This window comes from Eublepharis macularius, chromosome 6 (assembly GCF_028583425.1).
Source record: "Eublepharis macularius isolate TG4126 chromosome 6, MPM_Emac_v1.0, whole genome shotgun sequence".
NCBI lineage: Eukaryota > Metazoa > Chordata > Lepidosauria > Squamata > Eublepharidae > Eublepharis > Eublepharis macularius.
The window spans coordinates 49,902,343-50,479,058 of NC_072795.1; the positions used below are offsets into that span (position 1 = coordinate 49,902,343).

Here is a 576,716-nt window from a genome sequence, read left to right on the forward strand (position 1 = left end):
TATTGGCAGCTGTTCTGCAGCCACAATGCTACACAACTTTTTAGAGCTTGTACATTCAATACCTCATGTGTTACTCTACTCTATAACTATTCAACAAGATAAATGATTGTGTCAATGTATTCTGATAAGATTTAAATTAAACATTAATTGAAGATCTCAAGTAAGAGGGAAAGAGATAGAATGGAAAATAAATGTTGCAGTGGACACAATCACTTAGATCCAATATCCAAGGAGAAAACTCCCAAGTACAAATTCTTACAACACAGAAAAAAAATCTGTAAGAAGTTGTAAATAATTGGCTGTATTCTTAGACATGTTATACCATTCTATAAAGTGTTTAGCATGAAGAAAATATGTTTAGACTCTGTAGGTGTTTAGATGGATGCAATTAAGTTTTTACAACAGTCAGCTTTCAGCAGTTTTTGAGGTCAGTTTTGTTAAATTGTGCTTTAAAAAAATTATACTGTGATATGCTTTCTGAAATGGTTTGTTTGTATTGTATGGTGGCACATGTTATCTGCATGAGCGGAAAGTTTATAAAATACTTAAACAATAAATAATAAGCTGTTCTGTCGATGCAGTATTGCTAAATAGGACATAATGTTGGCTGCACAAGACATTATCCCACTGATCCACAAAAGATGTTTCCGAACAATTAAAATCAAGCTGTAAGACCATTGGTAACATGCATAGTAGGGCATTCTGATCCTTTCTTTGGGTTTATATCTCATGTCTTTTACAGGACTGCCAGGATCCCCCAAGTCAGCAGTACCTGCTCTGTATAATAAGTAAAAATCCAACCATCATCTTCCAGTGTGGTTGATTAACACAGGAATGTCAGATATGCTGCTTATTGTCCATGCTGCTCTGTGAATCATGCACAAACTTAAAGGGATCAGAGAAGAGTCTGCACCACTCCTGCTTGTGCCTCTACAGGTATCAGAAAGTTGGGAGGAAGCAAGCTCAAGTTGTGAAAGCCAGTTTGGTGTAGTGGTCAAGAGTGGCAGGAATCTGACTTCCGGTTGGGGATTCATGAAGGTCTAACGCAGCTCTAAGTGCTGAGCTGACCGGACTGCCGTTTCAACGGCCAGCGGGGCAAAAAGACCCCTGCGGCCAACTGTTCTCAGGCGGAGAACAGGCATAGAATGCTCAAGTACCTCAGGGCGCGTTGATCTCAGGCGAGGGGGGGTCCTACGCAACGGACTCTCTCCCGACCCTTGAGGTCCCACCTGAAGACAGGGCGGCTAAAATCTCTGCGGCAGTTCTGGAGCCAATGCGGTTGGCATAGGACCTACATGCCCAAGCTTCAACAGGGACAAGAAGAATTGATGGGAATCTGAGATTGAAACAGTGATTACAACCCGCGAAAAGTGCTGGAGAAGGTAAAGATCACTATCTCTTGAAACGGGACAGATCACTTAAAGCAATGAAACATTAAAGCAGACTTTTAAACTGCAACAGATTGATTAGAAGGAGGGGAGGATCCGGCAAGAACTATATTAGAAAAAGGACTAAGTTAAACGGAGTTATTAAAGAAATTGGACAATTGTTTTACATACCTGTGGTCACAAGGAGATATCAGGCTGTGAGAAAGCTTTACCATCACGAGAACTGCTGTGGGAAGTCGGGAAACAGGAAGTACGTAATAGTGATAGAGTTGCTGGAGAGGAGCGGCCCTTGCCGGATGACAGGAAGAAGGGAATTGCCATTTTTGAAAGGGGAAGAGCTGCGGCTTCAGCGGAAGAGGAAGTAGCCATATTGGATTACAAAAACCATAGAGGAACCATAGAGAAAAGACGCCCGACATTTTGGACTCTTTAAACGACTTTTTTGCAAAAAGACCGGGACATTTAAAACAAAAGAACACTAAGCCACGGAGTTAAGGAAGCGAGCGGACACGTGGGAGCGAGGTAAAGCAAGCCCCACGATGTCGAAAAAAGAGTGGCAAACGGCTATAGAGAACTTGGATAAAAAACTTTCAGAAGCGATTAAAGAACTCAAGGATATGAAACCTGAGCTGGTGAAAGAGGTTAAAGAGACAGTAAAGAATGAACTGGCAGAAGTGAAGAAGGGAATGGAAACAATACAAAATGACCTGCAGGCGACACAGCAAAGAGTCAATGTAGTGGAAAATGCGGTGGAGAACCTTGCAGACACGCAGCGAACAGAGATGAGGGTGATGAGGGGAAGAATGGCGGTTGCGGAGAGCAAGCACATGGAGAAGCAGCTGAGGTTTCGCGGCTTGCCGGAGGTAGAAGGAAAGACGGCCCAAGAACAGATTACTGAGGTGTTAGCTGAATACCTGGGAAACGAGGAGGAGGAAACTGTGGCTATTCTAGATGTGGTGTATCGAATAAATTCAAGAATTGCGACCCAAAGGAAATTACCAAGAGACACGATTGTGCAATTTACAACTAGAAATATAAGAGAAATGATTGTGAGTAAACAATTTCAAGAACCATTGGAGGTTGATGGCAAGATGGTTATTATTATGAAGGAGTTACCCAGATCGGTGTTGCTAGACCGGAAAAAATACAAAGCCTTAGTCCAGACTCTGAAGGACATGAAAATAAGGTACAGATGGGAATTACCAGAAGGAGTGTCCTTTGAATTTGGAGGAGTGAAAAAGCGCATCAGATCTGAACTAGAAATGGAAAAGTTTATGAGGGACAATGAAAAGGACTTACCAACAACAAGGTTATGAATATGGAGTGTAAAGTGTTATCTTGGAATGTAAATGGACTTAACTCACCGAATAAGAGAAAAAGTATTTTCCACTGGCTATTAAAACAAAAATGTGATATTGTGTGTTTGCAAGAGACTCATATCAGAAAGCAGGATGTAAAATATCTTAAATTGAACAAATTGGGCAATGACTTTGTAGCAGCCTCAAAAAAGAAAAAAAGGGGAGTGGCATTGTATATAAAAGAGGAGCTACAGCCAAAATTAGTGATGAGAGATGTGGAAGCCAGATTTTTAGCAGTGGAATGTACATGGAATTTAAAGAGAGTGTTGGTGATTGGAATTTATGCACCTAATGGAGCAAAAGAAAGCTTCTTTGAGGATTTAAGGAAGCAATTAGATGAACTTTCTTACGACCAGATAATTCTTGCAGGAGACTTCAATGGAGTTACAAACTTGGAACAGGACAAAAAATCATCAACTGTACAAAAGAAAAGAGGATTACTACCAAAGAGTTTTTTTGTATTAATGCAACAGGAAATTTTGGAAGATGTATGGAGAAGACAGAATCCTAAAGGCAGACAATATACGTTTTATTCTGCGAGACACTCTACGTTATCACGAATTGATATGATCTGGGCCTCAAAAGACTTAGCGCTTTGGACTAAGGATGTAGAAATAATGCCCATGGTAGGCTCAGATCATAATCCAATTATGTGGAAGTTTGGAAAAAGAACCAAAAGGAAAGGATGGAGAATAAATGAGGACTTGTTACAAGAGGGAGAAAATATGCAGATGTTGAGAAGGGAAACTAAGTTCTTCATACAACATAACATTAATAGAGAAGTACCAACTAATAAGGTATGGGATACCTATAAGGCAGTAATTAGAGGTATACTAATGGACTTAAATGGAAGAGCTAGGGGAAAAAAAGAGGAGAAGAGACAGGAGATTATGGAGAAAATAAAAGCCAAAGAAATACAATTAAAGAAAAGGCCAGGGAAAAAGAAAATATACCAGGATATTAAAATCCTTCAAGAGCAGTTGACGGCAATGAATAATAAAGAACTGGAATGGAATCTTAAGAGAATGAACCAAAAGTCGTTTGAAGGTGCAAATAAACCTGGGAAATATTTGGCGTGGCAATTGAAGAAGAGAAAGGAGAAGAAGACAATAAATAAAATATGTGAGGACAATAAAGTATATCTGGAACAGACGGCTATTAGCAGAGCCTTTTACAAATTTTATGCTAAACTGTAAAACAAAAAAGAAGTGAATAAAGACTCAATAGCGATGTACTTGGGGAAAATGAAGCTCCCAGTAATTTCGGAAAGATGGAGAGACAAACTGAACAGTGAAGTAATGGAGGAAGAGATAAGGAAGGTAATACAGTCAACAAATCTGGGAAAGGCGCCAGGACCTGATGGACTTACAGCCAAATTTTACAAGGTAATGGTCAATGAACTGGTGCCATTCCTAAAAGAAGTCATCAATGGTGTCTTGAGGGATCAAAGGATTCCTGACACTTGGAGTGAAGCTAATATATCATTGATCCCCAAAGAAGGACAAGATTTGACTAATGTTAAAAATTACAGACCTATTTCACTACTTAATAATGACTATAAAATCTTTGCGAAGATATTGGCGGAAAGAGTAAAGGGATGGCTTTCCGAAGTTATTGAGGAGGAACAAGCTGGTTTTTTACCAAACAGACAAATTAAAGACAATTTAAGGACAGTTATAAATGCTATTGAATACTATGACAAGCGTTGTGATAAGGAGGTCGGTTTCTTCTTTGTGGACGCTGAAAAAGCATTTGACAATTTGAACTGGGATTTTATGTTTGCCACTATGGAACAGCTACAAATGGGGGAAAGATTCATAAGAGCAGTGAAAGAAATCTACAGAGACCAGAGTGCAGCAATTGTGGTGAATGATGAGGTGACTAAGAAACTGACTATAGGTAAAGGTACAAGACAAGGTTGCCCGTTGTCTCCACTGTTGTTTATTTTGGTTTTGGAAATATTGATGATACAGATTCGAGAAGATAATGCAATCCGTGGAATAAAAATAAAAGACTTTTCCTACAAGGTCAGAGCATTTGCGGACGACATAATGTTAATTGTGGAAGATCCAATTGAGAATATGCCAAAGGTAATAGAGAAAATCAAGGAATTTGGAGATTTGACAGAATTCTATGTAAATAAAAAGAAGTCCAAGATATTATGCAAAAATATGACCAAACAAAAACAACAGTTATTAACGGAAATAACAGACTGTGAAGTAACAAGTAAGGTGAAATATTTGGGAATTGAACTGACTGCAAAGAATATAGATCTATTCAAGAATAATTATGAAAAACTGTGGACTCAGATAGAGCAAGATTTGATTAAATGGAATAGATTGAATTTGTCATGGTTGGGAAGAATTGCAGTAGTTAAGATGAATGTGCTGCCAAGAGTGATGTTTCTGTTACAAACAATACCAATTATTCGGGACTCTAAGCAGTTTGAAAAATGGCAGAGGAAAATATCGGACTTTGTTTGGGCAGGCAAGAAGCCTCGAGTGAAAATGAAAGTATTACAAGACGCAAAAGAGAGAGGGGGAATGCAACTGCCCAATCTAAGACTTTACTACGATGCAATCTGTTTGGTGTGGCTGAAAGACTGGATGACGCTCAAAAACCGCAAACTACTGGCCTTAGAAGGATATAAAAAAATATTTGGATGGCACGCATATCTGTGGTATGACAAAGTAAAAGCAGACTCTATGTTTCTACACCATTACATTCGGAGAAGCCTCTTCACAATTTGGAAGAAGTATAGAGATTACCTACAGGAAGGAATTCCCTCCTGGGTGGTTCCTTATGAAGTAATAGATCCGAGAACTGTCGATAATGAACAACAGTGTTTAACATATAAGGAGATAACACGAATAGAATTTTCCAAACTAAGAATAAAGACGCAAGACGAGTTGTCTCCAAGCTATGATTGGTTTCAATATAGACAGATTAGAGATCTCTATAACTCGGACTGTGTGAAAGGACGGGTAAGAATGGAGAATTCGGAATTAGAGGAGGTAATTTTACAAGAGGATAAAAAGGAAATCTCTAAGACTTATAAAGTGTTGCTAAAATGGTACACAGAAGATGAGACAGTTAAAGTGCAAATGGTGAAGTGGGCTATAAATTTTAATAAAGAAATAACAATGGAGGCGTGGGAATACTTGTGGAAGAATACATTGAAGATCACGACATGCACTAACATTAAAGAGAACGCTTATAAAATGATTTACCGTTGGTATTTGACACCAAAGAAAATTGCGTTAGGGAATTTGAACATGTCTAATAAATGCTGGAAATGTAAAAAGCATGAAGGATCGTTGTACCACATGTGGTGGACTTGTGAGGTAGCTAGGCAGTACTGGGGGGAAATAATAAGAGTGATAAGTGAGATTTTACAATTTCAAGTCAATAAGAACCCAGAACTCCTGCTACTGAACTTGGGAATGGAGGATATTCCGGCACAATACAGGACATTGTTATTTTACATGACAGCAGCTGCTAGACTGTTGTATGCGCAAAAGTGGAAAGTACAAGAAGTGCCAACTATCAAGGACTGGATTTACAAATTGCTGTACATGGCGGAAATGGACAAAATGACAAGGAAACTGAGAGACCTTGATCCAGGACAGTTCAACATGGATTGGGAAAAGTTGAAGCAATACTTGGTGAAAAAATGGGAGGTGGGAGAACTGTGGCAGTTTGAAAATTACTGAAATACAACAAAAGAAGAGGGAAGTGACTTTACCGAGGGGAGGAGAGTTAAATGAGAAATTCTAAGCAAATATTTTATTTGACTACTATACATAGTACTAAGTAATAGAGGTGTTACTATAAGAATTATAAAGATAGAAATTAACTATTTTTATTTCTGGCAGATAATTGTATAATGGAGAAATTATATAACTAAGATAGAATGAATATAAGATAGAAGGAAGTAAAGAGCAACATATAGAGTATGAGTTAAATTGATTGACTTACAGTGAATGTATATAATGCTTATAGAAGTACTTAAAGTTATGCAGAATAAGGGACAAATTGTTTGCCCCATATTGATGAGACAAGAATGAAATAAGATAGAATATGGAGTACAAAAGTAGACAAATGACTGCTATTATTAAAGAATATATGCCATGAATGTAACATTTAGTCAATAAGTTAAGTGGGAAAGGGAATAGAGATAGCACTGCGTTATAATAGAAGCTTAGAAGAGAGTGAAAGTATATGTTTAATAGAATAAAATAAGTTTGAAATGAGTAGGGGGAAAAACGGATAAGGGGTTGGAAAACTGTTGGAAGTCAACAAAAGGGGGGGGAAAGGGAGGGGGTTAGAACTGGAATATTTAAAGGAAATTGATTGTAATAGATATTATAGAGATTTCTAATCCAATAAAAATTCTTAAAAAAAAAAAAAGAGTGGCAGGAATCTAATCTGGGGAACCTAGTTTGATTCCCCACTTCTCTGCTTGAAGCCAGCTGGGTAACCTTGGGTCAGTCACAGCTTCTCGAAGCACTCTCAGCCCCACCCACCTCACAGGGTGATTGTTATGAGGATAATAATAACACACTTTGTTAACCACTCTGAGTGTGGCATTAAGTTGTCCTGAAGGGTGGTATATAAATTGAACATCATCCTCATCCTCATCCTCAAAAGGCCCTCTAGAACAGCTTCTTGATTAAAGAATAGGAACAACCACTAATTTCCCTCCCTGCAGTATCAAATTTTTATGAGCCTTAGCTTCTGAGGTTCAAAGCAAATGGGCGAGAGACACAAACATTTTTTAAAAGCATAATATTCTCCTTTTGTGCATTTTTATACCTGTTTGTAGCCATTGTTTACCTGACCAGTTTCTGCTTCAATGCCATCATTTCACTTGGAAGCCTTCTTAATTATATGATCCAGCCAATCAATAATGATATATGGTTGTTGTGGGTTTTCCGGGCTGTATTGCCGTGGTCTTGGCATTGTAGTTCCTGACGTTTCGCCAGCAGCTGTGGCTGGCATCTTCAGAGTTGTAGCACCAAAAGACAGAGATCTCTCAGTGTCACAGTGGCACTGTGACACTGAGAGATCTCTGTCTTTTGGTGCTACACCTCTGAAGATGCCTGCCACAGCTGCTGGCGAAACGTCAGGAACTACAATGCCAAGACCACGGCAATACAGCCCGGAAAACCCACAACAACCATCGTTCTCCGGCCGTGAAAGCCTTCGACAATAAATCAATAATGATACAGTGAGCATGATGGCATCATCAAGTACACGATCACTAAAGTTTTTAAATAACATTACTGATAATGCATAAATCTTTACCAATGCCCTCCTTCTGAATATGGTAGTGAAGAGTGAATGCATCTCTGTTGCCCAGTAACTGTGCTGATACTCCCTGCCCTGCCATGATGTATGGGCATTTTCATTGCTCACAAGTACTGCATAGAATCAAAACAGTAATTCTCTGCTTATGTGAAGTTACTTGTGATGAGAGACGGGCACGATCCACATTACGATAGAAAAAAACCCATGATAATGGTGATCACGCGATCGTGAACCGGCGGATCATGATCATCCACAGCCAATGATCCAGCGATCGGGAGGGGCCTGGATCGGGGCAATCAGGCTCAGATCGGGGATCCAGACACTCAGGCGCCAGCAATCTATTCCCCTGGCAATGGAGCCAGGGGAATGCCTGAGCTGTGTTTGCCCTCCTTCTGTCGCCCTGGAAACCTGAATGGAAGCCCAGCTTTCCTTGATCAGCAGGGCTTCCTTCCAACCACGGAGCAGCAAAGCAGTCACAAGTTGGAGGAGACACCCAGGGGAGGGATGGGGAAGGGGATGTTCTGTAGCCATGGGCACTCCAATCTTATCCCTGCAAACCCTGATAGGCAGCTCTGACAGCCAAACACAGACCTCCTGTGTTGCTGAATGGGACCCATGCCATGGGCTCCCAGGCTGGGTTTCACTTTCTACGAGCAGTGGAGTGGGACAGAGCTCTTGCTTGCTACTTGCTAGCCTTTGTAGAGAGAGAGAGAGACTGAGAGAGTCGGCCGCTGTCACAACCCACCTTCCCACATAGCTGGGAATAACAGCGTGCCCCACTTTGGCATCCACAATCCACGATCCACAGTTCAGGAACAGGAGATGATCGATGTGGATCGTTAATTCGGGATCGTCGCCGGCGCCAATCCACAATCAGGTGGATCGTTAATTTTATTTGGATTGTGCCCATCTCTACTCGTGACTAATCAGGACACAATGGGGATGATGATAAACGTTTGAATATACATCCTATTGAAAGCAATGTGGTGTCAAAGAACAACATCTGAGTTTTGATGCGCAGGCCTATGCACATTGATCCATATGTTGTCCTGCCTTACACTGCATTACTGTCAGTGGAATACTCATTCAGATGCATTTTCTTATTCTGCTTCAACTAGTCAGTTATGCATGATAGGATCAGGGCAAGAGACAATTGTTTTCAGTTCCTTAGCAATAGAAGCACTTCCTTTTCCTCAATACCAACTCATCTGTGAACAATTTTACATGCTTTTGGGCAGAGAGATGAAAAAATTGGGGCAGGGAGATGAAAGGAGGAACACATGATGAAGGGCCAGAAAATCTTTAGGAACGGTGTACTGCCCCATTTACACCCAACATTGATGCAACTCAGTCTAGATTGTTATGGGCATATAGTAGGAACATTCCAGAAACCTGCTTGCAAACAAAAGAGCTTCAGATTAATCAAACTAGTAAGCCAAACCATAAGCTACAAGGGTAGAGAGGCAAAAACAAACAAACAGATAATAAAACAATGCAATCAGTTTCATTGGGATGGTCCCAAAGGTGGAGATGATAAAACAACATCACTTTGAAATTCTGAAGATAGATATTATTTAACAGTAATTGTCTTGTATTATTCATGGGAGAACTGTTTATTTACAGTTGTAGACCCCACAGCAGTCTGCTTAATGACATCAACATGACTCATGATAAGAAGCATTCACTTGAAGCAGTCATAATTTTAAAATTTGCTCACAAGCAGAGCCATTTGAGTCAGCCAATTACTTCATGTCTTTCTGATAACCGTGTCAGTTCTGAATTACCCAGATGTTAGGTCACGAAGAAGATCTGCGCAAGGCTTGAAAAAGAATTCTCATACGCACGTATTTATCTGCTTCAGAAATAACTTCAGGAATTGAATATTCGTGTGAAAGTGGAAGGAACCTCTGAATTATTTTTTAATTCTTTTATATGTATGTTGAGAGAGGAAGTCAAAGGAGTCAGAAATGCCAAGGGGATGCAGGGAACAGTATTAAACAAAACATACATTTGTAATAAAAAAAAGTTGTAACAATGGGCTCTTTAAGGAAGATATACTTCTAAGTAAAACAAAGACATGCAGTTTGGAGCTATAATTAGTCTTGACAACCTCCAGCTGGGAGTTCTCCTGGAATTGCAACATCTTCAGACTGCAGAGATCAGCTCCCCTGGAGAAAATAGCAGCTTTGGAGCATGGACTCTATAGCATTACATCACTGCTAAGCTCCTTCACTAAACTCCACCTTCCCTAGGCGCTGCCTCTAAATCTCCCATTCTAGAGTTGGCCACCCTAGCTGTAATGCTGCCCACTGTGGCACAAATATCACTTACTTGGCCAACCAAATCTGCCTTATTCTGAAAGGCAGGAAGTTCAGGAAGATACAAGGTATCAAGGGGTCCTCTTGAGGCAGATCTTTCCAAAACTGAAAAGAGGCAGGGCGGGGGGTGTCAGGGGGAGCGGCGCAGCCGCGACCCTCGGGGGCCTGGCTGTTGTTGTCTTCGTCTTCGTCTTCGGGTGGGGGTGGGGGTGAGGGTGGGAGTGGGGGATTTTATTTTTGGCAACCTCTTCAACATGCAAAACTTTTTTGGTACAAAGTTCTAATGTTATAAAATGGTAAAAATTTCATAAAATTGTAATTTTACTAACAATCCAACTCAAATTAGTTTATAGATAATTCAAACAGTATTGCTTCTATAATCATATTAGGCATAAATATTAGACATAACTTTTAAACATTAAGTAAAAAGTATTAAATACTCGGTAGAGATGGGTTGAAGGTTTTATCTTAAATCCTGAGCAGCTTGAAAACTTCAAGTGAGAACTGAAAACACGTTTCTCTGTTTTAGAGAAACTGCTTTTCAGTACAAAATAAACGGGATGTATGTTTTTGTTGCACTCTCCCAACCAGGAGACAGACTCCTCCTAAGAGTTTAATGGCTTCTTTCATTACCAAATGCTAGTCGTTTTCATTATGTGAGGTATCAAAATATAAATGTTTATTTAAATAAAACAGAAAAATAGAACAGATGAACACAACAAGAATTAAGTTTCCTAACATTTCTTAATGAAATCTAACTCAGTCAGATTAACGATGAAATGCATTCAAGTTACCGTAGCACATATTACAAGGGTAAGTTTCCTGCCTAGATCTTCATGAGATTTATTTTGGCCAAAACCCTGATCTGCTATTTGGATTACCATTTTTATATATTATCTTATGCAGAAATCTAAGATCCTTTCATATGATAACAAAGATAAATATCAAACCAATCATAATTTAATTCTTTTTTACTATTTCCAATCATGTGACATTCTACCTAGCCAAAAGTACCACTATGCCCAGCTGCAAGATAAGAGATATGGATAGTAAAAATGACAAGAAAAGTTACATGACCAGATCATCCTTGGTCTCTGCTAACAATTACAGAACATGTATCTGATACAGTTCACTATTTTTAATTGGCTGTCAAAGATAAAGCACCAGTTATACACCATACTAGAAAAAGAACTACAGTGATGTTCATACAGCGTTATTTAGAATGCATATGTTTCACGAAGTATGTGTTCTAAACCATAATCAGCAGTCTACTGGTTTGAATCCCACTAGTGACATGAGCTCAGTAGGTGGCCTTGGGTCGGCCACTCCTCTCAGCCCCAGCTCCATTGTGGGGATAAGAATAACACTAACTTGTTCACTGCTCTGGGTGAGGCACTAATATGTGTAGAAGAGCGGTATATAAGCACAGTTATTATTATTATTTATATTTCCATGACACCATCCCTTGACCTGTGAAATTAAGTATTTTGATAAATATGAAAGTGATACCAAATATAAATGCATTGCATAATGTGTGAGTGTACATATACAAACTTTAAAAATTGTATTGGATAATACCACAAAGCATGATTACTGAGAAAGCTGCTTTCACTGCGGAGAGCTGCTTGTAGATCAAAACAACCTGACGAGCTGTCTTCATGCAGAGTACACTTGATTCTCTTGGCTTTCAATTCTGCTTTCGTTCAGCATGGGTAAATCAATGTGTCAGCAGTAAACATTTGTATCACTCCTCTCTGAATGACCTTTTAAATTTTACTGCCTATCGTGTCAAAGCAATTAAAATTAACAATACAGTTACTAAGCTGCTAAGATCAATTAATGGCTCTTAGGCTTTATCTATTGATCTAGTGACATCTTCAAAACCCACTGGTAACAAACTATACATACTTCTCTTCTATCCACAATATATACACAAGGATTGATTACATATTCTTATCTTCTAAATTAATTAGTCAAACTCTTACATCAAGGATTGGTGACAAGTTGTGGACAGACTATGCTTGGACAGAATGTACACTGAGAATAAATGACATCAAACAAATTGGAAACTAAATAAATCAATTTTATTTAACGAATAAATTTCTTCTGAAGTCTCTTTAGAAAGTAAACAATAGAAACAAACTATGTGGCATTCCTCAAATCCACGTGTAGGATGCTATGGAAGTGGTAATTAGAGGGAAATTAATCTCCATTGCCTCCTGTCATGAAGAGCAAAAAGAAAACATTAGAAATGAAATGACATCTAGAATAAGAAAACTAGAAGATGAACACAAAATAGGCCTCCCAATCTATAAACTTGCCTGCATGAAAATTAGAGGAAAAAACCTCCTCACATTCTATACAAGCTATTAAAGGCACCCAGGAAAAACTCAAACTAATTCTGTAAAATTAGCGGATGTATTTGCTGAATATTACCAAACCATTTGTACATCAGACAATCCTGACACTAATCATATTTTAAATTATTTATCATCACAGGAAATTTGGAAAAAAACTCACAAGAACATAAACAATATCTGGACCAACCAGTCACAACAGAAGATGTTACAGTCACTATCAAATCCTTGAAAAAAATAACAAAGCTTCAGACAGGGATGGATTCCCTGCCAAATTTTTACAAAAAAATACATTCACCTACTTTCAGCTCTACTAACTGCCACATGCAACTCTGTTATGTTAGGAGGTAGCATCCCTCTATCTTGGTCAGAGGCTGAAATAGTAGTTATTCCAAAAAAGGACAACCATATTACAAATACTAAATCTTCTCAACCAATACCCTTACTGAATCAAGACCAAAAGATCTTTACAAGCATATTTGCCAAAACATTGTCTAAATTTCAATAACCAACTACATTCACCTTGACCAGACAATACACGTAACACTTTAACTATAATTAATTTCTGTGAAGCATAGAAAACCCCTGCATTACTTCTGGCCTTTGATATAGAGAAGGCATTTGATTAAGTGGAAATACCATATCTAAAACTTTTACTTCAAAAAATGGGTTTTGGCGACCGATTCTAAAATGCCATTAATGCTCTTTATCTTTCTCCAAAAGCTACAGTTAGGACTAACAATGTACATTCAATAGATATACATATAGCAAGGGGAACTAGACAAGGCTGTCCCCTTTCCCCATTTCTGTTTGCCATAACTATAGACAGGGCCAATGCTACCATTAGACCAACTAGGCAGCCGCCTTGGGCACAGAACTCAAGAGGGGCATAGTTTTATACAGATTACTTTCTTGAAAAAAATGAAAGTTTTGTGCGCCCCTAAAACAGCAGGGGGCTTTAACTACCCAAATATAGGGCTCTATTCTGATGCAGCCAGATTGACAGACATCCTCCAGATATTACTCCCCTCTGGACACTCTGATTGGATAAACATAGTGGGCACCTTTTCCCAGCCAAAAACGTTACGAGAGACTTTCTGGTCTACCCCAAGTTTGCGTCCTCCCTCCATATATCAAAATATGTTCCTTGCTGCACTGCTGAAGCTTTGGGACAGACATAAGCGTTCCCTTCTCCCGGCCATATCCCGCTTTTCAGTGCTCACATCACATAAGGGCATGCCTCGCCAGCATAATATAACCGCACTGCGCTCCTGGGATGACCTGCGGGACTTGAGGTTGTTGGACATAGCCACCAAGGATGGTATTATAAGCAGAGTAGACTTGAACAACAACATGGGCAGGGAAGTCCCCTGGTTTTTCTACCTGCAACTGCGATATCTTCTGCACGAATTGAATATAAAAAGCGTAATGACTAAACCACCAACTAAATTTAAAACACTTCTGGACTCCCACTCATTTAACCGTAAAGGTCTCCTGTCAAGACTATATCTCACCCTGCTTGATACCAAACCGCTAAACACTGAAGCGCTGCTCAATAAATGGCAACAGGACTGTGGGATAGAACTCACACGAGAGGATAGAGAGCATGTTTGGCACTCTGCATTGCTTAACTCCCCTGTCACCAATGTGCGCCTCCAAACCTATAAGATTATCCACAGGTGGTACCTTACTCCCCAAAAGCTGGCGAAAATATATCCCAGCAGATCTCCACTCTGCTGGAAAAAATGCGGGGAGCAGGGTACGTTCCTGCACTGCTGGTGGGAGTGTAAAAGTGTTGCTGCTTTCTGGAAGGCGGTTCTCCAGGAAATTTCCCGTATCACGACTTATGTGATACCCCCAAGCCCGGGACTTGTCTTCTTGGATCTTTGGGGAGATCTAGATATTCCCCATCTGCGGAAGGCATTGGTCAGAACTCTCCTAGCAGCTGCAAAGGCTGCAATTGCACTCAGGTGGAAGTCGCGATTCCCTCCCACTCTTGACATATGGTATAGAGTGGTGTGGGACCACCTTATGATGGAAAAGATCACAGACAGAATTCGAGCATTGCATAACCCCTCCAAACCTACACAATTTTACGCACAATGGTACCCTTTCCTGGAATTTTTATCTCAGAATGAATGGCTGATCTCTAAGCTACCTCACTACGCGATTATAAACCCTGAAATTTGAAATATGGATTTACTCTGCGACATAATGGATGTGCCTGTACATGATTCTCCAGATGCTGTTATAATTAGCTTGCTTAACACTGTATTAGACTCCTGTTGATTATGTATAATATTTGCACACTTGAATATTGCCAACTGTTAGTGTTTTGATGTTTATGTATTGTTGTATCCGAACATTGTTACGTATGATGTCATCTTTTTTCTACGCATTTACTGTTGATCTTGTTACTTGTTACACTTTCAATAAAAAATTTTTGAAACTAAAAAAAAAAAAAGAAAGAAACCATCACTGGATCCTGCTGATCCAGCCAATTATCGCCCAGTTTCGAATATTCTGTTCCTGGGTAAGGTAATTGAGAGGGCAGTAGCGGAACAGCTGCAGGTATACCTGGGTGATGCCTCTATCCTGGATCCATTCCAGTCCAGCTTCAGGCCTGGCCATGGTACAGAGACGGCTCTGGTTGCCCTCACAGATGATTTGCGGCGACACCTGGACCGGAGTGGGTCGGCACTGCTGATACTTTTAGATCTTACAGCAGCATTTGACATGGTCAGTCATAATCTTCTGACTCATTGCCTTGCCAATGTGGGGATTCGTGGAACAGCCCTGCAGTGGCTGAACTCCTTCCTTCACAATCTAGGACAGAGAGTGGCACTCAGGGAACAGATGTCTGCTTACCATTCTTTGGTATGTGGCATCCCTCAGGGGGCGATTCTTTCCCCGATGCTATTTAACATCTATATGTGCCCCCTTGCCCTGTTAGCCCGCAGCTTTGGGCTAGGTTGTCACTGGTATGCGGATGACACTCAGCTCTATCTGCTGATGGATGGTGTTATGACCTTTACTTTCTTTAGGGTAGATTTTTCTTTTAATCTATCCCTTAACCCTCTGGGTAGTCTGCTGCCACCCGGAATATTTTATTCCAAGATATTTTATTTAAATTTTCCCTTTGGTAACGTTCCTAAGCGTCAGGCTCCTTCGTGGTTCTATGTGGCCCTGAAGATAAGAATGGGATATAGCAATGACAGCTATACTGGGATATAGCAAAACAAAAATAAACTTTTATTTAGTCGAGAAGCGTATCGGTTTCATAAACGTAGTTCTCGGTTCTTAAAGTTACTTCATTTACTCTCATTCACAGAGCTGGCCTCTCTTTCCCTGACTGAGTGTCCTTTCACAAACATGCTCAGTTTAGGTTCCACACAGGTTATATTTCTCTCATAAACACTTCAACATATTCAGGTAGCACACAGCTAGCCTGCTTTCTTCTGACTAAAAATTTTCTCTCTACTCTCCGTCTCAAACTGCATTCACTCCACCCACCCTCTCAGTCCTCAACCAATCATATTGTCAGAAACTGTTTTAACCTAAGTAACGCCATATTTAATCGTGTAGTGTTTAGACTTCTTTCCCTCCAGGCAAAACCTGCAAGGAGCTGATTCCATGGGAGAGGATCCTGTCTTATCTGCTGTTTCGACCTTGGCCAGCTCAGCGCACCTCTGAGAGTGTTTTGCTGTATGAACTTGGGGGGGGGGGGGAGGCTGGGCTCCGGGAGTGTGAAATGTAACAACCTTTGCTCTATGATTCATTCCTAGCAACGATTTGCTCGGCCAGGAGCTCTAATCCTGGAATATGCACGTCTGGGCTTGAATGCTGTCTTTCACAATAAACCTTTTGAAATCAAAAGACCTTGTCTTCTTGCAGAAGGGAGTGAAACAGACTATCAAGTATGGAATGCCATAGCCTGACACATATCACTCACTCATGCATCTCCTTCACCCCCCACTCTTCACCTATCTCATCAAGCATTTAAAGATACATGCACACATTTACTTGGAATCATTACAGATGGCCAGTCTGATCTTGCTTTGGATTCCTTGGTCAAGGGTCTTGAGGCTGTGACGGTATGGTTACATCAGAGTCACCTGAAATTGAATCCCCTGAAGATAGAGGTTCTGTGTCTGGATCATGGGGCAATCGAGCTGGGAACCGGCTCCCAGCTGTTGATGGGGTACAATTGAAACCTTCCCTGATGGTGAGGAGTCTGGGTGTGACCTTGGATGCTACACTTTCAATGGAGGCCCAGGTCATGACTGTTGCCAGGTCTGCCTTTTTTCATCTTCGACGGGGCAGGCAACTGGCGCCCTATCTTTCACCACAGGACCTGGCCACAGTAATCCATGCAACGGTCACCTCCCGGCTAGACTATTGCAACTCACTCTATCCTGGACTGCCCTTGGGTCTGACCCGGAAGTTACAGCTGATCCAGAATGCAGCGGCATGCGTCCTTACCGGAACGCCCATCCCAGCGCACATTCATCATGTGCTGTGCCAGCTGCACTGGCTTCCAGTGGAGTTCCAGATCCGGTTCAAGGTGTTAACCTTGGTATTTAAAGCCCTTCATGGACTGGGACCTCCGTACCTGCGGGACCGCCTCTTCCATTACGTCCCCTGCAGGGTGTTGCGCTCTGCAGACAAGCAACTCCTGGTGGTCCCTGGCCCAAAGGACATCCATCTGGCCTCAATCAGGGCGAGGGCTTTTTCTGCCCTGGCCCTGGCCTGGTGGAATGCTCTCCCGCTGGAGATCTGGGCCCTGTGGGACCTGTTACAGTTTTGCAGGGCTTGTAAAACAGAGATGTACTGCTGGGCCTTTGGCTGAGTGCCAGCGAGTGTCCTTCTTCTTCCATCTAAGACCACCATTTCTTCCGGAGCTGTCCTCAGCCATCTGCCATGCCTGTATACGGACTCCCAATATTTGTTTAAATAGCCTGCTCCTGGACCATTTTAATCATTTTTAAATAAATATTTATTTTATGTTTCTGTGATTTTAATGTATTTTTTAATGTTGTTAGCCACCCTTAGCCCATCTGTGGGGAGGGCAGGGTATACATCAAATAAATAAATAAATAAAAAAGTTACGGTGAGCTTTTGAGCTGCTTGATGTCTGTGGACAGGACCATTTAGGGGGTGCTCAATAGGTTTTCTTAGTTGCATTTTTTCAAGAAAGTAATCTGTATAAAATTATGCCCCTCTTGAGGTCTGTGCCCAAGGCGGCTGCCTAGTTGGTCTAATGGTAGCACCGGCCCTGTCTATAGTTATGGCAAACAGAAATGGGGAAAGGGGACAGCCTTGTCTAGTTCCCCTTGCTATATGTATATCTATTGAATGTACATTGTTAGTCCTAACTGTAGCTTTTGGAGAAAGATAAAGAGCATTAATGGCATTTTAGAATCGGTCGCCAAAACCCATTTTTTGAAGTAAAAGTTTTAGATATGGTATTTCCACTTAATCAAATGCCTTCTCTATATCAAAGGCCAGAAGTAATGCAGGGGCTTTGTATGCTTCACAGAAATTAATTATAGTTAAAGTGTTACGTGTATTGTCTGGTCAAGGTGAATGTAGTTGGTTATTTAAATTTAGACAATGTTTTGGCAAATATGCTTGTAAAGATCTTTTGGTCTTGATTCAGTAAGGGTATTGGTTGAGAAGATTTAGTATTTGTAATATGGTTGTCCTTTTTTGGAATAACTACTATTTCAGCCTCTGACCAAGATAGAGGGATGCTACCTCCTAACATAACAGAGTTGCACGTGGCAGTTAGTGGAGTTGAAAGTAGGTGAATGTATTTTTTTGTAAAAATTTGACAGGGAATCCATCCCTGTCTGAAGCTTTGTTATTTTTTTCAAGGATTTGATAGTGACTGTAACATCTTCTGTTGTGACTGGTTGGTCTAGATATTGTTTATGTCCTTGTGAGTGTTTTTTTCCAAATTTCCTGTGATGATAAATAATTTAAAATATGATTAGTGTCAGGATTGTCTGATGTACAAATGGTTTGGTAGTATTCAGCAAATACATCAGCTAATTTTACAGAATTAGTTTGAGTTTTTCCTGGGTGTCTTTAATAGCTTGTATAGAATGTGAGGAGGTTTTTTCCTCTAATTTTCATGCAGGCAAGTTTATAGATTGGGTGGCCTTTTTTGTGTTCATCTACTAGTTTTCTTATTCTAGATATCATTTCATTTCTAATGTTTTCTTTTTGCTCTTCATGACAGGAGGCAACGTAGATTAATTTCCCTCTAAGTACCACTTCCATAGCATCCTACACGTGGATTTGAGGAATGCCACATAGTTTGTTTCTATTGTTTACTTTCTAAAGAGACTTCAGAAGAAATTTATTTGTTAAATAAAAGTGATTTATTTAGTTTCCAATTTGTTTGATGTCATTTATTCTCAGTGTACATTCTGTCCAAGCGTAGTCTGTCTACAACTTGTCACCAATCCTTGATGTAAGAGTTTGACTAATTAATTTAGGAGATAAGAATGTCATTTAAATATGTAATTTAGAAGATAAGAATATGTAATCAATCCTTGTGTATATATTGTGGATAGAAGAGAAGTATGTATAGTCTGTTACCAGTGGGTTTTGAAGATGTCACTAGATCAATAGATAAAACCTAAGAGCCATTAATTGATCTTAGCAGCTTAGTAACTGTATTGTTAATTTTAATTGCTTTGACACGATAGGCAGTAAAATTTAAAAGGTCATTCAGAGAGGAGTGATACAAATGTTTACTGCTGACACATCGATTTACCCATGTTGAACGAAAGCAGAATTGAAAGCCAAGAGAATCAAGCGCACTCTGCATGAAGACAGCTCGTCAGGTTGTTTTGATCTACAAGCAGCTCTCCACACTGAAAGCAGTGAAAGCAGCTTTCTCAGTAATCATGCTTTGCGGTATTAACCAATACAATTTTTAAAGTTTGTATATGTACACTCACACATTATGCAATGCATTTATATTTGGTATCACTTTCATATTTATCAAAATACTTAATTTCACAGGTCAAGGGATGGTGTCATGGAAATATAAATAATAATAATAACCGTGCTTATATACCGCTCTTCTACACATATTAGTGCCTCACCCAGAGCAGTGAACAAGTCAGTGTTATTCTTATCCCCACAATGGAGCTGGGGCTGAGAGGAGTGGCTGACCCAAGGCCACCTACTGAACTCATGTCAGTAGTGGGATTCAAACCAGTAGACTGCTGATTATAGTTTAGAACACATACTTAGTGAAACATATGCATTCTAAATAACACTGTATGAACATCACTGTAGTTCTTTTTCTAGTATGGTGTATAACTGGTGCTTCTTTATCTTTGACAGCCAATTAAAAATAGTGAACAGTATCAGATACATGTTCTGTAATTGTTAGCAGAGACCAAGGATGATCTGGTCATGTAACTTTTCTTGTCACTTTTACTATCCATATCTCTTAACCTACAGCTGGGCATAGTGGTACTTTTGGCTAGGTAAAATGTCACATGATTGGAAATAGTAAAAAAGAATTAAATTATGATTGGTTTGATATTTATCTTTGTTATCATATGAAAAGATCTTAGATTTCTGCATAAGATAATATATAAAAATGGTAATCCAAATAGCAGATCAGGGTTTTGGCCAAAAGAAATCTCATGAAGATCTAGGCAGGAAACTTACCCTTGTAATATGTGCTATGGTAACTTGAATGCATTTCAGCGTTAATCTGACTGAGTTAGATTTCATTAAGAAATGTTAGGAAACTTAATTCTTGTTGCGTTCATCTGTTTTATTTTTCTATGTTTTATTTAAATAAACATTTATATTTTGATACCTCACGTAATGAAAACGACTAGCGTTTGTTAATGAAAGAAGCCATTAAACTCTTAGGAGGAGTCTGTCTCCTGGTTGTGAGAGTGCAACAAAAACATACATCCTGTTTATTTTGTACTGAAAAGCAGTTTCTTTTAAACAGAGAAACATGTTTTCAGTTCTCACTTGAAGGTTTCAAGCTGCTCAGGATTTAAGATAAAACCTTCAACCCATCTCTACCGAGTGTTTTAATACTTTTTACTAAATTTTTACAAGTTATGTTTAATATTTATGCCTAATATGATTATAAAAGCAATACTGTTTGAATTGTCTATAAACGTACTTGAGTTGGATTGTTAGTAATATTACAATTTTATGATTTTTTTACCATTTTATAACATTACAACTTTGTACCAAAAAAAGTTTTGCATGTAGAAGAGGTTGCCAAAAATAAAATTCCCCGTGCCCGTGCCCGTGCCCGTGCCCGTGCCCGTGCTCGTGCTCGTGCTCGTGCCCGTGCCCGAAGACAAAGACGAAGACGAAGACGAAGACGAAGACGAAGACGAAGACGAAGACAGCCGGGCCCCCAGGGGTCGCGGCTGCGCCGCTCCCCCCGACAAGTAGGGATCCATTTCCCCTGGTGGGGGATCCCCCACTCCCACCTTTCGCCCCCTGTCACTGCTTACCTGGCTGGAAGGGGGAAACTCAGGGAATGAGCCTTCGGGGTATGCTCCTGGGGCTGCTGCAGTAATGTCACTGATGTCATCTGGCTGCCCTGAGAGTATTCCTGTGCTTTGCAGCGGGCTGATTTGGGCCCTAAACAGGCCGAAGCAGGATCATTTGTGGCCCAAATCAGCCTGCTGTGAAGTATGTGTGCTCCCCAGCCTTGTGTGATGATGACATCACTTCCTAGAAGAGACATCATCATGCCAGTGCAGTGCCATGAAATGATCATGCATGTGTGAACAGACCCTAAGTATCCTCTAGGCTTCAGAGATGGTGTAGTAATGTTAACAATGTTTTCACACACATTATAGAGAGAGAGAGACAGAGAAGGAGGGAGGCACTGAACCTAGATTATTTCATCTATTTTGCTGTACCCTTCCAAAGCCAGAGTAGCACTGGAACAATGCCCCCCCCGGCCTGAGCCTTAGAACCAGTTTGCAGTGACTGGCCCATGCATCATACTCATTTTTGAGCCACAGCCAAGTTGTGTGCCTTTTGGAGAAGAATGGTTAAGTTGGTGGTGGGGTATAACCAATTTTAAGATATCCAGTGTAGTGCAATGGCTAGAGTGTTGGACTAGAATCTGTGAGACTCTGATCCTGTGCCTTGGAGACTTGATGGATGTTCTTGGCTCAGCCAATGTAACGTATAGAGTTGTTTTTTTCAGAGGCAGTCTTATTGATCCTGGGGCCCTGGACAAATGTGCAGGACGGGGCCCCAGAATCAGTGCTGCCCCACCACTGGCTCCTTGCCAAGGCCAAGCAATGGGTGGCCCTTGCCCTATGTGGAGTGGGCAGGAGCTCCTGCTGCCGCCATTTTCCCTTTTGTTACCTAGGCCCCAGATAGAGTAGGTTGGAGTGTGTTGTCTCCTTCCCCTCCCCTCCACCCCCTTCAACTACTAAGAAGGCCATTGGCAGCTGAAGTCACTCCCAATGTGGGGCATGGAGCAGCTGTCTATTGTTATCCTGTTTGTTATGATGATGTTAAAACAAAGCAAGGGAGAACAATAGTGTGTAAACCACTATAGGTTTCCAGGGGGGAGAAAACCAGGGCATAAGATAAACTAATAAATGGGTGGGGGGGTAATATATGCACTAAGATATATATTTTATGTGTATGTGTGTATGTTTTATGCATTCAAATCACTTATGGTGAACTTAAGAATTAATGAGCTCCAAAATATCCCAACAACCTTGTTCATGTATTGCAAACTGAAGTCAATCCACCACCTTTAGGGTCTTCTTCTTTTCCCTACTGCCTTCAATTTTTCCTAGCATTATTGTCTTTTCTAGTGAGTCTTGTCTTCTCATGATGTGTCCAAAGCACAATCATTTTATCTTCAAGGGAGATTTCAGGCTTGATTTGGTCTAGAAGACACTTACATGTCTTTTTGGGAGTCCATGTTATATGTAAACTAAAACTTTCTTCCTACACCACAGTTTGAATGCATTTTCTTTCTGTCAGCTTTGTCCAACTTTTACTTTAATGAAACTGCTCATTTGGCCAAAAGGCCTTGAGCAATGCCACATTAATTACTACAAAATAAAAATATATTTTAAAAACCATTTAAAAATGTCTTTAGTGCCACACTTAAAATTCTTTGATTTTAAAAACATAAGCAAAATGTTTGGGTACAACTAGACAAGTGACCGAGTAAAATACAGCCCAATGCCTCTGCTGTTTAAAACCCATTTTTGAGGATGGTCTGGATTGTCTTACATAGGCGTCATTGAACTTGGAATCAGGAACCTGAAAATGTTCCATGGGGGCTACACCTACCGTACCAAGGCTATGAGTGTGGAAATGGGATCTCTGTAGGGTTCCAAACTCTGGCCTTGGAAGTTCCTGGCAATTTGGGGGTGGGACTTGTTGAAAGGGAAATCTGAGTAGGGATTTCCCCTAGAATCCATGGGCAACTTTTGCCCTCTAAAGAGTTTGCCCTTGGAAGCTGCCATTTTCTCCAGGGAACTACTCTCTGTAACCTGAACTCCAGGCCCTATCTTGAGTTTGGCAGCCCTAGGCCAATTTCTGATAAAGATGGCAAAGGAGGGCCAGCAACTGACAGAGGCATGGAAGCCCTCACCAAGACATTAGCCAGGGCCTAATTGGGAACAAAGGGCTACCAGAGAATAAAGTCCCCAAGTAGGTGCTCTCATCCCCCAAAGTCCACCCCTACTGCCCCATACAAACCCAATTCCACCCCCCAGCTGCCACACACAGACCCAAATCCCCCCATTATCCCTCACAGACCCAAATCCACCCCCAGCTGCCCCACACCCATAACCCCAGGAACAGGCTGGCCAGCCCTCCCCCTTTGGGAAGTTCCCTAACTCTCGTTCCCAGGGCAAATCCGCATAGCCCAGGGGTGCCACAATGGGAACACTCCTGTCCTGAGTGCCAACTCGTCCCTGGGAAAGAGTACTTGACTTGGCACACAGACAACCACCCCCTGACCCCCCACCACCACCTACAGAGAAGGCTGGCCAGCCTGCCCCATTGTTCCCAATGATGGGAACCAACCTCACATCAAAGAAGGGAACAAACACACAATGATTCAAGTTTGAAAAAACTTTATTTTATCACTTTCAAATTACAATAGGTCAACAAATAACAACATATCACGCTAATTGTTCCCCACTCAAAAGCACTACACAATTAACTACACATCAGAGAATCTTAAAAAAAAATTGAAAAGGACAAACTCTAAATTTTAGAACATATTCAGGTTACATAGTAGGAGGGCACAACTGGGCATGGAAAAAGAAGCCCACACTAGACAAGATTATCATAACTACCAGCTTCATACAACTCTCCCTCCATAACCCAACTTGATGGGGGAAAACCACTGCAACAGGGTCCAGCAGAACCTATGTCATTTCCTGCGGCTATGCTTTCAGTTCAGGCACAAAAAGTTGGACTGGGCACTGCCAAGGCACTGGACACTGGTATTTCTGGAGCAGTGTTGCAGAGGTTTCCCCCCACCCCCACACCAGCCTCAGCATTTACCTGGAAACATCTGCGAGAGATCATCATTGGCCCATCCACAACTCTTCCCGCATCCCCCACCCCAGCAAACCAAACATTAACATTACAACAATTTTTTTTTAAAAAAAACATGAACAGTCCATCAACTTTGAAAAAACATAATCACAACATTTTTTTGGTTTTTTTAAAAAACATGAACATTTCATCAACTTTGAAAAAACATAACCACAACATTTTTTTTGGTTTTTTTTTTTTTTACAAAGATTTCAACAGTGAAAAACATTTTAAACATTCACAGCAGGATCTGATATTTTCCCATTCCCTAATCCCCACCTAAGCAATCCCTATCTAACCTATTTCTCCCTCCAGTGGCAATCCATGTTTCTGGGGCATTATTTTTCTGAATAAATTTGGTCCCACAGGGTCTGTCTCAGTGCTGGGAGAGGTTTTTAATTCCCTTGGGGGGGTTTCAAATTGCTGGGGGGATTCCCTTTGCCACTGGTTCCTAACCACCCTCCCTCTACTGGCCGGTTTTAACTGCGCCTACAGGGTTTTATGCAGGGGAGAGCGCGATTCCAAAGGATTGGACTCGCAGAGGATGCAGGCCACAAGTTGGGCTCACCTCAGTCACTCTGAAAGTCCAGTCCTGAGAAATCGAAGAGGCGAGAGTTGACCTTCAGGAAGGTCAACTGCTCGACTCTCCATGGGAGAAGGCGAGTGCGATGTGGGCCGACAATGTCGCCCGCATGTGAAAAGACGTGCTCGCTCTCCATGCTCGTTGGAGGGCATGAGAGCAGCCTCTGCACCTCGAGGGAGAGGTCCGGCCATACCGACTCCTTCCTGGCCCAGTAGCTGAGCGGATCGGTGGAGAGCAACTCGCAGGGCTCCGCGAGGTAGTCCCTGACCATTGCCTCTGCCAGATCCTCTCTCACGGTCCTCACGACCCCACAGGGGACGAGGGCCCACCGGAGCAGCTCCATCTCCATCGGTACTCCGGTGGTGGCTGCGGGGGGGGGGGCCTGCGCAGAGGGGGCGTCAGAGGGACCCGCATGGCAGGGCCCCTCTTGCGTCCCCCCTGTCGACAGGTGCCCCCTCTCGGCCTGCCTGCGCCTCACCCAAGAGCAGAGGGTGTCTCTGGCTTGGGTGAGGTTCCCGTCCCGCTCGGCGAAAGTGCCCTTTATGCGCGGGTCACACATGGTCGCCAACATGTATGACTCTTCCTTAGTGAGAGGAGTTAGCCTGGCAGCTATGCCCTGCTGCAGCCTTCTCACTAGTGCGCGCACCGCTGGAACAAGGTCAGCATGGGGTACGACCCGGTCTGCAAGGGTGGTCAGATTCCTCTGGAGCATGTGCACCAGGGGAATGACCAGACCGAGGGTCGCCGTGTCTGACGAGACCGCCACAGTGAAGTCCTTGAAGGGCTTCAGGACCTCCACTGTCTGGGTGACGGTGAGCCAATCCTCCCGGCTGAACTCACCCACCTGACTCGCACTGCGTCTCTCGGAGAGCCACGCGTGGAGTGCGGCCTGCCGCTCCACCAAGCGCTCAAGCATGGCGCAGGTGGAGTTCCAGTGAGTGCTAATGTCAGTGATCAGACCGTGCTCTGGCACACGTGTACTGACCTGTATCTGGCGCAGTTCATGCGTGGCCTTCACGCTGCGCGAGAAGTGACCCGTGAGCCTTCAACATTTCTGGATCAGTAACTGGAGTTCACGGGTCCGGGTATCAAAGGGTTCCTTCGAGGAGCCCAACCCCAGCGCGTTGCTCACCACTAGGTGAAGCTTGTGAGCCGCACAGTAGACGCACTCTCGGCTCACTAGACGCGCTGCTGCCCTCATGTTCTTGCCACCGTACGTCACCATGCATCCCACGGTGGCGGGTCCCTGGCCTACCCACTCTTCCAACTGTCTCCTTAAGGTGGCAGCGATGTTCTCTGCCGTGTGGGACACGTCGAGCACCTCGGCGTGAAGCAAGACCTTGCAGTAGCCGGCCCAGCGGTCTCCCATCCTTCCCTGGCTAGCTGTGCTAGGCACCTCCCCCCGGCCCCCACCCACAACCGCCTCAGGTTCCCACCAGTGAGCAGTAAGCGAGAGGTACGCTTGCTGCACACTTGGGCAGGTCCAGATGTCGGATGTGAAGTGCACAGTTCTCCTGGCAATCCGGGACAGCTGTGCCTTCACATGGTCCCTAAATATAGAGCAACACGGTAATACTGCTATCAGACAAGAAGAAAATTCCCGTGTACTATAATGCCTCCACAATCAACAATAAAGCGTGTAATATTGTTTCCAGAATTATTTATTCACCAATATATAAGGGGTATATTAAACAACTTGTATTTCAAATTATCTCTCTTAGCACATTCAAGAACTGTACCACATATTGCACTCCCCCTCAACCTCAATCATATAGGCATTTCAGACGTCCTGTAATTATTCTATTAAAGTGTCACGTGCTCCAAGTGCTATAATTGTTACAATTAAAGTGCATTTACTGGTCAGGCATCCTATGACACTACTTTTCCTATACAGGGTTTAAATTGCCTTGTTCACAATTATAATATACAGTCACAATATAGGTGCAGTCCAAGAATGATTCCAGACACTGTGGGTGTCACAGCTCATGGGTAGACCTATGTCCTTCCAATATACGTTGTAAACTCTGTGACTGAGTTCTCTAACGGACGGTCCAGATCCTTGTAAGGTCCGTTTCCAAAGTTCTTTTTCAAAGAGCACAGTAGCTGGAAAAACATACATAGTCATAAAGAATCCCTGAGTATCTAATATTTACACTAATACATTCATGGTACAATATACTCACTCAGAGATTCTTGCAATTAATCTTCCATATCCCCTTCTAGTATTCCAATTACTTCCATCTGCATCTTGTTAGCTAGTAACCAACGGTTACTAGCTAACAAGATGCAGATGGAAGTAATTGGAATACTAGAAGGGGATATGGAAGATTAATTGCAAGAATCTCTGAGTGAGTATATTGTACCATGAATGTATTAGTGTAAATATTAGATACTCAGGGATTCTTTATGACTATGTATGTTTTTCCAGCTACTGTGCTCTTTGAAAAAGAACTTTGGAAACGGACCTTACAAGGATCTGGACCGTCCGTTAGAGAACTCAGTCACAGAGTTTACAACGTATATTGGAAGGACATAGGTCTACCCATGAGCTGTGACACCCACAGTGTCTGGAATCATTCTTGGACTGCACCTATATTGTGACTGTATATTATAATTGTGAACAAGGCAATTTAAACCCTGTATAGGAAAAGTAGTGTCATAGGATGCCTGACCAGTAAATGCACTTTAATTGTAACAATTATAGCACTTGGAGCACGTGACACTTTAATAGAATAATTACAGGACGTCTGAAATGCCTATATGATTGAGGTTGAGGGGGAGTGCAATATGTGGTACAGTTCTTGAATGTGCTAAGAGAGATAATTTGAAATACAAGTTGTTTAATATACCCCTTATATATTGGTGAATAAATAATTCTGGAAACAATATTACACGCTTTATTGTTGATTGTGGAGGCATTATAGTACACGGGAATTTTCTTCTTGTCTGATTCACATGGTCCCTGGCAGCCCTGTAAAATGAGGGCACCACCGATCTGCTCAACGTCATGCGAGCAGGGATGGCGTACCAGGGAAAGAAATCATGGAGCAGCCCTGAGAAGCCGAAGTCTTCTACTATGGAAAACGGTCTCCCATCCACCGCTACCATGTTGACGATGTGGCACGTGATGTGCCGGCTCGCCCTCCGGATCCCCTCTCTGGGCACACTAGCGCCCTGCATACCAAGCATCTCCGGGAGAGAGGCTTGGCATCCCTTCCCTGCAGGTACCCTTGGGGGGAGAGCACCAGAGGAGCCTGCCTCCTTCTGGCTAGCTGGCGGCCGTGCGGCGCCACTTGAACCCTCCTCCCGAAGAAGCACCACCTGGTGGTGCCTCTTCATATGGTACCTCATCCCAGACGTGGAGAGATGCCGCATATCTCTGCCACGGCTGATGCGCTGCCTACAATGCAGGCACTGGGCTGCTCGGGGATCCTCCATTCTCTGGAACTGCTTCCAGATTTCGGAGGAAAAGGGCATCCCACGCTTCCCAGGAGAAGCGCTTTTGGGACCACCCTGAGGCATCTCCTGTGAGGTGCTCTGGCCGGACACACCGTGTCCCACTCTCGGCCGGGCAGGTGGGGAAGGACGAGGCTGAAGGGGCAGAGATGTGGGCTCTTCCACCACAGTCTCTGCCTCTTCCTCCTGCATCCTCCCCTCCTGCACAGCCGCAAGAGGCCTGCTGCTGGCCTCAGAGGAAACTGGGGTGGACCGCCCCAGGGGGAGTCTCACGGGCAGTTCCTCCAACGTCCTCCGGGTTACTGGGGTGATCGTGAGGGATGGAAAAGTCACATGCCCCACGTCCATCCCAGGAGACACCACATGCTGCCCCTTCTCCAGCAGCTGGCTCACAACCACTGGAGGAGAAGGAGCCTCAGCAGCAGGCCCCTGCCCAGTGCCAGCCCCTGCCTGAGACACCTGGGTTGGGGGTGGCCCTCCAGCAGCTGCCTCAGGAAAGAGAGCCTTGCGCACCCTCTTCCTGTCACCAGAAGCCAGGCTGGTGAATGGCAGCAGCGCAGGGGAGGGCCTCCTCCGCTCAGATGGGGGGGGCTACCACAGCAGTCCCCCTCTCCCTCCCCTCCTCCCATCTAGATTTCTCCCTAGCCTTTCCCCCAGGGCCCCTCTCTTCTTTCCTCTCTGACATGCTTTCCCCTCCCGAAATCTAACCTAACTAATCAGAAAACCTTGGGAAAACAAAGGTCAACTTAGTTTTCGAGACCTAACTTACCTGCTCTAAATCTGTGCTTCTAGTGGCTCTGTGACTTGGAGATGAACAATCAAGTGCCCTTTTAAGCAACCCTATTTATGTTGGGGAACCTGAACCTGCCAAACAGCTGAATTCCTCCGAAACTGAGCTGGCCCTAAACCCCAGTAGGTGACAGACAGCCTTAGACACTCACACACTAGTATGCCCGGGCCGGCCTGGCACCACCACAGGTGCCAGAGATTGGCAGTGGAACCCTAGTTATGGGGGCACTAATGGGAAGCCTATTGACAGCTATTCCAAATTTATATATATATATAGAATTCAAACCAAACGCTCACTCACTAATGCTTTTCCTGCTGAGTCCCTATTTAGTTTTTTTAAAAAAACTAGGCTTGGTTTCCCTAACGATTAAGTTGAGGGCAATTAGCCACTGAATACCTACCAACTGGCCTACCTACCTTAGACACTATTTAGCGGGAACAATGTTTCTGTGGTGTGTGTCGGTGTGGGGTGTGGATGTGGTGGTCTGAAGATGAGCCTCCCCCCTCCCAAGTTAGCAAGAACCCACCCCTAAGCCCACCCTAATATAAACCTGGATTCACACACCACCACCAGTCCTGCAGTCCAGCGATGTTCAGGCGGTCTTGCAGCTGGTCCTCCTCTCCTCCGCGATGCTGTCAAGAAAGTTGGAATGTTAACAGAGTCAATAACACACGCCGCACACGCAACCCCCAAAAGTCAAGGCCCCGATCTACAAGTCAAGTCAAGCCCCCCCCCCCCGAAAGGCTAGGGCCAACCAGTGGTAAAACACAACACATCCACCCTACAGAGCGGGCCTGTGTGCAGGCCCGAAGCTGGCACACTCATTTTTTAGGCCTGGGGAACAGTAGATCAAGCCCACCCCACACTCAAGCATAACAAAGGAAACATCAAAGAAAGCAAGCACAGCAATCAATACTGAACCCCCCCAACCCCCAAACAATGTCCTCTTGCCCAACTATAAAATGTCCCCCCTAGCCCAAGCCATAAAGACCAAATTAAAGCATATGCTAGCAGATTGCCACAGCAGCAGCAATGTTCAAAAAACAATTTTTTTAACAACCCTACCAGTCCTCCTCTCCAGATGCCCAGCAACAAAGTTGATCCTCCACACGCAGAGGTCTCCAGGCAGATGTCCTCCAAGTGCAGTCCAGTCCAGAAGAGGTCCACGAACGGTCAGCAACCTGTTTGTGGAGGTGTGGGGTTGGTGTGGGGTTGCTTAGCTGTGTCTGGTCCCCTTCTTCCAAGGCTTCCCACCAGGCTCTCAAACAAGTGTGCCAGCCTCTGGCCTACACACAGGCTTTTGCCACTCTGGCTTTGGGGCCTCTCTCTGCTAGCTGGCCTGGCTCTCACAGTTATGCTCCACAAATTGGGTTGGTGTGGGGTTGCTTAGCTGTGTCTGGTCCCCTTCTTCCAAGGCTTCCCACCAGGCTCTCAAACAAGTGTGCCAGCCTCTGGCCTACACACAGGCCTGCTGCTCTGGCTTGGGGGCCTCTCTCTGCTAGCTGGCCTGTTATGCTCCACAATCTTGGGATTGGTTGGGAGAATTCTTTGCTACTCCTTTGCAAGGGTCTGATTGGAAGAGAGAAATGCCATTTCCAGTAAATCTATACAGTAAAAGAAAAACTTGTATTCATGCTGCATGGCCAGTATGCATTAGAATTTAGGAAAATAATGGGTTTTTTTTTCAGAGTGGGGTTTTAATTATTCCCAAGCATCTTAGATTTGTAACCATTCTGGAGAATCCAGGGGATGATCTGAAACAGTGATTTCCTTGTATGTCTTCTTCGGCTTGGGAGTTTTGTTTTACACTCTCCTGTATATATTCTAGTTTGGACCAATTAGTTTTATTATGCCACAAATCCATAAATATCACCTAATAGTAAGAATAGCATAATGGTAATAGTGGCGATTTCCTTTTTTATATATAAAGGAACCTGCAGGAACAGTTCAGAGGTTGAAAACTGGAACCAGAACTACATTTTCTAACTTGTTACAAGCCTCAATTCAAATGGATTTTTTTCTTTTAATCAATATGATTTTTATTTTTATTTATTTATTCAACATATAAATAAATAAATAAATAAATAAATAAATAAATAAATAAATAAATAAATAAATAAATAAATAAATAAATAAATAGATTTAAATTGGAGGTGGCAGGGATGGGTGGCTGTTGCAGCAAACAAAATAATCACTGTATGCATTAAAGAAAGCAGAATCAGCATACAAAACAGAAACATCCAAATTTGTTTGAACCTATCCAAACAGTTGACAATGAGTTTCCTGCTTTTTACTCGTGGGCAAGACATATAGTATTGTACAGGTATATTAAAATAGTATTATTGCAATAATACTTTTACTTTGATTGTTCAAATGCATCCTATATATTATTCACATATATTACAATGACACTGTATGGTAGGTCATAATCTCTCTATAGCAAATAACTGCTTGCCTGAGGCTATTTAGTAAGTTTATGGCTAATTTGATATTTGAACTGGGCAAAGTTAATGCTCAAGTCTTAGCCAATATGCTGCACCAGCACTCAGATTCATGGTTGCTGGCATTAAGAAGAGGTAAAAGTCTGAAAAAAATCTAAACGCTTGAATTTTCTCTCTCTTTCTGTTAAAGAACTGCCATTTGATTCTGGTTTGTCCACATTTTTCCACCCATCAGAGATATCTGTCCCAGTTTCCTTACACTGTAAAAATTAAGACATCGTGTCAACATTTCATGGTGCTTGGTACACCATTCCTAGACAAAAACACTATTGACTGAGGGAAATAAGAATGAATAAAGGAGAATGGAGAATTAGGTGGTGGTTTTAGGAGGCATCTGTTGAAGTAGATATTTGTTGTTCTTCTGCCGATGCAGCATCAGTATTTTGTATAATTGTTACTGCTGTGAATTGATGTTCTGATTCCCTTCTGATTCTCTTTTCTTGAAATGTCTGCTGCTGCTTTGTGCCATTTTGTCCTTGGGGCTTCTGTGAAGCACTGAAGCCCCAGTATCAGTCTTCACAGGTTTCCAGGAGCTATTGAGGGAAGGAGGTAGGCAAAATCTGTTGCTGGGTTCAGCTTGTAGGATCCAAACCAATGTCACCATATGCAGATTCTTTGTGAGTAAGGCATCATTTCCTCATATTATGTATACTGGATGGGATTAGCTGATTTCATTTATTTATTAATTAATTTATTTACTACATTTATATCCCACCTTTCTCCCCAATGGGGACTCAAGGTGGCTAACACTACAGCACTTTTTCAGATAATTAAAGCATTTCAAGAACTTATCTCCAGCAGTGGCATAGCATGGGTTGGGATTGCCTGGGGCAACTTCCAGGCACCACACGTGCATGCTCCCAGGATTGTGCAATGGCTGCCCCCACCCCCCGGAGCACTCCTGCAATTTGGGCCATTTGCCTTTCAGCCCCTTACCAGGCAACCCTCCACAGCAACCGCCAATACTTCCACGACCAGCTTGGCACACTCCTCAGCTGCAGGACGGCCAGCTCAGTGCCCAGCGAGCCAACTGCCCCATTGGCATAGCAGGCAGCCAGGGTGCCATGGGTGGCCAACAACCAGACGTGCTCTGTGTGCATGCATGCACACACACGCATATATTAGCATCCTTGCCAGCACCATTTCTTTGACAGCGTCTGGGGCAAGCAACCCCTTGCCCCTCCCCTAAATATGGCCCTGATCTCCAGCAATTTCTAGTTACTCATGGGTGCATATGTGCCATCAAGTCGCAACCGATTTATGATGACCCCAGCAAGGTGCTTTCAAAGCAAGTGAGAAGCAAAGTTGGTGTGTCATTGCCTTCCTCAGCAGAGTCTTCCTTGGTGGTTGTCCATCCAAGTACTGGCCCTGCTTAGCTTCTGTGATCTGAAAAGACTGGGCTACACCATGTCACTAAGTCCTAAGGAATGACTATGAGCACATTAGTCAACTAAGAGTATAATCCAATGTCGTTATTAGGGAGTTAATCTCCATAATGCATAGGGTTATTTCACATGTTCCTAAGCAGAAACAGTAAATTAAATTACCTTTACACCTTTACTTACTTACTTAATTACTTACACCGTTCTAAGGAAGCAAAAATCAGGAATACATTGATTAGGTATGTAGTCATAAATTCTGAATCCTAAAACAGGACTTACATGCGCCAGTTACAGTACAATGCATAAACATCAGTGGATGAATGCTCATTATCAAAAGATGGCATGAATCTAACTGGGAATACTGGTACATGATGCTTCGGGCAGGAACCCCTGCTGTGGTTGTTGTGGGTTTTCCAGGCTGTATTGCCATGGTCTTGGCATTGTAGTGTGCCACTGTGACACTGAGAGATCTCGGTCTTTTGGTGCTACACCTCTGAAGATGCCAGCCACAGCTGCTGGCAAAACGTCAGGAACTACAATGCCAAGACCACGGCAATACAGCCCGGAAAACCCACAACAACCATTGTTCTCCGGCCATGAAAGCCTTCGACAATACAATCCCTGCTGTGTTAGTGCATTTCTCCAGGCAACAGAATTTGACCAAGAGAAAGAAAATGAGCTCTATGGCAGGACAAATGACTTATAGGAATGAAAGAATTTACACTATATTGAAAAAAATAATAATAAATGAGAGACAGGATGGGACTGAAGAGCAAGAAGCAACAAGATAGTTGCATTATAATTTGAGATAATATCTAACTCTAGGATAAGAGGCAACATTTTAATGGAAAGGTAGAGGGCATTAACACAGTGAAATAGAAAGATGTGTTCGCTGAAGAAATGCATATCAGAAGATATTGGTATTTGGGCCATTAACAATCAGCAGTTCTTTTACACTTGCAATAAAATATGAGTGATTTGAGTTAAGTATTCCACTAAAACAGATCATAAATCTTTCTCTCTTTGCTGACATGTGAAGGTGTTTGATGTGGATGAGAGAAATGATAAAAGCTCCCCAGGTAAGTAGGCTTTGTTGAATATGATATGCTGTTGGCATTTAAACAGTGAAGCAGTGCAGCAGCAAACAGGAAACAGTATTATTTTCTTCAGTAATAAAAGCAGTCTATGGAACATAGTTTCAGTACTATGAACCTACTGGAAAACATCTAATTGTTTTCAAACATTCAATATGTGATATACCCATCCTTGTAACAAGAACATGTAAAACAGAACCGGAACCTCATCTGGAAAGGAAGTTACTTTGTATGTGTATGCATATACATTTATCTATCTGAAAATAAATTCAAAGCCTCATAATGAGGGATGAAAGAAAACTGGTTTGTGTTTCCAGTTCTTCTATATACAAAACTGAGTTGACTTGAAAACTAAGTTCAGATTGATTTCATCCTCTTGAACATGCTATGTGCATGAGTCCTCCTAAATGTATTTGGGAGTCTTGTAGAGAGAATGCTGTATAAAGACAGAAACAAGAGGCCTTAGAAATCCAGTGTGGTTTAGTGCTCAGAATGTCAGATTAGGCTCTGGTAGGTAAAGGTAAAGGTAATCCCCCTGTACAAGCACCGAGTCATTACTGACCCATGGGGGGACGTCATATCACATTTTCTTGGCAAACTTTTTTATGGGGTGGTTTGCCATTGCCTTCCCCAGTCATCTACACTTTACCCCTAGGAAACTGGGTGCTCATTTTATCAACCTTGGAAGAATGGAAGGCTGAGTCAACCTTGAGCCAGCTATTTGAACCCGGCTTCCACCAGGATTGAATTCAGGTCATGAGCAGAGCTTGGACTGCAGTACTGCAGCTTACCACTCTGTGCCACGGGGCTCAGGGTAGGGGATTTGAACTCAGGGTAGACCTGAATTCAAATCCCCACTTGGCCTTGATGCTCAATGGGTGACTTTGGGCCAATCACATTCTCTCTCAGAGCTGAACTAAATGAGACGAATTACACGAAGCTATATGAGTGTCTAGAATCATGTCTGTTCCTACCTGCCTGTGTCCATTTTACGCTGAGTAAACATGTGCTGTAACCCTCATCCATGCACATGTTAGGTAACTGGAAGTGTCCATAGTCATAATCCCACTAGATAACCCCCATAGTTTTCCCCATAGGGAATAATGGAGATAGGAGGGGGCTGGAGACAAACAGGTAGGAAAGAGGTGATTCCAGCTGACAGTAAGATACACTGTTGTAGCTCCCAAAGTGGATATTGCCCACCCCTCTTTGCATAGATGCCCTCCCTTCCTGGCGGGCTGAGCTGCAAGATCTCAGCAGAGGTGTGGAACCCCCTTTTTTTCAGTCCCCCCCAGGAAACCCAGTGTTTTTTTCCCCCTGATATGTCCAATTTAGTAAACAAGTCTTCCTCTCAGAAAAGCTACAGAGGAAAGTTTGAGCATGTGTGAAGAGAAGGTACGTCATGGGATACTTTCTCTCATCTGGGAGGTATGAGGAAGAAATATGTGCCAGTCTGAGCATGGGATTGAATGCAGATTGAGTGAACAGAAAAGCAATGGGGAAACGTGTAAGTGCGTTCATGTGTCATACGTGTGTAATTTGTCTCATTCTAACCTTCACAGGATTGTGGTGAGGGAAAACCATTTATGCAGTCCTGAGCTCTTTGGAGGAATGGCAAGATAAAAATTTAATAGATAATAGTGGAATGTCATGGCCTGAAATACTTTTCTTTACCTTCCCTTTCATCCTCTCGTTGTTTTATCATCCAGTCTGATTATGTGTTCTGGAGAACCTGAAAGTTTGCACATGATTTTGTGATATTTTGCATGGCCCTAATAAAAGATAGCTCATGTCTTTTGTTTTGGGGTTATTAGACCTACCTGCAATCTCTGTATCAAAAAAAAAATAAAAGTGATGAATATCTATTACAGTAATTTGGGTTAATATCTGTAGTAAAGAAAATGTGCATTTTGATCAAACAGTATCTTCCAGAAACCCAGTTCAATTCCGGGTGCATTACATACAGAGTCCCATGTGCCCCAAAACAATTTGCCACCTTGATGTATGGGCTTCTCTCTGGCAAAATTGATTAAAGTACCTTTGACAAGTATATCCTTTGGGCTCAAAGTAGGGTTTTCAATCTTACTTCCGTGTTTTGATTTGATTTCAGAATATGTGTGCTCTAACCTAATCATCAAGATTTGTTTTTAAGAACCACAATAAATCATTCCTACCACCAATCCATCAATGCAATGAATGTGAAGTAAGAACATGGATTATTCTCCAATCCTTTTTAAACCCTTGGGGTTTCCTCTAAACCCTTTAGGGAATTGTTTTGTAATTTGGATTGAATGCTAGAAAATGTAAAAGGAAAGCACTTGCAACACTTTCACCTTGTAGATTGCATTCAAGTACTGTAAAACATACATGTTTTTATACAACACCGCTTCATTATTACCAATATCCCATGGATAATCAGATGTTAGAAAAACTGAATGTCATATACATGAAGCTATATAAGGACCAAAATGGATTGAGATAATGTGACATTCAGAATAATCTAAATTAGGAAATACTTCAAATGTTCTTTGGGCTTGCTGTACGTTTCTGAAGAGTTTAGCTGCTGTGTGTTTCTTTTCCAAATATACCTTGAAAATTTACCATGCTGAAAGACATGCTTGATTTAAGACATAGTAGGCATTTTCTAGACAGTTCTGACAAAAATTATAGGAGGTGGCCATTCTAACTTTGACTTTTTTGTACTACTTAGCTATAGCTAATGTGAGACTAGAATGATGGATTAACAGCTGAAGCAAAAATTTTGACAGGGCTTCAAATAATAATAAGGAAAAGTATGAGAATGCATGTAGGTGTTCTTTCCAATACACCAAAAGGCATTGTGTACATATGTATCTATTTATAATTACTATGTTTTCAAAAAGACCTTCTAAAGCTGTTATAAATTATAATTCATCCCATCCCATTCTACTAACATCTCTTGTAATAAAAATAGTTATTCAGTTTGTCCTTCACCATTTTATTGAATCAGCTCTTCAGAACATGGTTCGCTTTGAATTCATGCTTAATGAAGCATAAACTGTATTAATAGCAGCTGTTAAATCTAGAGGACTTAATAGGAATTAGGATTCAACATACCAAGTAAAACAGTGGCTCAATGAACTATGAGTGACAAATGCCCAGTTTGTGACACACTCCAGAGGTTTCGATACCAAGATGCATTTGCTCCTGAATCACAACTTGAATGGAAGAGGGTTTTGTACAAGGAACTCCTTTCAGAACAGAGAGAGACTTCTTAATATGGGCAAAAATAGTATTAGTGCCTTAAGAAGGTCAAAAGATTCTACATGAAATAGTGCAGACTGTGCAACATAACAACACAACTAATAAATGAAACATATTAACTTTCACCTTCTTGGGGACACAGTACTTCAGATAATCAAAGGAATACAAATCTATCTCTCTTCCTAGGGGAGGCTCAGGTGAAACCTGGACCTGAGCACAGCAGGTGGAAGCTTATTATCTGGCTACTTTGTAACATTATATGTGCAGATCAAATTAGTCAGAGGATTCCATTCCACAGACACCAAGCTACCTTACTCACATGCTCTGTAGCATGGACCGTCCTCTAAAATTACCTCTCAAGGTGTCAGTCAGTATTTCGTACTATTTTCCAATTCTGAGGTTGCACAGATGGATTATTTAGCAGCAAACTGTAAATAGCCCACAATACAACATTGTTCATTTAATTATCCCAAATGATAGCCGAAATATCAGAATACTGATCAGAATGGTGATGAGATGAAAGGAGAATGAGTTTTTTGCATGTGTATACACACAAACAGAGTCACTGAGTGAAGTGAAGGGGGGGGGGGGACCAGGACATGCATATCCTGAAGTTGTATACTGAATTGCCACCCACAAAATTGTTTCTTCTTAGTGGCTTAGCCAAGAACCACAGGAGACCTTTGTGGGTAACCAGATTTAGAATGGATCAATCCATATCAACAAAGATTCAACAAAGTAACACTTTGAATTTAGGAATAAAACTTCTACTTAAGTTATCTGGAAGGGGTGTTGGATGTTGTGAGTATAAAGGATAATTAAAGCATTATGATTCGATCCCCTGCTAATTCAGCTCATGTTCTGTTTGTTGACCATGAGCAGGGAGCTCATTTTTTGTTCAGCCGTTCAGCTGTTCACAAGTATGTTCATTGCATGTCCAGTGCACTGCATGCATTTATATGACAGTTGTAGTGCCTTCCCTGTCCCCATGCCATTTAATTACATGACGTGACTATCTGTGACCCTTGGAAGAATTGATCTCACTGGCTGCACAGTTTCAGGTGGGTAGCAGCATTGGCCTGCTGTAGAACAGCAAGACCACCTTGAAAACCAACACGAGTTTCCAGGGCATCCATTTTCAAGAGTAAAAGCTCCCTTTGTCAGATATGAGTAGGAATGGAGATCCCTGAGTCTTTATATCACCAAGTCTGGGATATAGAGATAGAAAGGTTCAGGGATCTCCATTCTTACTTGTATTGAAGGGAGTTTTGACTCTTGAAAGCTTATACCCTGGAAACTCTTGTTGGTCTTTAAGGTTCCACTGGACTTGAATCTTTCTGTATCACTATATTGGTATGCATCTGTTCAGCAGCTGTTCAAAGAAGGTGAGTGGTAAGGCCAACAGATCTGCAGCTCAGCAGTCAAATGTGTTATATTTGCCTGCTGAATCTGTTCACTGAGAAGTTGAATCACCTTTGGTTTAACTATATTGTCTGGAAGTTAATCAATGATTTTACCTTGGTCCAGAGAACAATTGAGCCCATACATGAAATTACTTACTGTATATTGATGTTTCAGTGACAAAAGAAAATTTGAATTACTAGGAATGTTGTCAAATTATCTGAAGAATGACAAAAAATGGAAAGTGCAGGAGATGGCACTTTCTAATGTGCAGGAAAATGTATGTTGGCAGTGAATGATATAAATGACTTGCAGCTGGTATCATGATATTTCACAGAGAAGTGCTGTTGCCTTCTTAAATTTTGCTAAATTTAATACTATGTAAATGCTACTTCTTGTTGTACAAAGATGATGCTTCCATCTTAACAAGCCACAGCCTTAATTGTGCATTTGTCTTATTTACCTCCAGAATGCACTATGACAAAACCATTCCGAATGATTTTTTCATACAACTCCAAATACAGACTGTGGGATTATCTGTAGGCCACAGATGTTCTTGGTCAAAGTTCAAGCTGCAGCTGCTAAGAACTGACATTTTGCAACATGGTCTTTTATTTGCTTCTTCCACTATGACCATGTTATCCTTATTGGGCTCAATCCAAAGGCAAGCGCAGTGCAGAAAAGTTGTTTTAGAAGATAAGGATAGTTCCATAAGAGTAGCTCCCCACAGCATATTCCCCAGAATTCTCATATTCTATTCAATTTGAAAAGCAGTGTGTTTGGCACAAGAACTGTGATAAAGCAGCTCTCTAAAAATAATTCCAGATGGGTAGCTGTCTTAGTCTGTTGCCCCTGAAACATAGGTGACAGGTTGGATCCAAGCCTTCTGAGAATGGAGGAAGCTTACAGAAAGGAATTTTACCACTTTCCCAGTACAGTCTCTTGTTGCATCAACCCAAAAAAGCTGTCTTTTGGAAGTCAGGGAACTCTCAAGAATATCATGGAGTATCAGCAGTTTCTCACACTTCCCTTTTCCTTTGTTGCATGTACAATCTAACAGTGTACACACCTACTATCATACACAAAATAGGCTGTTTTCTGTGATCCTATCTCCTTTTTTTTAAATGGAAAAATTACATTACTAGATCTTTATTGCTAATAAAGAAAACATCAACAAAATACCAGCTTCATTAAGTCCAGCCAGTGTTCATGAGAGAATATCTTTAAAAAAGAGCATGGAGAACTAAATCCTTTTCAACTTACCTCATTGTGCTTGAGTGACTCAGCATTTCTCGTCCTCCCCTGGTTCCAATATCAAGTCAATTCTGCATAAAGAAAACAACTTGTATCTCCATTCCCTTGAATGCACGAGCTAATTCAAATAAGCTTAACTGGCACCTCACTCCAGACCAGACATGGGCACGAACAGCAATACGAACAAAAAAAAGCCATGAACAAGCTGTTCAGGAAGCCCCATTTGAAACGAACAGGTGGTCATTGCAAGCCTTGTTCATTGCTGTTTGTTGCTGTTCGTCAAGCCAGACATTCTGGCACCTGCAATCAATTCCCTTGGCAATTTAGGTAGGGATTGTTTGAACTCTGTCTGAACTCCTGCTGTTGCCCTGGAAACCTCAATCTAAGCTCAATTTATCTTGATAGGCAGGTCTTCCTTTCAAGTGTGGAGCTCCAAATTTATTACAACAAGGGAGCAAAGATCAGGGGAGAGGGAGGCTCCCAGCTCTGACTTTGCAGACAGTGGAGATGAAGAGAGACAGTTTCTGTTGGCATTTTGATAGAGTGCATTGGAGCTTGAATTTTCTTTGTGTGTGGTGGGATAGGGATCTACCCCTTCAAGTTCCAGGGCTGCTGCCAGGCTCTGGGCCAAGCTATTATTTATTATTGGTACCTTTCCTGATGCCTGCTCAGGTAGGGTTTCTGGGAGTGGTGCAGTAGGGATCTTGACTTGGATGATGGCTGGAGGAGAGCCTGCTGGCCCCCACAAACAGCCAACCATGAACATGTTCGTGAACAGGGCCATGTTCGTGGTTGTTCGTGAGTCCCTGTTCATGGATGGCAATGAACAACGAACATCATGTTCATTTTTTTCCTGTTTGTGCCCATCTCTACTCCAGACCCCTTTGCGGACAACCTCTGGGCACTTATGAATGGACCATAACACTGGGAGTACTACATTCTCTATCTCCCTCAATACTGAAATCCTAGATATCGGCATTTGAGTCACTCTGCCTATTCGTGTCATCCCAAATCTTGGCAGGCTTCTGGCTCGTCCTCAAAAAATTTATGAACTAATACAAAACCTTGTGTTTCTTATGGATCTCACCTATGCCCCTAAGACTATGAGGCATATCTCCTCCTTTAGGAAGGCCAATGGCTTTAAATATCGGTGCACCTCCTACAAGACTATATAAGCCCTTGAAGGCTAGCACCTCCATATGACCTGATCAAAGCTAGTAGGACTGATCAAAGGTGTCTTCTAATCTATGAGCTCTTGAGTCACTTCTGCTGCACTCTTGTCACTGATATGAAGCAAAGCTTTTCAAATTGGCCTGTTGCTTAGCCTTCTTCAGGGGCCTTAATGTAGAGAAGTGGGTGAGCGCCTCCAACTTCTGGTCAGGCATTATCTTGCAATGATATCTATTTCACAGGTTGCAGGCTGGTTCTATCAATTCATAAATCAAAAACAGACCAAATGGAACAAGGAAGCAAGGTGCATTTCTCTGCTGTACCATCATCTGGTCCATTCCCAGTAAGAGCAACCAAGGCATTTCTTTCCATCAACCCAGAAGGGCATGGGACTGGCAGCCTCTAGCAGATTTCAGTTTTGTGCAGCGTTCAGGCCTGTTTTGGCCTTGTTGGGTCTTCAGCCATGTGCTTTTGGAATGGATTCCTTCAAGACAGGCTGCCAATTCATTGGCACACAGACACTGGGCAGAAGGCAGTCCCCTGCATTCAGGCCACACATGGAGACCTGACTCTAATTCTTTTCTTTTTTTTAAGTTACAGCTGCTAGAAGGAAGCTAGCATAGATTTATGGGCATAGCATTGTGTATTAGGGGAACCATCATTCAGTCTGGACAGTAATCCCAGCTTGTTCTGAAAGAAGCACTGGGTAGGGCTGAAGGGACATTCATGAGGAACATCTGATAATCGACCCTTACTGAAGCTGTCAGACACCACAGCCATCCAGATGCTATAGTCATTCAGTTGGGTGAAAATGACTTGGGAAGAAGGATAGGTGACATCCTCCAGTGGTCAGCCCAAGCCCAAGCCTGCATTGGTTCATGTGGTGCAAGTTGCTGCAGAGGAAGGAGTGGCAGGGTACACAGGATCCCAAGGTGGCACACAAAGGAAATGCAGTAAGGCATTCCAGGCCTTTGTTTTCGCCCGTAGTCGTGGGGCTGGTAATAGAGCACCTGGGGATTTTCCACATAGTACAGTCCTAAGCATAGTTGCACCACCACCTAATATGGTTGCCAGCTCCAGGTTGGGAAATTCCAAGGGATTTGGGGGGTAGAGCCCAGAGGGGGTGGGATTTAGGGAGGGCAGGGACCTCAGTGGAGTATAATGCCATAGAGTCCACCCTCCAAAGCAGTCATTTTCTCCAGGGGAACTGATCTCTGTGGACTGGAAATCAGTTGTAATTCCAGGAGATTTCCAGCCACCACATGGAGATTGACCACCCTGCCACATAAGCATAGTTGTACTCTTCAGTAGGCTTAGGAGGATGTATTTATGTTAAGATTACACTGTAAGTATTGTACAAATGCCTCACAAACTCTGTTCAGTGCAGAACTGAGAAAAAATATTACTGTCTCAGAGAAAATTGATGCAGATTGGATAATCATTGAAGGATTATTATAAATAGCATTTTTACATGTATACATATATACACCCTTTTATACCATCTCTCTTTTTCCCAAACATTGTCATGTTGTTAAAATAATAATTCCTTTGTCCTAGATATTTGTCAAGATATTTATGAAGGGTAATTTTTGTTCAGTTGATGAGACTGCTCATTTGGAGAAACAAAGATGACTGAACATTTCCTTTTATGTGAAATCCTAAAATCATATTTATTGGCCAAGTCACAGAAAGTGCAATAGTGATCACAAAAAAAGTTGTTTGTTTTTATACACGTACAGGCCACTTTTTTCTTTTTCAAAATACAGGTCTATTTTCCATAAGAATTTGACAAATTGTATGAGAAAAACCAGAACCTTTCACAGTCGGAAATTCAGTATTTATTGTTTGAGGCGACAGAAGATTACATCACAAAACTGAGGATAGGGTGGGCAAAGAAATGACCAACTTATTCTCTTCACATATCAAATTTAACTCTCAATGCATTTTTATTATGTGATAATTTACCTGTACATTTTGCTAAAACTTTTTTTAAAATATAACAATAAGCAGATCTATTCTATATTCATATTGGGGGGGAAATCCATTCTTCTTTCAGATCCCCCTTCTGAATTGCATATACTCATTGAATTCCTCATTCTGCATATATTATATAGATCCACTCTTTTTATAATTTCATTTAGCACTTGCAACAAGTTGCTTCCAGATGTAGTTTGATTGCCTCTCATGTACAGCAGTATATTTAAATGTAATGAATGGTAGACAAAGCAGAATAAAATGATTTCAGAAGTACAAAAGGACTCTGAACAGCCATATAATAGATCTAAGATTTCTTTCTGTCACCGTTTGTTTTATCTCTTAACAGTGACCAGGACTATTCAGTGATTAAACTACCATGGAGCATGAAACCTTTAGAAACAAAAAAGGTATGCCAAAGGCTAGAATTATTGCTAATCAGCATGAAGAAATGGGCTGCTATGGAAGCAAATCTTACAAATTAAAGCTTTAATAGGAAAAGATGACTGCACACAGCATTTTCCATCCTGGCAAACTAGCACTTTTACTGTCTAATTAGTATGAAATATAGTGAAATGAAACTTCACGTGGAACTCTGTATTTCAAGGTCCAGGCTTGCGCAAAATCCTTGTTGTTGAATGGTCAACAGTAATGCCTGCTACATTTTATAATTCCTTCCAATCAGAACAATTAACACCTACTACTCACCTGATTCTCCTACCACTCACCTGACATTTCCACACCTTCAGGATGTTTCTAGAGCTATTCATTTCTTCCCTACCCAATACCCCTTTACTATTGCTTCTTTGTATATTTCCTTCCTTGCATTCACTATGTCTGCTAACAATATGGAGCCTTAGAAGGAGAACTGTAATGATAGCAGCCAACATTCTTTGGTTTAACCAGGCTGTGCATTATTTAACTGTCATCTTGTAATCTATAACTTATTTAAATCAGAAAACATACCTTTTCTCCCCATTTTTTAAAACATTTCCCCTTCCTTTTTCATTATGTTATGTTCTCAGCATTAGATTTAAGGTATGAAAACTTTTATTATTTTTAAATTATATTAAATCCCTAAGAAAAATGCTACTATTACCTTAAGAAGACTAACAGTGCAATCTGACACAGTAACTATGGGCTTAGACTGGAGTAACTGCACAGGATTGCACTGTTAGCCTCCATAATTTCACATTAAAGTCCTATGAAACCATTTGTGGATCCCAAATATATGACTACTTCTAAGTGGCATGAACTAGTTCTTTGAACAGAGCATGGATGGCTGAGGGCAAAGGTCTTGAGCATGCATCATGAACCCCAAGTCTTGGGCATGCAATGCTGCCAGCATCCTATCCGAGCAACAAAGTAACCTGTCTATGAAGTCTCCTTCCCACAATGTCATGGCCATGCTAGGTACTTCCTAGCATGCTAGCTCTCTTCTGCAGGCCACTTCTGCAGGCATTCTGAAGACAGGCTGTGCCTCTGGTGGCATGCATGGAGCCCTTACAAAGAACCTAGGGAGGTATTGCAGCCCTTACTGGAGGTGATACACACCAAGAGGCATCCAGAGGTATAGAATGAAATGGCTGCATCAGGACACCTAGGAGATTTTTCAGTCATGCAGGCATGGTTGTTCAGTCTATGGCAGGCCAGCCTATTCATTATGTACATATTAGAGATACAGAGTCAGTACTGTGTATGAAAATCATATTAAATCTTTTGTGACTTTTGTATATAAGTCTTTATTTATCAAGAACAGGAACCACTTAAGTTGAAAATATGATGCCATTGCCTTAAAATATGAAGAAACTCTGTCTATAGTAAGTATTGTCACACCAGCCTTCTATTGCATGTATTTTGTTGCATTTCCATTTTGCCACTATTTTAAATTTATCTGTGGGGGAATGTACAACTTCTGATAAGGGCTGCAAGTCCTCCTTAGGCTGTGACTGGAGAAAGTCTTGGGCTCAGCCTTTGGGAAATGGTTGGATCATCTCTACTACTTGTACATTTTAAACTTTCTGGCATGCTGTGAAACATCACAGGGAATTTAAGGGGATGGACTGACCATATCTAATAAGCTGTACACACTATTTAAGCTACTCTATGAAATGTAATGTGATTGATGATGGAAAGTAATAATTATGGGATTGAATTGAAGAGCACAGAAAATTTAAAATGAACCAACTACACAAAAATTGGCTAAGCAGTAACAAAAAGCAGAAGACTATAATATATATCCAGCTGTGTAAAAAGTTAAATCAGAATGAAATATCATTAATCTTTGACACCACTAGGGGATATAGTTATTAGGCCAATGAGAATGAAAGTATTTTAGATGAATACAAAAACACCTTCTTCATGATAAATTCTAATCAGTGAGTCATCTTTCATTTGGGGCAGTGCAAGCTGAATCCCGAGAAAGACTGAAACAAAACCTACAAATTTTATTAATATATTACAATGAAAAAATGTCATTATAGAAACAATAGACTAACAGAAGAGGTGTGCAATGATGATAATGACAATGATAATGATAATGATCTGGATTCATTTTTCAGGGATCTCAAAAAAATCCAGCATGTCTGAAATCTAGGAAAGATGCTCTGATTCATTTAAGACAGATCAGATAATCAAGGGGATTCAAACCAGAGAATCATGTCAAAACAGAGAATTCTACCCAAACCAAACAAAAACAAGGGACACTGTTGTGACTTAGCCCAACTGAACCAGTGTCACTCACAGAAACCAAGCAGGAAAGGAGAGCTCCTGCACAAATTGACCACTCAGAGCCAAGCTACAAGTGACGCCTTACACAGGTTGTACACTTGTCAGCTTACCTAAAGTTTTGATGGGAAATGTAGGTGTCCTGGTTTTACAGCTTGGCTCTCCATTACAGCTGCAAGATCAGGATGCCTACATTTCCCATCAAAACTTGAGGCAAGCTGACAAGTGTCCAACCTGTGTCAGGCATCACTTGTAGCTTGGCTCTCACTCATTCCTCCCCACTTCACTCGCCCCTCCTTCCTCCCTCCCCTCTTGGAAAAAAAGCAGGAGAAGCTCAGGAAGTAGCCAGTCAGAGGCTGAAGCCATGTTTCCTGGATTTACCTGGATTTATCCAGGGGTCTGAATCCAGGGTCCTCCTGGATCATACCCTGGATTTTCTTAATTTGATTTGGGAAAGCTGGATTTAGCCAGATTGGTAAAAAAATTGACTTTCCTTTCAAATACCAGATTCAGATTGCACACCTCTAACTAATAGTGCAATCCTAATTATGTATACTCAGAAGTAAGTCCCACTGAATTCAGCAGGGCTTATTTCCTGGTAAGTGTCCTTAAGGCTTGCATCCTAAATAGATTGATTCGGACACATGTGAAAGATCTGACCACTAGTTGATCTTCCTGATGAACAAACCTACCTCTCACCACTAATTAACCATGTTGATTTATAGTACAAAGAATGACACACAGTGAGTAATCCATGTTAAATGATCTTGAGTACATAATTTAAGCTCTGACACAATTTGTTTTCATTTTCATATTCATAGCTGAAAGAACAAATATGGCCTACAATCCTGTGTCTGAAGTACTCCCAAAAATATCTATCAAAATGAAGATAATATTTGTGGATTAAATGAATTGTGTATTGGTGTCAGAGTTGGAAAATATTTATCTGAATGGCTGTTACTGCATAAAACAGAATATTCCTGCTTTCATACTTTAACTATTAGTTACTGAGACAGCATGTTCTTAAATACAGTGGCCATGGTATCAAGATATCAAGCAACAGTAACATTGAGAAAAACAGAAGATTCATCATTCTTAATCAGGTATATTCATGTTGTTTCAAAACCCAAACAAACCTCTCTTTCCAGATGGCTCTAATTAGATATCAAAATACCTTGAATTAAAGAAAACTTGAATACCTTGTTCCCATTGTACCCATTCAAGTTTCACATAGTCCTGTGCTATAAGACAGTTTGCTATTTTCTACAGTCCTCTAAAATGTCATATCTCAGTGTCTGCTCTCATAATAAACTATTCAGTAACTTTGTTTTCTATATTATTAGCATTCATGAAACATTACTCCATTAGTGTATTCATAACCTATGTGAATGCACTCTTTCACTTCTTGTTTTTGCATGTTATCACTGTGAACCTGTTTGTTCAGCCCATTTTTGTGGTTGGGGTTCCTAGTTTGTTCTTTTTATGCCATTTATCCATTACACATATTTGTACACCTTTATACATTGGATGCAAAAAGTAATGTTGAAAATGTATTAAAAATACTTCATAACATTCATGACAACAAACAGAAAATGGCTCAAAACCGAGGATTCACTTATTCAACTTTCACATGGGAGAAATGAAATCAAATGGGGAGGAAAGGTGGAACTAAACCAAGGGTATAAGAAATTTAATAGCATCCCTAATGGCTTTATCTTGTTGCTTCACATTGCTTCACAAAGCATACAAGTACCAACAGACAACTTTCTCTGTCTTTTCTGGAGTATTGTCAGTAACACTCTAAGCACATTGCCATCATTAACATGCGATGCAATCCTGTGCAGTTACTCCAATCTAAGCCCATTGACTTCAAAGAATGACACACAGTGAGCAATTGAAGTCAATGAGTTTCAACTGGAGTAACTCTGCACAGGATTGCACCATTAGTGACTTTCCATTTTAGTTCATTATCAAGACAATAACTTTTCTGCAGTGAATGACCACCAGAGCAGTCCTAACTATTACACCCTTCTAAACCTGTTTACTTCAAGAGTGTAATTCTGCTTAGGATTGTACTATAAATGCCAAGCAGAATGGTCATATTGCCATCTCAGAACACCCTTCATATTTCTATTTGACATCTCCCCTAAAGTAGTTGACTACAGATACAAATGTTGCAAAAATGCACTACCACACAGTGTTAATAGCTAATACAGCACTGAGATTTCAACAAAAACTGCCATCTCTTTGAAAGCAATCTGATTATTGATTTATATATCATTAATTTGATAAATTCATTGGTGTTCAATTTGATATTTCTGTATTTCAAACTAATCAATTGCTAAAAATTAAGAAAAGACTTAGTACATTTCAGACTCCAGTGAACTACTATGACATCCCATGTAATGCTGCTCTATATTGTTTTTGCTAAGCATTGTCTGATTGTGATGCATTCACAACAGTGCATATGCAGTGAAAAAGATTATGGCTCTCACACTGCAATACTCCTTTATTTCATCCATTCAGATAGCTGGGCCTGATTATTGGAAATACAATTGAAGCTCACATTCATTGAGTTCTTAGGATATAAGCTTGAAAAAGTTTGTGCTGTCTTCCAGTACAAAGGTGAATAATACAACCCTGAGTTCTTTTCTGATCCAAGCTAGAAAGATTTCCTGCCCATACTTCCTTCCCCTCCCCCAAACTCATTTATTTCGTGGCATCTACAGCAGCCACTTGACAAGTGGCTGCATCCATCCAGTGGCCAAAGAGAAAGCCAATGAAAAGATAAAGCACTTTTGTTGCCTGCCTCTTCCTTTCTTTTATCCTCTGTGCCTGATACCTCAGCTAGTTTTGGCAGTATTCAAAGTGCTGAGATGCACCCTGACAAATGCAGGATTTGAGTCCAGTGGCACCTTAGAAACCAACAAGATTTTCAGGGCATAAGGGTATAATCTTGTTGGTCTATAAGATGCCATTGGACTCAAATCCTGCTGTTCTACTGCAAACCAACATAGCTACCTACCTGAAACTACTCTGAGAAAAGCAGTCCTCAAAGAACATCTTGACAGCATGCCTCATGACATGCTGAAACATCAGTTGAGGCTCTAATGCAGGAAAGAAAGAGAAGACAGGAAGACCCAGGAGATCCAGGAAGTCTCTACCTACCCTTTGGTTGTTTGGCATTGCAGGTAGAGATGGGCACGAACCAGAAAAACCCAAACCATGTGGTTCATTTCACGAATGACAAACTTTCACGAACCTTCCCTGGTTTGCGAAACGGTTAATTTGGTTCATAAAAACATCACATCCAGGTCAGCAAATCGCCACTTCCGGGTCAGCAGAAGGCTACTTCTGGGTCAGCAGAAGGTCTGCAGGAAGTCCATCCTCTGTTGCCTAGGAAACTGAATGATCAGCGCCAGGCTGTCTGTAGTGACGAACCAAAAAACAAACCAAACGAACCAGCCTAAGGTTCATGGCGGTTCATCAGAAATGGGCTCAGACGAACCGCTGGTTTGTGAACTATGAACCAACCTGGTTCGTCATGAACTTTGGTTTGTATTTCGGTTCATGCCCATCTCTAATTGCAGGTCATCTGGCTGACCACTGACTTAGCAAAGCAAAGCAGTAGTATGAGAGTTTGAGATGAGAGCAGGCTGTGTAGGACTAGGATTTATGAATTGAGGACTATCAGAAAAAGATTTTATTTCCCTTAGAATTCACTAATGTCACTAATAAATTGCTGGGCCCTTTCTGAGTCAAGCCTGGAAGTTTTCACCCATGTCTACTGATTACAAAGAATGACATATTCTCCCAGTTCCACTGTGACTGTGCTCCATTATTTGGTTGCTCCTTGAGTTCTGTTCTTACCATCTTCCATTGTAATTTGGTATACCTTCACAAGGGCTGCTGAGAGAGGAGGCACTACAGGTCCAAGGAGCAGTCACTGTGGAGGCCCACAGAACTGGGCAAGAGGCTTTCAGGAATAGTAGCTGAATCCTACTGAAATCAAGCATCTTGTGTGTGGTATTCTAAAAGTGAGGAGAACCCAGAGGAATCCTTTGTTCTATGGATAGAAGTAACTGCTGTAGATAATGACTACTAAAAGTCAAGCCTACTTTTAGAGGGAAACATTCCTAGCTTAGTGTAGTATACAAGCTCATCATGTAAAAGTTCTCACATTCAGTCCCACAAGTGAGGGAATCTCATTCAATGGATCCCTGCCTATATTACAAAACTGCCATGCCAGACAGTACTGGGCCACAGCAACAAAATTATATTTTAGATATAAGGTTTTAATGTTTGTATTCTACTATGGGTTTTAAAGTCTGTATTTTACTATATCTTTGATTTTCAATGACTATTTAATTTTAATATTGTATTATTGATTTTAACGTATTTTATATGTAGTAAACTGCTTTGAGCACCAGACATAATGGAGAAGAGGTATACAAGTTGAATAATTAAAATAAAGTTGAATAATTAAAATAAAGAAGCAGAATGGTTACAAACAGGGATTCAAGCAGCATGGTATTGCATGGTCTAGGAATATTTCTTTAAAAAACAACGTTTGAGGTTTTCTTTGTGAACAGGATCAATAAGAACTTTTAGCATTTCCTTCTTTCTTTTCTATTAATTCTGAAGTACATCTCATCTTTTTAAATATCTTTTGTGGGAAATCCAATTAAAGTTGAGAAAAGAACATGGAGGTTTGAGTCAATAATCTATATATTTATATTTTATTGCCTTTAGCAGGATTTGAATGTCATTAGCATAGTAAAAGCCTACCAAATCACTCTCATTCATAGGGAGATATAATTTCTAGTGCATTCATCTGCTTTCCTTTATCCATTTCCTTAAAAACAATTCTTTATCAACACAAAAAAGACCCTCTTTGCTGTGAATTTTTTGAAAAAGCTGGTATATGAATATGACCTTCTTTGGTTTTCCCTGGCAACCTTTTCAGAAAATTATGAGTTCCACATTTTCTCAGACACATTCATACCAACACACTTAATTTTCCTGGAGGTCCTTAAGAAAGGAACTGCTTTCATTAGGTGTATATCAAGAGCCTAGTTCAAGGTAAATGTCTTTCTGACTGCAGTACTTCAGGCTAATCCACAATATAAATAATGTTGTACAAGCCAAAAATCACATTAATCACAGGTTTTGATGCAGCAGACATTGTTATGAAAGGTTTCCAAGTGCCACTAAATCTAGGGAAAGGGTAGGAGAAATCTCTGCATCTTGACTTTGAGAGAATTAGCATTTCACCGTAATTTGGACTTTATCTCCTTTGACTGATTTTTCTATGGTAATGCCAATAAAGGTTGCTGAATTAGATTTTTCTATGGTATCCTCCCCCTTTTAATTAAAATCTTTTCTGAATTTACACACTTCTTTAGAAAGAATGGACTTGGTATGAATTTTGGTTTAAAGAGCCTATATCTTATCCAGAATAATAAAAACAAAGCAGGGAGTTGGATCCTGCAGATACATTTCACCAGTGGAGTCACTTTCCACGAGCAGAAGGCTCTTTCCCTTGATGCAAGATGCTCCAAGAATATCTTACATCAGAAAGGCTCTACCCACTACAGAAAAGTGCCTCTGCTACTGGATTAGATGTGTAGGCAGGAATGCTCCCTCTCCTTGGGGTGCCATTTGGAGCTTCTTTGAGTTCTCTCTTTGCAGTTACCTCCCCGCAACTGATGTACTCCGCAGGGAGTATGTTAAAACCAGTGCATGCCTGTACAGAAACATATCATGTAACAAGGCCCTCAGTTTCTCTTGCTATTAGGTTGATGGTACATTTTTCATTACACTGTACAAACTGCTGCCCTTCTCCCTTCCATGTCCAATTACAATATATTCATATGTTCAGAAAGATGCAGTTGCTGCTTCCACAACAAATCACAGAAAGAACTACATGGTGTCATTGGTTCCCTGTGGTGAAGGGAGAGTAAAGGTGTAGGGGTGCAGGAACTTCCCACAGGTCTGTTTATTCTCTGTGGGAGCCAACATACTGTAGAGGACATACAGGGAAGTTGGACTGATTAAACCTGGGTTCGAATCCCTGCTCAGCCATGAAGGTTACTAGGTAATCTTGGACCAGTCACTGTCTCTTAGCCAAGCCTACTTCACAAGGTTATTGTGAAGATAAGAAGTTAGGTCCAGTGAACGATTTCCACTTGTGTTAGAGTCCTTGCACAAGCACAAGTGTACTAAAGACCACACTGGCAGCTTATGCTAAGTTAAGCTTATTGGTTTAGATCCTCAAGTGTACCTCCTTGGGCAGATGGAGGAAGCCAATAGAGGGAGCATCACAAAGATTTCTATCAAATGCATGTCTACCATTGGTGAAATTCTGATCACTGAAAAGTTCGGTTTACCAAATGCCCATAGCTCATAAAACAAGTTTTCTTCTACTGTGTCTCTATCAGAAGGGGAAAATACCTGGTTACATTTCTCACAAAACATTTCAAATGACTGCAACACCTTTATTTCTGTCCAAGGAATATTTGCCATCTATTGCCAGTAGAGAAGAATCTGAGCAGAGAAGCAGAAAAAAAACAGCACTCAGAACACTGGAGGGGAAGGAAAAGCAACTCACAATGGTGGAGCAAGCATTAATCACAAAAATGGGGATGTTAATCATGTGGCAGACATCAAGATTTCCTATACACTCTTCCTTCCCCTCCAGCGAGACTGCTGAAAATTGGCTACATGAAAATTAAATTGTGCTATGAGAATCATGTTGTCATTTTCAATAAACAGACAACAAGTCATGCACATATATAATTAATCTAATGAGGAAATACATATTGTGGAATGAGGAAATTTTCCAGTAGCCTGCAGATTACAAAGGTTGTATTTCTTTGTCGAATAAAGAAGCAAATGTCGCACAATACAGTAGTTGCTTTACAGACACCATCACCTGTTTACTCAGATGAAACAAAAGCATTTCATTTTAGTTAAAGATCACAGTTTGATGAATTTCTACAGGGATAATGTTTGTAATTGCTTCATACTGTACTTTCTGATAGCAAACTTAGACAGCAAACCATTTGTGGCAGAGTGGTGTAAAAGGGGGAATGAAATCCACTTGGCATTTGAATACATATAAGTTGGAATGGATGATATCATTTGATAAAAGAACACATTGTGTATCGATGCCATAGAAACAATGCTGATACTTGCAGGTTAGCACAGATTTTCAGAGCCAAGTTGACAAAAATGACAGCAGAATAACTTTAAGTATTAGACACATTTCTTAACCTAACAATACAACATTCCCATGCTTTCCATCTAGAATTTGGATCAACTAGAAACAATTGGTTCTGCAGGTCTTGAAAATATGTCTCAGTTCACAGTTAAGAACCTTAAATATCCATAAATCCACATTAGCTAACACAATCTGGAACCTAAATGTTGGCATAGAGGCTCACCTAAGAAAGACTGTAATGTTCATGGCCAGTTCTAGTGAGCCCTGCGATATGCCCTCCAGTGACTACATGCCATCACATCATGCACTCATACATGTACATACACTCCCTGAATAGAAAGCAGAACATGTATGTGACTCATGACTCATGACAATTTCTGATCCATCTAATGGTTTCTTCCCTGTGTGACCTCATGTTCCACGCAACTCTATTCCAAGCACTCAAACGCCTTACCTACTATTGCCATCAGCACTCTTGCTGCAAACCACACTGCTTTCCACTCAAGCTTCCTGATCTTTCTTTTGCTTTTAAATCTTTGACTAGCAGAATTTGAGTCCAGATACTGAAGAAAGCAGCTTTGTCTGTTGAAAGCTTACACCCTAAAAATTTTGTTGGCCTCCAAGGTGCCACCAGATTCAAATCCTGCTTATCCATCTTGTTTATCCAAGATGGAAACAAAGATTTACAGTTTGGGTATATAACAAGAAAAGTAGTTAAGGATGTACTGCTTAATATAATGGAGAATGTATATCTGTTTTAGATAGAGGAATTTAATAGAAGTAAGGGAAAAGGGACAAAGGGTGGGAAAGCTGTTGGAAGTCAACAAAAGGGGGGGAAAGGGAGGGGGTTAGAAATGAAAAATTTGGGGAAAATTGAATGTAATGTAAAAATAACGGATTCTAACCCAATAAAAATTTTTCCAAAAAAAAAAAAAAAGATTCAAATCCTGCTGTTCTACCACAGACCAATATGGCTGCCTACCTGAAAAAAAAATCTGTCACTATTACATTTAAGTGATTATTCCAGCCTGTTACTCTTCATCAACATGATTGCATCATCTAAACAAATTTCTTACTTTTACTTCTATATATCTGTCAGTTGGCCTGTTAGCCTGAACGTGCGCATTGGGTGAGGTGACACACTCACAGAAAGGAAAAGCCAAAAGGATCTTTTGTGTAGGAAAAAATCAAACCATAGACATGTTAACCATGTGTTAACTATGTGTTTGAAGCTACCCTAAGAACAGATACTTTGCAGTCATTTCCAGACGTGCAAAAGCAGAGAGACTTCACTTTAAAGAAACCTCAACTACTGGAAACTTTCCTGGTAACATCCGCTAGTTCATCCCTAAAGTCCTCCCTCTTCATTTTGATGCTTGGTCACTACATACCAAACCGGTGCAAGTTAAAACCACAGGTCTTTTAATTATAAATATAAATGTCAAGGGAAATGTACAGAAGGAAACCTAAACTAGTCAGAGATCCACTGCCTTAACCAACCATAAAAGAGCAGTATATTCAGGACAGAAAAAATGAAATGCTTCTTTACTCAATGATTAATTACGTTGTTGAATTCACTGCCAGTGGATGCAGAGATGGCCACAAGCTTGGATGGCTTTAAGAGGGGGGTAAGATGGATTTCTGGAGGTTAGGACTGGAGGACTACTAGCCATGTTGACCTGAGGAGAACATATTCAGAAGCAGCAAACCTCTGAATACCGGTGCTAGGAGACAGCATCAGGAGAAGGCTTTGACTTCAATGCCCTGCTTGTTGCCAGTGCACTGGTTTCTCACTATGTTCTCAGGATGCTGGAGTGGATGGACCACTGCTCTGATCCAACAGGGCTCTTCTTATGTTCTTTTCCTGGAAATTTAGTATATTTAGTATCTTAGATGATGAAGAAAAAAGTTATGAAAACATTTTAGAGAGCATCCAGGAAAGGGTTCCAGAAACCCCCATAGAAGGAGCAGCAGCTGAATACCCTAGCTTGGCCTGAGTTTATCAGAGCTGGGAAGTTAAGCAGTTAGTACATGGATGGGAGACTGTTACAATTAGGAAGGGGAAGGGGAGTGACTTTTCTTGCTGGGTACTCCTTAGACCATGGTTGCCCTGGAAATTACCTGGGTAATCAGTTGCCACGACTCCAGAATCTCTTGAGAACATCTAGGCTGATGCTTGGAGAAGGTCCTAGCAAAAAATAAAGTAACAGGGTGGAAACCCTGAAAAATACCCTATAGCAAACTATGTAGCTCCCAAGTGGTCTGGCACCCAGGGAAGAGATTCAGAGAAATGTTTCTGAGAAATTTATTTTACTAAGGAAGCAAAAAATATCTTTATAGAAAGGTTTGTTATAGGAAAAGGGAAAATGGTGGGTGGAATCAAAAGTGGTAGGAGAGGACAAAAATACACAACACACAAGAGAGCACACTATCACACAACAGTCAGAATCTCAAATAAAAGCAATAATGTTGAGCGAACTCAGCTAAGTATACTTTACCTAGGTTTCTCAGAGTATATACAGAGTTCCTTGCAGTACCAGATAGCAGAGGAGTCCTTAACCCCTGGCCTACTGGTCTTGGGTCTCCAGATGTTAGATTGTTCCACAGTGGGGATTAATAATCCAGAGCTCTCAGACATTTATGGCCAATGGACTGTGATCTAAGCCAGTCTCCTCAGTGAGATTAATTAGTGGATCTAAGCAATACCAAGCAAAGCTCCATCACTAATGTCAGAGACTATTGATACTAATCTGATAATTATTTCAGGATGGTCCCAATATTTTCATGTCTCTGCACTTCCATGACAAAAATGGAATCTGGCCCAAACTGATTGTCCTTTGTAAAAAAAGGATTAACTTGGCCAGGTAGCCTCAATGGGAATGGAAGATAAAGCATTATTTTCATATAATCCCCAGGGGTTCAAGAACCCAGACGCTCTAGGTGGCACTCTTGAGTCATATTGAATCTTGGGGTTCTGTCACAGAGACCATGAAGGCAGACTGGGTTGCTATGCAAAAGAACGCAACGGCAAACCATCTCTGTTCATCTGTTTCCTTGAACACCCTGTGGAAGGGGTCAGTTGTGACAATGGCACATTATTCATTGTTCGGAGAGAGCAGAGGTTTTGACATCATTCATGCAGAAACTGAACATATTAACAGTTTAGAATACTACTCACCTTAGCTTTGTGCTTTTTGTAATGAATCAGCCTGACCTGCCTCCATTTGGTTCTATTAACTAAATATGAATTATTAATATTCACTCCAATCCAAAATGCAAGCAAGCTTAGAATGGATTCTTGTAGCCTTCGGATAAGCCTGGCCTGTTAAAACTGCATCAGTTCCCTTAGCATTTTCATTCACCCTCTTCATTAGAATATCCTCCTGTATGGTCCCCTGGAGGCATTCACTATTTCATTATAAGCTCAACATGAGCATCCAGAATGCTAATTGCCTTAACTATTTAATCCAATGCCTTTCTATCCTATCAGACTCTAATTGATTACCACGTCTGAATGTAAACAAATCAAGAGCCTGTCCATGAAGCTATTAATTGCCTTTCTGATCTTTCTGCTGTACTATAAGGTTGCATCCATGCAGCTCAAATTTTGGAGTTCAGGTTTCCTTTTCCAGAATTTTTTTCTCAGAGTTCAGTTGTGCAGGGTGTTATTTCTCACACAATACACATGATTGATACAGGAAGACACATGAACAGCACACACAGATCATATTGCTTGCTTCATGAAGCAGAGGCCTCTTCAAACATAACTTTTTCCAGGTGTATAATTTTTGTGTGTGTCTATTTAAAAGTGTAAACTGTGAATGTGCAAAACAAGTGTTTGAAGACAAATGTACCATTCATAAAAGATTCAAGATTGGCTGTCACTTTTTATTATACAGGAGAGTAAGAGAGAGGATTGCCAACTTTAAGTTGCCAATTTCTGGATATTTAGGGGTGGAGCCTAGGAAGGGTGGGGTATCGGAGGGGAGGGATCTCAGCATAATGCCATATAGTCCACCCTCTCAAACAGCCATTTTCTCCAGGGGAATTGATCTCTGTAGTGTGGAAATTAGTTATCTTTTTCTAAAATCTCCACGCCTCTATACTTCCAGTTGTGCATTACAGCACAAAACTGGAAAAGAAAGAAATTAGTACAGAGAGATCAACCCTGGACTGAGTGAAAGATGATCAGTAAGTGCAAACTTAATAGCAAACTAATTAAAGACATTCAATAACATTTTATGAAATCATCAAACAGGTAATTCTAGAGTCATCCTATTTCTGGTTTGATATCATAATGGAGCCTGTATTTGACATACAGAACCTCTCAAATATGATAGAAGAAGGTGGTGAACTGTCTAAATTGATAGTCCTGGGATTTGATGGTGTTATTTTATATCTTAATTGAACATATGCTTAGGATGGTAAAATAAATAAACCTCCAGTTTAAAATACAGCTTTTTCTTGAAGTTTAGTTTGAATTAAAAGTGTGGATATATTTAATATATACATTATTTAAAGTAGTCCATGTTCATGGCTTACCAGGAAGGGGGAGGAGAAAAGTTCTTTTACCTAGTCCTTCTGCTATAATTGAATTTGTGAATGTCACACAATGGTAGGAAAATAGGGTAGTGAACGCCAGTACAGCATCTGCACAGTGTTCTCAGAGCCAAGGCAGAGGCAGAGGCTATAATAGATGCTGTTTAATCTCTCTTAGTTTCAAAATGGCACACCTATATGGAAACCTAAGAATATCCATGAGTTTGATCAGGTAAGAGGAATGGCATTGTCACTTGCCTTCCTATGACTGAACATTTATACCCTTTACCCAGAACTAAAATCTCCAAGGAAGGAAGGTAGGAAGGAAGGAATTCCAGTAGAGGTGTGGAGATATATATGTTTGGTTCCTCCTTTCCTTTTTAAAGAAAACATTGCTAAGATGATACGATAGTGGTAATTTATCCCCCCCCCCATCAATAAAATGTATAAATCCTCCAGTGGCCAAGATGGCACTGTAATTGTACAAATGCAGACTTTATTCACATGTGGTGGCTGTGTCCTTGTGCAACCCCCCCCCCAAAAAAACCCTGGGAAATAACAACAAACTGAAACAAGATGATGATCTAGATATACCTCTAAGTCTCAAGCTGTTCACATTGTATTTACAAGAGTTTGGAAACAAAACACTTTTCCAAGAAATCTTTAAAGGTACTGTTGGATGATGTTCAAAGACAAGATTTTTTTTGTATAATGCTTTCTTTTTCTGTAAAAAATATTGCAAATATGGACTTCCTAGATGCCCTGCATATATGGAAATAATAACAGACAAACTGAAACAAGCCACTCCCCCTTAGCAGTTGCCATCTGCAATAAGAGACTAGTAATATGTATCAACCTCAAAAGAAGAAAAGAAAATAGCAGAAGCTTTCTTATTCCAAATCACAAACTGCTCTAATCTCTGTTCATTATTATTAAACAGAGAACACAGGCTTCCTTGACCTGGGGTGACAAAGTGGCACTCCTCTAAATCTCAAATAATGAGATAAAACACATATAAATCTTCAGGGGAGAAATATTATTAAAGTATAAACAAGAAGCTATAAAGCAGCATCCTTTACTACTACATCAACCATCTTGGCTGTTATATATTTAAAATATGCACAGCATCAAATACTGTGCTATTTGGCATTCAGGTAACTATATAGCCACAAAGAATATGAAAGAGAAAAGAAATAATGCAATAAACCACACAGACTTGTCAACTTCTTCTGCACATTTAGAACAAAATGGTTAGAAAAACAAAACACTACTCTATGTTATCAAATACAATATTAGTTTTCAAACACTACCTACTTTTGTTTTAAACTTTTATGTTATTATATCTTGTTCTTGTATTTTCCAAACTTGTTGTTGTTGAAGGAAAAGGTTAAGAAGAACGGCAGACTATTTGGAGGTTCAAATGATAGCTAGTTAAATTATTTTGTCCCATTTGCTTCCACCATTGCCTTTTGGTATTGACTAGAACAAACCAGGTACCAATTCCAACTGGAATAATTAATTCAGTTCTTTTTAACTTTCAAAAGGAAATGTTTTCCCCAAGTCTATATGTTTTGTTTTGATCCTTTTAAACAGTCCTGATCTAAATCTCAACCAAACCAAAGTATAGTATTAGTGTTTCATATCATACTCCAGCAAAGTAATGATTTACAATGCAGGTTACACAGATGAAATTGTTTGTGCACATCGGAAGCACAGCTCTTAGCCAAAGCCACATTCCAGTTGAAATTGTATTTCACATCAGCTAATATCCTTAATCTGTGTGGTAAAGGATACAGAAAACCATTACAAGCAAAGGCTTTATTTTATGGGATCTTGCATGGCATTACTCAACTTTCAATAGGCGAACTGGATAAGGATTTTTGACACAAAGTTTTAACAGCATGAGCAGTGAAATGGATTATCCATACCAGTACACATGTGCACACGCGTGCACACACCATTTTAGTATGAAGAATCTTTCTCTACAAGGCAATTAATCACAAAGAAGAAAAGTTTGAAAGACAGCAAATGAATGAGCTCTGCCTGCTGTAAAGAGCAGCACCTACACCTTTCTCCACCTCTGAAGACAAGGTTCTTCTTACCCAGACATAGAATAAAATAAAACCTACCCACCCCTTTTGTATTGTTTGGACATTTAAAAACGACTCTTACTGTCAGCTGTACTGTCCCCTCTATAGGCCGAACGACAGGACTTTTGCATATTTGTATTTAGAAGGTCACAGGGGCTTCCATGGAAGGGTGAAGTAGTAAGGAACAGATGGCTTCAGACTGGTGCTGTTATTACTGGTGACATACTACTGGTTGTACCCTGTGCTTTACCAGATGCTATTACCCATACACTAGGAAGGAACAACTATCTGGAGCTGTTTGATATAACTACATCAAATTCAGGCAATGCAATTCTATCAACTGTAGTCAATCAGAGTTATATCCTGTCAATTAATTCATAGATCCAAGGTGGGGTTCACTCAGTAGGATTGACTCAGAAATACACAGTATTGGTGTTTACAAAAGGAACAATCAATAGGACTAAAGGCTTCTAGTACGGTAGTGCTGTGTCATCCCATTCCAGCTGATCTTGCCTGGTGGTATTCTGTTTGTTATGCTTGTTTCCAATGGCTTCCACTTCCTCCTCCTCCTCCTCCTCTTCCTCTTCACTTTCATCTGACTCAGCACTGGTTGTATCATCTTCATCTTCTACTTCTTCCTCCTCATCGCTTTCTTCTTCTGCATGATGAGGCTCTTCATATTTCTATATTGTGTAGAAACACACAATCTTCTTAGAAAAACAGTGTTCTTCTTACCTGTTCTGAAGATTATCAATATTTTGCCAGATCTTTTGCAATTGTTTGTTCTGACAGAAACTGCTGAAGCTAATTGCACTTCTGAAGGCTAAAATTCATTCTGGGCTCTGCTCAAACCATGAATGTCATTGTGCCACCATCGCTAATTCAAATGTAGCATGAAGTGGGTCTGGTGACCAGACTATGGGCGGAGAGGCCTTCAAAGAGATGCTTATGAACATCTTTCCCATACAGCCTCCCATATGGAACAACATGGGATTAGCTAAAACCGGTTAAGAACCAAGCAGGAGGCTTTGGCATCTCTTTCTATGGAGACCTCTTTTTCTTGATTCATGTTATTCTGGAATGTAGTATTATAAAGAGGCCTGGTCTAGGGTTGCCAGGGGTCTCGGGCCAAAATGGGTGTGTACGGGCAGGGGGCACTTCTCTCCCACGTGTGTGCTCTGCACATGTGCTCCCTAGCACCCCCATTCCATTGAACTGGCTTCACTGCACCCGTCATTTTCTCCCATCATTTTCCAGCATGAAGGAAGAGCCACAGCCACACCGAAGGCAAAAATCACCCATTTGGAGGCTTCAGCACAGAAGCCTCTGAATAGTCGAGCCTCCAAGTGGGTGGGTTTTTTTGGCTTCGATGAGCCCCACAGCACTTCCCTTCATGTTAGAAAACAACCTCATTTTCCAGCACAGGAGAGGAAATGCTGAGTGCACTGAAGCCAGTTCAATGTGATGGGGGAGCATGCACACGCACTTCCCATCTGCCGGATGAGAGGGGCTGGGGGCAGCAGGTGGGTTGGGCATTCTTCAGATGACTAGGCTATAAATAGGGTGACAGGATTTGAGAGAAATCCAGCATTAGAGTAAGAGGTTGGGTTGATAATTTTACAAGTCTTCCTTCCAGTCATACACAATTATATGTTCTTAACCTTTTCAAAGAACTCACTGTAAAATTAACTATTGAAAATGTCAAGTCTAAAAAGATTATTAGATATCATGTTTGGCTGCTTACCTCCATAGGATTGACAGTGATGGTCAAAGCTGAATCATCCCAATCCATTTCATTCTCTTTACTGCCTTCATTTTCCTTCGAACTTTGTTGGTAAGTTGACCGAATTCTGTATACCCCCAAAGCAACAATGAAGACTAGGACGCTGACACAAATTACTATGACAATAGTAGCCACACTGGGAAGTACTAAAATGAGATAAAAATGGGGTAAATATTTCTTCTTTATATTCCACCTGTACAGACATACATCCTATTTTCGTTTATGTAAATACATACACAGAGAGAAAATGTTCGCTTATTTAAAACATTTGTGTGCTGCTTTTTGACCCAACCGGGTCCCTTAGGAGTAGTCTAATCTAGATGTTATAAAGACATGCACCACAGTGGCATAATCTTTTCTTCCCAGGAAGGCCAGAACTGGCTCACCTGCTAAAGCTGGTGAGATGTGCCCCTGGCCACTGCTGCCACCTGTTTATTGAACAGGAGGCCCAGGTCCAGCAGCACCCCAAGCTGCAAACCTGCTCCTTTAAAGGGAGGGCAACCTCACCCAGAACAGGAGCATTCCAATTGCTAGATCAGATCTTTCCCCATCAAGTAGCACCTCCTTTTTATTGGGATTAAGTTTCTGCTTGGTAGCCCTTATTCATCCCTACATTGCCTTCAGGTACTGGTTTATAGTTTCTACAGCATCTGCTGGAAGTGTGAGATAGAGTTGAGTGTCATCTGCATATTGGTTGCAATTCTGCCCAAATCTCCATATAAACCGTCCCAGTGGCTTTCATGTAGATGTTAAAAAGCATGGGGGACAAGATGAAAACTTACAGGACCTCATACGCCCAAGGCCAAGGGGCTGAGCAGCAGTCTTCTAACCCCACACTTTGAGAACTACTTTTAAGTTAAGAATGGTGTCCCAGCCCTAAAAGGCAGTCCAGAAGTATATCAAAACTTGCCAAAAGGTCCAGGAGAATCAACAGTTGTAGTCCAGCATGGAGTTTCGTCTATAGAGAACACTCCATATCAAAATATTATTTTGGACAAAAATAATATTAGCTTGGATTCAGCCAGCTAGTTTTCTCTGCATTCCACTCTCCCCATGACCTCCTGAGTCATCATGAGATCTGCATGAACAAGCTGCAGAGGTGAGGGGGCTGCAATGAGGAGGGGAAAGGTACAAAAAACACCCTTCCCCCCCTCTTCTGCAAGATCAGTTCCACTAACAGATCACTAACTGATATTAGAGGATAAGTTGGTCCTCAGAAGTCCAGAGAGGCCCAGCTACATTCAGCTTTGAGACATGAAGCCATAATTTTAAAATATCAACAATTACAACATGATGAACATAAAAATAAGTTGTGAAATTTATCAAATTCCAAACAAGTGTCTACATATGAGGCCCCCTTTGAGCTGGAGGATCAGAACAAATGGCCCACCTGCCCTGGCTTAACAATATGTAAATATGAGCTGATTCACAAATTTTATGTATTTTCACAGGAATATTTTAGTTTGCAGACAAAATTTCTGTTGCACCTTGCCACCTCTCAACTCTGATATGGTACCTAAGAGCAATAGTTACAGATATATTTATATCTAAATTAAATGTGCAGGTTTTTCTCTAAAAACTACATATTAGGTTTTGGCCACCTCAGAAAAGTTTCAAGGTATCTCTACCCCTTGAATGGACCCAGTTGACATCCTTTAACCACTGCCCATTGTTCAGTCACCATAGTAGCTGACATACCATATTTGTTTCATTAGCTAGGTTTCAATTACGGTGACTTGCCAAAACAGAAAGATGGAGGCGGTTTATCATATTTATCTAGGACTAGCTGACCCGGAGAAGCTGAAAGAAGCAGACAAGTATGTAGACATTCACAGGTGTGCTAAAGGCATCCCAATCCCATGGTGACAGTTCTTATGTTGTCAGGGAGAATGGAATTCTTGGAATAGGGGGCTGTCAGTAGGAGGAGGAGGAAATGATCTCTTAGAAGGGACCCATTCTTCACATGAGTTTATATTCTCTCATGCTGAAGATAGTCCTTTGGTGACAAAATGAGGGAGGGAGCTTTTGATATTGGGAGTAGAGATGAGCACGAACAGGGAAAAAACCCCGAACATGATCTTCATTGTTCATTGCCATTCACAAACAGGGAGTCACAAACAACCACAAACATGGTCCTGTTCACAAACATGTTCATGGTTGGCTGTTCATGGGAGCCAGCAGGATCTCCTCCAGCCATCATCCAAGTCAAGATCCCTACCGTACCAGTCCCAGAAACCTTACCTGAGCAGGCAACAGGAAAGGTACCAATAATAAATAATAGCTTGGCCCAGAGCCTGGCAGCAGCCATGGAACTTGAAGGGGTAGATCCCTATCCCACCACACAAAAAGAAAATTCAAGCTCCAATCCACTCTATCAAAATGCCAACAGCAACTGTCTCTCCCTTTCCACTGTCTGCAAACTAAGCCAGAGCTGGGAGCCCGCCTCCCCCCTGCTCTTTGCTCCCTTGTTGTAACAAATTTGGAGCTCCACACTTGAAAGGAAGACCTGCCTATCAAGCTAAATTGGGCTTAGATTGGGGTTTCCAGGGCAACAGCAGGAGTTCAGACAGAGTTCAGACAATCCCTGCCTAAATTGCCAAGAGGATTGCAGGTGCCAGACTGTCTGGCTTGATGAACAGCAGCGAACAGCAACCAACGAGGCTTGCAACGACCACCTGTTCATTTAGAGTGGGGCCTCACAAACAGTGTGTTTGCAAACAGCAGATTGGGCTGTTCCCGGCTTTTTTCGTTCGTATTGCTGTTCATGCCCATCTCTAATTGGGAGCGCCAATCCTCAGCAAAGTATAAAGATAGGTCTGTGACCTGTGACTTCATATTGACCTGCATATCTGGTACAAAAGTTGATATTACAAATGTCTAAATAGGCTGGTAGTTAGTGACAGGAAGGAGTCAATGGTCATAGTGGGGAGGTGAGTGTCAGGGAGTATAGCTGTGCAGTCCTAGAAAAAGAACAGTTAGGTTGCTGGGCAAGAAATTAAAAATCTTTGATACAGCATTCTTAGAAATACAGACTGTTCCACATACAGAGCTAGATAGACCGAGAGAGACTGGGAAGATTAATACAAGGTTGAGATGGAGGTGCAGGAAGGGAGTGTTTAAATTTCATCAGCAGTGCAGAAGGCTTTGGGACAAGCCCGCTCTGTACAAAACAGCAAGGCTTGAGTTGAAAGGAAATGGAATCAGATTGCTAGAGCTTAACATTAAAATGGTTGAAAAGTTTTTAGTTTTTAAAATTAAATTTTGCAGGATGGCAAGCAAAGTGCTGGGCTAGATGAGCCATAATACCATCCTTCTTCTCTTGCAGACAACTTGTCAGAACACAAGTTGGTACATTCCCTGTCCCTTCTTAGAGGATGAGACAAATTGGTCGAAGATGATCCCATCTTTGGGTCTTTCCCATGACAATAACATAGAAGTGCCATTCATATGTCACTGAACTTCCTGCCGTGATTATGAAGGCTCACAGCCATATGCGTAGCTGCTGACAGAAACAGAATGTTGAATTAGATGATTTTGAAGTATTGTCTGGCAATTCAATCTTTCTTAATTAATACCTGAGCCATGAATACTGTTTATGCTTTCTTCTGGGTGATGTATTGACTGGAGAAACTGTGGCTGTACTACCATATGATTTACATATTCCATAATATTTGAGTTGGAATTGTGTAGAATATTAACCTAGAAAAGGGAGAGAAAGGATTAATATTGCTAATTGCTAGAAATTCCAGTGTCATCAAACAGAAGTTTTATCAGTTTGCTTTTTTAATTCTTTGCATCTCTCATATGATTTCAGTCTGCCCACAAACAAGTAATAGTTGATAATAAATTAAAATAAATAAACTGCATGGACAATAAATTCAGTGTCCACAGTAGAGTTCTAGTACTTCATAACAGAACTGAATATTATTATGCATGGCATTAATTAACTGGCCACACTGTAAAAGGAGATTCTCCGAGCCCTTCCAAATGATAAAAATGCCATCCAAGCATCTTTTATACAAGTTAATACAGTCCCTACAGATATTTTTGTTGCTCTAGAAAAGATATGGGGGGCTTTGTATGAAATTATACCACTGAGAAAGGCCAAAAACACGTCTGGTTGTAGTTCTAAACATATGGAAAAATGTACAATAATACCTGTATATTTTAAAACTGTCTATTTGAATATATAATAGTGTTATGACCTGGGCCTACATAGTGAGGCCTAATGGCTTCAGGGAAACCTGTACTAGAATGACTACATTTCCCAGGTTGCCTTTGGAACCTGTGGTTGTTTAACAGGGGATTTGGAGTTAAAAATTGTACCAATAGAGAAGTAGGGGGATGGTGCCTGAGAAGAAGGGATAAAAGGCCTCAAACACAGTGGGAGGGTGTTCGCTCCTAGGGAGCAGAGCTGAAGAGAGGTTGTTTTAGACAGAGGGATCCTTCATCCAGACGGGGTGAGACAGTTTGAAGCCAGGAGACAGCTAGGAACAGTCAAACACATTAGGGTATTTTATTTGTTTGTTCACCAACCTTTACTTTCTCTTTAATCTAAAAAGTTTTGAACACCAGTTCTTACTAAACCCTTTAAATAAAGTTTATTATTCTGCCTGGGTCCTCATGCCTCATTTGGTCACACATAAAGTAAAACCTACTGGGAAAGAGTAAACAAAAGGGGTCAGTTGGGTGCTCTGGGCTCTTCTGAGGAAACCTGTACCTGAATGGTAGCAGCCTAAAGAGAGATTCCCTGGGCCCTGGCTTGCTGTGACAAATGGTATGGTACTAACATGTTGAACCACTGTTACTGTTTTTAGCTTTTTTCACTTATGTGATTAAATTATATTCTAGTCTTATATTCATTTATATTACTTTCACAGTTATATTTTAATTTGTTATTTTGGTGCAACCTCTTTGGTGACTCCACAACTCTTTCAAGCCATTTTATCCAGTATCCTATCAATCAGGCATGAGCATTAGTACTGAAGAGCTTAGGAAAATCCTGCAGCAGCCTATGTCATGGCATAGGTTTTAGAGAAGGCTCTACTATCCTCTGTCAGACAATGCTGAACTACAGCCTCACATAGTAATATTAGACAACAGTGTGTTTTGTGGTTTTGCCATTTCATTTTCTTCTCATGACCTCTAAAATAAACTATATGCTGTTGGTATTCTCTGATCGACATTTAGATCTTTGTGTGGCTTCTGAAAAAACAGAAACTTGTTCCACATTGCTGGTCTAAATGTCAGCTCTTTTTACTTTGGTCTATTGCTATTTGATGGTAGACTTTGACCAGGGCTGCGTATGTATTATGCAGGTTATTGTCATCAATGGAGCACTGTATCAGCCACATTCCAGTATCTGATCAGAGCAAGCATTAGCTCTGTATTTCAGCATGCAGCAATTTATGTGGATGGTTACCATGCTTGATATTTTTTCTACTTCTTTTTTTTGCATCCCATATTTACCTTGTTGCAAACTAAAATATGGCTGAAAACAGCCATTATTAATTTGCCAAGAGAAATACCCTCAGGTGTGAAATGGGAACCACAGGATGGAAGTGGGATAACGCATCATTCTGCAAAGAAAGTAGCAACATCAGAGAATTCATAGTCCCATCAAGAGAGAATTCTGAAGGCTCCATCACCAGCTAGAGAAGATGGCAAAGAGGCACACAGTAGAGGAGAAGCCACGATCTGTTCTTTATTTCTGCTTACCTCAGTACCTTCTTTTATATAGATGCTGGAAAGAACAATTAGCTGCTAAGAAGGGATAAGAGGAGATAAATAATGGATAGAGAAAGACAAAAGGTTCCTCTTTCATTTTATGATTACTAGGGGAGTGCATCCTGAAATTCCTGAACCAAAAATACGCACAAAATCACTGTTTCAGGTTGTTACTGTGATTTCCTGAATGGTAAATACCAATCCGGGATTCTTAAGCATTCTGAAAAAAGCCCCATGAAAAAATAAATCTGAGGTCTGTGTGTGTTTGGGCACTAACCAGCAACAATAGCAGTTGTGTTGATTCTCTTTGATTCTCCTGATTCCCTGGGAAATGGCATTTCTCCCTTTCAACTGTATCCTTGCAAGGGATCAGGATTACTCCTAGCCAATCACCATTGAAGACAAACTCCAGAGAAGGAATTTTTAAGGCTTCAGCTGCTGCTCTGATCAGGCCAACACTTTCAGAAGAATGAGAGACTCCTACCCACCAGCATCTCCATAAACAGTAGTAGTAATTGGAGTACCCCTACAATGGATGCCCAGTATGAAGACATGTGTCTCATAGCATTCATCATGTACAAACACATACATGTGCTCTTTTGGTTTGAAAAATTCAAACTATTTTCAAAGATTGTACTGATGTGGTGAGGGAGTAGTTTGCTTAAAAAGAACCCATTCTTATTTTGTGAAAGGAGACTACAGACCACAAGGATGGATAGCAAATGCAGAGTATATAAGTGGAAAGCTAAGACAGCACACCTGGCCACGTGTGAAACATGCTTGGGCCGGGGGCTGCTTTTGCCTCACCACATGGAGGGAGAGGCAACCCTGCATTCTCGGGCATTCAGTTCTTTGGGAGGTGGGGCCTGGCCTTATAAAGGGCAGCTCTGCCTCCATAGGGCTCAGTCAGCTTTGAGTATGAGGTGAACCTATGATCAAGTGGCAAGCAGTTGCTAGGCTGAGGATTCGCTAGGCTGGAGCACAGGTCAGTCTGTGCGAGTTATAGCTGAGCTGCTGGATCTCTGCCACAGTTATGGGAGAGTGGAAAATTAAGGGGCTTGCCTCATATCCAGTGACAGCCATCAGGCAGCTTAGGTGCCTTTAGGTTTGCCAGTAAACCTCCCGGTTGTCATGCAGGCCTGTGACCTGCCTGCCATACTCAGTGATATCTTTTACTTTGGGGGATGGGGGGATAGTTTGTAATTCTGCTGTTCTCTTGCTGTTTTCTATGCTTTTGCTATCCTGCACTTGAAGCACCTGGGAACCAGCCGAATGACCTTGGAGCCTTGGAGCTTGCATCTCTTCTCCCTGCCAGTTTTCTCATGAGAAAATGTGCGCCAAGACTAATGGACTTCAACTTGGAAAAGGGGGAGGAAAGAGGAGGGTATAACTGGGCCACTGGCCCTTACTCGGGTATTTCTGGTAATTGCTTTGTACTGTACTCTAATGGGGGTAATCTCTTAATAAAGACCTTTAACTCATCCAGCCTGGTCTGATGCAGTGGAGTCGTCTAGGAGAATCCCCTAAAAGAGCCTGACACTGGTTTGATGTAAGCCCGGGCAACTTCCAGGATCACACGACGTTAATGGTTGGCACAAGAGTTAGATCCTGAGGGTTAGCGCAATGATGGCCCAAGCCCTTTAGGAAGGGTCTGGTGAGCCCTAAGGCTCAAGACTCTGTACTTAGCCATGGGGCCAGTGATGGCTGGACTGCTACTACTGTTCGATGTGAGGTAGTCATTTACCTGGGGGTAATGAACTGGCTTCCCAAGGGCTCGGCCCTTTCTTTACAGACTCACACAGGCTTGCAGCACCCAGGCAAGTAGTGGCCTGATGTCTCACATCCTGGTCATTCACCTGGGTGGTAATGACCTTGGCTCACAGGGCATGGCCCTTTCCTTACAGGCTCACACAGGCTTGCAGAGCCCAGGCAAGTAGTGGCCTGATGGCTTGAGAGGAGATGCGGTCCTCCACCTCACATTCCGGTTATTTGTTTGGGTGGTACTGACCTTGGTCTGCAATGCTTCCCCATCATGGTGGTGGGATTGGTTATTTACCTAGGTGGTGATGACCTTGGTTTGCAATGCTTCATCGTCATGGTGGTGGGAAGGTTGGGACCCACTAGGTGAGGGGCTAGACATACGGCCAATAGCCTTGGGAGGGCTAGGCATACAGTCAACAGAGGCCTAGAGAAAGCTGTGGGGAGGGGCTGAACATTTACTTGCTGCACTCCTGCATAAAGGCCGCCTTTGCCGACCTCGACAGAGGTGATGAGAGGGCATAGCATAAGGCCAATAAGGCCCTTTAAGAGGCTTTAGGAGCAAGAGGGGTATTTATTTGCACTTTCCTGGCATAAGGGCTGAGGTTGCCAACCTCTACGGAGGTGGTGGTGTTCACTTATTGGTGAAGGGCAATGCAATATTCTGTGGTAACCTATGGCAAGGGCGGTTGGCACTAGGCTAACTGTAGGGAGCAAGGGCCTAAGAAAAGGCTTGGCCCTGGCTGTGACAGGTTAGATTTGGGTAGACAGAGCGGGCCAGTGAGCACCCGGTGGCACCTCCCCATTGGTGGGGAATTGGGGTCTGTCAGGGATTGGCTGGCAGGCTTTCTGGTGGCCAGCTGAGAGGGCAGACTGCTTGTGGGATCCCCTGTACAAGTCCTTCCCCCAGGCTCCATGGCATGGAGTGCTTGGAGCTTTAAGGGGGGAACCATTCCTCTGGCCAGCCGGGTTACAGCCATGCACATGGATGGCTTGCACCTGGGGCAGCGGGTGACTTGCCCAGACAGGTCGGGGAGGAGGTCCGGGGTGAACCCTTGGTCCTGACCTGTACTGCTGGTGATGCTCTTGCCATTATTAAGTTTAATGTTGGCCAATAAATGGCCCAGATTTATACCCAAGCCTTGTGTCTGTCTCTTCATTCTGAATGGGAGGGGGGATTTATTGTCAATCAGTCGCTGTAAGATTATGCAAAGCAACAGGATGTAGCTGGGATTTTAAAAGAAATGCTGGTGCCTAGTGATCTTCTACTGGGTCACATGCACATACCCTGCATAGGAAACAGTGGAGAGAAGTGAACTGAGGGGCAATCATTTTGGAGATTCATACAATTGAACATCCTTATCCATTTTGCTTGAAACTTAGGGGGTTCTTTAGACTAGACGGAGGAGAGTTTTCTGTACAACCCAGAGCTCATTGTCTTTAAAAACAGCTGCACTAGACCCTCAGATTGATTCCCCCATTAAAAATAACGGTCCTGAAATTTGGAACCTGGAAACAACAACAACATGAATTTGTACTCCAAACCAGTACTAATCTACTCAAACATTAGGAATAAATGGTAAAGTGTCCTCCTTGAAACCCCGATCTGAAATTATAACCATTTTTCCCTTTGGGGGCACACCTCTAATGATGCCTGTCTAATGACCTCTGCTTGAGGGGAGCCTTCAGAAGAATCAGGAAGCAGAGCTGTCTGTGGTGGGGCTGCTCTCACCCAAGTTCATTCATGGACAAGTTCTCAGTAAGTGACTCCCCCTCGCCGTAAATGAAGAGGGAGCAGTAACATTTTCCTCAAATACAAAGTGTATGGCACTGTATGAGCAGGACTGAGGGAATTATACGTTATCACATACTCCAGTCAACAAGCTAGATAGCAGAAGGGGAAAAAGCTGGAGAAGCAATCAAGTTTCACTCTGAAATGCAAGTCCCGTTAAAGCAAAACAGGATAGTTCTCATCACAAGTATCAGAGATAAATGAGATGTGAATGACACATGTACTACTACTCTGAAGGCCATAAATAGCATCTCCAGAGATAGTGACAGAAAATCCCACAGCATCTTTTTGAATCAAGGAGAGGATGTTGTGAGCACATGGAAAGACTGAATAAAATTACCTAGAGATAAGAGAAAACAAAGATTGGCAAAATGGACCAATTATAAGAGGGCACTTGCAATTTTAGTTCTGTCTTCTAGTTGCTTTCCATTCTCTCCATCTGCCTGCTTTCATCCCTGCCCAATTTCACTCACAAACTGGATAATGTCTCTGACAAGGACTGCCACAATCAGCAGCTGTCTAGAAAGTAGGGAGTTAAAGTGATATGTGAGCAATCCTAAGCAAGTCTGCTTGGAAGTAAGTCTCATTTTATTCAGTGGGGCTTACTCCTAGGAATAGAATAGAAGAGAATCAATAGAGAGCCAGTTTGGTGTAGTGGTTAAGAGCGCGGGACTCTAATATGGAGAGCCGGGTTTGATTCCCCGCTCCTCCACTTGAAGCCAGCTGTGTGACCTTGGGCTAGTCAGAATTCTCTGGGGCTCTCTCAGCCCTACCCACCTCACAGGGTGTTTTGTTGTGGGGACAATAGTGACATACTTTGTTAACCAGTCTGAGTGGCCATTAAGTTGTCCTTAAGGGTGGTATATAAATTGAATGTTATTATTATTATTATGTTATTAATGAGGTATAGTAGTTAGAGGTCTGGACTAAGACTAGGGAGAACCAAATTCAGGTCCCTGGTGGCCATGACATTTTTGAGTGACCTTGGGCAGGGCTTTCTCCCTTAGCCTGTACTTCTTTCACAGGGTTCTTGTGAGGCTAAAATGGAGGAGAACCATATATGCTGTCCTGAGCTCTTTGGAGGAAGGGCAGAATAAAGACACAACAAACAAATACATTGTAAGCTAAGCACTGGAGAAGCTTTGGATTTCAAATACAGCTTACATAAAAGAAAAGAACCCAACTGTCGAAACCATGGCAGAACAATCCTAAGAAAAATATCATGGCAGTAAGCCCCACTGAATAAAATGGGACTTGCTTCTGAGTAGATCTGATTAGAGATGGGCACGAACTGAAATATGAACCAAAGTTCATGATGAATCAGGCCGGTTTGTGGTTTGCAAACCGGCGGCTCGTCAGAGCCCATTTCTGACGAACCGCCATGAACTTTAGGCTGGTTCGTTTGGTTTGGTTTTTTTGGTTCATCACTGCAGACAGCCTGGTGCCAATCAATCAGTTTCCTAGGCAACGGAGGATCAACTTCCTGCAGACCTTCTGCTGACCTGGAAGTGGTTTTCTGCCGGACCGGAAGTGACCTTCTGCTGACCTGGAAGTGATGATTCTCTGACCTGGATGTGACATTTTCACGAACCAAACAAACTGGTTTGTGAACTGGGGCAGGTTCGTGAAAGTTCATGGTTCGTGAAATGTGATGAACTGCAAACGGTTCGTTTTTTTTCTGGTTTGTGCCTATCTCTAGATCTGATTAGGCCTGATATTGTCTATATTTTAGCCAACAGAGATTCAGTAAAATTGCAATTGCCCTAATCCCTGTATGCTGAGATGTATGTTTCCTGGGCAGCAGTATTCAAGCTCCCCCATGCATCCTTCACCTCTTGGAGTGTAGATGGGAGCCTTATTGTCATTCCTTCCCACTACATATTTCTGGTAAATAATGTGAACAGAGGAAGATCCTATTCATGTAGGGAGTAGCACATGGTATAGAGAGGCTGCAAGGACGAGACATATCGGGTGGTGGTGGGGAGATCTTTGCTCCTCTACAACAACTTTATTCATATCATGAGGCTGGTACTACCTGACAATAAACCTAATTAAACAGAATGGTTTTCATATCATGTATGCCATTTATATGTATAATCTATAATACTGATTAACTGCATTAATAATATTTGTTTGTACAGAAAACAAGTGGCATGAAGACAAAGATTCATAGTTCCATTTGGCATGAAGGAGAAGCAAAATTAAATTGCAGATTTTCAGATCAAGATAGCAAGGATGAGAATTTTAAATCATCCCTGGCTCTTGTATCATTGACTGGAACACTAAAGGAAAATAGTGCAGAAGCGCTATATGCAGAATGGGCTTCTGAGGTTTGTCTTTTGGCACATTAGGAATCTACCATTTCTCTGGATTTAAATATAATCAAGATTAAATTGGTGTGACAAGTGATCAGAAATGGTCAATTACATGCCTTATAGCCAAAACGCCAATGGGAAACTTAAACTTGTTGCATTCGTTTGTTGGCATAACAGAAAACTTCAGACTATCACATTGACTGTGGTTTACTTTTGTCAGCATGAAAGTAACTTCAGAGGAGGAAAAACTTTTAGCTGTTGCTGGCATTGAGTTAGGTGTTTGGAACAACATTGTATGCAAGAATAAATGGACAGAAAACGTTTTGCTTGGCAAAGTTTGATGGCTCATGGCTTTAGAATTACCTGCAACATTCCATATAGTCATGCGGAGCAAACAACCAAGCTTTGCCTTATTACCTTGTGACACAATCCACTAATATGTCTAGTGCTTATTTCTTCTTCACTTGACATGTATGAGGAGCAAGCACTGGAGAGTGCTGCACCTCACATGAAAGAAAAACCCTTTATTGGAATTCCTATGGCACTCTAGCAATGAGCCTTGTGCTTGTGTGCTCCACCCTTCCTTGCATGCTCTGATTCAATTTTAGTTACTTCCTTTATAGGCCAAACCATAGTTTGCCATTACATAACAATCAATCTATAGTTTGTGATTATCTTCCTATGGTTTGAAATGCTGATTTGGAGGATAAGCACAAAGCACAGATTACTGTTTCAGATGAAATGGCAAACAAGTGTAGGCATAAAACAGAAAAGGAGGGGGAACACAAAAGAGAAAGGCTCATCATGGATGGTGTTTGGTGAGACTGGACTACACACATAGCTATACATGTGACTCTGACTATCTGATGTATTGATGAATACACATAACATTCTCTAGGAAAGGAGTAGACAAGAAGAGGAATGCACAAACCCATGAGACCATGAGATGTCTGAATTGGGCCAATATGTCTGACTTTAAAAAAAGATTACAGAGATTGCCCAGAAGTGTGGAAAGATTGGGAGACATGTTTTTTACACTTACCTCTAAATTAAATTCATTGCTGGTGTAACGTCCATTCAGCTCTGAGCACTTGATTCTAAACTTCCTATCAAAGATGGAAGATGCATGCCAGTTACGATAGCGAACCTGTTGCAAAACCTGCTCATAGTTTTTCATTGTGTCCACACCTGCAGTAGTAATATAGCATCACAAATGAAGGAAGAGTTACAGTGAAAAGGCCATATAGTTATGAAAGAGAAAATATCACGGGCCTGAGTCAAATAAAGAGGTTTAATATCATCAACTCCAAAATATGATATTTAGGTCTTGCACTTCACCTCACATTAAAGTGATGACAACTGTCTCCTTTTGGAAACTTCATAATAATATGAGTTATTACTACAGGCATTGATTCAATAACAAAGTTTCAACAAGTAGTACTTAAACCAATTTTTATGTTTTCCATGTCTGTACAATGACAAAACAAGCCATAATCTAACTTTTTGACCTCCTATGACATGATGCCAACAATTTTCTAGTGTGGGAAAGGATGTATAATCAATAGGGATATATAGGTGTAGGGGGGGTTACTATTGGAGATTTAAAATATGCATTTTTGGGACTGTGTCCATTTATACAAACAGAACAATGATCATTCACAAGATGATGTTAAATGAAAGTCACATATTTAGGGGCTGTTGCTTACATTTAAAATGTAATTTCTCATTTTATCTTACTGCACTAACCACGTTCTGAATAGCTAGATGTTTATTAGTTAACCTAAGTTTTACAAGCAGAGCCTAGTTTCATGGAGAAGAGTCCAGTAGCACCTTTAAGACTAACCAACTTTACTGTAGCATAAGCTTTCGAGAACCACAGTTCTCTTGGTCAGATGCATGGAGGGCATGATGCACGTAGAAAAATGTACAGAAGTCCACTTGTCTGCTTTGTATCAGTCAAAGGCAGAATGTTTACATTTTGAAGTATAAATTCTTTCTACCGTCATAATAAATCTCACATTTTTGAGAGAATAGATGAGCCATTATACATATCCAATGGATTTGGATCTCTGTTGTATTTAACTTCTTTCTTGGCTCCTCTTTCCTTACTGCAAGACAATAGCTTCAAAAAACAAAGTGTAGTCCTTTAAGCTTATGAACATACAGAAGAAGAAAAAAGACCAAGAGCTGAGAAGATCATACCGTATATTGAATACCCTGCTGTAGAGTTTGTAGCATCTAAATGTTTCCCTTCAAGTTCTTTCCGATCCAATTCCAAACACTCTTGCTTGGGGTCCAGTTCTGCCCCAGTTACCAAAATGTCACAAAAATCCAAATTGTGGTGCATTTCTTCTAACATAATTGGCTTGTGAACTGAGGGGAAAATAGAAAAGACACCCTAATTATATACGATATGATACACATTAAAACTACTCATTTTCTAAGGAACAGTTCTTGAAAAAAACTTTCACGTTGCCTAAAACACAATTTTAAAAGGTTCATGCAAAACTGATGAGAGTATAAAATATTGAGACAACTGTAAGATGCATTATATTACAATAAAAACCCTTAAAATTATTTTTGGACGTACAGCACAGACACTTAACCTTGGAAGCCAATTCACAGGTGGATAATTTTTTTTGTTCCATTGTCTATGCGCATTGACACCAACTGAGCTGTACAGAGTGCAGTACATTAATCCTTCTTCCATGATAGTACAAATAATTCAGTTATGTTATGGCCCATAAAGAATCAGAAGAGATCCTATGGAACTGTACAACCATAAATAGCAACACTAAAGTACTTTGACTTTTCCTGGGTTGTAAAACTTGAGTTGTAAATTCACTTCTTCGTCATGGAAGATAACAACTACCTCACTACAGAGGAAAGAGTATGCAAATTTCCTGTTTAATTCCATGGTCCACTTCCCATTAAGTGGCTAAAAAACTGACTTTAACTGGCTTTCTCAGGGGATACATTTTGTAAAAAGGGAATCTGTGTTGCAGAAGCTTCATTCTATAGTTAGTGAAGACTGATGAAAAAGTCTTTTACCTTGGTGGTTTTCCATTGAGTGTACATACTGTTTAAAAGCTCCTCGACAAGTATGTTGCTTCAACTGCTCACCATTTGGCAATATAGTTGAGATTCATATGATAAGGGTATGGCATGTGGTGAAGAGTTTTTAATGCTACATTAAGCCGTATACAGTATTATAGCAGAGAAGGCTGTCTTATCGATCAATACATATCATTCTCAACCTGGCCCCATATGCGGATACTTAAATCTTCAGACTGGAGCCAGGTGGAGAAGGAAAATTTTCCCGCAAGCTTGGGGGATCCCTAGGTGGGCAGAAAAATCTAAGAACTTACCCAAAATAGAAGGAAGATAATCTCCCCCTCTCAAACACTTCTCTGCACTTGCACAGATGCACCACTTCAGTCAGCATTGCCTCTCCTCAGCAGCCTCTAAAGGGGTGAGGTAGCAACCAGCCTTTAAAGTGGTGAGGGTGTAGGAGGTGGTGGCGGCAGCAGTACTGTGGGCAGTGGAGACCCATCATTGCTGCCTCTCCTCACCCGCCTCTGAGGTGGTGAGGCAGCAATGCTGCAGATAAGACAACTCATGGTGGGTCATTGCTGGTTCTCCTCACCAGAATCTGAGGCAGTGATGGCATATGCAGGGAAGTGGAGACAGAAGCTGTACAGTGGGGAGAAGGAATGACCTCCCACCATGTCTCCAGAAGAAAGCCACCCTCTCTGTGGGACCTGCCCCCACCTCTCATCATGGTATTTCCTGTATCCCCTCTGCTGCAGCCGCTTGATGGGAAGGAGCAGTGGTGGTGCTAACTGGTGGATTCCAAGTAAATGACAGGAGTGGGACAGGGAGAAAGAGAGAGGGATGGTGTGGGGAAGGGAGAAAAGAGACAGAAAAAAGAAAAGGAGCAATGGTAAGCATGGGGAAGGGAAGAAGAGAGAGAGAGAATGAATGAATGAATGAATGAATGAATGACAGTAGGCATGAGGGCATGAGGGAAAGAGAGTGACAGTAGGCATGTTGGAAGGATGAATGAGAGAGAAAGAAAGAAAGAGAGGGGTGACAGTAGACTTGGGGAAAGGGAGGAGAAAGAAAAGGTGTGACAGAAGGCATGGGGAAAGGAAGAATGAGTAAGAAAGAGAGAGGAGTGACAGTAGGCATAGTAGAAAAAGGAGTGACAGTAGGCATAGGAGAGGGGGAAAGAGAGAAAGTGAGTGAAAATGAAAGCATTGCAGTAGGCATGGAGGAATGGAGAAAGAGACCTAAAGACAAGAAAGAGACAGATAGTAAGAGTTGGGTGGAGGAGGGATAAAGGGGGAGAGAAAGTGAGAAAAGAGGTGGGAAGAGAAAAAGGAGGAAGCAAAGAAAACTTAATACCACACCTGTCCTTAATTACTGTTGTATTTTATTGTTTTTTCAAATGGTGCTGCTGTTTTATTATATTGTTCTTTTTGCTATTATTTATATACACGAGAGATCCACAAGGACTTGTAGGGGGCATCTCACGTTCCTCTCTCACACCATGTCCTCTTTTTCTGCACTGCCCCCTTAGCCTCTCCCCTTTTCCCGCTTCCTTTTCTCCTTCCCACTCCCCTTTATCTGTCCCTCTGTTTTCACCTTTCCCCTTTCCATCCCAGGCAGCCTCTCCCCTATGACCCAGTTTCATGGTGCCAGCTCAGCCAGGTCCACTTGCATAGTGGGAACCTGAAAGTCCTTGTGTGGGGTACTTCACTTTTCCCTGTATCCTCTTCCTCATGCTATTTCCTCTTTCCCTCCTCCTGGTGGCCCCCATATGCTCACTTTTCCTTTGTCTTTCTCGCCTTCACACCCACTGAACAAATTACCTTTTATCTGTCCCCCATCTTCATTAATTTACTTCATTTATATACTTCCTTTCTCCACAGTGGGGACCCAAAGCTTCTTGCCTCTATATTATCCTCTCAACAATCCTGAGAGGTAGGTTACTCTAGGAGTATATGATTGGATCAATGTCACCCAGTGAGCTTCCACAGCTGAATGGTGATTTAAATCTGGGTCTCCCACACCACTGCTGCCCTAACCCCCAAAAGACCAAAGGGAACCAATGTCAAACCAATGTCAAACCAAAGAATAATAACATCAGCTGCTGGCAAGTGTTTTAATCTCTTTAAAAGGTGGGGAAATATTGGCTAACAGTTGTTTGGTAGGGCAAGCTTCCTCTCTCTCCATCCCTCCTTCTCTGCTCCTGTTATTTTGGAGGATTTGAAAAATGGTCCCAAATTTTCAGGGTCCCCATAAATTACTAAAAAAAATGGTTAAGAGGTCCCCAAAACTAGGAGGGCTGTTTTGGTCTGTGAGGGAGGACTCATTGGGACCAGACTTAGAAACAACCACCACATGACTTGATACAACATGATTTGTATGACTCACCCAGGCCTGGCTGCTTGCTACTGCTAAACAGCAGCCTCCCTAAAGCCAGTGTAATGTAGTGGTTAGAGTTTCAGAGAAGGAATCCCTTGCTTGGGATTCTCTGGTTCGATATGAGGATTCTCAGGTTTGACACTGCTGCAGTTTCATTCTGTTGGGCTTTTTTGTTTCATCTTGCAAAGGAGCTTTAATGTTGAACCAGAGAATTCCAAACAAAGGGCAGTGGACAAGCCGCAGGTTTAAAAGCCTTGAAAATGTAGGAATCAATGGAGAAGACCACAGAATTGGACCCTGAGGTCAAATCCTCCTGGAATTGGGGGGGGGGTCTTTAGTGGGCAGTAAGAGTAGGTTCCCAGCAAATCTGGTATTTTCTTTAAAAATGCCCCTCCAGTTGGCTGGACATTTCCCCCCATAGCGAATAATGGCTGATTAAATCTGGGTTCTCTAACCTGGATCAGAGAATCTGATCTGGATTTCAGGGATATGGGATTTTTTTGGTATTCCTGAAACACATATCCAGATCACCTGGATTTTGTTTTGGTGCGTACCCCTAAACAAAACCCAGGAACTCCCTCCTCCTGATTATCTGCTGTTAGTTAGTATCAGCTGTTAGGCAGCAGTACTAGTCCCTTTACATTTTAACAGGTTGAAAGATGGTAAGTTGGTAACTAAAAGCTGATTGGCAGGACAACTTCATCTCTCTACATCTTCAAAACCCCAAACACTCCTAAAATTCCAGTCAATAGTTTTGTTGTTACTCCCAGAATTTCAGGAGTTTCAGTCATTTTGGATATCCTTGAGCTGACCTGAAACAGCAAATTTGAGGTTTAATTTCAACTCAGGTATATTTGAATGCACACCTTTACCATGTGCTGCAGTTAGAACTGGACCCTAGCATGCCTGGAAACATTTTTTCCCCATGTCTGTCTGTAAAAAGGATTTCCCAGTCTGTGTTACAAATAAGGTGTAATTTTTGCCCATCAGAATGGCTGACAAATATTTCTCAAAGATGTTGATTGTTAGCAATGGCTTCCTGATAACCAGACCATTTACAACCGCCCCCCCCACCACTAGCATTGCTCACTATGATAATAATTGGGGAGGGGGCCTCCCGTATTTAATTCCTTTTACTGTGAAAGGTACTAATTAATTCTTCTCCTCATCTTTCTGATTTTTTAAGTCTCTGTCTATATGAGGTCTTAGCCCACAATTGCTAAGTTCTCTCATTTCTGGCCTTACTATCCTTTAAGAATTCTTTGAACAGTCAGCAAACATGTAGATTTTGATACCTATTGTTCAGGGCTTGGGGCTCAAGAAACCAAAAAGCATCTTTGTTTTTAATGAAATGTTCTACTCCATTGCTATGTTGATGATTCATATTGAACAATATGGGTTAAGGACAATAAGAAAATTGTCTGGCCTGCTGCAGCCACTTCTTCCCTCCTAAGACCAAAGTAGTATACCCACATGCATTTTCCCATAGGAATAAATCATTAACTATGTAATGATTGATATAATTTACATTAAACAGTAAAATAATGGTAAAAATGTAAAGAAAAGAAATCACAACAGCTGTAGCAGTCGAGACAAAACAGCCAAATTTGAATTTCTGAACAAAGAATTTATGCAGGAAGAAATTGGATTTTAGGAACACGTGAGCCGCAAAAGAACCAAAAATACACTTGTTCATTAGTTATGGATAGAAGGCATCCAAATAATTTCTTCTCTTCATTCATGTGCTGCAAAGCTCCCCCAGCCTTTGGCAAATTAGGAATTTGCTGCAAATTCCTTTGCTGTGCTATTACTTCGTGTGTTCTATAATTAACTTTTTGAACCTTCCTTGGAATCATTTTTGGTTGAAGGGTGGGATAAAGGATGGTTGAAAGGTGGTCCATCAGTAAATATGTGTTGAGTCTAGCAAAGGTAAAGAACATTTGCATTTCAGTATACTTATCTCTAATCTTTTTCATAGAAGCATATTCTATTGGATTATAGAAGACTACATAGTTCGAATCGTCCGGAGCAATCTTAGCTGGGTCTGCTGCTCAACATTAAACATACAATAGAGAAGCCTCTCAGTAGGGTATCATTCTTTACTTTGCTCTCTGGCAGGGCTTAGTCATCATGGCTGCCACAGAAGCTATAACTAAACTTAAAACAAAACCAACAAACCTCTGTCCGTAGTTTCTTTAAAGTCAGGAGGATGATCTATTTTGGTGACTGTGCTGACAATTCTGATATCTGGTAAGAGATTCACACCTCTGTCAATTTCAAATTCTGCAGCTGGTCTTGCAAAATGATCCATTCCACTTATTGTAATCTTGGGCTCCTTGGCCTGAAACACCATTACATAGGCATCTATATCTGGGATACTAATGCAGATATCTTCACCAAAACATCTGAAAAATATATTATTTATTAACTTCATGGAGGAGGCTTTAGCATAGATTCTTCCTTTTTCTGGAAATACAAAGTCTGAAGAAAAATAGTTCATCCAGTGGATGCATTTCCCCCCATAGGATATTTCCCTTTTTGTTCCTGCCTATTGATCAGATATAGAGCTGTTCTCGTGTCTGTGTGAACATGAGGAGCACAATTATTATGAGTAGCTAAGCATATCATTGGAAGGCATGGATTTTGGTAAAGTCCGTGTTCAGATAACATTTAAGCCCCTAAACAATGTACAACAAACAGTTAATAGTTAAAGGCAATTAGATGGCTTCTAATTGTTATACATTTAACATTAGGTACTCAAACTGATACTTAATGGACTTGATATGGCTATCTTGTTAAAAGTGCATCAAGAACCTAATCATCCATTTACACTGAATGCATCAGGATCCCATTTCATGCTCATCCAGAAAGCTATCAATGGGCATGCAGGAATTAGGAAATTACTCCTTAACTGAAATTATTTCTTTGTGAAACTAAGTGCAATTCCTAAAATATTGGCCAACTAATTAAATGCCAACTTTATTGATAATATTAATTAGCTTGTCATTATTACATATTAAAAGTAACATAAGATTTACCAAAGTATTGCTGGCTTAATCAAGCTTAATGAATTTGACTTACTGGACTTTGGATGAAACTTTCAGACGGCGAATGCCTGAGGTAGGAAACTGTCTTGAGTTGATATAGGAGACCTTTTGGAGAGCTTGATTTATATTCTCAATGTCATCTCCTTCCATAACAAGTACTGACTGAGAAGGATTGAAGTGATACTGTAAAGAGGGGATATATTATTAGTACTTGGGGAAAATATGTAGAACAGTTCTTTAGAACACTCAAGACTGGTTAAATTCCTAATAAAGAAAAACTATAATTTTATTAGCTAATATTTGTTTTGTACATAAAAACCTTTTAAGAACAAGCACCAACCAGGCACTCATCTACCACACATTTAAGTAGTTATTGTAGTCATAATTAACAGAAAAGTAAATTAAAAGTCAATGGAACTGCTGTGAATCAAGACCATTTTCCCTACAGTTCATATTTAACTATTGTGCTTTTGCCGTAACTGCAGCTCATTATGATGATATATGCGGGTCAGTGTATCTCTGCATGATTCACAACAATATCCTGCTTAGCTCAGATTATTAATCTGTTTTCTGTATATTTCCTTGTTTTAATTGGAAGTATGCTTTCATACACTCCTGTGCAAAAACAGCTTCCGGTCAACTGGGTACCGAATCTTGTAGCATATGCACCAGAATGAAGTGATAGAAATTGTGATATGGTAAGAGTGGATTGTACCGCATGAAATTGCAATTGTAGAGATCCTATTTTTGAATCAATGCCAATATAAACAAAAAACTCCTTCAAGACAGAAATAGTAAATAAGCTAGGCTACAACTTTTCTGGTTCCTTTATTTTTTAATATGCACGTTTTTTAAAATTAACATATGGGACCATAAAAATAGTATCTCCCAGCTGTAGTCTGTACTGGTGTAGTCCACACTGTACTGCATCAGGATTCCACCACTTCATTTTACTGCATGTGTAATCCAGGCCATATTTTCAGAAGTGAGAAGAACGGGCTCTAATTGGGAAGAAGCCTGGCAGTTGAACTAGGCTGAAACTTGTTGAACTAAGCAAGGCATGGCCAGCCTCTTTTCATACAATCAAGCTGGGTGAAATATGACATATCTGTGATGAGGATTTTCCATAGTTTTTAAAATATGAATTTGCATCAAGTAGCTGCATTAAAAACTAGGATGATCAACTGGGGAGAAGATGATTAACTCTGGACAGAATGTACCTAAAAGACCATCTACTTCCTTATGAACCTACCGTACGACTATCAGGGCCAGCGTGCCCATAGAGGCCAGGTAGGCGGTGGCCTCAGGTGCGAGGGCCCTGCAGAGGCACCAGAGGGGGTGTCGGGGGCTGAGGCGCGCGCTGCGGAGCTGGCGAGGCTGGCCCGCAGCTGCTGCAGCCAGCCCCGTGCCGCTGCCGCCGCTGCCACACAACCCAGCCGGGCGCAGCAGCCACAAGCCGCTGCTGGGGCAGCATGCAGAGCGCAGAGCAGCCTCTGCCTGCCACCCCAGCCATCCGCCGGCGAATGACCCTGGCGGGGGCCCCAGAGGCTAAAGCAGTGGCACAGGAGGCTGGGGGACAGCAGGGTATCCATTTCCTGTGTGATGTCATTTTCCGGTACAATGGGAGAATTGCAGTGAGTGCTGAGGATAACTGTGAAAACCACCCATATGGAGGCAGTTTTCACTGAGCTCTGCATACAGAATCTCCTCCATCCTGTCAGAAAATGAATGTGACAAAGGTATTGCTGGGTGCGCTGAAGTGGAGCCTAGTAAAATCTGCCTCCAGAAGGGTGGTTTTTACAGTGTTTGGCCTCTGCGTACACCACAATTGGTGGAGTGCAGGAGTGCATGCATGTACTTTTTCCCACCCCAGTGCCTCCCCCCCTCACTGGTCAGGTGGATGGGGCCGGGGGCAACAGGTGGGGTCATGGCAAGCCTAAACTGAACAATAAACATTTATTTACAGAAAATAAGGCATAACACAGTAAAGGTTTAGTGTAGAATAAATATAGAATATACTTCTGCCTCTTAACTGCACTCCCCAGAGGTTATACATTTTCCCCATGGTGAGTTAACATGTTGAACTGAGCCGTAGCTAAACAAACACAAACACTGAGGAGAGAATTTATTCTTTTTTCTACAGACAGGGCACTTCAGCAGTTAAGGTTCACTGTGACCTTTTTACAACAGCTGACAGGCTTACACTCAGGTTCCAGGCCACTCTTTTACCTCACAGAGATCCTGGTCATAGAACTTGTACATAAAAAACTAGATGTGATGGGCCCTTCACAGGGTGTTTGTTTTCTTCCTTGAAACAAGAGTCCTTCCCTAACCTGACCCCAAATCCTAACTATAAGACAGAATAACAAGTCCTGACTCCTGACTAAGCTTATGCTGTTATCCAAAGTCACCACAATCTCTGTCTGCTGGAAAAAGTCACTCTTTTCCCTAATTAAGGTGAGGCTGGCTCTCCTCCTTCCTTCCATTGGAGTTCCAGGGGCTCCGAATGGCTAGCAATCCCTGGGATTTGCATGAGGCCTAAATCACAAGATTGTTTCAGAGCCATGAAGGGTAGATGGGACTTGGGGTAAATTGTCACAAGGTACATTTCAATAATGTTTTAGAGTTTTCTACTGGGTACAGTATACTACTAAATACTATTACAGAATCTCCACTTCTATTCTAAGCCTTTATTGAAACATAATTAGCATTGTTAACATTGGCTAAATCAATAGAAAATTAGACCATTCATTATTGCTGAATACGCATGAGCTCTGAAAGTTATGTAGATGACTTCCTATAGTTAGCACAGGGCCGACCTGAAGGCAGCAAAGAAGGCAACTACCAGTGCCATCCCAAACAGATCCCTTCTAAGTCCACCGATGGCTCAGAAGAATGGGACTTTGCTTAGGATTCCAATGCATGTTAGTACAAGGTTCTTTATGCTACAGCATCCATCTGGACATGTCTATCTGAATTTTAATTTGTCATCTGTTTTTATATGTGTCTCTCTCAGAAACAATTGCAAAGCAGCAGTTGTAAACATGCATTCTTTATGCTGGCTATGAACTTTTTGGACATTATAAGAAAACCATATTGTTGCGATACAAATCAGATGAATTTTTAATATAAGATAGATGGATTGACTATTTGTTGACTATTTAAATGGGCTAGAATCAGTACATTCTTAATGTCTTTTATGTTGGAAAAACTATTGTGAATTCATGTGCAGTGTACAGTTTTAGGGACTGATAACATTTATAAACAAATATTTTTTTGAAAACCGGGCACAATCTGTCTATATTAATGTTCTGTTCCACTCTAATAGCAACTGTGGTTCTTTCATCAAGACCTGTCACTGCCAGGCCACCTAGGCAGCACTGCAAGAGACCTGACTCTGACGGCTTCTTTCATTTTGGCCTCCTGCTGTCACTCTGACTCTCAAAACAGCTGAAAAGGTAAAAATGAAAGAAGAAACTTGCACCCTACCAGCTTGTAGATATGAGACTGAAAATGTTTTGAAGCTGAAAAACTTAAACTCTTGCATTCATTTTTCCCATCCCATGGCTGGATCACACAGACAGCTTCTTGTCCGTACAGGATCAACTGTTGGAGGCAAAACTGAAGACAAGCAACCCTGACATTCATCAAGCTGGCTTCAAACACGACAAGAGTAACATAGACACTGCGCTTCTATTGATCGTGGAAGAAGTAAGAGCTGGCAGAAAGTGTGAGAAATTTTAATAAACAACATCCATATTTTCATGCAGCCAGGCATTCCTGTAAAGCCATTTTAATTTATGTTGAATAAATATGATCATAGCTGTTAGGTTCTTCTGTATTTATGGATAAAATTAAGTGCTTCCACCATTTTAATGTAAATGTGACTACTAAAATACTTTTAAAACCTTGTTTAATTTTGGATATTATTCTATTTATAGAAAACTAATATTAAGTCTTTGAAATTTTAAACCTAACATGACAAGTTATCTGCTCCATTGTAGTTGTATATGTGTTTTACAATTGTTTGCAAAATGTTTTTAATAATACTATGCATATAAGAATCTCATAAATGATTGCAGAGGTATTCCATTTAAATGATCAAGTGCATTCTCTATGTTCTATCACAGGCTGAGCATTCAGAGGAAACAAAGAATGCATGCCACTTTGAAAAAAACTTAAATCAGAGTTTAGGATAAGGATCACAATTTTTAGTTTTTTCTAACTATATGCTCTGAAGTGACCACCTTCCTTTCTTGGAGTTTTCTCTAACACTTACTGTAGGTAAGAGTTATGGAATCTTTTGCATGTTTTACCCACAATCTATAGTTGATTCAGATCAAAGCAAGTGTGACATTACTGCTTTGCAACCCCACCCCTCCCTCACCCTTGCAGGCTAGGAAACCATTCAGAATGGCATATGGCATAGGGTGGTACAGCTAGGGCATGATGCTTTCTGAACCAAGCCATTGCTTTTATTTTAAAAAATCAGCTTTCTTTTCAGAGTCATTTCCCAGCTGCTAACTGTGATATACACACATTTCGGCACTCCCAGCTGGCGGCGAACAGCCGATGTGGCTGGGGGCTGTGTTTTGCCCCTCCGGAAGGATGAGGAGGCAGCAAGAGCACTCGCCCAGGGCTGCGTGCAGAGGGCGGAGCTTGGTTGGGCTTTTGGCTGCTTTACCCTCCGGAGTCTCAGCCAATTTGTTGCCTGGGTTTCTTATCTTTGCTGGGGTCATAGCATGCGCCCAGCCTTGGAGGGCGGTGCCCCTGTTTCAGTATATTGACATAATATGTAGGGGTATACTGACTTCATCAGAGCAGCTTGGTTACAATATGATGAAGAGTTCAGAATAAGGGCTGCTCTCAATCCTTCCCTCACTTGGGACCAAGTTCATCAGCAGCTTTGGCTGCAACTGATGTCCCCAGCCAAGCCTAATGCAGGTGATCGATCTGATAGTGGGCACTTGGTCCAGCATTCTTCTACGCTGGCTAGTGTGCGCCCTTCTGGGGATCAGACCACGCCAGCACGCATGCTCTGTTGAGTTTGCGTCTCAAGAGGTTTGTTCTAGGGAACCTTGCAAGTTCCACCACGCTTGCCCTGTGTGTGCGGGTCCTCATGCCTTTACAGCATGCAAGCGGACTGGGCAAAGCAAGCAGCATGGGCAGGATGGTGCTGGGTTTTCCCAGCCACCAGTGGGTAATGGGCCTTCAGCATAATTAGCATCCTCGGTTCAGTTGCCTGGTTTTGATGTTAATACTTGTGTTTTTTCCCTAGGGGCAGCTGGAGTGCCAGACTTCCTATTGAGGCTTGGATGGCGGACTGTTTTGTTTTGTTGCAGGTCGATGCCCGTGGCTTTTGCTGTGGTTGCAGGTCAAGGGTGCATTTGCTCCAAGGCTTCCCTACTGGGTGTGCGCAAGAAACTTGGAGATGGTTTTGTTTTGGGGCCATGGCCTAAGCAGTGGGTGCTCTGATATCCAAGGCCTCCCCGCGGGGTGTGTGCAAGAGGCTTGGAGTTGTTTTGTTTTGGGCCCATGGCCTGTATGCCTGTGTGCGCATGTTCCTGCCTGTTGGGTGGGACATCTGTAGTTGTTGGGGCTCAAGGCTTCCCCAATGGGTGTGTGCATGAAGCTTGGGCTCCAGTTTGCGTTTTTCCGAGGCTCCCACACATGTTGTGAGAGAAGATTGGAATTGGTTGATGGGCCAAACAGAGGCCCTAGACTCCGCTTATAGTTTGGGGTAATGGGGATTGCCTTCCCCCACTGTCTGCAAAGCTGGGCTGCGTTTGCTGACCTCTACTAAGGGGACAGAAGTAACAACATTTGGAGGAGATGAGGCAAGGACGTGGGTGACTTTATGCCACCGGTGGGCGCTATGGCCTAAGCAGAGGCTTGGCCTTAGCATTGGCAGGTAAGGAGTTGGGAAAATTGAGCGGGCCAGTGACCACCATTGGCATATCCCCATTGGTGAAGATTGGGGTCTGTCAGGAGTGGCTGGCTGCTGTACAGCCCAGTCATGAGGTCAGACACCCTAGTGGGGAACCCCTGGACAAGTTTGTCCCCCCCTGCAGCAGTATAGCTGGATGGGGGAGCTTTAAGGGGGTGAACCACTTAGCCAGGCCAGCTGGGCCCCAGCCATACCATGGATGGCTCGCACCCGGGGCTGTCGGGGGTCGCCCATACAGGTCAGGGCGGAGGTCCAGGAGTGACCCTAGGGCCTGACCTGTACCACTAGGTAGGCCCTTTGCCATGTTGACAAATACGTTGTTATAAATTAATAAAACGGCCGTTTAATCCCAACACTTGTGTTGCCTCTTCATTCCGCCGGGGGGTGGCAATGTGACACTAATAACCCTCCCCCCAGCTAACTGTGCTGCATTTGATGGAAAGAGAAACTGTTTCTACATACAGTTCCCATTACATTAAGAAACTGATCTGGAAAGATCTGTGAAACACCCACAGTACATATTTTCTATAGGTTTATACTGGAAATAATGGAAATATTATTCTTTGCAGAATTACCCCTTATCTTTGGTTCCACGTTTTCCTTGCATGACTTTATGGCAAATGAGATTGCTTCTGGGAGTACATTTGTACACTGCCTTGTGCTCTCCACTTCATAAATCAGCTTTAAATGTTATCAAAGATGATGTCGGTTCATCCCTCACCTTTATTCCTTGGCCAAGACTTTCCAAGGAGTTAATATCCAGGCCTTCCTTGCAGGCTTGCAAACAGGAAATCACTTTCTGACTCTCAATTTTGCCTGGTCGGATAGTGAGACTGGCAAGGCTGCCACGGAAATACTGAGCAAATCTGGGTTTAGTGACTTCGCCACCTTAAAAAAAAAAAAGCACAACTCATCACTGATAAGAATGCCTACATAGGGATTTATTTATGACTATCAGTATCAGGTGTTCCAATATGGTCTTTCAATCCAGACACATTTAGCATTCCATCTGCCATTTTTATCATGAATAGAACTCCAACAAAATATGGTTTAAACATGGTTTCTCGGGCATTTGGCATTATGTTTAAGGTTCTATCACTGTTTCCATTATTTCAAGCTCCTATTTTTACAGGCATATAAATCATCCGCAAAATGTGTATTCACCTGAAACTTGGAATACAGTCTCGCCCTCCCCCACTCCCGCATGTAATGGAAAGCTCCTTATATGACTTTAATTTACATGCAGGATGAATTAGAAATCAAACTTTATTATATTTCAGTTTAAATTTTTATTGTAATGCTATAGATAAAAGGACTGGGAAGTGATGCGCTTCATTTAAAAAAACAACAGATAATCAACCAAATAAAAACATCATCTAACATTTGTTTCTGGGTATTGCAAATCTCATATAAAGCAATGGATTATTAGTTGATGTCAAATCATCAAATAATATTCTACCAATTTGCTTAGCATTTACATGCATTACAATATGCCTGAGTGCCTGAGATACAAGCTGAACAAAAATTATTAGCTGCAAGAAGAAAAAGAAAACAAAACCATTTCATACCAAAGAAATGAACAATTAGAGATTAAAACCTGATTTCAATAGAATCAGTGGATGCATGCCAGGTGAATTAAAACTTCTGGGATTTTCAGCATTGATTTAATACATACTAACTTTACTAGGATATAAAATAAAACTGTTTTAATCTATCAGGATCAGAATTGGGTTCCGGAGTATAACAAGAGATGAAATTCTTCAGTTGTTCTATTTTTCAGTTGCTGCATTGTGGAAAGAAAGGGGGGAAGTTGCACCAAAGAGAGGACAGACATGTGAGCCTGCAGCATGCTTCCCTTCTACTAATCATGTTTAGGAGATCAGGAATGCTACATCTCTACAAGGACCTACTGATGAACAAAAATAATAGTATTCTGGATGCATATTTTTGCTATTAGTTCATTATGCATATTCACCTATTGCAATGTTTACCAAATTAATAATCATTGCTGAAAATGGTCAACGTGCATATTCATTTAGCCTTCATACTAACACAATTTGTTATAATTGTATTGTTACTCAAGTCTAGAGATGGGCATGAACAGAAAAAAAATGAACATGATGTTCGTTGTTCATTGCCATTCACAAACAGGGAGTCACGAACAACCACAAACATGGCCCTGTTCACAAACATCTTCGTGGTTGGCTGTTCGTGGGGGCCTGCAGGCTCTCCTCCAGCCATCATCCAAGTCAAGATCCCTACTGCACCACTCCCAGAAGCCTGACCTGAGCAGGCACCAGGAAAAGTACCAATAATTAATAATAGCTTGGCCCCAGAGCCTGGCAACAACCCTGGAACTTGAAGGGGTAGATCCCTACCACACCACTCCCAGAAACCTGACCTGAGCAGGCAGCAGGAAAAGTACCAATAATAAATAATAGCTTGGCCCAGAGCCTGGCAGCAGCCCTAGAACCTAAAGGGCTAGATCCCTAGCCCACCACACACACAGAAAATTCAAGCTCCAATGCACTCTATCAAAATGCCAACAGCAACTGTCTCTCCACTGTCTGCAAAGTCAGAGCTGGGAGCCCCCCTCTCCCCTGGTCTTTGCTCCCTTGTTGTAACAAATTTGGAGCTCCACACTTGAAAGGAAGACCTGCCTATCAAGATAAATTGGGTTTAGATTGGGGTTTCCAGGGCAACAGCAGGAGTTCAGACAGAGTTCAGACAATCCCTGCCTAAGTTGCCAAGGGAATTGATTGCAAGTGCCAGACTGATGAACAGCAATAAACAAGGCTTGCAACAACCACCTGTTCGTTTAGAATGGGGCCTCATGAACAGCATGAACAGTAGATTGGGCTGTTCGTGGCTGTTTTTGTTTGTATTGCTGTTCGTTCCCATCTTTACCAAGACTACCAATGACCACAGCTTCTAAACATTTATTTACAGTAAATATTTTTAAAATCCAAATTACAATGCATAATACCACGTGGAATGACAATTAAAAGGAAGTACCATTTTGATCAAATATGAGATTAAGCAATCAAAAATGAAACAGACAAGTGAACATTATTCATATTGATTTGAATATTGGTTGTTGTGGATTTTCCGGGCTATATAGCCGTGGTCTTGGCATTGTAGTTCCTGACGTTTCACCAGCAGCGGTAGCTGGCATCTTCAGAAGTGTAGCACCAAAAGACAGAGATCTCTCAGTGTCACAGTGTGGAAAAGATGTTGGGAGGTCATTTATATCTACTCCGGATGGGTGGGGTTGGGCTGAGTAATCCTGTAAGAGTTTCCCAGGGTGTGGAATGCTAATGGAGGGAGGCTTCACTGTATCCTGAGGAGGTTCTTTTGCATATGGATTGGTGCTTGATGTGTTAATCTTCTCTGCAGGGCTATTGTCGGGTATAGAGTGTTTTGTTAGTCTGGTGTTTTTCGTATTTGAATACTGTTACTTTATTATTGTTGTTACTTTATTATTATTTATATACAAGTAGGGACTTTCAGGAGCATCTCATTTTCCCTGCTGTTACTATGTCCTCTTTTCTTTCCTTGCCTCCCATAGCCACTTGCCCTTTTTCTGCTTCCTTCTCTCCCTTCCCTCCTTCTCATCCTCCTTTGTCTCCCCCATCTTCACTCCCCTCCCAGCATCCTCTCCACTATGGCCCAGTTGCATGGTGCTTGCTGAGCTGAGCCCAGTTGCATGGTGAGGAGGTACTTCACTTTTCGCTGTATCCCCTTTCCCACACTATTTCCTGTTTTTCCCTCCTGGCAGCCTCCATATGCTTACCTTTGCCTACATCCTTCTCTACTTCAAATCCACTAAATAACTTACCTTATATCTACACTTCATCTTCATCTATATTTGTACATTTACTTCATTTATATAATACCTTTCTCCACAATGGGGACCCAAAGCAGTTTACCTCATTCTCTTTGCCTCCATTTTATCCTCACAACAATCCTGAGAGGGAGGTTAGGGTAAGAGTGTATGACTGGATCAAAGTCACCCAGTGAGCTTACACAGCAGAGTGATTATTTGAACCGGGGCCTCTCAGATCCTACTCTGAAACTCTAATCACCACACTACACTGGCTTTTGAAGGGGAGGGGTGCTTTTGAACAGTAGCAAGCAGTCAGTCCTGGGTGAGCCATGCAGGTCATGTGGTATCAAGTTGTTTGATAGTTGCTTCTGGGCCTCTTACCAAATAAGCCACATATCATGGGGAACACTATATAGCTGCAATGTTCATTCAAACACATAACAAAGGGCAGTAAAATATGTAATTCCCTGCAGAACAGCCAGCAGAAAAGCTAGATATAAATTTTGTTAAGTAAAAAAAAAACTTATTCAAATATATGACAAAACACAGGAAGAGTAGAAAGCCAAATTAGAATGTTTCTGTGCAGATAATCAAGACAATGATGATGGAATACACTTTGCTCATATCTAAGAATATCATCCTTGAACACCACAAAGGAAAAAGTGGCTCAGAGAGAGACAGAGAGGCAGAAAGTTACTAAAGGAGATTCTGGACCTGGAGCTTCTGAGGGAAAAGTTTGAACATATGCTTTGAGAAGGCTGAGATGCTTGTAAAGAGGCATTTTAGTTGTTTAGTAGTTATCTTGAGGATGAGTCAGCATAGTACTATTATTCCACATGCAGCAGATTCTGACGGACAGTGGAAGTGGTCTCAATTGGGCACTCACTTAAACAAAAATACAGGATAAGACTATCTGAGATGTTTCTTATCCATGGGCAAGGTTTATGTCAAAGCACTCATGTTAAAAAAAATCATAAAATACTATGTTGAAACTCACGACACATCATTACAATTAAGTACGTACTACCATACCACTCTGTAAAACAGAAGCACAGTATTTGTCAAAGTAACCTTTGGATCTATTCTACTACTATTAACATTTTAATAAAATACACTTGCATTGTCTTTTGTATTCCCTTCATCTTCTCAGTGCTATTACATCAATCTACCTATTTATGAATATCAAAAAGTTAACACTGAAATATTAGTGTCTTTCAGGAAAAGGTCAAGTTCCCAGGAGGCGGAGGGGTCTAAATGCCATGATGACAATAATTATTACTGACAATCAATAATACTCATCTTTAGGACCACATCTGCTTAAACAAATAGAGGGGAAAATGAACATCACTGACTATTTCTATAGACTGCTGTTAGGGAAAAAATAATAATTTAGCATAACTGTTGCCATGTTACATGCTTCACTAAACATATTCACAAGTTTGAAAAATTGTTATAGACAATCAAGTGGATGTAGCATTACTTGTGGAAATAGCCCCGCCCCCACACTGCCCGAGACACAGTCAAGGAACACACAGCACTGGGAAATGCTTGAAGTATCATGATTTAAGATAGCACTGAGATGAAATATGATACTTTTCAAGACTAGTCAAGTCTGTCAACAACAAGGATCTTCTGGGTTCACTTGGGCAACTTCATCTAGACACCATGTATAAATAAAAGAGACAGTCCAACTGAGACTTATTTATAGGTCCAGCAGAGGAGTCCAAAGCACCTGCATCATAAAAATTAATGATGAACCACAGGGCTGATGCGCCACCTGAGCCCAGCCAAATGCAGCCAAACTTCACAACCACTTAGAGTTTGTTAAAATTGGGCGGGGGGGGGGGGGGAGAGAAGGAAGTAACATTTCATCAGCTTTGAAATGACAAATAGATGTCCTTTTCTTATCTGCCATAAAAATTTAACAGTTTGCATAACTGAGATAATAATCTACTCTTCCCAGTAGTACAAGAGAAATGCTGCAGTTCTTAAACTCTGTCATATGTATGCATGTATAGCTAGATCTCAAACTTTTTTTTTACTGTCTTTCAATTACCAGTAATCATAAACCTATAAAAACTTTAGGATCATGTATCATGTCAGCTTGGGAAAGAACATCAGAATGGAAACTTTATGTGAAAAATAAAAATACATAGTGGATCACCACTATATTAGTATTACTTCACCCAATGAAATTTTAGGCTCTGAACATTTATCAAAGGAGAAGTTAAACAAAATGGCAAATTTACATCAATGCAAGCAAGAATTTATGTAAAAACCTCTTGAATCTTAAACAAAATACTTCTCTTACATGAGCTGCATATCTTCAAATTCTATCTTTGCTGATCTATACCAAATAGTACAGCAAAGTTCTGACAATGTGTATTAGCTGCAAGAACTTTTGGCATACTAAACAACAGAATAACTCCAGCAACATAAGCAGAATATGTAAGTACAAATACAAATTTAAACAGGATCTGGTTTTTAAAGGCTTGGTGTTGGCCTCTTTTGGAGACAGACCTCTAGCTAGCTAGATGATTAATTTGCCATATCAGGTCGGCACGCCTTACAGAACACCCAATGTCTCTTGTATTACTGAGTGAACATAGGGGCTAGCAGAACCTCATGATGTTTCACGTTATCATCTTAATGGAGATATATATATTGTAGCAAATAATACTCCTTGCCATGACTAAAGCCCAAAGAAAAATATTCATATTATATATAGTGGTGAGAGGGGGAAAGGAGGAGGGGTATGCATTTTACCTTTTACAATTTTATCATTAGGACTTTCATATATATTTATTATAACTCTACTGTAAAAAATGATCCCAAGGGAACGTTAAGAAGGACAGAGAGCCACTAAGAAGCTAGTTAAAGCTCCTTGGAAGCATCTACACTAGAGGTGGGCACGAACCAGGAAAAAAACGAACTGTGTGGTTCGTGGTTCATCCCATTTCACAAACCAGGAACCAGGAACTTTCATGAACTTGCCCCAGTTTGCAAACCAGTTTGTGGTTCATGGGGATTAAATACCCCTTTCCATGCTGCTGTGAACTGGCACAGAAAGGGGCATTTCACACACACACACCGGTTTGGATCAGATGCTTGTCGGGGAGATCCCTGACAAGCAGCTGATCGGGGGGGGGGGGGGTAAATGCCCCTTTCTGTGCTGCTTCACAGCAGCAGGGAAAGGGGCGTTTAAACCCCTGCCAGCTTAGATCAGCTGCTTGGCAGAGAGATCCCTGACAAACAGCTGATCCACTCTCGCAGTGGATGAAGGGAATGGCAGGGCTGCCAGCTTAAGCCCGAAGGCCCGCCGCCAATGGGAGCTCCATTCATCTGCCGTGAGAGCAGCCAGGGTTATCCCCTGGCCACTCTCACAGTGGGCAAAGGGAATGGCAGGGCTGCCAGCTTAAGCCCACAGCCCCACCACTGCTGGGCACTCCATTAGCCCACTGCAGAAGCAGCCAGGGGATCCTCTGGCCTCTCTCACAGCAGGCAAAGGGAACGGTGGGGCTGCCAGCTTAAGCCCACAGCACCATTGCCGCCAGGTGCTCCATTCACCCGCTGCAGGAGCGGCAAGGGGATCCCATGGTTACTTCTGCAGTGGGTGAAGGAACGGTGGGGTTGCCAGGGCAGCCCGGCCACCACCAGGCCCTCCATTTGCCTGCTGCAAGAGTGTTCCCTGGCTGCTCTCGTAGAGGCCAAAAGAAATGGTGTGGCTGCTGGCTTAAGCCCACAGCCCTGCTGCCACTGGGTGCTCCATTTCCTGCTGCAGGAGTGGCCAGGGGATCCCTGGCCGCTTTCACAGCAGACGAAGGGAACAGCAGTTGCTCCATTTGCCCACTGACAGAGTGGCCAGGGGATCCCCTGGACACTCTTGCAGCAGAACAAACGGAACAGTGGGGCTGCTGGCTTAAGCCCACTGCCCCGCCACTGTGAAGTGGCAGGGAAAGGGGCATTTCACCCCTGCTGGCTTGGTTTAACATGAACCAAACAAACCAGCAGAACAGTTTGTGAAAGTTCGTGAAAACGGTGCTTCCACAAACTGCAGGTTCGCGAACTACGAACTGGCCCAGTTTCTGACAAACTTTAGGTCACTTTGCAGTTTGTGCCCATCTCTAATCTACATATATTATAGAATTAGATTGGTAGGATCAACATGGTTAATTGTTCTGTTAACATTATTGTAAGATTCTGAATTTTTTTCTTCTAAAAAAACAAAGGCAGGCACGATGTGTGATTATCTATAAATAGCAAGGGACTTAGGTGAGAATATGGAGACTGCGATGAGGAGGAAAACAGTTAAAATGATTTATCCTATTTATATGATAATGTATCTTAATTTGTTAACCTGCATTGCCTAAAAAGAACTACTCACTTCTGAATGCATTGTGGAACTGACACAAGTTAATTACCTCATCCTTCACCAATACTGTAAGGTATCAAAATAGCTTTCCTGTATTGGAAGTAATGACTTTTCAGCTATGGTAAATTGAAGTGTAACCTTTTGACAGTAATTAACTTATGTCATTGCCATGATGACATGAGGTAAAGATTTATACATATAGAAATGATTGGTTCCTGAGGGGGAAATTATGAAATGGAGATATTATCTTTTCAAAGATACTTGGGTGAAGTCAGTGGGCAATGGGTGGAGTGGATTTCCAAGCAACATAACTTGCTTACTTTTTTGACTGTCTTGGCCATAAAATGATTGTTTGTAACTAGAGTATCAAAGAAAGAACTTACTTAAAAAAACACCAAAGGTTACTACAGTTAAACTTGTATTCTTTCTACCTGATACGGTTCTCTCACTGATACTGTATTCATTAATGAGGCTTTTCTCTCATAAATAAAAGATTAGTCATGTAATTGCTTATTTTCTATAGTGTTCTGATAAAGGCCAGCATTACATAATTGCTGTAAAGGTTTCTCTCAGTAGCACATTGTAAATAATACTCAAAGAGAACCTGAAATATGGATTTCAAGTTCATTTACAAAATGGAGAAAATTGGCGTTTGTTCACTGAAAGTATACACAGATGACACTGTGATCTAAAAATAAGTTCGGTAACTGAGTATATGTGAACACAACCCACTAGCACCTGATATTCACTATTGAATCATTTTTATTTTATCTGTGGGATCATCCCTGACATTTATGTTACATTTATCACATCAAGTGAAAAAGACTATTACTTCTATAAATTTGTAATGGATGTGGATGTTTAATTCAAATTGGCACCTCCTTTATTTCCAGCGCAATCCTAAGTGAGCGTGCCAAAAGTGCTCAGGGAACCGACTAGCCCCAATGCCAATGTATCGTTCACTTACACGTCATAAACACCTCTGCCATTTGAGAGTACTTCTAGAAGTTGGAGGACCCCCACTATGCACAGCATAAGCATTGTAGGGCCCGGATCTGTTGAGGGAAAGATCTGAATCATCTCTCAACTACTAGCCTCAGGAATCACTTGAAGAACTGCCAGGCAGTTCTGCTTCAGGAGGAGAAGGAGGCTGGCACTGCATAGCCTCCAGCAATCCAGCAGGGGGGCTGTCCCACTACTATCTTTGGCTCTCTCTGCCACAGGTGTCCTGTAGCAAAAGGACACCAAGCATCTCTGATGGAAATGTTTGATGGGGATGGTGCTAGTGTGCCAAGAAGGGAAAATCAGGGGACAACAAAGAGGGACATTCGAAAAATCACTGAAATGATTGCCACAGGTGGATGCCCCTTTTTCACAGGCTGCTCCAAGAAGTCTTTTCTTCGTACACTCTCCCCGCTCACACCATACTGAACAGGACCATACTGCCCTCACTTTACAGAGCTGCCAAGGACTATGTGAAGGCACAGTTGTCCCAAGGAGCTGGGAGAAGTGTACACTTCACATCAGACATCTGGACTTACTCTCAGTCACAGCAAGCTTGCTTCTCACTGACTGCACATTGGTGACAAATTGACAACCTTCTGTGGGGGTGGGATGACAAGTGTCAGGCAAGGTCAGATGGAGGGACACCAGGCTGACTACTACAAGGCTTTACTCCATATCAAAGATCTCAACAACGTGCACATGGCAGTCAATATTGCTGCTGCCATTGAAAGGCAATGCTGGAATGGGTAGGCAGCGATGTTACCATGGGATACATCATGGGCAATGGGCAATATTCACAGTGGAGGGTGGTAAGCAGTGGGGTACCACAGGAATCAGTACTGGGTCTGGTGCTTTTTAACTTGTTCAATAATGATTTGGAGTTGGGAGTAAGCTGTGAAGTGGCTAAGTTTGATGATGACACTAAATTGTTCAGGGTGGTGAGAACCAGGGAGGATTGTGAGGCACTCCAAAGGGATCTGTCGAAGCTGGGTGAGTGGGCATCAACGTTGCAAATGAGGTTCAATGTGGCCAAGTGCAAAGTAACATACATTGGGGCCAAAAATCCCAAATATAAATACACAATGATGGGGTCCAAACTGGCGGAGACCAAGAGAGATCTTGGAGTCGTGGTAGATAACTCACTGAAAATGTCGATACAGTGTGCAATGGCAATAAAAAAAGGCCAAGGCTATGCTGGGGATTATTAGGAAGGGAACTGAAAACAAATCAGCTAGTATCATAATGCCCCTCTATAAATCAATGGTACTGCCTCATTTGGAATACTGTGTACAATTCTGGTCACCACACCTCAAAAAAGATATTATAGCACTGGAAAAAGTGCAGAAAAGGGCAACTAGAATGATTAAAGGGATGGAACACTTCCTCTGTGAAGAAAGGGTGATTAACACATGGAATTCACTGCCTCAGGAGGTGGTGGCAGCTTCAAGCATAGACAGCTTCAAGAGGGGATTGGATAAACATATGGAGCAGAGGTCCCTCAATGGCTATTAGCCACAAGGTATAGATGGAACTCTCTGTCTAGGGCAGTGATGCTCTGTATTCTTGGTGGTGTTTGGGGGGGGCAATCAGGGGGAGGCTTCTAATGTCCCTTCCCCACTGGCAGACCTCCTGAGGACACCTGGTTTTTGGCCACTGTGTGACACAGAGCATTAGACTGGATGGGCCATTGGCCTGATCCAACATGGCTTCTCTTGTTATGTTCTTATGACTAATGGTGGCTCAAACATCCAGGTAGCAGCAAAGCAAGTAGGCCTTGTGCATTTACTGTGTGGCCCACCATCTTCACTTCATGGTGAGAATGCTCTGGGTCTCAGTTCTTCTGAGGAACCTGGACTGGAAGTTGAGATTCATGAGTTCCAGTGTCTGATCGTGAGATACCTGCACATCACAAATAATTTTTGTGCAGTGTGGAAGCAACTCACCAACTGTGGAAGAAGCAGGCCCTGGAGGCATGCCAGAGCATCACCTGATCAGCGATGTTAGCATGTGCTGGAAATCTATTCATGCCATTCTCAAGCATTTGGCAGAGCAGCAGGCTACCCTCACAATCTAGCTGCAGAGAGTGATACTGGGAGGGGGGAGAGTCAGCTCAGCCAAGAGGAGTGGCTGACCTGCTCCCTGACATTGGAGATCCGTGGGCCCTTTAAGGACTTCACTGTCAAAGTCTTGTCTGACATGACAACTCTTGATGGTCTCCTTTCTGGTCCAAGGCAAACAATGTGCAGATCTTGTTCCAGCAGTACACATGCTCATGAGAAGGCTGCAAGAGGACATCCAGTCCCACCTGCAATCTCTCATTGAGGAGTCATACATGTTGGCGACCATGTGCGACTTACTCATCAAGGGCAGCATCGCCAAGCCTGCTGGGAGGCTCAACTGCTTGACAGATGAGCTCTCTTAACCAAAGGTAACAAAAGAGCTGTCCCAAGGGCACCAAACAAGCAGAAAATACAAAGAGCCCTTAGGAAAATGCAATCAACAATTATCCCAAATTCATATATTTAAGGTGCTAAAAGTGCTCAGTGCGAGTAAGTCCATCACATGAATTGTTCCATCATACAATTTGTCATATAACAAGTATCAGCAATGGTATGAAATCACAAATTTCCTTTAGACACCAACGGTGGTATACAAGTCACAAAATTTCTACAAGCAGTACATGTAAACAGTACATAAGGTGCTTGGAAGCACTAATAGTCCCATATAAAGCCAGAATTTTCCACAAGAATGTAGCTTCCAGGTCATAGAAGTCTTCTCTTGAGTAATGTATGCTGCCTATGGGGTTCGCCGGCATGCAAAAAGTCCAGTCCCATTTCGCCCCAAAGGCTTCTTCATAGGCAAGATATCAAGTAACAGTCAATCTCATTCCACCATTGCAATTCCTTCCAGTCAATCTATGTACTGCAATCTATGTAGAGGTCTGTGAGCTGCTTTTTACTTGTACTCTGAGCTACTGAGTCAAGAAAGAGGCAGTCGGGCCAGAACCCTGTCTCACAGCTCAGAGGTTCACCTCATGCTCTCTGACGAGCATGCAGAGCAAGCTTGTCTTTTTCCATGTAGGTGCCATTGTCAGCCCTCATCACACTCACTTGGACAGTTGAGCAGTCGGTTTTCCTAAAGGTCAACTTGCCATTTTTCAGGTCCAGCTCTGGACTTTCAGGATTAGAGAATCTTACCTGGATTTCAAGGATACCTTTTTTTTTTTTTTTGGTATTCCTAAAATTTGGATCCAAATTAACTTTTTTTTGGTTGTTGGGGGTTTTCCGGGCTGTATTGCCGTGGTCTTGGCATTGTAGTTCCTGACGTTTCGCCAGCAGCTGTGGCTGGCATCTTCAGAGGTGTAGCACCAAAAGACAGAGATCTCTCAGTGTCTGAGACACTGAGAGATCTCTGTCTTTTGGTGCTACACCTCTGAAGATGCCAGCCACAGCTGCTGGCGAAACGTCAGGAACTACAATGCCAAGACCACGGCAATACAGCCCGGAAAACCCCCAACAACCATCGTTCTCCGGCCGTGAAAGCCTTCGACAATATAACTTTTTTTTTTTTGGCTGCACACTTCTAATTATTAGAAACTTTTGGTCACTGGTGTTTCACAATATCCAGCATCATTTTTTCCTCCTATATTCCCTCCTATTGTTATTAAGGTTACATTTTGGCATGCATTGATATATTTTAGTGATTATTATCAACAAATTTCTATCAATTTGTGTCAGCTGCATATGAGCAGGCATGAAACTCTCTGTATGCTCTCTCGTTCTGACTACAATGAGTTAATCTGAAAAACAGAAATGATTGCTTGCACATGAAACTTAGAGTAAAGGATGAACAGAATGAACAGGTGACCTATTTTTAAACCATGAGATTAAGCTTTGAGTTTGGACACTGCGAGGACATGAGAACAAAGAAGGGGAAAAAAAACCTCTTTAATTTTGTCTGTAGAGATCATTGATTAATGCACTGTAAAATGTGGGCATGCTGTTTTCAGGCCAGTATTCCAGGTTCGGAATTCAAGAATTTAACATCCATGTTAATATATTGCTTTGACAGAATTACTTTATACAAACAAGACTGCTGACTTAATTTGATTTTCATTTCAGGAAGAATTCCTTTTGTATTACTTGAATATGGAATGCAATGTATAAATTTTAAAAATAGGTTTTTAAAAAGTGGGGAAAAGTGACAAAACCGAAGTAAGTTGAAATAGGTAATTGCTGAGCAAAAAGTTGAACATTGTAAGAAGAAAGAAAGTGTCTAGCTGCTCTGTCTAGCTACTCAATTAAAATGAGAGACAGGTAAAACTATTGTAAGCCAGCTCCAACCCAGTGATTTATCTGGTATTCATGTTTGACATATCAGAGATCAGAAAAGAATGTCCTCTAAGTCAAAATGACAAGTAATCCTCAAGATTGTTTTATTCGTTTGCACTGCAGTGTCTTTGCATTGCTTATTCTTTTGAGTAAATTTCCTTATAGACACCTTGTTGTGGTACATCTGTTAAGTCCTTAAAGTGTGTTATGATGGCAAAATTTGAGAACTGCAAAATGTCACTCTAATTATACATATATCTCTGCAACAGAAGAAGCTAGAAAATTACCTTTTAAAAAAAAAGAAAGCTGAGAATCCAGAGAACCTGTTACATATATTGCTATACTGTTATATTGATATAATGCTATTCAGTTGCTGATTTTTTAAAAAAGTAACAAGCCCACAGTGATAGAGGAGGAAACAGCTTCTGTGGGATCCAGGCTTCATGATAGTTCAAGAGCCCACTAGCCCACTCACAATTTTCTGGCTCTGGGATGGATTCTGCTGCATCCAATGTCAGCAGCAAAGAGGAGTCCAGCAGGGACAATGTAAAGAGGATTCCAGGGCTAGATTCCTCTTTTACTGTTCCCCCTCCTGCTGCCTTGGGGTAAGAAGGGGATGACAAAAATAACAGTCCCAAATTTTTTGAAGCCCCCCCCCCAAATACCTAGAAAAAAATCTCAAATTGGTAATAACTCTTGTGAAAAATCAGGATAACAAAAACAGTGCCCTACCCAAAATCCAGATTGAAAATTATTACAATTTTTTTGAAGCATGTATCCTTAGCACTCATTCCAGAAATCTAATCCACATGGGCCAGGGCACACACCACAGTGCTAAGATAATTTTACCTATGAAAAGCTGCAACTAGCTCTCCAGCCAAAACTGGTGAAAAGTGCTCCTTGCCATTCCCCAAGCTGCTAACCTGCTCCTTTAGTTGGAGTGCAACCCATTCAGTAAAGGAAACATCTTCATATACAGCTCAGTTTTTTTGCCCACTAGTAGCTCCTCTGTCTTGTCAAGTTTAAGCTTCAGTTTATTAGCCTGCATTCACCTCAAAATGGCCTCTAAGAAATTTCATGACCTCCTTAGATTTAACTGAAAGCATGAGGCAGAGCTGACAGTCACCTGCATATCAGTGACAACCTAGCCCAAATCTCTAGCAGTTTCATGCAGATCTTAAAAAGCATATGATGGAAACTTTCAGGAGCTCAGAGATCAAAGGGCATTAGTTCCCCAGCCCTACTTCCCAAAAAGCACCACAAAATGGTCCTCCCAGTCCCAATCCCAAAAGGTGATCCAAAAGGATACCGTTGTCAATGGTATCAAGAACCTCTCAAAGGTCCAGGAGAATTAACATGATTGCATTCCCTCTGTCCATATACTGGTGCAGATTACCCCAGCACAGGTCATCAAGGCTGTTTCAGTCCAATAACCAGGCCTGAAAAGAGACTGGGAAGGATGCAAAAAATCTCTTTCATCCAGAAATCTCACCATGAGTTCAATCAACTTGTTCAAGAATGGTATATTTGAGACTGGGTGATAGTTATTGGCCCAGAGTAGATTTCTTTAGAAATGAATGCACCACTGCCTATTTTAAAGGTGGAGTGACCATTCTCTGTCCCAAGCAAGTATTTACTGTCTCCCAGACCCAGTTGACCAGTCCCACCACCAGCAGATTTAAGCCATCAAGAGGAACAGATTTCCAGGAATCCTGTCCACATCCTTGTACCTAATAAGCTGAAGAGTATCCCACACAAATGGGCATGGCAATACCCTGGCACTACCAATCCTAATGAAGAGTCCAAATTGGCATACATGCTAGAGATTTCATCTGTTTAGTGTCAGGCAAACTAGCCACAGCAGCCCAATGAGCTGTCCACCTTCCCCTGGAGGGTAGACCCCAATTGGTCCCTGACCACTGGGAAGAGCTCTGCTGGTATACATTGTGTGGATGCAATGGTGGCAGAGAAGTATTTTCTATAGCCCATCACCACCACAGAACAGGTATTAAAATGAGCTTGAATTGGAGTCTTCTGGAATTTGTTATATGAGTTGTCCACTAACACCCTAGACATCTCCCTTGTCTTTTCCTAGTTCACAGCTTCTCAGTGTATCAAGTGGCTACCCAAGCTCGACCTAAGAGAAGGTGCCAAGGAAAAATTGTGTCAGTTGTGTCGGTCATTTCCTTTTTCCAGTGGCCAACCATATTGCAGGAAAATCCCCTAGAACCATCAAAACATTATTTGGATACATCTGGATCTCCAGAGAGATCATCTTAATCCCCCACCCTTACCAAGACTTGGTATCCTTTGAATCTAAACCCAGCAGATAGTGATCTATTCACGAAAAGGGTCTGTCCTCAGTTCCTCCACCTTCAGATCACCTTCTTCCTGGCCAAAACACAATACCAGATCAAAAGTTTGATCTAGACAGTGTGTGGCCATTTATTTCCTGAACTGCTCCCAACAAGGTAGCCTCAGAAGGAATGTTAAAGTCACCTAGGATAACAAGCCTAAGGGTTCTCAAAATCTGTGGATCTGTTACCCTGGACAAATGCCTATGTGCCTCCACCTGTGCTCAGTCTATACATTTGTTAAAAACAAAAAACAAACTACAAAATGTTCTAAGTCTCCAGTGCTCTGAACCTCTGCTCAGGGAAATTGAGAGAATATGTATAACCCAGCTCTTCCTGCCCCCCAAAAACTATGAACAGAACAACTTGCAATTATTTGATCATAATACGAATCAGAATATTAAACAACTTTGAATGGATAGCTTGAAAGTAAGAACTACACTTATTTAGTTTTTGTATACCCCTTTTCTGCTTCACTGCGATAGCCAAAACAGTCAACAATCCAACAAAAACATAAAATCAAAACAATTTTCCAAATTTTAGCTGATCAATAATTATCATAGAACTAAATTAAATGGAGAAAACTTGGCTGCAAATAATTGTTCAGAGATAGCTGGATTGACAGAAGCAAGAACCAAACACACAGAGAGAAATAAAATATGATTAATGTTCTGAAGTTTGAGAAAAAAGGGAAAAGAAAGGACAGATTCTTGCCAAGTCTGAAGGACAACTGATCCCTAAAATTACAGCAGGATCAGGCAGAATATCCTCCCCACCTCCCATCCCCACACTTTGTGCTAGTGAAATAGGCTTAGAAGGGCAATCTCCTTGCCAGTGCAAGAGGAAAGGGAGAATTTCACCCAATTTTTCCTCTGGAAGTTCCCCAATATTGCCTTTATGGAAGATGACAAGGGGCTGTTGGGAGAAGGACGGGAAGATCCATCTCTATAAAATCTTCTACTGGCTGTTCATAGAATAGCTTCAGGTGTTGATAGCAAAATGTCAAAACATAATCTATGAAAGCAGGCAATAGGTCAGAGTTTGGTAAGCTTCATGAAGGACAAATGTAGATGGAACAGAGGGCAGCTATCAGGCAGATGGGCAAAAGTCAAATCAACTAGCTTTGTTCTCATAAACATGACAGGCTATTCATACCAAAAGGCTTATAGTATAAGATGCCACTTCACTGGTTCTCTGGGTCATCTAACAGTCTGAGGAGTCTCCGGGCTGAGGCTTCTGTTTTTCTGTGGTTCCCCCTTTCAGATCACATTCAAGAGGCATTCAAGAGCAAAGGATAACTGGCTTAATATATCTTTATACATTCTGGACAGCTGTCAGGAAGCAGATGACTGATACCCAAGGCTTCCAATCTGGGACCCACAGTTCCTCACAATTCTGTTTTGTCCTGTATATAGATCTCTAAGTACTTCAAACAGTTCCCCCCCCCCAGTGTTATGCAGACATATCAAATTTACCCTGAATAGTTATAACAAAACATAATTCACAAATATAATATATGACCTTTCTTGTTATTTTAATGTGATTTTAACATACAGTAGAAGTTTTCATATCTCAACTTACTCATTACAAGCATTACCTTGCCAACAAGCACCAACGGTTAGTTGCATTGCTATGTGTGATGGATGAATTGGCCAGTCATTAGTTACAAGGTAAGGTTCATATGTTGTGCCATCCATATACAAGGTAACTACTGGAAACTCAACGTTGACGACATAGTAGTGCCATTCTTTATCACATATCTAAATAATAAAAGAAAAAGAGAGAAAAAATATACTTAGTAATTGTTTTTATCCATGGAAATGATGTTGAGTGTTGGATTTCCATCAAAAGAATTCTAATGTTCTTTTTTGTACTTTGATGAAAAATATTACTGATATTTTTAAAGTGTTTATGGGCACATTTTAACTCAGGTTAGTGATTTACTTCAAAGGGTCCCTTCTGCATATTTTCCAAGCAATTGAAAAAGTATTTTGTGATTGATCATTTCATGAGCTTAAAGGGACATGACTAAGGGTCCTTCCATTGAACTTTACCCTTGTAGCAATTATTGGTTCCAGTCAGTGCCTACTCTTTGTTTAAAGTGCTAACTCCTGGTTTCTGGTTTCTCTCCTTTCCCCTTGGAACCTCCCCTGAGAATGGATGGCCACTAGTACTGATGGCTTTAGAAAGGGATTGGGTAGATTCATGGAGGATAGGTCTATGCATGGCTACTAGTCATGGAGACTGCAGGAAACTTCCACATTCAAGGGGCACTAAACTTTTGAATACTATTGCTAGTGGGCAACATCAGGGAAAATCTTGGCTTTTGCCCTGTATGTTGGCACTTCAAGGCAACTAGCTTTCTACCATATGAAACAGGAAGCAGGATTATATGGGCCACTAGGCTGATTCAGAAAGACTCTTCTTATGTTCTGATGGTTTGTGACTTGAGAAGGGAGAAAAAGTAGAGATGGGGAACGAGTAAGAAGTGGGACAGGTACAGTTGAGGGTTTCTGACAAATTTTGCAAGCATATCATCAAACACAGACAAATGCCTAGTGAACATTTTTGAGTGTTCAGTTGTCACATATGGGATTATCCATCTGTTTAAAAGGTAATAGGATGCAATTCAGGCCAAAAGGGAAATAAGGAAGAAAGTGTGGAGGCTGGAAACCTTCAGATGGTTGATACAGGTACAACTGAAAGAGCAAAGGTAATAGACAGGGATGCATGAGGATATGAGATTTGATGCCCTTTATAAACGGTTTGTTACAGAAGGCTGCTATATTTATTATTTACAAAAAGCAGAAGCTAAATATTCCTGGAGTTTGGCTTTTCAAAAATGTTCACAGGAGATATGGTTTTCTGATTTTTTTAATGCCAATACCACTTCATTAAAAATATATATATATACTTTTTTTGCTCACAGAAAGCAATACACAAGTCTTTAAATGGACAATTACATTCTGAAATTTCAAAGAAGCTGGTGTCAAGAAATATAAATGAAACAAATTCATTGATATCATCCAATTTCAGATAATGTCATATTATGGATCAGTTTTTTAGCATCCTACCAGGGCCTAAGCCATCAGAAACCTTCTGATCATTTGTACTGCCTAGTTTGATTTGCTGAGAAATGCTTCTAGAAGGGAAGCCCATTGTAGAACGTAGCAGCCTCAAACACCCAGACACTGGGGATAAGAGCAGTGGACTAACTCTGAAGAAAGATACTTCCCCTACTTCACAGCCAAATCTAAGAGATGTTGCATTATTCTTCTTTCATCACATAGAAAAGAGGGCTTTGCATCTCTCAGTAATAATCAGAATACTCATTGTATATTTTATATAGATTCAGCAGTGCTCAAAAAGGATGAACCAGACTGGCAGTTTGTGGCATGTGCAACATGAAGAAGGGGAAGCCTGAAGCTAGAGCTTTTTTATCTGTTTGACAAGGAAAGTAGATATTCAATATAGGCTTAGTATAAAATATGGTATCTGTAAGATTTTTTGTTTTAAAATTAAGGACCTTGCCTAATTTTGAGATCTGTCACCTGTCAACATAATAATGTTGTACTTTTTTTTTTAGTAATACTATTTTCTATTTTAAAAGTTTCAGTTTTTAGTTTCTATCTTAAATACCACATAAATTTTTGTTTCTGTACATACTAAACTCTTAACAAACATTATTATTCAGCACCTTCATTTTCATTACCATACTGTGCCTCCTTACGTCTGTACTCTATGTTATTTCCTCAATAATACTGGAAGGCTTTTGGCTTCTATTCTAGGAATATTATTAAAAGGTGTCATACAATGCCATCTTATTCAGTTACACCCTTTAATTCAATTTAAATTAATGGGCTTAGATGGGTATAACTCTGCTTAGCATGGCACTGCTAGTTGCTTAAAAAATAGATAAAGGTTTTCTGGATACCCAAAATCTCTAAGGGTGGCAATTTATAGGTTTTTTTGTAATGGACTCTTGTAGTGCAATTCTAAGAATATTCCCCTAGGAGCAAGCCCCATAACAGAATTGAGTAGAATTCTGTGTAAACCTCCATAGGATCAAACTTTTAGTTGGATCAAAGGGGTTGGAGGCCCAAGAGTTAGGTTGGAATTCTACTCAGCTCTAGGGATCAAATTAATCCCAATTTACCCACTTCTGCCCTTTTTGTAAGGAGCCGGTTATTATGATGTCTAGGTTTGAAGAAAAGAAAATCAGATCCTCATTGCAGCCTCATAATTGTTCCTACACATTACTGTTGTTGTTACTTTTTTCTAATTAGCTTTGAGACCAGCAAAGCCAATAATTGAAACAGCCTTGTAATGAATAATGTCCCCAGGATATCTTCTCTTTACAAGTTCTGAGTCCATGTTTGAAGCCTATGAAATGTCATAACATCTCTAGAACAAATTCCAAGATGCAGATTAGCCATTTCTTTATGAAACACAAATCTCCCTTACTTACGTTCATACTACTAAATAAAGTACTAGAAAAAATGGGGGAAAAGGAGAAAAAAATTTATCAGAACCATTCTACTCTTAGAGAAGTATTGGTATTTCCTGTAAATACACACATGCATTTAATATTAATATTTGTAAGTTATTTATGTTGTTATGTATATCATCTTTAAAAAGGAGTATCCCATTTAAAGACAACATGAAACAAGGACAGCAGTCTGGATTGTTCTTACAGGGCAGAATTATCATAAGTACTGATTTGCCTGCAGTATTTAATCAGCTGGCAGAAATGGGACAATGTACGGATTCATTTTGCCCAGCTGTAGTTCAGACATCAGTTTATGTATGCTGTCGAATTTCAAGTCACAATTCCTATACAACAGGATACATTGGCTACTGCTTTTTGTGTGTGTGTACATATGGAAGAGATTTGGGCCATCTTCCCAGAATGCTGCACATAAGTTCCATCATTTGAATAGCAGCAAGCAATGAACCCTCTTTGCTTGCCCATATCTCCAGGAGCAACAAAATGAATACTATTGTTGCTTCTAATTTATTACGCTGTCATTTCAGGCATCCTTGTGAACCTGCTGACAGTGGGGAACAAATATTCTTCTCTATGCATTCTGCTGCAACAATAAACTATTCTGCAATAAAAAAGTGCAATGATAAAATATACTGATTTGTGAGAGGTCAGGAATGTTTATTAAGGTCTTGGAAGAGCTTGTATTTGTATTAAAAATATAAATCTATAATATTGCTGCCATGAAATAAAAATGAGCAAAAATGTGTTTTACCCACCGGTAAGTGTACAAATCAGTGGATATGTATGTAAGGTTGCCTCTAATTACTTCTATTTGGGAACTAGATACAACAGTGGGAGATCATTGATCCATGAATTCATGGATTATTTATTATTATTCTATTATTTTATTCAATTTATATTCCACTCTTTCTGCAAATGGGCTCAGAGCAGATCACAGATAGTAACAAATACAATAAAAACAAATTACATAAATTAGGTTAAAACTGACTGTACTAATCTCACATTGTGTAATCTGCCTTGAATCTCAGTGAGAAAGGCAGACTATAAATGACATAAATAAATAAACAAACAAACAGTGAAGGACCTCTTGCCTCCCTACCTTTGTTTGCCCACTGCTACCTGCTACCTGATGTAGCAGCAGAAGAAAAAAGGAAGGTATAAGAAATACTCACAATCCACCCCCCCCCCCCCCATTTAGCTACAGTTCCAAGTGCTACCACGGCCCTCAAGCTCTGGCAGCTCCTGGAGAAGGCTGAACACCCTTATTTGCTTGGGTTCTCAGTGTGGAGGATTTTGCACACGAATGGTCAAGCACTCAGACACAAGACTTATACAAACAGATGTTTTATTAACTCAGGGGTGTATTCAAATGGCGGGAACCACTCCCTTTAATGCACAAACAAGAGGCATTAAAACAATAAACAGCTAGACTACTCTTTACTACAGCTGACTGACTAAAAACATAAACTTGCTAACTTGCATTTCTGAAGAGGCTTGAGGCTCATACTCACAATCCATAACCGATGCCAGGCAGGTAGTCATCTCAGGCCTGACCTGGAGCAAAGTCTCTCACATGCTAACACAGCATGGAATAATTCACAAACATCTCAGTGAGTGAGTGTGTGTGGCGTAGTTGCATGTCTCTTAAACAGTGAGGAGCCATCCTTTTCTAAGATTGCCAGCCAATCAGAGGCACCTTGTAATCAGCATTGCTAGGCTGAGAAGGCATAAGTGCAGAGCCCAAACTCCCTTGTCTCTCAAGGACACCAGCTCCAGATGCAATTAATTACTGAGCTGCACATTCCACTCCTAGGGTGTCAGGCCAAACTGGGCCTGTAAGAACTTAGAAACTTAAACCAATATAGGCAAATAGGCTCACTATGGCTCTGCTAGACAATAGTGCAATTCCACAACATCACTTCTGGTCACTTTTGACTGTGTAACTACATAACCATGATGCTCTACCAGTCCTCCAAATCTTTTGGTTACATGGCCAGAACTGAGATCATGCTCAGAGCACACAAAAGCTCCCAGGGTAGCAAGTCTTCCCTGCGTCCAACCCTAGCTTTTCTAGATTGGTTTTATTTTGGGAAATAGTTTCTAGTTAAGCAGAGAAGTGCTTTATTTGTGTTGTGCTAGCTAAAGAGTCAGAAAAAATATTACTTCCAAGGAAGGGACAACGTCCAAACAGACCCAAAGTTCACAAGTGTTCCTGTAATCCTGGCAGTATGAAGCCAATTTAATGTACATTTAGAAAATCCACTTCTTCAGTTTTGAATCCAATATTTTACTCTTCTTATTATAGGTCAACAAGTCACAACTTTTGCCGTGTCCCCCCGAAGGAAGCTCCCAGCGGGAGATTGGCAACGGGTTTGCCAGCCTCAGTTTTTCCCGTTTTGCAACAACCACTTCTTCACGGCCACATTCAATTCCTTGTTCAGGCTTTTTATGACTCATATTCTTTTGCCTTGTTCTGAACAGGCATCTAAAACTATAGACATCTAGAAAAAATATTACTACACAAAAAGCCAATGTAAAACACTTAAGTTTCCAACCTTATTGTTTTTTTTTTAATTTTTTTTATTGGATTAGAAATCTCTATAATATCTATTACAATCAATTTCCTTTAAATATTCCAGTTCTAACCCCCTCCCTTCCCCCCCCTTTTGTTGACTTCCAACAGTTTTCCAACCCCTTATCCGTTTTTCCCCCTACTCATTTCAAACTTATTTTATTCTATTAAACATATACTTTCACTCTCTTCTAAGCTTCTATTATAACACAGTGCTATCTCTATTCCCTTTCCCACTTAACTTATCGACTAAATATTACATTCCTGGTATATATTCTTTAATAATAACAGTCATTTGTCTACTTTTGTACTCCATATTCTATCTTATTTCATTCTTGTCTCGTCAATATGGGGCAGACAATTTGTCCCTTATTCTGCATAACTTTAAGTACTTCTATAAGCATTGTATACATTCACTGTAAGTCAATCAATTTAACTCATACTCTATATGTTGCTCTTTACTTCCTTCTATCTTATATTCATTCTATCTTAGTTATATAATTTCTCCATTATACAATTATCTGCCAGAAATAAAATTAGTTAATTTCTATCCTTATAATTCTTATAGTAACACTTCTATTACTTAGTACTATGTATAGTAGTCAAATAAAATATTTGCTTAGAATTTCTCATTTAACTCTCCTCCCCTCGGTAAAGTCACTTCCCTCTTCTTTTGTTGTATTTCAGTAATTTTCAAACTGCCACAGTTCTCTCACCTCCCATTTTTTCACCAAATATTGCTTCAACTTTTCCCAATCCATGTTGAACTGTCCTGGATCAAGGTCTCTCAGTTTCCTTGTCATTTTGTCCATTTCCGCCATGTACAGCAATTTATAAATCCAGTCCTTGATAGTTGGCACTTCTTGTACTTTCCACTTTTGCGCATACAACAGTCTAGCCGCTGCTGTCATGTAAAATAACAATGTCCTGTATTGTGCCGGAATATCCTCCATTCCCAAGTTCAGTAGCAGGAGTTCTGGGTTCTTATTAACTTGAAATTGTAAAATCTCACTTATCACTCTTATTATTTCCCCCCAGTACTGCCTAGCTACCTCACAAGTCCACCACATGTGGTACAACGATCCTTCATGCTTTTTACATTTCCAGCATTTATTAGACATGTTCAAATTCCCTAACGCAATTTTCTTTGGTGTCAAATACCAACGATAAATCATTTTATAAACGTTCTCTTTAATGTTAGTGCATGTCGTGATCTTCAATGTATTCTTCCACAAGTATTCCCACGCCTCCATTGTTATTTCTTTATTAAAGTTTATAGCCCACTTCACCATTTGCACTTTAACTGTCTCATCTTCTGTGTACCATTTTAGCAACACTTTATAAGTCTTAGAGATTTCCTTTTTATCCTCTTCTAAAATTACCTCCTCTAATTCCGAATTCTCCATTCTTACCCCTCCTTTCACACAGTCCGAGTTATAGAGATCTCTAATCTGTCTATATTGAAACCAATCATAGCTTGGAGACAACTCGTCTTGCGTCTTTATTCTTAGTTTGGAAAATTTTATTCGTGTTATCTCCTTATATGTTAAACACTGTTGTTCATTATCGACAGTTCTCGGATCTATTACTTCATAAGGAACCACCCAGGAGGGGATTCCTTCCTGTAGATAATCTCTATACTTCTTCCAAATTGTGAAGAGGCTTCTCCGAATGTAATGGTGTAGAAACATAGAGTCTGCTTTTACTTTGTCATACCACAGATATGCATGCCATCCAAATATTTTTTTATATCCTTCTAAGGCCAGTAGTTTGCGGTTTTTGAGCGTCATCCAGTCTTTCAGCCACACCAGATTGCATCATAGTAGAGTCTTAGATTGGGCAGTTGCATTCCCCCTCTCTCTTTTGCGTCTTGTAATACTTTCATTTTCACTCGAGGCTTCTTGCCTGCCCAAACAAAGTCCGATATTTTCCTCTGCCATTTTTCAAACTGCTTAGAGTCCCGAATAATTGGTATTGTTTGTAACAGAAACATCACTCTTGGCAGCACATTCATCTTAACTACTGCAATTCTTCCCAACCATGACAAATTCAATCTATTCCATTTAATAAAATCTTGCTCTATCTGAGTCCACAGTTTCTCATAATTATTCTTGAATAGATCTATATTCTTTGCAGTCAGTTCAATTCCCAAATATTTCACCTTACTTGTTACTTCACAATCTGTTATTTCCGTTAATAACTGTTGTTTTTGTTTGGTCATATTTTTGCATAATATCTTGGACTTCTTTTTATTTACATAGAATCCTGCCAAATCTCCAAATTCCTTGATTTTCTCTATTACCTTTGGCATATTCTCAATTGGATCTTCCACAATTAACATTATGTCATCCGCAAATGCTCTGACCTTGTAGGAAAAATCTTTTATTTTTATTCCACGTATTGCATTATCTTCTCGAATCTGTATCATCAATATTTCCAAAACCAAAATAAACAACAGTGGAGACAACGGGCAACCTTGTCTTGTACCTTTACCTATAGTCAGTTTCTTAGTCACCTCATCATTCACCACAATTGCTGCACTCTGGTCTCTGTAGATTTCTTTCACTGCTCTTATGAATCTTTCCCCCATTTGTAGCTGTTCCATAGTGGCAAACATAAAATCCCAGTTCAAATTGTCAAATGCTTTTTCAGCGTCCACAAAGAAGAAACCAACCTCTTTATCACAACACTTGTCATAGTATTCAATAGCATTTATAACTGTCCTTAAATTGTCTTTAATTTGTCTGTTTGGTAAAAAACCAGCTTGTTCCTCCTCAATAACTTCGGAAAGCCATCCCTTTACTCTTTCCGCCAATATCTTCGCAAAGATTTTATAGTCGTTATTAAGTAGTGAAATAGGTCTGTAATTTTTAACATTAGTCAAATCTTGTCCTTCTTTGGGGATCAATGATATATTAGCTTCACTCCAAGTGTCAGGAATCCTTTGATCCCTCAAGACACCATTGATGACTTCTTTTAGGAATGGCACCAGTTCATTGACCATTACCTTGTAAAATTTGGCTGTAAGTCCATCAGGTCCTGGCGCCTTTCCCAGATTTGTTGACTGTATTGCCTTCCTTATCTCTTCCTCCGTTACTTCACTGTTCAGTTTGTCTCTCCATCTTTCCGAAATTACTGGGAGCTTCATTTTCCCCAAGTACGACGCTATTGAGTCTTTATTCACTTCTTTTTTGTTGTACAGTTTAGTGTAAAATTTGTAAAAGGCTCTGCTAATAGCCGTCAGTTCCAGATATACTTTATTGTCCTCACATATTTTATTTATTGTCTTCTTCTCCTTTCTCTTCTTCAATTGCCACGCCATATATTTCCCAGGTTTATTTGCACCTTCAAACGACTTTTGGTTCATTCTCTTAAGATTCCATTCCAGTTCTTTATTATTCATTGCCGTCAACTGCTCTTGAAGGATTTTAATATCCTGGTATATTTTCTTTTTCCCTGGCCTTTTCTTTAATTGTATTTCTTTGGCTTTTATTTTCTCCATAATCTCCTGCCTCTTCTCCTCTTTTTTTTCCCTAGCTCTTCCATTTAAGTCCATTAGTATACCTCTAATTACTGCCTTGTAGGTATCCCATACCTTATTAGTTGGTACTTCTCTATTAATGTTATGTTGTATGAAGAACTTAGTTTCCCTTTTCAACATCTCCATATTTTCTCCCTCTTGTAACAAGTCCTCATTTATTCTCCATCCTTTCCTTTTGGTTCTTTTTCCAAACTTCCACATAATTGGATTATGATCTGAGCCTACCATGGGCATTATTTCTACGTCCTTAGTCCAAAGCACTAAGTCTTTTGAGGCCCAGATCATATCAATTCGTGATAACGTAGAGTGTCTCGCGGAATAAAACGTATATTGTCTGCCTTTAGGATTCTGTCTTCTCCATACATCTTCCAAAATTTCCTGTTGCATTAATACAAAAAAAGTCTTTGGTAGTAATCCTCTTTTCTTTTGTACAGTTGATGATTTTTTGTCCTGTTCCAAGTTTGTAACTCCATTGAAGTCTCCTGCAAGAATTATCTGGTCGTAAGAAAGTTCATCTAATTGCGTCCTTAAATCCTCAAAGAAGCTTTCTTTTGCTCCATTAGGTGCATAAATTCCAATCACCAACACTCTCTTTAAATTCCATGTACATTCCACTGCTAAAAATCTGGCTTCCACATCTCTCATCACTAATTTTGGTTGTAGCTCCTCTTTTATATACAATGCCACTCCCCTTTTTTTCTTTTTTGAGGCCGCTACAAAGTCATTGCCCAATTTGTTCAATTTAAGATATTTTACATCCTGCTTTCTGATATGAGTCTCTTGCAAACACACAATATCACATTTTTGTTTTAATAGCCAGTGGAAAATACTTTTTCTCTTATTCGGTGAGTTAAGTCCATTTACATTCCAAGATAACACTTTACACTCCATATTCATAACCTTGTTGTTGGTAAGTCCTTTTCATTGTCCCTCATAAACTTTTCCATTTCTAGTTCAGATCTGATGCGCTTTTTCACTCCTCCAAATTCAAAGGACACTCCTTCTGGTAATTCCCATCTGTACCTTATTTTCATGTCCTTCAGAGTCTGGACTAAGGCTTTGTATTTTTTCCGGTCTAGCAACACCGATCTGGGTAACTCCTTCATAATAATAACCGTCTTGCCATCAACCTCCAATGGTTCTTGAAATTGTTTACTCACAATCATTTCTCTTATATTTCTAGTCGTAAATTGCACAATCACGTCTCTTGGTAATTTCCTTTGGGTCGCAATTCTTGAATTTATTCGATACACCACATCTAGAATAGCCACAGTTTCCTCCTCCTCCTTTCCCAGGTATTCAGCTAACACCTCAGTAATCTGTTCTTGGGCCATCTTTCCTTCTACCTCCGGCAAGCCGCGAAACCTCAGCTGCTTCTCCATGTGCTTTCTCTCCGCAACCGCCATTCTTCCCCTCATCACCCTCATCTCTGTTCGTTGCGTGTCTGCAAGGTTCTCCACCGCATTTTCCACTACATTGACTCTTTGCTGTGTCGCCTGCAGGTCATTTTGTATTGTTTCCATTCCCTTCTTCACTTCTGCCAGTTCATTCTTTACTGTCTCTTTAACCTCTTTCACCAGCTCAGGTTTCATATCCTTGAGTTCTTTAATCACTTCTGAAAGTTTTTTATCCAAGTTCTCTATAGCCGTTTGCCACTCTTTTTTCGACATCGTGGGGCTTGCTTTACCTCCCTCCCACGTGTCCGCTCGCTTCCTTAACTCCGTGGCTTAGTGTTCTTTTGTTTTAAATGTCCCGGTCTTTTTGCAAAAAAGTCGTTTAAAGAGTCCAAAATGTCGGGCGTCTTTTCTCTATGGTTCCTCTATGGTTTTTGTAATCCAATATGGCTTACTTCCTCTTCCGCTGAAGCCGCAGCTCTTCCCCTTTCAAAAATGGCAATTCCCTTCTTCCTGTCATCCGGCAAGGGCCGCTCCTCTCCAGCAACTCTATCACTATTACGTACTTCCTGTTTCCCGACTTCCCACAGCAGTTCTCGTGATGGTAAAGCTTTCTCACAGCCTGATATCTCCTTGTGACCACAGGTATGTAAAACAATTGTCCAATTTCTTTAATAACTCCGTTTAACTTAGTCCTTTTTCTAATATAGTTCTTGCCGGATCCTCCCCTCCTTCTAATCAATCTGTTGCAGTTTAAAAGTCTGCTTTAATGTTTCATTGCTTTAAGTAATCTGTCCCTTTTCAAGAGATAGTGATCTTTACCTTCTCCAGCGCTTTTCGCGGGTTGTAATCGCTGTTTCAATCTCAGATTCCCATCAATTCTTCTTGTCCCTGTTGAAGCTTGGGCATGTAGGTCCTATGCCAACCGCATTGGCTCCAGAACTGCCGCAGAGATTTTAACCGCCCTGTCTTCGGGTGGGACCTCAAGGGTCGGGAGAGAGTCCGTTGCGTAGGACCCCCCCTCGCCCGAGATCAACGCGCCCTGAGGTACTTGAGCGTTCTATGCCTGTTCTCCACCTGAGAACAGTTGGCCATGGGGGTCTTTTTGCCCCGCCGGCCGTTGAAACGGCAGTCCGGTCAGCTCAGCACTTAGAGCTGCGTTAGACCTTCATGGATCCCAAACCGGAAGTCAGTTTCCAACCTTATTGTGATAGCACATTATTCACTTGAATATAGCCAATAGTTTTCTGTTACCCTATATACTTAGCATCAAACTATATGGGGCTTTGGAGATCTGAAACTGGAATCTCCAACATAAAGATCTGAAGAGATCTGAAACTGGAATCTCCCCAAAGCAGATGGAAAGGCACCATAGATCAGGGCTTCAGTCCTGGAGTAATGGATTGAACTTATTCCCAGGTCGCTTCTCAATCAAAGCTCTTCAGAGCCAAAAGGAAAATGAACTGTAAAAGTTGCGATTCCTTCCTGTAATTTCTTATCAGCTACTATACTTTGATCTTGAAACCCTGGAGTTTAAAGAGTCCAGGTAGTCAAGCCAGACAAATCCTTTGGGTTTCTTGGTCTATTTTCTAGAATTTGCCACTATAAGTTGTTGTGCCAGTCTGAAAGGTGTGCCAGAGATGTATTTTAAAATTAGACTATAATAACATCAGGAGCTAAAAGGGAAAAACAACTGGACAGTAGAAGTACCACTTTGAAAGTATCCTTTGAGACTGTAGCTTTTCTAAAAGAATTCTGGAAACCAAGGATGTTGATAGAATATTGCTCCCACTTTACCTGCTATTTACCAATTTCATTCCTTGAGTATCTAGTTTCAGCCTCTAAGTTCCTTCTCTCTTCCTTATTCAGCTGTTGAAATGAAAAACAGCCTCTATTCAGCTCCTATGGAGCAAAGCAGCATACTTTCTCTCTCTGCTTTGTTGACTTCCCATCTGTTTTTCAACTCATACCTGGCAACATATCTTTTCACAATTACCTCTGCCTTTGCGTCACTCTTCTTCTTTTTCTTTTTGCTTTTGTTTTAACTTTGCACCTGCAGTATTTAATTCTGAGAAACACTATGGTGCTGTGGTGTATAATTAGTGTTAAAAATGCAAAGAGAAAATAAACTGCAGTATATTTTAATAAAACAGCTTCTATGCAATGTTGGCTACTTTTATAAAGGGGCTGGCATGGGAGGATAATTCATCTCCTTTGAACCCTTGTACATAAATTATGATGCAATACAATGAGTGTTATTGAATAACACAGGTGCAAAACTAGTCTCTACATGAAGATGCAAAACAAGCAAGTTAGAATTCTATACAAACAAATCCTACATTCTCTGACCTGAAAATCCAGAGCTGAACTTTGAAAAGTTATATCCTATTGTACTTTTTATTCTTGTACAAGAAAACAAAAATTACTGGAACTGTATATGCAATGAATGGTGCAATCAAAGGAAAGGGAGGAGAATCTATGATTTTAAAAAATTATCCTGGTCATTTTGTAGTCCAAAATAGCTACAATTGCCAATTTAGTAAATTGGCAGTTGCAGCTAGTTTCTCTATTATTACTTGATATTTTTGAGATCTAGAACTCCTTTAAAAATCAAACTGAAAAAAAATTCAACGTCCCTTGAAAGTTTAGTTTCAGTTACGACCTACACCAAAGCCAATACATCCATGTCTTAGCTGCACTGGAGATCCATATATATGCTACACTGGAGATATATGCAAGATTCATATTTTATAGTATTTTCACTAAACCAAATATTTCTTGTACCTGCTAACATAAGATCCTCAAAGTGTGAGCATTCTGCATAGCTCTCTGTGATATTGTATGCACTTATGATTATGAGAATCAAGCCCTCTCTAATGAGTTTTAAGCAGCAGTAGCAAGCCGCCCGGCTGGGCAAGACATTGCCAGGTCCCACCGGGAGACTGGAATGCAAACAGAATGCCAATGGAATGCAGAATGATTAGGTATGATTGGTTCCTGCCCTCCCTGCCTTGGAATGTGCAGCATATCTTACAAGAAAGGTGCTTGAGGGTTTTTCCTTAACAAACTCTTGGACATTCCTGCCTCCCCTCTCCATTTGAGATTGATCGAAACAAACTCCTACCCAGCAATGAAGAGCCATCAATAATCCCTGATAAGTTTAAACTCTTCCTGGGAAAACTTAATCTAAACTTTAAATTCATTGTTCCACCCTGGAGATACTTAATTAAAACTGTAGCTTCATGAATGGCACCAGGAACAAGTAATCAAAACCTCTTCAGCTCTTATTGTCACATCCCTGAACACCAATCAAGATTCCTCAAACCCTTTGTCTATCTCAGGAGACAGCCATTAATGTTATTGTTTTTCGGACTGAAGTCACCTTTTTGCCCCAGGGGCCATTTTGCCCTATAATTGATGAGGCTTTGCCCCAGCCAAATTGTGCACACTTACTTGGATCCAAGTGCTGTATCCTCAGAGCCTCCCCACAAAGGATGCTGGTCATTTGAGCCCTCTTCCTCCACAGACCTCTCTACTCCTCTGGTGATAACTATCACCCAGATCCCATAACCAGCCTCCTCACTGTTTTTCCTAGGACTCTTGTATGCTTGTGATTTGCATTGCCTTTTGCTGTGTGTTTAAAATTCCTCTTTTAATAAAAACTACTTGCTTTGGAAAATGCCCATCTCATCAATTTCCTTGGGGAAGGGGACAGGTAAAAATTGGTGGAGGATCTCACTTATTACTGCCTCTCACAGCTTCTCCTTGTTTGCTAATTCCCCCAACTTGCAAGGGGGGCCCAACTGGGTAACAACAGGGTTTCACTTATGCTACCTTACCACAACAAAGAATTTCATACACAAAAACTGGAGGAATAAATATGTATCAGATGCTATCAGAAGTCTGTGTTCATTTCTGATGTGAAACTGGTTAACTAAAGTAGCTACAGTTGGTGTTAACATCCAACCACAGAACACTCAATCAACTATAGTTTCAGGTGGGTACCTGTGTTGGTCTGCAGAAGATATGCAAGATTTGAGTCCCATAGTACCTTAAAGACCAACTAGATTTCCAAGATATAAGCTTTCAAGAGCCAAAGCTCTTAATACCTGGAAATCTAGTTGGTCTTTAAGGTGCAATTGGACCCGGATCTTGCTCAATCAACTATATTACTTAGACTACATAAAACAAGGACTGGAAGCAGGTTTAGTCACACAAAAAATTAATTATAGTTTGCATGACATAAATGGCAATGTTGTGACTTAATTTTTTCAGTGCTGGCCTTATAACAGTGTAGGCTGGTATAAGATCTGGTATCTGTGTTATTTATTTATTTGGAACATTTCTATACTACCTTTACAGAGAACCCGTTCAAGGCAACTTTCAAAATGAAACACCATAAAAACAAAATAGCATAAAATGCTCAAAAACTAACTAAGTATTCAAAACCAGCTAGAGGGTAAAAATAGTATTAAAAATTGAACAGCTTGAAATGAGACATAAAACAGGCTAGAAGCAGACTATAAAAACAATTTTAAAACATCCTCCCCTAATTAAAAGGAATTATTTTGTCCTGGCCCCTGAAAGAGAACAGGGCAGGCAGATGAGCCTCAAAGAGAAGCCCTTCTACAGGCAAGGTGCCATCACTGAAAAAGCCCTGTCTGTGATCACTACTGACCTCACCTATGTAGGCAAGGGCATGGAGAGCAGGGCTTGTGAGAAGGACCTAACTGGCTGGCTTCTTTAGAAAAGATCGAAGAAAAGAGCAACAATGATGAAACCCGCAAACCAAAATTTGAATGATCATCTGTGAGAAAAATCCTGGATTAACAAACTAGCCATGGTTAAAATAAAAGCTGGTTTTGTGCTATGTCTGAACTAAGCCCATGAGTGACAAGGCACATCACAGAGCTAATAACCAGCTTTTTTTGACCTACTGTAAGGATCTGCCAAGCAACCTTCAAAGACTCCACCATTTGTTAGTAAGAGCTTTATTGAAAAGTTGCTAGTTCAACATGATCTTACTGGGTTTATTGTCAGGAATGAGGCACATCCAAATATCAAGAACATCAAGGAAAAAAAACATCAAGAACATATATCATTTGCAAGCTAACATTCCCCCACCCCCCTTACTAATCCTGCTGGGAACTATCTGCACAGGAGAGGACACATGATCAAGGTTATGTGGCTCTTTTCCCAGCACCTAGGAGCAAGAAGAATTCACATCCTGGAAGAGTAAAGTAACACAGCTGCAACAGACAGTCATAACATCATAACCTCCAGCCCCAACCCCCCAGGTACGGGTAAGGCAGATGCAGCCAGCATCTTGACACCTATCTGTGGCTGCCATGCTCCCATAAGCAATGCCTTGATTTTTCCTCTTTCCAGACTGCTCAGTGACATTTTGATCAGTAATATTTTTTGGTACTTTAAGCCACTATTTATGATTGAGATGACAATGGAGGGACTATAACAGCCCATCCGCAACAGAGTGATATCAGCAGAAAGCCAAGACCTCTCAGTTGTCTGAATAGTAATATCTGCTTTAAAGGTATCTCCACATATCTGATCACAAATGAGGCCATTTCAGAAACTACAGCTTTTTGCCTTGTGGTTCTGATATATACATATTTTTTTAAAAAAACAGATACATTCTATTTCATCCTTCTTTCTCTTTTAATATATTTGGCACGCATCTGCATGATCATGTAAAGAGTGTGGCAGGCATGGAAGCCTAAAGTAGCTTTGTTCTAAATGGGAAATTATGATAGCAAGCTTTTCCGCTTGCTAAAATAAATATTGTACCTGATGACAAACTCATAGTCTGTGCATTTATAGTATTTATCATGCAGTGGGCCATATTTGGAACAACCCATTTGCTTTAATCCCCGTAGGTTTTGCAGTACTGCACATTCACAGCACTCATAAATAAATCTTCACCATGACATAGAATTCAAATTGGTCAGCACATCCCTGCAGAATTTCTAGATGTCACCATTGTGAAAAGTTAGTAAACATGTGGAGATAGCTCAGGCTTGGCATTTTTATTTAACTGCTAGAGAGAATAACAAAAGCAGCTAGAAGAATTTCTCTTTGATTCTTTGCTGGAGGGCTTTAGCATTATCCTCTCAGCCATAGCACCCAGATCAAACACTCTGCTCTACTACACAAGAGGCCACAAGCTTCTAAATCTGCTTCAGAATCTGTCACCTTTTACCCTTCCAGAGAAGTATCTTTCATTTTAATGCCTTCTACCCCATAAACAGCATATGTGTCACAGAGGGAGAGAATGACAGATAAAGTACCACTGAAAAGTAGTCAGGGAGGGAAACTTGGAGGGGATTTTTTGTGAAAGGAAAGTATGGACTTGCTGAATTCAGCCCTCCTATTGATGGAGAGGGGGACAGAGAACTTGCCTCTTAATGGGTCAGAGATGGGGAGGCACTGATAAATTGCTTCTAGGATTTATCCCTTCTTACACAAACAGGCTAAGGCATTATTTTCTCTAAAGTTTGGATTGGGGTTTTTTGGGGGTTCATGACACATTTCTGTGTACATAGGTAACAGGTTACTTGAGAAGCAGTAACTTAAAGAGAGCAACGTGGCTTGAAGAAAAGAGGAAAACAGGCAACAAAATGGTAGTACTAGTCAGTGAGAGCCTTGAGACATGAGGAGTCCTGTTCTGTAGCATTGACATCAATGATACAGAGCAGATTTTTTGCAGTATTTAATCTTCTAACAAACTTGGATAGGGTTGCCAACCTCCAGATGAGGTCTAGTGATCTGGAATTATAATTGATATCCAGACTCCAAAGAACAGTTTCTTGAGATAAAGGCTGCTTTGGAGGGTAGCGTCTATGGCACTATATCCTGCTAAAATCCCGCTCTTCCCTAAATCCTTCCCTCCCCAACCTCCACTTCCAATTCTCCAGGAATTTCCCAACCCAGGGTGGGCAACCCAGCTTGGGTTGCCAGCCTCCAGGTGGTAGCTGAAAATCTCCCTGGAGAAAATAACTGCTTTGGAAAAGGGTGGGGGAAGAGCCCCCTCACTCACGACACAGACACCTTCCCAACTGTTGCCTAGGGAATTAATTCTTGCTCCTTGCTCACATAGAACAGAATGGGAGCTCTCTGGTTGGCAGGCAGAGCTGCCTATCAAGGTTTTGAGGGCTAAGATTAGTGTTCCCATGGCTGCAGAACATCTACCATTCCATTGCCTAGGGAATTAATTCTTGCTCCTTGCTCGCATAGGGCAGAATGGGAGCTCTCTGACAGAGCTATGTGTCAAGTTTTTAAGGGCTGCAGAAGATCTGCAGACGTCCCCTTCGTTGCCTAGGGAATTGATAGATCGGAGCCAGGATGTCTGGACTCATGGACCATGAACCGGACCAAAAGGACCAACGTTCGTGAAAAAGGTGAGTCCCATGAACCGTGTGTTCACAAACCACAAACCAGGCCAGACTGTGTCAAATTCAGGTCCATTTTCCTGACTGTGCCCACCTTTACTCACAACAGAAGGTTGAGGTACAAAAGGAATCACTAATATGAGATGGTTTTTGTTTAAAATTTAGGACATTTTGTGTCAGTTTTCTAATGTCTTAGATTCAAAACCTGTATTTTGTTTTTTTCAAAATGGAAATAAAAATTACAGCTTTATAAAAGTGCAGAGCTAGTAAATTATTCAATATGCAAAAGGGAACGGGTGTGTACACTCAAAGGAAATGTTCTGCTGCATGTAAAAGTATGTTTTCAGACTCAGAATGATTTGTATTGTTACCAAACACAATGATTTCTGCCACCACAAACATTTGGTTTCCGTGGGATCTCTTCTACCACAGAATACAATGGAATTTGGTCTTGCAGTGGAAATATACCCCAACGCTTTTTTTAGGGTTAAGAGGCTTTAGCTGCCAAATCAAAACTAAAATGCATACCGTGTGTTTAGGATATTGCTAGGCTTTTTGATCCACTAAACAATTCTTTAGAAAGGGCATTGTGAACAAGATTTGCCATTATAGTTTTAATACAGATGAGAAGACAAGTAGTTAAATGAATCTAATACTTCAACAAGACTGAGCTTTTCCCCATCAGAATTCCTGCACAACCTGCATGTCATAGCTGTGCTACAGACAACATACCGCTCTGAAGGATTCTAAAAGACAGCTCCATCAGAATCTTCTCTAGACAGTTTTACATTCAAAGCATAGAAATATCCTCTGAAAAGAAATCCAACAGAGGCAATATAGACTTATCATTTCCAAAATTCCTTGGGCTCCAGATTTAAATTGAATTTTTAAGCCTGAAAATATGTATCTTGTTTGCTTGCCCCTGAAGTCAGGTGAGAACTTTAACTATTCTATTTGTGAAACGATTCATTGTGTGAGAGATTGATGAGCTTTGCATGGAGGTGACGAAGGTGAGAACACAAAGGCACTCTGTCATTCCTACAGTGGATTAAATGCCTCATTCCTCATGAATAAAGGAATGTTTTAGGGAAAAATCATGAGGTTTTAGATTTCACTTAATGAATACAATTTCTTTGTAATTCTTGGGGATGGGGGGTGGGAATCCTTGTCTATCAGAAAACGATTACCAAAACCAGCCTATAAACATAATGTCAGAACATTGAATGTCTCTAGCTAATGAGTGCCAGGGACTGGGGATGTGTGCACAGGTATATCCAGTTGGGATATATACCTGAAAAATAACTTATAGGTGTTTTCAGGTACATTTGGGCATCAGAATTGCTGCTTGTCTTTATATGCAATACAGGTATTCAAATCCAGAATATTTCTGGAAATATTCAAGAAAATTTGAGAATATCCAGGACAGACATTTTAAAGATCACAGCTTTGGGGGGGGGGGGGTTCCCTGCATTTTGTAGGTTTACCATTCATCAGGATGAAGAGAGGAGGGAAGCAGCTCTCACAGGCAAATGGGACGAGGTTGTTTTCTAGAACAAGGGAGGAAATGCTGGACATGCTAAAGCCAGTCCAGCAGATGGGGATGTGCAGGAGATAAGTACCCCGCTGCCCCAGGGTCCCTGGCAACCCTAGCTCTGTTTGCCCATTCACAATGATATTCTCACAGCCAATAGCTTTTTGACCATGGACAAAGAGGATAATAATAAGCAGGCCTGGCTGTAGCTTGACTCCATTTCATAGTGATAATTTGAGAGCTAGTGTGCCTCTGGCTGCTCTGGTCTGTGTGTGCCTTGGATTTCTTCCATTGACTGGCTTCCTGCCTGGCTTCCTTCCTGCCTTCTTGTTTTGTGCCAGGATTGGAGTGTTTTTCACTTTGTTTTAAAATGTTATTCAAAAATATTTCAACTTTTCCTCTTTTGGGGGAGGGGGGCTGGTTGGTAATGGGGGGGGGCTTTGTTTTCTTTCTGGTTCTTTTTAAAGTAGTTTACTTTGGTTTGGTTTTGTGCTGTTTTGAGATTAAAGGCTTGTGCTGCTTTGTTGTTGGTCTTTCTCTTTTGCACTTTAAATTTTAAAGGGTTTATGCCTTGAGGGGAATTGCCACGTAGCTGCTGCAGCTTTTAGAAGTTTCTTTTGGCATTTCTGGTTTGTTCTATACTTGTTTTAAAGATCTGTTTGTGTTGTGTTTTGGGGGGGGGGCGTGGTGTAACAGTGTTTTGGTGTGTTCCTTACAAATAGAATTTTTTGAATCCTTGGTTGTACTTTGTTTTAAAATAGTATTTAGATAATTATTTCAAGTTTTCCTATTTTTGAGGGGAGTGAGTGGGATGAGGGTGAGTTGTAGTAGGGGGGGAGCCTTTGTTTACTTTTCTGGTTCTTTTAAAAATTTTCATTGGTTTTGGTTTGTGCTGTTTAAAAGTTTTAAAAAGACTTGTGCTATTCTGTTTCGGTCTTTCAGTTTCTTTTAGATCTTTAAATCCTTATAACTGCTTTGCACTTTAATTTATAAAATACTCAGGAGGGAGGAATTTTCAGGTTGTTGCTGTTTTAGTGTCGTTTATATTTTGGCATTGGCATTAGTTTTACAGGACAAAAGGAAAAGAATGCAAAGGTAAGAAGAAATGATTTAGGTCCCACCACCTTGACATCTCATTTACCCGTTTTTGTCTGGTTGTCTTAAAGTCTGCATATTTCTAATCTCTGATATGTGTTTGGTAGCATGCCAGTTTCTAACAAGATTACACAATTTTGAGGGGAGGACATGAATGTTATGCTGAAAACATACGCTCTTGTCTTTAAGGGCATGATTTGGATGTGTAACATTTTTGAGGTTCAAATCTATTGTCGTATTTTGAGAACCATTGCATCAATATTTCAAGCTGATTATTTTTTCTATGTTAATTTCAGTTATATTTACACAATTTTCTATTTTTAAGCTATTTTAAATACATACCTTCGATGTAACAATGTATATTTATAATAACTAATAAGTTCTGTTCCTTGAAATTATAAAAGAAAGAGATGTATTGAAATGGGTAGCCCTGGAACAATGTTGGGAGACCCCTTTTATATTCTTAAGGAATGAGAAACAGCAATGATGATTAGGGGGCTGAACTTAAGGAAAGCCAGTTTTGTTTTGTCTTTTATTTAATTTATTTCCCAGCTTTATTCCCAGTGGAGACACAAAGAGGCTTACATAGTTTTTCTTCACTAGTCAGTCCTCACAACAATCCATTTAGGTAGGTGAAGCTGAGAGTTTGTGGCACTCTCAGGCAAGCTTCCATGGAAGAGTGAAGATTTGAACCAGGTCTCCTAGGTCCTAGGCAAACAATCTAGCACTACATCATTGTAGCTGAAAAATGTCAGCCAGGGATATATCAGTTAGAGATTGTACTGGCTATGGCTGAAGTCTAAGGAGTTAGAGAAAGGAAAATACGTTGCATGATCAGTGGTTTTGATGACTGCCATTGGAGGGCATTTAGTTCTCCTATATTCTTTTTGTATATTTGTATATCAAATTGTCAGGCTTCATGATAAGGGTGTCAGAGCCTGGGGGAGGCATGCCCTGTTGCTGCAGGAGGGTTCTCAGATTGGGGAGGAGGGGGGTTTACAGTACCCTCTCTCCACAGTTATAGCACTGGTTGCTTGGCTCACTCCTTTTCTCTCAGCTCTTCTACAAACTTCATCACACATCCTCACCAGCCCCTCCTGTCAGCTGGTCTTTATAGGGGCCATCCTGGCTGGTCTCTGCCCATCTCCCCAGGCTTCGGCCCTCACACCCTCTTCCCTGACCCATTGGGGCCATCCTGCCCAACCAGAGGCCGCTGAGCCTTCTTTCCTCCCTGCCCCTGTCCTCTCTGACCCAGTCAGGCCATTGCTGCTGGAGGGGGCTGGTTGGCCCCCTCCAGGCTCCCCACCCTTGGATCTGTGCAGTGAGTGGCACAGATCCCACCCATGCCTGCTCCACCCAGGGCAGTGGCAGGGCAACACCCTGGGAGCTGGGGCTGGGCCAACCCACTGGCATCTCCTGGGCTGCAGCTGGTTGAGCAGCTGCCACGGCAGGGGCTTCGAGCCCCTCTAGGTTCAGGGGGGCCATGGCCACCCCTCGAGAGGCTCCCTGCCCCCCGCTGCCCCAGCCTGGCGAGTCAGCCTGTATCACGTGCGCTGCACCGATCAGCTGGCTCTCCAGCGGCACAGTGTGGCCAGGCAAGTCGGGCTGTCCTGCAGGCACTGCACCAGCCACCTGATGCTTCAGCGGTGCAGTAAGGATGGCTCGGCCTGGTTCACCGGCTCTCTGGGTGCTCACCGCCCCTACCGGCTGCTCCTGGGATCAGGGCATGTTGTGTGGCATGGCTGCCACTCCGTCCTCGCTGTCCTCATCAACCAGCTGGGGTAATTCCAGTGGGAGGGGGAGTGGGCTCTGCACCCTCAGACACAAATAAATATCTGAAGGTCTTCCAGACTCTTCCAGCTAAGGGAGACTAAACCTTGTAGCATGTATATGGACTTCATACTACTCATGCCACTTACTTTGCAGGCATAAAAAAGAAGGCAATGTAATCTACCTGATGTCAATCATTTAAAGGATACACCTGACTGCAGAGGTGCAAAGAAGGAATGAACTGCAAGTGACTCTATGAATCATGATGCCAGAAAATAATGAGATTATTTAATTATCTATCTGGCCCTGTAAGCAAAAACAGCCTACTGCTCAGGCCCACCACAGTGCTTCCCACCACAGAGCTATGCGCAAGACGGACTTCACCAGGGAACATCAAAGTGATCCAATCAGGACCTCACCTTGTGAGTAATCAAGAGAGTTCATGCAAGGTAAATTTGCCTTGTAACTCTGTTTTATATAAAAGTTCTCAGCATGCCTTCTGACTTCTTATAGAATGTCTTCAAGGCTATAGCTAAAGACTAACAACAGTACCTGTTGTGTGAACAAATACAATGGGTTCTAGAAAACAGATTCAGCAGGCCCACTCTTGGTGGCAAGTGGCATCCTAGGCTGTGCCTCTTGGCCACGCCCTTCCAACGCCCCTGTGGGGCCTCACCCTCCCAAGGCCCCGCAGCAGCAGCAGAGGCAGCAAGAGGCCGCTTCTGCCAAGTTTGGCATGGCAAGTTGACTTGAGTAGCTCCTCTGCTAGGGGAAGAGGCACTCGGAAGCACTCTCCTTTCCCTCTCCCTTCTCTTCACCCCAGCCTGTACGGCATTGAGCAGCTGCTCCTGGCAAAGTCAGTGGCCTGAGGATGGGCCTAATGATCTCATCTAGTTTTTCTTCCCCAGTGCTATTAGTGTTCAAGATAGGCAGAATGAAGTGCAACTACATGCAAATCATGTTAGGAGCCCTTTATCCCAAAGTAGACCCCAGGGTAGCCCAGATTCTTCTCATTCTTCTTTTTAACTTCCTTTCCCTGTCTCTGATCCATTAGTTAGTTTAAAACGGATTATTAAAGACTGTGGTTGCATTTCACCTCCCATTGTACATCCTGCCCCCCCCCAAATAAATGCGCAGCATCTTGCACATTTTCTGACCGTGTGTTCAGAGGGGGGAAAGGTGAGGATTGTTGCTGGGAGAGAGAAAAGTGGAAGTGCCAAGATGAGGAGTTGTAAAGATGAACATAGAGAGAGATCCGCAACTGTGCCCACCTGCACTCACCGAGGCTCCCCTCTGCTCCCCTCCCTCTCCAGCTGGCTCCCTCCCTCCTTCCCATTTCTCCTCCCTCTACCTTTGGGCGCAGTGGTAAGAGTCCTTCTTCTTACATAGTCTCCGATGATAGACAGGGCTGGCAGTGATGGGCAAGGTGCTGCCATGGAGACGCAACGCCCTGGCAGGCCAAGAGTTAAGTGAAACAAAATTCTTCGGCATTGCACTCACTGTGGATTTAGGGGAAATACTATGAGGCTGTGGTCATTAGGGCAATGGCGGCCAAGTCCCTGAATCTGCTCAGCACAGCAGTGGCGGCACTACTCTGCACCTTTGCATGCATGCCCGTGTCTGTGTGAGTGAGTGCAAAGTGCCAGTGAGTGGGTAATTGGGTGTGAGTGCGTGCACAGGCATGCATTTGGATGAGAGGCTCTATGTGGATGTGCATAGGGTGCATGAGCCCCTGGTCCCTCCCCTCCTCCTCTGCTCTCTCTTCTGTGGCTTGCCCTCCTTCTCAGTCTCCTTCTCCCTCATCTTCTGCTGGCCTGCGTCCTGCTTGTTTCTTGTTGGCCCTCGCCCCCAGCAACCTGCACCACCACCATTGCTCGCTGCTCCTGGTCAGCAGCAACAGCAACTCCAGAGCTGGAGGATGCAGCAGCAGTGGGAGCCTGGGGAGGGCTACTGCACCATGCCATGCCACACCTCCATGCCACATCTGCAGCCCCTCAGAGGCCTGGTGCAGACTGCACGCAGCCCTCCCAAGACTGCAGAGGTGGCAGGTAGCCCTCCCGCTGCAGCCTTCTCGCTGACCACACCAAGCCTCCCTATTGCCCCCATGGCAGTGCAGACGTCCCAAGGCCACGTGCCGGGCTGCAGAGTCACACAGGGCCTTCTCGCCACCTCCGTGGTGTGGTACACTTCCCCACCTCCATTGTGGCACAGTCCTTCCAAGGTCACACACCGGACTGCAATGTCACACAGGGCCTTCTTCTTATCTCTGCAGCATGGTGTGATGGGCCTCCCCACTGCTGCCATGGTGGCAAGGCAACTTACAAGACTATGACACTGCACCACCTCTGCCTGGGGCAAGTGGCAGGGAGGCCTGGTGCTGCCCTACTTGGGCCCCACAGCAGCCAAACCGCCGACAACTGACTTCTTACTCTGGCACAGGCACACCCTCAGACCCCTCAGTATGCCTGCACCAGGATAAGAAGTGAGTCATCGGCAACATGGTTAGCCTTTTATATCTTAGGATGAGTAGTTTCATTTAGAGGTAGTTTACAGCCATCTTCCTTCCTCCATACATTTAAAAGTTAGTTTTGCTGCATGTTCTTTTTTCCTCTAATTCCAGCTATTACCCTCTGAACAAGTATTTGAAACAGAACCTTTGAAAAGTATTCATTCCCTAGCAGATTTGATTTTTTTTAAAAAAATAGTCCTGATCACTTCTCTTTAAAAACAGAGTAAAACTGCTAAAATTACTGTGAGGGAATAGTTTGATTACTTCCCATCTTGTTTTGGTCCTGTACAACTTTGCATAATTTTTTTGAGTTCTTGCTTTTGGGTCTATGACAACTATTCATTGCTAGCAAATAAAGAATATGAGCTTTCGTTAAAGAAAGCATATTCTCATATATGAGAATAAAAAGATACAGTAAAGCCAAGTCAGTTAATTTAAAGGCCTGTAGACTGAAGAACGCATATTCTTTTTGAAATTGAATGTTTTCCTCACTATAAAGGACATGGTTGCTTGCTCTTCCTCTACTTCAAACCATCCATTTGAATCTTAGACTCTATAACAAGGTTTTGTATTTGATCACATCGTCTCTTTGAGCAAATTTGTGTATAGTGACAGCTGCTGGTGGGGAGAGAAAAAATGAGCAGATTGCTTTGCTTTGGGCCAGTGATCCTGTGCTTATGAGCCTGTAATACCAAAACTGCCTAAATGTTGACTACAGAGAGGCTAAATTCTCAAGTGATGCAGCTTAGTCCCTTTTAGACTTAACTGCTTAACATGTGCCATTTTTGTTATACCCAAACGTAGAAATCTGAATCCGCAGGAAAATCTAAGACACTGTCTAAATCATAAATGTCATAATTTGCAAAAAAAATTTGTATGTCAGATTATATGAGGGAAAACAGAAAATGACTGTGCATTCTAAGATGCCAAGATTTTTTATTTAAAAAATTGCTAGAAGCAAATTTTACACTTCCCTTTGCCTTTGAATGGGGGCAGGGGGAGGAATGATATAATGCAAACATGATTCCTTATTTCATTCAGATATTAGAAGGAAAACAGAAAACGTACAGTGTAGGTTACATGTGAGAGAAGACACTGTCATCTGCCAAACATAGTGTCATCTGTTTTCATCCACCCCTGCCTCACAGCTTCACCTCTTTTTTTTTTTTTTTACAGCTTCACCTCTGATTTACATTTGGTGTAGTTGTTAAGAGCAGCAGGACTGTAATCTGGAGAACCGGGTTTGATTCCCCACTCCTCCACTTGAAGCCAGCTGAGTGACCTTGGGTCAGTAACATCTCTTTCAGAGCTCGCTCAGCCCCACGTACCTCACAGGGTGATCATTGTGAGGATAATAATAATACACTTTGTAAACCACTCTAAGTGGGTATTAAGTTGTCCTGAAGGGCGGTATATAAATCAAATGTTGTTGTTGTAGTTATTGTTTTTATTAACAATCCCAAACTGCTAAGATCATTTCAGATTCTGGCCACAAACAATGGCCAGGGTTTCTGATAACAGAGGATAAATATTACCAAAGGATTGAAGAGATTCTTAAGAAAATGTCTGTCTCCTCAAACTCTCTCCTTCATGAGTTAATTTTAAAGGCAAAAGCTCATCTACTGAATCCCAACACATCTGTAAGTAAATATTCATTCTTTATGTTTTAGTTAATCACAATATCAAGACCATCTCCTATCAACAGTTATCTTTTAATCCCTAAATGTAAAGCAAAGGAAATAAATTCTTGAATCCTGAAACTAGCAAATAAGGGCGAAGCTACAAGTGACGAATGACACTTGAAGGGCAAGTGTATTTCTCCATGTTCACTCGCCCTCCACTCAATCCACTTGCTGTTCAAGTGTCATTCGCCACTTGTAGCTTGGCCCTAAGATAACTTACTTTGACTCCACTATCACAGAACACACCCACCCACAGAAAATTAAATATACAAGGTCTGGGATTTAGCCATATATTTCAGCTCAGGTTTTTCCATCTTATCCTGTCTCATCCACTAAGAAGAAAATAAATTCTCAACAAGACTGATAGCTATGATCTGACTTCTCCCTTTTTTCTTAATTTCTCTCTGCCTTTTTCATTATGGCCCATGTTCACAGCTCCTGGTGCTATGGAACCTCCCAAAGCCTTCTCCTGTGCCCATCCAGGTTTCCAATATAACTCTCCCTTTCAGATTAACAAGACTTCTCTTTGCATTACCTTTCATTTGTTTTCTCTCTCTCATCTAGCCTTCCTGCCATCATGTTCTTCAGACACATGCATATACCCATGCCACTCTCTTATGGAGTTCTTAATTAACAAAGATTTTAGTAATTGTTTGATTAGGATTTGCCAAAATATATTTATAGTATTATATTTTGATTAACAACTACCTTTTAAATATATTTTCTGTCTTGCTTTCAATTTATGTTTTCATAGTTAATAAAAGTTAACTTTTTTACATAGTCTCATTCTTTCCAGAGGGAAAGCCACATCAGCTCAAGACCTGAGAGACCCATTGCTGAGGGTGTACATGTGAATGACTATATATATATGTACTTCTCTGATCCCATCCAAGATTCACACATACCCAGAAACTGAGTTCTCAGTAGGACACTTGCAATTCATATTTCATCGCAAATCCATATTGGCAGACCTCAACATAACCTGAGAGCTTTATAATGTCTTGTTAAGCCCCACATTTGACTGGAAAGAGAGGATGCCTTGAGAACGAAAACTGAGTCTAACAAGAGCCATGATATGGAGTCTGACTGGAAGCATTTGTAATTTGTTTGTATCCCAGATGTAAGGGGGAGAGCTTGTTTGGGGCATGGAATTTTTTAATGTTGATTAACATGGCTGCACACCATTCATGCATTTGATATACTTTGATCAGGAATGACTTCAACATTATCCATATATAGTCTGATCTCTGTGTTTGTTACCATTTCTATCCATACAATAAGTGAGGTTCCAGTGTAGTGAGGGGGTTTTGCACTCTTTTAATGCAAGTTCTGGAGAGTTAAGGACCATTCCTATATTAATCCTTGTCTTTTAATCTGGATTCACTTGGAAATACAAAGAAAGGAAAAATAGATTTTTCTTTGTATGACTGCAACTGCAATACGGGTTAATGCCCATGTCAGGTGGCTCAAGATGAAAAATTAAATGGGAAGATTTACTAATGGCTAAGAATTCTTTTCTTAGCATTATAAGGCTAACAGTGTTCTCCTAAGCAGAGTTACACCCTTCTAAGTCAATTGAACAACTGTGCTGTCAGTCAATAAAGGACTAACTTAAAAGTTTATTGAAGTGAATCAAAGAGATCCAATTGAATTGGATAAGTATTGGTTTTATTTCCTCGAAGTTGTTTAGAGAAAGAAAGATACAAATAAAAGATAGCATTCTTCAATCAAACAACTCCAGAGACCACACCAGCTGTTGCGGACAACTTCAAAAGATGCACAACATTGTGTTTCTAAAGCAACTTCTTTCTACAGTTTCAGCAATAAAAAGGTTAGAGACAAAACTTATGATTCAAGTATGTGAGTGAAAGCCAATTGCTAGGAGTACCACAGAAAGAGGTACAAAGATTCTGTGAAATACTTGGGGAGGTTCAGAACAGCGGTCAGAAAAAAACAGAAATGGCTGTTTCTCCCTTCAGCTCACAGCGCTTACATCACATCACATCAAACCATTTATCCATTTGACCATCACATTTATATTTTTTAACAGCAGGATTTAGCACGTTAGAGACCAACAAGATTTTCAGGGTATAAGCACTTTAGAGTCAAAGCTCCCTTCTACAGATACAGGGAGCTTTGACTCCCAAAAGCTTATACTCTGAAAAATTTGTTGGTCTCTAACGTACTACTACTGGATTCAAATCCTTTTGTTCTACTGCAGAACAACATGGCAATCTACCTGAATCAATTTTTTTTTAACAGAGGTACATGGGCCTCTGGAGAAAGTGGAGGGATGTTTCTCTCTCTCATAATATTAAAATGTAAGGTGCATACCTGAATCTACCTGAATCAATTTTTTTAACAGAGGTACGTGGGCCTCTGATGGAGAAAGTGGAAGGATGTTTCTCTCGTAATATTAAAATGTAAGGTTTCTCTCTCTTATAATATTAAAATGTAAGGTGCATACCTTACATTTTAATATTATGAGAGAGAGAAACATCCTTCCACTTTCTCCATCAGAGGCCCATGTACCTCTGTTAAAAAAATTGATTCAGGTAGAAGCTAATGTGCAGCTAATGTGCAGTACATTCGGAACAGGCAAAAGAAAGTACTTCCTAATTCAGCTTTACTTTGTGGTATTCACTGCCCTATAATGTAGTGGTGTCTTTAAAAGACTAGAAATGTTCATGGAGGACAAGTCCATTGATTTCTATGAACTAAATGGTCTAAATGGAACTAAATGGTCTAAATGGAGATTCAGACAGATAAAACTTCTGAAGGCCAACAGTGCCCTGTTTGTTGCTCTTCAAAGGCTGTTGGTTGGTAACTATGAAAAACGGGGGGAAAAAACAGATGATGTGTTTATTTAAAATACTTATTTCCCAATTTTTCTACCAGACATCCTGGGTAGACACGGGCACGATCTGAATTACGATTTAAAAAAAAAAACCCGATTTTGGCGTCTGCGCCGTCGTGACTCAGCTAATCGGTTCTGTCCATGGCAACCAATCCAGCAGTCGGGGGTTTGCTTGTTCGGGACTTGATCGGATATATCGGTTTCTGTTCGGAATTGCAGACACTTTGACGCCAGTAATTTATTCCCGGGGCAACAGAGCTAGGGGAATGAGCTGTGTTTGCCCTCCTTCTGTCGCCCTCGAAACACAAATGGAAGCCCAGCTTTCCTTGATTAGCAGGCTTCCTTTCAACCACGGAACAGCAACCCAGGGGAGGGAGGGGGAAGGGGGTGTTATGAAGCCATGGGCACAAAGGAAAGGCAAAAGGCAGCGCGGGAGGCTGGGAGGCCACCTGCGCCATTTGTCTTTCCCCAGGACAAGGGGCGTGTGGGCAAGCCAGCCGCCCCTTGTCCTGGGGATAGGCAAAAGGCAGTGCAGGTGGCTGGGAGGCTGCCTGCGCTGTTCGTCTTTCCCCAGGACAAGGGGCACACGGGCAAGCCGGCTGCCCCTTGTCCTGGGGAAAGGCAAAAGGCAGCATGGGTGGCTGGGAGGCTGCCTGAGCCGTTCGCCTTTCCCCAGGACAAGGGGCGTGTGGGCAAGCCAGCCGCCCCTTGTCTTGCGGGGCAGGTGAACGGTGCGGGCAGCCGCCAAGCCACTTGCACTGCCGCCAGCTCGACAGCACACCGGGACAGCTGGCTTGCTGCATGGGCGGGGGGGGGCAACCCAGGAGCACGCGCGCGCCTAAGAGACTGACTATGGTTGCCCTGGGTGCTGGCAACCGTAGATCCGGCGCTGGGATGTCCTGGGGAAAGGCAAAAGGCAGTGCGGGTGGCTGGGAGGCTGCCTGCGCCATTCGTCTTTCCCCAGGACAAGGGGTGCGTGGGCAAGCCGGCTGCCCCTTGTCCTGAGGAAAGGCAGCGCGGGAGGCTGGGAGGCCACCTGCGCCGTTCGCCTTTCCCCAGGACAAGGAGCGCACGGGCAAGCCAGCCACCCCTTGTCTTGCGGGGCAGGTGAATGGCGCAGGCAGCCGCCGAGCCACTCGCGCTGCCACCAGCTCTGCAGCACACCGGGACAGCCGGCTTGCTGCATGGGCAGGGGGGGGTGACCCAGGAGCGCGCACGCATGCGCAAGAGCCTGACTACGGTTGCCCTGGGTGCTGGCAACCATAGATCTGGCCCTGGGAATGTCCCCTCCCTGAGGAGAGATGGCTCGTTGCCGGGTTAAAAACTCCCCCCCCCCTCTACTCTAAGTGTGTGTGTGTGTGTGTGTGAATGTCCCCTCCCTCCCTGAAGAGAGGCGGCTCATCGTCACCTCCCCCTGCCCGCCGGGCCTGGTGGCCACTGCCACCAACCACCATTCCTATATCGCTGGAAACAGTGGGGCGCCCTCCCGCTTTGGCCTTCCCGATTCCGGACCGGAAACAGGACTTGATCGGTTAGAATCGGTGGCCTGGGTTCGGCAGCAGCCCGGATCCATGAACAGCTTAATCGGTATTTTGGGGGGGATCGTGCCCATCTCTAATCCTGGGACCCAAGTCAGTATTATTATTATCGCCAGAATACAGCTGGGGAGCTGGAGCTGAGAAGAGTGGCTTACCCAAAGCCACCTACTGAGTTCATGACACTAGTCATATTTATATCCAAAGCATCCTGGGACCCAAGGTGGGTCCACTGGTCTGATCCAGGAGGGTTGTTTTTATGTTCTTATGGACTTACATTCTTTTAAACATCCTTCCCCTTTCCTGCATACATCTGAAGAAATGCTGGGGGGTGGAGCGGTTAGCAATCATGTAGGCTATCTGGATATGAGTCTAGTGGCACTCTTAGAAACCAACAGAATTTTCAGGATATAAGCTTTTGAGACTCAAAGCTCCCTTCTTCAGTATGAGGGGAGTGTAGGTCCCTGAGCCTTTATATCCTAGTAAGGGGGTAGGTGGGGTGAAGCAAATCAGGGAATCAGGATATAAAGGTACAATACATCAGGAAGTCAAGACTGTAAAGCTACATTAGGGCAGAAATTAGCATCTGTAGTGAGTAAAGTTGCCAGGTCCCTTACCCTCCGGGTAGGAGACTGAAGGCCTGGCATTCACCTTTGTGGAGGTCTGCACACGTTCTTCCAGGGCTGCATGATGATGTCACTTCCGGGAGTGACATCATCATGCAGGGCCTCATGCTGCTCATAGAAACAATCCCATGCACCGCAGCAGGCAAATTTCAGCGGGTTTAGGACTGAATTGGGCCCATTTGGGGCTGAAAGCAGCCTGTTGCAAAGCACAGGAGAGCTGCTGGGGTGGCATGACAGGCCCTGGAGTGCTCCTCTGCTTTGCAGTGGGATGATTTCAGCCCCAAATAGACCTGATTTGGCCCACTGCAGAGGTCAGGAGCACTGCAAAGGAGGGCTTAGAGCATTTCTGCACTTCACAGAGGGACAATTTAGGCCCAATATGGGCCCAATTTGGACCATTTGGGGCCTAAATCAGCCCACATGGAACACGAGTGCGTGCCTTTCTGCCCTGTGTAGCAGGAGAATGGGGACTGTCAATTTGACAGACCCCGCGCTGCCTCAGCCCATGGGCTGAACCCGGCACGGAGTCTGTCAAACTGACAGTCCCCATTCTTCTTCTGCCCAGGGCAGCAGGAGAACAGGAGCTGTCAACTTCACTCACTCCGCACTGCACTCCGCGCCAGCCTCAGTCCATGGGCTGAAGCTGGCACAGGGTGTGTCAAACTGACAGCCCCTGTTCTCTTATCTCTTGAGCCGCTGGAGAAGGAGGCTGTCAGTGTGGGGTCTTTGAAGCTGACAGCCCCTTTCTCCTGCTGCCCAAGCGCTAAGAAAAGGGGGCTGTCAGCTTCACTCACCCCACACCGGCTTCAGCCGATCGGCTGAACCCAGTGCAGGATCTGTGAAACTGACAGCCCCATTCTCCTGCTGCCAGAAAGGCAGGAGAATGGGGCTGTCAGTTTCACACATGATCAGCGGTGCCAGCCTGTTTGGCTTTTCGAACTGCTGAAAACTTGCATGAACCGGGTTTTTAAAAAGTCAGTGAGTTTGTAGAAAACGCAGTCCCAGAAACGACATTTTCATGAACCATGAATTAGCCTGGTTTGTGCATTTTTTGCTTCATATTGTGATTCATGCCCACCTCTACTTAAAATATAATAATCATATACCACCTGGGCTTATTTTAGTCACTCCCTCAAAAGCAATTTGATGGCTTTTAAAAGTTATTTTGATCTGAATTAAAAGTTCACCTACTGCTCTCAATTAATGTTTCAAATATCACCTGCTTTTTGTTGAAGACAATCCATATTGAGAAGGTATTCTGAAAACATCAAAGCAGTTCTTTAACATAATACAAAGCATCTAAATGCAATTCTCAAGCAATAGAAGTATAGAATTACTGGAACATCCCTATGGGAGTTCGAGGGCCCCAACAGTGTCCTCCCCTCCCACCAGACTTCTATTCTTAAGTGACCAGCAGTGTCCCCAATCAGTTGCCCTGATTCACCAAGGGACTAAAAGCCAAGCTACAAGTGACAAATGACACTTGAATAGCAAGTGTATTTCTCCCTATTCACTTGCCCTCCACTTGCGCTCCACTCAATCCACTTGCTGTTCAAGTGTCATTTGTTACTTGTAGCTTGACCCTCAGTTGCTTATAGAGAAAATTCACCTGTATAAGTATGTAAGCCTTTTTACAATATGGGCAGATCCTTTTACAGACATCCAGACGGATGTGAAAACTACACAACATACACATTAAGTTTTGACAGCATCCCAAATTTTAAAAAATCTTGTATGCCTATTTAAAATACTATTTAGTACAATTCTGAGTGCTTTATGTAAGGCATTTTTAAAATTCAAGAGTATTGATCAAATTGTGATTTGAATAGAAGGGCAATTGCACATCAGGTATATTTGCATCTACAGGTATATTTGCATCTGCAGCAGTGATAATATTTACCTTTACACAGGTAGCTGACTGGTGCTTATTATTGGCACATCTTCAGCACTTATTGGATAGCTGGTTTGAGGGGAATTGTAGTTTTCTTCCAGTTCAGTTTATGAGGCTGTAAAAACTACAATAACCATCAAGACAGATAGTCATGATCTGTCTGTGCCAGGAAGGCCTAGCAAGGCCTCAGAAGTCTGTTAGCAGTGGGAGTGGGCATGCCTACAATTCCCAGGAGCTTTAAGGGGAAACCATCCACCAGGCCGGCCGGATCCCAGCCATGCATCTGGATGGCTCGCACCAAGGGCAGCGGGTCTCACCCAGACAGGTCAAGGCAGGGTCCAGAGCTTGACCTGTACCACTAGTTAGGCTCTTGCCAGGTTTAGTTCATTTTACAGTTAATGTTGCCAAAACAAAAGTGGCCCTTAGTACCCAAGCCTTGTGCCTGCCTCTTTATTCCAACCGGGGAGGCAATTCTTGAGCAGTTTTCTGGAGAGGTAATACATACATTTTCTAAATGAATAAAGAGCAATGAACAATGCCAAAAAAGTGATGAAAACTCAGGCCACATGCCCCTGTTCTGTAAGGTTAATGTATACAGCACCCTTTCATTCCCCTAAACAGATATTGTTAAAGAAGATAATGCCACAGTAGCTGCTATAGACATTATGACACACACAAAACTCACACCAGTTTCACTTTTATTAAATGCAGATGCACAATTTAATGCCTGAATGTTAACAGTCAAAATAGAAAGGTATGACTACATTTCATTATCCTCTCAGAGCAGTTCTCTGTATTGTTGGTGCCACAATGTCTGTCTAGGCTGCCTGGTCATTTTCTGCTGAGAGAAAGCTAATGCCATGATTAGAATCTTTTATTTTGAGTTTCTCTGAAGATTATTTGGTTCCCGGATAAATGATTTCCTCAGCTATAAAGTTAAATATTCAGTAGGTGTGATCCAAGAAAATTAATTTTCTCTTTAGACTCCCACGTTACGGACCTGGTAATATATAAATAGATTTTTAGAAAACATAATATGTGAATTGCTTCAGTCTGCCTGAAGAAAACAAAGTGTTCCCAGTGGAAAGCTTCTGACTAATATAATTAGAAATTAGTTGGCATATCACATATCTTTGTGGCTATATATAACCCTCCCCTGAATAATTCAAATAATAAATTCTGCCTCAGTGGAGATTGGAGCTCATTTCTCTGAATTTGTTAAATGTTTTCATTTCCAGAGACATGTGCTTAGGGATATTACTAATAAATTTTAAACCTTGCTATAATCTCTACAGGTATTACTTATGTAAATCCTTGCACTGCAGGGTGAACTAATATTTCTATTATTCATTTGCCCTTCATATTTTCTCTCTTTTTAAGGATATAGCCACATTTTCTTCCGCACCCACTCCCATTTTCATCTTGAGATTAAGCACCCCTTCTGAAATAGAAAACACATTTAAAGCTTTGAGAATAAAATCTATAAAGCTGGATATACTATTGTAACAGCTTGGAGTTGTAATCTCATACTCTGCAAAACCATTGCAGCAAGGGAAAATATAAACTCTTTTTCTAAAATCCTATGCTCAAAATACCTATCAAAACATAGCAAGGCTGTGTTAACTTCAGTCTTGACAGGTCTACTTTTTTTTGTTTTAGAATATCCCTAGTCCACTGATATAATTAAAATTTACAAAGTGAATATGCTACTTCAAGATCTTTTAACAGTAAATTAAGGCATAACTTATCTGCCCTAACTGTACATGTAAGGTTATGCTGTAGCACAGTAATTAAGTGGTTGGGCTTTGAATCAGCACTCTGCTGGTTCGAATCCAACCACTTGCCATGAGCTCAGCAGGTGGCATTGGGTAAGCCACTCCTCTCAGCCCCAGCTCTCCAGCTGTATTGTGGGGATAATAATAATAACTAGGGGTGTGCACCCAAAAAAGATTTGGGTTTCCTGCTTCTTGTAAACTGCTTCAGGATTCGGGTATTTAAACCGCTTCAGTATGCTTCTTAAAGATTTGGGAATCTTTATGGAGCGCACTGAAGCTCAAAGCAACACTTTTCTTGCCTCTTGAAAGCAGCAAGAAAAGTGTAAGTTTCAAATGCCCTGTCACTTTCTTCACCCAATGGGAGGGGGAGCCTCCTCCTCTTCCCATTGGATGAAGAAAGCAGTGGGGTGTTTGAAAGCAACACTTTTCTTGCCACTTGCAAGTGACAAGAAAATTGTTGCTTTGAGCTTCGGTGTGAAGAAAGCGGCAGGGCGTGTGAAAGCAATTCTTTTCTTGCCACTTGCAAGCAGCAAGAAAAGTGTTGCTTCCAAACTTCCTGCCCTGCTGCTTTTTCCCCCAATGGGAGAGGGAGGAGTAAATAAGTGATTGGGCTTTGCATCAGCACTCTTCCCCCTCCCATCAGGGGAAAAAAGCGGCAGGGCAGGAAGTTTAAAAGCAAGCAGCACTTTTCTTGCTGTTTGTAATGTAAAGTGGCTGCTGCCACTTTGCCCGAAGGTTCCCGAACTGATATGAATAGCTTCGGAAAGCTTTGTTTCAGGATTCCTGAATCGTCTCAGCAGTGCTGGGGCCAATTCGGGAATTCTGAATCTTTCCAAATCACACCCGGTTAGAAACCTGAAGCACACATACCTAATAATAACACCAACTTAGTTTACCATTCTTAGTGGGGCACTAATCTGTCTCGAAGAGCCGTATATAAACACAGTTGTTGTTGTTACCAACTTTATTTACAAAAATTATGACACCTGAGTTTCAGAATTCTTTTTTCTCTGAAAGGAAACACATTTTGCAAAGCAGAACATAATGGGTAAAGTTGTAGCATGCCATCTTTTTGTCAATTCAATCTATTCAGCAGCTCACTGGTGCCCATGTCTCAACTGGAGTAGTGATTGCACAAAGGATACTGTATTGCCATAGACCCTTCCTCCTTAATGTGCATCTTTTGAGGTGCTTTGCCACTGTCTCCATAGTAATGCACACAGCAGTATAGACATTATCTATCTAGACTGATCTAAAGATAAATAGTACTTCCTGCTGTTGGGCAAAATCAACTGCTGCCAATAAATGCACTTTCTCTGTGGTCGCCCCCATCTTATTGAATGGTCTGCCTGAGAAGGTCAGGTAACCTCCTACTCTCCTGACTTTCTGCAAAGTATGCAAAAATGAATTATTCAGGAGGGCTTTCTACTCATGTTATAGGGCTATGCCATAATAAATGGCCCAGAGAGATTCCTTGGTAAGGGGGGGGGGAACTATATTCTATGCTATTAGGTACTGTCCCCTGATGTAGATATGCTTGTAATGGGTAGTTTTCCCATTGTTAATTAGTTGTGCTTTGTTTCAGAAACCTTTCTGAAACCTGTCCTAGCTGTTGATCATATTGTATTTTTCTCAGTAAATGTCCTAGTGTTGATTATATTGTATTGACTTGCACTGTATAATCTGCCTTAGGTCAGTGAGAAAGGTGGACTACAGATAGATTAAAAAATAAATAAAATAATAGCACATTTAGCATACAAGACACACATGAGGTGTTGATGCAGATATTACTGATTGGAAATTAGCTGTTGTGGATTGTGTCAGGAATATGCAAAATGACACCCCTCCCCGCCAACCTCTCATTTTGAGAGTAAGGTTAATTTTTAATTTTGAGTGTTTTTATTGGAATTGATTATCTTAATATAAGAGCTGCTTATAGATTAATGTCACAGTGGTGCAGTCAGGCTCATTAAACTACTTTAGATACCTCTGTTCCCACACCAGTATATTTAAAAGTGTGAATCTTCTTTTTATCTGTTTATAATAAGGCATCAATTTGTAGGTTACACATCTCAAACACTATGCATGGGCACTTTATTTAAATGGTACCTCCTGGCTATTTAATTATATATCTTAACATTACAAAGAGACAGTGTGATTATACACCAGGTGCCAGAGACAGAAACAGTAATTAGGTACCTGTTAAGACCCAGTGTGGTAGTTAAAGGGGACTCTTTGCCAACATATGGTGTTTTCTAAGAAATGACCACATTTACAAAGATGCTAGTTTACAGGAAGGTCTGCTAGAACAATCTGGGGTTCTTTTTAATTGCCATGAAAACTACCATTGTTTTCCAAATGGTCTACTTGACTGGTCCCAGACAAATTTAAAGAAGTGAGCAAATTTATCCAAAAATAGAATAATGTTTATTCTCATGCTTTGAGTTCAGAAGACATCTAGTAAGGTGTTGAGCAACTCCAGCTGGTCAGAGAGTTTCAAATCCTATTTGGTGTTTTCCATAGATATTGGTAGAACTAATCATAAGCTAAGCATTAGAAACTCAGTTTTTGCTCTGATACTTTTTCTAACTACAAAAGCTGCCCAGACAGCTGGCTCAAAGTCAGGGCACATTCAATTCCCAAGTGACCAATAACACCACTAATTTGCAATTTGTATGGGAGAAACTACACTCTCTGATCACACTTTATCACCATAACAACAACAACAACAACAACATTCAATTTATATACCACCCTTCAGGACAACTTAATGCCCACTCAGAGTGGTTTATAAAGTATGCTATTATCCCCACAACAAAACACCCTGTGAGGTGGGTGGGGTTGAGAGAGCTCCAGAGAGCCGTGACTACCCCAAGTTCACCCAGCTGGCTTCAAGCGGAGGAGTGGGGAATCAAACCCGGTTCTCCAGATTAGAGTCCCACACTCTTAACCACTACACCAAACTGGCTCAGTTTGATGAGCTGCAGACCATCTCTGTAGCCATCTGGAGCCCATGTGGGCTTGGTGGCATACATGCCCCCTATTTCTGCTGCCACCATGCTACCCTGCTCCAAACCTTGGAGCCAGTTTGGTGTAGTTGTTAAGAGCGTGGGTAATGTGGAGAACCAGGTTTGATTCCCTATCCCTCCACTTTAAGCCAGCTGAGTGACCTTGTGTCAGTCATAGCTTCTAGGAGCTCTCTCAGCCCCACCCACCACACAGCGTGAGTGGGTGTTAAGTTGTCCTGAAGGGTGGTATATAAATTGAATGTTATTATAATGAGGGGAGCACAAGAAACTTCAAAATACAGTCAAAGCGTAGCACAAATGTATCCAAGCTGCACTGCAACAATGTGTGAATTAAACAGTTAATCCAACCCTGCACTATGATTAGAGTGTCAGACAAGGATGAGGAAAATCTGGGTTCAACTCCCTGTTCAGCCAGGAATTTCACGTATGATTGTGGGCTTTTTATCTCAGAAAGAGTTCATTCTGGTCTCCAATGGCAACCTTTTTGAGTGTGATCCATAAAGAATGATTTAAACAAGTCCAAGGCACATGCTGTGATACATATTTCTGTTTCCAAATGTATCAACAGGATGGCATGATCTACTGTACCAAAGGCATCGGAAAAATCCAGTAGGAATCACAAAGAAGCATTGTGTTTGTTTACCTTCAGACAGATGTCATCAACTAAGGCTCCAGAGTAGATGAACTGGCCAAGAAGACCTGGAGATGGTCTGCTACTGCTCTCAATCAGTTTGCCTAGAAAGGGCAAATTAGAGACTGGATGATAATTGACCACATAATTTATTTGTAGGGATGGTTAGCTGCTTCTTTGAATGGCCAAGGAAAGGTGCCATGAGTTAGTGATTTATTTATGATGGACCTATAGGACTAATTAACTTGATCCTTACATGATTTTAGCAGCCAAGACAGGCATGGATGCAGTGCATAAGTAATGGCCTTTACAGATCCCAGGCTCCTGTCAACATCCATCATGGTAACTGTGTCAATATGGTCCATAAGCGACCAGACGCTGTATTAGGCATTTCTTCCACCTGGCATATACTGCAACCAGCATCCAGATCAGACTGATTTAATTATATTTTTTCACCAAAAAATTGCAAAAGTATCACACCTACTTGTCTGTTCCTGAGACTATAAAGGCTCAAATTTAAGAGTCAGCAGATGTTGAGATATGTTAAACAACTGGGATGGTTGTGAACTAATTGATACAATGATTATAAAGAAATAAAGTTTCTTTGCTGCTATCTCCACTAATTCAAGGGTCTTCCAAAGGGTTCCACAGCATGCTCTATCCAATTCAATATGAGTTTTCTTCGAGTATTTTTCAAGATGTCTTCTGGCCCTCATCAGGTCACCCAGCGCTGTGTTAAATCACGGGGCTGGCTTTCACCCCAAGAGATGGAGAGGTTAATGAGGAGCAATCTTGTCAATAGCTTCAAGGAGCTTCACATTCCAAGCTCCTGCTGGAGCCTCTACAAGCATGTGTTTGGAATCATAGAATCCCCCAGAACATCCTGGACTTGAGTAGGTTCCATACCTATCCTGGATCACTTTAGCTGCCCTCCCATTTACAGGGTGCCATACCCATATACACCTTGGCCTTGAGTAAACAATGGTCAAGCCATGGTTTAAGACGAATCACCAACTCCCAAACAGGACATCATCTCAAAGGCTTACTGCAATAATAGTGCCATCCTTACACTGTTCCAAATCCATTGAAGTCAATGGGCTTAGAAAGATGTAACTCTGCTTAAGATGGCACTGTAAGTCCAAGGAGTGACCTCTTTTATATGTTGGGCCTGTCACAATTTGAGAGAGGCCCAGGACAGCCAAAGAAGTTAAAAATCCTGGGCCAGCCCTGGTGAAGAGCACTTGACATAAATAATCCGTCTAGGTATCTCCAGTACTATGTTTGAGAGCACCTCTGCCAACTTACAGATGGTGCCTACTGGAGAATTAGGCAGCTAGAAAACAAGTAGAATGCCTAATCAATCCTTAGTCTGCAACATAAGGAACATACAATCAATGCACCTACAGTGAGCACCAGGAGGCTGCAAAAACTGAGGGACTCCATTTGCAGATGACATCATGTTGTTTAGGAAAGTAAAAACACAAGGGGATTATGAGAAGCTCCGAAAAGATTTTTCCAAATTGGGTGAAAGGGTAATGAAATGGATGATGAAATTCAATGTAATTAAGGGCAAAGGGATCCAACTTGGACAAAAAAAAATGTATATGCCGATGGGGTCTTAGCTAGCAATGGTAGAATAAGAAAAAGACCATGGCACTGTGGTGGATAGCCCAATGAAAATGTTGACTCACTATACAGTCATGATAAAAAGGAAAATTCCATGCTAATGATCATTAAGAAAGGGACTAAAAATAAACTGCAAGTACAGCACATGTCTCTGATGATTCCTCATTCAGAATACTGGGTAAATTTAAAAGGGTATCAAAGTACTGGAAAAGGTGCAGAAAAGGAAAACCAAAGGAATCACACGAATGCATCGCCTGCCATATAATGCAAGATTAAATCATCTGGTGCTTCTCTGTTTTAAAAAAAGGTGACTGAAGAGTGACATGATAAAGATCCCTACACTTATGGATGGCATACAGAAAAACTTTCTCCTTCTCCCATATTATTACCAATCAGGATCAACCTACGAAACTGACTGGGAGTAAATTCTAGACAGAAAAGGTACTCTCTCATACAACAGGTTGATGACTTATATAACACACTGCCATATAACACTGGTGATGATCATTGACTTAGATGGACCAGTTTATGCAGGATTAGTGACTATTTGCTAATAGTACCTCTGAATTCAGATGCCAATTGCCTCTGATTATCAGAAGCTGGGGAGGCCAGTAGGTGAAGGATGTTAATTTGGGAACCCTGCCTGTGGGCTTCCCTGTGCCATCTGACTAACTGCTGTAGGAACACGTTGCTGAACTAGTTTGTCTACTGGTCTAATCTAGCACATTAGATCACTGATCTAATCTTATGTCCTTACGTACATTGTAGTAGGTTGTAAGGACAAAATGAAAGAGAAGAACCATGTATACCAGCCTGAACCTCTTGGGGGTGGGAAAATAGTTTTTTTTTAAAAAAATGTATTCCTGTACCAGCATAACCAAGCACTCTGTGTTAATGTTTGACATAAGTTTATAGACACTATTCTTCAAAGATGTGCACTGTCTAAAGCTTTTCCTGACTACATTACAATAAATGGCTTACAACAAATGGCTTGTGTTTCAAGAGTGATTGCACTCCAGAACCCCAGTATGATAATCTTTGGTGATGAATGTTAACTCACAATAATTTTTTAAATTTTCATTGGAAACAATTTATTCCCATGTCAGACACATCCTCCTAAAATGATAGAGAGGGTGCTGATCCAAAAAGGCTTTATACATGTTTCCCAAGAATGACTAAAAGTATTTGAAGGGTGTGAAAATGGGATCCACACAGGGTGGGGAATTACATTTACGCTACATCTGTCATGCCAAAAATCAAAGCTGAGAATTTAGTTAATTTATTATCAGTAGAAAAGGCAATTCTCTAGGGCAGTCAGCTATCAAAATGATTCTACAATGGTATCAAATAGAATTGGATTCCATTTTCCCCTCAAGTATCAAGCGCAGAGCTAGTTACTACACACAGAGGTGTTCCTTTCATGAGATACATTTTAGGGGTGCTAGCTCTGGGTTGGTAAATGCTTGGAGATTTGTGGGAGGGAGGCTGGGAAGGGTGGGGTTTGGTGAGGAGAGGGACCTGAGCTGGACAAAACGCCATAGTGCCCACCTTCCAAGGTAGACCTTTTGTCCAAGGGAATTGATCACTGTCATCTGAAGATCAGTTGTAATTCTGGGAGATCTCCAGCCACTATCTGGAGGCTGGCAACCCTATATTCATGCTAAATTGAAATAATGGTAAAAATCTTAGAGTGATTTCATTGTGTTGTAAAAATTAGCCCAAGTACTTATTCTAAATTCCACTCTAAAGAAAATCATTTTCATTTTATTTTCTTAATAAATAGCTGGATTGCATTAAGAACATAAAATTACTAAATTAAAGTTAAGATTAGCTGTTAGTCCATTCCAAAGATCATCATTACTTCTGTGTGTATATATATACACTAAATGCATTTAGGTCTTTAAAAAGCAGCTTAGTAATGAAATGCAACAAAGCCTTTATTAGGTTTAAAAATTGAGAATTAAACTGATCAGAAATACTATATTGGGAACAGAAGCAATGAAAAAAGGCATCTTTGAACAAACCTAATCTACTATTCTATAACAAAACTAGGTTCAACATGGAACATAAGTACATATCCTTCTCAGTCCCATTGCTGGTTGATGTCAGAGGTGTCTCATCTCCTAGTCTAAAATTCTGTTCTTGGGGGAAGAGTGGGAAATGAGTAATGATATAATTCAACCTGCCATGATTGGATTAGCCAGAGAAAGACAACAAAATAAGGAAACAAAAGAGTACATTGTTAATTTTTAGTGCCATTTCTAGTCTGCTTTTTAGTTTGAAAACTGTGTCAGATTGCTGAACTCTGCAACTATTAATGGCCACTTAAGAAAACGTTCTTAATTCCATGCACATTTACTCAGGTGTGTCATCATGGGCAGACTGGCCATTTCGCTCACAGGGAAATTTCTCAGGGGCTGCACTGGGAGGCCACTAGTTGCAAGGAGGAAGCAGAGCCAAGCCCTAGTTATTCTGCGAAGGCCTTGGGGCCTACTTTGTTGGATCCTTCAGGAGCAATAATAACCACCATCAACTCACCAAATATCCCACCTTGCAGGGCCACCAGTTTGCAGTTTGCAGGAGGAGGCAATGGATAAGCCAATATTTATTTATTTATTTATTTACAAAATTTATACCCTAGCTTTCTGCCCTCATCAGGGCCACTAAGGCAGCAGATTAAAAACATACGTAATAAAATCACATATTCAAAATTAAAATACAACAAAACACATATACACATCATTAAATCAATTAAAACTAATACAAAAACACACAATCAAAACATTTAAAAAATAGGCACAAAGGAGGGATCCCTGAGGGAACACCAAACTAAACCAAAGAATCTTCATCCACTGGCAAAAGATGGCAGCAGACTGGGACAAGTGAATCTCCCTGACTGGGACAAGTGCATCTCCCTGGGGAAAGAGTTCCACTGTTTTGGTATTACAATAACCAAGAAGGCCTCTCCTGGGTTGCCACCCACCTAATCTCAGATGGCAGGGGCACCCAAAGCAGGCCTCAGAAGATGGTTGCAGTGGTCAGGTAGGTTCATAAGGGATTAGTTGGCCCTTCAGGTATGGTAGTCACAAGCCATATAGGGCTTTAAAGGCCAACATCAGCACTTTGAATTCTGCCTGGAAACAGTTTGGAAGCCAGCATAAATGAGCCAAGACCAGAGTGATAAGTTCCTTTTGACCCATTCCAGTCAACATCCTGCTGGCAGCATTCTGTATCAATTGATGTTTGTGAATACTTTTCAAGGGTAGAGCCTAGGGTTGCCAGCCTCCAGGTAGTGGCTGGAGATCTCCCAGAATTATAACTGGTCACCAGTCCCTAGAGATCAGTTCACCTGGAGAAAATGGCTGCTTTGGGGGGTGGACTCTATTATGCCATGCCAAGGTCCTTTCCCTCCCCAAACCCCACTTTCTCCAGGTTTCTCCAGATTTCACCCCCCAGATCTCCAGGAATTTCCCAACTTGGAGCTGGCAACCCTAGTAGCGCCACACACAGCACATAGCAATAATGTAATCTAGTTGTTACCACAGCATGCACCACAGTGGCTAGACCTTTTCTGTTCAGGAAAGGAAATATCTGGTCAAACATTTGACGCTGGTAAAAGTAACTCCTGGCCCCAGCTAATGCCTGCTTATCCAGCAGCAGGCCTGGTTTCAAGAGCACTCAAACTATGATCTTGTTCCTTTAAGGCAAGTACCATTTCATTCATAATGGATGACACCTTAATTCCTGGGTCAGACATACTGCTCATTATCTGGGTGAGACATACCAATCATGCAGGAATGCAGCCTTATTCACAGATGAATAAACTTTAATTAATTTAAAACTACATATCAATGTAACATATGGACATTCACATAAACAACTAATGCCCATATTAAAAACAGCTCTCTACTTGCTGCTCTGCATCCAGTCTGGCCAAATGTTATTCATCTCAGTTATCCTCAGGAATTTGATGAAAGGAGGTTTGACTCACAGAAGGTTATACGCTGGATCTGGAAAATTTAATTGGTCTTTAAGGTGTTAGTGGACTCAAATTTTGTTCTACTATTATTACTGTTCTACTATTATTAACTACTACTAACTTCTACTAAAGGTAGAAGACAATCCATGCATACGATCAGACAATCCATACATACAAGAAAATATATTCAGAGTTCAGACAATATCAGTCAATGATATTTTGAGAAACAGACCGCTGAGTTAATTGTTACCTAACTCACTCATTGTTAGAGGCCTGTGCTTTAGGGAAATGGCTTACAGAGATGGTTTGGGAAAGAGATGGGACTGTAGAATCTACTACTGAGAATTTTCTCTTACTGAAATTATGCTCCTACTGGGTAGTTTCCATGTTGTTTAATATGTCATGTCAAATAGCTTATGTCCCAGCTGTTGATCTTACTGATTTACACTGTGTAATCCAGTTTGAGCCTCAGTGAGAAAAGCGGCCTATAAATATAAATAAAATTAAAATAAATAAAATAGAAAAGCCTTAATGATAATTAAAATACAACGAATATCTGATAACAAATGATATTCTGATATCTAAAAATAACCAAAATAGAGGGCTAGAATGGACTGCTAACTACTTCAGTTTTCTGAGAATATAATGCACTGAAAGAATTGCAATAGGCAGATGCCACTGTGCTTACTGTTGCATTCCAGAAAATATGGATGGTTTAATTAGACCTTTAAATAATGAAACCTTTTTATCACACTGACAGTGAAAATACCTGAAATCAGTGATTATCATGAACTATAACTGTAGCATGTCTGTCTTCTGCCATGCTATAATTTCAATTTGCCTAAATGAATTAGCTTCATAGAGCAACATAAAGATAATCTTGTTTTAATCCAGATTTGTTGTTTCTATACTGCAAAATAAACCCATTTAGATTAGTATGAATCTTTATTAATTCTTCAATGCAATCTATGATTATTTTAAAGATACAACTTTAAAACCTAAAAATTGTCAGCATCATAATTATAGTCCTTATATTTCTAAAGGATTCTTTGAAGAAAGGTGACAAAAGTGGATGAAAAGGCTTTTAGTAGTAAGTTAAAATGGTAAACAGTCTAAATTAGAAGAGACAATATAGAGTTAGAATATAATGGCTGAAGGGTCCATGGGTACTAAAGGAGCTATTTGGTGTCTGAAATGATTTTTAATTCTTGGTTGCAGGAATACCATGATTCATCTACCAATTTATCTCTTAGTGGCTCTTGCTGTGCAGGATAGAAGCGAAGTGTTTTCTGGTTTTTGTGTATGTGTGAAGTCTTATTAATGTGAGGTGCATGGCTGGTTTCATGCCGGCTTGGGAAGAAAGAGATAACAAGTTAAATTGTCTGATCTTCAAAAGCACTAAACAATTAAAATTTCTACTATCTTAGAACTGAATAAAATTTAATTTAAAGATGAAAGGTTTTCTATATCTGATAAAACCAGTTCTTCATCCTTGCTTTGTGCGAATACATACATATAGCTACGTGAATTTTCCAGTGATCCATTGCTGAGAGAGGGAGAGGGAGCTATATAACATGAAAAGACTTTCTTCAGAAGTCAAAGTAAAATAAAGTTTCTAGTATTGTTTTTAGATTATAAACCTCTGTCATTATAGTGAAGGTGTCTTTTGACTGCTACAATTTTTCTTTTCAGCTGCTGCTATTTTTAGACATACATTTTGTCAAAGAAATGGGTAACATTTATATGTGGGCTGGTTCCCTATATTTTAAACATGTATGTAAGTTTCCCTATGATACATGGTTTAATGGCAAACACATGAGTAATGGTTTGATGTTTTTAGTAGTTTTTATAACCTTTTTAAACCTTTATCTTTGGACCTTTAAACCAGCTACGCCTTACTTTACCTTAAATTTATACCTCAGGTGGCTCTGGTCACAAACAACACTCTGCAATACAGTTTCTGGCAATTCCTAGATCTGCTCATTACCCCTTCTGGGTTGTACCCTGACATGATGTACTGGCGCAGAGGCCTATAACATGCTTATTTTTTCCTGCTACTGCTCAGAATGGTGGTGGGCAACAGAGACAATTGGCAGGAGACCCAGTAGTCTAATCACAAACATTTTAGTGAACTTTTGTGATGACACCCAAGTCCCTAGAAACTAGGGACTTAAATGTCACACCCTGCAAACGTTATTTTTTTAAACTTTTATTTTTATAATTGAGGCTTTGGGGATTGCTTATTCTTCTAGTTCTCAATGAGGGCAATGCCTGGACTGAATATGCTACCCAACATTCATTTGGCCTATTATGAGGGGGTTATAGTCTTGAAGGAACTACATAATAGGCTTGATGGAAACAAAACACATTCATTTCAGTGGTATGCTTGGCTTGGTTGTTTCTTTTTTTACTTTTCTCTAGCCTTCTCAGTATTATAGTGAATTACTAGATCCAGAGGAGTTAGCTGTGTTAGTCTGTAGTCGCAAAATGGTAAAGAGATCAGTAGCACCTTTAAGACTAACCAACTTTATTGTAGCATAAGCTTTAGAGAACCACAGTTCTCTTCATCAGATGCATGGAGGGTATGAAGAAACTGGCCAGAGATATATAGGTGGTGAGGAGAGGGGGGTTTATTGGGTTTTAGTTAAGACATGTTAACAAAATAAACTGTACGCAGAAAGCTCTCATCCAAGTTAGAGAACCAATAACTGTTTATTTATCTAAAGAAATATATTTACATAGTTTACTGGAGAGAAAGAACTAGTAACTGATCTAACTAGCTAGGATGGCTTTAGATTGAAAATAGGCAATCTCTCTCAGGAGGAGACACCATGCTGCCTCTCCTGGTGCATGCAGGGAAGAAGAGAGAGAAAGTAGGGGGAGAGAAGGGAAGGAAGGAAATTCCCCGGGCAGGAAGGAGATTGATAGCAGCCTATCTATCTAACTGACTCTACAGTTGTTGCCTTCCGTCTTCTCTGCTGGCAGTCCTAAAGGCTTGAGCAAGAGACATCACCAGTCTCTTCTTCTAACAGGAGTAGATGCAAATCAGTTGCAAAAGTCATGAAAGAGGTGGAGTGCACAACACAGGTTGCGTGTGACCCCTCCCCTCCATGGCTGAATCTGAATGGAATCTCTGAAAGGTAGTTACTTCTGATAATAAGATAACCATCCAGAGTCTCTATTCAATCCAGATCTGATTGAGTCAAATTTACATATGAATTCCAATTCAGCAGCTCCCCTTGGTTTCTACTTTTGAAATGTTTCTGTTGAAGTATGGTGACCTTTAAATCCTTGATGGAGTGCAGGGCAGAACTCTCTGGAAACATGGTTGCACTCAACCTCTTTCATGACTTTTGCAACTGATTTGCATCTACTCCCCCCTCCCCTCACCACCTATCTCTGATAAGTTTTTTCATACCCTCCATGCATCTGATGAAAAGAACTGTGGTTCTCGAAAGCTTATGCTACAATAAAGTTGGTTAGTCTTAAAGGTGCTACTGGACTCTTACTATTTAGTGAATTACTACAGAGTTGGGGAATGAGAAGATGTAACAGTTATAACAAAGGTTTCTTGTTTGACAGATTCAGACCTATAACATGGAACAAAAAGGCTTTTAATTTTTAACTATTTTGACAGGAACACCACCCAAAACTTTATTTTATTTTAATTAATTAATTAATATCATTTATAGTCTGCCTTTCTCACTGAGACTCAGTGTGGATTACACAGTGTGAGTCAGTACAGTCAATTTCAGAGGTATTTCAATAAGCTTAGCTTCTGAGATTGGATGTGATCAAGTTTACCTGGACCATCCAAGTCAGGGTAACCAAACCCCATCTGTATTCAAAACACCTAAATTCCCAAATAGACTCCCTGCCTCCTAACCCTTTCCCCACCAAAATCCACCTGCCATTAGCTCCATCAGGTGATCAGCAATTAAACTGCCAATCTTTCCCTCCCCTCCCCTTTCATCATTCTTATCCACAGTTTGAAAGTGATTGGCTGAGGTTTCTGCAGGGCAGAACTTGAAAGCATGTGTCATAACTTCCACTCAGAACCTCCAGTCTACACTGATATCTATCCACCCCAGTTATTAAAAGCGGAAAAGGTGATATTGATAGCAAGTGATAATGATAAAAGGTGATAATGATAGCAAGTCCATAATTTTGTAAAAGGCTTGGAAAGGCAGACAGGAGAAAGATGTCCAGGATTTTTTAGCAAAGGAGTGATGTATCCAAATCTTATCACTGCTCCAGAAATCTAGTGCTTTGGTAGAATTTATATCCTATCCCCCAAATATGTTTACTCAGTAACAAGTTCCATATGACTCATAATTCCATACAATTCAAAGGACTAAGTTAACTAAGGATGTTCCAAACTGCCCTTTGCTTAGAACTGGATGCCAAATTTTGCTAAAAGTGGCTGTACCCATGACTAGAGGTGGGCATGAACAGCAATACGAACAAAAAAAAGCCACGAACAGCCTAATCAGCTGTTCATAAGCAAGCTGTTCATGAGGCCCCGTCCCCATCAAACGTGTTCGTTCCATGCCCTCTTCATGGCGTTCGTCAGCCCTTCATACAGCCAGATGTCTGGCGCCTTTCAATCAATTCCCCTGGCTACATAAGCATGATGTCATGGCCCAACCTGGCCCAGCAGAGCAGAGAGACTCAGAGGACTCTTCTGAGGAGGAGGCAGCTGGCGAACCTGATACAGATCCACAGCCAGTGGCAGAGGCACTGCAGGAGGATGCAGTCTCTGAAGGCTCAGACATAGATCCACAGCCAGGTCCCAGCACATCGGTCCCTCAGCTTCCCAGCCCTGGGCCAGCAGCAGAGAGCCAGGCACCAGCCAGCTCTCCCCCTCAGCTTTCCAGCCCTGGGCTGGCAACAGAGAGCCAGGTGCAGGCCAGCTCACCCCCTTCATCACCAGAGCCTCGAGAGCATCATCAGAGGAGGGCTAGGAGAGCCCTCCAAGCCAGAAGGCACAGTGCCAGACTAGCAGCACAGCACCAGCCCAGCATCATTAGTGATGATGAGTGCTTGCAGGAGCAGGACTGAGACAGCTGGCAGGTGCATGCTATAGCACAAGCAGCTGAGCTCTGTGAGGGTTAAAAGCAGCCGAAAAGGGACTGGCTGTGTGGAAGCAACACGTCCACTTACTACTGACCTTGCTGGTGTGTTTGAAACTGATTCCCTTGTCTATGACCCTGGCCTGTTACTGTGGATTTGACTCTAGAATACCCCTTTGGACTAGTAGCTGTGATTGTCATCTAATCTGTGTCTGAAGCTTGGAACTGTGATTCGTCTTGCTTTCCCTACTAGGGAGTTTCCCCTGCCTGCAGTCTGAGTCAGTAACCGGGACACATGGACTGTCTGAACTCTGTCTGAACTCCTTCTGGCTTTCCTTCTGACTTGTAACCCCTCAAAGTAGCTTCCAGCAGACAGCCCAGTTTTTGCCACTGTGAAGAGACAATGACAGAAAAGGGAAGGACCCATGGATCATGGCTTCCCCAGGGTCCAATCTCTCTGAAACTTGGAGAGTCTTCAGAAGACAGTGAGTACTATGTCCCCTGCAAATTTGGTAGGTATTGGACATTGAGAAGGTCAGTTTGTAACCCCTCGAAGTAGCTTCCAGCAGACAGTCCAGTTTTTGCCACTGTGAAGAGAAAATGACATTAAAGGGGGAGACCCATGGATCATGCATTTCCCAGCTTAAGTTCAGCTAAGTCCCAAGGGGGCCATTCTGGCTCCCATGAACCTCCAACTATGAACATGTTCGTGAACATGTTATGTCCGTTGATGTTCATGAATCCTGTTCGTGGATGGCAATGAACAACGAACATCGTGTTCGGTTTTTTTCCTGTTCGTGCCCACCTCTGCCCATGACCCTTGCCCCTTCTGGCATTTCCTCTCCATTTTACTTTGAAGTCAAACACAGAGACAAGGAGAAAGGGTCTTGCAATGGCTAATTGGGTTAAGCTGTGCTGAGACAGTCTTTTTATGAAATATGAACAGCCACCTTAAGCAAGCATCTGCCACGGCAACCCAATTGTTTGTCCACCATTGGGTTTAGGGGAGTGCTTAGCACCTTTCTCCAAGGGTTAAGAACAGTCCTGGGTTCACAGACCCAATGCATTGGTATTGCAAGGCCACAGAGGTATTCAGCTCTCTGGAAACATGGTTGCAAAAAAAAAAAAAAGAAAAGAAAAAAGAAAGGAAAAGTGCCCAGAATTGAGGACAAAAGGGTGCTGCCAATGTCTCTTCCTCTCAGCCACATTTTTTGGGCAGAAGAACTATACCTGCTGTTTCACTTTTAAATCACATCAAATAGGATGAGTTCCCATGCAAAAATCTCAATAGGCCAGTAAGTCTCTAGATCTGATAAAGATCACAGTTCTTGGCAACTTTCATGCTACTTGGATCCATTTTGTGTATCAAAGCTAGAAAGGTATTACTTCCTTCCTTAGAACTAGCTCCAAACCACATATAAAACACAGTGCTTAAATGTTCTTTTGTTTCACCATCAAAGGTTTACATTAAGGGGATCTGTTGACCCTGATGTGCAGGTACCCAGACTTTTGTCTCCTTGCAACACCTATGATAGTCAACCATGTAGCCCTTGTTTTCCCGCCATATAATCAAGTACCACAACTTCCAACCCGGTCCCTAACTCAAATCAGTCTAAATTACCCAACTGGAATTTAGGCAAGTACCAAGTGTCCATATTAATTAGCCTCATTTACATCGGTTTCAGGTAACCTGGAGAATAAAGATAGCTTTCTAACAGGTGTTTTTCACCTTATTCTTGGTCCATCCCTTTGCCTTCTTCTTGGCCCCTACAGTTGCCTACATTTTAGCCTTGCTTTTCACCTGCATCTGTCCCTTATTATTGCCTTCTTTTTGGCCTCTAATTTTGCCTACAAGTTTGCCTGTCTTGTGGCTCTTCTACTAGCCATCTTTGCATTAAAAGTGCCCATGCACTGGATACCTTTCCTCCCTGGTGAGTGCAGATAGATGCAATCACAATCCTTCACATCTACCCTTTTTGGAATTTTGAGATTTTTCCATTTTGGACTCTTCACTCTACAGGACAGGTCATGAGGTTTATTTATGCACATACACTAGGAGATCTAGGAACATCTAAATCATAGTTCCAATAAAAGATCTGTTCTGTTTGCTGGCTATAGCTGTGTATGATCTATAACCAGTGTCAATATGGAATGTGTACAAGTGAATATTCCTTTGTTTTGCTATGTGGTTTTGTTATATTTTGTAAGTCTCTGCCTTCATAGCTATTCCATTGTTTGCCTACTTAGTTGTAGTAAAACCTCATTTCCATAACTGAGCTTTGAGTCTTTAATCCCCCACAATCATATTAAGAGTAAGAGGGAAGTTCCCCATTGTTAGTCCTTTCCCCGTCCCTTTCTTCCTCTCAATCTCACCCAGGTCTCAGTGGCTCTAGGCCACAGTGAGAACAAACACTGCTCAGGGGATCCCTGTTTATATGTTAATCCTTTTGGTGCTGGTTTGCTCTCTGGATGTGCTCAGAGGGATGTCTCCTGAGGATAGAGAGCAGAGATTACTGGCCATTCAGGTACCAGCCAGCAATGACGTAACAATGAAAGAGATGTGTTCTTTATATATGCAGCACTTTGTATTTGAGCTTTCCCTGCCAATTATACTTTTAGAACAATAAGCCAAACTATACTGAAATAACTTTGCACTTGGAACAAGCACCTTTACATGTGATGAATTCACAACTTCTGAGATATTATATTTGGCACAATATGTCAATAAGTGAAGCATCACTCTACAAGAAAACTACTTTTTAAGTCATCTTGAGGCTAGAGCAAGGTTACAGCTGAAAACTGTAGAATCCTCAGAGAAATCAAGGAATGGTTTTAGCTAACAGAATTAGATAATATTTTTGGCACTTGGGAAACATATTATCACAGTTTAAACTTTCATGCAACCCATTGCAATGACTGAAATAAACTTTATGGAATGAGATGAAAGGCTAGTAAACAAGTACCTGATCAAGCTTCCAATGGAATTCTGCAGGACGGAAGGTATCTGCTTGGTCAAAATCTTTACGCAGCAGAAACACAAGTCGACAGTTGTGTACATAAAGAGCGTAGTGGTGCCGATTCATTTCTAAAATATAGATATAAAGAGAGAGAAATGATGAAAAAGTATCATAGCATAGCTGTATAAATCAGAAATCAGAGTATGCATTCCATTTATTTATCTCAATTCTAAAGTGATTTTTCTCCAAATCCATGGCGATGATTTAAACTCAGAAGTACCTTTAGGGTAGCTCTTATAACTGAATATATAACATTTTCAATACCAAGTTTTATTCATTCCTTCACACTGGGAGGAAGGAAATGAAGGTATTAAATAAAGTGGATTTACCTGTCTTATCTGAATTACACAGAATAGTTTCTTTCTCTGCTCTTAATCCAGGACTTGGGCCATGTTTCATCCACATAGTGATGGTGAATTGATCAGTTAAATTCTTTGGTACAATTCCATCTGGGATTTTGGCTCCTTGCTTTCCATCAAATTTAAAAATCATGTCATTGCTGTCTATCAAAAGACCAGCTGTCCAGTTAGTTGTTGCACTGGGGGTGGGTAACAAGTCAATGGCACCTGATGATGCTCCTGCAGATGATACATAATGAACACCTAATGAGACACTAATGAGAAAGCTGTTCTTCTGAATTCACTGCAAAATGACTTTGACATACTTAATCCCTTTCATTTATAATGCAACCTTTGTTCTCGGTTTTTGGCTGTTAAAGAAAACATAATACCATTCCAAATATAGATACATGCATGATCTAAAAACAACAAAGAATAGTTATTAGTGTGTATTTGTGACTATGTCCTTAGCTGGATAGCCCAGGCAAGCCTGATCTCATCAGATCTCAGAAGCTAAACGTGGTCAGCCTTGGTTAATAAGTGGATGGCAGACTTGCAAAGAAGAGAAGGATCGCTATGCAGAGGCAGGCAGTGGCAACCCCCTCTGAATGTCTCCTGCCTTGAAAACCCCAGCAGGGGTCACCCTAAGTAGGCTATGACTTGATGGCACTTTCCACCATCACCATTCATGACCAAAGAAGATGAGTTCCATATTACTTCTTAGGTGTGAGGAGCCAACACACAGTATAGTAGGACATTGTTTGCATTCAGAAGATCCCTGGTGTCTTCAGTAAAAGGATCTCAGGAAGCAATACTGTGAAAGATGTTGGGGAGCAGCTGCCAATTGCAATAGACAATATTGGTTGGACAGATCAGTGTTCCAACTTAGTATAAGGTATTTTCTATGTTCATATATGTTTCAAGAGCGAATTTTGAGAGAAATTACTGGGAAGGGAATTCCACAGATTTGGTGCCACAACCACAAACGGTTGCCACTCATTTAGCTGCAGATGATAATGGCACCAGAAAGGAGGATACTAGAAGATGACCATAATGGTTTGGTAGGTTCATATGGGAATAGGCAGTACTTAAGGTATAACTGGTCCCAAGCCATATAGGGCTTTAAAACCAGCGTAGATGGAATAAGACTGAAGTGACATGGTCTATATGAGTAACTCCAGCCAGCATTCTTGCTAGAGCATTCAGTACCAGTTGTAGTTTCCAAATACTTGCCAAGGGCAGCTCCACATGCAGCTCCATATGCCATAATCTAATCTAGATTTTGCCAGAGCACCCCAATAAGATCATTTTTCCTAGAAATGTCTGCAGCTGGCTCACTTGACAAAACTGGTTAAAGATGCTCCTAGCCACTGCTCCACCTGCTTATCCAGCAGGAGGCTTGGGTCTAGCAGCATTCCAGCTGCAAACCTGCTCCTTTCGGTGGTATACAACTCTGTCCAGAACAGGAGACACACATCTCAATATTTGGGTCAGTCTTTCTGTCCACCAGTAAAGCCTGTCTTGTAAGAATTAAGCTTAAGTTATTCACTCAGATCCAGTTCAAGACTTCTACAACCTCCTAGGGATCTACTACAAGCATGAAGCAAGCTCAGAATCATCTGAATATTGATGAGAGGACCCATCCTATATCTCTAGATACAAATTTCACATATATTTTAAAAAGCATGGGTGGATAGTGGAAAACATGGTTGCGTTTTACTTGTAATTCTTGTTCTTTGAGTGGACATGTGTAGTCAAATATGGGTTCTGCATATGTAATGGCCAGTCATGGAGAGTTTAGAAGCTCTTTAGAATACAAGCCATGAGGTGCTCCCCCTTCTTCTGCACACACCAATTTCCTGCCCCTTTGCAGTATGTGTGTAGAGGGGAGTGCCTGCCCCTTAGTTCCTCAAGGCTGCCACTGAAGAGACCATTAGGATCCCAGGAAATGCAATGGAACTCACAGCAGGACTGGAGGGAGAGATGGGTGACTGCACAGATGTAGAATAAGCTGTGAATAGTACAAGACAGCTGCATTTTGAGTTTAAGGAATGCTAATGGTTTGTCTCTTAAGCTGGTGACTATAAACCAGTCATTGAGATATGGATTGATTTCACATCCTAGCCTCTGAAGTTGAGCTGCATCCACAGCCACAACTTTGAATCCAAAGGGGAGTACTGCAGAAACAATGCGCTGAACTGGAAGTAAACTGGAACTTGTTTATTTTCAGGAACTTGTTCAAGTTTCTACAGTCTTGAATAGGCCTCTCCCAGCCCTCTACCCCATTTCTTGTTGACCAAATAATACCTTGAATAGAAGCTGAGGTGCTGTTTCCTCATTGGTTCTGACCTTTTTCTCTACGAGGACATTGAGTTCTGTCAACAGCTGCGCTGAGGGTGTTGGAGGTTTGGGCACTGGGGCCAAATTACATGGGGGGAGGGGTGGGGTTGAAACTGTATATTGTAGCCTTTGGAAGCAATGTGAAGGAACCAGTGGTCCTGAGTTATTTCTTCCCAAGTGAGGGGGGGGGCTTAAGCCCCTGTTTAATGGAAGATACAATTGACAACAGATGTAATAGGAAGGTCAATAATCAGAATGTGATTGAAAATGCTGGTAATCTATGCACCTATAAGAGGCTTAGTATGGTCTAAAGTAGGGTCTGGATCTTTGTATAGGTTGGGAAGTTGGACTTACACCTAAGGTTTTTCCTGTAATTTATTCTAAGGCTCCATTGGTCTTAGTACTAAATAGGTCAGTACCATTAAAAGGTTGGTCCTCTATTTAGACTTGGATTTCATTGGGCAAAGTGCAACCTTGAGGAACCCATTGGCCAGGGACCAAGGAAAAGAGCAGCAGTCCTCCAGCACCACTTTCTGAAACGCATCTTCCAGTTAAAAATTACCAAAATCATTACAAAACAGTGCCTCTGAATACCTATCCTAAAGGGTGGCTATGACTGATGATACTGAAAGCTGCAGAGAAGTCAAAGAGTATTAATGGAGTTACATCCCCTCCACCCATTTCCTAGAGTAGGTCATCCACCAGGGCAATTAATGCCATTTCTGTCCCTTAAGGAGGCCCGAAACCAGAATGGACAGGATCCAAACAATCTGCTTCACTCCTGAAGTTGTCCTGCTACCATTTGTTCAATCACTTTGCGTAAGAATGGTACATTTCATACTGGATGATAGTTTCGAATCTCCTGGGTCCAGGAGATTTCTTTAGGAGTGGATACACCATCTCTGTTTCAAAGCTGGGATGACCACTCCTTCTCTTAAGGAGACATTTATTGCCTTCTAGACCCAGCCAACTAGTCCCTGCTTTGGCAGATCTGAGCAACCAGGAGGCAATAGTCATACAAGCAAGTGGTGGATCTCAAACTCTCAACACAATTCTCCAGCTTTGTTTTGCCCCTTCATCATTTGTTCATTTTTTACTTCAAGAAACAAAACAGTAATTTCTCTTAGGGGAAATTAATAGAGATAGCTTGAAGCCTGTGCTGTCATATTTACCTTACATTATTGTTTGAATTTCTATGATTTTAAACTCTGGACTTACTAGTAAACATGCACTTTATGAACTGTGTTCTTAATTATACAATACCCTGAGTACCTTTTGTTCCACGAGTGATTATTTCTCACTAATAAGTCAACATCCCATTCTTTCCATAATCATACAGATGGCAGTTTGAAATAAATAATAGATGTTTTCCTGTACAAAAAATGTATCTATCAAATCATTATGCATAATATGCATTTCTGGGAAAAAGACCAGTAGCACCTTTAAGACTAACCAACTTTATTGTAGCTTTCGAGAATCACAGTTCTCTTTGTCAGATGCATGGAGGGCAAGAAGAAACTAGTCAGATATGTAGGTGGAAAGGGGAGGGAGGAGTAGATGCAAACAGTAGCTTCTGATATGGAGATCAGTTTGCATCTGTTAAGGAAGTCAGTTACTTCTGATCGGAGGTAACTGATCAGAAAATCAGAAGTAACTGACTTCCTTAACAGAAGCAAACTGATCTCCATATCAGAAGCTACTGTTTGCATCTACTCCTCCCTCCCCTCTCCACCTACATATCTGACCAGTTTCTTCTTGCCCTCCATGCATCTGACGAAGAGAACTGTGATTCTCGAAAGCTTATGCTACAATAAAGTTGTTAGTCTTAAAGGTGCTACTGGACTCTTTTTGATTTTGCTACTACAGACTAACACGGTTAACTCCTCTACATCTGGGGAAAAGAGTTAGTGGTAGCAATGAATACATGTGGCAAAGCAGATGTCAACAACTGTTCTTCCACTGTTCAGATAAAGCCCAGAATTTAAAAACTAACTTCTCTTTCTTCCAACTATTCAGTTTCAAACAGACAGACAGGAAAGAGCTAGTTTTAATACTTGGAAGAGTTGAAGAGTTTTAGGAATGCCATACATGTGGTTTATTATGGTAAATTTCAGAAAATGTTGTTTCCTGGCAAGTGTCAATATTTGGGAAGCCTGCTAGGAATGTCAGACCCTGACTTTTGCATTTTTAAATGTCCAGAATCACCCAGCACATTTGGCTAATGACCAGATTCCATCCTTATTTCCATAATGAAATGGTTAACATTGTTATTCACCAAGGCATGTCTGTATATGCTGTAAATAAGCTTAATGATGCAATTATTTCTGTTATTTATGGGGTATCCTTCAGGAATGTCCAGTTGAATTCAACAAATAATCAATTCCAATCATTTATTGGTAAATATCACCATTCAAAGACAAGCTGAAAATTTTCCAGAATAAAAAATAAATTAACTTTAAAAATACAAATGTATACCACATAATTTTTGTAGAGATTTTTCAGAGTATGTCTCACGATCACAGCCCTTTCCAATGTAGTTGGTTTGCAATTCAATAGTGGTCTGAATGGAAGAAACTGGTCCATCACAAGTCTCCAGATGAATGCTTGGAAATAAAGGTATACTTCCAGAGCCAGGCTTATATTCAATGCGCTTATTCCAATCTGAAAGGGAAAAGAAAACAAATAATTGTTATATTACAACTGAAGATGTAAAGTACTTTTCATGAGAGAAGAATTCTTCACAACATCAATATATCTAATTCTCATCATAGCCAAATCTGTGGATACATAAATCTAGAGACTGGAGCCATGAACAGATAACATATTTTTTTCTCAAACCTAAAAAAAGCCCTAGAGTTGCAGGGGGAAAAAAATCTGAATTTTTAAAAAATACATTGGGAGGTTAAAAAGGACAGCTGAACCTGTGGCTTTAAGAAATGAATGCCCTCAGCTACTCTTATGAGGCAGCCACAACAGCATTGCCAGCCTGCAAGCCTTGGTTTCGGTCAGGGAAAGGAAGAGGGCAGGATACATTCAAGAGCTGGTTTGGCCTTTAAGGGAAGTCTCATCAGGGCCAGGCCAGCCAGCAACCACTGGTCAACTTGCTACTATGCAACCTGCGTGACTTACTCAGAACTGGCTGCTTGCTACTGTTCAACAGCAGCCACCCCACAAAAAGTGGTTTCAGAGTACATTCAAATCTCCACTGTGCTGTGGAAAGTCACAGGGTGATATACTCTCAGTCTAACGTACCGCAGATAGTTACTGTGAGAATAAAATGGGGGAGATATAAGCTGCTTTGACTCCCCATTGTGGAAAAAGGCAGGGTATAATGTAAATAAAATAATAAATACATTTGAGGATGGGACCAGATAAAATGTGGGTTGGTAGGTGTGAAATAAGGAGAGAAAAAAGCTGGGGGGAAAGTGCAACTGAATGGCCATACAGAAATCAAGAAAAAACTGTCAAAAATAGACAACGAATATCTGTCATTCCAGGAGAACACATTTATTTACCAAATAAATATATTTATCAGTATGGATATAGATCCAGAGGAGTTAGCCGTATTAGTCTGTAGCTGCAAAATAATAAAGAGTCCACCAGCATCTTTAAGACTAACTAACTTTATTGTAGCATAAGCTTTCGAGAACCACAGCTCTCTTCATCAGATGCATCTGATGAAGAGAGCTGTGGCTCTCAAAAGCTTATACTACAATAAAGTTGGTTAGTCTTAAAGGTGCTACTTGAACTCTTTACTAATATGGATATAGAAACTGTGCTGATATTGGGTTTGGTTGCATAATGAAGATGTGTGCTTGATTCCCATTGTACCCACTAAATTTGCATTAGACACAGGTAGTGGCTAAATACAACTTCTCATACCTCTTTCCTTTCTTCTCCTTTGCCTCCTCTCAAAATACACCTTTTCCATGAAGCTCTTGGATTAATCTGTGAATGTGCAACTTCTCTGAAGCCTGAAGGCTCACATAAATCTCTTCTCTCTCCAATTTTCCCATAGTATCTTCTACAGTTAACATTTAGATTGTAAGATCCTTATAAAACTTTGTCCACATACATTGATAGTACTATTCATAACTCCAAAATAATAATTTTGAGGGGTTCTGGCTCAGTGGTAGAGCATCTGCTTGGCATGCACAAGGTCACAGGTTCAATCCCAGGCATCTCCAGTTAAAGGGATCAGGTAGCAGGTGATGTAAAAGACTTCTACCTGAGACCCTGAGAGCCATTGCTAGTCTAAATAGACAATACTGACCTTGATGGACCCTTGGTCTGATTTGGTAATAAGACAGCTTCGTATGTACATATATATGTACAATGGTAACCTGGATTCAAAGCATCACATGCTGTTTTTAACATGGTAGCTCCCTATACCCCCACCTCCCACAGTGAAAAGATTCTTTGGAACAAGAATTCCACAAGGTATGAAAAGCTGTCCCTAGAAGACAGATCAGCAAATTTACCCTAATCCCATGCACAACAATCTCTTTGAAAGCATATCTAGTTTATTATTGGTATTATTAACTCTGCATATACACTTCCTTTATTGACATTAACAACAATATTACAGCCCGGAAAACCCCCAACAACCAACAATATTAGTAATAATAGCCAGTCACCAGAAATCTTGTTCTGGAATGGAAGCCAAAAATCCTAGTCTATATATTATGGATAAATTATTAGTTCTATCAAATATTTTTTTTAAATTTTTTGCTTATCACGTGGAACAAAAAGCAGATTTTCACAACTTTCTACAGCTGCTGCTCATTTCTAGCTTCCAGTAATTAGTGCCACAAATGGAAAACACTGAGTGTATCACCCTGAGCCTGTTTGCAGGGAGGGTGGGCTATAAATCTGATAAAATAAAATAAAGAATAAAATCACAGGCCTACTCCACGCAGGTACCTTCCCCCCTCCCCTCATCATCTCCATGTTCTGAATGAATGGACTTTAGAATGATGACTAGCATGCATTGTGGAAAGAGTTCTTTATATGCTACTAGCCTGCTCAAAGCTGCATCCATCGGTGGTCGTTATGGCTGACAATTATCAAAGGATAGTTTTTGGTGGGTGGCCCTGTTGGTCTACAACAGAACAGCAGGATTTGAAGCCAGTGGCACCTTAGACACCAACACAATTTTCAGAGTGCGAGCTTTCAAAAGTTGGAGCTCTGTCGGAAGAAGGGAGCTCTGACTCTCAAAAGATTTTCCTCTGAAAAATCTTGTTAGTCTCTTAAGTCACCACTGGACTCAAATCCTCCAGTCGTCAAAGGAATGCCAGCCCAATTAAAATTAAAACCTAAAAATTTTCAGTGAAATCTAAGGTTATTAAGTCCTCCTTTTTATAGTTTGTTTTGGCTGACCTATGATGGAAAGGATCATATCATGAAAGGAAAACTATTTCAGATTCATGCAAGCCTGTAGTGGCACAGCTATTCACAGTTTTCCTGGGGGTGAATTAAAGAAACAAATCATGATGTCACAGAGATTGGATCAAAATCCAGAATTGGCAAAAAAATTCATAAACATGACTACTACATGCAACTTGACAACCAGTCTGCATTTCAGCTCCATTCAGAACTGTAGAGTTTTCCTACACAAAAATTGTCAATAGATATTGTTCTTATTTTTATGAAGCAGGAGCAACAGCCTTCTAAAGGTTACTCTGCAACCCACACAAAATGAATTTGTAATTAAAGTATTTCAAAGCTAGATCAAGTTACAAAAAGCTATTGCTTTTAACTACAGTCAACTTCTACCAAAATTTTATATATAGCTGCATAAATTAATAACAACACAAAATACAGATAAAGGTTTCCATTTTAACTGGCTAATCCAGTATCTATTCATTCAGATATCTGATGATCCAGAAGATTTATGTCTTTAATGCTGGCACATGCTCTAGGAACTACTGGGGCTTTCAACTTGCAGAGTAGTATTTTCAGATATGCTCATCAACATATAATTTGCAAACAGTTTCAGATTAGAAGCAACAATCTTTTCAAAGTAATTTTATATTAAATGTAAAGAATACACACACACAGAGACGGTTTGCACAGGGAGTGTTGTCCCTACATATTGCACAGAGATGTTCAGATGTTACAACTGGTTGTTTAAAGTAACAATCCTGTTTAAATTGCTTTACAAATCTGCACATCTGGATAGCTGAACCACAAACCAGTTTATGGGGCAAGCTGGGGCAAGTTCGTGAAAGTTCGTGGTTCGAGAAATGGGATGAACTACGAACCACATGGTTCGTTTTTTTCCTGGTTCATGCCCACCTGCACAGGAACTGGTTCATCCATCAGATGGCTTCACCTTGATTGGACTGCTCCTTCTTGTTGTAACATCATGCACACCCAGCACCAGGACTGTTCATTGACTTTTATGTAGGAGTATATGTTTGAATGAATAGTTACCTTGCTTAAGCACATTGTACTTTGAGTGTATACCTTTGCACATGTTTATGTATTGTATCAGCTACCGCTGAATCTTGACTTGTATAGATATAGGCTTAAGCACATGGCACTTTAAATGAAGCTTTATAGCCCATGCTAATGAATTGTATAACTTATTAGATCGCTGAGGTTTGCTGTGCGTGTCCGTTTGTATAGTGAAATATAAGTAACAACTCTTGATAAATTGCACTTTATAAAATTGTCCCATAATTGTGGTATAACACTGCGTTAACTTGTTGTGGTATTAGTCAGTCTTCACGATTTACCTTTGCTATTGAACATACACTACATACACAACGCACACTTAAGTAGTTGAGGATCAATGTCTGCAACACATCTTGTGGAAGAAAAAAATTCCTTTGGCCTTCATACAAGTTGTCCTACTGAAAGCCATTTTACAACATTGAACTTCAGTAGATCAGAAGATTACATAGCTGACATTTCTAAGATAAGTATTCTCTTATTTTCTTTGTTAAAAGTTCATTCCCATACCAATTCCAAAGCTTGTAAAGACTGGAAAACAAATTATTCAAATTTGCCTTGCAGGAAATTGTTAGTTTTATACTTGATCTGAATTCATAAAAAATAAAATCATTTCTGCAAACGAAAAGATAATTGAATTCAACATGTATAAACTATCAAAGTCTGGCTTAGTTCACCTAAAATTGTGTTCATACTGTAGCAAAGGGGTTTTGGACAACTGTGCAAAGCTGAATTTTGCTGCATATATACATAGAGACATATTTTCATCAAAGATTACTATCTACATAGTGTTGCTTGCTAATTCCTGTGAGGGATCATGCAAAGGAAACATCATGCCAGATTTATCTGTCTGCCCTTTAAGGTCAATGAAGATGTTCTGCACTCTGTAAACAAAATCTTTTTAAACACCTGAAGAAAACAACATATAGCATGACCTAGATTTGAAATATCACATATTCTTATCCTACATGTATATTTATCCCAGTGGATTTTTATTAGACCACAATCTGCCACTTAATCAGTCACAACAAGAAAGACTAATAGTAATAATACGACTTTGGAACCATGTACAGTATCACCAAAAATATAAAACAACCCAACTATGTTTTGCACTAACAAGAGAAGAGATGGTTTAAGACCATGAGACAGAACTGTTCATTTTCTAGCTTTCAAGAAATGCATACATTCACGTCTCTGACAACAGAAAACAATTCAAAGATAGGGTAAAAGAACCAGGAAGTCCACAGGTTGAATCAAACCACGGTAAGTACATAAACAAGTACACATTCACAGGCAAGCATAACGTACAGTTGGTTCATGCAAACAGAATTCAAATAATTCAATGGTGGGGATGAGTGGTGGGAAAGAAATCAGTGGATAGAGGCAACCACTTATATGCTATTTAATTTTTCCTGTTGGAAGTGGACAGAAGTAGGGGATGCTTTAGTTGTTTCTAAGCAATGAGTCACATAGTTTTATTAATACTTTCCCTCACTTATGTGTCTCTGAGGTCCTGGTTAAGAAGCAACAAGACCTAGGGATGAGTTTTGAGCTTATTCACTTAAAGACACTGTACTCCTCAAGTTTTTTTTACTGTTATTATTATATTAATGATCTCTTTAAATTGCATTCTTAGCTTGCAGCTAGGGTTGACAGGTCCCCCAGGCAATTGATGAGTGTTGGGGGGAGTGCGCTGGTGACTTACCTTTCCCACATTCTGCAGCACCCAGCAATGAAGTCACCTCCAGAACGACTTGGAAGCAATGGTCTTGCACCAGGGCTGATTCTTTAGGAATTCACAGAAAACATAGTGTTTTCTAAACATTTTTGGGATGATTCCTAAAGAATAAGCCCTGGTACAACACCATAGCTTCCAGATCTCAGAGTCAGCAGACATTATGTCATCACGGGCACCACAGAGCATGCATGCCCCCCCATTTCCCAGGCCTGCTCCTGCTGATCACTTGCTGATCGCTGCACAGAGGAAGGGATTGTTAGGAGATTATCTGCCATCGGTGGGCAACTACTTGAGAAAACTGGACCATGTTAATATAGAAAGTGGCAGAAAGAAATTTAATACAGAAAGGTCAACAATTATTGCAGAACTGGCAACATTTTATTTTACCACTCAACCGTCAACATTGCACTATACCAACCTTGCCATCCAGGTTTACACACAGGCTTGACTTCAACTCGTACCAAAACATCTTCAGTTGCACGTTTTTGCCCGCAATCAAAAGCAGTTACCATTATTTCATACTGGTGCTGTTTGTCATAACTCAGCTTTTCAGTATTTCTGATGTTCCCTACAGACACAAAACAGAATAACAAATAAGTGGTTTATTGTTAAAATGCTATGCTGGCAGACTTGCTATAGTAAAGTTCTGTAGAAAGTACCTGTAGCATACAAAAAGGCTACTGTATAAAAGAAAGATGTGGCAGAAAGCTAGAAAAGGAGAACAAGATAAACAGGAGGGAAAGAAATGACTTTTTCAATCACCCTTTATTTAATTTCTTTCTTTTCCTCTCTTAAACTTGATTAGGATTCTTGATTCTAAAGTTTATTCTTTTGTTCATGGAATTGGTGTTAGAAATAGGTCAAAATTTTGCATATTGAGTGTGGTTTTGCCTGGCTTTGGAAAGACAGTAATATAAGCATCCTGAAGTGATACTGGCAATACACCATATTCAAAAATCTCATTGTACAATTGATATAATTTTGGAATTAAAAAATCTGAAAAAGTTTTATACCATTCAATAGGGAAACCACCAGATCCTGGAGATTTATCAGTGCTCATATTTATACATGGGCACAAACCCCCCAAAAATTAACGAATCTGCATGGTTCAGCGCCGATGACGATCCCGAAGTTGCAAACCGCAATGGATATTTCCCATTGCCGAACCGGTTTGCAGTTCGCGGTTCGTGGTGCTCAGAATGGCCCCCATTGCACTTAGAGAGCCCATATTCACAGGGAGTGTGTAGCAGGCTCTCCTCCAGCCAGTACCCAAGTTTGGTCAAGATTGCAATAGGGATCTTGGAGTTGTACCCTCTCCAATCTGAGGCCCCCAGGAAACTCCCACAAAAATCCAAGCTCAATTATACTCTCTTTGTCTCTCCCCAAAGGCTAGCAAGTAGCAAGCAACAGCTCTCACACTCCACTGCTTGCTGAAAGTGAAAGCCAGCCTAGGAGCGCAGTGCTTTTTATAAGCTGAAGTCCCATAGAGCAACACAGGCCATCAGAGCTGCCTATCAGGGTTTGCAGGGATGAGATTGGAGTGCCCATGGCTACAGAACACCCCACCCCTCCCTCCCCTAGGTGTCTTCTCCCAACTTGTAACCACTTTGCAGCTCCATGGTTGGAAGGAAGACCTGCCGATTAAGGTAAGCTGGGCTTCGATTCGGGTTTCCAGGGTGACAGAAGGAGCACAGACAGAGTTCAGGCATTCCACTGGCTCCATTTCCAGGGGAATTGATTGATGGCACCTGACTGTCTGGCTTCCCGAACCACGGCCAAACGCACCGAACCAGGCTTCTTCCGAACACTGGTTCGTTTGCCATGGACAATCACGAACTGCCGGATCACTATCACACGATTGCCAATTTCATGGGTTTTTGAAGTTCGTAATGCGGTTCGTGCCCATGTCTACTCATACTCATTATCACAGCCTTAATTTCATCCATATGCAAAGGTTCAGCAAGTAGCTGTTGCTGAGCCATATCAAAATATGAAAGATCAAGTTGGGAGAAAAATGTTTCTGATGGTTCACTACCCTTACTATACAATTTGGAGTAAAACTTTTGAAACTGCAAATTTATTTCATTTATTTCATTCATTACATTCTCCTCATCCTCAATCATAGGAATATAATTCTTGTTCTTTCGCTGTCTTAAATGATGGATCAATAATCTGCCAGCTCGCTCTCCTCTTTCTCAGTATGACTGGCACAAGCATGTCAAAGCATGTTCTGCTTTCATTTCACATTTAAACTTTTGCAACTCTCAGTAAAGATCTTGATTGGAGATGTAGCAAACTGAGTTAAATATTTCAACTTATTTTTCATGTTCACTTCTTCCTCTTCTCTATGCTTCTTCTTCTGAGAAACATATGCAATAATCCTTCCGCTGAAAAAAGTGTTACAAGTTTCCCAATCAATAGCATGAGTATTTGCATCTCCTTGGTTAATATTAAAATACTCTGCATACTCAGCTATCATCTGTGTCTTAAAAGTTTCATCACTGAGTAGAGAGACATTAAGATGCTGGTCTAACCCAAACAGGAAAATGGAGAATAATGAAATGATCAGAAATAATTACATCTATATCACATGCTTTAATCTGAGACATCAGCACAGCTGCTACAAGAAAATAATCTAATTGAAAACAGTTATGATGTGAAGAAGAAATAAAAGTATAGTCTCTGTCCTTTGGATGTATCAATCAAACTTAGTTCAACCATATAGGCTTTAATGTAGATCTCACCAATGAAGCTGAACCAAAGTTTAGTAATAAGGTCCCTTCATTGCATAGAATTGCACCATTAAGTAATGACCAGAGGTGGACTTGAAATGCAAAAAAACCCCCAAACTGCGCAATTCATGGTTTGTCATGTTTCATGAACCATGAACTTTCATGAACTTGCCCCAGTTCGCGAACCAGTTCATTTGGTTTGTGGTTCGTCAATTCTCCAGGCCCTAGAAAGGTCCTCTTCACACTCAGAGATGCCAAATTCACATGGAGTCTTCAGCTGGCTCTCCTCCAGCAAGCCACCAAGATTGGCAAAGATTGCCTTTTGGATGTCTGAGTTATAGACCCCCAAAGCAGGTGCCCCCAGGGGAGTTTCATCAGATGGGACCCACGAATGACAATTGACTTGCATTAGCTGAGCTCTCTTGGAATACATTGCAAGCAGCACCAAAAAGTTTGTGAGATGGAGTTACAGAAGCTTCCTTTGAGAATAGAATAATGGCCCCCAAGATGCATGACAGTGGCCACCCCCTCTTTGTGAACCCAGGAGGCAGTCAGGGGTCTGCTGCCCTTCCTTCTCACAAGGGTGACAGGCTCCTGTCGTGGGAGGTGGGAGTGGCCATTTGGGTGAGGTGTCTTTTGTTGGTGGCTGCCCCATCCTCAAGGGCCCAGGACGCAGCCAGGGATCTGTTTCCATTCATTCTTTGGGCATGACAGGCTCCTGTCGTGGGGGGTGTCCCTGCAAACTCTCTGCTGTGTCTGGGGGGTGACCACCAAGGTGGGCAGGTGGGATTTGTCAATGGCTGCCCCTCCTCATGAGCCTGGGAGGCAGCCAGGGGCACACCACCCTTTCTTTCCCTGAGGTGACAAGCTCCTGTCGTGGAAGGTGACCCCCCCCAATTTGTTTCTGGGGGTGAGCACCAAGATGGACAGATGAGATTTGTTGGTGGCTGCTCCCTCCTTGTGGGACTGGGAGGCAGCCAGAGGTCTGCTGCCCTTCTTTCCCTGGGGGCGACGGCACCTGTCACAGGGGGTGGCCCTTCCATGTTGTGCCTGCAGCAGCCACCAAGATGGACAGGTGGGATTTGTCAGTGGCTGCTCCCTTCTTGTGGGCCCGGAAGGTGGCTAGGGACCCACCGCCCTTCTTTCCCCTGGGGGTGACAGCTTCCATCCCGAGGTGGCCATGTTGTGACTGGGGGCAGCCACCATGATGGACAGGTAGGATTTGTTGGTGGTTGCCACTTCCTCACAGGCCTGGGAGGTGGTCAGGTGCCTGCCACCCTTCCTTCCCCCAGGGATGATGGGCTCCTGTTGTGGGGGTGCCCCCCCAAACTCCTGTTATGCCTGGGGGTGGCCACCATTTAGCTAAGGTGTCTTTTGTTGCTGGTGTCAGGCTCTGCCAAATAGCTCTCCATAACTTCATGGCATGAGTCCAGGAACTGTGTGAGTTAAAGAAATTTTATTGATTAGCTAATAGTTCATTCCCTATTACAATCCTTGCTAGGACTGGCATCTGCCTAGAAGCATACAATAGATATAGGAGGCTAAGTTCAGCCATCACAGAGACCCACCCTTAAGAAGACAGCTAACCAAGTGTAATAAAGGAACAGCAAAATGAAACAGAGATGCTATGTGCAGCTTCAAGGCCAAGCGAGCTTGAGAAGGGGATAACAGCAGGCTGCTAGATTCCAAACTGGAACAGCAGTAAACAGCAATTACACAGAGGTTGCAGTTACATGGTTACACAGGGCTTGGCAGTGTTAACACAGAGGTTGCATTTACAAGGTTACACAAAGTCTTGTGGGGTATGACAGGAGACATCCTGACAGGTGGCTGCCCCCTCCTCATGGGTCTGTGAGGTGGCCAGGGGTCTGCTGCCCTTCCTTTTCTCAGGGGTGACAGGTTCCTGTCATGGGGGGTGGCCATGTTGTGACTGGAGAGTGGCCACCATGATGGGCAGGTGAGATTTGTCAGTGGATGCCCCTTCCTCATGGGCCTGGGAGGTGGCCAGGGGCCTGCCACCCTTCCTTTCCCCAGTGGTGATGGGCTCCAGTCATGGGGGTGGACCCCCAAAGCCCTGTTGTGCCTGGGGGTGGCCACCGCGTAGGTGAGGTGTCTTTTGTTGGAGGCTGCCCCCTCTTCATGGGTCTGGGAAGCAGCTAGGGGCTCACTGCCCTTTCTGCTCCAGGGGGCCATCTCTTTGACATATTGAGGACTGGAAAGCAATGCACAGGTGCCCTCCCCATGGTTGAGGAGGGAAAGACTGAGTCCCCAGGTTGAGGCGTATTGACTCCTTCGAACAGGGAAGCAATGCCCAGATGCTCTCGTCTTGGTCAGACTGAGTCCCCAGGATGGGAAGCACTTAGCCCCTCAGACAGGAAAGTAATGCATGGATGCCCACCCCAGGTCAGGGGAGAGTGAGACTGAATCCCTAGGATGGGAACCATTGAGCCCCCCCCGGACAGAAAAACAATACACGGATGCCTTCCCTGGGTTGGGGAGGGCAAGACTGAGTTCCCAGGATGGGGAGCATTGAGCCCCATGGACAGGGGAAGCAACACATGCATGCCCATCCCTCACTGTGCAGAACAGGGGCCGCCGACAAATCCCACCTGCCCAATGTGGCAGCAGTGATGGATGCCCTCACCCTTGGTGGAGGATGAGTCTAAGTCTCCTGGATAGGAAGCGGTGAGCCTTCTGGGACACAGAAGCAATGAACCAATGCTCTCCCCACTCTCAGGGAGGGCAAGACTAAGTCCCCTCAATGGGGAGCAGTGAGTACCCAGGGACAGGGAAGCAAATCACGAATGCCCATCCCTCATGCTGAGGAGCGAGGGCCACCAACAAATCCCACCTTGCAAACAAGGCGGCAGTGACAATGGCCCCCACCATCAGGGAGGGCCACACTAAGTCCCCTTGATGGGAGTGATGAGCCCCCCAGGACAGGGAAGCAACATATGGATGACTGTCCCTCATGCTGAGAAGCGGGGGCTGCCAACAAATCCCACCTCACCAACAAGGCAGCAATGATGGATGCCCTTCCCCACCATCAGGAAGAGCGAGACTAAGTCCTCTTGGATAGGGGGGCCCTCTCCCATCCTGGACAATGTCAAGAAGAAAGTCGTCCTATACACTGAAGAACAATGGTGGCTGTCGACAAATCCCGGATGCCCTCCCCCAGGTTGGTAGAGACTAAGTCCCCTGGATGGGGAGCAGTGAGCCCCCTGGGACAGGGAAACAATACACGGATGCCCTCCCCACTGTTGGGGAGGGCAAGACTAAGTCCCCTGAATTGGGGGGGGGCTCAACTCATCCTGGAAAGTGTCACTAAGAAAGCCATTCCTTGCATGGATGGTGGCCACTGGCAAATCCCACCTCGCTGACAAGGCAGGAGTGATGGATGCCCTTCCCCACCATTCCCTTGATAGGGAGTGGTGTGCCCCTCTGTGTTGGGAAACAACACAGAGATGCCCTTTCCCACTGCCATGGAGGTCCAGACTAAGTCCCCTTGATGGGGGCCCATGGATGGATGCTCTCCCAACCTTTGTAGAAGGCTATTCTAGGTGCCATGGGGGGGGGCAATTCCCACCCTGGGAACGTGATGTATATGTGGATGACATCCACCAACAAAAGACACCTCACCAACATGGTAGCCACAAGGGAAGAGAACGGATGCCTTCCCCTACCAGCCAGGGCAGGTGCTCAAAATAAGAAGCTTCCCTGCCTCCTGTCAATCAAAACAAACCACACCACCATGACAGGAGGTCATTGGTATCCTGAAACATCATCAGGACACAGACCATTTGGGAGACAGCTGTTGGCAAGCCCGTGGAGCTAATCCAGCTGCAACATTGGGGACATGAGGGGATCCTTCCCCAACCCTAGGGAAGCAGAATGAAATGTTCCTGGGGTGTGTGTGTGTGTGCATTCACACCGCGTGAGGAAGTCTGCGAAAGCCAAATTAATAATTTAAACATTATAGGGAAAACCCAGTAAGCCATAAGAAACACTGAAGAAAACCAGACTGAAATGACAGGTATGTATATAACAAAAAAATCTTCATGTGGCTGTACTTGGAAGTAATTCCCACTGAATTCCATAGTCCATGTGACTAAAGCCTGATCTGATCCTACACATATTTACTCAGAACACAAAATAAGAATTAATAACAAAAAAAAGAAACAAGAAGAGTGTGAGGCCCTCAACAGAGGAATCCACTAAGCTGGGCCCCAGCGCCTAGCAGTTGCTCTGAGGCTTGGAGTGGGGAAGGGGGGAAGCACCCAAACACAGCACCCAGACACCTTCCCAGCCAGGAGAGGTGCTCAGAATAATAATAATGACAGTTAAGGAAAAAAAGAAAATTCTGAGTCCTCAGCAGAGGGCTGAGGACCCAAAGCCTAGCAGTAGCCCTGAGGCTGGGGTGGTAGGTAAAAAGCACCCTAAGTCAGCACCCAAACACCTTCCCAGCTGGGACAGGTGCTCTAAAGAAGAAAGAGGCTGTTTGTCGGTCTCTTTTTCAGTTGCATCTCCACCCAAATGCTCCCAAATCCTCCCTCTCTCCAAATTCCCACAGCAATGACTGCCCCTCTCTCTGCTTGCTAGAAAATGAAAGCACACAGCTGAGAGCTGTCTCTTATATACTGTCCTGCTTCCAGAGGTTGCCGAGTCTGCAGAGTGCTGCTGACAGGTAACAAGGTCCAGCTGGCAAGGCGAGGAATGTGCAAAGTCCGTAAATCAAGGGAGTAGTCGAGGACAGGCCGGGTCGGAGGTCAGAGAGACAGTTCCAAGGAGCAAACACAGGCAGTACAGGAGCAGCTTAGAGAACTCGTTGAAGCCACGCCGAAGGGAGCCCTCCCTCTGGCTTTTATACTCTAAGGGCATTCGGTAAGCTCGCACAGCTGCTTCAAGTCTCCTTCTCTGGAGCCCCTCCTTCCTCTGAGAAGGCTGGCCTGTTCAGAGCCCGGAGGCGTGCAGATTGACGTCGGGTCTGTAAGTCTCTTCTGTCCCTGCTACGCCAACGTTGCTCTCGGTAGTCTGGAGATGTTGGAGGGGATAAGGAAGCTGGCTGCATCTGGGCCGGTGGCTCTGGGTGGGGAAGGGGAGCTTCTGGTTGGGATACAGCCTCTGACTGTTCAGCTGTGGTCGGCTGCTGGGAGACAGGCTGCTCCTCCCCAGGAGGAGCAAGGCTGTCAGCAAGCGTCTGCTGTTCCAGTTCCTCCTCCTCAGAGGACTCATCAAGCTCAGGGTGTACTATGACACCATCCCCTCCCCCAGGGCCCCCCACACTGGATGGGGCTGGTTTCCGTGGATAGGCCCGGTGGAAGCGGCACACCAAGTCGGGGGCATGAAGATTCTCCGCAGGTTCCCAAGAGCGGTCCTCGGGTCCGTACCCCTTCCAGTCCACCAGATACTGGAGTTGGCCACGTCATCGTCTGGAATCCAATATTTGCGCTACTTCATATTCCTCCTGGCCCTCTATCATGACAGGTGGTGGTGGCACCTCTGGGTCTCGGAGAGGATGTGGGGGGACAACGGGAACAAGGAGGGACCGATGGAACACAGGATGGATACGGAGTGTAGAGGGCAGCTGTAACCAGTAGGCCACGGGGTTGATTTGGGCAGTAACTAGGAATGGGCCAATAAAGCGGGCATCCAACTTTCGGGAGGGCCTCTGACTGCGGAGGTGTCGAGTTGAGAGCCACACCTTGTCCCCCACCTTGAGAGCCTCTCCTGGCTGGCGCCTACGATCAGCAGTCTCCTTGTATGCCTCTTTGGCCTGGTGTAGTTGGTCCTGCAGGACCTTATGCAGTGCCTGCAATTCCTCCACAAAGTCATTGACAGCTGGTACTGGTGCAGTGGGCATGACCGGCGGGAAAAACCGGGGATGGAACCCATAATTGGCCATGAACGGGGTCTGACGGATTGAGGTATGCACTGAGTTGTTGTATGCAAACTCCGCCAGGGGGAGCAGTGGGGCCCAGTCATCCTGCTGGTGGTTTACATAGCACCTGAGATACTGTTCCAGTGTGGCATTGGTGCGTTCCGTCTGGCCATCAGACTGGGGGTGATAGGCGGAAGATAAGTGTACTTGGGTGCCCAGTAGGGTATGTAGGGTGCGCCAGAAGCGGGAGGTGAACTGGGTCCCCCGATCAGAGATCAGGTGTTCTGGCAATCCGTGGAGGCGGAAAACATGATGTAAGTACAGCCGGGCAGTTTCGCGGGCAGTTGGGAATCCGGAACAAGGAACAAAGTGAGCCATTTTAGTCAGGAGATCCACCACCACTAGGATGCTTGTGTTCCCTGCAGACGTAGGGAGGTCCGTGACGAAGTCCATGGATACAGCTTTCCAGGGGCCATTAGGAGTAGACAGGGGAAGCAAGAGTCCTGTAGGCCTGCCAGGGGGATCTTTGGCTCGCCTGCAGGTGCTGCAGGAGGCTACGTACTGGGCTACAACGGTCTGTACATGGGGCCACCAAAACTCCCGGGTCAGCAGATGTGCTGTCTTATACCGACCAAAGTGTCCAGCGGGTTTGGTGTCATGCGCCAGTTGCAGGACTTCGGCCCGTAGTGTCCCCGGTGGCACATAGACCCGGTCTTGGTGGGTGAGCATCCCCGCCTGCTCTCGGTAACCCCTGGGAGGATTCTGCGTAGGATCACGAAGACACTGGAGCATCTTCTTGGCGAAGGGGTCACGTAGCTGTTGTTCCTGGATCCGTTCCTGGAGCGAGGCAGTAGGGGGCACGGCAGCGAACACTTCCGGTGGTAGAACTGTGGATAGAAGCGGCTCCTTGAGGGATGGGGAGGCGAACTCAGGTTTTCGAGAGAGGGCATCTGCCCGCTTGTTCTGGGAGCTGGGAATGTAGGTAATGGTAAAGTTAAAACGGGAGAAAAACAGGGACCATCGAATCTGCCTCTGATTCAATCTACGAGCAGTCTGTAGGTACTCGAGATTCCGATGGTCTGTGCGAACTTGCACGGGGTGCCTGGCACCCTCTAGGTGGTGCCGCCAGACCTCAAACGCTGATTTAATTGCCAGGAGCTCCCTCTCCCAGATGGTGTAGTTTTTTTCGGCTGCGTTGAGTTGCCGGGAGTAGTAGGCGCAGGGTCGTAGAGGGCCCGCGGCAGTGTCTTGCTGGGATAACACAGCGCCAAGTGCGACACTGGAGGCATCAGTCTCGACCACAAAGGGTATGCTTGGGTCTGGGTACCGTAGGAGCGGCTCCGTTGCAAACCGGGTTTTTAGCTGCTGGAAGGCCTGTTGCGCTTCTACTGTCCAGCGGAAGGGTTCTCGGGGCCGTAGCAACTTGGTGAGGGGCACCGTTAGGAGGGCAAAGTTTGGGATGAATTGCCGATAGTAGTTGGCGAAGCCAAGGAACCTCTGAATGTCTTTCCGATTTCGAGGTGCCTGCCAAGACAGCACTGCCTCCACCTTTTGGGGGTCCATCTTTATGCCCTGTGGGGTGATGAGATGCCCTAGAAATTCGACAATATCTAAGTCAAAGGCACACTTCTCCAACTTAGCATACAGGCCATGTTGCCTCAGGCGTTGGAGGACAGCCCGAACATGTTTGGTGTGTTCAGCGGGGTCCTGGGAGAAGATCAGGATATCATCGAGGTAAATTATCACAAAGTGATCCAGCAAGTCCCGGAAGACATCATTCATGAAGCGCTGGAACACAGCTGGGGCATTACAGAGGCCAAAGGGCATGACTAAGTACTCATACTGGCCATACCGGGTACCAAACGCAGTCTTCCACTCATCTCCAGGGCGTATACGCACCAAATTGTAGGCGCCTCGCAGATCGAGCTTGGTGTACCTTTGGGCCCCCCGTAATCGGTCCAGTAGTTCTGGGATCAGTGGCAGTGGGTAGCGGTCCCTTATGGTGATGCGATTGAGGGCCCGGTAATCATTACATAGGCGCAATTCCCCGGATTTCTTTTTTACAAACAAGACAGGGGCTGAGGTAGGGGAAGTGGATGGACGGATGAATCCTCTTTGCAAATTCTTGGCCAAAAACTCTTGTAGGGCTCCTCGCTCAGGTTCTGATAGGGAATACAACCGCCCAGTGGGCAAGGGGGCATCAGGAATAAGGTGGATGGCGCAATCATATGGCCGGTGTGGGGGCAACCGGTCGGCGCCTTTCTCTTGGAAGACATCCTGGAACTCTGCATATTTGGCTGGGAGTGCATACAGATCTGAACTGGTGCTCCCTCCCAGGAGCACAGAGGGTGCCTCATGGGGACATGGGGTCTGGAAGCGCAGGTTCTGCTTGCTCCACTCAATCAAGGGGTCATGCTTCTTCAACCAGGACATCCCCAGCACTACTGGGAAGTGAGACATAGCAGCGATGTCAAAGCTGAGCTGTTCCTGATGGTTCCCTATGTGCAGACCTAGAAGGTGGGTTTCCTGAGTAACTGGACCCGAGCGTAGAGGCCGACCATCGATGGCTTCCACCAAAACTGGCGTCTTTTTGGTGTGTGTCGGCACTTGGTGTTGCCTGACAAATTGGGCATCCATATAGGACTGGGCGGCTCCAGAATCGACCATGGCGTACACCAACAGCCAACGCCCCCCTGGTAGCTGTAGCTTCACGGGGATCAGAAGATGCTGGGGCCCAATGTCAGGGGGCTTTTGGTGTTCTATGGGGGGTCCAGAATGGTAGGGGTGGCCTCCCCTTAAACCCTGGGGTGTAATGCTGACAGCCGAGGCTTTCACTTCCCTGGGCTCTGGGGTCAGGCTTCGGGACAAGTAGGAGCAGGGGTTGGATCCCACAGCAGGTGGTTGGCTTTCGGAGTGGCAACGTACTTCCTTGCGGCCCTGCCGTCGACTCTCCAGGCGACCATCGATACACAGGCAGAGTAAGATCAGGGCTGGGAGATTTGGAGGGCGCTCAACTCGGGCCACTTCATCTAGCACCTCCTCAGACAAGCCCTCCAGGTACTGGTCCATGAGTGCGGCCTCATTCCAGCCCAGGTCCTGTGCCAATAGCTGGAAGTCCGTGGTATAGTCCCTCAGAGTACCTGGCCCCTGCCGCAGCCGCCGAATGTGGCGGTTGGCCCGCTCTGCCTTCAGAGGGTCTGCAAAGATAGCCTTCAAGTGTGCCACAAAATCAGCAAGACTACTCAGCAGTGGTGAATTCATGAGCAGTAAAGGTGTCACCCATTTGGCAGCGTTCCCCTTTAAGAGGCTTAATACAAAACCGACCTTGGTCTTGTCATCAGGAAAATCTTGAGCCCACAGCTCCATGTAGAGCTGACACTGTGCCAGGAATACAGGGAACTCTTCAACATTCCCTGCAAACTTCTCTGGAGGCTGCACTGGGCATTTCCGGGGAGGTGCAGGACCTGGCCTCAGGGTTACCTGCTGCTGCAACAAGGCTATGGTCTGGGTTAATTGCTGCACCTGTGTCTGCAGCCACTGGGTCTGGGCAGCAAGGTCAGTAGCAACAGCAGTGCCTTCCTCCATTGTGCTGGAGAATTTTGAGGGTGGCTTCAAACTGTCCTGCTTCCAGAGGTTGCCGAGTCTGCAGAGTGCTGCTGACAGGTAACAAGGTCCAGCTGGCAAGGCGAGGAATGTGCAAAGTCCGTAAATCAAGGGAGTAGTCGAGGACAGGCCGGGTCGGAGGTCAGAGAGACAGTTCCAAGGAGCAAACACAGGCAGTACAGGAGCAGCTTAGAGAACTCGTTGAAGCCACGCCGAAGGGAGCCCTCCCTCTGGCTTTTATACTCTAAGGGCATTCGGTAAGCTCGCACAGCTGCTTCAAGTCTCCTTCTCTGGAGCCCCTCCTTCCTCTGAGAAGGCTGGCCTGTTCAGAGCCCGGAGGCGTGCAGATTGACGTCGGGTCTGTAAGTCTCTTCTGTCCCTGCTACGCCGACGTTGCTCTCGGTAGTCTGGAGATGTTGGAGGGGATAAGGAAGCTGGCTGCATCTGGGCCGGTGGCTCTGGGTGGGGAAGGGGAGCTTCTGGTTGGGATACAGCCTCTGACTGTTCAGCTGTGGTCGGCTGCTGGGAGACAGGCTGCTCCTCCCCAGGAGGAGCAAGGCTGTCAGCAAGCGTCTGCTGTTCCAGTTCCTCCTCCTCAGAGGACTCATCAAGCTCAGGGTGTACTATGACATATACTAAATACTCTCATAGAGCAGAATGGGGGCTCTCCTGTTGGCAGCCAGATATGCCTATCAAGGTTTTGAGGGCTAAGATTGGTGTTCCCAGGGCTACAGAAGGTCTCCATCCCCTCCATTGCCTAGGGGATTGATCCTTGCTCCTTGCTCTATAGAGTAGAATGGGAGCTCTCTGGTTGGCAGGGAGAGCTGCCTATCAAGGCTTTGAGGGCTAAGATTGGTGTTTTCACAGCTGCACAAGGTCTGCAGATGTCCATTGCCTCCATTGCCTAGAGAATTGATAGGTGCCAGACTGTCTGGCTTTATGAACCAATTACGACCCTAACAAATCAGCCTAAAAAGTCGTGGCATTCGTGAAAAATGTGGCCCCATAAGCTGTGTGTTCATGAACATTGAACTGGCCTGGTTCATGCTGAACTTTGGGTTGTAATTAGTTTCATGCTCCCTCTAGTAATGACCTACTTTTAAAGCTTCCTTTTATTTATTTATTTATTTGTTTGTTTGTTTGTTTGTTTATTTATTTATTTAATTCATTAAAAAACCTCTATGAGCTGCCTTGCTGAACTCAAGGTGGCTTACAATATAAACAGAGCAAACAAAAATATATCAAAAACACAATTTAAAATTTCATTTAAAACTACCAATTCATTTAAAAAACTAACGAAACAAATGGAATCCTGAATAAAACATCTTCAACTGCCTCCTGAAGATTGAGAGTGAGAGGGCCAGGCGCACTTCCCTGGGGAGATTGTGGGGCTACCACAAAAAGGCCCTCTCTCATGTCCAAGCTCTTTGGTTAGATGGGACAGTCTAAAGGGCCTTTCTCTCCCAGGAAGGAACATATAGGAGAAGACAATCCTTCAGAAACCTGAGCCCCAAGCCACGTAGGGTTTTAAAGCATCGAACAAACACTTTGAATTGGGCTTAGGAGCAGATGAGTAGCTAGTATAGCTGGCCCCAACCAGCAGTCTAGCCACAGCATTTTGTACTTTCCACGGCTTCTAAACACTCTTCTAAACACGCTTGGAGTCCCAAGTAGAGCACATTGCAACAGTCCAGTTGAGATGTAACTAAGGCATGGATCTCTGTGGCTAGGCCTGACTGAACCAGGAACAGGCACAGCTGATGCACCAGTCAAAGCTGGGAAAATACACTCTGAACCACAGGAGCCTCCTTGCCTTCTAAGGAGACTGCTGTGTCAAGCAGTACACCAAGCTAAGAACCTGACTTTTTGAAGGGAGTGTAACTTCATCCAAGATAGGGGAGATCTCACATTGCTGGTCATTGTTTCTACAAATGAACTAAAGAATTTCAAAAGTCCTTTCTTTGCCTTTGTGTGGAGAGCGAAAGGGAAAGAGAAAGGGAACTGATTTTTTTTTTAAACCCTCTTCATCTCCACTTTGGTGAAACTGACTTGGTTTTTAAAATGACACTATTGTGGAACCAGTGAAAAATAAAATTCTGCAGCAACAAAATCAACCTGACAGAAGCATAAATGTGACAAATCACCTGTCCCGGTAAGAGAGAAATAGCAGCATTCACAAGGAAATGGGAAAAAATGCAGGTTGCTTCCACTATCTGGAAAGATAGGGAGCTTTCTCATTCTAAAGCATTCTGTGTAATTAATGAGTTCAGCATTTTAATTCAGGCCATTTTTGCTGAATGACAGTTTCTTCTCAACCTGAACCTTGGAAAGTATAATATCTATTTCACATTATTTGCACCAATAGATTAAAGCTTTCTGTAACCAAGAAAAGCTTAATCTTTCTCATATCCTGGAGCTGTGCTCATTTTAAATAAGTATTCGTGTTCTTTTCTGTATATTCTATAGCCTGACTAAAGTGGATCACACAACTAAAATACTTCTCTCAGAATATTTAACCTTTTGCCAGCAGAACATCTATTATAATTTGCTTTGATTCTTCAAACCAAAAAAAAACAAGGAAGGGTTACTGGGTCCCATCTGTCAGCCCAGGGGTAGGTTTTCAAGAACACATTTTGTGGGCCAAGAGACCCATTCAACCCAGAGAAAGCTCTTCCACCAGCTTTCTCACCTGTCCGGGTGCCTGGCAGTGCTGGCAAGGTGAGTGGGGAGGCAGCCCGCTTCCCTGCTCACCATCCCACCGCCTTCTGCACCGCCGGTGCGCCTGGCAGCACCAGTAAAGGGGCAGGAAGGTAAGCAATGAGGTGGCCTGCCTTCCCGCTCACCTCACCACCACCTTCCATGCCGCCAGGCTGCCCAGTAGTGCTGGCGAAGGGGCAGGAAGGAGAGCAGCGAGGTGGCCCAGATCCCCACTTGGCTCCCCGCTTCACCGCCTGCTGGGGTGCCTGGCAATGCTGGCAAGGTGAGTGGCGAGGCAGCCCGCTTCCCTGCTCACCTCCCCACCGCCTTACATTCCACCGGGGCGCCTGGTAGTGCTGGAGCAGAGGCAGGAAGGTGAGCAGCGAGGCAGCCCACTTTCCCGCTTGCTTCCCCACTTTCCCACCTGTCGGGGTGCCTGGCAGCACCGGTGAAGGGGTGGGAAGGTGAACGGCAAGGCGGCCTACCTCCCCGCTTGCCTCCATGCTTCCTTGCCTGTCGGGAGACTCAGAAGCACGAGCAAAAGGGTAAGAATGTGAGTGGCAAGGCGGACCGCTTCCCCGCTTGCCTCCCCACTGCCTACCATGCCGCTGGGGCACCTGGCAAAGGGGCAGGAAGGTGAGCAGCAAGGCAGCCTGCCTGGCAAAGGGGCAGGAAGGTGAGCAGCAAGGCAGCCTGCCTCCGTGCTTGCCCTCCTTCCTTGCCTGTCGGGACACCCAGCAGCACCAGCGAAGGGGCGGGAAGGTGATCGGCCATGCAGCCTGCTTCCCCGCTTGCCTCTCCACTGCATTCCACACTGCTGGGCTGCTTGGCAGTGCTGGCAAAGGGGCAGGAAGGCGAGCGGCAAGGCGGCCTGCCTCCCCACTTCTGTGCCTGTCGGGGCACCTGACAGCCCTGGCAAAGTGAGCGGCGAGGTAGCCCGCTTCCCTGCTCGCCTCCCCACCACCTTCCATGCTGTAAGAATGTGAGTGGCAAGGCGGACCGCTTCCCCGCTTGCCTCCCCACTGCCTACCATGCCGCTGGGGTGCCCGGCAGCACCAGCAAAGGGGTAGGAAGGCGAGCGACAAGGCAGCCCACTTTCCCGCTTGCTTCCTCACTTCCCTGCCTGTTGGGGCATCTGGCAGCACCGGTGAAGGGGTGGGAAGGTGAGTGGCGAGGCAAACCACTTCCCCACTCACCTCCCCACCACTCGGGTGCCCGGCAAAGCTGGAGAAGGGGTAGGAAGGTGAGCAGCAAAGTGCCCCCCTCCTGGCTTGCCTCCCTGCTTCCTCACCTGCTGGAACACCCAGCAGTGCCAGTGAAGGGGCGGAAAGGTGAGCAGCAAAGCAGCCAGCTTCCCTGCTTGCTTCCCCACTGACTTCCTCGCCTGTCGGGACACCCGGCAGTGCCAGTGAAGGGTCAGGGATGCAGCAGTGGCAAAGGGGTGCTCCTTGGGGGGCTGTGGACCAGGCACCCCATCAAAATTTTGTGCCTGGGGCGGCCGCCCCCCCTAGCTCCCCGCATGCTACACCTATGAACAGAAGCATAGTGTCCGGATCATGCGAAGTGATGGTATCACTCTACTCTGCTCTGGTTAGACCTCACCTACAGTATTGTGTTCAGTTTGGGGCATCACAATTAAAGAAGGATATAGACAAGGTGGAATGTGTCCAGAGGAGAGCAATGAAGATAGTGAAGGGTCTGGAGACCAAGTCCTATTAGGAAAGGTTGATGGAATTCGGTATGTTTAGCCTGGAGAGGAGATGACTGAGAGGTGATATGATAACCATCTTCAAATACTTGAAGGGCTGTCACATAGAGGATGGCGCAGAGTTCTTTTCCACTGCCCCAGAAGGTCGGACTAGAACCAATTGGTCAAAATTAAATCAAGAGTTTTAGGCTAAACATTAGGAAGAACTTCTTGACAGAGTGGTCCTTCAGTGAAACAGGCTTCCTTGGGAGGTGGTGGGCTCTCCTTCTTTGGAGGTTTTTAAGCAGAGGCTAGATGGCCATTTGACAACAATGCTGATTCTATGAACCTAGGCATATCATGATATGGAAGGCAGGAAGGGTTAAATCAATGCTTAGTTCTTGTGGCCCCTTCTTACATACTCAGGATAAGGCTAATCGTCACCTTGGGAGTCAGGTAGCAATTTTACTCAGGCCAGTTTTGCTAGGGATCCTGATGGTGTTTTGTCATCTTCTGGGCATGGAGTAGGGGTCACTGGGAATGTGAAGAGAGGAGATATTTATGAATTTCCTGAGTTGTGCAGGGGGTGGACTAGATGACCCTAGATATCCCTTCAAACCATATGATTCTATGATTCGATAAAATTAAATTTTCATCCATTCCAAGTGTTAATTAAGAAGTCAGCCCCACAAGATAGGCCATCTGCAGACTTGAGTTCCACACAAACAGTTAACTAGTAGCTCAGCCAAATAGGCCAAGGTTAGAGATGGGCACGAACAGAAAAAAACCCAAACATTATGTTCATTGTTCATTTCCATCCACGAAGAGGGGCTCACGAACAACCACAAACATGGCCCTGTTCACGAACATGTTCGTGGTTGGCTGTTCGTGGGGGCCAGCAGGCTCTCGTCCAGCCATCATCCAAGTCAAGATCCCTACTGCACCACTCCCAGAAACCTGACCTGAGCAGGCACCAGGAAAGGTACCAATAATAAACAATAGCTTGGTCCAGAGCCTGCCAGCAGCCCTGGAACTTGAAGGGGTAGATCCCTATCCTACCACACACAAAGAAAATTCAAGCTCCAATGCACTCTCTCTATTAAAATGCCAACAGCAACTGTCTCTCCCCCTCTCCACTGTCTGTAAAGTCAGAGCTGGGAGCCCCCCTCCCCATTGCTCTTTGTTCCCTTGTAACAAATTTGGAGGTCCACACTTGAAAGGAAGACCTACCTATCAAGCTAAATTGGGCTTAGATTGGGGTTTCCAGGGAAACAGCAGGAGTTCAGACAGAGTTCAGACAATCCCTGCCTAAGTTGCCAAGGGAATTGATTGCAGGTGCCAGACTGTCTGGCTTGACGAACAGCAACAAACAGCAAGGAACTAGGCTTGCAATGACCACCTGCTCCTTTAGAATGGGGCCTTACGAACAGCTTGTTCACGAACAGCAGATTGGGCTATTCGTGGCCTTTTTTTTGTTCATATTGCTGTTTGTGCCCATCTCTAGCCAAGGTGCTGGATTTAGACTGAATCCTCAAACCCATTAACACCACACAGTAATAAAGATTAATATATTTATTAAGAATTGCGCAAAAGATACATATATAGAAATGTGCAAATTAGGATAGTAAAACAATAAAGACTACTTAACTAAAACCTAAATTACTTAACAGGCTTTTTTGCCTGGTTTTACACCTTCTCCCTAGGTTTTTGTGGTTGAGACAGGTAGTCAGATATTGACCAGTTGTCAGATATTGACCAAATTTGTTCTTAACCTACAACTCCCGAAAGAGTTTCGTAGACCCTGGGCTCTTGTAGCCAAATGATGGTTTTAAAAAAATACATATTAAAAACAATTATGTGTTCATGGCCATAATATCATCTCCTGTTATTTGGAAATTGTGTTATTTAAGAGGCAAGAAAGACGACTAATTAACTGTGCAATTCTAAGCAGAGTTCCTCTAAGCCCATTGATTTCAATGGATTTAGACTGGAGTAACTCTGCTTAGGATTGCACTGTAAGCATATGATCTCACTCTTTCTGAAGACACTGAATAGTTCTTCCAAATTGCAAAGAAATCTCAAAAACAAATAAAGGTTACATACATAGTGCATATATAATGTTTCTATTAACCCTTTTTGATTACTGTAAATTTGGTAGAACATTACTATTCTATGGTTGTTGTGGATTTTCCGGGCTGTATAGCCGTGGTCTTGGCATTGTGACACTGAGGGCCAAGCTACAAGTGATGAATGACACTTGAACGGCAAGTGGATTGAGTGGAGGGCGAGTGAACAGGGAGAAATACACTTGCCGTTCAAGTGTCATTCATCACTTGTAGCTTGGCCCTCAGAGATCTCTGTCTTTTGGTGCTACACCTCTGAAGATGCCAGTCACAGCTGCTGGCGAAACGTCAGGAACAACAATGCCAAGACCACGGCTATACAGCCAGGAAAATCCACAACAACCATCGTTCTCCAGCCATGAAAGCCTTCAACAATATATTACTATTCTACTTCATGCATTTATTATCTGCTTATTTATTTGGTATCTTACAGTGCAGTCCTAAGAAGAATTACTTAGGGCATAGACTGGAGGAACTCCACTGTACTGTTTGTTTTCTTAATGTTTCCTCTTATGTATATTACTTTGTGTCCTATTTTTGTTCTCTTTATTGTTGTTTTATTCTGTGATATGTGGGGACAATTCCTCAGACTGTGAAGTTAGCAGGTTTTAGGAACTTGCATAGCATACTAACTGTCCCCTAAGGTGTGAAAATCATTAAACTGTATTATTGTGGCTATTTAAAATTTAAATTTCATTAAGTCCTTTTATATAGGCATTACAAAAATTCTAAATATTTAAGGGTGTTTATTCAGTTTCTGGAGGTATTCTAAATGATTATTGATTATAACTAATGTAGAATTATTTTGCATATAGTTAATTCTTAAGTGTTAATTCTTGTACTACATACAGACCCAGCTACCACCACCATGTAAAACATTTAAAACATTTGGACTTAAAACATACCCTTGCCCTACTCAAAAAACCTAGACAACCTTAACACCAAGAAATTAACCTCAAAGAATGAGAAATCAAAACCATTTCAAATAGAGATTCTCAAAATTGTAACTTAAACATATTTGAGACAGGAAAATTAATGACTGAATACAACTCAATCTGCCATCCTGGATCAGGCTTGGAGTTAAAATGATATTTTAAAAGGTTACTCCTTCGGGAAAGCAGAAATATCAAAACAAGCGTTGGCACTTAGTATAACTTTAACATAGTAGGAGGCCACTATAACTACAGCTCCTAGAACAGGGAAACCCATAAACACTCATGGGAACCATTCTTACCTCAGTCCCGCATACTTGTTTCCCAGCTTTGGTTAACTTCCCCACCACCACCCCTGCCTACTTAGGCTCTCCTTCTCTTACTACTTCTACTTCAGCTGACTAATGGCCACCTCATAGGGCTTTCAAGGCAAGAGACGCTCAGGGGTGGTTTGCCGTTGCCTGCATCTGTGTAGCAACTCTAGCCTTCCTTGGTGGTCTCCCATCCAAGTACTAACCAGGACTGACTAGGGTTGCCAGCCTCCAGGTGGTAATCTAAAAAGCCCTCAAGAACCTACTTATCACACTACAGGTTGTGTTGCATTAACAATATACAATCCAACTAATACACAAAATAGCAATATATTTGTAGTATGCAATTATACACCAGTGAATCACCATTCATATACAATATACACTCATAATCATTTATACATAGTCCTCAATCTGTTTTACAAGAAAACCAAATCACAGGTGTTAGAGCTCAGTCCATGTATGATAAATATTCGTTGGAATGCAATTCTTCACTCTCAATATTAACGAGCCCACAAAACCCGAGGATGTTTCCAAGCTTTATGGTTACATGCACAAGTCGAATGCCTGGGATACTCCCACTATTCCGGGGTTCTCCCACTGTTGGCAACCAAATGGCTGCAGGTGGCTGGAGTCACTCCCCAATTGTCGGAGCGCTCCCTCCGACAGGTGGTGGCTGGAGATCTCCCAGAATGACAACTGATCTCCAGGTGACAGAGATCAGTTCACCTGGAGAAAATGGCTGCTTTGGAGGATGGACTGTACAGCATTATACCATTCTGAGGACTTCCCCTCTCCGAACTCCACCCTCTCCAGGCTCCCCCCCCCCAAAAAAAATCTCCAGGAATTTCCCAGGCTGGACCTGGCAATCTTAGGGCTGACCTTCCTTAGCTTTCAAGATCTGACAATTCAGGCAAGCCTGGAATATCTAGGTCAGGGCTCTCCTAATAGCCACCTACATTTACACCTTATCATCATCATCCTGATCCTTGCATTTTCACGCTCTATTAAACTTTAAAAAGTTTTTATCCTCAAATTAGGTGACTCTCTTTTTAATTAAGATTTTCCTGCAATTTTGGATCTTCCTCTGGCACAGAGAGCCCTTAATATGGTAGCTTTGGCTATCCCCATTTTGCTGAACTACTAACTGCACAGGAGGTAGCCTCTAGCTATTGTTATCACCATCATTATAATTATCGTTTTTACAAGAAAGCACTCTAGAGGTGGAAGTAGATTTGTTTCCACCATGATGGTTGCTTAAAGTAGACTCAAGATGCATATGAATAACCAGATTTACTGTAATCAAATGCAGGAGAGGAGAATAATGTGAGCAACTTTGGGTCCCTAATATATATAAATTTGTCTAGGTTGTATCCATGGTTCCTCAGTTTCAGTAGAGGGGGGAACTGGGATTGGCCTTAAATGTGTCTTTAATTTCAGCTGGCGATTCAAATTTAGGAGAGCAGCAGAAGGCCTTTGCAGCTTCTCTCCCTTTGTTCCTCCACTTAGAGCTAGGATTGCATCCAGAATAAAGACACTTTTAATTCCTTTTTATAGTTAATGACATATATCATTGTTAATGCAATCAGTGTATTTACAAGAATACATTGATGTTCCCATTTTCATCATTGTATTTTAATCATGTGTAAGGAAAACATGCTTTTAACAGGAAACTATATTAAGGCATTTCCAGAATTTATATGAAAACTTTTTTCTTTTAAAAAGCAGATTTCTCTGCTATAAGAATAGATGTGAATTTTGTCAAAAAAACCCTGGTTTTATGGGAAAAGAATGTTCTCATACTTTATCAAGGTTGGAGGCAGTCCATAACTATGACATCCTCCTTGAAACCCTGCGCACAGTCCCTAGTTATGAGCTGAATTTTAAATTCAGTCCATGAGGCCTCTTTCCAAAGCTCTTTTAGGTCAATGGTAATAATTCCATCAACTTTCCATTGACTTCAGCCAGCTTGAAAACAGCCTCCAGGAGAACAATATCTGAAACTAGTTCATTCTTGTGACAACTAAATAGCTAACAACTTACCTCTCTCTCAAGGTCTGGCAGTCACTCTAGCCATTAAGAAAAATTTCTGCACAGTTGGCCTACATTATAAGTGCAGTTTGAGTCTGCACAGTGCTGTTAATGAACACAGTCCCAATGATCACATAAATCTTAATATCCCCTACAGCTAAATAAAAAGTTGCAAGCTGATACATCTATGCAATACAAGATGGTTCTCTAGAAACATTTTTAATCATGTGCGGGAGACTGCTAGAGCCACAAACTGATTGGGGAAAAGGAAAGAAACACTATCCTCCTATCACTGAGATCCACAGACCCACAGGGTTCAGATGTGTATGTGGGATTACAGGGAAGCCAAGGTTGCAAATTCTCCTAAATGGTAGGTAATGATCAGGAATCAATAGCACATAAGACAGCAAGCAACCTTCAAGTACAACAGAGCTCCTGTGTGCTTATCAGACTTGAGTGTTTCTTTTGTTATCAATTGTAATGATTACAAAATGGAGTGTATAGTAATGATGATAATTAATATTAAAATGAAACAAATTCCCCATTAAACAGCGTATAACACAGAAAACCCATTATTTTCTTTCCATTTTTTCCTGGGTTCTTTTCTTTATGCAGTCTGCTTCACTTTTACAAGGCAGCTAACATTTTCCTGATAAAGATACAGAGAGAGCACAGTGCCCTTTACAGGGTTGGGGAAGAGAAGCTCTGGGCTTTCTTGATGAACTGTAGCCACTAGGATTACATACATGTGTTAGGTATTCCAATCCTGAAAGATATGGGGAGGGACTTCCTCATCCTCTCAATGCCTGCCCTGCTGTGTCAAAATTTCCCACTGCAGTCTGCAATCTCCTGCTTATCTCGTATTCTACAAATATTATCCTCCATCCAAGCAAATCTACCTCAAGGTCCTCCTCCTGCTGCCTGCCTGCCCAGATGCCATACCCTCCTTCTGCCACCAAATGCCCTTGTCTGCCTCTTCCTCTTCTACTATTCTTCAGGCTAAGTGGCTGCAGTGCTGGCTGTGTCACTGTTTGGAATCTTCCCTATCAATTCTCCCATAGACTTTAATGTTAATCATGGCTGCCTTTCATTCCCTCAAAAAGGTGGGCCCTTTATTCTGTCTGTTATTTGACAGCATAAATGTCCTGGGGGAATATTACAATCGCCATGAGTTTTGCCCAGTTTAGATAGAAAAGCATGAAGGTATAGATCTGAGGAAAATTATTGGGTGGGTGGGGATACTCCATTGAAACCAATGGAAAATAACAATGGGAATAACAAACTTGAATTATGAAAACAAAGCAACATTAATGGGGGGGGGGAATGAAACAAAACAATATAAAACAATCCAATAACAAAAAAAGTCCCTTTTGGAATTAATAACAAAAATGAAATAATAATAATAATAGCAGCTCTTATATACTGCTCTTCGAAACAGATTAGTGTCCCACTCAGAGCAGTAAACAAAGTCAGTGCTATTACCCCCAACAAAGCTGGGGCTGAGAGGAGTGGCTTTCCTAAGGCCTCCTGCTGAGCTCATGGCAATAGATTGAAACCAACAGAGTGCTGATTTGCAGCCCAACCACTTGACCACTATGCTATAACTCCCATGAACAAGTCTAATGCATATCTTGCTGCTGAATTTAAGTATACATCCAGGGCTTTTTTTTCAGCAGGAACGCGGTGGAACGGAGTTCCAGAACCTCTTGAAAATGGTCACATGGCTGGTGGCCCCGCCTCCTGATCTCCAGTCAGAGGGGAGTTTAGATTGCCCTCCGCGCCATGCGGCACGGAGGGCAATCTAAACTCCCCTCTGTCTGGAGATCAGGGGGCGGGGCCACCAGCCATGTGACCATTTTCTCCGAGGGCAACCCACTGAGATCCACCACTTCTTTTCCCAGAAAAAAAGCCCTGTATACATCTATACTTATCTGTCTACCCACGACCTAACCACAGTGATCCATGCAACAGTCACCTCCAGATTAGATTACTGTAACTTGCTCTATGCAGGGCTTCCTTTGGCCCTGACCCAGAAATTGCAGCAGGTCCAGAACACTGCTGCATGTGTCCAGATGAGGACACCATATAGGGCACATATCACTCTGCTTCTGCAGCAGCTGCACAGGCTCCGCATGGAATTCTGGATCAGGTTCAAGGTTTTGGTCTTAACCTTCAAAGCCCTAAACAGACCAACATACCTGAGGGACCACCTCTCCCCTTATATACCCCAGAGAGCACTTAGATCAGCGGTAAAACATCTACTGGTGGTCCCTGGCCCCAGGGAGGTTCAACTGCCCTCAACCAGGGCCAGAGCCTTTTCAGTCCAGGCCCCAAACTGGTGGAACTCTGTCTGAGGATACTTTTGGCAGGCCTTCAAGACAGAGATGTTCCACCAGGCATACGGTTGAGGCCAGTCTAAGGCTTCTTAGAAAAGCCTCCCTACCAGTCTCTCATCAAGAGGGGGCTACATACAACCATCTGCACCCTCAAGGGGGGGGGGGCTATATGCAACCATCTGCACAGTTATTGTGGTGATATTAGCTTGTACCCCCTTTCCCCCCACTGTTTACATTCTGACTGGGAAAGGAGCTGCCATCTTGATAATAATGTTGATTATACATACATACAGACGACCATGTTAAAATGTTATCTAATTGTTTATTATTGTAATATTATGCTGCTGTAACCCACCTTGAGTCTGCTCGTAGGGAGGGCAAGGTATCAATCAATCAATCAATCAATCAATCAATCAATCAATCAATCAATCAATCAATCAATCAAACAAACAAACAAACAAACAAACAAACAAACAAACAAACAAACAAACAAACAAACAAACAAACAAACACCCGTCCCTTACTGGATTTATACTCTGGTCTCACTAAATAATGAGACAATGCACTGATTCTCCCTCTCTCTGTGTATGGGTCAGAAGGAACAAATTGGTTTCATAACCTTTTGGTTATTATAACCTTTAGTTGAAGATTACACGATTGTGATGGTATCTATGACCCTTGGTACCTGCCAAGCGGAAGACTATTTCAGAATCTTGAAATAGGCTTGAAATCTTGTCAGGTTGGGTACGTTGCTTAGAAAGTCAAAGTTTACTAACAAGCAAAGGAGCTAATTGCAGGTATGTGGAAGTCATATACCCTTCTCCATTGTGACATTTCTAATACAATCCAGAGCCCCTAAACTGGGGGTTTTTAAATCTACAGTTTATGGCTTATGGTCATGGTCTCCTACATCTTTTCTAACTTCATCCTAAGGTAAAATAGGCCAACTTGGTGGTCCTGATTGGGCAGAAAGGCAAGATATAAATGTTGTAAATTATATATATATATCTAATTTACTATATGAAAGAACTATATGAAAGAACTATATGAAACTACATGAAAGAACTAGTCACAAATAATCTCCTTTAATGTTTTAAACTGAAAACTCCCATTATTCTCTCCCATAGCAAATTTGTAGTAAAAAGAAAGTAGTTAGAAATATGAGTGGAATAGTGCATGTGTGAGACATAACTCGACTTGTCATTATAAAATTCCATGTCCAAGTACTCCTGCCAATAAAGGATTTCTACACTAACTACCACTCATTCACTTAAACTCAGTTTCAATCATGTTGATTGCCCCCCTATATACTCTGTTCAAAACATTTGCCTTCCAGCCATGGCATTGTAATGAGGAGAGGGATTCTCTTTACCACCATTTTCATTTCACTGATGCTTACAGGTCATTATCCTCTGACATTCAGCTGTGCATTATGAGAAATCAGCTCAAATAAAGACAGATCCTGTCAAACGGGGGAAATGCTTCCTTTAAGCAGTGCAGCATGAAATGGCTGCTGAGAAAAACAAAAGCTCTGTGCACTTTCAGTTTATAATTTTGGCTACAGTTGGAAGTTCAAGAAAAATGCTCATGTGAGAGATGAGACAAATATGAAATTATTCGGGTGGAAGAGAGATGTTATTGCCTACTCTGTCACAGAGAGAATAAATGGCACTTATCCTGCAGAGTTTCACAGAAACAAACAAATTGACTTTTAACTTGAATGAAATAATACTGTTTGTCAAAGGCAGTATTTAGAATTTCTTTAATATCTAAAAGTGTTTCCATGTTACCAAAGAAAGCAAATTCTCTACAATTCTGTAAAAACTGTAATTTTACAGTTGTGCTCTTGTGAGTTTCTCATGAGATAGTAGCCCTACATCCTGTCCCCACACCGTGGAGGAAAAACAGTTTCACAGATATATTGGGCTGGATCCAAAATAATGTCTCCCTGCCTCCACTCCAAAATACTACCCTTGAGGTAAAGGAGGAGCTTGAGATCTGGAGATCTACAATGGGAAAGGAGAATAGATAGAAACTGCCAATTTGATTAGGCTCCAACCATTTGTGACCACAGCTTTCTTTTCTTTTAATTAGAGGAGAGGGGGAGGGCTAATGTAGCCCTGATAGAGAGGGGGAGGGCTAATGTAGCCAGGCTCCAGGTGGGGCCTTGAGAGCTCTCAGAATTACAACTCCTCTCCAGGCTACAGAGATCAGTTCCCTTGAAGAAAAGGGCTGCGTTGGGATAAGAGATTATATCCTGCTGAAGTCTCTCTCCTCCCCATACCCTGTCCTCTCCAAGCTGCATCTCCAAATCTCCATGGATTTCTCAATTCAGAGCTGGCAAGTGGCAACCCTAGGCAGTGCTGTGCATGTACCAGAAAAAAAAATGTAAGAAAAGTTATTGAGTTGGCCAGGGAAAAGGTACAAGGAAAACCTTAGGGGTGTTCACCCTTTAAAAAGGAATATACAATCAGTCAAATGCTTCAGTGAAACATATTCAGCCTGTGAAGATTTTTTTTAAAATGCACACATTAAAATGATTAAAAACAAATAGTCACATGGGTAGGCAAGGCAGATTTCACATCATCTCTAGTGATGTCTCAGGAAGTATCTGGTAACAACTGTACCTTTTATTTAGTATCCCCACCACCACCATGAAAAGGCCCCAAGGCCATTCTTGTGTCTATACAGTATCACAACAGTTCAGGTCAGAGGCTGCTGAATGTGTGCTAGTTTTAGGCAAGAGGTCCTCTAATATATTTTACAAAGAGGAACTGTTTTTGAACTGAATACTAAGCCCCTTCAAAGGCTTTTCAGCATGCCATCCTGAACGTTTTACTGATGTCCATCAGGGTTAAACTAGCTTTAGGTTGCATGTAACTGGCAACTAAGGTAGCAAAAACCCAGCAGCTGTTCCAAAGGGTCAGCAGAAGGCATATTCTTTTTCAGGATAAAAGAAACCCATTTTGGAGTACAGATTCTTCATTGCTCTATAGGAATAAAAGTATCTTACGCTTTCTAGAAGTCATTGGATTTGCACTGATCTACAACAGGTGTCGTTTTATAACAGTGTAATAGCAAGCACTCACCATTCCTGTCAATGGCAAATGGAACATTTGTTGTGACAATTTCGTAATTACAGATCTGGCTGTACTGAGGAGAACAATCCTCATCCATAGCTTCCACCTGTAAAATGCTGTCATAGATCTTGCCCTCTGTCACAGTAGCCTTGTAGGAAGCTTCTTTAAATGCGGGTGCAAATTCGTTGACATCCTTTACCTGGATATGAACCACAGCCCTAAAACATGAAGAAAGATTATTTTATATTCAGTGCAAACAGCCATTTAGTTTCAAAATCCACTGCGAAGTATTACGGTTTATAACAGATTCATGTATTAAATGCTTAATTTAAATAAAGTGTAGATAAAATGAAAATGATCCCTGATGAATGCTTACAAGTCTCACACACACAAAAATGGGATGTAAAAAAACAACAGCCATGTGAACAAATGTGAAGAGATATTGAGAGCAATAAAGTGCATGCTTTGAATGGAGGGGCTTCTTTTAAAGAAGTCATTGCATTATGTGACTTTCTGTTTCACTGTTCTATTTTATTTGTATTACGCAGTATACACATATGAAAATGTTCACATCAAACAACCTATTTAACCAATAGTAAGGCAGTGGACATTGCCTTTGAAAACACAGTTAACTGGCTAGGGGTCAGGTGCTTGCACCTTTTCTCCTGTGAATACAAAAGCAGCTGAGGCAGGTGATTTTGAACAGAAAGATAGGCAGAGACGAATGGGTTGAACAGACACCTATTCCTCTGATCAAATGCTCATTTTCCTCCAGGAGCTTTTTTATTATGCAAAATAAGCATAGCTATTTCATACACATAGCTTGCGTATGAAGCAATCGTACATAAAAAAAATAGAAAAGTGGTAGAAATTGCCATTAAGTCATAGCTGACTTATGGTGACCCTTGCTGTGGTTTTCACAGGTGGTTTGCCATTGCAACCCTGGTTTTCTTGGAGGTTTCCCATCCAATTATTAACAAAGGTAACCCTGCTTATCTTCTGAGATTGGGCTTCCCTAGGCTACGCAGGTCAGGGTGGAAAAATCCCGTACACTGAGTCCCAAATCCCTCCCCCACCACACACACACTTGGATGGGGGAACACTAAGGAAGATTGCAGAAGAAGGCAGTAGCAAATCATCTTTGCTTTTCACTTGCCTTAAAAGCCCCTTGCTGCTGATGCCCTGTTGGTTGCGACTTGACAACACTTATGTACATGAGTAATGCCGGTCCTGTTGCTACAGCCAAGAAAATTTGAGTAGTAAAGTGAGTAGGACTACTCCTCTCATATTATCCAGCCTGCATGTTAAGATTTGCCTCACAAACCTTGCTCTCCATGCCCCCCCCTTCAGAGATGAGATGGGTAGCAACCAGAGACAGGGCTTTTTCAGTAGTGGCAACTCACCTATTGAATGCCCTTCCCCTTGTGGCTTGTCTGGTGGTTATACTACTCTCTTTTAGGCAACAGGCCAGTCTTTTATTTCCATTTTATAGTGTGTCTTTAGCCAAACACTGTTAAATTCATTTTAAGCTGCTGAAAGCTGCTGTAGCATAGTACTTAAGTAGATGGACTGCAAATTAGCACTCTGTTCGTTCAAATCCCACTACTGCCATGAACGCAGTAGGCAGCCTTGAGTAAGCCATTCCTCTCCACCCCAGCTCCATAACTGAAATGTAGTGATAATAATAACACTGACTCACTGCTCTGAGTAGGACACTAGTTTAGAAGAATGTGTGGGTTTTTTATGCTGGGTTTTAATTTACAACTCTTAATGTTTTATGCACCCCAGTGGGGTGCCGCAGGGCTCGGTTTTGGGCCCAGTACTTTTCAATATTTTTATCAATGATCTGGATGAAGGAATGGAAGGACTGCTCATTAAATATGCAGATGATATCAAATTGGGAGGAGTAGCAAACACCCAAGAAGATAGAATTAAAATTCAACAAGACCAGAATACACTGGAGAAGTGGGCAACTGTGAATAGGATGCAATTCAACAAAGACAAGTGCACAGTATTACATCTGGGCCACAAAAATGGGAAGCACAAATACTGGATGGGGGATACACTTCTGGGCAGTAGTATATGTTGTCCAGGGCGGGCCTCTCCTGGCTCGGACTGGGCCTTACCCCCCACTTCGACGGACCCCCCCAGAGACCCGTCACCGGCCTCCTTGCCCCCGCCAGCCCCCCACTTACCAGGAGGCCCGTGGGGACGGGCCCGAGGCCAACTGCGGCCCTAGGCGTCCCTGGCGCGCCGCCGCCGGGCCAGGCGAGTTCGCCGCCACCGCCGGAGCAGCGGAGCCTGCCGCCGCCACCACCGCTAACACTGCCGTCGGAGCAGCGGGGCCTGCTGCTGCTGACGCCGCCGCAGCTTGCGGCGGTGGGGCGGCCAGGGCCGCCCCGGCCGGCCGGCGCACCGGTGACAGCAGGGCGGCGAGCTGGGAGCGGCGCGAGGGAAAGCACAGCATTGCCGCCACTGCAGTCGCCCCGGGGCGGCGTGCCTGGGATGGGCGCGGCCGAATGCCGGCAGGGGGAGGGCCCAGGTGGGGCAGGTGAGGGGAGGGATGCCCAGCAAGCCGTCCCAGCTCTGGGTTGCCTGGATGGCTCCTGGGAGGGCTCCCCAGTCTGAAGGGGCACCGGGGATTGGCTGGGGACGGGGGAGGGAAGAAGCAGGCTCTGGGGAGAAGGCACGGGCTGAAAGGGAGATAGAGGGGCATTTGACCCAACCGGGTGGGAGCAGCCAGGTGCCAATCAAGAGGCAGCTGATCCAGGGGAGGGGATTGGTGGAGGGCCAGGGGCAGAGCCAGGAGGGATTATAAAAGGGAAGCTCCCGATGACGCCGGGGAGGAGAAGGCTGTCTGGAAGGCAGGTCAGAGAGAGAGCGAGAGACTTCCAAGGCAGCAGATAGGAGGCAGACCCTGGTGTCTGAACCACTGCCCCTATCCAGTCTGAGGCAGAGGGAGCACCTTCAACCTCCCCCTGGTGGCAGCCCGGAGAACGGCAGGACGAGGGGAGGGCACGGCCGGCGGGGAGGGGCCTCACAAACTGGTGGAGAATGCAGGCACTAGCAGCCCCGTGAGGCACCCGCGCCCGCACCTTCCCACCCCTGCAGGCTGGAGTAGCATCCGGCCTCTCATACGCCTGGAGGTTCTGAAAGCGACGAGTGTGGAGATCCCCGCCGAGGCCACCAGCTCCACGATGTACCTCACACAGTTTGGCCAGTGGCTGACCGAGCACCAGGGGCAACTACTGAAAGAAGTGGCTCAGCAGCAGCTAGACGCACAAGCTGCTCTGGCACGCCAACAGCAAGATGCCCAGGCGACCCTCATCAGAGACCTCCAACAAGCGCTGGCCGGCGCCGGGGCCAGGGCCGGCGGCGGCGCCGGGTCCAACCCCCGACCGCCGTTCCACCTCGCCAAGCTGGGCCCCGAGGATGACGTGGACGCGTTCCTGGAGGCCTTCCAGCGCACGGCAGAGGCAGCGGGGTGGGCGCCGGCTCAGTGGGCCTTCATCGTTGGGCCTTACCTCACGGGGGAGGCGCAGGCCGCCCTGAAGGCCCTCCCCAAAGCAGAGAGCGCAGACTACGCGAGGCTCAAAGAGGCGATATTGGATTGCTATGAAATCACACCGGAGACTTACAGGCAGAAGTTCTGGACCATAGCCTTCCAAAAAACAGACCGGCCCTGCACCCTGGTGGCTAATCTTCAAGACGCTGCCTACCGCTGGCTGAAGCCCACCTCGGACGAGGGCCGGAGGATTGCAGACCAGGTGGTGCACGAACAATTGCTACAGGTGATCCCCACTCAGGCCCGAAACTGGGTGGCCTACAACAAACCCGCCACCCTGAAAGAGGCCACCACGCTGTGGGAGAACGTGATGGCCGTGGAGACCTGGGAGCCCGCCAAGCCAGAGCCCCGCCCCGGCGGCGACGGGAGCCACAGCACGGGCAAGAAGGGGGGATGGGCCCGGCCAGGCCCCTGGCCCCCCGCCCCCGCCCACCTGGGCCGGGCGGCCGGAGGGCCCCTGCCCGGGCCCCGGCTAGCCCTACCGCCGCCCGTGACCCCCGCCCCACCTAAACCCGCCAGCTCGGTCCAAGAGACGGGAGACAAGGGACCATGCTTCACATGCGGGCAACGGGGGGACTGGAAGAGGGAGTGCCCCCTTATAGAGTGCGACCTGGGCTGGGATACAGCCCTGCCCGCGACAAGCCGGGCCCCTCGGCCTCCCCCCATGCTCGTCCTGGTGTTGGTGATGGGCAGGAAGCTGACGGCGCTCCTCGACAGTGGGAGCTCCATGTCAATGATCCACTCCCACCTGTTGCCCCCCGATCTGCCGGTGATCCGCCAAGCCGTCATCGCCTGTGTCCACAACCATGTGGAAGAGTGCCCGGTCGTCCTGGTCCCCGTGACATACCGCGACCAGACGTGCAAGACGCCCTTGGCCCATGTACAGGCCCTAACCTACCCGGTCCTACTGGGGAGAGACTCCCCCCACTTCCACCCCGCCATGAAGACAGCCCTTCCCCCTGATCTGGAGAAGGCTGGAGAGGCCCTGTTCGGGGATGACGAGGAGGCCGCCGGGGGACGCCTGGGAGGGAGCGGGGTCGGAGACGCCCCAGCCCAACTCCGACAAGGTTGGGGAGCGGAGCCCCGGTTCGCCACCGCCCAGGCCGAGGATCCCTCGCTGGAGGGCCTACGCTGGATGACTGCAGTAAGTGAGGGTCGGGTCCTCGATCCCCGCCGGGAGGGGCGGCTACCGCGGGTCATCCGTGAAGGGGGGCGCTGGTACCGCCTGGTGAAGGGAGGACAGGGGGAAGTGGCCCAACTGCTGGTCCCGGCCGCCTACCGCCCAGAAGTCCTCAAGGCCGCCCATGATCATCCCTGGGGAGGCCATCAGGGCGCCCAAGGCACTACGGCCCGGATTGAAGCCCACTTCTTCTGGCCCGGGCTAACCAAAGAGGTCAAGCGATACTGTCAGGCCTGCCAGCTTTGCCAGCAACAGGCCACCCGCCTCCCGGCCCAGGCCCTGCTGGCCCCGCTGCCCATCATCGAAGAGCCCTTCTCCCGGATTGCCATGGACTTTGTCGGACCTCTGCCTCGGACCCCATGAGGGGCCCGTTATATCCTGGTCTTGATGGACTATGCAACCTGGTACCCCGAAGCCATCCCCCTCCGGGACACGAAGGCCCCGGGGGTCGCCCGGGTGCTGCTACGCTTCTTTGCCCAGGTGGGGTTGCCCCGGGAGTTGCTGTCGGACTGCGGGAAGCCCTTCATGGCCCAACTCACCAGACACCTGTGCCGGACGCTGCACCAGCGTCTATCACCCCCAGACCGATGGACTGGTAGAGAGGTTCAACCAGACCCTGAAGGCGATGATCCGCAAGCTGGCCCATGACCGCCCCCAGCAGTGGGACTTGTACATAGATCCCCTACTCTTCGCCATCCGCGAGACACCCCAGGCCTCCACCGGATACGCCCCCTTTGAGCTCTTGTACAGGCGTCGGCCCCGCGGGATACTGGGGCTGGTGGAGGAGCAGTGGGCCCCAGCGGCCACCCCCGAGGGATGACCTGCCCCTGAGTACGTCCGGGACCTCCAAGCCCGTCTCGAGGCCTGTCGTGCCGCTGCTTGCGAACACCTACGGGCGACACAGCAGTCCCAGAAGGCCTACTACGATCGGGGGGCCAAGGCTCGAGCATTCCAGGTGGGGGAGAAGGTCCTGGTCCACCACCGGGTCATGGGGCCGGGCCCAGGGGACCTGTGGCGAGGACCCTATCCCATCACCAAGGTGCGGGGACCCCTGTCGTACGAGGTCCAGTGTGGGCCGAGCCCCCGGCACCGGAAGAGGCTGAACATCAATGATCTGAAGGCCTGGCATGAGGTGGAGATGCTCCAATGCAACCTGTCTCCCGACCCCCTCAAGCTCCCCGCGGGGGAGTTGCCTTGGACCCCGGGTGGCCCCACTGAAGAGGACCCTGTTCTAGACCCGGGCCTCCAGGGCGACCAACTGGCGCAGGCGAGGGCGGTGGTCCACCAGAACCCTGGCCTTTTCTCCTGCCGACCAGGCCGGACCACCGTGCTGGCTCACCACATACCCACCCCCGGACACGTAGCGAGGGCCCCCTGGAGGCCACTGCCCTTAAAGCGGTGGGAGGTTGTGGCCAGGGAGGTAGAGGACATGCTCTGCCTCGACATGATAGAACCCTCCCGCAGCGCGTGGCGGAGCCCTATCGTGGTAGTAGGGAAGCCGGATGGCTCCGTCCGCTTCTGTGTAGACTACTGGCAAGTCAACACCATCGCCACCTTCGATGCCTACCCCATGCCCTGGGCCGACGTACTGATCGATCAACTGGGAACCACCCGGTATCTGTCGGCCCTGGACCTCATGAAGGTGTATTGGCAGAGACCCATGGCGCCGGAGGACCAGGAGAAGACGGCCTTTGCGACCCCCCAGGGCCTGTTCCAGTTCAAGGTCATGCCCTTCGGGCTACATGGGGCCGCAGCCACCTTCCAACGACTCGTGGATCATGTGCTGGTCCACTGCCAAGGGTTTTCCCGGGCCTATATAGATGATATCATCATCTTTAGCCCGGACTGGCCGTCACACCTGCAGCACCGGACCACGGTCCTGGCAGCATTGGCCGGGGCAGGCCTGCAAGTCAAACCACGCAAAAGCCGGATTGGGTTCCAAGAGCTCACATACCTCGGATTCCAGGTGGGTCGCGGGGTCCTGCGCCCCATGCCCGACAAGGTCACCACGCTAGAGCAGAGCCCCCGCCCTCGAACTAAGCGCCAGATGCGGCGCTTCTTCGGGCTGGTGGGCTATTACAGTAAATTCATACCCCACTTCGCCAGTCAAGCCAGCCCCCTCTCCAACTGCTTACGGAAGGACCAGCCCGCTACTATTAGCTGGAACCCCGACCGGCTCCGCGCCTTCGAAACCCTGAGCGGAGCCCTGTCGGGAGCCCCCGTGCTGCGGAACCCGGACTTTGGGCGACCCTTCCTCGTCCAGATGGACGCCTCCAACGTCGGGCTGGGGGTGGTCCTCTCCCAGGAGGTCGAAGGCCAGGAGCACCCCGTGTTATTCATCAGTCGGAAGCTGCAACCCACTGAGGTCAAGTACGCTACATTAGAAAAAGAGGCCCTGGCGGTAAAGTGGGCGGTAGGCGTGCTCCAGTTCTAACTTGCCAACAACCCCTTTACCTTGGTCACCGACCACGCCCCCTGCTGTGGATGGCCCGCATGAAGGACCACAACCCACGGGTTCTCAGGTGGTACCTCTCTCTGCTCCCTTTCAGCTTCCAGCTGCGACATCGGCCGGGCCGGATCCATGTGAATGCAGACTACATGTTGCGGATCCCGGAACACCACCTGGACCAGGAGGCGCCGGGCCCCAGGGGGTGTGTGTGTCTGGGGCGGGCCTCTCCCGCCCCGGACTGGGCCTTACCCCCCACTTCGACGGACCCCCCGGAGACCCGTCACCGGCCTCCTTGCCCCCGCCAGCCCCCCACTTACCGGGAGGCCCGTGGCGACGGGCCCGAGGCCAACTGCGGCCCGAGGCGTCCCCGGCGCGCCGCCACCGGGCCAGGCAAGTTCGCCACCGCCTCCGCCGCCGGAGCAGCGGGGCCCGCCACCACCGCCGCTAACACCGCCGTCAGAGCAGCGGGGCCTGCCGCCGCCACCGCGACTCACGGCGGCAGGGCGGTCGGGGCCAGCCCGGCCGCCCGGCGCACCAGCGACAGCAGGGCGGTGAGCTGGGAGCGGCGCGAGGGAATGCGCAGCATTGCCGCCACCACGGTCGCCCCGGGCGGCATCCCCGGGACGGGCGTGGCCGAACGCCGGCAGGGGGAGGGCCCAGGTGGGGCAGGTGAGGGGAGGGATGCCCAGCAAGCCGTCCCAGCTCTGGGTTGCCTGGATGGCTCCTGGGAGGGCTCCCCAGTCTGAAGGGGCACCGGGGATTGGCTGGGGACGGGGGAGGGAAGAAGCAGGCTCTGGGGAGAAGGCACGGGCTGAAGGGGAGATGGAGGGGCATTTGGCCCAACCGGGTGGGAGCAGCCAGGTGCCAGATCAAGAGGCAGCTGATCCAGGGGAGGGGATTGGTGGAGGGCCAGGGGCAGAGCCAGGAGGGATTATAAAAGGGAAGCTCCCGATGACGCCGGGGAGGAGAAGGCTGTCTGGAAGGCAGGTCAGAGAGAGAGCGAGAGACTTCCAAGGCAGCAGATAGGAGGCAGACCCTGGTGTCTGAACCACTGCCCCTATCCAGTCTGAGGCAGAGGGAGCACCTTCAACCTCCCCCTGGTGGCAGCCCGGAGAACAGCAGGACGAGGGGAGGGCGCGGCCGGCGGGGCAGGGCCTCACAAATGTTAAAGGGATCTTGGGGTAAGAGTGGACTGTAAACTAAATATGAGCAGTCAGTGTTGTAAAGAAAAAATGTTTAAGAGTGTAGGGGGCCCTTTTGAGAGCTAGGTTGGAGGCTTCCTTGGCTGGAGAAATTCCCTCCCCCCTTTTGGAGAGGCTTTTCACTTTTGCTAGCAGTAAGTTATGTATGCTCTGTCCTTGAGTCAAGATAAGCTGTTCTTACTAGCTAATTGGTAATTAACTTCACACCTGTAGTTTGGGGTCGTGTGCCAAGAGCTGCAGATCTTCCACACGTCCCTTTGCGCACTTGTCAGGTGATGTGGTCAGGCTGGGAGTGGGTGTGGTTAGGCCTGCCTCACTTTGGTTCCAGCTTGAACCAATATAAACCGGCTGTTAACCAACATGGAGAAGCTTATGTTGAGTGTCTACCTTAGACCTCTGCGTATGCTCTTTTGCTTTGTTTCTGGCTCTATTTGTTGAGAAGGACTGAAGCTCCATCTTTTGCCTTGCTGTTTTGTGGGACTTTTGCTTGCTACAACTGAGAAACCAACTTGCTTTGCCTCCTAAGAATTTACTGTGGTATGTAGAGCTTACTGCTGTAGGTTTTTGTTTGTTTGTACTCACCTTTTGTCTCGTGTGTGATAACCCTGCACCTGGAATTAATAAACCTTTATATTTTTATCTTGTGTGGGTTATTAAGACTCGGAAGCCTCACTGCTATAAAACCTTTGTTGAACTCACCCTATGTGTGCTTGAGATCCACCTACCAAACAACTATTCTTTTGCTGTGAACTCTGCCTGTAAGTTTATCCTTGCAAGGTAGACTTTGCTTTGGCTAAATTCCCTAATAGGCTCTGGAGCTTTGCTCCCTAACTCCTTAGCCTAGGGATAGACTGGGGAGCTGGTGGCAGCTTACTTGGTTTGCTATTTGCAACAGGACCTTCCAGGCAGCCTGTGTCCCTTCCCCTGAGCTGGGCTGGGCCCCAGGGGTCTGGAAGTCCTTGACAAGTGTGATGTGGTGGCAAAAAAGGCTAATTCAATCTTGGGTTGTATCAAAGGGGCCATAGTGTCAAAATCGCAGGAGGTCATAGCCCCTCTTTATACTGCCTTGGTCAGGCCGTATAAAGGAGTATTGTGTGCAGTTCTGGAGGCCTTACTTCAAAAAGGATGTGGATAAAATCGAGAGGGTGCAGAGGAGAGCGACGAGGATGATCAGGGGTCTGGAGACTGAGCCCTACGAGGAAAGGCTGAGGGCCTTGGGAATGTTTAGTTTGGAGAAGAGGAGGTTGGGGGGGGACATGATTGCTCTCTTTAAATATTTGAAAGGCTGTCATTTGGAGGAGGGCAAAGAGCTGTTCCAGTTGGCAGCAGAGGGTAGGACCTGAATGAATGGGCTTAAATTACATGCACAAAGGTACCGGCTGGATATTAGGAAAAACTTTTTCATGGTCAGAGTAGTTCAAAAGTGGAATCAGCTGCCGAGGGAGGTGGTGAGCTCCCCCTCACTGGCAGTTTTCAAGAAGAGGCTGGATGAATACTTGTCAGAGATGCTTTAGGCTGATCTTGCACTGGGCAGGGGGTTGGACTAGATGGTTTGTATGGACCCTTCCAACTCTATGATTCTATGATTCTATAAGCTACCTTAGGCAGGTTCCCTGGAGAGCAGTATAAACTTTTTCTAAATAAATGTTCAAGATACTGTGGTTTTGATGGTGGGGGACTGGCAGTGGGTACAGGCCCAAAATCAATTAGGAAGAAAGGTTAGGATCAGTATGTAACAGATTTAAGAATTCCAAACTTCCCAATTCTGACATTTGATACCATAAATAAAATGTTTATATTCTAGTTAACAGAATAAACAAGATAATACAAAATGATACATATTTTATTAGGCCAGCTTTATTGCAGGAAAATAACTTTCAATAATGTTAATCAATGTCAGTTTAGTTGTTTGACAATTAGCCAAAGAAATTCATAAATCACCAAAGACTTAGTTAATTTTCATTTTTTTCAGATAACAGGAGTATATTATAGATAAATAAATTTAACTAGATAGCAATCTGGCATATTCACTGGCATTTCTTGTCTATCACCATACCTCCCATCAAGGATTGCTGAATGCTTTTGCTTTATTCAAAGCAAAGTATGTGCTTTCCATAGTGGTAAACTCTTGATTTCATAAAAATACTTCACACTAATAAGTCAGTCAATCTTTATTACGGTCATAGACCACACAATAATAGCATACAACCCAGTCATGGTAAGTCATATTATTTACAAATCTATTCACTAAAATTTCAGGGTACAGAGTCTTAAATATTTAAAACCTTAAAACCTGAGTGCCTAAGACCAAATTATTAAATATTAAAATCCTTAACATTATAAAATATTTAAATATTTCCCCCTGTAAAATACTTCCTAATCCGTATGGCTTGCACAGCAAAATTTGCCACCTTTAATGTAATTTCATGGTCCTTATCGGCTAAAAGCTTATCTAGATAGAATCTGTCATTTCTACCTGGGAACCGATTACAAATTGGAGTTATGAAGATTGCCCTAATATTTTGATAAAGCTCACACTCGAAGAGTACGTGTCCCCTAGTTTCTATCTTTCCAGCCCCACATATACATACTCTTTTCTCGAGTGGTTGTTTTGCATATCTGCCCTCCATGACCGCTGATGGTAACGTGTCCATTCTGAGGAGGGTAACTGCTCTTCTATAATCTGCTTTATCCAAGTTTTGTAAGTAAGGCATCATTATCACTTGGTTTAGACTATCTATTCCCGGGAAGTACCCTTTGACTTGACTCAAGTCGTTCTGCCTTTCAATATCCAAGATTCTTTGTTTCACAAAGGGTTTGACCATGTCATGTTCCATATTCATCAGAAACTGTTTGGAAAGGCCATAATAACCCAATTTGCGCTGTTTCTTTGATCCAAAGTGGTGCTTTAGAATCCCATGCTATTAAACCAGTTAAACCGGAGGGATTAGTTATTAGCTTAAACCAATAGACAATGGTAGCAATCCACAGGCGTGCTTTTACAGTGACCATACCGGATTCCAAACGAATATGTGCATTAGAGACACAAAAGGGAACCTGCAAAATGTGCCTTAAAAACTTGGATTGCACTTTTTCCAGTGACTGCCAATAAGACTGATGTGTTGTTATGCTCAAGGGCGCCACATAAAGTAATTGGGCAAGAGACTTAGCCTTGAAAATCTTGACTGCTGCTGCAACATTCCGGCCCCCAGAAGACCAATAAAATTTCTCAATTGCTCGCGCACTTTTAGCTGCGCTTGTTGTAACATGGTCCACATGAGCTTTTCTAGAGCCAGAAGCCTGAAAGGCAGTTCCTAAATATTTAAAACAACGGACTTGCTCAATATCCACCGAGTCTACTTCACACTAATAATGGAAGTTTGTGATCAACTTTGAAGCTCATCTGTTCATAAAGTATTTGTTGAATGAATTTCATTTTGAAATCAGTTTTAGTAGCTAGGTTCTTGGCATTTTGAAAATGATTCATAAACCTCCATACTTTTGAAAAGTATTGGTTTTGACAGCTAAAAAAAGAATTTAATAACTACTGCATTCATTCAAACATAGCTTTGTGTGTTGATCTCAGAGAATACTAAGTCCAGAATATAATTAATATAATAAAAAGTGGTACTAATTTGTACACACTGGGTCAGATCTAGGCTAAATTTTCTGTGAGCTTAAGGAACTTCAAGCAGCAGAACAGAATCTTCCTACTTCTCCCTACAGTCCACTGATCTCCCCAAAATTCTGCACTTGGGGAACTGGGGGAACCTCACCAATGGTACTGGAGGTCTGTAGCAGAAAGGGGAAGTTGGCACCAATTACATCTCCTTTTCTGTTAGCAGAAATTTTAGCATGAATCCATCCCACTGAAAAAAAAATCCTTCAGCTGCATCAAATTGATGTATTTATTTCATTCTCCTCAACAGTTTAATATTGGGGAATATTCTTCCATTATGTGATGGCAGTATATACTAAGCTTATAACAAACCAAAAGGCAATGCCTCTAAGTAGCATGTGCAATGTAATCCTATATAGAATTACTCCCATCTAAGCCTATTGAAATCAGTGGAGAAACTGCATTGGATTGCAGTTATACAGGATTGCTTTTGTGTTCTTGTTGGCAATTAACATAACTATTTGGAATATATAAAAATGGCTCAATGATTTATGGGTTATCTTGAAACAAGACTGGTCAGCTAAATTTCCTTGGATATGCAAGTTATACTTGGCATTCTATTAAGTCTCATTTATTATATTCCCCAAAAAGAACACTCCTTATCTAGGCTGCAGAATTATTTACCAGTTGAAAATATGATCCCGCTGGATTTAATAAAGTAGTTAAGAGTTAATAATAGGTAAGATCGTAACATTTAAAACAAATATATTGGTAACATTAAACAACTGACAGAAAATCTTAGCTAATTTTATCCAGTAAGGTAAACATCATTACATTTTTGTAACTAGTTGTTTGAAATAGAGATGCTTGAACACCTGAGTCTGTTCAGCTCACATTCTGTTCTCAAGTGGTGGTTAGACTGCCAATTAACTGATGGGCTGTTCTCAATTTGTTCAAATCGATATATTTAATTCTCAACATAGCCAGATCTGATGATACTTACATCTGGAGAATGGAGTCATAAGCAGACAAGATCTTTTTACAAACCTGAAAAAGGTCCAGGTTTGCAGAAAATTCTGATTTTTTTTAAAAAAAAAACATTATGGGGATTAATGATAGAAGTGGAGCCTATAGTTTTAAGAAATTAATGCCATGGATATTTTGACCTTTGAGTCATCCACTTGACTTGGATGACTCTCCCAGACCCCACTGCTTGCTAATATTCAACAACAGCCTCTCCATAAAAGCCAGTGCAGTATACTGGTTAGAATCTCAGACTAGGATCTGGGAAACTCCGATTCAAATTCCCAATCTACCACGTAAAGCTTGATAGATGTCCTTGGGCTAGTCGCACACACGCAGCCTAAGATACCTTGTGTTGTTGTGAGGTTAAAATGGATAGCAGAATTATGTAAATGGATTTGGGTCTCCATAGTGGAGAAAGGCAAGATATAAATGAAGTAAATAAACGTAGCTGAAAATGGGGGCCAGATAAAAACTTTGCTGTGTCCCAGATTTGCTGAGATGCAGAAAAATAGGGAAGGATTGATCACAATCTCAGATTATTCCCCTCCTCTCTACCCCAACCTGTCAGCTTCATCTGTAGAAAAAATAGGAAAATCATTCCTGTTCTCCACAGCCCAAAGTAAATGGGGGGGGGGGATCAGATCAACCATATAAATAGAATAAATAGAAAAGAATTTTATTCAAAGTCTTATTAAACTCTTTAAAGCTCCAGCTGAATATATTACTTCAAGAGGTCAATTTCAGGTGATAAAAACAGCAAGGGAAAAGAACAGCTGGAGAAATCAACTCCTGTGATAAAGCATTTTGTTTTCAATTGATTCCTACTAGCAGTGGCAAGTGAAATATTAAAGGAAGCAGTTTAGCCTGAATTGTAAATACATGGTCCATGCCGTCACTCACTTGTGAGATTTCTTCCAGTTTGTTCCACCAGGCCCTGCGCCACAGTCATATGCCTGGATGATGAATGTGTACTCCTTTTGTAGTTCACAGTCAATTGGACTTCGTGCTCGAAGACGACCTTCTCCAGACGTCTTATTTAGCACTATGGCTTCAAAGGGCATTTCCTGTCCATGGATTTTAAAAGCACAGATTTCACCTGTAAGAAATAAACAGTACACAAATTACACAGTGATCAGGCCAACTGATTTATAAACTGCAGCTCATATGATACTGATCAGGATGGCATTCATAAGTCTGAAAAAGACAGGCAATGCAAGCAATTTTATGTAAACAACAGCGGATATTCAACTCCAATGAGTTTGTAACTAATGAGGCAGAGGAGTAGAAAAGGAGAAATTGCAAAAAAAGAAGTTTTTTAACTCATTCTCTTTGAAATCCCTAGACAGCAGAAGTTCAGATACCAGTTAGGGGAACATGAGCAAATGGTAGTCAAGAGGCTGTGCTGTATGGAAATAGTTCAGAGAGATGCTTTCATAAAGGGATAGGGGACTGTGTATTATCACTTGCAATAAGTATGTTCCTACTTAATAGTTTCCCCATCAATTAATGTCATGTTAAATTGCTTATGTTTTGTATCAGCTCTGTATCAATTTTCTGCTCATTTTCAAATTTCTGCAATCTGTACCCTATTGTGCGGAGGGAAGCCAGCATGGTATAGCCTGATATCAGATCTCGGAACGGAAGCTAAGCAGGGTCAGTTCTTGGATGGGAGACCACCAAGGAAGACTCTGCAGAGGAAGGAAATGGCAAACCACCTCTGCTTCTCATTTCCCTTGTAAGCCCCTTGCTGGGGTCACCACCATAAGTCAGTTCTCACGCGCACACACACACACACTCTGTTGTATTATCTATTTGAATGCCGACCTAACCATTGTTGACTTACACTGTGTAAATCTGCCTTGAGTTGTAGTGAGTAAGGTGGGCTATAAATAATGTTGTTAATTACAACAATAACAGTTATAATACACAGCCCTCTGTGACTTCAAAATCATTCACTAAAGATGCCCAAATAACATACGGGAAATAGCACAAGAGGGAGGGAGGTCCCGCCCCCTGTTTTTCTGCTCCATGTGGAGTATTCTGTGCACTTGGAGTGATAAAACAGTAGGGGGAACAGGCAAGGGGGAGGGAGCCACACAGCAGCTTTGGGGAATGGCTATTGGGGGAAAAAAAAGGAGACCCCGAATGGCCTCAGAATGCCTCTGTGGAAGATATTCTGTTGTGCATCAAGGGTTGATGGGAAAAGTTTAAATGAACTACTTACTCTTACTTGTGCACCTTTATAGGCCTTTATTGAGCAAACTGACAACAGCAATTAGTTAAATAGTATCTTTTGATTCAAAATGGGGCTTGTTATAATCTATTTTATGCTCTTCATTATTTCACTAAAGCTATTTCCTTGTTATAATTGGGGGATAGGGGGGAAGTATTTGAGCCCCATCATGATCCCGCTTGATTACCCGGCAAGCTGAAAACTCCTGATAAGAGGTGGGCACGATCCAAAAAAAATACCGATCAAGCCGTTCGTGGATCCGGGCCGCCGCCGAACCCAGGTCACCGATTCTAACTGATCAAGTCCCATTTCAGATCCGGAATCGGGAATTGGGGAGGCCAAAGCAGGAGGCGCCCCACTGTTTCCAGCGATATAGGAATGGTGGTTGGTGGCAGCGGCTGCCAGGCCTGGCGGGCATGGGGAGGTGGCGATGAGCCGCCTCCCCTCAGGGAGGGAGGGGACGTTCACACACACACACACACCTAGAGCGGAGGGGGGATTTTTTAACCCCGCAATGAGCCACCTCCCCTCAGGGAGGGGACATTCACACCAGGGCCGGATCTATGGTTGCCAGTGCCCAGGGCAACCGTAGTCAGGCTCATGCACGCATGTGCTCCTGAGTCCCCCCCCCCACGCAGCAAGCCAGCTGTCCCGGTGCGCTGCGGAGCTGGTGGCAGCGCGAGTGGCTCGGAGGCTGCCTGCACCATTCACCTGCCCCGCAAGACAAGGGGTGGCTGGCTTGCCCACATGCCCCTTGTCCTGGGGAAAGGCGAATGGCGCAGGCAGCCTCCCAGCCACCCGCGCTGCCTTTTGCCTTTCCCCAGGACAAGGGGCGGCTGGCTTTCCCGTGTGCCCCTTGTCCTGGGGAAAGACGAACGGCGCAGGCGGCCTCCTAGCCACCTGGGCTGCCTTTTGCCTTTCCCCAGGACAAGGGGCGGCTGGCTTGCCCGCGCGCCCCTTGTCCTGGGGAAAGGCAAACGGTGCGGGCAGCCTCCCAGCCACCTGCGCTGCCTCTTGCCTTTCCCCAGGACAAGGGGCAGCTGACTTGCCCGTGTGCCCCTTGTCCTGGGGAAAGACAAACGGCACAGGTGGCCTCCTAGCCACCCGGGCTGTCCTTTGCCTTTCCCCAGGACAAGGGGCGGCTTGCTTGCCCGCGCACCCCTTGTCCTGGGGAAAGACGAACGGCGCAGGAAGCCTCCCAGCCACCCGTGCTGCCTTTTGCTTTTCCCGCAAGCCAGCTGCCCCTTGTCCTGCGGGAAAGGCAAAAGGCAGTGCGGGTGGCTGGGAGGCCGCCCGCGCCATTCAACTTTCCCCAGGCACGCTCCTGGGGCTGGCAACTGCGCCTGGCACCCCCTCTTTGGCGGTGCTGGTGGCAGACTACTCCCCTGCCCTCCCCGTCGATCTGGTCCTGATTCACACACACATACACACTTAGAGCAGAGGGGGGGATCTATCCCTGCCTCTCCAAATAGAGAGAGACACCCCGTCAACATGTTTCTGCCAGCTTTTAAAAAAAACCAGGGATAGAATCCTCCGTTCCTCCCCACCCGATTTTAAAAGCTAGCAGCCAGTCTTCAAAAAGCTCATTTTAAACACACACACAGAACAATGAATGAGGTTTCCCCACAAAATACAGTGTTTTAAAAGCAGGTTAAAAACAGAGTGACAGACAGAAAAACACCCATTTCTCCTACAAAGCCCCGTTTTTTAAAAAAGCAAAAAACCTTTGTGCCCATGGCTTCAGAACACCCCCTTCCCCCTCCCTCCCCTGGGTTGCTGCTCCGTGGTTGGATGGAAGCCTGCTAATCAAGGAAATCTGGGCTTCCATTTGGTTTTCCAGGGTGACAGAACAGAAGAAGGGCAAACACAGCTCAGGCATTCCCCTGGCTCCGTTGCTAAGGGAATAGATTATTGGCGCCTGAGTGTCTGACTCTCCGATTAGATCACAATGGCCCCCCTGATCAAGCTCCCCCCCCCCGAAGACTGGATCGGTCACCGTGGACGTAACCGATTAGCTGAGTCATGATGGTGCAAACGCCATTATCGGGTTTTTTTTCACATCATGATTCCGATCGTGCCCACCTCTACTCCTCATCATCTCATGTTGTGCTGTGAGAGAAACATCCCAGAGTTCCCTGGACAATGTGGGGTTTTTGCTTCCATTCTTTTTCTCTGGTGCTGGGTGAAGTTTGTATATCTTTATAGTGTCCCTCACAGAATCAATGAAGAGGGAAGGTGGGTGTCTGAAAGTACCTGAATGGGCTTGGATACTATATGAGTATTTTTTCAAATTTATAAAAGAAAATAACTATATTTGTACACTAATAATATAATGAACTCCTGGCTGATGTTAGATGTATCATAGTGAGGGTAGTGGATAGCACTGACCCATGCAGAATTCACTGCACCTCATAAAGTTTATAACAAAGTCATAGAAATGTACACATTTAATATATTCTCAGGTACTGATGCAGGAATCTCATAACTGAACAGATACTGTTTGTTCTCCTCAGAAATTAACATTCTGACTCATTTTGCATGAAGCCAGCACATTCCGATGAGCTTTTATTTTATTTTATTAAGGCATTTTCTAATGTCAGAAGTTTGCATTCATGAAACATTTTGTCAGTTTCTTGATTTTTTTTACAATAGATGACTGCCTTGCCTTGTCAACCATAGTTACTGCTAACACAATTATGACAGGGTTTAAACTGCTACTAAAAATATCCTGCTGAAATGAAAACACACTAAGCTATTTTAAAGCCTAAATAAAATATTTATTGTGAATAGAAAGTAATACTCTAGCACATATAATGCATTTGGCTTCCAAGTTCATTGGAAAAGTCAGCATTTTTAAAACTTAGTAGATTACTTACAACCTAGAGTCTCTCTACACAAGATGAATTGTCGCATATTCATCAAGTGTAGGTAGATGCAATGTTAGCTGGGAAGCATAGTTTTAAAAGACAGAGAGGGCAGAGATCACTCCTCAGAGGGTTTGTTAATTTCATCTTCTCCTCCAGGAAGGCTCTGTCAGTTTCACCTCTCTAGTGTAAAGCTGTGTGGGATCACAACAAGAGGGCAGCAAGGAATGGAAATGGGCTGGAGCTGCCTTCCAGAGCCAGGTTTGGATCTGGAGAATTATAATGGGCTTAAGTTTCCCTTCTGGCATTTCACAGCCCCTTCACACATGTTGCACAGAATTCTGTACCTTATCTTGTTTTAGCTCATTAGTATAGGAGAACACGCTGGAGTCTGAGGAGAGAGATAAACAAAGGCCTTTAGTGCTTATAAGCAAGGAAGAATGATACAGCTACCAGGATAAAAAGGCTCCTTGAACTGATCAGTTCTTCAGAGCTATGATGCTACAGCGTAAGAATTTATACCTTTAGGTCAATTAGCATAAGTTACATTGATTACAACCTTGAGACCACATTGGTCAAGCAAATGACCACCCCAATGGTCTGACGATCTCACATTGGCAGAATAATTCTGAACCTCATCATAATATGGATACTTTCTTAATTAACATTGCTCAACACTTCAAGGATGTTCAGGGAACATCTTCCTTCTTTCTCACACTTTCCCTTTCATAAAGGTCATATTATTTCCTGTCCTTTTGGCGTCTAAATGTCGCTTCAGCAACCTTGTACTTTACAGGCAGATATTGTTCCTTTGGGTACTGTGGGAGGGGAGCAATCTCCCCTCCTTTGGAATGTGGTTAAAGCTACGTTCTCTGGTTCTCCCACTCGCAGCTGGCTTCTTTCTCTCTGCTCTGTTCTACAGCTACTTCTAGCATGGTTAATTCAAAAGGAGATTTTTCTTATTAGTCTATGAATCTGGCATAGTGCATAGAACTACAGGTGCGTCTGATTATCTATAAGCCACCCCAATATACAACCCCAATGGTGGGTTGCTATTCTTCAAACTACGGTAGCAAGCATTTCACAATCACTGGCATACATACATATGTCTTTTGCCTTAGTGTTTTGCTCCAGTGTTCATTCTCTGCTTTGCACAGTAAAAATACTATGAAAGGCGCCTGAAAATACATACATACACTTAGAAATAGAAAAGACACATACAATATTCTAGTCCATTAAATTCACCTCCATCACACAGATCTAGTGTATAGATAGCAAAGCCTTTGCACTGCTGATGGCTCTGTCTTTTTAAACTACCCTTTCTGGCTACCATGGCATCTCCTGACATGCGTATTTCATGTGTCAGGTGTCTTGTGTAGAGAGACTCCTAGTAGGCAACACCGAAATTCCAGACAGAGACTCTGGTATATTTAATAGTAAAGATACAACTATTTTAATCCCGATGGTTGTTGTGGGTTTTCCGGGCTGTATTGCCGTGGTCTTGGCATTCTCCGGCCATGAAAGCCTTCGACAATATTTTAATCCCATCTTCTTTATTGTTTAACATCTCAAACAAAGTTGCTGAGTACTATTAACACTCTCAACACTATTTGGATGTCAAAATTAACTGGGTAGATGGGTGGGGTCTTCCAAGCTATAAAAAGGCACCCTCTTTACTATATTTTATAATTTATATTATAAATACTAATAGCCAAGTGCCTTCCTCTCCTGTGGATACTTAAATCCATGGATGAGGGCCACTAGGCTAGATACCAGATGCTTCTGTAACCTTGGGGAATCTTCCAGAGTTGATTTATTTTAGCCTTTAACACAGTTGATTTTAATTAGATATGCTCAGTCACCTGATAGTTTTGAAACAGCGATCTGCACTGTTGAATGTTCAAACAAACAGTTTATTTTTATTAAAAGTTTACATACATTGTGGAGTATGCCAAAAAAGTGTGTATAACATCTCATATTCTTATTTCCTAGGATATCCCCTATTCCAGTCCACTTCTGTAATCTCCACTCCTGGAGTCTTGTTTTTTGCATACAAGAAACATTTGCATCTCACAGATAAGAGGTGTATCTCTGTGTTCTGTATAGGTACTTTAACAGGGAAGGCAGGCACACTTTCTATATCAGGATTCTAATTTAAGCAAACTCATTCTACAATGCTTCATCAAACTGTTCACTCCCCAAAACCATTTTGTTCCAAATTGTGGGATGGGAAATCTACTCACAAGCAGTTCGCTTCTCGGTTCAGAATGAATTATCCACAGCCAAGAACATTTCCTTTTTGGAGTAGGGGTATTGTATTTCTTGAAAGTGAGTGCTTCTGTGGCTAACAGAGCCTTACTCAATTTAATTTCAGGTTCCCAGGCTTCTAGCTGTGCTCCTTCGAAACTAATACATTAAGTACACTCACACAGCATGTTGAAGCTGAAATTGACCAAGGCTTCCAGTGGCTAAAAAAGCCTTGGTCAATTTAATTTCAAGTTACTAGACTCTGAGCTACAGAGTTGCTTCTCTCCAGACTAGAGGCTTTTCCACATGCTCGCTTACAGCGGGTTTTCTGGGTATTCGGCCTGTGAGGATCAGATCTGCTTTGGGCTTCTGCAATTCCGCACTTGAGGGAGTCAAACCAAAGTGAGGTCTGGTCTTTATTTCTGCACTTAGAAAAATGCAGCATTTCTGCTGTGGGCTTTCTGAAGGAAGAAGACAACAGCAGATTTGTCAGTGTGTGGGGCTTTTTTGCATGCTTTACAACATTGTAGCTTTGGACAATAGAGCGGGTTGTAATTAACCTCTACCTCATCCTGTATTTGTTTGTCAATTGACTGGGCAGTGTTATTTGAATTACAGATTTAACAAAATGTATCTATGTTGATTGGCTGAGGCATTCAGGAGGGAAACTTTAAAATATTAAGTGGGATTCAGGGCTCTCTGGAGAGGTTTTCTGTTAGTCATTGCAACATTTTTTCCTCAACGTTGCAACTTTAAAAAATGAGCCTGATCTCATCAGATCCTGGAAGCTAAGCAAGATCGGCCTTGGTTAGTAATTGAGTGGGAGACCTCCAACAATTACTAACCAAGTTGCAGAGGCAGGCAATGGCAAACCACCTCTGATAGTCTCTTGCCAAGGAAACCCCACCAGGGGTTGCCACAAGTCAGCTATGACTTGGGCGCACTCTCCTCTTCCAGCTTCATTAATAGTAAATGTTTCTTTCTCAAAGTGCCGAATTAGAACAGAACTATTCCATTTGGAATCGAATTATATTCTGATGCATTTTTAGTGACTTGCCGTTCCTGGTTGATACTGTATTTGTGCCCATATATACCTGGCTGTACTGAATCACTCACATTATATTAAATATATTTGTAGCCAATGCCTGGCTGTACTGAATTACATTCATTAATCCTAATCACATATGCTAGTCCCTACATTTAAAACTATCTGCTGTAAATTTTCTGTTTGGACATTAGACATTTGCAGTTGCTGGTGAAACACCAACTTCCTCCAGTTATTGATCTGTAAATATCACAGCCCAGGTTATGCTACATCCTTCTGGGATGACTGTAGAGCTGCAGTTTGCAAAGACTTTAGGCATTGCTCAGATGTTAAAAGTCAAATGTCAGTAAAAGTAGCAGTGTATAATAAGTAACAAGTAGTGTATATTAAGAGTCTAACATTTTATAGCATGGAAGAAATAGTCAATGATACAAAGATCTAGGAAAGAGCTTGCTGCAAAGCATTTACTGCTTACAAATTGCTGGTCCCATGTAGTCACTTAAAATTAACAAAAGTATAATGAAAGGGTAAGTGTTACAACAACAAAATTTATTTTGCTCAGTGGAGCTGTGAAATCAATCTCCTGAAGGGTGCAGCAGAAAAACAAAAACGTAAAGCAAGAAATTTTCTTTTGTTTGTTAAGGAGGTTTACAGGTTTGGCACTTGGAGAGAAAAAATGAAGCGAGATTTTATGTAGACCTGCAACAAGATCCACTGTTTCATGATGCAGGAACTTGTAACACTATACATTTATGAATCGTCTGAATGCCTTTAAAATTCTTAATTTTTTATTTTGTTTGAGATGCACAAACCTGTAAAACTTTGATTTCTTTTGTGGTTCTTTCCTTCCTGTGCTGCCCCTTTCCAATTTAGGTGACTCATTTACACTATTATTGTGTTGGTTTTACGCTTATTTTTAACATGTGTTTTTTATTATTTGGTTGAAGAAATATTTTCAAATCAATTAAAAGTGTATTCATTTATGGATGGAAAAAACCCTTTCTACATCTCAGATAGGTATAGGCTGGCATTATGCTCTAGGACAAAATACAAGAGGAATGCTAATCTCTCCTCTAGAAGGCAATGTGGCTTAAAACAATCCTCTTTCACTCTGATTTTGCTGCCCATGGAAAGTATTGCAGACCTACAGTGCCATGCAGAATTTCGCCCTTCTAAGTCCATTGATGTTTCCCACCCAGAATGAATGCATCCATGCTATTCTTCTCTTTCTCTTTAGAGAAATAACTGGGAACAATTGTCATATACAATACAGAAATGCACAATCACAAGGTTATGTTGAGGGATTCTATGCATTAGGTTGCCACTGCAACCAACAGCCAATGTTATGAAGTGGGCCAGAGCAATCCATGTCCAGGCAAGCCTGATTTCTTCAGAACCCAGAAGCTAAGCAGGGACAGCCTTGGTTAGTAATTGGATGGGAGACCTCCAATGAAGACCAGGGTTACAGAGGCAGGCAATGCCAAATCACCTCTGTTAGTCTCTTGCCTAGAAAACTCCAACAGGGGTCATTATACATCAGCTATGACTTAATTGCACTTTCCACCATCACTAGAGCAATACACAAAGTGAGGGAAACACATAATACATATTTATCTAAATATTACAAGCAAGAGGTGAAAAAGCATAAAGGGTGACCATTTGGTGTTTCTTGTAACATCTATTAATGTTCTTGCTTCTAGTATCCAGAGGAGTTAGCTGTGTTAGTCTGTAGTAGCAAAATCAAAAAGAGTCCAGTAGCACCTTTAAGACTAACCAATTTTATTGTAGCATAAGCTTTCAAGAATCACAGTTCTCTTCGTCAGATGCATGGAGGGCAAAAAGAAACTGGTCAGATATAGAGGAGGAGAGGGGAGGGCAGAGTAGATGCAAACAGCTCCTTCTGATATGGAGATCAGTTTGCTTCTGTTCAGGAAATCAGTTACCTCTGATAATGAGATAACCATTCATAGTCCCTATTCAGTTCCAGCTTGACAGAGTCAAATTTACATATGAATTCCAATTCAGCAGCTTCCCGTTGGATTTTGTTTTTGAAAGGTTTCTGTTGAACTACAGTGACCTTTAAGTCTTTGATGGAATGTCCTGGTAGATTGAAGTGTTCTCCCACTGGTTTCTGGATGTTGCCATTTCTAATGTCAGATTTGTGTCCATTTATTCTTTTGTGTAGAAGTTGGCTGGTTTGTCCAATGTACAGAGCAGATGGACATTGTTGGCACATGAGGGCATATATCACATTGGAGGATGAGCAGCTGTAAGAGCCAGAGACAGTGTAGTTGATGCCATTGGGTCCTGTAATTGTATTCCCTGGGTAGATATAAGGGCAGAGCTGGCATCTGGGTCTGTTGCAGGGCCTGGTACCTGTGCTGGTGACTCTGCTAGCCGATTCTATGAATGGTTATCTCATTATCAGAGGTAACTGATTTCCTTAACAGAAGCAAACTGATCTCCATATCAGAAGGAGCTGTTTGCATCTCCATATCAGAAGGAGCTGTTTGCAACTACTCCACCCTCCCCTCTCCTCCTCTATATCTGACCAGTTTCTTTTTGCCCTCCATGCATCTGACGAAGAGAACTGTGATTCTCGAAAGCTTATGCTACAATAAAATTGGTTAGTCTTAAAGGTGCTACTGGACTCTTTTTGATTTTGGTTCTAGTAGCATGACACTGAGATCTGGCCAGCACTACATGAGTGCTGTAGACTACACTCAAGACTGCACAGGAGTGCCATGGAAGACATGCAGATGTTACTTAGCATGTAAGTTAATATGGAACAAATTCCCTGGATACAGGCAGCTGAAAGCCCTTTGCAAAAGTCACCTGTACTACATACAGAGAAAACCAAAAAATATTGAGGATCCCCAAAGGAGAAAATGACATTTTCTCCACTTGTATTACACTGTAGCCTTTTAAACCTTCTTTTTATATGTTAGGTGATATGATTACATATTAAATTGCAATGAAGATTCAATTAATGAATATTGAAATTAATGGAATGTGGAATACAATGATTTAAACTCAACACATGCAACACACAGCAATAAAAAGTAACAGTATTAAAGACATCATAATAAGTTGTTCCAGCAATTTAGAAAGAGACAAGAAATCTCTCTGCAGTTTTTAATTAACCTTAATAATGTAAAGCAACAAATTACATTTGTAGTTTCAGAAATCAATTACCAGCAATGGGGATGTTTGTGGTAGGGAAATGCAAACAAAGCATTTCATCACAGCATACAATTAATTCAAGCACAATTATATGGTTAGGTTTAGCACAATGAGCAATATTCGGTGACTGTTTACTGGATGAACAGCACTTATTGAAATTATGTGTGTCTGACTAATATATTTCAGAAAAAATCACAAATATAAACACTTCAGAGATGTTTCAAAACTGAAATTGGCAAAACACATGTGAAACTGAAGCTATGCTGCCTTTATACTACTTTCCTCTGTTAACGGGTACATAAATTAGTAACGATAAAATTAATAAAATATATGTCCCCCTCCCCTCACTATTTATAAAGCAACCACAGCTATAAATATAGCTAAATTTCTACATGGTCCCATCTGTGCTTATTTAAATCCATGGAAAGACAAAATATATTTTTCTACAAACTGGAGAAAAGCCCCAAGTATGCAGAAAAATCTAATGAAAAAAATACAAGTTGTGGTAGGGGGGTTAAAACCACCCAAAATGATAGAAGATGAGCCTGGAGCTTTAAGAAATGACCACTGCAACGCAAGCACAAAGGTTTTGCCTGTTAGGGTTGCCAACCTTCAGGTGGAGGGGGTCTCCCAAAATTACAAGTGATCTCCAGATAACAGAGATCAGTTCCCCTGGAAAAAGTGGCTGGAGAGTGGAATCCATGACATTAAACTCCACTATGGTCCCTCCCTTCCCCAAACCCTCCCATCCCCATGCTCCACCCCCAAATCTCCAGGAATTTCCCAACCTCGAGTTGGTAACCTTAATTGTCAGTCTTCAAACCTGGTTTCTCTCAGTAAAAGGCAGGGGCAGGGGGCCCTTTCCAAGGCTGTTTTGGCCTTTGAGGATGGACTCATCAGGGCCTGGCTCATCAGCAACCACAGGGCCACTTGCTGCTATGGGACTTGCATGGCTCACCCAGGCCTGGCTCCTTGCTATTGTTCAACAGCAGCGACCCCACAAAGTCCATTATGGTAGAGTGGTTAGAATTTCAGAATCACATCTAGAAGACCCAGATTCATATCCCCTCTCTGCTGTGGAAGCTTACAGGATAACCTTGTCCAGTTACGTATTCTTGGCATAACTCTCCTCACAGGGTTGTTGTGAGGATAAAATGGAAGAGAGGAGAATGAAGTAAGCTGCTTTGAGACCCCCATTATGGACAAAGAAAGGTATAAATAAAGTAAATAACAATTATAGTTGATGATGGGGAGCAGATAAAAGGTAGGTTGTCTGACAAGTGAAAAGCAGAAAAGGAAGCAGGAAAAAGTGAGGGTATGGGAGTTGCCAGAAGGAGCAGAGATAGTGTGGGGAGGAACACAGGGGAAAAGTAAAGGGCTCCCTGCAAGTCTTTGCAAGTTCCCCATCATGCAACTGGGTCCAGCCTGGTTGCTGGTGCTATACAACCGGGCCATAGTTTTCCCAGGTAGGCACTGAGTGGCCTAAGCAGACAAAAAGGAATGAGTCCAGCCTTCACCTGTGGATAGGATTGCCAGGTCCCTTGACTCCCTCAGCAGGAGATTAGGAGCCTACCCCCAGGTCTTGGTTTCTCATGGGCACTCCCGGATTGCACGATGACATCACTTCTGAGAAATGACATCATCATGTGGGCTCAAAAGGCAGCTGGGAGCACTCCTACAGGCTGCTACGGGCCACAATTCAGCTTGAAACAGGCCCGCTGTGGGGTACATTTTGCCCGAATCAGGCCGTTGTAGGTGTGGGGGTGTCTTGCCTGAGGGTGCACTGCACCACCCAAGAAGCACGCCCCCCACTTCAGGCCTCAGATGTGGAGAGGAGGGGCTTGTGCTCATCTAGGTCCTCCTCTTCTCATTGGGGTAGTCCCTGATTGTCCCTTCTGGCCCTCTCTCTGTGTCAGCCCTGAGACAGGAGCAGCCCCAATACTTTCCTTGACCTGAGAGGGTTTAAAGAGGCCCTTACAGTCTTTATATGCTCCACTCCTTTTTGCTTGGGCCAATTGGCCCCTGTAGGCTTCCTCTACCTACCTGCATCTGGGACCATGCTCCCTCATCCTCTCCTGGCCAATCAGCTCTCTGGCTGGGTCTCCTCCTCTTGGCTGGGTTGGGCCTTGTTGTGTCCTACCTGTATATTCCTACCAGCCGGCTAGGCTGTAGGGGCATGATTGGTACAGCTTTGCCTTCCAGTCAAACCCCACAGGTCATCTGAGCCATAGGAAGGCAGCCAGCATTCCACTGTCATCTACCTCTGTTCCTGCCACTCTGGGACAAATAGGGTGGTCTACCATGGGGGACTCGCCATGGTAAGTGGTTGTCATTGACTGAGACAAGGTAGGGAGCATTTCCCTCTCCTAGACACCACCACACCCTCCTATTTTGCCTACCGGAGCGGGGTGGGTGGGTTTCTGTTTATTTATTTATGGGTGGATGGCTAAACTGCAATCTCATACACCCATCTACATCCTTAAGAAGAGATCTTGTTTTGTGAAAAAGAAAAGAAAGCCCTTGAAACACAGAAACTGTGGGGTGTTAATAACCCATGGTTTATTGTTTGTTTTATTGATGTGATGGGTTGACATTGAGTTCTAAGTATTCCATTAGAAAAATTATCTTTGTTGTAATGGGAATCTACAATAATATTACCAAGTGGGCCTGTCATTTTGGAGGTAAGGTGTCATTTGCTCTATGCAACAGATGTAATAATTTATTACTTACATGTTACATTTCAACTATCCACTTTCCTACAGAGTCTGGTGATCAAACATTTCAAGATGATTTTGCCTGACAGTCCCATTAGCTTTGTTTAACAAAATACATTAACGATAACTGCAATTAATCCTAGTGCTGTGCATTGTCAGTTCTCAGGTTACTGTATTACCAAAGACATCCAAGTCAGTACAACTCCCTGAAAAGTAGTGATAAGCATTCATTAAGATTACTAATGCAAGGTGAGCATAATAAAATGCCCCGAGAATGTCAAAATATTTTCTTACCAAGTCATTACATTATGCTAAACATTCTTCAATTTAATAAGGGATCAGTTTTTCAATCTGAATAATGTGTTCATATAAATACTATATTAACAAACTCTCAAATAGGTTTTAATTAAACATGTTGTTCTTATTATCTGGTAACTCACTGGGACTACAGGACATGTTTTCTTAACATTTCCTCTCCCACTTTCCACTTTCCAATCCACCAATGTACTTCATGTCAGAAATAATAACAGCTTGACTTAAACAGCGTGAATTTAAAATATGGGTGATTTGCAAACTTCAGAATTATAGTAATATATTTAATAGATATGTTGATTTTGCACTTGACTGAGCAAAAGTACAGAATATTCTCAAAATATGTAATATTAACTTAAATCATGTTAGCCTTAATTGTAATATGTAATTACATGATCTGCTTTAACAGCCCATGGTTCTACTTTGGCAGCTTGAAGAAGTATGACAGAAAGCACTAACCCCAGCTCAGCAGAGCTGTAGGAGTATCTTTTGTTGTTGTTGTTAAGTCCTGCAACACCTTATAGACTAATGTATATATTATATTATAAGTTTTTGTAGACCAGAGATTATTAGTGTTATCATAGCAGAGATATAGTATGATGATGACACAGAAATGTCGTGCATCTTCTTCCTCAGGTTCATGTTCATATGGTAGCAAGATGAGCCAAGACCACTTCTTTGACTTTTACAGTGAAATCCTAAGCAGAGTTACTTCAGTCTAAGCCCACTAATACTATGCTTAATATCCATTACTATAATGTTGCATACTTAGGCTGTATCACTTTGTATAACACCATAGCATTTAAAAGCAAAGTATAGGAGCTCTAGATTAGAAAATCTTTTTCTATTACATTATCAATGATAGAATTTTACACCAGTCAGTAACTTTTCTCCAAATGGTCCTTTGGAGTCTTGACATGGAGCACAACAAAACTGTCTTTTCCCTTTGCCAGATTTTAATCAAGATCTAGAAGCCAGTTATGTATAATATACCTCATAATTTACTGGCATTACGAACTGGTTAAGAAGAGTCAGGACAATTAAAGTAATGGATAGATCAGTGCCAAAGAGAATTTTTGAAATTATAGCCCAAACAAAAGTGCAACATTAAAAAAGTGCCTTAATGCAATACTGATCTGATATAAATCTTTTTTTAAAAAACTAAATAACACAAAGAACAGCATTTGGCACAAATAAACGCATTTATTCAAATTTGACATCTGAGCATTCTGCAAAACTAGAAACATGCCCACAAATGTAACTGTTCCAGAAAAGAGAATTACAGCATGCAAATAAGAAAATTACAGCATGAAAATAAGAAAATTAATGTACCTGGGTTTTTGCTGTAGAAAAATGTTGTAGGGTAATTTCATTTCTACCTAGATGAACACAAGTCCAGATAAAAATCACAACAGTATAGTACTAACATTAAAAAAGACAGAATGCGTGTGCTAAGAAGCTTTTTAAAAGTTACATCAAAAGGAGTATGAATGTTAAATACTATATATAAGCCAAATGCAACAACATGCTCAAAAGCCAGGAGAATAAGAATACAGGAAAACACCAGTCAACCACCTAACTGATTAACCACTCAAGTTTGGTTCAGGCAGCAAATCAAAGTGTTCATGTATGATCACTTTATCTTCTTTTTTCATACAGAGATTCTGATGTGACATAGTATATACCTTTTAATGCCCAGTGTATTTTATTTGGATATTTAAGAAAAATTATTTCACCAAATGGTGTTGAACTGGTTATATCTTTGGACTCCACCAACCTGTCCAGTTACTGCCCAGTTCTGAACTTCTCATTTCTGGGTAAGGTGACTGAGCGAGCAGTGGTGGAGCAATTGCAGGCATTTCTAAAGGACTCCTCCTCTGTCCTGGATCCATTCTAGTCCAGGTTCCACCCTGGCCATGGGACAGAGACGACATTCGTTGCCCTCACAGACAATCTCCGCAAACACTGGTTGGTGTTGTTGATACTGTTAGATCTCAAAGCAGCATTCAACGCAGTCAACTATGACCTGTTGACCTCCCTTCTACCTCACCAACATGGGGATTCATGGGATCACCTTGCAGTGGCTTATCTCCTTTCTCCATGGTTGGGGACAGAGGGTGGTGCTTGGGGATCAGTTGTCACCTCATTACTTCTTAGTGTGTGGTAATCCTTAAGAGCAATACTCTCCCTAATATTATTTAACATCTACATCAACCTCCTTACCCAGCTAATGCAGAGTTTCAGATTGGTTTGCCATAAGTATACTGATGACCCCTAACTTTATATAACAGCAGCAGCAGCAGCAAACAACAACATTCAATGTATATACTCCCCTTTAGAACAACTTAACACCCACTCACAGTGGATTAGAAAGTATGTTATTATTGATGTATTGTCGAAGGCTTTCACGGCCGGAGAGCAATGGTTGTTGTGGGTTTTCCGGGCTGTATTGCCGTGGTCTTGGCATTGTAGTTCCTGACGTTTCGCCAGCAGCTGTGGCTGGCATCTTCAGAGGTGAGAGATCTCTGTCTTTTGGTGCTACACCTCTGAAGATGCCAGCCACAGCTGCTGGCGAAACGTCAGGAACTACAATGCCAAGACCACGGCAATACAGCCCGGAAAATCCACAACAACCATATGTTATTATTATCCCCACAAAAATTACCCTGTGAGTTCGGTGGAGCTGAGAGAGCTCTGGAAGAGCTATGACTGACCCAAGGTCACCCAGACGGCTTCAAGCAGTGAAGGGGGTAATCAAACCTGGCTCTGCAGATTAGAATCCTGTTGTTCTTAGCCACTACACCAAACTGGCTCTAGATGGTCAGCTGGACTCCACCCCGGATAATCTGCCTAGGACTTTGGAGGCCATGACTGGGTGGGTGAAACAGAGCTGACTGAAGTTGAATTCTATGAAAATGGAGGTCCTGCACCTAGGCCGTGGACTCTCAGGCTCTGGGGTCTGGCTCTCAGCCCTTGACGAGGCACTTTTTGCACTGGTGCAGGTGGTGAGGAGTCTGGGCATAGTCCTGGATGCCTCCTTATTAATGGAGGCCCAGGACACTTTCCAGGTCTATGTTTTTCCACCTTCACCAGATCAGGTAGCTTGTCCCTTACCTTTCAGCTTATGCCCTAGCTGCAGTAATCCATGCAATGGTCACCTCCATGTTGGACTACTGCAAGTTGCTCTATGCTGGGATGCCCTTGGTCCTGCTCTATAAGCTGCAACTGGTCCAGAATGCAGTGGTGTGTGTTTTGACTAGGACTCTGTTCCCATCACATATAACATTGGTCTTTCACCAGCTGCACTGGATCCCAGTGGAATTCTGGATCAGGTTCAAGGTTTGGGTTTTATCCTTTAAAGCCCTTAGCAGACTGGGACCGGCATACCTGCTGAACCACCTCTCACCATATGTTTCATGGAGGGCACTTTGCTCGGCAGAAAAAAAAATCTAGTGGTGTTTCCTGGCCCCAAGGAGGTTCACATCATCTCAACCACGGCCAGGTCCTTTTTGGCTCTGGCACCAACTGGGTGGAACTCTCTGTGGAAACCCAGGCCTGGCAAGACCTATTATCTTTTTGACTGGCCTGTAAGACAGAGATGTTCCACCAGGCATATGGTGGTTGAGGAAGGCGGGCTACTCAATTGGCCTCCTGCCAGGGGGGCCACTCCCCCCCCCAGTCTGCAATGTATCTGAAGCTGGTCACTCTGCTCCACAGGATTTTCTGATGTTGGGAGATCTGTGCAGTATATGCACTGCTGTGTTTTACTGAATTGTACTGTAGTTTTTAATGTTATGCTATCTTGTTTTTATCTTTATATTGTGTTTATTGATATGATCTGCTCTGGTCCTGTTTATGGGGAGAGCAAAATATAAGTATAACTAACTAATTAATTAATTAACTAAATACATCATACATTGTAGTGTGCTGAAATTTTCAATCTACCCCACCTCTGATGGATTGGTTTTAGGGTTGCCAGTTCCAGATTGGAAAATGCATATATTTGGGGGTGAAGCCTAGAGAACACAGGGTTTGGGGAGGGGCCTCTCCAAGGTATAATGCCATAGAGTCCACATTCCAAAGCATCCAATTTCTACAAAAGAACTGAACTGTATGGTCTGGAGACCAGTTGTAATTCCGGGAGACCTCCAGCCACCACCTGGAGACTGTTGACCCTAATTGGTTTAAGAAAATCTGGTCTGTGGAATTATTGAAAAATTGATTGATTACTGCTTTAGTTATTTATTAAGACATTTTAAACCTGACTTTCTCCAACAAAGTGCTCAAGGTGGCTTACAATATCTTAAATCATGACATTTCAAAACAATTAAAACAAGACAATAGCCAAAGACCACAGGACACATGAAATTGTAAACTATTAGCCACTAGAGGTGGGCATGAATCGAATTACAACCTCAAAAAATGCACAAACCAGGCCAGTTCGTGGTTCATTAACACATGGTTCATGGAGCCACATGTTACCAAACCCTCACAACTTTTTCAGACCCACTTCATGCGGGTCATGAACATTTGTAACCCCAGACAGGCTGGCACCACTGAAGGGTGTGTGAAATTGACAGCCCCATTCTCCTGCCACCAGCGAGCGGCAGAAGAAGGGGGCTGTCAGTTTCACACACCCTGTGCCGGGCCGGGTTCAGCCCATGCGCTGAAGCCAGTACATGGTCTGTGAAGTTGATGGCCCCCTTCTCCTGCCTCCGGGGAGTGGCAGGAGACCAGGGCAGCAGGAAAACAGGGGCTGTCAGTCTGACAGACCCTGTGCTGGCCTCAGCCCATGGGCTGAACCCAGAGTGGTATGAGTTAAACTAACAGTCCTGTTCTCCTGCTGCCCAGGCAGGAGGAGAGAGCTGTCAGTTTGACAGACCCCGCACCAGCCTCAGCCCATGGGCTGAACCGGCGTGCAGTCTGTGAAACTGACAGCCCCCATTCTCTTTCTCCCAGGGGCTGAGGCCAGCATGGGGTCTGTCAAACTGACAGCCGCCATTTTCCTGCAGCCCTAGGCAGAAAGAGAACGGAGGCTGTCAGTTTGACATACCCCGCGCTGGCCTCAGCCCATGGGCTGAACCCAGCACCGGGTCTGTCAAACTGACAGCTCTTGTTTTCCTGCCACCCTGGGTGGGAGGAGAATGAGACCTGTCAGTTTAACTCACCTCGTGCTGGCCTCAGCCCATGGGCTGAACCCAGCACTGTATCTGTAAAAGTGACAGCTCTTGTTCTCCTCCCGCCCTGGGTTGGAGGAGAATGAGACCTGTCAGCCCCCATTCACTTTCTGCCCAGGACAGCAGGAAAATGGGGGCTGTCAGTTTGACAGACCCAGTGCTGGCCTCAGCCCATGGGTCTTCATAAGCTTCATAAGCTTCATAAGCTGGTGCCAGGTGTCTGAATTCCACAAACTACAAACCACGAACTGATTTGTGAACTGGTACAAGTTCATGGATTTTGTGGTTTGTAGTTCATGGACAGCCCTCTTCTCCTGTCCCCCGAGTGGCAGGAAAACAGGGGCTGTCAGTTTGACAGACCACGTGCTGGTTCAGCCCATGGGCTGAGGCTGGTGCGGGTTCTGTCAAACTGACAGCCCCCATTTTCCTGCCACCCTGGGCGGAAAGAGAAGCGGGGCTATCAGTTCCACAGACCCCATGCCGGCATCAGCCAATGGGCTGAACCCGGCACCGGGTCTGTCAAACTAATAGCTCCCATTCTCCTGCCACTCGGGGGACAGGAGAAGAGGGCTGTCATTTTCACATGCCCTGTGCCACCTTCAGCCCATCAGATGAAGCCTGCGGGGGTGTTTTGAAACTGACAGACTTCTTCTGCTGCTTTGGAGTGACAGGAGAAGGGGGGGTGTCAGTTTCAAACACCCCACACCGGCTTCATAAGCTGGTGCCGGGTGTTTGAATTCCACGAACTACAAACCACAAACTGATTCGTGAACTGGTACAAGTTCATGGATTTCATGGTTTGTAGTTCGTGGAACAGCTACGAACCATGAATCAGAAGGTTCAGGGTTTTTTTGGTTCGTGCCTATGTCTATTAGCCACAGAGTGAAAAGGCCTTCCTGAACCTGTTCTGTGTTACATAGTTTCTGGAAAAAAAATGGATACCTTCCTGACATTTTCAAGAAGGCCATTCCGCAATATGAAAATCAACACAGACAATATTCCAGACTGAACAGTGACTACAGTATAATACAAGTCTATAGTCGGAGAGAGAAACAATACATTGGATGGAGAAATAGAGTTGCTACATAGCTATAGCTTAATATCAGAAAAGACAGTCCAGTAAGTATATTTGTTCTACAACATAAAGGGCTTTAAAGTTAAAAACCAGTATCTTGCATTGAACATGGCAAAAACCAGTGTAGCCATCTTAGAATCAGCAAATGATGTTATGATGTAAGCCCCACTCACTCCCCCACCCTGAGGCAGATTTTTCTTCCAAAATGGTCAAGATTGCTTGCTGTAACTGGGCAGTCTCTGGTAACATGTCTCTGGATGTTGCTTAAAGGTCTTTTTGTCCCACACTTAAAGCTTATGTATTTCACGGCTTATATCCCAGCCCAAATATTTGGTAGGGGAAAAGCAAGGGCCCCATCTTCTTCAAATAAAATGGCACTAGAAGCTGAATAAAATTTAAAAGGCAAAGATTTATTAAGCAGGCAGGGTTGGTATATAAGTAAACAGGGGAAGAAAAGCTGACGGAAATTTTGTTTAAAATACTTTAATTGCTTAAAATAAAATACTTTAAAATACTTCACAAGCATTAGGCACAATAAATTTCTTAAATCTTAGTTTCAGTAGTTACAGATCTTAAAAGAGAGAGGTTGGTAGTTTCAGAGTTAGGTTGCATTAACAAGGTTCCTTCATAGATTTCACTTTATAGTTTAGGTGTTCTGACTTCAGCACAGCACTCTTTTCCCTTTACGCTAGTGCTGTGCTTAGTAAACCTTTAATTTAAAAGACGATTCCATCACAGATGTACATAGCAACTTGCTTCAAATGATAAAGGAGCTACTGCATTATGCACCTGTTATAATTTCCAGATTGTCTTTAAGGACAGCCCCATTTAGAGCATATTACAATAGTGCAGCCTTGAAGTAACTGCAGTATAAATCAGAATGGTAAGCAAAGTCAGCGGAGGAAGCTAATTTGCACACTAAATGAAATTTTTAAAAAATTGCCATCACACAAAACTCTCATTCTAAAAAAGACCCCTGCAGAATTGTATAGAATAGATTGCAAGATAATGAACACAGTAAGATATAAAAGACATAAGCCATTCAACCTCCCTTTCTCTAATCCCTTCCTTACTCTGATTTTCAAGTGCTTCAACAAAATTCTCTGGATGATCATGTCAAAGTCTGCCAACAGATGGAGTGAAATTAATAGAGAGGCATGCCTCTTGCCATGCAAGTGGATATTATCCACCAGAGCAACCAAAGCTGCCTCCATTCTTAGCCACAGCCGAAACCAGTTTGAAAAGAGTTAAATGCAGATAAGTCATTCAATAAATCCTGGAAATGCTGCTCAATTATGTTTCCTAAGTAAGGTAAGTTCAAAACTACCTACGACTAGTCACAACTTTTTTTTCAGGAGAAGGTTTCTTTTTGAGGACAAATGATTCCCTGATGCACATAAGTCCCACTACAAGCAGATCCAGTAGACTCTAAGGGATGAACATTCTAATCCCACCACATTTCCTGTACATCTCATTCCTTCACTAGACTAGCAGATGCATGCTCAGAGTAAAGGACTAAATGAATATCATAGTGGCCTCAAGATAGCCTTTCCCTCATCCACAGAACTCAGGCTTTGCTGCTAATTGTATGTAGACCTTTATAAAGCACCTTCCTGAACTATTCTGTTATAGTATTACTTTTATAGAAAAGCTCTCCTGTAAAATTCCATTTTACATAATTTGTAGAATGACAAAGGCTCCCTGAGCACAGGAGCCTTCCTGACTTCCTTAGCCAGGCCATTCTGTAAGGTAGAGGCCAGTACACAAAAAGCATAGTACAAGTGGCTATTGATCTTGCCTGTTTACAAGGTGACACTTGCAGAAAGCCCTGAACATATAAGCAGAGCTGTCATGACGGAACAAAGGAGGAGAAGCATACCTGCAGATATGAGGTTCCAAAGCCATGTAGGGTTTTATATGTCCATGTAATGTACATGCTCTTTCTAGCTCCTAATATTAACAGAGCTGTGGCATTCTGTACTAACTGGCATTTCCAGGTTGACTTCAAGGGTAGACCCATGTAGAGTGCACCACAATACTCTAATCTCGATGTTACCATGGCATGGATCGAGGAGGCTAGATCAGCTGAGATGGCTGAAGATGGGAGGAAGATCAGCTGGCTGAAGATGAGTGAAAGATCAGCCATCTCAGCTGATCTAGCTTCCTGGACATAAAGAAGTTAAAAGAAACCTTTTTTTTTTGCAGCTTCATTAACTTGTTTCTCCAGTATAAATGTTCTCCCTTTGCTCGTAATATGCCACAGTGCTAATGGTGACCAGCAGTACTTTTACGGCATAGCATAGAGGAAGGCAGAAAGTTGAGAATTTTCACCAAAAATATTCCTCAATCCCCAATAAATTGGAAAGCCCTTCTGTTAGTTCTTAATAAATTTTGTTGCAGTTAGTTTACTAGATGAGAAATGAAAAGGCTGGGGGCAGAGAAAAGGGAGGAATTATTGGTATACCCTATCTCATATCATATCAAACATGGCAAGTATAGCAGACCATGTCACTCTCTAGTTTAGTTACCTGTTTTGACAGATCATTTTCCCTACTCAAAGCAGACTTTCCCCCCCCATCTGGATAGAAATCTGTACAAATTCAAGTACTTTCAGCACAGTTGGCTTTAAAAAAAGTACAGTGATTTTGTATATTCCAGTCTAAACACGGTAGCCTGTATTATAATTCTGTTCTCAGACTCAGTAGCAGGGCATCAAGTCGTTCCAACACAAAATCATCAAGGCCTCTGAATATGCAAAGGATTCCCTACTGTTACAGAAACAGGGGCATTGTCAGAAGGAAATCAACAGCTCCTGATTTTTGGCTCTTTGTTTTTACATGCTTCAAGTGGCTATAATGCATCCACCTCATATTCTCAGCATTATTATAAAACCTCTTTGAGCAGCAAGGAAGAGTTATGAGAAGAGATGGGCACGGACAGGAAAATGTTCGTTGTTCGTTGCCATCCACGAACAGTGATTCATGAACATCAATTAACATGGCCTGTTCACAAACATGTTCGTGGTTGGATGTTCATTGGGGCCAGAACGGCCCCCTTGGGACATAGAGAGCCCATATTCACAGGGAACGTTCAGAAGGCTCTCCTCCAGCCACCATCTAAGTTTGGTCAAGAAACCTGACCTCAGCAGGCAGCAGGAAAGGTAATAATAATAAAGAATAGCTTGGCCCCAGAGCCTGGCAGCAGCTCTGGAACCTGAGGGAGTAGAGCCCCACCTCACCACACAGAAAAAACTCAAGCTCCAATGCACTCTCCCCCTCTCTCTCAAATGCCAGCAACAGCTCTCTCCAACTCCACTATCTGCGAAAACTGAAAGCTAGAGCTGGGAGCACAGTGCCTTTTATAACCAGAGGTCCCCATAGAGAAATACAGGAGGTCTGCGGTTGATGGTCAGAACTGTCTAACAGGGTTTGGAGGGATGAGATTGGTGTTCCCATGGCTGCATAAGACCCCTCTCCCCCCAGCTCTTTGCTCCCATGTAACAAAATGCGAGCTCCACGCTTGGGAGGGAGACCTGCCTATCAAGGTAAGTTGGGCTTAGATTGGGGTTTCCAGGGCAACAGAAGGAGTTCAGACAGAGTTCAGACAGTCCCTGCCTACGTTGCCAAGGGAATTGATTGAAGGTGCCAGAACGTCTGGTTTTACAAACGGCTGATGAACGCCATGAACAGGGCTTGGGATGAACACATGTTCATGGGGAATGGGGCCTCATGAAAAGCTTGCTCACGTACTGCAGACTGGGTTGTTTGTGGCTTTTTTTTGTTCGTATTGCTATTCGTGCCCATCTCTAGTTATGAGTAGAGGAAGCATTGACCTTGTACTGTATCAGAAACAACTTGATTAAACAAAGGTATGAATCTTGGCACCTTAGAAGGCAGACAAAATATTTACATATTAATTCAAATTCAGGAAATCAAATGAAAAAAAATGTATAAAAACAACAGTCATTTAATCAATAGCATAGTTGTATATAGACTCATCTATGGTAATATTGGTTGATTTAACACAGAAAAAAATCATTTCATGGATTCACTTTACAAACATCATGCACAGCTTTAGCTAATCTTTTTTGTTTGTTCTAATTGAACACAACAGGAACTCTGAGATGTTTCTCCACAAAACAGTATGAAAATTCCAGTTCAGCAGCTCTTCAGATTTAATTCGCATTGCCAACTTTTATCTAAATTGTTGTGCAAGAAATAAATTGCAGAAATGAAGTGCAGTCAGAAGGCAAAGGCAGCAAATATCTGTTCCATGAGCTCTCCAGGTCAAAGCCAATGTCTTCTCTAGCATGATTAATGAGTCACTGTCATGGATACAGAAGGAAAAGCAACTAGACTGTTAATTTCAACCAGGATTCAGCAGCATTCATCCCCAGTTTGAAGTGTTAATATTAAGGCTTGAAACCACATTATCTGGGACTCTCTTTCTGCATATGAAAAGGGTGTCTAGAAAGAACTGTGTCATTTCCCCCAGACATACTAAAGTCTTTTTCTCACACCAATGAAAACCACAACCAGTCCTCATCAATTACAGCATACATTTATGTGTTACAGAACACAACTTCAATGTGCAGGGATGAATCCTGGAATTTTTTTAGAAGGTAAATATTGGGAAGAAGATTTGGATATATTTTAACTACTCATTTTCAGAAACCCCACAGAATGGTCTAAGGATAGGTTTGCTATTTGTCCTTCTGCAGGGGGTAAAGCCCCACCATCAGCTCTAATTCCCTACCCTCAAGAAATTGAGATGTGGGAGAAAAAAATGACATAAAATTGCCTCCCTATGACACACTAGGAATTCTCTATGTCTCTGTGTTCTTTACCATAGAGTCTAGACATTAGGCGAAATTCCTAAAGCATCACCCAGAAGTGATGTCACATCCTTTCCAAACTCCACCCTCCCCAAGCACTATCTTCAAAAATCTCCCTGCATTTGCCAAGGCAGTACTGGCAGTCCTATCTAAGGGCCAATGGCTATGATGTGCTGCTAAAGTTTCATTACTGGAAATCCATTCGTGTAATTTGGTCTTTAAAAGTAGCTGCAGCAGAGCTGGCAACTCTATTAAGGGCCAATCAACATGCACTGCTAAAATTCCATTTTATTATTAGAAATCCATAAATGTAATTTGGCCTTAAAAAGCAGCTGTGGGGAAAGTGCCATTAGGAGATGTCTTATCTCATATATTATGAGTTGTTTTTAAAGCTCTATGCTTTTAATGTTTTTAAATAGTACTGTACTTAATTTTATGAAAAATGTTAACATATCAAATTAAAATATCACCACTTGGATCAAGTGTTTGCCACAGGGAAGCTGATACTCCAACAACAACCTCATCTAGAGTTCAGAGGTTACACAGTGCCATCTTCCCTCAAGGGCTAGGCACAGCCCAGGTCCATGGATCCAATACATTGGTCTGGGGTTTCTCTTTCCCCTATGCAAGAAAAAGTGCCAAATCTTAGGAAAAAAGAGATTCTACTGGTCTCACTTTCCTCCCTTCTCCATTTTATAGGCACAGAAACTATACCTGTTGTTCCAACAGTTAGTCGAGTCACTTTTAAGTTCCCGTTCAAAACCTCAAATAGTCAGGTAAATCTCCAAGTCTGATAAAGATCGCAGCTCCCTGAAACTTCCATGCATACTCTATTGTAGTGCTAGTTCCTTCCACAAAAACTTCTAAGAACCACATATCAAACACAGTGATTTTATGGAACATTATTATTTACAGTCAAAGGTTCACATTAAGGGAATCTGCCAACCTTGATCCCCAAGTATCCAGATTTCTGTCTCCTTTCAACCCCTATGATCAATCAATCACTTACTAGGGGTGTGCAAAGGCACACTGTTTTGGGATTCTCGTTTCGGGTATACCCGAAACGAGAATCTGTTTCGGCAACAGCTAAATCCGAAACGGCAAGCCGTTTCGGGTTTAGCAGTTTGGTATTGTTTCAAGTTGTTTTGGGTTTTTCAATGGGAAAATGCCTCCATCTTCCCGGACGCCTGGGGGAGGCATTTCCCCACCGAATCAAGCCAAAATTGGTGGGGACCTTTCTCTAACTCCTCTCTAACAACCCCCCAAGTTTCAGACCGATTGGACTTTGGGGGGCATGTTATGGCCCCCCAAACCAAGTCCCCCTATCCTCGCCTAAAAAAGGGAAACGTGAACGTATTTTTAGCTTGCTGCTGCTAATCTTCTTCATTATTTCCTATGGGGAAAAAATGAAGAGGCAGGCTTGTCTTGCCAGGGGTGGCATTTTGCATGCAAAATGCCCCCCAACCCTCAGGGGCCCTTCTCCCACCTCTACTCCCACCCCCCACCAAGGATAAGCCAGCTCCCACTTGGGGGGCATTTCATGGCCTCCCCAAGTAGGTGCTCTCAGCCCCCAAAGTCCACCCCCTACAGCCCCACACAAACCCAATTCCCCCCCAGCTGTCACACACAGACCCAAATCCCGACATTAGCCCCTCACAGACCCAAATCCACCCCCAGCAGCCCTACACCCATAACCCCAGGAACAGGCTGGCCAGCCCTCCCCTTTTGTTCCCTATGCTGGGAACTTCTAAACTCTTTCCCAGGACAATTCCACACAGCCCAGGGGTGCCACAATGGTGGGCAAGCTTCTGAGTGCCAGCTTGTCTCTGGGAAAGAGCACCTGACCTGACACACAGACAACCACCCCCTGACACCCCTACCACCTACAGAGGAGGCTGGCCAGCCTCTCCATTGTTCCCTATGATGGGAACCAACTGCACAACAAAAAATAAAACACAAACAACACAAAATAAAGTTTTTTAAAAAATATTTTCTCCCTTTCAAAGTACAAGTGGGCAAAGCATTATGACACATTACACCAGCAGTCCCCCACACAGAAAAACAACACAACTCTCACTTAACATCAGAGAATCACAAAAGCACAATTCCTGTCAAAACACTTTATTTCTGTAACTGCTTTAGGTTACACAGTAGGAGGGCACAACAGGGCATGATAGCAGTGTACTACACAAAATAATACAACCCACTTCACCGTTTTTGACAGCAATTGTGTTTGGGTGATTCTCTGATGTTAAGTGAGAGTTGTGTTATTTTTCTGTGTGGGGGACTGCTGGTGTAATGTGTCATAATGCTTTGCCTACTTGTACTTTGAAAGGGAGAAAATATTTTTTTAGAAACTTTATTTTGTGTTGTTCGTGTTTTGTTCTTTGTTGTGCAGTTGGTTCCCATCATAGGGAACAATGGGGCTGGCTGGCCAGCCATCTCTGTAGGTGGTGGGGTAATTTGAGGGAGGGTGTCTGTGGTTCAGGTGCTCTTTACCAGGGACAAGCTGGCACTCAGAAGTGTGCCCACCATTGTGGCACCCCTGGGCTGTGCAGAATTGCCCAGGGAAAGAGAGTTTAGAAGTTCCCAGCATAGGGAACAAAGAGAGAGGGCTGGCCTTTGCCAGCCTGTTCCAGGGGTTATGGGTGTGGGACTGCTGGGGGTGGATTTGGGTCTCTGAGGGGCTAATGTGCGGATTTGGGTCTGTGTGTGGCAGCTGGGGGGAATTGAGTTTGTGTGGGGCTGTAGGGGGTGGACTTTGGGGGCTGAGAGCACCTACTTGGGGAGGCCATAAAATGCCCCCCCAGTGGGAGCTGGCTGAGCCTTGGTGGGGGGTGGGAGTAGAGGTGGGAGAAGGGCCCCTGAGGGTTGGGGGGCATTTTGCATGCAAAATGCCACCCCTGGCAAGACAAGCCTCCCCCAGCTGTAAGTAGTAGAGAAAAGAGCACCTACTTGGGGAGGCCATGAAATGCCCCCCCCAAGTGGGAGCAGGCTGTGCCTTGGTGGGGGGTGGGGGGAAAGGTGGGAGAAGGGCCCCTGATGGTTGGGGGGCATTTTGCATGCAAAATGCCACCCCTGGCAAGACAAGCCTGCCTCTTCATTTTTTCCCCTAGGAAATAATGAAGACGATTAGCAGCAGCAAGCTAAAAATACGTTCACGTTTCCCTTTTTTAGGCGAGGATAGGGGGACCTGGTTTGGGGGGCCATAACATGCCCCCCCAAAGTCCAATCGGTCTGAAACTTGGGGGGTTGTTAGAGAGGAGTTAGAGGAAGGTCAGCACCAATTTTGGCTTGATTCGGTGGGAAAATGCCTCCCCCAGGCGTCCGGGAAGACGGAGGCATTTTCCCATTGAAAAACCCGAAACAACCCGAAACGTTTCGGAAATCGCTGTTTTGGATTACCCGAAACGTTTCGGGTTTTCTGAAACATTTCGGGAGAACCCGAAACAACCCGAAACGTTGTTTCCGGTTTTTTTCGGGTATCATATACCCGAATTGCACACCCCTATCACTTACCCTTTGTTTTCTAACTGCGTACCCAAGTACTCAACTTTAAAAAAAAAATTTTTTTTATTAATGCATCACATATTATTACATTTCAATACAGTCACAGTTCTCCTATGATACATCTTTTACCCCTTTTGTAACCCTCCCCCCCCTGCAAGGTGGCCATCCTATAACTACAAATTAAATTTTTAGCCACGAGCACATTTTTTCCAATTTTCCAAATATAGTTGTATTGGCTTCTCCATTATATACCCATTGAAAATATACAGACGATTTCTCTTTTATCTCCTCCATTTCTCCATCCCATGCCTTATCTTCTTTTAAACATTCCAACATATTCGATTGAATATATTCATACAAGTAATCATTCCATCTTTCTAAGGTCCATTTTAACTTCTCCTTCCAACCGTATGCAATCACTGCATGTGCAGCTAGTAACATTGCTTTGAAAATATCCTGGTTTTGTTTCTCAATTCTAGTGTTTCCCAATACACCCATGAATAATAGATCTACATCTATATTAAGGTTGACCTTACATACCAATGCTATTTTTCCCTGTACCTTTTCCCAAAAATCTATGACCTTTGGACACTCCCACCATAAGTGGGAGTACCACCCTTCTTTTGCATTGCAATGCCAGCAGTTAGGTTTCATCCCTTTAAGCATGTATGCCAATTGGGCAGGAGTTCTATACCACTTCATGATTATCTTTCTTTCAAGTTCTCTATACTTTTCTAGCTTAACTGCCTTCAGATTCACCATTAACTTATTAACCTCCTCAGAAGTTATTTGTTTTTCTTTATTCCATTTATTTTTTAGAGTTCTAAACATAAAGTCCTTATCCCTCACCAATTCAAGGTAGATTTTCCCTGCCAGCCCTTTCTTTATTTCATCCACATATAATGCGTGTTCTATATTATTGTCTTCCCTTTTAATAGCTTCTTTATATTTATCTTGTTTAATTAAATGGTGTAACCCCATTAAATTTAACCAATATCTTTCCCCCAATTTTTGATTCAATTCCTGAAGTGGTAACAAATCCCCTTGACTCAAGTACTCAACTACCTCAAATTAGTCCAAATCACCTGACTGAAACTTAGACAAGTATCAAGTGTCCATATTAATTGACCTAATTTACATCATTTATAGGTGATATTCCAAAAAAGAATTTTAGCCTACCTTTTGGCCTATCTTTGCCTGTCTCTTGATCTGTCTTTTTACCCATGTTTTTGGTTCTTCCCTCTGGCTCTTTTCAAGCATCTTAACAGGTGTTTTTCACTTTCTTTCTGCCTGTCTTTTAGCCTCCAATAGTTTTTGGAGCCCCCTTTCATTTTCCTGTTAATATGCTCCTAAAACACTCCATGCACCTTATGTGACTGTACACCAGGCATCTTTTTGGCTTCTGAGCACAGCTAGATGCGATCTAACCTTTTGGAGTTTCTGACCTATCACTCTTCAGTACAGGTTGTGTGTTTTATTTCTACATCCAAACTTACATATACACCAGCACATTTAGGAACATCTATAAAACATTGCTTCAGTGAGATCTATATTATTTTGTTGGCTATGGTTGTGTATGATTTATAACTGTTAATGATATGAAGTGTGTACAAGTGAACATCCCGTTGTTTTGTCATATGTTCTTCATTGTATTCTTCCTAATTTGTACCTTCATGGCTATTCCATTTTTTGTGTATTTAGTAGTAGTAAAACCCCATTAATTCCCCACAAATATGTTAGGGGGATAGAATAAGGGGCAGACAGTTCATTGCTTACCCTCCCCTCCCCCTCTCACTAAGCTCTCCTTGCAATTTAGAGCTAAACTAGATGAGACAAATTACACAAGGCTATGCGAGTGTCCAGAATCATGTCTGTTCCTACCTGTTTGTATCCATTTTACTCCGAGTGAACACGTGTCCTGTAGCCCTAGTCCAGACACCCCCATGTACGGGGGTCTTTAGAGGACAGTTAGCAGTATGTCCCCTGAAAATATTGTAGATTTATTTTGCAAAATGCCACCCTCATCCCCCTAGATAGCCCCCACAGTTTTACCCATAGGGAATAATGGAGATCGGAGGTGGCTGGAGACAAACAGGCAGGAAAGAATTGATTCTAACTGACAGCAAGAAATGCTGCTGCGGCTCACAAAGTGGGGATTGCACACACCCCTTTGTATAGATGCCCCCACTTCCTGGTGGGCCGAGCTGCAAGATTTCAGCAGAGGTGTGGAACCCCCTTTTTTAGTCTCCACCCCAGGAAACCCAGTGGGTTCCCCCCCCCGATATGTCCAGTTGAGTAAACAAGTCTCCCTCTCAGAAAACCTACAGAGGAAGGTGTGAGCATGCACAAAGAGAAGGTGCATCATGAGATACCATCTCTTATCTGAGAGGTATGGGTGGAAAATGTGCCAGTCTCAGCATGGGATCAAATGCAGATCAAGTGCAGTGTGACCACAGTGTGTAAGTGAATAGAAAAGCAATGGGGGAACATGTTTAAGTGCGTTCATGTGTTGTATGCATGTAATTCATCTTGTGTAGTTTGTTCTGAGTTACAGTGAGGGTCAGTGCGACTCACAGGCCCCTGGTATATATAAGAAAGACCCCGGTTTATATGTTAACCCTTTTGGTGCCAACTTTCACTCTGGACATTCTCAGAAGGCCACCTCCTAGAAACAGATGGAGGGCATGAACAGCTATTTGAACAATGATCTTGCAGACTAAATATGTTCAAAAAGTGGATAAAAAGAAAGTTATAGTGTTCAAATTGCATCGGTGGAAAAAACCCAATGTAGATGATATTATTGTACATCACAGACACTCACAAGCTATCTAGTTCAATCTTTTGTTCTAAGCCAGTTATTTTATGCATCAATCCATGTTCCATCCTCCTCTTAATCTCCCTGCAAATTAATTTATATCAATTAGACAGAATATAGCAGCACAAAAGAATCAACAAGGCGCTCCCCTCAATTAAGCCAAGTTGAACAAGTAAGGGCCAACCATCCTTGTTGACAAGGATGAAGAAGATGGGATTTTTCTCTCCCAAAAGGCATTTCAGTATCATTCTCACAGTGGAAAACAATGAGAAGATTACTATTCAGCAATTCATACACTACTAAAACCCTGTCAACTGTGCACAGAAAACAGGTGCATATTTTAATACATTATTGTACAATCTGCAAGTGATTCATTTCTTAGAACTATCTTGTGTTCTGTTATAGGTATTGGGAGAATATTTGATGACACGCTCTGTTGATACAAAACAAGCAAGCAATTGGCATTTTCAATTCATTTTTCATGTCCAATTTCAGACAGCAAACTAAAAGCAATGAAAACATACATGGTTTGTTTTCTTCAAAGCTTACAATAAGTAACTACAAAGAGGTGCAAATTATCATGGTAGCATTTCCTATTGGTTTCTAATGAATTTTAAATGTGAAATGACTACTTTGGCATTTCTTTTGAACAGTCATGTGCATTTGATAATCAGGGTACTGAATAATCCTTTATTTATTTATTACTTAGAAAGCAGCCAGGAAGCATTAATATGAAACTTTTATTTCCCACAAATCATTTGTATTTGATAAATTCTTTCCTTTATAAAGTTCTTTAGGCTTTGTCCATAGATCTTATTTCAGTGACATATCTATGAAGCAGAACTACAAGAGGATTTCATTCTTCCATTTAGGGTCCCCAGTTCCCAGGTGGGAGCAGGGAATCCCCCCAGTGGGAGGGGGGAAAGGGGAAAAGGGGAATGAGCCTGGGAGTTCTGGAGCTTTTGTTGTAACGCTGGGAATAACATCATTCTTGGTGTGACAATGAAGGCTCTGGAAAACAGGCTTTACTCATGGGCACAGTAAGTACTCCCCAAGCATGCCCCCCCGACAACCCCTGTCCCTCAGTTTGGACTCTGGGGGGCCTGGCAACCCTACTTCTATTGGGTAAGGCCTACTGGGAGAAATGGAACCAATTCACCATGTTCCTACCAGTGGAAAGCTAAAACAAGAATGACACAGGAGTTGGGTTGCCTTCAGACCTGAAGAAAAATGTCCTGTTCCTCTAACAGAGGAATGTATAGAAAAGCCAGCCAAAGCTTTTCATAGCATGGAGGTAAATAACATCACCTGCTAAATAACAGTCCATTAAGCCTTTATTAAAGGATCATTTGACAACCCTAGACACTGGGGTGGGGTTAGACTTCAATATAGTGTGAATTTCAAACAAATCATTTCCTTTGTGCATTCTGAGTTGCACATGTAGGGACAGGGAAGAAGGTGGGGAAAAAGTTCTTATCATTCTGTCCCTTTTATTCACCAACATGCAGGTATTTGAGCACTCAATGCTGTAATCCTATAAGTTTAAATAAAATTTCTCCAGGTCTTGATTACAAATTGACTAGGTCAAATTTTAAGGTTTTTTCTGGTTTCACGGTAACATTTGGCTCTATGCTCTGCGTTCAGTTTTCATTTCCCTGTACATATTTATGTTTCTATTTTCCTGGGGTGGCAAGGGGGGAGGGGAAGGGTAGTGAGTAGAGACAGCAGTAACCCAGACTAGACATGGGCACAAACCCAAAAAATTTAATGAACTAGCAATTTGTGGTTCGGTGCCGACAACGATCCCAAATTTGCAAACGAATATTTTCCGTTGCTGAACTGGTTCACAGTTCGTGGGGCATGGAACGGCCCCCGTGGCACTTAGAGAGCCCATATTCCCAGGGAGTGTTTTGCAGGCTCTCCTACAGCCATCATCCAAGTTTGGACAAGATTGCAAAAGGGATCTTGGAGTTATACCCTCTCCAATCCAAGGCCCCCAGGAAACTCCCACAAAAATCCAAGCTCAATTATACTCTCAGTCTCTCTCCCCAAAGGCTAGAAAGCGGCAAGCAAGAGCTCTGTCCCACTCCACTGCTCACTGAAAGTGAAACCCAGCCTGGGAGCCCACGGCTATTTATAAGCACAGGTCCCATTGAGCAATGCTGCAAGTCTGTGTTTGGCCATCAGAGCTGCCTATCAGGGTTTGCAGGGATGAGATTGGAGTGCCCATGGCTACAGAACACCCCCTCCCCCCTCCCTCCCCTGGGTGTCTTCTCCCAACTTGTAACCGCTTTGCAGCTCCGTGGTTGGAAGGAAGACCTGCCGATCAAGGTAAGTGGGGCTTCCATTCGGGTTTCCAGGGCCACAGAAGGAGCGTAGACAGAGTTCAGGCATTCCCCCGGCTCCGTCGCCAGGGGAATTGATTGCTGGCGCCTGACTGTCTGGCTTCACGAACTGTGGCCAAGCGCACCGAACCAGGCCTCTCCCGAATGGTGGTTTGTTGGCCATGGACAATCACGAACCCCCAGATCGCGATTGCCAATTTCGTGGGTTTTTGAAGTTCATAATGCGGTTTGTGCCCATCTCTAACCCAGACTCCTTAGTCACTGTTCGTGCTATCCCCAACACATGGTCCTGCTGTGCACTGAATGAACTAGCAGCAACAGGAAAATACGGAGAAGAAATCACCACCAGTCATCTGGTAATTTACAAAAATATATATTCAATCTAATGTGTCTCATGAAATATGTCTAGATTAACATACAAAAATTCAAATGTATTAAGCAGCAAAATTCATAACACTTCCATCCATATATATATACATACAAAGTATCCAACAGTGAAGGTGCATGCAGGCATCCACAAATTAAGCAATATAAAGGTGCAACGATACGAAGGTGCACATAGGCACTCAAAGGAAGTCAAAGAACGTAGGCATCCACAAATTAAGCAATGTAAAGGTGTGCACAGGCACTCAAAATACTCAACTCAAGTGGACGCAGGCACTGTAACACCAGTATGAGGGTGCATGCAGGCACTCCAAATGGAATCTAGGTGCTCAGGAGCAAATGCTAGAGCAACTCCAACCCAAGGCGGTGAAAACGTCCACAAAAATCAGATATAAGGCTGTGTGGTAGCTGTAGGAGAAATTATCCAAAGCCACGTCTGCCACACCTACGGGATTTGCCAGCATAAGTTAAATATACCCGTTTTGTGGGGAAACCACTTCTTCATAGGCATTCAATTCTCATATCTGTTTAAAGATGACACAAAATATACCAATAATATTTATACAGTATAAGAGACAATCATATGAACCATAAACAGAACAAACTAACTCACAATATCCTCATGTGTATTCTTCCCTCCGCCAAATGATGTTGATGCAATGGTCTGAATGCCGTGAACTCTCATTCCCTAACAGCCATTTAATCAAAACTTTTAAAGGAACAGTGGCTCTCCAAGTGCAAAAAGAAAGGGGTGGGGAAGGAGGGAAAAAAGACGCTTCAAGAGAAAAACCAGCCTCAACATTTATAAATATCACGAAAGGTCCAAAGCATTGTTTAGACCAGCAGGTGCTAAAGTGTTAAGTCTATGGATCCATCTGGATTCCAGCTGTAATAATTTACGTTGGTAATTAGGGCAATTTTCCGTGTTCAAGACCTCCAAAACTGAAACCTTAAGATCTCTGAGGCCATTGTGTTGGTTGGAGAAATGTTCAACCAAAAGTGCCTCTTGGATATTATGTTTATATTATTGTGAGTTAGTTTGTTCTGTTTATGGTTCATATGATTGTCTCTTATACTGTATAAATATTATTGGTATATTTTGTGTCATCTTTAAACAGATATGAGAATTGAATGCCTATGAAGAAGTGGTTTCCCCACAAAACGGGTATATTTAACTTATGCTGGCAAATCCCGTAGGCGTGGCAGATGTGGCTTTGGATAATTTCTCCTACAGCTACCACACAGCCTCATATCTGATTTTTGTGGACGTTTTCACCGCCTTGGGTTGGAGTTGCTCTAGCATTTGCTCCTGAGCATCTAGATTCCATTTGGAGTGCCTGCGTGCATCCTCATACTGGTGTTACAGTGCCTGTGTGCACTTGAGTTGAGTATTTTGAGTGCCTCTGTGCACCCTTACATTGCTTAATTTGTGGATGCCTACGTTCTTTGACTTCCTTTGAGTGCCTATGTGCACCTTCGTATCGTTGCACCTTTATATTGCTTAATTTGTGGATGCCTGCGTGCACCTTCACTGTTGGATACTTTGTATATTTATATATATTTTTGGATGGAAGTGTTATGTATTTTGCTGCTTAATACATTTGAATTTTTGTATGTTAATCTGGACATATTTCATGAGACACATTAGAGTGAATATATATTTTTGTACATTACCATTAGATGACTAGTGGTGATTTCTTCTCCGTATTTTCCTGTTGCTGCTAGTTCACTCTACCGAAAGCCCTCCCCCTTTCCCTTCGTGCATTGAATGAATGCAAAGGGATTATGGGGAAGGAACATGCACACAGGCACTTCTTCAGTGTGTATGCGGTATGCTCATAAGGCAGTGATCACACAAGTACAGGTGGGGATGGGGCAGCATGCATGTGTCCACTCTCCCTTTCCTCACATTCATCCAATTTGCAGAGAGATCATGTTAACAAGGCTAGAGTAATCCATGTTTCTGTGTACAGCATTTTCTATAATCACATTGCTGGATCACTGGCTTGGGAAGTACTTGTGCTTTATCCTATCTATTCATTGAGGTCCTCCAGTGAGGCCTGGCCTTGTTACTGGATGGCAACAAACAACAGGGTGTTGGGTGTTGAAGTACCATATCTTGCCTGGGGAGTTTTTCTATGCCATTCTTGTTAGTTTTTAGTAAGGCATTCAAGGCATATCTCTTTTGCCTGGTTTTTTTTTTATTAGAATTGAGTGTTTATGACACCCATCATTTTTATCAGCTCCTGCTCTTAGGCTCTGTATATTCAATTTTACATTTTTTAAGCAATGAAGGGAAAGAGAGAAGGAGAAAGGGATAAAGGGTTATTTTTATGCTCTTACATTTAAAGTGATTATATATTCTTAAAATTTAGGCATCATTACATCATTTTTATTGCTGCTGCTTATACATTTTATCCTATGGGGTTGCATCATCTGCCGACTCAAGCAAGATCCTGTGAGTTATCTTGCTGATGGACTGTTACATGTTTTCATGCATTTGCAAATTGTTACCTTTACTCGAAAGAGATAAGGCGTGATATAAATATTTTACATAAATATATAAAATATTCCTCACAAGCTCAAAGTGGCATTTCATCACTTCATCATTTCTGTGGGTCACTGTCCAGATTGGGGAGGGGCATTTATTTAAGCTTGATGTACAACCTAAGCCAGCAGCTCCATTAGCATAGAAGTGAGTGGCAGAAAGGGGAGATTCTGTGTTATGCTTAGAGTTTTAGATGAATTTCGGCTGAGTTGGCAAGTGGATCAAATTTATATTAACACAAGCCTATGGTGCATTAACCAATAAATTGGAAGGTACCGCCAAAAAGCCACAAGGTGGTGCTTATATACTCCACTGTCCCTCATTCACAACAGGCAGTCTGCCTGTTTTACAGAGCGGAGGCTAAGACTGTCACCCTCCCTAAATTTAAACACATACACATTTAGCAGCAGTGAGAGATGAGAAGAGGAACATATCTTTTTATGTGAGTCTCTATTTTCATCTAAAAAAGCTTTATTAAGGAAGCTGTTTAAATCTGGGGTTTTGTCTGATTTGTCTGTTCTGGAACTTTTTAATTTGCTTCCTCGTTCACACACACTGTGATAGGAAATGTGAAATATAATGTGCTAGGACTACACCCTGAAATGTGGGATCTTTTGCTTTTTCATCAGATAACAAGCATCTCAAAAGAAGCGTTCAAAAAATAAATCCAAATCCTGTCAATCCCAGAGCCTGGGTGTACTGTCAACATGAAAACAAAACAGTAGAATATGCACTAGAGGCAAATGGGTGAAAAAAGAAAGGCCAGCATTAGACTGGGGAGTCTTATAAGTAGCAGGAATAGATAGGAGTTTAAATGTTAAAGAGATTTTAAATAATCTCTTAAAAAAGAAAGGGGTGATCTACATAAAAGAAAGCCAACCCCAAACCTGGCTTTGAAAGCGTGGATTCTTCTGCTATCAATTTATGTCCTGTAATTCATCTCCATGAATCAGGATGGAGTCACCTTCCATCTAGCCTAGGTGAGAAAATTTTCCCACTGGAAACAGCTCACTAGCACAATTCCTAGAGGAGCTCTTTTCTTCATTTTTACTCCCACCATAAGTGAAACTGGTACAGCATTTGCAAAACTAGGCAGCTGGCAAGAGGCTTTAATATCTCCTAGCCACCCTCCCAAAAAGAGATGAGCCAGAAATCATGTTCCAGATGAAGCAGTTTTTAAATATAGTTTACTCTATCGCAAACTGTTGTGGAGATTGAAAGATGGAGGTATAATTCTTTAAAGCAACAAATACTGTCCAATGAAAGTGTCTTTGCCTCTTCAACCAGATCTATATGTAGCTTTAACAAAAAGGTACAGCAGAGCCTGGGACACAGCATATGCTAAATGCCTCAGGAATGCCTTTCATCTATCAACATGAGAGAAGGTGCCTCCTTATCTTCTGCCAATAACAAAGAGATATTGTTTGTCTGCTAGATGAAGCTCATGTCAGCATCATTATTCTGGGGACTCTCTGCTTGGCTATGATAACCACCAACAAGGAGATAGAGAGGTCACATAACATAACAAAAATCTCTATTTGACAAATATTGACAAACTTCCTGGCATGCAATTTAGTTTGAAATAACCTTCTAGATCTTTAACTTAACTTTGTTCACTTTATGGAGAAACACTTATTAAAATTGTTCTCCACAGACTGAAGAACAGTCTATCACATAAACGAAGAAATTAATGACAGTTCAGGCAGCATCTGTCAATTACTGTGAAAATTAATTATTCCATTAATAACTAAATTGATTAAATCTTACTTTAAAAGCATGTCAGACAATGTGACTCATTAATTTCATTTGAGATCCCAGTCATGTGTACTAATTGATTTTTCTCATATGGAAATGCTTTCTGCTATATTCAGTTAACTTCTTTTCTCTATTTCATCATAGAGTGATACTTTGAAAACTTGGGATACTTTTCACTATAGATGTTGCATATTAGCATACTTACTACTTTATAAATAGTGAGATCAAAATATCCTACCCACATGTTCATAATACCATGCTTCTTTAATCAATGCTAAGCTTTATTTTATTATTTATTCTGATACAATTTGATTTTTAATTAAGTGTTAAAAATATCTTTAATGGTTTCCTTTTAATACAGCTACATTCCAAGATATCACCTGGATCTGATCCCAGTATTTCGATTACAGTCCCATAATGGACACCTCCAGTTGCAATTGTTGGTGTGCACATAAACTTGCCTTTACATCCCCCAAATTTTGAAATGGGAAATTCCATTTCATGGGAATCTATATATCTAGAAGTTTCCCATTTCTCTTCTGTTAAGTATTTCTGAGTTGGTTCTGGAAATCTGGTATATGTACATTGCTGTCCTAAGCAATGGACATAGAAGGGTGTAATTCTGCTTAGGATGGCACTATACCAAATCAATTAACTGCTTCAGATCAGTTGGCTTTGTCCTTAACTGAGCTCCTGGTAACACTGAGTATCAATAACATTACTCAGAGAGTTTTTAGACAACAACAGATCTTGATCTGCCCCTGAAGAATGAAACTTACTTTTCTGTACTATTAATCTATCAATAATGGCTTTTTGTTGTGTTTGTAGAGGATAGAACATCCTCTTCAAATTCTGTAGTGTAATCAGTTGAAGCCTGCTGCTTTTTTCTCTGCTTAAAATGGGTTTGATTCATACAAAGAAAGAGAAAAATCAAAATGAAGATTTTCAGACTGAAGCAACATATATGAGAAATTTAAAATTATTCCTAATGTTATTAAAAAGCAAGATGTCACAGAAATCCCTGTGTGAGGACCAGCATTAGGAGATGCTATTTGGAAAGTTCTGTTAGGCCTTCCCCACCCAAATTAAGGGTCATAATTCAGCTTTAGATCAAAATTTGCTCAGGCAGTCCATGTGCCAGTCATTGTACCAATTTCAGTTAATATGCCTCCTAAGATGTCTCCTAGAAAAATGTGGTCTTGCCATTGTATGCTACCTTATTAGTAGACTTGGGCATGGGAGTTTATTTCTTTTGTTTTTATTATTCATTCCCAAAGGGGCTATCTTTTTATCAGGTTGTTTTGCATGGTTTTGTTTCTTTATAATTTCATTTCCATAATTCTACTTTGTTATTACATCACATTGGTTTCAATGGACTCCCTCCCATTTTTGTGTCTGTCTGTACTTTCCTATTTTTCTATCTGAACTGGAAAAAACTCAGAAGGGTTGCAGTACTTCACTAGGACATCTGCACTGCCAAATATCAGACAGATAGTCTAACAGGACCAGCACTCTAAACATTAAACCACACTATGGTGAATTGCTTTGAGTCAGAATATATACATATTTAGTGTGTTCCATATTCACTCCCATGCTGCCAGGTTCAAAAGACAACCCTGGTGTGCATGCAAGACAAACAACTGAAAAAGATATTGTAAGTTAAGAATTTGCCAGCCAGCAGATGGTCCCACCAATTCCTGGGTTCAAAATGCCTTCATTTTTCCCAGTACAAAAATATTGCATATTTAGTGATTTTTAGGCTCAACTTAGGAGGCCCAGGGTAGCCCAAATTCGTCAGATCTTGGAAGCTAAGCAGGATTGGCTCTGGATAGTACGTGAATGGGAGGCCATCAAATAAGGCCAAAGTTGCTATGCAGAGACAGGCAATGGGAAAGCACCTCTGTTAGTCTCTTCCCTTGAAAGCCGCAGCAGCTGTGACTTGATGGCACTTTGTACCCATACAATGATTTTTAGAGCGAGAAATACAAAGGGGAGAAAAATGTTTGTCCTGATAATCAGCAGTTATAATTGGCTTTCCGCAAATGTTTAGTGCTACTTCTTTTGTTGTTAATGCCAACTTGAAGCAAAAAGCACATACCCAAATCTCATTGGCTGTTTGCACTTACTCTTGCATCTTTTGCTTATAAGGGTGTATGGCATCCAGCAACAGCAGAGAGCTCAGTTTCTAGCACCAAGAAGGACTGTGAAAGAACAGCAAAACAGGTAAAATAGAGAAGTGGAGAACTGGTTTTTTTTTTAAGGTGGAATTTTTTGTCCCTCTTGAAAGTTCTTATCTTAGGCCAAAAATGTTTAACTGATAACTGACTTAGCCTCTATTTGTATTAAAGGTGGGCATGGTGTCAGAGTGTCAGTTTGCTAGTTAGTTCTCAAGCAAAAGCTACGCCATGTTCTTATGTTATAATCTGTAGTTGTTTAGTTCTCTCCCTCCAGGCCCAGGTGCTGCCCAAGCCGCATATATCCATGGGAGCGAAGAATTCTTATCAAACCGTTCCGGCCGACCTTGACGTCCTCGCCTTCCCAGGCCTTCTAGACAGGACTAAGGGGGGAGGCTGGGAATGGGTGTTTGAAGTGTTGCTACTTTCGTTTTGTGTGTCATTCTCAACAAAGCTTTCGTTCAGCCAAGGCTTTCCTAGTCCTTGGAATATGGATAACTGTATCCTGAGCATTGTCTTTCAATAAACCTTTTGGACTCAAGAAACTTTGTGCTTCTTGCAGAAGGGGGGAGACGAACTCTAGGTAACTGGGATTCCATAGTCTGACACATGGTCCAGAAAATGGACCTAAATTTGATACGGTTCAGCCCAGTACATGGTTCATGAACACATGGATCGTGGGACTCACATTTTCATGAATTTTGGTCCATTTGGGCCAGTCCGTTGATCCATGGTCTGTGAGTCCAGACATCCTGGTGCCGATCAATTAATTCCCTAGGCAATGGAGATGTATGCAGACCTTTTGCAGCCCTTAAAAACTTGATAGACAGATCTGCCTGTCAAGCAGAGAGCTCCCATTCTGCTCCATAGAGCAAGAAGCAAGAATTAATTCTCTAGGCAACAGAGGGCTGGATGTTCTGCAGCCAATTTTAGCCCTCAAAACATTGACAGGCAGCTCTGCCTGCTAAGCAGAAAACTCCAATTATGCTCTATGGAGCAAGAAGCAAGAATTAATTCCTTAGGCAATGGAGGGGTGAATATTCTGCAGCCAATCTTAGCCCTCAAAATCTTGATAGGCAGCTCTGCTTGCCAATCAGAGAGCTCCCATTCTTCTCTATGCGAGCAAGGAGCAAGAATTAATTCCCTAGGCAACAGCTGGGAAAGTGTCTGTTTGGTGAGTGAGGGGGCTCTTTGCCCACCCTTTTCTGTTTGATGTTGCCTCATTGCAACTTTTTGGTGCTGTTGCCAATCCAAGTCAATTGGCATTTGCTACTCCTAGTATCTACTGGAAGTTTCCTGAGGGGGCTGCTTTGGGGATCTGTAACTCGGGACATCCGAAATGCAATCTTGACCAAACTTGGAGGGTGGCTAGAGGAATGGTTGCTGAAGATTCTCTGTGATCTTGGGCTCTCTGGGTGTGAAGGGGCGGAGCCAGGGCTGCTGGAAGTGATGGACTACAGATCAACGAACCAGTCGTGAATGGGACTGGTCTGTGAAAAGTCCGTGGTCCATGAAAATTGACGGGCCACGGACTGGTGGTCCATGGCGTTTTCCCGGTCCATGCCCACCTCTAATTTGTATAATGTTACATGCATTGACAATGTACATTCATAATCTAGTAACAAGCAGATTGACTCAACAGTAAGTTTCCAAATACTTATACTACTTGCAAATTCATGCAGTGGAATCCCTACAGCTTCAGAAGGAGATTCTGAGTGGGTTCTATTTCAACTTAAGCAACTTTGTAAATATTCATTGGGTGTGTGTGTTTTTTCTAAGATAGCACAAATTATTCTTTAAAAAATGTCATCTCAACAATCATTCTTAAATCTCTCTTGTGGCATGCCCAGTTGGTCTGAATTCAGATGCCTATAAATTCAATATGTTTCTGAATATTATATAAATAGGTTTGTGAACAAAGCCCCATATGCTTATTTAAACTATCTAATATAAACATTTAGTTTTTAAATATGAACAACACAGCAAGAAATGGCTTCTTTCTGTCTCTCCTTCTTTGGATTCTATCAATGGTATTATTGGCAAGAATAGTGGCTCAAAATGAAGGAAAAAAGGGGCTCCCCCAAAATCCCCCCAAATCAATTTATCTAAATGATGAATGAGCAGTGTATCCTTCTCCTGCGTGGAAAGTGCATCAAGATAGAAAAAAGCCTATGTCATTTCACCAATATTATCTATCATGATTCTTAAAATGTGCCTAAGTGCTGAACTGTTAGGGTTGTCATTCCCCGGGTGGGGGTGGGAGATCCCTCACTTCCACCTTTTACCTCCTGCCACCAGTGGGGAGAAGGTGGGGGAACAGGCCTCCAGGGCACATTCCCGGGGCAACACAACATCACTTCCGGGAGTGATCATCACTGCACCAGGAGCACTCCTGCACTTCACACAGGGCTGATTTAGGCCCCAAACAGGCTGAATTGGGCCCATTTGCTGCCCAAATCAGCCCAGGAGCATGTTTGTGCTCCACACATGCACAAAAATGAACAATAAGATGAGTGCCAGGTCCCCCACTCCAACTGGGGGGGTGGGGTTTAAAGGGGAGATAGCAATCCTATAAACTGTATTTTTTACTTTTACATTATGAGAAGTCCAATGCAGATGTATTAGGGGGACAAAAAAACACAGCAAGACATTTTTATACTACCTGTCAGAGACATCATTTTCTTAGTCATATAAACACACTTTATAAGCTAGACACATGTTTTAATTCTCCCTGCTGCTGTATTTTCCAGCATTTCTTATAAATAACTTGCTCTTAAAAATTGCTGAGCTCTAATGCACACAAATTCTTTTTCTGATAAATGCTTGCTGGAGGAGAAAATGGGCAATTCGTGTGGCTGCTTTTTTTCTCTCTGTTGTTTTCTCTCCCACATACCCTCAGTTATGTTTCTTTATTAGCGCCTCTCACTCCTGCCATCAGGACAGATTGAAAAGTAATGGTGAGATCCAACTACTGCATTAATGCCAAAAGGAATAAAATCACTTTAGAGCAGTAAAGTAAATTTTCCATAAACAGATTCCACACTCTTTGTAAAATTTACATTGCTCCTATTCAGCCCAGTCACAAATCTTAGATTATGAAGTATGGCAAACACAGTAGGCTATCTGAAATACATAATTATGTGTGCATGTGTGGTATATTACCAATCAAACTGCTATGGAACAGAAAATAACTGAATAAGATCAATCTACAGCTGTTTTAAGTAACTTGCATGAACTAATTGGCAGAAATGTATGTTTGAGATCAACTGATTTTATTAGACATCCTTTCTTCAAACCATTCATTCAATACTTTCTAGGGTATTACACAAATACAGACACCCCCCACCCCCCACAACAAAACCTATGTATTTGAAGATGGTAGCAAAGAGACGCTCTAGCAAGTAATTTAAGCAAGATGAAGATGTAACTGAGTGGTATGCAAGCCTTCCTCTGTCATACACTTTTGTTTCAAAATGACTTCACTGAAACATTTTGTTTTCTGTTGGAAATCTCATATCAGTGTTAAATTTCTAAAATTTGAAACTGAGAACTCCATTGACAGCCTCTGTCAATGATGCTAAGTATACTCAAAATCATTTTTTCCACATATTTGGATGCTGAGGAAGATAATAGTTGAGGGGAATAACTATTGCATTCCAAATCAAATGAAAATCTGGCCTGTTCATTATTGGAGCAGTTAATCTCCTTTGGCAATTGCACAGTTTTACCATTGTTTTGTTTTGAAGAGACAATATTGCCCTAACACCAGATGAAGTGGAAACAGAGTGGGTTAAGTTTAGCTTCCTCTAACAATTACAAGAAGATTATAAAAATCTGCTGCTGCTCCGTAGGGAATGAGGTCAGTTCTTCTTACATTCCTAGATACAGATGAAGCCATTCTCTATTTTCTATACCAGAAAAACGCCATGACAGCATAGGTTTTTCTGAAAGAGAAACAAACTAGTTCTAGTAGAGAGGGATTTAAAGATTAGTTCTGGTCTTTTAATCTCAGATCCTAGGGAATGTTTTGACTTCTACTATCACACAGTGGCAAAACACTTTGTACCTTTAAAAAACAAAAAAGAAAGCGGTACTGAGATGATGAACAGTACTATAATATCCAACATCCAACACTTGATGGAAGTACTCCTGATCCCTCTGTGTGCATTCAATGTAGCTGGTGCTTTTTAAATATTAAAATGAAGTTTAGTTTTCCCAGAACAGAATGTTCTCTAAAATAGATGCAGCTGTTGACACAAAGGGTGTTTTTTGTCTACACCATGTTAAAATAGTTATTGTTTTACATAAGTATGAGCTAGAATTCAAGCTTGACTTTGTCTTTAGTGATATGGTATTCTCCAGTTGCTGCAATCCACAAGACCAGTTGCCTGGGTTGCCAGGGACCTGGAGTCCCTCGATGGGAGATCCCCAGGTCCCTGGACTCTCCCAGCAGGGGAATGGGAGCCAGCACTTACTCTGTGCTTCTCTCTTTGCACGTGCACACTCCTGGCTCACGTGATGACATCACTTCTGGGAGTGATGTTATCACGTGGGAGTCAAAGTGTGCCCCCAGGTCAAAGGGGCCTTTGTACTCACCAGCACGGGCTGCTCTTGCCGCCGCTGCGGCCCACTCTCACCACCACCACCATAGCCCACACTTATTTGGCACAAAGGGGCCATGGCAGTGGCAGCAGTGAAAGTGGGTGGAGGTGGCAGTGCTGTGGTGGCCCACTCTTGCCGCCACCACCTGCTCTTGTGGCATGGGGGCGTGCCCACCACCTGGGGGCACACACCACCACCTGGGGAGGGGGTGCCCCAGGGAGCGCACTCCCCTGCCAGCCAAGTAAGTGGGCCCAAGGGGGAAAAGGTGGGATCAGGGGATCCCGCACCACAGGCAGGAGAATGGGCACCCTACCAGTACCAATGCACTCAATTCACCCTGGAACTGGAAAACAAATAAATGTGCATATTTGAAATCTAGACTAATGGAAGACTGTTTTTAAAATAATAGCTATCATCCACCTGCACTTCTGATGTTACTATATGTGTAGACACATGTTGCAATTCTCACAATGTGAGCTTGGCACAAGCACCTCCAGTTAATTTTGTTACGTCTAAACCAGAGAAATCCCTTCTGCATAAACAAGAGATTTTCAGAAGTACGGTTATTACAATACAGTATGTACTAAGTGTCAACAAGGGGAAAAATCACACTGGTTATATAGCTTCATCCCATTCCAGCATTCTCCATCCAAATGTGCCACATGCCAGAGCAATGCTCACAATGGCATTGATGCCTTGTCACCATTGAGTAGACTGTGCTTGCAGTTTGGCATCCCTATCACTGATCAGGCCATTTCCATGATGTAGGCTCTAGCAATAGCTGAAGAGGTGGTCATGCCAACAAACAATGTATTCCTTTTTTATTATTTTTATTTTGGATATATTCTTATGGATATATGGGCCATGTCTGAAATGAAGTAACTCTTCCATTGCCATCTGAGAAGCAGTTTTTATTGTATGTAGTGTTTTAAATTTTATTGTAATGTTTTATCTGCTTTTATGTGTTTTTATGTAAATTAAAATGTGCTCCGCCCTGAGCCCGCTTGGCAGGGATGGCAGACTAAAAATATAATATAATAAAAAAACAAACAAATAAATAAATAAATTCTTTTATTTCACATTAAAAAGTACACAAATATAAACACAATTAGACTCCTGGATAATGTAAAAGAGCATACTAGTTTTAGACATAAAGACAGTCAAAGAGAAAACCAAAGTCTATAGCCTTTTCTCTGTGCTAGGATTCCTCTGAGTTCCAAATAATCAAAGACAGGATTCCAAATGTCTTCGTAACTACTCCGTTGTGCACTATGCTGCGAGCTACAGAAAAAAAAATAGTGCACAATTTTCTCCAAAACACAAATCTCCCAGAGTTTCTCATGCCATTTGTCCAAGGAAGGTCCAGCTGGATCTGACCAAAAGGCCGCAATTGTCAAATGACTCGCTGCTAATAATTTGGAAATAAGGTTTTTTTGTCTTTTGGGGAATTTGGATATCATTCCAGATATCAAATATAAACAGCTTTGGAGAAAAGGGTAGATTAATCTTAGTAATTTGGAAAATTGCCTTAGAAACAGACAGCCAGAAAAGATAAATTTGGGGGTATTTCCACCATAAGTGGAGAGCGTTTTTGCCCGCAAAGCTTCCAGCATTTAAGGCTAAGATTTATTCTATATAGTCTATTGGGACAGAGATAACAATTTGCAAATGATTTATAATAATGTGTCTAATCAATTGGATAGTAGATTTCTTTGAGGGAGAACTCCAAATAGCACCTTCAAGGTAAATTTGGGTATAGGACCTTGAGAAGAAGTTGATAAATTTTAGCCAAAAGACCTTTCATTGGCCTCGAAGATTCAGTTAGAAAGGTCTCAAACTTAGTTAACGGTCTGAGAAAACCATTTTTGGTAGCATAGGAGAGCATAATTGCTCTCATTTGGGAATATTGGAACCACGATACCTGACCTTGTAGCTTCAAATCTACTTCTTGTTTCGTAAAGATTTTCCCTTGTATATACCAATTCCTGATATGGTCAAGACCAAATTTGGACCATGACCAAAGTTTACTTACGTCAAAACCTGCAGGGAACCATGCCAAGTTAAGAACACAGGCCATTGGGGAGGGCTCTAGTGCTAGTTTCCTTTTTAATTTGTCCCAAACTAATAGGGTGTTTTCTAAAACTGAGCTTGCAACTACCGTTTGAGAATGTAGCTTAAAAGGTGACCAAATTGTGCCTCAAAGAGGTATTGGGTCAGAATAAGCTTCCTCTATATTAACCCATGGTTCAAGTGCTTTTCAACATTTGGTTTAGTTGTAACAAAACCAAAGTCCAATAATACCAATAAACAAGTTATTCCTGTTGCACATCTTTTCTGCCCTTTGGTGCACAATGGGATGAACGGCTGTCCTATGGAAGAGTATGCTCATTGTGAATCTCTTAACTGTTACTGCGTACCGTGGCATGAAATAGGCTTGGAAAAGAGCAGTACCACTCTGGTTAGGGAACAGTGGCAATCAGTTGTATGTATATTAGCTTTAAGTATTTCCAGACGCTAAGTGTTGGTTCTCACTTTTAAGGCCATAAATGATTTGGGAGCATGATGCTTGTAGGACCATCTCCTCCCCTATGGTCTATCCTCCCAGTTAAGATCCTGCTCTGTGTGTTCCCATATGTAAAGGGAGAGCAAGTGGCAACTAGAGATAGAACTTCTCAATTGTCGCATCTCACATTTGGAATGCTTCCCCACAAGGTTCACCTGGTATTACCTTACTCTCCTTTAGGCACTGGGACAAACGTGTCTTTTTACCCAGACTTTTAAACTGAGAGTAGTGTGGTTGCTATTTCGTTTTGTGGCATAATGCCTGCTGGTTCTCACAACTGCTGCATTGTGAACTGGGCTCTCCTACTGCACATGCAGCCGATTCAATGTCTGTATCACTCTATCCATCAGGTGGTGGTAGTAGTGGTGGTAGTAGTAGTTAGTGGTATTCAGGGCTCCCTGTATGTCTGGTCACTGTTACAGAGTTCACCACCTTGCCTCATCAAGGAAAAAGTATACCTTTTTATACTGGAATAAATGTTGTTAGTCTATAAGGTACATTATTTTTCTGTAACAGACTAATGTGGCTACCCCCTGGAATCATCTTTATGCTTCTGCCATGATTATCAAGCTATGTGCAGCTGAAAAAATAGAAATCATCCATTCTCCTGATAATGCATGAGGTAGTGCTCCCTGGCTTGTAGGAATGGATATGTTGGCTGCCCTCATGCTATATACTTTTTTACTTATATGTGCCAAAATAAAACTGTTCAGACATTCAAGAGATGAATACCTGTACAATTTCTTTGGAATGCAAAGCATTTAGCCAGATGGTATAACACACACCTCTATAGTTCACTTTTAGTTTTGTTAGTCATCATAACTGATCACATTTAATCAACCAAACACAGGTAACACTTTCATTTCCCCCACCCAACAATTTATAAACAAGTGGATAAACCCTTTGCCAGATGGTTAAACATTAATGTTTTCGGTTTCTTATACAATACCATCTAACATATACAAACATGTAGCACTGCCTTTGATACAGCAAGATGGTGTAATATAACAAACAACTTAGGCAACGAGTAGCAGGGGCTGTTTTAATTGTATATTAAAATCCTTATTCTTTAAAAAAAGGGGATTATTCAGGAGGACCCTTGAATCTTATATGACTTATAGGAGGTAATGATGAGGCCTTGCTTTCAAAGGTGCTGGGCTCATCTGATTTAGTTCTTCCATCTCCCTGGTTTTCCAGATGTTCTAGAGATCGCAAAATTAACTCAGCCGGCAAGCATCTGGCCTCACTGGCGGTCACGTTAAATCTGGTGCTTTTGAATGGCACTGTCAACCCTAAGCGATCAGGTTGTTTCACCTGCATTACCTCTAATGGTCTAAGTGTAGTTGACCATTTATTGGCATCCCCAAGCTTACATTCCTTAACCACCAATGTGGAAGTAGGTGAATATCTTGGGGGAGATCACCTCCCTTTGATTCTTGAATTCACACCTCAGCAGATGGATATGCCCACCTATATCACTATGGCCCCCCAAGATCGGGCCCTTTTCAAGAAATCTATCAAATGGTCCCATGAGATCGAGTCCCAGATAGCTGAATTGCTTACTCAAGGAAAGCCTGATATATGCTGGGCACAACACTGCCATTCAGATGAAACGCAAGGAGGCTTGGAATATTATAGAACGTTGATGAGGAGTTTGTCATCTTTCTTCTCTGTAGATAAGAGGGTTATTAAGCAAGAAAATGTTGCACCTAATTTAAGGGGTAATAATTGGTATGATGAGGAATGTAGAAAGCTGAAGAGATTAATCAGAACACAGTTTAGAGTCGCTAAAATCACAGGTCTTCAGAAGGAAGTTGTAAAGATCAGACTTCTTAAACAAGAATACAGGAAGACCATTAAAAGGAAGAAAGAGTTGGCAGCCTTGAAAGACTGGGAATCCCTTCATCTAGCGACAGTAAAAAATGATCATAAGCTTTTCTGGAAGCTAGTCAAAAATTCATCTACTTACTCACATGAAAACTCAGATATTACCACACACCAGTGGATTTCTCATTTTAGTGCCCTTTTTCAGAGTACCAAAGAACCTATACAAACCACTATCACAGTACCTTGCTTTTCAAATGAGAACACTGGAACTTGGCCAATGGTCTCTCCAAGCCAAATAACTAATATAATAAAACGTCTGAAACGGGGCAAAGCACCCGGACCAGATTTTATCCCTCCTGAATTGTTCCTAATGAACCCTGACTGGTGGGGGGCTTGTTTAGCTCCCATATTTTCATCAATAAATAGTTCAGGTTCCATGCCATCTGACTGGAAGCGTTCAATTATAATCCCAATTTATAAGAAAGGTAATAGGTCCGACCCTCATAACTATCGTCCTATAAGCCTACTTTCTATTCCAGGGAAAATCTTTGCGGCACAACTTCTTGATAGGTTAACGGATTGGATGGATCAAGAAGCAGTACTCTACCCTGAACAAACAGGCTTCCGTACAGGGGCCTCGACTATGGATCATTGTTTGGTTTTACACCATCTAGCAAGCAAATATTTGGCACCCCCCGGCGGTAAACTCTATGCGGCCTTCATGGATTTGAAGACCGCATTTGACTCTATTAATCGTTGTAGATTGTGGCGTAAATTGTCAGAATCTACAATAGATAAAAGACTTTTATATTTAATAACGAACTTATATACTGACACTTCCGCCCAAATTAGGTACAACCGGCAGGGTCAATTAACTCCAAGTTTTCAAACCGATAAAGGTGTGAAACAAGGTTGTTTGCTGGCTCCATCCTTATTTAATCTATTCATTAATGACATGATTCCATTTGTGAAATCACATACCAGACACCCCCCTTATCTTGCAAATACTCCAATTTCGATTCTTTTATACGCAGACGATGCTCTCCTTATCTCCAAAACAGAACTAGGTTTAAAATCACTAATTAACGCATTTATTACATATTGTAATAATGAGGAACTTAAAGTTAATTATGCTAAATCAAAAGTCCTGAGATTTTCCAGGTCCTTCCATAACGGCCCCAAATCGATAAGAGTACTGGGAGGGGCTTTGGAGAGAGTCCCCTCCTTTAGTTATCTTGGTATCACTTTTAACTACAATCTATCATGGAAACCACATATTCAGGCTGCTCTGAAGGCTGCAAACATCTCATCAATGGCAATTAAAAAATTCTTTTACTCCAAAGGAGCAAAACATATACCAGCAGCCATTAGGATTTTTAATGCTAAGGTTATCCCACAGATACTTTATGGGTGTGGAGTGTGGATTGAAGGTGTATCCGACAACCTTGACACCCCTCTACACACATTTTTGAGGGAGATAGCGGCAGTCCCGAGATGCGTAGCAGGTACTGCACTTAGAGTCGAATTCGCCCAACCCTCAATTGAGAAGAGAGCATGGATTACAGCCTTTAAGTTGTTCTTGAACAAGGAAATTTACAAGGACAATTCAGGGAAAGTAGGTTTTGCACACTTGATCCCGCAGGATACCTATAAGAGTAGCCGAACTAATTTAATTAACCAGAAACTAAAAATTCTGGATATTGATATAACATCTTTACAGTCAAATGAGGCCCTAAGAGTTATAAAATTAAAACTAAAGGATCTCGATTACAGCAGTACTCTCCAGAGAGCCAGGTGTACATGTTCGGGCTTATCCCTGGGACTTTCACCCCCAGAGGCTATTCCATCTTATTGCTATTCTTTAAAGATTCCAGCTCAACGCAGAGCCTTCACATTGGCTAGACTTAACTCCTTCCCCTCTAAAGTGCTTTCTGGTCGTTTCTCTGGACTCCCTTATTCTGAACGAGTTTGTGACTGTGGACAAGGAAAGTTAGAGACCTTGGATCATATAATAGTTTTTTGCCCTAAGTGGAGTAAGGAAAGAGAGAGATTTATTATTCCTATTATGTTAAAAGAAAAGCTTCCCTTCCTTCCTTGGGCAATCTCAGTGCTACTGTCTGATAACTTTCCTGACAATCAAACCTCTGCTATAGTGGCTTCCTTTTTAGCCACGGTGATAAAGAAACAAAATCTTCATGAGCTTAGATAGTTTAAAGTGATAATGACGAGTTATGTCTGTGTGAATTGGGTCTGTTCAAGTGTACAGTTCATATTTTGTTGGTGTTTGTATGGCTTATGGCTTCGGACAGAAAAGCAATAAACAACAATAAAAAACTTATATGACTTCAAATATGTTGTTTGAATTCAAATGCTATCAAATACTCTCATATCTGCTGTGCAAAAACGTATACTGCTTTTGGAAGATTGTTAGTTTCTGGTTTTGATGAGACTTTAAGGAAACAAGATCATATTTTTAGTTTTGTTGCATTAGAGATTCCAATCCTCACCAAGATGCTAAGCACATTGTTGGTGATTTGTTCCAGGAAACAGCTCACGCTTTCTTATGTTATGGTTTTATTTGAAATGGCTTTGTCTCGGTTCTTCTCATTCCTCCATGGATGCTTTTTTTATGGTTCCCATTGGGGAGGAGAAGTCAGCCAGGTGAAACTCTCTTGTGGCATTCCTCAATGTCTCTTGTGGCATTCTTTCCTCAATGTTTTTCAAGATTTAGATGTGTCCTTTAGTAGAGATCGTCAAGGGTTTTGGAGCTGGGTGCCATCAGTATGCTGATGACACCCAGCTCTATATCCTGCTAGATAAGCAACCAGAGGCAGAGATCTCAGTTGAGTAGGATTCAGTGATGGTGCTGTTCTCTGAGATGTATGGGATTTAATGTTTGTATTCTATTATGTTATTGGTTTTTAACATTTGTATTTATATTTTAGTATTATCTGATTGGTTTTAATGTTTGTATTTATATTATTTTAATATTATATTGTACATGTATGCTATAAACCACCTCAAGTGCTAAACATGGTGAAGAGGTGGTATATAAGTGGAAAGAAAGAAAGAAAGAAAGAAAGAAAGAAAGAAAGAAAGAAAGAAAGAAAGAAAGAAAGAAAGAAAGAAAGAAAGAAAGAAAGAAAGAAAGAAAGAAAAAGAAAAATTAGGTAAAAATTTTTTTAAGGGAGGGAGGATAACACTGCCATAATTAAAATTTTTGATATGACAGAGAGAGCATTCACCAAAAACCGTTCCTCTTGTCTAGAGAGAGAGCTCAAGTAGCAAATAAGGGAGGTACGTGCTCTGAAGGCCCCTATGATGTCACTTCAAGCTGAAAAACAGAAGTGACGGGGAGTCAGCAGGGACTAAATTGGCCCTAAACATAGTATTTTTGCTGTTTGGGGCTGATCTGCCCCTGCTGAGACTGTGTAACTTCTGATATTCAACCTGAATTGCATCAATAGTGTGTGCACCATTTTGCCTCATGCTCCAGTGGCTCTCAGTCTGCCTCCCCCCGCCCCCACTGCCGGTAAAGTGAGTAGAGCTGGAGGGCAAAAAGCTAGGGGCTGACATCCCGAAGAAAAGATGAAATCAACAATAATCAATGCACAGAACATGATATTTGCCAATCTAAAGCAAACTACTGTGACACAAGCAAAATAAACATTACAGAACCTAGGTCACTTCAAAACCAGATCACTAAGAAAGAGCAAATAGCAATTAAAATTAACATTTTCCCATTTCAGTATTGCACTGTAGACTGAAACTTGAAGCAATTTTCTATTACTGTTTGTGCATGGCTCATTTGACATTATTCCTACTTAAATTGTTAACATTAAAACAAAGCTTTTTATCAGTGTCTTAAAGAGTCTGCAAGTTTTCGCTGGCTTATTCTGCATACTTCAGCTAAATGCAAAAGCTTTAAGAACTTCTCTGCATGATACTTACTTACCTCATTTATACCATATTTTTCTCCCCATTGGGCACCCAAAGTGGCTTACATTGTTATCCTAGTCTTCATTTTATCCTCACAACAACTCTTTGATGTATGTTAAGATCACCCAGCAAGTCTCCATGGAAGAGTGGGGATTTGAATGTGGATCTCCTACATCTTAGTCCAATACTCTAAACACTAGGGGTGTGCAACAAGGAAAAGTTTGGCTTCTCACTTCGGGTTTACCTGAAGCGGGAAACTGATCTGGAATAACCCAAACCCTGAAGCGCCAAGCCACATCAGTTTGGATCTTTAAATAGCTTCGGTATGCTCTGTAAAGATTCAGGGCATACTGAAGTGAGGGGGGCAGCTGAGCCCACTCCTAGGTGGCCAATCAGTCCCCCACTCACCCTACATAACCTTGAGCCAGGGTGCTCATGATCATGAACCCAGGTAAGTAGGGATGCAGCCAGAGGCTCTGCCTAAGGGCTCTCTACCATGGGGACTTAGAACACAAGGTGGAAGGGAGTGCACACAGTGGCAGGGCAAGAGTGCACTGGGGGTACCTTGCAAAAACTGGGGTGTGCTTTGCACTCAAACCTGGGGGGGAGAGCTAAATCCAGAATGTCTAACAACCATCACCCAAGTTGCCTTACAGTTCACCTGTCTCCTGAGTTCTGCCTTGGGGAGGGGTGAGGGTGTACACACAGGTAAGAAGGAGCCAAGGAGCTGGCTTCCCTGGCTTGCTTATTTACACCAGCCTACCTTCTACCCCCTCCAGTGCCCCCCCAATGCTGGCCTCTGTGGTTGAGGCTCACTAGCAAGATGGCATGACCCATGCCTGCCAAAGAGAGAGATGTCCAGGGAGCCGTGCTCAACACAGCTGTTTTGGGAGGAGGGCTCCTAGCAGCCTATACCAGGGCTCCATTCAGATTCCCTCAGCCAGACTCCCCCCTTAGGCAGAGGAAAGAGTTCAGCCATAGGTCAGAGTGACTGGGCACTCGCTCTTGTAACCCCCCTGCAATGGTGGGCACACAACTGTCTCCCTCACAGGACCAGAGCTCCAAGCAGCCATAGAAATGGAACATCTAGTTGCAGACAAAGTGCACTTTCTCACCAGAGGGGCATCCATCTTCTGGTTGCTGCCAGCACCCATGACGATGGATCCACCATTGCTACCCCTGGCCATGGATACCCTCCCAAGATGTGGCAGACCTGGTCATGGCTTGCATGAGGCCAGGCCCCTTGCCACACACATCTCCATTTCCCCTTCTTGCAGGGAGGCCAAGAAGCATGGCTATTCCAATCACCAGTGATCCTTTTCAGTTCCCATCTGAGTTCTGCCCAACAAGCTGTTCTGGCGGTCCATGATTCAAGCCCGCTCCTAAGAAGGCAGCATGAGGAATGACTCTTATGGCTCCAACTGCTGTGAAAACAGGCACAGCTCCCATCCTAGGCAAGAGAAGTTGGCAATATGTGGCCAGATATCCTCTTCACTTGTGACAGTTCAATAAAGTCTATTGAATGACTATTCCCTTCCTGCCTGTTTGCTCACCTGCGGCTAACAGCAGCTCCTCCCCACCTCCCAACTCCCCCTGCAGCAGCCCCACAGCACATCCCCAGAGATGGTCCTCAGACTCAGGCTGCCAGGGAACCAGTGGCCCCGAGGATCCACTGGGTGCCTCTGCTCCATTGGGTGGCTCAGCTCCCAAATGAAGCAGGGGTCCATCAATCCTGTGGAGCCTGCTGCAGCAAGCTGCCTTCATCCTGCCCACCCCCTTACACAGTGGCCCAGAAAATGGGGTGGGATGTGGGCTCTTGCCTGTCTGTGGCTGTTGCATCCATGAGGCAGGGATGATCTGGAGGGCAGCGGGTCCCCATGCTGCATGCACATGGACACTGGCAAGAGATCCCCTCATCCCCAAGGAACCCTCAGATAGGGGTGGCCACTGTGGAGTTCTTCTCTTCACCAGTGAAAGTGGGGGACAGGAGGCTGCCTCCCATTCCCCCATTCCAACTTGGACCATTAACCCAGAGACTACCAAAGAAAAAGAAACAGTAAAAGGAGGGCCTGGATTGGTGCTGCTACATGGAATAGCGGTCCAGAGAGATCGGAGCATGTATGTGGTGGTGCAAGCATGCACCGGCCTTCTTGCCATACTCACTGGGTTAACAGTCCGAATTGGACTGGCCCAGGTAGCCCGAAGGCTGCCCAAGCTGGATGAGCCTCCCACTCAGTCTCCCTTCCACTGTCTCTGGAGGGTCCTTTTAGATGCGGCATGAAACCTTTTTACCTTGTCATGAGCAGGCTGGCCAGCAGCTGCAGGAGGACTTGGGGCAGCCATGGCAACAGTCAAAGCAAGATCCCTATGAACACCTTGGACATAGCATGCCCGAGAGCGGTTTCTGCCAGGACCCCTCTCATCTGCATAGAGAGATCCCTTGCAGCAACAGGGGGTGGGGTCAGGGAGCAGGCCACCCCCTCACACCCACATGTATGCAGCTGAGTGGAGGAGGCCAGCCCTATCCAGCAAGACATGAGATGTCAGCACAGGAAGGTGTTGCAAGGCCATGGGCGATGTGGCTGGAAAAACAGCCCCCACCTGTGCAGGGAGAGTTCGGCAATTTGAGCCCTGTCAAGAGACTTGGCACCCTCAGCAGTGCCAGAGGGGCATGGGCTCTCCTTCAAATGGCTTCCCCACAGGCAGGTGCCTCAATGCAGGTGCCATGACCACAAGGGCATGTAATCTCCAGCTGCTTGCTTTCTGGTGAGTGTGGGTGGGGGTGTCAACAGGTAGTGGAGATCACAGTCCACACATTGACTTCACCTTTGCTTGCCACTCATGAGCCTGTCATGGGGCTGTCACAACCATTGGTGGATGCTTGCAAGGTTGTCAGGGGAATGAAGGGGGCTTCCTGCTGCAACCTTGCTGTGCCTTGCTGGGTTCTGCTGCTGGCATAGCTCTCCTGGGAAGGTCCTTTGAACAATGCAGATACTCGGGCACCGCGGCACAGTGGGCCTCAAGATTGTTCGGTTTGTTCTCCAAATTTGCTAATGATGTTTATATTGTGGCTCCCAGCCTTTTCTGCTTCTCTGGGGCGGGTGTGTGTGTGTGTGTGTGTCTAAAACCTGCTCAAATTCTCTTAATTCTGATTAAGGTCTTTGCCTACCTTTTTAATTATTGGATTCAAATTCTGTTGCATCATTATCTCAAAAAAGCCCCTCCAAATATCTAAATTTGTCCCTTTCCCTCAGAGAACCTAAACTATCTGTAAATAACTTTAACCTCTTCTTAACTTCTTTCATTTTACTCCCATAAAAATTGACTTACTATTAATCACTTTGTACCCTGATATGGCCCCATATGTTTCCAGTACATTGCTAAGATCTCGCAGTTGTTTCTAGTTCCTATAAGGACTATATTATCTGCATATAACAGCAATTTGGTAAAATTCTGTTGATATTTAACTCTCACAATGTTATGCTTTTGGCAAACTGCTATTGCTAAGATTTCAGTTGATAAGTTACATAATAGGGGAGAAAGAGGGTACCCTTGTCTCACTTCTTTATCCAGCTGAAATACTACATGTATTCTTAGATCTCAGTGTATTCCCGCTGCCAAAAGCTGCCAACACTTCTTTTAAGAGGCCCAGTCAATCCTGTCAAATGCTTTTTCAGCATCAACAAAAGGAGACATTGTGGGTTGATGTTCTAATATTCCAAGAAACAAGTCTGTTCTTTAGGAACCCTGTCTGTTCTATCTAAGAATTCAAACATTTAGCCATACTTGCTGTTACTATCTTATTGTCAGTATTTAACAGTGAGATAGGGCTATAACCTGTTACTTGGTATGAATCCTTTCTTTCCTTGTTAGCACCTGACCAGGTTTCTTTTAAAAAAAATTCCTATATAATGTGAACCAATCAGTACACTTACTAGCAAATGCTCAATCATACACAACTCAAGTCTATACCAAAATATCCAACTAAAACCAATAAGATTAAAGAACTTGACCAAAAAATAGATAGCTGAGGCTTACAGTATACAGCTTAAAAATATCAAAAATCAGAGCAGAACAAGAAAGGAGAGTCAGAAGCAGAGCCAAGTGACCCAACACATACAAATCAGCATGGATGGTTACACCAAGAGTGTAGTGGATAGCTGGGAAAGCTCCATACAAATTTGTGTGCATTCTTCTTGAAGCAAAGGTTTCTGGATTTCACCATGTGCCAAACCCCAGACCAGGAAAAAGGAGAAGCTGGGCCTCTTGTCATTCCAATTTTTATAAGCTCCACCTCAAAGATTAGAGTGGTGTTGGGGTGGGGGTGGGGTGATGCCTGGGTAGCCAGTGGAGCTGTAGGCATAGTCTGGTGAGATTGTCATTTTGGTGCACTGCCCCACACTCACCTGGGCAACTCCTCCTTCCCAGCCACGGATGACCTCCTGCTTGCCCATCACAAACTTGAATGACTTGTTCCTGTCGCAGGAGGAATCAAACTTCTTCCCATCTTCCAGCATGCCTGTGTAGTGCACCATGCAGGTCTGCCCACACTTGGGGAAGGTCCCCGTTCCCCGGGGGTGATGGTCTCCATGTGCACACCCATTGCACCCAGCCCGGTGCAATGACGGTGATCCCGGCCTGCCCTGGAGAAGCAGCAGCTGCAGCGGCTGAGGTGGAGGCAGGTTGGAGCCATGAGCGTGGCTGAGGCAGCGGCCACCTGCCCAGGTTTCTGAAAAGATTCCATTCTTTTGTGCACTCACTTATAATTTTTCTAAATACAGAGCCTGGACCTCTCAGCAAACCTTATAAAATTCATTGCTGAATCCATCTGGTCCTGGAGATTTACCACCTTTCAGTTTTTTAATAATCTCCTTTATTTACGTTCTAGAGATAGGATGTTCCAAAATGTCTTTGTGTTTCTGCAAAAGACCTGGTATTGAAACGTTAGCTCTTTTTAAAATAGATATATTTGTTAAAATAGATATATTTTAAAAATATAAATATCTTCTATATAGTTCTTTATAAAAGCACTGATTATTTTATTGTCTGAGCTGCAGTCTGAATTATCTCTCTCAGGGTGGTTTTAACTTTTAAAAGCTTACTTCTCACCTCCTTTTCTGCCACTAGCTTGCTAGCACCTTCCCTGGTTAATTGCCATACTCAAATATGGCTTGTTTGGCTCTAAGTAGAGATTTAGCTGTTGATAATGAATCCTGTATTTTCAGCTTCTTTCCAGCTGAATCCCTTGTTCTATTTAGTTTGTGTCTATTTTCCTTACTTGTAAGATATGCATGAAGCTCCTGTCTAACTCTCTCTCTGTTCTTTTTTATTTGTAACTTGATTGCAGAATTTTAAAAACCATTATGTAAGCCCTAAAAGTGTTCAAAACTGTTACAAACTCTACTCCAAGGTTGTAATTTATGTTAAAGAAGAAATTTATTTTCCCTTTAATTTAATAACCAAGCCTTCCATTTGTGAAATTGATTTACAGTGCAATTGTGCAGGGAGCAAAAGTGCTCAGGGAGCTGACTAAGCCATACACTGGTCGATCTCTGAGATATGGTGACAAAGGATAGCCCAGCACTGCCATGCCATTCCCAGGAACTCCCACCAATGGGCCAGCAGTGTAGGCCCCCATGCCAGCGTAGAAAGTGGTGGGTCTAGTATGTGACTAAAGTTAGTTTCCTAAGCTGCTGTGGTCCAGGAATGCTCCCTAACATTGGCAGTGAAGAAAACGTGGGATAGCCCGTAGATACCTATGCAATGAAAAAGGCCAAACGTTCCCTCACACACACACACACACCACTCACGCAGGTGCAGACTCACCCAAAGCTCCAGTAGAGCACAGGATGCTGACTTCAGCCACAACCAATCACACCCTCCCTCAGCAAAGGACAATCCCCCTCTCCAACACACAATCACTGCCCCACAACTACATAATCTCCAGCCAGGACATTCTATAACTCAACAGGTAGGGTGTGTGGCCCAGACTGTCTGAGAGCTCTCTACCAAGCAGAATTGGCGCTGTTCAAAGTGAGGAAGCATGCTCATGGCCAGCGTGATGATGTCACTTCCAGGAAGTAACGTCATCGTGCCTCACTGGGATCATGCAAGTGCATAGCTCGTGCATGAGAAGACTAATCCAGGTAAGTCCCAGGTCCTCCCCTTCCACCAGGGTAAGGGATATGACACAATCCTCAGGTAAGGGGGGTGCTTGGCAGCTGCTCTGTGAATCAGCTGACTAGGCAACTATGGGACCCATTGTCATTCAGGGCCAGAATCCTATGTAGCAGTAGTGGTGGATCCATCAATTGCAGAGTACCTTCTGCAAGACAGAGATGGTGCTGGGGCAAGTCAGAGCACTGAGCCAAGCTCCTCACACAGGGCTTGGACAGCCACACTATCCAGATGGAATTGGTCCAGGCAGGTGGCTTCAGAAAGCTGCAATATGCTGATGTGCTCTTGGTACTGCCTAGCATTAGGAAAAATGAGCAGACCAAAATTAGGACACTTTATATATTCAACTCTGAATCTTATGCAAATTACACAATATACAAAATGTACATGAATAGTTCTCATACACAAATAAACTTTCTAATGATTATCAAGTGTTTTCATTTAAAGTCCCAACTGAGGCCAAGCCTCGACCGTAATAGCCACAAGTCTTTTACTGTCTTTGTTGCGGTAATTTCGTTGTCTCTTCAGCCTCAAGGTAAGTGGCAACGGATGAGGAATCCCTCACATCCAGAGAAGTAGTCTCTTAAGGAGGAGCGGTGAGCAACAAACGTGGGAGGAAAGCAAACAAAATGCTATTTATGCCCAACAAGCTTCCGGGTAATTTTGCTTGTTTCATATGTCACTTCATCAGAGGGCATTTGTCTTCCCACCACGCCAAGCTTTTCCTCTATGACAAAACATAAATTAACATAATACTAGCAATAATAACCGCATCCATATCTGTAAACATTACATGCATGGAATTTCTTACAAACTCACCCAGTTCTCCAAAAGAATTTTTTATGTGCTAGATTCAGCGCACAGGAAGGAGGGGGGTGACTAGTATGCCCAATTAATTTTTATGCATTTGCCAAAGCAATCTATTAAGTAATTAAGTTGTGTGCTCATAAGGAGGCAGGGGTCTGCAACAACTTATACATACCACTATTACTCAATTGTGGATGGGACTAATAACCACTTGATCAACCCAGGAAACAGCTCAAATCTAATTCTAAATTTAAGCCCTTTGGTTGTAGAGTATCTAATCGGAATATCCATTCTGCTTTCTTTAATAATTCATTTTGTGTATTACCCAATTCATTCCCATTAGATACATGCAAGATGGTATACAGAAAAGTACATTCCCCACTATGTGCAGAGGCAAAGTGTTCTACTAATGGTGCCTCCATCACCCCATTACGTATTCTAGAGATGTGCTCTGAAATGGTGTTTTAACTGGGCGCATAGTGCTGCCAATGTATAGTTTGGCACTGCCTGGCACAGCACCTCTTCCAGCATCACCGTACCTCCCAAATGTACAGCACCAGCTGGAGGCGAGTGAGCCAGACCTCCAGTGACTGCAATGAAGGCCATCATCCATGGGAAGCTTGGCTGGAGCCCATGGGGACAGGGTGCCGGTTAGTCCCATTCTAGGGAATCTTCGTGGGCCCTGGGCATCACCCCCATCTCTTCCCACCTTGTCCTAGTTCCATATACCCTTTCTGTGCTCAATTGGCCTGTGTTGTTGTCTGCTGCCCTGCATCCATCCTGTGTTGGGGGAAGGGGGTGTTTATATTCTCTAATCTGGAAGTTCCCGGTGCCTTGCCTTGTCTCTATATCTCCAGTATGCAAGTGGCATGGCCCTGGCAGCCTCTGGTGATGCTGATTCCTACTGCCAGCCCAACTGAACTGAGGCGGAGAATATGTTCCTATAGAGGCTGGTAATGGACCATGCCAATGTAGCCCTCGTCACCACCTGTGGAAGCTCTGCTACTGCTCTTTGCTGTGCGTAACAGTCGAGAGGGTCTCTGCCCTGGGTGACACCACCCAGATGGAGATGTCCATCCTGAAGCAGTAGAACAACTCCTTCTACTCAGCTTGGAAGTGTGTGCGTGCCCTCATGGCCCAGGGCATCCTATATGAGCAGGTGGTGGTAGTGGATTTGCCTGCTGCTGAGGCCATCATACATGCAGTGATCCACCTGCGGTGATGGGCAGCCACAGAATTGAGGTCTTGGTGGGTGGATATCTGACCTTGGGGCCTTGGGCATTGACCACAGTCAATGCCACCTAAATACAATAACAATCCTAAGAATACAACAATATAATATTTAAAAAATGAACAAGCAAGTCAAACCCGAAGTTGAAGCCAAATACAATTTCTGTGTACATCCTTATTAAAAACAATTATCATCTATTTATTGTGCCTTAGATTACGAGAATTATGAACCTGCATGTGTATATATATTGTGATAAACAGCCCCTAATTAGAGGCAATTCTTGCATTCTATTAATTTCACTCTTAAATGAAGTGCTTGCTTTTCTAAAGCAGAGGTTGAAGACAGCTGCTATTTAAGGATTACTGTTTTTGTAACATTGCAGGCAAGTGCTGAGTGGGGGAGGAGAGTGGAGAGGAGGCACGGCGACAAAACACACAGACACAGTGCTGGAGGTAAAGAGGCCACAACTTTACTGAGATTACAGCTCAGGGAGCAAAGGCACGCATAGGGCACAGATCCGAGCATCGGCTGACCCATCTGCCAAGCCGATGACCCACACGCCCCCTCAGACCCGTGCTGAGGTGGGGAACCATGGGATGACAGTCAGTGGGATGCCACGTGGGTGTACACCCCTCTGTGAACCATCCCCTGCCACCTGGGAGTGAGGTGGACTGACAGCCCCCGACTGGGCATGCACCGGCCATTCCTCACTCCCCAGACCCCTTATGGGAATCCCCATAATAGGGAAACTGAGCCTGAGGGCCCCGTTTCCCCCCAAACGGATCGGTTCCCAATGCCAATACGCAGCCTACTCACTTCAAAGTTGTGACGAAAGGGAGGGCTGGGCGGGATGCCGCCATGTGCCAAGTGCTGAAGGGCGGGGGCCAGCTTCCCAGGCCTGGGGCTGCACTGGATGAACCTGGGCGTGACCCCTGGCCCCTGGTCTTTCCCCGCCCCTCCACAACATGGCGGCCACCATGCCATCTCTGCACTCGCCTCCCCCGCAACGCCTGCAATCCAGTCACCCAGGTGAGTCTGGGAGCCGTTGCATTTTTTCAGTTCTGAAAAAGACCACATTACTGGTTGGAGGATATTTTTCATTTTTTTCTGAATGAGATGCCTTAAGAAACATCCCACATTAAAGAATCTTCTGAAAAAAGTTCCAAGGTGGTTAAACATGAAACACCAATCTGGGTTAAATCCAATACACAATGAGATTCCTTGCAGATCTGCTTCCTCTTCTGTCTACATTTAATAAATTATTTATTCTTATCTGGAAGTTTGAAAATTTTACCTCCTTGCATCTAAAAGTGACTATGGCAAATAGATGAACTACAAGTCCTCTCTGTACCTACTGTCTTTTTGATTGTCAGATATTAAAATACTTTTGCTCTGAACTGCGAAATGTTGTTACAGTGTAAAAGCCAATCAGTACAGCTCATGAAAACAGTTTTGATCTGCTATAGGTCTCAGGACTAATGATTGTTGTGTCAGAACCAGGCTTTTATTTTGTAACATTAATATGTTAATTCTTTAATAATATCTTCAGGGAAGAGAGAAGTGGGAAGTTGATGATGAAGAAATGAATGCAAAGACTAACTGACATTCAAAGTGGACAGGAATCCTTTTCTGTCAAATGGAAGAACTGCTGAATGTCATAATGGGCCGTTTTCACACTACTAACCTGCTTCTGTGATGTTGCAAAACATTGCGCAAAAAATGTGGAAGATAGCGTCTTCTCGCAAGAGTTTTGTGCGACGTCGCGCAAAACTCTCGTGAGAAGACGCTATCTTCCACGTTTTTGGTGTGATGTTTTGCAACATCACGGAAGCAGGTTAGTAGTGTGAAAATGGCCATGGTTGAAAGCTACCACAACAGTAATGCACAGTTCATTAACATTCTTGGAGAAAGAAAGGACAATTTCTGGACAAAATAAAAGACAGGAAGTCCATCTCTCAAGCTAAATTGAAAGATATTGTGAGATGTCAAGGCAATGGTCAGCTAGGAATGTAGGAAATCATCTCAACTCCTCGGACACCCTGGGCAAGCTGTTCTTTCTGTAATTTGGAAATAGGAGCAATCATTGTGGAATCTTATGGTTAGGAAATTCTGTACATCTAACAACACAGTAACAACAAACCAGTGCATCTCTAATAGCTATATCTCATAAAGTTCAGCTGCAGCACAGCATGATGTGAACAGCAAACCCAAGCAATTCTTATTTCCTGTTCTCTGCACTTCTTTGTAATGCCTAGTAATTGCATCTCCTGCTGTGGTCAGCTATGTAAGTTCCAAACACAGGAGTAGCCTGTGGATCTGATTATAGGAGATGCTAAAGTTCAACAGAAGTTACAAAAATGTACCGAGAACTGGATGACTGATTCACCTGCACTTGTGAAATCTCCTACATTATGCAATTTTTGGACACTGTAATGATGTAAAATTTATCTTAAAAAATATTTGAAAGGTGCTTGAAAAATATATGGATTCACAAAAATCATAATGACTCTCTTGACTCCTGCTCAGCAAAAGAGGGAACCTGATTGCAAGCCATTTCATATATTATAAGGCAGCAGACTAGAGTCTGCCATCTTTCCTTACATTCTTCAACAATCTGTGTTGAATCCCAGTTATGTAAGACTTCCATGAGTAATTCATTCTACCATCATTTTATCTTCTTCTCCCCAGAACTTGCTTCATCTGTCTGGGTTCTTTCTGGAATATATCTCACTTTGCTCCTCCAGTACATAAAATCGTCTGTACCCTTGGGCAGAAGCTTCATCACTTTAGGGATGCCAGCTCCAAGTGGGGAAATTCCTTGAGATTTGGAGGGAGGAGCATGGAGAGGGTAGCATTTGAGGAAAGGAAGGGATCTCAGCAGATTATAATTAGAGATGGGCACAAACCAAAATTAAGCATGAACCAGGGCGATTCATGTTTCGCGAACCAACAATTTGTCAGATCCCATTTCTGATGAACCCCCACGAACTTTAGGCTGGTTTGTTCATTTTCACAAACCAAATGAACTGGTTTACAAACCAGGGGCAGGTTTGTGAAAGTTCGTGGTTTGTGAAATTTGACAAACCACAAACCACATGGTTCAGGTTTTTTTCCCCGATTGTGCCCACCTCTAATTATAATGCCATAGAATCCACCTCCAAACCAGTAATTTCTTCCATGGGAACGATCTCTGTGGCCTGGAGATTCTGGGAGATCTCCAACCACTATCTGGTGGTTGGCAACCCCATTCATCAGGCCTTTTCCTGCAAATATCCAGCTCTTTCTCTCCCACATGGAGAATTTCAGTGAATACATACTCAGAAGTGAATCTCATTGAGTTCAGTGGGGTTTACTTCCTAGTAAGTGTGATTATAATTGCAGAGCTTGACTTTGCAGGAAGATGCAGCACTTCTCTATTGTGTGATAACATATTTGAGACTATGTTTGCCTAAGCAGAATATGCAAATTATGTTTATTCTGAAGTTGTGCAATTGGTTACTGATTTGTTTCCAGATGCAGTTCAATGTGCTGGTTATGTGCTTACATGTTTTAGAACCCAGAAGGACTGACTGCCCTGACATGTTCTACTGTGACTGTTTCACTCATCTGAGAAAAGCCTTCTGAAGATACCAACCTGCAAAATATGGTATTCTGTGAAAGAGTAAGAACAACAGCTACCCATACCTGAGCATTCTCTGTTGTGGCTTCCACCTGGTGAAATGGCCTGCTGATGAGGTCAAGAAGGCTCCCACATATTTATTATTCCAGAGAATATGTAAAATGAAATTGTTCTGGGGGAAGAAGGGCATTTTTTAATTAAAAATTAGGTTTACAGTTTTAATGCCTGTGGGGGAAAATAGGCTATTTTATTGCATTGCTTTTTTATGTATTATACTTTTCGTTGTATTCTTGTTTTTAAAAAATAGTAATCCAGTTTTATTGCACTGTTTATTGAATATATTATAACATTTTGTTACATTTTTAAATGTAATCCACCTTAGGTCTCAGTGAGAAAGGTGGACTATAAATGCAGCAAACAAACATAATTTATAAAAATTATCTCATGCATTCACTATAAGGCTATCACAAAAGATTTCTATAGAAGAGAGAATTTCCATGGAGCTCAGCTTCATGGAGCTCAATTTCCTATTTTCCCACTTCTCATTGTGCACTCCCAAATCTTACCCATTCCCAATGCTGCCTGGAGGACAGAGGCCCTCTAGTAATAGCATGAGGGGGTGCTGGAAACCATAACATGGAGTTGAGTTACAATTGCCCTCCTCCCATTTTCCATCTGCAGCAATTCTCTGTGGGAGTCAACCCATTAGGTAGACATACACACATACACACACACTTTTTACATGCAGAATAAAATGATTTCCTAATGAGCTTTCAAAATGTACAGTGTGAAGCAAGCTTGAATAACAATATCATAAAATGTACACATCTTCAGATACCATATAATCTGAAGCCGTGACAACAACAAGCAGTGATCAAAACACCCACCTTTATTTATACACATCGATCTATTCTTAGCCAAGAAAAATGTTTGATGACACATTTTAATCATATTTTCCATACCTACAGAGCTCCAGATCTTTAACAGTGTTCTTAATACCTCAGTGTTGTATTATAATATGCATGCTGTCTGGAAATCATGAAAACATCCCCTATCCTAAGCAAGCAAGAAGCAAGTATACAAGAGCAGGTCGTAGCTCCTTTTTATTTACTTGTCAAGGATGACATTTCTAATACAAGATAACGCCACAAAGATGTCTTTCTCTACAGCAACCCCCCCCCCCTCCCAAACACGTCATTTCTGTTCTGTATGTGGTACTATAAAGATTCATGCCTGCTAGCTCTAAGTCAAGCTGAGCACCCTGCAGTGAGCCAACTTTTATTTACATAAACATACATTCCTTCTTACTTTGTTTTTAGACCCCCTGGAATGCCTCAAACCTAAATGTCAGTTTGGCAGCTATACAGTACAAGACCTAGGATGGAAGAATGTCCTTTGGCTTCAGCGTATATCATGTATCCAATCATTTTTTCTTTCAGGAAAAACCTGGTTCCAACAGGTATATTTCTGTCCAGTTTATGGCAGCCATCTGTTTCTTGGCTGAAATTTACATTTATAAACCTGAGGCATGCAACTCTCATGAATATCCCTGTAATCTATCATTTCATAACTCTCATTTTGATAACACTCTCCCATCAGATGGTGCAAATGACAACACTTTAAGCTGTTCCTTTGTACATGAAAAACTGGATATGAGAACATCAACTCTGTAATGCTTTGTAACAACAGATATAGCCAGTACTGACTTGGAAAGAGAAAAAATGGAATTGTCTAGGCTTTGCCTGCTTTATAAATAATTCTGTACTGCATACAAACTGCAACAACTGTAAAACAGTATCCTCATTCCATCTACTCAGAAATGCATTGTGTTGGTTCAATGGGATTTTCTTCCATGTGACTATACTTAGCTATTAAACTTTAATGCAATATTTGTGGGATGTTTTTTATGTAGTTGGTGGTGGTGGTGGAGAGTGCTGTCAAGTCATAGCTGACTTATGGTGACCATCCCGAGGTTTTTAAGGCAAGAGACTAAACAGAGGTGGGTTGCCATTGCCTGCCTCTACATCCTTGGTCTTCCTTAGAGGTCTCCCATCCAATTATTAACCAAGGCTGACCGAGCTTAACTTCCGAGATTTGATGAGATTGGGCTTGCCTGGGATATCAAAGTCATGGTACGCAGTTGGTAAACCCTGCCCAAAATAAGGGGGGAGAGTTTCAAATGTGTGCCTACTGAATCTTGAAAACTGTAGTCCATTTATCCTGTAGAAGTGACACTATGAACCCCTAAAATAAAAGCCCAGGTTTTCATTTAATAAAGGCTTGGATACAATGAACAAAATGGACCCTGTTCAGTAAAGCAGTCTAACTCACTGTGACCGAATCAACGTGACCTTGGCCAGCTCAGAGATACTGTGAACAGTATCAAAGCAGTGTACTGACAGAGAAGGGCAAAGAAGGAGATAAAAAAGATGTATATGTCCTGTATAGCCTGAAACCTAAACATAATAAAAATAGCAGAATATATGACATGAGAAGGAAAACGTGAACAATTAAGAGCTTTCCTCCCAAAGCACTAGTCACATCCGCAGGGAATATGATTGGTGAGATTGTGCAAACATCCCTAAAGTGCAATTGTTATCACATGCTGCCACCCTCAAAGGAAAGAGAGTTCAGAGTAGCATAAAGACATACATTTTATCTCCCTCGACAGTAATTGTTGATGCCTTCATGATAAGAATTTGTTGGCTGTAAGACTGGAACACCCAAACCACAGAACCTGGAAGGCTGCTTCTCAAGTTACAGTGAACATTTGTACTGTCTGTGTATAGTGTACACTTGATTGTTCTTTGTAAGTATATTGTATAATTCTCACATTACAGTCAATACATGTACAGTTGAACATGTGATACACACTCCACATTTATCAAGGTAATAGTCCCTAATTCAATTTGTAAAAGTGAATGTCTGTTGACTCTTATGCATGTATAGGCAAAATATGTGTGTTCACTGTAACTTGTGAAGAGGGCTCTCGAAACTTAATTAAAATGTTGAAAGTGAACTGGAGCTGATTCACAGTGCATCATCTTATAGGAATACAGCCAAATTTCAGTGTTTATGTAAATATTTGCCTATACATTTATGTATGTTTTTGTTTATTGGTATTTATATGTGTCTTGTTCGCTTATTTCATTTGCTTTATCATTCATTTATCTATTCTATTTTTTTCTACATGTAGTATGTTAAGATATTTCATTAATCTCTTAACTATATTGTGTTTTAATAAACTGGTACAATATGCTGAGTTATGTGTTCCCTACTGGTAAAATGTTACCCACTGGGTAAATAAAGAACCCAAATATCCTCTTTTTAGCATTCATTTTCACATCCAATTTTTCCCAAATTTTAATCTTGAAATTACAATTTATACACCCACATACAAAAGGTGCAACATCAACCAAATGGTGGGAATATCTATGCAAATGTGGCCTAGAGAAGGGTGAACACTCATGAACACTTGCTACTTCCTCAGCAAAATCCCTATCTTCTAAACTTGTTTTCCTGTGACAAGAGAAACCTTTCTTTATCATTATTTTATACAGCCCACTCTAAACAAGAAACATCTTGACAAGTCTTCTAAAAGTCACAAATGTGCCAATCTGAAAGGAATTCCAGTGGGGGTGGGATGGGGCGGGGGAGAGAATTCTATAGAAAGGGAGTCAAAATAGGTAGGAAATTCCTGTTAAGCATTGCCAGGATTGCCAGCCAGTTACTCTGTGGCTTAAGTTCTGAAACAAAAATGATAGTACCTGATCGGCTGTTCGTGAACAAGTTGTTCATGAGGCCCCATTCTAAATGAACAGGTGGTCATTGCAAGCCTCGTTCATTGCTGTTCATTGCTGTTCGTCAAGCCAGACAATCTGACACCTGCAATCAATTCCCCTTGGCAACTTAGGCAGGGATTGTCTGAACTCTCTCTGAACTCCTGCTGTTGCCCTGGAAACCCCAATCTAAACCCAATTTAGCTTGTCTTCCTTTCAAGTGTGGAGCTCCAAATTTGTTACAACAAGGGAGCAAAGAGCAGGGGGGAGGGGGGGCTCCCAGCTCTGACTTTGCAGACAGTGGAAAGGGAGAGAGACGGTTGCTGTTGGCATTTTGATAGAGTACATTGGGGCTTGAATTTTCTTTGTGTGTGGTGGGATAGGGATTTACCCTTTCAAGTTCCAGGGCTGTGCCAGGCTCTGGGCCAAGCTATTATTTATTATTGGTACCTTTCCTGCTGCCTGCTCAGGTAAGGTTTCTGGGAGTGGTGCGGTCTTGTTGGTCTCTAACATGCCACTGGTCTCAAATCCTGCTGCTTACAGGCTGCCTACGCAAAACAGTTATTATTATTCTGCCTTGCTCACTGAGATCCAAGGTGGATTACACAGTGCGAGTGAAAATACAATATAATCTTCAGCTAGGACATTCACTGAGCAAAGAACAATAACGAACAACAGGATATTTAAGGAAGAATACAATAAGGAATGGTTGCAGAAAATTTTAAACAAGCATAAAGCTGAACACAGAGATGAAATCTATTTTAAACAAAGCATTACTAATTTCCATGGAAAATTTAGCAGTGTGGAAACTCCCTAGTAGGCACATATCTACATCAACAGGCAGTACCCAATAGTGTAGTGTTTAGTTACCATTCCTACCAAGGCATCTCTCTGAGCTATTTCTTATGACATGGTCCTGTAATCTGGGTAGAAAGCCCTCATGAATAATTCAGTTTTGCATAGTTTACAGAAAGCCAGAAGAGTGGGAGACCTCCTAACTTCATCAGGCAGGCCATTCCATAAGGTGGGGACTTCTACAGAGAAAGCAAGAGTGTGAGCATCTGTTGATTTTGCCCAACTGCAGGATGGTATCTGCAGCAGGCAGTGTTCAGATGAGTGAAACTACCATGGCAGAACATAGGGGGAGAGGTGGACTCACAGATATGGGGAGCCAATGCCATGAAGGGCTTTGAATTCTGATTCCCAGAGTGGCCAATCAGATCCACAGCAAGGGCACAGAAGACAAAGCTTCCCTCTGTTGCTGCTCATCCGCCAGCAACTTTTTTTGAGGCATTTATTGATTTGTGTTATAAAATTTGTATGCCACCTCCAGGCCAAACCCACTGGAGGTGGCTCACAAGTAAATAAATAAAACAAAAGCAAGCCAGAAAATTAACATTAGTCAATAAAAACAAATCATACAATGAAAAACCAATAAAATAGCCAAGTCAATAAATAAATAATTTAGATAGAGTATGCCATTAAGGGCAACCCAGGACATAAAAGCATAAAACACACAAAACAAATCCCGCAATCTGAAATGGTATTGATAAAACAGTTCTAAGGGTAGAAGAGTGTCAAGCAGCTAAAAACGTTGGTACACCTTAATGAAAAGCTAAATGCAAGAGTAAAAAGAAATGTTTTAGCCTGGCACCTAAAGGAAGTTAAGTAGGTACCAGAAAAACCTCAAGGGGGAGGGTATTCTACAGATGAGGTTGGCACTGGGAAAAAAACCCTTGTCTTTAGTTGCCACCCACTTTACCTTAATATGGCACAGTTTAGGGCACAGAGAAAAGAAGATCTTAACTGACTAGACAATATGGGAGGAGATTGTACTTTGAGTACCCTAAACCCATGCCATTTAGAGGTACTTAGAGGTAAGAACCAGCATTGTGCTAGAAAGAGGTGGGCAGCCAGTGTGGAACTCTCAGCATAGCTGTGATAAAATCCCTGTATTTAGCCCTTGATAATAACCTGGCTACCACATTCTGTACCAACTACACAGGTTTCAAAGGCAGCCCTGGGCACGGTGCATCACAATAACCTAACCTAGGTAGTCAATAGCTGTTGATAGATCTATCATCCATGAATGTGTTAGTTCACATTTAATGTAATCTAGTCTGCTAGCTATTGCTGTACCATGTAGAAGCGAATCTCATAAGCTTATTTTGCATTGTGTGAAGATGTACTTCCTTTCTACACCCTGAATCTTTTGCCTGTCAATTTCTTTGGTGGGAGGCATGTCCTAGTAGTCTGGAAGAGAGAGAAATTCTTTCTATTCAATTTCTCAACCCCATGCATGATTTTGTAAACCTCTGTCATGCTTTCCTTAGCTGCTTTTTTTCTAAACTGATTTTTTATACGGAAGGTGTTCCACTCCTTTGATTAAATTTGGGTGCTATATTCTGCACCCTGTACAGCTCTACAGTGTCTATTTTAGATGGGCTAGCTAGAACTATTTATGGTTATAAGGGGCATGGTAGAGGTTTAGAAAATTCTGAGTGATGTAGAGAAATGTATCTGCCAAATAGATCTATTCCAGGGCATTAGGATTCTAGGTTACCCATCATAGAATCGTAGGGTTCGAAGGTGCCTCTACAGTAAACCCTCTGCACAATACAGGAAATTCACAAGCACTACCTCCTCTCACACCCCCAGTGACCCCTACTCAATGCCCAGAAGATGGCAAAACACCGTCAGGATCCCTAGCCAAACTGGCCTTTGGAAAATTGATTTGATTTTGTTCAAACCTGAATCAAAGTAGGGTTGCCAGGTCTCCTAGGCCTAAACTGGGGGACGCAGTGGTCATGTGGGGGCATAACAAGCACCAGGGATGTTTTGATAAAAATAACCCCCTCAAACTACTGTTGAAGGCCATTTTTTTTCAGATTAGCCCCATGCGGGGGCCTTCACTTCCTTGTCACAGCAGGAATGATATTCCCAGTGCAACAAGAAATTTCTCTGAAGTGCATAGCAGTGTGCTCTAGAGCTCCCTGGCCCATCCCCTGCACCTTTCCATATCCTGCCAGCCAGGTAAGTGGTGGCAGGGGACAGAGGCTGGGAGCGAATGATTTCCTGCCCCCATTAGGGGAATAGGATCCCTAAATCAAAGTGTTATGTGAAGTTATGATTTTCCTTCCTCCCGCATCCATCACTTTAAAGTTATTTACATTAAAGCTCATCTACTACAGTGTTGCCCACTCACCCAATTTGAAAAGACTGTTAGGGAGGTTTTCATGATTCACTTGGGTTTTCACCATCCTGATTAGTTATTTGGAATCCTGAAATTTAATTCTTCATCTGTGTACTGTGGGAAGATGGCTAAATCCTTGAAACATCAGGTCAGTACTGGCACCTCTACTTGTATCTACCTCACAAAACTTCCGACTGCAGGGAGCATTCAAAGAAGGAAGGAAAATGTGAACAAAGAATAGTCACATCAGATAACCTCTTGGACACTCAAAAGGCAAATACAAAAAGCCATCCAGTAGCAGGTGTGTAAATTCAGCTTCATGTATTATGCCACCTTCCAATAAAATGACACACACACACACACACATAGTGTGAAAAAATGCCTGTATATAACTATTACGAATTGAGAAAGAGAGCAATAACTAAAACCAACTACTAATGAAAGCATATCATAGCCTCCATTTGTGACTCCAAATGGCCTCCATTTGTGGCTATTGTACTTCCCACACTAAATGACATCAATAATATGCTGAAATGAAAGTCAGAATATAATCTCCATTACCAGTGAGTAAATAGAGCAAATAACCCGCTGATTTCATTTACAGAAATCTTCACGGGGAATATAAATTCCATTCCTGAAGCACTGCGCAAAACATTTTATTTGTTTGGTCACTACTGAGACAGCGCTGTTTCAAGCTCTTAGACTCCTTCCATAAAGATTAATATGGGCAGATTCTGACATCTCATCTGAATCATAATTGTTTGTGGTGGGGCAGGGGGAGTAGCTTTTACAGCTACAGTAAAATACTATGTGGTGAAATATCTTTTCATTAAATTGGGTAATGCTTTTTTCTTTTGTTGTTGCATCCAACTTTCCCAATGAGAGACAGCATGCAAATAAATCTGCTAAAAATAAGGCACATCCTAACATTATACAAACTCTCAAGAAATACTTTTGCAAAAAAAAAAAGGCGTATGAGGTTTGCAGCGAAACAGGGCCTCTCCCTTCTTTTTTGTCTTAACTGGTAGACCCTGCTCTGCCTACCCCCCCCCCCCTTGCCAAGTCCAGCACCTGGAGGAGTGTTGGATAAATTTAGTTGCAGAGTAGAGAATTTGCACAGCAGATAAAGAATCACAGACACACGTGTGTTCAGCTTCTAAAATAAATGTTTACTACATATAGGGAAAAATAATAAAGGTTACATTGGAGATAAAATAAAGAAGAGCTAACTTAGTTCCTACATCCTTACATCCTGGATATAATGGTCTAACTAACTGGAGAGCAATGGCATCCTGAGTAAGGGGAAAGAACGTCAACTGCCGCCCAATAAACCTGGTCAGCCAATAATCAATCCTAGATCTGTTCATTTAGCATGCTACTCCCCTTTTACCCTGGCGGGAAGAACAACTCAACATCTAACTGGTCTTATGCAAACTAGCTGTCTCTAACTAAACACAAACAGATTAACACTTTCATGACTGAAGAGAATGACACTTGTAAAAATCCCAACAAGGAGCCATCTCACTTTCTTGTCTCTGGGTAGTTTTGGCACCGCTGTCCCTGTATGGGGCCCTGGTTAAATGGGACAGCCTCCTAACCTCCCTCCTCTGCTAGTGAGCCCAAGCGGTTGGGGGACTAAGTGGAACAGAAGATCTTTCTTCCTTCATAAATTCCAAAAAATAATTTATTTAACTTCTAACTATACACAGGCAAATATACAGTGAACAGAAGGAATAATACAACATAAACAGAAACTCCTACTCTATCTCCCTCTGCTTCTCTATACTCATGCCCTAATTAGAAGTTGTCTGGGCAGGCACAATACTTGGGTACCTGGGGTTACATTAGATATAAATCTTCCCTCAGAGCCATCTCTCCTTCAACTTAGCCGCCAACTGTCAACTTCCATCTCCCCTCCACCAACAGACTCGCTCTCCCTCCAATCAAATTCCATTCTAGAACTGGCCCCTCCCCTCTGCAGCCCATAGAAAGTTAACTCCACCAACAGAACGGCGTTTCTCCACAAAGTTGATCAGATTTTCTTTTGTATCTGCTTTATTATGTTTTCATGTGTGTCAGATAGGGTTGCCAGCCTCCACGTGGTAGCTGGAGATCTCCTGGAATTACAACTAATCTCCAGGTGACAGAGATCAGTTCAGCTGGAGAAAACGGCTGCTTTGGAAAGTGAACTCTATGGCATTATACCATTCTGAGGCCCCTCCCATCCCCAAATTCCACCCTCTCCAGGCTCCCCCCCCCCAAATCTCCAGGAATTTCCCAGCCTGGACCTGGCAACCCTAGTGTCAGAGTTAGAAAAAAATTGTGATCAGATGATACAGGGTCATGGTTAAAAAGGGATTAGACAGCTAGTAGACACAGAGGATAGATCTATCAGTGTCTACTAGATGTGGTAAGGGAAATGCCACATTCAGAGACAGTGAACCCCTGAATATCAGTGCAAAGGGCAACATTAGGGGGAGGCCTTGACCTTTATGCCTAGTTCTTGTACCTCCAGAGCAACTACTTGGCCGCTCTGTGATACAAGATGCTGGACTAGATGGCTCATTGGTCTGATCTAGCAGGACTCTTCTTATATTCTTAAATTATGCAGTTTAAAGAAATATACTGCAGTGCCCTCCACACCTATGATGTACTTCCACCTGAGAGTACACAGGATTTCTCATTACAAGATAACAGTGATATAAACCAATCAGTGTAGCAGGTCCATAGAGCAAGATAGCACCAATACATTCAGAACAAACTAATTGATCCAATTAACAAAGCAGAAAATTGCATGTGAGTACTAATTATCTGTCTTACTAAAAAAAATGTTTTAAGATTAATGCTTTGAAAGATAAGACAAATTAGCCAGATATAAAATAGTCAGCACATGACAAATTGTTCAGACAAAGAACACATCAAAATGGAAGAAGAATAAATCCTATCATGTTTTAAGAGTTCCCAAGCCACCAAAAGCTCTGACAAAATAAAACAGGATTTAGTATGCTATATATACAATTTTGCATAGCATTTGTTTTCTAAATTGGAATGAGAATATGACACCAAATATTGCACATCTGGTGATAAATGAAGGGGATATAATCCATTTGGATTTTTTCCTCCAGGTGCAGATTTTACTATTAGTCATAAATAGGGTTGCCAACTTTTAGGTGGGGCCTGGAGTTCTGATTACAGCTGATCTCCTGAGTGAAGAGAAAAGTTCCCCTGGAGGAAATGACAGCTCCAAAAGGCATATTCTATGCTAACAAGCCCTTGCTGAGCTTCCTCTCCTTGCCAAAGGCCATCCCCCAAATCTCAAGGAAATTCCGAAGCCAGAGGTGGCAACCCTAAAAGCTTGCTGATAGAGGCTAATTTAAGGTCTAAGCCCAGCACTTTACCAATATGCTTTGTTTTAAATCCAATGCAAATGAAATGAAATATAATTAACATTGTATGTGCTCCATGGAGGGGCTGATTCGGGCCCAAATTGGCTTGGAACAGGACACTGCAGAGTGTAGGAATGCTCCTGTGCTCGACTCTGGCACAAGCGGGCCCGAATCAGCCCAGAACAGGCTATTGTGGAGCACAGGAGCACTCCCGCACTCTGCAGCAGCTGAATTTGAGCCCAGATTGGGCCTACAGGAGCACACTACCTGGGAGTGTACCCTCAGGAGGCATGTGCCAACCCTGCCAGGCAGGTAAACAGCAGCAGGGGGTGGAAGGTGGGAGCAGGGGATCCCCTACTCCTAACGGGGGACCGGTAACTCTATCACACAGCCCAGGAGTGCATCCAGGAGGCCTGTTTCCCCACTTTCCCACCCCCACACCAGCCAGGTGAGTGGTGACAGGGATGGAGGGTGGGAGCAAGGGATCCCCATGCCCACTGGGGGGGCTGGGATCCCTAACAGCACTGCTTATGCTGACATGCACTGTGAGTCTCAGAGGTCTTAATGTCCTGTGATTAGCCAGAAATGTAATGATTAAAGCTGACCTCTTTCCATGTGCTGCATTCCTAAGTGCTTTTTGCTCCATCAGCTTCCCCTATTTGGAACTGTATCATACTTCTGCAGGTACTGAAGAGATAAAACTTGTTACAAAGCAAAAACATTTTACTAAATAAACAATGCAAAAAGAGTTACTCCAGTCAAAGCTCATTGAATTCAAAGCCCACTGAATTCAATGGACTTAGACTGGAGTAATCATGCTTAGGATTGCACTGAAAATATACTCCAAACCAACTGCCTTTCATTATATTAAAGCAAAAAGAAAAAACAGTGAAATCTTACTAAGCACAGTCCTTAACAGCAAAAGTACATTCAATCTTATACAACATGAATAGCAAGTTTAATGAAATGTACGAATAAATGTATAAGGGAACAGCTTATGTACAAATCATGTGCAGTAGTTACAACTAGAGATGGGCATGAACAGAAAAAAAACCTGAACATGATGTTCATTGTTCGTTGCCATACACGAACAGGGACTTACAAACATCCACGAACATGGCTCTATTCACGAACATGTTCGTGGTTGGCTGTTCATGGGGGCCAGCAGGCTCTCCTCCAGCCATCATCCAAGACAAGATCCCTACCACACCACTCCCTGAAACCTTACCTGAGCAGGCAGCAGGAAATGTACCAATAATAAATAATAGCTTGGCCCAGAGCCTGGCACAGCCCTGGAACTTGAAGGGGTAGATCCCTATCCCACCACACGCAAAGAAAATTCAAGCTCCAATGCACTCTATCAAAATGCCAACAGCAACTGTCTCCAAAGCCAGAGCTGAGAGCCCCCCCTCCCCCCTGGTCTTTGTTCCTTTGTAACAAATTTGGAGCTCCACACTTGAAAGGAAAATCTGCCTATCAAGCTAAATTGGACTTAGATTGGGGTTTCCAGGGCAACAGCAGGAGTTCAGACAGAATTCAGACAATTCCTGCCTAAGTTGCCAAGAGAATTTATTGCTGGTGCTAGACGGTCTGGCTTGACGAACAGCATCAAACAGCAACAAACGAGGCTTGCAACGACCACTTGTTCATTTAGAATGGGGCCTCACGAACAGCTTGTTCATGAACAGTAGACTGGGCAGTTCGTGGCTTTTTGTTCGTATTGCTGTTCGTGCCCATCTCTAGTTACAACTCATCTGGACTGGTGCTCACTCTCTGTCTTGACTAAGCACCACCTCTTTAAAGTGCTATATGCAGTAAACAGTTCACATTGTATTATGTTCTTTACATCTTTTATATTATTTACAGTAAAGTGCTAAAGCTCAGGCTACAGTCAGAACATCTACAACATATTGCAAAAATCCAATGAGAGAAATAATTACAGTGAGGTTGATTAAAGTGCTAGTTTATCCATGGTTCATTAAAACAGATAAGTAGTTTCAATAGTTCATATTCAAACTATTCCTTGCTGAGGCAAGTTGCCTGATGAAGATTCTACAATGCTTTGTATGAGGAATCACAGAATCACAGAGTTGGAAGTGGCCATACAGACCTTCTAGTCCAACCCCCTGCCCAATGAGGGTGAACCTAAAGCATCCCTGACAAATACTCATCCAGCCTGTTCTTGAAAACTGCCAGTGAAGGGGAGCTCATCACCTCCATGGGCAGCCAATTCCACCTTTGAACTACTCTGACCATGAAAAAGTTTTTCCTAATACCCAGCCGGTACCTTTCTGCATGTAATTTAAGCCCGTTGCTTCGAGTCCTATCCTCTGCTGCCAACTGGAACAGCTCCTTGCCCTCCTCCAAATGACAGCCTTTCAAATATTCAAAGAGAGCAATCATGCCCCCCCCTTCAATCTCCTCTTCTCCAAACTAAACATGTCCAAGGCCCTCAGCGTTTCCTCATAGGGCTCAGTCTCCAGACCCCTATTTGGGCCTATTTTGGCATGGATCAGGCCCGTTTTGGGCTCCTTTGGAGTGCAGGAGCATTCCTGTGCTCCACAGGGGCCCACAACGGGCCCAATCTGCATCAAAACTGGGCCGATCTGCGCCTGTTTTGGCACGGATCAGTCCCGTTTTGACGCAGATCAGGCCTGATTGGGGGCCCTGTGGAGCGCAGGAGTGTTCCTGCGCTCCGCAGGGGCCCACAACGGGCCCAATCCGTGCCAAAATGGGCCCAATCCATGCCCTTTTTGGCACGGATTGAGCCCATTTTGATGCGGATCGGGTCCATTGTGGGCCCCTGCAGAGTGCAGGAATGCTCCCGTGCTCCACAGGGGCCCCGATCCAGGCCAAAACAGGCCTGATCCTGGTGGCTGCTGTGCGCGGGGGCGTGCATTACCGCAGGGGGGCGCGCATGGAAGATGTGTCCCCCCCGCTGGCCAGGTAAGTAGGGGCGGGGGTGGGAGGGTAGGGGCGGGGGATCCCCTGCCCCACTGGGGGTCTGGCAGCCCTACATATAACAGATGATGAGTGTATGCAGATCTCTGCTCACATTAGATTTTGCACCTGATCATAATTAAAACAGACCAAATATGCTAATGGTCCAGAGCCAGAAGATTGAACTTTCATCTGGAAATGATTATACTTCATGATGTTTGAAAACTAATGACATGTATAACAGTTCATTGCACATTGAGATTTGGTGGACACACTTCCAACAAACATTCAGGTGGCACATCTTTTGCTATCTTTTAGCACCAAATTAAAACATATTTGCTCTCCTGAGCATTTGGTGGGTTATGTTTTTGCTGCTGTTATTTTTTAGTAGTTTTGTGTTTCTTTAATTGCAGTCACATTGGACATTATCAAATGGTTTTACACTGTTGTAAAATGGATTGGAGGACTGATAGTAGGAAGGAAGGAGCATACATTATTTAAATAAAATACTAAATATTGGGATGAACAAAATCATGTTTGAACATTAAGTTTTGTGGCTGACCCTAAACAGAGAAACTAAGAGCCAAAACACACGAGAAGAAATACCTAGATTCAGCACGTGTTCTCTTACCTCAAGGTTTGCTGGGATCTGTAGGCGTCCTGGAAGCTTAAAGTTTAGCATTTACAGAGCACCAGGAAGGGAAATACAGGCGCCTGTATTTCCCTTCCCCTTCCTGCTGCTCTGTAAATGCTAAACTTGTTCTCTTACCTCAAGGTTTGTTGGGAAGTGTAGGTGTCTTGGCAGCTTAAAGTTTAGCATTTACAGAGCAGCAGGAAGGGGAAGGGAAATACAGGCGCCTGTATTTCCCTTCCTGCTGCTCTGTAAATGCTAAACTTTAAGCTTCCAGGACGCCTACAGATCCCGGCAAACCTTGAGGTAAGAGAACAAGTTTAGCATTTACAGAGCAGCAGGAAGGGGAAGGGAAATACAGGCGCCTGTATTTCCCTTCCTGGTGCTCTGTAAATGCTAAACTTTAAGCTTCCAGGACGCCTACAGATCCCAGCAAACCTTGAGGTAAGAGAACACGTGCTGAATCTAGGTATTTCTTCTCGTGTGTTTTGGCTCTAACATTCTGCTAAACATGCATTTGAAAATTGGAACCAGAATTGTTTCAGATATTCAGCTTGAATTATCTATTTTTATTAAGCCTGGGGGCAGGCACCTGTGAAACATGCAGCTGCATATAGTTTGAAGGAGGCCCTCAAGAACTAGTTTCTCACGCCTCCAATCCTGTGTATGAGGGACATTGCTGCTTCTCTATTAGCAAGTGTTCCTCTTATTTGGAAATAATTAAAGAGGCCTGTTCTTAGAGGCAACACAGTTTTCTGTGAACATAAGAGCCCTGTTGGATCAGACCACTGGTCCATCTAATCCTGCACAACATTTCACACAGTGGTAGACTTACCATTTACTAGCTGGGGGCAGGAAATCTCTGAACTCCAGCTCTTGTTGCCCACCAGTATTCTTAGCAGCCAGCAGGAGAGGGGAAAAAAACTAAAAATGGCCATTAATGCAATGATGTTTTGTCACTTCCAGGGCTAACCTGGAAATGAAGTCACTCTGCTCTAGGGAATCATCAAAAAAAAATCTACAGTTTTTACCCACTGGTCACAAGCCGCTGGCTGGCGATCCTACACAGTAGCCAACCAGGAGGCCAAATAAACAGAGCATAGAGGCCGAGATCCTCTCCTATTGCTGCTTCTCAGTATTGGTATCCCAAGGTTTGCTGCATCTGTATATGGAAGCTGCATTCAGTCACCACAGCTAGTAGCCACTGATGGACCTCTGCACCATGAATCTGAACAACTCTCTTTGAAAATTATCTGCGCTTTTGTTCATCACTGCCTCTACCTGCAGTGAATTCCACAGTTTAATTACTAGATGGCTAGTACAGCAGGAAGGAAGGATGGATGGATTTAAAGCAGGGTTGCATTTAAAGTTCACCCCATCTACCACAACTCAGAGAATATTATAGGTATTGGGTATAATCTTTCTGAAGATAAAGACAAAGCCATTCCTACATGCTGCTAAATATAACTCAGGATGGTAGAATTTTAGAGCATCCTAAAATCTATACTTTTAAAAAAGAAATCCTGGAAACATATGTGTACAACTCCTCCAAGCAGTTACTGCACTCATTAATCATTTATAGAGCAAATCATTTTATAACTCCTTATAAAAAGTATCTCCACAAAGACGTTTAACACTATAGACAATGCTCCGAGCAGTGATTATCAGACATTCTTTACATACGTTATAAATAATCTTTCTTTAGTTTTTTAACCGTTCTTACCCCTATTTTTATGCCTCTTCAGAATTTTTCTGTTACTAATAATCAGGGTTGCCAACTCTATTCCTAGATATTTGGGGGAGATGCCTGGGGAGGATGGAGTTTGGGGAAGGCGGGAGCTCAGCAGAGAAGGTATTCCAGGAGCCCACCCTCCAAAGCTGCTATTTTCTCCAGGGGACTTGATCTCTGCAGTCTGCAGATGAGTTCTATTTCTGGGCCTCACAGAGGTGCAACTATTTAGACTTAAATGTAAATTATTTTGGTGGGTAAAGCCCTCTACAAATATGGTCTCATCACAAAACAAATTACTTGTTTATTTGTGCCTTTTTCAGCTGGTAACATGGGCCCTGTCTCCCAGTTCCCACCCACTCTTTATAATTTTTTGAGTCATTACATAAAAATGTTTTTATGAGTGTAGTAACAGAGATCACATCATGGTAATATTATGCAACATGGGCTAGGCATCCATGAATGGAAGATATGAACTGGTCCTTATGCAGCTACCTTAAATTAACTAGGTAGGGTTGCCAGATCACCTTACCCTCCCGGCAGGAGGGAGGATGCTGCACCTACCTCCCTGGTGTTCCTAGGATGCAGCTCACATGCGTGTGGTCCTGCGCCAGCACAATGGCATCAGCTCTGGGAAGAAATGTCATCATGCAAGGCAGGTGCATGTGCGCTTTGTAGTGGGGTGATTTGGGCCCCAAATAGGCCCATTTGGGGCTCAAATTGGCCCACTGCAAAGTGCAGGAGTGTTCTGTAGGTGGGACAATGACATCAGTGATGTCATCTCACCAACCTCAGGAACGTGCTTAGGAGGCCTGTCCCTTGCCTTTCCCCCGCTGGCCAGGTAAGCAGAGTGTGTGTGCGTGTGTGGGTGAAAGCAGGGGATCCCCCGCCCCCACTGAGGAATGGGGTTCCTATAACTAGGAATATACACAAATTCAAGAATGGATTAAACTGTATTCGCACGCTAAGAAATCTTGCACTTTGTTAACTTTTAACAAGACTGATTTCCAAGGCTGAAAGATGGAATGTATGTGGTTGGTTGTGAATCCTTCTTATACAACTGTATTTCAACAAATAATATGAATGCATACACTAGTGGCCAAAATTGTGGAAACCTTTTGGAAAAGTGAATTTTTGAGGTTTGATGGCTCATAACACCACTTTTTTGGGGAGTAAAACCATAAAATTATATAGCAGTAGCAGTAGGTTTTTTTTTTTTTTTGAAAAATTTTTTATTGGGTTAGAACATTTTTATTTTTACATTACAATCAATTTTCCCCTAATTTTTCGTTTCTAACCCCCTCCCTTTCCCCCCCTTTTGTTGACTTCCAACAGCTTTCCCACCCTCTGTCCCTTTTCCCTTACTTCTATTAAATTCCTCTGTCTAAAACAGATATACATTCTCCATTATATTAAGCAGTGCATCATTAACTCCTTTAATTATTATACACCCAAACTATACGTCTTTAGATAAACAATTTATCCCATTTTCCAGTTTTGAATAATTCTATATAAACCTATAAAAATATATAAACCATAAAAATTTCCCACATTTAAATCAAACAATTTGATTTATTCTCTATATATTACTCATTTCAACTTTTTATGGTAATTCTATATAACTCCTCAGATACTCAATCAATTTAACTCTTCTATACATTCAGTTTGGTGCATATAAATCTTGTCAAAGAAAGAAAATATTGTTAGTTAGTCAATCCTCATGTTTAAACCTTATCATTAATTATTCTCTATCAGTTGACCTATACATATCTATATATATCTCAATCAATTAATCTAACTGCTTATAAATTCACATTTCTCTTCCTCCCCCGGTAAAGTCACCCCTCTCTTTTATACTTTTATTATATTTCAGTAGTTCTCAAACTGCCACAGTTTTCCTCCCACCTCCCATTTCTTCTCCAGGTATTGTTTCAGCTTCTCCCAGTCTGTGTTGAACTGCCCTGAGTCCAGATCTCTCAGTTTTCTTGTCATCTTGTCCATTTCAGCCATATACAGCAATTTGTAGATCCAATCTTCAATAGTTGGTACTTCTTGTACTTTCCATTTCTGCGCATACAAAAGTCTAGCTGCTGCAGTCATATAAAAAATCAACGTCCTATGATGGGCTGGAATTCCCTCCATTCCCAAGTTTAGCAGCAGGAGTTCTGGGTTCTTATTTATTTGAAACTGTAAAATTTCACTCATTTCTCTTATTATTTCCCCCCAGAACTGCCTAGCTACCTCACACGACCACCACATATGATAGAGGGAGCCCTCATGTTTCTTACATTTCCAGCATTTATTAGAAGTATTCAAATTCCCTAGCGCAATCTTCTTTGGTGTCATGTACCAACGATAGATCATTTTGAAAATGTTCTCTTTAATATTGATACATGTCGTTGTCTTCATTGTAGTTTTCCACAAGTATTCCCATGCCTCCATTGTTATTTCTTTATTGAAATTTATAGCCCATTTCACCATCTGTGTTTTAACTATCTCATCCTCAGTATACCATTTCAGCAATACTTGGTATACCTTGGATATTCTTTTCTTGTCTTCTTTAAGAAGGGTCTGCTCTAGTTCCGAGTTCTCTGTTCGTATGCCCCCTTTTGCAAAGTCTGAGTTGTATAAGTCTCTAATCTGTCTATACTGAAACCAATCATAGTTAGGTGATAGTTCCTCTTGCGTCTTTATTCTAAGTTTAGATACTTCAATCTTAGTTATTTCTTTGTACGTTAAACATTGTTGTTCATTATCCACAGCTCTCGGATCTATCACCTCATATGGAACCACCCACAAGGGGGTTCCTTCTTGTAGGTAAGTTCTATACTTCTTCCAGATTGTAAATAGACTTCTCCTTACAAAATGATGCAGGAACATCGAGTTGACCTTTACTTTGTCATGCCATAGGTATGCGTGCCATCCAAAAATTTTTTTATATCCCTCTAGGGCTAATAGTTTCTTATTCTTTAATGTCATCCACTCTTTTAGCCAAACTAGGCAGATTGCATCATGGTAAAGTCTCAGATTGGGCAGTTGCATTCCGCCTCTCTCCTTTGCATCTTGTAAAACTTTTACTTTCACTCGAGGCTTCTTGCCTGCCCAAACAAAATCTGATATTTTCCTCTGCCATTTTTCAAATTGTTTAGAGTCTCTGATGATTGGTATTGTCTGTAACAAAAACATTACTCTTGGTAACACATTCATCTTAACTGCTGCAATCCTGCCCAACCATGACAGGTTCAATCTATTCCATTTGATCAAGTCTCTCTCTATCTGAGTCCATAATTTTTCATAATTATTCTTGAACAAATCTATATTTTTTGCAGTCAGCTCAACTCCCAAGTATTTCACCTTACTAGTTACTTCACAATCCGTTGTTTCCATTAACAATTGTTGTTTCTGCTTAGTCATGTTTTTGCATAATATCTTTGACTTCTTTTTGTTAATGAAGAAACCTGCCAAATCTCCAAACTCCTTGATCTTGTCTATCACTTTTGGCATGTTCTCCAGTGGGTCTTCTACAATTAACATTATGTCGTCTGCAAATGCTCTGACCTTATATGAATAGTCCTTTATTTTTATTCCTCGTATTTCCTCATCTTGTCGAATTTGTATCATCAGAATCTCCAATACTAAAATGAACAACAATGGAGATAACGGGCAACCTTGTCTTGTTCCTTTACTAATCGTCAATTTTTTGGTCAATTCATCATTCACTACAATTGCTGCAGTCTGGTCTCTATAGATTTCCTTGATTGCTCTGACGAATCTTTCTCCCAGTTGTAGCTTGCAGTAGCAGTAGGTTTAATTGTATATGGCCAAAGGCCGTCACAATACAAAGTAAAAAAAAAAGTAAAAATAGAAATCTATCTTACAAGAATAAAATACAGTTATTAAAATAATAAAAATAAAACACAATTAAAATGGGACCTTAATAAATACCAGATAGTTGAGAAAAGTTAGGTTTCTGAGGAAACAATCTTGGCCCTAATCTTTTTTGCAGCTAAGGCAAACAGGGATACTCTGCTATTGACAAATGAATCAGTATCAGACAACAAAAAAACCAATTTGTCAATATCAGAGGTAAAGTTACGCCCCACTAACAAGTTAGCAAGAAACTTAGCTGTAACTTAGCTCTAACTTAGCTCTAATCTCTGCATACATGGGACAAAATAAGGTGTAATGTAGAAGATCCTCAGGAACTGAGACACCACATATGCAGAGACAGAGAGCCATTGGGGTTTGATGGTATCTTCCTGTAAGTAAAGCTGTCAGCATTGTTTGAAAGCGAAGGGAGGTAAATGATTTTCTGAGATTTTGGGATGCAATATTCACTAAATAAGGAGATCTAACATGATCTCTTTTGATCAGTTTAAACCAGGGGGAAGATCTGGACTGGGAAATTGTAAGACTGTCCAAAAAAGCATCACATCTGTAGACCCAATTTTGTAAGTTGGGGCCATTATTTAAGACCCCCAACAAATCATCTGGTATGGTATAATGAACAAGAATATTATTGTAATAAGCTGCCCAGGGTGAGTCACTGTGTGTCATCAGCTGAAAGCATCGCTTGCTGAAAGTGTTGGTAATAACAGTATTACCCTTGCTCCAGAATTTAAGTATGGCCGAATGAACCCTAGCTCTAACTGAAGGCAGACCAAGTTCTGCCCTCATTAGGGCTGCAGGGGTCCCCCTGGGTAGTGCAAGCAATCATCTAATGAAAATATTTTGATTTGATTCCAGATGGGTTATGATATGTTCTTTCCAATCCCAGACCTCTATACCATAAAGGAGGTGGGGGATTGCCTTACATAAATACAGTTTTATTGCAGGGTCTACAAGAGATCCACCCTTAGTATAATAAAATCTCAGAATTGCCCCTATTATTTTTAAAGTGGAGGATTTGACAATATCCAGGCGTATATTCCAACTTAGGGTCTTGCTAAAGGTCACTCCCAAATACTTATAGGAGCTGCACTGTTCAATGGGAATTCCATGAATACTCCAGGTGGTCCTTCTGGGCCGCCTTCTAAACACCATGACCTTGGTCTTGTCATAATTTATTTTGAGGGCCTCCTCTTTGCAGTATTCACCTAGTTGGTGCAGTAACCTTTTTAGTCCAGTTTGGGTAAGGGAGAGCAGGACCATGTCATCAGCATATAAAAGAATCGAAATTTTCTGATGACCAATTATATATCAATGGAAGATAATTTAATCAAGAATTTAATGCAACAAAGTTTGTTCAAGTATCTGTATACTATCAAATGTTATAGCCAAATAACCAGTAAAAGGAAGCACAACTTGCTTAGGTTGATAAGGTTTGTGTTCTTTCATTTAGTGAGCTTGTAACACGTAATAAAATTAAAGAAATGGCACAAAGAGTTGACTGGTCACCCAGAAAGCGATGTAAAATAGTACTATTAAGTGAGCAAGGCTACAGTTATGAAGAAATTAGAAGAAAAATTGGTGGAAACTTAACCAAAGGTGGCATTTCTAAATTTTTGAAGAGGGATAAGGCAACTCAGTCACTACAAAACTAGACTGATAAAGGCAGGAAAGGTGCACACAAGCAAGGGATGATAGAAGAATTGAGAGACCTGAGCTTAGGTGACAGAAGAAAATCATCGGGGTGTATACAGAATGAAATGGCACAATTCAATGTGAAGTTGAGTGCAAGGACTGTTCAGCACAGACTGGAGGAATTTGGTCTTAATGCTAGAATTCCACACACAAAAAAACATTGTTATCTCTCAAACAAAGGTTGAAAAGATTAAACTGGGCTAAAACCCATGTTAACTGGACAGCAGAACAATGGGACAGCGTTATTTGGAGTGATGAGACCAAAATCTCCCTGTTTGGTAGTGATGGCATAAAATATGTGAGAAGAAGAATCGGAGAAGATTTGCATCCTGATTGCATTACACCTACTGTGAAACACCCAGTTAGCATTATATGGGGTTGTATGACATCAAAAGGTGTGGGCAGAATTTGCGTGATAAATGGCAATAAATGGCCCAAAAATACATAAATGAAATACTTGAGCCCAAACTGAAGCCTTCCACACATGATCTTTTCCAAGATAATGAAGCATTTATATTTCAACAAGATTCAGCTCCATGTCATGTTGCTGTGTGCAAAAAAGGGGTTTCAAGATAATCATATTCCACTGTTGGAATGGCCTGGTAATAGCCCAGACCTTAACCCCATCGAAAATCTATGGAGCCGACTAAAGAAACTGGTTAGTGAGAAGCAACCCAGCAATAAACCGAAATTAATAGAAGCAATAACTCAATTGTGGTTTCACATTATAACAGCTGCAGAACTAAAAAACTTGATTCACTCCATGGGAAGGCGTTGTAAGGCCATAAGTAAAGCAAAAGGTTACCCAACTAAGTATTAACTGACATGGTGAGAATTGTTGTATAATTCATTTTTTCTATGTGTTTCAATTTTCTTCTTTATAACTACTGTTCTAAATAAAATTCCTTCATAAAAGTTATTGCATTACATTTTTGATTAAATTATCTTTCCATTGATATATAATTTTATAGTATTACTCCAAAAGAAAGTGGTGTTAAGAGCCATCAAACCTCAAAAATACACTTTTTCCAAAAGGTTTCCACAATTTTGGCCACTAGTGTATTGGCAAATAACACCTCCAAAACATTTACATTCCAAATCTTTAGTGCCATAGTAGTTGATTTTTTAAAATTAAATTATTTGTATATAACAATGTAACATTTATAACTATCAACCAATACAAAGTATCAACTGTCTAATATTACAGAGATATCATTATCTATGTTTATAAAGATTTTTTTTGTCTTCTACAAAAACATGAAATTAAAAAGATGACCAGTATAATAAAAGCATTGTCGTCACAATAGAGTTCCACTAAATAAGCTCACCATAACCCCCACATTTCCATGTCAACAATATCATAATATCTTAACTTTGTTAATAAAAGTTCGTTTTTAGATAAAAAAAATCTAAAAAAGGTTCCCATTTAGCATAGAAGCTTGAAGTACCTGTTGGATTGGTTTGAAGATATAGTTTTTCAGTTATTTTCTCCATCAATAGTAGGTCCCAGACTTTGTTAAATCATGTATTAATTGTGGGGACTGATTTGGATTTCCAGTGCAATGCCAATGATGTTTTAGCTGCATGAAACGTTGTTATTAAGTCTTTTCTAATGGACGGTATTTCCTGGGCTGATTCCAGATGGCCAGAAATTGCGGTTTTTCTGCGGAAATAATCGCTTACTGGCCACACGTTCACTTTCGTCTCCATCCGCTTTGTCTCGCAGCGTGCCGTGCCATCCCGCTTCCGGATGTTCGCACGGCCAACTGAGGTACCCGGGATTGGTTGTTTCCTCCCCGTCACAGTTGACGTCGGGGGCCTTCATTGGTTCGCATTTCAGTTTTTTAAAAAAAAAATTTTTTACGTGTTTTGCACAAATGCACAAATGCGCAAATGTGCAGGTATGCGAATACGCAGCGTCAACTTTTGTGCATTTGTGCGCATTTGCGCAGTTCAATGTGCGCAAACGTGCAACTGCGCAAATGGCGCCCGTTTTTTTTTTTTTTAAATTAAGGGCATATTGTTGCCGGCCGGCCGGCAAAGGAAAGAGGGAAAGGGGAGGGCCTCTCCACGGCGACGAAGCGTCCAGAAGTGTGCAAACCCGCAATACGGCATTCACACCGTCCGCTTCTGGAGCGCAACACAGCGCCATGAACCGGAGGTAAGCAGGGACGGGACATTACGGGTTTTTATGAGTGAGGTCGCTGGAAAAGCGAAAGCACTCGCTTTATTTGTGCCCGTCTGGAATCGGCCCTGATTTCCCCGAATATCCAAAAAGATAATTTCTGGTTTCATAGGTATCTTGTGGGTGCTTATTATTGCAATTTGAGGTAAGACCTTATTCCAGAACTCTGTTACATACTGGCACTTCCACCAACAATGAGCATTATCGCTTATTTGTCCACATTGTTTCCAACATAAAGGTGGACTTTTAAAGTATATTTTAGATAATTTCTGTGGTGTAAGATACCAAAGATTAAGTATTTTATATGATTGTAGGTTAATGTTAGTGGCTTGGGATTTAAATAGTATCAAATTCCAGATCTGATTCCATTCTGTATCTGTAATAATTATTCCGCAATCTTGTTGACATTTTTTATGTGGTGCTGTGCCTGATATGTCCTTAACATGTATTAATAAATTATAATTTTTTAAAAACTAAGACTTTACGAGTGAATTCTTGATTGTCAATCAATAGTTCGAAGTCCGTTTTTGGTTTACTTAGTATTTCTTTTAAATGGATATCTTTTGCAAAATAACTCAATTGAAAATACAAAAACCAAGGTACAGATTGTCCTATGTTTTCCTCTAGCTTGTGTTTCTCCAATAAACCTGTTTTAGAAGCAATATCCAACAAACGTATAGCAATATCCAACGTATTTTGTCCCTTATTTCCAGCTTAGTTATCCAATTACTAATTGAAGAACCTTCAAATGCAGTAATAGTAGAAAAACATTAAGTTTTTGGTATTAATCTATTTTTATATTTGTCCCATGGTCCAAGTATTGTTACTAAAAATGGATTATGTTCTATTTCCTTAATTTTTAGTTTTGAATGTTTCCAGATTAGGTCTTGTATTATATTTTGTTGAGCAATTAAAAGTTTTAATCCAATCAGTCTCTCCTTTGTCTTGGACTATATGCATTACATTAATTATTCTTACTACTGCGTTGCACAATTCTAAGTCTGGAAAGCTATATCCTCCTTGTTATTTTTTCCTCTTTAGAACTTTGAATGCTATTCTTGCACGTTTGTGTTGCCAGAGGAATTGGTTCAATACTGATTGCCAACGCTTCAGAAGCTTGGTGGGAATATGAACAGGGAGAGATCTAAATAAAAATAGTTTGGGCAATATAAATGATTTTATCAGATTATATCTTTCATACCAGGGGAGTCTTTCTTTTTGCCATTTGTATATGTCTCTTTTGATTTCTTGCATTTTATGCATATGATTATATTGTAATAATAGTTTTGGATCTGGTGTTATTTTGACCCCTAAGTAAGTTAAGTTTGGGTTCGCCCACCAATATTTATGTTGTTGTTTTATTGAAGTTTTTTTGCTTTTCTGATAAGTTAATTGACAGAATGTTTGATTTCACTTGGTTTACTATTAGGCCTGAAATTTGCTGGAATTTAATTAAGTCTAATTCAAGATGTTTCAGGGAATTTAATGGACTGGTGATATACACTAAAATGTCATCAGCATATAGACATATTTTATGCATGTTTAGGTTTATTTGTATCCCTTTGATATGGGTATTTTGTCAAATCATTTCCATAGTAGTTGATTTTCAATGAAATATGACAAAAGCAATGCAAATATTTGTGTGGGATTTTGTATAGCATACAAGTGAGGACCTGCAACATAACACTCCTGAGTAGAGATGGGCATGAACCGCATTACGAACCTCAAAAACCCACAAAAATGGGGTTATGGTCTTGGCTTGATGCTGAAAGAACATTATATAGGCTAGCCATTCAATATCATGTTTATTAAATCTAGTTTAACAGATATAAATGGAGGCCTTGTTTAGGCAATTATTTTGTGTTTGGTAAATGTGGTGTGGGGAGTTCGATTGTGTCTGATAGCCCTGAACAATCTGGGACCTTACAAAACGCAAGGGCCCAAATCACATAGAACTAACATATGCTTAGAAGTTGAAACATGGAAGTTCTGTTCACAGATGCAGCTGAATTTATGGATGTCTAGAGAAGGTCCATTGCATATGATCCTACTCCTCCCTACGTATGTATGTCACATTGAATTGTACTATATTGAAATTCCTTAAGAAATTTTTGTGTTAACCAAATTTTGCTAGCATTGTGTTTCAATGTCCTGTAGACACTACTTGAAATGAATATTAGCATTTTTTTTGTGAAACACAAGAAGTAGACCACATAGTATTTGACCTTTTATTCTCTGACTGTTAGCTTCCTTTACTGAATTTAAGATATCAGTATGCCCTTTTTAAATGGAATTTCAACACACAATTCCAGCGTTTGTCATGCACTGTTAATTTCAGCAGAAATACTATCTTGACATTTGTGTCGTGCTAAAAGATAATTAGCCCAATAATTTTAAAACATTATGAAATATTCTCCTATCTGATTATGTTAATTTGAATATTCTAGTTAGAAGAAACAAATGAAGACATGCAATTTGTTTTGATGTATGGATGGGGGCAGGAGAGCAAGAAAGAACAGAAAGAAGGAAAGAAAATGGTAAGACACTTCCCCTTTCCCCATCTTTTTCACCAAGCACCCTCTGAAGAGGAACCCTTTAAAACCCTAAATGCCAATCCTATAAATTTGGTGCAATCTCAATAACACCCCCCACCCCAAGCACACACACACAGATATGCAGGACTGTCTCACTCACCCTTTTGCCTGGTTGGACAGGAGGTAGCTTCCTAGTTTGCATAACAACCTAGATTTTTCAATCAAATTCTTGTTTAGGGGTGTGTAATCTGATATTGCTGATCCTAAAAGCTGTCTGAATCAGATGGTCAATATACAACACAATGAAAGGCATTTCTGAACCTCAGTAACGTTCATCTGATAATTACCACAAAAAAAATCAGATTGGGAGGCTTATTTTCAATTTTCTACCTGCAGTTTATTAGTGTATCCTGACAAAGGGAGGAAAGAGAGGCAGGTCTCCAAGCCAGTCTTACCCCGCAGATTAGCAGACCTGCCCTTGCCAATCACACTACCTTGGGAGCCATTTCCCTTCCACTGCTCCTCAAGAGTAGCTGTATTATTCCTCTAAACAAACTTTATTTCTTTTTTACCTCTATTCAGGATCTCTGTATTCATTCCAAACTTATCATTTCAATGCCATTTCATTGTATGTCATAGATCTCTTACACCTGTTACATGGGCCACTGCCCAAACTGGGGAGACAGTCCTTTAAATTGTTTGTAGAGTCTAAGCTAGTACATGTAAGAGAAATTCAGATTAGTAGGAACATTGGAACATTCTGTGTGCTGTTGGAACATTCTGTGTGCTGTCCGGCCATTGTTTATTTCTACAAATATTGGAAGATAATATCTAAACCAGCTAGAAAAGAGACACATGCTCAAAGTAACAGTGCAGTCATTACAGAAAAAGATAGAGCAATTATTAAGTTATAAAATAACAAAACAAAAAGGTTATGCTATGATTTATGTAGCCATCCCAGTTAATTTATCACATACCAAACTATATTTTGCGTACCACTATAACTTCTTTAGAACCAACAATTTATACCAAAATGATATTAACAAGTTCAGACAACCACACTGGATAGCCTGGATGCACATAGTGTATCCATTTTCTTAAATCTCCAGCTATATTTAAGGTCATAGAGAACCACTTAAAGCAAAAATGAGCTGATATGTTAAGTTATTCATAAAGCTCTATTTGCCAAATGTAAAAATGAAAGTCATGGATAAGAAGCCAAGAGGAACTGCAAAAATTCAAAATATTCCTAAGTAATATATCAGTATTGGACTTAGTGATAGACTTGTACACAGATCGCGTCACAGAGGTGAGGTGCATAAATGGAAGGCTGCCTCCTTCCTCTTAATTCTGAGTGCTGACCACAGCCACTTTAGCAATTGAGCAGGTGAGACAAGTTCCCTCTTTTTGTATGAGACTGAAAGCTCTACCTTTCCTGAAGGCCTTGGCTTTTGAATATCTAGGTTCATTCTGGGATGTACCCAATTCCAAACTCAGCTTAAATAAAAATTAACAGTGCAATCCTAAACAGAGTTACTCTGGCCCAAGACCATTGCTCTGTTTAGGATTGCACTTTATTAGCTTAACACTCTTACACAGGCATCAGACATTAAAACAAGAAAACTTTACTGTTGCTATATAAAATTTGCCTATCTAGAACTTGAGAGCTGACTACTATTTGTTGCTTATCTTATTCGTTCATTAGAATGCAAGCCCTATCTCATGGTTCAGCATGGGGACAGGCTAAGATGATGAATAGCATGGAGCTTTCAGCTTCTCTCTGGCATACTTGCATCACAGTCTGAGCTTGGTGGAAAAGCTCAGAGAGAAAGAGAGAGCAGAGTGGAGAGCTGAGTGAGCTGAGAAGCCATCTTTTTCAGGACTCAGCACATCATTGGGCAACTCAAAGGCCAATCAGGGCTAAGCTGTCAGTTAGCAGTTTCGATGTGTGAAAAGGTGTGAGAACAGTCTCCCAAGGTCGAAACACTGAGAAATGCAGAGACTGCTCCACAGGTATTATTAATCAGCCCAGCCACCACATAACTGAACCAGGCCAGAACCTGACAACACTTACAATTCTGAACCTGAGTTCAGCCATTAATACTAAAAACCTGGCTTTGGGCTGTCAGTTTCCTTATAGTGCACAAAGGGCAGTGTTGGGAAACAACTCTGCTTTTTGATTCATTCATGGCTTGGAAGTGGGCATGGAAACTATTTCGTTAGTTTTCTAGAAACCAGATCTAAAACAATCTCAGGAGGGTTCTTGCTCTGTCCCTAATAGCTGGAAATGGAGGCAGTGAAGCTGGAATGGATTCTGAACCACCACTGTTACTTATCCATGGTTTTTAGTTCTCATTCATTGCCATTCATAAGCCTTTTCATTGCTACATTTCTATTAACTCCATGCAGCAGTTTTTTTCTGGGAAAAGAGGTAGCAGAACTCTCAAGAAGGAAATGAGGGAGAAACGCATGGGATTCTTTGAAATAATATTATTTCCATGCCCTGTTGCCGAGTATTTTCAAGAGGTGCTGGAACTCCTTTCCACCATGTTCCCACTGAAAAAAAGCCCTGACTCCATGCATCAGGTTAGCAATGTTAATACCTCAGGGTACCTTTAAAATACCACTTCTCCTTTCTAGCACTCCCCATTGCCATTTCATTGAGCAATACATGCTCATTTTACCTTTCCCACTGTTTTTCTTTTGTCCATTGTTTCTCCTTCATTTCCAGACTAAATCTTTGAGTTCAATCTACAGATATGGCCTGGGACTTCCATGCTTCCCAGACATACATAGGCTCAATTTGGATTAGGAATATGCTATGCAGGGAAACCTCCTTCTTTGTGCAGTTTTTGTGACATGAAAGGTCCCTGGTGTGCTGCTATTTGCCCTGTTGGGGAAAATTAACCAATCAGTACACATTAAATTTCCCCTCATGAGGCAAATATTTTATTTATGTCACTTATATTTATTTATTTATTTATGTCATTTATATTCTGCTTTTCTCACTGAGGGACTGCTTTAGGTTGGAAAAATGGTGCAGTGGAAAGCTTATGTTCTTCACCATGGCTCTCATCCAAATCAAGCCCATGTGGATCAGGAAGGGGGAACTCCCAGGCCACATCTGTTCACTGGATCCTGGGACATACTAAGGTTGCCATCCTCCAGGTGCAGGCTACAGTTCACCTGGAATGACAACTGATCTTCAGATTACAGCTGTCAGTTTCCCTGGAGAAAATGACAGCTTTGAATTCTGGCATCACACTCCTGCTTAACTCCCTCCTCTCCCTAAACTCTGCCCTTCTCAGCCTCCGCCTCCAACAGGATTCCACAGGATTTCAATTCTAGGATTATATTTTGGTCACTGTGATAAAAGCTGATCTATACAGACTCTTTCTAACACAGATGAAAAATCTAGTATAATTTACCACGAGGAGTATCATGGTCTGTCTGATGTGTCTATTTGGAAAAACCACACCAGATGTTATACTGGAAGTGCAGTGTCACTGTGCTATATACCTTTCAGTATATATACCTGCATCTGATTCAGTAGGAATTTTCTAATTCAATGACCATTTGTAGAAATAAGCTTTAATTCATCTGACTAAAAAAACTGATCTCCATACTACAGAGATCAGTTCCTTTGGAGGAAATGGCTGCTTTGGAGAGTGGAATCTGTAGCTTTACATCCCATCGAGCTCCTTCCCCTCCCCAAACCCCATCCTCCTCAGGATCTACCTTCCAATCTCTTGGAATTTCCCAACCTGGAGCTGGCAAACATACCTGTGTGTATGATTAAAGACTTTTCATGCTGGCAAAGAATCCCTGGATTCTAGAGCAATTCAAGGCTGAACAACTACAGACAAGGCATTCCAGCTAGTTGCTTCTCAAATGAGGTATGCAGGAAGTCAGATCTAACTATGTTCAGTCTGTCAATAATCAGGGACCGGCCTCAGCTGAAGAGGGGAAGAAACCCTAACTTTAAAAAACGTTCATAAAGATACTTTATAATAAGACATGTTTGAAGTTTTAATGAATAATAAAATTTGTGCTGATCTGCAGCTTTTTGAAATTCAAAGGGCATAATCATTGTCTTTGGAAGATTAGAAGCAGAGCACATTGTGCAATATAACATTTGTTACAGCAAAAGACAATCAAGATGACTTTTAATCTTGCCTGTTTGTCATGTGGCCACAATGTCCTATCCTGTATTTGTGTACATGGAGAAAAAGAATATGGGTAGGAAGTCACCAGATTACAGTGTGTCACAAGCTCATGACTGCTTTGGCTTTTCTGTAAAAAAAAAGGGGGGGGAGCAAAAAGATATTTCCTTCTCCTTCCCATTCCAAATAAAAGTTCAATATTTCTACAGCAACTTGGGAATAGTATTTCTATAAAAAGGTGCATGGATCACAACTGTCTTGCAACTCATGATAGCAAAAACTACACACAATACTTGCTTATAAAGTTATCTGAATTTAGCAAATAATCAATAGCTGGTCCATACTAAAAATAAAATATGCACATATGGAGAACAGCAGAATCACTGCTGTTTATAACAACAACAACATTTGATTTATATACCACCCTTCAAGACAACTTAACACCCACTCAGAGCAGTTTACAAAGTATGTTATTATCCCCCCCCCAACAACCACACTGTGAGGTGGGTAGGGTTGAGAGAGATCTGGAAGAGCTGTGACTGACCCAAGGTCACCTAGTTGGCTTCAAGTGGAGGAGTGGGGAATTAGAGATGGGCACAAACTGAAATATGAACCAAAATTAGTCACAAACTGGGCTGGTCCGTGGTTCGTGAACCAGTGGTTCATCAGAGCCCATTTCTGACGAACCAGACAAACATTAGGCTGGTTCATTTTTGGTTCATCACTGCAGACAGCCTGGCGCTGATCAATCAGTTTTCTAGGCAAATGGAGGTGAGCTTTCTGTAGTAGAGGTGTGCACTGGCCGCTTTTCAGCTGATGGGAGGGGGATCCCCCATGAGCTGAAAAAAGTGCCGGCGTTTGAAAGGAGCAACACTTCTCTTACCTGCAAGAAAAGTGTTGCTGCTTTCAAATGCTGGCTGGACCTTGAAAGCGTTTCAGTATCTGTTCTGCTTCCCATGTTTGCAGAAGTTTGCTTATTCCCTACTGGCTTTAAAAGCCAGGAAAGGGCTAAATGGCTGGTTTTCCGTTCCTCCTTTGGAGCATGCACACACTCGCTCTTTTTTTTCAAAGGTAAGAAAGTGTAGCAATGTTGTAACATTGTAGCATAGCAACATTGCAACATTACTGCACTTTCCTCCTGGCTTTAAAAGCCAGGAATGGATTAAATAACTGCTTTTCCCTCCCTCCAAGGCGCGTTTCAAGCTTTGCAAAGAGGAAAAAAAACAAGCATTTTGAACAGCCCTTTGGAAACAAAGTGGCAGGGAAGCAGCAGCAGGAAGGGAAAAGCAGCTATTTAATCCTTTCCTGGCTTTTAAAGTCAGGAGGAAAGTGCAGTAAAGTTATAATGTTGCCATGCTACAATGTCACAGCGTTGCTACACTTTCTTGCCTTTGGAAAAAAGAGTGTGTGTGTGCATACCCCAAAGGAGGAAGGCAAAACCAGCCATTTAGCCCTTTCCTGGCTTTTAAAGCTAGCAGGGAATAAGAAAACTTCTACAAACATGGGAAGCAGAACAGCCAGCAGCTTTTTTCAGCTGATGGGCATTCCCCTCCCATTAGCGGAAAAGCTGGCTGAGGTTTAAAAGGGGGAAACCAGAAGAGCACACCCCTATTCTGCAGACCTTCTGCTGCCCTGGAAGTGACATTTTCACAAACCACATGAACCGGTTCGGGAATCGGGGCAAGTTCATGAAGGTTCATGGTTCATGAAACTGTACAAACCTCGAACCTCCTGGTTCATTTTTTTCAGCTCATGCCCATGTCTATGGGGAATCAAAATCGGTTCTCCAGAGTAGAGTCTTGCCGCTCTTAACCACTACACCAAATTGGCTCCATCATCTCCAAAGATTTCTTGGTTCCTACAAAGGATCAGATTGTTGGTGGGTTGTATTTTTCTGTACTCTGGCAATTCTAAAGACACCAACAAGAAGCCTATTTCTTTGTTCTAGGAAATAATAGCAAATCTATCTGCATGAGTTATCCAATGTAACAGAAGTAAAATTCTATCAGCCCTTTAAGATCATTACATGCAAGAAAGTCATATAGCTCTGTAGATGTTTCTCACTGGTCTGCAGTGGAATGCTTGAATCTCAAATAATATCATTTAACAGGCAGGTATTTGTTAAGTTAGCTGATCAGCAGTTAAGCTTGCTACTGTCTGGGACAAAAGCTGAATGATGATTGCAAGAGCTTGTTTGGTACAAGGTGTTTAATATTGAATCCACTTCTTTTTTTTGCCAGGCACTGCACATGGGAATCTGCCTGTCATGAGGAAAGAATTTGTTGAGAATATATTTTCACTCTGTGGTGCTCAGGAGCAAAAACAGACCTGAAGAAATAAATAAAAATACTCCCTTACACAACATAGTTCAGTTGCATGGCATGACTTACAAACATCATTCCATCAAATTTCTGAAGTATGCATTTGTATTGATAGTCAACTCTTAAGGGATCTCATGGAGCCTTGGTACAGTGAAACTGACAAATTACTAGCTTGGCTTACACTGTACAAGGACAGGAAGGGATAGCTTCCAGCTAGAAAGAACAATGTAGAAGATGTGGCACTAGGGAAATTAATAAGGTTTGCCCTGCATTAAGAATTGCTAGAAATAGATCTTTCGTGCCCAGAAATCCAGCCCAGGTATGTGTGTGATATAACGACTAACAGATTGGACAGAGACACATGATGCCCAGGTTCAAATTCTCATCAAGAAGCCCAGGCCAACCCACAATCAAGTACAAAAACCAAGCACAATTAAAATGTCTCCTTGCAGAATGGGCACAGAGCGGCCTGACAATATTGATGTGTGAGTTTTTCCTACTTCCCTCCCATGATCCTCAAGAACAGTAGTGAGATAAAACACAGAAGTATGCAGAGGTTAGCTCCCCTTCCCATATGTTTTGTTCTGTAACACAAACAACCCACCCTCTGTTTTGCAGGAGAATGGGGAACCGTCCATTCCATTCCATAACTACAATTCTTTCTGAATATCCATGCTGCAAATTTAATACACTCTCAGAAGAAATGTCTTAAGATTCTGGACTTTTCACATAAAGACAGATTTTTTTCTCATGGTTTAGTATTGTGAAATACTTAATTCTGGATTTTTTCTTGAATAAGAGGATACAGAACCACAAGCTGAGGGCTATGCAATTGGAGCTTACAAACCACAGATGGGGGTGGGGGGTGGAAGTGAAATGTGTCATGCTGCTAAAAGCATGCATATTTCAGATTCCCCCCCCCCCCACACACACAAAAGAGCTGGCCTTTGGGGGGAAAATACCAGTGAAACAGTGTACAGTACTATGATACCTGGCAGAAGTAATAGTATGCAGAAAATTATCAGGATTTATCATTTTTTAAAAAAATCCTGCAGGACAGCATACTAAAAGCAGTAGGCATTGGAGGAGAGCACTGAATATCCAGGAAAAGGATGTCGTGCTACAAAATTTTCCAAGTAACATAAGAAAAGAAAATGGGATGTGGGGGGAGCAGCAATAGTTTGAAACAAAAAAGAAGAAAATTTCTCCTTCAGACTCCACAGTAATTACCTTCAAAAAGTTGTGCTAGTGCTTCACATTCAATACAAAACTCATGCTATTTAAATGAGACAAATTTGTTGGAAAGAAATCCAGAATACGTGATGTTTCAAATATAATGCTTGAAACACAAAGTAGACTTGATTTGAAAATTGCATATGAGGAAGATATTGATTACATTTAGTTTTTTTTATTGTGCCTTATTCAGAGTAATGAATGTGTGCTTTAGTGGCGCGTCCACCTTCTAATTACCACTGAACATTTTTGATCATGAGGATGCATTCAGTACGCATACAGCTTGTATGTGATTGCTCTCATACTCCTGTATGCAGATGTGTCATATGCCTAGGAATAGTACATGCTAGATTTCAAAATGACAGTTGGGCTTAGTCACTGCTCACACAAACTGAGGTAGCATTGTAGGAAGCAACTAACACTCTCCTGGGGTTGCATATGGTAAGGGAAGATTGATAAAGATAGGCAAAAATATTTATGAAATTACATGCCAATTTTTGCACTCTTTTTATAAAGCCGTCTTGGTTACAGAATTAAACAAAGGGCTTTCCTTCATGTTCAACTTACAGTGCGTTTTCTTACTATTTGGTTCACCAGGATCCAGTTTGGGCTTCTGTAATTCTGTACTTACAGGAGTTAAACTGAAGTAGTATCTTGGTTTCCCACCCACCCACCCACCCCGTACTTAGAAAAATCCTCTATTCTTAATTTGGGCTTTCTCATGGGACATCAACAATATCAGCATTTTTATCAGTGTAGACTTCTCCTCTTAGGGGAGGTGGCACATACGTTATAACATTTTAACTTTTGAATGTTAGAGTGGGTTATGAGGCTCCAGTTGAGATATTTCAAATTTTCCCTTCTCAAAGATTCAGTTTGTGGTTGGACAATCGTGTTCATATTAAGCCTTTGAGGAATGGCTGAGTGACGACATCGCAGAATCATGCATGCTCCATAAATGACATGTTTGGAATCATATGAGAAGTGAAAGTTAAGGACCAGACAGACTGCCTGCACAGCACAAAGTGCTGATCCTCCTTGAAATTACAATATACTGGGATCAAATGTTGTTATAGAATGAACAGTGCAGTAGAACATGGCCAATAGAACCTACTTTCCCTCGATGGCATGGGCTGAGCCGTTGAATGAGTTGGGCATGATGGTATTTGCCTTCCCGGAAGGTTGAAGGTAGAACATTAAAGCATGCAAATTCACTGATATTTGGAAATTTCAAGGGATCTTAGTCTGCTGGTTGAAAGCATTTGGCGTACTGCAGAGTGACTGGATATTTCTGTCTCTGCCCTATATGATGGCAGGGCATGATCCCAGAGCTGCTGTTTGATCATTTATTTTGCTTTTTGGTATCTAAAATACAGCAAAACTTGGGAGGAGAGGCCATGCTCCTGGAGTTTTCCCTCAATTGCTCTTTGCCTGGTTGAAAAACGGCTATCAGCAAGCATAAAGGATTTGAGGATGAGTTTTAACCAGTAGATAGATGTGAGTAGCCACATAGGAGTCTCCAAGGGGATAAACTCAGTCTCTAGTCTAAGAAAAGCATTTGGGATACATTGTGGGACTCCAAGAATTGTTTGTAGGAACTTGGATTGTACTGCTTCCAATGAGCACCTTTCTTGTAAATGTAGAACTGGGAACAATATAGGAGCCTGGAGACAACTTTTCCTTGGAAGACCTTGATTGCTGCAGGGATAAAGGAGACTCCTTTCGTGAAGTAGAATCTTAGAATGGTGGAGGTTGCTCTATGAACAGTCTCTGGGGCGTGCAGTGCCCGAGCTCTCCAATGTCCTGACAACTGAAAAACTATATCAAGACATTTAAAGATTTTTGTTTGTTTGATGGTGTGGCTCTTTTTTGCCATCTATGGATTTGATGTTTTTTGGTAAAAATGAGAACTTTTGTTTTTTGGTAGTTTATCGTCTCCTGCTCCACTTTACAATATGTAGTGAAGGCACGGAGTGCTCTCCTAAGGACCACTTATGAATGGGATGACAATATCATCTGCATACAGCAAAGCAGGAATCATTTTATCAGCAAGCTTTCTGAAAGGAAGCTTAGATTTCTTAGAAGTTGCACCAAGGAGTTGATATAGTAGTTAAAAAGTAGAGGGGCCAGAATACAACCCTGCTTGACTTCTTTGTCAAGTGAGATCTTATTGGAGAGATGGCCTTGAGGACTGCATCTTACTTTTAGGAAGTTTCTTTCATATAGTGAGTGAATAAGTATATAGAGTCTTTGGTCTATTGAGGAGTTCTCAAGCTTTGCCCAGAGCTTATTCCTGAAGATGCTGTCAAATGCTGCTTTGAAGTCCACAAAGGCAGCATAGAGTGCTTCATTTGGCTTAGAGCTGTACTTCTCCACAAGGTGGTGCAAAATCAGACACTGGTCTATGGTGGATCGACCAGCTCTGAATCCTGCTTGCTCATCCATCAGTATGTTTTCTCGATTTAGCCAGTCAAGGTCTAATATAAATCTTGAGTATAATTTGCTTACAATGCTAAAGAAACTAATTGGTTGGTAGTTGGCAGGATTCTCCTTTCTTATATATTGGAATGATAATTGCAAGGCCCCAGTCTGAGGAGATACAGGCTGACAGATTAATGTGAGTGAAGAGTGCAGCCAGCATTTGAGCCCATCAGTCAATATTGCATTTTATCATCTCTGGGGATATCACATCATTTCCAGGAGCCTTGCTAGATCTCATTTGATTTATTAATTTTTTGACTTCATTAATTGTTACCAGTGGTCATGCTCAGAGGTTTTGTAGTTGGTTCTCTAGAGAAGCATGTGAGTCTGTTTCAGATGAATAGAGCACATGGAAGTGAGATTTCCAAAGCCAAGGAGAGATATTGCAGCTTATCCTTGGGGACTCTGTATGGAACTCAGCCCTGATTAGGTGCTGAAAGGTTGTTGAATTGTTTGATTTGAAAGCTTGGATCATCCTCACATCTCCCACATACACTGATGTAAGTCAGAGTTACTCCAGTGAAGCTCCACAGCACCATCCCTCCAGTCCCATACACTGGTGGCATCCTGCTGCTGCTGCCCACTAGCAGCCCACAAACAAAAACCCTGTGCCAGTGTGGGAGTGGATGTGCCGGGGGCATGCTAAGAGTTACTCAGCATCCTGAGCTGCTGCAGCCTTGGAATGCCCCCTCAACAGTGGACCAAAGTTAGGTCATGAAAAAAGACAATGATGGTCAGTGATAGGCAACCGTGCAAAGGGAGAAGTCAACAGACCCCACCCATGCAGCTCTGCCCAAATAGCCTAGATCAGCACTGGATGCTGACTACAGCCATAGCCAATCCCCTCACACCCCTTTGGCAGCCAAGTCCCCTACTCTACTCTTTGCCATCACTGTGCATACCTCTGTTATAGCTTCAAGCAGGTGGGAATGCATCAGGAAGTCCTGAGTCCCTGGTTTACACTTCCCATCCCTCCACTCAGATGGAAGTAACAGCCTAGCTCCTGAAGCATTCTAACTCAGGCAGCTATTCAACCTGGGAAGCTGCCTCACTGATAAGCGTGCAGCACTAGGGGTGGCTCAGCAGGTTCCATTATGGTCAGAAGAAGTTGGCAACCTTCATGAGTCTGCAGATTGTTCCACAACTGTCTCCCTGTCTGTTTGCTTCTGAACAGCTGACGCTATCTCTACACCCCTCTCTGCCCCATCTCCTCCCCCTATCTGAGACTTCCCATTTGAGCCCCTTCAGCCAAGAGGATGCATTCTGAGGGTGGCCATGCTGGGGTGGTTCTGAGGTGCCACTATAACCATAGACCATAGAGATAGTTAAAATTCCCAAATGTTACCCAGAAGTGATGACTTTATGTCATTGGCCTTTCACCCAAAAGTGATGTCCCTTTCTCCAAGTCACTCTAGAAATTTCTTCAATCTATATGGTAAAGAGTAGACCACAGAGATTGAGGAAATTCCTAAAGCATCGTGTCACGTTCCCCTGAAACTCCACCCTCCCCATCCTCCTCAAAAATCTCCTGGTATTTGCTTACTATCCTTTGAAGCATCAGCCCACATAACTCTATCTTTTTCCAGTTTTATTTTAAGGGTCAGGGTACTGATGGCAATTTAAATAGTTCTCAGAAATTATCATCAGACTAGCTGGGAATATCTGGTGTACTTTGTCTATTATGAAAAACAAAGTTGGGACCTACAGGGCTTGCAGGACACAGAAATAAGGGATCAAGAATGTGTCCCCCAATAGCTAGCTACAATAATGTGAAACTTCCAGTCTTCAGGGCTAGATATGCAGCTGACTTGTTGCAATGCGTTATTCCTGGAAAATATTACCACATCAGAACAAAAAGGAAAGACATCCAAACTATTCTGCTCAGGGGTACATTTGCATATCAGCATTGTTGCACTGCCTTGTGAAAGATGTAGTGGGGGGGTATCATTTCCTAGACAGCCTCTTGCATCATGACAAAAAAATTACTCTGACTGGGCCAGAACCCTGTAACACAAATGCCTGCTGTACAGATGCAAAGCTGCTCTCAATATGGAATTCGAGGCAAAGATTGAACAATATTCAGGTGATCCAGCAAGGGGGCTCAACTGTGACTGTCAATCAGCTGGTTATCACATTTGTATTGAAGTTCTCAGCATCCCTGATTTAAATATATTTTGAAATACACAATCAAAACAACAGCCTGTAGAGAATAATTGAATGTGGACAAACATCTATACTTGGATTTGACTTTTTATATGCATTTAGCCTGTTTTGCCCTACCCTATCACCTATTTATGCAAGAGTTTTCCCATCCGTCCTATATATTTCTTGATGGAAAGCAAATCATAGAGAAATCAATGATAAGAAAGATGTAAGATAATCAGTCCAGGTGATTAATGTGGCATTACTAACTCCGTCTGAATGAATGTTCATAAACAGAGTTAGTAAGTGTGATCTGTAGTTAGTAGTTAGTAAGTGTGCTCTGATCAATTATGTTTAAAGTTAAAGATAGCATAAAACTCAGTAACATCTCAGCCTGTAACTGTACTTCCTAACCATTCATTCACCTACTGTGTATGTCTTTTTTTCTTTTTCCAACCAATTGAATAACAGCAATAGCATTGCCTGGCCTATTTCTTTAAAGTAATCTCAAAGGATCTAGAATGAAAACATCAATTCCCACAGAAAAACATCTTCTATTTAAAGCAGTTTCTTATTTTCAATATAGTTTTGAAATAGGGCAGCCCGAGAGACCTATATCCACCTAAGACACATAAAAATAAACAGAGCTTGAAGGGTGGAAAGGTTCAAGGTCACAAGATCATTGTAAGAAAAGAACTGACATTTTGTGAAACGTCAGCCTCCTGAAATGTTGCTGCATTTATCAAAATTATGATGGTAGCCGTACAAGTGCGACAGCTGAAATGACACAATAAGTAATTTTTGCAGCCATGTGAAGAACCAAAACAAAAGAAAGACCCAAAAAAATATAGGTGCACAGCCTGTAGGAACAATTAAAATGTGACTAAAGGCTAATTCACTTGCCGGGGTGGGGGGGAGGATATCCCAACAAGAACCTATAACAATCTTGGCTCAATGAACAGATAGGACATTTGGAGGAAGTAAAATAAAGTAAGAGATTAATTGATTGCAACCTGTAGCTGTCTCCTATTTTGCCAACTGACAAAGCTAGCCATCAGTCTCCAGAAACAACTTCTTTTTAGTCTTTAATTTGGCCGTCGGGCTCTTTCACCCACTATTGAGAAGTGGTTTAAGAGAGAGAAATCTACCTAATACCGAGCAAAGCACATAGCAAAACATCCCCAAAAGTCTGGTGAGACCAAAGTTTAGCCTCATGAAACTCTAGAGGAAAGTTGGAATGGAGCCTGCATGAGCTCTGTTTCTATTACAGATCATAAATTGTAGTAGTTAGACTATCTATTAACCCCAAATTTCCACCTGGGTGAAGGATCATTACTAGAGATGGGCGCAATCCGGGAAAAAACCGAACCATATGGTTCGTAGTTCATCAAATTTCATGAACCACGAACTTTTACGAACCTGCCCTTGGTTCGTGAACCGGTTCATTTGGTTCATGAAAACGTCACATCCAGGTCAGAAAATCATCACTTCCAGGCCAGCAGAAGGTCACTTCTGGGTGAGCAGAAGGTCTGCAGGAAGTCCATCCCCTGTTGCCTAGGAAACTGATTGAATGGCACCAGGCTGCTTGCAGTGACGAACCAAAAAACAAACCAAACAAACCAGCCTAAAAGTTCATGGCAGTTCATCAGAAATGGGATCTGACGAACCATGGTTCTCAAACCACGAACCGGCCTGGTTCGTGCTTACTTTTGGTTCGTATTTTGGTTCGTGCCCATCTCTAATCATTACTTGTCTCTGGTTGGTCACTTGATAAGGGGTGAGTAAAGGAATTGTGACATTAATGTTATTAGTTATTATTAATGCTATTTATAGCTGGCCTTTCTCACTGAGACTCAAGGCAGATTACACAGTGTAGGTCACCACTATGACTGGGACTTTCAATAAACATTCAGTAGATAATACAATAGGCTAAGGATTGCAGAAATTTGAAAACAAGCAGAAATCTGACACAAAGGTGGAAACAATGCTGAAAAGAAAACATAAGTTGACATATTACAAGTCATGGAACTATCCAGTAGGAGCATTCTTCCAGCAACAGACAGTACCTAGTACTATACTCTATAGTTCACTTTTCACCATTTAAGTATAGCTGTCAGGCTTAAGGCCTCTATTGCATCACCCAGGGATTCGGATAGCAAAATATAGAGCTGGGTGACATCTGCATATTGATAACATCCAATTTCAAGACTATGAATGATTTCTCCTAAAGAGTTTAATAACAGGCTTAATAGAGGTTGAATAATGTTGGGGATAAGATTGTATCCTGTGGAACCAAGCAAGATAGTTCCCACACTGAAGATCGCTGGTCTCCAACAGCAATCCTTTGAGACTGTTCCATTAGAAACCAGTCCAAAGCTCAACCCCTGATAAATACTTCTGCCTCCAAACACCTTAACAGGATGTCATGATCTACTGTATCAAAGACTGCAGATAGATCCAGGAAGAGCAACAAGGAAGCATGGCCTTTGCATACATTTAGACAGAGGCCATCCATTAAACCCTCCAGAGCCATCTCCATTCCATAGCCCAGCCTGAAACCAGCCTGAAAAGCGTCCAGAGCACCAGAGTTATCCAAGACCTGGAGTTAGTCTGCTACTGCTCTCTCAATCTCTTTGTCTAGAAAGGGCAGATTAGAGACTGGTCGATATTAGAATGGTTGACTTACTAGCTAACTTTATTAGTTAACTTCAGCCAGTGGGGTGTGAAAGCCAGCATTTTCTAGTGGTTAGAGTAAGGTTCAGTAGATATAAGCTTCTTTGGTCCCAACTAGGGAGAAAGGCAGAGTATAAATGAAGTAAATAAAATAAAAATATTTGTTGCTGGGTCATGTCACGTGTTTCTAGCCTTTGTTCGGTTGCTCATTCTCCTGGGATAATCTTTTTTTGGTGATCTATATTGATCAGTTTAAGTTAGCTATTCAGCTAATTACTTATTTCATTCTTTTGTTACAACTTCTGTTAGAAGGATTAGTATGGATGGGGGAACAACACAGCAGTGATGAAGAAAGGTGCTCTCAGGAGCTGATATGGGATACTGCAGACACTCATGAGGCTAGAACACGCCATCTGTGGGATGGAGTTTATGGTACTGAAGGTTCAGTATAACCCACTAAGAGGTTGGAACCATCTCAAACATCATTCTATGCAAGGGGAATTAATCAGGTGTATGGCAGGGGACTCTAGCTTTGTCAGGATGCATTTAGACTGGCTGTCTATGGCATGCCAGTCTCCATAAGCTGCTTTTAAAAAGTGCTTTACAAAGTGACCTCCTTCATTTTTAAGAGTTGATACAATATAATACCAGATTTACTCTGCCTGAACCCATCTATAACATTCCTTCTAATCAGGATGTAATGTAATCCTACAGTGTCCATGCCACAGAGTCAACAAGGACCACCAATTAACAGCATGAGTGCTTAATATGAAAGGGAAATAACAGAAGGGGACACAGATGGACTTGGAGTTCAAATGACAGTTTCTGGCTCGTTGCAAGTAATTTTTACAGGCCCTTCTGAAGGCTGCTGTTCTTGTATTTACATTGTCTAATAACTGGCATAAGATTTGCAGATGTTCATGTTGTACAGGAGACTGGATTAAGCACACTGCTGAAGACAAGGGCACCATTAGATACACAAGTTACCAAATACACCTATTGAATAACATAATAGAATATAAATGGAATCATGGATCTAGTCCAGTAGTGATACATCTCACCTTTGTTCATTCCATTATATTCATACCACCTATAGTAGCCCTTCCTTCATGGAGCTAGTTATTGCCTTATACATACTATACACAGCAGTCTCTCATCCCAGCAATGGGATTTTTTAAAAAAAAAGTTTGGGGGGATAAAATTGAGGCAAAAGAAATGAAATTGGGGAAAATACTTTTAACCTTTTTCCCTATCAATCATTTTACAAGCAGGGGAACTGCAAGGACTTGTGGGCGAGGGAGGGACCTCATTTTCCTGTGCTCTACTGTTTCATCTTCCCCTTCCTCTTCCCTGCTCCCTTTTCTCCTTCCCATCCACCAGTCAGCCTACTTTTATCTGCCTCCTGTTTTCAGCTCTCTCTCCCTGGAAGCCTCTCCCCTGGAAAACTATGGTTCAGTTGTGTAGTGGTTGCTATCTGGCCCAATTGCATAGGGTGGGGAATCTGCAAGGACTTGCAGGGGCACCTCATTTTTCCCTGTATGCTCCTCTCCATATTATTTCCTCTTTCCCTCCTCCTGTAACCTCCATATTCTTACCTTTCCCTATGTCTCTCTTTTACACCCACCAACCTACCTTTTATCTGCCTCCCCATCTTTGGCTATATTGATATTTATTAACTTATTTATAACCTGATTTTTTTTCCACAATAGGGACCCAAAGCAGCTAAAATCATTCTCCTCTTATTCATTTTATCTTCACAACAACCCCATGAGACAGGTTAGGCTGAGTGTGTGTGACTTGCCCAAAGTCATATGGTAAGATTCCATGGTGGACTGGGGAGTTGGAACTGGATGTCCAGATCCTATTCTGAAAATTTAACAACTATACCATAGTCTAACTCTGAAACTCTAATAACTACACCATACTGGCTTTCAAGGGTGGCTGCTGTTGAACAGTAGCAAGCGGATGGGTCTGGGTGAGTTATGCATGCTACATTGAAGCAAGTTGTCCAGAGGTTACTGTCAGGCATGGCCCCAATGAGTCCTGCCACAAAGGCCAAGTCAAATACAGAAAGAGTCCTGAACCCTCCCTTTGCCTTTTGCTGACAGACACCAGTGCGTTAAGGCTGGCAATGCTGTTTTGGTTACTTAGCAATGGTCACTGGGGGCATTCATTTCTTAAAGCTATAGCACCGCTTCTCTAATTTGAAAGAGTTTTAACCCCTAATTATTTTTGTTTCTTTTTAGATTTTTCTGCAAATCTGAGGCTTTTTTCAGGTTCGTAGAAAGATCTGTCTAATCTGTTCATGCTTAAATCTCAGGATTTAAGTATTCTCAGAATTAGCTGGGTAGAGGATTACATTTATTGATATGCTTCATATTGCCTTGGATATGTCTCATCATCTGAACTGACAGCACTTCAAGTGTAGTTTAATGACCACTTTTAACTGGTATACTAATGTTATGGCATTATGAAAAGTGAAACAAGAAGGAACACAACAGCAAATGGAAAGCATTGTTATAATGGGTGAAGATGGCAAAGCCCTAACTCCATGATAACATTTCCATTTAACTTTAATAGTCACACAGTTATGCCCCGATTAGGCAAACTGATTATAATAACCTATTTTTTCTTCCAGCCCTGGCTCTCTTAAAATGAGTAAAAAATGTAGTAGTGCAATAAAGTTAATTACAATTACATTAGGAGACTGCACATTTAGCAGGACAAATGTTTAATAATTTAGAGTAAAATATTCCATTCTAAATGTATTGGATTGGTGCATTCATTATATAAAAAAGCCCCTACTTTATAAAAAAGTATATTATACAATGCTCTTGTATTGAAATGTTCTGGATCTGTCTAGCAGCAGATGAAAAGAAAATAAACTACCAGGAAACTCAGTTTATGCACATTGGCTTGCATGTACTCACTAGGGTTTTTTTCCAAAGGGCTTCTGCTTCTTGCATGCACTAATGGCATGCGGCCCTCGGCAGATAGGGCATTCGTGCCCATAACGACAGTTCTTCCTGTTGCAGATCCCCCGCGAAGTAAACTCAAAACAGAGCAGCCGGGGCTGAACCGACTGCTCCGCAAACACGCGGGGGCCAGAACTAGACGCAACAGGGCCAGCTGATCCGACACCGGATCGCTGAACGATATGTCCACTATCGGACCTTTCCCCCGACCCAAACTTAGTGGGGGTCATAACCTGGATCCACAGGTGGTGGTGTACCTGGTCCCATGGTAGCGAGGGATTAAGGGCTGCCCGCATTCTAAACTCTTCGTCGTATTGCAGCCAGGCTGCACCGCCGAAGTCAGAATGTGCTCTGTAAATTATGTCCATGTATTGTATGAGCGGGGCCGCCCTCCATGGCTGAACCCTTGCAATCACTCCCGCATATATAAAGAAAGCTGGGAGCCAATTGGCCCAGGTCTGGTTGATCTTGCGGCGCTTAAGGCGCTCCTTATCCCTATCCTCGAGGTCCTCTTCGTCCCTCTTCTCCAGGTCCCTGAAGAGAAGGGCAAAGACGTCCACGTACTCTCCGCGCAGGATCCTCTCCCGCATCGCTGGGGTGAGGTGATCCCCCAATGGCATGGCAGTGTCACCCACCGGCAAAGCCCGGTAGGGCACTGTTCCATAGTTAGGCCACGGGCTTCCCCCATAACTGCCCCAGGAGGAGCCCAGCCCTACCCCCCCCCGGGGTCTGGGCGGCGGCTACAGGCCAGCCTGAGAACCCAGGCCTCTGATATGAAACGGGGGGCTGGGTCCACTGGGACCAATCAGGAGCGGCGCTAGCCACCTGGATACCTGCCTGAGGGTCACCTTGTGGAAACTCAGTGTAATGCGGTGTATGTGCCACTGAGCTCCAGGGCCACTTACTCGCCTGCTGGGGCCAGGAGCACTTACCCTCTGCTTCCGGGGGCTGCACCACCAGCGCTAACTGCCCCGCCTCTTCCGGCCAGCTCGCCTGGATCTCAGTCGCTGCTGCCTCAACCATTCCTTCCTCAGCGGTCTGGCTACCAGCAGAAGCCGAGGGAGCTGCCCCGCCGTCTCCAGAAGTTCCCTCCAGGGCAGACAAACGAGACATGATATCAGCAAAGGAAACGGATCTAGTGGCCGTCCTCACAGGCCCCTTGCCCGACTTCCCCGGAATCCCGGCTTGTGGGGCCCTGGCTTGTTCCAGAGCTGCAATCCGCGCCATGATGCTCCGGTGTGTTGAACCCTCGTCTTCCTCATCGGAAGACAAAGCAACCGCCGGTCTCTTAGGAGGACGGGAAGCAGTGCGCGGGGCAGGCTGTTTGCCCTTGGGCACACCTGTTCCCTTCTTTGGGCCCATAGCCCCTAAATTACCCGACAGTTAATAAAATATATAGGGCCAACCCCTGGCAGAGTCTGCTTCCCCCAATTAGCCCCGGAACTAAAAGGTGGGCTCGAGGGTCTAGTGAATAAAATACAGGGCCTTATGGCCCTGGGGATCCTTGGCAAAAGCACCCCACAAAATGGCCGCCCTCCCCGGTGTCACAAAATGGCTGCTAATGGCTGGCTCCTACCTCCAGGGGGGGGTGCCGACGGGGTTAAAGTCAATGCGTGCAAATGCAACGCTTCGCACTGTATTTTTATTGTATCAAGGAAACCCCCCCAACTCACACAAAGGCCCCGCTGCCACCCAAATGCGGCAGGGAACGGGTGAAAGCACTGCGCTGCCAGGAGGGCACCAGGCGATGGGGGGGGGCCTGTGAAGGCGCCAAGCACCTAACCGCGCTGCCGCAGCGCCGGGCGAGGGCGGCGCGTCAAGGCGCCAAAGCCCCGAATGGCGCGGCTGACATGGCCGCTGGGAGAAGGGGTTGCGCGCCGCAAGAAGCGCGACCGCTCCCGGTAACGGCGCCTACATGCGCGGGCCAGCAACCCTTAACCCACCCACTAAAACGGCCGGGCAAAAGCCCTGGAGCGCCGCAGCGCTAAGCGGGAGGCTGCCGGGAGAAGGGGTTGCGCGCCGCAAGAAGCGCGACCGCTCCCGGTAACGGCGCCTACAGGCGCGGGCCAGTAACCCTTAAACCACCCCCTAAAACGGCCGGGCAAAAGCCCTGGAGCGCCGCCGCGCTAAGCGGGAGGCTTCTTGGCGCCAAAGGTGCACGCCGCGCCGTTGCCCGCCGCCGCGCGAAGGCCCCTGGCCGGCCCGCCCACGCCCTCCCTTCCCCACCGAAGGAACAGGGAAATGGGGGCAAACCGCAACCCCCGCGCACGTCCGCGACGCGGGGAGTCGCCGGGGTAGAAGTCTAAGCCCGGCGGTTGTCGGCCTCCTGGTCCGGACAATGCCGCTCCGCCCTCTGCTGCCTGCTAATGCCTCGTGCTGGGAAAGCCAGGCACACGTCCTGCTTCACCCGAGCACGAGGCGAGACTGCACTGAGAGAGGGCGGAGCGGCAGGCTGCTGCCCCGAAGCTCCGCCCTCCCTGCAGCTAAGCCCAGGAAGCAGGGCTGCTCAAGTCTGGCCTCCATCCAGCCAGGGAGGCAAAAGCTGCCACCAGCCCGAGGGGGCTTACGCCCCCGGCTGGAATGTCAGTATACTCACTAGGGTTTTAACATTTTTTCCAAGTAGCAGCAATCTGGAAGTAACATCTACTGAGCCAATACCTAATTGCTGTATTAAACATTATAGATTAAAGATACAGAAAATAAGTACTCAAGAGGGAAGATACAAGGAAATACACGAGCCCTTTTTCAGGGTAGGGATATTTCTAAATTTCTGTTGCAAGAAGGCTGCTGCTGTTTCCTTTTCAACACAACTGAAATGAAACACAGATTATTCTTCCAGTGAAGACAGAGAATTTTCAAGCAACATCAGAAATGGTATTGTTCCCATAATTATATGTAAAAAGGAAAAGAACAGAGAAAGAGAACAGCAATTTTGAATGACAGTGAACACCAGGTTTTCACTTCAGTAAAGTGCAAAATTAAATAAAACAAATGGCGGCATGAGCTTTGGAATGGATTGGTGGGGAGGGGCAGGGAAACAAATGATAAACCAAGTAAAATTCCATTCAATTTACAATGAGCTTTCAAGTACTTCTACCAAATCTCCAACTGAAATACTCTTATTTTACAGCTCCTTGTCATTGTTTCAGATGTTTATTATATTATAGTTTTCAGTGAACATTTAATACAAGAGCTGCTATTCAGTTTCAGAAACATTTGATTACTCAGGCAGTTCAGTTTGCAAGCTGACTACAGCTTAGGGTTGCCAGTCCCCTGGTGGGGATGGGGGGTCCCCTGCTCCCATTCTCTGCTCCCTGCCACCACTCACCTGGCCAGGTGAGGGGGGAGGGGGAAGGTGGGAGAACAGGCCTCCCAGGGTGTGCTTCTGGTGCATCACAAAGTCATTACTCTCAGGAATGATATCATCATGCATGCCCCAGGAGTGCTCCTGTTCTTTGTGCCAGGATTTGGCCCCCAAAGGGCTGATTCTTTCAGAATCGGACTGGTGCAAAGCATGGCAGTGCTCCCAGGGCTTATGCAATGACACCACACCACTCCCAGAAGTGACATCATTATGTCACCATCAGGAGCATGTGTGCACTTTGCACATGCACAAAGTTCTCCTCAAGGTGAGTGCCAGGCTCCCCCTCCTGCTGCGAACGTCAAGGGACCTGGCAACCCTACTGCAACTTAAGATCAGCACAAATGTTGGATAAACTGCTCATCTGCAAGCAAACAGCTCACATACGTTCATTTATTAGTCTCGTACTGGTTAGTCCCATGCTGTTTTTCCACAGTTTCTGCCCCCTGCTGCCACCTTCCCTTTCCTGTTTGCCACATTCTTTAAGTAAATAAAACTATTAGGCATAGGTCATAGAATCACTGAATCTTAGGGTTTGAAGTAGGGTTCCCAAGTGCCCGCCTGTGGCAGGCAAACTCCTAGGGATTTACCACCACCAGCAGGCACCCAGGGAACATGTGCTATGTGTGTGCTCCCTGAGGGTGTGGCGATATCACTTCTGGAAGTGACGTTGTTGCGCCGGCTATGGGAGCATTCCTGCACTTCATTTAGGAGTGATTTGGGCCCAAAACGGGCTGAATCAGCCCCATGTGGAGTGCAGGAGCGCTTGTGCGGCCAACGCAGTGACATCACTTCTGAGAGGAACACACAAATGAAGGAGGACTGCATGTCTGACATGAGGTAAGTGCCAGGGACCCTACCCTCTCAGCAGATTGGGAGAGGGACCTAGCAACCCTAACTGGAAGGGATCCCCAGGATCATCTAGTCCAACCCCCTGCACAATGCAGAAAATTCACAACTACTTCCCCACACATACACCCCTGCTCCATGCCCAGAATATGGAAAAATGACATCAGGATCCCAACCCAACTGGCCTGGGTAAAATTGCTACCTGACCCCAAGCTGGTGATTGGTATTACCCTGGGCATGTAAGAAGGGGCCACAAGAACTAAGCACTGATGTAACCCTTCCTGTCGTCTCTCTCATGATCTGCCTTGGTTCACAGAATAAGCATCGCTGTTAGATGGCCATCTAGCCTCTGCTTAAAAACCTCTAAAGAAAGAGAACCCACCACCTCCTGAGGAAGCCTGTTCCACTGAGGGACCATTCTAACTGTCAGGAAGCAAAGGGTCCTGTACTTTTGCTCTGTATGTGCTTGTAATGTTTTGTATATAATGTATTTAATTTGTGTTTTGTTTCTGCTTGTTAATGTGGGTTTTAAAAAATTGTTGCTGTGAGTTTAAATGCAGGCATCTCAGGAAAGAAGGAGGGAAGATTGAGGGGGAATGGAGTATGATCTGATTGGATGGTAAACTGCAGTTTTTAGACGGTGCTGAGGGCAAGTTTTGAAGACACTTTTTGTATATCTCAGAGAGAGGTTATCCTGGTCAAAAAGGCAAACTGTGTGGAAGGCTGAAAGGAGTCTCATTTGGGCTTTGTTCAAGGGAGAGGTGATATAAAAATCTAAACAAAAATAAATTCTGCCAAATTCAGTGAAACTGTGTGGTGTTCAGAGAAATTCTGTCTAAGTCAGGCAAACTGTGTATGCACCTGGGTCAGACTGTGTATATATGAGCGAGAGTGATCTATCTAGGTCAGTCAAGCTGTGAGGGAAGTCCTGAGTGAATCTATGTCTGAGTGGATGAGAAGAGAGTTTATTCTCTTAGTGAAGACCTGTGTGGAAAATTATTCTGTGTGACTGAGTCTGTAAATATACCTTTAAGAAGAGATAATTATTTGTGAAACCATCAGGTTTAATAACTATTCTGAAATAAGCTTATCAAAACTCTGCAACCATAAGCTTATCAAGAAAAAAATATCCTTTTCCCCCTTACAACCACCCTCATATGCTGACCTTTTTGTCAAAGTTTTACTGCAGTGCCAGTTAACCAGAAGAAATCTAAGGCAAAAGCCTTTGATTGAGTAGGCAGTTATATATAAGTCACACAAACAAAAAAGGGAAGGTGTTCTCGAGATATAAGCCTGGGTAAAGTAGAGAACACCTAAGCAATGCATGAGTGGAAATATAAGGAGCATTTATTAGGACCAGGGCCCTTCTGAGGTATAACTTCAAGATAACGTAAACAGAGCTGAATTTAAGGTCCAAAGCCAAAGGTTTAACAAAAGGATCCAAGGTTAAAACAAACAGCAAATCATTGCAGGGCAGTATCAAACTAAGCAAATCATTACAGTGCTTAACTCTAGATGCTGTGGAGGCAGTCCTCCATTGCAGAGCTTGCTACCTCTGTTAGGCACTTCTGTTTGCATAATTCCAATTATTTTTTTCACGAGAACAGAAAGTACCTTGTGTGAAAGGAAGAAAGCTCCACAGTAGAGGATTGAAGCCCACAGCGAGAGGTGCACATGGATTAAGCCTTACATTGCTCAGTGAATGATCTGAAGATTTGAGCTGTCCCCCTTGGTCTCTTGCAGTTAATCCACCATGTGTTTGTTAACAGGTAAATGAACTATCCAGATTGGAAATAATCTGGGCATGTGCTTTCTCATAATGCTTTGCCATCGTTGTCTTACCATAAATATTTCTTGCCAAAACAGCAATGGGTGAGGGCTGGGGGGGGGGAGGAGGGTTGCAGCATTTTTAGTCACTTTAGAATGGTCACTGCATCTCTGTGTTGGCCATAAGGGTGCCATCACATTTACTTGCAGTGTAATAAAGATGAAAGCTTTAATTGGTTGAGAAGTCTTGGTCAATTTCTTCTTTAATGTTCTGTGTGGCCTCTCTAGCCTTTAAGATCAGATTTATGGGGGAAAGATAAGGGGATTAAGTCTTCCCTCATCCATTTTAATCACTCTGAAGCAGTCCCGAAGAACTGCTATTTGTCCCGTTTGGGAAATATACAGGTACAAATATGTGTCCCTTAGGCAGCGTCTACCAGGAGGTGTTTCATACTATGAAAATAGCATATCACACTCTTTCCCTCACACTGTGGAACCAATCCAAATCAGACCCACACACATCTGATTTTTTAAAAGGAAAAAAATACTGTTTGAAACCTGGTTTCAAACAATTTGAACCCATTCAAGTTTTGATCACAGTGTTTGTAGTTTTGAGAATGTTCAATGCTGACTGCTTAAATAGTAGGAAAGTAAGTTTATAAATAGACTCAAGTGCAGACAATACCATCAATTTCTATGGAGTTATTCAGAGATTCAAGTCACTGGCTTTGCTATAGTTTTCAAGGCAAGCAACAGAAATAGGTGAATAGAAGCCTTCTGTTAACATGGCATTCTCCTAGAAATATCTCATAAAATTCACCACAGCATAATATAATTGTCTGGGGAAAAGCTGTATATGATTCAGACACAATGATGGTGCAGGACAGGAATATTGTTGATACACAGCATTATACAATTAAAGTTCTGTCAACATACTGAGTAATTATCCCCTATAAAATAAAACAAGTTTTTACAAGGAACACTGCATACTAGAAAATCATTGTAATATTTTCAAAAGACATAGTGGAATATTATGCTACTTGTTCAACATATTAAAAAAAACCAGCTGACAAGAACTATTTTATAACAAAATATAAACATTTAGGATTTATTTTACAGCATATCCAAGTTCATTATCATGAGATACATCAAAGAATTGTGTTAAAGAAAAATAGAAATTTGTTCTCTTCTGTTGGGGGCTTGATGCATCAGAAACTAGTATCCGCCTCCATTTTCTACCCTAAGCATTACACCATTACAATCAAAGTTAAGTTTCTGAAATAGATTAATTTGCAGCACAATCCCAGCAGAGTTAAGTCCACTGAAGTTAATGGGTTCAGAATGGTATAATTCTAGTTGAGATTGCACTATTAGATGCTGTAGTTTAATTAACAAATTACTGTGTGTTGTCTATGCACACAAATAAAAACTAATCGCTTCAGTATAAAGCCAAACACAGGGGTGAAACCTTTTTGAAACAAGGCATAGTTAATTAACCTGACATCTTTAGCAATGTGGAAACTACCCAGTAGGAGCATATCTACATCACTAGACAATTCCTGTCCTTTACCGAGGCATCTCTCTCAGCTATTCTTTATGACACAGACCTATAATCTGAATAGAAAGTCGTCCTGAATAATAAATGAGTTAGCCAGGGTCAACTGAACCCCATCAAAGGTCAGAAGCACAATGTTCTTCAGGATCTATGCTTTTCCAACCAGCATTACTCCTGTTTTGTCTGGGTTCTATTTGACAGCAGTCAAGCAGCAACTCAGTATCTCTACTCCATCATCAAGGGATTTTAACTGTGAGATATAGAGCTGGGTAGCATCTGCATATTGATGGTAACCAATTCCATAGCTTCAAATAATTTCTTCTAAAGGCTTTATAGAGACGCGTAAGATTGCACCTTGTGGAGCCCAACAAAATAATTCCCACACTGAAGAGAGCTGGTCTTCAACAGCAACCTTTTGAGTATGTTTCTGTTCCACAAGGAATATTTTAAACTAGTCCAAAGCACAACCCCTGATACCTACGTTGCCTCCAAACGCATCAACAGGATGGTATGATCTACTTTATCAAAAGCTGCAGGACAAGCAACATTGTAGCTTGGCCTTTGTTTGTATTCTGGCAGAGGTCTCCATTCCATAGCCTGGCCCAAAACCAGACCAAAAAGTATCCAAAGCACAGGAGTTGTCCAAGAAGGCCTGGAATTGGTCAGCTACTGCGTGCTCATTCAACTACTGCCCAGAAACAGCAGATTAGAGACTGGGTGATAATTGAGAGGCTGAGGGAAGGTGCCTTAAGTTAGGGACTGTTTTATGACAGACATTAAAGGCTCTTTTATGTGGTCTTTACAAGATTTTAGCTGCCAGGATGGGCAAGGATTCAGATGCTAGAATTTCACAGATGCTAGGATTTTGTCAATATCTGTCACTGTTACTGGGTCAAAATGTTTCAGCAGTGGACCACCACACAGTGTGCTTGGTATTACTACTACCTTGCCTATATTACAGATGGCATCTAGATTAGAATATATTCAAGCAATTTTATCAGCAAAAAAACTTTGCAAAGGTGTCACAGCTAATTGATTTGTCAGCAAAAGTTCAGATTTAGGAGTCAAGAGATGTTCTGATGCACTGACCTGATCTCATCAGATCTCAGAAGCTATGCTGGGTTTGCCTTGGCTAGTAATTGGATGGGAGACCTCCAAGGAAGACCAGGGTTGCTATGAAGATGGTATCAATGTCAAACACCTCTGCTAGTCTCTTGCCTTGAAAACCCCAGCAAGGGTTGCTATAAGTCAGCTCACCTGAGGTCACTTTCCACCACCATCAGATGTTGAGATACCTTAAACAGTTGGGATGGACATGAACCAGCTGATGCAGTGGTTGCAGAAAAGTAATATTTTTTGCTGCTATCTCTGCTGCTTCATAAGTCTTCCACCAGGCTCTGTGGCATGCTCTATTAAATTCTGCCAGTGTCTTTCTAGGCATTTTCTAGCACTGTGAACCACAGTGGGTTCTGCTGCATGGGTGGGGTAGGATCATATTCACCCTTTACTTCACCAGTTAATGGTTAGTACATGGTTCAGATCAACATCGCCTCCTTTCCCTTGCCACAGTGGCATGTGTGCAAATTAAAAATTATCTGCAGAATGTCATGGGACACCCTTAAAATATGCTCTGCAGCAACGGGGACTGAGGAAGAAGGGAAATGAGGAAAGATTTCATCCCTCTTGCACAGTTAGAGCAAATTCAGCTCTGAGGCTTATTCTACTTGTTTACAAATTAGGGGTGATCTGATTCCCCTTCTTTATTTATGCCACATGTCTTATTACTCAGCAGGTTCTCCCAACCCTCAGCACAGGCTTGTAGGGCTTGCAAGAAGCTGAAGGGAGAAAGCGACAGTGTAGAAGATGCATTTCAACAAACTGCTTTCATTTCCAAATGGCAGATCTAGCCTGGTACATGTGTGCACATGCTTATTAATAATATTACATCGTAATAGTAAAAGAGTGCATATTTATAATAAAAACTTTTACAATTCTGAAAATTAAAAATATAGTAAAAAAGTTTTACGTGGGTAAACATGTCAATCTACAATAGGATTTGAGTCCAGTGGCACCTTAGAGACCAACAAGATTTTCCGGGTAAGAGCTTTCGAGAGTCATTGCTTCCTTCTTCAAATACAAGTAGGAATGGAGAGCCCTTAGCCATTTTATCCTAACGTTTATATCCCATATAAAGGCTCAAGGTTCTTCATTCCTACTCATATCTGAAAAAAGGAACAATGACTTGTGAAACCTCATACCCTGAAAATCTTGTTGGTCTCTACTGCCACTGGACTCAAATCCTGCAGTAAAAAGAGAGGCAGAGATTGTTAAGAAGTCATTACTCATTACTGTTATACCCAGCCTTTAATCAACTCAGTCCACATAAGAGTTTTGTGAAAAATCCTATCAGCATGTTTGTGATCTAGAATGCTCATCCTGTAGAAGTAGCAATCTACACTACTGTCATCACAATATTTTTGCTTCACTGGAAGCAATATTATTAACAATGATACTATATTGTTGTGGTAGCATGAGAGAGTGCAAAGCTGGTTTTGTTAGTTGTGGTTGGGGAGTTTCATTTCCTTGTGGTTGGGAGGTATGCATCTGTGCAGTAGGTGAAACTGATTTCCCCTCAAGGTCATGGATGGTCAGGTCAGATGTAGGAGGGAGCTATGCCTTCCATAAGGCTTTCTGAAAATGTGCGTAAGTGAGAAAACCTTGATAACACAGACTAAAATGTACAAAGAACAGTAAGACTTTTAAAAAAGAGCTTATTTTTTAAATAATCAGTAGTAGACTAATTCGCTCCCTATTCATTTATACAATTGGATGCTGGGTGGCATGCAGTGATACAGATCTGGGAGGGAGTGGGAAACGAGAACTTTCATTGGGCAGTGTACAAATGTGCAGGCAAGAAACACCACAGTTTGAAATGTACTGTAATTTCTGAGTATGTGAAAAGCAACCCAGAAAAAAGGCTTGTTCACCAATAGCTGAACAATCAGGAAAAAAAGTTGGCTCCCTGTTTACAACCATCAAATAGAATATGAGTTGAAGAGGCAGGACTTGAGCATCCCTAGTTATAGAACTCCTGCAGTATATTTTTAATAAGAAGTTACGTTAAAATACACTTCCTTTCATAGGTTTTTTTTAACAATTATCAATCAAATCATGTCAAACATTTTCCTCTAAACACTATATACAGTTTATTTATTCATTGCAATTTTTCTGTTTTCAACATTTGACCAAGACATTCATTTCAAAGCCTAGTCTTGTCTCATGCATTTGCTCCTGATTTGAGGTGTTAGGCTAGGCAGTATCAATAGCTTCCCACATGAGCTGACCATTTTTCTATTCTGTTAACACACCTGGATGTTTCCATTTTGGATCTGTGGTCTCACACCTTCAGTCTCTGCTCTACCTTCCTCCAATTTATTTTCACATGCCTTGCACAGCTGACCTTACATACTTTGTCTGCTGCCTATTAGCTTTTCCTCTCTGACCTTTTCTGTCTCTTACCTTTTAGGGAGACATCCCAGGACTATCACTCTATTTCCTCCTCTCACACTTTACTGACAAAGGAACTGTCAAGAACTCACTTCCATTACTTTTTAAAATAAATAAATAAAATGATTCCAAGCCATAAATGGATCAGTTCACAGAAAGAAAAAAATTCAAGCCAGTAGAAGGAAGATGGCGCATGTAACATATTCTTCAAACTTTTATAACTTCAGGTAAGATTACAAGTAACGACTTAATTTTTCTCTTAGGCATTCAGTTAATTTTTTCCCTGCTCCTTTACTGAAATTCTTCTTTATTAGTTTTAGTGTATTGCTCCTTTTAATGAAATTATTTCAATTTTGGCTTTCAAAGAAGTGTTTTGACAGTACTTTGTTTGGTTTATTGGCTGTTGATTTCTTGTGTTATTGCTGACTCATTGTTTTACAATATTAGTACTGTGGGGTTTTGAATGAGATTGTTAGTGTTTTATTATGAATTTGAAAGCCAATTTGGCAGTCTTTGTGCTGAGATAGATGGAGCATTAATGTTTTAATAAAACAAATAACCACTATGCAATAAAATATTTTCCTTAATAAAACATGATTAAAATGGGAGCTGATGAGATTAAAGTGGTTTTTAACTAAAAGTAAAATCTCACAGATTAATCTAGTTTCTGCTGTAAACTGCTCCTTATTCTAATTCACAATTTACATTTTCCTTATATCTTTGTACTACCCAACTTTCTTTTATAATTCTGAGAAAAAAATGTATCAGCAGATGGTCAGCCATTTTGTAGAGTGTTTATTCCACTATGTGTATCCACTTACGGGGGGGGGGGGGGGATTCTACATTATATATTCTTTCTAACTTCCAGTATGTTATCCCAGATAGAATATTAGGAAGAATGCGGTTTTCTTTATTTACTTCATTTGTGTTATTTATCATTTATCTCTGTCTTACTAGCTCAGAAGAAAGACAGGACTCTTAAGTATGGAGGTATTGTACTCTCAGTTTACAGAGTCTGCAAAAGGAATTGTTATGAAACAAAACACTTCTTATGACCCCCAAACTCTCATCTTCTTCTTGAGAACCTGGCTTAGAGCATATAAGTTTCTGCCCATGTTCTTTTTATAGCTGCTTTCATAAAAGATAAAAATAATAATAATTATCTTTCATAAAAGATGATGATGATGATAATAATAAAAACATTGCATAAAGGACTTCGCATTCATAAATGAACTTGTAATTCATCCGTCCCTATTCACTCTGTCTTCATAAAATTGGCAGCATGGGATAGATGGGGAAAATATCATTGCCCCAAACAGCCATATAAGGACTAGAGATGGGCATGAATTGCATTATGAACTTCAAAAACCCACAAAAATGGAGATCGTGATCTGGTGGCTCGTGATCGTCCACAGCCAACGAACCAGCGTCCGGAAGAGGCCTAGCTCCGTGCGTTCGGCCGCGGTTTGGGAAGCCAGACACTCAGGCGCCAGCAATCAATTCCCCTGGCAATGGAGCCGGGGAATGCCTGAACTCTGTCTGTGCTCCTTTTGTCACCCTGGAAACCCGAACGGAAGCCCAGCTTACCTCGATCGGCAAGTCTTCCTTCCAACCACGGAGCTGCAAAGCAGTTACAAGATGGGAGAAGACACCCAGGGGAGAGAGGGGGAAGGGGCTGTTCTGTAGCCATGGGCACTCCAATCTCATCCCTGCAAACCCTGATAGGCAGCTGTGATGGCCAAACACAGACCTCCTGCGTTGCTCAATGGGACCTGTGCTTATAAATAGCTGTGGGCTCCTAGGCTGGGTTTCACTTTCAGTGAGCAGTGGAGTGGGACAGAGCTCTTGCTTGCCACTTGCTAGCCTTTGGGGAGAGAGACTGAGAGTATAATTGAGCTTGGATTTTTGTGGGAGTTTCCTGGGGGCCTTGGATTGGAGAGGGTATAACTTCAAGATCCCTTTTGCAATCTTGTCCAAACTTGGGTGATGGCTGTAGGAGAGCCTGCAAAAGACTCCCTGGGAATATGTGCTCTCTAAGTGCCACGGGGGCCGTTCCATGCCCAACGAACCACAAACTGGTTCGGTAATGGAAAATGTTCATTGCGGTTCGCGATCTCAGGATTGTCGTCAGCACCGAACCGTGAACCACTGGTTCGTTAAATTTGTTTGGTTCGTGCCAATGTCTAATAAGGACCCTGCCCCAAAATTCTTACTAAACCTCACAAGGTCCATATAAAGTCCACATTTCATAAGGAATACATGTCAATTTCCATGCTCAGCAACAAGTGCGCTAGAGCACATACATAGTTTGATGCCATAATCACAATAGTAGTATCTATAGACATTGGCAGTGCTACACCAAATATAAGGACAGTATGTCAGATACTCCCTGTTTTCTTCCTCCAATTATAGGGAGGTAGCATAAATGCTGAAATGTTCTCAGAATTATTTCATAGGTCAGAAATTATGCTGTGTTTTCCTGAATAAATCTATTTTAAATAGTAACTGGTTTGCACCTGAACTGTTCATAGCTCTTCTCTTGTTTATCAGAAAGCCATATCAAACCAATGGAACACACTACGTGGATATAATACAGAGAAGGAACAAGTGATGGATTGTAAGGCCACTTGTATGAAATGATAAAAAGATGTGCATGGACTCTCAAGCAGCTACTTTTGTCTGTTCATAGATATGCTAAGGAGTCCTGTATTTCTTGTGGTAAAGAAAAGTAGAGAAGAATGGCAGTTAACTGGTTTGATCCTCAAAGTGAAATCTGATGTGGAACTTTCATCTATGGGTTGCAAAATATTGGTCCATAAAAATTATGAGATCAAAAAGCATGCAGTATAACAGTGAACAGTCTTAGGGTAATGAATTGTAAAATTGCAAATTAACACATCTGAAAACTGCTAAACATCTAGCCATTTTCAAGCAATAACTTGAAGAACAGCTTTCAGAAAACACATTATCACAAGTACATCGGGGGAGGAGATAAAAGTGTCTGTGAATAACTCCCAGAACTACTGACTTCATTTGTAAATGTCTACAAGTGATTGGTACTACTATTATATTTACCCATGGGCAGGAACGGAATTTCTCCCTGCCACCTGCCAGCTGATAGTTTAAAGGGCCCTTTCCTGCCACTTGCAAGGGGCAGGACCCTTTAAACACCCCACAAACTGACCTTCCCAATGTCCAATATCCACCAAATTTGCAGGGGACATAGTCCTCACTGTCCTCCAAAGCCCCCCCCCCCAAGTTTCAGAGAGACTGCACCCCAGAAAAGGCATGATCCATGTGCCCCCCTTTGCTGTCATTTTCTCTTCACAGTGGAAAAAAGGGGGACTGCCTGTTGGAAGGCAGCTACTTTGAGGGGTTACAAACTGACCTTCCCAATGTCCAATACCCACCAAATTTGCAGGGGACATAGTCCTCACTGTCCTCCAAAGCCCCCCCCAAGTTTCAGAGAGACTGCACCCCAGAAAAGGCATGATCCATGTGCCCCCCTTTGCTGTCATTTTCTCTTCACAGTGGAAAAAAAGGGGACTGCCTGTTGGAAGGCAGCTACTTTGAGGGGTTACAAACTGACCTTCCCAATGTCCAATACACACCAAATTTGCAGGGGACATAGTCCTCACTGTCCTCCAAAGCCCCCCCCCCCCAAGTTTCAGAGAGATTGCACCCCCGGGAAAGGCATGATCCATGGGTCCTTCCCTTTGTTGTCATTTTCTGTTCACAGTGGAAAAAAGGGGACTCTCTGCTGGAAGTACTTTGAAGGGTTAAAGCCAGAAGGAAAGCCAGAAGGAGTTCAGACAGAGTTCAGTCCCTGCCATTGCCAAAGGAATTGATTGAAAGGCCCCAGACTGTCTGTCTTGACGAATGGCTGACAAAGGCAACGAACGAGGCTTGCAATGACCACTTGTTCGTTTAGAATGGAGCCTCACGAACAGCTTGTTCGTGAACAGACGAACGGGCTGTTCATGGTTTTTTTCTGTTTATAATGCTGTTCGTGCCCATGTCTAATTATGTTAACACAATTAACTTGCTATGTCTGGTAACACCACAAATCACGCTTAGAAAGCAGTACATGTTCATACTCAGAAAATAAGACAGGATAGCTAAATTGCCTAAAATTGTGTTCAGAGTGTACCACATTACACAAAAACTGCTATCTGCACCACAGCTCACTAACATATTTCTAGTTCTAAATTGTATTGCATTGTATCCTTGCTTCTCATTTAAAAGAGATCCCTAACACTTCTGTTAATTGAAGGGGTGAAGTTTCAATTAACAGTTGCTATAACCCACCAAATTCACCTTCATACCACTCCTGGGGATCACCTTGCCTCCACAAGCAGCGTGGCAGGGGGTACATGGGGATACATTCCACTGCAATACTGTCCAAGGTAACCCATTAACCTCATGGTTGATTGGGAATTTGAATGTGGTTTTCCAAGATTCTAGTCTAACACTCTAATCACTGTGCCACACTGGCTTTATAAATTAATCCGGGTTGATATGAACTTAATGAATTTTAATGCTCTCAGAAGATTTTATTGCAAATCAGGGATACAAAACAAGTAATGATAGTGGAAGGAATAAAAATCTGTATAATTTATTTTCCACACCATTTTGTGATAAATATTTTATATTGCTTTCTTGACAGGGTAAGAGTGAATTAGAGTTATTTAAATAATAAATGATTATTATGAAGTGCACATTTACATTTAGAAAGTTATGCTCCACCATTTCAGCAGTTTGCATTTTAAAAAATTTCCAATGCTATAATCACATTTTTGGTGAAATTTCATTGTGGGAAAGAGGGAAAACTTCTGCCACAACAACAGAACAGCTAACATTATGCCAGAATCCATGAGTGACTTTTTGCAGGGCAATTCCATTCAAATGTATGTATTTTGTAAATAATGTGAGGGAAAATCCAACTTTGTGGCAGAATGTATAAATAACTTTGCCCTTTTATGATAATATCATTTGCATATTAGTAAGCAATGCCTCTAAGTACAGTCAATTACTGATTTCTTTCTGTGATCAAAATTGCAACTAGAACATAAAACTATCCCAGGAATCTATTGATTTTGCTATTAAGAGTATCCTTTTTTAAAAAATAAATCTTCATCCAAAGATATTGGCTAAAAATGTCTCATGATTTTTTTTGCAAAGGAGAACTGATCACAGAAACACTGAAGTAATGTATTACAGTTGTCAGTAGGTTGGTGCAAACAATGGACTTCACTGGAGAACGTATACTACAAAACAAAAAGATACATGCTGAGAAATTTTGGAAGATTTGGGGACGAGTCTGAGAACAGTGAGATTTGTGGAAGGGAGAGGGGACCTCAATGAGATATAATGCCATAGAATCCATCTTCCAAAGGAGCCATTTTCTTCAGGAGATATGATCTCTGTTGTGCGCCGATCAGTTGTAATTCCAGATCTCCACAGCCCACTTGAAGTTTGGCAACCTTAAGCTGAAACAACCTGATCTGACATTTTAGGGAACTGGAAGTTCAGATATGGGTTATAGTTCAAAAAGCTGCAGAAGGAGCAATATAGTAATCCTAGATACTGTAAAATATGAGTAACTGAAACTAGGCCCTTGAATCACCAAGTAATATGAAGCCATGTTATCAAAATTAAAAGTAGTTTTCTGAAGACAACACTATTTTCAAATGAAGAAAGCGTTCAGTGGAACAAACAGCTATTTTGACAATTGCTGCCAGTCTGATTTCAGATGCAGAGAAGTTAGCCGTGTTAGTCTGTGGTAGCAAAATCAAAAAGAGTCCAGTAGCACCTTTAAGACTAACCAATTTTATTTTAGCATAAGCTTTCGAGAATCAAGTTCTCTTCGTCAGATGCCTGATACAGGCATCTGACGAAGAGAACTTGATTCTCGAAAGCTTATGCTAAAATAAAATTGGTTAGTCTTAAAGGTGCTACTGGACTCTTTTTGAGTCTGATTTCAGTTCCTGAGCATTACATTACAGGATAGCTGTCTATCATATGTACCTGAAATTCATTTCCCACATAATCTCCATAGGGTTTTAATCCATAGGGTTTTTACTGAAAAATGATGAATAGCAACTGCTTTCATCGAATGGACAGCTTTTTTACTTTGGCAACAGGTAATACAATTAATGGTATCATAGTTACAGGATTATGGGGAACTATTTATTCTATGGTAGGATGGAAGGAGGGAAAGGAATGGAAACTGTTGTGCTCATTAAAGTTACATGCAATTTTACTATATTAATGAAAAGGGATATTCTTTCAACGGACAAGATATGTAATTTAGGTTTATTAATCCAAGGCTAGGGTGGTATTGTAGGGAGGGGTTCTCAGATGCTTCACTAATGAGTTAGGGACCATAGACCTCACCACTATGTTGTCTTACTTACTATCTGTTATTTTAAATATGTGCTCCTATGAGCTACCTACACCTCATGTTGTCTAATGTCAGTCCTAAAATTGCTTATATTCTGTTTCAGCATTTCTTCAACTCTGTACTGGATTCTTGTTAATGCTGTCTTTGTAAGCTTGTGTTTATTTACCCTATGGCATTGTCTATGGAAATGTCCTTGATATTGACTGTACTAATCTCGCACTTTGTAATCCAACTTGAGCCTCAGTGAGAAAGGCGGACTATAAATGCCACAAACAAACAAACAAACAAACAAACAAACAAACAAACAAACAAACAAACAAACAAACAAACAAACACTAGAAAATGTCATCATAATACTTATTTTCTAAGCTAGTAATACTGTGATGGAAAAAATTTGCAAACGGAACTGAAAATTTCCCCTCATATTTCACTTCAAATGATATGTTACATTGGGTTGGGTGTCTGCCAATTTTCACACCCAATGGCAGCCATTCCCACATCTTTTTCTCCAGAGGTTCTAATCAAACTTCAGTGGGTTTTTTGGGAAGTATAGGGGTTTGCTCTACTCGGAAGGAAAGGTACTAACAAGCACCTTTTATTTTAGTTATTGTAAATTCTAATTGCTGTAACTTAGAATATCTATTATCGTATAATATAAAGACACAGTTTGGTACTTTGCTGGCTTGTGTGTCCACTCATAGAGGTGTTGAAAAGGTCTTGGTTCCAAGTGTCAGGGCTTGCCGCCGCTGCCGCTGGGCGTGGCATTGGGCGGTCTGCTCCTGATGTCATAGGGGGGCCAGGGATGCTGCAGGACCCTGCTCTGTGAAAGGAGGGGCGGTATACCTCACCCAGACTCCCTCTCAGTCCACTCGCTGGCCTGCTCAACCTGGCCTGCTTGCCCCGTGTCCTTCTTCATCCCCTCCTTCCAGAACTCTCCTCCAAACCTCCACTCTTGCATTGCACCGCTCACACTCCACATTATCACTCCTTACTCACATCCACCACCACAGGGCTCTTCCCAGCCAGCTTTTATAGGGCTTCCTTCTACTGCCCCACCCCTCTTCCAGCCCAGTCTTGGGCTGCACCAAGCAGTTGCAGCTGGGGTAGCTGATCTGGCCCCACTGACCAGCACCAGCTGTGCCTTGTTCCCTGGCTGCCCAGCCTCCCTGCCTTGGCTGATTGCTGAAGGCCTGTCCAGCTGCAGTCCCCTGGCTAGCAGCTCGGCCTCCCTGGCTGAGCTGATGGCTGAAGGTGGGTCCAGCTGCGGCTCCTTGGCTGGTTGCCCAGGGCTTCCTGCAGAGTGCCTCCAATAGCCCCACCTGGAGTGGCTTGGCTTCTGGCAACTCCTGGGCCAGGCTACTATTTTCTAGCTGGGGCGTGGCTTTGGGCTGTTGGGGCTGCTGCTGCTTCTCCTCCTTAGGTAAGGTCTTTGGGTGGGTGACTGCTGGGCCCCCAATCCCTCTGCCCTTGCCCCCTTCTGCCTTGCTTAGTCCCCTTTCCTTCCCCAGGGGAGTGGGACTCGCTGGCTTCTCTCTGTCTCCCCCTGACTCCTGAGGCCCTGGGCCTTTGCCTCTTGCCCCTGGCGCCGGCAGGTTCTGGCTCCATTTGCCCATGCTGTCCCCAGGCTGCCCCCTCTGCTTGCCAGTCAGACCGGTTGACCTACTGCCTGCTGGCTGACCGGTTGACCTGCTGGCTGCTGGCTGCCCCCTCTGTTTGCCCGTCAGCCCGGTTGACCTGCTGTTCCCTCTTGTCAAGTCTGGGGGCTGGGGCTCAGACCCCGGACACCAAGAATTTCTCAAACTTGGTGGCATTATAAATTGCTTGTGGGGGGGTTGGCACTCCCCAGAGGCATAATGAAAACATCTCATCTCCTGACAGTCCACTGTGTAGGCAGAAGGAAGACACATTCAGGCGATTTGCTAGGCTCACCCAATGGTTTGCTTTGGAGCTCCAGCTCAATGGGAGTGCAGGGTCATCACTACTTGCTTCTGGGGTATGGAGTAAAAGAATCATCTCCAATAGCCATGCCAGTCTCACCTTAGAGCTGCACCAGTGCTTGGCGTTCCCCCATCAATATCATCCAAGAATTTTAAAAGTACTTTTATGATGTTTCTCAAAACAAACACAAAAAAGTTTTATGTGCTTTTATTGGCCCTTTTTATTGGCCTTTTTAATTGTCTTGGTCTCACTATTTAGGAGATTTTTATGTCCTCTCCAGAGTCCTTCAATGTTTATTTTACTGACTTGGCTAGTTTTATTGATCTGTTTTTATTGGCATGATTTGTTTTATTGACTTGTTTTTATCCTCGTATTTGCTTGGTTTTATTATTTTAGTTAAATAGTAAAGAATCCAGTAGCACCTTTAAGACTAACCAACTTTATTGTAGAATAAGCTTTCGGGAACCACAGATCTCTTTATAAAGATGCATGGAGGGTAAGAAGAAACTGGCAAAATATATACAGGTGGTGAGGGGAGGGGGAGTAGATGCAAATCAGTTTACTACTGATAATGAGTTCAGTTTGCTTCTGCTAATGAAATGTTACTTCTGATAATGAAATAACCATTCATAGTCATCTATGAATGGATCTATTATTTTAGTTGTGAGCCAGCTTAAGCATGTCTGGAGATGTGGCATACAAATTTTCTGAATTAACAGAATTTTTTTTATTGCATTATATATAGAATAAGCAAATTCTGAGTTAATATACAGATAGTGCCTTACTCCATGGGGCTAAAAGGATTACACATTTAGGACAAGGTTTTTCTGGTTATATACTGCTGTTGTTAAAAATGTTTTGGTTGGTGTACTGCCTTAGTCATTTTATTGTTACATTTAGTTACATAAAGTTACCTGTCCTGAGGAAAAAATCACAATAAACTGGGGGAGAGGGGTAATTTGGCAAGGGCAGGACACAATGTGAAGATGATTAAGGGGTGGGGGTAGGAGCAGGCTGTTGGGTAAGTAGAGGGTGGGTGTTAGTCAGACAGGTGGGTTGTCGGGGCCGGAGGAAAGCACATCAAACGGGTAGAGTGAACATTGGACAAAAGGCATTTCAGCTGTTTCTCAGCTGCCATGGTTGGAGGAAGGAAAGAAAGGAAGTGGGAGTCTGGAATGACAAAGGTGATGGGACAGAGACCCCTGGGGGAGGAAAGAAATGCAATTCAAGAGGCAGCTAGTGGAAGAAAGTGGACCAGGACTGGGAGGAGGGCACTTGGACACAGCAAGGTGGCAGAGATGGGGGAGGGAAGTGTAATTGCTTTCAATATGGGAGTGAGGGCGGAGTTGGGTCCCAGCAGCGTGGGAGAAAGAGAGAGGGAACCCAAGAACAAACAATAAATATAAAGGAGGAAAAAGTGGGAATCAATTTGAAAGGGCAGAGGAGTTAGCCGTGTTAGTCTGTGGTAGCAAAATCAAAAAGAGTCCAGTAGCACCTTTAAGACTAACCAATTTTATTGTAGCATAAGCTTTCGAGAATCAAGTTCTCTTCGTCGGATGCCTGATACAGAGACTGGTCAAATACAGAAGAGGAGGAGAGAGAAGAGGCAATTAGGGGGAGGAAGGGGGAGGGTGCAAAAGGTCTTCCACCCAGAGCTTCTGAGAGAGAGGGGTGACCTTTCCTTGCCTACAGACAGCCCCCCAACCTTAAACGACTTCTCACTCACAACCATGAATCGGCCAGCAGAGTCACCAGCACAGGTACCAGGCCCTGCAACAGACCCAGATGCCAGCTCTGCCCTTATATCTACCCAGGGAATACAATTACAGGACCCAATGGCATCAACTACACTGTCTCTGGCTCTTACAGCTGCTCATCCTCCAATCTGATATATGCCCTCATGTGCCAACAATGTCCTTCTGCTCTGTACATTGGACAAACCAGCCAACCTCTATGCAAAAGAATAAATGGACACAAATCTGACATTAGAAATGGAAACGTCCAGAAACCAGTGGGAGAACACTTCAATCTACCAGGACATTCCATCAAAGACTTAAAGGTCGCTGTAGTTCAACAGAAACCTTTCAAAAACAAAATCCAACGGGAGGCTGCTGAACTGGAATTCATATGCAAATTTGACTCTGTCAAGCTGGGACTGAATAGGGACTATGAATGGTTATCACATTACCACAGGTAACAGATTTCCTTTACAGAGGTGGGGTCTGGGGGAGCTCAGTGGCACCTGGCGTGGGCTTTTGGGAACCACAGATCTCTTTGTCAGATGCATCTGGCAGGGAGAGCTGTGGTTATCGAAGGCTCATACTGCATTGGAATTGGATGGTCTAGCTGTTTGGCTGCTACAAACTAACAGGGCAAACTCCTTTGAAGCCAACTGATGCACACACTAAAAGGAGATGTTTACATATACTAGCAAAGGAATGTTTTGATTGCACCCTCCCCCTTCCTCCCCCTAATTGCCTCTTCTCTCTCCTCCTCTTCTGTATTTGACCAGTCTCTGTATCAGGCATCTGACGAAGAGAACTTGATTCTCGAAAGCTTATGCTACAATAAAATTGGTTAGTCTTAAAGGTGCTACTGGACTCTTTTTGAATTTGAAAGGGCGAAAGCAGAAAATGAAGTAGGGAGTGGAGGCAAGCATTAGAAAAACGGAAGCATGCAAAAGAAGAAGCAAGCAGAGAAGAGAAGAGCCAACGGGGGAGATGACTTTTGTCATATGAAATGTTCCTTTCATGGAATCTCATGAATGCAGAACACATTTGCTGGAACATTAGGTGGGTAAAACACTCCTTCAGGGGAAAAATTTCTGAAGGGAAAAATTCATAATTAGGGTTATATTTAATTAAATGATAGTAAGAGACACTGTTTAAAAACAAAGCCAGATCTTTTGTCATATGAAAATGTCTTTCAATGTGGTTTCATGGTCTACTTCAGGAGAGGCAATTATAGAAATAGAAACAAATTCAGAAGAGAAACCAAAGGACTAAAGCAATGAACTAGTTTTTAATATCTTCTTTTGAGAAGCGCGAACGCCTGACTTACCAGGCGTGGAGTTTGCGGCCGCGGGGAGGAAGAGGAGGGACAGCGTGGCCACGGCTCTGCTGGCCGGCCCAGCATGCCCTGGGCTGGCCAGCAGCCAATGAGTTTAAACGTCGGGCGGCCAATCCTGGGGCCGCCCGGCCGGCTGCGGGGGGCGGGGCCTCTGCCGGACCTGGGAAGAGCAGTTTTCCCTCAGGTCCGGCAGGCCGGCATAAATTCCGGCCTCCGACCCCGCCCCCCCCGTCATTCCGGCTCGGCAGCGACATCCCACCCGCCGCGCCCTCTTTGTTATGGTTTGCTACTGTTGATTTTAAGTTGGCGGGGGTCATGGGATCGGATCTCTTAGCAGGGATCAGGGCTCGCCCTGGTCCCCGGGAAGGGGATCCCCTTACGGGATCTTGGGAGTGAGGACGGAGGTACATGCCCAGCTCAGGGGCTGTCAGGGCGGACTCACTCCCAGGTGGCAGGGGGGGGTCATACAGGGGTGTACACCCAGATGATCTCCCCGCTGAATGCCACTCCTGGAGGCTCCCCCTCAGCACGGGCCTGAGGGGGGAGGGGTCATCGGCTGGCAGGCGGGTCAGCCGATGTTTTGTGGGATCCGATCCTCATGACTGCCAATGCTCCTGTTTGCTTTATGTTTGCTGTTCTTGTCAATAAAATTTGGCCAGTTTCCTCCATGCGCTTGTCTGGGGTATTTCTTGCCGCGCCGCCACCCTCCTCGAAACCCTTAGCAATAGGCCGCAAACTGCTTAAAGAGTCCCCTCGAGTAAAAATTTGGACCATTTCCCTTTCTGAAATTTTGGACCTAAAGAAGAAAGATAGAAATAAGTAACTGCTGACATACTTGGTTCAATATAAACGTCCCATTCTCTATCTGTACAACCAAGGTAAGGGTCTTGAGTGGGCACCTGAGATCCAGTTAGGATGGGGCAGACCCTCCAAGTGGGAGCTGGAGAGCAGAAGGCTTGCTGCAGGAAACCATCCAGTCTAGCACAAGCTACACTGGAGAGCTGTTGAATCAGAAAAGGTAAGAGATCAAATGAAGGTTTATATAGGCAGATGATAACTCCACCTCTTCCTGTAGCCAAAGGTAGGTCCTGATTCCTGTGAAGATCTAAACAGCAGTGCACTCCTGCATGAGATGGGAGCGTAGGTGGCTTCAATCAGCAAGGCATGTACTCCTTCACCAAAACCAGCATTCAAATCCTGTTCTCTGCCCTCTGTTTCTGAGGGGAAAATATGAGGGTGTTGGAGAAAAATGGATTCTGTCAGATGGTTCCCAGTTTGCTTACTTTGTTATCTCTTGAATGAGACCCTTTTGTGGCAGAGACAGGTCTTCCTCTAGAGAATCTGAACACAGGGAGCCTCTGATAAATTGTGGGGCACAGGAGGCTTCTCAGGGTTTTATGTGCCTTCTTCTTATTCCAAGAAGTCTTCCCCTCAAGTTGAGGCTTGGACAGGGAATGTCTTGACACCCCCTCTGAAAATCTTTGGAATATGTATTAATGCATTTCACATCTGAAGCATCAGGCTGACCAAAAATAGCATTTTTATAGCATTTCAATGTTACGATTTTAATGAAAAAGTAGTCAAGGATATATTTCCAACCTTGCCATTTCCAGAAGTAAAGTTTGTTATTGACAGATTGTTTGATTTTCAATGTAGTAGGCTGAACAGAAGCTTTTCATCTGCTATGTTCTGGGAAACTTCACTTCCCCAAATAGCATAGGATTGAACCTGTTCAGTTTTATAGACCACAATATGCCCAAATATAAGAAGTTGCTTTCCTACCACACAATTTTTCTCATAATTAATACACAGCTGCTCACATTCACAGAGGATTCCCAAAGCTGTGAACAGGTGTTTCAAACCAATTTGTACATGGGAAAATAGGATTATATCATTACCATAGGGCAAGACCAGTAGATTCCTTTTACCAGTGAAGGTGAGAAAGAAATAGCATCATTAATATAAATATTGAACAGAAAAGATGCAGTAATATTGTCTGTTAATATTCCAGGACAGTCAAATATGTGATAGTATAAAAAGTTGTAATCAAGAACAATCAATAAAAAACAATTCTTTGCAATTTGTCCTATAATTAGGCTCCCACTATAGATTTACACAATGGGTACCTGAATTGTGGAACTCTTGTCTGGCTTTCCTTTATGGGCCTGGTTTATGGGCTTTCCTGTGGGATCTAACTTACCACTGTTGGAAACAGAATACTGGTCCATTATTCTGATCTTGCATGGTTACTCTGATGGTTACTCTGGATGCCACCTATTTACTTCTTTAACAGATAGCTATTACTTTTTTTAAAAAACAAGTTTATTACCTTCTATTGCTCTTTTGTTCTTTTGTGCTGGCCACTTGGGCATTTCATTAAAATATGGAGAAGGGATACATATACTTTCCAACTAGGGTTGCCAAGCCCCTTTACCCTCCCAGCAGGAGAGGGGACCTGGCACCAGGGTTGAAAGGGTGTCATTGCACCTGCCAGGAGTGTGACTGCTGCGCACTGGCCTGGGAGGTCTTTTACCTCCCAGGCCCCTTCCCCAGGCCTTTTCTTCCTGCTGGCCAGGTGAGGGCCCAACGTATAGCCCATGGGCATAAACGCACCTGCAGACACCTTTTTGGGCGCCCACTGAGGCTTTTCTGGAAGTGAGGGTGGCCAGATGGTGTAAGTAGTTGGCCGCAGCCTCCGCCATATTTAATAGGTGTTTGATAGCTGCCTATGATATAAAAATCACAAGGCCCCTGGATTAATGCAGCCTGATCTGCAGCAAGGGAATTCCAGCCAGCGTTGCTGAGGCCCACCTAGGAGATTAAGGCATGAATGACACATTCATGCAAATGCTGAGGACTGAGGTGATTGATTTTACTGCCTCCTCAGCTGCGGGCATGAGCTGTGATAAGAAAGGGTCTCACTGAGTTATCCTTCTTTGCATATTCTGATACCCTCCTTTCATGATGAAATTCCCACCCTAAGATCAAGGAGCAATCAATCAGCACTGATAAGTTTATAATTTGTCTCTGGGAACATGCATTTTCATACCTAAATTCATCATCTCAGCTCCGGGGAGATTCATTAGCAAACTGCCTCTTTGTAATACAGCAGGAGAGATTTTGCATTTCTTTTTACACACCTCAGGAGCAAATAATCAAAGTAATCAAACCTTTGTCATTCCCAGAGATAACCTTTACAGTCTTTGTCTCAACAGCAGAGGGGGCTCCCCAGCCTCAGGACACGTTTTGCCCTATAAGAACCAGGGCTTTGCCCCATTCAAACTGTGCACGCTTTCTGGATCCAAGCGCTGCTCTCTTAGGGTTACTTTGATGAAGACATTCTCTCCTGACCAAGAATGTGGGACATTTGAAGTTCTTCCTCCATTGACTACTCTACTCTTCAGATAAGTAATTATCACCCAGAAATCCCAGAAATCTATTCCACCTTCATCACTGCTTTTCCTAGGCATCTTGTGAGTTTGTGAATAATCATGTGTGTGTGTGTGTGTGTGTGTGTGTGTGTGTGTGTGTGTGTGTGTGTGAGAGAGAGAGAGAGAGAGAGAGAGAGAGAGAGAGAGAGAGAGAGAGAGAGAGAGAGAGAGAGAGAGAGAGAGTTAGTTTTCCCCTTTAAATAAAGATACTCTTTTATTCAAGACCAGAGCCTCATTTGCTTCCTGGGGGAGGGGACCCAGTAAAAATAGGTGGCATTATCCCGCAGTTACCCCTCTCATATAGCAGTCCTCCTTGCCGCTAATTCCCCCTGCTCACAAGGAAACCAATCTAAGTAACAATGGGGCTTGTTCTGCTTGAATGCCTGCAATAGAATTTACTTGCCTGAAGGAAATCACCATGGCCCAGACCTTATAATGAGCCTCCTTCCCACTCATTCAGCCTGGTGGTGGGGAGAGACAGAAAAGCCCCTTTTCCCAGCCCAAGTCTGCTGACCTAAGTGGTGCTGCTGCTGCCAGGGAGGAGAACAACATGGTAATCACATTCCAGAAAAAAAGCCATTCCCATTCACAAAAGGATGTGGGGGAAGGACTGTAGCCTTCCTTCGCACCCCAAGCCAGCTAGAGCTCTTTACTACCAAGTAGCAGCATTCAGGACAAAACAAGGCTGACTGGTTTGGGAGGAGGAGTGAAGCCCTTTCCCCTCCAAGCTAGCCAGAGCCCTTTCCTCCTGAGTAGCAGTGCTCTGGGATTTAACTCAGGACAGGTGTAGTGGTAGCTATTAATTACTACAAATTTGAAACAAGAATGTGGTTTATTTTAGACAAAACATAGCTGTCTTGTTAAGCATACTCTGAGTATGCATATGAACTTATTACAAACAGTTTTTATCTGTTTCTTTTGCTCATAAAGGCTTTTCACAACATACTTATTCCATAATTTCCATCATGTAAGTGAAAAGACTCACCTTTATAATGTGGACCATACAACAGGTAAACATGCATCAGAGTAAATCCATGCCACAGACCTCAAGAAGTACTTGCTTATATACATACTCAAAACTGAACATGTTAATATATGTTTTTCTTTGGGGGAGGGAACCTTCTTACCTGCATACCTTTGAATTCATTATCATAGCCATGGTTACCACCATGACAATATTTATAACCTCTAGTCCTGCCTCTGCCTTTTCTGGCAGCCATTTTGTGGTTAGCTCCTCCTCTTCCAGCAGCCATTTTGTGCTTGTGCCCTACCACCCTCTGTCAGGATTCCAAATGTGACTATAGGACCAAAAAAGTTGGGAGCTCCTGCACTCAATACCACTTACCATGTTTTATAATCACCTACAGGGCTCATTTCGAGAGGGAACGCACAGGAACTCCGTTCCGGCAGTTCCCCAAAGAGGTCACATGTCAGGTGGCCCTGCCCACCTGACTCTTGGCCATTTTGGGCCCGTTTCAGCCTGGATTGGAGCTGAAACGGCCCAGATCGGGCCTCTGATGGGTGGTGGAGCACACTCCCACTCAGCAGCGGCCCGATCCTGACCATTTTGGGCCCCTTTTCGACCATTTTCAGCCCCTTTTTGCCATTTTGGGCCCAATTTCAGCCCTGAATGGCTAGGATTGGGTTCAAAACAGGCAGGATAGGTGATGTCAGGGGGTGTGGCATATGCATATCAATTATGCAAATGACACACTTCTGGTGATGGCAAGGGGCATGGCATATGCTAATGAGCTATGCTAATGAGTTCCTCCAGCTCTTTTTCTATGAAATGACCCCTGCTCCCCTACGACATAACTTTCATGATCTATATTATTAGGATAACTTTAGCTCAGAAAGTTTAGCTGAATAGTCAAATTAAATCATCCACACAAATTCTTGCTCCTGATTAGTGTTTGAGTTTACATGCTGTGACAGATTGCACATTTTATGAAGTCTGGAAGAGCTGTATACAACAGCTGCAGGACTGTTAAGGGTTAATCCCTCACAGAATCAGAGAGCTTTAAGTGACAGGCTACTCCAAGGCATCTGATTGGGTAGCATGAGCTGGAAAGAGGAGGGTCTTTTTTCAGTTCTGGAAGAGAGTAATTGAATGTGAAGAGTGGGGAGACAGAATCCTAACAGAGGGCAGTTTTAACATGGGCAGGAGAATTGGGGAAAGTTTGTAAGGAGATTTGGGAAGTAGGTACAGATTATTCTATTCCGACCAAAGAAAGGGGATAAATCTTCTGAGGAGTGGAGACTTTCCCTACCCAGTCAAACAGGGAGGTAGCTCTGGAGAGTAAAGAGATCCCTGATCAGGTGTGGTTGGAAACTACCTGTGGAGACCTTCAGATTCAATTAACAACTGAAGGAAAGCACTGGTGTGAAGAGAAGGGGGTTGGGTACTAGAAAGTTGGTACCAGCATTCCTAACTCCAGAAAAGAAAGAGTATACTAAAAGGAAGTATACTAGATTGCTTGGAGGAAGACAAGGGAACCAAAACCTCAAAACAAGCCTTTAAGTATCTGTGAAGAGCGTAAGAACTGAAGTCTCTCCATGTTCTGAATTTTACCTCAGATATGTGTGTATGTGTGAGTGTGAGTGTTGAATTGCCTTAGAAATTTTCAACCCCTGATTTCACCTGATCTTTCCTGTCTAAAATAAACTAGTTAGTTATTTTTGAATTTTAAAAAATGCCTGGTGCCATTCCTGCTGTTAAAGGATGTGGGAACATCATACATGCATTATTAAATTTCAGTAAATTCTCCCTTCTGGTCAGTATTTGAGAGCCAAGCTACAAGTGACGCCTTACACAGGTTGGACACTTGTCAGCTTCCCTCAAGTTTTGATGGGAAATGTAGGCGTCCTGGTTTTACAGCTTGGCTCTCCATTACAGCTGCAAGACCAGGATGCCTACATTTCCCATCAAAACTTGAGGGAAGCTGACAAGTGTCCAACCTGTGTCAGGCGTCACTTGTAGCTTGGCTCTGAGATTACTTTCATTAATAAAGTTAAGTGCTCAAAGCTGTATTCTAGGCATTCATCTTATGACTAGTGTTAAGGAGGTGGGGAATTGGCATTTTTGCATAGTTTACCTTTGCTCTAGACAATTGCTTTTATGACTTTGAGTCTCCTATACAAATACATCCATATGAGGGATCCATTCCCAACTAATTAAAAAATACTTGGCAAATTTAGCTTCACAGTAAAGCCTAGACTTTCTATAAGAATTAATGCACCTATTGATCAGCTAAAATAATAAACTGAAAGTAGCTGTCTATTACAGAACATAGCAAGATAATTGGGTTCAAATATTCATTCCTTAGAGGTGAACGTATTGTGGTATATACGTGTAGGTTAATTCCATGATGTTTAAAGAGAGGATTATATAAAGGGACTATTAAGTAGGACTGCATGGAAAATTCACTACTTTCAATTTTGAAGCAAAAAATAAAGCTTTCATAGAAGAGTCTGAAATCTATGCCTATATAAATTATTAAATATTCTCTTAAACATCCAACTTTCTTTGAACTAATTTGTTACGTTTCCTTGATAGCTGCCCAGGTCTGCTACTGCTTGGCTTAATTTATTTTCTAGGTGGTGCTTCTTTCTGACTAGATCTAGCCTATCAGGTCTCAGGAATCACATGATGAGTGTCATCATGATATCAAGACTTTATGTGGTGAACAAGGTTTGGCTATTCTATTATTGAAAGCAAATACTATCTCTTGAGAGCAAAGGTAATAGTTCCTGCATCTAGAAATGTTCAGTCACCCATCAATTCAGCTCACTAGTTGTGATCAGGGAGCTGTTTTTTCAATGAGCTTTCTGGATGAATCTGAACAAATTTTAACGTATCCGTTTGCGGCCTATTGCTAAGGGTTTCGAGGAGGGTAGCGGCGCGGGAAGAAATACCCCGGACAAGGCGTGTGGAGGAAACTGGCCAAATTTTATTGACAAGAAGAGCAAACATAAAGCAAACAGGAGCATTGGCAGTCATGAGGATCGGATCCCACAAAAGCATCGGCTGACCCGCCTGCCAGCCGATGACCCCTCCCCCCTCAGGCCCGTGCTGAGGGGGAGCCTCCAGGAGTGGCATTCAGCGGGGAGATCATCTGGGTGTACACCCCTGCATGACCCCCCCCTGCCACCTGGGAGTGAGTCCGCCCTGACAGCCCCCGAGCTGGGCATGTACCTCCGTCCTCACTCCCAAGATCCCGTAAGGGGATCCCCTTCCCGGGGACCAGGGCGAGCCCTGATCCCCGCAAAGAGATCCGATCCCATGACCCCCGCCAACCTTTAAATAAATCAACAGTAGCAAACCATAACAAAGAGGGTGCGGCGGGTGGGATGTCGCTGCCGAACCGGAATGATGGGGCGGGGTCGGAGGTCGGAATTTATGCCGGCCTGCCGGACCTGAGGGAAAACTGCTCTTCCCAGGTCCGGCAGAAGCCCCGCCCCCCGCAGCCGGCCGGGCGGCCCCGGGATTGGCCACCCGCCGTTTAAACACATTGGCTGCCGGCCGGCCCAGGGCATGCTGGGCCGGCCAGCAGAGCCGTGGCCGCGCCAGCCCTCCTCTTCCCCCCCGCGGCCGCAAACTCCACGCCTGGTAAGTCAGGCGTTTGCGCTTCATGTAACAACACTGTTTTCTCCGAAAGCACTGTGCTGGTTGTAAACTTCCATCTGAACTGCTTGCCATAGTCATCATTTTTAAAAAAAATTAAATCAAATTGGTGCTATTACACCATTATGATATTTCTATCCAGGGCTTTTTTTCAGCGGGAATGTGGTGGAACGGAGTTCCGGCACCTCTTAAAAATGGTTACATGGCCGGTGGCCCTGCCCCCTGATCTCCAGACAGAGGGGAGTTTAGATTGCCCTCTGCGCTGCTGCGGCGCGGAGGGCAATCTAAACTCCCCTCTGTCTGGAGATCAAGGGGCGGGGCCATCGGCCATGTGACCATTTTCACAGAGGGCAATTTAAACTTTAAAAAACTCCCCCCTTGTTCCAGCTGACCCAAAGTGACATCATTGTGTGGTCTTAAGTACCACCACTGAGTTCCACCACCTCTTTTCCCAGAAAAAAGCCCTGTTTCTATCATTAGGCAATATTCCTGGTGGTGTGGTATAATAGCACTAACTGACTCAAAAGGGAGGGGGGTGCAGAGGTATGCTTCCACCAAAGTCAATAAACAAAGAGATACTGTGTTAATCATTACAGTTCTTTTTTACAGTAGCAGATTACTCTATCCAGCATTGCTTCCAATTTTTAAAAAGCACATACTTAAGAAAAAAGCAAGTGCTATTACACAATGCTACTATGAATATTGCCTAACAATAGATATAGCATGATTGTATAATCGCTGCCATTTCACTTTAAAAAAAAAGACAACTGAACCAGAACGGTAAGAACCAAAAGTGTAATGCCCCACCCCTGACCCTGTAGAACAAGGAGCTCTTGTGCAGACACAACCTGCATCACCCAGACATGAACAAGAACCATCTAAGTGGTCCAATCAGGAAGTCACCTTGCATAAACTCAAGGGAACACAGCAAGGTAAGTTAACCTGGCATTCAAGTTTGTGCTGAAGTTCGCAGCATCTCTATCTGAATCACGGATGATCCCCGCCAACTGGATCAATTAGCTTTACTTGGATGCCATCAAAATATTCACCAACAGCACCCCTTTGTACTGGAGTCTTTCTATTAAACCAAACAGAAAAATCTTGTTCCCGTATACAACGATCCTATTTTACATAATATTTACCATTGACATTTTTTCTACACTATAAAAACTTATGACAAAAATATTCCTTAGGTCAAACTAAGTAAGATGGTACGATCTCTTTGATGGATCTCTTATGTTTTTAATTGGTAAGTCACAGTCAAGGAGGATCTTTAGACAGGGGCTGTGGCATGAGAAGAAAAGAGGTTAACCCTTTCCTAGTGCACCATTTTTTAAAAACCTCATATAGTTGATTGACCTGCTTGGAGAATTCAGCTCTCCCAGCAGCAGCATAGCTGCTTACGCTGGGAGTCATCCTTTGCAGCCCCGCTCAGAGGAATGGAGACAGGCTCCCTTCCTTGGCATCCGGGGCTTTGCCGGGGGGGTGGAGCCAAGAGCCTTTTACAGGCAGCTCCGTTCCCCTCCCCCCCAGCGTCAGTTGCTTTGCTTGCTCGGAGGAAGCAGGAGTGATTTCTCTTCTCTCCCTTCTATCCGAGCAGTGAGCGGCAGGGAGCAGCCCGGGCCAGGCCAACTGAGAGCTTTGCTCCGGCCTGAAGAGCCCCCAGGCAACATTTCAGCGGTGGCATTTCGACGGCAGTAGTGCAGGCAGTGACTTTTTTAAAGGGGTCTGTCAGCGGCCCAGTCGCCAGTTTCTGTGCGCCAGCGGTTGCGGCGCAGGGTTCCTGTCGCTGAGTGCAGTGGGGTCACACTTGGCTTGTGTGCTGTTGCAGGGGGGAGAATGGGCCCCCGCTTACATAGCAGCCGTTGTTCTTCTTCTCTCTCCTTCCCCACTTGAGGCCTGTCTCCCCTCATTGTCACTAGAGCCCATCTCCTTTTGGGAAGGGGGGGGTTGCATTTGCTTGCCATTGTCATTGGCTATTAATCGGCAGTTATTATAAGGAGCCATTATCTGTAGCCGGGCCTATTCGGCGTCTGCCTGAGCTCCTGCCTAGTGGCCATTTTGGGGCTGTTTTGAGGTGGCAGCCATTTTCTGTGGGCGTCTGCAGGGCTGTTGTGGCACCATCTAGTGGATAGCTAGTACTGCTGGGGAGGTGCACGTATATTCTGGTTAAGTGGCTTGGCTGTGAACCTGCCCCCTTCTGGGATACTTAACTGGTGCCTATACAGTCGCCAAGTTACACAATGCCTTCAAAAAAAGGGAGTGGCATTTCCAAAGGTAAGCAGCCAGTTAAACAGCCGGCGTCCAGGCAGCCCCCTCCAGTTCCTTCCTCATCTGATGAGGATGGTAGTGGTCCAACCAGGTAGGAACTTTTAGATCATATGGAGGCTCTTGAGAGGACTTGGTGTCAAGCGCCAGTGGCAGCACCTGTTCAGACGTGCCAGCCTCCTAAGAACGTATCTAGGGCTGAATTTTACAAAGATCTTGTGTCTTGTCTTTCTGCTCTTGAGGGGTCGTCTAGAGAGGTGTCTGGAGATGGCGATGGTTGCCTGGAACCCCTGACAACAATTGTAGGGGCGGCAGAGGTCAAGCAGGAGTGTCCTGCGGATGGCGGGCAAGTGGCCATTGCAGTGGAACCGCCAGTACCTGAGAGTAAATCATCTGTGCCTCAGCAGGCCAGCAACTTGCCATGGGGGCCTTTGGGTCAAACTGCAGCCACAGGTATTTCGACTGCATCTTCATATTCATCTCCTATGCAAGGATGGCCTTCAGTGGGACTGCTGGCTTGGCCAGGGTATGCCAGTGGGTCATTTAGTCAGCATACACAACCATTTCTGGGGGCAGGGGGTGCCACTAGTGGGGATGGCCTAGCTTACCCTCTTTCCACAGTGGGGTGGCCTTATGGTTATGGCCCTCCTCTGGGCCCACCCCCTTATGGATCCCCTGCATATATCATGGTTCCATATAGGGCATTGCCACCTGGGGACACGGCATTGCCTTTGGGGGATCACCTAACTCAGGCCACCCGGGATAAGATTATAAAAGGCAAGTATGTAGATGTCTTTACCCTTCTCTTCAGGGAGCTGGAGAAAAAGGATAAAGACGATTTAGATGATAGGGATAAGGAGAAGATCCGCCATACACGAATTGACAGGACATGGTCTCATTGGTTACCTGGGTTCTTTGTATATGCGGGGGTACTGGGTAGGGCACAGCCCTGGAGGGCTCTCCCCCATTCCAGTACATGAATATCATATATAGGGGCTACACTGATTTTGAGGGGGTGGCTTGGCTGTGGTACGATGAGGAGTTCTGCATGCGTGCTGCGTTGAATCCCAACCTTCCTTGGGATCAAATTCTTATGCCGCTACGGGTGCAGGTGATGGCCCCTTCCAAATCTACTTTGGGGGACAGAATGGACAGTGGTCATTTGATATTCTGGCCGTCTCAAGGGTCAGGTTCCCGCACCTCTGCGGGGCAGCAGGTTCAATTCCAGCTGCTGTGCTGGGACTTCACGTCCAAAGGAGTGTGCAACAGAAAAGGGTGCAAGTACAGGCACAAGTGTCCTGCCTGTGCTGAAGCCCACCTATATTCCGCTTGCCCAAAAGCAAAGCAGGGTGGAAGGCACTTTCGGAGGGGGGTGGAGGTGGTCAACAGGGCACTGGAAAAGGGGCCCAGTCCAGTAAAACTGAGGGTACTTGAACAATTGCTTCAAGTTTACCCTCGGCGCCTGGATGCTGATTATTTACTTAATGGTTTTAAGTTTGGGTTTCGGATCCCTTTTCAGGGTCCACTGACACCTTTCATGGCAGCCAACCTTAGATTGGTGGCTGGCATGGAAGAGGTGGTCCAGCAAAAGATTTCTAAGAAATGAGTGGAGGGGAGGGTATTGGGGCCATTTGATGCCCCTTCTGTCCCTTCATTACGGGTTTCTCCTTTGGGAGTGGTACCAAAAAAGGCACCTAGTGAGTATCACCTTATCCACCACTTGTCTTTTCCCAAAGGGAGATCAGTGAATGATGGCATTCCCGATGAGCTATGTTCAGTGCACTGCACTTCCTTTGACCAAGTGGTCAAGGTAGCGCGCTGGTGTGGGGTGGGAGCCGAGATGGCAAAGTGTGATATTAAGTCTGCCTTCCGCCTGCTCCCGGTTCACCCCGAAGACTTTGAGCTCCTGGGGGTTTCATTTGAGGGCAAGTTTTATATGGACAGAGCCCTTCCCATGGGGTGTTCCATATCTTGTTTGGCATTTGAGTGCTTCAGTTCCTTTTTGGAATGGGAGTTGCGACGCCTCTGTGCTTGCCTTGACACCGTTCATTATTTAGATTACTTTATGGTGTCTGGGCCAGCTGGCACTGGGCAGTGTGCCAGGCTATTGGCTGGGTTCATGGAAATGGCAGAGGAACTAGGTGTTCCTTTAGCCCATGAAAAAACTGAAGGGCCGGCTGTTGTCCTTACCTTCTTGGGTATAGAGTTGGACACAGTTCAACAGACTTTAAGGCTCCCCTTTGAGAAAGTAGTTGATCTCAGGGCTCGGTTGGGTGATTGTCTGAGTAAAGACAATCCTCAAGCTGCAGCAATTAGTGGGACATTTAAATTTTGCCTGTAAGGCTGTGGCTCTGGGGAGAGCTTTCCTCAGGCAGCTGTGCAATGCTATGGGGGCCTTGTGGTTGCCCCATCATTGGTTGCAAATTAGCAAAGGTATGTGGGAAGACTTGTCAATCTGGCAGGAATTCTTGGATTCCTTTAATGGGGTGACTTTTTGGAGGTAGGCTCTGTTGTTGGAAGCTGAACTCCAGGTCACCTCTGATGCCTCCGGGTCTACAGGTTTTGGAGTATTTTGGGGGGGTCTCTGGTGTGCTGACCAGTGACCAGCAAATTGGATAGCACAGGGATTGTCCAAAGACCTCACGTTTTTGGAGTTCTTTCCCTTGTTAGTGGCAGTTTGGCTTTGGGGACCACAGCTTGCTAACCAAGCAGTCCACTTTTGGTGTGACAACTTGGCAGTGGTGCATGCAGTGAATGCTCTGTCTTCTAAATCTGTCAGGCTTATGAGGCTTGTTAGGGCTTTCACTTTGAAATGTTTACAATTAAACATTTTATTTAGGGCCAGACACGTTCCAATGTTAACAATGGTGTTGCAGATGCTTTGTCTCACCAACAGATGGAATGATTCTGGCAGCTTCCCCCTTGGGCCGACAGGCAACCTGCAAGGATGCCCCAGGAGCTTTGGAAGCTTGGGCAGCAGAAGCGAATAGAGCAATCCAACTGTCCATTGCTCCCAGCACGCACAGGGCCTACGACCGGGCGGTAGGGCAGCTCTATGAGTTTAGGGCAACGGCTGGGCTCCACCAGTTATGGCCTATCCCACTGGAACACTTGATGCACTTTTGTGTCATGCAGCATGGGCGGGGTCTTTCTGTAAAGTCCATTCGGGGTCAGCTTGCCGCTTTAGCCTTTGCAAGTAAGGCATGTGGCTTTCCTGAATTCACAGGAGCTTTCAGGATACGTAAAATGTTGGGAGGGCTGGTCTAGGGAAGTTAGTAAGCCGGAGGACGCCAGGCAGCCCATCTCCCCATCAGTTTTGAGGGGGTTGGGGGTTGTCAGGGGGGAGGTCTGCTCCTCTGGGTATGAAAGGAAGCTCTTTCATGCTGCTTCCTTAACAGCCTTCTTTGGGGCCCTGAGGGTCAGTGAGTTGATACCCATTTCTCGTAAGGACACCTCTGGTTGGGCATTGTCAGCCCAGGATGTTAAATTTATTAGGGATAAGGTATCCCTTCATATTTGGTGATCCAAGATGGATCAGCAGCAGCGGGGGAATACTTTGCTTTTGGGATCCTATGGTGAAATGGAACTTTGCCCTGTTAAGGTCCTCAGGGAATATGTGGAGCTTTATGGTGAAGGCCTGGGTGTCTTATTCCGCCATGAAGATCAGACCCCCTTAACTAAGTATCAGTTTTGGGCGGTGATGGAGAGAGCACTAAAGAGAATTGGTTTGTCGGGGGTCAAATTCGGCATCCATTCCTTTAGGATTCAGGCTGCGTCTATAGCAGCTGCTATGGGGTACCCTCACCAGACAATACAGCAGGTGGGCAGGTTGAAAATAGTTGATTGACCTGTTTGGAGAAACAAGAAGTCACCCTGTATGTTTATTCCCAAAGGGCAAATAGCAAGTCTGTATGACTTAAATCAATGCCTAGAATTTCTATGGGTACAAGGAGGAGTACGTTTTACCAATTTTCCCTTCTTGCAGTTGCCTAAAATGCCCCTAAAATGCTTCTGCTACGGGATGTTGACCATCATGAATAGCTTGGAGGAATCAGTGGTCTCCTGCAGGAGAGAGGAATCACTCATGGAAATGATAGGTTGAAGTTCGAGATGTATGTGTTGAAGTTGGCAAAATAGTATTAGAGCTCTCAATGTTGCAATTTACAAATAAAAATGGATCTTCCTGAATTGCATTTAGTTTGGCCCGTAACCAAGTGTTTTGATAAAACAATACTTTGCGGTACTATGTTTACATATTTATCTGCAATGTATCAGAGACTAGGATTGAGGTTTGTAAAAGCAAATGTTCTAATGTATTTTTGGTTAACAGAGAAGAAGGCATGCACCTGAGTATAGACATTTGCTTAAGTGTATAGTACCATATCAAGCAAGGACTAGTACTTCTAGTCTCTAAGCCTTTTGTCAACCTACCCTGGACTCTCCAGTCCAATGTTCCTAACAATATTATTTGGTTTTTGCTTGTAGATAATAGAAATTTGGAAAGGGTTATTCAGTACAAGGGCCTATTTTATTTCACAAGAGGATTCCTCTCATATAAAGAAATAAGCATAAACCATAATTCATTCTAGAACAGTAGAATTTAAGTCCAGTAGCAATTTAGAGACCAACAGGATTTTCAGGGTATATGCCTTCAAGAGTTAAAGTTCCCTTCCTCAGGTAATCTTGGTAATCCTGCTGTTCTACTGCAGATCAACATGGCTACCTACATGAAACTAAATTCTAGAACAATCTCCTATCTCCATCAACAGATCAAGAATTCCTGTCAATATATTTATCAGCTGCTAGTAACAAGGCAATTTCTGCTTATATTTTTTTGAACAACTGACTCAGCAAAATGTAGCAAGTTTGAAATCTTCAGCTGCTGCCAAATTCATTGATATCAATAGTCACATTTAGAGATGGGAATGAACAACAATATGAGCAAAAAAAAGCCACAAACAGCCCAATCTGCTGTTCATGAATAAGCTGTTCATGAGGCCCCATTCTAAACGAACAGGTGGCCGTTGCAAGCCTTGTTCCTTGCTGTTTGTTGCTGTTCATCAAGCCAGACAGTCTGGCACCTGCAATCAATTCCCTTGGCAACTTAGGCAGGGATTGTCTGAACTCCTGCTGTTGCCCTGGAAACCCCAATCTAAGCCCAATTTAGCTTGATATGCAGGTCTTCCTTTCAAGTGTGGAGCTCCAAATTTGTTACAACAAGGGAGCAAAGAGTAGGGGGGAGGGGGCTCCCAGCTCTGACTTTGCAGACAGTGGAGAGGGAGAGAGACAGTTGCTGTTGGCATTTTGATAGAGAGAGTGCATTGGAGCTTGAATTTTCTTTGTGTGTGGTGGGATAGGGATCTACCCCTTTAAGTTCCAGGGCTGCTGCCAGGCTCTGGGCCAAGCTATTATTTATTATTGGTACCTTTCCTGCTGCCTGCTCAGGTAAGGTTTCTGGGAGTGGTGTGGTAGGGATCTACCCCTTCAAGTTCCAGGGCTGCTGCCAGGCTCTGGGCCAAGCTATTATTTATTATTGGTACCTTTCCTGGTGCCTTCTCAGGTCAGGTTTCTGGGAGTGGTGCAGTAGGGATCTTGACTTGGATGATGGCTGGAGGAGAGCCTGCTGGCCCCCACAAACAGCTAACCACAAACATGTTCGTGAACAGGGCCATGTTCGTCGTTGTTTGTGAGTCCCTGTTTCTGGAAGGCAATGAACAACGAACATCATATTCTTTTTTCCCCCTGTTCGTGCCTATCTCTAGTCATGTTCCTGACACTTCTGTGATATATGAAGTCACTTCTACACTATTCAAAAATGAAAGTAACATTTGGGATATTTCTCCAACATCAATGAACCAGATATTTCTTTTACTTTCAAAACATAAACATGCTAAAGCAGAAGATGATTCAACGTTGCCTGTGGCTCACTTATTAGAGACTAGGATTGAGGTCTGGAAAATCAAAATTGGAAGTAATTCCCTACCTCTGTGGGAAACATTAGATGCTGTTAGTCTGTATTTGGAGTCGAGAAGAAGCTTCCAAATGTTATACCCAAAGCTGAAGGTGACACATTACACAAGAACTTCAGCACCTGTCCTGCTTTCCATATAACAGGTTTGCCAAATTTGGCCTGGGAAATTGCAAGAAACAGGGGAGATGGGAATTTATGGATGGCGGTGGCAATCAGCATCCCCTATGCAATAATGGTACTAGGGTGATACTCTAGCACTTGCATCAAACTCTATGGTTTAAGCATGGAGTTTTGGGTGAATGCTAGAGCACTACCAGATGTAATGATATCACTTCTGGGCCTAACCAGAAGCAACATCATTGCTCCCTCCATTTTCCTTGGGCATTGCATTACAGCAGATGCTCAAACCCCAGTGGGAAGCTGGCAACTCTAATGTAGAGATAGAAAGTTTTTAACATCATTTATTTAAATTCCCTTTTATTCTATGAGTTTGAACTCAAGAACAGCAAATAGTCTGGTTGGTAAAAAAATTATCCAGAAGAAAATAAGTTTTTCATAATTAAATTATGTCCCAGCTATCTGATCTCTGCAAATTCAATACAAAATCCAGTCTTCTCTCTGGACACAGTTCAAATTGATGTTTTGGGTTGTTGTTGTTTTTTTTTTTAAATGTCTCAAATAAATATCGCTTTGGGACAGCCTACTAAAAAGACATGTTGGTCCAGTAGCAACTTAAAGACCCACTTGAGTTCCAAGGCATGAGCTTCTGACAGTGAGAGCTCCCTTTGAAAGATACCAGGAGTGGAGAAAAGGAGTCTTTATAATCCAGGCAGATGGTGAGAAGGGTATTGTAAATTAGAGTTTCAGGAAGCTAACTATAATACATGTTATAAATATCTTGATAAAGTATGGGTGCAAAGTGCAGAAAATTAGCATTTGTAATGAAAGAAAAACCTATGTCGTGATTCAACCCTGGGGGATCCATTGTTCCACATTTCTAAATAAACTCAGTTTCAGCAATCTCACATAGTAATTTTCCTTTGAGGTTCCTCTGCTTGAGAACTGCTACTCTTATGGAATGTCTATGGAATGTCCTGGAAGATTAAAATGTTCTCCCACTGGCTTTTGAATGTTATGTCTTTTTGATATCAGGTTATGTCCATTTATTCTTTAGTGAAGGGACTGAACTGTATGTCCAATATAGTGAGTTGAAGGTCATTGCTGACACTTGATGGCATATATAATGTTGGAAGATGAACAAGTGAATGAGCCTGACATGGTATAACTGGTGCTGTTAGGTCCAGTAATTATGTTGTTGGATGTCGTTGGGGTGCATATGAGAACAGAGTTGGCATCTTGGTTTATTGTAGGCCCTGGTCCCACAGTTCGTGTCCATATTGGGACGTGCATTGTTGTGACTGAGGAGTTGTTTAAGATTGGGGGGCTGACTGTGGGCAAGAAAATGTTTGCCTCCCAATGCCTGTGAGAGAGCATTATCATTGTCCAGCAAAGGTTGCAGGTCATTTGCACTAGGGGGGGGGGGGAGGCGGAGCAGGCTTATATGCCTTCAGCTCCACCCACCTCCAATACCCGTATGCCAGGAGAAGGGAAACTGCCTTCCCTTCTTCCGCGGTGGCAAAAGTTGCCCCCAGCCCTAGCACTGTGCTTTCAGGTAGGAAGGGGCCGACTAATGATGTGTTGAACTTGTTTGAGCAGAGAGCTGTATGTGACTACCGGTGGTGTTTTGTTGTTGTTCCATTTGGGCTTATCTTGCAGCAGATTATCCCTTGGTATCATTCTGGCTTTGTTGATCTGTTTTGTCACTACATACTACATACTGTAATTCTAGAAATCTTTGTTGTAAATCACACAACTGAGAATCTCTGTCAGAGGTACTGGATGCTGCTGTAGTATGGAGCTTGGATGTAGACAATTGATTGGTGTGTTTGGGATTATGACTGAAGGCATGCAGATATGATTGGCAATCAGATGGTTTTCGGTATAAGGTGGTTCTTAAGTTTCCATCTTATATTTATACAGTGGTGTCTAGAAAATGTACTTCCTGTGTGGATGGTCAAGTTGACGTTAGGGTAGAAGCTGCTGAAGGCCTGGTGAAATTCCTCCCGCGCTTTTTTTGCATGTGTCCAGATGATAAAAATATCAGCAATGATTCTCAAGTATAAGGGGGTGTTAGCGGACGGCAGCTGAGGAAGCACTGCTTCAAGTCAACCATGAAAATGCTAGCATATTGTGATGCCGTGTGGATGCCCTTGGGTGTGCCATTGATCTGAAGAAATAAATCATCAGAAAATCTGAAGATATCTACAACCAGACCAACATGCTTCTTGCCCAGAAGTACTGCCCAGAGAATTTCACAAATGTGTACATATGGTTGCTCCATGTTGAGACTTTTAGAATTATCCTTATCAAAATGTGACCATTCTCCCACCTTCACACTATGCATTTAAAATGTAATACAAAATTCCCCAAATCTACCATGACATCACAGCTTTTTGAGAAGCTTTTTGTGGTCTTGATCCATTATATCTACAGGACCACTTCTCTCCCTATATCCCATCACAGCAGCTTCACTCAGGGCCTTCTGCAGGTGCCATCTAACAGATGGGCAAAATCAATAGCTGCCTGTACACATGCCTTCTTTGTGATGGCATTCTATTTTATGGAATGGCCTACCTGAGGAGGTTAGGAAAGCTCCCACTCTCCTGGTCTTCCATATATGATGTAAGACTGAATTATTCAAGAGGGCTTTTTATTTAGATAGGATGCCTGTACTGTAAGGAAGTGGTCTCAAGAGATTCATTAGTAAAGGAATATGGAACTCATCAGTAAAGGGATAAGGAGGGACTGCAGACTACTACTACTACTACTATTGCTGTAAACATTGAAGGACCATAGGTTTCGCTACTATTGCTATTATGTTGTTTAATATGTCAGTCATGGACTTGCTTATGCTCTGTTTTAACATTTCTTCAGCTCTGCACTGGAGTTAGATAATTTGAAAGACCCAAAACTTTCCCTATATACCTTGTTCAAAAGTAAAAATGCTGCATCCCCCTTTTTAAAAGAGTTCAATGACTCTTTTAAAACTGCTCCAAATGATCTCATTATCCAGTACACATGTGCACTGTGAAATGCTTTGCATAGAAATTACTGCACAAATGCCTTGAAAGTGAATTAATTGATCCTCAAATGTGGAACAATTAATAAAAAGAGCATTACCACACTGCTGCTGTTAAGACTGCTGTAATTAGGATTTTAACAATTACATCTAAGTTTTCAATATTTTCTTTTTTAAAACAGTTGTATTAATTAGGGGAATAGCATTAGAAAGCATAAAACACCATATGTTTTTCACTCATAATAGTTTCTTGAGTATATTTTGCCTTTGGTGCATATCATGGAATAGAATGAAATTACTTCTTATTTGTTAAAGGCTTTCTACCAACATCCATTAGAACAGAAAGGCTTGGTTGCCAGGTAGTAATGTTATTGTTAGTATTGCCATTTAAGAATTAGAAATGCATGACACAACTATAATCAAGGTTGCTAGGTCTTTCCAAAACAAAATCAGGGAGCAGAAAGGCCAGGAGTGAACAGGGCAACAGGTACTTACCTGTTAATGTTTGGGACTGATTTTTAGAAAATTGGCCAGGTGCAACCCATCGCTTCTGGGGGATGTGTGCATGCACACACTCATTTCACCTGCATGCATGCCTCCCCCATTCTGCAATGCCTTTTTCCCCTGCCAGCCAGGTGAGAAACTGAATGCATTCAGGTAGAATACAACATTTGCCTTTACTGAAACGCAAGGATTAATGTCACCTGCACAAAATGTAGTTCTCAAATATACACCTTTGCAATCAATTGCCTAGCTAAAAAGCCACATTGGTTACCATATCACAGGGCTGCCTAAATATTACCTTTTTGTTCCAGCTGTTAGAGAATGAAGTCCTTCCTAATGTACCTTAAAGGCTTTCATTCTACTTAAGAATCAAATTTCATATTTCTTGTTTTATATGGAAAAGAATAATTGAAATTCATTTATCTGTATCACTTTCTCTTTGCTAGCATCAGTGAGTTTTAAGGGGAATGAACTGAAAATTGTTATTAATTTTCATGATGAATGTACAAAGCGAATGAAAATGAAATTCAGTTTATTAATCAAAAAGGAAAGTGATATTTCATTTTTAACTGTTAAAATGTTCCCATATTTGAGCTTTAATGAGAAAATCTATCATTTGCTAATCAGCATGATTGGAAATGACACTGTTTTAAATGTAAATGTAACAGATTAGTATGCAGTTGTTAGTATAGATCAGTATAATATTATTAGAGTACTTGCACTTTTATTTTTAATCATCTGTTATTCAGTAAGTGCTTGAATATCACCCCTAACTTTCGATTTAAGATAAATTATCAGCCTGTATTCAAATTCAGATTTTGGGTCCCAATATCACTTTGCTCTGCAGTGCATTATATTTCTTAGCCTCATCCAGACACTTCAGAAACACACTTCTGAAGCTCTACAAAGATTATATCTAGGTGTCTAGTCCTCCTTTGCTTTACCATCACGGTGGTTCTGTCTTTCCAATATATTTTCTTTTCACTAAGACATCCTCTAATTGCTGCCACTGCTGTGGTAGGGCTGTCAAGAAAACAGGGAGCACCGTAAAGGTCGACAAACCCTCCAAAGTCCTGTATGAACATATGCAGGGCCCTGCTGAATCATACCAGTAATCTATCCAGTCCAGCATCCTGTCTCACATAGAGGCCAACCAGTTTTTATTTCAGTGCTTGTCCGGGATCTCCCCAACAAGCAATAATCCACTAATCAATTACTAGCCAGGATACACTGGAATAAGGAATTGGAAGATGAGAGCTTATAGACACACATTTCATATGTTGCACAAGTAGTAGTAGCCATCCCATAAGCCTGTATTAATTAACCACAATAACAAGGTTATCATTAATCATCAGTGTAATGGAAATAAAGACACTGACATACAACTCTGCAATAGAATAAATTACATCCATTTGGATAATAAATAGAGCACGGTCACCTAAGCATTTTTCTGATAACTGTTTTTGCTTTCCCATTGCCTATAACTTGAAAAGGAAGGCTATTATCTTGTTGCAGCACTCCATTTTCCTGTTGTGTCTTAAATCATCCAATTATATATATCATAAACATCCCCTAGTCTAAGGTCTTTCTGTTGCCAAAGCCTTGTTAGTTTAAAAATGTCTTCCTGAAAACAAAGGCTTAAAAAATGATAAAAGTACAATGTAACTTTTTAAAAAAGAAGCACAAATCAAATTTAAGAGCTGGTCCTATAAACCTGCCTAAAATTTTGAAATAGCTTTAGAGTCACCAAATACTGTGATTGGCAATTTCCTGGAGATATTCAATGATTTCAGCTTCCCAACCGCAATTCAACATTCATTCATGTGCTTGCTTACTTCCCCTATTTCAATGGCAAGCATGAATCCTAGAATTCTTTTCAAATAACATGTTTCTATCTGAATCAGAGCTTGCATTGGCAATCCTTACATTACAGTATTGCAATCACAAAGATATTGGTTCTTTTTAGGACAGTCATTTTGAATATTGCCAATGTTTAAGTTCGTGAACTTCAAAGTACAGTATTTATTTCAGTGCTGTGCTGGTTCACTGACTTTTTCAATGCTGAAAGCCGTTTCATGAGCTTATAATGGTTTTCTCACCTGAAAACAGAAATAGAGTACTCAGACACTTCACTAGGGAACCAATTTTTAGCTTAGCTATATGCAGTATGCTCAAATGGCAAAATGCTGGAAGCACAGTAGATATTTCAAGTAACATCATTCCTATATACACTTCTGAAAACTGTGATTTTCACAGTTTTAAATTTTGCTATATTTAAAAAAAATGTAGAAAGGTTTAAAACTTCCAAAAGAAGAGTAAATTTATTGAAAATTTGTATTTGGCAAATATCTAAAAATAAGACGTGCAAAATAATTTATATGTTTCTTTCGGTAATGCAAGGTAAACTATAATAGATCACCAAACACTTTAAGCATTCTGCAATATGGGACTTGCAATTTAATACTGTAATGGTTGTAATGTTCTTTCTTTGCAGCCAAGTATTTCTTTGAAAATTTGTTAAAATTATTTTTAAAAAATTACATCAAAAAAGGGACCATGGATGTTGTATTCTGTACTACATGAAACTGCCTTATGCTGAATCAGATCATCAGTCCATTGGGGTCAGTATTGTCTACTCAGACTGGCAGCAGTTCTCCAGGATCTCAAGCAGAGGCCTTTCACATCTACCACCTAGTCCTTTTAACTGGGCATGCAGGGAATTGAACCTGAGACACCCTGCATGCAAAGCAGAGTGAGTTGGTCTACTGACCAACAGCCCCTTCTCAAATACATGCTAAATGCATATTAAATACATTAAGTAAACGATTTAATATCCCTGCATAGAGAGAAATATTTTTGACTGAATTAATTAAAGGCTAGAATAGTGAAATAGAAAAATTACTATCATGCATGTGTACCAAAGTGTATTACTAGTTGGATTGCTCTTTCAGTTTTCTATCTATTTTTTCTTGATTCTTTTACAAGCTTTTATGTATATATTGAAACTTTTTATTGGAGTACTATACAAAACTGCCCAATATTCCATCATTTAGAATTGAAAGAAGTTCACATAGACAAATTCTGCAATAACGTACACAGCAAAAAGTTACAAAAACTTTTTAGGGCTTCCAAGCCCCTAGTGGGGGCAAAGGATCCCCCACCCCCAGGTCCTGTTGCCTGCCACAGGTCACGGCAATGGCAGGAGCCTAGCATTTATTGAAGCTAGCCCAATACATAACACTCCTCCCCCCTAAGCTTGGGACAAACCATTCCAAACATAGTCCCCAAGGTAGGCTGGTGGATGGCAAACCCTCTGGGACCTGCGCAAACCTTCAATGTCAGGGAGCCCCATGACAGAAGGCCCAGTGTCCGTTACTGGCTGTATTCTGTGTCAGAGAAGCCCCTTGCGGAAACTTGCATTCTGCTCGAGGCCGTTGGTAGGCTGCTATAGTCCATAGGTGGCTGGTCACTGCAATCCTTGACCACCCCAAGACCAAACAAAAGGGCAAAGCAATGAAAAAAAACAGTCAATAAAACAAGGCAACAATTTTATGCATCATAAAAATGTGTGAAAAACACTCAATCTGTAACTACACAGAAAAAGACAAACAAAGGCGGTGGTAACTGGTGCAACAGAGCAATATAATGTGCAAGGTAAGTACAGTTTCTTTAGTCTGTAAAAATCTAGACTATTGATGTATCCTGTTTTCTTTATGGGTGTTCAGACAGAAGGAAGGGGTACCAAGACCCCTGTGACTCTACAAGGAGCTGGCAAAGAACTTGTTTCAATTTCTCTTCTTCAGGAATCACAGTGCAAAGACAACCTGAACTAAAAATAAAAATGAGATACATATCTTACTATATAATTGAGTAAGCGTGTTTCAGACAACAAACTTTATACCCTGGTGCACCACCAGAGAAAGCTGCTGCAGAGGAAAGCCCAGGTAACTCACCATATAGCTCCAGAAAACATGACATGGTGGGAAACCCAGGCAGGGAACAGAAGTTGAGCAGGTGGCAATGCCCTCCTTGCGCCTTAACCCAGCTGGTCTTAGGTGCAGAGCAGGTGGTAATGCCCACCCCCCACCTTAACCCAGCTGATATTAGGAGTGGAGTAGGTGGCAATGCCCACTATCACCTTAACCCAGCTGGTATTAGTACTAGAGCAGGTGACAATGCCTGTCCCCTTCAGCCAGTGGGTATTAGGAGTGGAGCAGGTGGCAATGCACACCCCCTGCCTTAACCCAAGTGGTATTAGGAGTGGGGAAGGTAGCAATGACCGCCCCCTGCATTAACCCAGCTGATATCAGGAGTGAAGCAGGTGGCAATAACCGCCCCCCTTCAGCCAGCTGGGATCAGAAGTGGAGCAGGTGGCAATGCCCACTCACTGCTTTAACCCAGCTGTTATTAGGAGCAGAGAAGGTGGCAATGCCCTCCCCCCCTTCACCCAGCTGGGATCAGGAGCAGAACAGATAGATATGCCCACTCTCCACCTTAACCCAGCCGCTATTAAGAGTGGAGCAGATGGCAATGCCCACCTCCCACCTTAACACAGCAGGTAATAGGAGTGGAGCAGGTGGCAATGCCCACCTCCACCTTAACCCAACTGGTCTTAGAAACGGAGAAGGTGGCAATGCCTGCCCCTCTTCAGCCAGCTGGTATTAGGAGTGGAGCAGGTGGCAATTTGCATCCCCCAACTTAACCCAGCTGATATTAGGAGTGGAGCAGGTGGCAATGCATACTCCCTGCCTTATCACAACTGGCACTAGGAGCAGAGCAGGTGGCAATATGCACCTCCACCTTAATCCAGCTGGTATTAGGAGAGGAGAAGGTGGCAGTGCCCACCCCCTTCAGGTGCCAATGCCCACCCCCTTCAGCCAGCTGGGATCAGGAGCAGAGGAGGTGGTAATGCCCACCCCTGCCTTTACCCAGCTGGTATTAGGAGCAAAGCAGGTGGCAATGCCCATGCCCTGCCTTATTACAACTGGCATTAGGAGCACAGAGGGAATGCGCACTCCCAACTTAATACCAGGAGGTATTAGGAGTGGAGCAAGTGGCAATGCCCACCCCCCTCTTTAACCCAGCTGGTATTAGGAGCGGAGCAAGTGGCAATGCACATACCCCACCTTAACTCAGCTGGTATTAGGAGCAGAGCAGGTGGCAATGCCCAGTCCCCGCCTTAACACAGCCGGTATTAGGAACAGAGCAGATGACAATGCCCACCCCCTTTACCCAGCTGGGATCAGGAGTGGAGCAGGTGTCAATGCCTGCCCAGCGGCTTCACATGGGTGGAATCAGGCACAGAGCAGGAAGCAATTCCCTTCTTCTCTTCACCTAGCTGGGACAAGAAGTGGAGCAGGTGGCAATGCCTTCCCCCCTCAACCTACTGGAATAAGGCATTGAGCAGGCAGCAATGCCCACACCATCTTCACTTTGTCGGAATCAGGTGCCAAGCAGGCAGCAATCTCTGCCTCCCTTCAACCTACCAGAATCAGGAGCAGAGAAGGTGGCAATAACCACATCCCCTTCACCCAGTTGGGATCAGGAGCAGAGCACGTAGCAAAGCCCACCACCTGCCTTCGCCTGTTGGTATCAGGTGAAGAGCAGGATGTAGTGCTCGCTCCTCCCTTCGCCCAGCAGGAAACAGGTGGCATCAAGCTGGGATCACGCTTGAAGCAGGCAGCAATGCCTGCCCCCTTCACTCAGCTGTAATCAGGCACAGAGGAAGAGGCAATGCCCATTTTCTCTTCTTCCGGCTGGGATCAGGATTGGAGTAGGTGGCAATGCCTGCCCCCCTGTATCAGACATGCAGCAGGTAGCACAGCCCACCACTCCTTCATGTTGCTGAGATCAGGTGTGGAGCACGAGGCAATGCCCACCTCCCTCCTTCACCAGCCAGGAACAGTGAGGGATGAGAAGGGAATACCTGCCTGCCTGCTCTCCCCTTTCTAGAGCCTGTTGTATTTTTCCCACAACGGGCTTTATTTCTAGTAATAAACATAATAGTCAGAAATCATTTTTAACATACCTAACAGACATCATAATACATATACATTACATTATTATAAACAGAGATAACACTTACAAGCAAAAACATCATGAACCTATTTAGTGGTGCAACAGCGCCTACAAAACAGCCCACCTGCGAAGGACGGCCAACTCACCCAAGATATAAATACAATTCTTAAAGAGACAGTGTACATACAGGGAAATGATTGATCAAAGACTTATAAAAAGCAAGACAAAGATAATTCAGAGTGAAGCCTGTCTAGCAGTGTGGTGAGCTGTCATCCCATAAGTAGCTCTGCAGGATTCCGGCCTGCGGTGGCGTGTAGAGTGATATGCTGCCATAAAAGTAGTTCCGTCAGCTGCAGGTTCAGGTCCCTATGACCTATCCTGCACAGTGAGTCTTTGGCTGTTCGCACCATCCATTCTGCTTTCCTGTTGGTGGATGGGTGGAATGGCGCTGACATGACATGCTGGATACCGTTGTTGTCCAGGAACTGTTTAAACTCCCAGGACATGAACTGTGTGCAGTTATCGGACATGATGGAGTCTGGTATGCCGTGCGTAGCAAACAGGCACCATAGGGCACAGATGATGGCTGTGGAGGTCATGGTGGAGATGGAGATGACTTCCAGCCACTAAGAATAAGAGTCCACCACAACCAGGAATGTGTGTCCCTGGAAAGGCCCAGCAAAGTCTGTGTGGAGCCATGACCATGGTATGCAAGTTGTCTTCCAGACTTGAACGGGGGCTTGCGGCATGTCGGGGTGAGATTCCTGGCAAGGCTGGCAAGTCCAGACCCATCTCTCCACTGCCAAGTTCATTCCTGGCCACCAGACATAGCTGCGGGCTACCTTCATTTTCATGATCCCCGGGTGCCCAACATGAAGCACCTCTAGCACCCACTGGTGCAGTTTGGGGGGGACAACAACTCAGCTTCCCCAGAGGAGGCACCCCTTGTGCACTGACAGTTCATACTGGCGTGAGCTGTAAGGCTGAAACTCTGAGTCCATTCTGCCAGCAGGCCATCCCCTCCACACCCAATTGAGGACCAAGGAGATGGTGGGGTTCTTGGTGAGGAGGGGCAGCTGCAGCAAGTCCTCGAGTTGCATGACCCCGTATGCCAGAGAGGAGTTGGCAGCAGGGCCCAGCAGTGGTAGTCGTATGAGGACATCGGCAAGCCCGATGGCGTTTTCCAGCTTTTTCTGGCTACTGCCAGCTGATGATGGTGCAGAGTGAGGCACACAGACTGCTGTGGAGAGCCTCCCTTATTGACAGCTCTGCAAGCCCATGCAATGTGGTCCCTTTTGCCGCACACTTGGCACTCAGCGTTGCGGAATCTGCACTTTCGACACTCATGGTCCCCCCTACAGCTGGCACAGGGGGACCCCCGATATGGCTGGTGTTTGGAACGCTTGGGTCGCACTGCTTGCATTTGGAAAACCTCGTCCTCTTCACCTGGCGCCTGATCACGCTTGTAGAAGACGTGGTGGCTTGTGATCTTTGATGGTTGCGGCAAGAAGTGCTCTTAGTTTTGCCTTGATCGTGGTGAGTGACTTCTTCCAGTGCTTCCAGTGCCACAAAAGCATGGGTAATTTTGAATGTATAGCTGCCACAGGCACTGAGGAAGGCAGCTTTCTCCCGCGCATCACCGGTGATTTCATTTGCTGTCAGGTAAAATTGGAACCATGAGATGTAGAAGTCCCAGTCCCCAGTGGCAGTATCAAATTGTTCAAACTGGTCCTTGGCAGCCACATTGTCTGTTGCTCTGGTGCAAATGAGGGCAGTGGACGCAACAATTCCTCACAAGTAAGTGATTCAGCTTGCGTACTGCGGGGCTACCTACCCGCTTCCAGCTTGGAGCATTGCGGGGCTGCCTACCCACCTTCAGCTCTTTCAGCTTTTGTCGCCATAGGGCTGCCTACTTGCTTTGTATCATATTCTCGTTGCCAGTATTATGTATTGAGACCAGAGGTTCAATTCAACATCTTTACTGATTGGGAACAGACAGACCGAGGAACAGGCCCAACAAAAGCCAAATATATACACATAAACCACACCCCTGTTTATACAACAACCAATGAAAAATGCATAACTAGAATCCTTAATTTGCATTAACTATATACATAATAACATATTTACAAGATTGTGATTGGTCTTTATTAAAGAAGACTGGTTGGCTGCTGCCAACAATAAACCACCAATAAGAATAGAGATATTAGGAGCCTAGTGTTTATTGAAGCTAGCCCAACATATAACAATGCCCAAGTAAGCAGAAAACAAAAGTTTACAGGAGGAAACGCGATTCCCATTAGCTAAATCATAGAGTTTTTAAAAAGATTTTAAAAATTTGAACAGGTACTATAAAAATAAAGAAAATGAATAATATATTAAAGTAAAAATAAACAGAACAAAATCTGAATAATTCTGTGCACATCCCTACAATGCATGTAGGAGATTATGAAGCTATAATGCAATAAAAATATACTCATTATTGCTTAATGAAATTCAGCTCTAAAAACCTTCACTTCCAAACCTCCTTGTAGGAGACGAAAGGGCTGGAGTATTCTTTATTAGCAACAAATATTTGCATTAAGAAATGTCCTTACATTAAACTGTCTGAAACCTCAAATTTATTTTTTGCCAGAATTTTTTGCTGGTGCTTTATGAACTGAGGTCATTGAATAAAAATTGTTAGCTGTGTTTGTGATCTCATAAAAGGGTCCATTGTAGGCATGAAAGACTAAGCTGATAAATAAAAGAGGATTTTTTTGTAGTGCCTCATCATCAATTCTAAGAATAATGTCTAGCATGAACCAAAAAAATCATAGGCAGCTCTGAAAATCTCACCAGCCAATACTACTGGCATTTGCCAAGATGGTTGGATCAGTTATTCTCTGCTAACTTTTGAGTGAGGGCTATTAAATGTATGTGTATCCCCTTTCCATAATCAATAGAATGGAATGATAAGGACAACTTGACAAAAAGAGTGACAGCTCAAGGTTGCATGCTCTTTATCTGGCAGAAAATGCGGATGACATGATTTCAGCTCTGCTGCTACTGTAATGGGATATCTGTTTAGCTAAAGCTGAGGCATCGTGAAACAGAAGAAAAGCATAGTGTGCTTCCTAGATGTCAGCTTTTCAGAAACAGAATAGAGGGCTGTGTAGCATCCAAAAGAAAACAAGGGTCAGGCTTCAGTCCAAGGAGAACAAAAGATGCAAGGGCAAGTCATATATCTGAAGCAGAAGAAACTGCAGCAGTTAGGGAAGAGCAACACAATAGATTTTGGCACAGGGTAGAAAAATTCATTTTTACATTAGGAATATAGCAAAAGCACTACTGAATTATAGATTCAGTGTGCTACTCAAAAGCAAACTTCCCATGACAGCAAAATAATTTCTATCTTCTCTTACAGCTCGTTTTTCTTTCAACATTTTGCTCATGTTCATAATATTGTTTCCTTTCTCTAATTCTTTATCCATATATGAAACCATTTAATAAAATAAAACACATTTTTAATATATGGCTGAGAAAATTACAACTCAGATTGCCACACATTTTGTTCTAGCAACCAAAGAACATTCCTTATCATCACTGAAACCAGCAAGACAGAAGTCAGGGATTTTGTTGTCTAAACAATGAGCAATAATTTTCTGACTGCTACTGCAGGAAACGATCTTTTTTCTCACAATTTCAGGCTTGTGGATATTGAATCCAAGGAACTGATAAAGGAACAGGGGCGATGCTTTGGAAACGGGATAGGGACTGCAGTCTCTAGTGCTGTGTATTTTCTGTTGCTGAGAGTAGGTTCTTCCTAGGTAGTTTCCTCATTTAACATATGTCATGTCAAATTCTTAAGTTTTGTTTCAGCATCATTTCAGCCCTGTATCAGATTTCTGATTGTTTTCAAATTTCTCTTGTATTGCTTATTGAATGTACAGTTTTTATTGAATATCCCAGCCACAAACAATATTGACTTACTTTGTGTAATCTGCCCTGAGTCTCAGTGAGAAGGGTAGACAGTAAATAATATAAATAAATAATGTAAATAAATGCATAAAATAAGTGAAAAGTACTGATTATTTTACCAGGTAACAACCAATCAAGGAGAGCTGCCTAGCCCTGTAAAGTTTCTCCCAGCACTTTTATCATAATTGTTTATGGGATATGGTGCATTTTTCAGCATGCTTACCAAATAAATAAGCATTTACTAACAACATTTAATAAGCATTTACTAACCTTATGTAGGTAAGGTTGCCACCCCACCCCCCTTAACTTCAAATAAGAGGGTAGGGCCAGCCAGGGAGAGGGTACTACTCCATCAAAATTGCCATGTTTGGGGCCAGTTGGGGACACTTCCATTTTCAAATGCAAGTCACATCAGTGGAAGGCCCCCAGAGTGCATGTGTCATTTTTTCATGTGCTCTAGGTGCTCCAATCAGCCTCCCAACATCCCTCCCCCCGCCACTGGCCAAGTGAGTGGGGGTGGAAGGCTGCAGGTGGGAGCAGGGAATTCCCACCCCTAATGCAGGAGGCTGGGGGCTGGTAACTCTAAGTAGGTGTTGCTCACATAACAGAAAACTTTGTTTTTTGTTCCTTCTGCCAAATTCAACATGAAAGATAGACATAAGCTGTATCTTATTACTATTTTTAAATCCCCAAGGATTTGCTGGATTTGAGCAATTGCATTGTACAAGATCACTTCATTTCAATAAAGCTCAAATACTAAATAGACCATAAAAGTATAGAGTTTTCATCAGTGAGTTCTGTTTTAATCTATTATTATATTTGAGTTTAATTTCAATACAAAATAGACAAACCATTGAACCGCATATGGCCTTATATACTTTCTGGTTTTAGCACATAGGGAAATTAGTATGACTTCACTGTCTGGCAACTCATATTAATCATTCCTTGGAAAATAACCCTAAATATGTTTGACATAGAATAATAACATGTACACACATTTGCTTCCTATTAATGATGCATTTTCTAACCAGCCATACAGCTACCTTAATTTTCACTGTGATTATTTACAATGTCTGTGAGGTGAATACTAAAGCATTAAAATCAATAGTAATGATGAAGCTGCTCTAGATAAATAATATTTCTTACATTGTCACTTGCCATCACCATTCCAATTTATTAAGTCACAGAGTGCATTATTTAGAAAAACAGTATGTTGCAAACAAAATAATTAAAATAAAATTAGTCAACAGTGTAATTCAATTATATATTCCATTAACACTAGTTTGTTAAAAGAATGTTAATTACAAAGGGAATAAACAGAACACATTCTTTCCCTGCTAACTTTCCATTTTTTCAAGGTGAGCCACTTCTTTTAAAAATGCCAAAACAGTGTTTCTTATTACTGAACTGCTGAAAACATAAGTTAGAGTCGGACATTAACATGGTCAGGGTCCTCAGACTGAGAAGGGCCCTTCCGTGAACTAACCCTTTGATGGATTGGGCGTGTGTTTGCTTAGCACTCATGGGTCTATGCTTTGTAGGTCTAGAACAGGGGTGGGGAACCTTTTTCCAACCGAGGGCCAACTTTATGTTGTCCTGTGCGGGGAGGGCCCTTTCTCCCACGCACGTGACGTCGCTCCCGGAAATGATGTCATCATGCAGTGTGCGTGATGATGTCACTTCCAGGAGTGCCATCACATGCACGGGAGAAAGGGCGCTTCTGTTCCCTTTCTCCCTGCCACCACCACTGCGGCCTGCTCATGGCAGCAGCAGTGGCAGCAGCAGCTCTGTCGCCAGTGCCAGTGCCCTCTGCTGTCACCGCCACCACCGCTTGCTCTCGCCGTGGCAGCACAGGCTGCTTTCGCCAGCACTGCAGGTTGCTCTCGGTGGTGGAGGCAGCAGCGGGCAGCGCTGGCAACAGCAGGTGTTAGCTGCGGCAGCAAGAGTGGCCTGCTTTCCCTGCCGCCACTGCCTGCTCTCGTGGTGCAGGAGCGCACCCCCCGAGTGGGTAAGTGGGAGTAGGGGGAAGGGTGGGAGTGGGGGGTGGGATTTGCCTGCTGCTCTGCCACTCTCCATGGGCCAGTCCAAATGACTTCGCAGGCCATATACAGCCTGTGGGCCAGACGTTCCCCACCCCTAGTCTGGAAGAATGAGAGCACTATACTTGGCTCCTTTTTTCTAGGAACACTTCCCTTCTGAAAATGGGAGATTACCCTGAAGTTCCTTGCTCATTTTGGCAAGAAACAATGCTTGGGGGAGGAGCCAGGCATGGCTTAGATCTCTTGCCTACCTTCAAGCCCTTTCAGTACATACCAATGAGAGAACTACAGACTTAGGAGCATCTGTAGTTTAGATATATATGTGCATTTGCATGAAAGGGAACCCAAAGGAGGACATTTTTCCCAGGACCTCTCAGAACCTGGAAATGGTCTTTCCAATAGCATTTTAAAGTAGTTTTTCATATTTACTACTCCAATTACATTCACCATACGAGAATCTGTTCTTACCCATGGTAAACACCCATTAATTTTTACCCACTACATCAAATCAGCACAGAAATGTCCTTGATACTGATTGTGGTAATGTCACACTGTGTCATCTATCTTGAGTCTCAGTGAGAAAGGCAGAATATAAATAATATAAATAAAAAATAAAATAAAAAGAATAGATATGCGAAACATAGCATTTCCATTAAGCAAAAACTCCACCCCAAATAAACAAACAAAAAACCAGATATCCTGTATTTCTGAAGCAGCTGCTATGGTTTTGGTGTTCCTCCCTTTCCACAACAAGCTCTATTGTTTTACCTCAGGAATGGCATGTTTAAAAGGCTATATAAAATAAGGATGTGGCGTTCTAAAACACATGACCTATGGATATCATCTACTTTCTAATATCATACAACAGGATAGTACTTTAGCAGAACTTTGTTGTTATAAATGTATAAGCATGTATCCATTAACTATTAATTTAATGTATAATCCTCCTTGAGTCTCAGCAAGAAAGGCAGACTAAAATTGAATGAATACATTTTAACTGTTTTCTTTATCCCATAGATCACAACCTAGAAAGCAGGCTTCAAAACAGGGGAGTAATAAGCTTATTCCTTCAAGTTAGCAGGAATAATGCTTTGTAGTAAAGCTGCTGGTGACAAATTCTTGTTTTTTTATTTACTTTATTGCCGGGCATTAATCTTCTTTGAAGTTAAGTAACAGGGTGGGTTGCTCAATTCAGATCTTCCTTTGTACTCTTCAATGTCATCCTCCAAAAAGCACATGAAATAGAAGAGTAACCTGTCATTTTACCACTGACATTTCATCAGATCCACACACAAGTTTATTAAACGCTAATTGTGAACATTTCAACATATCACTGCCAAATTCTGCATGTTATTTTGAGAGCCTTTAGCCAGTTGGGGAAGGGGAGATAAACCTCACACTTACATACACTGTGGGATGATTTATTGCTCTCTTCATGTCATTGGCTGGACAGAAAGCTTTCAATATTTGCTTTCAGTGCTTTGGAGCGCCAGTATACAGGCATTTTAAGGCCTCCAAAATTTAGGGTTATAGTTCTACATTGTTCTAATTTAATTTATCCTGAGAGACTGATTATTCCCAAACATTTAATGTTCATGATGTGTTAAACTACTTTATGTCCATTTGTATCAAATCATTGGTGACATACAACAAAATGTCAATCAGCATCTTCTCTTGCTTGCCTTCGAATGATTCTAGAAAGTGCACACACCAGCTGTGAAATACTGAATACTTTAGTATTGCACATGTTCAGCTAGAAATACTTCAATTTTTCAGAAGCAAAACTATTTTTGTCACCAGTACTGCAACTAATTCTGAAAGAATCCAAACTGCTTTCATATATACTTACATTGTGAATGCTGTTTTCTCAATCCAATCTTTTCCTCTAAACTGTGGGAATAAAACAGCATCTATGCTTGATAAGACCAGCGATCCATCTGGTCCAGAATCTTGTTTTACACAGCGGTCAACCAGATGCTACCTGGAAGTTGCTGCCCTGTTGTTGCCTCCCAGAACTGGTATTCAGAGTTACTGCTTGGAACATGAAATTCAATTTAATTATCATGATACACAGTCATTGACAGGCCAATCCATCATGAATTTGCCTAATCCCCTTTTAAGGCCAATTAGTGACCATTAATACATCTTGTTGCAGTGAATCCCACAAGTTAATTACTCTTTTAGTAAAAGACCTTTTAGTTCCATTAAACTCAGTAGGCATTATACCCAAGTTCTACTGGCTTCATTGAACAAATTAGAATTTATTTTTGTAAAAACATGAGCTAGGGAAACCAAGGGATGTTTTGGTGAAGCTCATAAATTGAGGGTTAAAGATGCTATATTAAAATCAATCTGAGGCAGAAAGAAATGTATGATAGATAATTGGGAGATACAGACTTTGAATTATCTTTATTGGCTAAAATCATAGGGTTGGGGGGTTTGAATGAAAAATTAAGAGCCCCAAATATTAGATATAACTGGCACATTCAGTTAGGTTGAATGCTTATCTCAAAAGCAACTACTGTGAAAACCAACTACAAGGAAAACCAACAATGAACGGATTCTCTCCACAGTTCCCCAATACCCTCTTTTCTCTTCTTTGTATTGTCATTACATAAGTTATTGTATATAAAAGTAATAAAAAGTGGCAAAAACCTAAACATCTTTGGATTGGATTCTGATTAAATTTTCCACTGGCAAGATTGAAATTTCCTGCTTACCCCTGCAGCCAATTTATCTCCACAAAATGCTGCTCCTGTGGGATAGGTGTAGCCAGTTTGGTGTAGTGGTTAAGAGTGCAGGACTCTAATCTGGAGAACCAGTTTGATTCCCCACTCCTCATTTAAAGCCAGCTGGTTGACCTTGGGTCAGTCACAGCTTCTAGGAGCTCTCTCAGCCCCACCCACTTCACAGGGTGATTATCGTGAGGATAATAATAACATACTTTGTAAACCGCTCTGAGTGGGCATTAAGTTGTCCTGAAGAACGGTATATAAATCAAATGTTGTTGTTATTCAGCCATCCCAGCCAGTGGCAACAGCCACTCAGGCCGGTGGCTGCTTTTGCCTCCTCGGAAGGAGGAAAGCAGAAGGCACACCCTGGTATCCAGGGCTTAGCATTGGGGGCGGAGCCTGTAGCCTTAGCTGGCTTCTCCGCCCCATTGCATTCAGTTGTGCCTCATGCTCGACCCACCCACCTCACCCTATTGCAGTGCAGGATTGGCCGGTCGCCTTTTGGGCCAGGTAGGAATTTTTCTCTCCTTGTCCCTGATTGGTACTTGGGAATGGAGTTTTTTCACCTACCTTGCACTGTGAGAAGAGGAAGGTAATTGGCTTGGTGGGACTGAGGTAATTCCCTGGTGGTAGGATTTTAGTTAGGGAAAATCTGTAGCGGGCCAGTGAGCACCCTTGGCACCTCACCATTGGTGGGGAATTGGGGTCTTTCAGGAGTGGCTGGCTGCCGTACGGCCCAGCTGCGAGGTCAGACGCCCTGGGTGGGGAACCCCTGGACAAGCCAGTCTCCCCCCGCTGCCGTACGGCCGGGTGGGGGAGCTTTACAGGGGTGAACCACTCCGCCTCCGCCTGGCCAGGCCGGGTCCCAGCCATTTGGTGGATGGCTCACACCCGGGGCAGTGGGTGCTCGCCCAGACAGGTCAGGGCGGGGTCCAGGAGTGACCTCAGGGCCTGACCTGTACCGCTAGTTAGGCCCTTGCCGTAGTTTATATTTAATTGTTGTAATTTTAATAAAGCAGCCCATTTTAGAACCCAAATACTGTGTCTGCCTTTCATTCCGACTGAGGGGGCAATTATTGTTGTTGTTATTATGTGCCCCTCCCTTATGTAAAAAATCTCTGAAAATACTTACCTCACAACTCAAGCTCTGGTTACTCACTAACAAAAAGATGAGGAGAGTCATTGAGACTTAGTGTCTTTCCCTTCTCCCTGTTCCTGTTTCCCCTCTGCTTCAGAGTAAAGCTTAATAAAGATGGGTGCTTTAAATTTCTGGCATCATATGTGAAAGGATTATACTCACTAAATAAAAAAAGAAAGTATTCTATGTTCTTTTACGTTCATTCATAAACAATGTATGGAAAATTTTTTGCAGGAAAAAAAGGAAATTTTTAGATTCATGAAATTAGGAATAGCATCTATAGCATCATTTTGAAAGAATTTTTTTTGGTAAAATACTTTTACTATGATATCTTACACCTAATAAATTAGTGATTATGCACATAAATATATCAGATGTATGTTGGAGATGTGATTGGGGACATGCAGATTTGATACATGTCCAAAATGTAAGCAAAAAAGTGATTCAGCCTATTAATGATGTTTTATTGTAATATACCACTTTGTGCTGAGATACTTCTATTAGAATATTTTAAATTACTGGTAATATCTCAAGACATTTAGTCTCAGTTCTGCCTACAGTTGCTAAGATGTAAAAGACCTGTTTAGCTTTATTACCTAAAGTTAAAGTAACGTACAAATAGGTTTTGTGGATACTGGGAAATTTTATTATGTACTAGAATGAAAAACTTTAAAACATCTGTTTTTTTATGAATTGTTTAAATACCCTTCTTCTCTCTTCTTTGTATTAAGTTAGCTTTCTGCTGTGTGTGGACAAGGATAACTGAGAGCATTACATTTTTACAGCAGCTATCTGGAAACAAGTCTGTAGAGGAACAGTGCTGAGGATTACTCTTCAATTCTTTCATCAGATGACATGATTGACACCTTAATGATTTTTCTTGTGATAACATGATTAATGATCCTCCCACACACACAAATTGCCCATTCATATTCTTATTATCATGCTGATACACTATTTGCACTATAGGATATGAACTGAATGTTGATGTTTGCGAACACTTCTGTATGTGTTGATGGGAAAGGGAAAAAAATCTCAACTTCTGCACATACAACGGCTGTCCCGCTCTCTAGGTACGATTGTTCTGTTCAATAGCTAGCTATGGTTGAATGTGGGACTTATCTCTAGCACTGAAAAGGCAAATGTGCTTCATTATGCTATTAAAACCCCTGAATTTCATTCATTCCTGCACCTCATAGTCACGTTCATTCAGAATGACGCAGTCTAGTTGATCTACCTAAAACAAGTGAATAAATATTTGCTCAGTGGTATATAACACCTACTAATAAAAGCTGAATAAATTATATCTAAATATAAATTATATGTCATTAAGTAAATGATTAACAGCAGGGTCTCTGAAAAAGCTGTTTTGTTAACACACAAGAAAATGTAGTTCACTATCTACTGGTGACAGTATGGCAGTGTGATATAGTGTCAAAATGCAGAGGAAATAAACTTCCTAACATTACTAATTCCAGGAAATTCTAGAGTCTTATGAAAACGTCACACAGTGAAGAAATAACTGAGGTGACCTCAATACTAGTTTCTAACACATCTTTTTTCTATTATTTTGAACAATTTGTACCTTAGGAATATGCCTTTTTGAGCAATTTGAATAGAATGTTAGAATATCCAGTTAGACTTCTCTTGTAATAGGGAAAATGTATCTGTATATTTTCTTTCTTTAGCATTAAAAATATGATCCGATGCCTCTCTAATCTTTAGTTGGAACCAGATCAATATTTAAACATTATTATAATTACATTATTTTAGGCAACCGTATTCTTTGACTTTCCATTTTAAGTTATTTGGGCTCATCTGAGTGTTTGCATTCATGCATTGTACTTGTGCAGCACAACCATTGTCATCTGCCTGAGGGTTCCTCTGATAAATGTAGCACTTACCATGAGAAGAAAGGTAAGACTGTGAAAACAATGCTAAACAAGATGAATTAGCATGGTGGTTGTTAAGATCAAGAATAAACAGCCATAAAAATGTAGGATGCTCAGATGTTGCTGTCATGTAAGGTCTCCGTCCTTACTCACATTCGGTGCTCTAGGGAAGGGTAAATAAAAGCTTAGAGAGTCATAAGGATGGCTGCATCACAGCTATCCAAACATCCTTTCTCAATTCCAATTTGATCAGGAAGTAATAGGAGGTGTTTAGATAGTTTCCTAGAGCTATCTACAAGTACCACACCATTTTCTTTATTAACTGCCAGAGAAGGAAAATAGCCTTCCTGCAAGTATCAGGGATCAGTAATAAGTAGCGCCTTGTTGCCGTTGTGGAGACCGAACTACACAAATAATAAAGATTAACACAGCCTCTAGAAAAAAGAGTACACAGGGCTAAAATGCATTAAGACTCAAACCTTTTTATCACTAACTCCAAGTTTGATAGCTCTGGCTTTTAAAGTTCAAACATATTCTGTGTGGACTTTGTCCTATCTTCTCCATGCCTGCGATTTTTGATGCCCTAAGCAAGATACTGTAGAGACTGCAGGGCAACTAACAGGGCTCCTGTTTAATAACCAAGGACAGTCCAGTGAGAAGTAATGTTTAGGAGCAAGAGTCCGACTCCTGACAGCTAGGCTCTCTCTCTCTCTCTCTCTCTCTCTCTCTCTCTCTCTCTCTCTCTCTCTCTCCCCCTCCCTCCCTCTCTCTTTCTTTAAAATAAGGTATTAATCCAAGTTTGTAAAATATGATACTCCTCCAGCTGAGGGAAAGCGAGATAGACAAACACATGGTTGGATCCAGCCAGTCTTTCCATTAAGGCAGGAGGAAGTTTTCTTTGACCATCCAAAATGGTTGTGTCAAACACCATTTGACACAACAATGTTTAACTTATAAAGAGATAATGTCGATAGAACATAGAATACCAAAAATAAAGACACAAGAAGAGTTATCTCCTCACTATGGATGGTTTCAATATAGGCAAATTAGGGAACTTTACAACTCGGACTGTCTAAAGGGAGGAATAAGACTAAAAAACTCGGAGTTAGAAGAAGTGTTTCTACAAGAAGGCAAAAAAGATATTTCGAAAATATACAAAATACTTTTAAAATGGTATACGGAAGACGAGACAGTCAAAGTCCAGATGGTGAAATGGGCAATAAACCTTCATAAAGAAATAACAATGGAATCATGGGAATACTTGTGGAAAAATACTTTGAAGATTTCAACTTGTACCAACATTAAAGAGAATGTATACAAAATGATGTATAGGTGGTATTTAACGCCTAAGAAGATTGTGCATGGAAATGCAAATATGTCAGATAAATGCTGGAAATGTAAAAAGCATGAAGGATCATTTTATCATATGTGGTGGACTTGTGAAGTAGCTAAGCAATACTGGGGAGATATAATAGAAATAATTAATGAGGTTTTGCAAACCCAAATAAATAAGAACCCAGAGTTGTTGCTACTGAACTTGGGAATGGAAGAAGTTCCGAGGCAGTACAGAACATTGCTATTTTACATGACTACAGCAGCAAGACTTTTGTATGCGCAGAAATGGAAAGTGCAAGAAATACCAACTATAGAAGATTGGATTTACAAATTGCTGTACATGGCTGAGATGGACAAAATGACAAGAAAACTTAAAGATCTTGATCCAGGAGAATATATTGCAGACTGGGAGAAATTGAAACAATATCTAGAAAAAAAATGGGATGTGAAAGGAGGATTGTGGCAGTTTGAGAATTATTAATATGTGACTTTATAAAGGGGAGAGAGAGAGAAGTAACTTTACCATTAATGGGGAAACTTAGCTATTAATTAATCTAAGCTAATATTAGTAATAAGGAGATTGTATTAAAAAATAGATAGTTTAAACAGTGAAATGTAGATTGATATATTAGAAAATTAGAGATATAGAAGAATTTGAACATGCTTAGAATAAGTGATATAACATATATAGGATTTAAAAAAATTATGGTTAAGAGTAATTTGAGTAATAAGAGGGGTTTGGGGTTGGAAAGCTGTTGGAAGTCAGTAAGGAGGGGGGAAAGGGGGGATGATATAATTTAGATAAGACGGGGAATTTGTGTATTGAATAACATTGTATGTACTCACCAATAAAAATTTAAAAAAACAAAAACAAAATAGTTGTGTTGTGGATCATGGGATCAATGTTGACAAAAAACATGTGGGATGGGGCTGAAATCAGGAGAACTTGGTGAAATTGGGAGATGAGGATGGCTGGATAAAACTCAACATGAACAGCAGCTACCCACCCCCCAGTTTTGAATCAACATAGACAAAGAAGTGTCCAAGTTGCACTTTGAGGACCTGTCTTGTAGGAATGTCTTTCCTTCTCTGCTTATGCTCTCCTGGAAGTAATATTACAATGAAACTCTAAGCCTCCAGTGCAATCTTCTCCAAAGGTCTTACCAGTGCTGCTCATGGAATGTCTCGCCACGTGTAGAAGAGAAGAACAATCAATAATATTAATATTGTGTGTATTATCTTCATATTCCTGTTGCTTCAAGGATGTCATATCTCCCTTTTCCTAATCAGGTATCTTGTCTTCCATTGTCCTCTGCTATTTCTAATCTTCAGAAACATGAAATATATACCTGTACCAAAGTATCACAGGGATCTTCGGACTTCTTCTTCCTAGATTGCGAAGTACTTAAATTAAATGGCCTTGAAAAGATCATTAAAGGATGCAGCCCTTTTTGGTCCACAAAACACACTTAATCCACTTCATACTATGGCAATTTTCCTGAATTTGACAGTCTACTGCATTAACTCCACTCCTTGTTCCCCAATGAAAAAAATAATTAAACACTGGGAACAGACATTAATATTTACTTATTTTATTTTATTTACATTATTTATAGTCTGTCTTTCTCACTTAGTCTCAAGGCAGATTGCACAGTGTAAGTCAGTACAGGCAATTTCAAAGACATTTCAATAAACAGTGTATTTGGGTATATAAATGCAAATTTGCAAAACTTTAAAACTAACAGGAATCTAATATAGAGCTGAAAAAATGCTCAATACAACATAAGCAGTTTTAAGTCTGACATATTAAACAGCATATAGACTATCCAGTAGGATCCTACTTACAGCAACAGACAGTACAAAGAAGTAAAGTCTATAATCCCTATCCCTTTACTTATACATTTCTTTGGGACTACTTCCCTCCAATACAGCCCTCCTTATCTAAGTAAAAAGCTCTCTTGGATAATTCAGTTTTGCATCATTTGTGGAAAGTCAGAAGAGTGGGACCTTTCCTGATCTCTTCAGGCAGGCCAGTCCATAGAGTGGGGACCACCACAAAGAATGCATGTGTATGACCACTGCTGATTTTGCTGATGTGCATAGTGGCACCTGCAGAAGGCCCTGTTCAGATGAACAAAGCTGCTGTGGTGGAACATTGTGACAGAGTCAGTCCTGAAGATATGCCAGAACAAGGCCATGAAGAGCTTTGTAGGTCACAGTCTATACCTTGAATTGAGCTCAGTAGCTGATAGGCAGCCAGTGGAGTGACTGCAGAATGGAAGGAATATTCATGCCCCGCCTAGTTCCCAATAATAATTGAGATGCAGCATTCTGCAAGAACTAGTTTCCGAGTTAATTTAGAGGGGAGACCTATGTACACTAGTGGCCAAAATTGTGGAAACCTTTTGGAAAAAGTGTATTTTTGAGGTTTGATGGCTCATAACACAACTTTTTTTTGGAGTAATACCATAAAATTGTATATCAATGGAAAGATAATTTAATCAAGAATGTAATGCAATAATTTTTATGAAGGAAATTTTTTTAGAACAGTAGTTATAAAGAAGAACATTGAAACACATAGAAAAAATGAGTTATACAACAATTCTCACCATGTCAGTTAATACTTAGTTGGGTAACCTTTTGCTTTAATTACGGCCTTTACAATGCCTTCCCAAGGAGTGAACCAAGTTTTTTAGTTCTGCAGCTGTTGTGAAACCACAATTGAGTTATTGCTTCTATTAATTGCGGTTTATTGCTGGGTTGCTTCTCACTAACCAGTTTCTTTAGTCGGCTCCATAGATTTTCTTTCTTTCTTTTTAAATTTTTTATTGGATGGTTAACATATCATACATACTGTTAATACATACTAATTATCCCTTATATATATAGTGTATGCTCCCCACCCCTTCCACTCCCCTTTTCCTCTATTGACTTCCAACAGCACTACAACCCCCCATTTCTGTTCCAAATACTATCTCTTAGTTGTCATTTTAAACTTAATGGTAAAGATTTACATTATGTCTTATCTTACTTAATAACACTCAAAAGACCATAATTGTCCTTTAACATCCCATCTTTTTTCTAAGTATTTTTTCAATTTCCCCCAGTCCTCAAAAAATTCCTTTGGATCTTGCTCTCTCAGTTTCCTTGTTAATTTGTCCATTTCCGCCATATATAACACTTTTTGTTATATATACCGAAACACAGTTTTTGGTATTTCTTCTTTCTTCCAATATTGTGCATACAAAATTCTTGCCGCCGTTATCATATACTACAGTATTACTCTATCCCTTCTATTAATATCTTCTAATTGCAAAGACAACAACATTTCTGGATTCTTAACTACATTATTTTGGAGTATTAAGGACATTTCAGTACATATTTTAGACCAAAAGTCTCTAGCCTTATCACAAGTCCACCACATATGAAATAGAGAACCTTCATGCTCTTTATATTTCCAACACTTGTTGGATAGCTGCTTATTAGCAATGGCTAACTTTTTCGGTGTTAAATATCATCTATATATCATTTTATAGCCATTCTCTTTAATACTGGTACATGTTGAAATTTTTTAAGTATTTTTCCACAACTGTTCCCATGCATCCATCATAATCTCATTGTTACAATTTATTGCCCATTTTACCATTTGAACCTTAATCGTCTCATCTTCAGTATACCATTTTAACAATAGTTTATACATTTTGGAGATTATTTTGTTATTATCCCCCAATAAAAGTTCTTCTAATTCTGAGTTTTTATTTCTAAAGCCTGCCTTCCTTTGATCTGATTCAAATAAGTCTTTAATTTGTCGATATTGCAGCCAGCCATATTTAAATGGTAATTCTTCATTCGATTTAAGTTTCAGCTCATTGTTTTCGGTTTTTAATAGTTCTTTATAAGTAAGCCATTCATCTCCTTTGTATTCCAAATTCGGGTTAATTATTTCTGCTGGAACAATCCACATTGGTTTCTCTTGTTCTACAATTTTTTTGTATTTTAACCAAGCTCCATAGATTTTCTATGGGGTTAAGGTCTGGGCTATTCCCAGAACATTCCAACAGTGGAATATGATTATTTTGAAACCACTTTTTGCACACAGCAGCAACATGACATGGAGCTGAATCTCATTGAAATATAAATGCTTCATTATCTTGGAAAAGATCACGTGTGGAAGGCTTCAGTTTGGGCTGAAGTATTTAATTTATGTATTTTGGGGTATTTATATTGCCATTTATCATGCAAATTCTGCCCACACCTTTTGATGTCATATAACCCCATATCCTAACACTAACTGAGTGTTTCATGGTAGGTGTAATGCAATCAGGATGCATATCTTCTCCGATTCTTCTTCTCACGTATTTTATGCCATCACTACCAAATGGAAATTTTGGTCTCATCACTCCAAATAACACTGTCCCATTGTTCTGCTGTCCAGTTAACATGGGTTTTAGTCCAGTTTAATCTTTTCAACCTTTGTTTGAGAGATAACAATGGTTTTTTTCGTGGAATTCTAGCATTAAGACCAAATTCCTCCAGTCTGCACCGAACAGTCCTTGCACTCAACTTCACATTGAATTGTGCCATTTCGTTCTGTATGATTTTCTTCTGTCACCTAGGCTCAGTTTCTCAATTCTTCTATCATTCCTTGCTTGTGTGCACCTTTTCCTGCCTTTCCCAGTCTGGTTTTGTAGTGACTGAGTTGCCTTATACCTCTTCAAAAATTTAGAAATGCCACCTTTGGTTAAATTTCCACCAATTTTTATTCGAATTTCTTCATAATTGTAGCCTTGTTCACTTAATAGTACTATTTTACATCGCTTTCTGGGTGACCAGTCAACTCTTTGTGCCATTTCTTTCATTTTACTATGTTTTACAAGCTCACTAAATGAAAGAACACAAAACAAACCAACCAACTTGATAGCAATCACATAACACACTGCCAAATGACCTCCTCTCAGCTCCAATACATGACATCAATAGCTGAATCTTACTGTGACCTGATTGGCTCATTGCCAAAACAAGATGACACCTCATTGGCTCTCTAAAGACTCAGCTCATTGGCTACATTCAAATGAAGGAAAGCTACTTCATATCAACCTAAGCAAGTTGTGCTTCCTTTTCCTGGTTATTTGGCTATAACATTTGATAGAATATAGATAATTGAGCAAACTTTGTTTCATTACATTCTCGATTAAATTATCTTTCCACTGATATATAATTTTATGGAATTACTCCAAAAAAAAGTGGTGTTATGAGTAGAGGTGGGCACGATCCCCCCCAAAAATAACGATCCAGCTGATCCACACCGATCATCTCCCGTTCCCGATCCATGAATCATGGATCATGGAGACCAAAGTGGGGCGCGCTGCCATTCCCAGCTATGTGGGAAGGTGGGTGGTGGCGGTGGCCACCGGGCCCGGTGGGCATGGAGAGACGGCGACGAGCTGCCTCGCCTCAGGGGGCGGGAGGTCTGGCCACTCACTGGCAGCACCACCATGTGCCCACCTGCCAGGCCAAAAAGGAGCGTGCTAGTATTTCCGGCGCAGGCCAGAAGGTGGATGTTGGCAGCGGCCGCCAGGCCCGGCGGGCACGGGGAGATGGTGACGAGCCACCTCCCCTCAGGGGGTGGGGGTCTGACCGCTCGCCAGCAGGACCCCCCATATGCCCACCCGCCAGGCCGAAGAGGAGTGCGCTGGTATTCCAGGCGAGAAAAGAACGGTGGGTGATGATGGTGGCATCTGTGTTTGTGTTTGGCCGTCAGAGCTGCCTATCAGGATTTGAAGGGATGAGATTGGAGTGCCCATGGCTACAGAACACCCCCTTCCCCCTCCCTCCCCTGGCTGTCTTCTCCCAACTGGTGACTGTTTTGCTGCTCCGTGGTTGGAAGGAAGCCCTGCTGATCAAGCAAAGCTGGGCTTCCATTCAGGTTTCCAGGGCGACAGAAGGATGGCAAACACAGCTCAGGCATTCCCCTGGCTCCGTTGCCAGGGGAATAGATTGCTGGCGCCTGAGTGTCTGGATCCCCGATCTGAGCCCGATTGCCCCGATCCAGGCCCCTCCCAATCGCTGGATCATTGGCCATGGACGATCACGATCCGCCGGGTCACGATCGAGTGATTGCCATCATTGTGGGGTTTTTTCGATTGTAATGCGGATCGTGCCCATCTCTAGTTATGAGCCATCAAACCTCAAAAATGCACTTTTTCCAAAGGGTTTCCACAATTTTGGCCACTAGTGTACAATAGTCAAGTCTTGATGTTACTATGACATGGATCGAAGTGGCCAGATCAGCTGTCAGAATGCCAATTTGCTGTTCAGTTCTCGAGCCATAGTTACGCCATGTTCTCATGTTATAATCTGCAGCTGTTTAGTTCTCTCCCTCTAGGCCCAGGTGCTGTCCAGGCCGCCTATATCCATGGGAATGAAGAATTCTCTTATCAACCCATTCCAGCCGACCTTAACGTCCTCCCCTTCCCAGGTGCTCTAGACAGGACTAAGGGGGGAGGCTGGGAATGAGTGTCTGAAGTATTGTTACTTTCATTTTGTGTGTCATTCTCAACAAAGCCTTTGTTCAGCCAAGACTAGTCCTTGGAATATGGATAACTGTATCCTGAGCGTTGTCTTCCAATAAAACTTTTGGAATCAAGAAACTTTGTGCTTCTTGCAGAAGGGGGGAGACGAACTCTAGATAACTGGGATTCCATAGTCTAACATCGGCTATGTCAAGGTAGGGGGCCATCTTTCAGGCTAGGCTAAGATCACCTTACAGAAGAATCCAAATCTGAATATGAACTGCACAATGGTGTTGATGCAGATTCTTGAAATATATGTTGATTAGCACCAAAATGCCTTCCTGAGGAATTTCTTATTCTTCTGGCAAATTAAAAAAAAAAATCTTTGCTTTCCAAAACTTTTTTTTTAAATTACTTCGTCATAGTCACACAGACTTTTCTATTCCTTTTTGGAATTCTCCTTCCAAATATTTTACTGTTTTTGATTGCCTCTATCATTAGCTTATTTACCAAAGCCCATTTCTAGATCACTCAGAGAAAGCACATCAATATCAACATACCTAATTCTCAATGTGGCCCCATCTATGAATACTTAAATCTGGAGACTGAGGTCATGGACAGACAAGACAAATCTTTCTATAAGAAAAGCCCCAGGTTTGCAGAAAAATCTGAAATAAAAAATGGGGTGTTCAAAACATGTCAAATGATAATAGGAATGCCTGTAGCTTTAAGAAACATGCCCTAAGTGTCTGTTGCTGGGCAACCACAACAGTCCTGCCGTCCTTGATTTCTGTCAGGGAAAGATAGGAGGAGAGGGCAAGGCTCTTTCCAGGTTGTTTTGACCTTTGAAGGAGGACTCATCAGACCCAGCCTGGCAACAACTTGCTATCAGTAGACTTGCATGACTTAACCAGACCCAGCTGCTCACTACTGTTCAACAGTAACCACTACACAAAAACCAGTGTTGTGTAGTGGTTACAGCTTCAGCTTAGGATTTGGGAGAGCCAGGATGGAATCTACACTCTAGCATGGAAGCTTGCTGGGTGACTTTTGGCCAGACACATACTCTTAGCTTGACCTACCTCACAGGGTTGTTGTAAGAATAAAATGGAAGAGAGGAGAATAATGTAAGCTGTTGAGTCCCCATTGTGGAGAAAAGTGGAATATCAATGAAGAAAATAAAAATAAATATAGCTGAAGATGGAGGGGGACAGATAAAAGATAGTATGGTTAGCAAGAGAGAAGGAAGCAGGGAAAGGTAAGAATATGGAGACTACAAGGAAGAGGAAATAGAAGAGTGTGGGAAAAGGATACAGGGGGAAGAGAGGCACCCCTCACAAGTCCTTGCAGGTTTCCACCTCACAATTGGTCTAGGCTAGTGGTACCAAGGGACCCAGGGGCCATAGCATGTGTACAGTAGGGTGGGGGACAGGGGGGTCCCCATCTCCTGTGCTAACATCATTTTCTGGCATGATGGTGGAATTGCAGTGCATGCTGAAGCTGGATGCTGTGGAAACCACCCCTCTGGAGGCAGTTTTCACTAACGTCCAATTCAATATGCACTGCAAGTCTTCCATTGCATTGGAAAATGAGCATGACAGAGGAGTTGTTGTGCACGCTGCAGTGGAGCTCAGTGAAAGCCACCTCCAGAGGGGTGGTTTCCAATGCTCAGCTTCAGCATGCACCGCAATTCCTTCATCACCAGCATGATGAGGGGAGCTCCCCCATGCCTTTCCCTCATGACCAGATGAGTGAGGCTGGGCAGTGGCAGGTGGGGATGGAGGAAGGGCAAGCCTAGCCCAGGCTCAGTTGGAACTTAGCAACCGAGCCATAGTTTTCCCAGGGAAAGAAAGGAGGGAAAGCTGAAGATGGGGGGCACATAAAGGCTGGTTGGCTCATGGGTGGGAAGGAAAGAATAAGGGAGTAAAAGGAGAGAGGCAATGGGGGCTTATGGGGAAAGGAAAGTTTTGGGGGGATGAGATGCCCCTAGCAAGTCCTTGTGGGTCTCCCACTTGTTTCCCCTGTTCTTTTAGTTTGCTTGTGATTTAAAATTAAGTAAAATAATAGTTGTATTAATGTATTAATCTCATAAACAAAAATGCAATCTTTTTTTAGTTTTTACTTCTAATTAAACTGCTAAAATTAATCTGCTGCCAACATCAGCAAAGTAAAGATAACAAAGGAGCTGACACTGAGTTCTTGTAAACAATCGTTGGCCATAACACGACCATATTAAAGCATTTCTTCTTCCAGGATTAGGCAGCTTAAGGGCACTTTAATTACGTAATTAGCATTTGAGCAAATGCTCAGAAGCTCATTTTTTCCCCAGCTGTGATCTTTACTTCTATTGCCTCTGTATTTGATTAGAATGAAATATGGCAGCAGAATAAAATGTGGTGTGATGTACTACAGAACAAAAAGTTTTTAAAAATTAGAAATGAGACAAGTCTGTGGTAAGCCAACTTAACAATGCCAAAGTTTTAGGACATCATATGCAATCTCTCTTCAGTCCATAGGTGTTAATAGTCCATAGTACTTGCATATGGTATAAACCTGAATATAAGCCACCCATGAATGCCTGTAGGGAGCAAAAAGTTATTTTGTCCCATGTACTCTTCCTATGAACTTTTGCTCTTGCATATATTCTCAGTTCCATCTATGAATAGGTTGGAGCCCACAGGCAAACAAAAATTCTAAGTTGGAACTATAGCTCACCTCTTCTTACAATGTGTACATCAACTCTGATTAACTTACATGCCACTGAAACACTTCTGTAGTGCTTCTATTTTGATTTATATCCTAATACCTCTATGACAATAGCCTTTTAAGTCGCTACAATTTGATACTCAAATCACATATAAGGGGATATTGTGTTGCCCACGATTCATTGCCCATAAATACATGTGAACAGGGCAACATGTAGTATTTTCCAGCTCTGTACATGCAAACACATACCCTCAACAGCACTGCCTTTCTGATTATGTGTGCCAAATAGGGTTGCCAACCTCCAGGTGGGGTCCATAGTTCTTCCAGAATTACAGCTGATCTCCACACTACATAGAAAAGTTCCCCTGGAGGAAATGGAAGTTTGAAGGGTGAATTCTGTGGAATTGCATGGCTTCTGAGCTCCCTCTCCTCCCCAGCCTCCAGTATCCTCAGACACTATTCCCAAATTTCCAGGAGTTTCCCAAACCAGAGCTGGCAATAGCACACAGAATGGCAATTATGGTTTTCAGAAAGATCATTGGTAGTGCAATCTCCCTTAAGCATAGTTGGAGTGCTAATATTGTAATGATGACCTGATGTCTGGAATACATACAAAAGGAAATCTAGCTACCATCCTTAGACAGATGTTTCTTTTGTGCCTGGTGAAAAGGGAAAGGAGCAGGAGGACTTTGCACAGTCATGCCTCACATCAGCTTTTGCCCCAGGGTCCTGTGTCCCACTGCCTTTTCTGTTGGACCTTTAAAGGAGGATTATTGAAGCTTTCACTGCAAGCAGTCAGGCTGTCAATGGCACCTGTCGTTTCCTGCCCTTGTAGTGCCAAGACCTAAGGATATATCAGTAAAGTTGTGGCCTGATTTTCCCTACTCTAATGTATCTGTCTTGCCCTTCTCATCTTCCTCTTCTGGCTGGTCTCTGCTTCAGGTGCAAATGAAAATAAACCATTCTATTTTACGAGGTTATTTTAAACGTCTTTTTAATTTTCTTATTAAGAAAGAATAATGTCTTCAGAGAAGTATGAGAAACTATAAATAAGGCCAAAACAAAGCCTTTCCCAAGAAACTGGTGTATTAGTTTTTTTTAATTGTATTGATGTCTTTGTTTACATAGCCATACATAGTCACTTCCATTACATTAACATAATCCTACATCAATACAACCTTTTCCCCTTTATGTTACCCTCCCCCCCTTCCCATGAGCGACCAATTGGAAAATTATACTTGCAACCATAAGCACACCCTTTGGATTTTGTCAAATGTATCTTTGCTGGCCCCCCCTTCCCTTACCCAATTTATGTACCCAAGCCATTTCTTCCTTATCTCTAATATATTATTCTCCCATGTCTTTTCTTGTTTTAATATGGACAGAATGTCTGATTGGATCATTTGATATAGATACAGATTCCATCTACCCATAGTCCACTTTGCCGCATCCTTCCAGCCATAAGCTATGACTGCATGTGCAGCAATGATCATTGTTTTAAACAACTCCTGTTTAGAGTTATCTACTTTATTATTCCCCAGAACTCCCATAAACAATACCTTCCCTGTCAATTCTAATTTAACTTTACATAAATCCTCCATCTTTTCCATTACCATTTGCCAAAATTCAGTTACTTTAGGACATTCCCACCAAAGATGAACATAATATCCCTTTATCTTCTTGCAATGCCAACAATTTGAATTCATTCCCTTAATCAAATAGGACAATTGGGAAGGTGTCCTATACCATTTCAATATTAATTTCATCTCCAATTCTCTAAATTTTTCTATTTTTATTTCCAATATTCCTTTCATTAGTCTATCTATCTCCTGTACTGTCAAATTCACCTCTCTTTCCCACTTAGTTTGTATTATCCCAGTCATATAATCTTTGTCTTTATTCATTAAGTTGTATATCTTCCTTGCAATACCCTTCTTATTACCCTCTTTAATACAATATATCTTTTCGAGCGGAGTATCCTCCTTATTTAGTATTCTACAATGCCTTCTCTGTTTCAAAATATTATATAAAGCCATTATCCTTAGCCAATATTGTTCTCCCACTTTCCCTAATACTTCTTGTACTGGTATCAATATCCCCCGAGCGTTGTATAAATCCTTCACTCTAAAATAACCCTTTTCTTTTAACTTCTTCCAGAACGTTTTCTCAACATTTTTAAATTCCTCACTTAAGGATTCTAGTGGGGTCCATTTGGAAAGTCTTGGCATCCAATTAGTTTGCAGTTTCTCCCAGACTTTTAATGCTGTTTGTCTTGGGCCTATTGTATTTTTAATTTCATTCTTCACCTTCTGTGTAAACATTCCTAATTTGCCTGCTCCTCTATTTATAGTGTCCTCCCATCTCACCCATTTATCCAAGCCTTTTCCATCAATTTCCATCATCATCTTTATTTGGAACGCTTCATAATAGCTTTCCAATTGTGGCATACCCCATCCTAAATCTTCTTGTGGTGAGTATATCACTTTTCTCAAAATTCTAGCTTTTTTCTTCCCAAACACCCAATTTTTTATTTCTTGATCCCATGTAACTAATTGCTTTTTGGGGATCCACTCTGGTAGTACCTGAAATAGGTATAACATCTTAGGAATTATAAACATTTTAATTGCCCTTATCTTTCCTAAAATATTTAAATATCTTTTGCTCCAGTGATTTAAATTTCTTTGTATCTTTCTCCATATTATTTTATAATTTGTCTCCACCAAATTTTAATATTCTTTGTTATTATTATTCCCAAATATTTTAAGCTCTTAATTCCTAATTTCATAACTGTTAATTTTGCTATTTCTTTTTGTTCCTTCGAATCTATCTTTCTAAACATGATTTCTGATTTCTTAATGTTTATCCCTAAACCTGAATATGCTTTAAAATCCTCTAAAATTATCATTAATTCTCTCAAAGCTTCCAGAGGGTTCCCTAACACTAATAATATGTCGTCTGCATATAAATTTAGTTTAATTTCCTCCTTCCCTACCCTGTACCCTTTAATTCTAATACTGTTTCTAATTCTATCAGCTAAGGGCTCCATAGCTAAAAGAAACAACATTGGGGATAGAGGACACCCCTGTTTCACTCCTCTCTGTATCAGTACTTCCTTAGTATGATCATCATTAACTTTAATCATAGCTTTCCCTTCCCTATAAATTTCCTTTAATGCATTCTGGCATATTAGTGACTGATGGTAGAAACACTTTTTAATTTTGTTTACTTTAATGACCATAGTGCTATATAGACTTTAACCAATGCTGTAATTTGTAACAAGTGTCTTTACAATTAGGGTCCAAACAGCAAAAGGAAAAAAAGAGGAGGAGGGGATATTCTTAGAATCCACACAAAACTAAAAAGGTCTGTGCATACTTTCAAAACTGCATATAGTACATCAGTGGTGGAGCGTGGAATCACATTAGTAGTCCACACCACCAGCAATTCCGTCAGATCTCACTCCTTTATATGTATTTTTGAATGCCTGAATAGCCCTAAAGAGAAAGGAGGTAAAACAGGACTTGGAGAAGGTAAGGCTATATTTATATGAAAAGTACATAAAGGCCTCTGGTTTATATTGCAGAGGACAAAGAGTCATCCTGAAAACTGTTCATAACAAATGGACAAGGAGGTACTTCTGATACCTCAGGTATCGAATCTGCTCTCAACTTGGCCTCCAAGTTGGAATGTACGAGAGAGATTTTGTCAGCGAAGAAACCTGAAAAAACATCAATGCTTGGGCTGAATTTTCATCAATGGCAGAATTGGACTCAGGTGTTACCAAATCATGGGCTACTTTAAACAGCTGAGCTGGATGAGATTCTGCTGACTCAATGGCAGTAGTTTTCTTTGCTGCCATCACTGCCATCTCATAGGCCCTTCATGACCTCACATATCTAAAAGGACCACCTCCTTTCATATGTCCAGGCACTCCAGCTACGGTCCTGAGCCATCTATTTGTTGGCTGTCCAAACACTTAAGGTGGCCCATCTGGAATCAATCAGATCCTGGGCTTTTCCCATCATGACGCTTGCTCTGCAGAATGTGCTCCCTGAGGAAGTGAGGTAAGCCTCCTCCTTTTGAAGGGTAGGCTTCTTTTAAGCGAAGGCAGCTTGGTTTTTAATTTGGAAAATTTTAAAATCATTTTTATAAGCCACTTTGAAGTATATGGAAAGGCAGGTTATAATGTTTAAATAAATAAATAAATACAGCTATCAGCAGCAATCCATCTTTAGATGCATGGAGACTGAATGGAATGAAGACAAGAGAAAAAGGAGAGTTTAATTAAACTGTATGGTTATCATTTTCGTATACTTGTTTTTGGCTGTTCAGCATACAACCATAAACTTTCTTGTCAGATTAAAAAAAAAAAGACTTGTCTCATTTACAATTAAAACTTAAATTAGCAGCTTGAGAACCAAAAATCTGAATCATAAAATTGCAGGAAATGAACTGTCAAGTAACTCCAGGAATAAAGTAAATCCTACCAAGTGATTTAACAAATGATTGAATAAATTGTAATTACAAAATATAAAATGTAATAATTTGCATTGTTATGGGGAAATTTTATGAATCACTCAGAGTCTTCAAGTCACATGTATTTAACTGTGAAGAAATAGTAAAGCAACTTTTCTAATCACATTATTTGATATTTTGCATAAAGGAGAAGCTGGTCAAAAGCGTCAAGGGAATTGTTAATTTTTTAATGAAACATGAATGATAAAGCAATTTCTAATGCTAAATAACAGGAGCTTTTTGAGATGAACAAGCATGTTCCAAATTGTAGCAATTCTGCTGTAAGGCAGTGCACACTGTACAACTATGAATAGCCTGGTACACCTGAGCATCAAAAGCAAAACCAAAGCAGTCTGATACAGCATCAGTTGCTTAGTAGATGTGCACACGATATGAACATTCTCAATATTCAGCTATCTTGAGTGGATAAGAGGGCTTTCACTGAGAAGAGAAGCACAACCTCTCACCACCTTCAAGATTTATTCCAAAGGAAAGAAACAGCTCTGCATATGCACGAATGGCTGTTACATACAGAGATGGTGTCAGCACATGGTGAGGTAAGGCTGCTGTAGCTTCTGGTGGGGTCCACTGCTGCTGACTCCCTACTCACACATCTCCTCTGATGCCTGCACTCACACCCTTTCACTGCCTGCTTGTGAGTGCTTTGTCACCTCTGCTGGACATATGCTGCTGAATCCTGCTGGAGAAGGGCATGTGGGTGGTGCACAAAGCATTAGCATTCCTGGGGGTTGTGGCAGTGGCACTCATAGCTGAACCTACCACCGGCATTATCAGGGAAAGGGTGTGTAAAGCAGTGTGGGCAGCTATGACTAGGGGTGGTAGTGGTGAGAGCTTCTGAACTGGATAAGGAAGGACACACAGGCAGGTGGGTGCAGGTAAGGGGGAGGGCAAGAAGGGGAGTCCAGTAGTGTGCATAGGGAGACCTTGAGATCTAGCCTTGTTTCCATATACCCAGCACTTTATTGAATCAATGGCATAACATTTGTGCTGACTGAGGAAACAGATTGGGAGTGGAAGAAACTGAAGAGTTCTGAGCAAAGGACAACAAACACAGTTCTCTGAATTTACACGGCATGTGGTCAAAGATACCTGATCTGTATTCATGCTAAGACTAGCCTTGACAACTGTTGCCTGCCCACTGCTGCTGCTGGTCACACCAGGAGAAAAGGAGGCAGGGATTGGTGTCTGACACTGGAGGTCCCATTTTGGTACACTCTAGGTCCCGTTTCACAATTTCTATGGTTTTTATCATGGGGGGTGTCCTTTGAGCATTGACCATAAGTTACGTCACTTCCTGGGTTGGACATAGCCTCGTCCCCAAATTCTAATCCTAAGTAAGACTGAAATGTACATTTTTTCATTCTTTGCATTTTTATTCATTGTGGCATCTAAGTGAGGTTTGAAGAGAGAAATTTTTGTTATTATAGGAAATTACTGCTGTGATTTGCTGTTTACATGATGCTCATGTATGTATGAGATTAGGGATCCTGGGTGCCCCTCTAGTGGTGGGCAAGCTTCTAGCAGTTGCCCACTGGTTGCCAATTTTGGCCCAATTCACAAAGAATTCTCAAACAATTCCACAACCAGCACAATGATGCCACTTCTGAAAGTGACATCATTGTGCAGAGGGGAGGAACATGCACACACAAGGGAACCAGGTAAGTGGTGTGACGGCACACACACACACACCTCCCTGTGGTGAGCCTGGGAATCCTATATGAGATAACTTAATTCATTTCAATAATGGACACCCCCCCCCCGGGGAATTAAATACCACCTGCTTTTTCAAGTAAAAATCATTTAGAAGCATTGAAAAAAAATGCAATGTATAATAGTGATTGTCATATATGCCTGTCTGCATATTTGCCATGAATGTATTCTGTGTTATGTGCTGATCCTCTGAGGGCATGAGAAGTTTCTTATTGATGTTAAGCCAGTAGGTTTTCTTCCAAGTATTTACTTTCTCTTTCCCTGCTGCCTCCAGCAAGTGTCCTTGAATGCCGGCTGCGGCAAAAATAACACAACTCACTTCACATCAGAGAATCACCCAAAAACGGTGATGTGAGTTGTGTTATTTTGTGTAGTAGACTGCTTTCATGCCCTGTGGTGCCCTCCTACTGTGTAACCTAAAGCAGTTAAAGAAATAAAGTGTTTTTGACAGCAATTGTGTTTTGGGTGATTCTTTAGTGTGAAGTGAGTTGTGTTTTTTTTTTTTTGTAAGATACTGCTGGCATGCCCTTTGGTGTGCTCCCCTGCTGTGTAACCTATAGCTGTTAAAGAAATAAAGTGTTTTTGACAGGAATTGTGTTTTTGTGATTCTTTAATGTTAAGTGAGTTGTGTTATTTTTCTGTGGGGGGGACTGCTGGTGTAATGTGTCACAATGCTTTGCCTACTTGTACTTTGAAAGTGATAAAATATTTTTTAAAAAAAACTTTATTCAGTGTGTGTTTGTGTTTTATTCTTTGTTGTGCAGTTGGTTCCCATCATAGGGAACAATGGGGCTGGCCGGCCGGCCATCTCTGTAGGTGGTGGGGGAATTTGGAGGAGGGTGTCTGTGGTTCAGGTGCTCTTTCACAGGCACAAGCTCGCACTCAGGAGTATGCCCACCATTGTGGCACCCCTGGGCTGTGCATAATTGCCCCGGGAAAGAGAGTTTAAAAGTTCCCATCACAGGGAACAATGGGGAACGGCTGGCCAGCCTGCTCCTGGGGTAGTGGCCGGTGTGGGAATGTTGGGGAGGGTTTCTTTGGGTCAGTGTGGGGCTGTGGGGGGGAGATTTAAAAGGGGGACTGTGCCTGTGGCCATAGATGCCACATTCCGTGGGTTCCTGCTGTGGGAGATTTTCCCATAACAGGAATCAATAGGAAGTGGCTGGCCACAGGACAGGGGAGGTTAGGTTTTGGGGAGGGTGTGTGTGGTATTTGGCAGTTTGGGTGCAGGTGGACTGTGGCTGTGGCCATTGGCAGCCCCAATCCCATGTGTTTCTGCGGCATGGAAGTCTTCCTCACAGTAGAAAGGCAAAGTGGTGTGGCAGGAGAACCATCTCGGGGGGGGGCATAAAATGGCCCCCCAAAGTGGGATCAGCTTGGGCCTTGGTGGAGGGTGGGAGGACAGGTAGGAGATGGGCCCCTGAAGTTTAGGGGCATTTTGCCCCAAATAATGGAGAAAGGGGGGGCTGAGCAGCATCTTTGGGAGACCATAAAATGGCCCCCCAAAGTAAGATCTGCTTGAGCCTTGGTGGAGGGGGGGAGGACAGGTAGGAGGAGGTCCTCTGAAGTTTGGGAGCATTTTGTATGCAAAATGCCACCCCTAGTCAGACAAGCCTCTCTTATTTCCCCATAGGAAATAATGGAGAAAGGGGGGGCTAAGAGCAGCATTTTTGGGAGGCCATAAAATGGCCCCCCAAAGTGGGATCAGCTTGGGCCTTGGTGGAGGGTGGGAGGACAGGTGGGAGATGGGCCCCTGAAGGTTGGGGGAATTTTGCTTGCAAAATGCCACCCCTAGCCAGACAAGCCTCTCTTATTTCCCCATAGGAAATAATGGAGAAAGGGGGGGCTAAGAGCAGCATTTTTGGGAGGCCATAAAATGGCCCCCCAAAGTGGGATCGGCTTGGGCCTTGGTGGAGGGTGGGAGGACAGGTGGGAGATGGGCCCCTGAAGGTTGGGGGAGTTTTGCATGCAAAATGCCACCCCTAGCCAGACAAGCCTCTTTTATTTCCCCCATAGGGAATAGTGAAGTGGAGGTGGATAGGGGCACCTTCTTTGGGAGGCCATAAAATTGCCCCCCAAAGTGGAATCTGCCTGAAACTTGGTGGAGGGTGGGAGGACAGGTGGGAGCAGGTCCGCTGAAAGTTGGTTGTGTTTTGTTTGCAAAACGCCACCCCAAGCCACCTAGAAAGATGACTTATTTTTCCCCATAGAGAACCATGGAGAGTGTAGGATGGGGTCACCTTGTTTGGGGGGGCATAACATGGCCCCCCAAAGTCCAAGTCCAAACTTGGGGGGTAGTTAGAGGAGAGTTAGGAGAAGGTCTCCACCAAGTTTGGTGTGATTTGGACAAAAAATGGCCCCTCCAGACTCCCGGAAAGCCGGGAGGAGTTTTTCTCTTTGAAAACAATGGCTGAATCAAGCCGAAACATGAATACCAAATCGGCTTGCTGTTTCGGTATTCCCTGAATACCAAAACAGTTTCCTGATTCAGTTAAAACCAAATCAGGTTTACCGAAACAGGCAGGCCTTGCACACCCCTATAGGCATGGTGGGCATGATGAAGTTCAAACAGTCAAACAAAAGAGCTGGCTCTCTTGATGAACTTTCCAAAGCAGACAAACGGTTAAGCACTTCCGGTTGAAAATAAGCCGTAGACAGTGCTGCAGCGGGCCTAGCACACTTTGGACGACTACCTGTTGGTGTGGTGCCACTTCTTGCCTGCTCCAAGGCAGCAAGCCTTAACAGTATCTCCTGCCTCTCCAAATCTACCTCATCATCCTCAGATGAGGATAACACAGGCACCGGCCTCTTTGGAGGCGCCCGCTTAGCGGGTTGCTTTCCCTTAGATTTACCTTTTCCCTTAGGCATGGCTAACAATAAGACTCTAAAACCCAGCAGAGAGGGCTAAGTCTGCCAAGATATTCCCCTTTGTTATTATTATTGTTGTTGTTGTTATTGTATCAACAGTACCAACGCTTTGCACACAGTTATGTGTGTGGAGCCAACATTATTCCTAAATATAGGGCACTGCAAACAGCTAATGACAAGGGGGAGGTGGTGGTAACCCAGAGGGGGGAGGGGAATGTGAGTGTAAATCACGGTTAACAGAAACTTAACCTCCAAAATTAATTACTCATGTATTTAATAATGCACAAGCAGCCTTTTAACCCTTTAATCCGCTTTCACACACTGCAGCCTCCAGCAGCCAAAAGCACCCAAAGCCTGGTGCTGACAAACGGCGTGCAAAAATTCAAGAGGCACAGAAGCGTTTAAAACGCACCACCGCCACTGAGGCCCCCTCTAATGCCCCTATAAGTCCCTATTAAGGCTCACAAGCCACTGCAGTGCTGCTGAATAATTGGCGCAATGGAATTAGGGGCAAAGGAGCCCAAAAGAGGGGCAAAAGGAGCCTTCTTAATTAAACAAGCTGCTGCCTCACAAACAGCAGGAAGAAGTAGAAGCAGCCAGGCGTGATTAGCCAACTGTTGGCCAGGAACAGCCGTCTCTTCTCAAAATTGAAGCCGTAGCTGCAGCGGAAAAAACCCCTGTAAAGACGTACGGAGCCGAGCTCCAAAGGCTGACCAGCTACTCGGGAGTCAGAACAAAGATCAAGCTAATCACGCTGAGATGTCTGACTCTCCCGAGCAACCAGCGTCCTACTGCAAAGGGGGGAGGTGCGGAGCAAGCTTGTATGCCCTTAGCTCTGCCCTCCCCAACCACCCGTATGCTGGGATGAAGGGATACAGCCTTCCCTTCATCCGTGGCGGCATAAGTGGCCCCCACCCAAGCCGCTGCGCTTTCGGGTGAGAAGGGGCCGATTTAGGTGGATAGCCGTGTTGGTCTACACTAGATCAGCAGGATTTGAGTCCAGTGGCATCTTAGAGACCAACAAGATTTTCAAAGTAGATACATACAAACAGAGCTATAAGTATGCCTCTGGCTTTTTCTATTTAAATGCAGAAGTTTACATTTATCTCTGTTGAAATTCATTTTGTTAGTTTTAGCCCAGTTTTCCAGCCTGCCAAGGTCACTTTGAATCTTCTGCTTCTACTGAATTTGCAACCCCTCTGAGTTTAGTATCATCTGCAAATTTAATTAGCATCCCCTCTATTCCTTCATCCAAGTCATTTACAAAGATGTTGAACAACACAGGGTCCAGGACAGATCCCTGAGGCATTCCACTTGTCACTCCTCTCCAAGAAGATGAAGAACCATTTACAAGCACTCTGTCAACTAGTTACAAATTCATCTCATACTAATAGGAGCCAAACCACATGTTACCAACTCGTCAACCAGAATATCGCATGGAACCTTATCAAAAGCCTTACCGAAATCATGATAAACTATGTCCAAAGCATTCCCTTGATCCACCAAAGTAGTAACTATCTAAAAAAAGGAGATAAGGTTACGCTTGAAGTACCATGTTGACTCTTAGTAATCACAGCTGTCTTTTCTAAATACTCAGGGACTGACTGTTTAATGATTTGTTTCTAGACCTTTCCAGGTATGGATGTTGACAGGTCAATAATTACCTGGTTCCTCCTTTTTTGCCTTCTTGAAGATGGGGACAACATTTGTCCACCTTCAGTCTTCTGGCACCTCACTTGTACTCTATGCATTCTAAAAGATGATACACAGAGGCTCCACAATTACATCAACAAGTTCCTTGAGTATCCTAGGCTGCAATTCATCTGGTCCTCCTGAGGACTTGATTTCATTTAAAGAAGCTAGGTGTCTACGTATCACCTTGACAACTATCTTAGGCTGCAATTCCATTTCTTCCTCATGTGTTCTCTTGTTGCCAAGCTGAGCACATTTCCTCTTGCAAATGAAGACCAAGAAAAAGTAGGACTTGAGCAGTTCTGCCTTCTCTTTATCACCTGTTAAAATCTTACTTTCCTCGCCCTGCAGTGGTCCTAATATTTTCTTATCCTTTTTCCTGCTCCAAACATAACCAAAGACTTCAAGTCAGAGCTCCCTTCTTCATACACTGGAAGAACTGTGGCCTTAGAAGATATAGAAAACTTTGGTAAGTTATCATTTTCCTGTTTGGACTGTTCGATAATACAGGTTGGATAAGAGTTATATTTGATAATCAGCAGTAGAGATGGGCACGAACCAAAATATGAACCAAAATTAAGCACGAACCGGGCTGGTTCGTGGTTTGCGAACCACAGTTCATCAGATCCCATTTCTGACGAACCACCACAAACTTTAGGCTGGTTCGTTTGGCTCATTTTTTTGGTTCATCACTGCAGACAGCCTGGTGCCAATCAATCAGTTTCCTAGGCAACAGGGGATGGACTTCCTGCAGTCCTTCTTCTGACCCAGAAGTGAACTTCTGCTGGCCCAGAAGTGATGATTTTCTGACCTGGATGTGACATTTTCCTGAACCAAACGAACCGGTTCACGAACTAGGGGCAGGTTTGTGAAAGTTCGTGGTTCGTGAAATTTGATGAAACACGAACCGCATGGTTTGGGTTTTTTCCGGTTTGTGCCCATCTCTAATCAGCAGTAATGGACCAGAGTTCTGATTCAGTATAAGGGAGCTTTTTCAAATTTCCCTTCCTTTTTTTTTGGAGTTCATAGTCTTTAAAGCAACTTTACAAAAAAAAAATATCAGTAACTGTAAATACAGTAACGAGATTTTTTAAGTAAACTGATTCAATTTTTTTCAATTGCAGATGAGTATCCATTTTGAAGATGATTGATGATATAGATTTTCCTACTGCAAATTAAAAGTGTTTATCACTAACAATTCAAATTGACAGGGTAGAAGCTACGCATAAAATAGAATTCAGATTGAATTATAATGTTCATATAATTATTAATCAGATATTTATATTTGTAAAAGCTAAGGGGTTTTCCAAAGAAAATTTTAGAGATGTCTCTGCTCAGGCAAGTAAGATTTTAAAAATCTTTGTAGTGGAAAAACAGTCTATACAGCAAAGTGTCCTTTCTCTTGGAGTTAGGGGTTTGCAGTGAGATGGTGACTAGTCAAAAACTAAATGGCGTTCATCTAGGGATGCTTGAACTCCTTCAAGTTTGGTTCACATCCTGACCACAATGATAACATTAAGATTCTGGCAAACCACTCATTGGAGTTTGCTGGGTGGCTTCTCATCAAGCACAGCACACATGCATGATCAGTTTTTGTGCATGCACATTGTCTGTTACAAAATGTTGGCACTGCTTCTTTGTTCTGCAACTAGGGATGCCAGTCCCCCACCTGGGGCATGAGATCCCTTGCTCCCACCCTCTACCCCTGCTTACCTGGTTCATGGGGGGGGGGGGAACGCGCCTCTTGGGGCATACTCACGGCTGGCACAGCACGTTCCCACATGCCACAGCAGCCCAAATCGGGCCAAATCAGGCTACTGTGGAGTGTGGGCATGCTCCTGCACTCTGTAGCAGATTCGGGCTGAATCACGCCTGATTCGGTCCCCCGGGGAGCGCAGAAGCACTCCCAGGGTGGCCCATGACCTGCACAAAGTGACATCATCATGCAAGCCAGGAGTGTGCGTGCAGACAGGGGACAGTATAAGGCAAGTGCCAGGCTTCCGATCTTCCGCTGGGGTGCTTGGGGGACCTGGCAACCCTATCTGCAACCAAATTTAAATGTATCACAAATGTCTTGGACAATTAATTGTTTTTAAAGTAGATTCCATCTTTTGCTGTCCCTAGTTAATGATTTTTTATTGTTTGTGCCAACTGATAAAAGTGACCTGGCAGGCTTTTGTGCATGCACAGTTTTGCAAAGGACCTTGGGAGTAGTACTTTCCCACCATGCTAGTTGCCTGAATTCTAAAACACACATCATGGCATTACTAACTTATAGTTCTGCTCCAATTCCCATCAATTATTTGTATTCCTCATTGCAACAGCTGCAAAAAGAATTTTTAATTTACTTTTGAAGTGCTTGGTTGGTTAAATTCACATAAACAATTGATAACTGCACAGGTGTAAGAACAGGCAAAATATCAATTCCCTTGGCAGCAGGTCAGAAGTGGCCTCCAGTGTCCCCCTTAGGATTACCATTTGCCCACTTTCGGCAGGCAATCTCCAGGTAATTTACTCTGTAGTTTGCCCCTACTCAAAGTGATGGGAGAAAAATAAATAAAAATAAGACTAAGGCCTAATCGCTGGCACATCACTTCTGGGATAAAACCCATAAGTGACAATGATATTTCTAGGAATTTAGCATAGAGTTCTGCAATTTCTAGAGCTGCCCATTGTCACTTCTAGGTTATATACTGGAAGTGATGTGCCAGTGACTAGGCCAGATCCTTATTTTTATTATTTTTCTCTCGCCCATCCTCCCATTGGTTGCCAGACTTGACTCAGCAACACTTGCCCCCCTTTTCTTGGCCTGGCTTTAGATGTGCCTTAGACTGCAAGACTGCAGGTTCTAGCTCACCCTGGGACCTCTCCCTCCCTCAGCTAGCTTCTTCTCCCCATGCTTTGCAGAAGCAGTCTCCCCAACTCTGCCTGAGATGGCCTAATATAGAATTGTCTTCTGGGATGAGTGGACTGAGCCCAAGGTCAGTCCACTCCGCAATCAGTTACTGGGACATGCTAGAACAGCTAGCAGTTTGCAAGTGGTTTGAGTCATTTGCTGCACAAACTAGCAAACAATCAAATATCAAGACCAACTTGACACATTTCTCAACCATCAAGCATCATAGGTTTGACTGTTATATGTACTCACAGTTAAGATCATAGCATCCCTATATATGTCCTGTTCTTTAGTATAATTATCATCTCTAATTCAAGTTGTACTATATTTAAAAGTGTTCTATTGTGGCCAATATTCTAGTGCTTGCCACAGACGTCAAGAAGATTAAAGCGAGAGGCAAGAGTGGCAGAAAATGACCCAGATGATACACAAATGAAAAGAATGATGTCCTCAAGAGTTTGGGATGGAAATCCAGCCCTCCTCCCCAGCTCACAGGCTCAGCAGGCTCCAAGCCAGGCTGTAAGATTGCTTTTGAAATATACACTAACATTTACAGGGGTCACAGAGATCCCATTCCCCCGGTTGGGGCAGGGAATCCCCTGCTTTCACCCTCTGCCCTCGCCTCCACTTACCTGACCAGCAGGGGAGGAAGGTATGGAAATAGGCCTTCTGGGTGTATTCCCAGGGTGGCATGACAATGTTACTGACATCATTCCCAGGCTTCGCTGCAGGGTGATTTGGGCCCAAAATGGGCCAAATTGAGCCTGTTTGAGGCCCAAATTAGCCCTCTGTGGAGCATGTGCGTACTCCTGCAAATGCGTCACCTGAAGAGCCATCACCAGAAATGACGTCATCATGCAGCTGTGGGATGGCACATGCACAGTGAGCACAAGTTACACATGAAGAGGGGAAAAGGTGAAGAAGAAGGTAAGAGCCAGGTCTTCCTGCATCCCACCAGGAGGGTAAGGGGACCTGGCAACCCCAACAGGGGACTCTCATAAATCCAGGGTCTTAAGACCAGAGCCTCAATTTACCTTACTGCACAAATCCAGAAATATTTAACACCAGAATTACACAAAGATCTAGCTGTCAAATAAGGCTTTATCTTTCCAAGTGATGTTTAAATCACTCACATTGCTGTTTGGGGGAAAGCTTGGAATAGATTCTATATAAACACAGCTTGTTGTTCTGTTTTCTCTTGACCTGCATCTGCTAGTCACAGGGCCTACACACACTGGCATGTAAACAGTTAGTGCTGCAGACTAGGGGGTGGAGGTGAAGGCCATACTCCTCTGCCCTGTAAACAGACCTCCAGCCAGACAAATGCCTTCTATTTTGGTTGGACATGTTGGCCTGCAGTCAGACAACCAGCACTGTTAGCTAGGGTGGAGGGGCCCAAAGGCTCTTCAGTTGTCCCCTTTCCCCCCATTGATAAGAAGCATCTGACATCTCAGTGACTCTGTCCTAAGAACAGTAACACACACACACAAGCTGAACCAGACAAGACATGACAGGCTAATATGAGAAGGATGGATCTAAGATTTCTCATCATCTTTAATTTCATTGAAAAGCTGCCATGCAAACTGTTCAAGAGAAATTGCCCTGCCAGCTGCTATTAGACCCAGTAAGAAAAAAGGACAGGTAATCTCCCATTCATACATAAAGAAACTGGGAATGCATGTCTAGCTTTAAACAGAAATTGGATGTGAGCTTAACCCTTGCCTATGCTTTAACTTGCAGTACCCCCAATACCCAAACCTTTTTGTTCCCACAGTCCATCTTACTTCTATATTGGAGCTGTTTTGGGGGAAAAACCACCCTGATTCTAATACCACAAAACAGCAAGTTGGCACAGGATAGGGTAAAACCATGTGGTCCATTTTTGTGAAAAAAAATAGATCCTCACCTCCAGCTTTAGATGAGAACAGGGGAACACACCGACAAGGATCCCCCTATTTGTGCTACTTCCTCATTACATGCCAATGTATGACTCTGCAAACAACAACAACAACAAAAAAAGGAACTACCTGCAAGTTTGAAATGTTTTCATCTATTTGTATTAAGCAAATGTTAAAAAATTAACATGAATTTTAAAAGTTCATAGACCTCTACACACAAAAATCTGCAGAAAGGGGACTCTTTTGCCCATTCCAGATGGGCAGCTATTTTAGCCTGTAGCAGCAAAATAAAAATGGAGGCTAGAGGCACCTTGGTGACTCACAAAATGTATTTCAACATAAGCTTCAATGAATCTGAGCTTACTTCACCATAGGGTTGCCAAGTTCTTTTACCCTCCCAGAGGGAGGAATGGGAGTTGGCACTCAACTTCTCTCTGTTCCTTCCATATGCATCGTTTCCAATGACGTCACTTCTGGGTGATGTCATTGCGCAAGCATGGGAGGGCACACACGTTGCACAGTGGGCCGATTTGGGGCTCAAATCAGCCCTCTGCAAAGCATGGGAGTGCTCTTGGGGTGGCATGATGATATAATTCCCAGGAGTGACATCCTCATGCAACCGTAGGAGCATGCCCGGGATGCCTATTCCCATGCCTTCCCCCTCCCCAATAGCCAAGTGAGTGGAGACAGGTGCAGAGGGTGGGAGTGGGGGATCCTCCACCCTCACCAGGGGATCTGGGATCCATACTTCATCAGATGCATAAACCATGCATCCACAATACCGATGTATTTTAATAACAGAGAGGTGATGGGGTGGGGGAGAAAGCCCGGTTTAAAACAATTCGTGTTTCCCATTGCTCTCTTCATGAAGGTATGTGCCCATCATTTACAGTAAAGGCAGTGAGGAGCACAAAACACCTTTGTGAATGGACAACACGTATTCCACACAAACTATTTTATGGCTGGACAAACACACATGCCCATGTTACTATATAGACCATTGTTCCACTGTGCTTTTTATTGTGATTTGATATAGTATGGTGTCCAGGGTTGCCGCCCCCCCTTGCACTTATCTTCCTGGCAAGAGCTTTCCTCATCAGCTGTGGCAGCCCCAGAGACAAGTGGGAGCAAGGTGGAGCAGCACTGGGGGCATCAGGGCCTCAGAACAGTTCACTGGGTCCAGCCAGAGATTTGGCTGCTGCAGCCTTGCTACAGAGGCCTCAAGGGCAGCCAGCAGCAGTAAGTTGCTGTCAAAGAGGGAGCAAGACCCACCACTGAGCCCAACAGCCTCCCGGAAGTCTGAGGTGGTGGGGAAGGAAAAGACAGCAGACATTGCACAGTCCAACTCAGGACCACAGGAGATCAACCTACCCCAGTTGTCCCAGTTGGGGGCATGCCAAAGAGAAGCAACCTGCTCCAGGGTCCCCAGCTAAGGACGTGCCTCTTGCTGAAGCAGAAGATAGAGTACCCAGGGAGCCCCAGAGCTTTGTCAGATGCTCCTGGGATGATAATAAGTCTCTTTCAAGACATCCTGTGAGAAGGGGCAGGAAGGAAGGAATCCTTAGTTTTAATTCATTTATGCTCTTGGCTATTTTTGCTCCTCACATTTCATGATCATACCCCAGGACTGTCAGCCTATGCTGAGTTAATCAATACAAATGGTTCTGAAGTGTATGAGGAGTAAGAAAAACATTGGCCAAAATTTCCAGGGCTCTACCTGGGTTGTCAGGTCCAACTCAGGCAATACCTGGAGATTTGGGGGGCAGGGCGTGCTTAGCAAGGATGTGACATCACTTTATGACATCATGTCCTGTGATGTCACTTCCAGGTCATTCCTAAACCCCACCCCTTCCTGTGATGTCACTTCCGGGGCACCCCCCCTAAAACCCACACCTTCCTGTTATCACTTCCTGCTTTTAAAATTAAAATTCCCCCACTTAATCACTTCCCACCCTCATCTTTTTCCCATCTTACATTACTTATAACCTTTCTATACAGCATAGGTGACTGTAGTAAAAAGTACTTCAAATTATATTCACACAAGCATGCCAAAGGAACCAAGTGGAGTACTTATTTGTAAAATGAGAGGTTCTGGGATAGTGTGGAAGCCTTCCAGCACAGCTGAAACACTGCCTCTTAGTGTCAGTTGTGGAGGTGAATGGCATGTTTAGGGAAAGGTACTCAAGCAATGTGCTCAAAGGTGCTTATTTTGGTTATACAATATGACTAGAACTGTCACACCCTTAACAATTTATCACCGCTCTGGGTAAGGCACTAATTTGTCTAGAAGATAAGTATATAAGCACAGTTGTTATTATTATTACTATCATCATCAATCAGATGACACATAGCAAGGGCCACCTCTACTACAGGATTCCCTTTTCTCTCCTGCAGCCAGGTGGGAATACTTTTTCTGATATGATGTTGTTAACACATGCATATATTACCTAAAGGTGTGTGTGTCCTTTTTTCTGAATAATCCCTGCACTATACATGTTATAAAGTAATAAATAAGCTTCCAGTCCTAATCGTTAGCAAAAGTATGGATGTGTGCATGTGTCTTACAAAGAATGTGTACAGCAGCTGTGCTCTGGTAAGTTCATTATACAATAAGAATTTACATGTTCAGGAATGAGTTTCTGCACTCATACAGTGTTTAACATCTCCAAGGTGCCATCCAGGTGAGATCTTCCAGCTCAGTTTTGGATGCAGTTCTGTCCCATTCTACTTGCAAATTAGGAACATGCCAATTGCAGTTATGAGATCTGATAAGGGCTCTATTGGGAGCGAAGGTGGCATGGTATAGCCAGACCTCAACTTCTGAGATCAGTACTTGGATGGGTGACCACCAAGGGTGACCACCAAGGAAGACTTGGTGGACCACCAAGGAAGACTTGGTGGAGGAAGGAAATGGCAAATCACCTGTGCCTCTCACCTGCTTTAGAAGTTCCCTTGCTGGAGCCACCATAAGTCAGAGATAGTTTCTCTCCCCCATCCAATTTTTCTAATATGTGGCCTGATGAAGAGTTTTGTAGAAATTTAAAATTTCCATGCTGTTTTGTTAGTTTGATAGATGTTAATAAAATATTCTGTCAGGGCTGTGACACACAGCACTTCCATCTTGCTATCCTCCCTTGCTGTAAATTTCCAGTATTTGTTTTTGTCTGCAGGTTCCCAAGAGCAGCTGGATTCCCAAGACGGTCTTATCGGGAATGCCCGGCCGCAGCGACCTGGGAGTCGTTACTTTCACATTCTATCTTAGCTGGGCAAGCAAGGGGGGGGGGAGGAATTTGGAGGGTTTAATATACTGTTACCAACCTTAACACGTCATTCTCAACAAGAGTTCTGTGTAAAGCCAAAGCTTCTTTTAACCTTTGGATTATCTATGGACACTTGCATATTCTGAATATATATTCTCTCAGTAAATAACCTTTGACTCAAGAGACGTTGGATTTCTTGCTGCAAGGCTTGGGAGATGAAATTAGAGTATCCTGCCTTCCATAGACTGACATACTCTAAATAGGGTTTTTTGTTTTGGGGTGTACTAGGAACAGTATCTGATCCTCAAAAGTAGCTGCAGAAAAATAACTTCTTTCAACAGTCTTGTGAGCAAAGTGATCACCTCAGTTTTTCTATGGGGGAATGGAAAGGAAACCAATCTGCAGAAAATGCTCAGTAGCCTTTATGATGGTCAGTTATTTTCAAATCCATTATCTAATGTAACAAGTCCACTGTGTTAAAGCTCTTGCTATGTTCTGAAGAATATGCTTTTGAAACCTTTATTTCTATGCCAAACTCCTGATATTTCAAGTTTTGGCACATTATACTCTGGAGTTCTTCAAACTGTGTGTTTGGTGGTGTGAGGGGGGTATCTCTATTCTAAATAGTTTCAGATGCTCCTAAGAGATTCTGAACTTCTTTCCAAGTGGAGGTGCAAATGGATGGGCATGGGAAAAGTAGATTTATACCATGCCAACTGCCTTCTGAGTAGACCTGCTCTGAGCATAGTCTGACTCCCCCCCCACACACACACCTTCCCTTCTTTCTGCATCTTCATAGTCTCTCTCTCTCTCACACACACTCAGACACACACACACCCTCCCTCCCTCTGTCTCAACCACAGGGACCCCTCCTGAACTGTCTCAGTCCAAGCAGGAAGGAGGGAACTGCTGCATGCAACACCAAGTTCAGGCGGTCCCAATATGTGCCAACCCTATCCCTTGGGATGTCTTTGGATTGTAGGATATGGATTCAATGTAAGAGATGCCATGTACCATTCTGTGCCTTTCACTTTTATTATGCACTAATACTATTCTCAGGAGCTACTGTAGTATTTGTAATGCAACTTGCAAGAAGATGAGACTTGAAACAAAAGACCAAAGAAGAATGTATGTTACACATGTTAATCACTGTGAGAACTAAGATTTATCAATGTAAGGCTTGCTATAAGGTAGAAGTGTACTTGTCAAACACCTGTTGTATGATTTGATACAGAAACCTCTTTGTAGAGCTGCTTATGCAAAATGTTGCAATGAAAGCTAGCTGAAAGCAAATTAGATTAGCAGAACCTTTCAAGGCTGAGAGAAAACCACAAAGCAGAGGAATGGGTACTGAATGTAACTTGAAGCACAGTCCTAGGGAAGGGAGAGCGCTCCCCTCCCACGGAACCCAGAGAAATATTCTCCACTTAAAACACACAAGGTTGCCAAAAGAGACAGTGGGGTGCCTCTACTAAATGTTACATGGACCAAAGGAATGGGCATGAATGGAAAGCCTATGAGAGAGATGTGTGGGGAAGGAAGGAAGATGTACCTTCCAGAGAATATCTGGAAGGACAGACCAAGGGCAGATAAGATAAGCAATGGCAATCGGGAAATATTGTAATTGTGCTGTTGACCTAAGTTGTTTCTTCCAATAAGAATACCCTTAGACACTTGTATCATGAAAGGTGGTCACCCGCTTGAGCCAAGGGGGGCCACTGTATTTTCTGAGCCAATAGAATAACAAATATTATAATTAACCAAAAGGTATTAATTGCTTTGTACTGCTATTGTAGCTTTGATGAGTGTTGGGCATAAGGGGACCTTTTACTCTTTGTGTAACCATCGTTCCTCCATCGTTTAATAAACGGTTATAGACTGCTTCAGCCGCAGGACTCCACGTCTGTCTCTTATTATGATTGGCTAAAGGGACATTCGAAGTCCAAGTTGTATACAGCAGGATGACAGGTAGAGGGAAGGCAGCAGTACCAGCCAGTTTGTGTCTGAAAAAGGGAGCTCTGTCTCTCAAAAACTTAACACTTTGAAAATCTTGGTTTCTGCAGAGTAGGACTGCCAGCCTCCAGGTGGTGGTTGGAGATCTCCTGGAATTACAACTGATCTCTAGGTCACAGAGACCAGTTCATCTGCTTTGGAGGGTGGACTCTATGGTATTATTCCCTAATGAGGTCCCTCCCTTCCCCAAACCCTGCCCTCTCCTGACTCTATCTCCCAAATCTATGGAAACCTACTGCAGAGTCACTGGACTAATATCTTCCCTCTGATTTTGCTGCCAGCAGAAAAGATCCTCTGCCCGCTCCTCCCCTCCAGGCAGGAAGACAGCAAATTCAAGCAAGCGAGCACTGAAGCTCAGGCTGCATTCCCTCCTTCCAATATTGCCCCATTTGAGCTGCTCTCCGTCTTATCCTGCAAGGAGCTCTGTCAAGCTAATTCTCAACCTTCTGCAGAGTGTGCTGCAGATGAGCTGTAAAGAATTGCAAAGGGAAGCAACGGCAAGAGCAGAGCTCACATGCACACACACACACACACACACACCACGGGCTGCCCAGGACAAAATTCTAAAGGAGGAGGGGGGGAAGAGTGAAGCTTCTGTATTGTTTTGCAAATCGGTGAAGGTTGGAACTAGGCAGCTGAGACTTACTCACTGGCAGCCTCCTTTGCCCCATTCTCTGCTGGGACAGACACATAAGTAAAATTTAAGAAAGGAAGCTGACAGAAATAAATGGAGCAAGTCAAGGACCCCTGCATCGGCGGGGGGTGGGGTGGGGGTGGGGGAGTAAAGGAGTGGAACAAGACTCAGAAGGCTGTGTGTGAGGTTGCTTAGATCTGCTCACCACCCACCAGCCACCCCTCCACACAAATAAATAATTTTAATTTTAAGAGAAGTGTCCCCTTGAGAAAGCCTCCATTTCCACTAGGAGAAGAACTCGGTCTAACCTTACCTCTCCTCCTAGTACAGAGTGCACCAAGAAGCTGTGCACACCAGCTTTTACCTGGAGGGGATGCTCTAGCTGAAACTTGTCTTCCTTCCATAGAGACTAGGAGGGAAGAATGCTACAGTGTCCCCTGGTGGCGGCCATTTCCCTCCCCACCGCTGAATGCATCAGAAGCAGGAGTAGGGGATTTAAACCGGGGGATCCCCTGCCCCCAGTGGGGGCCTGGCAACCCTAGCTCTATCCTGAGATGAGGGGAAGAAGAGGGCTCAGGGATATCTGACCACTAGGGAACCCTTTAAAGAGCGGGCCAAGCAAGGTCTGGGGAGGAAGGGCCGATCTGCTCTTATAGGCTGTGAGGGGAGCATCTTATACAGTACTGAGCAGGAATTACAGCCTTCTAGACCCAAACCCTGCTTACTAATACTAATTATATATTAATACTCATCTACAGGAAGAGCTGCAGAGAAGTTAGCCGTGTTAGTCTGTGGTAGCAAAATCAAAAAGAGTCCAGTAGCACCTTTAAGACTAACCAATTTTATTTTAGCATAAGCTTTCGAGAATCAAGTTCTCTTCGTCAGAACTTGATTCTCGAAAGCTTATGCTAAAATAAAATTGGTTAGTCTTAAAGGTGCTACTGGACTCTTTTTGATTTTACAGGAAGAGCTGTCACTGTCTGATGCAATGCAGAAGCACTGCCCTTATTTCAGATTAGATTTCTTTCCCCTTTCTACTGTACATAAATCCACATTAACTTATGCTGGAATAAAATTCTGTAGATTTTTAAAGTGCCTAAAATGCCACAAGCCTCCTGTTTATTTTTGCTGCAACACACTGACACAGCTACCACTATTGAAATATGGCTAGAGGGGATTTGGTTTCGTTTTCCCGGCCATGTCAGACGTTCCTCTCCGCAGGCTCGGGGGGAACTGTCTGAGCAGGCTGACTGGGCGGTTGACCCGCGAGGGTTAACCTCCAGGACTCCCAGGGAGGGAGCCTGGATCCGGGGCGCTGCGGGAAGAACCCTCTGGAAGCAATGCAGGGGGTAAATTGCCCGTTTGTCCCAACGGAGGCCGGCAGACTTGCGCAGCACCGCGTGTGCGGCCGGGCCATGGAGAACGGCAATAAGCAGATTTAAGGTGAAGACCTGTAAGTAAGCGAATCCCTTCTGATTTTTAAGCGTATGCGAAAGATCGGTGGGAATTGAAGCTAAAAGGCGCAGACTTCTTCCCCTGCACCGAGTTTCGGAACTAAGTTGGCGCCCCCCCTCCCCTAAGATGGCGACGAGAAAGCAGAGCCCAGCAATGAGTAAATCGGTGACGGCAACGCTACAAGGGAAGAAGGAAACACTGGAAGAGCTGGTGAGACGAGCAGTTTTCGATGCTGTGCAGCCTTTTGTAGTGAAACTGAATGAAATGGGGCAAAAGGTTGATTCTGTGGAGAGCGAGGTGAAAGCCATTAAAGAAACAGCGACCGGAGCAGAGCAGTCTGCACACGAGAACGCAGTACTCATGAAAGCAACAAGTAAGGAAGTGAAGCTTTTGGAGAATCAAATAATAGGATTACAAGTGGACCGTGCCCAAATGGTATTGCGTCTTCAAAATGTAAAAGAAGAGCAAAGTGAAAATTTAAAAGATTTCGTGTCTGGACTTTTGGCGCCATTTGCAAAGGCAACTAAAGAAGAGATTAAAAACGATATCTTGGAAGTTCGGCGGACATCTTCAAAGTATGCAATGAAGCGGCAGCTGCCTCGCAAGATTATTATTGACTTTTCATCTAAGAAGACTCAGGACACCATCTTATATAATTCGTATAATGTGGACTTGGACTATTTGGGCAATAAGGTTAAAATATTGAAGGATGTTCCATTTTTGGCTCGTAAAAGGAGATTCAAGTACAAGGGACTTGTGGCTTCCTGGAGGAAATGCGATATAAAATATAAATGGCTGCTTCCAGAAGGCGTCTGGTTCAGATATAAAGATCAAACCTACAAGATTACATCGGACGTGCAGCTGACAGAGTTTTTGTTTAACCACCAGGAGTTTCAGCAGGAAGAAAGTTCGAAGTCTGAAGGGGAAAGTGGGGGGGAGGAGAGAGCGGGCGCAGCTGCTCCAGCTGCGCAGAGAGAACTGAGACCGAGACGCAAAGGGAGGGGGAAGAGGTGCTGATCCTGATTATAATTTGTATTGTATAAGACCTACCAATCTGATAGCATATTAGAAAGTTAACTCTTAAGAAAAAATGCAGTATGAAGGGAATACAAGACATGTAGAGTAGTGTCTGTTGTTTGTATGTTGATTTGTCCTTTTCCCAGTTTTCCCTTCCCCCTTTTTTTTCTTTCCCTTCCCCTTTATACTTTTGTAGTTTTCTGTAGTTTTTTATGTTAGAAAAAAAAATAAAAAAATAAAAAAATAAGAAATATGGCTAGAGGGTTCCTTTTAACCATTCAGTTTGAACTTGGAGGGAAGGATTACCAAATAAATTCAATCCAGTAGTAGGGAATACTACATGGAAGTCACAGGGTAGCTCTAGGAATTCAGAATTCTGTGATAAAACTCTATGGTTTCTTTCCTATTTATACTCTGGTGGCAACTAGGTCAGAAATTAGAGTTGTCAGGTCCCTAAACCCTCCTGGTGTGTGTGTGTGGGGGGGGATCCAGCACTTACCTAGTGCCTCCTGGGATTTCCCCCCCCCCTTGTGCACACAAAGAGCACACACACTCCTGGTGCTAGTGATGTTACTTCCGGAAAGTGACATCATCATACCGGCCACAGGGGTGCTCTCATGCTTTGCTCATGACAAATTCAGTCAGTTGTTGCAACCTGCCAGGAATGCTTCCTGGGTTGCCTGCCAGTAGTGGGCAATCACTGGGGGGGTTGCAAACTCCCACTGATTGCCAGTGATCAGTGGGCAATGAGCACTCAGAGAGATTGCTGACCTCCAATGGGCAACTGAAAAGCCCACCAGAGACTTATTTTTATTGATTTATTTTTCCAGCAACAGAGCAAATTACCGGGAGCTTGCCTGCCATAAGCTGGCAAACTGTAAGCTTATCCAGTAGGCAAATAGTATCAAGTCTTACTAGGGTTGCCATGTCTTACTGGTGACCAGTGGGAGGGGGCTTGGCACTCACCTGCACCATCCTCACTCATGTGCTCCTGGCCCTGCATGCCATGACGTTGTTTCTGCAAGTGACATCAATACACAAGGTGTGGGATGGCATGCATGCTTTGTGCCAGGGCCTGTTCTTTAAGAATCAGCCCCGAAACACCATGGCACAAAACGTGCATGTCCTCCAGTGCCTTGCATGATGTCCCTTGCAGGAAAGGAAATGCATATGTCTGTTTGCCCAGGCTGCCTGTCACTGGCGGGCAATTGCTCAGTGGTCTGCCTCTTTCTGCCAATCACCAGTGATCAATGGGCAGAGGGGTAAACTGCCAGGAGTTTACCTACTGCTGACAGGCATTTGGCAATTCTAGGCAATTTTAATATTATCAGTTACCAATGGTGATTCTGTGTTTATCAAACTATTTTTTTCAAATTTACAAAAATGTTTACCAAAAAAAGTTTAAAACTGAAGAGCAAAAGACTGAACTAAAATTAAAGAACTAAAGATACAGACTTAAGTTTCTATTAATAATTTGTATAGTTCTGATTAAAATGGCCACAGCAATTACATTCATAAAGGCCAATATGCATTTCTCATCAACTGCTGAGATAAAAGTCTACATTACTGCTAATTAAATTAGAAAGCCAACAAAGACTTCCATTTTAAAACATTACCTGCATCATAAAAATAATGTTCTCCTATAATCAGAGACAATATGTCTGCAGACTACCATTATCATGGAAATGCTTCTCTGGAAAATTGAGTTTGCCTCTTTTAGATTTAGGTTCCTACAGTAATGCCTTCATGTTGATTTTGATTGAGTTAGGCATTTACATTTTGTGCACAACTGTGTTCTATGTATTCATTTATTCATTTCTCAGTGTTGGCCTTTTGAGAATCATACCTATTTTTTAGCTTCAACAACCCTCAGTTTATAGATCTATCTTCAGATTTCCTTATCATTGCGCCGTATCTCCTTGGGTTGCCAGCCTCCAGGTGGTAGCTGGAGATCTCCCAGAATTACAACTGATCTCCAAGCAACAGAGACCAGTTCCCCTCGAGAAAATGGCTGCTTTGACGGGTGAACTCTATGGAATTATACCCCACAGAGGCCCCTCCCCAAACCCCATCCTCTCCAAGCTCCACCCACAAAATTTCCAGGAATTTCCCAACCTGGACATGGCAACCCTACTCCAGAATCTCCTGGCTGATCCAAGCATTCCTAACCATTCCTGTTTATGAACTAGTTTTAGAACAAACACGGACTTATGGGCCTTAACAGATAATTTTTGACTGAAATTAAATCAAGGGAGACGCAACATTGATTTAATTGGATCTGTGAGCAGTTTCAGATACTTCAATTGATCTGTGTTATTGAACCTGTTGCTAAAATTTAAAATAGGTGGACATCAGTAGTAGTTTTCATTATTTCTGTTTGGATTTTTTAGGAGACTATCACTTATTCAAGATTGTTACTGAATTATTCATGACCATTCTTCAAAGTCTTTCTTATTAATAAACATGTGATACAGTCTGATGGCCAGCAGGAGGGGGGGAAATTAAAAATTATTGTCAGGCAATGGCATTCCATGATTTCCTAGGAGTCTGGGATTTTACTATAGAATTTCTGGTAATTTCTAGATCACGGGAGTCAATAAGTCACAGCATCTTAAGGTCTACTCTTACACCATGAAAACAGAATTGCTGCCACTGACTGGCATCTAGATCTCATGAATGACCAAATGGCAAAGACCCCACTGCACTTTATTTAAAAAAAAATCATATAAACACAAACACAAAAACACCTGGTACAAGGTCTGACTCATGTGTCAAAGGATTTCAATAATGGCAAGTTTGAGTCATTAATTGTGATTATGTTGAAGTTCTCACATGAAGGTAGGTTCTCACATCAAAGGATTTCAATAATGGCAAGTTTGAGTCATTTAATTGTGATTATGTTGAAGTTCTCACATGAAGGTAGGATTTTTGCCTAAGTGTTACCTCAATTTAAGTTTAGGTTTATTTTCATTAAACTAGGGGGCTCCCAACTGGTAGCTCCAAAGCTACTAGAAGCTCATTGGATGCTGCAGAGTAGCTCATGGATTCCATAGAAGACCCAAGGAAAGATCATGAAATGATCTACTCTACTTTTTTTGTAAAGCCTTTATTTCACAGGATGTTTCTCTGGGCTTCTTGACTGAAAGCATTTCTGGAACTTTTCCCAGTCCACGGTCTGTTTCTAGGAAAGAATAAAATATGCTAGGCTTGGGGGAGCAACTCAGGATATATTTCATTACTCAGAAATAGCTCTCATTAAAGAAAGGTACTGTTGCTGGCACTCAGTTGAGAGCAGTAGAAAACAGCAAGAGTCCAATAACACCTGTAAGACTTTTAAAAAATGTGGTAGAGCATGAACTTCCATGAGTCACAGATTACTTCTTCAGATACTTCTGTGACTCACGAAAGCTCATACCCTACCACAATTTTTTTTAGTCTTATGGGTGCTACTGGACTCTTGCTCTCTTCTACTGCTACAGACAGACTAACACGACTACCCATCTTACTCAGTTGAGAGAAATCCAAAGTGCTGGTCCTTAATTTTGAGGAACTAAATTGTTTAGGACCAGGAACTTGATAATGCTCTACTGACTTGCCCACCAGCTAAGAACTTCCTCCCAAATATCACTTTATCTGCTTTTATTTTAACCTGCAGAGTTGAGACAGATGGCAACCATAGACACCTCCCCTCAGTGGCACACCCCACCCTCAGAATGCCTTTCGCCTTTCAGGATCACCTGGAGGCTACTTTTTTGTTTGTTTGCTGCTCTGCATGCACAGAATACTTTATGTGGTGATGCATCTCCTTTATTTTCAACAGTCATACCCCACGACTGCCAAATTACATGTCTAGGTTTTTTTTCCACTGCACACCCTTAAATCCTAAATGATATGTGAATAAATTAAATGGTATGGTGTCCAATACAGATGTTTGGGAAACATTTCCCTCCATTGTGATTACTGTCAATTTCCATGTACACTCTACTTAAGGTTGTTCTGAGCCCCTTGGTGTGAGTGGGAATTCCCCTTCCCCAGCTCCTCTTCCTTGCTGCTGCTCTGAATAGTGGCAGGAGAAGGGTAAAAAGAATGGCTGTCAGGTTGATGGCATGACATCACTTCCAGGGGGACGTGGATTTACTATAGAATTTCTGGCGATACCTAGAGAAGCAAGATGTCACTTCCAAGTTTTTACCATTACCAATAGCTGCCCCCATGTCTCTCCCCTCACGGTTTCCCTAACTTTGCTTCCTGCTTAACTAGTTACTAATCCAAAAGAACAGCAGGATTTGAGTCCAGTGGCACCTTAGAGATCAACAAGATTTTTTAAGTATATAAGCTTTCAAGAGTCAAAGCTCCCTTAAGATCTTTTATATCCCAGTCAAGAAGTAGGTGGAGATGGCTACTTACCTAAAACTAATCCAAAAGGTAAACTGTGTTCTTACCCCATTTTGTGAATGATTTTGTCAAAATTCTTTTTATAAGTCTAAGTATGTAATGTCGAGGATTGCAAGGCCAATGTCTGATGTGAGAACTGGGAGAAGAGACACTGGGGGGAGGGGTTGTTCAATGTCAACAACAAGTAGCTCTAGGAATCACTGGAATTTCTTTTATCTTCTTGGAGCCTTTCTCAGAATCCCCATGTTGCATGGTCCTACCTTAGATCAAAAAAGATACTTGTAAACTGAGGGTCTGGTTAAATATGACAGAATACTCATATTATCTGGGTGTTTTTCACAAACTTGTGTTTACTTCATCTCCCTATAAGACAGGGGGAATAGAGTTCATATTTCCCTGTAAAAGAAGAACTACAAACTCCTGTCTTTGGTAGACATGGGCACGAACAGAATTACGAACGGAAAACAAACAAACAAACAGACCACTTGGCTGCTCGTGAACGGGCTGTTTGGGAGGCGACATTCCAGCTGAACAGGTGGTCGGCGCAAGCCTCGTTTGTTGCGCTCGGCCACTGTTCGGGAAGCCAGACATTCAGGCGCCTTCAATCAATTGCCTCAGCAACGGAGGGAGGGAGTGCCTGAACTCCGTCTGTACTCCCTCTGTTGCCCCAGACACCCCAATCAAAGCCCAACTTAGCTTGATGGGCAGGTCTTCCTTCCAAGTGTGGAGCTGAAAATTGATAACAATCAGTAACGTAGGAGCACACACCGGGGGGGAGGGGGGAGGGGGTTTTCTGTGGCCATGGGAACTTCAATCTCATCCCTGCAAACCCTGTTAGGCAGTTATGACTGCCAACCACAGACCTCCTGCATTTCTCCATGAGACCTCTGTTTATAAAAGGGCACTGCGCTCCCAGTTCTGGCTTTCACTTTCAGCAAGCACTGGAGTGGGAAAGAGCTGTTAAAAGCATTTTGGGAGAGAGAGTACATTAGAGCTTGTATTTTTTCTGTGTGGTTAGATAGGGATCTATATCTCCACTGGTTCTAGGGCTGCTGCCAGGCTCTGGGGCCAAGCTCAGAGAGCACCTCAGCTGAAGGTTCACATTATTATCAGTGCCTGATCTGGTCAGGTCTCTGGGAGTGCTGGGCTAGGGCTCTAGCCACTCCCTCTGGTTCCAGGGCTGCTGCCAGGCCCTGGGGCCAAGCTCAGTGAGCACCTTGGCTGTGGGCTCATCCTGACTATTACTATTATTGGCATCAGTGCCTAATCTGGTCATGCTTCTGGGTGTGCTGGGCTAGGGCTCTAACCCCAGCCTCTGGTTCCAGGGCTGCTGCCAGGCCCTGGGGCCAAGCTCTGTGGGCACCTCGGCTGAGGGTTCACACTGATTATTAGTAGTGTCAATATCAGTGCCTGATATGGTGATCAGGCTTGTGGGTGTGCTGGGCTAGGGTTCTAGCCTCAGCATCCAGTTCCAGGGCTGCTGCCAGGCCCTGGGGCCAAGCTCAGTGGGCACCTCAGGTTAGGGTTCACATTATTATTAGTGCCTGATCTGGTCAGGTCTCTGGGAGTGCTGGGCTAGGGCTCTAGCCCCTCCTCTGGTTCCAGGGCTGCTGCCAGGCCCTGGGGCCAAGCTCAGTGGGCAGCTTGGCTGAGGGCTCACCCTGATATTATTATTATTGGTATCAGTGCCTGATCTGGTCAGGCTTCTGGGAGTGCTGAGCTAGAGCTCTAGCCCCAGACATCTGGTTCCAGAGCTGCTGCCAGGCTCTGGGGCCAAGCTCACTGGGCACCTTGGCTGAGGACTCAAAGTGTCCTCTGCTTTTCTGTCCTCCTTAATTCTAGTTTGGAGGCACGAGTCTTCCTGTTGTGGTGGCCACCACGGGTGGTCGTGGGGTGAAATGCAAAGGCAGGCCTCCTGGTTTACTTGTGGAAAGCATGACTCGGTGTGGATCAGGGGCAGCAGGGAGTACTCCTGCTCCCCACAATTCACCTGTGGGGGCTGTGGAGGAGGCCAAAGAGGTCTTTCCGCTGGGGGGAGAGGATCTCTCTCAACATTTTGAGGAGGGGGTGGGTTATGGATCCCTGGAGGAATGGCTTGTGTTTTATGAAACATCCCTCCCATCACCATCCCAAACCCTCGGTGGTGTCCCCGCCTGCAGTACACCCCTCACTCCCCTCACTCCAGCAGCGCAGCCTGTAACCGTTCATCCTCCTTCCCCTGGGACAGTTAGTGGTCCATGTTTCAATGCCTCCATATGGACGCACATTTGGGCCCTTCCTAAAGACCCCCATGTGGTGCGGTGCCATTTCTTTCTCTCCCTCTCTGGAACCACTGTGACCCGTCCAAGCAACCTCTCCTGTCCCATCCATCCCCTCCTTTCTGCGAAGGCAGGAAGATGGGTGATGCTGGCGGCAGCCTCCTTTGGCCAATTGTGCAACAGCTCAGGAGTTGTTGCACATGTAGTTGAGCCACATGGTCCCCGGATCCATTGTGACCACTGTGCCCTCTGAGCAGGGGAGAATGGGTCCCTCGACTACTGTCCTTTCTGCAAAAGCAGGAAAGGCTCTCAGTAGTGAGTAGTGCCTGCTCAGGATAGGTGTCTGAGTGGTGGGTAACCGCACTAGCCCCCCTAATTTCCTGGGGCTGCTGCCACTCTAACATTTCCTAATGACCTCTCCTGTCCTTTCTCTCCCATCCTTTCCACAAAGGCAGGAAGGTGGCTCATGTCTGCACATTTCATCATCACTCACACAGTCCCCATTTCTCCTTCTACAAACCCTTTGAAGACCTCTGCTGTCCAGTCCATCCCATCCTTTCCGCGAAGACAGAAAGGCAGTTGGTATTTTGTGGTGCCCCCCAAACTGTTATGAGTAGTGCCCGTACTGCCTGCACAAGTGAGGTGTCTCGGAGCGGTGTGGAACTGCTCTGCCCGTCCCCCATTTCTCAAGGCTGCTGCTCCCTCTTTCTACCTTTCCCTCTGTGGAACCACTTCAACCCTTACGAATGACCTCTCCTGTCCTGCCCATCCCCTTCTTTCCATGAAGGCAGGACGGCAGGACATGTCAGCCGCCACTTCATGAGGGACTATCATGTTACTGCTGCCTCCTTGGTAACAAGAGACAGCTTGGCTGCGATTGCACAGCCGATTGTCCTATATAGGGATACAGCATGGTTGCACAGCATGGTGGCTCCCCTGTCAATGGGACTGACTGGACCCCTCTGAGCTGGGGGGGGGGAATGTGTCCTGTGACTCCCATCCTTTCCACAAAGGCAGGAGGGTGGGTGATGGCAGCTGCTGCTGCTGCCTTATTTCTTCCTCTCCCTCTCTGGGACCCCTACGACTCCTCCCAACTACCTCTTGCTTGGGAGCTTTCCAGTTCCCGGTCCATACCTCTCCCTTTCAGGTACTGCCACAAGTCCCTTCCCAACCACTTGCACTGCCCTGTTCCCTCCTTTCCGTGATGGCAGGGAGGTGGGTGATGCCAGCAATCACTGATTCAGGGTCTTCCAGGCCCTCTCGCAGGATCTTCCAGGTACAGCTCATTGCTGTGGCTGGAACCCCTTGGTTCCCCTCTCCCTGACCACTTCGTGTTCCCTCTTCCTCCTCTTCTTCTCAGGTACTGCCACGACCCTTCCCCACCACTTTCACCACCCCATCCCCTCCTTTCTGTGATGGCAGGGAGGTGGTTGATGCTAGCAGCTGCTGAACTTCCCATTCCTTTCTATGATCTTCCAGGTCCAGCTCATCGCCGTGGCTGCAACCCCTTGGTCCCCCTCTCCCTTACCACCCAGCAGCTGCAATCATCCACCACGTTGCTGCATAAGTGGATACTTTGTCCACTTCTGACAACTTCACTGACAAAGTCCACTTTGTCCACTTCAGGTGGGCACATAGGGGGTGCCACCGGTGAGTGGCCAGACCCCCCCACCCCAGAGAGGGGAGGTGGCCCACCACCGCCTCCTTGAGCCTGCCAGGCCCGGCAGCCACATGCCTCACCCACCTTGCTGTGTAAGCAGATACTTTGTCCGCCTCCCACCCAGAGGCCTGGTGGGCGGGCACATGGGGGTGCTGCCAGGAAGCGGCCAGACCCCCTGCCCCTGAGAGGAGAGGTGGCCTGCCACCACCTCCCCGAGCCTGCCAGGCCCAATGGCTGCAGGCCTCACCCGCTTTGCTGTGTAAGCAGATACTTTGTCCGCCTCTGACCTGGAGGCCTGGCGGGTGGGCACATGGGGGTGCTGCCACAGAGCAGCCATACCCCCCATCCCTGAGATGGGAGGAAGCCTGCCACTGCCTCCCCGAGCCCGTCAGGCCCAGTGGCCGCAGTCATCAACCACCTTGCTGCTAAAGTGGACACTTTGTCTGCCTCCAACCGGGAGGCCTGGCGGGTGGGCACATGGGGGTGCTGCAAGCAAGCAGCTAGACTCCCTGCCCCTGAGAGGGGAGGTGGCCCACCACCACCTCCCCGAGCCTGCCAGGCCCAGTGGCTGCAGTCATCAACCACTTTGCTGTGGAAGTGGATACTTTGTCTGTCTCCGACCTGGAGGCCTGGCGGGCAGACACATGAGGTGTGCCACTGGCCAGTGGCCAGACCCCTCTGCCCCTGAGAAGGGAGGGAGCCCACCTTCAGGACCACCACATGGGGCCAAAGTGAACCGGGGAGGGTGGCTCCATTTGCATTGAATAGGAGTTTCCTGGGGGCATCAAATTTGGGAATGTATAACACCAAGATCCATATTGCAATCTTGATAAAACTTGGGTGATGGCTGGAGAAGAGCTTGGTGCACATTCCCTGTGAATATGGGCTCTCTAAGTGCTAAGGGGGCCGCTCTGGCACCTACGAACACTGAACACCAAACACGTTTGTTAACGGGACATGTTCTGTTCTGTTCGTCTGTTCGTGTTCGTTGTTGGGAACGAACAATGAACAGCCAGTTCAGGTGTTTTTTTCCTGTTCATGCTCATGTCTAGTCTTTGGCAGTCAGCCTTGCTTTTCATTTCCACTTCATAAAAGCCATCTCTCTCTCTCTCTCTCTCTCTCTCTCTCTGACAACAAGGAGCTCATTTCAGATAATTTCTTATGATAATGTTGAAACAATAGCCATATAATTCTCTTTTTAAGCACAGTATTTCCTTTTCATCAAGCTGCAGATTAAAAGAAATCAGGTGTATTTAAGGTCTTTTTTTTCATAAACAGTCTGTCTTTCCCCCACTCCTCACAACAAAGATTATAAATGTGGCAGGCAGTATCTTATTGACGCAAAGAAATACTTCACCTTAAGTTTGTCAAAAGGTTATCTAATTACTCTTGTTAAGTACCTGTGAAAAATTTTCAAAGGATTTTGATATTTATTTATATATTTTCTATTTTATGTCATTTATAGTCCACCTTTCTCACTGAGACTCAAGGCGGATTACACAGTGTGAGATTAGTACAGTTAATTTCAAGGACATTTCCATAAATGATGCCATAGGGTAAATATACACAATTTTACAAAGACATAGCATTAGTAAGACTCCAATACAGAGTTGAAGAAATGCTGAAACAAAACATAAGTAATTCTAGGGATGACATTAGACCACATGAAGCACAAGTAGCTCATAGGAGCACATATTTAAGACAACAGTTAGTGGTGAAGTCTATGGTCCTTAACTAATTAGCGAAGCATCCCTACAATACAAAAGCCTTTTTGAATAATTTGGTTTTGCATCTTTGCAGAAACCTAGGAGAGTGGGGGATCTCCTGACCACCTCACGCAGGCCGTTCCACAGGGTAGGGGCCACTGCAGAGAAATCCCATGTATGGGCTGCTGTCGATTTCACCAATGTGCAGGGACGCCTGCAGGAGACCATGTTCAGATGAGCAAAGCTGCTGGGGAGGAACATAAGGAGGGAAGCAGTCCCATAGGTATGCCAGGCCAAGGCCATAAAGAGTGTTGTATGTAATAACTAATACCTCGAACTGAGCACAGTAGCTGATAGCTAGCCAATGGAATGACTGCAAAATGGGGGTGATGTTCATGCTCCTGCTTGCTCCTGACAGCCGTCGCACTGCAGTGTTTTGCACCAATTGGAGTCTCCTGGTTAATCTGGATGGGAGACAATTGTAATCTTATATTTGGGACTTCTGCTTCTAATGCTGTACTGCCAAATTACATCATTTTATGAATAAAAGGCATACTTTTTTAGTTTTTAGTTTAAAGTTAACATGGATGTTACCCTAATTGTAATATAGATGATGAATGTACAACTGATTTTTAAACAAATTTTACTGACTCCTAGCACTCCACCAGAACACCTGTGTTTAGAGTAGTCAGATATTACCAACTGTAAATACAGGAGACAGGGTGGAGTTAGGGATACCATTCTGGTGTAGTGGTTAAGAGCAGCAGAACTCTAATTTGGAGAACCCGGTTCTGCTTGAACCACTCTTCTGCTTGAAGCCAGCTGGGAAAGCTTGAGTCAGTCACAGCTTCTCAGAGCTCTCTGAGCCCCACCCGCCTCACAGGGTGATTGTCATGAGTAGAGATGGGCACAAACAGCAATACGAACAAAAAAAAGCCACAAACAGCCCAATCTGCTGTTCACAAACAAGCTGTTTGTGAGGCCCCATTCTAAACGAACAGGTGGTTGTTGCAAGCCTCATTCCTTGCTGTTCGTCTTGCTGTTCATCAAGCCAGACAGTCTGGCACCTGCAATCAATTCCCTTGGCAACTTAGGCAGGGATTGTCTGAACTCTGTCTGAACTCCTGCTTGTTGCCCTGTAAACCCCAATCTAAGCCCAATTTAGCTTGATAGGCAGGTCTTCCTTTCAAGTGTGGAGCTCCAAATTTGTTACAACAAGGGAGCAAAGAGCAGGGGGGAGGGGGGCTCCCAGCTCTGGCTTTGCAGACAGTAGAGAGGGAGAGAGAAAGCTGCTGTTGGCATTTTGATAGAGTGCATTGGAGCTTGAATTTTCTTTGTGTGTGGTGGGATAGGGATCTACCCCTTCAAGTTCCAGGGCTGTTGCCAGGCTCTGGGCCAAGCTATTATTTATTATTGGTACCTTTCCTGGTGCCTGCTCAGGTCAGGTTTTTGGAAGTGGTGCAGTAGGGATCTTGACTTGGATGATGGCTGGAGGAGAAACTGCTGGCCCCCACAAACAGCCAACCACGAACATGTTCATGAACAGGGCCATGTTCGTAGTTGCTCGTGAGTCCCTGTTCGTGGATGACAATGAACAACAAACATCAGGTTTGTTTTTTTTCTGTTCGCGCCCATCTTTAGTCATGAGGATAATAATAATACACTCTGTAAACCACTCGGAGTGAGCATTAAGTTGTTCTAAAGGGTGGCATATAAATTGAATGTTGTTGTTGTTATCATTCCCCTGGTGGGGGATCTCCTGCTCCCACCTTTCTCCCCCTGCCATCGCTTACCTGGCCAGAAGGAGGAAAGGTGTGGAACGGGCATCCTGGGAACACTTTCAAGTACAGCACAACGTCACTGAGCCTGCCTGTGCAGGGAAGGTGGGGAAAAAATCAAAAACAATAAATAAATAAAATCATTGCACCTCCCAGAGAGTGCTCCCATGTCTCATAGTGAGCTGATTTGGGCCCATATCAGCCTGGTGTGAAGTGTGCATGCACCTTCCCCACCTTGCTTGATGATGTCACTTCCTGGAAGTGACATCATCACATTGGTGCAGGGTCACACATGCACCGCGTGTGTGCATGCAAGAAGAATGTCAGCAAAAAGAAAAAGGTAAGTGCCAGGTGTCCCCCCTCCCACCAGGAGGGAAAGGGGACCTGGCAACCATAGCTGGAGCAGTCACAAAGATAAAGTAGAACTTGTATTTTTTGCAATATATAATCAGACCCTGAAGCAACTCTCTCTCCATTTCACCTTGACTGTACCCCAGGAAGAGAAACTGAAATAAAGCAGCCACATTTCTTTTTACTCTCTTCAAAGTGCAATGACTTCTCTACCCTGCCCAAATATTTAGAAAAAGAAACTTGGTGGGTCAAAACTTTGAACTAATTTAGAAACTAGCCTCCCAATGATCCCTTTGGCATATTATTTTAAGCTAGTGTGCTGAGAACATCACATCACATCACATTTACTTCTTATCTCTAACTAGGCCTAAAGTTGGAAATTGATGAGGAGGGGAGGGGGTCTTGAAAATTGTCCATGAAGACTGCACTTCATTTCCTTATATATTTTCCCCCAAAGTACTTTCAATATTCCATCAAGATTTATGGAACTGCTGCAGCACAGTAAAATGATTTGCTGCCCCATTCATCCTAGTCTTAAACTCAGTGTCTGATGGTACAATATCTCATATACTATTGGATTTACTTTCATGTAAAGTGTTCAGGATTGAGATGCGACCTGAATTTTGAATGGATATTATAGGATGCCATCCCTTTCTAATAGTTAATGAGACACTTCTACTAGACATTGCAATTTAAATGAAGTCTCCAAAAAACCATGATCAAGAATTCATCCTCGGCAAGCCAGTGAGGATATTTCATCTGAAGGGTCAGTCTAACTCAAGTGATTAAAAAATAATTTCATGCATTAGGGTTGGGAAAACCTGACCAAGTGTGAGAGTGGTATTGCCAGGCTCTGTTTCAAATGGAGAACATCATTAATAAAACATAATCACAGAAGGGAAAAGACTGAAGTCAAGTGCTCCCCTCAAATAGAAATGACAAAAATACACTGTAAGTGCCTGGGAAAATAAAACAATGTCCTTAGCAATGCTGTGTAAAAATTCTGGGCTGAAACTGTTCCCAGTAGAAGGTCAAGTGGGTACATCCAGGAACTGTATGTTCCTTTATTTTCTTTGCATTACAAGTTATCCCTCTACAAATGGTCACAACCACTGAGATTTTTGTCACATTTGTTAAGAATTTGTATTTTAATTATTATGCATAATTCAAAATAGGTTTACAGTGCAATGGGCAGGGTGTTCAGGGATCCAACTAGGAGTTATGCCAGCATACTTCAGAGACCCACTGGCATATCTGAGAATTATGCTGGCATAGTGCCTTGAGTGGTGCTATGGTTGGCTGCCTCAAATAAGCTTGCACATCCTGCGATGCCAGCGCAAAAAAAGGGGCATTCCCAGCAGGTCTGGTGGGAATCAGTTGGCTCCCTCTTGAGCCCTGGAATATGCCTTACAATTAGCATAAAGTTACATGAACAAAAGACATGGTATTGCCATTCAATGGGAAAGGCAAAGTGCTCCCAAGTCACAGTCCCACTTACATGCCTCACTATAGCTCAGAATGCTGACTGGAAGCAGAGCCAATCGCACACACACCAATGGCAGGGCACACCCATCCCTAAATTCAATCACAGCTCCCTCCCCGAGCACTACATAAGCTCCAGCCCAGATGACCCATTGCTTAGATGACAGGGCATGGAGCATGGGACACTTTGCACTCTAAGTGTTCAGGCACTAACTTCAGATATAGTGTTGCATTTTGGTGATGAAAAATGCACAGACAGGTCATTTAGCACCACAGGGCAAGTACCTAGTAGCACCACCCCAAGGGGTATACTTGCTGTGTGACTAACATATATCATTCCAGATGACTCACAGGTACCACATCACTCATGGTACACACCAAGGGGTAACTCTGCAACCCCAAGGGGAGCAAAGCAGTGCATCCTGTCAGGTGAGCAGGGGCGGGGTCCAGCAACCTCAGCCCAGGAGTCTGTTATCACATTCCCTTCCACCAGCAATCCACTGCCCAGACTAGCAGCATGTGCTCATGGAGGCAACCCAAGGTAGTTTTAACTAGCTGTATGCTCCATAGCATGCAATGGAGCATACTCTCAGGAACATGTACCAAGAAGTGCTACCAATGATAAGGGGGAGGGGGAGCAGAGATGCTGGCAGCTCCACACTGGGCTGTAAGCTCAGTCTCTTGCAAGGGCAAAGGTGAATTGTGCCCTGAGGAACAGTTGGTCAAACTCTCATGACACCTATTGCTTTACAGGATCAGAGTCCCATTTGGTAGCCCCAGCAGATAGAGTATAAACTATCCTATGACACTTGCACATAAGGGATAAGTAAGTGTCAGCTGCATGGCTACGTCATGCACCCTGGGAGAACAGGTCAGAAAGAGGGTACTCCCACAGGCATGGTTTCAACAGTCATGGCCCCTTAGCCATTCATCAGGGGCACTGGCCATCACTGCTTGTGGCTCCAAACTAGGGATCAATATCCTAGGAGTAAAGTCCCTTTCTCTGCATTGGAACTATGTCTGGGTAGACCGGCCCAGGATTACTCTGTGCAGGCAGAAGCCCAATGTTGAGGAGACCTGGGAGAACAACATACCCTGTAAGGTATGGTCAGGCTGCTGCAGCCAGTATGGACCCCATCACTCTACCACGGGCTTGCCCTCTCACCAGTTCCAGCACAACACCTGCACCATCCTGGCCACTCCATTCACCAGTGTGCTTTGATGGGAGTGTCTCACTCTGACTCCCAATGGTCTCTGTCTACAATTTGAAAAGAGAAAAGTGCTGGGGTCCAGGTTAGGGATCCCTGCCTTAAAGTGACACTCTAACCACTACTATCATGTTGATATATCCTTTCAATATAAAAAAATGACTTCGATTTCATATATCTTCCTTAAATGCATAAACGTATTTTAAGGCTCAGTTTGCTTCATGGAATATTTCACACAGAGAAGCAGAGAAAGGGATCCCAAACTTACTGATATAATTATAGTTTCTGAGATGTGGTACACATAAGGAGTTTTAAAAAAAACCCTTCTTGGTCTTTAATTATTTATTTTAAAAAAGATAGCTCAAACTTCAGGTCATGTTAAAGTTAATAATGTTAATTAAATAGATTGCAGTCATACATGGAAGTAGTGTTAGTATAATAAATACAGCTAATATCAACTGGTATATTCTTCTGACAGCAAAGCAATTATACTAATTTGCACTTCTTACAGATCTGTTACTGAGATTATAAAACCGTTTACACTCGGAATCAAGTAGTAAATACCCACCAAATTTAGAAAGATGTAATAGTTTGTAAATTATCAACATTTTACAGACTTTACATGCCTCATCTAGGAACATTTAGGAATTAATACTGTCCAACATTTTCTACTTGGGTGGCAATTTCTTTTTAAAGTGCCCTGTGATGAAGTCATTGTGAGGGATGGTATAAAAGAGTTGAAACTTCCAACGTGGTAGCCTCTCCTAGGAACAAACAATCACATATGCACTCTGTTTCAGATAGCAAAAAGGAATTCCTTTTAGAAGATGCCAAGCCATTCTGCAAATTACTAGCCTGTTGGGAACATACAACAAATTACAAATATATGTGGTTTATGACAACTGAAAATGGATAGCCTGATATGCTTTTTTCTTGCAGTCAATGACCATCATAAGGAGCAAGATTCAGATCCAGTAACACCTTAAAGACCAACTACATTTCCTCATATCCTGGAAATCTAGTTGGTCTTTAAGGTGCTACTCGACCCAAATCTTGCTGTTCTATTACAAACCAACACAGCTATGCAGCTGAAACTGACTCCCATAAAGTGTGTGTTTGTAGTTACCCTAATGGATGGGTCTCCTTGTGAGGTGGGGTATTTAGCATGCAAGGAGGCACTGTAAGAGGGGGTAACTGTGAGATCTTCCACTGATGTATACATTTATTATTATTTTATATTTTATTTGTTTCCATTTTTATTCTGCCCTCCCCGCACAGGCAGGCTCAGGGTGGATTACATTATATATATATTAAGAACTCTTAATAAAGACAAGTAGATGTTCAACAAAAATGGCTTTTATTAAGGGGAAATAGCAAGTTAAACACACAGAGGACACACACAGTTTACACACAGGGCTAATCAGAAAACAGGGAGGAAAATGGGAGAAAGAAGTCCAAAGTGTCAGGAGATATTTACCAATCTAGAAGGCCGAGGGCTTCCATAGGAAAGCGGCTTTGAGGCAACCAGTGTTTTGCACACAAGGAGGGGCTCAGACAGGTGTCTCAGGGTGGGTGTTGGATCCAAAGACATGCATACACAACTATGGCAGAGGGTAGCCCAATTATACTGTGAAACATACCCCGGGGCAGGATGGAGTCTTCTGCCCAAAAACAATAACTTAATGGTTGTCTGTGAGGTGAGATAATAAAACTGGGAAAGGTTTGATTAAAACTTCCTGGGTGTTGCTTATGTTAGAAAAGGTGATTGATGACCCACAATGACTGGTACAAGTAAGATCTTTGCACATCTGCATGGGTGTGGGGCTGAAAGCTAGCTTTGCCTCATGACTCACATGTCAGTAATTTTCCAACTCCTGGCTGGGGTCTGGCATCTATTTTCTGCCTCGCCAGGCAGATTTCTTTGCTTTTAAAACATGAGGAGAGGAGCTTATGATACAGCCATAGTCATAAGCTTCCCTATTAGTGTGAGGGTCTGGTTTGACGACTAACAGTGGGTGTGCACGTGTGTGTGTGTGTGTGTGTGTGTGTGTGTGTGTGTGTGTGTGTGTGTGTGTGAGAGAGAGAGAGAGAGAGAGAGAGAGAGAGGAATTCATATTATTCCACATTGAGAAGCATTAACCTTTACAATCATTTGGGAGTTCAAATGTGAGCTAATCACAGACATTTAACAAAATGTGTGAAATACAAGGTTTGATAGAAGGATGAGGAAGAGAGTACAGTTAAGTACAGTTAAGGAAAGAAGTCAGCTTGGTGCTGAGGGCTGAAAGGAACCTTCACACTCCCCCCCCCCCATCCCATTTTCACTGTCATTTACAAAGGAAGGTGCCTAAGTGCAGAATACTGAAATATTAATTTTTGTGCCTTGGATTTTCTCAGCTGAGAGTTGTTACTTCTGTCAGCTTGCTTGATAAAAAATTGATTTATTCCACACCAATGCTAAACTCTTAAAAGGTCTATTTCTTAACTGGAGTGCCAGAATTAAACCATGTTTTCTGAATACACTGAATATTCAAGAACAAAAGCACGAAGAACAAAAGAAATATGGTTTTCATTAAAGTACATAGCTGCTTGTCCATGCTCTAAACAAAAACCAGCAGTAACTCTTGGTTTGCTTCCATAAGAACAAGCTATATCTGAATAAACATTACACTACTCATTGTATTAACAGTTCAAAAGATGTAATACTATTTTTTTGCATCTCATGAAGCCTTCCCATTATAATAAAATTAAAAAGTTAAAATTAATCTTCCTTTTTTTAAAAAAACCCTTCAATAATACCTAGCCTGCATTTATCTCATATTTATAATTTCACTTTACCTTTAATGATTTATTTGCATTGTGATGCCTGGATTCTCACATCCTTACTAGAATGTCCCAAACCCTGACCTGGATGGCCCAACCTAGCCTGATCTCATTGGACCTCAGAAACTAAGCAGGTTGGCCCCAATTTGTACTTGTAGGACCACCAAGGAAGACTTGGGTTGCTACTAGAGATAGGCACGAACTGAAATATGAACCAAAGCTCGTCACAAACTGGGCTGGTTCATGGTTCGCGAACCAGCAGTTCATCAGAGCCCATTTCTGACAAACCTGGACCAACTTTAGGATGGTTCGTTTGGTTCATTTTCAGTTCGTCACTGCAGACAGCCTGGCACCAATAAATCAGTTTCCTAGGCAACTGGAGATCCTCGACAAGCAGCTGATTCAGGGTTTAAATGCCCCTTTCCCTGCAGCTGCATGCCGGCTGTTCTGCTTCCCATGTTTGTAGGAGTTTGCTTATTCCCTGCTGGCTTTAAAAGCCAGGAAAGGGCTAAATGGCTGGTTTTCCCTTTCTCCTTTTTTTAAAAAAGGCAAGAAAGTGTTGCAACATTGTAACATTGGAAGTAGCTTGGAAAGGGGATTCAATCTGATGAACAGTTTGAGTGTAGTGACCATGTATTAATTGCAGAATCTGATCTAATCACACTGTACAACCATCTCAACAGGAACCAGTTGCTAGGGAGAAATACATAGGGAACACCAGATATCTGACTTTGAACTTGTAAATCCAACATCATATACTTACAGAATGTACAGTGTTTGGAGGGCTCTTTTTAAATCTGAATAATATTGGGGGAGGGGGACAGAGGCACAAGTATAATCTCCTGTTAATCCCACTATAAAAATGGCATAGCCAAGTAGAACCAAGCAAGTATTGTTCAGCCTCTGTTATAAATCACAAATTTGTATAGAGTTATGCTAACAATTTATAATGGCTATTTTGGCAACTAATGCATATGCCTCATGCTATTTTTATACACATTAGTATCTCTAGGAAGGTTAGTAGGGATCCAAACTAATTTTAGGATATATGTTTGATTTGAGATGTTCATTCTTAGTAAAAGAACTACAACAGGTTTGGAGGTAGAAATACCTATGTTTAAACACAAAAAAGTCTGGAAATTCTTTTCAGGGAAAAATGTATGTTATACATGAGATGTAGCTGATACTTTCTTTTTAATAAGATGATATGAGAAACTATAGCAGTAAGTCACCATATGAGGATTGTGAAATTTTAGGCAGACCAATTAGAAGAAAATTTTGTCTTACCACAATGCCTAAATAATATTGTAAAAACCTACGTCTTCCCATTTGTATTTGATAAAGAACAAATGGAGAATATAATCTCAGATGAAAACAGTGCATATCAAGAAATAACTTGAACAAGGAAAACTATGTCACAAAGCTGTTTTCCTTGAGTCAGGGCAGCAAACTTAAAATCAAGCAGTTGGATCTCATGGATATATTCCTCCAAGGATGGTACTTGCTTTCTGCTCAAGACTAGAGGTGGGCACAAACATGAAAAAAATGAAGATGGTGTTCGTTGTTGGTTGCCATCCACAAACAAGGAATCACAAACAACCATGAACATGACCCTGTTCACGAACATGTTCCTGGTTGGCTGTTCATGGGAGGGAGGGAGGAGACTTGGAAGGGAAGAAAGTTCCTTGCACCATTTCGGCGTGGGGAACCTCCTTCCCTTCAAAGTCTCCCTCCTTCCAGCCATCTGGAGGGAGGGGAGACTCTGAAGGGAAGAAGGTTCCCCGTGCCGTTTGCAAACGGTGTGGGGAACCTCCTTCCCATCAAAGTCTCCCTTCTTCCAGCCAGCTGGAGGGAAGGGGGGAGAGTTTGTCAGGAAACCCCTGACAAGCGGCTGAGTCGGGGGTGAAGTGCCCCTCTCCCTGCTGTTGCACAGCAGCAGGGAGAAGAGCATTTCACCCCAGCATGAGTGAGTCGGGGATGAAGTCGGGGGTGAAATGCCCCTGAGCCTAGATTGGGGTTTCCAAGGCAAGAGGAGTTCAGACAGAGTTCAGAAGTCCGTACCTACTGTTACCAAGGGAATTGATTGAAAGGCGCCAGGCTGTCTGGCTTGATGAACGGCTGATTAACACTAGGGGTGTGCAAAGGCACACTGTTTCGTTATTCTTGTTTCGGGTTTACCAAGAATCTGTTTCGGATACAGGCAACAGCCGAAACGGCTAGCCGTTTCGGCTTTCGGGTTTGTTTCTGCTTGTTTCGGCTTTCTTTCGGCTTTTTCAATGGGAAAATGCCTCCGTCTTCCCGAACGCCTGGGGGAGGCATTTTCCCACCGAATCATCCCAAAATTAGTGGGGACCTTCCTCTAACCCCTCTCTAACACAGAAAAATAACACAACTCACTTAACATCAGAGAATAACAAAATCACAATTCCTGTCAAAAACACTTTATTTCTTGAACAGCTTTAGGTTACACAGTAGGAGGGCACAACAGGACATGATAGCAGTGTACTACACAAAATAATACAACCCACTTCACCGTTTTTGACAGCAATTGTGTTTGGGTGATTCTCTGATGTGAAGTGAGTTGTGTTATTTTTGTGTAAGATACTGCTGCCATGCCCTTTGGTGTGCCCCCCTGCTGTGTAACCTAAAACTGTTCAAGAAATAAAGTGTTTTCGACAGGAATTGTGTTTTTGTGATTCTCTGATGTTAAGTGAGTTGTGTTATTTTTCTGAGGTGGAATGCTGGAATGCCCTTTGGTGTGCTCCCCTGCTGTGTAACCTAAAGCTGTTCAAGAAATAAAGTGTTTTTGACAGGAATTGTGCTTTTGTGATTCTCTGATGTTAAGTGAGTTGTGTTATTTTTCTGTGTGGGGGACTGCTGGTGTAATGTGTCATAATGCTTTGCCTACTTGTACTTTGAAAGGGAGAAAATAATTTTTAAAAAACTTTATTTTGTGTTGTTCGTGTTTTATTCTTTGTTGTGCAGTTGGTTCCCATCATAGGGAACAATGGGGCTGGCTGGCCAGCCATCTCTGTAGGTGGTGGGGGAATTTGAGGGAGGGTTTCTGTGGTTCAGGTGCTCTTTCACAGGGACCAGCTGGCACTCAGAAGTGTGCCCACCATTGTGGCACTCCTGGGCTGTGCAGAATTGCCCAGGGAAAGAGAGTTTAGAAGTTCCCAGCATAGGGAACAAAGGGAGAGGGCTGGCCTTTGCCAGCCTGTTCCTGGGGTTATGGGTGTGGGGCTGCTGGGGGTGGATTTGGGTCTGTGAGGGGCTAATGTGGGGATTTCGGTCTGTGTGTGGCAGCTGGGGGGAATTGGGTTTGTGTGGGCTGTAGGAGGTGGACTTTGGGGGCGGAGAGTACCTACTTGGGGAGGCCAAGAAATGCCCCCCAAGTGGGAGCAGGCTGAGCCTTGGTGGGGGGTGGGAGTAGAGGTGGGAGAAGGGCCCCAGAGGGTTGGGGGGCATTTTGCATGCAAAATGCCACCCCTGACAAGACAAGCCTCCCCCAGGTGGAATTGGTGGAGAAAAGAGTACCTACTTGGGGAGGCCATGAAATGCCCCCCCCACCAAGTGGGAGCAGGCTGAGTCTTGGTGGGGGGTGGGAGGAAGGGTGGGAGAAGGGCCCCAGAGGGTTGGGGGGCATTTTGCATGCAAAATGCCACCCCTGGCAAAGGAAGCCTGCCTCTTCATTTTTTCCCCATAGGAAATAATGAAGAAGAAGATGAGCAGCAGCAAGCTAACAATATGCTCACCCTTCCCTTTCTTATGCGAGGATAGGGGGACCTGGTTTGGGGGGCCATAACATGGCCCCCCAAAGTCCAATCGGTCTGAAACTTGGGGGCTTGTTAGAGAGGGGTTAGAGGAAGGTCCCCACCAATTTTGGGATGATTCGGTGGGAAAATGCCTCCCCCAGGCGTCCGGGAAGACGGAGGCATTTTCCCATTGAAAAACCCGAAACAACCCAAAACGTTTCGGGTTATTTTCTTTCGGATAACCCGAAACGTTTCGGGTTTCCCAAAACGTTTCAGATAACCTTGTTTCAAACTTGTTTCGGGTTTCTTTCAGGTTTCAGAAACCCGAATTGCACACCCCTAATTAACACCATGAACAGGGCTTGGAACGAACACATGTTAGTTGGGAATGGGGCCTCATTAACAGCTTGCTCGTGAACAGTTGATAGGGCTGTTCGTGGCTTTTTTTTGTTCGTATTGCTGTTCGTGCCCACCTCTACTCAAGACTTCTGCTTAAGTAGACTCACAAGATGCAGAAAAACAACAACAAAACCCCTATATTTCACTCTTGGTGGTGGTACAAAGTGTCATCAAGACATAGCTGTTTTATGACTTCCGGTTTGGGATCCATGGAGGTCTAACACAGCTCTAATCGTGGAGCTGACCGGTTTGCTGTTTAAGTGGCCAGCGGGGCAAATCAAGCCCATGGCCGACTGTTCTCAGGCGGAGAACAGGCATAGAACGCTCAAGCACCTCAGGGCGTGTTGATCTCGGGCGAGGGGGGGTCCTACGCAATGGATCCTCTCCCGACCCTTGAGGTCCCACCCTAAGACAGGTCGGCTATAATCTCTGCGGCAGTCCTGGTGCCAATGCAGTTGACATAAGACCTACATGCCCAAGCTTCAACAGGGGAAGGAAGAGCGGATGGGAATCTAAGATTGAAACAGCGATTACAACCCAAAGAAAGTGAATGAGAAGGTAAAGATCACTATCTCTTGAAACGGGACAGATTATCTAAAGTAAAGAAGAATTAAAGTAGACTTTTAAACTGCAACAGACTAAGTACAAGGAGGGGAGGACCCGGCAGGAATTATATTAGAAAAAGGACTAAGTTAAACGAAGTTATTAAAGAAATTGGACTATTGTTTTGAATACCTGTGGCTATAAGGAGATATCAGGCTGTGAGAAAGTTTCACCATCGCGAGAACTGCTGTGGGAAGTTGGGAAACAGGAAGTACGTAACAACAATAGAGTTGCTGGAGAGAGGCGGCCCTTGCCAGAGGGCAGGAAGTAGGGAATCGCCATTTTTAAAAGGGGAAGAGCCACGGCTTCAGCGAAAGAGGAAGTAAGCCATATTGGATTACAAAAATCATAGAGGAACCATAGAGAAAAGACGCCCGACATTTTGGACTATTTAAAAGGTTTTTTTGGAAAGACCGGGACATTTAAACTAAAAGGACATTAAATTAAGCGCCACAGAGCTAAGGAAGAGAGCGGACTCGTGGGAGCGAGCCAAAGCAAGCCCCACGATGTCGAAAAAAGAGTGGCAATCGGCGATAGAGAATTTGGATAAAAAACTTTTAGAAGTGATTAAAGAGCTCAAGGACATGAAACCGGAGTTGGTGAAAGAAGTTAAAGAGGTTAAAGAGACAGTGAAAAATGAGCTGGCAGAAGTGAAGAAAGGTATGGAAACAATGCAAAATGACTTGCAGGGAACATAGCAAAGATTCAAGGTAGTGGAAAGCGCGGTGGAGAACTTAGCAGATACGCAACGAACAGAGATGAGGGTGATGAGGGGGAGAATGGCGGTTGCGGAAAGTAAACACATGGAGAAGCAGCTGAGGTTTCGCGGCTTGCCGGAAGTGGAAGGAAAGACAGCTCAAGAACAGATCACTGAGGTGTTAGCTGAATACCTGGGGAAGGAGGAGGAGGAAGTTGTGGCTATCCTAGATGTGGTATATCGTGTAAATTCAAGAATCGCGACCCAGAGGAAACTACCAAGAGATGTGATTGTGCAATTCACGACCAGAAATATAAAAGAGAAGATTGTGACTAAACAGTTTCAAGATCCATTGGAGATTGATGGCAAGACGATTATTATTATGAAGGAACTACCCAGATCGGTGTTGTTAGATCAAAAAAAATATAAAGCCCTAATTCAGATTCTGAAGGACATGAAAATAAGGTACAGATGGGAACTACCAGAAGGAGTGTCCTTTGAATTTGGAGGAGCGAAAAAGCGCATTAGATCTGAATTAGAGATGGAGCAGTTTATAAGGGACAATGAAAAGGACTTACCAGCAACAAGATTATGAATATGGAGTGCAAAGTTTTATCTTGGAATGTAAATGGACTTAATTCACCGAATAAGAGAAAAAGTATTTTCCACTGGCTATTAAAACAAAAATGTGATATTGTATGTTTGCAAGAGACTCATATTAGAAAACAAGATGCAAAGTATCTAAAATTGAACAAATTGGGAAGTGATTTTGTAGCGGCCTCTAATAAGAAAAAAAGGGGAGTGGTATTGTATATAAAAGAGGAGCTACAGCCAAAATTAGTGATGAAAGATGCGGAAGCCAGATTTTTAGCAGTGGAATGTATATGGAATTTAAAGAGAATATTGGGGATTGGAATCTATGCACCTAACGGAGCAAAAGAAAGCTTCTTTGAGGACTTGAGGAAGCAATTAGATGAACTTTCTTATGACCAGATAATTCTTGCAGGAGACTTCAATGGAGTGACAAACTTGGAACTAGATAAAAAGTCAGCAACTGCACAAAAGAAAAGAGGACTATTACCAAAGACGTTTTTTGTATTGACGCAACAGGAAACTTTAGAAGATGTATGGAGAAGACAAAATCCCAAAGGCAGACAATATACGTTTTTCTCCGCGAGACACTCTACGCTATCAAGAATCGATATGATCTGGGCCTCAAAAGACTTAGCGCTTTGGACTAAGGACGTGGAAATAATGCCTATGGTAGGCTCAGATCATAATCCAATTATGTGGAAGTTGGGGAAAAGGAGTAAAAGGAAAGGATGGAGAATAAATGAGGATTTGCTGCAAGAGGGAGAAAATATGGAGATGTTGAGAAGAGAAACAAAGTTTTTCATACAATATAACATGAATAGAGAAGTACCAACCAACAAGGTATGGGACACCTACAAGGCAGTAATTAGGGGCATATTAATGGACTTAAATGGAAGAGCCAGGGGAAAAAAAGAGGAGAAGAGACAGGAGATCACGGAGAAAATAAAAGCCAAAGAAATACAGTTAAAGAAAAGACCAGGGAAAAAGAAAATCTACCAGGATATTAAAATTCTTCAAGAACAGCTGACAGCAATGAACAACAAAGAATTGGAATGGAATCTTAAGAGAATGAATCAAAAGGCGTTCGAAGGCGCAAATAAACCTGGGAAATATTTGGCATGGCAATTGAAGAAGAGAAAGGAGAAGAAAGTAATAAATAAAATCTGTGAGGACAATAAAGTGTACCTGGAACAGACAGCTATTAGCAGAGCCTTTTATAAATTTTATGCCAAATTGTACAATAAAAAAGAGGTGAATAAAGACTCAATAGCGACATATTTGGAGAAAATGAAGCTCCCAGTAATTTTGGAAGCTTGGAGAGATAAATTGAATAATGAAAGTCAACAAACTTGGGAAAGGCGCCAGGACCAGATGGACTTACAGCCAAATTTTATAAGGTAATGGCTAATGAACTGGCACCATTCCTAAAAGATGTGATTAATGGTGTTTTAAAGGATCAACGGATCCCAGACACTTGGAGTGAAGCTAACATATCACTGATCCCCAAAGAGGGGCAAGATCTGACTAACGTGAAAAACTATAGACCTATATCGTTACTTAATAATGATTATAAAATTTTTGCGAAGATACTGGCGGAAAGAGTGAAGGAATGGCTTTCTGAAGTTATTGAGGAGGAGCAAGCCGGTTTTTTACCAAATAGACAAATCAACGACAATTTAAGGGCAGTTATAAATGCTATTGAATACTATGACAAACGTTGTGATAAGGAGGTTGGTTTCTTCTTTGTGGACGCTGAAAATGCATTTGACAATTTGAACTGGGACTTTATGTTTGCCACCATGGAAAAGCTACAAATGGGAGAAAGATTCATAAGAGCAGTAAAGGAAATTTACAGAGACCAGAGTGCTGCAATTGTGGTGAATGACGAGGTGACCAAGAAATTGACTATAGGTAAAGGAACAAGACAAGGTTGCCCGTTGTCTCCACTGTTGTTTATTTTGGTTTTGGAAATACTGATGATACAGATACGAGAAGACAATGCAATCCGTGGAATAAAAATAAAGGACTTTTCCTATAAGGTCAGAGCATTTGCGGATGATATAATGCTAATTGTGGAAGATCCAATGGAGAATATGCCAAAAGTAATAGAGAAGATTTGGAGATTTGGCAGGATTTTATGTAAACAAAAAGAAGTCAAAGATATTATGTAAAAATATGACTAAACAAAAACAACAACTATTAATGGAAATAACAGACTGCGAAGTAACAAGTAAGGTGAAATATCTGGGAATTGAATTGACTGCAAAGAATATAGATCTATTTAAAAACAACTATGAGAAACTGTGGACTCAGATAGAGCAAGACTTGATTAAATGGAACAGACTGAATTAGTCATGGTTGGGAAGAATTGCAGTAATTAAGATGAATGTGTTGCCAAGAGTGATGTTTCTGTTACAGACAATACCAATTATCCGAGACTCTAAGCAGTTTGAAAAATGGCAGAGGAAAATATCAGATTTTGTTTGGGCAGGCAAAAAGCCTCGAGTGAAAATGAAAGTGTTACAAGATGCAAAAGAAAGAGGTGGAATGCAACTGCCCAACCTAAGACTTTATTATGACGCATTCGGAATTAGAACAGGCACTTTTACAAGAGGACAAAAAGGAAATCTCTAAGGTATATAAAGTGCTGTTGAAATGGTATACTGAAGATGAAACAGTCAAAGTGCAAATGGTGAAGTGGGCTATAAACTTTAATAAGGAAATAACAATGGAGGCGTGGGAATACTTGTGGAAGAACACAGTGAAGATCACGACATGCACCAATATTAAAGAGAATGTCTACAAAATGATTTATCGTTGGTATATGACACCAAAGAAAATTGCGTTAGGGAATTTGAACATGTCTAATAAATGCTGGAAATGTAAAAAACACAAAGGATCGTTGTACCATATGTGGTGGACATGTGAGGTAGCTAGGCAGTACTGGGGGGAAATAATAAGAGTGATAAGTGAGATTTTACAATTTCAAGTTAATAAGAACCCAGAACTCCTGCTACTGAACTTGGGAATGGAGGACATTCCAGCACAACATAGGACATTGCTATTTTACATGACAGCAGCGGCTAGACTGTTGTACACGCTAAAGTGGAAAGTGCAAGAAGTGCCAACTATCGAGGATTGGATTTATAAATTGCTGTACATGGCGGAAATGGACAAAATGACAAGGAAACTGAGAGACCTTGATCCAGGACAGTTTAACACGGATTGGGAGAAGCTGAAACAATATTTAGTGAAGAAATGGGAGGTGGGAGGAGAACTGTGGCAGTTTGAAAATCACTGAAATACAATAAAAGTAGAGGGAGGTGACTTTACCGGGGGGTGGAGAGGTAAATGAGAATTTCTAAGCAATTATTTTATTAGACTATTATATATAGCATTAAGTATTATAGGTGTTATTATAAGAATTATAATGATAGAATAACTAATTATAAGGACAGAAACTAATTAATTTCATTTCTGGCAATAATTGTATAATGGAGATAATTTTATAATTGCAATGAAGGAACTTAAGTAAGGTGGGAAATATATATTAATGTATAGATTATGTATTAAATTGATTGAATTGGTTTGGAGGTATATATGGGTCAAATTGGTTGACTATTTTTGGTGGATAGTTGCATAATGGAAGAATAATATAATTATATGATTAAAACAGTATGAAGATAAGATATGTAGAAAAAGTAATATATAGAGTATAAGTTAAATTGGTTGACTTATACTGAATATACTGTTTATAGAAGTATCTAAAATTATGCTAAATGAGGATAAATTGTTTGTCCCATATTGAAGATGAGATTATAAGATAGAGTATAGAGTATCAAAATTAGCCAAATGAATATTATCAAAAGAAAATATGCCAAGAATGTATTATTTAGTTATGTATTATTTAGTTGTTAAAGTAAGTAGGAAGACAGAAGGAGCACTGTGTTATATAGATAAGCTTAGAAGAAATTGAAAGATTACGTTTGACAGATAGAATAAATTTAAAATGAGTAAGGGGAAAAGGGACATGGGGTTGGAAAACTGTTGGAAGTCAACAAAAGGGGGGGAAAGGGAGGGGGTTAGAATTGGAAAAATTAAAGGAATTTGATTGTAATGTATAATTCAATGATATCTAATCCAATAAAAAAATTTTTTTAAAAAAAGACATAGCTGATTTATGTCAACCCCTGCAGGGGCTTTTAAAGTAAGAGACTAAAAGAGGTGGTTTGCCATTGCCTGCCTCTGCAACCCTGGTCTTCATTGGAGGTCTCCCATCCAATTAGTAACCAAGGCCAACCCTGTTTAGTTTCCAAGATCTGATGAAATCAGGATTGCCTGTGCTATCCAGGTCAGGGTAGTTTTATTTTTAAGGCAAAAAAATTTACAAAAGAAAATTTAAAAAAAAATTACAAAAGCCTCAGTTTAATGTCAAAATGAGGAGATGCAATATCCCAGCAATAACTAAGCATTTTTTAAGAATGAGAATTATCTGAGCAGCACAATATACATCCAGACTCCAGTCCTCTGTCTTTGAAGCACAGTGGCTTTCATGATCAAAGACTGTTCTTTAGATGAGAGACAGCATTAATAATGGACACACATTGTCATTTGTTTCAGAATGGGTTGGGCAAGATAGCCAGGCCAAGAGGCATCAAAATAGCATTTCATTTAGTTGTTCTATTTAGAAAATGGCTAGATGTAAAAGAATCTATCCAAAAAGGGGAGACATTGTTTGCCCCATATTGAAGATGAGATTATAAGATAGAGTATAGAGTACCAAAATTAGCTAAATGATTATTATCAAAAGAAAATATGCCAAGAATGTATTATTTAGTTATGTATTATTTAGTTGTTAAAGTAAGTAGGAAGACAGAAGGAGCACTGTGTTATATAGATAAGCTTAGAAGAAAGTGAAAGATTATGTTTGACAGATAGAATAAATTTAAAATGAGTAAGGGAAAAGGGACAAGGGGTTGGAAAACTGTTGGAAGTCAACAAAAGGGGGGGAAAGGGAGGGGGTTAGAATTGGAAAAATTAAAGGAAACTGATTGTAATGTACAATTTAATGATATCTAATCCAATAAAATTATTTAAAAAAAACAAAAAGGGGAGACAAAAAGCATTCTTTATCTCATCCTACTGTCGCTCCCCCTAACTGAGGCACTTCTAGCCCTTACCTAAGACTGGAATTTCAAAGTACCCCTTATAAATAGGGAGCGTAAACTATCCCACCCACTAGCTTACTAAATGGATAAACCTGCTCTTTAAAGTCAAGCAAAGCATTAGTGTATCACAAGGTTAGATAAACTGACTTCAGGTATAATTTAATTTGATCTGGAGTGATGAAAATATAATGTATGACATATAAAATGCATTGCATTATTTTTAAAAATCCATAGTTTATCATGAGAAATGAGATAGGTTTCAGTTTTGTAGCAAAGCTGTCATAGTTGACCCAGTGACTTGATGCTATTAATATGACAACCCTTTAACTAGGATACTCTGAAGTGGCACTCTGAAGAATTCAGTCTCGTCCTTGAGAGAGTGTTAAGCACACCCCGGTGCCTTGAGTGTCCCTCGAGCCAAATTACAGTGAGAAAGACACACCAGGAGTTCTGTTTATGAAGCAAGATAGAGGGTTTAATTTAAACAATGGAGGAGCAATTTACACAGGAGTAGAAGGTCTCCTCATGTCCAAAGCTCATCAGAGCTACAATAGCAGTGCAAAGTAATTAATACTTTTTGACTAATTATAATATTTGTTATCTTATTGGCTCGCAGAATGCAGGGGTCCCCCATTGGCATAGAAAGGGGGCCTCCTATCTTGACACAAAAGAAGCAACTTAGGTCAGCTCCATAATTTGAGAAATTGCAAGATTGCAATTTCCTATCTGTCCTTGGCATTATCTCTAGGAAGAACATCTTCCTCCTTTTCCTCACCCATTTCCTCTTATGGGCCTACTCCTGCCCCCTCCTTTTTGCCAATGTTACTTTTAACGGCACCATGAAGTCTCTTCTTTTGCAATCTTGGGGCTTTCAAAGAGCTGCGTTTTGTGGGTGGAAAGGAATGTACCCCCAGTTCTGCAGTTTCTCTCTTTCCCAGCCTTGAGAGAGAGGTTGCTAATTCTGGCTGACCTAATTTGCAACATTTTGCATTAACAGTTCTTACAAAGAGCTTTTTGTATTCTCAGTGTTCAAAACAATGATTTCCATTTTTATAGGGGAAAAAATCGAGCTGAAGAAACACTTTATTTAACATCCCCAATTGTGCTTTCTGAATGTTATGTGAAACAATAGAATGCTACATATCAGCTGGATACCACCTTTGTTCTTTTGCTTTGATTTAGTTTACAAGACAAAGCAACTGAATTCTTTTCTGGCATTCTCTTTTGTCTCAAATAGGACAATTACTTCTAGAGGTTCTACAACATAACAATATTCGATTTATATACTGCCCTTCAGGACAACTTAACACCCACTCTGAGCGGTTTACAAATATGTTATTATTATCCCCACAACAATCACTCTGTGAGGTGGGTGAGCTGAGAGAGCTCCGGAGAGCTGTGACTGACCCAAGGTCACCCAGCTGGCTGCAAGTGAAGGAGTGGGGAATCAACCCCGGTAACCAAATTGCTTCCTGCAGCTGTCCCCTGATTGGCTAAGACCTCTTACCCCACCACAGTGTCTTGTGTCTATTTGCATTTATTTCAAATATCTACAGTAAACTTCTCCTAAGAAGTCTGCCATGCTCTGGTGATATTTCTAAGCTCCGGTATCTGCCATATTGCATAGTTATAAGTGGCATGAATTTGTGAAGGCACACCAAGAGTTCAAAAAGCATGCAATATATACATTGTCTTGTCACTTAGAACACATCTAAATATTGTTAGATATTACACATTGTAAAGAAACTGGCCACTCTGGCCTGAAGAAGCATTAGGCCTGCTGTCAAGTCTCTGACGCATTATGGCCCATGACAATGACTTTGCCACTCTAATTGCCCAGGAGCTGATAGGGCTGTTACTGGAGTCTCCAAAGTCAGGAAAGCAAGTTCAAAACATCCCAGCTAACTAGGCTTAACTGACCCAGCTGTGCTTCTCATGAGAGATGGTACATTCTCATCAAAATGCCATGTAGGTTTGACGTTACTGCAGATTGCCAACCTCATGCGATTTGTGGGGCACTGATTGGCTGGTGGGATCTGTCCAGGCAATTGCTAGGCAATTGGGCATGTATTGGAAAAGTCAGAGGTTTTGCTCTTACATCTGCTTTTAACTGTGCCCTTGCCTTTGTTCTGCAGGTTCTCTTTGAAGCTCTTATGGATTGCACCTATGTTTGATGCCTTGGACTTTGAAACTGTGTTCCTGATTAAAAATGCTGTGTGATACCTGCGCTGCAAGTTACTATCATGACTTAGAACTCTGGCTGGTATGTATAGTGTAAGTTTTAAGTTAGTTTTATCTTTTTTTCTATTTTTGTGCAGAGTTTTCCAAAATATAATGTTTTATGCACCATTTAAACAAAATATTTATTTCTGAGTAGTGTTTCTTTTTCCCTGGCTTCAACCTAAACCAGTGTCATAGACCTGTTTGATCCAGCTACCTATGTAACTATTTTGTGGGCGACTCAACACAGCTGACTCCCAGGGAACACACAGTAAAAGACTAAAGGCTTGGTTTCCCTGGTCTCTGAGCTGGGACTTATGGTTGCCAGTCCCCCGCTGGGTGAGTCATACAAGACATGTAGCAGCAAGTCATCTGGTGATTATGGTGGGCCATCCCTAGAAAGGGCCATACTCTCTCCCCTCTCCCACTGCCTTTTATTGACAGAAACCAAGGCTTGAAGACAGGCAATATTTCTGTAGTTGCCTAGCAATAGCCACTAAGGGCATTCATTTCTTAAAGCAGTCAGCTGCTTCTATTACTTGATGGAAGGTGTTAACTCCCTGGTGTAGATTTTTTTTTTAATTTCAGATTTTTCAGCAAACCTAGGGCATTTTTCAGTTTTGTCTGTTCACTGCTCCAGTCTCCGGATCTAAGTATTTACATATTTGGCCACAATGAGAATCATATATATTGATGTAACATTCTAACAGTGCAATTTTAAGAACACTTTCCTGAGAGTAAGCCCCATTAAGAAGACTTGAGACAGCTTCTGAGACAAGCTGCTTAGGCTGGCTTAGGAGTTTACAAAATTTCCAAGTTTTGCTATTCAAGATGTGAAAGAAAAGCAAGAATGGAACAGATACTAATCTAGATCATACAGTAACAAAATAAATACAGTTAGAAAGAATTACATTATTTTTATTATATGAGCAACTCAATGACTAAACCTGAGCACCAGCTTTCTACTGCCATTTGCAGCAGAGCAGCCATTTTAAAACTCATTGTAGAGAGATAAGATTGCTTCTCTGCAGTAAAGTAAGAATCATCATGCCTTCTGTTTCCTCAGATTTCCAGGTAGTTGTGGGAACATGATACCAGTCACCTTACCATATGAGCAGGAACTTATAAACAACTTGTCTCCACCTGGCTTGAGTTGCATTTCTGTTTGCAAATGGCTATTTGTTTAATCTACTAATTCTGGTCCTCCTAAAGAATGTAATCAATCTGATAATCACCTTGTATCTCCAAATGGTGATTTATACATTTTATGCTGGCAGATTATGGTCACAAGAGATGCTTAATTAAGATAATTATTACTTGTGATAACTATTCTGTATTTATACAACCCTGTTTCAACCTTTTCTTCTTTTCCCCATTTACCAACACTACAGAGAACCTTGAATACAAAATAGACTAGCTTCCATAGTCTGGAATGCAATAAAAATGTAATTAAAGTAATAAGAGTTAGAACAACCATCACCAGTTCCTAACAGTGTTTGTGAATTAGGCTTGCCAGCTTCCTGGAAAAAAAATCCCTGTCTCTTTAATAGAGGATTAATGGGATATTATTTACCAGGGCCGTTTCCAGACGGCCCCCCGCCTCGCGAAACGTCGCGCGTCGTTGCGCGTCGTTGCGCAGAAAACGCGAAATATCGCATTTTCTCGCGCGAGTTTTGCGCGACGTCGCGCAAAACTCGCGCGAGAAAACGCGATATTTCGCGTTTTCTGCGCAACGACGCGCGACGACGCGCGACGTTTCGCGAGGCGGGGGGCCGTCTGGAAACGGCCCAGGTGATATTATTCACTTCTATGTCATGAAAAGCTTCAGCTGCCCATTTCCACATATTATGCCTCCATTAAACATACTGACACAGATCTCTCTATGGAACAGGATGAACTATCAGCATTCTTTGGTATGCTAAACTATAAAGAATTCATGTTCCCGGCCATTACTTTAATAAAGACTGGTTTTAGATAATTGCATAGATAACCTTTAGCAGTCAGCAAAGGATTGGCCCCAAGTGCAATAAAGAAATGCATTATAGTCCTCCAAAGAGTCTCTATAGATCCCTACACTGCACTTTCAACCAGAAGTAACAAAAGGGCAAACTGCCTTATAAACTGCCTCAAGACTCGATGTGGAGATATTAGATTGTAATCTGATTGGTTTGCACTTTGGGTGTGATGCCTTCTCTTTAAATTTCAACTTGAGATGGAACTAATGCCATTTCTTCAGCACTTTAAAAAAAATGATTATATATCTCAAGGGAATCAGACACTAACTACTTTTATTCATGTGGCCTCTGAACAACATACTAGTTATATTAATGCTTAGTTATCACCATATCTAATTGCAAAGGCCCCAGGCAAATTTATGCAATGGGGCAAAGCTTGTCATAAAGGGAAGAGATGCTTCTACAGAAAAATAAGAACCCTCCTAAAACCCCGTATTGTGGCAAAAGGACTTTGGAAGTAATTTTAGGCAGCCATAGCAACTTAAACCAGATACTGAAGATTATTGGCAATTTCAACTAGAGAAAAAAGAGAGAAGGATGAAGATGATGGTGTGGAGAACAAAGTGTGGGGGGAGATGAGTGGAAGAATAGGAAAACTCCTCTGCAACTCCTTCTGAGCCAACTGATAGTTCATTGATATGAGCAATAATCCTTTTTGCAAAAAAACCTGGTTGTTTTGACATTAGCTGACTATAGTATCTCCTGACGTATAAATTGCTTCCCTCAGCATTAGAAGGAACCATATACTGCCACAGGATTATAGATCCAGAGGAGTTAGCCGTGCCACTGGATTCTTTTCTATTTTACCACAGGATTATCTTCCAAATTCATAGTCAATAAAAATATTATGCTGATGACGCTGTGGTTAGAAGTGTACAAAAACAATTTGGATTTGTCTTAGGGTTGCCAAATGCCTGGAGAAAAAATATATATCCTGTTATTTTAATAGGTTATGTTATTTGCCTCCATGCCATGAAAAGCTACAGCTGTCTGTTTCCAATTAAGCCTCTATTAAAACTACAGAGTATCTTTCTCCAGGCTTATTATCAACTCTATTTGGATTCAAAGTGGGTACAGGGAAGTGTGACAACAGTGACGTGTGAATTTCCACTTGCCTTGGCTGGAAGACTGGCCAATGCGGGCCCTCCTCCCGCTCCCCTTGGCTGGAAAAGCAGCCAGTGTGGCAGGGAGCATTTAAATGCCCTGCACTGTTCTTCCCTGCTGAGGCAAGTGTGAGGAGGAACCCCCTCCTGCCACTTGCCTCGGCTAGAAGAGCAGCCAGCGTGGTGCAGGGCATTTAAATGCCCTACACCGCTCTCCTAGCCCAGGCAAGCGAGAGAAGGAACTCCCTCCTCCCAATTTCCTCCGCTGGAAGACCAGCCAGCACAGCACAAGGTATTTAAACACCCCACACTGCACTCCCAGCCCAGGCGAGAGGGAGGAGGGGTCCCTCCTCCCGCTCACATCAGCTGGAAGAACAGCTAGTTCGGTACAGGGTTTTTATTATTATTATTTTTTTAAAAAAGGAAATACAGAAAAAGTAAAAAGGGGAGAAGTGTAACAATCAAGACAAATATACAACGGTGTGCTACAATTGTTAAAATACAGAATACCAAAATCATAATCTTTATCAATATTAGAGTAGTAATTAAAATGATTTCCCACTAATACGGCACATAAAAATTAAAACCTATTCCAGCTAATAATTTAATAATAGAAAACTCATTATTTCATTGTTACTGCAACTTATCCTTTCCTTTTTAACAATAACGGTTATTAACAACAGCACAGTTTATTACTCCATGCAAGTTATTATCATAGCCTTTAGCATTAATATAAAGGCTTTAGTATAAAGCCTTTAGCATTAGTATAAAGTACGTCGACCAGGGCCAGGGCCTTTTCAGTCCTGGCCCCGACCTGGTGGAATGCTCTGTCTTGCGAGACAAGGGCCTGGCAAGATTTGCTTGCATTTCGCCGGGCCTGTAAGACAGAGCTATTCCGCCAGGCATATGGCTAACGCCGGGCAGTGCCCGCCCCCCCCCGTGAAGGGGGGGGTTAAACCATCACCCCTATGCAAACGCAGAGGCATGTATGAACCACTGGGCAGCATGAATTGTTATATTTAATGTTTTTAAATGTTTTTAAATGTATTATTTAATGTTTTTAAATGTTTTTAAACATGTTTGTATTTGTTATCCGCCCTGAGCCTGCGAAAGCAGGGAGGGCAGAATATAAATATAATAAATTAAATTAAATTAAAATTAAATTAAATTAAATAAAAGTTTCTAACTTATTTCTACTCCATATCTTAAGAAAAGGGAAAGAAAAAAAATCCTTATTTCACTTCTGTTTATCATTACCTTTTACTTATACTTTACTTATCAAGAAAAATATTGTCTTTATGCTAGTATTTCCATATTATACAGTCTATTCTAGCAATTATTTATTTGTTCTGCCAATTATATTTATATAACTAATTATCTTACAATTAGATTTTAAAAATCATTTTCAAATTTACAACACTAAAATATCTTATAAATTTTGTCCATTATAAGCGAAATATTGTCGAAGGCTTTCACGGCTGGAGAACGATGGTTGTTTTGGATTTTCTGGGCTGTATTGCTGTGGTCTTGGCATTGTAGTTCCTGACGTTTCGCCAGCAGCTGTGACTGGCATCTTCAGAGGTGTAGCACCAAAAGACAGGGATCTCTCAGTGTCAAACTCAGTGTCAGGTTTGACACTGAGAGATCCCTGTCTTTCGGTGCTACACCTCTGAAGATGGCAGTCATAGCTGCTGGCAAAACGTCAGGAACTACAATGCCAAGACCACGGCAATACAGCCCAGAAAATCCAAAACAACCATAAGCGAAATATTTTCCCCATTTCTTTTTAAACTCTTTAACTGGCTTTCTGTCAATATAATTTGTCAATTTTGCCATCACAGCATATTCTGACATTTTATCCTTCCAGACGTCTCTGGTTGGGCATTCTTCTTCTTTTCATTTACTTGCCATTACTACTCTTGTCACCATCAACAAATACTGAAATAATTTGTGTAGTGTTCTGTCAACATTATCTGGCATTATTCCCAGCAATCTAGTCTGAGGTTCCATGGCACAATTAATTCTTAAAATCTTCTGAATCTCCACATGTATATCTTTCCAGAATTTTTTACGTTTTTTACATGTCCTCTACAGATGAAAAAAGAGCCATCTGCTTCTGTACATTTCCAGCATGCCCCTATATATTTCTTATCCATTTTTTTCAATATCTTTTGGTGTAATGCACCATCTAAAAAACATCTTGTACCAATTTTCTCTAAGTGTTTGGCTTGCTGTAAATTTTATGCCCTAGTCCGTATGTTTCCCATTGCTGAAATGTTATTTCTTCTCCAAAATTTTGCATCCACTTTAACATACAAACTTTAATTTGTTCAGTTTCTGTATCATATTGAAGTAGAACTTTCTACATATGCCCTGCACCACTCTTCCCTGCCAAGGTGAGGGGCCAGCACAGCCAACATGGTGCAGGGCATCCCGTGCTGATCTTCCAGCCAGGGCAGATGGGAGGAGGAGGGGGGTCCCTCCTTCTGCTCGCCTTGACTAGAAGAGTGGCCAGTGTGGCATGGGGCATTTAAATGCCCCACACCACTCTTCCCTGCCGAGGTGAGCAGGGGTCCCTCCTCTCACCTCAGCTGGAAGGCCAGCCAGCACAGCACAGGGCATTTAAATGCCCCACGCTGCTCTTCTAGCTTAGGGGAGTGGGTGAACGGGGTCCCCTTTCCTGCTCACCTCGGCAGGAAGACTGCCAAGATTCTTCCCTGCCGAGGCAAGCAGAAGGAGGGGGTCATTCCTCCCTTTTGCCTTGGCTGGAAGACCAGCCAGCACAGCACAGGGCATTCAAATGCCCCGTGCTGCTGTTCCAACCCAGGCAAGCAGGACTTGGCTGGAAGACCTGCCAGCACAGCGTGGGGCATTTAAACGCCCCATGCCACTCTCCTAGCCCAGGCGAATGGGAAGACAGGGTCCCTCCTTCCACTCACCTCAGCTGGAAGAGCAGCCAGCATGGTGCAGGGCATTTAAACGCCCCACGCCACTCCTCCCTGCTGAGGTGAGCGGGAGGAGAAACTCCCTCCTATCGCTTACCTCTGCTGACAGTGTCCTGGAGCATTTGAAAGCAGCTATACTTAAAACAGCACTTTAACCACCCTTGCTCCAACTGACTGGCAGGCCCACCAGTCAGTAGGAACAAGGGGGGATTTAAACTTTAAAGCACTCCCAGCACCGCTTGCAAGCAGCACCTGGAGTGCTTTACTCCCCCACCCCACTCCCACCCCACCCCGCCCATGTCTGGATTCACAGATGACAGATCAATGGACTGGCCAAAAATTCAAGGGGTCTGCGGAAAACGGCCATCTCACGACCCACTGGTTTGTGAACTCCAAACCAGGCTGAATCATGTCAAATTTTGTTCCGTTTTCTGGTCCGTGCCTCTAGTCTAAATCATTGGTAAATGGGAGGGAGAATGAAATGTAGCTACTATTAGTCCACTATACTATCAAAATAGGATATGATGACATGCAATTTTTGTCACCTGTTGTTGTTGTTTTTTACGCTATTGGTTGTATTCTTGTGGGGCACCTCAATTATAGAGATAAACAATATATTATTTTTTTCATTTCGTTAACTGTTTCAGGCCTCGTTCGAGGGAGAGGTGGTATAAAAGTCTAATAAATAAATCATTTTTTTATGTTGTGACAAATTTGGCATTTTATGACACACACAGACAGACAGACAGACAGACACTTCTTTTAGCTCTAAGTCTGTATAATCTAACTAACCAGTACCAAATATGTATACATGTTTTGAAGCAGCAAAACCAGAGTGTAACACAAGGTCTCAATATGAGAGTCAAGGGTACTGTACTACTAGCACAAGATGTCTGCCAGTACAAACATTGTGCTGCACCATTAAAGCAACACCATGAATTTGTTCAAAAGCTTAACAGGTTCTTGTCACACGAAGGACAAATCCTCAGACTTTAAAATGACTTTTTAAAGAAATTTTTAAAATGTAAACCTATAAAAACCTGTCACACAGGTTTTTAGTAAATTATTTTCTTAGTAAATAAGAAATAATTTTAGTAAATTATTTTCACAAATAAATTATTGGGATTATTTCCTAAATAAATAAAAGACACCTATATTTATGTTCCATTATACTTTTATATGCCATCCACCAAACAAACCAAGATAATGGCACATAAAAGAGTAATTAGTTTATATATATTTTCAAGGTTCACCAGGGATATCTGGCCTCTGATTACTATCATGTGATTACAGTCAGCACAGAATAGCTATATAAGATAATAAAGTCTGGCTCTGAAATGGTGCCAAAGTGGTCACTCGACTCAGTCTAGACATTTTGACCAGAAGAGTTAACTAAAACAGTTCATTTGCACTCAGCTGTCCCAATGACATTTCAATTTGAATTAAAATGAGCACAGACATTTTAAAGATTTTCATTTAAAGTCTCTGAAACCACATTAAAGGAAATGATTAGGGCTTTTTTTGAGCCAGAATGCCCCAGAACGGTATTCCAGCACCTCTAAAAATACTCACGTAATGTGAGTATTTTTAAAATGCCCCAGCAATTGTGGGCCCATTTGGGTCCTAATCCAGCGTGAAATGGCCAGGATCAGGCAACTGCTAGGGGGAGGGTTCCCCCACCCAGAAGCAGCTTGTTCCAGGCCATTTTGGACCCATTTCGGCCGTTTTGGGCCCATTTAGGCCATTTTGGGCTCAAAATGGCCAGGATTGGGCCCGAAACTGCCAGTATCAGGCCTGAAACATCCAGGAACAGGCCACTGCCTGGCAGAGGAGTGCTCTCCCATATGGCAGCAGTCTGTTCCAAGCTGATTCAGGCCTGATCTGGGCCCTTTCTGGCCCCTTTTCAGCCCCATTTGGGCCCTAAACAGCCAGGATCAGACCTGAAACAGCCAGGCTTGGAAGCGGAGTGCTCTTCCATGTGGCAGCAGCCTGTTCGAGGCTGATTTGGGCCAGATCCAGGCTGTTTGGGGCCCATTTTGGCCCAATTCGGCCTGGATCTGGCTGTTACTGGGCGGTGGAGTGCATCCTGTGCTGCAGCATCCCATTTAGGGCTGATTCAGGCCTGATCTGGGCCAAATTTGACCTGATGTGGGCTGAATCAGGCCCTCTATGGTGCACAGGAGCTCTCCTAGGGTGGCCACAGCCTGCGTGATGATGTCACTTCCCAGAAGCGATGTCATCGCGCAGTCTGGGAGCATGTACGTGCACTGGATGCACATGTACTAACTGGGGCAGCACCTCCTTCAGGGAGTTGCTGTGGTTGAGAGTTCCCCCACCTCATTCCCCAGAAAAAAAAGCCTTGGAAATAATTGACCTTAGAATAAGTATTTATTATAATTTGTTGAAGTGGTAGAGAGTGCCCTCCAGTCATAGCTGACATATGGTGAGCCCTTGTGGGGTTTTCATGGTAAGAGACTCACAGAGGTGGTTTGCCATTGCTTGCCTCTGCAACCTTGGTCTTTGTTGAAAGTCTCCCATTCAATTACTAACCAAGGCCAACCCTACTTAGTTTCTGAGATCTGATAGGCTATCTAGGGCCGATTCCAGATGGCCCTCCCCATCCCGAAACGTTGCGCGTCGTCGCGCGGAAAATGCGAAATATCGCGTTTTCTCGTGCAAGTTTTGCGCGACATCGCACAAAACTCGTGCAAGAAAACGCGTTATTTCACGTTTTCTGCACGGCGACGCGCGACATTTCGGGATGGGGAGGGCCGTCTGGAATCGGCCTAGGTCAAGGTATTGTTTGTGGTAAGCTTTTTTTTTCCCTTTCAGTTTGCTTCATCTTGTATATTAAAAGCCAAGTGGCCTCAATCTGCAGATACTTAAATTTGCCAACCTGTGATGTTTCTGCAAACTTGGAGGAAAACTCAGGTTTCCAAAAAATCTGAAACTTGGAACATTTATATTGAGGGTTTAAACTGCTCCCAAAATGGAGCATTTCTGCACAAGTGTTTACCTTCTCCAACACTGTCATTGCCAAGAACTGTGAAGGGCCCTCCAGTAGCAGCAATGGAGTCTAGGACCCAGTGACAAAGGCAGGGAGTCGTAAAAGGTCCACCAGAGGCAATGGTGGGGCGGGGGTGAGAAGAGATCGGGCCTTACCGGTTAACAAGGTGGAGAGCTAGTCAATCTGCCACCACAATTACGCTAGGGAGATAGCCGGGGAAGGGGGAAACATGTCACAGGAAAACTAAGGATGGCTGAGCAGCAGGGGATGATGGAATCTCCCCCCCCCCTCCCCGTTTGCAGGCAAAAGGCCATCCAGGACAAAGAAGCCCACTTAGGAATGGAGATGGCACAGTTGTATGTATTTTGCAGAAACTGATAATAAATTGGTATCAATGATTAACAGATTATCAGTCAAAAGTTTTATTTAGTTTTATTCTGACATGTAGAACATGCAGTTAATATTAGTGCTTTCTGCACACACCAGGTTTTCTGGATATCTGATCTACAGGGGCTGAATCCACTTGGGGCCTCTGTAATTCAGCACTTGAGGAGTCAAGCTGAAATGGTGTCTATTGAGTTTTTTTCTGCACTAGAAAAATGCCACGTTTCTGCTGTGGGATTTCTGAGTAACTGTTAAGGGATTGATTTTTCGGAGGACCTCTCTCCTAAAATCCTGTGTGAGCATTATTGAAGCTGAATACCCACACAAGAGGCAAACCTGCCTCAGTGGCAAATTCTTTCTTCCTCACTTCTGAGATTAGGCTGCTAGGTCACCATGATTTCAACACAGGCGAGAAAAGTCTCTGAGCAAACTGTAAAAAAAAAATTAATTGTTTTTGATCTGTAACTAAGATTTTAGCCTTGAACGTGTTACTTTCCAGAAGCATTTCAAACCCATAACAAAAGTATGACTTCAGCATTGAAGAGTTTATATTACATTGAGATCCGACTGCCTTGTCAATCAGGCTTTGGGCGCCATGTATCCTGAGAAATGTAAGAGCGTCTGCAAGGAATATGACTGCACTGTTGTGACTCACTTTGTTCATACATACTATGTGCAAGGATTGGTATGCTTGTTCCTGTGGCCCAGTGCCATTCACATGGCCCAGGAAGTGTGAACTGGGTCATATATTAGACATAAAGTTTATTGATCAGAACTTATAGCAGAAGAGCAACAAAACAAGAAGCCTTAAAGTAAATTTGGAAACATACCTATGTGAACATTGCAATGGTCCTAATTAGTCCTGCTAGCTACGTACCCTATATCTGACAGGGGCTATTCCTTGTCCAATTGGAGAAACTCACCTTTGTATGACTTTGCTTTGTTTCTAAAGCCTCAGTGTTAGTGGCAGAGACAAATGAGTTTTTGAAGCTGCCTCAAGACAAAGGAAAGGCTAACATTAACCAGCTAGCTGAGAAACATATTCTGGTTCCTGTGTCTAAAAGCAGATCAAAAACTACAGTGCTTGAGGATCCTCAAACCATAAACAGTTTGCTTACTGAAAGCTAAAGCATATGCCCTTTGCTAAAGGGTATCAACAAAACACAAGTCAACGGTGCTCTGGTGATGCCATATATTTTCTTAAGTGGTTTTTCTTCTTAGTAACAAACAATCTGAGACAAAATACATTTATCCTGACTGTCTCATATGACCTTAAACACTTTCAGTATCTGAGAAATACATTTTAACACATTTTCCATCAAATTTGTCTTAAAGCCAAAAGTACATTTGACAGAACACCCATATTGATTTTTTTTACAGACAAACCCAAAGCAATCTCTCTCAAAATGGTTAACATTCTGAACTGATTTCTCTATATGACAAAGAGATGTTTCACAGAGAACACCTTTCCAACCTGGAAATAATCTTTTGGGGGGTAGAAAAATACACCATAACAAAAAAAAACATCCAAGGGCCACTTCAACATGAATTTATCATCCACATGTTGTCCTTTCTGGCTATGAAGCCAGAAAGGAAATGAACAAAAAATGACTCTATGATTTTAAATAGTCAGTTGTGTCTGATGCATGCAAGATGAACTGGTTTCAAGAAACCTGGAGTCAGATCCTGTAACCATGAATGAAAGAGCCAACCATGAATGGAATCTTTCCAGAAGCAAACTGGAAGTCAGTTCAGATGGAACAACTCTAAAAGAATATGGTCTCCAACCCACTCCAGAGAGCATTCTTGCATTAACATTCTGTACCAATTGCAGTTTCTGGAGTTCTTTAAGGGAAGCCCCACATAGAAGTCACTGCAGTAATCTAGTATCGATATTACCATACTGGCAAGATCTGTTTTACCTGGAATGGCTGCAGCTCAAAACTGGTGGAATGTGCATATGATGACCACTGCTATCTGCTTCTAAAACAGGACGGCTGGGTCCAGTAGCTTCCCAGGCTACAAACCTGTACCTTTGGAGTAGTGCAACACCATCCAGAACAGGAGACACCTCATTTCTTGGGTCAGTCCATCCAGTCACCATTTGGGATTATGCTTTAATTTATTGACCCTCATCCATCCCAAAACTGCTTCCAGGCACTGATTCAAGGTTTTCACGGGCTCCCTGGGATCTGGTGAAAGCTACAGAGCTGATTATATAGAGCTGATACATTATGCCAAGTGCTGTTGGCATTTATGTTTTATCTCACTTAAAGATTTATTGCTTTGATCATTAGTTATAAATTTTGTTGTTGTTTAACTTATATTTTAAACCACTTTGGTTTTAATTAAAGGAAAGCACCATGCAAACATGGACAAGGCAAATTATATTTTTGACGATCCCTGAATTGTCCAAGTTTATGTTAGACAACATTTAGTGAAGAGAGAAAGTGTTTGTGAAAATTAATGACGTTATCATCAGTACAAATTTAGTTCAATTTCTCTTGTACTTATTGTGATTATTATTCTTTTTTACAACTTATTATAATAGTCTAATTAGATTGTGCAATGCAATTCTGCACAGTTTGTGTCCTTGAGAAAGGACACAGTGGTCAAGGCACATATATTACTCCATCTGAATTATCTCTGAAATCTTAATGCATCTGAACCAAGTTCTTAATCCTTTAAAACCATCTAAATGTTTCACTTTTCTATAACAAACTGGTAGGTTCATTAGCAAGCCCTCAAGTGACTGGGTTATTTTAACTGGAGGAAGTTTTAAATTAGCCCACTTTATCTGTGTTATTAACATTGGTAGCAGTTCTATAATTTAATACAGTCACAAAATTGGGCTGTTGCTTGAAAAAATCCAAGACACAATACATATATTAATCTCTATAGCATCTCAGGTTGTCATTTTCCCACTTCTGGTGGGCAAACTCTCACTTAAAGCCCCCACTTATCACCTTGCGGGAATTGAGAAGAATGAGTAAAAATGGCCACCATAAAGATCATAGAGAATGGAGGCCAGTCTAGAGCCTCATCCTTGCCTTAAAGTCTAACATGCTCTGGACCACCCCATTCACAGCTGTGGAGCTACAGATGAGATAAAGTAGGTTCCATTCTTCCTCTCACCATCCCGATTGGCCCTGCTCCCACTTCCTCTTGTCTCTTGGTGGAAAACCCTCCTAAAGAGAGAAAGTTAAGTGGTGGTACCAGCATGAACTGTGCTAGTGCTGGAACCACTCATCTGCTCCAGGGTGCTGCCAACTCTTCAGGGAGGCATTGAGCCCACCCACCACAGCCTGCCTGGTGCAGCTACAGCCAGGGTACCTTGCCATCAGTTGCGCTTACTGGCATTAGCTGCAGCAGCCACCTCCTGCTCCACTTCTTCCAGGCTGAGTGCCAGCTGTTCAGGCTGAACCACTTCATCCTGGACCGGTCAGTGTGGTGTTGCTTCTGGGGCCAAGTAAAAAAATGGAAGCATTCAACTGAAAATACATGCCAATCAGTTGCAAAATCTCTCTCTGGCACTGCAGAATATGGCTGGGGGGCGTGCCATCACAGGAGGGAACAGGTTTTTGAAAGTGACCTGGAAATTGCATCACAGGAGATAACATCACAAAAATCACATCATAGTCTTGATAAGTACCACCCCAAAATTTCCAGAGATTTTCTGAGCAATTCTAATGCAGTAACAGTATCTTTTTGCTGATACAGTCACTTTACTGAAATTTACAGTCTAAGAAAACTATGTAGATGCTTTTAAATGCACAGTTATTTCTCTCTGAGCAATGAAATTTAGATTATGTCTACTTTGGAAGAAGTTTATTTACTGATGAGCCCAGGAGTACATGAGAGAAATAGTGCTTTACAATTATGGAGTTCAGTTATCATTGTCTTTAGATTAGATATTGTACGCATACGAAAAGGAAAGGTTCTGTCACTGCTTTCTGTAGTTGTCCGTTACTAATACATGATGTGAATCTACTTACATAGTGACTGCCCTGATTTATGCAGAAAACAGGAGGAAACCATTAGATAGTGGTATCATGTATGCTTTTAGAGTATGAAAAGCTGAATGTGTCTCAGACAGTATATCAGTCCTGTCAGGTAGCTCGCTGAAGCCATTGATTAGCTGTTTTGCATTAGAGAACTGCTTGAACATAAATTCATATCCTTTTATACATACACCACCAATTACTATTTTAAGTTAACTTCCTCTTGAAGGGAAGGACCATGATTCGTTGGCAGAGCATCTGCTTTTGCATGGAAAAGGTCCCAGTCTCAATCTCCAGGATTTCTGGTTAAAATGATCAGCTAACAAGTGATGTCAAAGACCTGTACTTATGTCCTGAAAGAGACACTGCTAGTAAGAGAATAAAGTACTAACCTTGATAAGTCAATTGAATGAGCTGCTTCACACGTTCAGAGCTTAATAGTGAACAGGGCAAATCAACACAGACAAAATATATTTCTAAAATGTGTGCCCTGAATTTTAGATATAATTAAAATAACAATTACAGCATAGTTTAGTTTATAGCAGGATTTGGGGAAGAATTGTATTTCTACCAGCAGTGGACAATGGCAAAGCCTTTGGTAAAAATAAGCTATGAAATAAGTGGGAAAAGGGTAAGCAGCCATCTCAAGCAGAGGGCTTTTCTGCACATGAGGTTAAATCCGGTATTTATAAGTAGTCGCTCTGATCAATGTTGATTGTCCTTGGCCTTCCTGCCTTCTGCACTGTGTAGCACAGATTCGATTTGGTGTCTGGTTTTCATTCCAGATGTTAGAAGAGGCATTGGTGTAGTGTTCGGCTTTCCCAGCTTTGTGATCCATGTCACAATATTTTTTTTTTTACTTTGGTGCATATGTTGTAATGTTGCAGTGTTTCATCAACAGGTGCCCAGCATTCTCCTTCCCTTACAAGTTCTGCTATTGGCTGATTGGACAGGATTTTGGCACCCAGTGATGAAGCACCACTATTGGATGTACTCAGTCATGTGATCGTGGCGGCGGGAGGTGGGGGTGATGTGATCTATTGAGCTGCAGCATCTGCCCTTTTGTTAGCTCTCACAAAACTGAACCTGGAAAATCCTTTGAACTGTAAAAGTAGTAAATAAATACAATGAATAAATGAAATCTTCAACCAAAGTTGCACAAACGTGGGGTCTGCGCAACCCACAAGCAGATGTATTTTTATTGCATGGTCCAGTTGCAACACAGCAGCATTACAACCCTTTTTTAAAAAATGCTTCAGCATTGTGACACTTTAAAAAGTAAAAAAAAAAATTAAAAGGGGTGGGGTGAGACTTCTGGCATTCAGAAGGTATCAGTGGGCTATCTGTGACTGTGGACTGCTTAGACAGTAGTAAAAAGTAAACTCATGATAGAAGGAATATTAATGCACTAATGTTTCAGCGTTACTATTCTTTTTTTAAAATGAAAGGCAGAAAAGGAGTTCAGAGAGCTGAAGAGGGTGGGAGTGGTTACTGGCGGGCAGCCAACCAATCAGCTCCTGGGGAAAGGAAGGGGGGGAAGGAGAAGCAGAATAGGAGTAAAAGTTCAGTACATTCATAAGATGCATCAGTGGTGACTCAGCAGCGGCTTCCAAAAAAGTCATGGTATGAGCATGGGGGGAAAAAACTCGGTGAAAAGACAGAGAAAATTCAATTATGCATCTTATGCCTCCTTGTTATGTCTGTCTGTCTACATACATGCCATGATTGTGTTGCTGACATTTATTGTTTACTACTGCTGCCATTATGCTAAAGCCATGCTGCTGTATTAATATGTTGTTTGAAGCGCGGGAAAATGAAGTATAACACAGATTGCCTAATTTGAATTGCTACTTCTGTCAAACTCCGTGATGGAGTGCAGACCTGAACTGTATGGATTCTAATAAAGCTATTTCTTATGGAACCAATGTGTGTTCACTACAGATAGGCTTGAGGGATCTACCTGCCAGGGACTGATACTCCTTGACATGTGCAGAACTCTGGAGATCATGAGAAGCAGAATGGAATCTGAACTGCTACAATCTGACTATGCAGAAAGGCCCAGAGTCAGTAGGAGATAGTGAGGTTTTCTTAGTAGTCAGTTGTGGAGTCATTTTATTTTCTTCCACACATACCATAAATAACTAGGATTTTTGAGCAAGGATGCTGTTGACATTGTAGTGTGATTTTTTTTTAATAAAACGTGCATGCACTATATCAATTCTGCTAGAGGATTACCTCTCAACTACCTGAAAAAAGACAGCAATAGGGCATCTAATTCTTTAAAGTGGCCTATGTATTTGTGTGCTTGTGTTCAAGTAAACATTTGTCTCTGTATGTCAGAGGTTGGGAGAATAAGTATTTTCTCCCATCCCCCTCGATTCTAACCTTATCCCACTCACCCCCCCCCCATGATTATGTGGCATTGGTACTCCCAATCAGAGATGGGCATGATCCAAAAAAAATTAAGGATCCAGCTGATCGTGGATCGGGGCCAGCAAAGATCCCAAATAAACGATCCACACCGATCATCCGTTCCCGATCCATGGATCATGGATCGTGGATCGTGGAGGCAAAAGCGGAGGGGTGCCCCACTGTTCCCAGTGATACAGGAATGGTGGGTGATGCCGGCGGCATCTGTGTTTGTGTTTGCCCATCTGTGTTTGGCCGTCAGAGCTGCCTATCAGGGTTTGCAGGGATGAGATTGGAGTGCCCATGGCTACAGAACACCCCCTTCCCCCTCCCTCCCCTGGCTGTCTTCTCCCAACTGGTGACTGCTTTGCTGCTCCGTGGTTGGAAGGAAGCCCTGCTGATCAAGGAAAGCTGGGCTTCCATTCGGGTTTCCAGGGCGACAGAAGGAGGGCAAACACAGCTCAGGCATTCCCCTGGCTCCGTTGCCAGGGGAATAGATTGCTGGCGCCTGAGTGTCTGGATTCCCGATCTGAGCCCGATCGCCCCGATTCAGGCCCCTCCCGATCACTGGATCATTGGCCATGGACGATCATGATCCACCGGGTCACGATCGCACAATCGCCATTATCGTGGTTTTTTTTCGATCGTAATGCGGATCGTGCCCATCTCTACTCCCAATAACTGAATTTTAATTAAAAATCCAAAGGAGGTACAAGAAAATTCTTTGGAAGGCAAACATCCTGGTAAGATCGTAATATTATCTGTTGGGGAAAGTCCCCCCCCTCCCTGTCTTTTAGCAGCTAGTCAAGCAACAAGGCTCCTAGAGACGCCAAAGGAGCAAAAAGAGAGGAGAGGAAGAAGGACAGGAGAGGAGGAAAGTGAACCTGACCAAGTAGAGGCTGTGCTCTAAGTCAGGGTAGAAGAATCAAAACTCATTTATCTTCTCAGGGAGGAAAAGTGTCAAAGCCAGAGAAGAAAGGACACCAATCTTGGCAGCTTCCTCGAAAAATTTCAAGGTTGGGCAGCAGCTCTGCCTTGTTGACTATGACTTAGCATTTTTTAAAAAAATGTGGATGAGTATGAATAGGAGAGGACTGCTGGGAAAATTGCACAACCCAAAAATAACCAGAGAAAAGGGAAGTTAGCTGGTTTGTTGGTGTATACAAGAGTAATAGTAACTGCCTGTTGGCCATGGGAAAGTCAGCTCCACTCAGCTCGCTGCACACAGCATGAGGGGGTTTCAGGTGGAAAACAACATGGGGAGAGCAGGAACCCGCCCCCTCCTTGTGTTGGCCTTGACTAGAATTAGGCTTCCCAAAGCATTCTTAAAAGGCATGTCAAGACTCTACAAAATGGAGGCATATCCTTGGGGTAAATCTGGTGATGGCATCTTGTCTAGTTTGGCACTTAGGTGAATGAACTTAGGTCCCTAAAAAGGAATCTCTCAGAACTTGAAGGAAACAGTAAGGTACTGGTGAATATTGCAGATGTCAAGTATGTTTGCTTATAAAAAATGGTCTTAAGAGTGAGAAAATACCCTGGGACATCTTTTAGTCTGTAGAACTAAAAGGATTTGACTGATCACAGTATGAACTCAGAACAGTAAATCATTTTGTTGTTGTTTCCACAACCTGCAAACAAAACTTCTATAATAAGTAACTGTGAAAGAAGCTGTAAGCTATTTATTAAAGATACAAACTATGCTTTTGGAAGCAGGAAATTTTGTAGTCACATGAAAAGTAATCATGACAAAAATCAATGCAAAAATAGATATGCTTTGTTTGTTTATATCGGAGAAATAACTTACACATTTTCCCTCTAATATTATATAATGATATCCAGAAGGGAATCAATAAAGGGGATGGTAAAATTGAGAAGATATTTAAGTTATAATAATTGAAGATAAGTGGCCTCATCAATTAATTGGACAGATGAAAGTACCACAATGAACCAAAAAAAATCAGAATGTAGTTTATATACATCCCCACAGTAACAGTGAAAAGAGAATAAGCTAAGCATTGGAGGGTAACACGGATAGTAGTAGCTAAGCTATTAATACCCTAACATGAATATCAGGAAAACGTATTCTCAGACTTCCAATATGTGCCTGGTATAAACATATATATACAAAGGTAAAAACAGAAGTAACATTTCAGGTGTGTGGGGGGGATGGTTTTGCATACACATTTGCAGCATTCTAAAGCACTGGTTTTCGGGGTATGTTCAAATAATTTCCACCACATTTAAGATGTTACTTCTGTCTTCACTCTAGAATACAGAAATAATTGTTATTTTAAAACTATCCATGTACAAAGTTACTTGCAAAAATTAATTAGTTTGTGACAGAATAGATGGGTCAACAAAATAGGGGCTGGGATGATGGTGCCTTAAATGGCCATTCCTTTCTGCTACCCCCTTCCCCTGCAAAGCCACACATCGGTCTGATGGATACACCAATACAATTCAGTTCCATTTTATAGACTGCCAATAAACTCCATACCCTTGATAGGGAGGGGCTAGACTAGCATTATGAAATGCAGATCTGTGCAAACCTTAGTATGACAGATTCCACAGAGTAAAAAACTATGTCACTGTAACCATACTATGAGAAGGAAAAAAATACAACAATTGCACTGAGCAGTACTGTTCAAATTTTAAACATCATCTTTGAAACATATATTTTAGTCAGATAGGATACAGAGCTGTTGATATACCAATTATAAAACTAAACTACACAATCATACGGTGCAAATATTTTACAGATATGCATCATTTCTTGAAATATTATTCTCTTAAGGTGTTCATCTCACAGTATTTTTATTCTACTTTTTAAAATGTTCATTAGTGAAATATGTATGTAAGCAAATTAGTAACATGAAATGAAGAAGTGCCGTTCTAGATCAAGAATCATAATGTTGTCAATTACCTGGATTAATAAATGGACTGGAAACAGTAAATATTTTCTGCTGGCAGATATTTTTCACAACAATATTATCCAAAATCTTGTAACCCTTCATTTAATTCTCCTGCCTTGATTCTGACAGTTTAAAAACTCCTTAAAAAATTAAACAGGATGCAAGTACCTGAAAAATATTCCTTAAATAGTCACTAACTGCTGCTTACCAGCAAATGAATTTAGTTTACAAATCATAACTGACAATTCACATTAAACAAACTCCCAATTTATGCACCATCAAATATCTCTAAACAATTACAACTAGTACTAAAATTATTATTTTTCCTTCATAGCAAATGAACATCAGTTCAGAAACATGCCATATTTCAATGTCCATGAGCCTAGTTAGATGGTTTTGCAAATATAACAATGAAGCACAGCAACTTAGTTATGTGTTATCATTATAACGTAGACAGATTTCATACAATTCACTGGATGAGCTTTACAGAAAACTGATGAAGATATTCAGCTTGCATGATTTCCTACCTGCATAGGGAATAGGGGCATCTTTATCCAAAGCAACAAGTGGGGGATCCAAAATGACTGTATCATTGTTTTCAGTAATAACTCCGTGGTAAGAAGTTTCAATCCATGGCTTGTGCTTGTTCACTAGAGAAAACAAAAACAGATTTTATTAATATTTTATCCCATACTGATGGTTTGTTTCTATTTAAAAACAAAAGCTGGTTTTATTGTTTATTAAAGAGTTATGAACAATAGGCTCTCCTAAATTTAACTACAAGAAGAACTGATAATTCAATTGGATTAAGAGCAGAACCACAAGTGACAAAAGGCACAGATTGGACACTTGTTAGCTTCCCTCAAGTTTTGATGGGAAATGTAGGCATCCTGGTCTCGCAGCTTCGCGCTCTGACTGCTGTCCAATGGTCTTTTCAACTGTCACTTGTCCAACATTCCGCCAAGCTGCCTACATTTCCCATCAAAACTTGAGGGAAGCTGACAAGTGTCCAATCTGTGCCTTTTGTCACTTGTGGTTCTGCTCTAAGATGATTGGCATCATTATCCATATTCTTACACGCATTTCCTTTAAAGTTCTCAAAAGGGGAAGGAAATCTCTATAATTAAAAACAGAAAGTTGGACCCCAATAATCATGAATGGAACAATTTTACAAAATCATCAATTCTCCCTTCCCACCACAGGCCCTGTAGTTCTGCCAAAAGCTGAATGAGGAATGTGCACAAGTGATGGGGGTTTCCTGTCAGTTCCCATTCCTGCTCCCTCCACCGCTTGCTCCATTCCCTGAAATTCTTGAGGATCCCTGAACCATCAGGAATGAATTTTGAAGGGAGGGGGTTGTTTACTGGGATGGAAGTGGGAAAGGGAAATTGGTAAAAACTTTCCACAAATTCCCTTTGTTTGTGATTTTTTTTCAAAATGCCTACACCTAGTATATTTATTAAATTTTGAACATTATTAAAATACTTAACAAGAAGTTTAAATTGTCTCTCTCTATATTTTGCAACATCCAGTCTACATTTCCCAATGGCAGACTGTGAAGCACTGTGTGGATTTAGGCAGTGATCTGGCTCAGTAGCTGGAACATGGGCTGTCAGCCTGGCTCTTCTTCATTGCCGAATTTTATTTTTCTTTATTTATAGTCCACCTTTCTCACTGATAACCAAGGAAGATTACACAGATTATTTCCCCCCCCCCAGTCAGAATAAGAGGCAGACACAAGGCTTGGGTAATAAAGGGACACTTTTATTTAGGCAACAACATGAACTGCAACAACTAAAAAACCCTGGCAAGGGCCTAACCAGCGGTACATGTCAAGCCCTGGGGTCACTCCCCTGGACCCCGCCTTGACCTGTCTGGGCGAGACCCGCTGCCCCAGATGCGAGCCATCCACATGCATGGCTGGGATCCGGCCGGCCTGGCGGATGGTTTCCCCCTTAAAGCTCCAAGCACCTCTGCCGCGGAGCATGAGGGAAGGACTTGTCCAGGAGATCCCACCAGGCAGCCTGCCCTCTCAACTGGCCACCGCCAAGCATGCCAGCCGATCCTGACAGGCCCCTAATATCCCCACCAATGAGGATGTGCCAAGGGTACTCACCATCCCGCTAACATCCCCCCAACTAAATTCTGCCATTGATTGCCTATACAGCACCACCATAGTCCAATAGCCACAGCTCCAGCAAGCAGTACAAGGTAGGCAAAAAACTTCCTTCCCCAAGGTCAATCAGGGAAAGAAAGGAAAAATTCCTACCTGGCCCCCCAAAAGGCAACCGGTCAAAAACCTGCACTGCTACTGGGTGGGTCGAGCACGAGGCATCAAGTGTTGATGCAGAGGCAGAGCTGTCCTGTTAAGGCACTTAGCCCCACCCCCTTCCCATGTGACCCTTAGAGGCCAGGGAAACGCTGCCGCTTCTCCTCCGCAGCTGCAAATGCGGTCCCCGGCCTCAAGCCCTTGGCTGCTGGCCGGGTGGGGGCTGAATTATCATCCACTTTTCTCACTAATACCCAATGAAGATTACACAGATTATTTATAGTCCACCTTTCTCACTGATACCCAAGGCAGTAATTATAATGTAGACAGATTATACAGCTAGGACTTTCATTGAGCAAAATACATCATGATCCACATTTAGGACATTCAATGAAGAGATATAATAAATGTCCACATTTAGGACATTCAATAAAGAGATATAATGATCCACATTTAGGACATTCAATGAAGAGATAGAAAATTTGAAAACAAGTATAAAGCCAAATACAGAGATGAAATCTTTCTGAAACAAAATGTAAATAATCAACGTAACATAATTAACAATGTGGAAACTAGCCAATAAGAGCATATCTACATATACAGTATCCGATAGCATAGTCTAATCCCTGTCCCTTGCCAAGGCATCTCTCTCAGCTACTTCTTAACGATAATCTGGGTAAAAAGGCCTCCTGATTAATTCCGTTTTGCATAGTATGCAGAAAGTCGGGAGAATGGCAACTTTCCTGACCTTCTCTGGCAGGCCATTCCATGGAGGGCTACCACAGAGAAAGTGTATGTACAGGCAGTTGATTTTTCTCACCTGCTGGGTAGTATCTGCAGAAGGCTCTGTTCAGATGAGAGAAGCCAGGCGTATGCCTTTCCATTCTAGCAATATCCAGAAACACTAGAGTTTCCAGCAATTCCTGTCATGAACCACCATGGCCGGAGTCAGTTTCAGAAGCAGATTCCTCAGATTAAGACCAGAGGGACCCATGGGACAGGAGATGGGCTGGAGGTTGGGTATCGCCCACCCCCAGCAGTGGGATGGCAGCATTATTGCTAACCTTTACAGAAAAAATAAGCTCCTAAAGCAAGTATGGCACTGGCAACTCCATAAATATAGTACAGAGTTAAAAATATATGTCCCTTACTTCTTTTTTCCCTAATGCTGCACTTGTGTCACTGATTACTTATAGGTGATACTTCCTCAATGGTTTCCAGTTGTACTCTGATGATAACTCCAGAGAGGATGTTATGTGTTGCAGCAAAAATAAACAGAATTCTTGCGGCATTTTACTCGCTCAGAGAATTGTATTGATAACCTAATGATCTCTGTATCTTTTGGCATCAAACCTGAATTGTGTATATTTACATTTCACCCTGTACTTACTACATTCTATTACCTGACATTTGTTTGCTTTTCATGCCTCATGTATAATAAGGATACACTTATTGCAGCAGAAGAAGTGGACTGTAGTCTATGGCTTATGCTTAAATAAAGTTCCTTTAGTTTTTAAGGCACCACAAGACTCCTAATAACTCTGTTAAGTATCCAGGACAGCTTGGAGAAGTTGATCCTTCCCAGCAAGGGAGAAGGGACTGTCTGAGCGAATATGAATAAATACCATGTCTTGAGGATACTTTAATAACATCAGATATACAGCAACGAAAGTCATTTAAACATTAAAAATGTCTTGGTTTCACTAGACCTTCTGCATTTTCTAATAACCATAATAATCAGGTATGGCAGGGGATTTTTTCTAAATCAGCAATTTTGTCCTTTGGAGCATAACATGTGAAACTCGTAATGTAAATTATTAATTTTAAGAATTACCAGTAATTGCAGGGGTCCAAGGTTCCACCTATAGCTGGCTTTAATATATAGTAAGATGCATTGCTGATTAACTGACTGGACATATGCACCTGAATATTTACAATTTTTACTTTGAACCAGAAACAGGTGGTTTAATAAAATGCTGTATATTTCAGCTTCAGATCAATCCAAACTTCTCTCACATACAACCACACAACACATGTGTCATTGCATACTCCCTGCTTCATCCAGCAGGAAGAGTTTCCTGGGACAGCTTGACCAGATTTATCTTCCTTTGGTTGAGAACACATTTGACACTTACATTGTCTGTAACACTGCTTTATTTACAAGTAAATCAGCAGAGCATAAGTGGAAGCAAAGAGGCACTTCTAAAAGGCAGCTGATCTGCTTCTTTTATATCAGATCCCCAGAGACATACCTTGTGCCACAGGAACTTTTACCTTCAATTGATTCACACTCTCACTGCCTTTATGTCTTCAAAACTGCCAACCGCTTTTTCTCACACAGAAGCACTCATCTGAGACCCCACCTCTGCAGGTGAATTGCCCATTCATGGGACTATCCACAGCTATTAAAGAAACATTAAATATGGTTTTGTCAGAGTTACCCATTACATCAGGTATCACCTGGGGCAAAACCATAGTGATAGACATATTCATGCTAATCACAGAGCAAACTCATAGTTAAAATTTTCAGAACTGATGTATAACGATGACCATATATGTGACACATAATGTGTCTCACTAAACGTTCTGAACTTTTAATAGATTGTTTAATACAATTTTCTTTCTTTTATGCATCTTTTCATTTTTCAAGAGGGATTCTGAAGGCTATTTTGTTCCTCACAGTACATCAGTAAATTTCAAAACTGACTGTCATACACCTTAAATAGTTTAGCCTTTACTAAGCATTCTGTGACCTTTTCCCCTAACGTTATACTCTGGAAATAGTTCCTTCACCCTTATTCTCCATCAAATTCAGCTCCTCTAGCTTTTTGAGTAATATACATAATTGTAGTCCATTTGCATGAAAATCAGGATTGAATGCATTTTAGTAATGCAGAATATATCCGAGCAAGTATTTTTCTGTTACCTGAATTTCATTTTTAAGCAATATAAGCATTCATGAAACAAAAGCAGTACCATCCTGTTAAACATTCAAGTGGCATAAGTTCTCTGATGCAGGCAATAACTTCATACTAATGGTAATGATTTTCCTTTCACTGATTTTGTTGAAATTATTTTTAAAATATTAACCTAGCAACAAAACATGTTGATCCACAGGTAGAGTTGCCAGGCCAAGCCTGGCAACCAGCATGAGGGTGGGGGGGCAGGGATATAGGGGGCATGGGCATGAATGATGTTGGTGATGATGGCAACATCATTATATCACTTCCAAGTACAACCCAGAAGTGAAATCACTGCAACTCAATAGTAGGTCAGGGACACCTCTGTAGCATACATTCTAGCGGACCATCCAGATTTGGACCAATCCAAGTCTGAGACATGCTGTAATAAAAATGAGGAAGTAATGTTTGTATTTGTAATGTAGGTGCCAGGCAAGATGGAGTCACGGACAGTAGGTTTTTTACAAAGCTGGTAAGGCAGCTTTATTGTGTTGGGAATTTGATTACTATCCTGCCATCCAAGCCAGTGGCATAAGCCACTTAGGTGGGTGGCAGTCTTTTGCCTTTCTGGAAGGATGGAGGCAGAAGGCTAGCCCTACATACAGGGCTCAGCTTTTGGGGGCAGAGTCCTGCAGCGTTAACTGGCCGCTCCACCCCCAGGGCTGCAGTCTTGCCTCGTGCTCGGTGGAAGCAGGATGTTTGGATTGCTTCCCCAGCACGAGGCCTAGGAGGACTCCGACGGTCCTGGAGCCTTGTAGCCTGTGGAGCAGGTGTGGTCTGTTAAGCAGCGGCGTGCCAGCGAGCCTTTTGCCGCGGCCATGCTGTTCTGCTGCACTGGGCCCTTGTTTCCCGCTGTGTTGCAGCGGCGCAGGCCTTGTGGGGCGGTGCTTGCCTGCCCTCCATTCCTCGCCCCGTGAAGGGGCAAAGCGGGAGCGGGGTCTACCCTGGGCCCTTGTTCCCCGCCGTTTTGCCACCGCGTTTTGCCCGCAGTTTTGCAGCGGCGTGGAGCCTTGTGGGGCGGTGCTTGCCTGCCCGCCATTCCTCACCCCGTGAAGGGGCAAAGTGGGAGCGGGCCCTGCGTGTTTGTCGGGCCATGCTTTCAAGCCCTGCTCTCGAGCCTGCTTGGTGCTGCAGCTGAACACCAAGTCAGGGTTTCAGCCTGCGCCCTCGTTCCCCGCCGCTTTTGCCACACAGTGTTTTTGGCACGGTGCCTGGCTGAGTGGTGCTGTGCCGCCTGTATGAGGGTCTCTGCCTAGCCACCCTCCCCATCGTGGGGGCTTCTGTGTGCCTGGCTGGGGGCTGCTGCCAGGTTCCTGCGTGGGTTTACGGGGCTAGTTGGGGTGGATCCTGCTGGGTTGCAGGGCAGCCATTGGAATCCGTTAGCCTTTGAGGGCAGTGGAGGCCATTTTGGGGTGGCTCGTTAGCGGCAGCCATTTTGCATACTGTTGAGCCAGCTTGGGGTGCTAGTTGGGACTGTGGTACTCAGATCAAGAGAGCTGGGTTTGTTCCCCGCTTCTCCATTTTAGGCCAATTAGCGTCCTTGGGCTACTGGCAGTTCTCACTGGTCTGCCCAGCCTCTCCCCTGCCAGTAGCTACTGTAGATGAGTGGTTAAGTGGTTTGGCTGCAACCAGCATTTTTCTGGTTCAAATCTCGCGACTGCCATATGCTCAGTAGGTGGCCTCTCAGCCCCAGCTGTGTACTGACTTTTTTCCCTTGGGTTTGTCGGGGCATATTTGAGAGGGAGTCCTGCCCATAGGTACTTATAATTGGCCCATTGGCAAAATCTGTGCAGGATGGGTCCAAAGAAAGGTGTTGGCACCTCTAAGGGCAAGCAGCCCGCTCCACGCCCTTCTAAGCGGCCTGCAGTGGCCTTGTCCTCAGATGAGGAGGAAGGGGGCTCCGTAAGGCAAGATATTTTAGCTAGAATTGCAGCTTTAGAACAGGCCAGGTCGTCAGCCGCCCCGGCGGCTGGGTCTATGAACAAAAGACCAGTGCGGGCTGCTTCTAAGTCTGCATCAATTAATGACATCCTTTCTCGTTTGGTTGCTTTGGAGGGGACTTCTGGCAGTGGTGCTTCAGCTCAGACAGCTTTGCAGAGTGGTCACATCAATGAAGAGGATGCTGAAGAAATAGCACCACCTGTGATGGAAGGGAACTGGGCAGCGGATGCAGGACAAGTTGCTCTGGTAGTTCAACCACCTGAAGCTGAGGGTAAGTTTGCTTGGCCCCAGCAAGGGGGTGCTTGGCCTTGAGCCCAAGGAGGCCAGGCTGCATGCTCCGCAACTTCAACTGCACAACACCCTGCATACACGCAGGTAGGCTCCTCTTCAGGGGTAACGGGTTTAGGGATGCCAGCTGACTTGGCTCAATGGGGTTAGTCCCCATTGGCAGCACAGGTGCCTGGGTCACCCGGTTGGCAGTCTTCAGCAGCCCAGTCCCATTTAGGGAAGGGGCTTGTTTCACCTTGGGGAACCTATGTGGGAGTTCCATGGTCCAATTATGGGGTGGTGCCTTTTAGGGCCCTGCCATGTGGTGATACGGCTATACTCCTCGGCGATCACCTTACCCCAGCGACGAGGGAAAAGATTTTATGGGGAGAGTACGTTAATGTCTTTGCCCTTCTCTCCAGGGAGCTGAAGAAGAAGGACAAAGATGACCTAGAAGATAGGGACAAGGAGCGCCTTAAGCACCGTAAGATAGATAGGACCTGGGCCAACTGGCTGCCGGGTTTCTTAGTCTACGCGGGCGTTATTGCACGGGCGGAACCTTGGAGGGCGGCCCCACTTTTTCAGTATATGGATATCATATACAAGGCCCATACTGACTTCGCTGGGGCAGCTTGGCTGCAGTACGACGAGAAATTCAGGATGCGGGCCGCCCTCAATCCATCGCTGACATGGGACCAAGTGCATCCGCACTTATGGTTACAGTTGATGACCCCAGCAAAATCCAGTGTGGGGGATAGATTGGACAGTGGGCACATTGTTCAGCGATCCTCATCGGGTTCGTGGGGATCTTCCCTAGGAGCTTCTGGTTCCCACACCTTCGCGGGGCAGTCGGTTCAGCCCCAGCTGCTTTGCTTTGAGTTTACCTCACGGGGTGTTTGCAGCAGGAAGAATTACCGGTTCGGACACGAGTGCCCAATCTGCAGAGGGCCACATTCCCTTAATGCCTGCAAGAGACAGAAGTTGTTTGGAAAGAAGGGTGGTGGCGTAGGGGGGCAGCAGGGTCCTGCAAAAGGGACCCAGCCCAATAAAACTGAGGGTTCTTGAGGCCATGTTGGCGAATTACGCTAGGCGGGCAGACACCCAGTTTTTGTTACAGGGTTTTTTGTTGGGTTTCCGGATACTTTTTCAGGGTCCCAGAACTTCCTTCATGTCATCCAACCTGCGTTCGGTGGTTGGTATGGAGGATGTTGTTAGGGCCAAGATAGCTAAAGAATGCGCTGAGGGGCAGGGTTTTAGGCCCTTTCCCCGCCCCGCCGGTTCCCCATTTGTGGGTCTCCCCCCTTGGGGTGGTACCTAAGAAGGTGGCTGGTGAATTTAGGCTGATTCACCATTTGTCTTACCCCAGGGGGGGGCTCCGTTAATGACGCAATTCCTGAGCACTTATGCTCCATGTGTTATACGTCCTTCGACCAAGCCGTTAAGGTGGTGAGGCATTGTGGCAAAGGAGCTGAGATGGCAAAATGCGACATCAAGTCTGCATTTCACCTTCTCCCTGTTGCCTTTGAGGAGCAGTTTTATATGGACAGGGCCCTCCCAATGGGATGTTCCATCTAGTGTGCAGTTTTTTGAGCGTTTTAGTACGTTCTTGGAGTGGGCTTTATGTCGCAGGCAGCGCTGCCGCGATACCGCCCACTATTTAGATGACTTTATCCTGGTGGGGCCACCGTGGACAGGGCAGTGTGCCCGTCTTTTAGGCGACTTTCTTCGCCTCGCAGATGAATTGGGTGTCCCCCTAGCACACGAAAAGACAGAGGGCCCGACGACAGTCCTGACCTTCCTGGTTATTTTACTAGACACAGTGCAGCAGACGTCCAGGCTGCCGGCTGAAAAGCTCCATGATTTGAGGGCAAGCTTGCAGAACCTTGGAGAAACACAAGGTGTCCTTACTGGAGCTGCAGCAGGTGGTTGGCCACCTTAATTTTGCGTGCAAGGTGGTGGCTCCTGGCAGAGCCTTTTTAAGGTGCCTCTGTGCTACAATGGCGACCCTCAGGCTTCCCCACCATAGGATTCGTATTTCGGCTGGGATGAGGGAGGACCTGGCCGTTTGGCACCAATTTTTAGGGGGCTTTAATGGTGTCTCCTTTTGGAGACAGGAGCCGTTGTTGGAGGGGGACCTACAGGCATCCTCTGACACTTCTGGTGCTATAGGGTTTGGAGTTTACTTCAGGAGACACTGGTGTGCTGCCTGCTGGCCCTTTGAGTGGGTTGAAGTGGGTCTGAGTAGCGACCTAACTTTCCTGGAGTTCTTTCCAATCTTAGTGGCAGTTTGCCTGTGGGGGGAGGAGCTAGCTGACCACTCCGTGCACTTTTGGTGCGATAATATGGCAGTGGTACAGGTAGTGAACTCCCTCTCTTCTAAATCGCCCAGGGTTATGAAGTTGGTCCGAGCCTTCACGCTAAGGTGTTTGCACCTTAATATATTGTTTTCAGCCAGGCATATCCCTGGGGTAAACAATGAGGTGGCATATGCCCTGTCTCGTCTGCAGATGGACCGGTTTTGACTGCTTGTCCCCGAGGCCGATTTGCTGCCAGCCCTGGTGCCCCAGGAGCTGTGGAGGATTGGGAATTTGAGGCCTTCAGGGCCATCCAATTAGCCCTTGCCCCTAGTTCCAGGAGGGTGTACGACTGGGCAGTACGGCAGTTTGCTGGGTTCAGGCTGGAGGTAGGTCTCCGCCACTTGTGGCCTATCTCAGTTGGACACTTAGTGCATTTCTGCATAGCCCCAAAAGGTAAGGGGCATGGGGTCAAGTATATTCGTAGCCAACTTGCTGCCTTGGCTTTTGCATCCAAAATCCATGGATTTGTGGACGCCACTGGGGACTTGCGAATAAGGAAAATGCTGGAGGGTTGGTCTCGTGAGTCTACCACCCTGAGGGATGCTAGACAGCCCATTTCTCCAAGCATCCTTCAGGGTTTGAAAGCCATGTGGTCTGTAGTTTGTAGCTCACCTTTTGAGGAGCTGCTGTTCCATGCTGTGTCTCTGATCGCGTTTTTTGGCACTCTCAGAGTCAGCAAGCTTGTTCCTCAGTCCCTTAAGGACGACTCCGGCCGCACCCTTACAGCAGCAGATGTTAACTTTAAAGGGGATCAGGTGGTTCTCAGGATACGGCGCTCCAAGACAGACCAACAGCAGAGGGGAGTGGATGTGATGCTTGGCCAATGTGCCCTTACCGATTTGTGTCCGGTGACAGCATTAAGGAAGTACGTTGATGCCCGGGGAGAAGCGCCTGGAGTTCTGTTCCACCACAGTGATGATGCCCCGTTGACTAAATACCAGTTTTGGACAGTCACAGGCAGAACACTTCTGAAAAACTGAGCTTGGGGGGAGTCAAATTTGGGACCCACTCTTTTCAGATAGGGGCTGCTTCTACGGCAGCAGCAATGGGTTTCTCGGGACCCGAAATTCAGAGGGTGGGATGATGGCATTCTACTGCTTATAGAACGTACATTAGGCCCCTAAGCGGTAGCTAATCGTGCTGACATGGTCTTTCTTGCAGGTGCTGTGGCGTATCAGGAGAGGGTGTGGATCCTCATCTGTGGCCATAGCATGGTCTTCTGGGCAGCGCACCAAGCAAAGAGGACACGGATCGGGTCCCAGCTTGGACTCAGCCAGTGGGCCACGGTAGAATGGCAAGGCAGAAAAGGCCTGCACTGGTCTGGGTTGCTGCCGCTGTTGTTCGAGGGGAGGAGTGCCCCTCCGCCTCATATCCTGGTCATCCATTTGGGGGGCAATGACCTGGGTTTGATTAAGGGCGTGGCCCTTTCTTGGCAGGCATGAGATGACTTCCGGGTGATTCGGAAGAGATGGCCTGGCATCCTGATATTTTGGTCTGCAATGCTTCCACGCCAGGTGTGGCGGGATTCATTGGACCACAACGCTGTAGAAAGGGCTAGGCGGATGGCCAACAGAGCCCTCTTCAAGGCAATGACAGGAGGGTTGGGGATCTACTTGCCCCATCCGCAGATTCGGGCCGAGTCTGTAGACCTCTACCGAGGGGATGGGGTGCACCTCTCTTTCAGAGGTAATAGTATTTTCCTGAATGACCTGCAGCAAGGGCTCAGGTTGGCATTAAGCTATTTGTGGGGCGACAAGGCCTAAGCAGAGGCTTGGCCTCTGCGGTGGCTGGATTTCAGTTAGGGGAAATCTGTAGCGGGACCGTGAGCACCCTTGGCACCTCCCCATTGGTGGGGAATTGGGGTTTGTCAGGAGCGGCTGGCTGCTGTACGGCTCAGTTGTGAGGACAGACGCCCTGGGTGGGGAACCCTGGACAAGTCAGACTCCCCCCACTGCCGTACAGCCAGGTGGGGGAGCTTTACAGGGGCAAACCACTTTGTCCGGCCAGGCTGAGTCCCGGCCATTTAACGGATGGCTTGCACCCGGGGCAGCGGGTGTCTCACCCAAACAGGTCAGGGTGGGGTCCAGGAGTGACCCCAGGGCCTGACCTGTACTGCTAGTTAGGCCCTTGCCGTAGTTGATGTTTGCTGGTTGTTATTTTAATAAATTTTAATAAATTTTAATAAATTGCCTACCCGACTAGGGGGGCAATTGTTATGAAGAAGTTGAACTAGATTTTCTGTACATTTTTCAGAATGTTTGTTGTTGTTATGTTTCATTCTTTTATAATGCTTTATGTGTACTGATTTATGTACTTGAACCCTTTTTGAATGTCTTAAGGGAAGACAGTATACATATATACATATAAACATATACTTATATAGAAACCAGCAACGGGTTTGGGAGGCATGCAGTGTCATGGCGGGCTTCTCCATCAAGGCTGCCGCAGTGATGGAGAAGGTCAGTGTGCTGGGCCTCCCCACCACCTATTTGGCAGCTGTGGGGCCTCTGGAGGGCTGCTCTGGCATGGTAGCCTTCTCCATGGCCTTCTCCATCACTGCAGGGCCTCTAGAGGGCCACACCAGCATGCGTGGTCTCTCCACCACTTCTGTGCCCACTGCTTCACTGGGCTTCTCCCTCACCATGTTGCCAACGACTCACTGTGCCTTCACCAGGATAAAAAGTGAGTCGGCAACACAGCTTGCCTTTTATATATTAGAGGTGAGGACTGCTAACAAATATATAAAAGGTACAATTTAGCTGAGCACATACATATATTTGCCACATCAGTTAGGCACTTAATTAGACTGAAAATTCAATTACACACAAACTCTAAAATGAAGAACACATCCCCACGTAGAAATAGTTGCTTGTATGCTCTTGTTTATTTAACAGCATTTTGATTTTATTTTATTTTGCTGTCATGAACTACCATTTCACATAATGTATGCTCATGGGAATGCTAATGCTGGTATGACACATAAACATTATGATGCATGTATATTTTGGTTGAAAATCATCCCTTTGGAATTATTATAGTCTGTTATAATGTGAAAAGTATCCTTAAAAGCTGGAGCAAATATAAGTACCAGGAGAACACTTACTTCCCATCACATTTAAATCTATCATAGACAAGTATGTTTCTTGACATTCTTCTCATACAGCCAAACAAGAAGTGAAGAACTTGCACAAACAGAACTTATTCAAGACAAACAATAGACTAACAGTAAGAAAAAAGAGCAAGAGCATTTACAGTTCTATTTGTAGAGTGTCCTTAAACCCAGAACATGCCAATGAGGAGTCTGGATGCTACACCTGCAACAAGACGTGCCATTATAAAAAGGCCCATACAGATGAGTAACTGAGTTTCTAAGGAATGGAGATATCAAAATCCAAAGTACACATGTAGACATGTTCTGAGAATGTTGCCAAGGATTCTTGGAGACCTTGTCATAGGGCTTACAACTGACCCATATGCATTATTCATATACTCACAATCCTCTAATTCATTCAAAAATAGAGAAAATTTAAAGAAAATACTGCATTATTCAGAATTGCCATCCAATCATGAAAAACAAAATTTTTCTATGAATAATATAATCCATTTTCTATGAATATGATAAAAGCTTACTATCAGTACTTTTGTAGAAATTGTATGTTTTATAGCTCATTTCCTTGCTATTCTATTCTCAAAGCAATTTTAGTTAACTTCATTTCAACTAAACTAATTTTACCAATGTTCTTCGCAGAACTTCAGAACAATTGCCTTGCCATTCATTGCAGTGATAAAAGGTAAAGAAAACTTCATGTTTGGCAGGTGTACAGAAAAATTTCTGCCGTATGAAGAAAAGAAACAAAAAACTTGGTTATGTATTTTGGTAGGTTTAATCATCGTGACTGAATTCTTAAACATGAATTGAAATTCTCTGTGAAAATTGCTATTCTGCATAGTTCATATTCATTTACAAAAGTATAGGACATGGGGTAAATGGTTAAAATCTAGTGCATCTTCATAAATACACTGTGCTAGCCTGTATATAAGAGCACTGCATATCTATGGATGAGGGCTAACAAACAGCCATCATCCTGGCAAAACAGAGGTGCTGTTGATGGGGGGAAGGCCTGACCCAGAAAATGGGTTATCTCCTATTCTGGATGGGGTTGCACTCCCCCTAAAGAAGCAGGTTCATAGCTTAAGGGTGCTCCTGAAACCAGGTCTCCTGCTGGAGACAGATGGCAGTAGTGGCCAGGGATGTCTTTCACCAGCTTTGGCTGGTAAGCCAGCAGTGGCCCTTCCTGAGCATGAAAGATCTTGTGGTACATGCCCTGGTAACATTAGATTACTGCAATGTACTCTCTGTGGGGTTGGCCTCGAAGACTGTCTAGATGCTACCATTGGTACAGAATACAGCAGGCCGGAGTGCTGACTGGGGTGGATCATAGGAACTATGTCACTCCAGTCTTGTTCCATCTACACTGGCTTCCAATTTGCTTCAGGGCTCAATTCAAGGTGCTGGAATTGACCGTTAAAGCCCTATATGGCTTGTGACTAGCATACTTTAAGGACTGCCTTCCCCCATATGAACCCATTTACTTCAGTCATCTTCAGAGGCCCTGCTTTAAGTGCCCCCACCATCTGAGGCTAAATGGATGGTAATAAGCTGAGAGACAGCCTTCTCAGTTGTAGTACCAAAACTTTGTAACTCTCTCCCGGGGAGATTCATTAGTCCCCCTCTATTTGTTATTTTCCACCTGGATAAATATCTATTATTTTGATTGGCATACGTCCAATAACTGTTATTGACCTTCCTCACTGTTTTTTGTGTCGTGCATTTGTGTGTGTGTTTATTGAATTGTTTTTATACTATTTTAAAAGTTGTTTTAAATTTAAATTGCTATAAAATGTTGTTTCAATTATATTATTGTTTTAATGTTCATCAGCTTGGGGACCTTATTTGGATAGGCAATCAGCATACAAATGCTAGATGTTAGACAGGTTGTAAGTTGAGAAAGAGCCTTCCTGATCACGGTATCAAAACTTTGGAACTCCCTCCACAGGGAGATTCATCTGTATCCCTCTATTGGTGTCTTCTGCCAATGTGTGAAGACTTTATGTATTCATATATTTTTATTAAATTATTTTATATATTATTTTAAAATGTTGTTTTAATGTTCAAATATTTTAATTTTCAAATATTCACCAACTTGGGGACCCTATTAGGATGGAAAGGCAGCATAAAAATATTTTAAATGCATAAAATAAAATAAATACGTGCAGAACTGTATGCATGTTAATTTCTGCTGCATCTGGAATATTTACATTGTTCTCTAGCTACATGTATGGGGTACCTCATTCCAACCATCACCCTTAATAATCAAGTGCTGCTTGATCAATTGGTGCTTAAGGTTCATTATAACTAACTCTACCTTCTCCACACCAGTCTTTTAGATGGGATACAATTCATTGTGACTTTCATTCCATAAGTCTTCCTGAAAAAGACTGAGAACAAAAGATAATTACCTATTTTACAGTTCACTCACTGCAAACTGATCATTTAGTTTTCATTACTCCAGTGCAAACACAGTCTGGTAGCTTTGCCCCTCTATTTATGCACAGTTTTATCTGCATTTATTCAGCATTTTACTTGTGGAATGAGTTGCAGCATTTTGAAGGGATGCTTCAACTATAATTTCTAAAAAGAAAACCTACAGAAGGTGAAAAAAGTCAGCTTATCTTGTTATATTAACTTTAGTGGCTGCTGTCAAAAAAATAATTGGCCAAAATCACACTTCTCATCTTTCTTACAACCTGGCTCAGAAATGCAGTCATAAAAGAGATAAACTGTATAAATCATTCCTACAAAAGCCAGAAAAGGTTAAAAGCACCTCAAAGTATTTTTTACAGAAATAAACTTTGACTCCAATTTTTCACAGTATTTCTCAGAGCATCGTTGCCATGCGCTTTTGTCACAACACAGAAATCATTATTTTTGGTATTTCAGAAGGTCGTGCTGCTTCTTTACCAATGACTGTTGAAAAAAATTAGATATTAAATGGATCAAGAGAGTATTTGATCTCTTAGAAAAAAAGAGTACAACTACAACACAGAATTTTTGTGCTTCTGCTTTTGTATTCTTGCTATCAATTTAACATAAGCAAAACCCCAAACCAGCCACATGCAGTGAAGGAGCAGCTCCTCTTCCAAAGAAATCACCTAGTAATCACAGTTTAGGTTTTCTGAACATTCTCAGAGTATCTTGGGAAAGCTCAAGTCTTTGTTTGCTCCTCTCCACAAAAAACAAGCCAAGGAGATGATTCAGCACCCCGCCCCCCCACTTCACAGATACACACCAGCTTCTCTCCTCCAAGCAAACGTAGACTTATGATAAGTGAAAGGGCTCATTACAGACTAAGCTCCTACGCATCATGTACCTATAGTGAAATTGATACACTGAGAAGACTTTAGGTAAACAGTTTCAGTTTTGGCACGCTTCCTGTTCTGTATTTGATCAGCACTCTTCTGTGTCCATCAATTCTGTATTTTCCCGATGTCTTTATCAAAGACAATTTTCATCATTAAGGACTGGACGATTGTAAGTATACTTTCTAATGTTATTTACTACTGAGGTGTACAGGGCTTTTAGCTTCTACCTCCTTATTCAATGAACTGAGCTCCTGAGCATTGTGATTGTCCATTCCTTAAGGATGATACCTACAAGAACCCTCTTATCTCCAGTGAGCTCTCCCTATCTTCAGCTCTCACAAGGGCAAGTTTGCTTGGAAATAAGGTAACCAGGTGTCTGATTCTGAACTGGACAGGCTGGTATTTGAGCTTTCTTTTGGGGGGAAATTTGAGAAAAGACTGGACATATAAATGTCTGGTATTTGATCATTTATTGCCACTACGTGTGCATGCATCTCTCTCGTTGTGGGGTGAAAACCTTCTTTCACAGGAGAGGAGGAGAAGAGGGGGGCAGGGGTTCTAATGCCCGTTGCTCCTCACCCCCTCCATCCTATCCATTTAGCCAATGCCTCCACCTCTTCAGCTGTCACCACACCACCTTCTGCCTCTGGCAGGCCTTTGATCAGCCAGCCAGCCTTCCCTCTTTCTTTCTTTCTTTCTTTCTGGCCAGGAAAGAACTGAGAAAAGAATGAACCTGGGTGAATAGAAGAAAACTGGGCAGTGGGGCTTAAATCAACAAGTACTAGTGGGGAGAAGAACAGAGGGAAGGGGAATTATGACAGGGGAAGGTTACCAACATCCATGTGGGGCCTGGAGGTCTCCCAGAATTACAACTGATCTCCAGACAACAGAGATCAGTTCCTCTGGAGAAAATGGCTGCTTCGGATGGTGTGTGCTATGACATTATAACCCACTGAGGTCCTACTCTCCCTAAATCCCACCTTCCCTAGGCTCCACCCACAAATCTCCAGAATTTTCTAGCATGGTGTTGGCAACACTAAGGCAAGGTAGAGTTGAGTAAGCTCCAGAAATGAGATTTGGAGTCCCTTTCTCTCCACAGCTGTAGGCTGAGGGGAAATTAGCACTTTTGTACATGTGCAGATTGGCTTTCTTATCAACACATCATAACAGATTCCCCTGTTCCAGGCCATCAAACCTGGGTCATTTCTGTTCTGCACATGACCATCAATAACAGATCTTCTAAGAGAGATTCATTAACCAGCCAGATGTGTTGCTGCCTCTGGGGCCAATGAGCAAATTTGAACAGAAACAGGGAAAGGAAAAACGGGAGAGCTAATGATAAAGGTGGATGAAAGGGTTAACTTTTATCTATGTTTAAAATCAGATTTTCTTCCAAAAATGGGACTGAAAGTTGCATGCAAAAAATCTAAAAATCACAGCTACACAATAATGAAACCACTATGATAAGAAAGAAACAAAAATGTGGTACTTCAAAACCTTAGTATTGCCATACTAAGACCATTGACTTCAATGGGTTTAGAAAGGTGTAACTTGAGTCTCCACAACAACAATAATAAAAAATCCAGACTTGCCTTTTTGTTGAGACAGAAAGCAGATTACAGAAATAGAATATAATGGGGGGGGGGAGGCCACCAGTATATTATATACAACAAGCAGCAATATAAAACTGGATCATAAAACTAGAGAACAATAAAATTAAAACACTATATATAATGTATCCAATAAACAATCCAATAAAAACTGGCTGAATTTTTTCATAAGAACCTTGATCTTGTACTTGGCGACCAAAATGCTGTTATAATTTAGCATTCATCTCAATGGAAAGTGACACAAAAAATCCAAAGCTGTCACAATTAAGGCAACTTTACAAAAATGACTAGTTAGAAGAAAACTGAGGATAGAGGATACTTGGAAAATTATACCACAGATCACTTTATAAAATGTTCCCCTGAACAATTCTGGTCTATACATTCTGAAGATCCATAAAAATGTGGGAGTCTTCTGATGTGAAGAAGGCCACTGTGCAGTTATTGTGGCATAAGTCATTATAGACCCACTTTATCTGATGCTTGAATCACTATTCTCAGTTGATAAATACACTTATGCATTATTATGGGTTGGGGCTGTGGCTCAGTAGCTGAGTTTTGCATGTAAATGTGCATTTTGGGAGCAGTAGGAATTTAAGTTTGAATGTTGAAAAGAGGAAGTGACCTCACACAAAGGGGTAGTATTTAGGAAAACAACATGAAGTGCCATCAATTGACCTCTGATCTGAAAGTGATATCATATGACATGACATCAAACAGACATTACATCCTGCTAAGCTCTGCCCTCCCCAAACCCCAGGCATCACCTCTAAAATCTTCAGGAATTAGAGAGGCAACCTGTGTGAAGGAAGGAGAAGAAGGCTGGTGGGAGGTTGTTCAATATTTTTGTTAAAACTACCTTGCAATTCTATTTGGTAAGGGAAGGCCTGTGGAGGAGGACTGAATGGAAGCTATAAGTTTTCTAAGGGATTTGAGCTGTGCACTCATCATGGACCTCAGATTTCTGCAGAAGTTTGTAATCCAAACTTGCCATTTGCCTCCATCACTAGCTATTTGGTAAGGATATTAGCTACTCAGGCCTATCTTTCCAAGTTAGACACCTACATTGATTTCAAAGGGATTAAGTGTGCCTACCTGGATAGACAGTGTTCAGCTAGCATGATGCCTTCTACAAATGTTGATTCTTCAATGTAAAAATGCCTGATCCCATTTTCTTTTCTTTTCCTTTTGACTTTAAAGTAGAGGGAAGACCAAATAAATCAACACATCTAGAACTAGTATTTCCTGATCACTGAACTAAAGAATAGATCACCAAAACCTTTATAATGAAGTAAATGAAAAACATTAAAGGTCTCACTAATACAAAATGAAGTTTGTAATCCAAATTTGTAATCCTTTGCTGAGAATGACTACTTGAGATATTTTATATAATACCATAAACTAAGAATAAATGTATATTCATGAAAAGCCCGATTCCTTATGCATATAGTAGACTGGAAGAGCTTCCACTTTACCATTTTCAAATCCCTGGCCATAGAATTTAGCTGGACTGAAATATTCCTAACAAGCTACTTTCCCCCTGGTATTCTGAACATAGATCTAAGAAATGTCATAAATAACAACAACACAACCAATAAAATAACAACTGTGTGCTTATATACCGCCCTTCTGGACATATTAGTACCCGTGCAGAGTGGTGAACACAGTCAGTGTTATACCCACAATACAGCTTGGAAGATGGGGCTGAAAGGAGTGGCTTACCTAAGGCCATGTGCAAAGCTCATGGCAGTAATGGGAGTCAAACCAGCAGAGTGCCAATTGACAACCTAACCACTTAACCGGTGAGAGTGTGTGTGTGTGTGCGTGCGCGCGCACATGCATGCACCACTCTGTACTCTTTAAAATCTATGAGCTTTTGGAACACCTACAGAACACTATGTGTCTGCTGATATACAAAAAATGATTATAACACAACGATGAAAGAATAAAACATCTTAACTAGAACTACACGTTTATAAATGTAGTCAAAACATCCAGTGCCAAAACACACATACAAAAAGCATATATAATGTTTTGGTATGCAAATTTAAAGTTTCACCTGCATATATTTACTAAAACAACTGTGTTCAGGAATTACAGCTTTGGCAGCAAGTTGATGCTGAACAAAAACAATGTATTGTTGCATAAAGGCCAAAATAATAACAATACACTTCTGTCTATAATGGTATTCTGTCTGGGTAGCCAAATCCCCACCCAGCAGGTATAGTTCTACTATACCTGCTGGGTGGGGATTTGGCTACCCAGACAGAATACCATTATAGTGAATTTCCATTGTCATTGTTCCGTTCCACTGTTGTGTCAGTGGTACTTATGGCTAATATTTAAATGCAACACCAGGACAGGACGAGACACTGACAGTCTAAGGAGAGTAACTGGTTACAGTAGAGACATAGTAGCGGATGGGTTAAATTGGATTAGTTCAGATCCTTTACTATATTTCCTATTGAGTCAAGAAAAAGCCTGAGATGGCTACCCTCACATTTTCTCTTCCTTATATCCCCAGAAATCACAAAGATAGAGCCAATCACGGCCATAGCCAGGAATAAACTGCAGCAAAAGAACATAGATATGAACAACACACAGCTTGAAGATACATCACTCTGTGCCTATATTTGCAGAAGCATCTGCAAGCTGCAACACATGTTGCAAACGTAGTAATTCTAGATTCCAAATTACACTCTAGAGTTTGGAAAAGCGGTGGCAGCTGACATCACCCACCGTCCTGCCTTCGCAGAAAGGATGGGGTGGGAATGACAGGAGAGGTCATTGGGAAGGGTGATTCCAGTTGCACCCGCAGAGGGCGAAGATGAAAGAGGGACCGTCTGGGGAAATGTCAGCTAGAGGACAGGATGGCCAGGACAGGTTGTGGGGAGGGGTTGTATAGTTGCAATCAAGAGAGGTAGAGGTAGAAAGAGGGACTGTTGGGGAACTTGTCTGGGAGAGGAGGGCCACAGGTTGCCAGTCGTGGAAACAGCCCCGCAAACCGGGGAGTGCTGGAGCCCGCTGCACAGCACCCTGGCCGAGAGCCACAGTAGAACTGGGGAGGCTCAAAGGGCAAGTAGGTCCATGTCCAAGGAGGGATGCCCAAGGAAGTTGAGGCTGACCTTCACAAAGGTCAACATGGCCATCAGGTCCAGGTGCAGACGTGCGCGGCGGGGACGGAGGAGGTCTCCCAGGTGGGAGAACACCCACTAGCTCTGCACGCTGGTGGGAAGGCAGGACAGGACATTGGTGGTGATGATGGACAGGTCCAGCCATAGATAGATTTCCTTGTCCAATACTGCAACGGGTTGGCGTGAGGGGGCTCGGTGAGCGCACCATGGCCCCCGCCAAGTCCTCCACTGAGAGGGATGCGCCTGCAGTGCAGTGGCCAACCACACAGCCCACCGACAAGGCCCAGAGATGTGTCAGTTGGGGTGGCTCTTCCCTGGCGTGGCTCTCTACCCCCATCCCCCATCCCCCCCTCCTCCTTCACCGCCTGCCCCTCACCGCTGCCCAGTTCCTTCTCTCTTGCCCTCTGTCTCTGGAAATGGAGCACCGCTCTGCAGAGCTCCTTTTTCCAGTGCTGCATCTGACCAGCCTGCGTGATGATGCTGCCCTTGACGCGGGGGTCACAGAGGGAGGCCAGTTGGTGTGGTGCCTCACAGTGTAGAGGATGCAGGCGTTCAGTGATGCAGGCCTGGATCCTCCGGACAAAGTCCCGGACCCTGGGAAGCAGCTCTTGCCCTTGCTGGAGCTCCTTGGCCAGGAACTGGTCGAGCCCGTGGATCAGGGGGATGACCTGACCCAGGCTAGTCTCGTAGGAGCACAGGAGCTCGGTGGCCTCCTTAAAGGGTTTCAGCATCCGGGACATCTGGGCAAGGACTCTCCTTTCCACGGAGCTGAGGCTCAGCTCCTCTCCCCTCCTCATAACATCCGTGGATAACAGGATGTCCCACAATGGGCCTCTCTGCTCCACCATATGACATATCATGTCATAGGTAGAGTTCCAACGGGTAGGCAGGTCCTGAAAGAGTTGGTGCTCGGGGTCCCCCCTCCCCCTCCCTCTGGAACAGCTTGCGGGAAGAGTTCATGCTGCGGGAGAAGTGGGAAGCGATGCGACGGCAGCTCTCCAGCAGATTGCGCGTCCACAAGGTTCCCTCGTCCCAGCTGTCCTTTGGCTTGCTCCCCAGCCCAAGCATGTCCCTCATCACCAGGTGCGGCTTGTGAGCCATGCACACCAGGCCCGGGAGGGATGCCTGTTTCAGGGCTGCCAACATGTTGCTTCCTGCGTCCGTCACCATGAAGCCATGGACAAAACCTTCCGCCCACGCCATCCAGTCCCTCAGAGCCACCTTCATGGTGGTGACCTCATCCATCCCCCAGGCCTGGAGAAGAACTAACCTGCAGCCTGGTGTCAACCATGGTGCCTTTTTCCAGGGACCAGTTCTTAGCTTGGGGCAGCAGAGGTCCTCTGGTTGCCACCAGTGGGCGGCGATGGCAAGGTACCTGTGATGACAGCCACTCCAGAGGTCGGCCGTGAAGTGTACGGTACGGCCTTTGGTGGCCGAGAGCTCCCTGCGCACCATTTCTCACACAGAATGGGAGAGGGCAGGCAGGCCTAGACGCCCAACGGTGCACCGTGACGGCATAGAGAACCATGGGGCAAAGTGCTGAAGCAGCATTTGGAAGCCCATGCTCTCCATGACGGATAGGGGGAATCATTGCTGGGCAATTGTCTCTGCCACCACATGAACGCCCCCCTCCTGAGCCCTTGACCTCATCCTTTTCAACGGCACTATCTCCGACCCCGATGGAACAACCTCCGTAAGGGCGGCCTGCCTGACTGTTCCACTCCCACCGGCAGCACCCTCAAGGCAAGGCTTCTTGCTTGGGGTGGATTCCAGTGACCCTTCCACTGATCCTGGCTCAAAGGAGTTGGTAGCCCTCTGTCTCCCCCTACCGGATACTTCACTGGCTGAGGACAGAGACCACAGGCTCAGGTGGTGCATCTTCAGGTACCTGATCAGGACCGTCGATGACAGGTGCTTTGGGTCATTGCCCCTGTGCACCAGGGCATCACAGACAAGGCACTGCACCACACAGGGGTCATTCGGAAGGGCCCGGAAGGGCCTCCATACAGCCGATTTGAACCATGGCCCACCAACTCTTCCTGGGGAGGGTGGACAAAGGGTTACTGGCTACGCTGCAGAGCTGACAACGGAAGACATAGTGAGGGGTGGACTGCAGGTAGGGACAGCACCAGGAGTTTGGGATGGGGATTGGATGGATGTTTCATCAAACCCAAACCATTCCTCCATGGATCCTTCAGCCTCCTCCTCCTCAAACATTTTAGAGTTCCTCTTCCCCTGGCAGCAAGAACTCTTTGGTGTCCTCCACAGCCTCCAAAGGTGATTTTTGGGAAGTGGGAGTCTCTGCTGCCGCAGAGCCCTGCCCAGTACTGCTTCCCGTGGGGCTACCGGGACAATCTGCACTTCCCCCCACAACCACCCTTTGCCCCCACCCGAAGACTCATTGTGCCAGCAAACAAGGAGGAGGAAAGAAAAGGAGACAACACTGTCAGCCCTCAGCCGAAGTGCCCACTGAGCTTGGCCCCAGGGCCTGGCAGCAACCCTGGAACCAGAGGGGATAGATCCCTATCCCACCCACCACACAGAGAAAAAAATCACAGCTCCAATGCACTCTCCCTGTCTCTCTCCCAAAAGGCTAGCAACAGCTCTCTCCCACTCAACTGCTTGCTGAAACTGAAAGCCAGAACCGGGAGCACAGTGCCCTTTTATAAGCAGAGGTCTCATTGAGAAAAGCAGGAGGTCTGTGGTTGGCAGTCAGAACTGCCTAACAGGTTTTGCAGGGATGAGATTGGAGTTCCCATGGCCACAGAACACCCGCTCCCCCCTCCCTCCCCCCTGGTGTCTTCTCCCATGTTACCAATTATAACCAATTTGCAGCTCCACACTTGGAAGCAAGACCTGCCCATCAAGCTAAGTTGGGCTTTGATTGGGGTGTCCGGGGCAACAGAGGGAGTGCAGACAGAGTTCAGGCAGTCCCTCCCTCTGTTGCCAAGGCAATTGATTGAAGGTGCATGAGTGTCTGGCTTCCCGAACAGCGGATGAACCCAACGAACGAGGCTTGTGACGACCACCTGTTTGTCTGGAATGGCACCTCATGAACGGCCTGTTCCTGAACAGACAAAGGGGTGTTTGTGTTTTTTTTCTGTTGATAATGCTGTTCGTGCCCATGTCTAGTTACAAAGCCAACTAGGATCTGAGATACCCACCAAAATGCCCATTTTACCTGGAAACTTGCTGGATGACCTTTGGCCCATTACTCTCTCTCAATGGAAGCTAACTCACAAAGTTGCAAGCATACAACAGAGAAGGGGGAAATGTCGTACACCACCCTGAGGTCCTTGGAGGAAGACAGGATAAAGGGAGCTTACTAAATAAATAAATAAAATACAAGGTGGACTAAGGGCTTCTGATCTTTCAATTGGTGTGTAGAACAGAGAATAATGATACGCAGAACTCAGAAAAATGGAAGCACCAAAATTCCTCTCAGCAGTTGGGATATGAAGACTTAACCCTCCTTTGCATTTTCCCATCCTAATGAGAGACCGCTACAAACTACTACTAGATCCCTGGCCCAGCTACACACACTGCTGCAGAAACATGTTCATTAGATTTGGGAGATAGTGCAAAAGGTCTCTCTCTCTCTCTCTCTCTGCTTTTCTAGCCATTACCTTTAACAATTATGCATTTTTTGGATCACCAGAAAGTTTACCTTTAAACTGGTAACAAAAATGTATAGGTAGTTGGGGAAAACTAACTCTCTGAAGCTGTGAACTATACCTCTCTTTAGCTATGCCATTAGAAAGATCTTCATTGTATTAACCCAGAAATTGTACCATTGTTTTGTTTCACTGAATTAACTTGCAAATCTAATTCCTTTGCTGTTTCAAGATAGAGAAATTTTCTGTAGTTTTTATTCAGTTTCTTGAATATTCAAAGGGCTTGGTTTGCAAGTCCTTTTGTAGCTGAGCTTTGCTGTCTGTTTTCTATGTATTTATTTCCTCTATCACCCAAATCTAATGAACATGTTTCTGCAGCAGTTTTCTTTGCATGCTGTATTACCACCAAATGGCTGAATTAAAAACAGGAATCTTGCATACATTTTACAGGACTTTTCTCTGACAGCTGGGCAGAAACTGTTCACTTTTATTACCACATGGGTAATAAAATGCACAAGTAAATGCTAGAGCTTAACAATTTTCTCAGAGCTTGGCACTAATATATTACATTAATTCTTTCAGTCCTTGGACAAGAAATCATTAGGTATGGGCTATTACTTGCATTATCATTACATTACTAGATCATTATGAAAAATAAAAGTTCTAATCAGTATGGGCGTTTATAAAGCGCAACCAAGAGAAACCACCAACTTGGAATACTTCAAACATTAATACTAGATAGATTGAATAACAGTTTCTGAGCCAAGCAAGGTTAAAATAAAGATTCATTCTAACAATAGAACTGATTGCTGATGGTTCATAAACAGACATGTAATGAAATGAAAGCTACGAGAGCAATATTAAGCATAAGAACGTAAGTAGAGCCTCATGGATCAGACCAGTGGTCCGTATAGTCCATTATACTGATTAGGTCACCCACAGTAGAAAACTAACAGGGGAATTATGGTAATAAAATGATAGAATCTGCTTAATCTTAGAGCAAGGTGAGGTCACTTTTTGGTTCAACATGGAAATGGCATCATGCTGTCAATATGATGGTGCCTTCCAACATACTGTGGCTGACAATCCTAATCCTGTTTCATTCAGCAGCCAAACCAGTTGACAACAGACAGGGCATAGAGGCCTAAACCTGGCCTCCCAATGTTGCTACTAATTCTCTCTTAACATCTGACACTCTGTAAATTTAATTTATTTAGTCCATAAATTTTCCCATAGGTTCATAGAAATATTGTCTCCAATATTTTGCATCCATTTTATCATACAGTTTTTAACTTATTCTGATTCTGCTTCATATTACAATAGAATTTTATATACTTTTCCTAACAGGTGTTTTGGATCTTCAGTGATTAGTTGTTCAAACACTGTTTTTTCTTTTAATTGACTACTTCGGATAGTTGTTTTGTAAGTTTGGACACCACTTGATGGCACATTAACCATGGAATGTTTTTCCCTTGAGCTTGAATTTCTTGTCATGTTTTTTTTTTATTTTTCCATGCTTGTCCATCATATATTCATAATTTACATGACTGATTTTATTTCCTGTAGTAATATCAGAATGTTTGGAATGTGAGCCTGAACACTAAACTGGCTGAACATTGGTTCAATCTGGTTCAGTGCACTAAGTGCAGGCCTTATTGTCCACCCCGCCTTCTCTCTCACAGGTACCGCTGGCTATTTATCTGGGGTCCATTCAGGAGGGAGGAGTGCCTACATAAGAGGAGTCTGTTTTTGAGGGCTAGATGGATGCTTTCTCACGAGGAGCTCTTGGGGCTTCCCTTTGTTCTGCAGCTGGGGGCCATTTGGTGATGCAGGCCTTATTGCCCACCCCGCCTTCTCTCTCACAGGTACCGCTGGCTATTTAACTGGGGCTCCATGCAGGAGGCGCGAGCCGAAGGGTGTGAGTCGAAGGGCAAGAGCACAAGGACTCTTGGCCCAGGGTGCATAGCCCGGGAACAACCATCAACTACACAAGGTGGTGGACAGAAGAGAATAGGAAGAACATCACTACATTATGAACTGTTCCTGGGATGGTTGCAACTTCATTTCAACACTGTTTTCTTAAAAATACCATGATTGTAGCCCTAGTCTGTTGCCTGAATTGAGACCATCAGAATGTCTGATATTCTAGTACATGGTTCTAGAGTCCCATGCTAAGCTTCTTACTACTTGCTTGCTTGGTCAAATGTCTGGCACATTTGCTATTCCAGTGCAGTTGTGAGCTGGTAAATATGATAGTGGGACTTACCAAAGGCACCCAGTATCAAGCAGTAATGCTTGTCGCTTATCCAACCTCTCTAGTATTCCTCCCACTTCCACCACCACCCCTGCAACACTCATGTTATGCAATCCCAGAACTGTTAGGAACAAGGTTGCATGCATTTCTGGGATGTTGCAGGATGAGAAAAATGATGTGGCTTGCCTAACAGAGACTTGGCTGCAGGGAAATGACAAGGTGTGTCTTTTCCAACTAACTCAGCCTGGCTATGCAGTCCTATACCAACCTCGTTGTGGCAGCTGGGGTGGAGGAGTTGCTATTATTCTTCATGAATCCTTCAACTTCCACAGATCTCCAGTACAAGCTATATCTAGTATTGACACCATGCTCCTGTTTCTGGGAATTAAAGATAGACTGGGTATCCTGCTTATTTACAGACCACCCAGCTCTCCCATAAGCACCCTTTCTGAGTTGGCAGAGCTATTAGCAGACATGGTATTGGAGACACCTAGACTTACTGTTCTGGGAGACTTCAGCATCCATGGTGAGTGTTCAAAGTCAGGCCCAGCTCTAGAATTTATAGCTTCCCTAGCAACCTTGGGCTTCTCTCAAATAGTGTCAGGCCCTACACATGAAAGAGGTCACACACTAGACTTAATATTTTGCACTGAGCCTTAAAGAGAAAACCTTATTTCAATATTGGAGGTTTGGCCTCAACCATGGTCGTACCATCATCTGCTGAAGACAAAGTGAAAATGGCCTCAACACCACACAAAATAGGAGGTCCAATTAAAATGATTCACCCACAAAGGCTCATAGACCCTTCCAGATTCCAAAATGCCTTGGGGGATTTTAGAATTCCAGACACACATTCCAAAGAAGTTGCAGTAGGTGCATGGAACACAAAGCTCTGTGAAGCTATTGACACCATTGCTCCTTGTCACCCCCTCTGGCTCTTGGGACGGAAGCCGGCACCATGGTTTACCGCAGAGCTGGCTGACCTGAAGAGGGCTGGAAGACGTCTAGAAAGACGTTGGCGTAAAACACACATTTTTTTTTCCTATCTCCAATTGTTTCTCTCTGGTTGTTAATAATGATATTATTTTAATCTTCTTTTTATTCAATTTATGTCCAGAATATAGTCTAAATCTTAATATTTGTTACATTACATATTTCAAGGAATGATTTGGTTTTGTTACTGACACAACAACATCATCCTCATAACTTTTCATTTTATATTCTCCTTTGCCTTCTTTGAGTCCAACAATTCTGGTGTCTTGCCTTATTTTCACAGCCAGTTCTTCCAATATGATAATAAATAATAATGATAATAAATAATGATGGAGATAGTGGACACCCCTGTCGAGTTCCTTTTGCTATTTCTATTTTATCTGTTAAGGAGCTGTTTACTAGAATTTTAGCTTGCTGATCAATATTAACACTCTGCAGATATCTGATATTATCTCTCATATATCTCTTTGGGACAAATTGTGTTTGATCTTCATGTATTGAATGAGAGCCAGTTTGGTGTAGTGGTTAAGAGCGTGGGACTCTAATCTGAAGAACCACGTTTTGATTCTCCACTCCTCCACTTGAAGCCAACGGGGCGACTTTGGGTCAGTCAGAGTTTCTAGAAGCTCTCTCAGCCCCACCCACCTCACAGGGTGTTTTGTTATAGGGATAATAATAACATACTTTGTAAACCACTTTGAGTGGGCATTAAGTTGTTCTGAACAGTGGTATATAAATCGAATGTTGTTGCTGTTAAATCTGGAATGTATTTTTTAATCTCTGTCATTGTCATTGTAAATATTTTGTAATCCACATTCAATGAGGAAATTGGCCTGTATGATTGTGGTAATAATGGATCATTCATGTCTTCCCAGGCATTTGGTTGAGGCCAGTACTCAGATCCACCGATTGGCCTTCCTGCCTGTCTCCTATTAGTGGAGAGATATATTGAGTCATCTGCCCCATGTAGGAACAGTGGCCAATCTCGCACCAACTCACGTCCCCACCTCTCTCGTCCCTTGAGTTTGGCAGGGAAGGGTGAAGTGAACCTGGGACATAGCGCAGAGTCAGAACATAGCGCAGAGTTTGTTTTTATGCTGTTAAATCTGGCTTTTATCATTATTTAATGTACCATTTTATCAATGTGTTTTTATCTGTATGTTGTAATTTAATTTAATTGGATTTATACTCCGCCCTCCCCACATCAGCGGGCTCAGGGTGTAATCCATGGGGAGGGCGGACTTATTATTATTATTATTATTATTATTATTATTATTATTATTATTATTATTATATTAAGGTTATATTTGCCTCTTGCCATATTGGTGGTATATTCTTCCTGTCCTGGATCTCATTCATTACTTTTTGTAGGGGTATTGCTAATGTGTCTTCAAAACATTCATAGCATGTTGCTGTAAATCCATGCAGGCTGGGTGCTTTACCTATTTTCAATTTTTTAATGGCAGAGTTCATCTCTTTTATAGTTATTGTCAAAATTCTTCTATGATCCATTGTAAATTCTTTAATCGGTACATCAGATAGATATTTTTCAATCTCTGCTTCATTTATTAATTCTTGTTTGTAGAGATTTAAGAAAGATTTTTATTAGCTCCTTCATTTCTTGTTCCACATAAACTACTTGGGTTCCCTTCCTAATTCCAGGTATTCTTCTTTTTTCTATCTCTTTTCTTAAACAATGCACCAAGTATCTTCTGAGTTTATTCTCAGTTTCAAACTGTCTTTGTTTTAAATATTTCAGGTTTTTCTGCATTTCTTCTCCTTCCAGGACATCCAGTTGGCATTTTAATTGTTTCATTTCCTTCCATTTTTTTTCATATCACCAGTAGTCTTGTTTTCTTATCTTCAATTTTGGGGTTATATTTTTATAACTCCCGGCTTTTCTTTTTTCTTTTGTGCAGCGATTGCCAAAGAAGTTCCTCTAATATAAGCTTTAGTAGCTTCCCATATCATTATTTAATTAACATCAGTTATGCTGTTCAGCTTGAAATATTCCACCAATTCTTTCTTGGAATTTTCCACTACTTTCTCTTGTAGCAATTGTCTCCACTTTCTTTCTTTCTTACTTCTATTCTTCCAAGTTAGCTCTATCAGATTATGGTCCACCAAAGTTTTCAGAAGAATCTCTGCTTTTTCTGCTTTTGTGATTATGCTTTTAGATGTCCAGTACATGTCTATTATACAATATGATTGATGTCGATCCCCCACCTTCCAAAAATATAGTCACTTTCTTTGGCGTGCAATCATTTCCAAACATCTTCAAGTTCTAAGATGCACATATAGTTAAATAAACATTTAGGGAGGTTCCCTCCCAGCTTATTATATCTATCTATTTTAGAATCTAGCACCCCATTCCTATCTCTAAAAATTACAGTGGTCTAATCTCAATGTTACTCTGGAATGGATCCAGGTGGTCAGATCAGCCTTGTCAAGGTAAGGCAGCCATCTTTCTGGCTAAACTGGAGTTTGAAGAAGGCATATTTTGCAGCTGCATTAACTTGCTTTTCTAGTAGCAATGCTACATCCAGTATAATCAAATCTTATCCAAGTCTGCAAGTGTCAACTGAATTCCATCAAAAGTGGGGAACAAAATGTCCTTCAATATCACTGCTGTCAGTCTCTGGCAGTTAGGTTCCTCAAGCTCTCCACAGTTAACACACAGGTGTTCCAGCTGAAGTAGCTTTATTGATATCCATACAGTACAGGTATTCACCCAAAGGTAGCAATTGGCAGAAGTGATAATTAAAACAAAGGGAAACTTCATAGGGAAACTTCCTGCCCTCCTTGGGTCCATTGACATTCTGGCACGAAACCCCAAAGAGGCTGCATGGGAACAGATTAGTTTAGACTACATGAAGTACAAAGAAGAATATCCCAGCCTCTGGGAAAGTTACAGTGTTTGCTGCTAGCAGCTCTCCTCAAGGACACTGGCTGGCAAAAGTGAAAGTGCGTATTTTCAACAGATAATGGAGGGGCCCACTGGCTCTCCTGCAATTAATATCAGAAGTTAAGACACTCAGATGAATTACACAGATCTACACAGAACATAGCATATAATTCTAGCAAACAGCATTCACCAGTACAAAACAGCATTGACCATTAAAAAATGCAGAATAAAATCATGGCAGGTATGCTAGCATACATGACATCTGCCTTTGCAACCTGCATCACTTCTGTTTTGTTTGGGTTCAGTTTCAATTTGTTCACTTTCAGCCATTTGACCACCACTGTCAGGCAGCAACTTACAACTTCAACTGCATCACCGGGGATTTGGATAGTGAGAAATAGAGCTGGGTGTCATCTGCATATTGATGACATACTGTGCCTGGGAAGACATGAATGATCCATTACAAATGATTTCTTTCTAAAGGCTTACATAGAAGTCAAATAACGTGGGGCATAAGATTGTGCCCTGTGGAACCCTGCAAGACATTTCCCACACTGAAGATAGCTGATAGGAACACTCTGAGTCCATTCCATGAGGAATAATTTAAACCAGTCGAAGGCACATCCCCTGGTCCGTACTTCTGCACCATTAGCCGACATCATTAATCTTTCTCTGAGTTCTGGGTTTTTTCCAGACTCACTGAAGGAGGCAGTGATGTGGCCCTTATTAAAGAAACCATCACTGGATCCTGTTGATCCAGCCAATTACTGCCCAGTTTCAAATCTTCCATTCCTGGGTAAGGTAATTGAGAGGGCAGTAGTAGAACAGCTGCAGGTATACCTGGATGATGCCTCTATCCTGGATCCATTCCATTCCAGCTTCAGGCCTGGCCAAGGTACAGAGACGGCTCTGGTCGCCCTCACAGATGATCTGCAGTGACACCTGGACCAGGGCAGGTTGGCACTGCTGATACTTTTAGATCTTACAGCAGCATTCGACACGGTCGAGCATAATCTTCTGACCTACCGCCTTGCTGATGTGGGAATTTGTGGAACAGCCCTGCAATGGCTGAACTCCTTCCTTCACAATCAGGGACAGTGGGTGGCACTCGGGGAACAGATGTCTGCTCGCCATTCTTTGGTATGTGGCGTCCCTCAGGGAGCGATTCTTTCCCCGATGCTATTTAACATCTATATGCGCCCCCTCGCCCGTTTAGCTACAGCTTTGGACTGGGTTGTCACCAGTATGCGGATGACACTCAGCTCTATCTGCTGATGGACAGCAAGTTTGATCTCACTCTGGATTCCTTGGCCAAGGGTCTTGAGGCTGTGATAGTATGGTTACATCAGAGTCGCCTGAAATTGAATCACCCGAAGACAGAGCTTCTGTGTCTGGGTCATGGGGCAATCAAGCTGGGGACCTGGCTCTCAGCACTCAATGGGGTACAATTGAAACCTTTGCCGATGGTGAGGAGCCTGGGTGTGACCTTGGATGCCACACTTTCAATGGAGGCCCAGGTTATGACTGTTGCCAGGTCTGCCTTTTTTCATCTTCGACAGGCCAGGCAACTAGCACCCTATCTTTCGCCCCAGGACCTGGCCACAGTAATCCATGCAATGATCACCTCCTGGCTAGACTACTGTAACTAACTCTGTTCTGGGCTGCCCTTGGGCCTGACCCGGAAGTTACAGAATGCAGCAGCACGCGTCCTTACCAGAACGCCAATCCGAGCGCACATTCATCCTGTGCTGTGCGAGCTGCACTGGCTCCCAGTGGAGTTCCAGATCCGGTTCAAGGTGTTAACCTTGGTGTTTAATGCCCTTCATGGACTGGGACCTGCATACCTGCGGGACCGCCTCTTCCATTATGTCCCCTGCAGGGTGTTGTACTCTGCAGACAAGCAACTCCTGGTGGTCCCCAGCCTGAAGGACATCTGTCTGGCCTCAACCAGGGCCAGAGCTTTTTCTTCCCTGGCCCTGGCCTAGTGGAACACTCTCCTGCTGGAGATCCAGGCCCTGCGGGACCTGTTACAGTTTCACAGAGCCTGTAAAAGGGAGATGTTCCGCTGGGCCTTCAGCTGAGTGCCAGCGGGTGTCCTTCTTCCATCTAAGACCACCACTTCTTCTGGGGCTGCCCTTGGCCATCTGCTATGCCCGTATACGGACTCCCAGTATTTGTTTAAATAATCTGTTCCTGGACTATTTTAATGATTTTTAAAAAAATTATTATTGATTTTATGGTTTTGTGATTTTAATGTATTTTTAATGTTGTTAGCCACCCTGAGCCCATCTGTGGGGAGGGTGGGGTATAAATTGAATAAAATAAATAAATAGAATTATTTAATAGAATTATTAATAGAATTATTATTAATAGAATTATTATGTATGTTTAGAATAGAATTATTATGCATGTTTTATGTTTCTGTAGCAAATTTTATACATTAAAGCAGATACGTGCATAGAAAAGCTCCTTGACCCTGAAAACAAACAACTAATATTCCATCCTTCACAGGCTTTCTTAACTGTCCACTATCTGTTCTGCATTTTCCATGCAGCCTGCTTGGTCAGTCCCTGGCAGGTAAACCCCCTCAAGCCCCTCCATAGTGAACACACATTGATTCCAGAAGAATCAGCTTTATTAGGATCTATACAGTTCAGGTCTGTTCTCCAGCACGGAGCTTGGCAGAAGTGATGATTCAAATCAAGTGATCTATGTTATAGTTGATTTTCCCATGCTCCAAATGACAGTTAAGGTTTTGGCGTGCAAGCCTATAAGAGTTCTGTAATTATCTATTCAGTTATGACTATGCATTAGGTATACAATATATAATTCCCAGCATCTGGGAAAAGGAGTGAAAACTGGCACCTAGACACACCTAGCCGAGACTCACATATTTCTCTAAGATAACAGGAGAGGACCTTTCTGAGTCCTAGGGAAGTAACATTTGCAATATGGTTACAGATGATCAGAAATAGTTAGTTACATATCAATTTAGCAATAATGCAGTACAGCTTCAGCATATTGTGGCACAAGCAATATAGCAAACAGACAACCATGACATGGCTGTACACAGACATGACACTTGGATCTGAGCTCTCCATTTTTAACATTGTCATTCCGTAGCACTTCCAGTCTGTCTTTGACCTACTCTGAACAATGAGGTGGTTCCTTGGTTCCTAGGTCCTGTCTGAGGTCTTAACTCCAACTAAACTGAAACCTTTTTTCTTCTCTCAAAAAATCTGGGTAGGGACTAAAAGTACTGATCAGTTTGTTCCCTGATCCATTGGAATGTTCATAAACATTCATTGCCATCACACCAGCTTAGGCAGTCAGTGCTACAAATCTCACTGACACAAGCACAAAGAGAAAGCAGAGCTGGTAAGGAGGTGGGGTGTGTGGGTAAGCCTAGAGGCAGGAATCTGGACACTGCAAGTTTTCTTAGTTTTTCTTGCTTGACTTACTTCCCCACCCAAATGTAACTTCATTTCATTATTTATCAACCTGACAATTCACTGTAATAAAACAGCCAAGCAGTTTATTATACTAAAATACTAATTCTCTAGCTGTGGATTCCACAAAATCTAATCCAATTTTAAGATCGCCAGCTTCCATTTATATTCTGCTGCTGAGCGTGGTGTCTCCAAGATGTAGATGATTAAACGTCAGCTGAAACAATTCCACAAGTCATGTTAATTTTACAAGGACGGGAGGATGAGGAAAAGTAGTGTCATTGATCAGGAAAAACACTATTAAACCATCAGTCATGGCTAGCTTGCAGTAACACCTTGCTCAAACCTGACAGAATGTAACAGCCATTTCAGCAGGTGGGGGGGAGGAACCCCAGAATAGTAATATGGAACCAAATTAGGAATCAAATATATGGAGGAAAATAGTAGAAATTCAGCTTCCCACATGTAATGTTGCACTGTTCATCTACATTTATCAACCAACATTTCAACAGCATATCACCTTTGGTGTGAACTGGTATGGTAGGCCTTTGTATGTTTATGGCCAGGTAAGCAGGGGTGGGGGTTGGAGGGTGGCAGTGGGGGATTCTCCATGCCCAGCAGGGGAATGGCAACCTCACCCATGACTCTTCTATGAATGTTGGCCTTGTGTGTAAGTTTATGTATAGAGCTTTTATTTCCAGCTATGCCCATAGAAGTTATATCAAGTCAGCTGTGAGCCACTGAAGTTCACGTAGAAATGGAAGAGGAGAATTTTTCAAAGTTATCATTGCAACTGCACACACTGGCATACCTGTGCTTCATGTATGATCCTACTGGGTAAGTTATATGTTGTCTAATGTCAATCCCAAAATTTCTTATACTTTTTTTCAGCATTTCTTCAAATCTGTATTGGATTCTTGCTAATGCTGTGTCTTGGTAAGCTTGTATTTATTTACCCTATGACATTGTTTATGGAAATGTCCTTGATATTGATTGTACTAATCTCAGACTATGTAATTCTCCTTGAGTCTCAGTGAGAAAAGCAGACTATAAATGACATAAATATATAAATAAATAAAATTATTAAAAATGTTTAAAACTAAGAAGAAACATGATTTTTCGACATTCATTCTAGCAGTTTTCAGCAGAGTCAAGCGAAATTACTCAGTTATGGTTCTCAAAGCATATTATATTCTATACAAGATTCTGAATGTTCACAAATAGGGTAGTCTATAGCACTTTCCTATTTCAAAATAGAATTAAGTGAACATATCTTCTCCCATTATATCAAAAACACCAGACATATCTTAAATGCTACATAGAAATAATTTTTAGAAAGTAAACTTTTCAATATGTATGGTTGTTTATAAAGGCTATTTTGCATAAAGATTTCTGTAAACACTCTTTTATATTTGCGTCTATACAGGGCTTTTTTTCAGCTGGAACGTGGTGGAACGGAGTTCTGGAACCTCTTGAAAATGGTCACATGGCTGGTGGCCCCGCCCCCTGATCTCCAGACAGAGGGGAGTTTAGATTGCCCTCTGCGCTGCTACAGCCCTTTAGAGGGCAATCTAAACTCCCCTCTGTCTGGAGATCAGGGGGCGGGGCCACCAGCCATGTGACCATTTTCTCTGAGGGCAACCCACTGAGTTCCACCACCTCTTTTCCCAGAAAAAAAGCCCTGCGTCTATAATTATTAACAGGCCAAGCATTTGCCTGTTTTGGTTTTAAGAGCAGCAACAGCACAATCAGCCCCACAAATGCTGGACTTGATTTGCCCCAGCCTTATCTTAGCACCTGCACTCAATTAAAGTTGGCTGGTAGATGACTGAGCTCCAGTTGAGTATCAAACTTCACCAACAAACCTGCCAGGAGTCAAGCAAAGCATTCCCTCAAAATCACACACAGTAAATTCTGTAACTGACAAACACTGAGCTGTTTTCTACTCAGCTGCACTTTTTGATTAAGAGCTGTAATGGGAACAGTTGTATTAAAATGGAGGGAAATGCCTTTTAAAAAAAATAAGTGGGTAATAAAGTAGTTTGGGACCAGGTAATTTAATTTCCTTATAGTACTTTATAAACTTTCATTTGTTAAATTACTTTGAGGTTAAATTAAAACTGAAGACCATCAAGAAGCACATTATTTTTAACCATATGGAGCCAAGCTCCATGTAAAGACTTTCTCTATATGGAAGCTGCATATTAAATATCTACTTGATCCTCTTACATTTAGTCTATGGGCCAGACCATATGTTGGTGTCAGGTAAGGCAGCAAAATTTCTTTGTTTTTTTGAAAGGTGAATGTCTATGTATTATGTTTGGATGTGATAACCTGATAGGTAGCTTAAGCTTTTTATGATGTCATCAAGATGGCTAAAGCCAATTTTCCCCACCTTTTCTAATTTCAGCTATAACTCGTGAACCAAGTGACCAATTACAAATTTTGAACCATTGTTAGAAAGCTAATAAATTCCCCTACAAACAACTGATATGAATAATGGCCCTATCCCTTTTTGTGATATTGTTAGTGGTCCAATCCTCCCTCACACTGGAAGGACAGCTTATGAATATGGACATATTATAAGCCTTTTGTCCATGTGCTTCAAGCACCAGACACGCTACCTGGCTAAGCAGAATGATTCCCAACTCTGGCAGGAGATGGAAAATTACTGAAATGTGAGTCATGAGGCAGGACTAGCTAGCAGCCCCAACCCCCAGAGATGTGCATAGATGTAAATACAAAAGGTCTTCCAGGAGTTCCTGAGTTAATCTCATCCACACTCTGCCAATCTTCTCTCCCTTCCTCCTTCCTAATCAGAGTTGATCAGGGGTCAGATAACTCTGCCCTTCTGCTAATCGTGGGTCATCAGTGTTCTTACCTTTAGAAATACCCAGGAAGGTTTAATCAAACCGTTCCCATCTCATTGTCTCTCCTCCAGAGGCAGCTATTAAGCTATTGTTTTGCGGCAGAAGATTCAATCCTGCCCCAGGGTACGTTCCACAGTATAACTGGACTGCCCTGCCATATGCTGTATGTGTGTGTTCTTGGGACCCTATGCACACTCTTAAATGCATACCTGAGCCTTCTTCTTGTCATGAAGCACTGGCTGCTCAGCTGCTACTCTCTACATACGTACTCTATCTTCTAGACTGGTAAATATCACCTGACTATGTACTCTTCTCCCTTCTCCTCCCTATTTTCTAGTTAGTGCTGTGTGTATGCTGTGTGTGATTTCCCATGTATTTGCTTTTACTGCCCCTTTAATAAAACCATTCCTGTTGAACATCTGCCTGGTTCTTCAGAGAGTTCTCTAAGGGAACGATCCTGGTATACATTGGTGGAGATCCTGCTAGTTACCCCCACTCACTGCTTCTCTTTGTATGCTAATTCCCCCAGCTCACAAGGACAGCTCCCGTATATGGTAACAATTGGAAACTATCAGTCTATTAGCTATAATCTGACAAACCACATTAGTAATATTATTAAAGTGGTTTTGGATGAAGGTTTAGTTAGGAATGAAATAGATCAGAAGACTCATAATGCATTTATTTAATGCACATCCGAGAATACCTGTTTTTAATACCCTTCCCAAGATCCATAAGGGTATTATCCCACCACCTGGCTGCCCAATTATCTCGGGCACAGGGTCCCTTCTGGAACCTTTTGCTATTTTTTTGGACAGTTTTTTACAACAGAAGGTGCAAGAATCACCTACTTATCTCAAAGATACGATGTCTTTTATAAATGTGGTTGAGTATCTCACCATTCCAGAGTCTGCACACTTAATGTATTTGGATGTAAAATTCATTATACACATCTATTCCTCATGACAGTGCTAGAGCAGTTTTGGATTCTCTGACAGTACATTGAGGTGTATGAGATTCTTGTATAGTACATTGTTTGATATATAATATTATCTTTTTGGATAGATGATTGTTTAATGTTATGCCTTTGAAAAAGTGACCAATACGAAATGGGAAGGGAATGCTGGCACACGTCTGTTAGGCTATCAAGAAGCGATCCAGGCTCTCCCCTACTCTGACTTCAATCACTTGTGAAAAATCACACATCCTACATGAGGCTGGAATATATCATAATTTTATTGCATCATTACAGTGGAATATGAATGAAGTTGCTGAGTTTGAAGTTGGAGAAGAACCATTCTCACACATCTGGAAGAACAAACAAGAGAAAAACTAAATAAGAACTTGTAAGTTTTGTAAGGACTAGTAACTTACTTGCATTTAAATTGTGTATATTGAGTCGTGATCTCTGCTACATTTTGTTTGTCTAAAGTTGTTAATCCAGTTCAACTAACAGCTGTTAAAGTGTTTCACATGATTGTTTTCATTGTTTTTCATTGTTGAAGTAATTGAGGGTACTTTAAAGACTTCAGCTACTATACAATTGCTAATTTGCCTCCCAAGGTTACCCCTCCTTTTTACATTTCAACAGGCTTGGAGGCAGGGCTCATTGCGAGGGGGAACGCATCGTAACGCTGTTCTGGTAGTTCCCCCAAGCCAGGTGGCCCCGAGATTGGGTCAGTGCCGGGCAGGGGGAGCCTCCCCCGCCCGCCACCGACCCAGTCACAGCCGTTTCAGCCCCGATCCTGGCCGAAGGGTCAAAAGTGGCCATTTTCGGACCTTTTTCATAGAATCATAGAGTTGGAAGGGGTCATACAGATCATCTAGTCCAACCCCGTGCCCAGTGGGGTTGGGGTTTGACCCATTTCGGCCAGGATCGGGGCTGAAACAGCCCCGACTGGGGCCGAAACGGCCGGGATCGGGTTGGTGCCAGGAAGGGGGAGTCTCCCCCGCCCAGCACCGACCCAGTCCCAGCTGTTTCGGCCCCGATCCTGGCCGAAACAGGTCAAAAAGAGCCATTTTTCGCCATTTTGGGCCCATTTCAGGGCCAAAGTGGCCCGGATCGGGGCTGAAACAGCCGGGATCAGGTCGGTGCCAGGCAAGGAGAGCCTCCCCCACCCAGCACCGACCCAGTCCCAGCTGTTTTGACCCCGATCCTGGCCAAAACGGGTCAAAAAGGGCAATTTTTGGCAATTTTGCACCCTATTCAGCCCGTTTTGGGGGCAAAACGGCCAGGATTGGATCAGTGCCAGGCAGGGGAAGCCTCCCCCACCCAGCACCGATGCAGTCCTGGCTGTTTCTGCCCAGATCCTGGCCGAAACAGTTTAAAAATGGCCATTTTTGGCCATTTTGGCCTGCATTGGGCCCGTTTCGGCCCGGATCGGGGCAGAAACCGCCTGGATAAGGTCGGTGCCAGGAAGGGGGGACATTTGGGGCCCTTTATGCCTGGGATCAGGACCAAAACCACCAAGATTAGGTTGGCGCCTGGTGGGGGACCCCTGCCCTGCCCGGCACCAACCCAATCCGGGCCATTTGGGGCCTGATCCAGGCCAAAACATTTTGACCCATTTTGGGCCTTTTGGCCTGGATTGGGGGCAAAATAGCCCTGATCGGGCCACAGCCAGGTAGGGGAACACTCCTTCATCTGGCAGTATCCAAATCCTGGCCTTTTTGGCCCGATCAAGGGGTGTGGCATATGTTAATGAGTTATGCTAATGAGTTCCTGCTGTTCTTTTTCTACAAAATGACCCCTGCTTGGAGGTATCCCTTGTTGTTTGGTTAGCACGTCTGATACAGGCCAGGTAAATGGGGGCAGGTATTGCCACCTATTCCAAGCCTGATCACAGCCGGAAGAAGAGAAAATGGCCTTCTCCTCTGCGCCTGATTACAGCTGGGTGAAGGAGCAGGCATTGCTGCCTACTCCAAGCCTGATCCCAGCTGGGTGAAGGGGGTTGGGCATTGCCACCTGTTCCCTGCTGGGTGAAGGGAGGAGTGGGCACTACCTCCTGCTCCTCACCTGATACCAACAGGCAAAGGCGGGTGGTGGGCTTTGATACGTGTTCTGCTCCTGATCCTAACTGAGTGAAGAGGGTGTGGGCATTGTCAACTTCGCTGCTCCTGATTCCAGCAGGTTGAAGGGGAGCAGAGATTGCTGCCTGCTTGGCACCTGATTCCAACAGAGTGAAGATGGGGTGGGTATTGCTGCCTGCTCAGTGCCTTATTTCAGTAGGTTGAAGGGGGCAGGCATTGCCACCTGCTCCACTTCTTGTCCCAGCTGGGTGAAGAGAAGAATGGAATTGCTTCCTGCTCTGTGCCTGATTCCACCCACGTGAAGGTGCTGGGTGGGCATTGGCACCTGCTCCACTCCTGATCCCAGCTGGGTAAAGGGGTAGGCATTGTCATCTGCTCTGTTCCTAATACCAGCTGTGATAAGGAAGGGGTGGGCATTGCCACCTGCTCTGCTTCTAATACCAGCTGAGTTAAGGTGGGGGGTGGGCATTGCCACTTGCTCCACTCCTAATACCTCCTGTGTTAAGTTGGGGGGTGGGCATTGCCACCTCCTCCGCTGCTAATACCAGCTGTGTTAAGGTGGGGGTACGCATTGCCACCTGCTCTGCTCCTAATACCATCTGGGTTAAGGCAGGAGTGCGCATTGCCACCTGCTCTGCCCCTAATCCCAGCCGGGTTAAGGCGTGGGGAGGGCATAGCCACCTGCTCCGCTTCTGTTCCCTGCCTGGGCTTCCCACCACGTCATGTTTTCCGGAGCTATATGGTGAGTTATCTGGGCTTTCCTCTGTGGCAGCTCCCTCTGGTGGTGCGCCAGGGTATAAAGTGAGTTGTCTGAAACACGCTTACTCAATTATATATAGTAAGAAGATTAGTTTCTTTTATTTCATTTACGTATTATTTCCGGTTTCTTTTCATTTCTTTCTTTTTCATTTTTTTCTTTTCATATAATTTCTTTTTTACTTTTCCCTTCAGTGGGATTTTAATCTTTGTATCAAAATAAAAAAAAATTAATCATAAAAACATAAGGCATTTGGCTGCCAGGTCCCTTGATGAGGGATCTCCCACTCCCAGCCCCTGCCCCCCATTGCTACTCACCTGACTGGAAGGGGGAAAGGCCTGAAGAATGGGCTCAGAAGGCAAAACATGTCCCAGGCCAGTGTACAGCAGTCTCACTCCTGCCAGGTGCAATAATGTCACTTCCTTAAGTGACATCATTGTGCCTGGTGGCAGGCATGCTCCCACGCTTCACAGGGGCCCACCGCTGCTAAGTGCCAGGACCTCCCTCCCACTGGGAGGGTAAGAGGATCTGGCAACCCCATAAAGCATAAATCAACAAAAAAAATCAACTTTTCCATATTTTAAAAAGATTCATGGCCTATGGTGCTTTACCTAATCTAGGTAGTCACATAGTCAAGTATAGCTTATTCTTTTGAGTCATATCATGAATTGATATTTCACAGTTAGGTACATCCATATGTTATGTGATTATTATCAAATGTAGGTATTGGTAACTGTCAGTGCAATCCTATGAAGGATTCCAGTCTACGCCCACTGATTTCAATGAGCTTAGAATGGAATAACTCTTCATAAGATTGCACTGTTTGTGATATTGCAAAGAAACATCTTTTAATGTTGTGAGTTCAGCAGCTGTTAAAATGCATGTTTTTGTTTACCATGCTTCAGGCTGACTTTCTAATGGGGGGGTGAAGTTAAACTTCTATTTCTAACCCCCTCCCCCTCATCTGCTATGCCAAACAATGCGATCTAAGCTTTTGCCCCAGTCTAGGAAGTAAAGCTACAGCTAACAGTGAAATAATTCACGTATTTATAAGCTCATTAATAGAATCATAGAATCATACAATCATAGAGTTGGAAGGGGCCATACAGACCATCTAGTCCAACCCCCTGCCTAGTGCAGGATCAGCCTAAAGCATCTCTGACAAGTATTCATCCAGCCTCTTCTTGAAAACTGCCAGTGAGGGGGAGCTCACCACCTCCCTAGGCAGCTGATTCCACCTTTGAACTACTCTGACGGTGAAAAAGCTTTTCCTAATATCCAGTCGGTACCTTTGTGCATGTAGTTTTAGCCCATTGCTTCGTGTCCTACCCTCTGCTGCCAACTGGAACAGCTCCCTGCCCTCCTCCAAATGACAGCCTTTCAAATATTTAAAGAGAGCAATCATGTCCCCCCTCAACCTCCTCTTCTCCAAACTAAACATTCCCAAGGCCCTCAGCCTTTCCTCATAGGGCTCAGTCTCCAGACCCCTGATCATCCTCATCGCTCTCCTCTGCACCCTCTCGATTTTGTCCACATCCTTTTTGAAGTGAGGCCTCCAGAACTGCACACAGTACTCCAGGTGTGGCCTGACCAAGGCAGTATAGAGAGGGGCTATGACCTCCTGCGATTTCGATGCTATGGCCCTTTGATACAACCCAGGATTGAATTAGCCTTTTTTGCCACCGCATCACACTGACTGCTCATATTCAGTTTACAGTCCACTCTTACCCCAAGATCCCTTTCACATATACTACTGCCCAGAAGTGTATCCCCCATCCAGTATTTGTGCTTCTCATTTTTGTGGCCCAGATGTAATACTGTGCACTTGTCTTTGTTGAATTGCATCCTATTCACAGCTGCCCACTTCTCCAGAGTATTCAGGTCTTGTTGAATTTTAATTCTATCTTCTTGGGTGTTTGCTACCCCTCCCAATTTGGTATCATCAGCAAATTTAATGAGCAGCCCTTCCACTCCTTCATCCAGATCATTGATAAAAATATTGAAAAGTACCGGGCCCAAAACCGAGCCCTGCGGCACCCCACTGGACACCTCCCTCCAATCTGATGAAACGCCGTTGACCACCACTCTTTGTGTGCGGTCCTCCAACCAGTTCCCTATCCACCGAACTGTCCTATAGTCTACTCCACAGTCTTCCAGTTTGCCCATCAGAATGTCATGGGGGACCTTATCAAAAGCTTTACTGAAATCCAGATAAATCACGTCAACAGAGTTCCCCCAATCCAGTAAGCTGGTCACTCGATCAAAGAAGGAAGGAAACAGAATCAAAAAACCCTACCAAATCAGTGAAATGGTACAATAGGAAGAAAATGGGAATATTCTGTGCAAAAAATAAACATTGAGATAATTTTTTTTGGAAGTAAAATAGGCTAATTGTTTTGGTGGGTATTGTTATGCACATACCTGGTGACTCTCAGAGCAATCCTAAAAAGAGTTACACCCTTTTCAGTCCACTAAAGTCAAAGGGCTATTAAGGGGGTAACTGCCTAGGATTCCACTGTCAATCTCTCCAGTTGCTGTCCTTTCTGGTAGAAAAGCAAAACCAGCCAGCAATTTTCAAGAACAGCAGAGAAAGTGGATGTTTTTCAATTGCTCCCAAATGGCACAATTAATTCTGTTTGGATTCATAGCATTTGTTATTTTACAAATTGGACATGGTTTGGGTCAGATTTTGATTAGCAAGTTTCTGGCCGCACATCTCTTGTGGAAATGAAATAACTGATTACATTAACATTACCAAGGGAAAATCTTCCACAGCTACAATGAAAATGATTCATATGCAGACATTTCCCATACATTTAGGAAATTCAAAATTATATAAAACTGTTGCAGCATGGATTCAGAAAGGACTCTTCTTAAGAGATTTGTCTGCCATGGCAGTGAGTTCATAAAGTGCATGAGCTAGAGCAAAAAAAAAAAAAAAAGGAAACTTATTCCCTAAGACAGTTTGAGATTCTGAAGAATCTTATGACCTACTAATCCACAATGAGAATGTAAAATTCTGTTCCTTTCAGGTACAGCTATAATTCCAGAAAATGAATCCCACTAAGCTTCTAGGCAGACCATTCTCCTATTTTAAAATTATCAGTCTAGTGCTCTCTTTGCTTAATGGAACTTTTAATTAAAAGTGTGTGTGTACTGTCTCATCCATTTCATCTCTCTTCTCATCATGTTTTAACTTTACTTATTTTTTCATAGCACAAGGACTATTGATCATACCATGACCCCATTCCTGTTCCACACATTTTCTGTTACATTCCAAACATGCAACCCACCCATATGCCAAAATCAATATGTGAGTTTATTAGCCTTATTCATGTAAGTGTTTTTCTAACAGCTGTCAAAGAATCAACTCAAAATGGAAGAGAAGCAAAAGACAATGTAGCCAGGGTCATTGGATCACACACACTTGGGCAGAAGAAGAACCCAGACATTTCAGGGAACGGGGGGGGGGGGGCGGGGGGAGAGGACTGTCCTGTGAACAACAGGACATCTTTCACTCCATGCCCCCTGACCCCAGTATCTTTTTCAAAATAAAAAAACCCTAGCTCCAAATGTGGATTTGTGGGGGGGGGGGGGGATTTGCTAGAGCATTGTCCTATGTGTTGATGCCATTTTTGGATCACACCAGCAGTGACACTACTGCATCACCATCACCCACAATCCCCTCCCAGTTCCCTCTCCTGGCCCACCACGTGGTAGCAGGGGAAGAGGGCTACCAGCAGGAGGTCTCCTGCCAATCTGGGAGGCCTGGCAACCTTAGGAACAAGTGGACTTAGAACAAATTAATAGTGAAAGGTAAATTCACACAATTGTCAGTGTTATTAATAATTCTAGCCAATTTTTTTTGTAATGAAACCGAAACACAACCAATTAACAGCAATTTAGATTTTATCCTGTCGTAAATACCAGCATTTTCCACTGTAGTATTTATACATGATACAAGGACAAAAATGGTTTCAGAGCCCAATGAATTGCTTTGCAAAATATGGTTATTAGACACACACACCCAATAGAGTACACAGAGAGAATATTATTTAATTGCTTGTTCATCCAATGGTGCCTGAATTTAGAAAGGAACAAGACTATAAAAAATGCACTCTGTAAAATGCATAAATTAACTGTTTAGTAATTGATCTATATGTAGTGTATGTATCTTTCTAGATATTATCCTCATTATTTTTCGAAAGACAAGGAGAGCCAGCAGGTTGCTCTTATCCTTGCTAAAAGATTTAACTAACTGTATGCAAAGGTTGTTCTTACATCCTTATGCTCTTAACTGTCAAATAAATCAATTCTGACTGCACTACAGCATATGGTAAATGATACTAAGTACTACAGATCCTACGGACAAGATATACTAATTGCATACAATCATTCACTACTCCTTAGTGACACAACAGCTAGCTTCAGGTCTGCACTTGCTTTCTCAATAAATTAAGTCAAGGAGGAAAAGAAACAGACTGGACAGTGAAATAATGTGATGATGTAAGTCTTCCTACAGATTCAGGTTAATGATGTAGCTGCAACAATGAAAGCATTACAAATTGTACCACAGGGTTTTCATAATTTTTGTAGTCTTATTAAACAACTCAAGATTACTTAAAATCCAGTAGCATTTAAGAGGTCACCAGCATACCTTGCTTCTCATTAATGAGAACCTCTCAGCTGCACAGAACGGGTTGTATACGTGCAGCCATATTTGATTAAACCAACGGTCCATCTAGTTCAGTATCCCGTTTCCAACAGCATCTATCTAGATGCCACTGGGAAGCCCACAAACAGAGTCTAACGTAATCCGCTACCTGCTGCTGACTGCTCCTTAGCATTTAACAATCCAAGGTATTCTGCCTCTGAACCCAGAGGCACCATTAGGCAATTGTGGCTAACAGCCAATATTAGACCTATCCTCCATAAATCTGTCCTTCCTCTTTCCATCTAAGCCAGCAGTTATCACCACTATTGTGGCAGTGAGTTCCACAAGTCAACAACCCATTGTGTAAAATATTTCTTTTTATGTGTCTTGAATATATTGCCAATCAGTTTCAATGGAGACACCTTGTGTTCTAATATTATAGGAAGAGCCTATTTAGCAAAGACTGGCATGACCTTACCAAGGAACTGCTCTCCCCAATGCCTTCAGTCACAACCAGGACCAGTCTGTCTCTATACATCCAAACCAGCTCTAACATACACATGAGGGTTAGCAACTTAGCATATATGGTTCAGTAACCTGCTGAGAAGACTGCTGTGGAATCAGATGACATCTCATGGTATAGTAGAAAGCTTCCATACTCTGGACACTGCCCATGCCCATTGCATACATCATGCCCACATATATAATATTTGGATATTGCATTGTGCTTTTTTTAAAGTGAAAATGTAGATCAAATCAGTGCTTCAGTGTATGTACCTCTAAAGGGAGCTGGTACTTTACTGTACCTTAAGTCAATCAGCCAAACAATGGCCATTTCCACACTACTTACCTTCATCCAGAACACTGCGGAACATCATGAAAAAAACGCGGAAGATAGCGTCTTCTTGTGTGAGTTTTGCGCAGCATTGCACAAACTTGCGCAAGAAGATGCTATCTTCCACTTTTTTTCACGACGTTCCATAGTGTTCCAGAAGAAGGTGAGTAGTGTGGAAATGGCCAATATTTCTATTCAGTTAAATGAGAAAGCATTTCAGTAAATATGTTAAAAGATACATCTAAGAAACCAGTATAGTAAAGCAGCACTCCATGTTCATCATGGAAGCAGCAAATCTGGGACATTCAGGGATATTAAGCACAATAGAGTGACAATGTCCTAACAATAACAATAATAATATTAAACTGCTCTTATATACTATTTTTCAAGACAGATTAGTGCCCCGTCCTGAGCAAAGAACAAGTTACTGTTATTATTATTCCCACAATACAGCAGGGGAGCTGGGGCTGAGAGGAGTGGCTCATCCAAGGCCACCTACTGAGCTCATGGCAGTAGTGGGATTTGATTCAATAGAGTGCTGATTTGCAGCTGAACCACTTAACCACTATGCTACAGCAACTCTCTGAGGACTGAATATGAGGACTGAATATGTTCCAGGAGCTTGGAATGTTGAGAGCAGCTGAAATTAAAGCTCAGATTAGATGAGACATTTTGGCACACTCTGAATCTGGATTTCCATAAACCAACTCTGATAATCTCAGTCAAATGTGAGCTGGGGAAAACAAAGTTCCCATTCTCAAGCATGCTGCAGTGTTTTGAAGTCAGTTAAAACAATCAGAGGAAAACAGAAAATAGGTCTATTTAAGCGGCTGAGATAACATAAAATTATAGAAGGAGAGATCTGGGCTGTGAGAATTTTTGAATTATTCCCTCCTGCTCCCATGCAGTTCCCAGCTTGTTAGCATTGATAATCATACAGGCAAAAGGAAAAGGAATTTAAAATGCAAGCATTACTGGGAGAGATTTTAAAAGGAAATGCATTAAATTGTGCAATTTATTTTTACACAGAATTGTTTAAAGATACAAAGGCATGAAAGTGTAATTTAAATTATAAATCAAACATCTTTATGTCTGAGTATTTAATGTTGGTATCTAGAATTCATCTTTTAACTTTAAGACTACTTGTGTTTTTCCTTGAAATCACATCCATTTTTAAATACTCATCACACATTAGTAGAACTTCTCAAGTCTAAATTGTTTGAGTTTCAAAGCCATTAACCAAACATTATCTAGTCTCTTTAAAAGCATTTAGTATTTTATATATTTTGCAGTAAGAAATATACTTTCAGATCTGATGTTCAGCATCTGTGGCAACAATGAAATTTTCATCAAGTGCTAAATCACTTTTCAGTTAAAAATAAAAAGATTATACCAGCAAGATCATTTCAGTCACAGGTTACCAATGTGTGAATGCTACTGGTATATGAAATGGAATGACCAACAATAATGCGACTTAAAAAAAAAATTAAAAGAGCTTCACAAATAATGAACAACTTATTAAAGAATAGAGATGGGCACGAAATGAACCATGGAACAAAATTCCATACGGAATGGCTGGTTTGTTTGCACCAAAACACGTGTTCCGTGGGACGTGTATTTATGGAAGAAATGCATTTTTCCAGCTGTTCTGTGGCCGGGTTCGGAGTTTCACAGACCCTGCACCAGTTTGAGCCCATTGGCTGAACCCAGCGCAGGGTCTGTGAAACTGAAAGCCCCTGAGCAGGAGAAAGGGGCTGTTGCCAGGGACCGCCCCCCCCCTTGTTATGGAGCCCACTTTGAACTGTGCCAGTTTCCTGCCCTGCTGTTTTGAGGCTCCACCAAAGACTCTGATTGGGGGCAGCGTTGCCCATGCCTGTTTCCTGTTCTCTCTGCTGTAATGGACTGTGCCACTTATCCCTGTTTACTGCCTCCTTGGACACCTACCTCACCTGGGCCCAGACCCATGCCACTAGCAGTACAGTGCCAGCTGGAGGGACCCTAAATGAGCCTGGCCTGGCGCCCCCTGGTCATTTCCCGCGGAGAGCCTCTTGCAGGATGGTCACTGGGTTTGCCCTCGCCACTAGGCAGCCTGCTAGCAAGCCCAAAATGTGCCAAGGAAGAAGCCATGTTCCCAGGCAGCAAAGAACCAACATGGACAGTTTACTCTGAGGCTGCCATCTCAAGACCCGGCTCCTGTCACGTCTACAGCACCCAGCCTCACCCTGCTATGCATATCGCTGGAAGCTGCCCCGGAATGGAAGCTACGCGCCGGCTGTCCAGAACACCTAATGGACGCATTTCAATACAACCACCACATTCCAGAACAGATGCAATCAAGACAACTCCAGCTTCCTGGCAGATCCAATCAACCCTCCCAGCACTCCCCTCCCCTCCTTTGTCCCCTCTTCCCAAGGTGTCACACTCATACATTCAGACCCTAAAGTGGCCTATTAACGATAGTTGTAGACCCATTAAGCCTTTGTTTCCCCTCTTGAGAACCACATAGAAGGCACTCGCCTCAGGGTACGTTTTTGGGTTCTTAAGCAGGCTCTGCCTGCCATGAGGTGCGCATCATTCCTCTCCCAACCCCGACCAGGCACGCCATTCCTCTCTTGAACCCCGACCGTCACTCTGTGTGTCTAGTGCAGGCATTAGGTATCGCTCCGCTTCACTGCTACGTCTTTGCTTCTCGCCGTGACCAGGTACGTATCGTATCGCCCCACTTCTTCGATCTCAAGTGGGCTCCCTGCTAATGCAAATGGCTCTATTTTCCTACTCTTTATTTCTTAGCTCTTGTATGTACTTTTACTGTGTGTGTTATTGTAGGCATATGCAACACTCCTAGTAAACACGTTTTATACTTATTAGCCATTGCCTCTTTATTGCATCTGGTATGGATGGTTAAGATCTGCACTAATTAAACCCAGACTGCGTGCTAATTTCCCATAAAATAGCAGTTCTGGTAACAGGGCTGTCATTTTCACAGACCCTGCACGGGGTTCAGCCGATGGGCTGAAACCAGTGTGGGGTCTGTGAAACTGACAGCCCCTTTCTCCTGCTGCCCGGGCTGTCCATCTGTAAAATGGACATCCCAGGCAGCAGGAGAAATGCATTGTCTATTTCACAGACCCCACGCTGGAACCAGCATAGGGGCTGTGAAATGACAGTCTCTTTCTTCTGCTGCCAGAGCAGTGGGAGAAAGAAGCTGTCATTTCACAGCCCCCATGCCGGTTCCAGTGCGGGGTCTGTCAAACTGGTAGCCTGATTCTCCTGCTGCCCGGGCTGTCCATTTCACAGTCCCCACGCTGGAACCAGTGTGGGGGCTGTGAAATGACAGCCTCTTTCTTCTGCTGCCACAGCAGCGAGAGAAAGAAGCTGTCATTTCACAGCCCCAGTGCCGGTTCCAGCGCGGGGTCTGTCAAACTGGCAGCCTGCTTCTCCTGCTGCCCGGGCTGTCCATTTCACAGACCCCGCACTGGAATCCACACAGGGTCTGTGAAACTGACAGCCCATTTCTCCTGCTGCCTGGGCTGTCAGTTTGTCAGTTTCACAGACCCCGCACGGCGCTGGAACAGTGCAGGGTCTGTGAAACTGACAGCCCCGGAAGCAGGAGAAAGAAGCTGTCATTTCACAGACCCCACACCAGTTCCAGCGCAGGGTGTGTGAAATGATAGCTTCTTTCTTCTACTGCCAGGCAGCAGAAGAAAGGGGCTGTCTGTTTCAAATGCCCCGCACCGGCTTCAGCAGCCAGTGTAGGGCAATTGAAATGCCACGGAACAACGAACCATGAACTGGGAAAAGGTTGGAAGTTTGTGGTCTGATGTTCCGTGGAATGCTACAAGCCATGAATCACGTGTTTTGGGGGGGGGGGTTTCATTCCATGCTCATCTCTATTAAAGAACTTTCCATTTGCAGCTCTCAATGGACAATCTTGCACAGATGGAAGTGATAGTGCAAGAGGAACATGCTCCATGGTAGACTACCTAGCACGCATGGAATCTGTTCATAGGAGCCAAGCCAGTGTCATTTGGGTAGCCAATTCTTTCCTGGTCTCAATGGCTGCTCTTACGAACTCCATTAACTCTTAAGATCTCCTCCTTCCCATTTGGAACTAATTGATATATCTTCAAGCTTTCAGATAAGCCCCAAAATCCAGAAGGCTTTCTGGGCAAGATGAAATCCCCTTTGTGCTCCTTGACCCACTATCTTTGGAGGACTTCACTAGTTACAGTGATGGCACTGGCACCATGGCACCTAAGCAAAGGACAGCAGCGCTGGAAGGCTACTGAATGAGCAAGAACCAGTTCCACATGCCTGAGGCTTCTTCAGTGCAACTCACCTTTAATGCTTTTTCTTCGAGATTTTCACCCTAATCTGCAAAACATGAGCCTTTGTGGCAGCCAGCACAGGATCTAGTATGAACTCTAGCTCTTAACTGTATCAGCCAGGGTTCAACTGAACCCCATCAAAGGTTGGAAGAACAATGTCCTTCAAGAGTTCTGTTTTTCCAACCAGCATCACTTCCATCTTGTCTGCAAAAATAGATTATATTAAGAAAGAATGAATATCAGTGTCTGATGCAAACAAAGGGGGAGGACAGTCACATTAAATCACATTAACCCATTGCTTGCAGAGCCCTGCAAATATTTGAAGCCTACTATTGTGAAAAGAATGCCAGACAAGATGGATGATCTGACCAGAATCTTCTTTGCATTCTTAAGAGCAGCCATAGAGAGAAGGCATTTAGCAGCTAGCTATGGCAGTAAAAGAGACTACTTGTTCCAGAAATATTATGACTTTGTTGTGCAATCTTTCTTAAGAATTGTTATTTGGCAGTTACTTTTATGCACATAATAAAAATTACAGATAAGCCGAGTCTCCAGGTTTCTGCACAGTAGAGAGGTCTACGGACGATTGGAACAGAATGCAAAAATCTATCTTTCATGACTGGTACATGTAGAGTGATATATTGCTATTCCTTTATCATACTTTGAAAACGACCATTCAGTCCCTCATGTAAATTTATTTTGATCCTCATTTATCATGCAGCAGCAATGCTTTCTTCTGCTAAACTAAACCTCCTAATATTCTGTGAACATCCGCTTTCTCCATAGAATTCTAAATAACTCTTTAACCAAAGCTTTGCATTCTTAAAGATTAGATAACATGATGGATAAAGTGTCTATCACTGATATTATGATAATAAAACTATTCTGTATTACCATGGCATTATCAGTCAGTTATAATAATAAAGGCTGATTTTCTGTGAAGTATTCCTTTCCCTCTGAGGTTAGGGACGTGGATTGTGAGATTAATAAAATGAGGGCGGGGGACGATACAAAGCTGAAATACTGCAACTAAACCACCTTAGTAGTCCTAGAGTTATCAGAATATAAAGTTTGCAGATGAAATAATTTAAGTTAGGAAACTAACATCTACTATGCTTCAAATATGAGGATACACATGTTTATATTAGAGTTCAATACCACAATATTGAGTGATTACCAGCAAATATGCTTTGTACACTTCACTGTCATTGACTGAACAACAATATTATGAAAATATTTCTCTTACACTTTACAGATGAAGGGATTCTTTTATTCAGCATTTGGATTGGCAGCACACTTTAAAATATACATTGCTTCACTATTGGGACAATTGTTTTCTAGTACACAAACTTCCATCAATATATGTCTCCTGGGAACTTGTGGTTTCCTTTTGACATGGAAAGTCCTCCAAACGCTCCAATTTGTTGCCTGTCCAGGAACAGTAAAGGAGCACAACAGGTCATCAGCACAGCAGCTGTTGCCTTTAAGACAATACAATCCAGACTGCAATAGCATAGAATTTTTTCCAACACAGAAAGAAAACATTGTGCAAGACAAGGGATATGGAGGGACAAATACACATGCATAATAAAAGCAAAATAAAATATTCCATCAAGATCCCTTGCAATTCTTATATTTGGAGTAGAGATGTGCAGTGAAAACAATTCAGCTGATTTGGGTAAGGTATACCGAAATGGGGGGAGGGGGAATCGGCATTGCCTGAATACTGAATTCATTCTCCAGTTCGGTTTGGCAATACAGAGCAATTTTGGTAAAATTTGGCCATTGTTTCCAATGGGAAACATGATTCGGGGCTTTTCTGGGACCTCGAGGGCATTTTGGACTGAATTTTACCAAATTTGCTGGGGTCCTACTCCTAACTGTCCTCTAATGCCCCCCCCCAGTTTCATGAAGATTGGACTTTGGGGGTCCATTTTATGCCTCCCCCAATTTCCATTATTCCCTATGGGGAAAACTATGGGGGATATTCAGGGGGAAGGTGGTTGCATTTTGCAAAAAAAAAATCTACAAAGTTTTCTGCGGATTTACCCCTGACCCCCCAAGTTTCATGAAGATTGGATCCCAGGGTCCATTTTATGCCCCATCCAAGAAGGTGCCCTTAGCCATCTCCATAATGCGCCTGTGCCATGGAACCCGTGATCCTTGTGTTTTCTGTAGTGGGAGTCATTATCCCCCACAACGGAAACAAATGGGGTGGCTGGGGGCACCTTCTTGGGGGGCATAAATCTCTGAACTTGGGGAATCTCTCTGATCTTGGGGGGTCTTTAGAGGACAGTTAGGAGTAGGTTCCCTGAAAATTGAGTGGAGTTTGCTTGCAAAATACCACTCCAGCCCCTAGATAGCTCCCCTAGTTTTCCCCATAGGGAATAATGGAGATTGGAGGTGACTAGGGGCATGCTCTTTTGGGGGCCATAAAGTGGCCCCTCAAAGTCCAATCTTCACGAAACTGGGAGGGTCATTAGAGAACAGTTAGGAGTAGGTCTCAAGCAAATTTGGTAAAATTCAGTCCAAAAATGCCCCCCAGGCCCTCAAAACCATGTTTCCTATTGGACACAGGTGGGAAGCAGTTTCTTACCAACAGCAAGAAACTCTGCTGCCAGGCTCCCAAACTTTACCGAATAAATTTGGTAAACTTCATTTCAATATTGCTAATTGCTTCAGCAATACTGGATTGAGCTCAGCTACACCAAACTGCAAATGTGAATCACACATCCCTAATCTGGAGTTTATTTAGTAATATAAACGACACCCATAGTTTATAACCTTAGATATTAGATTCAAGACAGATATGGCATTCTTTTCATTTAGGACATAATCTATCAGGCCACATAAGATGATCCCATTTATACATCACAGTTAAAGACTTCTAACTTTCTTCATGCCTAGGGCCCAAGCATTATTTTTTAAGGCCTGGTACAAACTTATAATTTGCCCCTGCCCCAACACCAAACTTCCCCATACATACAATTCTTTGAGTCACAAAAACCATTGCTTTAATTCTGCAGTTATGTGTTTTAAATTTCTGAAAAATGCAATTTTTCTTTAATAACAACACCCAGCCCTGGTCATCTTACAAGTTTATGAACTATTTTATCTCTAATTTTTAAAAAAATTCTAAAGAACGAACATTGCTACAAACATTAGGCTAATGACACTGTCTAAAGTTTCATTGAAAACATTTCTTCAGAATATATTGTAGGACTTGATTCCTCAGGCTCAGATATCTCATAATGAAATGGTTTCTGTTTCATCCCTCTCTTCTTTGGCAATTGTGCTAGAAGCGCGAGCGCCCGACTTACCGGGCGCTCGGTTTGCTGCCGGGAGGCGCGGGGGACGAGGCAGGCGCGGCGGCCGGCATGCTGGCTGTCCCGACTGTAGTCGGGCGGCCAGCAGCCCAATGGGATTTGAATCCCAGCCGGCCAATCCGCGGCGGCTGGGAGGCGGGCCGGGGCGGGGCCAGCCACCGGACCACAGGGAGGCAGTCTTCCCTCTGGTCCGCTGGCTGGGTATTTATCCAGGCCCGGCCCCGGCCCCAGCTCACTCGGCTCGGGCGACGGAACGGTGCGGTTCGACGAGCGGCGACGAGGAAGCGGAGAAGAGCTTCGAGGCAAGGCAGACAGAAGGCAGAAGAGCTCCGAGGCAAGACAGAAGCTGACCGCTGCGCGGAGCTCGGGCAGTGGCCGAGGGGTCTAGCTGAGCCTCTCGCCTTGCCGCTCATCTCCCGGGCCACAGCTCCCTGCCCCTCGGTTAGCACAGGGCAGGTGGGAGCGCCGGGGCAGCCCCCTGGGTCTCCAAGGTCGGGCCCCAACGCGTCGACGAGGAGCCTCTTCGACTCCCGGTCACCCTGCCGTCGGCCCCCCCGCTCCTTGGTTAGAGCAGGGCGGGCGTGAGCCTCGTGGCTGTGGGCCCCTCGGTAGAGCTGAGCTGAGGGCCCCAGCACGTGGAAGACAGGCGAGGGCAAGAGGTCTCCAGCTCCCGGCCATGGCACCTCCCAAGAGGGCTGGTGGGGCAGATACAGCGGCGCGGGGGCGTGGCAAGGCGGCACCATCTCCCCCCGGGGCCACCAACGGTAAAGGGGCGCCCAGCAGCAAGGGCAGGAAGGGCGCCCATACCGGCAAGCCCAAGCTGACGCCGGGGGGCAAGGGAAAAGAGCGCGCTGGGGGGGGCCGCCGGCGGACAGCCGCTAAGACCCCCCCACCCTTTTCGGAGCTACCCTCCACCACTGGGCCCACGGGGAGCAAGGGGCGGACGAAGGAAGCCCACCCCAGGCTCCCCCCCAGGAAAAAAGGCACTGAGCAAGGAGGGAGGGCTGATAAGGACAACGCAGCCACCTCCCTCCAGAGTATTACTCGGACCCTGGAGCTGCTCGCAGCCAGGGTTGAGAGCCTGGGGAACTCCGGGCCTGGGGGAGCCGCGCCTCCCCCAGGGCCTGTCGAGGTCCTCTCGAGCAGGCGCAGCAAGAAAAAGAGAAGTGGCTCTGCCAGAGGGCATCGGGGGGAGAGGTCATCAAGCTCCAGCTCCAGGAGCTCCAGCCGCAGACGGCGCCCCTCCACCAAGAGGAGGAAGACCCCCAGCAAGTCGAGCCGACGCCGCCGGCACCAGGAGGATTCAGACAGCGATGGATCCACAGGTGAGTCCTCATCGGAGGATGAGTGCGGCGGGTCGGGCTACTGGGAGGCAGGGGCCGCCATCCCCGGGATCCCAGGCTGGGCCTCGCGGCGCAGGGTGTCGTCCGGCGGTGGGGACTCCCGGGAGGTGTGGGGGGCAGATGACAACGAACCATCCCCCCTCCCCTCTCGGTCCTTCACGGACGATGAGGACCCCCCGGGGATCCACTTATCTCGAAAGGCCCGGGAGAGAATCCTGAATGGGTTCTACGTAGATGTTTTCTCCCTCCTCAGGCCGGAGGCGGAGGATGGGAGAAGTGCCCCGTCTAGCAAACGGGACAAAAAGACGCCAAAAAGGGAGACAGCCGAACGCACCTTTAATAACTGGATGGAGGGGTTCACTGTCTACATGGGGGTGGTGCAGTTAGCATACCCGCTACGAGGGTGGCACCTGTCCAACCATTTGGGCAATGTCCTGCGGGCCCGGGCCCTTGCTGGGGATGCGGCAGCTATGGACTATGATGAGGCCTTTCGGAAGAGGGCCTCCCACAACCCCAGGGCAAGGTGGGACCTCATCAGCCAGAAGCTCTGGCTCTGGCTGGTGGGTCCCCAAATGAAGGGGCGGGCTGAGCCTGCCCGGGTGGGACGCTGGTTCAGCCGGCGGGACAGGCCTCGCGGCCTCTGCTGGGAATTTAACCAGGGCAAGTGCCAGCGGTCCAAGTGCCGTTACGAGCACTGCTGCGAGTCCTGCGGGGCCCCGCACCCCCGCCAGGCATGCCCCCGAGGATCGCAGATCACGGCTCCCTTTCGGGGGGGTCGGTCCTCCAATGGCGGTGCCCACAGGGACGGGGGATCGGGTTCCACCGCGGCTCACCAATCCAGCAGCAGCAGCAAATAGCCCGGCCTGCGGCATGTTGGGGTTGGCCCCCACACCTATCCGCTTGCAGGCCCTCCGCCCCCTCCTAGCACAATACCCCAACAAGTTAGCAGCCACCTTTCTGTTGGAAGGCTTCTCCAAAGGCTTTCGGATCCCTTTCACAGGTCCCCGTGTGGCCACCTCTTCGGGCAACCTTAAGTCCGCAAGGGAGTTGCCTGAGGTGGTCGCTGCTAAAATCGCCAAGGAGGTGGGGGCTGGCCGGGTCTCCGGTCCCTTCTCTTCCCCCCCGCTTCCTAACCTCAGGGTTTCCCCACTGGGGGTGGTCCCCAAGAAGGCCCCAGGGGAGTTCAGACTCATACATCACCTGTCATACCCGCGGGGCTCTTCAGTCAATGACTGCATCCCCCAGGAGCTGTGCTCAGTCAGATACGCCTCCTTTGATCAGGCGGTCCGCTTAATCCAATCCTGCGGGCGGGGGGCCCTCTTGGCCAAGTGTGATGTCCAATCCGCTTTCAGGCTACTTCCAGTTCACCCTCAGGACTTCTGCCTCCTGGGCTTCAAGTTCAGGGATCAATGGTACGTAGACAGGGCCATGCCCATGGGGTGTTCCGTCGCCTGTGCCGCCTTTGAAGCGTTCAGCACCTTCTTGGAGTGGGCTGCCAAGGATCGCATGGGTTCCCCCCACATTACTCATTACCTCGATGATTTCCTGATAATGGCGCCCCCCGGTGGTCACACTTGTGCCATCCGGCTTAGGATCTTCCAGGACTTGGCCGACGAATTGGGGGTCCCACTCGCGCCAGAAAAGACGGAGGGCCCCGCCTCCCGTCTCACTTACCTGGGGATTGAACTCGACTCCGTGGCAGGCCTTTCCCGCCTCCCCCCGGACAAGTTAGCCCGGCTCCGGGCCATCATTGAGGCTACGCTCACTCGGGAGAAGTGCACCTTAAGGGACCTCCAGTCCATCCTCGGGCATCTTAACTTTGCCTGCAGGGTGGTTTCCCCGGGTCGGGCCTTCTGCGCTCGCCTGGCCAGGGCCTGCAGGGGGGCATCGGCACCGCACCATCACATACGGCTCACAAAGGGGATAAAGGAGGATCTCAGGGTCTGGGGGGAATTCCTCTCCAATTACAATGGGGTTTCGCTGTGGCAAGTCGCCCTCTCCCCTGGCTCCGACCTGCAGGTGCAGTCGGATGCAGCAGGCAGCCTGGGGTTTGGGGTTTTCTTCAAAGGAAGGTGGTGCGCCCAGCAATGGCCCTCATCCTGGGCCAGCTCCGGGATCCTCAGGGACCTCACCTTCCTGGAGCTGTTTCCCATTTTGGTCGCTGTCACAATCTGGCGGGAGGAGTTCAGGGACAGGCGGGTCCTCTTCTGGTGCGACAACCAGGCGTCTGTCCGGGTGATTAACAAGCAATCCTCTCGCTCTGAGCGGGTCATGCGGCTCATCCGGCATTTTGTCCTATGCTGTCTTTCTGCTAACATCTCATTTTCAGCCCAGCACATAGCAGGTTTGGATAACAGCATGGCAGACGCGTTGTCTCGCTTCCAGATGGAGAGGTTCTTCTCGCTGGCGCCTCAGGCAGCACGCACTCCCGACCCATTCCCGGTGGACCTGTGGGAGATTGGCGAGACACCGTGACACAGGGAATCTTCAGCTCCGTGGCTCCCTCTACTCTGCGGGCCTATGCCAAGGCGGTGGTGCGCTTCCTCACCTTCGCTGGAAAGGAAGGGGAGTGGGACCCCTGGCCGCCATCCAGGACCACGATCCTGCGCTACCTGGCCCACCTGCGAGGATCTGGCTTCGCTCCAGGAACCATGCGGCGCGAGTTGTCGGCCATCTCTTTCGTCTGCAAGGCAGAGGGTTTCCCTGACCCATGTGGCGGTTTCCAGGCTCGCAGGGCCATAGAGGGGTGGGCGAGGGTCTCCCCACGGGCACCTGACCAGCGCAGGCCCATCACCCTGCCCATCCTGCGGGCGATCTTGCGGGTTCTTCCAGACATTTGCTGGTCCTCATATGAGGAGCGGCTTGTACGCGTGGCCTTCACCCTGGCCTTCTTCGGGGCCTTCAGGGTCAGCGAACTGGTGGCAGGGTCCCGCCAGGATGCCTCTGGCAGGGCCCTGGGTGTGGGGGACGTGGTCCTTTCCAGGCGCAGGGTCACCATTGTGGTCCGGCAATCCAAAACTGACCAGCGGGGCCGGGGGGCCTCCGTCACCTTGCGGGCCGCTCGTGAGCGGGCCATCTGTCCAGTTACGGCGGTCCAGTCTTTCCTGGCAGTTCGGCCTCCTCTCCCAGGCCCCTTCCTGGCGCACAGGGGGGGCTCCCCTCTCACACGCTACCAGTTCGCGGCCCTCCTGCGGTCCTGCCTTCAGGCGGCTGGGTTCCCGCCGGCGGATTTCGCATCCCACTCCTTCCGCATCGGCGCGGCCACGGTGGCGGCAGGCCTTGGGCTCCCCGCATCTGCCATCCAGCAGCTTGGCCGCTGGCGGTCCAGGGCCTTTCGCACCTACATCCGCCCTGCCCGGGCTATTGCTCATTGAGTTTTGTTTATGCTTCATGTTTCAGGGCGGCGGAGGATTGTGTGGATTTGCGGCCACAGTATCGTGTATTGGGCCGGGAAGTACGCCACGTCTTCAGGATGGGGAAGACACCTTGGGCTGGACGACCGCATGGAGATTCGCTGGATCGGCTCCCGGGGCATGCTGTGGGAGGCGCTGGTTCCCACCTTGATTCGGAAGGCCCGCCGGGAGGGCCCACCCGACGCCTTGATCATCCAGCTGGGAGAGAACGACCTGGGCAAGCGAGAAGCCCCGGAGCTGAAGCGGGCGATGTGCAGTGACTTGGACTATCTAAGGGGTTTGTTCCCTCGGACTTTCCTCCTGTGGTCGGACTTGCTCCAGAGGCGCTGCTGGCGTTTTGCGCGCCACCCGGAGAAGGTGGATGGAATCCGGCAAAGAGTGGCCCGCGCCATGGGACATTACATCTCTGCGGCTGGGGGCCTGCTCATTCGGCACGTGGACATCTCATTCCGCATGGAGGCGCTGTTTCGCCCAGATGGGGTGCATCTGTCCAGCTGGGGGCAGGACATTTGGCTGCAGGACCTTAGGGATGGCCTGCTGGAGTGGTTGCGGCGGTAGGAGCTTTGGCGGGAGCCCCCCCCCGGGGGGGGCTCTGGTGGCGGTTGGTCATTGGATCGGATCTCTTTTGGGGGAATCAGGGCCTCTGCCCTGGTTCCTGTAAGGGGATTCCCATAAGGAATCTTGGGGGTGAGTCACGGAGGTACATGCCCAGCTCGGGGGCTGCCAGGCGGACTCACCACCAGGCGGCAGGGGAATCATGCAGGGGTGTACACCCAGATGATCTCCCCCTTACTGCCGCTCCTTGGGTGCCCCCCCTCAGCTGGGGCCTGAGGGGGGAGGGTTCATCGGCTGGCAGGCGGGCCAGCCGATGCTTGGGGATCCGATCCATATGACTGCCTTCGCTCCTTCCTGCTGTTCTCAATAAAGTTGTGGCCATTTTCACCCAGCCATGGTGTGGTCTCAGTTTGTCGCCAGCGCCGGTCGTCCTGCGCGCCATCAGCCTAGGCTGCAAGCGCGAGCGCCCGACTTACCGGGCGCTCGGTTTGCTGCCGGGAGGCGCGGGGGACGAGGCAGGCGCGGCGGCCGGCATGCTGGCTGTCCCGACCGTAGTCGGGCGGCCAGCAGCCCAATGGGATTTGAATCCCAGCCGGCCAATCCGCGGCGGCTGGGAGGCGGGCCGGGGCGGGGCCAGCCACCGGACCACAGGGAGGCAGTCTTCCCTCTGGTCCGCTGGCTGGGTATTTATCCAGGCCCGGCCCCGGCCCCAGCTCACTCGGCTCGGGCGACGGAACCCCACCCACCGCTCCCTTTAGTTCGTGGGTTGTTAAGTTTCTTCTTTGTCACAGCTTGTTTGGCGGTTGGTCATTGGATCGGATCTCTTTTGGGGGAATCAGGGCCTCTGCCCTGGTTCCTGTAAGGGGATTCCCATAAGGAATCTTGGGGGTGAGTCACGGAGGTGCATGCCCAGCTCGGGGGCTGCCAGGTGGACTCACCACCAGGCGGCAGGGGAATCATGCAGGGGTGTACACCCAGATGATCTCCCCCTTACTGCCGCTCCTTGGGTGCCCCCCCTCAGCTGGGGCCTGAGGGGGGAGGGTTCATCGGCTGGCAGGCGGGCCAGCCGATGCTTGGGGATCCGATCCATATGACTGCCTTCGCTCCTTCCTGCTGTTCTCAATAAAGTTGTGGCCATTTTCACCCAGCCATGGTGTGGTCTCAGTTTGTCGCCAGCGCCGGTCGTCCTGCGCGCCATCAGCCTAGGCTGCAATTCTCAGCCTTCTGCTACAAGACGTGCTTCTTGTAGAATTTTGTGCTATTAATATCTAAGTTGTTTTTTTCTTCTTCAATAATATCAGCAATGAGAGCTATCTCTGATTCAAGAGACATTCATCTGGCATGTAAAAATATGCAAAAGAGCTTTGTACCAGAAGCTAGCCATCAAAGGCATAAAAATGAGCTGGAGTACGTTTTCAGTTATTCTACTTGTGATTGCACTTCATGTTTCAAGTTTCACTTTAGAGCACATTCTAGTGCTTCTAGGATACTTGGAAGATGCATTGTCAGTGGATGCACAGAGCATTATGTGCTCCAGGATGTGTTTGACTAAGAGTGCAGTAAACAGTGAATCCTACATGTTATAATCTTCCATTTCACAGGCTTGTGTTGAAAAACACAGTTGCTGAACATATCCAAAAAATGTTAATGCTTCACTACAGGTTGCAGTAGCATTAACCCCTACAAGATAGAGTGAATGGGAACCACAAGGAGCGTTCACAAGTTCATTTTGAGATGTCATGCAGGCCTGAACACCTTTTATTTTCCCTAATATGTTAGAGCCATTTTTAAATCCTTAACTTCTACAGTCATCAAGAATATTTTGATGCTCCAGGCTGCCCATTAGCATTCAGCAATCTTTTCTCCTTTTTTAAGTTCAAAGTTGATAAACTCAAGAAACCTTTCTTTAATGTTAAATTTACCATAGTCTTTGTTGCAAATGACAAATTGCAATATTAACACGTTGTTCATGCTTAGAAGCATTGGGAGTAGCATCACATATGATAGAATAATAAATGGCTTTTTCTCTGTCTGCAAGTATGGCCTTCTGAACACTCTTACCACATAATTCAATAAGCTCATTCTGACTCTTCCACAACAGATAATGACCTGTCCTTTCATTGCTCTCCCCTCCATTTGCTTCTGTTTGAATTTAGTCAAATGATTACAAGTGATGCCGTCATAATGAACTATAATCTCAAAAGTTCCAAGAAAGTTACCATTATGTGGGTCACCTATCAGGTTATTATCTCCTTGGAATGCTAAATCTCTTGAAATAAGGAACAAAATAAAGCCTAGGAGTTTCTTTTCTAAACCAATCATTATTCAGGCCCTCCATGATTCCTGGCCAATCATTTTAAAAATCTGGATAACAGAGGTTAAGGTACCACTTGGGGAAACCAGGAAGGATTCATAACAGCACTTGACAGCTTGCTCAAATGGTGTAAATGATGTGAATTGAAACTGGGATTCAGTTTCCTTTCTTTAGTTCATTGATCACTCTAAACCTGTATCTCCCCTTCCTAGGGATATAATTTTAGAATTTAATTGTCCCATTCCCTAGATAAATCTGTGTTAAGAGCGTATTTTGTCCTTTCATAACAGTTCTAACATTGCTTAATGAACACACCTACAGCAGAGTATTAAATAGGCAGTAATGAGAGAGGAAAAAAGGGAGATCCCTGACAAGCAGCTGATCATTTAAACAGTGGGGCTATTTAAATGGCCACTCTGAGCGGTGGGGGAATGGCCATTTAAACTGTGGGTGGGGCTGGCCAGTCAGGAGTTCCCAGCCAGCCAGCCAAGCCCCACCCATAGTTTCAATGGCCATTTCCCCGCCGCTTGGAGCGGTCATTTAAACAGCCCTGCTGCTTAAATGATAAGATGCTTGTCGGGGATCTCCTCGACAAACAGCTAATCCAGGGGGCTAAATGCCCCTTTCCCTGTCACTGCTAAGTGGCCGGAAAGAGCATTTCAGCAGCGGGGCTTGGCTGGCCAGCCAGGAACTCCCGGCTGGCCAGCCAGGCCCTACTGTTTAAATGGCCATTTCCACGCCGCTCTGAGAGGTGGGGAAATGGCCATTTAAACTGTGGGTGGGGTGGTGCTTGGCTGGTTGGCTGTCTGGGAGTTTAAACAGCCAGGCTTGGCTGGCCGGCTGGGAACTCCCAGATGGCCAGCCAAGCCCCACCCACAGTTTAAATAGCCCACAGTTTAAATGGCCATTTCCCCACTACTCAGAGCAGCCATTTAAACAGCCCCGGGAATCTCCCTGACACGCGGCTGATCCAGGGGGTTAAATGCTCCTTTCCCTGCTGCTGCTAAGCGGCCGGAAAGGGGCATTTAAACAGCGGGACTTGGTTGGCTGGCTGGGAACTCCTGGCCGGCCGGCCGGCCAAGCCCCCCCACCAGTTTAAATGGCCATTTCCCCGATGCTCAAAATAGGATGAAACATCACTTAATTGCTGGCTAAAATCAATATGAACTCTAAAAAGAAGAAAAGAAACATTTCACATCACATTTCTCTTCAGAAATCAAAATGTCATGAAAAAATGGCCACATTCAAGTTATCTACACAATTTGATACAAGCCTAAAAACAGCACAAATAAAATTAGTTTTAATGTTTCTGACATATTTATTTTCTAGAACAAAATAATATAAAGTACTGTCAAAATAAAGTAAATACAGAAACTTGCCTGATTCCATCCAATTTTTTTGGTCACCAAAGTAGTAGTCAGGCACCCTGCCTGGTGGTTGTGTGGGGGGTGTAATTTAAATACTATTGGGATGGTGAATCATTTGATTGTGGTAGCCTTTGGCCACATGCAGTAAATATTTTATGTATGATAGAAAGTGTCATCAAGAAATGGCTGACTTATGGTGATCCCTGCTAGGGTTTTCAAGGCAAGAGACAATGGTAGTTTGCCAATCCTTCTCGTTTATGAATGTCTCCTATCCAATTACTAACCATAGCCAACCCTGCTTAGCTTCCAAGATCTGATAAGATCAGGCTCGCCTCAGCTATTTAGGTCAGGGCACTATTGGAATACCAATATGGTGACCGAAACAGCACTTCATTCTAAATTCAACTGAAGTTCTACTGCAGGGCTGTGCCATTTACCACAGTAAGAAACTGACAAAAATTAATGGACAGAACCAATAATGACATTGTTTATAGGGGAGGACTGGCCATTTAAGTCACCAGGGTAATTCCTAGTGTGTGTTTCCACTGGAGGGCAGATCTGCCCAGCCCCCTTCCCCTTATCCTCCATGGAGTTCTCTCTTGCACACAAAGGGAAGAGAAACTGTCCCAGGCCAGCTCAGCTTGCACCAGACTTTACTGTGTTGTCTGGAGGCATTTTAAAGGTAGGGTCTGGGGCACTGGCTCCACTCTCTTCTCTGTGTGGGAGAGAAAATGTTCCTGTGTGAACTTCATGTCTCTTTTACATACGAGAAGAGCTATTGGAGAGAGGCAAGGCTTCTTTGCTTAGCTCGCTGGTTCTACACTGAGGGCAAGGAGCTGTTGTTCCATCTGCCTCTTTTGCTTGCAAACCCCTCTCCAGGTTTTTCTATGCTGCCTTGGTGTCTCCAGCCTTTCTAGCTTTAGATAGATCTATGTTACCCCATCTCCATTTCCATCTGCTTTGCTTCCTCTGTGTCTATGTTGCAGTGGTAAGTGGGGTGGTAAGTGGGGTGGCAGGAACTTGGAGCCCAGCTCTGCCTACCCAAGCAAGAGGATGGCACCCCCCCCTTTCCCTCTGCTCCTTGGGATGTTTGTGTGTATGTTTATACAATGCTGGTGCATCTGCAAAAGTCTCTGGATGGGTTGCATTTTTTAAACTCATCATGAAAACCGGGCTATTATTTTGCAAAGCTGAGCATCCTTCCTTTCCTTGTTTGTCTCTTCCCCACCCTCCTTTATTATTCATCTTTTCCCCATAAAGATCAGTGTCACTCTTTCTTCCTCTTCTGCTGGAATCATGTTACAGCATGTGCATCATTTCCTTTCATGGCAGAGGAGTTTTACAGTGCAGTCCTAGGTACGTCTGTAAGAAATATGCTCTACTATATTTAATGAGGCTTATTCACAAGTAAGTAGTAAGTAATACTATGCATGTTTTCTCAGAAGTAATTCCCACTTTATTTGATGGGCCTTTTTCCAGATAAGTGTGTGTAGGATTGCAGCCTTATAGAGCTGTATGGACTACAGTAGAACTTGTTTCTGAGTAGAAACACACAACATTGAATTGCAAGCCACTTCATCAGCCCAAAGGCAAGGGCAATCCATCCCCCCCCCCCCAGCACCATTTGTAGCTATCCAATCTGCCTCTGACTAGTATTCCAGAAGAGATATTTTCTTTCAAATTTTACACACCTAGAAATTGTATCTATATAAAATTTTGGAGTGAGGAGGAGCTTTGTTTCTTCACTGGGGAGAAGGATGGGGTATAAATTTAAATAAATAAACCCACTGGGAACAACCCCACTTATTCAATGTGTCTTACTTCCAGGGAAATGTTCTTAGGACTACACTGACTGCATACTTTGGAACTAGTTATCAACTGGCATCCAGCACTCCAACAAATAACATGATACTTGCTGAGTTACTTCATTATGGATTTCCCTCGACTCAGCAGCACAGATGGAACTAGACAATAAATTGTACTTTTCACATCCCACTGTTCACAGGCAGAGGTTACGTGAGTGACATTTACACAGCACATAAGATGCATGGGCTGTCATTCTGCTAATCAAAATAGGAACATATTCCCTGAGAGGTCTGTATCAGGCCTCTGTATCTAGATAGCAGATCTCCAGGGCACCTCTAAACTGCACGTTTCACTCTTTGACAGCCTAAATACTGTAAGTGTTTGTATACCAAACAATAATATTGAAACAAAATGATACAGAGCATGGAGAGTTTTCTCATCTGAGTGGCTTATCACAAAATAAAATCTGTTAAAAGCTAAAACTTGAAATGTGTATACTACAATTAATATTGCTTTCTGAATCAGTAGGTTTTTAGTTTAATGCACTCAACAAAATATTAAGTGATGAGGTTCAATGGGGCAGATTACTCAAAGGAGAAAGAGAGAGAGAGAGAGAGAGAGAGAGAGAGATATTTCTGAGCTATATTCCTTGAGTATTCTTGTGACTATATGAATCAGAATATGTTTCCCTGCATATGAAAAGCAGAAGGCAAATAATCCCCTAAAATAATCACAACAGGCTGGACACAAGATTTCAGAAATGGATCAAGTTCATGGAAGGGATGATTATCACCTTCTTCCAGCAGCCTCTAGTCTCATAGAAAAGCCAGCAGTGAAGGTCAAGGGATCCTGCAGAATTAATATGCAATTTGGAATGGAAAACTATAGGAAGAAGGGGAAATTGGCCAAAACTGGCATTGGCTCTCTCTCTCTTGTATGAACAGAGCATGCTCAACTTTGGCAAGGAGGGAGACAACTTTGGTTAATTCCATGTTTATGCTTCAGTCTCCCACACTACTTGCTAATCCATGATGTAGATAGTCTGTAACCTTCAGGCTTATTGAGATATGGGAGCAGAGGTCTGCTGAGCGCATTGGAATGAGACAAAAAAAGAAGCTTCTGAAAACTTGCTTCATTTGCAAAAGTCTTGAATCCAGTCAGGGCTTTTTTTCTGGGAAAAGAGGTGGTGGAACTCTCTATTATCACATGTGTGGAAATGCACAGAGGAATGGGAGGAAAACCCTGAATATATATACCCTATACATCCCCTCCATTTTTCCTGAACTCTCAAAGCAGACGTTTTAGTAAAATCTCAGGGTGCTATAGTTTTGTTTTCAATAAAACATGCAGACCAGAATACCAATGATTTAATACAATTTGTTCTTTGCTCACTTTCATAATTGAATTACTGTGTTTTCTTCTTCTCATAGTGTTAACCAGGGCTTCTTTTGAGGGGGAATGCTCCAGAACATCATTCCAGAAGCTCTGGAATCTGCCCATGTGATTCCTTCCTCCTTCGGCCCTGCAGGCTCTGCAGAGGATGCTTAGCTGCTTTGAGTTCATTCTGCTTTTTTCCCATTCCTCTGTGTGTGTGTGAGAGAGAGAGAGCTGGGGCCCATCAAGGCTCTGCAGAGGAGGGTAAGCTGCTTCATTCTGCTTTTTCATGTGTGCATGTGTGTGTGCGTGCGTGCGTGCGTGAGAGAGAGAGAGAGAGAGAGAGAGAGAGAGAGTAAGCAGAGCTGCTGGGGTCAGCTTTGCAGAGGCTTTAGCTGCTATGAGTTCATTCTGCTTTTTTCATTCATGAGAGAGAGAGAGCGCACTCATAGCTGCTGGGGTCGGCTTTGGAGAGGAGGCTTTAGTGCTTTGAGTTCATTCTGCTTTTTTCATTCGTGAATGAGAGTTTGAGAGAAAGCACGCAAGCATAACTGCTGGGGTCAGCTTTGCAGAGGAGGCTTAGCTGCTTTGATTTCATTCTGCTTTCCATTTTATTCAGGGGTTTCTGTATATGTGTGTGCTGCTTTGAGTTCATTCTGTTTTATTTTCATTGGGGGAGTAGGTGGGGCTGTGTGTGTATATGTCCTGTTTTGAATTCATTCTGCTTTCTTTTCATGAAGGTGGGTGAAGATGTGTGTATGTGTGTTGCTTTCATTCTTTTGTTGACTGAAATTGACATTGTTATGGTTCCCACAGCTTTTGAAAGCAGATTGGTTCTGTGTTAGTTAAATATATCAGTATTATTTGTATTAGTTAAAATATCAGTTATGGTTATTCCAGTTTTATGCTAGAAATGGATAGCTGTGTCCAGGTCACAGAAGGTTTTCATCAATATATTAATCAGCATATAGGTGTTCTTACATCTTAATAGCTGTAGCTCAAATGGTTCTCCCCACCCTCAGCTGATTAACATCACTGAAATTGCAGTGGGCATATGGGTATTAAGGAAGTTTTTATGAATATTGTTTGTGTGGGACATTGGAATATTTATGAGCATTTCACAATGTCACAACAGCTTAGCCATTGGTAAGGTAGAGTTGGCAGGCAACCAAAAAAAAGCCATTTTAAACTAAATATAACTCTAATGCAGCTAAAGTTGAGTATCTAATTTTGAAATGCTCCAGTAAAGTAAAACCCTCCCTGAAAATTTGAAAATTCAATATTCATTAGATTAGGAATTTCAGACTCTGTGGAATTTTGAGAAAAGAATTTTTTTTTCTACACTGATAGGGGGAATCTGTTAGAATTTAGATTTGTGAAATGGGTTTTGGATTTTTAGAGGCCCCCTCCTTCTTGCATATTTTAAAATATGATTCCAAAGAAATGAAATGTTTGGGAAAGGGAATAGAAGGTTTCATTTTTTGTAGAGGATACAAAAAGGAAAAAAAACTCTCTCACAATAGTGTAATTTTCCGAGCTTACTAACATTTGGCATGTCATCATGCATTTCCAGGAGCATGCACATGTGATAATAGGGAATTCCACCACCTCTTTTCCCAGAAAAAAAAAATCCCTGGTGTTAACTAATGTACAAGTTCAAGAAAGTGCTTTGAAAATGAAGATTGCTATTCATGATATCCTTCCAAACACATCTCACACAGTCAATATAGTCATATAGTCATGCGGGAGTATCCAGCTGTGTCCTTGACCATGCTCTGTTATTCTGTCCTTCTAGTACTGACAAGCAGAAGCTAATATTTTATTCCTGTTTCTTTTTAAAAGGAAATTTATGCTCATGCAAAGGAAAACATGAATTACACTCCTTTTCAAATGCTGCTGCAAGAGTACAGTGGAAATATTAGAAGAGTGCAATTGTGCAAGTCTCAGCAGTAATTTATGGAGGAAAGTCAAACTGATAAAGGACAGTAGCAGATAAGACACATACCATATACCCAAAGAAGATCAATTTACTTTTGCATGATTTTGCATCAACATTTTGAAAAGATGTAAGGGTGAAGTAATATTATAAATTAAATTGGCCATGTAAGGTTTGAGCATCTCACACCACTGGCAGACTTTATAGCAGAACTGTTTCCCAACAATCATATCTAGGTTTAAATGCCAAGCTCCCAAAAAAGCAAAGCCTTGGTATCTAAGCCTGACTAAACCTGGGATGCACATGATCTGGGTGCCACATAACTTCCACGATCACATACAGTACGGTCCTGTGGCCCCCAAGCTAGGTCTGGCTTGTGACATTAACTCCTTTCTTGCACCTATACCAAATCATACAACATTACAATTCACCTGTATCAATCACATATTGACAAACTTACTGGAACATTCAAAGGTCAAACAAAAGAAGAGACAGCACTGTCACAGGAAAAGTATAGTTGGAACTAGTAGTAAGAAGCAGTGAAAGGGAAGAGAGGTTTCAGTTTTGTGCGGTTCTTGCCAGGCACATCTGTAGCTACTAGGCATATGCCTGCTTTCATACATCACACCAAGCCACAGTTAAGACTAACTGATGTTAATATGCCAGTTTTAGATTCAGGACAGAATGTTGTGTGATGTATCTAAGCTCTACTTAATAGGATGCACTGAGTTTTGATGATCAACTAACTGTTCTTAGCTTAATTAAACTAGTTTCACATGATATCAGAATAGAGCCACACACATTGTATTTAACACAATTATTAATCTGCAAGAAAATTAAAGGTCTGCCAGGTAAGCAGAAAGACATTTCCATTTAATTTTAATTGCACTGAGAACTTATTTATTTGCTTACTTCATTTATGTGGGCCCAAAGTAGATTACATCGTTCTCCTGTCCTCCATTTTATCATCACAACTATCCTGTGAGTTAAATTATGCTGGGGCAATATGACTGTCTCATTGTTACCCAGCAAGCTTTTATGGCAGTGTAGGGATTTGAACTTTGGTTTCCCAGATTCTAATCTGACACTCTAACAACTACACTACACTAGCTCTAATTCAAATAGGAAATGCAAACCTCATTAGGATATCCTGAGTCTTTTGTGGTGAAGGGGGTGGGGTCACTGGCAGGTGCCACAGGATAGAGCATTCACTATAATTAAAATACGCTGTGTGGACTCTTGAAATTTCTCCAGAGTTTGTTTGTAAATAAGCTTGGGGTCTGACTGCCCCTTCCTGTTCAGAAAAACTAAAAAAAAAAAAGGTTATTTTCTTACACTTAGTGCAGCTCTAAGCACAGTTATACCTTTCTAAGACCATTGATTTCAACTATCTTAGAAGAATGCAACTCTGCTTAGGACTGCACTGTTTTTACATTAAGAAATCTAGAAAAAGATGTCAAACCTTTGTTGGCTGAGTACTAAAAATACAGCACTAGCTATGCAGTACTGGTTTAAAGTGTAAAAAAGAGTGTATTTAGGAACTACATTTTTGATAGAAAAGAGGAGAGATAGAGATAGCACCTAGGTATCTAGCTGCCTAGGAGAGAAGAGTGTTCTTAGGGAGTAGAGACAGAAGGAGGATATTGTCCCTGTTAAGCCCACTTGGAGACAAGGTAGTGATACTTAACAGAAAAGAGAGGTGTTGTCCTCATATTCCTATCTGACTAATCCTTGCTGCCCCCTGTACGGTAGGGTCTTCTTCTCTTCATTCTTTGTACACCAGACATTGCTATTTCCAACAACCTTAACTACTAAAAACAATAGAATCATAGAATCACAGGGTTGGAAGGTACCTCTAGGGTCATCTAGTCCAATCCCCAGCAAAATGCAGGAAATTCCCAAATACCTCCCCCTACCACGCACACCCACAACGACCCTTACTCCATGCCCAGAAGATGGCAAAACTCCATCAGGATCCCTAGCCAAACTGGCCTGGGGAAATGTGCTACCTGACCTCAAGGTTACAATCAGCCTTATCAGCATGTAAGAAGGGGCCACGACAACTAAGCACTGATGTAACCGTTTCTGCCCTCCCTCTCATGATCTGCCTAGGTTCACAGAATAAGCATTGCTGTCAGATGGCAATCTAGCCTCTGCTTTAAAACTTCTAAAGAAGGAGAGCCCACCACCTCCCAAGGAAGCCTGTTCCACTGAGGGACCACTCTACTTGTCAGGAAGTTCTTCCTAATGTTTAGCCGAAAACTCTTTTGATTTAATTTCAACCGGTCGGGTTGAAATATGATAGCCCTTCAAGTACTTGAAGATAGTTATCATATCACCTCTCAGTTGTCTCCTCTCCAAGCTAAACATAATGAGTTCCTTCAACCTTTCCTCATAGGACTTGGTCTGCAGACCCTTCACCATCTTTGTTGCCCTCCTCTGGACATGTGTCCAGCTTCTGAAAACGTGGTGCCAAAAACTGAACACAATACTCTAGGTGAGGTCTAACCAGAGCAAAGTAGAGCAATACCATAACTTTATGTGATCTGAACACTATGCTTCTGTTGATACAGCCCAAAATCATATTTGCCTTTTTAGCTACCACATCACACTACTGACTCATGTTCAGTGTACTTAGAGCCTTTTCGCATATACTACTGCCAAGGCAAGTCTCCCGCATCCTATCATAATGCATTTGATTTTTCCTAATTAAATGCAGAACTTTGCATTTATCTCTGTTGAAATTCATTTTGTTTGTTTTAGCCCAGTTTTCCTGCCTATCAAGATTATCCAGTATCCTGACTCTGTCTTCTACTATATTTGCTACCCCTCCCAATTTAGTATCATAGGAAAATTTAATAAGCATTTGTGATGGACTCAGCTTCAAATGCTGGGGTTGCCGGGCAGTAAAGAGAGGAGGATGATTGACAGGTTCCCTCCCTTGTGGCTAGGCTGACATGGCAGTTGGTGATGGACTGTTGAGGGGTTGACAGTTGGAGTAAACTGATGAGTAAGGGGAGTTGGAGTCTGGCTTCTGACCACAGAGGGTCAGCCAGAGAGTCCTCTGTTTGAAGAAGGAAGGTGTACCCTTAAAAAGAAATCAGTACATTCATGAAGCACTTTTAGTCCTTGGACTACAGTGGGAAAGGCAGTACTAACTCTTGCATAGACTCAAGATCTGGGAATTATAGTGGGCCAAGGAAGTGGGTAGAAAGGAGTCTTCCCTTCAGTCAAAGGAACAGGGTTATAGCTTGGGCATAACTATAATGCCTACCCCAAAATGGGCTTTGACTCAGTGGAGTACCCTAAGGTCCACAGAAGTGAAGGGAGTCGTGCTGTGTGTGTGCTAACAGTGAAGCAGTTCTCTGAAAGAACTCACTTTAACATCTTTAAGTCTGATAACACCAACATCTCTAATACAAACCAGCAACTTAAGAATCATACCGTTTTATGCCTCACACAAGTGAAGTATTTTGTACAACAACCTCTCCGTTATTTCAGTTTAAACACCTGCCTTCATGACATCTTATGTTACCTACTTGTAAATAAACCTTCTGTTTCTTTTTGACTCTCCACAAGCTTTTTGTGCCCATTTCTGTTTAAGGGAAGCGCAAACTCCTGATCTTTCCCCTACTTGGACTTGGCTGGGTAACCATACCACTCATACGTTCTTGAAGGGCGAGACAAGAAAGAAAGTTGAAGCTAAATCTCCACCATGCTACTAAAGGCTTCACAGCCCAGTATTCAGCTTCATAGGCTTAGAGAGGAGAAATTTTACCTCAGGGTAGAGGAAGGTCAGCCCACGCCTTAGTTAGATGAGGATTTGCAACAGCATTTCTTCTATTCCTTCATCCAAATCATTTATAAAAATGTTATAGGTCCCAGGACTGATCCCTGAGGTACTCCACTTGTCACTCTGCTCCAAGAAAATGAGGAACCATTAACAAATACTCTTTGGGTGTGATCTTTCAACCAATTACATAACCACCTAACAGTAATAGGATCCAAATCACATTTTACCAACTTGTCGACAAGGATATTGTGTGGAACCTTATCAAAAGCCTTACTGAAATCAGGATAATCTATGTCTACAGCATTCCCCTGATCCAGCAAGGTAGTATTTTTTTTCAAAGAAAGAGATAAGGTTAGTCTGGCATGACTTGTTCTTGAGAAACCCGTGAAGGCTCTTAGCAAGCCATCTTTTCTAAATGCTCAAGAACTGATTGTTTAATGATTTGTTCTAAAACTTTTCCCAGTATAGACATCATGTTAACAGGTCAATATCTACATGGATTCTCCTTTTTCCCCTTCCTGAAGATGGGGACAACATTTGCCCGCCTCCAATCTTCTGGCACCTCACCTGTTCTCTAGGAATTCTAAAAAAAATAATAGACAGAGGCTCAGAACTTACATCTGTGAGTTCTTTTAGTACCCCTTGGATGAAATACATCTGGCCCTGAGGACTTAGTTTTATTTAAAGACACTAATAGTTTATGTACTACCACTATATTGATCCTAGGCTGTAACTCCTTTCCCTCTTCAAGTGTTCTGTTTTTGCCATGTTGAGCATCCTTTCCCTCACTGGAGAACACTGAGGAAAAGCAGGAATTGAACAGTTCTGCCCTATCTACATCACCTGTTACAATTTCTCTTTCCTGTCCCTGCAGTGGGCCTACCATGTACTTGCTCTTTTTCTTACTTCGAGCATAAGCACTTTGTTTGTTTTTGGCATCTCTTGCTAGCCTAAGCTTATACTTCGCTTTAGCTTTTCTAAAGGTCTCCCTACAATCACTGGTTATTTGCTTATATTAATCCTTGGTTATAAGGCCCTCCCTTCCATTTCCTAAATGAGTCCTTTTTTATTTCTCAATTCTTTAGAAAGCTGTTTATAGAGCCACCTTGCTTCTTTTGGTTTCTCCCATTTTTTCCTTCTCATAGGAATCATTTGTGATTGTGCCTTCAATATTTTTCCTTTAAGAAACTCCCACCCCTCTTGAACACCCTTCTCCTTAAGTATTTCTGACCATGGGATTCTACCCAGCATAATTTTCAGTTTGTTAAAATTTGCTTTCTGGAAGTCCAACTTATATGTCTAACTACATACACTTTTCCCTTCCCCAAGACAGTAAATTCCAAAATTACATGGTCACTGCTACCCAGGATACCCACTACTTTCACCCCGTCAACCACCTCTTCCCTGTTTGTGAGAATCAGATCCAAGATAGCAGAACCCCCTTGCTAGAGATGGGCATGAACAGAAAAAAAACGAACATGATGTTCATTGTTCATTGCCATCCATGAACAGAGACTCACTAACAACTACGAACATGGCCCTGTTCATGAACATGTTCGTGGTTGGCTGTTCATGGGGGCCAGCAGGCTCTCCTCCAGCCATCATCCAAGTCAAGATCCCTAATGCATCACTCCCAGAAACCTGACCTGAGCAGGCACCAGGAAAGGTGCCAATAATAAATAATAGCTTGGCCCCAGAGCCTGGCAGCAGCCCTGGAACGTGAAGGGGTAGATCCCTACCACACCACTCCCAGAAACCTTACCTGAGCAGGTAGCAGGAAAGGTACCAATAATAAACAACAGCTTGGCCCAGAGCCTGGCAGCAGCCCTCGAACTTGAAGGGGTAGATCCCTATCCCACCACACACAAAGAAAATTCAAGCTCCAATGCATTCTCTCTATCAAAATGCCAACAACAACTGTCTGTCTCCCTCTCCACTGTCTGCAAACTAAGCCAGAGCTGGGAGCCCCCCTCCCCCCTGCTCTTTGCTCTCTTGTTGTAACAAATTTGGAGTTCCACACTTAAAAGGAAGACCAGTCAAGCTAAATTGGGCTTAGATTGGGGTTTCTAGGACAACAGCCGGAGTTCAGACAGAGTTCAGACAATCCCTGCCTAAGTTGCCAAGGGAATTGATTGCAGTTGCCAGACTGTCTGGCTTGATGAACAGCAAGACAAACAGCAACAAACGAGGCTTGCAACAATATATTGTCGAGGCTTGCAACGACCACCTGTTCGTTTAGAATGGGGCCTCACAAACAGCTTGTTTGCGAACAGCAGATTGTGCTGTTCATGGCTTTTTTTTGGTTCATATTGTTTATGCCCATCTCTACCCCTTGCTTCCCTTTCTACTTTCTGAAAAATAAACTTGTCAGCAAGACAAATCAGGAATTTATTTAACCTTTCATTTTTAGCAGAATTTGACTTCCAACATATATCCGAGTAACTGAAATCTCCCATGACTACTGTGTCCCATCTCTTTGTGAACTGTGTAATTTGTTCTAGGAGTTTTTCATCCAAATCCTGTGCCTGGTTTTGTGGTCTATAGCAGACCACCACCATAATATCACTATTATTTCTTACTCCTTTTATTTTTTCCCAGAGACATGGAGTGTGGATAAACGTGCTTCAAGTTCCTGTATCTTCTCCTCCAGTAGGGCTACCAACTTACTCTTGCTACAAGTGTAATTGCTGTTACTCTCAGGTAAGAATACAAACATGCCACAGACTTTGCATGTCACTGTCTCAGTTCTTTCACCAGCCATGCCACTGCAATCCATTTCAGAAGTAGTTCTGTTTTTATTGTACTTCCCTGATAACTTAGATAAGATCTAAGGTGGTACTGAATGAGACTGTTTCATGACCCCTGGGATCATTTGATAACTCCCCTGCCAAACTGCCTCTCAAGACTACTTGTAAAAGGTTTGTAGAAGCAAAACAAAAACAAAAAACTAACACCTATAGGATGTAAGAGATACTCAACTTTTAGCAAGCCCCCCTGGCAGACAAACAGGCTAAGAGCCACAGGGCATAAGGAGGAGCCTAATTCAATTCAAGGCTCACTCAGCAGAGGGTGGGGCCAGCAGTCAGTCCCATGCAAAATAGATCCTCTCCGATTAGCAACAATCACCCTGTGCAGTCAGCTACAACCCAGGCAAAAGAGAGAAACACAAACAACACTTACTTCAAAAGGCACCACTTTCCAGCAGGCTATACATACTCACATACCCCCAAAACACTGTCCTCCCACCCAGTACCCTCAGCTAATTTTTCCAAGCAGTTAAGGAAGGCAACAGAGGAACACTCACCACTCCTGCAGCTCTCTTGCCTGCTCCTTCTCAGAGCCCAGGTGGCTGTGGTGTGCCTCTGGTGAGGAGCAGGGCCGGATCGAGGGGGGGCCGGGGGGTAGCCTGCCCCCGGCACCGCCAAAGAGGGTGCGCCAGGCACAGCTGCCAGCTGCCCAGGAGGCTGAGTGCAGGGTTGGGAGACCCTTGCCAGCCCCGCCGATGGGGCGGCTGGCTGGCTTGCCGCGCGTGCAGGACCTCCCCTGAGCTCAGCAACCCGTGCTGCAAGCCAGCTGAGCCAGCGCATGCCCTCGCCGCCGCCAGCTCCGCAGCTCACCGTGGGCAGGGGTGGCCGGCTTGCCGCGCGGGCGGCACAGGGCAGTGGGGCACGCTAACTGCGCAGAGAGCCTCCTAGCCCTGCGCTCAGCTGGCTGCGCAGCAAGCCGGCCACCCCAGCACCTGGTGAGCTGCGGAGCTGTCAGCAGCGAGAGCGTGCGCTGGGGCAGCTGGCTTGCCATGCGGGTGGCTGAGCGCAGGGCTGGGAAGTTTTGCGTGCGCGGCAAGCCAGCCAGCCACCCCAGTGCACACCCACGCCGCCACCAGTTCCATGGCTCACCGGGCGCTGGAGCGGCTGGCTTGCCGCGCATGGCTCCCGCCCTGCGTGATGATGTCACAAAAGTGACATCATCACACAGCGCCGGGGACGCGCACACTGTGCGCACGTGGAGCATCCAGGCAAGGTTTGCCCCGGGCGCCCACACGCCTGGATCCGGGGCTGGTGAGGAGGAGCCTAATTCAATTCAAGGCTGACCCTTAAGATCAGACAATTTTTCAACAAGTTTTAGCTAGCTAAGATCTTGTATTTAAGGTTATCACGTCACAGAAATTCTTAAGAAAACACTTGGGGTTTCCCTTTTTAAACTGCTAGTCTCTGACGTTCATAAAACACATTAAGTCCTTACTTTGATACAAAGACACCAGTTTCTCAGAGAGCTTAATTCTGCTTCTCACCTATGTTCTGAAATTTTCATATAACAAAAAATGGAAAAGAAGACAGATAAAACAACCTCCCTTATTACTTGGTTTTCATTTATTTTCTATCAGAACATGGTTGTGATTCCTCTGAAACACAAATACACATATTTGTCTTGAACCTATTTATGGAGCCCTAGTTAGTCATTATAAAAATTAAGTTAGAATATCACCCTGCTCCCACCTTCTGTGCAAAGGTCAGAAACTAATCTTTTTTCTCTTTTGCAGAAAACCATAATTTGTTTTTATGTCTGAACTACAAACTAGACTTTCATCACTTGCTTCCAACCCAGGATTAAACTGCAATGTAAGCATGTGAACCTGAGGTTAAGTCCTATAACAAAATCAATAATAAATTTTGTACTTATAAGGTATGTTATGAACCTATGTATCTTGAGTCAACCACTTGCTATGTATTTGTGTATTCTTCTTCAAAACTTTTAAAAAGGAAGGATATAATAGAAAATGTTTATGACGGAATTAATATTGAAAAACTGCACCTAAAGGTAACAAATATACAACTGGGAAGTTCTTTACTATAGACATGGCCTAAAAATAGCATTATTCTTTCAATTTTATTTGAATAAATTCAGCCAATGAGAGCTGTGGATTGCTTTCCTCTTTTACGTACCAATAAGCTATTATTTCAGCCAGCCTGATGTCTTATTAGTATGCTATGTCAATTGCTCCTTCTAACTAGTGTTTTACATGGAAATTTGAATAGATTACAGTGTTATAATAAAATCACTAAAAATGTTATTAAGGCTTTAAAAAAAAGATTTGGGTACTTTGCAGTCAGACGCAAATTAGAGTTTCTATTAGGATTAAAGCTCAGTGTGACATGAGCTGATATTGTTAAAAAAATAAAGACTAACAGTGAGTATGATTTTAAGCCTGAAAAAAGGTTGGCCAAAAATAGAAACTGGAGGGCAAAAATTGTTGATACTGAATATTTCCTATTAGTTGATATAAGCATAAATAAATAAATTCCTGTCCAACCAGATGTCTACAGCATAGAGAATTAAATTACTGCTGTTCTACTCCAAGAAAATTGTCCTATGGAGTACTGATAGCATGTGTGTCAACATCATGCATATGTTATCCAGAGCCAGTTTGGTGTAGTTGTTAAGAGCACGGGACTCTAATCTGGAGAGCCGGGTTTGATTCCCCACTCCTCCACGAAGCCAGCTGGGTGACCTTGGGTGAGTCACAGTTCTCTTGAGCTCTCTTAGCCCCACCCACCTCACAGGGTGATTGTTGTGGGGTAATAATAATACTTTGTAAACCGCTCTGAGTGGGCATTAAGTTGTCCTGAAGGGCGGTATATAAATCAAATGTTGTTGTTGTTGTTGTTGTTGTTGTTGTTATTTATCAGGCCAATGGACAATATTCCTTATGGTCTGGTTCCAAAAAAGTACTACAACATTAAAATTTAACTTAAACAAGACAGAATATTATACTAGAGGGCAATTTTCTTTTCTGGGTAGAGTCACACTTACCTTGAAGGAACAGGCAATTCCTGAATCTGTAGATAATGGCAGTAGCCAGGACTGTCTATTATTACTATAGCTATGGAGACATTTGCTACACAACAGTCTTCAATTTGGCCATGCTTATTCATTGATAACCCTAAAATTGGACTCTGATCTGATGTTCTGTGTTGAGCTTTATTGACTATTATTTGCTTCATTTGTACCCCACCTTTCCCCACAGAAGATGTTGACACACACAACAGCCTCAACCATATGCGTGGTGGAACATCTCTATCTTACAGGCCTGCCAAAAGGATAGGAGGTCTTGGCAGGCTTGAGTGTCCACAGACAGAGTGTTCCACCAGGTTGGGGCCAGGACCAAAAAATCCCTGGCTCTGGTCAAGGCCAGTTTAGCCTCCTGGGGGCTGACTATCAGTAATTGCTTATCAGCTGATCTAAGTGCTCTCTGGGGTACATACGGTGAGAGGCGGTCCCACAGGTATGCTGGTCCCAGTCCACTCAGAGCTTTATAGGTCAAAATCAAAACTTTGAATCTGATCCAGAACTCCACAGAGAGCCAGAGCAGCTGCTGCAGGATGGAAGTAATACATGCCCTATATTGCGTACCAGTTAGGACACACGCAGCAGCATTCTGGACCCGTTGCAATTTCCAAGTCAGGCCCAAGGGAAACTCAGCATAGAGTGAGTTACAGAGTTACAGTAGTCCAACCTGAAGGTGACTGTTGCATGGATGACTGTTGTTAGGTCATGGGCCGAAAGGTAGAGAGCAAGCCACCTGACCTGCTGGAGATGGAAAAAAACAGACCGGGCAACTGCTGCAACCTGGGCCTCCATTGATAAGGAGGTATAAGAACTATGCATAACAGCAGTTGACTAAGGTCTGATTTAAATGTGATGCTGTGACTTTAAAATGTGATGCTCAGCCCGATCAAACTGTGGTTAAACCTGAATAAAGAAGCTACACATGCACAGTTTGCACATCAGAGATCCACAGCCCTTGCAGGTATTATGCTGGTATACTCCAACACATATAGCTGCTTAGCACAGTGTGCAGCACAATTTAATGAGACACAAAGTCCATGCAAAACTGCACAGAAAATTTCTCTTCCTCAATGCATCACATGTAGATCTGGTCTCAAATAAGTCTCAGAACATATGACTCTTGTAGGCACTAGGTATATGGGAAGGGTCATGGCTCAGTGTTAGATCGTCTGCTTTACATGCAGAAGATCCCAGGTTCAATCCCAGCATCTCCAGTTAAAAGGATCTGGTAATAATATGTGATGTGGAAGACCCTGACCAGAGATCCTGGAGAGCTGCTACTTGTCAGAGTAGACAAACCAATGATCTGACTCAATATAATATAAAACACTTTCATGTGCTGCAAGTTAAATTTTGCCCTATTCAAGTAGCTGACTTATCTTTAAAGCTGTATACTGCCTGAAGTAGCATATTTTAAGACGCGTTTCCTTCAACATGTTTCTACCTCTAATCACAAGTCAAGCGCTAAGCCACTCTTGAGCAAAGTTTGGTGTAGTGGTTAAGAGTTGAGGGACTCTAATCTGGAGAACTGGGTTTGATTCCCCACTCCTTCACTTGAAGCCAGCCGGGTGACTTTGGGTCAGTTACAACTCTCTCAGAGCTCTCTCAGCCCCACCCACCTCACAGGGTGATTGTTGTGGGGATAATAATAACATATGTTGTAAACCAGTCTGAGTGGGCGTTAAGTTGTCCTGAAGGGCATTATAAAAATTGAATGTTTTTATTATTAGAGTGCTTTCCATCAGTCCGTAAAGTAAGTAGGACCTTAGTGACTGAAGTACATAACTTGTGGAACAACTTCCCCAGAAAGGCTCATCTTCTTTGGTTTTATTCTGTCAGACAGTGAACACCTGTTCATGTTCTAAAACCTACATCCTTCATGTTCCTGTTGTGATTATCAGTACAGTAGCTCTAAGTTTTAGTCTACATTTTGGAGTTTTTATTAGCATAAAGTATCTTGTCAATAACTTCACCTCCATTTAATTCTTAATCGTCTTTTTCATTTATTATGTTTGTTGTTGCTAAAATTGTCAGTAATGTAGATTTGTAACCAAAGGACAACCATTTAAAAGAATTACATAATTTCATGGTATCCTCAGTAAAGAGAAAGAAATAAGTTGTGGATCTCTGAAATATGGGAAATCAGTAACATATCCCTAGAAGAACAAAATCAGATGAAGAGGAAAAGATCACATTGTTATTAGAACCAGGTATTAATTTGGTTTTATTTAGACTTTGGGAGAATTGTTTTAATGTACATTTTCAACTTGAAATGGATTGTTTTCTTATATCTCTTGCTTTGATAGTCTATGTATTTTCTATTCTTTTTCTGCGGATAAATGTCAAGTTACATCTGTAAGTCTACACAAACACATTTGGCCCTTTTTATGAGTCAGATTCCACGTTATTCTTCAACTCTGCAAATTTGGTTGAAAGGAACGAATGATCTTTTAGGCAATGCATTTCAGCAAAGTCTGAATTTCCAATTTCATACACGAATTTGTTTCCATATATGTAACTGGAGTTTGGTAAATAAATAAATCAATCTGAGTTTATACAGCTGACCTTTTATATAAGTGAAGTGAGGAATTTGGAAGGACATACTGAAAGGTGTTAAGATCTATGAAAGGAAAGAGACACAAATTATTTTTATTGGCTTGTCATATTCAGTTGCATTGCTCAGTTATTTACTACAATAGCCTTTAAGCTCCTGAATACATGCTGCACTGGAACCTTCTGTTAAAATAAAAGCCTTAACCTCAATTACTCAAGCAATTATGTAATTAAAACAATTCACACGCTCTATAAAGTAAGTGAACACATAGCCAAGAACGTCAAGGTACAAATCTATTTCAACAGAAATGTGTTGGGAAATGACCTTGATGGACAAGCTGAGCTTATTAATAAACAGGGCATGCATTTAGTGTAATAAGAGGGGGGGAATTATTGTAAAACAAAAACAGAAAAAGAAAACAAAGCTAATTATTCCATATGGTAGACTAAACCTTGGCCGATTCCAGACGACTAACCTGAAGGCGCTGCATGCCGCCATGTTCCGGATCGCGACGGGGAAAACGCGATATTTCGCATTTTCCCCGTCACGATCCAGAACATGGCGGCATGCAGCGCGTTCAGGTGAGTCGTCTGGAATCAGCCCTTAACAAATTAGTCTCAATCTTTTTGTTGTTGTTGATGATGATTATGAGTTTTTTAAACTCATTTTACCTATGGCTGTTCCTGCTAATGAGCGCCTTGTATACCTAGAGTAGAAATGACTTTCAGGCTGAGGGTTCTCAAGCAAAAAATAATTCTTTTATCTTTTCAGGAAGTTCAAATATGCAGTTTCAATCCTGTGGTCCCCTCCACCCCCTCAGAAAAACTGGAAATTATGGACTGCACCTCTCAATGTCTTCTTGTTTGATCTTATTCAAGATAAATGAAACCTGTAGAGCAGTACATCACCTGGGATTTTGACAAGGGAATGAAAAGAAAGGCTCTGGTTTTTCACTGATAGTGTCCGGCGACGCCAGCCTTTTGTCCACCCCCACCACCAGCCCTGCACCAGCAGACACCCCCTTTAGGCTCTGCAGCACAGCCTCTGGCAGTACCTCAGTTGCAGGAGCCCCTACAGGCCTCCAGGCCTTTCTCACCCTTAGGCCAGTTGCAGCCGATGCCCAGGCACAACTCTGGGGAACAGCCCGCAGCCACTCAGCAGACTCACCTGTCTGCTGCAGTTGCCCAGATGGCTCCACTTCATCCAGGCTCACAGGAGATTGCCATCAGCATAAGCCAGGCAGGCACAGGCCCCAAGATACCAAGGAAGCCACTGAGAGATCTCTGTCTTTTGGTGCTACACCTCTGAAGATGCCAGCCACAGCTGCTGGCGAAACGTCAGGAACTACAATGCCAAGATCACGGCAATACAGCCCGGAAAACCCACAATAACCTCCACTAGGGAGGGTTCAGAAGCAGCAGGGGCGAGCCAGGCAGAGTGCAGACCAAATGCCCCACCCTATGTGGGGATGGAGTGGGTGGGGCCAGGAGACTGCAGAGTCTACCCAGCCTTCCTATCAGATAGGCTGGGAGCAGGGCCAGTCAGGGAGACTGAGTGGCGATTGGGGGCAGAGCCAGGTAGTTGGGGCAAGGGGAGGCCTTTAAATTCAGATTCCTGTGAAGGCTGAGGAGGATTATGCAGGGAGAGGCAGCTGGAGTGTGCTGCTACTCCCAGGGCAGGAGAAGGAACAAGGTGGTGCAACCCCCTTCCCTGCCCATCTGAGGCCAGAGGACACCTGCCTGGAGAGCTGGTATGATGGCGGGCTATCAGGAGAGAGCGCCAGTGAGGGAGGAGTCTCACAGATAGTTTGCCTGGCGCTTAGCTGGCAGGAGGGGGACGCAGATAAATAGAGATGCTAATTAGGCTAATTAAACTATATCCCCTTACTTTTTCCAGAATGCATTAAGTAGGATAGATGAAAGAGTAAGCTTTAATTCCCCAACTCCAGATCACTCCCCTCAGTATAGTACACCAAACTGAGCATGTGCCCTGTAAGTGTGTGGGGCCAGTCCCATGGTCCTCATCAGGGCTTTTTTTCTGGGAAAAGAGGTGGTGGAACTCAGTGGGTTGCCCTTGGTGAAAAGGGTCACATGGCTGGTGGCCCTGCCCCCTGATCTCCAGACAGAGCGGAGTTTAGATTGCCCTCCACGCTGCCGAGCGGCGCGGAGGGCAATCTAACCTCCCCTCTGTCTGGAGATCAAGGGGTGGGGCCACCAGCCATGTGACCATTTTCAAGAGGTTCCGGAACTCTGTTTCCCCGCATTCCTGCTGAAAAAAAGCCCTGGTCCTCATAGAGGTCATGAAATCCTAAGCTCTATATTAGCAGTAACAGATTCAGAAGGTCCTAGAGTGCTGAGTTGTTCAGTTGTGTGGGATACCTTTCAGCTTGTCCACTCTGAAGATATGGACAGGATTCTAAGGAGTTAGAGACTTACAACCTGCTTGTACAATGCATGCTCCTCATGGCTACTCAAATCTACTAAGGGGGGCTGGCAGACTGGATACAGGAGATGGTTAAAAAAAACAAAAATGATAAAAGGAGCACCTATAGCTTTAACTAGATGCCCTCAGTGACTGTTGCTAGGCAACAATAACAGTTTCGCCAGTATTCCAAGCTTGGTTGCTATCAGTAAATTGCAGGGGGAGGCAGCAGGGCCCTTACCATGGCTGTTTTGGCTTTTGAGGGAGAATTTATTCAGGCCAAGCCCAGAAGCAACCATCAGGTGACTTGATACCACATGACTTACCCAGGCCGGAATACCAAAAGGCCACCTACTACCCTTCCCATCCACTATGGTCATCTCTGGTGGCCCTGCAGTTGGTGTCCCTACTATCTGAGGCTAGATGAGTGGCAACCTAAGAAAGAGCCTTCTAGGTCACTGTACGAAACTTTGGAACTCCCTTCCCTGGGAGATTTATCTGTCTCTTTTTATCCTTGTCTTCTACCAGTGGGTGAAGACTTTTTTGTTTGGTTTGGTGTGCCCCCCACTAATTGTTATTGCCCCCCTCCCTGGCTTTATGTATATTAATATATTTTATTGAAATGTTGAAATATTTAATATATACTTTAATTTAAATATTGTTTTAATGTCACAAATGTATTAATATTGAAATGTTTCAGAGAGATTGCACCCCAGGAAAGGCATGGGTCTCCCCCTTTCATGTCATTTTCTCTTCACAGTGGCAAAAACTGGACTGTCTGCTGGAAGCTACTTTGAGGGGTTACAAACTGACCTCCCCAATGTCCAATACCCACCAAGTTTGCAGGGGACATAGTCCTCTCTGTCCTCTGAAGACCCCCCAAGTTTCAGAGAGATTGCTCCCCGGGAAAGGCATGATCCATGGGTCCTTCCCTTTTCTGTCATTTTCTCTTCACGGTGGCAAGAACTGGACTGTCTGCTGGAAGCTACTTTGAGGGTTACAAGCCAGAAGGAAAGCCAGAAGGAGTGCAAACAGAGTTCAGACAGTCCATGCCTATGTTGCCAGGGGAATTGATTGAAAGGCGCCAGACTGTCTGGCATTAGGAAAGGCTGATGAATGCCACAAAGAGGGCTTGGAACGAACACATGTTCGCCAGAAATGGGGCCTCATGAACAGCTTGATCGCAAACAGCGGATTGGGCTGTTCGTGGCCTTTTTGTTATTCGTATTGCTGTTTGTGCCCATCTCTAATTAGAAAGTCAACAATGCGGTGTGTGATTGCATCAGCTCTCAGAGATCAGCTTTCTGAGAGCAGATTTCACCCACTTGACTATTTCGTGCAGCTCCAGAACACTATAGAGGTGAAATTTCAATCTCTTAAGGGAGCCACAGAAAGTATTATATTTTAGTAGACAATGGATGGAGACATTGAGGGGAGTAAGTGCAGAGGAAGCAGGGAGCTGAAGAAAACAGGAATGAAGGCTGCAAGAAAGGTGTGATGTTTTTAGAAATAAGTGGGACAGGAAAATCTAGATCCAGCCATCAATGTGAGAAGGAGTCAGATGTAGGAAGACAATCTTCACATATGGATTTGAATACTGCAGTAAGACTTTTTAATGCAAATTAAGTAAATTTCACCTGTAAAGTCAATCAACTTATCAGAGGTTTTTATCAGAGGAGGATTTTAAAAATATTTATCAGAGGATAAATCCATGGGTTTTTATTTCTTTGTATTCATCAGAGGATTCCGGTGGGGTGCTGTGATGCATCATCTTTCTACAGTCTCAAGAAATTATTTCTGGAGAATACTGAATACCAATCCAAATCTTTTCCTTTTCATAGAAGAGTTACTACAACCAAAATCATCCTCAAATAAACAGTATTCATAACTATCAGCAAAGTATAGAAAAGAATTCACAGATAAGCTTGTACAAAATTTCTTTAACCCATTTTATTAGTAATTGAGGTATGAAAGACTGCAACAACACTATTCATGACTGATGACAGACAGACAATGCTATTTTAAAAAGCTATTTTAAAACCTTCAGTAAAGAAAATCATTCCAATGTGTTTAATATAGAGAGAAATATAGGGAAAAAGAAGTTCCCACGTGAATTGTCAGGCTTCTGTCTAATAATATAAAGTGTATTACAATATAACTATGGGGAAAAGATCACTCTTGAGTTGCATAAAGAGAGGGGGAAAGACATATTTTCCTAAACTATGAAATAAAGTTGTATCATACAATGCTGTGATATGCTATCAATCACCTGCATACAAGGGCTATCACTAGTAGAAACTCTTGTCTTTTAAAATTTTATCTGCTTTTTAAAACCCTTTCAATAAAATTCATGCAAAAAAAGAAAACATTTTGTTCATGTACAAAAAGAGAAAAATACTTCAAGTGCAATTAATCCATCACTGAAACAAAAAAGTGTCAATTTAAGTTTTGCTGCAAATATCTGAGAATACTAATACTGAGTGGTGCAGAAATCAATACCCCCCCACCCCACCCAAAGAGTGGGGAAATCATTGACAGGTGTATAGGGAAGTAAACTTTTTTTGTAGTAGCCCTCTTTCTTTTCTGTTTCAAGAATGCTCTGGAATTCTTTCCTCTCTGTTTTCTGTATCATAGCATGGAAGGAATAATGAAATATTACCAAAAAAAAGAGGTATTTTTTCTTTCATAGTGATCAGTCATCATTATTTGACAAAACTGTAGTATATTTCAAGTCGCAGAAAAGAACATTTGCTCTGAAGGTGTGACAGCAGATGTCAGTTCTGACATGAGCACAGTGAAAGAGTTCTACCTAGAATAGATGGTTTGTGAATAAAGCTTGGAAGAGATTGTGAACTCTGTCTGGTGTGGGCCATACATCCATACACGCTTAACTAAGGGAAGAAAGAACTGGAAAGGCAGGAGATCAGCTATACCTGTCAGTCCTGCTATGCATTAAATATTACATTTCTGATTTGTCTTATATCAATTGCATTTATACTGCGCATGTATCCAAGGCAGTGATAAAGAAATAGGTGGTTCAGAAAACACAAATTCTATACTAAATTTATCCTGTATTTGTCTTACAGATAACATGAACCTCTGTCCCATAACATAACCAAAAATTAGTTACCAATCCAAATAAAATTCAATTTAACTTTAGCTAAGTGAAAGGATGGTGCAGTGTCAGGCATGGATGCTTGCACTCCAGTGCTAATTCCAAAAGCAGCAGATCTGGAAAAAAATGGAGTTATGTATATCATAATGGCGAAGAACAAGAAGAAGGGACAAAGGATGTGTGTGTTTGGATTTTTCCACTATACAATCTGCTACCGGTCACTGTCAGCAGCTACTTCGTGGCATGGGCTTTTTCACACAGGGCTTTTTTACATAGAGTTTTTTCATTGGTTCTAGCCCCATACAGCTTTGATGTATCCCCTGAATTCTCTACTTATGATAAAAATGCCTGGTACAGTCTTAAAATTGCTTCCCATACTCTTTTGAGTTCTGCACACTGAAAGGCTCATCTGCTGCGGAATTGATTCTCCTCAGGTTTTCTGCACATTTCTCCCTGAACATATACCTGATTTTTTTTTTAATATCAAAGTTTTTTTAAAAAAAGCTTTTTTGAATTGCAGAATGTTTTTTTTTCAGTGTAAAACCTGGACCTACCTTCCACCATCCCCTTTATCTAGGGTTGTCATTCCCCCAGTAGGGGCAGGGGATCCCCTGTTCCCAGCCTCCTTCCCCCACTACCACACCCCTGGCTGGTGGGGGAAAAGGTGCAGGAACGGGCCTCACAGGGCATGCTCCCAGCATGGTGCAACATTATTACACAGGCCCCAGGAACACTCCTGGGCTTTATGCCAGGCCAATTGGGCCCATTTGGGGGCCCAAACAGGCTCCCCCAAATTTTCCCCCATTGCCTACTGATCACTTGCGATCAACGGGAGGTGGCAAGCCTCCTGGTGATTGCCTGCCACTGACAGGCAACTCAGGAAAGCATGTACCAGGTGTGCTCCTGGTAGGGCACGGCAACATCACTTCCTGAAGTGATGTCATTGCACTAGCCACAGGCGTGCTCCCATGCTTTGCTGTGGCCAATTTTGGCCTAAAATGGGCTGAATTTGCCCTGTGCAAAGCACGAGAGCACACTCATGGCCGATGTGATGACATCACTTTCCAGAAGAAACATCTTCCAAGCACAAAGTAAGTGCCAGGTCCCCCCTTCCTGCTGGGAGGGTATAGAGACCTGGCAACCCTACCTGAAGCGCACCTGTATTCAACATATCTGTGCTTGTGAGATGCTCAGAACCTAGCCCTCTCTGAAGGTAGGGTGGGGCTCATTTATTTAACCACAGGGCAAGTGTACTGAACAAATATGTGGACCTTGCTCTATGGATTTCTTTTTCTCTGTTTGCACACAATGCCATTTTTAAAGGACGATACTCTTATTTCTAAAGGTAAATTTGTGAGCAAGAATGTACTTGCAAGAATCACCTATTTTATTCCTAGTTAGTTTTGAAAGTTTGTAAACAGATGCCTGCTGAATTATTGGAATCAGAAAATGTGTTGGGTTCCACAGGTGGAAAGGCAGTCACTTTTATGTGACTGGGTCTCACTTTTCCAGTAATATTTGTATGTTGAAATTGAATGGAACAGAGTAGATCACAAGGAAACAGAGTAGACCACATGGGACATTACCACATTGGTTCTACAACTCATTGAGGACTGGTGAGCTGACATTGGAACTTCCCACGTGATGTGAAGTTATCTCAACAAGTATTCCCAAGAGCTACATGGAAAGCTGCTCCGGTAACAGTTTACTGGCCAACTTACTTTAGGGGATGGTAGTGAGAGTAAATGAGGTAAGAATTATAAATGTTTGTATACTGAAAAGTGCTAAAGAATTGGTTAATGAACATTTTAATTAAAAGTGTTTAAATGTACTTAGTGTTCAATATAATGGACCCTAGTCTGATGTGTGAAAGTTGTATTTTTGTATATGTGGCTACCTTTAGAACCCATTATTTTAAAATTGTATATTAAAAAGTTAATTTTGTAATTCTAGTTTAACATTAGGATATGAAACTAAAGTGTGTTTTCCATTTGGGTGTGTAATGTCTCAGGAAAGGAAAATTCCATTCAAACAAAGTGATGCCCTCTAGATACTTAGTGCCATCAATAATAAGGTGGATAATGTGGTTTATCTTGACTACCCTACGTTCTCCTACAAATGGACCTTGAGCTTGTTTGGAGGTTCTAGCAGGGGAGCGCAGCTATCGTATACCCTTGACCGAAGAACGGTACACTCCTTCTATCTGGGATGGTCGTCCTCTTCCACCGAGCGCGCAGCTTCGGGAGGGACGCACATGGAGCGATGAGGGAGGAAGGGGACACCCGCCTAGCCAGCCAGATCAGCCGAATCAACCCTGGCGATCAATGGGGTGACAGATGTCGCAGCCAGATCGCCCTCACATCCCGGTTTATCTAAGAAGCCAGGGTATGTCAGTAGCACTCTCCATATCATTGGTCCCATCAGGGCCTAAAGTAGATATGCTGGTGGTGGCCAATGTAGTCCATGCCCTATTCATGCCTAAATCTCAGAGTTTTAAAAGCAAAAGAAGTCACTCTAAATTATCATACAATACAAAAAGCAAATTGGCCACAGCTCTGGAACTTATTAGTCACAAGCAGTCTCCTTCACATCATACGGTGAATTGCAGCATTTGATCCACAAACAATGCATAATTGATTAAAAAATGTATTATTCATGCAGTGACAGAAACAGAAAACAGAACTGTTACTTTAAGGCAAAAAATATCTATTAATATTTAAGCATAATAGCATAATACAGGAATGAAATTTCGGATCCTTTGGAACTCCAGCACAAATCTGAAATAAATGCCAGATCCCTGGCATTCACTTTGACCATGTACAGTTAATTTGGCATTCAAGTCTCAGTCTAGCTGGATGAAAAGTACATCATGTATCTTACTCAGCAACACTCAAAGATCAGCTGCTGTCTGAATACAATAAAAAGGAACAGGCTAGCATACTATGGTGAAGAAAAACAGTCTGATTCTGCTCAGTGGTGTGAAGCAAAGCATAATTGTTGAATAAATATTCATTTTAATTTGTCATTTTATAGAGATATCATGTCATTTAAAGGGTAGGCGGGCCGCACGGAGCCTTAACAGCAGCGGGGAGCTGCACGAGGCCTCGCTGGCAGCAGCAGCAGCAGCAGCGCGAGCGAGCAAGCGAGCCGTACAAGGCCTCGCCGGTGTGGTGGCGACGGCAAGAGCAACGACGAGCGAGGCGGCGGCAGCGGCGAAGGGTGAGCGGGTGAGCGGCACGAGGCTTTGGTGCGGTGACGGCAGCAACCTAGCTGCGCGAGACCTTGCCGGCAAGGTCCAGGCGCGAGGGCTTGGCGGCAGTGGTAACAGCAAGCACAGAGTCTCCGTTGCGAGGCGGCCACATGAGACCTGCGTGGGCAGCGGGACAACGACAGGGAGGCTGCGAGAGGGCCAAGGGCCGCTCGAGAAGGCTACATTGTGAGGCGGCTGCAAGTGGCCTGCGTGGGCAACGAGACGGCAGCATGGAGGCTGCGCGAGGCGCTGGCGGCAACAGCAACGAGAGGGCCGGTGCGGCACGAGGCCACTTCAAGGCGCTGTGGGAAGAATGTGCGCTGCAGCAGTGCCAAGAGAGAGGGCCATGCGAGGCTGGAGAGGCACCAGCGGAAAAATCTCGGGAAGGAGGCTGCTGAGCCTTCAGTAGGGAGAGCGACCCAGCTTCGTTAGGCAGCCGGACTGGGAGGCGAAGGGGCTGTACTCTCGCAGGAGCCCCCCCCCCCACACTCAGAAGGAGCAGCACTGCAAGCCACAGGACTTGCACATTGTCAAGCTCTCCTTCCATCTCAAGGGAATGAACAGTGAGTAGAGTGAGCAAGGCATACCCTCCCCCTTCCCAAACCGAGTGGGCTATTGAGATAAGCGGCTTCTGGGAGGTAGGTTTGACTGCCCCGTCCCTCTTCTCCTCTCTGTGGCACACAGAGTCTTTTCAGTTCTCGCACTGACCAGGGCTGAGAAATAAGGGCTTCAGCCCTGTGCCTATTTGTTTGGGGGTATGGGAGCTTGTTGATCTAGAGCCGGGGCTGCTGGCCTCGGGTGGTGGCTGGAGATCTTTTGAGTTTACAGCTGATCTCCAGGTGATGGAGATTGGTTGGGGCAGCGTGCAGCTACTTTGGAGGGTGGGTTCTATGGCATTATACCCTCCTGAGGCCCCTCCCCTCCAACCCCTGCCTCCTACAGGCTCCATTTTCAAGACCTCCTGGAATTTTTCTGCCGAGGCTGGCAGCCCCAGCAGGACCCTGCTTTTGAGTGCATTCACAGCTTTGAGGTCAGACGACCGATTCTTTGTTTTCCCACGTTGCCTTTGCAATAGTCGCCCACCCCCTAAGGAGAACATCACAGCTGGTTCAAGCTGCTTTGAGCAATTAAAGGAGAATTGACCTGGAGCTAAGTTCCACTTGTGAGTACAGGGTTAATATCTGGTTTACCATGCCTGCCCACCTCCTCACATGGTATTCTTCTCCGCCCCGGGTTGGTACAAAGGGGGCAGTAACAAAAAGGGAAAGGCAATTTGAACATTTGGGAGTCATTCATTGCTGAGTAGCAGTCGTTGTCTCTATTGCAGCACGGCTTTATTGAATGATGGGGCAGCCAGTTCTCAAGTAGCAAATGAAAATCTCCTGATATTACAACTGATCTCTAGAGGGCAGGGTCAGTTCCCTTGGAAAATCGCTGCTTCTTGGCAGCTGGGCATGGTATCTTGCTCAGCCTCAGCTCTCATATAATTCATACACGTAGTTGCAGTATTTATATGACACTAGTCACATTAGAGAGACCAGGCACTTATGCACAGGCGGGGAAAGAGTTTGGCACCCCAGACTATTGATGCAGGTAAATCATGGTACCAGTAGAAAGGGCAAGAGTCCAGTAGCACCTATAAGACTAGCAAAATTGCTGGTAAGGATGAGCTTTCGTAAGCCACAGTTCACTTCTTCAGATTCAGTTATAATGTAAGTTAAACCTGTAACCAGCATTCTGAGGGGGTTTAATTCCCAGGCTTGCCAACTAGGAAGGCAGGCAGAGCAGCATTTATTAAAATAATTAATCTGCAGTCATGCTGACTGGGAGTTCTGAATAAGCATAATATATTTTGGTAGGGTACATTGTATGTCAGGGAATTCAGTTTTTTAAACTGCAGAGATAAAATGCAGGCATGCTGTACTAACAAAATGAAATAGATGGCCTGAGCACTTAAAACCTTTAGCTTCCAGCATGCGGGTGGGAAGTGCTGCTCAGTGAGTTTAAAAAAACGAACAAACAAACAAAACAAAACCCAGACTTATACTAGAATGATTTTGGGGGGGCCCATGGTGCTGCTGAGCTTCAGTTTTTAATTTGCAGCTTCAGGTTAGCATCTATGGCGTGTTCACTTATATGTCTGGCATGGTTTCTTACCAGATTTGGCAGCTGGCTAGAAAGGAGATTCCAAGCTGGATAGCTGCCTAAGAGGTTCAGTACAAGTACCTGAGCTACTGTTTGGTTCCCTGGCTACACTAACAACCGGCCAGCAGGAATGTGGACGGCTATGTTCGCAATGATTATCTTGTACTGTTGGGTATGGGACTCATTGCAGAGCAACCATTTTAGTGTCTTGGGCTAGGCATGATCCCATGCCTGGCAGCATTGGCAAGGTGGGCCTATCTCTTTCTGTTGCACCTACGGCCGCATTCCCGCACAGAGGAATGGTTATAGTGGCTCCAGCACACATTTAATTTAATTTATTAGATTTATACTCCACCCTCCTCACAACAGTGGGCTCATGCCCATCGCTTCTCTGCAGGTTTCACAGTGACAGAGTCCCTCACTTTTCTACTTCTCAGTATAGTACCCGGAATAGGTAGAACACGTCGGCATGCATTGCTAGATTCCTGGGTGCATGGAGGTGGCCAGTAATGGTTCTCCAAACTGGAGGGGAACGCTACAGTAAGCCCCTATGCAGGAATGGCACAGCATTTGCTGCTGTAGTAGGGTTGGAAATCCTCGTGACCAGGGCTGGAAGGAAGATTCTTCCTCACAATCAGAGGCAGCATTCCTGGCCTCTGTATAAATAGCACATCCCACACCCTTTTTGGAGATTCAACATTAGGCTCTCCCCTCATCTTGCTCTGAGCACAAGTAAATAATCCTCAGCTTTCTCTCCCCTCACCTCAATCCTGGTGGAAGCTGGGTTCAGGTAACCAGGTTAACTCAGCCTTCCATCCTTTTGAGGTCGATAAAATGAGTGCCCAGTTTCTTGGGGGTAAAGTGTAGATGATTAGGGAAGGCAATGGCAAACCGCCGCATAGCGGAAGGTCTGCCAAGAGAATGTCATGAGGCAACATCCCCCGTGGGTCAGTGATGACTCAGTGTGCACCTATACCAAACGGTGTGCACTAGTTCACCTTGCATGGTCAACTAACAAGTTTTCTTCAGCCCAGTATGCTGCAGGACGTGGAATCTGCACTGCGGAACCCTAGGGGACTGGTTCTTTGGGCGCATCCTGGATGGAGTTACGGGCTGGACCTGTTGCCAGTGAACTGTGGAAATTTGTAACAACTCATGGGTTCAAGGGAGGCTGGGGCTGTGTGCTTCCTCCACCTCAGCAGCCGTCTCAGATGGCATATGCTGCTCTGCTGCGGGGGCATGGCGCCTTGCATCCAACATCTAGAGGGGCATACAGGGTCTAGCTCTGTGGTCCTTTCTCACGTGCCCAGGGTAATGCCGATCGCCAATTCGGGGTCAGGAAGGACTTTTCCTCCAGGCCTGATTGGCTCTGGGGTCCTGGAGGTTTTTCGCCTTCCTCGGGGCATAGAGCAGGGGTCACTGTGCCATCCAGGTGCCCCCCCCTAGAATGCGTGTTCTTGCCATTGGTGTGGTCTGCCTTCCACCCCCTCCCATTTCCTAGGGGATGGTGGTCACCGGCAGGTTGGTCCAGGGATTCCCTGCTGTGGATGGGGGTGTTTCACACAGCCAGACATGCTGAGCTGCATTGTTAGATCCTAAGCCCCTGGCTGATTCTCTCTTTTTAGTTTCAGGTTCTGACCTGGTTCTGGTACGGACTTGCCAGAGAGGACGGCGATGGCCAGGTCCTGTGGTGACAAGGTGTCCAGGTCCTGGAGGGGGTGCGCCAGCACAGTGGATCCTAGCAGTGACCACGTGGGCATCCTGCAGTTCTTCAGGACCACCAGGAGGCTCCTCAAGGGGCTCCGGCTCAGGATGAGCCTCCTTGAACAATGGGCTAGAGAGTTTCACGGTGCCCTGCCCCGATTGAACAGGATGCAGGGGGCAGAGGCTGAGGGGCGACCAGTGGAGTCCCATGGGGTGATTCTTCCCTGGTCAGCTATCGTGGTACGGCGATGGTTCTTGCCTGGTGTTGCCCTTCCAGCTGGGGTCTGGATGTGTGGCTGTGGGACACTGAGGGACCCGCTTGTTTTGGTTTTGCAGCTCTTGGAGCGTTGGCGGTGAGCCATTTTGTGGCTCTTGTGGCGGATTGGGGCATTGGGCACCGATCCATTTGGGGGGAAACAGGGCCCTCAGGCTCAGTTTCCCTATTATAGGGATCCCCATAAGGGGTCTGGGGAGTGAGGAATGGCCGGTGCATGCCCAGACGGGGGCTGTCAGTCTGCCTCACTCCCAGGTGACAGGAGATGATCCACACAGGGGTGTACACCCACCTGGCATCCCACTGACTCTCATCCCATGGTTCCCCCCTCAGCAGGGGGCGTGTGGTTCATCGGCTTGGCAGACAGGTCAGCCGATGCTCGGATCTGTGCCCTATGCACGCCTTTGCTCCCTGAGCTGTAATTTCAATAAAGTTGTGGCCTCTTTACCTCCAGCACTGTGTCCGTGTGTTTCTTGTCACCATGCCCCCTCCCTGCTCTCCTCCCCCCATTTAGCACTCGCCTGCAAATAACGGCTCCCAGACTCACCTGGAAGCCTGAGTTGCGGGTGATGCGGGGGGAGGTGAGTGGGGAGGCGGCATGGGGGGGCCGCCATGTTGAGGAGGGGCGGGGAGTGTCCAGGGGCCAGGTGATTCTGCCCAGGCACATCCGGCGAGGGCCCCTGGTCAGATGGCTGATCCCCGCCCCTCAGCACTTGGCCCGTGGCGGCATCCCGCCCAGCCCCCCCTTTTGTCACAACTTTGGAGTGATCAGGCTGTGGATTGGGGCATTGGGCACCGATCCGTTTGGGGGGAAACAGGGCCCTCAGGCTCAGTTTCCCTATTATGGGGATCCCCATAAGGGGTCTGGGGAGTGAGGAATGGCCGGTGCATGGCCAGACGGGGGCTGTCAGTCCGCCTCACTCCCAGGTGACAGGGGATGATCCACACAGGGGTGTACACCCACCTGGCATCCCACTGACTGTCATCCCATGGTTCCCCCCTCAGCAGGGGTCTGAGGGGGCGTGTGGTTCATTGGCTTGGCAGACGGGTCAGCCGATGCTCAGATCTGTGCCCTATGCACGCCTTTGCTCCCTGAGCTGTAATTTCAATAAAGTTGTGGCCTCTTTACCTCCAGCACTGTGTCCGTGTGTTTCTTGTCGCCATGCCCCCTCCCCGCTCTCCTCCCCCCATTTAGCACTCGCCTGCAAATTTGCTACTAGTTTAGATGAATTTTGATCTGACCCAGCAGGACTCTTTGTATGTTCTAAATTCTTAAATGATTGAATGTTCCATGACTTTGAGGTTCTGAAAGTAGGTTATAAAATCACAAAGCTGAAAACAAACAATATATTGATGAATAATTCCACCTAGTGACAAATCCACCAGAGTTACTGTGTTAACTTTACACTTATTTTTTTCCATCTGGAGTAACAGATTTCTGCACTAGTTCCAATGTTACCTGGCTCCTGTGGTGATCTAGTTACTTCAACTGAAGTTTCCAAATATTTATGTGAAAATAAATTTCACTTTCATTCTCATTTCTTCATAAATTGTGAGTCTTAAAGTTTCATTAAACATTCTCATGCCTGCCCCTTTTGTTTGTGGCTAAACAGTATGAAAGTAAAATTGGCTTGGGAAATAAAGAATTATCAGGGTTTGGAATAAAATTAAATTTGCAGAATTGGTTCAAGAGTAATTTGCAGGAGGGGAGAATAATGTTATAAACCACTTTGGTTTCCCATTGGGGAGAAAATGAAGTATAAATATCTAAATCAATAAATATGTCTTAGTCTAGATTTCACATATGAAAAATTCATCAAGAGATTGCACCAATTTTTTTAGAATTTAAGAATTAAGTAGCGTAATTTTAATATTCACTTTATATTTGGAATATTCTGCATACATTTCATTTTTCCTTAACATGGATGATATATCCTTAGGTAAGTCAGATGACTGTCAATATGATTCATCTGCCCAGTGAATTTATGGGGAATAGGGATAAGAACCCTTGTCAAAATCCAAAATCCACAATGCATGCCATGGTAGTGGGTGACACACATTTAACTTTACAGAATTTACTGCTGAGAAAAAACTAATATCTTAAAACTGTTTTTATTTGCTGTGCTTCTGCCCTTGACCATAGTATCACTGTTTAACCATAACCAATTCCCACAAAACTTAGAAACAACTGGAGGTCAGAGGGTGCAGTTTCCTGAGAGTTTCAGTCCTCTCTTTTAAAAAATTAAAAGTGGGCATAATATTATTACTTAGTGAGATGTAGTCTGCTGGTTCCTAATAACTACAAATATCTGAAAATGGGAAGGCATGGAGAAATTAAGAATATAGCAATTGTGTTTCCTGTTGATGGGGGAAATGCCTGAGAAATGTAGAAATGCTTTCAAACCCCTGCAGAGAAGTGTTTGTAATCCAGAAATTCTCTACAGTCTGTTAAGAGGTTCTCTTCAGAGCTGGGCTAACAACTGGCAAATCACAACTTCAGGGCACAGTTAGAGCTGTTGGAGTTCCTTAACACCGTGCATTTCCATACCTCAATTATATTGATTTCTTTCAAGGATAAGCTTAGTGCTGAATGACAATTTGATGAACCAGAAGGTACAGAAGTTCTTTTTGTTAATTCGTTACTTGTACATTCCCATCAACAGCCTTTAAGAAGAGTCTGTCCTAACTTCCCAGTTCATACACAGAAAGAGGGCCTTAGCAGGCAGCAAGGCCTACAGAATCTATTTATGTAAGTTAAAGGGAAGACTTCACACTGGGAGGAGAGATAACACTTTGGAAATTTTATTAAATCAGATTTTATTAAATCAGAAATAGTATTTAAACTTATATTTTCTATTGTATGTTTTTTTAATCTTCATGTTTATATCCTCATTTCTTCCCTTTCTAACATCTGAGAGCAGAACCACAAGTGACAAAAGGCACAGATTGGACACTTGTCAGCTTCCCTCAAGTTTTGATTGGAAATGTAGGCAGCTTGGCAGAATGTTGGACAAGTGACAGTTGAAAAGTCCATTGGACAGCAGTCAGAGAGCCAAGCTGCGAGACCAGGATTGCCTACATTTCCCATCAAAACTTGAGGGAAGCTGACCAGTGTCCAATATGTGCCTTTTGTCACTTGTGGTTCTGCTGTGAGAGAGACAGCATGCTGTAGTGGTTAAAATGTCATACTAGGATCTGAAAGACCCAGGTTTGTATACCCACACTTACATGGAAGCTTGCTGGGTGTTCTTGGGCCAGTTAGTCTTTCTCAGTTGTTGTTAGTATAAAATGGAAGAGATAGGGATCTCAAGGATTACCTTCTTGCCTTCAGTGGAGAAAAACCAGCGGGCAACTAGGAAGTCTAGCTGCAGCCAACCCACTAAACTTGGAACTAAACTGGAAGTAAAGAGCATCTGTTGCGGTAACATATATCTTGGAAACATAATGTGGCATGGACAAGCTTCTAGCTGGAGAGAGGCACATGGATCATGCCTGACCACATACATTGACCTGAGACACAACAAGCATCTCTGAAGTTCATCAGCAGGACATTATTAAAAGGAACCCATTACCTTCCTGTTGTGGGAGAACCTGTGCCCAGACAGAGATGTTTGGAGGAGACAATGGCAGCGAGGGGAAACTAGTGTTGAATTTTTTTCTTCTAATTTTTATCAAAAACTTTAAACAATTTTGATTAAAAAGCTGGAAAAATAGGGAAGAAATGTCAGTTAAGAACTTTGTAATGCAAGAGATTGTATGAAGGAATTTCACTTCATATATATATTACAGGCATTTATATCACACGAATCCTCATGTCTAGTTCAGATTATTCCATTTTCTGCAGCACACCAAAGATCCTGGCCAATGCTTAGAAATATATACACCAAAGAAAAATGCTAACATACGAAAGTAGAAAAACTCACTTCAATCAATTTACATCTTCAATTTTCTGATGTCCACTGAAATAAAAGTCAATGTTTCCAGTTGATCACACATAAACTGATTCTGATTATGGAAAGAAAGATGATTGCTCTGTTTTGGACAAAATAGTATTTTTAAAATGACGTAAGTTTCATGTGGCTAATTATGATCCCAATTACTGTTACCCTTACTGGTAGGCAACCAACAGGTACTTTGGGGGCAGAGAAATGGGAACAAAGTGAGGCACAAAGTCACTTCTGGGGAAGGCTGAGTTTTATATTTTAAGATTTTCATGAGTTTAGATAGTTTAAAGTGATAATGACATGTTATGTCTATGTGAATTGGGTATGTTCAAGTGTACAGTTCATATTTTGTTGGTGTTTGTATGGCTTATGGCTTTGGCTGGAAAAGCAATAAACATATTATTATTATTATTATTATTATTATTATTATTAGTCAAAATTTGTTTTTGTGGCCAAGATACTGACAAATATTTGCTGTGTGCTCATCTTATTTTAAAACGTTATATTGAGGATTGATGTAGTTATGTTATTATCCACCTTGGGCCCCTCCTGTTTGGGGAGAAAGGGAAGCCTAAAAATATTTTAAATTTAATAAAATATATATTTTATTACTGTATAAATTTCAGTTTTTCCCAAAACTTTTGTATTTCCCACACACACACACACACAGAGAGAAAGAGAGAGAGAGAAGGTGTCAGACAAGAGAGAGAGAGAAGGTGTCAGACAAGGATGCATATTATCTCCCTACCTGTTCAACTATGCAGGGTATATCATAAGGAAAGCTGGATTACATGTAGAAGAAGGTGGAGTGAAAAATTGGTGGAAGGAACATTAACAATTTGAGATATGCAGACAACACTATGTTACTGGAAGAATATAGTGAAGACTTAAAATGACTGCTGATGGTGAAAGGTGAAAGCACCAAAGTAGGATTACAGCTGAACATCAAGAAGACAAAAGTAATGACTACTGAGGAATTACACAATTTTAAATTTTAAATTTTAAAGTTGATAATAAGGAAATTGAAATTGTTCAAGATTTTCTATTCCTTGGCTCGGACCTTGGTGTAGGGGGTCTGGTGTTGTTCATAAGGGCAGTGGGGAGTTTGTCGCCATTCTGTGCAGCATTGAGAACCACGGTCTCCTCAGCCACCAGGGAGCTATCACGATAACAAGAGCTCCCTGTTGCTTTATCTTCCTCAGGAGCTTGGGCAGGATCGGGATGGGAGGAAAGGCATATAGGAGCCCCTGTGGCCATTATGATATCAGTGCGTCTCTCCCTTCTGCTAGAGGATGCTGATACTAGGACATGAACCTGGGCAGCTGGTGGTTTGTATGGGATGCAAAGAGGTCCATTATTGGTTGGCCAAAGTGGTTCTCAATTTTCAGAAAAACCTCCTTCTTGATCGTCCACTCCCTTAGTATGAGGTCAGTCAGCTCAACCAATCCACTTGGATGTTGTCCAAACCTCTGATGTGTTCCGCCTGAATCAATGCTAGGCGAGGTTCCGCCCACGTTAGGATTCTTGTTGCATCTTTAAGTAGGGAGGAGGAGCAAGTCCCCCAGTTTGTTGATACAGGATTTTGCTGACATGTTGTCTGTGTGACTAAGGACATCCTGACTCAGAATCTTGTTGGAGAACTCTACCAGCACCAGCTTGATCACTCGTAACTCGAGGAGACTGATCAGAAGACGGGACTCTTCCTGGGACCATCATCCCTGAATCAGGATTCCTTCCAGGGACACTCCCCAGCCCAATAGGCTGGCATCCGTGAATATCTGGACCACCTGGGGATTCATGAAACTCTTGCCCTGTTCTAGATTTATATCCTTGGTCTAGCAGACAAGGCTTTCCTTGACTTTCCTCGGTAGTTTGAGAGACATGTTTGATTTTGCCATGATGCGGAACTGGTACGGTCACAAGAATGATAGAAGATTTCTGGAGTGCAGTCTCCCCTCGTAGATGCCTTCGGCATTTGCCACTAATGTTCCCATGAGCTTTGAGAGTGTCATTAGGGGTACCAATCTGCCTTGGAGTACTGAACTGACTAGGCTCTTGGTCTTCTGAGCTTTTTCTTTGGGGAGAAAGAAGTGACATTTCTTGGTGTCAACTATCATCCCGAGATGTTGAATAGATTGAGTGGGCTGCAGGGAGCACTTTTCCAGATCTATGTGGAAGCTGTGGGCTTGCAAGAAATGTATGATCGTCCATGTGTCTCTGTGGGCCTTCTCCTTGGAACTGGCTCGGATAAGGATATCGTCCAGATGCAGATGGATATGTATCCCTTTCTCCCTCAGGCACACTATAGGATTGATCAGTACCTTGATGAAAACTCTCGGCACAGTGGCAAGACCTAAGGTAGAGCTCTGAACTGGTAGTGGCTGTTGTTCACATGGAAGCATAGAAAGCGACAGTGCGCTCTGTAGATGGGGATGTGGAGGTACACTTCCGTGAGGTCTACTGAGGTCATGAATTCCCCCAGCTGAAGCACCTCTGCCACTGAACGTAGGGATCCAGTGAACTTCAGGTCCAGAATAAGCCTCAAGGCTCACTCTTCTTGCCTTTGTGTGCTGTAAGCAAATTCGTTATTTTATTTCCTGGTTGTATTTCAGAGGGGTCAAGTTATGGTTTATGCTTGCACTACAAACTAGAATTCCATAAAACATTGTTTGCCCCCTGTTTGGAAACCAAGAGACATTAATAAGAGAGGTGGTCAACTTTCCCAACATCACAGGGAAAGAAAATATCTCTGCATTCACAGCATCTACTAGTATAAGCACACCAAATGGAGAAGTGTCAGTCTAACCATCATAAGGGCGCAGTTCCTCGTAATTTGTATCAATGCACACTGAATTTATCCTTTATTTATCCTGTACAACATCATCATCAGCAACAACAACAACAACTTCATTGCATTGACACAAAGTCTTAGCAAACAACATTAAAAAACAATCAATGAAATTAATCAGTATACAAATTAAAATCTATAAAATAGCCATTAAAATACATAATGATAATTAAAATAATAAGGCTTAGTAGGAAAAAAGTACAAAATAGAGTTAACAATCATTTGTTATTCCTACAGTAATGCATCAGACTCAATACAAGCTAATAGACTATCCATCAACCACACAAGCAACATGGGATTTTGACGGAATGTTTATAACCAAGGAGATTAATTTTGCCATTTGTAGCCCATTTATTTCTATCTCACAGCAATATTACAAGTTTCTTCTGGTTGGATGTCCCTGGGTATTGATCCTTTACATCAAAGCTACCAGGGTATGGACTCCCTTCTCTTGAGAATTTGCTCAGGATGTTACATCCCTTCATCATCCTATTACCCACACTTAAGATGTTACACTAAGGGGATCTTTCAGCCCTGAGCATTAAGTATCCAGACTTCTGTTACCAAACAATTCTTACAGTCTATCCACCAAGTATTCCCTATTTTCCTGCTGCATGCACAAGCACACCAACTTCCAATCTCAGGCCAAATTAATCCAAGATGCCCAGGTGGCACAGACACATACCAAATGTCCATATTGAGTTGCCTAATTTACATGGTTTATGGTTGCCCTGAGAATAAAGGTAAACCCAAAATTGATAGCCTTTGCTTTAGTCAAAGGTTGGACTCTACTTTCTTTGAAAGCCAACATTATTTGTCTGCCCTCTGGATTCTTTGGAGGCTCAATTAATAGCAATGGCTTCAGTGACCAGCCAATGGAAGGCACTGACAACTTCCCCAATTTCCCCCTCCCCTCAGTAGTCAATTGACCTGCATGACTATTGTTCCATCTGGGTTTTGTGACCCTGGAAATCAATTCTTCTGGGGTCAGACAAGTAGAAGAGCCATGATCCTTTTAAGAAAATGATGGAAAGATTAAAGGTATTCCTGTACACCAGTAATGAAGATATAGTACATTGTTAGAGTTGCTACTTACATGTTGGGAGAGGAGGAAATCCTGCCCCCACAGCCCATTGTCTACCCTCACCGCAGTGAGCAGCAAGGGGGAAATGCAGGGACTGAAATGGCATCCTGCAACTCTGAAACATCATTTCCAGTCGCATAACACGGTGAAATCACTTCCAATTATGTGACAGTGACCTCCCCCCCAATCTCCCAGGGATTGCCAGCCATACTACTACTACTACTACTACTACTACTACTACTACTACTACTATTCAACATACACTCAACACAATCAATAATAAATCAAGATCACATGTTATCATTGACTGGCCTTGCTAAGCTGATACAAGTTTCCACCAGAGACCTAAGTATCAGCCAGATATCAGTGTAATATGTACGCTGTTCCAAGTAACGCCATCTTTTGCAGTTCTGTAGGCCTTATGTCAGAAAGCTGCAGTTTTTCCATATAAGTTGCAAAATTTTTCAAAATAGTTCCCAGTGCCCTGATGACAATGAGGACTACTGTTGTATTCTTCATCCATAGTTGGGTGGTTTCTATCGCTAGATCTCTATATTTAATCATTTTTTCTTGTTTTTTTTCTTCGACTCCGGCATACCCTGGAATTGCAATATATATTATCCAAACTTTTCGATTTTCCACAATTGTTATGTCTGGTGTATTGTATTCAAGGTGTCAATCAGTTTGTTTTCTAAAATCCCACAAGATCTTGACTTGATCATTTTCTAGCACGTTTTCCACCTGATATTCCTATGAATTCTTTGATATTGGCAGATTATACTTTTTACTCAATGACCAATGAATCAGCTTTGCGATCCTGTCATGTCTAGCTTTGTAATCCGTCTGTGCAATTTTGCTGGATTCACAAATAAGATGGGACACAGTTTCATCTTTTTCCTGGCAAAAATGGCATTTTGAATTTTTCACTGATTTTCTGAATTTCAGCTTTCATAACATTCGATGTAATGTTTGTTCTTGTGCTGTGAAGATCAGACCTTCAGTTTCTTTCGTGATTGTACTCATCTTCAACCATGCCTAAGTTAGGCTGCTGTCACTTTTTCCTTCAATATTTTTTAGATGTTGCACATGTTCTTGTTCTTCCAGACATTTAATATATTTTCAAACTGTTTCTTCTTGTATTCAGCCTTTGTTTCAGTTGTTTTTAATATGCTCTCTGTTTTCACAGTCTGAAGTAATTTTTCTGTACTTCTGCTAATGTAATTATTCAAGCCCCTCTTTTCTTCTTCCACTACCTGATGTACTTGTAACAGTCCTCTTCCACCAATTTTTTGTGGTAAATATAACCCGTTAACATCACTTTTGGAGTGTATCATCATCATCATCATCATCACCAGGGTTTTTTTCTGGGAAAAGAGGTGGTGGAACTCTCAAGAGGAAAATGAGGAAGAAACACATGGGATTCTTTGAAATAATATTATTTTCAAGCCCTATTGCCAAGTATTTGCAAGAGGTGCTGGAACACCATTCCACCACGTTCCCACTGAAAAAAAGCCCTGATTATTATTATTATTTTCAGGAAAAAGTATTTCTCAGGTCTATTCATTGTTTTTCACATTGAGGTGTTCACTAAAGCTCATTATATAGAGTTCCAGTAGCCAAAATCAGCCTGGGCAGGCTAGGAGCTACAGCAGAATGTGGCTTACAAAATGATTAACCCTTTCCCTCTTGTGCTGTCTTCTTTTGGGGGAGAGGAGATATGGTATTCTATGTCTACCCACCTCCCCAGATTTTCTAGTTCAAAACGGTTCCTTCCCATCTAGTTTTTAACATGCTTCAGGGGTAAGAGGGTTAAACACTAATATGTTTCTCTCTATTAAGCTTTCTTCTGCCATGCCTTTTAGCCTGGCCAGATTGTAATTTTTTCCTCATCTCCATATAGTATACAATTTGAGCTTAAGCTACAGTTAACCTGGAATCCTTAGGGAAAAAATTAGCATAGGAAACAAAACTCTAACTGGCCTCGGGTTTTGTCTGTATTACCATATCAATGAAGCAAAAATAGCTTATTTGATATTTAACACACTGTATTACCACAAACCAAACCTAGCATTTTCTTCAAAAGTCAGTAGCTTGCATCATCAAGTCTGGTAATTCCATCACAAACATTATAAAACTCCCCAGGCTTTATCTACTGTTTTTGAGTTACCCGAGAGCTTTGAATTACCAAACAACAGACCTCCCAGAGGTTCATAGTTCACCAACTGTACCTAGCCCTGTGTTGAACAAACTGATCAATAAGAACATAATTAGAAGAGATTCAAAGAAGTGCTCCTGTCTACTGATGTAGTGTCACATAAAAATATCAAAGCTGCAGCCAAACATATGGAAGTGCCATCCCCAACCAGATAAAATTTATTTAAATGATTCTCTTTTTTTGCTTTTAAAATTTTTCTTTATTTAAACTATAAACTATACACCATAACATAACAAGCATATATCCGCAACAAGTATATATTATTTCTAGAGTCAACTTATTCTAGGTTAGTCACAAAGGCCCTCTTTTTTCTATTGTTCATGTTTCTTAATTCATAAATGCAGATGTCATCAAATCCTGGTTATCCATTTCATGCAAAAAGTCTAGTAACAGTTTCCATTCAGTTAAGAAGTTAACTAATGTCCTTTCTCTGATCAATGCATTTTGCCATTGACGCAACCTCCAAAACTTTTGTCCACCATTCCTCCACTGTAGGCAATGTTGTAGTTTTCCACTTTTGTGCATAAAGTACTCTTGCCGCAGTAATAAAGTATAAAAACAGTGTTCTAAATCTTTTTTCCAACTGGCTGTCTGTTATTCCCAACAGAAAAGTCTCTGGTTTCAGCTGTAGTTGCGGGTTGCAGATACAATCATCGATTCAGAAGATTTTGAAGATTCTTTTTTTATTATTTCAAAATATTTACTTCATGATTTGTGACTGGCAACTCCTATAGCCTATAAGTTGCTTAGGAAAAATATTAAATCATTTTTGAAATATCAGTAGCAAATACCCAGGGAATACAAAATAATTCATTAAAAATCAATTCTATCACCTTGTCACTTACACGAATTTAAATGAAAATGAAATCACAGTAAACAATAATACATTTTCTTTTGTTTCTTTTGCAACTGTTTATTTTGCAATTATGGAACGTATTCAAGGGTTACTCAGTCTTACAACCATGAAAAATTATATTATTTCTATATTTAGGACAGATTGTAATATATTTTATGAACCCTGAGCAACTCAACTAGTTTGAAAAGTTACCTGCTGATTTCTTAGGAAGATAAGAGCACTAGAAAAGCCCCACTGGACCTGCGATCTAGAATAACATTTTATGTAGCAGTCAACCAGTTGCCTGGATGGTTAACAAATTAGAACATAGAGGCAAAAGTTTCCCCCTGATGTTGCCTTCAGAGGCAACTGAGCTTCAGAGGTTTAGTACCTCTAAATGTAGAGGTTCCCATTACTCTCTATGGCTAATAGCCATTGTAGGTTTATTAGATATGTTTTGAGATGTTGAGATGCCATTCTCTGATGCCCAAAACAGAAAGGTTTTGGGCATCAGAGAATGGGATCTCAACCTGGTATTCTGAATGGCTTGGACCTAGCACCTTAACATCTGTAGCTGTTTTCTTGCCAACAGAATTGCCAGGTCCCCTGGGCATGAAAGTGGGAGATAGGAGGCCTGGTGTGGAGGCCCAATCTGAAGACTTACTCCAGAGCACTTCTGTGTCGCACATGCTCCGGAGCACTTCTGTGTTGCACCAGGAAGGACATCATCTTCGGTGTGATGTGGAAGTGACAGGTCATGCCAGGGGCTGATTGGGTAAAATCAGTCCCAAACGCTAGACTGGGGGATAATTTTTTTCCAATGACCCATCGCTTCTGCATCACTCTGGGACTGATGTCATTCCCAAAGCATTGCAGAAGTGCTCCCAAGTTCACAGATCACTCTCCTAGGATATTCTTACCCTGTTCCCACACCTTTTCCCCTGCCGGGCAGGTACAAGGTGGTGGGAAGCGGCGGCTGGCAGCAAGGGATTTCCCCACCCCTACCTGGGGAATGGGATCCTTCTTGCGACAAGCTTCATACTCTGAACTGAGATATTCCAGAGTGCAATACCAGCTGCCACAATTTGACTAAAGTCAGTCACTTGACCTTTGAATACTAAGAGCACCTCTAGATAGCACTTTTCATTTGTTTTAATGTGCTCCCTATAGGATTGTCCAGTCCCTTTACCATCCTGGTGAGAGGACCTGGCAGTCACCTTTTTGGATATCTTCACTCATACGTGCTCCTGGAGTGGCACAATGTCACTTCCAGGAAGTGACATTATCACACAGGGGCTGGGAACAGCTCCAAACTGGCCCAATTTAGCCTGGTGCGAAGCACAGGAGCATTCCAGGGTCAGCATGTCACTCCTGGGAGTGACATCATTCATCGCATCATCCCGGGAACGTGCCCAGGAGGTGTGTTCTGCCACCTTTCCTCCCCTTGTCCATGTGAGTGGTGGCAGAGGGTGGAGGGTAGGAGCAGGGGATCCCACGCCCCCACTGGGGACCTGGGATCCCTAGCTCCCTGCAGTTTATTGCAGCTGCAGGAAGCTTTTTTTAAAAGACAGAGCCCAAACAGAGTGGGAATGGCATGTCAGGGAGAGGGGGAATTATTTTGCTGACTTTACTGCTCCACGTGAACAATCTGTGCACAAGGAGGAAGCATGTTAAAAAACAGTGCAAGCCTGTGCAGAAAATATCATGTAGAGATGCCCTAATTCAGTTCTGCTATACCTTATAAACCAGGATTTGAATCCAGCAATACATGAGCAGAATGGAAAACATATTTAGCGTAGCTCCACTTAAGTAAGCGATAGTGCAAGGGCTGCAGCACCATTTAAAAACCCAATATAATATTTTGTGAAATCATGCACATGTGGAACAATGCAGGGCCGGATCTAGAGGGGGGGCAGGAAGGTAGTCTGCCCCCGTCGCTGCCAGGGAGGGGGAACTGGAAGGAGCTCCCAGAGCGTGCAGGCGGCAGCATGGGCAGCCACGCTGCCTTTTGCTTGCCCCGCGGGACAAGGGCAGCTGGCTTGCCATGCACCCCCTGTCCTGCAGGGCAGGAAAAGTGCAGTGCAGCCGCCCACGCCACTCGCTTGCCCTGCAGGAGAGGGGGCAGCTGGCCGCCCCCTGTCCCGTGGGGCAGGCGCATGGCGCGGGCAGCCTCGCAGCCCCCCACACTGCCTTTTGCTTGCTCCGCAGGACAGAGGGCACACAGCAAGCCAGTCGCCCCCTGTCCCACGGGGCAGGCAAAAGACAGCGTGGGGGGCTGCAAAGCCGACCGCGCCATTCGCTTCTGAAGCGAATGGTGCAGGCAGCTTCTCAGCCCCCCGCACTGCCTCCGGCGCGCAGCGTGATGACGTCATCAAAATGACATCATCATGCCGCATCAGGAGCGTGCGCGCGCTGTGCCGGGAGCGCTAGATCCGGCCCTGGAACAATGAAATGTACAACAGATGGTTCACAGGATTCTATTTAATTATTTGTAGAAATTATGTCAGATAAAATACTTTGTGCTATGTCTTGCATATTCAGAAAAGATAGTTGGGATACAGTTGCATTCACCTAGCACAAGCAGACAGTTAGGAGTTATGACATTCCCTTGTTCTTAAACCACAGAAATGGTATCATAGGAATTTTTAAACTTTCAAAAACAACTAATTGGTTTGCTTACATTAAAGGGGGGAAATCAGGGGAAATAAAGGGTGGAAAATTTCTGAGGTAAAATTCAACATATGTAACTATCACTGAGGAAAAATTTAGAACATGCACAGACTTCAGTTCTTATGGTCTTCACTGTTATTTAAGGCTTATTTAAGGCTTTGGTTCCTTTGTTTCCCCCCCAAGCACTTGAGTATACTTTCTCTTTAGTATTCTCTTTCTCTTCTGGGGTTAGGAAGGCTGGTACCCACTTTCTAGCACCCCAATCCCCTTCTCTCCAAACACCAATGAAAGTCTCCACAGGCAGTTTCCAACCACACCTGATCAGAGATCTCTTCACTCTCCAGAGTTACCTTGCTGTTTGACTGGGTTGGGAAAATCTCTCCTTAGAACATCTATTCCCATTTGGGAGTCTGCACATATTTCCCAAACTTCCTCACCAACTTTCCCAGTTCTCTTGCCGGTGTGGAAACTGCTCTCCATGAGGACTCCATCTCTCAACTCTCTCCACTGGACACTCTCTCTCTCTCTCTCTCTCTCTCTCTCTCTGCAAGAACTGAACCAAGAACTGCCTCTCTCAGCTCAGGCTACCCAATCAGATGCCTTGGAGTCACCTGCCACTCAAAACTCATTCTGAGAGGGATTAACCCTTAACAGTCATGCAAATTGTGTGTACAGCCCTTCCAGGCTTTCTTTAAATGTGCAGACCATCACAGGAATAATTTTAGTGCTTTCTCTGCACAAGAGCTGTTGCATATGCAGAAAATTTCCATGGGGCCCACCCCTTTTGCTTCAGAGTTTACTCACCTGCATGTAGTTCTGCTTTCAACTGGCTTTCAGACCATACTCATTCAGAAGTTGACTCCTCACCTCTGACCTCATCAGACTGTAGTCACTCTGGTCTTGGGGACTTGACCACATGGGAGCTTGATCTCCCAACAGACTCTGACATTAAACTGTACAAAGTTTAGGCCAGTTCCACTTATTTTCATTGTCTACTTGAGGTTAGTGGTATTGGAGTAATCAATTTCTTGAGCATAAAGAAAAGACCCTGTAAGGTGCAGCAAAGTCTAGCTAGACAGGACAGTTGGAGGAATATCTTCTTTATAATAAGAGGTTTTCTCATTGTCTGTCTCCAGAATATTATTCTTGTATCCTTAGGGTTTTTTCTAGCACTTTGCACACTGTTTCTTAACCATCAAGGCAGCTAGGATTTAGCTCTTTCTATCCAGTTTGTTAATTCCATAAATAATGCTTTTGTTACTGTTAACCAGTTCAGTGCCCTCCTGAGACTCTTGACTACTGCATTGACACTCTTCAAAGAAGTGGGAGACACAAGGAATGTTTGAAGTTGATGCAGGTAGGAATTGCAGTGCTCCAGATAACCTTTGGAGGCAGCTCTAGCAGTTGCAGGGAATTGTGCATCTTCCCAACCTTTTCAGAAAGTAACTACATGGATTTTGTATAATTTTATATTACAGCAAGGAGTTAAATTTAGAATTAAGCCATTTAAAAGAGAACTAATTTTTGACACAACAGATTTTTTGAGATATTCAAATGAAAAACAATTAATTACTCTAGAATTGTTTTAATGTTATTAGCTTGAAAACACGAAACATAAATATCTATCTACACTTCTCAAAATACACACAAACATTTTATTTCTTCATTAATACCTTTTTACAGTCCTCTTTTTTCCTTCCCTTGCAATACCTTTTAATGTCAAGCTATTTTAAGTGTGACAGCTGGTGAGGAATCAGTCTTGGAGTTTTTTCATTAAAAGTAACGCTATATTAGTAGCCAAACACTTGGAAATGTGAAATGTTAAAATTTAATGATCTGGAAAAGCCATTCTAGCTTTGTCAATTTTAACTTCTAGCCAAAGTCTGTGCAAAACACACATATTTAGTAGCACCCAAATATAGACCTACTGTCATTTAAATAAGAGGTTTAAGTAGTAACATTTTAGGAATTTGCAGGATAAGTTGAAATATGCCTCATTTAACTCTGATGTTAAATTTTGCCAGCAGACATCTTAAAATAGTGCTCTAGTGGCAAAAATTTAAGCCTCAGCTAAAGAAAAGGTACATATCATGTGTATGCAACAGCCTATTTGAAAAGCATACACGTTATGTCTATTTTACCTCATATAAATGTGATCAGAAAAAAACTATCATTTCCCATTATGCATATACCATATGTACATGCAGCAGAAACAGCTATATATGGATTCTTTATATCTTTGCATATATTTCCTAAAAGAACTTGTAGGAGAATTAATACTTAATACTTAATTAGTCGACTTTGGCAGAAATGCACATTCGAATTAATGAGAACAGACACACACTCCAGTATAGCTCTGAAAAATTACTACATAAAGGATAAAAATAGGGTTACATTGGTAGAAAATAAGAAATTGCTAGCTGACTACATCTTGCTAGTAAAAAGTAAACTTTAGACTCACATACTGACTTACACACACTGAGACAAAGATCAATAAAACCAGTATATATTTTCACCTAATTGCCCCTCAATAAACAGGTTGCCCAACAGCGAATCCTAATTCTACTTCATTAAGCATAGAGACTCCCCTTTCCCTGGCGGGAGTCCTTAGTCGAGAGCTAAGTGGTTACATGCAAATAAGTTTACTAACTAACACAAACAGTTTAACTCTTTCATGACTGAAACGAAAACACTTGCTAAATCCCAACAGAACTGGCATCTGTGAATGAAAATCCAGCTACATAAATCATGCGTGCACGCATTCATTCATTCATTCAGATAGTTATAGCCCACTTTTCTCCCCAACAGGAAGATGTAATGGCTTGATCTTTGTTTTTTATTTATTTAAAAACCTTTTTAAACCTATGCTTTCTGACCTTTAATCCAGCTCATCCTTAGTTTACCTTAAACTTATACCTCAGTAGGGCTCTGTTCAAATTCAACAGTCCTTATTTCCACTCATACAGACTTTCTCTAATTTACCCAAGCTCTTACTCTGAGAACACCTTCCCTTTTGTTTTTGTGTATCCTTTATATTGTTGCCTCCCTGACTCCCTCAAAAGGATTTTGCTTTCACCAAAGTCTTTTTACCTTAAACCTCCTCATATAACTGGTAATATAGGAAGGCTGGTTATAGATGGTAGTTTGACAAAACAATCAGTGTTTGAGGGTACTTGTGAGGGGAAAAAACAGGCTCTTTTTTGCTTAAACAAAAGTAGAATTGATTTAGAAGAAAATACGTGTGACGGTTGCAGAGTTTTCAGAAGCATATTGGGTTCAGAATAGTTCTTAAGCTTGGTGGATTCAAAAATAATCATATATTCTTAAAGGTATATTCATACACTCAATTACACAGTCTAATTTTCCATACACATCTTCTCTAGCAGACTAAACTCTCTTCTCATCCACAGAGACATAGATTCACTTAGGCCTTTCTACACAGTTTGCCTGACCTAGACAGAATTAGGTTTGCACGCTTCCCCAACAATGTGCCCGATTTAGCTAGAATCCTTTCTCTGAGACATATAAAGATTTACTTTGGCTCACATACAGTTCACCTTTGACAGAGATACATGCAGACTAACTCTCTCAGGCTCCACAGTTTGTTTGATTTAGCCAGAATTTCTCAAATCTACACAGATTTACTGAATTTGACAGAATGAATACTTTCTTTCAGAAATACACAGACACAGATTCTCTCAGGCTCCACACAGTTTGCCTGTCTCTCAGTTAGGGTTGCTAGGTCACCTTACCCTCCCAGTGGGAGGGGAGGGACCTGGCACTTACCAGAGGTGGTCTCCTCATGCATGTGGAGAGGGCATGCTCCTGGCAAGTGCGACAATGTCACTTCCAGAAGTGACATCATTGTGCCTGTGGGAACACACCCACTGTGTGCTGACCCGGGAGATTTTCGGCCTCTTGGGCCTGTTCCCTGGGCTTTTTCCTCCCGCCAATCAGGTGAATGGCAGCAGGGGGAGGGGGGCAGAGACTGGGAGCAGGGGATCTCCCATTCCCATAGGCGGACTGGCAGCCCTACTCTCAGCACACTGGCTAAATATGCAGTTCACTCTGCCACCTATCATCCAATCAACTCGAACTCCATTCACCCATCCAGTCACCTTTTTTTCCTCAGAGGCCTGCATTTAAACTCACAGTAAGAACAAGAGGGGGACCTGCAAGAACTTGCAGGGGGCCTCTCATGTTCCCCTCCTGTACCATGTCCTCTTTCTCTTTTCTGCCTCTCATAGCCTCTCCCCTTTTTCCTGCTTCCTTTTCTCCTTCCCACCCACCTTTGTCTGTTCTCCCTATTTTCACCTAACAGAATTAATCTCCCATCTATGACTTTATCCACCCTGGTTAGGCTAAGAAAGAGTGACTGGACCAAGGTCACCCAGCAAGCTTCCATGGCAAGTGTGGATTCAAACCTGAGTCTCCCAGATCCTAGTCTGACACTCTAACCACTCCACCAATGTTACTGTCTTCCAAATGTGTAGATATCCATATACCACTGTATTACATTACACTGATAAAGATATGCTAAAGTATAACAGAGAGCGATATCTTTCCTTTATATGTTCATCACTCATTGCTTCTTCCCTTTGAAATAAATCCAAGCAGGACCTGATGAACTTTAAAAAGAAAACAACAAATCCATATGTACTGTTCATGATGAACAAAACACTCAGGTATTTTGTACATTTCTGCATGAAGACCTCATTCACAGATCTTAAAGCTTGGATAGGTTGATACCTTTAATTGCCATTAATTAAAACTAAGTCCAACAGAACCTGATGCTGAGCTTTCATTGCACTGAAGCTTAGTTGCAAGCTGTCTGCTTCCACAACACTGCAGTAGAAGACACCCCTCGCCTATACCTCTTCCATCAGCATTGATAGCCTCGCTTGCCAGTTTTGTTTATTTGTACTTCTTCATTTCAGTGCTCCTGCACACGCTTAACCTTTTAAAGGGGAAAAAAAAGAACACCTTCTTGGAAAACAGCAGCAGCAATAACAGTGGCAGGAGAAAGTCATGGACAGCAAGCTGTAATTGTTGCAGTTTGGAAGAAAATATTACAAGCACTCTGGATGAACAGGGTCATGCTCAACACAGCTTTTCTGGTGCTTGTCAGGGATAAGTGACCCCAGCTACCTCACAAGTTTTCCCCATACGACTCTGCAGTAATTTCTATCCATTCTGCAGAAAACTGGAGAAAAGGCAAGAAGCCCAACATTTGGGACTTGACAGTTCCTGTTTTGTCCCTAGGATGGAGCCACAAACTTAGCACATACAGATGTCTTACCGTTTTGATCCTAAATAATAATGGAACTGCATCTGTGTGCAATATCCATATCCTACCTATCCCCAATAAACTTAGCATCCTTTTTATTCTCAAAACCACGATTTCAGAAAAATCATAATATACATCATAAGTACCTATGTAATACTGTGCAAGCTTATGATATTGAAAATTAGCATTTGAGGCAATCTCTACAGATTCAATAAAATCTCCAATATATTCTGATGCTCGCCTGCACCTCAAAGATCAGTAGGAGAAAAAGTGTGGGGGGAAATTATCCATAGAGATTTTGTGAATCCTAGAGTGCTGCTTCCCCAATAGAGGTGGACATGAACTGAATCACGAACAAAAGTTTGTCATGAATAGGGGCCAGTTCATGGTTCATGAACCAGCAGTTCGTGGGAGCTCACTTCTAATGAATCGTGACAAATTTTAGCCTGGTTCATTTGGTTTGTATTTTGGTTCATCACTGGAGACAACCTGGCGCTGATCAATCAGTTTCCTAGGCAATGGGGGGTGGGGAGATGGGCTCTCTGCAGACCTTCTGCTGCAATGAACCACGAATCGCACAGTTTGGAATTTTCTCAGTTCATGCCGATTTCTATTCCCCAGCATCATGATATCACTTCTGGTTTTTTGCAGGAAGCAATAATGGAAGACATCCTTGTCTCACAAATCCTCTTGGGTTGTCATGCAGCAGCTTTATATTATGCATGTTTACTAGGAAATAAGTTCACAGAATTCAGTGAAATTTACTCCCAAGTAAGCTTGCTGATACAGAACATTCCTGACTCTTTGCAGAGACCCTGGTCACAACTAACCAATCACTTATTTCATAGTTGTGGCCACTGACATTCCATTTAAATCTCGAACACTATTTCAGAATTGTTCTGTGGGTGACTTTTTTTGTACCAACCACACAGAATGAAGTTCATTCAATGGCTCTTCAGAAGCAGACTTTTTTCAGTAAGTTATTATTATTATTCTTTATATAATACAACATAGTAACATAAAAGTGAACATGGGCTCCTGATTACTGTTTTTACTGCTGCCTCTTCCATTCTTGGATTCTTCTGCTGAATGCTTAGATACATAACATTTACTGACTTTACCACAAGTTCCAAGGAAGCAAAAATCTCTTAGCTAGTCAAGACCAGAAGGAAGTTAAAGTTTTACAATTCTTCAAGTTCAAGTTTTAAAAAAGAACTTTTAGTGGAAAGGTTCTTATGAAATTTTCATACAAAATTGCAACGGATGGTAAAAGGAGGGTTTTTTAAAAAAAATTATCGTGTATGAATGCTGTCATTGCAGCAAGATTTTTACAGACCAGAAACACAA

At 43.1% G+C, this 576,716-nt stretch overlaps 2 protein-coding genes across 2 annotated transcripts; both read right to left on the reverse strand.

Annotated features, from left to right (window-relative positions):
- Positions 1-59,703: 59,703 nt before the first annotated feature.
- Positions 59,704-466,458, reverse strand: CLSTN2 (calsyntenin 2). Its single transcript, XM_054983897.1, has 18 exons — positions 466,395-466,458; positions 465,707-465,766; positions 463,833-463,955; positions 209,705-209,900; positions 195,773-195,981; positions 168,772-168,921; positions 162,635-162,820; positions 157,811-158,059; positions 157,428-157,549; positions 105,034-105,196; positions 88,270-88,436; positions 81,636-81,784; positions 80,733-80,959; positions 75,327-75,497; positions 74,167-74,312; positions 65,108-65,231; positions 61,494-61,678; positions 59,704-60,432 (listed from the first exon to the last, which is right to left on the reverse strand). Exons 1-18 carry the CDS (start codon positions 466,456-466,458, stop codon positions 60,220-60,222), a joined length of 2,904 nt encoding a protein of 967 aa, XP_054839872.1. The 3' UTR covers positions 59,704-60,219.
- LOC129332825 (peptidyl-prolyl cis-trans isomerase FKBP1C-like) lies at positions 267,246-267,553 on the reverse strand. Its single transcript, XM_054984104.1, has 2 exons — positions 267,519-267,553; positions 267,246-267,471 (listed from the first exon to the last, which is right to left on the reverse strand). The coding sequence occupies exons 1-2, from the start codon at positions 267,551-267,553 to the stop codon at positions 267,246-267,248; spliced, it is 261 nt and encodes an 86-aa protein (XP_054840079.1).
- Positions 466,459-576,716: the final 110,258 nt, after the last annotated feature.

Excerpts from the sequence above, each read along its gene's own strand:
- CLSTN2 (XM_054983897.1), bottom strand. The coding sequence starts at position 466,458 with ATGGAAAGGCATACGCCTGGCTTCTCTCATCTGAACAGAGCCTTCTGC. Across the intron at positions 465,767-466,394 it reads CTGCAGATACTACCCAGCAG|GCCGGGGACCGCATTTGCAG; the intron begins GTGAGAAAAATC and ends CAAGGGCTTGAG. Across the intron at positions 162,821-168,771 it reads GTGTAAACCTGGATGGCAAG|ATTGGAATAAGCGCATTGAA; the intron begins GTTGGTATAGTG and ends TTTCCCTTTCAG.
- LOC129332825 (XM_054984104.1), bottom strand. The coding sequence starts at position 267,553 with ATGGGTGTGCACATGGAGACCATCACCCCCGGGGA. Across the intron at positions 267,472-267,518 it reads GAGACCATCACCCCCGGGGA|AGGCATGCTGGAAGATGGGA; the intron begins ACGGGGACCTTC and ends GGTGCACTACAC.